At 38.7% G+C, this 576,716-nt stretch overlaps 10 protein-coding genes and 3 long non-coding RNA genes across 50 annotated transcripts in view; 7 read left to right on the forward strand and 6 right to left on the reverse strand.

Annotated features, from left to right (window-relative positions):
- Window positions 1–5,022: 5,022 nt before the first annotated feature.
- Window positions 5,023–21,878, reverse strand: LOC103480606 (circularly permutated Ras protein 1). Of its 3 annotated transcripts, none has more exons than XM_017310466.2 (19): window positions 21,779–21,878; window positions 16,074–16,152; window positions 15,528–15,581; window positions 13,282–13,413; window positions 13,109–13,195; window positions 12,954–13,039; window positions 12,642–12,839; window positions 10,767–10,811; window positions 10,585–10,674; window positions 9,801–9,952; window positions 9,607–9,688; window positions 8,790–8,911; window positions 8,604–8,688; window positions 7,139–7,245; window positions 6,813–6,925; window positions 6,606–6,717; window positions 6,359–6,499; window positions 5,752–5,845; window positions 5,023–5,488 (listed from the first exon to the last, which is right to left on the reverse strand). In XM_017310466.2, the coding sequence occupies exons 2-19, from the start codon at window positions 16,123–16,125 to the stop codon at window positions 5,360–5,362; spliced, it is 1,881 nt and encodes a 626-aa protein (XP_017165955.2). In that variant the 5' UTR covers window positions 16,126–16,152; window positions 21,779–21,878; the 3' UTR covers window positions 5,023–5,359. The 3 variants fall into 3 exon arrangements, 2 of the variants coding, with proteins under 2 accessions (XP_017165955.2, XP_081455753.1); XM_081599627.1 differs by having other exon boundaries at window positions 16,074–16,133; window positions 21,779–21,848; XR_001777565.2 differs by lacking the exon at window positions 5,023–5,488 and having other exon boundaries at window positions 6,359–6,495.
- An 875-nt stretch (window positions 21,879–22,753) lies between these two features.
- tkfc (triokinase/FMN cyclase) lies at window positions 22,754–36,794 on the reverse strand. The gene is made up of 18 exons (XM_008435623.3): window positions 36,346–36,794; window positions 32,726–32,832; window positions 32,015–32,204; window positions 30,519–30,623; window positions 30,238–30,425; window positions 30,039–30,117; window positions 28,733–28,822; window positions 27,896–27,930; window positions 27,728–27,812; window positions 27,369–27,458; window positions 26,516–26,632; window positions 26,085–26,204; window positions 25,485–25,622; window positions 25,305–25,411; window positions 24,776–24,882; window positions 24,668–24,701; window positions 24,472–24,564; window positions 22,754–23,837 (listed from the first exon to the last, which is right to left on the reverse strand). Exons 2-18 carry the CDS (start codon window positions 32,738–32,740, stop codon window positions 23,679–23,681), a joined length of 1,752 nt encoding a protein of 583 aa, XP_008433845.2. The 5' UTR covers window positions 32,741–32,832; window positions 36,346–36,794; the 3' UTR covers window positions 22,754–23,678.
- Window positions 24,774–30,031, forward strand: LOC145548706 (uncharacterized). Its single transcript, XR_014084714.1, has 3 exons — window positions 24,774–24,862; window positions 25,284–25,433; window positions 29,593–30,031. It is a non-coding gene; the product is annotated as an uncharacterized LOC145548706 (long non-coding RNA).
- A 451-nt stretch (window positions 36,795–37,245) lies between the features above and the next one.
- exoc6b (exocyst complex component 6B) lies at window positions 37,246–127,358 on the forward strand. Of its 3 annotated transcripts, XM_008435626.3 has the most exons (23): window positions 37,256–37,613; window positions 44,421–44,586; window positions 44,655–44,702; window positions 44,786–44,876; window positions 45,380–45,425; window positions 46,514–46,718; window positions 55,793–55,966; window positions 59,197–59,265; window positions 65,358–65,441; window positions 66,387–66,433; window positions 69,381–69,501; window positions 69,924–69,995; window positions 71,602–71,699; window positions 72,306–72,411; window positions 72,495–72,604; window positions 78,414–78,525; window positions 79,167–79,301; window positions 80,027–80,215; window positions 87,066–87,095; window positions 92,406–92,547; window positions 95,695–95,768; window positions 121,828–121,940; window positions 124,197–127,358. In XM_008435626.3, exons 1-23 carry the CDS (start codon window positions 37,525–37,527, stop codon window positions 124,321–124,323), a joined length of 2,448 nt encoding a protein of 815 aa, XP_008433848.1. In that variant the 5' UTR covers window positions 37,256–37,524; the 3' UTR covers window positions 124,324–127,358. The 3 variants fall into 3 exon arrangements, with proteins under 3 accessions (XP_081455752.1, XP_008433848.1, XP_008433849.1); XM_081599626.1 differs by lacking the exon at window positions 95,695–95,768 and having other exon boundaries at window positions 37,246–37,613; XM_008435627.3 differs by lacking the exon at window positions 87,066–87,095 and having other exon boundaries at window positions 37,264–37,613.
- Window positions 127,359–148,532: 21,174 nt separating this feature from the next.
- Window positions 148,533–186,210, forward strand: cyp26b1 (cytochrome P450, family 26, subfamily b, polypeptide 1). The gene is made up of 7 exons (XM_008435625.2): window positions 148,533–149,723; window positions 168,498–168,722; window positions 176,266–176,384; window positions 177,408–177,564; window positions 178,197–178,352; window positions 180,879–181,163; window positions 182,308–186,210. Exons 1-7 carry the CDS (start codon window positions 149,520–149,522, stop codon window positions 182,698–182,700), a joined length of 1,539 nt encoding a protein of 512 aa, XP_008433847.1. The 5' UTR covers window positions 148,533–149,519; the 3' UTR covers window positions 182,701–186,210.
- Window positions 186,211–206,502: 20,292 nt separating this feature from the next.
- On the forward strand, window positions 206,503–213,893 carry LOC145548707 (uncharacterized). The gene is made up of 2 exons (XR_014084715.1): window positions 206,503–206,667; window positions 213,239–213,893. It is a non-coding gene; the product is annotated as an uncharacterized LOC145548707 (long non-coding RNA).
- LOC145548705 (uncharacterized) lies at window positions 212,914–309,331 on the reverse strand. 3 transcript variants are annotated; one of them, XR_014084712.1, is made up of 5 exons: window positions 308,865–309,331; window positions 308,178–308,245; window positions 215,223–215,370; window positions 213,451–213,735; window positions 212,914–213,356 (listed from the first exon to the last, which is right to left on the reverse strand). It is a non-coding gene; the product is annotated as an uncharacterized LOC145548705 (long non-coding RNA). The 3 variants fall into 3 exon arrangements; XR_014084713.1 differs by adding an exon at window positions 250,032–250,134 and having other exon boundaries at window positions 212,914–213,735; XR_014084711.1 differs by having other exon boundaries at window positions 212,914–213,735.
- Window positions 309,332–367,247: 57,916 nt separating this feature from the next.
- dysf (dysferlin, limb girdle muscular dystrophy 2B (autosomal recessive)) lies at window positions 367,248–468,200 on the reverse strand. Of its 16 annotated transcripts, none has more exons than XM_081600089.1 (57): window positions 467,710–468,200; window positions 456,039–456,094; window positions 455,049–455,140; window positions 454,035–454,140; window positions 453,075–453,198; window positions 452,721–452,977; window positions 451,662–451,790; window positions 450,433–450,495; window positions 450,235–450,285; window positions 449,881–449,911; window positions 449,686–449,801; window positions 446,316–446,442; window positions 446,133–446,236; window positions 445,980–446,048; window positions 445,852–445,895; window positions 445,101–445,183; window positions 443,397–443,429; window positions 443,073–443,188; window positions 442,264–442,377; window positions 442,010–442,187; window positions 441,061–441,185; window positions 440,876–440,982; window positions 439,850–440,045; window positions 439,617–439,763; window positions 439,212–439,343; window positions 438,114–438,280; window positions 436,945–437,059; window positions 436,768–436,873; window positions 436,541–436,683; window positions 435,196–435,366; window positions 434,019–434,103; window positions 433,837–433,914; window positions 428,574–428,755; window positions 428,347–428,487; window positions 427,307–427,336; window positions 427,143–427,178; window positions 426,104–426,145; window positions 425,439–425,540; window positions 424,037–424,198; window positions 413,396–413,576; window positions 413,240–413,313; window positions 410,519–410,578; window positions 400,168–400,266; window positions 395,257–395,385; window positions 395,004–395,159; window positions 394,835–394,926; window positions 391,174–391,344; window positions 390,949–391,091; window positions 386,558–386,697; window positions 386,393–386,481; window positions 383,398–383,493; window positions 383,170–383,311; window positions 375,625–375,724; window positions 371,666–371,838; window positions 370,985–371,094; window positions 370,199–370,346; window positions 367,248–370,078 (listed from the first exon to the last, which is right to left on the reverse strand). In XM_081600089.1, exons 1-57 carry the CDS (start codon window positions 467,795–467,797, stop codon window positions 370,019–370,021), a joined length of 6,411 nt encoding a protein of 2,136 aa, XP_081456215.1. In that variant the 5' UTR covers window positions 467,798–468,200; the 3' UTR covers window positions 367,248–370,018. The 16 variants fall into 16 exon arrangements, with proteins under 16 accessions (XP_081456215.1, XP_081456214.1, XP_081456216.1 ...); XM_081600088.1 differs by having other exon boundaries at window positions 435,196–435,369; window positions 467,710–468,199; XM_081600090.1 differs by lacking the exon at window positions 467,710–468,200 and adding an exon at window positions 464,524–464,907 and having other exon boundaries at window positions 435,196–435,369.
- A 2,459-nt stretch (window positions 468,201–470,659) lies between these two features.
- LOC103461076 (uncharacterized) lies at window positions 470,660–480,814 on the forward strand. Of its 3 annotated transcripts, none has more exons than XM_081599173.1 (10): window positions 470,660–470,948; window positions 472,339–473,634; window positions 475,040–475,101; window positions 475,944–475,982; window positions 476,113–477,103; window positions 477,673–477,734; window positions 478,685–478,723; window positions 478,812–478,976; window positions 479,055–479,290; window positions 480,605–480,814. In XM_081599173.1, exons 2-10 carry the CDS (start codon window positions 472,411–472,413, stop codon window positions 480,754–480,756), a joined length of 2,970 nt encoding a protein of 989 aa, XP_081455299.1. In that variant the 5' UTR covers window positions 470,660–470,948; window positions 472,339–472,410; the 3' UTR covers window positions 480,757–480,814. The 3 variants fall into 3 exon arrangements, with proteins under 3 accessions (XP_081455299.1, XP_081455300.1, XP_081455301.1); XM_081599174.1 differs by lacking the exon at window positions 470,660–470,948 and adding an exon at window positions 470,963–471,351; XM_081599175.1 differs by lacking the exon at window positions 470,660–470,948 and adding an exon at window positions 470,963–471,167.
- A 1,734-nt stretch (window positions 480,815–482,548) lies between these two features.
- On the forward strand, window positions 482,549–509,687 carry LOC103480639 (uncharacterized). 9 transcript variants are annotated; one of them, XM_081599166.1, is made up of 39 exons: window positions 482,696–482,877; window positions 483,038–484,391; window positions 484,769–484,821; window positions 485,950–485,985; window positions 486,069–486,923; window positions 487,006–488,159; window positions 490,503–490,657; window positions 491,184–491,260; window positions 491,392–491,465; window positions 492,243–492,365; window positions 492,447–492,484; window positions 493,685–493,810; window positions 493,927–494,037; window positions 494,173–494,202; window positions 495,133–495,171; window positions 495,368–495,493; window positions 496,520–496,646; window positions 497,608–497,778; window positions 497,870–497,904; window positions 498,733–498,885; window positions 499,846–499,983; window positions 500,084–500,122; window positions 500,207–500,347; window positions 501,327–501,454; window positions 501,528–501,551; window positions 502,557–502,580; window positions 502,915–503,581; window positions 504,423–504,480; window positions 504,661–504,774; window positions 504,857–505,003; window positions 505,381–505,482; window positions 505,565–505,687; window positions 506,251–506,343; window positions 506,426–506,623; window positions 507,223–507,336; window positions 507,419–507,622; window positions 508,343–508,423; window positions 508,503–508,624; window positions 508,700–509,687. In XM_081599166.1, exons 2-39 carry the CDS (start codon window positions 483,090–483,092, stop codon window positions 508,766–508,768), a joined length of 7,371 nt encoding a protein of 2,456 aa, XP_081455292.1. In that variant the 5' UTR covers window positions 482,696–482,877; window positions 483,038–483,089; the 3' UTR covers window positions 508,769–509,687. The 9 variants fall into 9 exon arrangements, with proteins under 9 accessions (XP_081455298.1, XP_081455297.1, XP_081455296.1 ...); XM_081599164.1 differs by having other exon boundaries at window positions 482,697–482,877; window positions 506,248–506,343; XM_081599165.1 differs by having other exon boundaries at window positions 482,697–482,877; window positions 506,248–506,343; window positions 508,346–508,423.
- Window positions 509,688–509,988: 301 nt separating this feature from the next.
- LOC103480614 (uncharacterized) lies at window positions 509,989–533,967 on the forward strand. 3 transcript variants are annotated; one of them, XM_008435632.2, is made up of 35 exons: window positions 509,989–510,095; window positions 512,235–512,313; window positions 512,586–514,816; window positions 515,483–515,544; window positions 516,989–517,024; window positions 517,134–517,334; window positions 517,447–517,637; window positions 518,255–518,394; window positions 518,674–518,796; window positions 519,746–519,841; window positions 519,965–520,014; window positions 520,095–520,282; window positions 521,718–521,843; window positions 521,919–521,956; window positions 522,026–522,166; window positions 522,402–522,530; window positions 522,956–522,994; window positions 524,000–524,125; window positions 524,365–524,491; window positions 525,151–525,252; window positions 525,346–525,380; window positions 525,782–525,946; window positions 526,580–526,714; window positions 526,948–526,986; window positions 527,058–527,198; window positions 527,472–527,560; window positions 527,644–527,667; window positions 527,980–528,098; window positions 528,170–531,369; window positions 531,442–531,526; window positions 532,364–532,462; window positions 532,541–532,750; window positions 533,281–533,397; window positions 533,632–533,753; window positions 533,826–533,967. In XM_008435632.2, the coding sequence occupies exons 3-35, from the start codon at window positions 512,924–512,926 to the stop codon at window positions 533,886–533,888; spliced, it is 8,451 nt and encodes a 2,816-aa protein (XP_008433854.2). In that variant the 5' UTR covers window positions 509,989–510,095; window positions 512,235–512,313; window positions 512,586–512,923; the 3' UTR covers window positions 533,889–533,967. The 3 variants fall into 3 exon arrangements, with proteins under 3 accessions (XP_008433854.2, XP_017166008.2, XP_081455930.1); XM_017310519.2 differs by having other exon boundaries at window positions 510,034–510,099; XM_081599804.1 differs by lacking the exon at window positions 509,989–510,095 and having other exon boundaries at window positions 510,109–512,313.
- Window positions 533,576–552,414, reverse strand: LOC103480613 (uncharacterized). Of its 2 annotated transcripts, none has more exons than XM_081599806.1 (29): window positions 552,271–552,414; window positions 549,896–551,313; window positions 548,754–548,815; window positions 548,465–548,503; window positions 548,107–548,364; window positions 547,391–547,539; window positions 547,111–547,313; window positions 546,413–546,495; window positions 544,928–545,475; window positions 544,009–544,119; window positions 543,887–543,921; window positions 543,458–543,610; window positions 542,769–542,897; window positions 542,400–542,438; window positions 542,186–542,311; window positions 541,931–542,057; window positions 540,731–540,901; window positions 540,612–540,646; window positions 539,811–539,975; window positions 539,591–539,725; window positions 538,586–538,624; window positions 538,362–538,502; window positions 537,286–537,371; window positions 537,159–537,182; window positions 535,574–536,250; window positions 534,836–534,957; window positions 534,454–534,499; window positions 533,835–533,884; window positions 533,576–533,747 (listed from the first exon to the last, which is right to left on the reverse strand). In XM_081599806.1, the coding sequence occupies exons 2-27, from the start codon at window positions 551,072–551,074 to the stop codon at window positions 534,473–534,475; spliced, it is 4,863 nt and encodes a 1,620-aa protein (XP_081455932.1). In that variant the 5' UTR covers window positions 551,075–551,313; window positions 552,271–552,414; the 3' UTR covers window positions 533,576–533,747; window positions 533,835–533,884; window positions 534,454–534,472. The 2 variants fall into 2 exon arrangements, with proteins under 2 accessions (XP_081455932.1, XP_081455931.1); XM_081599805.1 differs by having other exon boundaries at window positions 544,009–544,122.
- A 246-nt stretch (window positions 552,415–552,660) lies between these two features.
- The window catches only part of LOC103480615 (uncharacterized), a 47,927-nt gene continuing 23,871 nt past the window's right edge, over window positions 552,661–576,716 (reverse strand). For 3 of the 4 annotated variants that reach the window (XM_008435638.2, XM_008435636.2, XM_008435637.2), the window contains 38 exons: window positions 576,341–576,364; window positions 575,976–576,091; window positions 574,901–575,092; window positions 574,793–574,827; window positions 573,162–573,305; window positions 572,957–573,076; window positions 571,767–571,805; window positions 570,557–570,682; window positions 570,321–570,447; window positions 569,859–570,026; window positions 569,378–569,412; window positions 569,052–569,216; window positions 568,652–568,786; window positions 567,766–567,804; window positions 567,551–567,691; window positions 566,879–566,943; window positions 566,767–566,790; window positions 565,971–566,638; window positions 565,562–565,590; window positions 564,188–564,337; window positions 563,985–564,107; window positions 563,762–563,800; window positions 563,501–563,632; window positions 563,299–563,425; window positions 562,508–562,678; window positions 561,943–561,977; window positions 561,578–561,742; window positions 561,354–561,488; window positions 560,613–560,651; window positions 560,381–560,521; window positions 559,560–559,648; window positions 559,449–559,472; window positions 558,180–558,627; window positions 555,455–556,496; window positions 555,298–555,369; window positions 554,174–554,275; window positions 553,228–553,337; window positions 552,661–553,137 (listed from right to left, as the gene is read on the reverse strand). In XM_008435638.2, the coding sequence (XP_008433860.2) occupies window positions 553,081–553,137; window positions 553,228–553,337; window positions 554,174–554,275; window positions 555,298–555,369; window positions 555,455–556,496; window positions 558,180–558,627; window positions 559,449–559,472; window positions 559,560–559,648; window positions 560,381–560,521; window positions 560,613–560,651; window positions 561,354–561,488; window positions 561,578–561,742; window positions 561,943–561,977; window positions 562,508–562,678; window positions 563,299–563,425; window positions 563,501–563,632; window positions 563,762–563,800; window positions 563,985–564,107; window positions 564,188–564,337; window positions 565,562–565,590; window positions 565,971–566,638; window positions 566,767–566,790; window positions 566,879–566,943; window positions 567,551–567,691; window positions 567,766–567,804; window positions 568,652–568,786; window positions 569,052–569,216; window positions 569,378–569,412; window positions 569,859–570,026; window positions 570,321–570,447; window positions 570,557–570,682; window positions 571,767–571,805; window positions 572,957–573,076; window positions 573,162–573,305; window positions 574,793–574,827; window positions 574,901–575,092; window positions 575,976–576,091; window positions 576,341–576,364 (5,593 nt within the window). In that variant the 3' untranslated portion in view covers window positions 552,661–553,080. The remainder of the gene's footprint in view (window positions 553,138–553,227; window positions 553,338–554,173; window positions 554,276–555,297; window positions 555,370–555,454; window positions 556,497–558,179; window positions 558,628–559,448; window positions 559,473–559,559; window positions 559,649–560,380; window positions 560,522–560,612; window positions 560,652–561,353; window positions 561,489–561,577; window positions 561,743–561,942; window positions 561,978–562,507; window positions 562,679–563,298; window positions 563,426–563,500; window positions 563,633–563,761; window positions 563,801–563,984; window positions 564,108–564,187; window positions 564,338–565,561; window positions 565,591–565,970; window positions 566,639–566,766; window positions 566,791–566,878; window positions 566,944–567,550; window positions 567,692–567,765; window positions 567,805–568,651; window positions 568,787–569,051; window positions 569,217–569,377; window positions 569,413–569,858; window positions 570,027–570,320; window positions 570,448–570,556; window positions 570,683–571,766; window positions 571,806–572,956; window positions 573,077–573,161; window positions 573,306–574,792; window positions 574,828–574,900; window positions 575,093–575,975; window positions 576,092–576,340; window positions 576,365–576,716) is intronic. The other variant, XM_081599810.1, reaches the window with a different exon arrangement.

A 576,716-nucleotide genomic window follows, 5' to 3' on the forward strand; every position in this document is an offset into this window, starting at 1 on the left:
GCGCGCTATAGTCTGGAAAATACTGTATATTGTTTAAAAAACAAAGATGAAGATTAGCATTTTGTCACTCTTGGACATGAGCTCTGCCATTATTTTAACAAGTATAATTTGAAAACACAGTAGACTGAGTAATGATTAAAATACAACTAAAAAAATAGAAGTTAATTTAGTCCAGAAATTAAGTTATAAACATGGAATAACCCAGGGACTAAATACTCGCCACAATTACAAAAATGTAATTGATGAAAAGCATTTGTTTTTGCCCTTGACAACATCAAGATGTCTCTTGAATGAAGTGCACGTGTTGGGCAGGTCTGATTTTGATCCATTCACGCTAACTGTCTTCAAATATTGAAGGTTCCTGGTAAACAAATCAGACGACTATTCTAGCAGTTTGACATTCTTTCTCTGAAAGTAATTAAGAGTTTCTTTTACTCTGTTGTCTTGCTTAGATATTCACTCCTTCATTCTTAGATTCTTATCAAGAATGTTGTGGTGTTTTTTCCATTAATCCTCTCTTCGTTTCTGTGAAGCTTACCAGTACCTTATGCTGTGGGAAAGCTGTGGAACTCTTTGATGTTCCGCAAACATAATCTGATCATAACATAGTTTACCAGTGTTTCTTTAGATTGTCCAAATTTTATTTATTTTATTTTTACTTTTTTGTTTTGTCCATCCATCCATCCATTTTCTAACACCCTTGTCCCTTAGTGGGGTCGTGAGGGTTGCTGGTGACCATCTCCAGCTAACATTCCAGGCGAGAGGCGGGGTCACCCTGGACAGGTCGCCAGTCTGTCGCACGGCAACACAGAGACAGACAGGACAAACAACCATGCACACACACACACACACACACTCACTCACTCACAGCTAGGGAGAATTTGGAAAGGCCAATTAACCTGACAGTCATGTTTTTGGACTGTGGGAGAAAACCGGAGTACCTGAAGAAAACCCACACATGCATAGGGAGAACATGCAAACTCCACGTAGAAAGACCCTGGGCTGGGAATCAAACCCAGAACCTTCTTGCATCAAGGCAACAGCTCTACCAACTGCACCACTGTGTAGCCCTTTTTTGTTTTGTTTGAGGAACATAATATATCGCAGTGAGACTGCATTATCACCATCTATTGTTTTCATAGGAAAACCTTTAAAAGGATTGCAATAATAGACTTTATTTACAAAATATTTATTTCATATGTAAAAATAACACAGTAAAACTTGCAGGCTGTTTACTTTTCTTAATAAATTTAAATAAAATATTTTCACACGGACGTAGCAGTGTTGTTAACGGTGCAATGCATTATGGGTAAATGATGTATGCTAGGTGCATCAGCGCTAGTTCCGTCCAGGTAAAACAACCGTAATTTTTGCGCATTAAATAACGTTCAGCTTTTTTCATTTGAACGAGAGCGCAAAAGAGAAATATCAAGAAGAAATGAAAATGAGGTCGACCGAACTAATGAAGAAAAAATCGGCCGGAAATGCTAGTGTTTGAGCTGCAGCTGCTTGGAAATGCCAACCGGAAAGGAGTTCGTTTGCTGCAAAGATTGCAAAGAGCTTCGGTTTCGAAATCAAGCTGATAATGGTAAGCTTCGCTATCAAAACCTTTTCTCAAATACATACAAAGAGTGTGTTGCAAAGATTTAAAGATGCTGCATTTACACTTAGTTGATTTAATATCGCTTAGCTCGTGCTAATAGTGTTAGCTCATGTTAATATAGTAAAAAAGTAGATCTCAAACCGGTAACTTTTATTTGTTTTGTCTTGTCTTGTGTATAACACCGTGTGGAAACTTTAAGGGAGTAAATCCAGATGTTTTGTGGGAGCCCTATCCTCCGCAGCTTTGACATCTTGTGTTTTAGTATTAATTTTGCAGTTGTCAAAATGGCGACCTCCAAATGGTCCAACTGCGGGGTCGTTCAGGTTTTAATTGGACTTCATCTTTACACTGGGCTCTGTTTAGTTTCACTTCTGAAGCTCTGTAGTTGACTGATGTTTAATTAAACCAAAGTTACTGACTAAAATTAAAAACTAGGATTTTCGTGTTTGGATCTGTTTGTGAAAGGCTCTGAGAGATGATCTTTAGAAAACCTACAGAGATGCTCGTCACTACTCTGACTCGTTGTTTGTTTTAGTTGTTTGTCTAAGGACACGTGGATTTGTACTGTTTCCCACAGTTGACACGTACTGTCACGTACTGCTTAGTACGTGACAGCTTCACGCATCAGGGCAAGTCTCCCAGACAAGCTGTACTGTTGTTTTCCTGATTCTGTTTCTGATTAGTTGCTGCTCAGGTTTTCCATGTACCATTTTTGAACTCTTCAGAGTTGCCCTTATTTTTTTTGTAATATATCTCTAGTCCAGTCAGACTGTATGAAGGACATATTTGAACTTTACTTCTCAAGTCTTGTCACAGATTCTCAGTTGGATATATGTCCCGGCTTTGACTGGGCCATTCTAACACATAGATATTGTTTGATTCTTTTTCATTTGAGTTCTGGCTGTAACCTGCTGGAAGGTTTATCCTCTTCCGTTCGGTATCTTCTTCTATCTTACGAAAACCTCTGATCAGATTCCCTTTTCTGATGAAGAATAGCATCCCCAGAGCATGACACTGCCACCACCATGTTTTCACCACCATGTTTTGCTGCTGTTTGGTGTTTGTGATAATGAAGTTTGTGGTTGAATAGAGCCAAAATGCAAAAACACTCAAGGGGTTCGAAACTTCGTCTACAAACATCCAGTGAGTTTCACTCAAAGCAGACTTTAGTGCAAATATTTAGTAAACCGGACTAAATAATGTAAATGGTACTTTATTTGAATCCAAGTTGACCCATATCCACATTTTTTCTGACTATAAACATCAAATCTAGACAGAGAAAACACCAGCTGACAAATCTGGGACACTGTAGGATGTTTTTGTTTCTGATTGTTTTTCCTAAACAAGATAAACCTGCAGGACTGAAATGAGATGTGAGTCCATTTGTTCAGACTTTATTGTTACTTTAAAATCCCAGGTTTAGCCTAATGATGCATAATTAAAAGACGTTTTTTGAAATAAAATAGGTTATGTATTTTTAATTTAACAAAGATAAAACGTGTGTCATGTTTGTTGTTTTATTGGACCCAAATGAGGGCAGGCCAGAGGTGAAGTGAAGAGTTTTAATTTCTACCATGAAGAGAAGCGGTCTTGGAAACGGAGTGAGCTAAAGCAACCGTGCGCAGACTACAAACCCCATGAACTTGAGTTCAGCAAGTTCATTGTTTTGCAGTGACTCATTAAGAAAAAATGGACCTGGGCTAAATTTCCGCCGCTGTAAAAATATGTAATAATCTTCAGATCAGCCGTTAAGGTTGCTGATACGTGAGTCTGTGTCCTGGTAGACCGGCTGTTTTCAACCAGAACCGGTCAGATCACTCCATCTGCTAACGCTGCATCATGTTGACAATTAAAGCAAAAACTTGAATGAATCAACAAACCCCAACAGGAACTGCAGTTCATTGTTTCTGCCACTTGTTGACAGCAAAAACAAGCTCATGTCAGAGATTTATCTTCTGTATCTATGGCATATCTGATTAATTTCACATAACTCTTAATATGCCTATATCATCAGACCACAGTGAGTTCAGACGGAATAAAGAAGAGTTTTTAACTGCAAAACAATTTAAAAAAAATTAAGCTGAGTTGAACTGAGCTGTACGTTATTCTGAGCAGTGTTGGTTAATGTTTTCAAAATAATCTGTTTGAAAGCATTAGAACATAATTATTAAAATTCACCAACTTCAGCTTTATACTTTTTTTGTGGATTGTTCTATCTTATAAAGCTCAGTGTTGATGAATATAGCAGACATTGACTTTATACTAATCAAATTTTACGGCCTTCCTTTAGTATACAATAAACTTTATCAGAGTTACTGATTGTGGGTTTTAGGGAATAAAAAATATCCCAAATTCAAGCCAAACCTTGTTGACTTGACACGTTACCATAATGTTAGACACTGGTGGATTTTAAAGTGCTTTTATTTGATTAATTTATCCCTTTTTTATATCTTATGTGTGGAATAAGTCAGTTTCTGAAGCATAAACATTCTTGTTGCTAAAAGAAGAAAGTGTGAAAAAGCAATAAATTAGAAAAACTAGACAATTAAGATATTACTAAATATGATTTTAAATCTAGTCTGGAAAAAAATGGACATAATTAAGAATTTTAAAGCTCTGACGTTGATATTTAGAGTATTGGTTTAAGACCATTTTGAGCTGGGTTAAAAGTTACTTGATTCAAGCTAACAGCTATTTAGATTCAAGCTAAGTAGCTAACAGCTAAGTTCAATCTGAGTTAGCTTGAACTTGGATTCAAGCTAACAGCTACTTAATTCAAGCTTGTATTAGTAGCTTGATAAGTAGCTTGAATCTAGAAATTTAAGCTCACAACTACTAAGATTCAAGCTAACACCCACTCAAAGATGTTGACAGTTACTCAGTCGAGCTAACGGTTAGTGAGACTGGAGCTAAAGGCCACTCAGAGTCAAGGTAGCTGAATGTTTCTCTCTCAAAGTAATCGGTACATAGCAGATCTTTACCACAGGGCCTTGCTTTGCTAGTCTTGATCGATATTTTCTTCCTAAATAATTCTAGTTGGGATGTTTTTGACACCGTTTACTCTTCTTCAGCTTAGATTTGAAGGTTAACAGAAACAGAGTGAGGACGATGTGGGCAGATGTGGAGAAAAAAAGCTGATTAAAACCTGCTTTGTTTTTGTGGTTTCCAGCAACCAAAGCTTGAGTGGGTGTGTGCAGTGTGCAATATTTTTGATTATTCTTTGTACAACCCACATATATAACACCACAAACTCAGTTCTTATTAATCTCCACTTTCAACACCGTTAAAAAAACATTTCCACTGATTCTAGAGCTTAACTGAGCAGTAAATCTCTATTTTATAAAATATCCAGAATAGTTGAGATAGGGCCTTAAATCAAATAAGGTAATTTGAATTAAGTATGAAAAATTAGAAGAAATAGAATGAGACATGATTTTATTTTGCAATGAAACATAAAAGTCTTTATTTGACATGAAACATAGAGAAATTATATACGACCTTTCTATAAAACAGAAATATAACACTTGGCTTAATGGCTCTGCTCGGATTTATTCAGAGAGCATGATCCATTTTGGACTGCATTCAACCCAAATTTGTTATCTAAAAAAATACATTCTTAAACTTCAGTATAAAACTATGAAAATAAAATACCAAAATACTTTTGGCTGTATGTTAAAATTGCAGCTTTTGCACAGGTACAGCATAGACAAATAAGCTGTTCATGAATTCAAATTGTATGTTTTTCTCTCTGTAGAATTAACTTTTTGCTGCCATGACCTTTTTCCTCCCTAAAGTCTTTTTCTTGACGGGTGCCGTGTAGTTGCTGCTGATGCTTCTGGCTTTCTTCATCTTGTACACCACCTCAGCTGCTTCGTCCGACAGAGACTGCTCCAAAATAAGGAAACAAATGTGCATTTATGGGATATTTAAACTGCAAGATTGTAAAACATTAGCATTTTGCTACAAAGAATTAACAGTTTTCTTCTAATCTTTTAATCTACATGCTATCAGGCGCCACTAAATTCCACAGCATTTAATATCGTAATCAGTGAAACTTAACATGTTTGGCATGTTTTCTCTTCACAGTTTAACTTTATTATGGCTAAAACTAAAAGTGTTGGCTGGTGTTATGATAAATGCAAAGGCACCTGAGAGTCTGCTTTCATGTCACCACAAATTGTCGTCATGGTTTCCATCCAGTTACCATAGATGCTCTCTTCCTTTTGGATTGGCCTCAACCTACTGCAGTGGAGACAGAAAATAATCAATGCACAAAAAAAACACGCTTAAACCAAACTATTAAAGTTAACCAAATCTTATAATCTAACTTTAGCCTTTTAAAATGAATGGATTTATTCCCACACATGTCTCTCAGCATTCTAATGGGATTCTTCTTCTTCTTGTCTTTTTTCGTGAAGGCGTTTCACCTCAAATTCAAAAGGCTTCTTCAGTTCTGAACATGCTTGTGACTGATTAAAATAATAAGTTGCGATCATAGTAATAGCCGCTGGAAACAAAACAAATGTTGCAATTTTCGTCCCTAATCAAACCGAGTCTACTGGACTATCAGATGTCTGGTAAACATGCAGTGAGATGTGTAATGACAGCATGTGGAAAAAATTCAAAATTTGATGGATTGTTGTGAAAACTCTCAGCGAGATTCAATGGTTTTGATGTAAAGTGACCAGACCATACTTGGATCTCGGAGAGGAAGTAGTTTCCTCACTACTTCCTGTCTGGCAGTGTTGGTAGTACCTGACGTGATGGAGCAGGTCTTGTTGAGCTGCTAGCTGCCTCTGTGCTTCAGTCACACGCCCGTCCATGGCTAAACCGGCGCAGAGCTGAGCGCAGTGGACAGCCAGCACCGCCATGTTGAGTCTTCCCAGGAGAATCTGACTTTAGACAAAACCGACCAATTGAAGTCAATGTCAAATAATCTAAATCACAAACCAGTTTGGTGTTTTGGGTGATACTGGGAATAAGCTGTGGTTTTGTTTTTAACCTGCTGGTGGCTACTGGCCGTTGTTCGGTGATGATGCGGGTGACTTTCTGCTGGTCTCTGGTCTTGAAGCAGAGCTGCAGCTGGAATGGAAGCGTGTTCCTCTGGAGACAATCTGGCAACCAAACAACATCTCTTAGCAAAACAAAACTTGGAGATATTCTTTTTGTTTCTGCACTAAAAGGTTTTTTCTATTTCTGACTAACTCACAGTCCATGTAATCTGGTTTCACAGCAAACTGGAAGGTGATCTCCAGTCCCTTTGTTACGTTTCCGATCTCTCTCACCAGTTTGTGATTGTTCTCCTCCTCATATGGGAAATATCTACAGGGAGTAGAAATGTTTCAGTTGTCAAAACTATTTCATATATCAATACACCTATCAGCCACAACATTTTGACCAACTATCAAGAATTAGAGGTCCAAAATATTGATAATATCAATATCAAGTTGAGATTGATAATTTAGTTTCAGATTCCCTCTTGAAATTTTATTTTTGAGTGTTTTTTGTGTGTGTTTGATTTCAGTCTCCACTCACACTCCATCAGGAGCTAGCAGGGTTGCAGTGACACTTGTTGCTAACACGTTGTCTTCAGAAATGGACTGGATCTCTGTCGCCATGGTGCCGATGCTAACAATGTTCACCTGAGGGGTACAAAACATCTAAGAGTTTAAAATGTATTTTTTTATGAAGCCTTCACAATGGCAGTGTAGGTTTTATGGTCTCTGGATGAGTTGTGATTAGTGGTGGGACTCGATTAAAATTTTTAACCGAGTTAATGTAATTCATTAATCACAATTAATCAAAAATCATGAGAAAATGAGCAACATTTTAGATTCAAAAGTGAATTTTTGTTGCCAAGTTACACTGTATAAATCAGAGCTCCTCTGTTCACATTTTAGCAACTGAGGAACCAATTTCTTGACAGTAGTTTTTAAAATAGGTTAATGCTTTAAAAATGCTATGGGTATAGACTTTCAAAATAAAACTCAATATGTCTAACTATGTTGTATCTTGAAATATTGTAAAATGTGATTTTCGTTTTTATTTCTGGCAGCAATCTGTCAAACTGTAGATGAGCTACATTAGGGCTGGCCAATAAATCAATATATATCACAATAGAAACGTAATCTATATCAATAGATAATATCTCTGATTAAATGTTCAATATTTACAGAACTTCGATCCAGAACCGCACAGCATTCTGGGGGATGTAGGCAGAGGAAAGGCTTTATCCGCTCAACCTCTCACAGCTTTCTCAGCTGGGTTAGAAACATGGACTCACTCACTCAATCTTTGGTTACCTAGCAACTCACTCAATCTTTGGTTACCTAGCAACTCACTCAATCTTTGGTTACCTAGCAACTCACTTAGTCTTTGGTTACCTAGCAACGACCTGCTGAGTAACTGGGGCAGCAGCAGTTTAAGGTTTTGCCACGGTGTCTCGTAAATGCTTAAAAATAAAAAGCAATGGCATGGGGTGAAAACTGGATAAAACAGAAAAGGTCACACCACCCGGCAGGTAGTATTTTGATATTTAAAACATAAACCTACGTCGTCATCAACTTATGATCACATTTTATATATTTTTTTATCCTTGACAAGAAGGATAACATTTTCCGTTTCAGCATGCTTTTATTTTGCTGCTGTAATGCCTGACCTCCAAACTAGAATACAAAAAATATTCTTTATTTACTAGCTAATTTTCTGCGTTTCTGACTGCCATATGATATATTTTGGGCGAAAGTGCTTACAGCTCACACCAAAAAACACCAACACATTCACAAACAAAAATTAGAACACACCTGTACAATAGGTTCAGTTAAACTTTGGTAGATATTTGCAAAATTGCCATCATGCTAAGTAAATAAGCTGCCTAACCAGCTTCCTGTAGTTTAAATGTAAACAGAGGTACTTTGTTCTTCTTTAGACATTTTAATAAATGAATATGTGTCTTTATGCCAAAAATAAACAGTTAAATGTCCTTAATTTTGTGTCTCACCCTTCCTCCAGTCACATCAGCCATTCTCCCAATGTCAGCCAGGCAGCAGTCTGTCCCTTTAAAGGACATTACTGAGATTATGACTCTGAAAAAACAAGAAGTTGTTTATTTATCCTTAAGAATTCAACAAAAACATTTAAGCGTAGAGTTAATGGGTGAGGTTAGTGTGTGTGTTTGTTTCCTGACCCTTTCTCTACCGCCTGCAGAGCCAGCTCTCTGTAGAAATATGGAGCCTCTGCATAAGAGGACTGAGCTTGCTCCATGTCACCGAGTCCGATGTTGGCTCTGCCATCAGTGCACAAAATGACCTGCAGCACACATTGAAATAAAGCCGTAATACAACTGGTCAGGGCTGCTAAACAACTGAATTAAACACACAACTCCTCAGATAAAATTACACACCAGAACCTTAATTTTTAGCATAAGATCTAGCTTATATATGTTTTGTTTTAAAGGGGCAGTATTATGTATTTTCCAGGCTCATAGTGCCATTTTATACCAATAAAGAGGTAGCTATGTTACCTCCAGACATTATAAAAATGCTATGTATGTTAAATATGAAATTTCACTTGAAATTGGGCGTCTGTCTCTTTAAGAAGCTCCTCCTTTTTCTAAAACTCCGCCTTCAGGAAGTCATCACAACATTGCTCCATTATTAACCCTTTGATGACGTTTTTATCAGCGTTTCACTGAGACGTAGCTCATATAACAGGGACTATGTCCACCCAGGCGTTTGGCACAGCTGAGTGGTTTCCATGGAGATTAAAGGATTTCTCAAACATATATAAAAAAAAATCAAGGCAACACTCCATGTATGTTTTTGATGTGGGAATAACATTATAACATAATGTAAATTTTTAAAAAGTCAATTTTAAATGATATGTAAAAAGAGTTTCCGACTGCCCCCTGCTGGGAGATTTATTATTTTATGTGTTTGGCTGATTTTCAGGAAATTCTCAGTTTTTAGAAATGTCGATGTTGGTAGGAGTTACTCCTCACTCACCTTGGAGCCGGGGTATTTTGATGCTAAAGCTACTGAAGCTAACACTGCCGGCCCGAGGGCTGTTGCTCCATTTTCCCTTAACCTGAAAGATACGGAAATTTAAAACACTAGTAGTGTTTCTGTGTTTATACATCATTTAAATTTATATTGGACAATAAGTTGTATCCGTTTACTTTTTTTACTGAATTTCTTACTCTTTGACTCTCTGGGTGAGATGTTGATATGTCTCAGCGATGCAGTGAGGGACGCTGTAACCCAAAGCCTGTTTCCAGATGTGTTCGTAGTCAACCACTGCCCAGTCCTTGATGGTGAGCGGAGTCCGAGTGCCATCCCCGTAGATAACAACCTGAAGGGCAGGCAGCAGAAAACTTAAAACAACAAAATCACATTTTATCTTTAAATGCTTCATTTTCTAAGGTTTTATTCGACTTTGGACCTTACTGACCGCACATTCTGAGTCAAAAGCTGTTCACACAACTGTTCGATAATAATGAGGACCTTGTTATAGGATAGAGGCATCCAATAGAAATTCAATTATTAAAGAAAAGAAGGAAAATTATCTGAAATACAGAAATTAAATGTCAAGACGTAGAGAAAGTTGATATAAAATTACACCTCTATTTGTTTTCTCTAGATAACCCAAATCATCGGCTTCTGGTGGGAAGCTGACCAATAATTTTAATCCTTAGCTTGATTGGAGACCAAAATTGCAATGATGTTATATTTCCTACTGTCACACTTCACTACATATGTATTCAAACCGCACCAGACCAGAGTTCACTTCAACTGACCCGAGACCGAGGTTTGAAGGCAGACCAGTGTTCGATTACGCATTCAGACCTCCTCAAACGAACTGGACTTTTTAGACAAAAACTACAGTTTGCCTGAAACGGACTAAACAGGATTGGTGTGAATGCATCCTAAAAGACGACTCATATGAACGATTAGGCTCAAACGTGACCGGCACATCAGTTCTACCTCATCATTAAAGGTGACGAGGGCCACCCTACGATGCGGCGTCTGCTGCAGCGTGAACGTTAGCGTCTTCTGAAGAGCATCCTGGATTCCCTGTTGGACAACAACAAATCGCCAAGTAATCCACAATCAATAGATTTTACACATGATTTAATTCAATCATCAACAACAAATTAATATCTCACCTCTAGTCTGGATATGTGAAGTGTTGGGCCGCTGTCTGAAGTCACCTAAAGAGAAATCATAGAGAAGTGATTGTGCGTGAGACTGTGACCTTTTTGTGGTTTAATGGGGTCAAACTTGTGTAGGTGTTTCTACTTGCAGCTCTTTCTCTTTTTACTTAAAACAACAAAACGACCATCTTACAAATGCATAAAACATGGAGGTACGCTTACAATGCCCTTTCAGAAGTTATTTATCTAACAGAACAAGAAGACTTCAGAAGAGAGCAGTGAAAAGCCAAATTGAGCGTTCTGATTGAATCTAATGGAGACGTGTTTGTGAAACCGAAAGCAGAGAGATCGTATCTGTTGTGAAAGCTGAATCTTTGTTGTGGGAGTGACATTTGTGCTTTAAGTGCTTCTCATCAGTGTCACGTACTGCCGTTTAGTCTGTTGTTTATCAGAGCTGAAACACCAGATTTTTATCACTTGTGGTTTTTGTTCTTGGTATTTCTACAGATCGTTTACATTTATTTTTATTGGAGATGCTGAACATGCAGATCTTTTAGCTGTTTGCTCTCAAGTTGCTCCTAAATTCAGTTGGTTGAGGTTCAGCTAGTAAATAAAGACGGAGCAGAAAGGTAGACGACTTGGGGACGACCGTGGCTCTGTGGGTAGAGTAGTCATCTTGTGATCGGAAGGTTGTAGGTTTGATTCCAGCTTCCTCCTGCCACATGTCGATGTGCCCCTGGGCAAGGCACTTAACCCCAAATTGCCTACCGAGCTGCGTATCTGTGAATGTGACTCTAGTGTAATGCGCTTTGAGTGGTCAAAAATAACTGGAAAAGCACTATATAAGTTCAGTCCATTTACTGTATTTTAAAGTATAGCTAACCATGGCAAATTTGTGTAATGACAGCACGTGGAAAAATTTGATGGATTGATGTGAAGTGTAACTTGCCGAAGTTACACTTGGCAAGTGTTACTTTGGCAAATTTTGAAAAAAATTGACACTGAGGGGCGTGGCCAAGTAAGGGGGTTAGCAGAGGGGTCAGCAGTGGTGAGGTCAACTTATCCACGTTGTTGTTATTTTTATGAACTTTTCTGACCCCCATAGTGACTTTTTTTCAAAAAAGCAACTAGTGATGAATCTAGTGACTTTTTTTGGGTGTATTTGGAAATTTTATGGCGACAACGCTCCTCTATTCTAGCTCCTGACTTGGTCGTGTGTCTAAGTGAAATGGTTTTACACCCAAACGTGGGGCTGTGACGAAGTTATACCAAACTGTAATCCATAGGAAATTCAAACTAATGAGGCAAAAATATTGCAGAGCTAAATAAATGTTCATGAAAATGTTCAAATTTGCACAGAAACAAAAAGATGGAAGTCTAAGTAGCCCACCTAGTTTACCAACAAAAAACTATTTGCACTTTAAAGCTGACTTATTTTGCTTCCATGAACATAGTTCACAGTTCATTAGTTTTTGCACAAAATCATTCTTACATAATAAGACGTTAGTCTCTTTTGAGCAAGTGGTTTATAGATGTTTAGTCAACAACAAAACACTTGTACATTGTACAGCACATACAGCGGTAAAACCAGCTGGCCAAACATGCTCGGCTTCACTGAGGTCGCTAGGTAACAGGCTGGGGTTGCTAGGTAACGGTGCTGTGCCTGCTGATTTGCGATGTTACATTCCGCAGGTTTTTGAAACTACTCATTTTCCAGACACCAACAAACTTTAACTTATTGCCAGAAACCATCTGCATGTTTTTTTTTAAGCACTTGGCTCTTGCGCTGTTTTTAGAGGCAGTAGAGAATCAAATGGAAGCACAAAAACATGCATAATTAAAATTTAGCATAATGCACCTCGTTTTAGTTTTTTGTTTTACACACACCTCTGTTGTGACCGTCATGCTGCCAGAAATGTCCACACAGAAAACAACCATCGTGTCCTCCAGGTTCTGGTAGTCGTCTTCGCTCATTCTCGGCAGGTAAAGGTCGTCAGTGCGCACACCCGCACGCTGACCGATGCACACCTGGGCCAAACTTTCGTCTACACCGTTTTCCAATCCACAGAACTCGCACACCCACAACTGCAAAACAGAGGAGCAACTTAACATGCTAATGTGTGTTCTTACAGGGGGGATGGTCTTTAACTGGAGAAATAAAACAAAAACCAGGTTATATTGCCATGAAATAATATTTACCTTCTTCCACACTGAGCTGAGACACGACAGTGCAGCACTACATTTCCCACAAATCACCGGGTTCTGGAAGGTCTCCAGACCTGCATCTGCAAAACAGACATAGGATAAACTAATGGGAAAATGATAACATTTGATTTGTGTGTGTGTGTCCTGACCTTGGCTCATGTCAGCCAGTTTTCCAAGACCAAGTGAGATGACGTTGATGTTGACCTTAAAACGATTTTCTTCTTCCAGCAAATCAACTGAGAGAAGCAGAAGAAATCGGTTGGAAAAACAATTACATTTCAGACAGATTTAATCTTTAAGAGTTTGACTGAGGGCCACTTACGTCTGGGAGGAACCGGAGGAGGGAGAGAGAGAGGAGTGACAGGAAGTTGAGAGGGGAGAAAAGGCATATTGGGAAGGGAAGTGGGTCGAGGTTTTCTCAGGCGGCGAGGAGGCAGCGGCGGAGGAAGTGGACCTGATGAAACAAGAAGCTTCAAGTGTTAGATATGCATCAAAAATAGATTAAACGGCTTATTTTCTCAATTCTTTATGTACAAAAACAATCTTGTCACTACAGAGACACCTTGATACGGCAGATTTCCTTACATTCTTCTCTTGAGGACAGTAAATTTGATCTCATGTTGTGCAAATATGATGAAAAATATCATTTGCATGCAGTCAGCATTTCCAGTGTGTACAACTTGGTACATTGTAAGATTTCTTCTGTTTTTAACATTATATATCAAGTGGTCATGTTAACAGAATATTTTCACGTATTTTTTTTAAATACGTGAGGTAAGGAGGTTTTGTAGCGTGTGAATTACTGGTGTGAGATTGTTTTCCCGCTGAAGTGAGAGCTTACAGGATCACAAATCCCCGTCAGATCTTCTGATCAATTCAATTGGAGAAATGTTCCCCGATTTCAAAACTTTGGTTGAAGTGGCGCCTGTAATTCCAGTGTACAGTGTGGAGAAAATGGAGGATTCATCCTTACGCACAAGTAGGTGCACAATTCAAGTGTGCCTTGTTTTTTTAATGTAATCTTTTCTTTGATTTTAGGTTTTTTGCAATGTATTTTTAACTTGATCTGAAATTGCCAATTTGATCTTTGAGCTCTTTCTGTTTCCTTCTCATGTTGTTTTTTAACATTGCAACTACATCTTTGCTTCTTACAGTGTATTTTTATTGTTTTTTTGTTACACCAAGGGTCCCCAAACTTTTTCCTGTGAGGGCCACATAACTTTTCCCTTCTCTGGTGGGGGGCCGGAGTCAGTTTGTAACAGAAAGTGTGACGATTGCAGGAGTGCCTAAATGTAAAAATGTATTGTTTTCCAGAAAGCACAATCAAATAACCCTGTCTGGTCTCTTCACAAAACAAATCCAGGAAATAACACTATTTATTAAATAAATAGGGTATTTTCTGGACTACAAGCTGCAGATATCTCTGCCGCTCCAGGTTTTCCACAGCGATGCAGCAGAGAGTGGTGGACACCCAACATAACAGGTCAATTGAGTCATAACAGGTCAATTGAATATCACATTTATTGCGGTTGAAAAAGAAAAGTTGCCAAGTTTAGATTTAACTGAACTGATTACGGTAGTTTCTGAACAGTAACTGTAACAGTAAAAGTGCTGATCCTTCGTGTTGCTACTAGCATGTGCTAAATGAAAATGGGCGCTTTCTTCTTCTTCTTTGTTTAGATTTCAACAGCAGCTTGCATCCATTATTGTTGCACTACTGCCATCTACTGGATCCTAATATCTATACCTCAAATTCTCATAATGATCCCAGTATTATTTAAAAAACCCGAAAAATCTTCTTTTTCCCCTCAATGCTATTTAACTGATCAACAACATTCTCAAATTTAAATTCCCTATTAAAACCTAATTCCGTTTTAATGGGCGCTTTCTTCTTTTATTTCCAATTTTGACTTCCAGTGATTCACTTCCTACTAAAGAGCCCCCTGGTGGTTGAAGAAAAATCCACATATAAAACCGCACCGGGCTATAAGCCGCATGTTTCAAAGCTTAGGAAAAAAGTAGCGGCTTATAGTACGGAAAATACAGTATATGAAAAAAATCTAAATGCTCTCTGGTATTGTTCAAAGGGCCGGACCAAATGTGGAGGCAGGCCGGATCCGGCCCGCGGGCCGTAGTTTGGGGACCACTGTGTTACACTGTTAAATAATTTCTTATTTATTTTTGTATTTTCTGGTTTCCTTCTTAATTTCTTTCTTGTTTAAACACATTTTGCCTGACTTTTTCCACATGCATCAAAATTACTCTGACATCACGGACTTTCCACTTGTTGAGTTGCAAACTGCATAGCTATACAGTCTTTCTCTTTTCTGCTTTTGCAGGCATGCCCACACACACACACACACACACACACACACACACACACACACACACACACACACACACACACACACACATGGGCATGGAGGTTTCCTCTTTAATATGCTTTCCTGTTATCTCGCTGCAATACTCTGGAGAATAAAAACGTTCACTTGAGAGAGAAAAACAACTGTTCAGAAGCGCAGGACTTGGAAAATGTTGACTTTTTGCTCAAGTGTGTGAGAAAGTTACCTGTTTGTAGAATCGTACTGTTTTCATAGTCGGGTCCAAACTCAGAATTGCCTGCTGTTAGAGAGAAAATGATTGTGTAAATTAAGAAACGAAATATGTAAAGCTTTGATGAATTCAGCAGAACAAACAGCTGAACCAGCTTTAAAGTATTTGGTCACATTTTGGTCTTAGTTATTTAAAACTTGCTAAAGGTTTGAAGACAAACTTTTGTTAGAATCTTCTGATAAAAGGTTCCTCATGTTTGAGGGAATGGACTGGTCTGGGATGGGCATTTATCAGATCGTTTATCATTTATTGTGATACAATTTCTTGTAGAATTTAGATCCATCGATTTTTCTTCTGTTTTTTGGCACAAAGGCATCAATAAATAGTAAATACAGTTAAATAAAGAATCTCTGTGCAGCTTAGTGATATAAATCACTTTTTTCAAGATGACTAGCATTTGTCACATGAAAATGAAGTAACACATAGTGTATCATCATTCTGTTTATCCCAATAGTCCTATAAAATAGCGTGATATATTTCTAAGTCCATGTTGCTACTCACCCGTTCCATCTGGGCCCCAGTTACATACAACATGGCTGCAAGCAAACTCCATCTGGGAACCTCAAAGATGGACAGAAATCTGTAAAATTTAAATTACAACCAGAGGTTTGTATGTCTGTGGAAGACAACAATAAGCCAGAACAACAATCTGAAAATGACAGCTCAGCTTCCTGGAGCTGCCCTCACGCCGTCACCGCAGCATCTGGGGTGACGATCCTGTTATTTTTCAAGCTAACAGGTGGCTGAGTAAAACCATGAAAGCAAACATTTCCTCACTTCCTGTGTGAACAACGGTGAGGGTGAAGAGAACACGGCGCTGCTCTAACGGGGGTTTAAATCATCATTGATGAGGCGAGTGGCTCTGCCAGAAACGAGAACATGACACAGAAACAGACGGGATTTAACCAGCAGCGGCGTCTCTAACCACAACACAAACACAGTGGCCAGAGCTCTGCAGTAACTAGGTACAGTTACTCAGTTACTTTTTTGAAAAATGTTTACTCTCAGGAGAATTTTTACTTTGACCTGAGCAATTTTATTTTAAAGTATTTCTACTCTTACTTGAATACAAATTCTGGATTTTTTACCCACTGAATGAAAAACAAACATGTTTGAACCAGAAATTCACCAGACACACACACACCTGCTGTTTCTGTTGAAGTTTCATCAGTTTTATATTGAAAGAAACTGATTTGAAAAAAAATATATATATATTTTTGCCTAATTTTATTTTTTGTTACTTGTATGAATTATTGGCATTTTAGTTCTTAAAATACCCAAATTTCCACTTTATGTGACATTTTGCTCTGTCTGATGATGTAATTTTTAAATATTAAACGATTGATAATTTGATCAGTTATTCAGTATTTGAGTAGACTTTTTACCAAATACTGTTTTACTCTTACTTGAGTAAAATCTTTTGGCTACGCTGCCCATTTCTGCCAATTTCAGAATTTAATTAACAAAAGATTAAATACACATTAAATAATGAACTTCAACTTGCCATATCACCAACATTTCCATTGATTTTGTTTTGGTCCCTGACAACCACAAATCAAGGATAGTAAAAATTTGGCCAGAAAAATGGAAAACAATTGATGACCCCCAAAAATTTGGAAATTGTTTGAAGCCCTTTTAATGTTTTAGATATTTAATGATGTGCAGACTTTTGGAAAAATGTTGTTCATTTAGCAGTTAGAAAAAATCCCAATAAACTAATTTTAGCATTTTTAATTTAATGAATTTTGTGGCCTTCCAGTAGGTTCAATTTACCAATTTTGGCAAATTTAACAAATTGTGTGTGTATTTTTTGGCTGCCTCAGTCCTACATGTTCCATGTAGGTTGAGTCACACAGTCAACCAGAAAGTCTCTTAAAGCCAGACCTGCCTTTTCCCATTAAAGAAAAAGCACCTTCATGGCATGATGCTGCCGCCACCATGTTTTACCAACAGGGTTATGTGTAGAGATAATTTTACAATGCACAACACATTTTCATGCAACTGCTTTATTGTTAAGTACATGGAATACTTCTGGAAGCCTCAATATATTATAAACATTGCTTTTCATTAACAGTCCATTTTTATTTTATGCTCATTTGTGACGCCTGGTGCCTATTTTAGCAGAAAGTGACAAGAGGTGGGAAACCATGCAAGTTCTTTGGATGCTAGAAGAATATCCAACTGTAAATATGTGTTGTTTGCTTGGTATTCAAATGAGAATGTGTAACAACTCAGATCTGTTTAGTACGATGTCCGCTGTTATTTCCTCTTAACGTTACTGTGGCAACTGTTATGCTAATTCTTCTGAGGGGAAAGTAAGAGACTGAAAACCACAACGTACCTACTGTAGCATTTGTCATAAAGAAGCATCTACACTTCACCTAAGTTTGTCAAAGTTTAACAGAGAGAAGTGCTGCACTTGACAATTCACTTCCTGAGTCTGGAAGCTGGCCTGAAGTCATCAAATAATTCAAATTTACCAATTTTACATTAAATAGCTTAAAATAGGCTCCCAAGCACCACATTTTGATAACTAAAACATTACTCAGGCTGTATGTGTTTAGTGTTGTGGAGAAAATCAGAGACTTAAGTTTCATTTTTAGACATCAGAAACGCTGTTATCAACCGCTAGCACAGTGTTTCTCAACCTTTTTCAGGCCAGCGCCCCCCTAGCCCTAATCCAGGTCCCTCACCGCCCCCCACCAAAAAATTTGTAGGTTACTTTGTACTGACAATTATTTTATTATTAATGTTACTATCATTATTGTAGATGTTTTGAATCGGCGCACCGATTATGTTTCCCGTACACTTCGCGCCCCTTACGCTCCTTCACCTCGCGCACATAACGAGGTAAATGTAACGAGTTTTGCCCTAAATGTATCGGCGTCTGGAGGAGGGGAGCTGGGAGGGAGGCGAGCGTATGTTTCTACGCTCCTCCGTTGGGGGGCGCCGATTTATGTTTTCGCATCCACCTGAATAATGTGTAGTTGCGCCCCTGCCCATGGCACTTCAACAATATTATTTTACCTTTTATCTGGAAGTGTCTGTTTATTCTTAGCATACAGTCCTCTGTATTAATTATTGCTCAAAAGGTCTTGCCATACCAGTTTATTCCTCCATATTTACTTTAGTTTCTTAGTTTATTCTTGCATTTTGTTCTTCATTCATGTCAATTTAGTTTCATTTGATTAATATTATCCTCTCTTGGTTTATTGCTATGTCCACTTTAGTTTCTTTCCTGTTGCTAAATTTATTTGATCGTTTATTTACCCTCAGTAATTTTCCCTCATCACCAGCTGCGCCGCCTAATCACCATGTGTTTCACATCATGTGTTGATTTTTCACTGTTCAGCGTCGGATTCTCTGTTTTTATGCCATAATTCACATCTAGTTCGTCGCTCCGTTTTATGTCCCGCTTCTCCTGTTTCAGAGTTTAGCGCAATGTGCGCGGCATTTTTTTGTTTTTGTTTGTTTGTTTGTTTTTTTTACCCCCTACGGTGCAGGGCGGTCGGGAAACATATCGATGGGAAAAAGGCAGACTGACATAAACCTTTTAAAACAACGGAAACAATTTCTGCATTCTGATTATTGAAATGTAAAAGTGCTGTGTTGTTCTATCACCTCCGTTTCATACCGGACCACTTACAGCACCGTGTTAACGCTATAAAATGAACGCTCTCTATCGTGGTATCACCCATGGAGGGATTTCTTTATTTCTTTATTTAAATGGGTTCATTTTTCAGAGGGATACAAAGTCAGGGCATCGTGATTTCAGTAATTACATGTTTATAAAAGCGATTTTCTGTTGTCCTTCCATGGAAGCGGGCAGCTTTCAAACGGAAAAAAACACTTTTTAATATAAATTGCTGCTTTGACATGATCACAGAACTGCCAAAACATATGTAGCCTACATAAATACCAGACAAAGTGAATCACAGCAGCGTCATCAGCTGGTGTAACGCTGACCTGATGCGGAGCGGAGCCATGAAGCTACAAACACTGAATAGAAGAAGAGCTGCCATCGATACAGTTGCAGCCAAGCATGATTTAATGTTACACAGTACAGTTTTACCAAGTTGCTCAAAATCTAAACTGGTGTTGTTGTGGATTTAAGGTGTAAAGTTTACCTTCGACCAAAGGCCCCCCAAAGGCATCCCAGCGCCCCCCTTTTGTAAAAATGTCCGCCAGCGCCCCCTGCCGTCCTCTGAACGCCCCCTGGGGGGCGGTACCGCCCACGTTGAGAACCGCTACGCTAGCAGCTGCACATTAGCATAAAAACTGAAAACATTTAAATATGTCTGGCTGTTTTTTGTTTTTTACTGAGAATGTCTGATAACATGTAGATGAAGATTAATTCACTATCATCAAACTGTTGTTCTTTCTTAAGGTGAAAATGTCTTGTACATTTTGTTCTTGGTGCAGCAGCTAAGCTAACATGGGTTAGCATGTGTTAGCATGACTCATTTTGTGTTATCAGAAATTGGTTCCTTTTATTCCAGTAACCACTTTTAGCTTTGGTTGTATTCCTCAGATAATTTGGACTCTTAACCTCATTGATTTAAAACATGTAGCATGAAAGCTAGCTAACCCAAATTAAGGCAAAATGCATCTAACCTAGCATTAGCTTCAAAATTACTCCTATTTTTATTATGAGTTAATGTTCTCTCAACAAGACTTTCACTAAAAATGTTTCTAAAAAAAACCTAAAATAATGTTTTATGTCGTATAAGTATATATAATTTTAGATGTTTTATTTTATAATTGCTTTCTTTTTAGAACTATTTACACTCCCTTTAAGTTTGTCCTTTTTTTCACATAATAAACCTCACTGTATTTTACCAGGATTTTATGTGATGGACCAACGCAAAGAATTAAACAATTATGAAGCAGAAGAAAAATTATGTATTTTTTTTTAAACATTTTTTATGAGTACAAGTCTTAAATGGCGCTGCAGATTTTTAATTAGCTCCTCGTTATCCTGATATAAATGCCTTCAAATGTTACCTAATCAGTAATCGGAGCCCATCTGTCGGTAAATAAACCAGCTTTTCTGTGAAGTTCTCAGACATTTATTAGAGGAAATGGAGACAATATCGTGAAACGAAACTATACAAGTCGTCATCGTAAAACAGGAGCAAGACATAATTACAGCCCCACCAAAACATGGTCGCCCTCCAAAACTGATTTAGTTTTTTAACAATAACACGAGGATGTAATAACAATAATAAAAACACACTAAGAGATGCAATTTGCTAGGGATGATAGATGTAAGGAAAAAATGTATTCATGCATCAAAAAGATCGACGATCATGACTCAGGTTTCCGGCCCTTCATCTTATCTCAAACTTTGGATTGTTTGTTTGATTAATGACGCGGCAGCATTTTGATTTAGCTCTGTTCTGGTGTTTTTCTCTGTAAAAACGGTTTATCTGGCTCTGGTTCGTTGAATTTAAGCTTCTAATGAGCCAAAATATTTACAGTTCGACTCCCTGATTTCATGCGGAAGTGTAGCGCTGCCGTCCAAGAGACGCGGTTTTACATGAAAACTTTGTCCTCGCATCATACTTTTCATGTTATAACAATATAATTTTCACATTTGAACAATATGTTGTCACCGTTACACATATTCTTCTGGTTATAACAAAAAACATCGTTGAACGTAATATATCTCTATTTTCTTTTGCCTGGTTGGCAAATCTAATCTGATTTGCTGGAATAATCTTAATTCATGTCCATATTAAATAGAAGAACAGTTAATTAACATAAACACTTGAAACCATCCTTTCGGCTCATTGTTGGTGATTTAAAGTCAGAAACTTCTGGTGATTTTTAGTGCCTGACTTTTTTCCGGCCTTCCTTTTAAATCGCACACATCATCATCATCCTCCTTTATTTAAAAACGTACTCAAGCCATCCGTATGAGGCTTAAGAAAATACAAATTTTGAGGATTTTTTTTCACTTTTTATGTAAATGTTCAATTAAAAAATATTTTGATCAGTCAGAGGAGCCTCTTTATGTCGGTTACATTCAATCAAATATCAAATATTGTGAACATTTCAGTTCGTTTTGAAGACCCAGATAAACATTATGGCTCAGAAATTTCTTAAGATCCACATAAACCTGAAGATGAAGCGAAGATGTTAGGTTACGGTGGTTTATCAGAGCGACGGCTCCCACAGCGACAACAGAGCGAGGAGCGACTCACCTTTGTCGTGGTCTGCGTGCAGCGAGGAGCGCAGTCTGTTGAACTGACAGCTTTTCTTCCGTGCAGCAGGTTGGTGGAGTGCATGAGAGTGGGAGTGCTCAGTGTGGGGAGCAGGAAGTCGGTGAACGGGCGGAGGTTCAGAGAAACGCCAAGAAATGAAAGTTAAAAGGAAGAGGAGAGCAAAGAGAAGAAGACGAGTTTTATCTTCAGGTTTACTGAAGAGAGGACTGTTTCGTTTTAATTCTCAGTTTCTGCTGTTTTCTCAGCTGTTGACTGATTTCCTATGTAAAAACCAGCCTCACTGCCTCTCAGTGTGGCTCAAACAGCCGTGAACTTTTCACATTTTTACACGTTGCAACCATAAACCTCAGTGTTTTGTTGCCATTTCATAAGATTAACAAAGACGCAGATAGTTGTGAAGTAAGTTTTGTACTTTTACTTAAAACAACAAAACCTTTTCAGCATTTGATGTTTAGCAGGAAACCAAACCCTTCAGGTCGAATATTTAATCTGTAGTGTAAAATATGGTGATGGTGGCATCATGCTGTGGGACTGCTTTCCTTTGACACCATCAGGGAAACGAGATGGCCCTAAACACTCAATCCGAGTTGGATTGGGTTAGAGCAAAGCATATGAAGGTGTTAGAATGTCCTAGTCAAAGGCCAGACATAAATCTTGTTGAAAAACTGTGCAAAGACTTGAAATATTTGTTTCCTGACAGTTCCTGTGCAGTCTGATTCATATTGAGAAGCTTTCAGCCTCTGAATGAGCAGCAATGGCAGCAAATTGTGGTTTCCAATTTCATTTTTCAAAAACGATGCATCTTTTTCTTTCCTCTTCACCATCATGCGCTACTTTGTGACGGTCGTTCACATAAAATCCGGATTACTTTACGATTGTAGTGTCTAACAGACAGGAATAGACTTGCAAGGTGCTTTACAGAGGCGTTTCTGGTGTACAAAACAGTCAAAATGGCACTTTAATAGCAAATATTTTTATTTTATCAGTGCAATTGAGAACGTCATCACACTATTTGACAAAAATATAGAATTTCAGTGAATTTCTAGGTAAGATGGAGTCGGTGCTTAATTTTTAACGTAGATGAAGGTTAGTCAGTAGAAAGTTTAACTTGCCGTGTCGATTGCGTCAGTCTGATGCTAAACTCTAAAATAAAACTAGAAACATTTTTTTACAGTGTAGTTTTATAAGCTCAAATAATATTAAACTTATTTACTTGTATCCTACATTTTCCATGGAGACACAGTAAAAAGATGGAAGTTAATGGAAAATGAAAATCCAGATTTCAAGTGGAAATAACTGAAAAATGAAGGAAACGTCAGAGCATTTAAAACAATTGTACCTCATAAATTAATTTGTCCGACATGTAGGCTGGAATGCTGAAGTTTGTGCAGGATAAACAAATCCAAACAACTTTTGTCTTCTAAAAATGAAAACAAAATAACACAAAGCAACACCTCAACATGCCAAGTTTCAGCTGATATGAATTTTAACAAAACAGTAAAAGTTGAGGCTCTCAGAAGTGACTTAACTTTGTGCTTCACATTTGTTCAAAGCAACATTTCACAGCATTTTCAAAGCTTTCTATAAAAAAATACTAATTTATTTTTACTTATTTTGAAAATTAGCCCAATAGGAATGCAAAAACTGTTTTTTATGTAAAACTATTGCTGCACGACGGTGTTGATGTCTAAATTGTAAGGCACAATTCAGAATTATTTTCACATTTTCTTAAAAAAACAGGAATGATTAGGATACAGTTTAGAGGGCATAACTACCACTATATACAAGCAAATATCAAAACATTTCACATTAATAAAACTGATTTTTGTGATTAATCAATGTTTGTGACAAATCTCTACCCACATCATGGGGTTTTGCTTCACTTCTGCTCCACCAGCGTTTCTATGACGGCTCTCAACATGGCGGCTACGGCCACGGCGCCGGGGTCAGGCAGGGTGACCCGCTCGGCGGCGATGTAGCTGGCCCGCCCGGCCCGCGCTGTGAGGTCACGGGTCGCCTCGGCACCCGCAGCTGCTTTCTGTGGAGTCGGAGAAGATAAATGGGAGATGACTGGTTTTAGCCGTCAAATTGTCAACATAACGCACAAAATTTTAAATGTGCGGTTCATATATGAAAGATAAAGAGACGCAGTGCTTTGCTACTTGTAGTCAACACTACAACCACTAGATAACAAGGTCAGGCAAAAGTGTAATTCAAAATATTGAGGTAGAGGGAAATAAATCAGTTATGCTAGCTTGACTTTGACAAAATAGCATGTAGATGTGCTGTGGAATTTGGTTCAGTTAAAAAATATTGTAACGTTTTGTTCTTTGTGTGGAAAATGTTTTGTGTGTTTTGGTGTTAAATCTTGATACATTAGTGGGGATGTCAGTCAGTTGCCATGGCAACAGATCTGTTTGTAGCATAACTAACTGAGGGGGGGAAAAAGAATAAGAGTGGTTCTGAGTTGTTCTTCAATGGTTTTTTGTTATTTTTCCCTTTTGCACTAAATTAATAATACCTACATCTCCAGGTTCCATTTTGTTAACACAGTTCTACAGTTTCAGAACGACTATGGATGGCATGTAAGGTCTTTTTACCCTCCATTGTTGTGGATGCATGAAATTTCCAGATGTAAACAATAACATGAAACGCGTCTGTAGTTGCTGTACCTCCACAGCTGCATGTAGTACAGCCATGTGTCCAGCAGGTGGTGCTGTAGTTAGCTTCATGAGCTCATCAGCAGCCGGACACAAAGCATCCAGCTACAGAATGAGGACAGCAGCAGAGAGGTTAAAGGTCAAACAGGGTCAGGTTTAACAGTAAATTACATCATGATAAATATAAACATAAATCCTCATTTCTCACCATCGTTCTGTCTCCAGGGTCAGCACCGCCGTATCTGAAGGAAGACATTATTTTTTACTTTAGTCTGTTTAGACTGATGTGTTTAAGTGATGTAGGTGATCTGGGCACCTTCTCATGGCTTGTGTCCCAGCATGCACTGCAGCAGCCCAGGCGGTGCCGTTTGTCTTCCCTCCGGTCACATGACCAGCCGCAGCGGTGAGAAACAGACTGTACAGCTGAAAAACACAGAAAATAAGAACTGATCTGAGATTGTTTGGTAAAATATGAACACAATTCAATTACATACATAAAGCGTACTATGGCAGGCCATTTTAGCACATAATCAAACCACTGTGAATTGTTTTATTACCATTAATCTCAGATTATACCCGTTAGATTTGTCAAGGAAGTGATTCATGTCCTAGGTTTGCAGTTTTTTTATTATTTAATTTGAAGAAAAATAAAGAAATTACAATTTATAGAACTGTAAGAATTGCATTTACTCAATTCTTTTGAAAAAAGCATTTATTAATTAAATTTTGAAGTGTCTTTGACATCAGTTTTACTGTTCATGTGTATAAATCTTTCAGCTTCATTGTTTCTTTCTATAATGAACATTTTTGGTACGTGAAAACAGTGATAAATCAGCTTGCCGTACCGCCCCTGAGGATCCGCCCATTTTCTCCTCCACCAATCCAGCGAGGACGGAAAGCAGTCGCCCCGGGCAACCAGGAACCACATGATCCTGGAGCCACTCCTGAACGGCTGCAGGAGCAACATTTTAATGGTTTGTTATCACTTTTTGTTTTCCTCCTGTAAAAACTTTGTCGTTTCTCACCTCTAGCGGCCTGAGCGTGAGTGTTGCCACAATCTCCGTCCCCGGAAGCCCGGTCCAGAGAGTTTAGTTCCTCCTGCTTTTCCAGCAAGGTGGAACAAATCTTGTCTAAAACTTTGTGCATAACAGGACTCAGAGGACCTGGGAAAAAGATAAAACAGCAAAAAATGTAATTTACATATAAATAACATTAATCTAGGAACATAAGCTAGTTAGCTTGATTTAAATAAATACTGAATAAATTAATAGACATCATATAATTACATACAAATTTATATCAATGACATAAGCAAAAGTATTTCAAAAGATGTGAGAAACACCATAACAAATAAATAAATGGTTCAAGGGGAGCTTAGCTGAATTGTTAAAGACCATTAAAACATTAATAAAACATAAGCAGTCCTATTGCAGATCCTGGAATAGGATTATACACAAAATTAACAAAAATAACCAAACTTCACTATGGAGTTTGTCCATTTTGCTCCTGTTGCTGTTAGCTTTGTCTACATTTCATTTCCAGGCTCTTGGCGCGTTAAGATGCAGCAAAGTAATTTACAATATTTCTACATGAAATAAACACAGATTGTAACTGAATTTACTGACCTTGGGAGTGTTTGTCGTCCTGTGGCCGTGTGATCATAACAGGAGCTTCTGTGACGTAGTTGCGTCCGCTCACAGCTGCAGTGCTGAGGTTCGGCCAGGCGGGGGCGCTGGTCTTAGTATCTGAGTTGAGATATGGAGGATCTTTACTGGTTAGCAGTTAGCTAACCCTGCATAAACAGATTAAACTTAATAAAGTAACTACATTTTATGGCTACATAAATGTAAAAATATCTAACAAATTAAATTTGTAAAAAAAAAAATTATATTCCTGCTAAAATATTTCTAAATAATTTTGAAAACTCTGAAGCAAAAAACACATGAAATCAAACTAAGTTTAAATTTGCACCTAAACCTAAAACTCTTCCTTCCATATTATTATTTATGTTTTTTAATAATGATGTAAAAACAGGTGTATGTGCGTCAGTATTTACCAAACAGCCTCAGTGTTTCTGGGTCGACTTTCATCAGGGTCAGAGACACTCCTGCCATCTCCAGTGATGTCATGAACGGCCCTGACATCGCCCTGGCAACCACCACCCCACGGCTCTCTGTAACCATGGAAACCACTGATAAAACTTCCATACCACCATTAGAACAAAAGTCTTGATTTTGTTCCCCTAAACTTCAACCAAAGCATTAAAATAAAGAGGATAAGATAGAGCTGCTTTTATATTTAACATTTCCAAAATAACTATTTTAAGTGAGTGAAATACAAAATAAGGAGATATTCACTAATCACCAGTTAAGCAAATGGCCTTGAAAAACACTTTTCTAGATTTTTAACCAAAATAATATACCTCAGTTTAGGTTTTTATTCATTTGAGGTCCATTTTTAAAAACTGTATTGGAAATCTACTGATGACATATGTTTCCAAATCTTTTAGCCCTGACCACATCCGAAAGAATAAACTTAAATTTACAGAATTTTTAACAACTTTAAACATCAGTTTAAGGAGTAAAAATATATGACCTTTTGTTTTAAATCCTTTAACGCTGGAAGGTCTGGCATCCCTGATGTTTAAGGTGCACTTAAAAACAAGTGTCCCCAAATATAGTACCAACATAGAATCTAAATACAAATTCCTTAAATAATTAATCAGTTTATATCAGTCCAATCTTAGAAATATTATGTATAATATAACGATAAATTAGTGATTTATTATGCAGCCCTAGCTAATCTGATGTTAAGTCATGGTGTTACTGTTCTAACATAGTATGCTACTGCTAAACCACTGCTATTAAGTTTCATTAAATAGCTACGGATGGAAGCAGGTCTCTGCTCACCCAGGCAGGTGATGGCAGCTCGGGTAACAACAGCCATCTCCAGGCAGGACAACGCTCCAAGGTTGTTCACACACAGAACAATACTGTCACCTGTTATAACAACGTTAGAAACCAAGTTTTATTAAGCAGTTCATTGACTAGAGTCTCTAAGGCATAAAACACCTGATCCTGTAGAGGCCGGGAGGTTGATCACCATATTTCAGGATGTTTTGTTCTAAAATACACATGGGGTATTGTGGTGGGCCACTAGGGGGCTCCACTCACTAGAGATGTAAAGATATATAGCTAAACTAAAAACAAGCAGCAATATGGTACAGGCTAATTAAACCACCAAACTAATAAGATGGTCATAACCTGACCTGATTTCAAAGGCAGATGTGATTGGCTGTCTGGGTTGGTCATGTGATCGACCATCATCTTCACCACCTCATCTGCTGACGCCACCTGACAACAACCCAAAGAAACAAAGCTGGTTAACACATTAAAATAACAACTGCAGGTGGGTGTTGTTAGTACTTCTGACTCACCTTTGACCTCTTAATTCCAGGCTCTCCATGGATTCCTGATGGACAACAGATCCATATATAGTACAAGTTAAAACTCAATTTTTCATGAAGTCAAGCAAAATATTTGCACATTTTCTGAGTCGAGCCAACAGCTAAAGATACAAACGTTATTAATGGGGCCAATTTAGCCTGTTGTAATAACACATTATTCAATTAATCGCATGATGAATTAAAATGACTTCAACCATTTCCATTCTGATATTTAATATTTTTGAAGGGCAATTTTGTTCATTGAAACATCATGATCCATTTTATTTATGGTTTCTGTTGTGTCTGTGTTTTATTTCTGTTTTATTTATTGTTTTTGGTTGTGTTTCATTTTGGATACTTGAAATATCTTCCAGTTCCAGGGTTAAGCATTCTTTAAAAAGTTTATTCGTCTCTTTTTTTTCTTTAATGTCCGTTTAGGATCAAGCAAGTATTTTTGAATTTCAGAGAGCAAACTTGCATTATTATGCCATATCAGTTACTTGAAAATGGTCTCCAAACAACAATATTGTGGTTTATTGCAATAATTACTTGGGCAGTTTGTCGTAAGCAAAATGTGTTATTGTGACAAGTTTAGGGTCAAATAAAAACGTAAAAACAAAACTGTTTTTAAGTGAAGTTTTATCAGTTTTTAAAGCATTTTTGAACCACTAGGTGGAGCAGTTTTACAACAACTCCTAAAATATTAACATTCATAGTTTGATTTTTACAAATAGAATGAAAAGTTAAACCTCCGCCCATCAGATCTGCAACCTCAAACCTTCCTCCACGTTTGACCAAACTCTCCACCCTCCTGTCATCGGCTCTCACCCAGTCCCAGCTCCATGGCTCCTGGCGGCAGGTCGAAAGAGGGAAGACATCCTGGAACGCTGCATGGAGAAAGACTCACTCCCAGTGTGCCTGTGATGCAAGAATCCATGAAATTAACAGTGATAAGATGAACTCAAGCAACAATGGAGATGATTTAAAACAGTGGTGTGCAAACCTTTTGTCATGTGAGCCAAAAACTATAATTTTCTTAAGCAAGAAAGCCACAAAATAAAAATAGTACTATTTTTACTTTAGGCAACTGATTTTAACTAAACAAATAAAGAAGTCAGTTTTTCTGGTGGAAAAGAAGTTTAAATAATTGTATATTAAAAGCTTAAAAAGGGTTTTGCATGTTATTAAAAGAAAGGCATACAGTTAGAAAATACTTCAGTTAAAAATGTTTGCTATATGAAGCCAGATTTAATAAATTAACTAAAAAAAGATTTTGGTTATTTAAATTCTGTTTCTCAGTAGAAGTTAGTTGATAAATTGGGCCGAATTAAGTTTTGAATAAAAAGAGAAACATAATTGTTAAAAGACAAAAACTTTGTGTTGTACCTAAATGTGACCTGTTATGTTTCCTCGTACAGGTTAGGATAAGCGACACAAAACGTTACATTTGTTGCATAAAATTATTCTGAGGTAACGAGGTTTTAGTCTGTTTTAGGGCCTCTTGTCACTTTAAATCCTTCACCAACTCAACATTTAAACTTGTATGTGAAAATGGCTGCAAAGCAATGTGAAATTATACAACTGTACAACTTTGAAAAGTCAAAGTGGAGCCTCCTGCACAACTAACAAGAAAACAGCAAGTGATTTCTGGATGGTAAGTCAATAACAAAACAGTTTGTCTTTTCCAGCAGCCATTGTACAGCGCATAAAACCAGCTGGCCAAATGTACTGGAGTTCTGCTTGGGTTGCTAGGTAACAGTGCACAGCCCATTGAATGTAACATAAAAATCGAGATGTTTTCTAGCAAACATTAACCGATTGCCAAAAAAAGCTTGGTGATTTTTAGAAGCAGTAGACACACAAATGGAAGTACAAAAATGTAATGAATGTGAACTTTGCAAAATGGGTCCTCTTTAATATTTTCATTTGAAATAAGATTTTAATTTGTTAGTAATAATGTCAAATTATTACTAACAATTTCTTAATAATAATAGTTATTACTAACAACTTAGTAATTTTGCACTAATTAAAATAAAAAAATATCTGTCTGTGGTGGTGGGCCATACAGAATTAATCCAAGGGCCGCAAATGGCCCGGGGGCCACACTTTGGACACCATAGAGAAAGACACTCACCAATCCCTTTCAAAACTTCTTTCATCTTGGAAACAATCTGGTCCAACGAGCAGCCTTCTTCTGCCAACGCCCCCGCCAGCTGAACACAGTTCAACAGCAACACATTTATTATTCATTTTATCTGGAACATTTAAAAACACTTTCCTAACTGATCCTTTATCTGATCCCTTTCTGATTTTCAGATGTTTTTGTGACCCACCTTGTGTATGAAGACGGTGCCACACAGGCCTCTCCTGCCGGCTTTACTGGGCTGGTCGAAGGCGCAGTCCTCGGCAACAATCACCATGTCAACGGCCACCCCCTGGTTACGGGCCTGCTCCGCCGCAAGGCCAAAGTTCAGCCGGTCCCCGGTGTAGTTCTTCACTATGAGAAGAACCCCAGAAGCTCCTGGATTGCCAGAAAGAGGCGTCAGACTAAAAATTTATATATTTTTATCTGAAAACTAAATTTAATTTGATAATATCTGAAGAGCAGATTTACCTGCCTGGTGCAAGGTGAGAATGGCAGCCAGGATGCTGGCAGGAGGCGGAGAGGCAAACACTCCTCCTGCCACAGCCGCAGACAGCATGCCAGCACCAATGTAACCTGGAGACGCACCAGCAACATTAAACTGGGACCAGCGACTTTAAACTGGGACCAGCAACATTAAACTGGGACCAGCGACTTTAAACTGGGACCAGCAACTTTAAACTGGGACCAGCAACATTAAACTGGGACCAGCGACATTAAACTGGGACCAGCGACTTTAAACTGGGACCAGCAACATTAAACTGGGACCAGCGACATTAAACTGGGACCAGCGACATTAAACTGGGACCAGCGACATTAAACTGGGACCAGCGACATTAAACTGGGACCAGCGACATTAAACTGGGACCAGCAACATTAAACTGGGACCAGCAACTTTAAACTGGGACCAGCAACATTAAACTGGGACCAGCGACATTAAACTGGGACCAGCGACATTAAACTGGGACCAGCAACATTAAACTGGGACCAGCGACATTAAACTGGGACCAGCGACATTAAACTGGGACCAGCGACTTTAAACTGGGACCAGCAACATTAAACTGGGACCAGCGACTTTAAACTGGGACCAGCGACTTTAAACTGGGACCAGCAACTTTAAACTGGGACCAGCAACCACTGTTTAAATGCTAGCAAACTGCAAACATACAGACAGAAAAGTACACCCTCTTCTGTTTCTCTGGTTTTACATATTAGGATCGAAAACAATTTAAATTTAACTTCAAGTGAACAAAAAATGCCAAGCAGACTTAAAAAAATATGAAGCCCAAAAAAAAAAAAAAAAAAAAAATATATATATATATATATATATATATATATTAAGAGAATACCCCTGAGTCAACGTGAAGTGGCCGTATCTGTAAAAAGCGGTGCACTAATTGCAGTTTTCTGACCAATCATCAATTACTAATCTTTAAAAAGCCTGATCTGCCATTTTGCTAAATAATGCAAGAACCCTTCTCATTAAATTGTAATAAACATTTAACTCTGGAAAACATTTTAAATATCTGAAATATAAACAAAATAACACAAGCAACAAATAAAAGGAATTAGACCAAAAATGTCCTTCAAGAAAAGGGGCTAGTTGAGCCCAAAGCACCAGACTGAAAACCAATTTTTGGTAGAAAGAGCGAGAAAAACAAATCGTTCAAATGGAAATGATTGTTCATTTTAATTTATCTTGTGATTTATTGCTTCTCATCGGTAGATAAGATCGGCTTCATATTTAACAATCAGCTGATCAACAATCTCCCAAAATTAAGGAAATTGGTGCCAATAAATCCAAAATAAAAAGGATAAATCAAAATTCTTATGGTAAGAAATTTATCACGATACATGATAATCGATGTATACATTTATCATGCATCACGCACTCCTAGTTTCACAATGATTAGGGTGTACTTTCTTTTCTCCAACATTTAGAGGTCATCCATAATAAAAGGTCGCACCCCCGTGTGCCGGCTCATGTCCTGAACCTCCTCCAGACAGCAGGCCCACTCTGCCCTTCAGGCTGTCCAGGTCAGAGCGAAGCACGACTCTGTGGCCCTTCAGCAGAGAGAGGCCCCCAGAGGCCCTGACCAGGCCGCACAGAGCCTCTTCAACACAGCAATCTGCCGAGTTTATCAACTTCTTCTGCGCCTGGGAACAAACAAAATATCATGATGGACTGATGCAAATGGAGCTGAACAGAGGATTTCTGCAAAACTAAAACACTAAAAAGACATGAAAGATTTAAGAAGATGCATGTAAACTATTAGAAGATTAATCTTAGGAATTTTCTAGAACATTTGGAAATTTCTGAGTTTAAAAAGTCGAATATTTTCTAGAAAAAAAACTTCATACATTTTGAGATGAATTTTTGACATTTTCTAGAAAAAAGACGGACATTTCCGAGTTTCAAAAGTCGATAACATTCGACTTTTGGAAACTATGAAAAGTAAAAATGTTCGACTCTTGCAACTCAGAAATGACAGCATTTGCAGCAGTTGCTTATCACTGAATGGACTCTGATCCTTCTGGTTCTGCAGAGCAGCGTTAGCTCAACCACGTTACCAAGACGCTGCATTCATCCAACAAGACTTCACTAAACGATGATAAAGCTTCACCAACACTCAGTGCATCACTGTCCTGGAGATAAAACAGCGGATTCACTCATTTACCTCCATGTTTAGCATGTGTTGTTGCTTCTCCCGACAGGCAGCAGCAGGATGACGTAGCGACGTCAAAAGCGAAGAGATTTAGAGGCGAAAACCGGATGTTAGTTTCCCTTCAAAATAAAATCGTTTTAGAAATTTTATTTATTTATTTATTTATTGAGTAATTATTTGCACCGTTCATTTACAGAATTATATTTATGTATGTGTGTGTAAAAAAAAATCTGTATGTAATCTAAAATGACTAAATTTAGTCATAGGTTATTTTGGAAATATTTGAATTATAGAGAGTCTTGTTTTAATTTTAAAAAGTGGAAATGCTAAACATTTGGATTTTTTAACATTTCTCCATAGTGTACTATACATGGGGTGAGGTTTCAAGATGTCAAAATATAAAATATTCTTCACTAGTAATTCTTTTAAATTATTTGAAACATGGAAGGAAAAATAAAGCCAAATTTAAATTTCATTTCCGTTATATATATCTATTTATATATATATATAGAGAGAGAGAGAGAGAGAGTTTCTATGCTGATGAAATTTTGAAAAGCTGATCCGTTATCTACACGACAAGGGAAAACGGTACGTTTCAGAAACGTCGCACTCTGGAACCCGTTTTCAATCTGTGCCGTTGTTAGAGAAAACATTCGGTGGTTTTGTGTAAATGCGCATTACAAACGCAACAAAACTCTTCCGTTTTCCCCCGAAATAGTTGTCGTGTAAACGGGGCGTGACGCAGTTGTAAAGTTTTAATAGTTTGAGTCATGCAGAACTGATTTGACCGTTTCCATAGCAACGATCAGAAGCAAGACAATAATAATAAATATTATTGTAATATTTATTATGATAATATTTATAGTATTTACATTATAAATAATACATATTATTTATATTATACAAATAATAATATATTATTTATATATTGTATATAAATAATTATATATTTATATATAATAAACACCTATTTATATATAATAAACGCACTGATTGTGTTTTTTCATCATTAAAAACACAATCAGTGTTTTCATAATTTAAAAAGCACTGATTGTTTTTTAATCATAATAGCAATAGCACTATTATGATTAAAAAAACAATAGCAATATTATATAAAGTTATATAATAACTTTATGTTATTATAATTTAATAACATAACGATATCAAATTATAATATAGTTATAATTTATTAAATTATAATAACATAAGGTTATTAAAGTAATTTAAATATTACCCTACCCTAACCCCATTTAATATTGTTATCATTACTATTGTTTTTTAATAATAATAATAGTTCTAATAATATCCCCACAAAAAAATCTGAATATCCAGTCCATTACAGTCTTATGTTTTTATGGCTTGACTTTTATTTTTGTGATTATTAATAAGTGATCAATCTAGTATATTAGCTACTGCAGCTGCTGGCTAATTAAACACCTGCTGTACTGATGATCTATCAGAGTTGGTGTTTAAGTCGCCTTTTATTTTCTAACTAAACTCAAACAGAATTCCACATCTACATCTTAAGGTTGTCAAAGTCAAGCTATCATAACTGAACTACTTCCCTCTCCTTCCATATTTTTTTTTCTTAATTACCTTTTTCCTGACCTGTTAATCTAGTGTAGCAAAGCACTGCATCCCTTTGTCTTTTATCAGGCATACATTTAACATTTTGTGCGTTATATATATATTCAACAATTTAATTTCACACAATCATCGCAATAAAAGCCTGTGTTTGTTAAATACTTAATGAAACATTGTTGTAAATGACGTATTGTCCCAGAACGAGATAATTAGTTTGTCGTTTATTAAACGTTCAGAAACTACAGCGGCTGTGATGAGCCAAGACGAAGGAAAACAACCCGAACAGATGATCAACTCTAAACCACTCGCACAGGGGCGGATCTAGAAAAATATTTATGGGGTGGCAAGAGGGTGGCAGGGACTTTTTCTGGGGTGGCAGCATATATATATTTATATATATATATATATAGTTTTTAATATTTCGTATTAAAAACAATACAAAATATTGTTTTTAACTTGCATTGTTTCAAAATGAGCTTCACGTAGCACCAAGGCTTAAATACAATTTCTTAATGTAGTATAGTTAATTATTTTCACATCTTTCGTACTCCTGCTAATTGATATGCATTACTGATATGCATATCAAGTGTCCAGAAAACCATTTTATCCCAATACAGGACAAGGAGAAATCTGTCACAAAAATATTGGTAGCGCCATCATTTGTTATTCGATATATTTATTAAATACGACTTAAAATAAAGATTAGAAAACTGATGTTTGATAAATTCTCCATGATACAAATCTATAAACAGTTTAGTTTCTGTTAGTTCTGTCAAGATACAAGAACGGGTGAATACCTACTTATATTGGTCAATCGTTTTATTCTAAATATGCTGTAGGAGCTGTAGTTTGACAACTGTTATAAATATCACCATGTTTTTAGAACACAGGGGACTAGCTCAGTTTTTGTTGCTTGTTTTAGGAATTGCAGCGGCTGCAGTGCGCCGCAATAAAGGTACAATAAAGCTGATAAACAGGTGAAGAACCAAATAGAACCACTTCTGACTGTTCGCAAAGCCAAACATCCAATAAAAGTTCCACCAAGCCACTACTGAGGCACTGGGGTTATGATTCTAGACGCAGGCACAACAAGGTTCAATGTCCAAACTTATTGATTGTTCTTGGTTGTTTTATTTTCCTCTTTCACAAAACAGACATCAAACTTTCATTTGTTCTCATGCTACCTGTCTTAAAAACCATCGGCCCCAAACCCAAATGCCTGCTGGTCCTTCTCCAGGCCCCTGCACTTATCTATGTGTACTGACCCACATTACTTCCTGTCTAAATTTAGAAAATAAATAAGAAAATAAAACAAAAAAATAAATAAAATCAACAATTGTCAACCTACAAATAAACTCTGTAAATAGTACAAAAAATAGAAATTCAAGAATAAAGTAAAAAAAAATTCAAATGGATAATGAAATAAAGAAAAAATAGCTCCAACAACTTTTATTCTGCCTTTTCTCGCTGTGTGTCGCTTTACGCGGACCCGTTACCATGGCAACCGAAAAAAACAGCTCAACGAGCACATAGAGCAGAGATTACCGATCAGGGGAATCAACACCAAAAAACAAACATTTCCCACAAAAAAAGTAGCAAAAACACTAAAACAGAACATCCAGTCTGTTACATTATGCTGTCAGGCTTAATGTCTATATTTGGATTATTAATAAGTTTTCGCCTGAGCACAGCGGCGGTTGATTAGCTGATTTAAGCAGCTGCTCTACTGATGACGTGGTGGGCGGGTTGTTTAGTGCCAACGGAACCAAAACACACCGAACTGCGCAGCACATGCTAAGGTTATCAAAGTCAGTAGCAGGCTAACAGTTAGGCTAGTATAACTGACCCATTGCTCACTTGTTCAATCTTTTCTTTAAATTAAAAGTTTTCCTCACTTGTGAAATCTGAAGCCCTTATTACCATTATCTATGGTTGAATTAACTGCTAAACATTGCCTCCGTTGTTCTGATTCTTTGCGTGATTGTAGTAGTTTCCTGACCACCAATATTCCTGACTCAATGGACAGCAATGGCGCATGTGTGACTTACGATAAATCACATAATGTCCAGTCTAGTAACGTATACATCTATCAATGCTGCTGCCTCGCGCGCTGTCCTTCTCTCGCACTTCCCGCTACTTAGCAGTGGGTGTCAGGTTACATTGTGTTGCATTCAATGTTGTCAGGGAAAAAAGAGTTTCATGCGCTTAATGTCCGATTTGCCATAACTATTTATTGAATTCATTGTCGCTAGCTGGGGTGGCAACAGGGGTGGCGAGGCTCTCGTTTGGGGTGGCAACTGCCACCCCGCTAGATCCGCCCCTGCATTCGCACATTTCTCTATCATTTAAGCACACCCGTTGCCATGGCAACCTGCTGCGCTCCACAAGCCGACCAGAGATTATGTTACAAACATAACATTCAGTCCGTTACGATATCAAGTTTGCAGGCTTGATATTTATTTTTGCGATCATTAATAATCCTCCCTGAACACAGCGGTGAATGATTAGTTCATTTTAAACTCCTGCTCTGCTCGTTATTTTGGTAATGGAACCGAAACGCACAGAATTGCGCAACACCTTTTTGGAACAATAATAATAAATGAGATTATTATTGTTGTTGGGTCATTAATTTGAACCCGTTTTATTGTGTTTTTTGTTGTTGTTCTTTAATAAAGCTATGAACGTTTTAAGCCAGTCAGAAGAGGACGTGCTGCTCTCAACCTCCTGGCGTTCAGTTTGTCACCTAAAGATCGACTCGAAACCTTCCGCGATCGACATATTGCACCGCTTCTCTAGCAAAGCACGAAGAGTTCAGAAACAATATGAAATAGGGAAAAAAAATTTTTTTTAACTGATTAAGTCGTGTTTTAGATTGTTCTTGAAAAACTAATCAGTCACGGCTAATTAGTGGGCGAACTCACAGCTGCACAGTGAATCCATTGATTTTTTACAGCAAACAGCCGCTCTCCTCTTTTGAGGGTACTGCGTACCCCTAAAAGATTTAGCGGGGGTACGCAGTACCCTGCCGTACCCCCTGACTTTCACCCCTGTATATATGGCCCGGTCTTTCCTTCCGCAACCACAAGTTGGAAACAAATGGAGTCCCCGCCCACCCGGGCTGCCCCGTCTGTTTTCCTAAACCCACTGTGTGGTTCCTCCTCCCAACCTGTCCGCAGTCCCGTCCGTCCGTTCAGCGCAGCTTGGAACCGTCCACAGCAACATGCAGGATGGCGAGCGTGGAGACAGCAGCCGAACACGAACGCATCCTGCGGGAAATCGAGAGCACGGACACCAACTGCATCGGGCCGACACTCCGGTGAGTCAACCTGCGGCGGCTGCGTGCCTGTCAGCCCCGCTGGAAGATGGTCTAACGCTCGGCGTCACTCGGCTCCTGAGAGCGCCTTCAAAACTTTAAACACATATGCTTCCTTTATCGGACAGCTAACCGGCTAACTTTAGCAAACATGAAACCTGGCTAATTTATGTAATACATTCTAGAGTTAAAACTTAAACAGAAACTCTTGTCTGACTTAAAGTTTCTGTCAAAACCCGGTTCTCTTGTTTTTGTCCTGTAACTTTGGTAACTTTTATCAGGAGGTAAACCAACCGTTAGGCTAACGTTAGCTTCCTGAGCTAACTAGTTGTCATTCTGTTCACACTTATTGGAAATACTGCTTTTATAGGTATATTAATGCTCTCCGTTTGGTGTAAGCTTCATCACGGCCTTCTGTCTTTGTCTGTCAGCGTTTTGGTAAAAAGTTTTGAAGGCTTTATATATTAATTTTAGACTTGGCAGCAGTAATCTGTGCAGTTTATCAGGGAGTGTCAAGTGCAGTTGCCTCTTTTGTCACCGTCACTCATTGAAAATGCTAAATATTTGTTACTGAAGTAATGAAATACAGTATTTGTTAATGATTGTCACAATTTATTTTGCTGTAGGTCTGCTATTTAGTAGGAACTCTTAATCAGTTAGTAGTTTTGACCTGATTTGGGTCAGAATGCTGTTCTTGTTTTGCTAAACAGAGCCTACCAAAACTATTTCCCACATTTTGACGTGTTTTCAAAATGTCTCAAAGTGTGACAATTATTTGTATTCATCCTTTCTTAGTTGATAATTTGAAGCACTGCCTATTTGGTTCTACTGCCATCATTTATTGGGTTTGCAGCATCAGAACCGGTGACTTAAAAATGCTGAAAAAGGTGATAAATAAGGTTTGTTCTGTTCTGGTGAAGACTGGGGAATATTGAGATGAGAGCGTAAAGAGGGGTAATTCATAAAATAAAAGACGTTATGGATAACCTTCAGCGTCTTATAGTGTCTTCAGTCAGAGGCTTTTCCATAGCTGTTGTAGTACTGACTGCTACAGGAAAGCTGTCCTGCCCAATTAGCATCTATGACAACTATTTGAAGAAAACTGGATAGGTAGTTAGAATTTTCCTCTTGGATCAATAATGTATTTTTTAAGTTTAATTAAAAATTTGGGTTTTGTAGGTATTTTGTGAACAGAATCTATTTATTGTTGCCTCATATTATGAATTGTATTTAAGTTCAGGCTTTGACTGGACTGTTTAGCGCTGAAGAGAAATGCAGACTTCACAGATTTTAATTTGTAAAAATGTTTTCAAAACCTTCCATCCTTTTACTTTGACTCCACCATTTTGCATTGATTTGTGTTGGTTTTTTACATAAAATCCCACCGGGATACATCAAAGTTAACATGACAAAATGTGGAAAGTTACAAGTGGCGTGAATATTTTTCCACACTATGTAACTGAGTCAGAACTGAGTTTTTTTGGAGCGAAATCTGTGAACATTAGAAATGCGGGTTAGTTTTATTTCAGTCTTCTTTGGAAATGGAAACGTTCTACCCAGGAGGACGGCGCCCTTGGCCAGCAGTGTTTGCTCTGATTGTCCAGAGAGGAAACGAGCTGTGAATGAAGGGAGGAAATGCAGCTGAGGAACTGGCCTATTGAAGCCTTATCAAAGGTGTCTGTGTGCTTTTCAGAGATGGATTTTTTCCTGTTATTCTAATGCGACGGTCATTTCTCTTTTCCAACGTAATTAATTAGATGCTTTTTTTCTCCTGTTGAGGCAGTTTGTCCAAAAATATAGTCTGCACAGAGGCGCTTTGGTGAAGAAATGAGCTCAGTGTTTTTGGCTCTTTTACAGTTTACAGATTTGTGATGCATAGAAGCTGAATGCTGCTTCTCCATGTTTGGTTCTGGGGATGAAGACCAGAACCAAAAGACCTGGTAGGTCTGGAAGGTGGACACAACGGCAGCAGATCTTTAATGTATTGTGGTGCTAAGCTGTTCAGTGATTTATAAAACTAGCTGCATTATTTTAAAGCCTATTCTGTGAGATTAGAGTTTGCATCAAGTGTTGGCAGCAGTCTGAAAATACATCCAGGCTCTAACACAACTTGACATCTTGGTTCAGCACCTCTGGCTGCCACATTCCTCTGAGCGCGAGCTGCTCGGTGCCACGCTGGGTGACTCAGCCACGCTGACGGCTGCTGGATGATTCCCTCTCTGATGTTTCATCTGTTCCAGCCTCTTTCTGTCCCAGCCGTTTCGCTGTTTCCACTTCTTGCTCCACATAGATCCACAAATGTTCTGGGTCAGTTTATATTGCGACTAAGTTAGCTTCTGGAGATGGTCTCAACTTTCAAATAAACTATTCAAATAAAGAATATTTTAAACCGATCAACCTAAGCTGTGTAAAGCTGTCATGTGATTTAACAGCGCTTCTAAGACCCGCCTCCTGTCTCTGATTGGTTGTTTTGGACTGAGTGGTGTATTTCTGTAGTTGATACTGGGAACACTGGGAAAAGGCAGAGATCAGATTTTTACACAGATAATCTGTCTTTTCCTATACTGTCATTAAGTTATGATAATTTTAACAAATATGTAAAAAAAAAACACTTTTTTGTAGAAGTTACATAGTCTTAATGTTTTGTAATGTAATGTTTTTTTAGAGTTTGATGTATGCAAGAGTGCTGTGTGGAAGACTGAAATTACAATTTCCTTGAGGAAAATCCCCATCTACCTACAAACCTACCATCATCCTTCCTATGTACCAGCCTCCTTACTTGCAAGATACTACCAAGGTACCTGGTACCGACCACTTACCTACGTACAGGTACCGAACCTACCTACTAACGTACGTAGTAGTTAGGTACATTTTTTTAAAATAGAGACGCATTCTTTGATGCATAAAAAATGCGGATTTGAAACACACACAGCTAATTATCACTTCTTGTTTTGTATTAAACCAAGCTGTGACGTTTTGTAGCTCAGTGGTCTTACCTGAAGCAGCAGCAGCAGCAGTCTGTCCATTATAAGTGGAAAACATCATTTATTATTGATGTCCTCTGATTGATTGTGGCCTTTACCAACCTGCAGCTGTACGAGCAGCAAATGTCCAAATAAATTCAGACTGAACCTAGCAGTGATGCTCTGTAACATTTCTACAGTGAACAGTGTTGATCAGGATTCATTTCTGTACTGCAGGACTGTTGTGTCTCTGGGTTTTGGTTCCCTGAAGCAGCAACAGCAGCAAGCAGGTCAAGACTGGCTGCTAAATTCCTCCCTGACTGACAAATTGGACTCCCTCAGGTTACCTTGAGGTTTTCTAGGTTCGACTGCAGCTCGTTCTGTCTTTATATGTCGTAATTAATCCCCATGGTTACCGTCTGCTGGTCACTGAGGTTCATAAAATGAACCACGGACAGAAACCTTTCATTATCAACTCCTCATTTAGGTTGTGGTGTTAATTAATAACATTGTATAAAAAATGTAAATTAAATGTAACATCTGCATTATCTGAGTAATGGATTTGCTAAGATAAGTTGCACCTGAGCCTCTCGTCGTCTGTGTGTGAACTGGACTCAGTTGGACTCGGTTGGAGCTCAGCTGTGTGTGTTTGTGGCTCCACCCAGTTATTAGCAGCAGCCAGCTGGTTGAGGCTCGTTTCGTGGTTTTCCTCTTGTTTGGACATGCAGGAGGTTTATTTCTAGCTTGTTACTGTAATCCCTCAGAATCAGACGTGCCGTCTTGGCGGTAAAACTCTGGGTCACCATGGAAACGGCGCTGATGTTGTAGCCAGCAGCTAACGCCGGTGTTTGGCAACCAAGACGTTTTTATTTGGGGTTTCAAATCCAGTTTTTCTGTAAGTGTGCAGACGGTTCTGTGTTGCACATCAAACCCAGCTGGAGGAAGTGTCTAAAGGAGAGAAGAGACGACTCGACACAAGCTTGTTGGCTCCAACACGCCCTGCTGAGTCATGACTCTCACTCACCCAGCTGCTGGTGATCTCCCAACTGGGTTAAGATCCTATTTAGTCAGCTGTTGAGCAGGTCAGCGAAAAAAAGATTTAACACGAACATGAGCGTCGGTCTGCAGATTTGATCAAAGTTTACTAAATGAAGCGTCTTTTTGGTGATTTATCTCATGTTTAAGCCATAATAACCATCAGTGACTGCAACACTTTTACTCTTTCTGGTGCTGGTTGACGTAAATTAAACATTACTCTATTAAGACACAGCATTTACAGTAACATTTACAATGTTTCTGTTTATTCCAATCATTAACATGTTTTTAGTACAGCAACAGCAACAAGGACGTTCTTTGAAAACCGTTGTTGTGTTTAGCCAAATCTGCTGAGTGGATGTGCCCAAATCTGTTTTGTGAGGAAAAAGTAGCTGGAAGTTTGAGGCCCAGATTACTGTGATATAAAAATGAAAGCAAAAAAAAACTCTGTTTTTTTTAAGTGTCTTGTCTGCAGTTGTAGCTTTCAGAATTATCTGAACGTCAAGAAGTCCAACAGATTTACTTTTCATATGTGGAGCATTACAGCTTTCGCATTAACGCTCCACTGGAGAAGTGAAAAGGGTAAAATGGAAGTAAAAATAGAGGAGCGGTAGAAGGATATAGAGAAGATCAGAAAACACTGTAAAAGTCTGCTTCTACACCTGCAGAAAGGGAGACAAAAAGGGAATTGAGATACTGCTGTGACAAACTTGCATATAAACCCACAATGTCACTGAAAATGACAGAGTACTATTAATAAAAGTAGTATTTTATGCAGCCAGACATAAGGTATCTCATAACTTCCTTCACAGTCTCAAGTCTTTCTCCAACGTGTTTCTGTTCTGCTGTAAAATCACAGTGAAAAGCCAACAGGGTACAAAGCGCTAAACTCTTGATGAGCGCGTTTCAGATCTCCTGGTAAACGTCTGACCAAGTCTCAGACATTTTAGTCAACTTTCATCCATCAAACATTATTTCCGTAACGGGATCTTGTCAGTTTCAGGATGTTTTTGTTGGTGAACTTCAGTTTTTTTGTTGTGTTTACAAGTTCAGAACTCAAAATTTCTATTGGGTTTCTGTGAAAGTGCATGAGGTCATCCTGCTGGTGGCTCCCGTGTTTGTTTGTGTCTAAAGAAAGACCCGCTGTGGCGTCAGACCTGCTCATTGTACAAGCCGGACAATAGAGCAGGTCAACAGGAGGAAGGGTGAGGGGCTTGTAGCTGCACACAGGTGTGTGTGTGTGTGTGTGTGTGTGTGTGTGTGTGTGTGCGTGCGCGTGTTGTTTCAGAAAAGGAAAGACCACAGGAAGAACCATGCTCCCTAAAAATAAAGGATTTTCCACTCTCTCTGGGCACTTATGGGATTTTCCAGCATCATACTCAACTGGGATCACTTTATCCAATATAAAAAACATTTTATTTAAACCTATAAATCAGATTTGATGTTATTCTGTGGCTCCAAATATCTTTTCCAGTGAAAATATTGGAAGATACAAAGAAAGAAACCAAAATTTACAAGATAATAAACTGCAAGGATAGTAGAAAACTAAGTATTTTGGGGTTTCTTCATGGTAAAAATTTACAGTTTTTGGCAATAAAAGACATATTAGGTCCCATAAAATAATAGCTTCATTGTTTCATATCTATTTCTAGTCATTTTAAACCAACATCTGGATATTTGCTTTGAGTGCTTCAAGTAAATCAATAATTTAAAAGTTACTAGTGAACCGTCTGGCTGTGTCTGTGTTTTATAAGGGAAAATGAAAATGATCAAAGTTCAAAGATGTAAATCTGAGGGATAGAAAAAGGCCAAAACGCCAAGAACATCACTTTATTTTGGTGTTCAGTAGCACAAAGATCTTGATTTTTAAGATGATAAAAATATAGATTAACCTCAAATTTTAAATCCAAAAGAGAAAAACTAAATATTTCAATTTTTATGGAAATATTTAGTTTCAAAATAAAGCTTACAGAAACCTTCAAAATAAGTCTCTCTCCATCAGAGAGAGACTTATTTTGAGTTTGAAAGTGGGTTTCAAACTCCTAATGGGCCTAAAAGACAAAAGACAAAACCTTAATAAATAATATCCATGGAAGCCTTTCAGAATAAGAGCTTGAGAAATAAAGAGTTGTGTGTTTGTTTTTTATTTAGCAGTGGAGCAGCTGCTGTTGGTTCTGTAAAATCAAACCTCCTCTCTTAGCAGCGGTTCCAGTATAAATACACATACTGCCCCCTAGTGGACATTTAGCAATGCAACCGTTTCGTTGTTTTCATTAAACAGGAAATGTAAGAAGTGAAGATGTAGAATAATGAACATTATTGGTTAGGTTTGTGTATTTACGGTATGTTGATGAGAAACAAACCAACATGAACTCATTAAATGTTTTTTTAAATATGCATTTTCTTTTATTACCATATTGTTTTCTTAAGTTTTTAATGTTTATATTCCTGAATTTGTTCATTCACTTTATCTGTTAATTGTTGTGATTTCTCTGCAGTTTGACTTGAACTGCTTGAGCTGGGACCTAATTTGTGTTAACTCCTGTTTATTATTTCATGCTTTCTTTATTTTTTCCCTTTCCATTTCCCTCTTTTTTTTTCTTTTTCCCTTTTGTCATTATTTTTTTCTTTTCTTTTTTCTCCATTTCCTTCTTAAACACACATGATTGATGGACAGTTAGTTTTTAACTAACTGTTTTTAAGTATTTATGTGAATGTTAGGGTAAACTCTGTCATAATGTATTAAAAAATAAATATGTTGTTAAAATCACATTTCTCTTTCTGTCGTGTTCTCTGTCTTCCTCTATCGCAGGTCGGTGTACGACGGTCAGGAGCATGGCCTCTTCATGGAGAAGCTCGACGCTCGGATCAGGAACCACGACAGAGAGATTGAGAAGATGTGCAACCATCACTTCCAGGGTTTCGTCGACTCCATTACTGAGCTGCTCAAAGTCCGAGGAGAGGCCCAGAAGTTGAAGGTGAGAGGAAGAGGAGGAGGGAGCTCAGATGGCAGACAGATCAGTTTGAACTTGTTTTTGTCTTCCAGAGTCAGGTGATTGAAACCAACGTACGACTCCAGGAAGATGGGAAAGTGGTGAGTGCGGTTTCTGATCGTCTGCTCGTCAGATCGGTTTTACATCTTCAGTGAAAATCTCTGACTGTTTTCCTTCTTCTCAGCTCATCGGCTCCATGGAGCAGCTGAAACAGTGCCGAGTGCAGCAGAGGAACATCGCCACCACCGTAGACAAGCTGGCTCACTGCCTGCCAGGTAACGCAGAACACCACTGGATCAACGTTATCACCCGGTACCGGTCCGGATGTCCGGTTCTAAATCACATCCAGCTTTAGAACCAGGATCAAGCAGCTGAACTCGGTCAGAACCAACCTAGTTGGGTTTGTAAGGAGCCGACACACACTCCCGTCTCCCAAGCCATGCATGAAGCAGCTGAGTGAAGTTTCCCCAAACCTTCTCCAAATCAAACAAAACCGTTAAAATTGGCGTCAAATGTTTGTGCTGCTAAAATTTTTGTTTGTGCTGCTTTTGTTTTGGAGATATTAATGAAAGGTCAACAGATAAACTGGTTCCTCGACACAAACCAAATCAAACAAACTTGCTGTTGAACGTTTATGCTGCTGCAGCCAGCCAGTCCACATTTACGAAACCAATCAGAAATCTATTTATGCTTTGGCCGGGCAGCTTTAGGTGATTCTTTCGGCTCGTTTTTAGACGACCTGCTGACACTCTGTTCTGTTGCTTTTTGGTTTCACCAGTTCTGGAGATGTACAGCCGACTGCAGGAGCAGATGAGAGCCAAAAGGTACGTGTGTGAGGATTCTTGTAAATTTTATTTTTGTCAAATGGACACCAGTGCAAACTGAAATGGACTTGGCAAGATTCAGAAGGGGATGCTGAATTGTCGTTTTGTTACTTAAAAAAAATAATATTCCAAAAATAGGAGGGTTCAATCAATAGAAGATCAGGATGAAGGATAAGAATGATCAGAATAATAACTAAATAATAAAAAACATACAGTAAAATAAGTATAAAGAATAAAACACATTAGAAATGCAGTGTGACTGAACGTCTTCACCGTCTTTCAATTTTGATTTACGACATCAGCTGACATTTAGCATTAGAAGGTTTATAATCAAATAAATCACATTGTTGAGATTTAGCCCAGTTGAGATTATTTTAATTCTCGTTTCTGTCTTGTTAAAGTGGAAGGAAATATCAATGTATTGTTTCATCATGATGCATATTTATACATTTGAATTTATGCTCACTTTTTCCAAGTAATTTAATCTTGACTCATCATAATGCAAGTCAGAATATCTTAAAATGCAGAGCAGAAGAAATGTTGACAGATTTGATACCAGCAAAAATATGAAACCATATAGATTCACCTTTATTCTATTTATGTATTTTTTAATGAAATGGCCTGCAGAGGTCGTCATGGGAAACTCTTGATGCACAAAAATCCCCCATAAATCAGTTTCAGTTGAACGTAGCAGCAAATTAACGATTGTTCCTTATTTAATTGTCTTATTCTGATTATTGGTCTGTTTTACTTTGGCATTTATTGTGTCTATTGTTTTTGCTGGATTTTATATCTGATTTTTGTGTTCTTAGTTATTTTTGTCGCACTTTTTGTGCTGCTTTGTCATTGATCTTTTCACTTCCAGACACTAGATGGCGCCAGTGAGCTGTAAAACAAACATCTGTAGCCTTTCTCCCCCCTCTTGACCTGTAAAACAGTCGTGTTGGTCATAAACTAGCCGTTTGTTTTGGGGTTTTTTCCTCCTCGCCTTATGGCTGCTGTTCTAAGAGCGAGCAGGCCGAGTTGGTTTAGTCTTACCAGGAGGTTTCCAATAAAAGCTGCTGTTGTTTTCCTTCCTGTTGCTGCAGGTACTACCCTGCGTTACGGACTTTGGAGCAGCTGGAACACACGTGTCTTCCCAGAGCAGGCCAGTACCGGTTCTGCTCCATCATGGCCGAGAACATCCCCAAGCTGAGGATACACATCCGGGAGACGGCCATGACGCAGCTGCGAGACTTCCTGGAGAGCATCCGCAAACACTCGGACAAGATCGGAGAGACGGCCATCAAACAGGTAGGAGGAACGCAAATTCAGCCCTGCTTTAAAGTTACAGCAGCAACACTTTTGTTTCACTTTCTGTCACTGTTCCACAGTGTTTTCTACGTTTAAATCCAACGTGACATGTTCAACTTTAAGATGCACCGATTTGTCAGATATTTACTGATATTTTATTAATTTTCCCACCATTTCAAGCTTTTGATAAAATAAGCCATTATGTTGCTTTTCTGCTTCAAACATCCCACAATGCTCTGCTTCGTCACTGTCACATGACCAAACAAAAATAAGGCATTTAAGGAAGAAGACATTTGTTAATATTGGACCGATACCAATATTTTAAACCACTGGAGTCCAAATGAAGCTGGAGTTTTGCCCAAAGTCATTCACTTGAAAGGACTTAGTGTCACAGTTGTCACTAAGTTACTAAAACAAAATTATTTTTTTTGGCTTTCAACTTAACAATAAGTTTGGACACAACTGGTTTTCTGTTTCTTTAAAGTTTACTTATCAGATTTCCATCTCTATTATGATTATTATTTAACGTTATGTTGAACTGTCTCTGCTTGTGGAGCTCTGACTTCCTGAATGTGTTCCTGTTTGTTTCCTGGCCGGTTTCTGGTGCTAACTGGACTTTCCTGTCCTCTCCAGTACTGGTTCTGTTTCAGCCTCACTCTGTGTGTAAATCAGAATCAGTCTCCCCGTCTCTGAGACTGTTTGTGTTTTCCGCTGCCAGTAAACAAACATGTCGGCGCTGCCGGAGTCTCCGAGGCGCGTCGACGATGACGCGTTTAGCTTTTCACCACTTACCTCATTGTTTAAGTGTTTCTCAAGGCCAGGGAAGACATATATTAGCGTTTGTCTGCTTTTGCCTCTGGTATCCAGAGCTCAAATTAAGGCTGTTTGTTTATTTGTGTCTTATTCCATAGAACAGGATGGGAATTTCAAGAAACAGAAGCTGTTCAGAGTTTTATACTTTCATATTTAAGTGTTTAGAGAAGAGAATAGAATAGCATAGAACAAAAAGGAATGGAATAAGCAATTGGGATAATATTGCTGAAAAACATATGATAAAACGTTTCATATCAGTCGATATTGATCATTACTGATTAGTTTTTTGTTTTAAATATTTGAAATTCTGTCAAACTGGTGAAGTGACCTTTCCTGTTTTATCCAGTTTTCACTTCACGCCGTTATTTTTTAGTTTTAAGCAGTTATGAGGCAAAACCTTAAACTGCTGCTGCCCCAGTTACCCAGCCGGCTGTTGCTAGGTAACCAAAGAATGAGTTGCTAGGTAACAAAGAGTGAGTGAGCTATTTGATTCCACAAACCTTGCTTAGCTAGTAGCATTGAGAGGTTGAGTAGTTAAATCTTTCCTTTGCCTACATCTCCCAGAATGCTGTGCAGTTCTGGATCATAGTTAAGTGAATATTCAATGAAATGTATTGTCTACTGATACTAATCACATGTTTATTGCAATATATGTTGCTATTGATTTATTGGCGTGTCTTAAGAAATGACAGTTTTGAACAGATGATCTTGATTAGAAATGGCTCCTAAAGACGTTCATGATGTGTAGATCAGCAGTAGATCTACAAATGTTCTTATGTCTTAAGTGAAGTCATTTAATCTTCACATTGTTTCACATTGTTCTGATTCAGGTCAGTCTACCAAATCCTTTTTTATGCTGCCAGCAACAGTTGGTCATAATCAATAATAAAAAAAGTCAGGATTTTATCAAGTTAAATGAAATTCTGCACCACAAATTGAAAACAATATTCATGTTATTGAAAGTTGTCGAAGATTATAAAGTTTTGGTTTTAAAATCTTAAAGTCTGTGAAAGATTTGTTTTTGTTTTTTTATATCATTGATCTGGATCAAATTCCTGATTGATTCACTTCAAACATCATGTCTGAATTTAAGTGTTCATCTCTCACAGATTAAAGTAATGATAGAAATATGATTCTGGTGAGTTTCTTGGAGGTTAAAGGTCACCTCCTCCTGGCTGTGTTTGCTGTTGATTTGGAGATTATTTTGGGAGGATGACATTGCAGCAGCAGTAGCCTGATCCACCCAGACTGTGGTGGTTTGATTCAAACGGCCTCTAGATGTCACTAAAGGTCCAGTTTTATCATGCATCTGTCTTCCTCTATAGTCATTCTTATAAGCCCGAGTTACACTTTAGCTCAGGGGTGTCCAAAGTGCGGCCCGGGGGCCATTTGTTGCCCTTTTACTGATTTTGTACGGCCCCCAACTGAAGTTCAAGAGTGACTTAAATTCAACCAGTCCAGCACAGGTGGTTGATGTAGATACATTTTTATATTTTTAATGAGGGTAAAATTATTACAGACTTAATTTTCATGCAATGGAAAAAGTTGAGTGCAGCTTTTCAGAACCAAGCTTTCACAATAAGTAGAAAAGCTGACTTTGCTGCAACAGAATCATCTTAATTCACAATAGAAAAAAAAGAGAAATTAGATAAAACAAGGCCTAATATAATTTATTTTAAATAATTTATTTTATACACCATATACAGTGATGGGAAAGAAGGCTAGGTTTATATATAATAAAACATCATTAATCTTTAGAATTTTATTACACATACACAACCTACATACAGACTATTTGTTGTATTTTCTTTATTGTTTTATTTCCAAACTTTCCAGTCAGCTTTAACATTTTTTAACACATAAACAACTGCCGTAGCGTTGAAAATGATAAACAAATATAGATTTACGTCACACTGTGTCTTGAAATAATCTTGGAAAGTTTTGGATGCACATTAACTACTTTTTCAAACTATGTATTTATTTCTGTTGTCATCGCCAATTTTGGCAGGATCAGTCCTCCATATATTTTGGGTCTTCATGTCAGAGTTTATCCTCTTATGGATGAAAAGGTGTGTTTTATTTTCCACCTGATGATGATGATGTCTTCAGTACAGAATATGCTGCGCTGGTCGCTAACCATCAACCCCAGGTTGACCTTTAGATGAGGGACCGCAGCTTGACAATCCACCTCAGCCACCGAGGAAGCTAACCGCTAATTATGAAGCAACAGAGCTGATGCTGATTCTGGGATTATCTCGTCACATAATCAGTGCTGGGGACGTTCTCCCTCCTCCTCGTCTCGTTTGTTTCGCCCTTCTTCTCCAAACTCTTCCTTTCGTTCTCTCAGACAGCATGTCTCTGTGGTGTGCTCTGTTCCAAATTAGCCCCGACTCTCCGAATCCAGCCGTCGTTACGACTCCCTCAACCGAGGATGTGAAAATAAATGGATCTGGAGAGAAGGGGAAAAAGAGGAGAGTGAACGGGTTACAATGGGGCTATTGTCTGCTGCCACGGGGCCATAGAAGAGAGAGGGAAGGAAGAAGTGGATGCTGAGGAAAAAACGGTCTGGGAGCTAATGAGTGGGATGAGAAAGGAAAAAGTAAACGGGGAGCAGCAGGATGAATAAATGTGGAAAAAAAGAGGCTGAAATGTCAGGTAGCTGTTTTTGATGAGGAGTCAAACACCTGGAGGAGAGCAGAAATTACACCTTAAAGGTGAAACAAAGTTTATTTCTGTAGCAACAAGGCAGTTCAAAGTGCTTTACATCATAAAAATATAATACAGTAATTATGAAACAAGCAAACATTTTGCCAAATCAAGCAAAATATTCATTAAATATGTTGATCAATGTTCCACTTACTACTAATCAGAAGCAACCAATCAGGTGGGTTTTTAGTCTTGACTTAAAGGAACTCAGTGTTTTTGCTGTTTTCTGGAAGTTTGTTCCAGATTTGTGGTGCATAGAAGCTGAATGCTGCTTCTCCATTTTTGGTTCTGGTTCCAGGGATACAGAGCAGAACCAGAAGACCTGAGAGTCTGGAAGGTTGATACATTAGAGTCTACTTTAAAATTCAGGTGATGTGCTCCATCTTCCTGGTTTTAGTCAGAACGCCAGCAGCAGCGTTCTGGATCTGCGGCAGCTGGAGCATTGATTGATTTATTTATTTATTTGTTTGTAGGCAGATCTGTGAGGACACTGTCGCAGTAATCAATTCGACTTGAAATAAATGCATGGATGAGTTTCTCTAGATCTTACTGAGACTTTAGTCCTCTAATCCTAGAAATGTTCCACAGGTGATAGAAGGCCGACTTTGTAACCGTCTTTATGTGACTCTAAAGGCTCAGGGTCAAAGAAACCAAGAAAAATGGAACAAAGGTGAAGGGAAAAGTAATAAAAGTAACATCTGAAGCAGTTTTATCCACACCTTTCTGTTATATAGCCAGTATATTTATGTCTATGTTTAAAAACAGAAATGTTTTAAATCACTGTTTTCTGTATTGGATTGATGTTGGCCGATACTAAACGTCAGATATTGGAACTGGTATTGGAAGTGAAAAAAGTGGATTGTTGAATCCATCTTGTACAAAATGGATCAGAAGATCATTGTAGGTGCAAAATAAAACACGAAAAAGGATCTTTCAAGATTGTCTTCGTATCAGACAGGCCCACAGTTTCAACCTATTTTGGTTGATTTGCTTTTGAATAAAATTATAACACTGAGTTCTGTCCAATCTCTCCAACACTGGATTTGAATCTACTGATTAACAAATCAAATGTTCCTGAATCATCTTTCATCAAAGAACCCAAGGCGGGACTGAGAGGTGAGAGTAGGACGGGACTGAAATCATGACAAAATGCAGTAAAAATGGAAAAATATTCAGTGGAAATAGAGAAAGCTGAAGCTTTTCCTCATCATTTAACATTTCTGTCTTTCATCTCATCACATTTCCACGAGTCTTAGAACCTGTTGTCTCTCCTCCACCTCCTCTCTGCCTCCTTTATTTTCCCGTCTCCTCCCGTTTTTCCTGCTCCAGAGACAGACGGGTCCAGAGCTTTTGCTCCTTCGTCCTAACGGGAAACAGATTGCAGGGCCTGTGAAGTGGAGGAAGATGGATTACCTGTATCTAGTTACCGAACACACACGTGTGTGTGTGTGTGCGCGTGCCGCGTCGGTGTATCGAACCATCACAAGGAAGGAGAAAATGTACCGTTGTGGGTTGCTGTGTCACTCTGCTCAGCAGTGGCATCACGCTGCATTATTTCTGACAAACGGACCAAACGTTTCAGCTCCTCGTCTGCTAAATAGTAGCAGCACCGGCTTTTGACCTCGACTATTACTGGCTAAGCTGCACAAACATTGCTAATTAGCCAATTAAACGAGGGCATAACAACAACATAAACGACCTCTGCAGCCATTTTTCATCCGTCTCAGATTTCTGTTTCCAACACATGGAGCTTCCTGACAGTTTGAGGAAGAAATTAAATCACCTGGAGAAGAAAAGCAGGATTTTCTTTACATTTAAGAAAAGACAAAGTAACTGATTTGCAAAATTTGCAATGTTTTCAGATTGAGATTAATGTCTAATTCTTCACAACACAATGTTTCCAGTAGGTACGTCGCAGTCAGGATGTTTTCAGTCTTAATGTAGAACTGAATCATTCAGGATTAAAATTTCCAAGTCATTAAAATCACAGTTACATCCACATTTCAAAACATTTTTAAAAAGTATATTTAATCGAGGACAGCACAGTAAACAATGTTGCATGTTAAAAACAAAGCAATTGGCTAATTTACAAACCCAGTCCTTGGACATTTTTAAAGAGTGCGTGGATATAATTGGATCTTTTTCTATGCTTGTCATTCCTAAAACGTTTAATCATAACGGATCAATTATTGAAATAATCAACAACTGTATTAGTAATCGATTAACTGTGGAGAATACAGCCTCTAAAACACAACATTTTCTGAAAGAGCAACACACTCAGAGCAGCGGTTGATCAAAAACTGTTTGTAAAATATCTACATTTTCCATTTAAGATAAAACGAGTGTGTAAATATGCTCTACCCAGAAAACCTGAAGTGGCATAGTTTTAGATTCACCTGGTTCAAATTCTGTTAAAATAGAAAAAAAATCTGTTAAACCCATTTCCAGGTTATTGCATTTTAAGTAATAACATTTTTGTATTAAATTCTACAGATTAAATGAGAAATCTGTAGAATTTGCCATTTTTTATCTGATAAATTTTTAGAACGATCAATTTATTAAATAATTGTTAGTTGCAGCCTTAAAGGAATGCTATGTTTTTAAGTTTTCTTCAATAAAATGTTTGTTGTGTTACTTTGGAAAAGGAATTGAAGCTATGTTTCATTTGTATCTTTTACTTTATTTGTTTAAAAAAGGCTTAAATGAAAAATGATTAATTGTTTAACTATAATATGTGATTACTAAAATAATTGTTAGTTGCATCCCTGAGGTAATGATCCGGTTTGGACTGATTTGTAATATTTCAAATTAAATACGACTGGGCTCAGTTTTACTACAAAAACAACATACAAAGATAGAATAACTCTAAGGTGAGAGTTTTCTCGTTTTATTTTTAAGTCTGATCCTCTTTTATTGGTTTGCTTTTTTTTAAATCAATGAGGCAACAGTCACAGGAAAATGCTCCCTTTTTTCCGTACAAGTGGAACGATCCTCTGCAGAACAATGATCCAGGTTTATGTGTCTGTCTTTTGTCATTACAGAAATAATACCTTCTAAAAATATAAATTAAAAAGGGAAACTGTGGTCAGGAATCAACGAGCGCTCGTATCCAAAACAGCATAAAAACACAAATAATACATTTTCAAATATTCAACCTATTAATTTGATATTTTTCTCGCTCTTTTTGTTTTTATTTTTATCTTGAACCAGCGTTAATCATATTCCCACGCTGAGCTTCCGACCTCCCCCATTGTGGCCAAAACATTTTTTTTATTTTTGATTCTGTGGGAAAACCCTTGGAGATGTGAGGGCATCTTTCCATCCACGCCCAGACGGGCTTCAGCTCCTTTTGAACATGGCTTCCTTTGCTCGCCGGCGCCGGCACGTAGGCTACGCTTCACTCTGCCGAAGGGGACGTCGACGAACACGCCAGGGACCTGGAGCGGCTCGGTTCGGGCCGCTAATGACAGCCATGATGAGAAAAACTGGTGTGCACGCAAGACCCGGAAGAACACGGCATGCTGGAAGAATAACAATGCCATCTTTGATCTGATGCCCACATGCGGGCGGTCGCACAATCACAAGGTAAATGAGTCATAAAAGACAATAAGTGCAAAGAAAATCAGTGGAAAGCGCTCCGAACAGGAGGGGGAACATCTCCAAGCGCCAAACAAACTCAGGTTCTCCAAAAACTTAAACTTGGAAATTAGAGGAAACAGTACAACGTCGACTTGAATCGGGTTTTGCTTTCAAATGCAAATTAACATAATCAGACGTGAAAAGAGGCAGAGAAGGAGAACGTCTCTGAAGACGTCAGCATCGACGTCAAGAAGATCCACTTAGCGCTTCGGCTCGCCTCTTGCATTCCTCGGCAGGTGTGCTCGGCACACTGTTGACGCACTCGCCGAGCGCCTGTTCAAACCGGCCGCACAAAGGCGGGCTGTTCTGCCAGGGGAGCCCGCTTAGAGTCGGCCTTTCTTCAGGGGAAGCCTTTCGATGTGGTGCTTGAAGCACAAGTGCAGGACTGTGCGTCACAAGAAACATTTTGGACAGGGGGTAAATGGGGAGAAAGAATAGAAGTGAAAGTGGTCAAAAAAAAGAAGAGAGGGTGCAAGAAGCGGTCAGATGTGCGCGTCTAGACGCTCTCCAAATTCTTCAAGCAAATATGAAGGTAAAACCAGAAGGCAGATGGGAGGATTTACTGGGAAATCTCCAACAAGCTGCCATTTTTGTATCAAATCCGTGAAATTACCATTAGAAACTGTAGCAAAACTGCAGCAGTTACTTCACTGGTGACTGGTTTACAGTCAGTGTTATTAAATCTTTGCTTACCAGCCTTGCAAAGCTACTTTACAATCACAAACTCCAATGAATCTCAAATCGGACCATTGCAAGTACCAAGCACAGCACTAGAGGCCTCACAGTTACATTTGTAGACATTAAGACGTGACACGCTGTAGAAATCCTCTCTGTTATAGATAGACATTAGATATTGACTAAAAAACTGCAAAATTATGAAGTTTTCAGCTGAATAGGAACCTGCATGCATCATAGTGCTGCAAAGTAGTTAAATGATCATAATCGGGATTAAAAGATCAGTTTAGTTGGCCAAAAGAACCAAAAACCAACCAACAGGACAACCAGTTTAATTTGGTTTTTAAACACCCACATTTTCAATATCACTTCTTGATTATTTCCTTTGGAAAATTATAATAATTTCTTAATGTGTGACTAACAAAATGTAATGTTTATTGCTTGCTTCATAATTGGCTACTAATTTTTTTTTTTTTTTTTATGATGTAAAGCACTTTGAACTGCCTTGTTGCTCAAATATTCCATACAAATAAACTTGACTTGACCGTTCAACCCAAAGAGGGAAGCACTGAGATGGTTTTAGGCCAAACATTGCAGAAATAAATACATTTGAATGTAACATTATAGCCTGACTCTGGTTTTATCAGGGTAAAGTGTGAAAGGTAACGGTTAGTGCAGGTCTAACATGTGATCTGTTTCTGCTTTTAAGTCTAATTTTATTCACTGACTCATCGTCCTTCCTGCTCTCTCCTTCCTGTCTTTTTTAAAATCTCCCTGGTGTTTTCTCACGTTTGGAGCAACAAGGCCTCCAGTACAAAACACTTGGTCTCCATCTGCAAACTCGTTATTTTTATGTAAGACTCGTGGTTCTTTTTATGTACGACTCTTAGCGTCTGAATCCTCGTTTGTTTTGTCGCCGTGTTTTATTTTTTGTGCAGTTTTGCTGAACAGATGCGGTGCAGCTTCTGCGGAGACGGTGTGTCATTGTTGTCAGCTAACATCTGGTTTTGGTGTCAGACTCTGAGAATCAAAGAACCTCCATCGGTTCGCTCTGAAGTCGAGCCAAAGAGCCTCCCGCTTCTCCTCCGCGCGACTTGAAAAGCTTTCTGGGAAATGTAGGAAGTAACTGGAACAGACAGAAACAATGCAGGTCGGCCGGTCCCAGGGAACAAGAAAGAGGGAACCGGTTTCTGAGAGCGAGGTTTGACCCCGGTGACCTTCTGCTGCGTGTTTCTGTTCAGGCTCAGCTGCAGCGCTCGCTGGACAGCTCCGTCACCCTGCAGCCCAGGGCTCTGATTGGCCGGCGCGGCAGGAAGGAGGCGGCGATGGTAACGGAGAGCAGCGGAGAGGGCAGCAGCCCCCTGTCTGAGCAGGACTCTGGCATTCTGGACGTGGAGGATGAAGAGGAGGAAGATGTGAGCATGACGGCACCACAGACACATCCACATCCAGCTGTGATCTGATCCTGACAGGTTCATGTTTAAAACCAGAAGCATCACAAATGAGATAATTAAGCAGCTTTTTAAAATCCTTGTTCACAAATCTCAACATATTAATAAGGATTTCCCTCCTTCACTTTCTTCTTCTGTTGCTTTTCTTTTAACATCACTATTTATTTATTTAATTTGTTTTTTAATTGATTTATAAAATTAGATTTTAATTACTAAATGTATTTTAAATAATTACATCATTTTCAGTTGGATAATTTGTTTTTTTATTGATTTAATTAAATTATTTTTGGCTAGTTAGTTTGTTCACTGATTAATAACATTTATTAATTTTAATTTTATAATTGAAAATCATTGTGCGAATATTTGAAATTAAACGCGTGTAGGAGAAAAAACATTTTAGATTAAAACATATTATGACTTTTTTGTTCTTTTTGCAAAATATTTACTTTTATTCAAAGGTTATTTTAAAAATATAATTTTCCCTATGAAACTAGAGTTTAAACTGTTGGATACAGTTTTAAGTTAAATATTTTGCAGGGTTTTCATAGATAAAAAAAAACATACTTTCAAAATTAATTAGATGTTTTCAAAGCTTGAATCAGTTTGAGAGATTTATTAAAAATACAGAATTAATTTAAGTACGATCTCTGATCAATTCCTTCCACTGACGATGTTCAGAGCCGAAGCGTTCCACCTTTTATATACCTGTCACTGTCTGCACACCTTGTCCACCTTAACAATCATCAAACCTGACCTGTTTGGAGTCAATCTGACGATCCGATCCCGTTTTTCTTTTTCAGTGAGAATGAAATTACCTGCAGATTACAGTCATGATCTGCTGCCCTCTGGTTTTCATGTGTGTATGTCAGATGTTTTCATCACACACAGAAATACAATAGCAATCATATTCTGAGTAACAAAAGCTTTTATTGACAGTTAGAATGAATTAATGCAGCAACTTAATATTTGCAGTGTTGATCCCTCTTCTTCAGGACCTCTGCAATTCTCCCTGGCCTGCTCTCAATCAACTTCTGGACCAAATCCTGACTGATGGCAGTCCATTCAGCACAATCAATGCTTACATTTAGTCAGAATTCCTAGGTTTTTGTTTGTCCACCCATCTCTTGATGATTGACCGCAAGTTTTCAATGGGATTAAGATCTGGGGAGTTTCCAGGCCATGGACCCAAAATCTCTGTTTTGTTCCCTGAGCCAGTTAGTTATCACCTTTGCTTTATGGCAAGATGCTCCATCATGCTGGAAAAGGCATTGTTCATCACCAAACTGCTCTTGGACGGTTGGGAGAAGTTGCTCTCGGAGGACATTCTGGTACCATTCTTTATTCATGGCTGTGTTTTTAGGCCAGACTGTGAGAGAGCCGACTCCCTTGGCTGAGAAGCAACCCCACACATGAATGGTTTCAGGATGCTTTACATGAGACAAGACTGGTGGTGGCGCTCACCTCGTCTTCTCCCAACAAGCTGTTTTTGCAGATGTCCCAAACAATCGGAAAGGGGATTCATCAGAGAAAATGACTTTACCCCAGTCCTCAGCAGTCCACTCCCTGTACCTTTTGCAGATTATCAGTCTGTCCCTGATGCTTTTCCTGGAGAGAAGTGGCTTCTTTGCTGCCCTCCTTGAGACCAGGCCTTGCTCCAAAAGTCTCAGCCTCACAGTGCGTGCAGATGCACTCACACCTGAGCAAGCTCTGCACTGCTGGTAGCCCGATCCCGCAGCTGAAACACTTTTAAGAGACGGTCCTGGTGCTTGCTGGTCTTTCTTGGGCGCCTTGGAGCCTTTTTGGCAACAATGGAACCTCTCTCCTTGAAGTTCTTGATGATGCCATAGATTGTTGACTGAGGTGCAATCTTTTTAGCTGCGATACTCGTCCCTGTTGGGACATTTTTGTGCAGTGCAATGGTGACTGCACGTGTTTCTTTAGAGAAAGAAACAATGATGCCAAGCACCAGCCTCTTTTTAAAGTGTCCAGTGGTGTCATTCTTACTTAATCATGACAGATTGATCTCCAGCCCCGTCCTCATCAACACCCACACCTGTGTTAATGGAGCAATCACTGAAACGATGTTAGCTGGTCCTTTTAAGACTGCAATGAAGTTGAAATGTGTTTTGGGGGATAAAGTTCATTTTCTAGGCAAATATTGACTTTGCAATTAATTGCTGTTAAGCTGATCACTCTTTATAACATTCTGAAGTTTATGCAAATTGCCATTATAAAAACTGAAGCTGTAGACTTTGTAAAAATGTACATTTGAATCATTCTCAAAACTTTTGGTCATGACTGTACATGCATTTCAGACCAAACCGTGAAGTTTTCCCATTCTTTGATTCTTCTGTATTTGGTATGTTGTTGCCAGAGCAGAAATGTCCATCCAAGTTTAAACAGTAAAAGATGGCACTTGTTGCTGCAGGAGTGCCATCTTGTCCCGGCGGCTCTCTGACCTGTTGTTGGTCGTCCCTCGCCGGATCAGAGTTCCTCTGTTGTTCCCACTTGAGGAAAGCCAAGTACAATGCAGCTGAACTTGTCACCCCCTGCCCGCCCTGCGCTGGCACTCGTGTTCAGGTCTCTGTGGCTTATTGACGTCCTGTAAACTTGACTCAACCTTCTTCGTGTGAAGACCTTCTGTCGAACAAAGGCCTGACCCCGCAGTCGTCAGGGTTACAACCGTTTTGGCGCCAGCGGCCTTCAGAAATGCCAACCACCAGCCCGTCTTCCCCTTCCCTTCATTTAATGACTCTTATTTCTGTTTTACTCTTCTTTTTTTAAAGCTGCTTTTATTATTCGACATCAAAGCATCTTTTCAACACCTTCAACTTTTGTCTCTCTTTTATCTCCCTGAATTTATTTACCCGATTTTGTTTCAGTTCTTTGTATTTTACAGAAAACACAACAGCCAGACCCCCAAGAACATTTTATTTAATTGCACAGCTGTGTAAATGTCCAGAAACAGAAAATAATACAGCAAAACTGCCTATAGGTTGTTTTTGTTACCTTTTTATTTAATTTTTAATTAAGTGGGACACTTTAATCGTCACAGCTGGTAAAATTTAGTAAAAAATTAATCATTTTTCTGTATTTTGCTTCTTATTTAGCTACAACTGTAACAGTTTGGTGTCATTTGTGTTTCCCTGTTTCTTGAGGATTAAAGATGGTAAATGTTTGTGTAACCTGTGCAGGTCCCAGGAGCTCAGGACCTGGTGGATTTCTCCCCAGTCTACCGCTGCCTCCACATCTACACTGTGCTGGTGAGTCGTTCCTCTTTATGTTTCCTCTCCTTCCTACAAACTAAATGACACTGAACGCATTTCCACCTTTGCTCTTAACTCACCTGTGATCTCGTTCTCACCTGTTCTGGTCTTTAAATCTGCAGAATGAATGAAGTCAAATGACTTTATGCTGTTCTGGTGCCACGTTAGATCAACCAATCACCAACCTACAGACTGCACTTAATATTTTTGAACATAACTTGGCCACTTTAAAATTGCGGTTATGTTCTAAGAAAGCTAAACTGATTACCTTTCTGTGATTAAAATAAAATTCCAGCTGTTCATAATCTTACACTTATAGAAACTGATGTAGTGTCACATTACAAAATACTTTAATATAATCATCGGTCTGTTTATTGGTCTTTTACTTTGCATATTCAAAATTTGGTAAAGGAGTTTAAATTGAGATTCATTACAAATTAAACATTTTTTACTCATCGTTCTTTACTGTACTCCAGGATTTGTTGGTTTTGTCTTTTTATTCAACGTTGGAGTCACCATCACCTTTTATTACTTATAAGGCATTATTAGTAAGACTACTTCCTCCCTACTTTATTTCCGTTATTCATCAGAAATCTTTGCGGTGGTGTCACCTGCGTTCACCAGACTTTCTTTATTCCTAGAGTCTGTGGTATATATATATATATATAAACTTTCCATTTTGCAGCACTGCAGGTTTAGTCTCATTTTATTTCTTCCAGTGTTGCCTGTTATTTTTCCTGGTTAAGTACAAGTCGAAAAACTGTTGGTTGTGTCTGATTCGTCAGTGTGACCAGGTGTTACTCCGGTGCATCAGATTCATTGAGTCTGACGACGTATTTGCAACCAGCAGGAGGTTTCTGTGGTGTTCTCCGAGGCCTCCAGGCTCAGGCCTGGCTCCGCTCCAGCCTGGCTGCGTGTCTCTTCTCAGTCTGAGCGAAAGCGACGCGGGTGGAGGTGTTGACTGGGCCACGGCGGGGTCAGCTGCACATTACTGGGTCTGACTGAGCGTGTTTGTGTGTTGGGGTTGTGACCGGGCCAGCTCGGCCACGGGGTCGGCTTTTCTGTGCACTGAGAGTTTTTTGTGTGGTTGGGGGGGGCTTCGGAGGGGGACTGACAGGAAGTGCATGAACTTTGACAGGAAGGAGAACGATGGAGGGAGTAAAGGAAAGCAGAATCAGGGTGAGAGAAAGGGTACGAAGGAAGAGATGATGGAGGGAGCGCAGGAGTAGAAGCTCCTGGGAAAACTGGCCAATCAGGAGACGTTTGACCAGGTTTAGACAGGTGATAGTGTGAACATTTCTAAAGTGAAGAAGGACAAGAATTTATTAAAGCTGAACTTTTTCTTTGTTTATTCATATTTTCATGGTGTTACAGTTGTTGCCATTGGCCGGTTTTAACAACTTGTTGCCAATTTGTACTTTTTTTTTGTGGAGCACCTTGCAAAAGTATTTGTACACCTTAAATTTTCCCTATTTTTGTCAGTGGATCAACACAAATACATAGTTTTAGCAATGTTTTACACATACAGATTTTAGCATCTTATGGTATTCAGCAGGGATGGAGGACTTGAGACCAGTCCTGAAATGTTCTTTCCTGGTCTTGGTTCTACCAATTTATGATGGGTAGAACCAATCCATGCCTGATTTGACCAATCTAAATTTATCATACAACTATTGTGCAATGCAAGCTGATTATTTCAGCTTGCAGATTGTATTTCAGTAGCTTAAATATCAGTGTTTTGATAATTATCAGTTTAACACCAAGTGGTTGAAGCTGAGTAGCTACTCATTGTTCTAGTTTTGGTTTTGGAAAGTTTTGAAAAGGTTTCGAAGGTCTTGGAAGGTTTGGTCTTGGTTTTAGCGGTTTGGTTTTGGTCTTGGAAGGTCTGGTTTTGGTCTTGGAAGGATTGGCCTTGGTCCCCTGAGGCCTCATTATCTCTTGTCTTTCTTGTAAAATGTCAGATTTGAGGTGTTTCAAAAAGTAACTGGTGGCGAAAAACCCACAAAGACTCAGTGGTTTCACAGAGTACTGACCCAGTGAGAGGCTGAAGTCATACTTCTCTCTCTTTTTAGGATTTTTGGAGGAATGGCTGCAGAACACCGAATAGAAAGATTACCGGAAGCTGATAAATACTCATTTGATGTACTTATCAAAAGAACCAAGATAAAAAATAAATCAATGGACGATGTAAAATCAGTAGAAGAAAAACTTTTAAGCGATGAATAAGTGGTGGTTGGAGAGGATGAAGGCCGTTGGAGGCGTAGCAGCAGAGAGTGAATCAGCTAAAGAGCGATAAGGACGGGTCAGAAGGGGAGGAATGAAGGAAGGTCGAGGGGAGGCTGAACGGGCAGAAACAGGAAAGCCAGGAAGAGAAAACAACACAGAGGGATTGAGATTAGAGAGAGGGAGGCAGCTACTGTGGGAGAAGAAGAGGAGGAAGGTGTTGAAAGGGTTGACCTGCTGACCTCTGAGGTCACCGCTCGTTTTGCCTCTCTGATGTTCCTGCTCACATTTTGGCTGTAGAAAGTGACGGAACGCTTTCATTTACTTTTCTGGGGAGTCTGGAAGAGGAATCTTCTTTCCTCTCTCTCCCCTCGCCGTTTTCCGTGCCCAAAGTCCACGTTTTTCCAGCAGTTGTTGAGCAGCGTGGAGGCCGAACAATGCGCCTTTGTTGTAGTTCATGTTGGGCAACGTGGGCCGAGTTATGATTGATGTAAACACGGCGAGCAGAGAGGGAGGGGAGGGAGGTTGACAGCGAGGCGCTTTCTTCGGAATCGGAGCCGGCCTGCTGAGGTTTTCCTTCTGGAGGAGACATCGTTCGGTTGGACTAAAGCGAAGGAAAATCGAGCACACACGAGACTTTACGGTCTTTAAAGAGACGGGGAAATGGTGCAGGTTGCTTTTTTACGATCCTCCAGTGTGGAAATGTTCAGCAAAAAGGAAAATCCATGAACGCCGAGAAGGAGCTTGGTCAAAATAAAATGTAGCTTTCAGAGTCGCCCATCGAGCTTCTTCTGATGTGATGAGAGTTACCTGAAAGTTAACAACCACACAGAGCTGCTGAAAAGTGTTTGCACCTTTTTGAAATGCCAAGTCAACCTGAATAAATACTGAAGCCCATTATTTTAGTCAGTTATCCTGGAGAAAGCATCCAAACCAGCCTGGAAGTTGAAGGAGTCGGTGGTGGTGGACGATATCGACATAACATTTTATTGCAGTATTTTGTGGTTCTATCTCGATAATGACAAATATGAATAAACTATTTACTAGCTAACTGCAGAGCCACAAACAAATTCTGTTCTTGAAAACATTCCCATTTGAAATTGACTTTTTCCACTTAAAAAACTTAAAGAAGTTTGAATTAAACTGCACATATTTTAAATCCATTCTTACATGAATGAGTCTGTCACAAAAATACATTTTGCTGGACAATAAATTGTTCCAGAAATTGTGATAAATGATAATATTGTCATTTTGAGACCATTTTCAACTAATATAATATAAATGATGTTAATTGTTATAATGGCATATTAATTCAAGTACAGCCTCTCAAAGGTCAAAAGGTGTCTAAAGAACAGTTTAAACATCCAAACTAAACAAAGCATAAACAAAATTGTATTTAAAATAATAATCATTCAGCTTTGACAAGGAAAACAGGCAAGAGAGGCAGGAAGTGCAAACTAACTACTTGCTACTGTGAGTCAAATGTTTGCATCGTCTCTCAAAATGCCAGTTTTTCCAAGACTGTTAATGAAAGCAACTCTTTAACAGCTGCTGTCTGACTGGAAATTATTGATTTCATTTCAATTTATCACAAGATTTATTGCTTATTGTGACGGGCTTACATATGAAATCCCCATTTGTATGTGACGATATTAAAACTGGTTTGATTTGAAACATGAAAGCTTTTGACAAAGAGCAAGGGAAATGTTTTTTCTTATCTATAAATTAACATTTTTATAAAGTTTCTTGCAGTAAATAAGTGAACATTTGCTGTAATGTGACCTTAAAACAGTGAGTTGTATCCACACATCTCAGCCTGTTGGATGCCATTAACCTCTCATTTTATTGGTTTTTGTCATCCTCAGTTCGTTTCAGTCTCTGCGTATCGTCTCACCTCCTTTGTTTCTGTGGCGATGCAAAGGTCACACGTCCACATCCCAGCCCAGGTTTCACCCCTCTCTGGGATCGCAGCGCCGTAAAACGAAGAGTTCACGGCCGTTTGATGCTGCTCGCTCGGTTGAATGCTCATTGTTCGGCTTAGGGTCAAACTGGGAATTAAAGAATTAAAGCACGCCGTGTTTTCATCTCACAGCATCAAACTAAACAGAGTTCAGAGATGTTATCTAGATCTCCACCAATGAGATTCATATTTTTCTACCAAATACTTTGTTTTCTTTGTAACTTCTTGCTTTCAATGGACATCTTGCAGCCAAGACTTGCTATAAAAAAAGAATATTGTTTACTTTAAGTGCAAAACGATCATGTTGACTCTTTGGTCCCTTCAGGTCAGACAAAGGCTTCTTGAGATTAATAGAAATCCTTCCTGCCCACAGAAACTCTTTGTTGAGTTAGAACATTTAATTTTCCTTTAGAACAAATTAAGTACTTTTGGTAAGACGTATTCTAGACAGACCAGCTTATTATAAATTAAATACACAGCTTTGACCATATGGACCAAATTACATTCAAATCAATAATCATTCCTGATGAACAGGGATTTTACTTTCTGTGTCAGTAAACAATGATTTGCACACTTCCGCTAATCCATCGCTGTAGCTAACGTTGAAAACATTTAGTGCAGTTAGCTTCCCCTACGTTAATTTTTCTAGATACATTCTAAGCCGATAATTTACACAGTTTTGTAAACTTTTAATTGAATGAAGTTTGACATCTGTGTTGAAGTTTTGCTTATTGACTTCTTTTTCAAGTTTGATTTATATTCATGCTCTTATTTTGAAGTCGTGACAATAGTTTTTTTTCACAATTGTAAACAGCTATTGAAACAGCTGCTAATATGCTAACAACAAAACTAACTTTTTGTCTAGTGTTGTAGCTCACTTTAAAAAATGTTTATCCCACTCAACTTTCCCCTAAATGATTTTTTCCAGATAAATTCCAAAGCGCTAATTAATGTTTTGTAAACTTTCAGTTGAATAAAGTTCAACATCTGTGTTGGAAGTTTTGGTTGTTGACTTCTTTTTCTTCAAGTAGGTGGATGTTTATATTCATGCTGTTATTCTGAAGGGTGTGTGGCGACTGTTTTACGCAAAAAACAACATCGTAGCAAAATAAAACTGACAGTAGGGAACAAGTTAGTGAAGTTAGCGCCTTAGCATTAGCTTCTGCTAAATATTCCGTAGGAGTAGTGCTTTAAAGTTAGCTCAATTAAGGCAAAAATATGTGCAACTGCAACTTTTGCTGCATAAATCAGTTGAAAAGTGGTCAGATTGTCCAAAGGAAAATAAAAGTTTATATGCTTTATTCTGTAAATGTGAGGAATTGATGCAGTAGGGACCAAGTAGACGTCAGTGAATAACCTGATCTGTATTTGTTATCACAGTGGTAACAGCTGGTGGTCCATCACAGCAGATATGTGGGAGTTTATCCGCGGTGGTCTGGTCAGGAGCGGAGGGGTTCTGTCTTTTTATCTCTGACCTCAGCAGTGACTGTAGGTCTTGGTTTCAGACCTCAAACAGAACTTCGCACAACCCACAGGGAGATAAGAGATAAACAGCTTCTGTGTAATGGAAGAAATAGATATGGAGTCATCAAGTTTACAAAAACAGATGCAGCTTCTGTCTGTGTGTTAAGGCAGTGGTTGACCTCACCGACGGTTGACCGATGAGGTCACAATCTGTTATTCACTCATTTAAAATAACTGTACTGAGGTAACTGGGTCAATGTAGCTTACCATGATAACCTGGTGATGAAGAAATCAAACCTTTCAGGGAACAACTTACAATCTTAACTGTGAAATACTAATTATTTCCTTTATCCATTTCAGGTTTGGTCAAAGCTTTCAAACTCATACACTTGCTGTGCTCTGTTTGTTCACTTTTGGTTTTTAACCCCCGTTTATGTTTTAGGGTTTGCGTGATGTGTTTGAGAACTACTACAGAAAGCAGAGGAGGAAACAGGCTCGCCTCGTACTGCAGCCGCACTCTAACATGGTACGACCCGACCTGTCACGGGCATGGAGGGCCACACACTTCTAACTGCACACACAACCCCCAACCTGCTCACTGGTACACCTAACAGACACCTTAACAAAGGTGGAAAAGTGCTTTATTTTGAAAATCATTGATGTGCTGTATTGAATTTAAACTTTTTACCATAGTGGATTAATGCTAGTCAGCATTACCTTAAGTACACAGCAGTTTGTGTGATCTCAGTTTGGAGAACCGTTTGTAATATCACACAAAGAAATCACATTTTTGTTCAAGTAACTGGAAGCAAATTTATGGCTATTCAGGGTTAAGAAAACAGCTAGTTGGGGTTAAGCTAACAGCTGACTTGAGTTGATCAAACAAGGTATATTGTCAAGGCAATCACGTTAAACCAATAAGTTGGGATGATGCTATGAAGGCTAACTGGAGTGAAGCTAAAAGTTAATTGGATTAAACAAGTTAAGTACAGATAAACTATTGTATAGCTAAAAGCTACTTGAATTGAACATGACAAATAACTTCAGATAAACTAAAGGCTAACTCAGATGAAGCTAAAGTCTAACTGAATTAACAGTTAGCTCCAGATAAACTGAAGGCTAACTAGGATGAAGCTAAAAGTTTATTCCATTGATCATAACGGCTAACATCAGATAAACTGAAGGCTATTTAGTTTATCTGTTAGCTAAAAGCTAATTGGTTTAACCATAATCGATAACTAGTTAATACAGTTATTCAAAGTCAAACTATCTCTACTCAAAACAAATTCTAGGTACCAATTGCAAAGCTATTTTCAATCATCTTTTTTTATCTTGTAAATTAGCCTCTTAATGCTGAATGTTGATTATACTTCATTAAAGCTGGGTTTTTTAGTGATAATTTGTAACTTTTATGTGTTTCTCCTGTGCTGTCGAACCCTCTTCTGTTCCTCTTCCTTCTACTCGTCTCTAGCATGAAACCCTGGAGGGATACAGGAGGTACTTCAATCAGATTGTTGGGTGAGTCCATCCTTTATTAGCTTGCTTTTGAAAATTTAGATAAACTGAAATGAAAGTAGAACGTGTACCAGTGGCCACATGATGATTGAAATATTTGGTTTTCAAAATGTCTCGAACAAAGCAAAGCCTCTGATTGGTTTATCTTTATTTATCCTTCCTTCTGTCATCTTGATGCCTTTTCTATCCAGCTATTTATATACATATTTGGAAATTTCATAAAGCTAAGAGCTCAGTTGGCATGTTAAACACTAGAGATGTGCCGATCAGGTTTTTTTCTGCCGATACCGATCACCCATGAGGACCGATCACCGATACCGATCACATAATTATATATATATTTTTTTAATCATAAACACTACCGGTTGCATTATGTGGAAAAAGGAACCATGAATTCACCTTAATTTGGACAAAAACTTGTTTTTAATAACTTTTTCCAAGAAAAAAACAAAACGGGCATTGTGCAAATTGTAGTGCTATCAATAATACTATCTTTAACAGACTGATAACATATGGAGGCTCTGAAGAGGCTAAATAATGCAAAGAGCCAAAATAAAACCTCTCAACATTGCCAAAAGATTCAAGTATAAAACTTAACATTCAAAGGCAAATACAGGATCCATTACAATAAACAATCCTGAGTTACTGAATGAAAACTTCCTGATAGCATGGCGGCTAGCTGATTACTGCTAGTTCTGAGTGGCTGTTTCTGACTGAGCGAGTAATTATGCAGAGCAGGGAGGAGATCGATTATTTTTTTTTAGAGATTATCTGTCTCATGTTAGGACAGCTAAAGTTTTAATACGTATGTAAAATGTATTTTTTTAGGTTAGATGCTGCAGCTTTAAGCAGAGGTTCGGTGTGAGAGTCACTACCAGGTGGAGCAGAAGCGGCGCTCCGTCTGTGAAATATTACTACCTGCAGCGGTTCAACAGCGAGATCAGAATCAGCGTCTTACATCGCAGCTCGAAGACTTAAATAATTTTGCGGGTTATTTGTTTAGCTTTCTGACCGTCATGCTAATCCGGGTGAGTGTTTGTAGCTGTGCGCTGCTTTACCTGCTGTCTGATCCTCCATATGTCTTTTTTACTCCAGTGAGCCTCGATGTAGCCAAACTCCGTCAAGTATGCCATTGTTTTTATGTCGTATTAGATTTGTCGTGCATGTTGACCTGCTTCACTCCACATGCTTCAATTTTCCGCTGCAACACGCAAACTTCCCCATTCACTCAGTGCGTTATAGTTCCGCTTCGCTTAGGATTTGTTGCTGCGCGTTTGCGGAGTGTGAAGGAAAGAGGAGACCAGCTGCACAGGCAGGCTGAGAAATGAGATGCAGGTGATCGGTTTGTGTGATCGGCAACAAGAGACCGTGATCGGCGATTTACCAATCATACACTTTTTCATGGAAATCAGCCGATTATGATCGGTGGCCGATCGATTGGCACACCTCTATTAAACACTGAAGTTCATCACAGGACAGAGTCTCGTCTCTCGTTGATAAGATTCTTGTAAATAAACCACAGGAGCTATAAATCGATGTCCTTTTGGACAGACCAGAAGTGTCGGGTGATTTGAGGTTCACCCACTTCTTCTGAGTTGAGTGGGAGGTAATGTACCAGAGCTAATTTATAATCTGCAAGCAAGAGATCAAGACATTGCTGGAAACATCTGAGGTTTATTGCTGTTATGTTTTCCAAGGTTTTTCACAAAAAACCCCCCCAAAAACAAACGAGAGAAAATGTTTGAAATCGGTCAAAAAGTGGGCATTTTCCCGCAGCCGTCTGAAGGCAGAGAAAACTCACTGCAGCTCGTTGTGGTCTGGCGAAGCCTGAGCGGCCGACGATTTGATTGAGACGTTCTGTCAGCGCACATAAACCAAAATCACTGCAGACGCTTTGATCCGTTCAGTCGGGCATCGTGTCGGGAACGAGCCGCGACACCAAGACGTCGGCATCATGAAAAGCCTGACTGGGTGGACGCACCGTTTGCACTCAGTGCCTGGATTCATCTCTGCTGCTCTGAAAATGCAGAACAGCTGCAAAAGTATCGAAGCTGATCGTTTATGGATGAAGTTTTTCTAACTTAAGGAGTTTTGTTGCAGTTTTTTGTTAGAAACTTGATTAGTTTCTGGCTAAAATAGTCACTATGTAGAATACATTTTCATGAAGTTCTCAGCAGGTAGGAGTGGGAGATTTGGCTTAGGAATACAATCTCTGATTTTTTCATACCAGATCTGATTTATTTATTTGTTTCTAAAAAAGAAATTACATAAACTACTTTCAAAAAGTGGATTTTATTTCAATCAATTCGTTGAGTTTAACTGCAGAGTATCAGGGACAGATGATGAGATTTTTTTTGTTTAGGTGTGAACAAAAACAGTTCTCATAATTTTATCAGAAAAAATTGAGAAAAATTGATTTAATAAGAAAAATCTTTGAAAAAGGTATCTGACTTGAACAGCTCAGTTTGTGTAGATTAAAAAAAATAGAAACATTTATTTACATTCATTTATAAGTTGTGCTACTGATAATAATTTGACGCTGATGTGTCATAATATTAAGCATTTCTTTTAACTATTCTGTAAACTTATACCAAAACTTTGCAAGATGCTCAAAATTCCTCATTTATTTATGTTCCTGCTGGAGTTCTCATAAAATTACCACTTCATTCAAATATTACCACTGCTGTCTTGTAATATTTTGATTTTATTCTCTTAGTTAAAAATCAAAAGCTCCGCCTGAGCCTAATATTTTGTTGTACATTTGACCTGAATTGAAAAATCCAAATAAATAAAAGCTGTAAAACACGCTTGTCGAACAAGATGGCCGCCCTGGGCGTGCTGACATCACTCTGAACTATGGAAACCCAAAGAGTTCATTGGTGGAAAAACAAACTTAAATCAGTTTCTTGCATTATGTTCATGAAGTGTTGCCGTTTCCGACTCCGTCCAGCTTCTTCGTCGTGGAGGACCACATCCTTCACACCACCCAGGGGTTGGTCAACAGAGCCTACGTGGAGGAGCTCTGGGAGCTGGCTTTGTCCAAAATCATCGCTGCCTTGAGGACGCACTCTGTAAGACGTTTTCTGAACTGATTATCAGACATCCGATCGATTATTCTGACCAATCGGACACAGTTGATTGAGTTTTCAGCTTACACTACTGTAAACCTCTGCCTTGTAGTAGTTCAATATCGGCTGATTTTTCTAAAATATTCAGTAGAAAATGCTGCAAAAAAATCACAAACCATAAGTCCTGTTAGATACAGTAAGTTAATAACTGGTGTTATGTTTGTTCCAAGTTTACTGAGACATTTCCTCTGCAAACTAGACCAAAAATACTTGGTAAGATTTTGTGTTTTTGCAGTAAATCTAACAAAATAAAGCAAACCAGCTTTCTGAGGAACATATTTTAATTTTAACATCTGTAAATAATTTTGACCCACAACGTCTGTTTCTGGCGATCTTCTAAAAAACGCCCTGGCCTGTCTCTGCAGTCATACTGTGACGACCCGGACCTGGTTCTGGACCTGAAGAACCTCATCGTCCTGTTTGCCGACACTCTGCAGGTTTGTGTGCTCGCCTCTTTGTGTTCACCCGGAGAACCATGAATCTTTTCTAAAACTTGTTTTATCAGCAGTCAGTCCGTGTCCAAGTGGACAGCTGCCAGTTTCCAGAGACTCCTTTAATAACCAAACCATGTTAGAAATAATAGTTCATCATCATCCGATGTGAGTTTTTACTGTTTATGCGTCTCTGTTTATGAGCGGCCCTCGATGGATTGAGTGTGATGGATGAGTGGATGGAGAGATGGTGAGGGGTGTGGGTGAGAGCTGGATGGGATGAAAGCATGGAGTCTGATGAATGGGTGGTCTGATGCCCACCAGTCATTTATGTGAAGTGATGAGGAGCAGCTGAATCGATGCGCTCATATTTTTATTGGCTTTTACGTTCCAGTACACCAGGCTCCTTTTCATGAATGCTTCTCTCAATTTCAGGCCTGACTTTTTACTTTAATACCAAACCAAGTTCAGTATTTAGTCTTTAAGTTCAATCTGGAGTCGCTAATTAGTTGGAAATGCTAAATATTGAATTTAATACACAAAAAAAATGGGTTATCAAGTCTGGTAATCTACAAATATACACTCTTCTCCTGAGAGATTTACTACTTCCTCTAAAGTGGAACAGTTAAAGGGTCAATATTCTGTAAAATCGACTCTTTTTAACCCGATTTCATGTTATAATTTTATTCCCTCATCAACAACATACCTGGAGTGTTGCTGCTGTTTGAGAAATGGAAGCTTCTGAGCTTCCATCTCACAGAGCAGCTCCTTCAGACTAGCCAGCAGCAATTGGCAAACACCCTGTGTGCATCAGCTGAGCTCATTATAGGAGCTACTTTTCAGTGCAACTGTGGTAAAAATGTTGTTAAAGGGTTAATAGAGGAGCCATGTTGTGACGACTTCCTGGAGGCGGAGCTTCAGAAAGAGCAGGAGTTTTTAGACAGAGGCCCAATTTCAAGGCGCTAAATTATGAAGTCAAATTTCTTTTGTCTTATTTGACTTGTATAACAACTGAAGGTGACATACATACTTGATTGTGTTATAAAATGGCACTATGCACCTGAAAAATACGTAATATAGCCTCTTTAAGTCTAGAAGTATTTATACACTTTATCATAAAATTATGTAAAAATTGTGTCAGTTGAAAAACAAAAAAAATTATTTACTGTTTAACTAGAATTTTTATTTTCTCTTTGAATAATGAGTGTGGAAATATTTATTGGCATTTCAACTATCAAACATCCTTCCTGTTCTTTCAGACAAGCATATTGTTTATCGCAAAAACTTCTGGTACAATTTATTGTCCAGCAAAATGTGTTTTCTTGAGAGACTTATTTTCTATTTTATTCTAAAAATTAGTTGTTTCTTCATCATTTCATTGAAAGTTATTAAGAGTCTTCTTTTGAAGATAAAAACGAATGTTAATGTTAAAACTCAGTAGTTGGTATTGAAAGTCTCCTTCACTTAAATGCCTGGAAAACCAAAACAAACACATTTCCAGTGAATATGAACTCAAACGTGGCTGAAAATCTCCGGTTTTTGTTATTGTTTGTTAGCCGTGCCAACCTTGCATGTTTTTCACGTCGTTTTTTTTCCCCGTCCTCATGTGCAGGGTTATGGTTTCCCCGTGTCCCAGCTGTTTGACATGCTACTGGAAATGCGGGAGCAGTACGGAGAAATCCTGCTGAAGAGGTGGAACATCACCTTCAGGTAGGGATCAGGTTGAGCTGCGGTTATCAGAAGGTCACCAGGACCCTTTCTCAGAACGGCCCAGCCGGGGTTTGAAGTTTTACAAGCAGCCAGAGAGAGGAAGGGCTTTAAATTGCGTCCGGAATAGAATGGTAGTACCATTCAGGACTCGGGTTGGGCCAGTGTGTGCTCGGGCCCGGCGTGCCATTGTTCCAGCATCCCTTTTGTCCCGTGACACCACTGGGACTCGGAGCAGTGAGAACGGACAAACAAACACACACACACATTCCCTCTCTCCTTCCTCTCTCTTTCTCGTTCACACACAAGCACTTGGGAAGCCACAGGAATGTTGTGTTGCATTGTTGGGGAGAGAGCCCTCTCCGGTTCACGGCCTCTCCATGGAACGCTGGAACGTCCGAGCTCCGGAGCGCCAAGAAGAAGTGGGGGTGTTGACTGAAGGGAGGGTGGTAAGAAAACCTCAAGCATCAGAATGACCCCCAGTGGGACGTGTTGGTTGTTTCTGGGAAGGAAAAACAGAGACTCATGGTGTCTTTCTCTCTTGCTTTATGACATCTAAGCAGGAGATTGGAAAATATTTACCTGAGATTTCTGTTTGTTTCCCTGCAGGCAGATTCTGGACCAGGACAACTTCAGTCCGATCCCGGTTTCTACAGAGCAGGAATACAGACAATACACTTCTCAGTTTCCCCTCCAAGACCCGGAACTGGAAAAGGTGGAGAGCTGCAACCTTTAACCAAACCGTATAACCACAGCAGATGAACCTAAAGCTATAATAAAACTCCATTTGTCTTTTAGCTTTCCTTCCCCAAGAAGCTTCCCTTCTCCGAGTTTGTGCCAAAGGCCTACTGCCAGCTGAAAGAGTTCATCTACGCTTGCCTGAAATACTCCGAGGATCTTCACCTCAGGTAGCTTCTTGGTTTTCGCCTGATTCCTCATGAAAAATTGCAGCGTTTTAGTAAACTCAAGTGCTTCACTCCACTCAACCAACGTCATCAGAAAATATCCTGCGGGATATAAATAAAGCAGGTGAAAACAGAAAACTTACCACCACTTTTAGACAGAAGTAAACACCAACAATCGTCACATGTGGGGTTCCTCAGGGCTGTGTGCTCGGGACACTTTGGTTATATCATATGGGTAAAAATTGCATAATATACCAACAAACTGTAAAACTTTGTTGGTGTATAATTGTTGTTTGTTGGTATGCAACATTTGTTATCACATACCGACCAACGTCACAGGTGGGGTTCCTCAGGGCTGCGTTCTCAGTTCACTTTTCATGTTGATGTGTAAAAATTGTCTAAAATACCAACAAATTGTAAAATTTTGTTGGTATGTTGTGTTACATACCAACAATTGTCACATTCTCATGTGTAACGCAGGTCATGGTTTGCAGACAGTTGACTGACTTTGCAGAATATTATTTTATCTTGACAATGATAATGCTTTTAAAAATATAAATGTATATTATGTTTTTTAATATGATCCGTTTTATGGGGAAAATCCTTCAGGCCTTCTGTGAAAATTGAACGTTATTAACCTGTTTATGCCCAAGTCTAGCTCCCGTAAAACTTAAAACAGTTGCCAATCAATCAACCAATCAATCAGGTTTATTTTATAGCACATTTCAACAGGGAGGCAGTTCAAAGTGCTTTACATCATAAAAACAACACACAGTCAACAGTCGTGAAAACCAGTAACAAACGAAGCGTTTTAATCAATCAATCAAATTTTATTTGTATAGCACATTTCAGCAGCAAGGCATTTCAAAGTGCTTTACATAATTGAAATAAAAAGACTGAGACTGATGATCATCAACACACATCAAAGTCACCTCCAGTGTGTTTCTGTTTATGGAGGATTAAAGTGTTAATTCAAGCTGTGCAGCTACTTTTCTTTCAAGTAGACAAGCGATCCAGAAGCGGCTTCCTTCCTGTCCGGAAGAACTGAACAAAGCTGGGACTCGGCCAGTCACACGCTGAACAACATGCAGGAAAGCAGACAGAATCCAACTCGCCCTGAATCACCACGCTTGAAGAAAGCAATCAGATCAATGGATAGGAAATAAATTGGAGAGGGGGGAAGCACTGATTTGTGATTGGAGCAGAAACAGGAGAACGAGTGATTACTCTTTGGCTTGAGACTGAAAGGAAGGAGCTGCTGCAGCAGATTCAGAGAAGCTTGTTAGAAGATGAATATGTCGGGCCCTCGGCGTTTTGCTTTGCAATGTTTGACATGTTGAGAATATAAACCAGTTCTGTCCTCATGTAAAACCCACCATCCAACCTGAACAGAGCGAAGTGGATCTCCAAGTGAAAATCTCTCTCTGACCAGACGGGACAAATCGCTGCCCTCAATCAGAGTAATGACTTCCAACTCTTTGAGCTCCCTTGATTTCTGCCGTCATGCACGCCCTGCTATCCGGTTGCCACGGCGGCACGCCTTCCTGTCGACTACAAACACGCGCTGGCTTGCAGCGACGGAAGCAGACGGGATGATGGAGCCGGATTATAGTCATCGATATCCCTGACCTCTGGGCTTAACCTCGGCTCACGTTTGTAATTAGGCGGAAAGAAGCGACTGCAGCGCCCCCCCCACTCCCCCCCTTCGTAGAGACCAGGACAATGGCCTTAAAGGAAACTTGTGATGCCACGCCTCGCTTTTAACTCCTTAGCCGTAAACATGGGATGAGGCCGTAAACCTGGGCAGACGTGACTGCGTTGGAGTCACATATTGGGTTGTTGTAAGTTGTTTTATTGTTCGCCTGACTGTCGAACCTTTCTGCTTTGCTTGAGTAGCATGTTCTCTTGTCTTTCCTAATTTTAAGAAAACCTGAGAGAAATGGACTCCATGTCATGTTGGTATTTATACCCCAGGGAAACATGAATATGAGTCAAAATTTCCTCAAAAGTCTGATTAACTTTAAAAAGTTAAGTGCAAAAAAATGCTTGATTGAGGCTGTCCATGTCAAACACTCAATATGAATGTTAAAATTCATCACCATTATCACATTATCAGTATTTAAGAGAGAAAATGCCTGGTGGACGATGGAAAACAAAGTTCATTTTAGTGCATTAGAACTAGATCTTTAAAAAAGCTCTCGATTTTCTGGTTTCTGTCAGATAAGACAAACTAGTCTGATTATCACAAATCAAGTCATTTACTAGCAAATTCTTTGAAGAGAGAAATCTTATGTCCAGCAAAGCACATTTAGTTTGTCGTGTATTTTGCTCTTTTTAGGCTGGGTTTTCCTCCAAATGTTCACCAATTATCGCTTTGACTTCCAGAACATAAACATGTTCTTACTTAATTTTATTCTTACATCCCTGAGTTGCTTTGTTTAATGCATCCGTGCTTCATATATTTGGCTGAAATCAGTGATTTTGAGGACTCCTCGCCCTCCTCCTGCTTTTAACCACAGCTGGTTGGTAGAGACATCGCTTTGCGACGTGACAGAGAGCTGGACGCTCGCTTGGCTGGCGCGTTGCAGATAGAACTCTGTGATTGCTCCTGGAGGAAAAGCGGTGATGAGGTGGCGAAGACGTGAACATCCGCGGGAAAGAAAGCGACTCGGAAATAAGAGGAGCGTTTTGACAGAGGTTTTCTTGTGTAATTCCCCTTGTGTTGAAGAAAGTGAAGATGAGAGGCGCTGCTCAGATGCTCCGGTGGCAGACGACTGAAAAAACGTCTCGGCTTCTCCGGTAGAAATTAATATTCATATAATAAAATTAAAAGGGAAAAGATGGATTTGAGGCATGTCAACTCTTTAGATGTATTTATTGACATTTCTACTGTAAATATAGACACACTGTAGTTACTGAGAAAAGCTCTGAAACTGCAGTTTAACCAGCAAATAACAGGAAGTCACACAACTGAAGCACCTACTTCAAAAACAAGAGGAAGTCTGTGCTAGGAGTAATATTAGGAAAATAAATGCGCATATTCACCTTCTTGGTGAATAAATGTCTGATATTTGTATAAAAAAAATTATTTGTTCACTGAGCGAATATATTTCCAGGATACATTAACAAATACATCATCATATAACGGTGCAGTCAGTATATCAGTAAGGAAAACCATGTCTGGACCTTAACATGCTATTAATTATATAGAACTTAACAGGTTTCAGATTTTAACGCAATTAATCAGTACAGTGTAAAATTAGAATATTACATCAGTCCAATAAAAATAAAACCATTTTAACACAGAATAAAACCTATTGACTTACATGTAACTATTTTGAAGGTGACAGTTAAGGGGTTAAAGGTTAAAGGTGCTTTTAATCTGATTTGCACCAATCTGATGGTTAATAACAGATTAAAAACAATGAATATCTTTGTTGTTGAGCTCGTTTGTGTGTTTATTCAGTAATTTAGCAGTTTTTGAATCGAAAATGTTGCTCATTTTGTCGATTTGTTTTCGATAAAAACTCTATTGATGGATTACAGACCCAGTAATTAACTCGACTAATGACTTTAATCAAGTGGAAGTGGATCACTTGTTTAAGTGTGTGTGAGATGTTTCTATCAGTCAGTTAGCATGGCTGATAGCAGCATCGGCCCTGCTGTGTGTGTTGGATGGCCCTGGGCCGGCATCCCTCCATCCATCCCTCAGCGTGTTGTTAACATGTCTGCGTTGAAGTCGTCTGGCCTCTCTGACAGAGCCGACCGCCGGCTGTTTATTGTGACTGATGGCAGCATAAATACAATGAAATTCAATCTGAGCCCTGCGGCGCGGCTATATTTGTACACCCACAGAGTTCACTACGATGCATTGACTTTTTGCCACTCTCTGCACACATAATTTCTGTCCACTCTGCACTTCTGCTGCTCCAGGATTTTTTTTTTTTCAGATTTTTCTTTTCAGGCCCCCCTGAGTTGTCGGAACGTTTTTTGGATTCTTGAGCTTCTTTGGAAGCGGACTGGGTTTAGGGTTCCAGCGTTCGCTCCCCCTCAGGCGGACCTGCATGCGTCTGTGTGTGTTTAGGTTGAATTCCAAGCGCAATTTACTGATTTGGTTGGAATGAGTCTGTGTGTGTTATCCGCAGGGTTCTGGAGTCGGAGACGGAGGACAGAAAAAAAATAAAAATAAAAAAACACGGATTATTCATCATTTCTCAGTGGGAGAAACCGATCCTGCTCCTTTCTGCTGATTATCTGTGTGTGTTTCACCTCTTCAGGCCTTTACATGGATCCCTCTGACTCCTTCTGCATTTTGTCGCGCAGTTTGTTTCTTCCAGGAACCTGATATTAAGCTCCCTTCCAGGGGAATTTGCTGCCATGCAAAACGTTACCGGACTCGCTGGTAACACTGTGCAGAAATTTGTCTGAGTTTCCTCACCAAACATCAGCCTCATTTCAAGCAAAACAAACGGATAGCATGTCAGTCATCCTGCTAAGCTGCTCTGCGCTGCTGCCATGAACTTTCTTTATTAGGTAACTTGAGCTCGTCTCAGGGTTTTGCCTGGTTGGCGGTGCAGAGTTGGTAATTTACCGACCATTAAAATCATGTAAGAAAACTTTTTCAAAAAGGATGACTAGCTTTTTTTCTTTTCTTTTTGTGGATAATTTTTTACCTTTAGCAGAGATCAACTTATTTAAACTTTATGGTCTTATCAGGAGATTTAAGAAGAACTTTTTAGCGAGTGACAGATTAAGACATCGTAAAGATGTTAAGGTTGGCTGACATTTAGACTTTTTTTTTCCAAATGGAGAAATTCACTTTTAACTGTTTTTGCTGGCATTGAGACGCAGGGTTAGGTGGGTTGCTCTTCTCCTTGCTCATGTAAAAAAAAATTCTCTGTTTTGTCCCAGAACCACCATAGGTTTTAATTCGATTTATTAGGTTTTACCTCATGGACCACAAAACTGTATATAACTGTAATTGAAATGAAATTCAGCTAATTTCTTAAAAGATTTGTGTGACAAGTTTACATTTCTATGCGACCCCCTTTACTCTGACACCCTGAAATAAAGTCCCTTAAACAGAGCAATCTACTTGTGTAGTTATGTTTCCATCCAGTTGTTGAGAAAACTTTTAAAATCTTGCAAAAACAGTTTTACAAATGTCTCTAAATGCTTGTTGTGCAGAATGTATGAGCTGTACAATGGCTGCTGGAAAAGAAAAGTCTTTTGTTGCCGACTTACCATCCAGAAACCAGTTGATGCATTCTTGTTGGTTGTGCAGGAGGCTGCACTTCTGCTTTTCAAAGTTGCACGGTTATATATTTGTGCATCGGTTTGCAGCCATTTTCATGTGAAAGTGTAAATTTTGAGTTGGGGCTTCAGCAGCTTATTTGGATTAAAAGAGGCCCTAAAACAGACTAAAATATCCTTACTTAAGAACAACTTAAGTATAACTTTGTGCAAAAATTGTAGCTAACATGTTTTGTATCGCCCATAGACTTGTCCTAAGCTTTTCTTAGGACAAGTGAAAGGTCAAAACATGAAAGGCCACCTTTAGAGGTGGTAGAGATAAACTTCAAAAGACATACAGCTATAAAAGCAACAAAAGGTGCTGGATACAAGAACCCACCACACTTTTTAGGTTTTTACTTTTTAAACTATGAATCATTTTCCTTCCACTGCACAACATTGCACTATTTGTGGTGTGTGGCATTAAAGTCTGAACAGAATCCAGTGAAGTTTGCGACGGGTTTGGAAACAGTGAACACTCTGTGAGACGCTGTGAGCTCAGGTGTTTCTTTGTCTTCAGTTCCACGGAGATCGACGACATGATCCGCAAGTCGACAAATCTGCTGTTGACCAGAACCCTCAGTAACTGCCTTCAGTACGCCATCAAGAAGAAGAATGTGGGCCTGGCAGAGGTAAAGTGGATCATAGTAATCTTTGTAATTATCATTATTATTGACTGAGAGGAGGAGTTCATCAAAGTTTGACTTTTTAAAATGGAGAAATCCCTGAAAATTGACCAGAAATGGCCGACTTCCTGTCGGTTTTAGATCCGAAAGACTTTTTGTTGTTCAATCTGTACACCAGATTTTAAATGTCTAGAGCCACGCCTCTTTTGAATCCAATATAAATATTTAAGTTTCATGAAAAGAAGGCTGGTGCATTTTATTTCATTTTATTTTAGTCCTTATATCAGTTAGTCAATCAATCATTAGTTCAAAGTGTTTTACTCATTAAAAATACAAAGTTATAAAAACACCATGCAATCAACAGTTGAGAAACCAGAAACAAACATCACATTTTGATTTGTGCCATCATCAAAATCATGAATACACATAAACTATGTTGGTCAATGTTTTTATTATGGTTCAAAAGCAACAGGTGCGTTTTAGCCCTGATTTAAATAAACTCAATGTTTCAGTTTTAAAATGGCTGAAAATTCAAAGTTTCTTCCTGTAAGAAAATGTTCCTGATTCTGCCTTTAGCCCAAGTTTGCTCTCCCTTTCCTCAAACTCTGATGCATTTGGTTACAGATTGCTGATGTTTGCTTATGTAGTTGGTGCAGGTGATCATCAACACAACCCACCTGGAGCAGAGCTGCCACTTCCTGGAGGAGTTCATAACCAACATAACAAACGTCCCGCCTGAGACGGCGAACGCCACCAAGCTGTACGGGACCGCAACGTTTAAGGTCCGCTTTGTCTTCCTGCCTTCATTTCTACAAACAAACCAGCTGCTGGTTTACCTCCAGCAGGCTGACATGGCTTCAATTTTGCTTTTGTTGTATTGTTTTTGTCTGTCTTTGTTGTTTAATTTAAAAAAAACATTCTTTATTTAACAATATGAACCCAACATAATACGCTTATTTTGATGCAGCTCTGGATAAAATGAAGATGCCACTTGAAATGATCAGTTTCTCTAATTGTACTATTTATATGTTTGAGTAAATGAACATTGTTCTTCTATTCTATGAACTTCTGACAACACGTCTCTGAAATTACAAGTGAAAATTTTGTATTTATTTTCAGAAAATGAGAAAAGGTCAAAATAACCAAAAAGATGCAGAGCTTTCAGACCTCAAATAACGCAAAGAAAACAAGTTCACATTCATTTAGAAACAGCAAAGTTAATGTTTAACTCAGAAAGAGATCAGGAATCAACATTTGGTGGAAAAACCAGGAGGTTTTCAGTGGCGTTCAGTGCAGAGGGCTCTTATTTTTTTCCAGAGCTGAATAGACACATACATACGCTTCCTCATATAATACATGCATGCTCAAAATGTACATATAAACGAAAACATGCACAATTTATATATATTAGATGTAATCTTCCTCTTACTATTTTCCTCTGTGTGTCCTAAATGGTCTTTAACGTGGCTTATTTGTGACTTAAATGATCACGGCTGTGCTGGAGCAGGACGCCCGCCATGCAGCCGAGGCGGAGATCTACACCAGCCTGAACGCCAAGATCGACCAGTTCCTGCAGCTGGCAGATTACGACTGGATGTCTGCGGCGCAGAGCAGCGGCGGTCTGACCACCAGCGACTACCTGGTCGACCTCATCACGTTTCTGAGGAGCACGTTCAGCGTCTTCACCAACCTGCCGGTTAGCACTCACACACACACACAGTTGGAGTCCATTTAAGTTTCAATACTGTAATACTGAGAAAAAGATACATTTCTGCAGCAGTTTATAATTTGTCTTTGGGACAAGAAGGATATCCTGTAACTGTCGAGGATTTCTGCTGTTTGGTTTGAAAGCGCCTCGTCGTGTCAGAGGGCTGCAGCACAATCTGCTTTAGTTCGTTAGTGTGGGCTTGTTGCAGATTAGATCGTTAACGTGGGCTTCGCTAAGATGGTTAAAGGGTGAGCGGGTCGGGTCAGCAGGCCCGGATTATCCGCAGGCTCAGGCCATTGACACTAAAGCCCCAGCGGGAATCGCCTTACGCTCAGTCAGGATGCCACAGTGCAACATTTACGGCTTGCAGAGCGTGTTGCACAGGGCAGCCAGAAAATCGCTAAATCCTATTAATTCAGAATGCCTAAAAGCTTATTAAGGTGCCCAAATGCAACAATGCCTTTAAATAAAAACAACATTGCTGTAAATGTGTTATTTTAAAGATCTTTTGTGAGCTGCTTGTGACTTCAACTTGGAACGCGATTAGTTTTTACTCTTTTAATTAAATGTAGGGATTTGTGATGTATCGGCATTAACATTGTATTGGCTGATTTATTTATTTTTATGTATTTTCCAGTCAAATAGTGCTACTTTGTAGCACAATGGCGTTACTTTCAGATGTAATAAAAAGTTACATAAATGGCATGACTTAAAAGAAACGTAACACCTTGAAATTGGGCCTCTGTCTCTTTAAGAAATGTCTACGCTAATCCAACCTTCATCACAGTTTCTCCATTCACCCTTTGACCATATTTATACCAGCGTTGAGTTGAGAAGTAGCTGCTCCAATGAGCTCAGTTCCACCAGAGGTTCGCTAATTGCTGCTGGCTAGTCTGAAGGAGCTGAGTGGGTATGTTTGTGATGGGGGAATAATATTACAACTATCATCGTTTTTCTCTTTTCCCTTTCTCTTTCTGACAAAAATTGGATGACAAAAGTCTTCAGTCAGGTGCTTTGGTCTCAACTTAACCTATTTTTGAAGATCATTTTAACTTGCATAATTCACTGTATTTGTCGTTTCTGTTTTATTTATTTGAGATAGTTAAAATGTCTTCCAATCTTTTTGTTTAATATTTATTAGAATTTAAAGTTTATTGATCTTTGAAAATGTCTTCTTTCATCATTATCCCATTATTACTACCATATATATATAATATAATATGTACCATATATATAATATATGTCCATCCTTGGTGGTTAACTGAAAATTTACCACCAGTTTTTTTCAACAGGCTTATTTCTGTTTCTAATCCATAAGAGAGGAAGTGCAAAAAACTTTTAAGCTTGTCACTAGAAAGAAGGTGTAAACATTTTTCTTACTATTGTAATATAGCAGACCCTTCCAATAATCTTGCATACTTATGGTCTTTTCAGTCTTACATTTCATTCAAGGTGGAATGAAAACAGTTCTAAAAAGTCTTGAATTTGGAGGGGTGTGCATAAGTCACCAGGAAGGAGTCTTCATGAAAGTTTGACTGTTGACGTGATTAATGACACTTTAACCCTATGGAGGCGAGGTCTAAATGGCCATCCCGGCGCGCAGTCTCTTAATCCTTCTTAAATTAATGGTTTAATATACCATTGTCAATCCAAACTTAATATTTAAAGATTAAAATCCCTGTTTTAATCCCAAGCCTCCTGAAATATACCCTTCTGAAGTCCGTCATGGCGTCTCGAATGATCAAGTGATGCAGTTGCAAAGGGTTAATAGTTTGAGTCATGCAGAATGATTTGACCGTTTCCATAGCAACCATCAGAAGTAAGACATTCCCCCAGAACTACAGTGAGCTCATTGTCTATGACCTCATCATCTATGACATAGATCAAAGAACATCTGAGGTTATGAATGCTTGGATCTCAAAACAGGAGGTCATATCCAAGAATCTCTTTGACTTATAGCCCTGCGTGTTTTTGTGATTTTAGAATGGCACAGGTTGTAGCAACCGTGTTCTTTCCTTTGACTTTTGGTGCTGGGTATTTGATTACCACCGGAGTGAGGAAAATCTTTAATAAGATTCTTCCAGGAGTGACATTTGATATTAGTAGCCACAGGGATGAGTCAATTGACTACGATGAGTTCGATGCTTATCTCTTCAACCCTTCCCCGACAGCCAAGCTAACTTCCCCGGCTGGGGAAGTTTGCAGAGCAGAGGTTGTTGGATTTGAATCCTCAACCTCTGCTCTGACAGAAGCAACGCTGGAAGACCGGTCCCTGGAGAGGGCAGTCGTAGGGGAAGATTGGGACAATCTTCCACAAACGTCCTCGGCTGAGGACGTTTGCCCTAAAAAGAGACCGGACTTTGAAACGTTGACTCCTGTCCTGGCCAAAAGGGCGAAGGATGAAGATATTTACGGCATTCGAGCTCCAAATAAATCCAAATACGCCGCATGCCCAACTTGCGAAGACAGGGCTAAGTACAACCCACACCTTTTGGATGATGATGATAATTGCTGCTCAATTTCTTAACTCAATAAATTGAGCAAGATTTAGTCGTCGTCCCCGTGTTAAATTTGAGGCGGACTGATTTAAAAATAGGATGCCGGATTTAGCTTCGGGGCTGCACAGTGGCACAGTTGCTAGAACTGTTGCCCTGCAGCAAGAAGGTTGTGGGTTCGATTCACGGCCCTTGTCTTTCTGCATGTTCTCCCTGTGCATGGTGGGTTTTCTCCGGGTACTCCGGTTTCTCCCACAGTCCAAAAAAATTACTGTCAGGTTAATTGGCCTCTCCAAATTGCCCCTAGGTGTGTGTGTAGGCTGCACAGTGGCACAGTTGGTAGAGCTGTTGCCCTGCAGCAAGAAGGTTGTGGGTTCGATTCACGGCTCCGGTGTTTCTGCATGTTCTCCCTGTGCATAGTGGGTTTTCTCCGGGTACTCCGGTTTCCTCCCAGTCCAAAAACATAACTGTCAGGTTAATTGGCCTCTCCAAATTTCCCCTATGTGTGTGTGTACATGGTTGTTTGTCTCTGTGTAGCCCTGCGACAGACTGGCGACCTGTCCAGGGTGACCCCGCCTCTTGCCCTAAACGTTAGCTGGAGATTGGCACCAGCAACCCTCCTGACCCCACTAAGGGACAAAGGGTGTTAGTGGATGGATGGATGGATGGATGGATGGATGGATGGATGGATGGATGGATGGATGGATGGATGGATGGATGGATAACCAAACTCATTGATGGTTTTAAGTAGTTGAGGGATTGAGGACTTCAGATTAAACATCATTAAAATAATGTCATCTGCAAATAGTCCAATTTTAGATTCAATACTTATTATTCTGCATGTTTTGATTGTTCCTTATGGCAAAACCCAATGGTTCAATTGCCAGAATAAAGAGGAGGAGTGAGAGGGGACACGCTTAACGTGTTCCCCTAGCTAGATTAAATGAATCAGATATAATATTATTCGTTATAACTGAGGCTGTGGGTTTATTATAAGTTATTTTAATCCAGGTTATGAAATAACTACCCAAGCCAAATTGAGATAAAACATTGTATAGATAATTATGTTCCACTCTGTCGAATGCTTTTTCTGCATCAAGTGAAAGTAAAGCTGTATCGGGATGTTCATATTTAGCTTGCCGCCCCTTTATGAATCCGTTCTGATCAGGTTCAGAAAGAAATGGTCAACATTTCTCAAGCCCAAGTGCTAGTACTTTAGATATTATGTTAGAATTTATAATAGAGATTGGTCGAATAGATTTGCATCTGGTGGGAGGTTTTCCAGGTTTAGGTAGTACTGTTATGATTGCATTTCGTAGAGAAGGAGGTAATTCTTTAAGGGTATAACTTTCTGCAAGCATATTATAGAGGGGCTGTAGTAGTCTGTTTTTAAATATTTTATAAAGGTCCAAAGGGATCCCATCCGGACCGGGTGTTTTCCCTGATTTAAATTGATCTATTGCATTTGAAAGTTCATCTGTAGATATCGGGATATTCAGCTCTGATTTAACCGTTTCAATAAGTGTGGGGATATTTATAGAGTTAAAAAATGAATCAAGTGGTATTTGTGATATGTGTCCTTTAGATGTATATAATTTTGAGTAATAATCTTTAAAGAGATTGTTAATTTTTAGAGAATCAGAAGTATTTTCATTCTGCAGAGCTTTAATGCACCAGGCGAGAAGCTTTTCCTGCCTTTTCTCCTTGATGGTAGTTGGATTGTTTCAGCTTGAATATCTCTGATGAAGCTTTGGTAGTAGATAGTTTGTTATATTTTTGCCTTAATATTCGCAGTTTTTGCTGCTTTTCTTTAGAATCCTTTACATTTATCTCGAACTCAGTCTCTTTCATTTGTTCTTCAAGTTTTAACATCTCCATGAAGTTTCTATTTGTCTTAATTCTTGTGTAACTTATCATTTGACCCCGTATAAAAGCCTTGAAGGCTTCCCATCTAATAGATGCTGTAGTCTCAGGTTTATTAATGCAAAGTTGTACCAGAAGAAGTTATAAACTAACAGGCGGTCATAACATTCATGAAGACTCCGTCATGTTCAAATAAAGTTTTACCAGTTCGACCTGCTGAAACCTGCAGCAACATTCATCCATTGATTGGACAAGTTGCCAGTCAAACACCAATATTAGGATCAGAAATCAATATCAACCCAAACTTTCATGTTGGTGCATTCAAAATTAAATGGCTTCAAAAACCTACAAGTTATTTTTTTATCTGCATTCCTGGAGGTTGATGAAATAAAAGTTAGAGAATTATTCCCCCCAGAGTCGGACACCCACAGACATTTCTCCCTGTCTGTTTTGATCAAAGGTCACGAACAGATTCATATGATGCAAACACACAGCGAGATCAGCTTTAAGGTGATTAGGCGCCCAGATTTGGACCAGCCGGGTCACAAGGCCACACACAGGCCACACACACTCCTAAGTGTTTCGCAGCACATCTAATCAGCTTTTCCTTCACACCCTCCCACAGACCCGGACGTGACCCCATCACACATGCTTCAACGCGGACTCGAACGCGGCGTGAGGCCTCTTAAGTAGATCAGACGCTATGGATCTAAACGCTGGGTGGTATGACCCCGCTCAGATAAAGGCTGGCGGTGTGAAACAGGCGAGTTATGAGGGAACGAGCCAGATAAGAGCTACAAGAATACGTTATTTTAATTTTTTTGAGGCTAATCCACACTCACCTGACACCTTATTAGGTACAGCATTTCAATTACTAGCTCACAAATTACAACCCGACCAATCGCATGGTGCATTTTAGTCAGTTTTATTTCTTTAGAACATTTCAGCAACAAGGCACTTCAGAGAGATTTACATCATAAAATAAAAAGTAATAAAAACGACACACAGTTGAGTATTGAGAAACCAGAAACAAACATTACATTTTATTTCTTCAGTACATTTCAGCAACAGAGTTCAAAAGCAGAATGTTTTTCATCTTCATTTAAAGAAACTCAGTGTTTCAGCTGTTTTTTAGTTTTTTAAAGTTTGTTCCAGATTTGTGGTTCATAATTTTGTTACTTGATAAAATTACAATTTTGCTCAGGGAGAATCTGAGCAAAATTGATTCTCCCTGTATGCCTGTTGGTTTATGCCAACAGGCATAAACCCAATATCTGCCTGTTGGGTTTTTAGCCTTGGTTTAGAAAGCTCAGTGTTTCAGCTGTTTTGCAGTTTTCTGGTGCACAGAAGCTGAATGCTGCTTCTCCATGTTTGGATAGGAGGAATTGGAGCTTTACACCATAAAACGTAATACAGTAACTAATTACAAAACAAGCAAACACTTTTCTTTGCAGTTACCCAGAATGCCTTGTACTGTAGTCCACTTCCTGTTTTTGGAGCGCTTGTTGTTCACATATACTTTCGAACCGCACCAGAGTTCAGTTCAACCAGACCAAGGCCGAGGTTTTCAGACTGTCCAGAGTTTGCATTTCTTTGTGCGGATTAGAGTTTGATTGAGCATTCACACCTCCGCTAATGAACCGAACTTTCTATACAAAAGTTCAGTTAAAGTGGATTAAACATGGCTGGTGTGAATCCACTCTGACATTCTTTGAATCCCTTCTGCATTTCCTACAAAACAAAGCTGCTTTATGCCGGGTGTTTTTCCCTGGCGTCAGTTTATACCCACCTGGTTTACGGACGTGACAAAATGTTAAAACGCACAAATTAGTGATTTATTTTCCAAATATTTCTATTCCTACCTCACCAAAATGACTAACTAATAAAACATATTAGATACGCTACAATCGGTTTGGAGGAAAGAGGTTCTTGGGGCCAGTTAGTATTTAGTGTTTGCATGTCTGTGGACGTCCTGCTGGAAGCGGCTCTGTGCTGAGATGAACCTCAGCAGGATCAGGTGTCTTCATCAGCTTTGGACGCTGTAAACACACGCGTCTTCGCCGCCTCAGTGTCTCTGCAGACGTTATCCAGGAGCTAATGGCTTCACTCAGAGTTGGACTCCGCAGGATAGCGCTCATAATTTAGCCAGGCTCAAATTATCGGGATGGAATGAGGATGACGGGAAAAGGCCTCAGGGGGCAAAAGTGATCATGTAAGAATTAGGAGGGAATTTTGGACTCGCAAGCCTCCAAGTTTCAGGATCCAAAAGCTACTTGAACTGTTTTCTGTTGTGATCTGGTTGCTGTTTTTATTTTTTGTGGCGATGCTCCATCACGTCAGAGTGACTGAGGCGATTTAGGTTAACCTCCGCGGGCCTTGAGTGATGCTTTTACTGCTCTAACTTCTCATTTTCCCAATGAAGCAATGGGATTTGGATGTTTCTCAGTGCAGGTAATGTCTGTATGTGTTTCTGACTGTAGGGAATGCCTGTAGAGCACGCCACCTTACCGGTGAGTATCGGCGTGAGGCATCTTCCGTACTGACCTGCTTAACCCTGCAGTTCAACAGCAAGCATGTGAGAGAAGAACGCAGCGACGCACGTTTGAATTTGATGTGGTTTAATGTTTCTCTCTGCTGCAGAAAGAAAAGAATAACTGCTCGCCTGCTCATGTTGTGTGTTTAAGTCGGGTTAATTAACCGGATTTATGCTTAATTAACGCATTTGCTTCAATTCCATGTACACATGTATCAATATTTTAGAAATAACTGAAAAGTTAATTGAATTCAGACTTAATAACAGACTTCTAACACTCACAGTGATCATATCTGAGGGTTTATTACTGATTTTCACCAACTGCCTAAAAATAAAAAACGGCGCTGTAGAGTGAAAACTGGATATAAAACAGGAAATATTTCAGATATTCAAAACAAAAACTAGTCAACAATTATCTATCGAATAATTATATGACATGAAATGTGTTTATCGTAATAGGTTTTCAGCCATCCTGATCATAACATTTTTTATATTTTACTTTGGGTTTTATTTGGCTTTAAGACGTAAACATCAAAATAATCTCTTAAAATTTAGCATACTTTGGAGTTACTGACTTTTTGTAGTAATTTCCACCTTTTCAGTTGAGTTACTGAAAAGTCAGCATTTTAGTAATTTAATTCTAATTTCTGGATTAAATCAAGTCAGAAAAACCGAAATGAAACGATTCATGTGAAAACATTCCCACCCCTTGGCATTGGTCACGTTCTGTCTGTGTGTCTAGAACAAATATTTTACTGGATATTGGGTGGCATTAATGCAAAAATCATCTGCAGCTCTGCAACATTTAATCCTTTTACTGTCATACTCATCAGTCAGTCGGTATTGGAGTCATAAAACACGTTGAGCTGTTAGTTTTCATCCAGATTTGGACCGAGATCGGGCCTGAACCTCAAGTATCACGCCGTCTGTCGACGTCTGGCTGTCCTGCCTGGCCTTGAGTTACGTACCATGTCGAATCCCATCGTGGATCAGGGGAGCTGGTCCGCTGCCCCGACCTGTTTCTGTTATTAAAAAGGCTGGAATGCAGGTCTGCTTCTCTCAGATGGGAAATTCACTTAGAGCTGAGTGACATTGGATTATATTGTACTAAATTACACACGAGGTTCAGGTTGTTCTTTCTGATTTATCACTGGGATCTTTTTTCTTCAAGGTTATTGATTTAATCTGGTGCAAATCAAACGTACAGAAAAGATTAAAGGAGAGTAAAGTCTACTTTTATATATTACATTAAAGTGAAACATCATTGTTTTTAGTCTTTCAGATTAAAGCAGATCGTTTCATCAGACTACATATTTTTTCTGGCCTGATTTCTACTTGTTCTTGTAAATCCTTTTACATTGTTTCATAAAATTATCGATTAATGAGTTGATCTAAAATTGACTACAGACAATTAGCCGTCCATTTTCTTTAAGATGTGTTGAGAGGACTGTCTGTCCATAACATGAAACATTTTTCATATTCTGAATTTTTTTTAAAAGAAGCATGTGTTCATATGTTAACAATTTTTGTGTCAATTGTATTAAATGCAGACAAAATTAAACTTACAAAGTTAAAAATAGGAGCCTCTTAGGTTGCTGAATACAAAATAAAAGATGAAAAGAATAAAATGTGAAACAATACTACATGAACAGAGATGTTTTTGTATTAATTGTTTACCTGCCTAGTAAAACCTGAAGTATTTTCAGTGTTAATTTGCTTTCTGCATTTAGTTTGGTTTAGGTTTTCAAAGGCGGTTCTGTAGAGTTGGGCGTTAAGGAAAGAAAATACTCCCATCAAAGTGAAACTGCACACAGAGCTTTGAGTGTTTCCTGCTTATCTCTGCCTTAATGGGGGGAAATTTTTAGAAAACTAAAAGAGTACAACTTATTTTTTGCTGGTTTTACTGAAATATGTTGGAAACTGTAACAGCTGCCCAGTAAAAGTACTGCTGAATGCGACACATTTAGCAGCAACAACCAAAATAACCAATGATAAAGGGATAAAAACATCTTTCTTTCTTTTTTTTGTTAAATCAAAGACTTTAAAGCATATAACTAAACAAAAGCCCCATTAGGTTGAATTCAAATCAAGCTTGTTTGTACGTATGTAGTTTCATCAGGCACCCCGTCTTTAGGGGAATTTATAATTTTTACAGTTTTCCTTTTTAACTGCATGATATTTATATTTATTTTGATACCCTACACATAGAATAATGTGAAACATTTTGACCAAAAAAAACAACCAAAATAGCCAAGAATGTTTACAGAAGAGTGTAAGTTTTATATTAAGCATGAAAAACTCAGACATCAGCGCATAAAACAGCCACCCAAAGTTAATGCAGTGACAGTAAATCATGCAAAACAAACTTGAGTTCATAAAGTGAAAATTTATGATGTTTTGAGGAGAAAGTTGGAGGAAATACTGTCTGAGACCTGAAGCTTTAAGACTTAGGAAACCAGCACCCTATGGAAGAACTTATAAGCTCTCAGTCTTGACTATACATACCCATGTGTTTATAAAACATGTTAATTAAAACACAAAAATTCTGGCAGCATTTCAAATCAATTGATTTATGATATTTGAGATTTATCAGTCATTAACATCATGTCATCATTTATACTCAATCGCATCCATGCAGAACGAGTAAATATCGGCCTTCTTTCACTCTTCATTACATGAGATAAAAATGTGACAAAGACTCGAGTCTCAGGCCACGAGTCAAGACTTTTGGGCGCAATCAAAAGTCAAGTATGAAGGCGAATATTTTTGTGACTAATTTAATTTTGAGACTCCAATTTGAGCTCCAGTCTCCATCTTGAGTTGCTTTATAAAGAGAAAAACTGTAAGTCAGTTTGTTCACTCTTAATGGAGTATTTGTTCTATATTCAGCTTTTTTCTGCTGTAGGACTATTTATATGCCAAGTCTTTGATTTTAAAGTCTACCTAGACTTTGTGAAGTAGTGAAACGGCTATTTTTAATAGAAGTGGTCAAACCGTGACTCAGGTTTAGTGACCAGCAGTAACCTGAGATCCTTCACCAGTGAAATGTTGCTTTTCTTCACTATGTTCAGGAACAATTGTCAGTTTTTATATGTTATTCAGCATTGTTAGAATAAACCTCGGTTTGGTTGAAGTGAATGCTAAGTGGGCAGGAGGAATTCTGGCTAAATGCCACCAGAACAAAACTCCCTAATCTAGCTCTAGCGGTAAAAACGGCTCGTTATCTTTTACCAAAGACAAACCGTTAACATCTGACACCTCTCCATTTTTACAATTTGTGAAGCAGGAAGTTGTGCTCAGTCTCTTCTTTGAAAGTTTTTGTGCCGTTTCCTTCGGTGGTAATCGTTGCTGTGCCACCGCAGGCAATCGGGGGAACAGCACCAACTGAAAACGGAACAAATGTTGCAGTTTTGGTCCCGAATCGAACCGGGTCTGCTGGACTACCAGGTGTGAAAACACTCTTATCATGCCTGGTTTCCAGTGATGGCCTCATACCGCTTTTCTTTTCTCTCTTCTTCATTTATTTCTTTTCTCTTCCCTCCTTTCTTATTTCTCTTTCTTCCTTCTCTAACCTTATTTCCCACTCTCCTCTCGTCCTCTCCTCTCTAATAGTTGCCAGTCGTTGGTTCTGAGGCGACGCCGTTTGTGTCAGACAGACGTGTTTCTGTGTTCTTGTGTTTCTGCGCCTCGGCCCGTCCAGGTCCAGGTCCAGGCCGTGTAAACAGAATTAGCTCATTTCACGCTCCATCTCCCCCTGTGATAACTGACCTCTGGGACCGAGCAGAGTGTGTGTGGAGTGTGTGTGTTGGGAGTTCAGAGGCCGCCGTCGAATTGGAGGATATCCGGCCGGTCGTACGTCTGTGTATCCCAAGCATATGTGTGGCGCACGTGTTCGCCGTGTGTTGGGTCTGAGGTGGAAGCTGGACTCCACCGGGTCCAGACACTTTGCCGAGGTGGATCTCAGTTCACGAACAACACAATCTTGAGTTATACAAGACAAAATGGATTTAAAGAATCTGCAAGCTGGAAAACTGTGCAGTTATTAAAAATGGTACATTCAGATCCTTAGAAATGTGCAGCTGAGTAGAGCTATTTAAAGAGGCATCATTTTGGGCATTGACTTTTTCGTTATGTTATTTTCTCATCAAAACCAGATTTTTTTGCTTAAAAGCAATTTTCTTACTTTCCTTTTATTAAAGGATCAGAGATTTTTATTTGTCCAAAAACAAACCTCACATTCACAAACTCAAGAAGAGCCAAAGTCCCTCAGTTACAAAGGATTTTTAGCAAATGAACGCTAAAACATTTGTCTGCTGATGATCCATCCTGATCCAGTTCAGCTGAAAAAACGACAGAGTGACCCAGTGTCTCTACAGGTTGATTCACGGTTAAAACAGCTGATGTGTCCGTCTGATTGGCTGTGTCCAGCATGATTAATGAAGGTAATCAAACACGGGCTGTGAATGAGAGGCCTGACGTTTGTTTCTTATTAATCACCTGGAAGCATGCTGTTGCTCTGTGTCCGTTTGTGTAATCCAGACACATCAAAGTCTCGTCAGGACTCATTTGTGTAATGAGCCTGTTCTGTACAAACACGCACTTCCCCTCTCTGCAAGTCGTGATGGCGGGAAGGTTAATTTTTTGCTCACGACGCAGCATCTCGTCAAATCTGTGTTAATGGATTAAAGGAAGAGGAAATGAAGTCCAATGAAAATCGTCTTTTAATGATTAAGAGAAAACAAAACACGTTTCATCGCAGATTTCCTCCGCTTGACTATTGACTTTCGCTGGCGGTTCTCGGCCCAGCCTCTGTCCGTTCGTCCATCTTTGATCCGCTGGCTTCATCGGGCTGGAATGCAGACGTGGAGGTCGGGACGGCGGCCACAGCTAATCGCAGAGATTACACACGCGTCTGTCCGCTCAGACACCAACACATGTTTTGGTTTTTTTGAATTAATGCGTTGTCATGTACTTCCTCATCCGCTGCTGTAGTTCTTGTTATGCTACTTTATCATCCTGACTGCACCTGAGCCCACGGTTCGTTAGGGGACACTGGTGGAGTCGCTGGTCTCTTTACATTTAGAAAAGCCATTCGTTTGTTTTAATAACTATCATTTTTGATTGTTTATGTGCATTAACATTCAGTTCTAGGTGAGATTTGTCCATTTCAGACAGAAAACCACCAACTTTCCAACCGCAGGTTTGTGTTTGCAGCCGAGGGACGAACAAAGGATCAGTTGAACAGCCGGTAACGTTCCTCCTCCCTTTGCCTCTCTGTGTGTTTCAGGGGAAAGTCGCCCAGACGGCCTGCATGTCGGCCTGCAAGCACATCTCCACCTCCCTGATGCAGCTGCTGCTCGACCCAGAGGTCCGGCAGATCTCCATCGGGGCTCTGCACCAGCTCAACGTCGACCTGAAGGAGTGCGAGAGTGAGTCCACCTTTTTTATACAGCTTTGTTGTTGCTGGATATTTAATGTTGTTGCTGTAAACCAACAATACCAAAACAATGTTTTTATTATTCTTGCGTCATTTGAGTAGATAAAAATAAATTTTACCATTTAAGACCAACTGCACCACTTGGATAAAATAAATACACAATTACTAAAGCATGAATGTAAGTTTCATGCTTTAGGCATGAATCTTTTCATCAGGCATGAATGTAAGTTTGAATCAGAGTCGACACAACGTCCAATTAAAGCTGTCGCCTTGGTTTTCTTAAACCAGGGGTTCTTAAAGTAGGGGTCGGGGCCCCCAGGGGTCACAACAAACCAAGCTGGGGGTGACAAAATAGTGATGTGAAACCTGAGCTGTATGTAGGGTCAAAATTAAATAAATATGAAAACATATTTATTTAATATGTCTCATTAAATAGTGTAATATACTTCTAATGCATTTTAATTAAATAAATCAATAAAAAATTCCTGTAATTATTATTACATGTATCTAATACATGCATATTAAACTTATTGATTTTAATTATTTCAACATTTATTTAATCAAACATATTTAATGAATTACTTCTTTAACAAATTGATTTTTTTTTTCTGTTTACTGAATTTATTAAGATTTTATTTAAACATAAATATTTTTCCTATAAATATTTGTTGTATTTTTAGTCATAGTTTCACAACATTTCTTTTTGTAATTTGGAAAATAGACCAAACCAACATTAAAATGAATCTTAATCTGTTGAAATTTTATTTTTAATTTGAAATGTTGATGTTTTCAGATGTGTTGTGCATGTATTTTATCTCCCCTTTGCCACCATTTCCCTTTTCTTTCCTCTTCTTTCTTCACAAACTACACCAGCTAATTATCCACATCTATTCCTGAAGTTAAAAGTAATATTATGAATTATTGTCTGTTTGAGTTTGGGAGCCTAGGGGGCGCTGTGGAACAGCCAAATACATGTTTAGAGGAGCGCATCGTCTTCCTCCTCCTCCCGTCTCTGATTTGTGAGACTTTCTGGACGCAGACGGGTTTTTTGCAGATAAAGGATTTGGAGAGTTGAAAGAGCGCGAGGCGTCGTTGGCTCGGTTTGTACATGATCAAGGTTCTTAGAGTCACAGAGCGGGTCACACTGCGCGTTTGTGACCTGATGTGAAGTGACATGCGTGCAGAGCTGCAGATTTGGTTTTCTGAAGCAAACTGGAGGAAGTTGGGCTGGTGGTACAGTAGAGGGTCAAAATGAGAAGCAAAAAATTCAAAAAAGAAAGAGCTAAAAAGTGAAAAGATGGAGCGAAATGTTAAGATATTACCTGTTGTTTAAAAAAGAAAAAGGAGAAAATTAAAGACCTGAAAGCTTTAAGGGTTTAAAAGAATGTCTGGTGTAGATTTGGTTGAAAGAGTTTTGGACAAAAGGGGAAAAAATGGGATTAAATGAGGGAGGTGTGACTTTAATGAAGCGAAAAGAAAGAGAGGCTGGAAAAAAGCTAAGTAGATGACTGAGAATGGAAATTAAATGTACGTCCACAAAGGGAAGGAAATGAGAAGTTCAAAAAAGGGATTAAAGATTAAATTAATGAGAGAATCTCCGGCTTGTGACGGGTGGGAAGAAATGGAGGCATGGCTGGAAGAAGATGATCAGGGAAAAATAAAATAAATTTAACTGAATTTAAGAGAAAATATGACAAAAAGGGGAAAAAATACAGGAAAAAATGTGGAAAGCTGTTCTGTTTAACACCTATAAAAGTATTCGACCCTACCAAAAACAATAAAACAAAAATAAAAACTACACAACAGAAACCATACATACACTGGATAATGAAGTCTCTGTAAACAACATTGTCTTTCAAAGAAAATTAATTATGAGAATAATCAAGATATTAATAATAATAAATCAGTTAATCGCATAAATCAAGTTCCATAATTTCCATTTTCATTATGTCATTGGTCTCAATTTGCCCCTTTTTTGAAGGACAATTTTGTTTACAGAGACTTCTGCATCCATTTTATTTGCTGTTTCTGTTTTGTTTATTTATTTTAGATATTCAAATTGTCTTCCAGTGTTAAATGTTCTAATGATCTTTGAGAACGTATTATTAGGGCTGGACAATAAACCAATAACATATATGGCAATAGAAATGTAATTAAAATCGATACAAAGAATGTTCAGAATTCAATATGTGGAATATTCACTGAACTCGGACCTGGAACCGCACAGCATTCTGGGAGTTGTAGGCTGAAGGAAGGCTGTAGCTGCTCAACCTCTCATGGCTTCTAGCTAAACAAGGCTGGTGGTATCAACTAACTCTCTCACCCTTTGGTTGCCGAGCAACTCTCACATTCTGTGGTTGCCTAGCAACGACCTGTTAAGTATCTGGCGCATTAGCAGTTTAAAGTTCCGGCACTTTCCCTCATTACTGCTTTAAAAAACAACAAATAAACGGAGTGGTGTGATAACTGGATCAAACAGGAAAGGTCAAACCACCAGTTTGGACGTATTTCAGATAAATAAAACAGAACTAATCAATAATTATCGATATCGACTGATATGAAATGCTTATGTCCTGAGACATTTTTCAGCCATATCGGTCATAACATGGCTGTAACATTAATCTGTTAAAAAAACACATTAATTTTAATCATCAAAATAAACACTTGAATTAGATTTTGTATCATGTAAATATCGTGATACATTTTTCAGCCATATTGTCCAGCCCTACTGTACAGCGTTACCGTGGCGCCGGCGGCCATTGCAGACCCAAACGTTCCCCAGCTGATCGCAGACATGCTAACAAAGTGCTGCGTAAACAGAGCAAACACACTCAGGTGAAATCTGCCAATGTTATTACCCCCGTTTTGTTTACATCCACACACTTTCTCACACACTCGTTCTGTCTTTCAGCCAGCGACATGACTCTAGCATCCCCCACCCCCACCCGTTTCCCCCTCTGCTCCCCCCCACGCTGTCATTCGTCTGCCAATCTGTCCCGATGCATAGCGAATCCGACCAGGTCTTTTATTATTCCCGTTTTTTCACCCTGTTTTTTTTTTTTTCCTCTTCCTCCTCCTCCTCCTCTTCCCTCTCTCCGGGGGTGGACTGGTGGGGGGGTGGGTTTGTATTTTCCCACAGGTTTTGCCAGAGCCAGCCCGGTCGCAGGCTTCCAGGGTGACACGTTGCTTCTGGCCTTCAGTGACTTGAGACAAGTAGGTCTTTGTCTCCTTCGTGGTCCTCACTTCTTTGTTTCTTCTTCTTCTTCTTCTTTTTCTTCTCCTTCTTCTTCTTGTCCTCACTGTCTTTCTTCTGCCTCCTCCTCCTCATTGTTCCCTCCCTCTCTCCCAGCCTTCATCTTCTTCCTTCATCATGTTGTCTTCATGTTTCATTCATCTCTTAATGCATAAATCTGTTTTAATATTTCCTGATTATATAATTCTGAGTTGTTCCTTTCTACCTTTTTCCTGATATAATTTGTTTTACTGTAAAAATGGCTGTTTAATAAGAAACGGCTAAAAAGGTTAAAAAAGTACACACAATTTTTAGAGGTACAACAGCTGATTATTCAGTTTATTACTCGAACAATTAATCGTGATTGAAATAATCGTCAACTAATTTAGTAGTTGATTATCTGTTTGATTTGCAGACTCTTCAACTGGAATAGTTTTAGCTTCACCTGCTTCAAATGATGTTTAAAAAAATCCTTAATTAGAAAATTTTTCTACCCAAATATTAATTGAAAAAATAACCAACATATCGCCCCTACACTGTGTTGAAAAGTCAAGCAGAAAGCGCCGTTTTTTTTTTAGCTGTAGATGCATCCTTTCCTAAAAATTATCAGGCTGTAAAAAGCAGCTGCTTTTTAGGAGTAAAATGTTTATTTTGCTTTTTTTTTTTTTTTTAAAGGAAGGCAGAACTGAGCAGATTTAAATTTCATTATCTAAGAAAAAATACAGTTGATTTATGATGTAACAAGTAAGAGTTTAATCTTTAGGATGGTTTTGGTAGTTTTTTTTCTCTTAAATTAAATCAAATTAAATGTATTTGATTAGGTTAGTGCACATTAATCAACATTACTACAATTCATGTCAGTGTAAATAACACAAAAGCTAAATTTCACCCTTTGCCCTAAGACAAATAAGCACAAAAACATAAAAGTCAGCACACATAGTTCAATTAAAAGAAGCAAAACAAAACATTTACACAAAAAAATACTTACTAGACGACAGAAACAGTTTAAAAACAAAACAAAAAATAGATTAATGTTCGAGAAACAATTTAGTTTCTCCCCTGGTATTTTTCTGTAAGATTAAGGTTTGTTTTATGATATGAAACATGTCAGGAAGTCGAGTTTGTTTTGCACATTTCAGCAACAAGGCAGCTAAAAATCAGTTACATCATAAACATCAAACAGTCACCAGTTGTAAAAGAGCAACAAACTTTAATTTTCGTTGGTCGATTTCTGCTTTCAGATGACTTTATTTTATTATCTTTGCCTAAAGATATCCCAGTCTAATATTCCAGTTTCAGCTCCATCAAACTGGAATCACCTACAGAAACACTTAAAGTTGAAGAAAATTATTAATATCAAGTGGTATGTTTGCTTTTTGTTTCTCTTCCTATATTATACATATTGTATTTTAATTGGGTTTTGATTTGTAATCGTTGGTGTGTCTTACTCAGATCGATTTTTAATCTGAAAGTTTGCATATTTACATTAATTTTGTCAAATGCCATTAAAATCAAAATAATCACGCAAATAGTTAATCAGGCATATTAATTTTTTCAGTTATTATTAATCAACAGCAACTCTAATCAGGTGTGTTTTTGTCTAAATTTAAATACACTCAGTGTTTCGGCTGTTTTTTAGTTTTCTGGCGGTTTATTCCAGATTTGTAGAGCATAGAACTTGAATGCTGCTTCTGCATGTTTAATGTATTTTGGTGCCAAACCATTCAGTTGTTGATAAAGTAAGAGAAGGATGTTAAAGTTTATTTTGGGAGCCAGTGTAAGGACTGTAGAACCGGGGAGATGTTTGCCTTCTTCCTGGTTTTAGACAAAGACACAAAGATGAAAATCTGTCCTCTGAAATGTGGTGAAGACATTTCATGACACTGTGAACTTTAACTCCGGTGAATCAGATGACTTCCTGTGCTCTGCCTCCGTTGTTCCCAGTCTTTCTTTGGGGTCTTGACGGCCTTAAGGCCAGATTTGCAGAAACTTCCCAATGCAGGAAGCGGCTCGGCTTGTGTCCCGCCGGTTTTGTTTGTTTCCTGGGAAAGAACTTGTCCGAAACCAGCCAGCGCCGGGCCAGAACTGGACAACCCTCCGCTGTCGGGCGGAGGTTTTTGTCTGCATCTCATTTTCATGTTAAATTTCAATTTTGTGAAGGAAGTGCATACGTGCATGAAGAGTTTTTTTTTTTTTTTGCGCCGTCGCGCTGAATGTGTGAACCGGGGCGGAGAGTCCCGACTCGGAGCTTCCGAAATGTTTACTCCGTTTTTAAAAACCGGGAGCTGTCAGTGTGTGTGTGTGTGTGTGTCCAGCTTTGATGTGTGTGTTTGTTGTTGCCGAGTGTGTGAAAGTCGGAGGAGAGTGTCTGTTTTTTTTTTTTGTGACAGCGGATGACGGATGGGCCGGCAGGACGGAGCAGGGGACGATGAATGAGGTGACAGACAGAGACGGATAGCCCTTTATCCCTCCGTCACAATCCCTCTTTCTCTCTCCTTCTCTTCTCTTTCTCCGCCTGTCGGGATGATGCAGTGCCTCTTGTTCTCTCGCTCGAAGGAGGAGAAGGAAGGGGCAAAGATGGGGAGAAGAAGAAAAGGAAAAATTGCATTCATCTCGCATCGATGTTTACTTCAAACCCCCGCCTGCCGCTCTCTCCTCCAGCATCTTCCTTTTGCTGATCGGAGTTATTCAGCTCCTTGGCTCTTTTATTTCTTTCTCCTCCATTGTTTTTTTTCCATTCCTATTCTTGTCATATCAAAAGATGCACATTCCTGCGACCCCCCAATTCCTGCTTTCACACCTAACCGCGGCGCACGCACATCTGCCGCAGCGCATCTTTGCCATACGAGCCGCTTTGTTGCGAAGAGGTTTTTCACGTTTGCGCGGCCAGGAGTCTCTGTGACGATGTGTTGCTGTTGGTGATGGTCGATAAATCAAGCTGACGGGCCCGTTTTGTTGGCCGACACGGGTCCCGGTGTTTTGGGAGGTACTGGGGTCCTGGGACCGGGCCGAGGCTGAAAGGTTTTCCCTACAGGACTCAGACCATACAGGTTAACTTTAGAGACAAATTGTGGAGGTTTTAAAATGTTTTCAGTTGATTTAGAATTAAATTTTGAAATAATTTAACCTCTAGATTAGCCCTGTCTTAGTTTATCATGATAAATTAAAATAAGCTCAATAACTTCCATTTGTATGATTTATCGTTTTTCTCTCTTCCTACCAAAAACTGAATGATAAAAGTCTTAACTAAAGTCTGGTGCTTTGGTCTCAACCATCTAATTTTTTAGAAGGACAGTTTTGTTCATTTTATTCCTTGTTTCTGTTGTTTTATTTATTTATTTTGGATATTTAAAATGTCTCCCAGTTCCAGTGTTAAATGTTCGTCAGAATTTAAAGTTAGTTCATTTTGATTGTGTTCTTGTATTATTTTACCATTATCATTATCTTAACTGAAAATAGTCTCAAAACAACAATATTATCATCAGTGACTTCTGGGACAATTTATCAGCCAGGTAAATTTGTCACACTACTCCAGATTATGGGTTGACGATATGGACTTAATGCTTTATCATGATTTTTTGTGACACTGTTGTTAAAAAAGCGACTATTTATTGCTCCTTTTTTGGTGAATGTGACTCCCTGGCACACAAACACTGCTGTTCAGAAACATTCCCATTTGTAAATAAATGTTATTTATGTCACTAAACTGCGCACAGGAACTGCATTTAATCATAATTTAAAACTGATTGATGCTCTCGTTGAAGACACAATGGAGAAAAAGGTAAAACTAACAATACGGACAACTTAGGGAGTTTTAAACATCATTAATAGGAATTTATCAAGGCAACGATAAATCTGAATTCTGATCATAATAAGAAATTAGATTAGATTTAATGTCATTGCTCAGCATTTTTAGCAGTGCAACAAGATTAATGGAGCAGCTCTTACAAACAAGCAAGACTTGTGGCTCAATTAGCAGTTTGAACAGTTCATTTATGTATCAAAATAAATTATATGACCCCAAACCTAGATGCTCCTATAAAGAGATGGACCTGAGTTTAATTTTAAAGTAAGATTTACAGTGTACTCCGCAGATACACGGATATCAGAGAGGAAATCTTGCTAAATCAAACATGAGTTCAGAGTAAACAAACATGGCTGACAAAGAAGGAACAATGGTGATCATTTGTTTTACTATTTTTAACTGATAAAACCAACAAAAAGACGTCTCTGACGTCCACTGGACTTTCTGGTGCGTCCTGGCAGCAACTCCATGTTCTGCATCTTGGATTACACTCCACATTTACGTCACCTTGCTTTCTGATTGGCTACATGTCAAGTTTAACAGGACATCCCTGAATATCCCTAATTTGAGATCAGACACACACTTTCAGAGAGGACCAGTGCAACTTCACAAAATTTAAACAGATTTTAGCAGTTGCAGGGTTTCTCTTAAAAAGACTACAAACCATTTTCCCCACTAGTTCTAGACTCTTGCATCTGCTTTGGTTGTATTTACCCAGAATGCCTTGTGCTGTAGTCCACTTCCTGCTTTTGGAGCGGTCTCCATTCTGTTTGGCATTCACATATGTATTCAAACCACACCAGAGTTCACTTCATCCGAACCGGTTTTTAGCCAGAGCAGAGTTTGCTTTCCTGGTCCGCATCAGAGTTCGATAGCACGTTCACACCTCCCCAAATGACCTGGACTTCCTAGTCAAACAAACTGGATTTGGATTAAAGCAGACTAAACTGGCCTGGCGTGAATGCACTCTTACTGTGAATTAGCATTTTTACCATCTTCTGTTTGGTCTTAAAAAGGTTTAACACTCCAAAACTTTACACGTTTTCTGACTGGATAAGTCTAGTCAAATCCCCTATCTATTTTATTTTCTGATCTTTAAAAAGTCCTGATTCATAATCAATCATGTTTCTGGCTGCTTCACCCAAGCCAGAGCTTTAACTGTCAAAGCAGCCTCGCTCCTCTGCCTCCAGAATAAGGCAGCGCTCTCCTGTTCTCTGAAATATCTAAATATTTAGCTGAGCATAAGAGGCCGTTTGTGTTTGCTTCAGGCCTCCGGCTGCCGCCTTTTTTTTTTTTTTTTTTTCCACAGATCTTATCAATCTGCCTAAATTTAGAACATCCAGAAGTCTGTGGTTATTCCAGACCTTTGGCTGGCCCTCGCGTGGCGTGGCGTCGCTCCAAGCAAACGCTCGCTACAGTAGACTTTCACTCATCCTTTCCTCCAGCCCTTCATCTGCCAGGCAGGCATTCTTCCACCTTCAGCCGCTGCTGTTGATGATCGATCCTGTTTTCGTTCCTCTGGTTGACCACAGACGGTCCGATTCCATCTGTTCGTCTCTTTTCTTCTCCAAGAACTGATGGACTCCTTAGAAAGGCTACTTTTTCTCCTGACCTCCATTCTGTCTCTGCTGCTGTTCCTTTCCCTTTCTACTCTCTGTTCTATGCATTTTAAATAAATCACACTCAGTTTTGACTAAACTAAATGTAACGGTTTCCAAACAGTTTTAGAAATTCTTGGTTTAACTTCATCTAAACTTCAGGTCAACTCCAAAGGTTGAAAACTGAAGACTTTTATGCATCTTCCACATCCAACCGGGTTATTTATTTATGTATGTATGTGTGTGTGTGCGCGCGCGCGCGTGTGTGGATGGATGGATCTGTGTTCACTAGGTGTACTTTCTATAAGAAAGCAATATATATCAATATATGTGAAAGAAAATGAATAAATCTAATTAATGATGGATGTATTTCAATAAATAGTCAAAAATAGACACAAATAAAGTTAGAAGCACTGAGCCAGGGGAACTTTCAACACTAAACTACTAAACAGAGTACAAATGTATAGTTATTGCTTCCTCAGTGGCTTCATTCATGGAAGAGACACTGCTAAACACAAAAGCACTGAGCTGGGTATACTTTCTCTTCTCCTATACACAACATTTTAGAGAGTTTTTACTTTCTTTTCACTTTTACCGTTTCTTCTCTTCCTCCCCTTCTCTCCTCTGCATACTTTCCTTTACATCAGTTTTCTTCTGTTTTTCTATTATCATCTTTTCATTTCCGTTACCTTTCTTTGTGACCTTTCTACTCACCGTTGGGGCTTCAACGGTCAACAGTCAGTTTTTTTATTTACCTTTTTCCATCCAACCGCGCTCGCTGACAGTGTAATGCGAGCTCTCGGTTTTTCAGAGCGCATCCCAGCCATTACCTCACGAGGCTTCCCTCCACAGCTCCAAGAGCAACATGTCACAGCATGACAACTGCTGATCCCGGCTCTGTGCGTGTGTGCGTGCGTGTCCGTGTGTGTGTGTGAACAGCATAGCCAGTAGCGATTATGCAGCGACAGCATCTCACACACAGCGCGCTGCCTGCCTGTGTGTGTACGGAGGTAATAGACAGGCTAAGGGATGAGATGAGGCCCAGTGGGAGAAGAAACCTCCATCTCACCTCCTCGTAACCCAGACTAACCAGGGGCAGAAGGAGGGAGAGAAGAGAGGGATGAAAGATGAGAAGGAAGGGGAATATATGGAAAACTGCAGCTAATCACATCAAAACTTTATGCTGAGGGTTTTTTTTTTAAGAAAACTTGAACTTATGCCTAGTGCTGGACAATATTGCTGAAAGACATACCACATTTTTATGTCAGTAAAAACTGCTAATTATTGATTAGTTTTTTGTTTTAAATATATAAAACGCAGCCTAACTGGTGGGATGACCTTTTCTGTTTTATCCAAAGTTTTCTTTACATACTATTTTTTATTTTTAAGCAAGTATGAGGCAGAAACATTAAACTGCTGCTGAACCATTTACTCTGCAGGTTGTTGCTAGGTAACCGAGGAGAGTGAGTTGTTAGGTAACCAAGGAGAGAGTGAGTTAGTCGATTCCACCAACCTGCATTGCTAGCAGTGAGGGGTTAAGAGCTTTTCCTTTGCCTACATTCCCCAGAATGCTATGCGGTTCTGGACTGGAGTTCAGTGACATTGGTAAATATTCTAGAAGTATCAGACGTTATCTATTGATATCGATTATATGTGTTGCAATATATTAATTGCTTAATTAATATATTGCTTTTGATTTATTGTCCAATCTTACAATTGTTTGTTCTAAGTACTGTATTTTCCACACTATAAGGCGCACCGGATTATAAGGCGCATAGAATAGACGCTACAAATGTGACGTATTTGTACGGGACGTACAAATGTGAATGTGTAATAATAAAGAAGTGGTCCCCGAGTACCTTATATAGTAGGCTGCCCCAGTCATTGTTTCACTCACGGTGTTGGTGTTGTGATATTGTGCCCAACTGCTTTCTGGGTAACACAAACCAACCGACACGCTGCTGCCGCAGTCTCTATCTCTCTTCCCCGTGCCTCCCCTTCCCTCCCTCGGTTGGTGAGGAGAGCCTTCTGCGACTGGGCCGGGCGTGGCCGGACGATGGTCACCTTTCTCCATCCGCGCACAGCATGTTGGTTGAGAACGTGGTGCTAAATGACCTGCAGACGACCTGATTATCAGGTCCATAGGTAGATGGGTCAGTCAAACTTTATTAACAAACCAGCTTTCTGACAACTATCCCAGCATGCACCGTGCACTTCTTCTACGGGCAAAATGAAATCGGTGGCTGCTTACCGTAGTTGCTAGACCTGTTGTGGCTCGGTATTGGTCCATATATAAGGCGCACTGCCGGCTTTTGAGGAAATTTAAGGTTTTTAGGTGCGCCTTATAGTGCGGAAAATATGGTATTTTTACCTGAAAAGTTTGAAAACTTACCTTAGAAACTCTTGTAGAGAACTGGGATTTTACTGAGGGAAAAGTGTACGAACCCTTCGTACCAGTACGGTTTGAAGCATGGTGTTGAAACCTTAACCTGCTGCCAGTTGCTAGGTAACCACATTATCCAACACGTTGTTGCTAAGAAACCAACGAGTAAGTAGCCGTGTTTCCATTGACAACATATTTACGCAAATTGTAATTATGAAAATTAGTTCACCTAATGAAAACACGCCAGTTTAGGGAAAACAAACATAATTTCTGATAAAGTTTTTGCGATAGGTTGAGATGGTTTTTCAGCCATGGTGAAATTTGTGAGTTACATAAAACTGCAATGGAAACACTTTTTTTGCATCGTCCGAGTTCTGCACTGCTGGTGGAAAAGACGGAGATGATGACAGGAAACGGTGACAGGATCATGTATCATTTTAATTGCATTTCTTTCTTGATGGCAACGCTGCAATTGCAAAAAATTTTATTTTTATTTTCGACAGTAGTGGAATCTCTTTTGGCTTCTTTCATTTTGTTTCTCCCATGATGGAGATATTTGTTGTAGTTGTGAGTCTTTTTGGTTTGATTTGAGTTTTTAAGTCGTAGTTTGTGTCTCTTTGTAGTCGTCTGGCATCCAATTCTTCTCTTTTTTTGCATCTTTGAGGTATTTTTGCTGTCTCCGTCTCACTCAGATTTGTCTCTTTGGTCACTTTTTGCCTCTTATTTGCAGTCCTTTATCTCTGATTTGCATGTATATAGTTGCGGTCTTTGTGGCACGCTGTAGATGTTTGATTGACTTGTATACGAGAAGCTCCAGTCAGCGGCTCTTTGTGTCTCTGTCAGACTCAAAGAATGTCAATAATAACTTTACTCTTTAATGTTTACACATCTTTAGGCTTAAAAGCCATTCAACTCACTGAGTTTCCCTCAAAATACAAATTCTTGTAGATTGACTCATCAGAGGTTTTGTTTAAATTCTGATCTGTTGACTTTGGCCTCATCCTGCAGCCTTTTTCTTCATTTTATTCACTCTTTACACAAATATGTCCTTTAAGATATTCATGTAAATATGCACTTAATTCACAATGCAAATTAGAGATGCTAAAGCGCTACACCAGTATGGTACATAGTGGAAGCTAACGTCAACCATATTCATGCTGTGTGTTAAAACATAGTATTTTACTTTTATCAGCTTCAGTTTCATTTAATCATTTAATTTCCCTTTGGGATAAATAAAGTATTTTTGAACTGAAATTAGTTTCTTATCTGGAACAAATAGAGCAACTTTTCACATAACATTTAAGCATTTCCAACTTTAGAACATTTAAATATTTTATTTTGCTTTAGTTTTATTTTATTGTAATTTATATTCATTTTTCAAACTTTTCCACTCTTTTCTTATTTTTTAAATTGTATTTTGTCATTTTTTGCTCCCAGTTTAATTTACAGTTAAGATTTCATTTTTGTTACATTATTTTTATTTATTTATTTATTTTAAAATCTTGTTTTGATCATTTTGGATTATTCTCTTCTTTTGGAATAATTTTTTTTGTGATTCGTTTTATAGTTTAGTTTTATATAGTTTAGCATTTTATATTTTCAATTTTCCCTTTTTTGTACTTTTTCCTCCATTTGTTTTACTATCAGTTAGATTCTTTTTGCCTTTTAAAATTAAAGTTTTTTGGGGGTTTTAAATATCGGTAATGCATCTTTGATTATTTTCATGGCTACTTGCTAATTTTGTGCACAAGTAGCGTAATTAGATTTATTCACACTGAGAATATCTCTTGGCATCAAAAACAGCAGCTGTGTCAGCTGGTTTCCAAATCCTTTGACTCCTTGAGGAAATGAAGATATTTTTTCTGATTTGGCTTGTTTTGTTTTCCAGGATAAACTGGTCATCATTTTCAGGTCCTTGACATTTCAGAGAGACAAACAACTTGAGCAGAAGGAGGTCAAACTTTACTGTAAGAGGAAGACCCCACCTGGTTCCAACATTGCTTGTTTGTCCTTTCATTGTTCCCGACCCGAGTGCTAAACGCTCCTCTCTTCCTTTCGGCCGCCGTTGGAAAAAAACGCGATCCTCTCCTCTCCTCCAGGAAATAATCCCTCAAAATCAGCTCGTCTCAACAGCTTTGTTTTACGCCTGCGTCTCATTCTGGAGCAGCTTCTCCTGAGTATTAAATACCTGCCAAAGTTTTCGTTTCAGCCCTGGAATAACAGCGGAGTAGATTTATTTCCTGGAATTCCTGTTCAGCGTTTGTTTTTTGGCCGAGTCGACCTGAAACACTTGTGAGGTAGAGTCATAATTAGTCCAGAGTAAAACAGAATAAGGCTGGACTGATGAGTGATGGAGCACCGTATGCATGACATGTTCATTAGAACCTGACTGCTGTAAGCCGTTTCACTTCGTCTAGACTGGAGTCAGCTTTGGTTTCAGCTGGCCAGGCGGGAGCGGTCGGACCCTACCTCAGGTTTTAATTAGGCCAGCGTGCGGCCCGGTCAGATGAAGCTGTTGATCTAAAGGTTTGGTGCTGTTGGTTTGTGAAATCCAGACTTAATCGGTCCTCAGACCTCCAACCCGCCACGTGTTTAGGTTCTACAGAAATAGATAGAAGACGGACCGGACAAAGATCTGATTATCATTATTATTATTATTATTATGACAGTTGCACCATTTCACCGCCCAGAGTTGTAACCATTTTAGCTTCCATAGGTTCAGCCACTTATCCATCCTTTGGTTTGTTCATCCATCCATCCATCCATCCATCCATCCGTTTATCCATCCATCCATCCATTGTTGAAATAATTGCCATAAATTCATACTGATTTCTGTATTTAGAATTAAAATAGAAATCTGGGAATTTTAAACAGGTTGAAGAAACTCAGAAAAAAGAAGGTCAGAACTTCAGATCAACACTGAGACCTCGTTAAAAAAACTCCTAAAATAATTTAAAAATAGCAGAAGTCGTCCTACAAGATGCAGACCTCTCCTACCAGAAGTGGAGCAGCAGTGAAGGATTAGAGGTGATGCAGAGGACAGGAAGGAAAACTCTCCTCCTGTCGCATGTCTGAGTGGCGTTTTCACGCTGGGAGCAGAGACGCTACCGAACGAGAGGCGCATCAGCAGCAAAGTTCAGGAAGCCAGATAAACAGAGGGAGGCCGACATGATGGAAACAGAAAAAGGCGACGGATGAATGACTCCAACAGAAGATGACAGTAGGAGACTGAAAGAAAACCGCAGCCAGAACCCGAACGAGACCCGAATGTGTGAAAGCGTTGACGTAGCGGAGCAAGAAAAGCGAGGGATGGCGCGTGAAAGAGTGCAGTCAGGTGAAAGTGATACGGAGAGCCGAAGGGGGGGAAAAAAAGGCGGACGTACAGGGTGGTCCGTCCCGCTCCCCCGCCGTCTCCTCGGGAGGCTGACACTTCCCTTCATCCATGTGACCGGTCACAGGAGGGGGGGGTGAATGGAGGAGTGGAGAGGAGGTGAAAAGAGCCAGAAGAAAGGCGGCGGAGGGACGGTGAGCAGCAGACGGACATCTAAATGCTCGCCTGCCGATCTATTGGGGAGGAAGGATGGGAAACGCAGCAACGCTGGAAACTTTAAACACAAAATATTCACACCGCCTCAACGTCTGATCACAAAGTTCAGTTAACTTTTCAGAAATTTCTGATAAAACTTTTATCCTCCTTTTATCAATACATCCACTCTTTTATTCATCCATCCCTCTAGCTTTTTATCAATACATCCACCTGTCAATCATTCCTCTTATCCATCCATCCATGCTTTCATCCATCTTTCCTTTTATCCATCCATCCAGCCTTCCTTCCTTTTAGAGATGAAACAATTAATCGGATTAATTATTAATCGATTATTCAGATAATTGCCAGCTAATTTAATAATTGAACAATGAATCAGTTTCACCTTGTATGTTTTTCTAAAATTGTATAAAACAGACTTAAATGGTTCAATTATAAAAAATAAAAAAAAAGATTAATCGTCAGAATAATTGATTAATCGGCTACAAAACTAATCATTACTTTCCAATCTTATAAGAAAAATGGATCTAAAATCACATCTGGTATATTTTTTGTCTCGTATTGTTTTGGAAATGCAATAGAAATGGATTAAATTATACATTTTTGTTCAATTCTTATCATTTTTATCCAAAGATTATTGAGAGCAATTATCCGTCGCCTAGAATTGCTGTAAAATACTGAAAAATAAGCGTTAAAGCAGTTATTTTGTGAAGCCCTCTCCCTGCAGATCTTCAAACTGCTGCTCTTTCCTGATATGTGTCCATGTTGTCGTCTCTAAAGTCTTTCTTGTTCTTCGGCCTCAGACTGACACAATGGGGCGAACAGATAACGGCCAGCGTTCAGAAACGTTCACCAGTATCTGGATTTATGGCTGCAGGCCTGTGTGGGAGAGCGCAGCATGTTTTTGTGTCCTCGCTCTCAACTTCCTGTCCCGTCTGTGGCCGGCCTTATCGGTGTGACAGCGGGTCAGGCCGTGGTCACGGCGCTGCGACCCGATCCGGGTCTCCGCTTCCGACCGCTGGTCAAGCAGCGGTCAGGAATTAGGTCAGCTGTTTCAGGAATGAGCCGCTTTCACAATAGGATATAAATAAACAAGACGAATAAGAAAGCGTTTGGCTCATGGTGGAGGATAAACAAACGGTACGCATCATCAGAGTACCTGAGTGACCGCGCTCTGACCGGGCCGGGTCATTGTTCCGCCTTATCAGCGCCGACCCCGCCGTCAGCCTCCCTGCATCCACGCCCCTTCCTGTCAGCGGTCATCTCATGGTCAAAGCCTTCAAAGCCCCCTCACCTTTTAATCTGCTTCCTGTTTCGGGTGTCGGAGCTGCCGGGTGCTGATGAGCCAATTAGATCCTTCACAGCCTGGAGCAACCCGGGCGTTTGAAGTGTCACTAATGTTTTACACCTGGGAATCCAACATGGCGTCTTTACGCTGTGGGACTTTTGTCACAAGGATGATCTTTATTTACAATTAATGTCGTCTCAAGGAACTGAACCAACAAACCAAGTTTATTTGTAGCACAGTTTCAGCAGCAAGGCAGCATAAAAACATAAAGACATCAAACAATCAGCAATAAACCAATAAGACAGTTTATCAATAATCAATACTCATCAAATATTTTGGTCAATGTTCCATTTATTATGGTTCAAAAGAAACTATTTAGTGTGTTCGTTTGTATATTTAGTTCAATATTGTTTAATTTCAGTTTAGTTCTTCATTTTGACTTTTTGTCTAATTCAGTTTTAATTTTATTACACTGGTAATAAAAAAATAGTATTTTTGCTATTTTTTATTCCCAGTTAAATATTATTTAGTTTGTTTTATTTCGTTTTGACTTTTTCTCTAATTCAGTCTTAATTAATTTTTAGTGTTTGCTAATTTTTATTTATTAGTTAAATATAACATTTTTATTTTGTTAAATATTTAATTTTAGATTAGCTTTTCTTGTTAAGATTTTACTTTCAATTTAGTTTTATTTGTGACTTTTTGTCTAGTTTGTTTTAGTGTTTGTTAGTTTTTATTATTAAATATTGTCTAAGTTTGTTTTTATTACAATAATAGTTTTAGTTTTTTCATACTTTTGTTAATTTTCTTTTTTTTTTCAAAAAGGTTAGTTTTTTCCCCATTAATTACTGCTTTTATTTATTTTCGCGAATGAAAATGTTTTCTCAGTCTTAGTTATTTTGTTAGTTTAAGTTAACTATAATAGAGTTGATAATTACCAGGACAATTTATCATCCAGCAAGATTTGCTATTCTTGCTACAAATGTTATTGTCTTTATATTAAATACTAAATATTGAACATCTCCTGTTCTGTCCGTTCGTTATCAGCAGCGACGGATGAATTCTGGTACCTGCTTACAAAGTGACGAGCTAAAAAAAACGATGGAGCGCAGGAGGGGGAAAAAATCCCAGAGCGCGGTGGTTCAACCAGGGGTCTCCCTTGTCAGTTAGACACTGCGCAGGCGGAGACGGACAGAGACGGAGAGAAGAGAAGGACGAGCGAAGCCTCAAAAAAAGAGTGATTGTGGAAATATTGGAGAAAGTGCAGGAGAAAAGGAGGTCAGGCGGAGGGTAACTCGACGTTACGGAGGAGGAAGAAGGGAGCGAGACGATAAACGAGGGCGGCCCGCTGGGAGCTGCACGGTGCGCTGATAAAGCAAATAAAGACGGAATAGTCCAAAACAAACAGGCTGGAAAACAGCAGCTTTTAGCTCCATTTAGACTCTGAAAGTCAGCCCGGCTCCTTCAGCGGAGGTTAGATCCTGTCCAGGAGTTCAGCTGCGGTTTAACTTTCACTCACGTCACTGGAAACGAGTCAGCTGGACTCTTAATTTCATCAACTCATAGTTTTATACATCTTCCACTTTGGGGAAACTCGAATTGAAAAGTTGAATAAAGCATGAATTTTATTCTACTTTGAATAACATGTAGATGGAAAAATACGGCAGATAGGCATTTTTCCTTTTTGCAACATTTTAAAAGTTTGCTTAAAGATGCAGAATGTAACTTTTATAAAAATGTTTTTTTACAGTTATGAGACTCATAATCTGTGAAAAGATCAATCGAGGAGGAGCTGCGTTTTGTGGGCGGAGCTTAGCCCAGCCAGGTGTTTTGCGGAATGGTTGCCATGGAGATTAAAGGAAGTCTCAAACACGCATAAAAGAGTGAATTGTTGATTTTATATAGCACTGCCCCTTTAAATCTTTCTGCTGATGATCTGATGAGAGTTTGAAACTGTTCTATTGCTTTTAAGGAGCTGAAACTGTAAATAACGATAAAACTTGCGTCTGTCAGGGTAGAAATCCGTTTTCATGTTAAGATTTTGCTTCTGTTTCAATGAGAAAATGGTCTCCAATCCAAAAACTCGACTACTTGGAGTGATTTACCTTCTCCAAGATGCGTTCATGAGGTCTGAACCTCTGAAACGTTTGTGATCTGCAGCTGACCTCTGACCTCTCTGTGAACGAGAACAGAGGCTAGCTTCCCCGCGTTCGGCTCGTACATGACGAGCCGTCGAGTTCAGCCTGAGCGCTGAAGCGGCGGCACTGTGTTGTGGTCACTGGCAGCGGCGCGCTGCTCTGCGGCGGTGGCAGACGTACAAAGATACACGCTTTTGGTTTTAATTTAGCTCTTGGCTCTGCTGTGAGAATGTAAAATTAGTTCCCTGCTGCAGAGCGATAAACATCCCAGCTTACCTCATTCCAGTCATAGCTCATGATGGAGCGATACGGCCCGAGCTGCAGGCTTGTAAAGACTCTTTCATCTGCAACAGGGGAAATTTCAAAAGCCATCTTCCTGAAATGCAGCCTGGTTGGGGAAACTAGGACAGCTGGACGTGTTTGTTTAAACTGGAGAAGGATCCTCTCAGAGACAGAGAACCAGTAGCTGCGCCAGTGTCGCCTGATAACCTCCCAGTGTGACCGTTGACCTCCCAGCTCCGGGGTTAAGTGTGAAGTCTCTTCCTGCGGCGCGTCAGTCAATGAGGTGAGCCGTGCTGGGATGCTTCACACTGGAGGGAACGTTTAGGATTAGTGGCTCCAAAATGATCAAACCGCTGAGATTTTACCGCAAAATAAACTCAAGCTGACGTGATTGAAAAGAGAAAAAAAAAGATGAAAGTTCGGATACTACGTTTTTAGAAATCGCAAGGAATTTTAGTTTGAAGTCAATTTTTATTCATTTTTATGTGGGATTTTAACGCAATTAAAATCCCACATAAATGAGTTTGTTCAAGCAGTAAGTCATTAATAAAACATGCAGCACCATCATCCTCCAACCACTTAGGGTTGTCTTCTTCGTTGTCTCCGCCAGTAGTAACATCCAGTTGTTGATCGTGTAATGAGACAAAAGGGTTTCCATAGCGGTTTTACAAAATACACTAATTTCAGTAGAGGCTAAAAATCACTTCACCCTAGAGCAAAAACTTTATATGAAAAATCTTGAGCTCTTTTGTAATTGCTGTTTCCGTTGAGCACATTTATTTTCATAATTGCAGTTTGTGCAATTTTATGATCAATGAATATGCAGGATCTGAGATACTGTTCTTAATTTTGAAAAGAAACAATATTCTTAATGAGCGTTCTTGTTTAGTCCGCTTTAATCCAACTTTAATTCATTTGACTATAAGGTCTGGTTCATTAGCGGAGGGGTGAAATGAACTGCTGTTTGGATGTAAATGTGAACGCCAAGCAGACCTGGAGATGCTCCAAAAATAGGAGGACAACGTTATCTTTACCTTTTTCCATCAGGTGTTGTACGCAGGGGTGAAAGTAGTTTTAAATTCTTGGGGGTACTATGATAACAAAAAAAAATGTGTGTGTATATATATATATATATATAAGCTATTGGGTAGCTTATACAGTAGCTACCCAACTATATAAAAGTTGGGTAGCTCTTGAATTGCTACAAAATAAAGCTGTATTTCCTTCAGCCCACTGGCTGCAATGTTGACACCTTGAGATGCCATGAGACCTAAATCCTGAACATCATGGCATGGAGTGCATCCCAGTTTTCCATGTCTGGCATATAACCATTTATTTTAGCTTTTAAACTGGTTATATTGCTCCTGTGTCCAGATAGAGGGATAATCAGTAGCCTAGCATCATGACCTGTTTGTTCTGAAGATCCTGCAGCTTCCACTTCGTCTTCCTAACATGGCGCCTCCTCACCCTGACTCTCATACGGACAAGCTCTGTTAGCTTTAACCTAACAGAGCTCTGTTAGGTTAAAGCTCATCTTCTGAAGTTGGGATATTTTTCCTCCAACAGGTTCCAGAGGAATCACCTCAAACCAGATGTTGGACTGGATTTTATTTCAATGTCATTTGTGAATGTTAGAGCCTCATTTTCAACAGTGAAGCTATAAAGGTTGAAAAAGGTTCATTAAATCTCATCAACATCAATATTTCCACTAAATAAGAGGCAAAAGAAATTGTTAAAGGACAAGCCTCTCAGACTTTGAGCTCGACGGCACCAAAAATTTTTTTTATATTGGACAATTTAACTTCACATAATTATCGCGGTAGAAGCCATTTGTTTAATACCTAATGAGACATATTTACCGTGTTTGATGTTTGTTGTGTATGACGTATAGTCACAAAGAACGAGGTAATTAGTAAAAGTTTGTCGTTTGTTGAATGTTCAGAAACTACAGCGGCTGTGATGAGCCAAGACAAAGGTAAAACAACCCGAACAGGTGATCAACTCTAAACCACTCGCACATTTTTATTCTCTGTCTTTCTGTGATTTAAGCAGACCCGTTGCCATGGCAACCTCCTGCGCTCCACAAGCCGACCAGAGATTGTTAAAAACATTCAGTCCATTACGATATTAGGTTTGCAGGCTTGATATTTATTTTGCGAGTATTAATAAGCGCTCCCCTGAACACAGCGGTGGTTAATTAGCTAATTTTAAACTCCTGCTCTGCTCGTTATTTTGGTAATGGAACCAAAACGCACAGAATTGCGCAACACTTTGTTGAAACAATAATCACTGAGATTATTATTGTTGTTGGGTCATTAATTTGAACACGTTTTGTTGATTTTTTTGTTGTTCTTTAATAAAGTTACTAACTTTTTCAGCGAGTCAGAGGAGGACGTGCTGCTCTCAGCCTCCTGGCTGCGTTCAGTTTGTCACCTAAAGCCTAGATTGACTCAAAATCTTCCGCGATCGACGTGTTGCACCGCTGCTCTAACAAAACATTAAGAGTTCAGAAATATGAAATGGGGAAAAAAGTTACTTATTAACTGATTAAGTCTGTTTTAGATTGTTCTTGAAAAGCTAATCAGTCACGGCTGCACAGTGAACCCACTGATTCTTTACAGCTGACAGCTGCTCCCCTCTCTTGCAGGTACTGCGTACCCCCCGCTAAATCTTTAAGGGGTACGCAGTACCCTGCCGTACCCCCTTACTTTCACCCCTGGTTGTACGATACAAACTGAATAATCAACACATTGAATAAAACTGAGAGGATAAAGACATATTTTGATAGAAAATTGTGATATTTTCCAGTGACATTTATTTTATTTTGATATACGGCTGAAAATGCTTAAGTGTCTTGTACCATCATTGAGGACATTAAAAAACTAAACAAATAGGATGTTTTGGCACAGAAAATGTTTAGTATTTCATTATCTTAAGATTTACATTGTGAAACCTGACAGTAGAGTCACAACTGTTGGCACTGTGGCAGATTAAGAAGCTGTTTTTCTTCACTTATTCCACTTCTGAACAACATGTAACTCTGTGGAGAACCACTAGACCAATAAATCAATAATCAGTTTGGAAAATGGTAATAAATGGTGAGTTGACACAGCAATCGAGCGTTTGTTTAGCGTTAGGACTTTATCTTAAACATAGTAACGGGGAAAAAGACCAAAGAGAAGCAAAAGATCTGCTTCTCCACGTCTTGCAGATGAGGTTAAAGATGGCCGACGGCGGCAGTTGTCTTCCTGATAAAGTTGAAAAGCACTTTTCCTTGGAGTTGAATTCCTGGATGAAGGACGGGCAGGACGCAAACCATCCGCGTGACGGACAAGCGCCAAAAATCTCTACGTTCAGCCTGGATGTCTCCTCGGCTTTTTAATCTCAGGTGACGGGTGTCGGCGTGCGTGCTGATGGTGACCTCTGACCTCCGAAGTTTGACAGATAAAGTTGAGGAGACGGCCGATGACAGACGGGCGTTTAGGACTGGAGACGATTGGAACCACTTTCACTGCTTTCGGTGAACTTTAAACTCTGCTTGACGTGAGGCGTAATGTCCAACGACTTCAGCTTGTCCTAAACAGATTTCTGTTTTATGATACCTCCCCCCGTTACTCTGATACCCCTAAATAAGAAGGAAGCCAGTCTGTAAATAATAATAAAAACATTTCCTTTTCCTTTCATGTAGTTGATGAGCTCAAATGTTGAACAGCAGCTTCATTTTGCCTTTAAAAGTAGTTTCTCCATAAATATGGAGGGTATATCCTGCCAAAATTCACAATATAGATATAAATAAAAACAATGCATTAAATAAGCACAAAATAAGAAAAATAAGAGAAAAAACATGCAAAAAAATGAAAATTAATAAAATAAGATGGAAAATAGAAAATGTTTATAATAAATTAATACTATTAAATTATATATTATATCATGCTTTAAGTCAAATAAGTTGGAAAAATTTCAATTTTTTGGATGCAAAATTTAGCCTTTTACATAATCTCTATATGGTCAATTGTGTCGTACATTACATCAAAACAATATGAGAATAATTTAATGAGAGAAACTCATTAAGAGAGTCCATAATGCAATAAAAAATAGTAAAAATACGAGAAGTCGTACGAGAATTAATTTATTATGAGAATAAAGTAACAATGCAAGAAAATATTGTAAGGTGTAACTTGTGAAGTTATAGTTTGGTTTTCGTTTCATAAATAAGGACTCATCTGTTCACACATCAGCTTCACATTATTATCAGTTTCATGACTGAAGCTGTTTAAACAACAGAGAATCACAAACTTGACGAGTCGCTTTGTGGTCTTAAAAACTATCAAAGCTTTGTTCTCGATAAAACAACTTTTTTTCTGGTAGTTTTACAGCTTTCTTCTGGTAACACAATGTCTTTATGACTTTATTCCCGTAATTTTAAAAAAACAACCTCTCAGTGTGGCTGTCATAATTTCCTTTTGCCGTTTTTTGAGGAGTTTTATGGCTGAAGAGAGCCGACAGATTTGATGGGTGATTGATGGAGGACAGCTGCGGTCTGGAGCCAGACGGCTGAGATGGACGGCTGCCAAAATGGCTGCTGTGTTTGATAAAAGTCCCATCCACTTTCACTGCTTTTAGTGACCTCTGACCTCTCTGCATGTCAAACGTTCAGGGAGACTGACAGCTTGGAGAGGGGGAAAAATGGAGAAGTTTCCAGCATTTATTGAGTTTTCATAAAGGCGGAAGAGTTTGGATTTGCAGAGTGTAAACAAGGAAAATAAACGGCCGGAGTTGGCATCAACATCTCTGACAAGTGAAAGGAGAGGAAGGAAAACGCTCCTGGAGAGAGAGAAGAAGGTAAATAAAGATGGAGGGAGGACGATAGATGAGGCTGAGGAGGAGAATATGGTGATGGAGAGAAATAATAGGAGTGAAACGAGAGATGGAGGGAGAGAAAACAAGAAAAGTGAGGGTAACGCATCACTTTGTTTTTGTGCTCGTCCCTCCTGGAAGAATAAGAGGAAGCAATAATCTGTGTGTGTGTGTGTGTGTGCGCGTGTGTGGAGCGATAGTGCAGGGGGGAGGTCACGGCGAGGTGAGAGAGGGGGAGCGAGACGGAGAGAAAGGTTCAACTAGAGGTGAAGAAAGGGACCTGCCGGTTTCTCTGAGTGTGTGTGCTGCGGGTGAATCCAGGGTCAGGTGTGTGTGTGTGTGTGTGTGTGTGTGGGAGCGGGTTCGGCAGCAGGACCTGCTGGATCGCGTGTGCCTCGTTTTTTTTTATCTTTGGAAAAGCCCACGCAGTTTTTTTTATTTTTTCTTCTTCTCTGTTTTTCATTTTCAGGAGTCCTGTCTGCTTTGTCTCGTCCTCCATTTTTCACCCCAAAAACCAACTTAAAATAACTTTTCAGCAAGATATAGGAGCTTGTTTCAAGTCAGTGCATCTTTTTTTTTTAATCAACATTAAGGAATCACTGAGATTATTATTGTAGGAATTTGTTTTAAGTCAATAATTCCTTAATATTGACTATAAAGAAAGTAAGAGTTCACTTATAACGCGGGAAAAAGGTCGTTATAAGTGAAATAGTGACTAGTGATTTTTTTTTAATCAATATTGAAGAAGTATTAACTGAGAACAAGTTCTTGTTTCTCACTGAAAATTTACTTTTAAGTTAGTTTTCTCATTTTTCACGTGCAACTATCATTAAAATAAAAAAATTTCTGCTCCTTACAAGACAATTTTTCCTATGTGAAATAATCTGCCAGTTGAACTTTTACTTTTTTATATTAAGAAAGCATAAATTTAACACTAGCTCCCATATGTTGCTAAAAAGTTACTTCTAAGTTGTTTTAGTCTTAATTTACATGTGCTGAGATTTTTACACTACAAACTAGACCGAAACACTTGGTAAAGTTGAGTTTTTCTTCTGTCTGAATTTAGGAATTGTTTCAACAACTTTACGTTTGTAGAGACTGGTAAATTATCTTGGGTTGAAATTGTTTGTGTTGATACTAGGGCTGCAACTATTGATTATTCTAGTTATCGATTATTCTATCAGTCATTTTGATGATTAATTTGGACCTGCTGGAATTGTGTGTGTGCCTCACTTTTTTTGGAACAGAGTCTATTCGAAACATTTTGTTATGTTTTAATTTGCCTTGTCCCTGGTATGGAACGTAGAAACCTTAAACTGCTGCTGCTGTTACCTAGCAGGCCGTTGCTAGGTAACCACAGAATGAGCGAGTTGCTAGGTAACCAAAGAGCGGATTAGTAAGTTCCTCCAACCTTCTGTGAAAGTTTGAGCGGCTGAAGTCTTTCCTTTGGATCGGAGCTCAGTGAATATTCTCTGTGTTAAATATTGAATATTTTATTGATATTGATCATGTGTCAGTTGAAATGCGTATTGATATGGATTTATTTTCCAGCCCTGTATTTAATTGTCTTAATTTGTGTTTCTATCTCCAAAGTTTGGTGCTGGAAAAGTTTGAACACTTTCCTTGAAAACGGTTGCAAAGTGCTGGAATTTTACTGTGAACTAGTGTAGTTTAATAGTGATGAATGCTACACCATGTTACACCTTTAACTGCCTGTAAATTATTAATTTTCTCTCTTTTAGCCGTGCGTTTTCTTTCTCCTGCAGACGCGTATTAAGTTGCCTGTTTCTGTTGCATGTTTTATGGGCCATTTGTAATCTGTTAGCCTGAGCTCAGCACGCTAACAGCTCAAACACGCCGCATGTTTTTTAAAAAGAGATGAGCCGATTTGGTGTGCCAGAGTTTAGGCAGCAGTCCGTTTTCAGATAAAATGTAAATATTGTAGCTGTGCTGCCAGCTTATCAGTCTGCGGTTTGGTGTTGGTCTTCTTTCCTGGTGAGTGTTAACACGACATTTCAGGGTTGCTTCCTGTAACAACTGCAGGATGCCTTTTATCTGTCCTCCCTTCAGCTTGTGTAAATCTCAAAAACCATCGGTAATTGTCAGAATAGGCTGACTTATTCAGTTAGCCACGTATTAAATTACACCGTTGGTTTAAAATAAAATGAATCTGAAGAGAGTTGACTTGCCAGACTATACACTGCAACAAAGATTTATTACTAAATTAAATCATCTAATCATCATAAATGGTTATTAGTAGTTTTTGAGAATCACCGGATGACCTCACACAGGCAAAATCTCAAACTGTTTATCTCAAGTGTGTAATGATTTGGTTTTCATCACAAACAAAGTTTTGTATTAATATGGGAGTAAACTGGGTCAGTGGCGGTTGACTTTTCTTTGTTCTTGTTTTTTTTTTCTACTGAAATGTTTTGCATACATTCTACTTTATATAAAACTCATAACCTGATATCAGGCGAGTTGTATTAATAGGAATAATTAATACTTCAGGATTTTTATGGATGTGAAAACAAGAACAAAAGAAAAGTCAACTGCCACTGACCCAGTTTACTCATATATTAATACAAAACTTTGTGATGAAAACCAAATAATGAGTATTTAAGTATTTGAAAGTTATTAATTGAATGTATATTAGAACGGCAAACAGCCCGGAGATCGCTCCCAAAGCAGGAAGTGGACTATAGTGCAGGGGATTCTGGGTAAATACAACCAAAACTAAGTCTAGCACTAGCAGGACAAATGGTTCGTGTTTTTTTTTTTTTTTTTACCAAAAACAAAAGATAATTCGTACGACCCCTTTAATTTGACGCCACTCCATTTCTGTCTACATTCTGTGAATAAGGAAGTGACGCTCACAATTTCCTTCAGAGGTCTTCGTGTCGTCTCCTTTGGTGGTTCTTGGTGCAGCGCCACCGCAGGCGAGGAGGGGAACAGGTTCTTAAAACAGTTTGGTTGGTTTGACTCTGCAGTGTGAAAGAGAACCACAAAATGTTGCAAGTTTGGTCCCGAATCCAACCAAATCTACCAAACCGACCTACTTACTTCATCCAGCAGAATAAATAATTCATTTCTGTGTTGATTTAATGCCATAAAATTGGACTGGATTGCATAGATTAAAATCAAATGAACAGAAACATTTAAAAAGGTTTACAGTGACAACATTGGCAAGAGTAAAAGCCATTGGAGTTGAGAAAGAAAAGTTGGACTGTTGGGAATCGGCCAACCTCCTCCAAAATCTGGTTGGACAAACAGCCTCTGTTGGGAAGGTAACCAAATGCTGCTGAGGAGACGTTTCTCAGTAATGGACACCTGAAACACCATTAAAATGAGATAAACTGACAGTTTGTTCTTTATATTCAGCAGCAGTTGGATGATTGATATGAATTAGAAATAAATAAACACAAATGTGTCCTTTTTTTGTTGTGAAGCTACATCCATACAGCCATAAAAGTCCTGCTCAGCTTCCTGTATCTGATTAACACCGATCTTTTTCTTTTTTTTTTGTCTGCTGCAATGTACCTGTTCCTGAGTGCACACGCAGCACGCCTGTTTGTACTTGTTTATACGAGAGGATTAGCGGGTCAAACCTCGGCCACAACGGGGTGAACTTGAGGACAAGGAGAGGGGAACACGGCAGTGGGAGGACCGGGGAAGGAGAAGAAAACAGATAGCAGATAGTGGGAGTTGGATGAAGGTGGGAGGAAAACAAGGAGAAAGGGGAGGAAGTACAAAGAGGCATTCGTCTTCCCTGTGATGGCTGATTGAACCGAACAGAGCAAATATTCAGGAAACTTCCTGTTTTAGGGAATGGCAGCCTTGACCTCCTCACTTAGATTTACAGCGGTCATAAAAATGGAGGAAATGATTCAAGTTTACGTTTAAGAAAACTCTTAACTCAAGTGATACCGGACAATAACCTGAGTAAACAAATTGTAATGTCATTTATTAGCCAAGAAAAGCTGTCAAAACTAACCTATGGCCCAATGTGAAAAACTTACTCCACCCTGGATCATCAGCAACTGGTGAACAGTGACTCTTACATCACTCATGAGATACTTCACCTACTTTTCTTTGCAACATTGATTCATTTCAGCAATAGTTTAGTGTTTTAGTTTTGTTTCTAAGGCATTCGGACTCTAATTTGCTAGCATGTTTTGAATCTACGTCCTGCAACATTTTCTTTCCGAATGTTGTAGCAGGGAGCAGAATTCAATGTTCCATCAATAATGTCGAGTCATTCTGATCCTGATCATCACACTGCCACCACCATGGTTGACTAGTAGCTGTTAGCTTAACTCTGAAAAGCCTTTAGCTTGAACTACAGTGTTAGCTCAACTTGCCTCTTCTTTTAGAAGCTGCTAGTTCAATTCGAACTACCTGTTAGCTTGATCTTTGGAAACCTTTAACTTGAGTTTGAGTGCCTGTTTACTCAACTATGTGAAGCCATTAGATTGACTCTGAAAAGCCCTTAGCTTGAAGACAAGAAGCAGTTATCTTGAGTTTGTGTGCCAAGCTTAGCCATTTTCTGAACACTGAAAAGCTGTTGGCCTGTGTTTGAGTGCCTGTTAGCTTGACTTTATAGCTCAACTCTGAGAAACTGTTAGCTTGAAGTTTTCTTGAAGTTGAGCGCCTACTAGCAAATGAAAAGCTTTTAGCACTTATCTTAGAAGACATTAGCTTGAGTTTGAGTGCTTGTTAGCTTGACTTTATAGCTTGATTCTGAGAAGTCGTTAGCTGGACTCTGTGAAGCTTTAGCTTGAGTTTGAGTTCAGCTTTGAAAAGCTGTTATCTTAACTCTGAGAAGCCGTTAATTTGAACATCTCTATGATTCCTCAAATTGAAACCACACAGAAATATGTCCATTGTAGATAGAATACTGAATGCTTATAGTTTTCCCACATGACCCCGTTTTAAAAATAGTTCAAAAGAAATTGGTGTCATTCAAAAAGGCTAAATATGAGCTCTTCCTTTCCTCGGCAGCCTGTCATTCCACTCCTCACCCTGCCTCTCCTCCCATTTGTCGCGTTCGCTGTTCGGTGTCTGTTTCCATCTCTGCTCTTTCATTTGTGCCCTCCATCTTCCCCACATGTGGTTTTGCTCTCCATCTCTCTGCTCCACCTCCTCCTCTCTCATCCCTCGCTCACATATGGTTTCTCTCTCTGGATCTGTGTGTGTTTGGTGTTACGTGGAGTTCACTGGGGCTCCCTGCTCACACACAGACGGAGGTGGCTTACGGGTTAGCCTGCCTGTTTCTGCATGTGTGTTTTACGCAGGGTTCAGTAGGGCAGCAGCTGGTTATGCAACACTTTGAATAGTGGGTCAGTTAGACGAAGATGACACCGTTCCTCATTGCCTCTTTATTTGCTCTTTGTTTTGTTTTTTTTAAGTGACATTTAGCTCTGAGATGTCATAAAAACAGAGCTTTTAATGGAGGCCAGGTATTTGTCATGTTGGAGAAAAAGAAACCGTCCAGCTCCAGTGTTTGTAAATCCAATGCTAATTCAGTTTGTATAGTCCCCTCTAAGTTCTTAGGAAGATTATGGCTGCTCTGTTTGCGCTTTGCTCGTTTAGCACAGAGAAAACGCAGCACAGTTAACTCATAACAGGAAGGTCAGTCAGAGACCAAGCCGTCTCTTCCTCATTCAGACGTTTTAAACAAGCAGTTGGATCAGGTTTGAATCCAAGCTTTAGTTTCTAAATGATGCTGTAAAGAATACTCTGAACTAGTTTTCTGTCATTCCTTCATGGAAATGTACTAATAAATTATCTTTTTTATTGCTTACTTGGAGTGAAAAACTAGCAAAGATTTTAAAAAATGGTTAAAAGTTTAAAAGTATTTTAAAAATCTGAATTTCCTTTGATCCTAAAAAGCTTCTCATAAAAAAAACTCTTAATTTCAATAATCTCATAAATCTCTCCATATTTCTGATGATATTTTGCAGCTTTGAACTCATTCAAAGCTGCAGTGTGGTAACTCCCTGCTCCTGTAGCTGGTTAGCATATCGCCCTTCGCATGCGGACGTTGTTGATGTTGGTGTTAACGTTCTCAGGCTTCAGCTGATCTTTGAATCTGTGAGTCATTCTCTCTAAATCTCTCTTCCTCTTTCTCAATGTTTTGGTTCAGTTACTGGACCTTTTCACCCAGTGGGACTGGTCCACTTACCTGGCCGACTACGGGAAGTCCACCTGCAAATACCTGAGAGTCAACCCACACACTGCGCTGGCCCTGCTGGAGAAGTGAGTTTTAGCGACACTCTGGGTTTCACAGACTGTTTGTTTTTACTGCAGAGGATTAGCATAGCTGCTGCTATATGTCATGCTATCAAGTTTATGAAACATTTTTACAGAAAAACTGCTAAGAAAATAAAATTTTCTGGATTTACTGATTGTAAGATGGCTAAAAAGTTCAAAACTAGTTGCTGAGCACTGCTAGTCAGCTTGGAACACCCTTGCATTTTTTTCTGTTAAAAAAATATTATATATATTATATAAGTTATTTTATTCTCAGATAAAGTCAGAAACATAGTTGGCAATTCTCAACAACTTTAAAACTGAAATCACGAGTGAAAGGTCCAAAGAATCACTTCCTGAAGCGCAAACCGTACAGGTAGGAGAGTAATGACAGATGTGAGCCTGTCGAGGGCAACGTACTGTGATTGAATTTAGCGCTTTGGCGTTAGCAGAGCTGATGTTTATGATTAGCATTTTAGAATTAGCCCACCCTGACCCTAAACGTTAGGGTGGGTTAACGTTTTAGGGTCATAGATGACATCTAAAACATTTATAGATGTTATCTATGACATCTATAACCATGTTAATCTATAAAACCTTAAAAAATTTAACTCCACATTCAACCCTGCTTTACAGCGGTTTGTCTTCCACACACAGTGTGACGTCACCTCTGATCCCAATAATCAATTGGCTGAAAGGCCAAAGAAAATAAATGTATTAAATGCTGTTGATTCACATTCAGAAATCAGAACAGATCCAGAAATCGTGGTTTTAGGGTGGAATGTGAGATCTGTCCCACGTACATTTAGAAAAACAACAAAACGATGTGGAAATGATTCCCAGCTTATCATCTTCATCTGAACTCCTGTTTCCTGTCGTTCCTTCTCCTCCTGTTCGGACAGGTTGTTTAAGCCGTGAGTATCGTCTGTACGGTTGTGTGTGTCATGTTGAGTGCAGGCATGTGACTTTGAAGCCCTCCTAACCAGTTTTAATAGCGTGAGTGTGAAATCTCACCTGAGGGACTCTCTGTGTTAATGGAAAATCAGCCGATATGTTGATGATACTGAGGTTTATCTCTCCAAAAACGCCGCCCCCATCGGCCTGTATCTGAACCATCGCTGACGATGCAGAGATCTGAGCTTGTGTGGTAACACTGATCTGAATCACATCCTCTCTCACACTCAGCCTGCATGAAAACAAACAGTTTTAATCAGAGTTTGTGGATTAATGGTTTGTGAAAGTTTTTACATCAAGAACGCGAATACGTAATGAACAAACCCCAAAAGGAGACGAGGTATGACTAAACCTCCTGGAGATCCAGTATGCAACTGCATATCTGTGTGTTTTTAATGTGTTTACACTACTGTCCAAAAGTATTTCCCCTTTGCCAGGGGTGTCAACACTTTTTGTATCAATTTAAAGGTGACCTATTATACTTTCCTGGAACAGATTAGGACAGCTCTATGAGCAATACAAGACATGTTCATTACTTTCTTTTGCACAAAATCATTCTTAAATTTGCAATTATACAACCATACATCATTGAAAAGCAGAAGTGGCGCCTCCTGCACAACATAATAAGAATGCAGCAAGTGGTTTCTGGATGGTAAGTCAACAACAAAACACTTGGCTTTTCCAGAAGCCAAGGCATGCAGCGGAAAAACCAGCTGACCAAATGTGCTGGAACTCAGCTTGGGTTGCTAGTTAACAGGGCTTAGCATGGCTGAGGTTGCTAGGTAACGGTGGAATCCCTTTCAAATGTAACATTACATTTGATAGATTTTTGAAAAAGGTCAGTTTTCAGACACCTAAAATATTAATTTATTCCCCCAAAAAAGTGTCTGCATGTTTTTTAAGTGCTTATTACAACACTTTACAAATTTAATTTAGGCTCGATTTAATCTATTCTCAGCAATAAAAACACAGTTTAAGTCACTCTTCTTTTGAATTCTCATATTTAACCAATTTTAGTAAATCAATCACAAACAGATTTGGGCTCTGCTGCTTTTCAGGTAAAGTCACAGGAAAAATACAAACCTTGCAGGAGAAACCATAAAACCTGCTTCTTTTGTGAGAAGATTTAAATTTGTCTGCGATAATTTTCCCATAATTTGAACAAAAAGTCTTTAGGAACCTAAATTATAAATAGTTTTTCAGGGAACTGTTGAACAGTTGTTGCAGATGCATGTTCTTACACTCCTCTAGCCTTGTTTTGACCTTTCACCCCCAAAACATCTCCTGTCCTCGTTTTTCTGCCTGCAGGATGAAGGAGACGAGCAGGAAGAATGTCGTCCTCGCCCAGTTCAAGAAGGCGGACAGAGACCGACAGAAGCTCATCGACGCCGTCATCAAACAGCTACGCAACCTCATCGCGCAGCATCATGCCTAAACGGAGCCTCCTGATTGGTCAGGAGCGCCTTCCATCAGCCAAAAATCAGAACTAGCGCCGCGATTTTGGTTTTTGTTTCCATCCGATCTCCTGCTCTTTAGTTGCTAACCAAGCTGCCGTCAGTTAGCACATCCTCATAGAAAGCTACTGAGCCTTTATTTTGGTCGAGAAGCAGCAGATTTATGAGCCGAATCTAAAGGTGCTGCTCCTGAACTTCATTCATGCTGTCAGGTTTGACTTATTACTCCATATGGTGCCAGATGTACGGAAGTCCTGAAAGGCCAAACAAGAAAATAAAACATTTACAAAGTCTGACCAAATTTTTGACTTCTCTCAACTTCAGAAGTCAAGAGAAAAGTAAAACAAAGATTTTTTTTTGTGAAATTGGAGGATAATAATTATTTTTTTTAATTTAAAATATTTCATTCTACATGGTTTGTTGTACTTTCACGACTTTTAAGGTAAAAAAAACAAAAATTTGGTCAGACTTAGTAAAAAACAATTCTCATTTGGCCTTTCAGGACTCATTGCTCATTGAGACGTAAAACGTTTCCATGGAAACGGTTCATAAGGAATCCATGAACGCCAAATTTAGCCTGAGACTCTTCCATTTTTCCCGACCGAATAGGTTGGTTTAAGAAGCGACTTTTATTGTCTTCCACTTCGCTCGTCTTCGTTTCCTGTAGCACAACGAGGAAGCACGTTGAATGTACGTCTGAGAGATTATTCTGCTGTTTGTGATGTCATGTTAGGTTGCTGAGAACTTAGAAAAGCACTGAAATAAAGTCTAAAAAAAACAAAGTAAATACAGAATGTTACTGCAATATTTTCTTAAAGGGATATAGTCATATTAAATTAAAAAAGACACCCACTGGTTGTTGGATCAAAATGTACAAATAGTCTAACATTCAAATGCAAACATCAGTTTAAAAAAAACACAAATGGAACCAAAATGGAAACGTTTTGTGAAACTAAGTACACCTTTGGGTGTGTTTTCTTTTTAACATGACTGTAGTTTGGATTCTGCGAAGTGGGGTTGAATGAAAAGCCTTGAAACATTAGCTTAGAGGGAAAAAAAATCTACATTTAAGGAATATTTGGGTTCTGTGGCCTAAGTATGAGCAGTCACTATCTTCCCAGGCTTCAGTCTCAGTGATCCTGGATTGGAAAACAGTTCCTAGTTTACGGAATATTGGCTGATATGTGGATCTATGGAGCAGTTATAAGCGGTCAACATCTCATCTTGACTGAAGAACCATACTAATTTTGGAGATATTAGAGATTTATTCAAAAGTGGAGTTCTGTGGAGCAGTCATGAGCTGTCAATATCTTACCAAAGTAGAATTCGACCATTTTAAAATAAAAATGAAAAATCTTTACACTGTTGTCATTTTAGCATTAGTGGGTCATTTACATAACAGCTAAAGGTAAAAAAATTATATTAGCTTATTACCTTGTTAGGTTTTCCATATAAATACTGGAGTTGGTTTTTTGAATATGGGAAACCAGATCTATGGAGCTAAAAAAATAATAATTATAAAAATCTTTGTAACTGAAAATGATATAAAGCTGGAAAAAATTTCAAAACTACTGTTCAGATTCAATTGTAAAAAAAAAAAAGTCAGTTGGAAACATTTGTTTTTTTAGAACGACAAGTTGGGAAACCATCTGCAAACTGTGCAACACAATTGGAGCCAAAAAAATTCTTCTTTTTTGGGGGGGGGGGCTGAAAAAAAGATCTTAAGCTGAAAAAATTTTCAAAAGTACTTTTTAGATAGCTTACCATTTTTACAGAACAGCAGTGAAAAATATAGATGTTGTGCTCCCTATGAAGCAATAATTTCTCTGGAAACACAGATGTTTCTGTTTATTGCTGCTAAATTTGGTGAATTTTGTAGTTTGATTGTTTTGACTGATTATATTTATACAAAAGGCTCTCAAACAACCCCACTTCACAGAAAACCGTCTAACATACAACCTGCAAATACTTGAACCGGTGCCAGAACTTTACACCTCCACACAGAGAGTGAGGGACGTAAAGCTAAAGAAAATGGGGGATGTTGTCCAAACATGGCAACTTTTTTCCTCCCAATCCTTTCAGTGAAACTTGATCAGAACAGAAAGGGTGTTTGTTTATGAATAATTATAAATAACTGGGTCTTAAAGTGGAGTGGGGGATAATGCTCCAACCTGGCAACCGCTTTACATTGTTTGTGTAGAACCATTAATGCCAAGCACACTCAGTCCTGTCTTCCATGACGCCAAGATCTCAATACTTTTACACACAGTTCACTAATTAAAGCACAACATCTACTTACTTTCACACTAGATTGTTTCTCAAACTAATAATCTTTTTTTCTTTCTTTATTTCTCTTTCTTTGTTTTCGTTGAACTTGGGTGCAATATTGGAAAATGCAGCAGCGCGTTTAATGAATTAACGAACAGTGTGTGCTTTTTAAAGGGATTCAGACATAAATGTAAGTTTTTCTGTTTCATGAAGAACATTTTGTTCCGCTTTCTGTCTTGATTTTGCTGAGCGGCGTCTCATTTTGTGCATTTCTACGAGAACTTTAGTTACATTTTGTCTTTTTTTTTTTTTGGTTTGTTTTTTACTTTTCCAAAAGGGAACGGGGTGTTGAATGTGCCTTTGCTGTACGATGTTGTTCAGTCATTGAAGGAGCAATACTGCGTGTTTGGACAGTTTACTGATGGTTTACATAAAAAAAAAAAAACATTTTCCCGCATGTCAAACTTATAACTGGTTTCACTTGTTTTTGACTCACAGCATTAGTGCATCTTGGAGGGTTTTTGGATATTTTTTTGCGTTAAAACATGAGATTCAGTCCTTTTTCTGTTGGTTTTTCCTGAGTCTTCTCTCTGCAGAAGATGTTGTTACTTTGTTTGTGCGAAGCAAAAACTGTTGTGACATTAAATACACTGTACACTCTGATGTAGTATACCACTAATTTATGAAAATACTAATAAATGAGATATGCCAACAGATTAAAAATGGAATAAAAGTGCAAACTGGTGAATATTTTCTTCAAGTTTTGTTTATTTGAAGATATTTTTGAAATTGATTCTATTTTCTGGCTCAACGGCTCAGTTTCAAACAGAATGGAAGTAAAGTACGTAAAAGAAAATGGTCAAAGTTTTATTGCCGGAAAAAGTTTGATGCAAAACATCCAGTAAGCAGACCGCTTAACTTCGCAACCAAAACTGTTTCGTAAAATAACATTTACTGCGGAAAATGTTGATTTTTCTACTTGAAAAAGTGATAATAAATTGCAAAAATGATTCCAGGCATGTAATTTTCAATACAGATCTCTCAAAACGAAGCGCAAGGTTAAAGTTTAATTTCACTTTAGAAACCTACATAGAAACGTGTTGAAAACATCAATATCTTTGTTTTCAGCTCCTAGAAACAGTTTTTTTTTTTTTTACTGAGTCACAACCTGAAGGAAATGACAGTAATGATGAGACAAAGTGAATTTCTTCTGGGAATTTATCTGAATCCAAAACAACCAAAAGCTCCAAGACGTTTCCAATAAACTGGCCTTTTTGCTCTGACCCGTCGCCGAACCACCTTTGTTCAGTTTTCTTAAAACATTCATGGCTAAAAATTTCTAGAAGGGATGAGTCGGCGTGCTGTCACATTATAACCACTGCGAAAACCTGCTGACTCTTCAGATTTTAGTTCCTTCTTTAAGTTCCTTTTCCAAAGGTTTGTCAGTTGTTCAGTTTTGAAATTTTAATGTGATCACAGAATCCATGAACTCTTCTCCACCATGTTCACCCTGTTGTTGCTAACATGTCTGTTATTTCCTGTTTGTACCAAACGATGATGTGCTCTGAAAAAAAAAAATCACAGGAGGCAGCAAAAGGTCCAACTGACATTTCAGGGACTGGAACCTTTGTTCGCGCACGTTTCTGGTACACCCATAAATCTGACGCACAAGTGACATCTGCAAACATCAAAGCCGTTTGGTTTGCAGATGTCTCTTGTACCAATTTTTGCCTCTAAAAACAACTTGATTGGGCGTTGGAAAAGACTATTGTTGTATTTAAGTTGTGCTAAAAGGAGTTAGCATATTTGCTAAGTTAAACTAGCATTTTGATGCTAAACATGTTCCAGCAGCACAGACGTCCCCGATGCTAACGTTAGCATCAACAGTTCACAGTTTTAAAGGACTATTTCCACAGGCGGATTATTTCACTTATGACATGAGAAATATAAGTGAAAAAAAATCAAATTTCAATAATTATTGATTGAAAACAAGTTAATATTAAAAAAAATGCTTGTAAGTTAGTTTGGTCTTATTCCAAGTGTACTAAAATATTTGCACTAGAAACTAGACCAAAATTATTTGGTAGAGGTTGATATATTATTATTATTTTTTTTTTTTCTGTCAATCTGACCTGCAATGTTCACATTACTGCCAAAATTCAAAATAAATTCAGCAACAGTATCTTGTTAAAATAACAAACTTTCACATAATGAGATCTAAAAATACACTATTCTGACAGATTCCTTCTTCTCACCCCGTTTTTTAAAAACCAAATTTAAAAATCCTACTTTTAGCATTATGACATTTATTATTTGAAAGATATTTTGGTTTTAAGGAAATATAAACTTTGTTAAAATAAATTTTTCTTCTTTTAACATTTGTATGTCATTAAAATTGGACAAGTTTCTTGCTTTGCGAGGTTTTTTAAATCACAATAAAACGAGAGTTGTCTTGTTTTTACAAGATTTGGCAGTTCAGTGCTTCCGTAAGTTTCACTTGATAAAACCAAGGAAGGACGACGTGTAGAGAAATAAAAGCAGGTAAATCCAGCGTGTCCCAGTCCAATCCTACAGCGTTTTCCTGCTCTTCTCCTCTGATGTGAACCTTCCTTCTGCATATTTTCCAAGGTGTTCAACAGAACGACGGCGCCGCAACATGTGTGTGAGTTATCTCATTATTTATGCGCTGACAACCCGCGGGTCGCAGTAATGTGGTCTGAAGCAGATCCATCAAATCTCAAAGCCATCTTCATGTTTCATCTGCTGCTCAGGAGCAAAACCCAGTTAGAGCCTTCAGAACCGAGCAGAACCAAGACGAGGCTGTGAAGGATGGGTAGCTTTAAAGGGATAGTTTCACTTTAATATATATATAATAAACCTATATATAGATGGATATAATAAACAAATTTGTACTGTTTTAAAAGATTTTTGAAAACAGACATTTTAATGAGATTCACTGCAACAAAAGTTGAATCGACAGTCAGTGGATCCCTGATGTTGAACACAAACGCCGGTTAATTGCTGAAATTCACAAATACTTGAGACTCCCACTAAAAACACTTTTAATGGATCAAACACCAAATATATCTGACTGAAAACGGTGTAGGCGACCTTAAACATTCTCGGATAAAATTGAACATTTGACGAACATTTGCAGACGACATTCGCTGAACGTCAAAAGAAAACAAATGTTTGGTGGATGTTCAGTAAAGACTAGCCAATGTTCACGGATTGCTTAATGTTTTGATGTTCTGTGAACATCAGTGAATCGTTTATGCTAGCGGACAATGTTCGATGAACATCAAAACACTGAATGTTCACGTTGTGTTCTGCGAACGTCTTAGTAAAGTCCATTGGAACCCTATAAAACATGTTTAGTGGTGCTTCATTTTGATGTTTGGTGAACGTCATTTGAAAACGTTCACATTGCAGACAATGTTCACCAAACATCAAAACGAAACGCCATTTAATGTTCAGCGAATGACTAAGTCCAGCCGATGTTTGCTGAACGTTCGTGGCGAACGTCTCCAGAAAACAAGGTAAAACAGGAACAAACATTCAACAAACATCTAGTTAAAATCCAGTCGATGTTTACTGAATGTTTGTAGATAATGTTTCATTAACTTCAGCATAACTTCTATTAATGACATTAAAGACCACAAAGGTCATGGAATGGTCAAAAACTCTCCATTGTGGTTGGAATGAAGTAATTCTGCAAAGAGAAATAGGCCAAAGTTCATTGACAGAGGTGTAAAAGTCTTCAGTTTCTATGGGTGGGAAAAGCTTGATTGCTGTAAGGTTGGGAAACCAATTCTTAGAAATGGGAAGGAGCGAGTTTTCCACAGATGATCAGGTTGGTTGAGACTTTTTTAGCCTGTGTTTGATGACCTGAAATGAAATCGTGGTTTCAGAATTACAACTCTTTGAATCATAAACTAAGATTAAAGATGCAAACATTTTATCTTCTGTCTATTTTTACTTGCTGAGCCATTTTGTTATCCTTTACTGATGCATGCTGGTCTTCCGGGTCAGTCAGTTCAGACCCTTCATTTGTTTCACTCACTCCTCATATCTGTTCATCTTTATGGATTTGTCTAATCGGATCTCTTTGTTTTCATGAGACGCTCCGATTTGATTGGCCATTCGAACAGGAAGATATGAAAGCTAAATATAGAAACAGGAAGAGATGGGCGATAAACGACGACGACTTCCTGCACGAACTAGTGAACCTGGATCCTGCGTCCAAAAGCGGAAGGAGCCGGTACGCAACCACGAAAAAAACCCAAAAAACTCTTGTTTCCTGCAGAAGTATTTACACCCACTGAACTGTTTGTCCAATTTACACATTTAAACCACAAGTTGAACTGGTTTTATTGGGATTTTATGTGATTTTATTATGGTGAAGTGGAAGAAAATCATGAAGTACATTAATAAACCACCTGAGTCTAGACTGAACATTTCTCACAACTTTCTACCTCAAGCTCAGTCTGTTCTCAAGATTTTCAATTGGATTTGGGTTTGGACTTTGACTAGGCCATTTCAATTAGCTCAAAGGCCATTGCTTTGAGCTAATTGACCCCGTTTCTGTGTTTACCTGTCATCACTATGAATGATGCTGCCACCACCATGTTCCATCAACTAAATAATGTGATTTAGTTGGTTTCTGGTTGGTTTCCGGTTGGATTCTGGTTGGATTATGGTTGGTTTTTAGTTGGATTTTGGTTGGATTCTGGTTGGTTTCCGATTGGATTATGGTTGGTGTTTAGTTGGATTCTGGTTGGTTTCCAGTTGGATTCTGGTTGGTTTCCAATTGGATTATGGTTGGATTCTGATTGGTTTCCAGTTGGATTCTGGTTGGTTTCCAGTTGGATTCTGGTTGGATTCTGATTGGTTTCCAGTTGGATTCTGGTTGGTTTCCAGTTGGATTCTGGTTGGATTCTGATTGGTTTCCAGTTGGATTCTGGTTGGTTTCCGATTGGATTATGGTTGGTGTTTAGTTGGATTCTGGTTGGATTCTGATTGGTTTCCAGTTGGATTCTAGTTGGTTTCCAGTTGGATTCTAGTTGGTTTCCAGTTGGATTCTGGTTGGTTTCCAGTTGGATTCTGGTTGGTTTCCAGTTGGATTCTGGTTGGTTTCCAGTTGGATTCTGGTTGGTTTCCAGTTGGATTCTAGTTGGTTTCCAGTTGGATTCTGGTTGGTTTCCAGTTGGATTCTGGTTGATTTCCAGTTGGATTCTAGTTGGTTTCCAGTTGGATTCTGGTTGGTTTCCAGTTGGATTCTGGTTGGTTTCCAGTTGGATTCTGGTTGGTTTCCAGTTGGATTCTGGTTGGTTTCCAGTTGGATTCTGGTTGGTTTCCAGTTGGATTCTAGTTGGTTTCCAGTTGGATTCTGGTTGGTTTCCAGTTGGATTCTGGTTGATTTCCAGTAGTTTCCTGATTATATTTTGGTTAGTTTCTGGTTGGTTTCTGGACAGGTGATTCGTAGAGGTGTTTGGCTCCATGTTGTGTTTTGAAAGTAGTCGATAAAGTTTAATCTTGGTCTCCTGTGAGCTGAGCATTTGTTACCTCATGTTTGCTGCTGTTTTTCTGCTACAGGTGTTACTTCAGGTGTTTCACATCAGAGCTTTGTACCGAAACTGAAGATGAGCATTGGTCTGCATCCATCCAGCTCATCCTGCACCTGTTCATGTCAACAAAACTCAAAGCATCTCCATCACTTCCTGGTTTGATTCTCCTTTGCATACCGTCTGGCTGAGACAATCAGATATCAGGTCGTTATCTTTGCTTCACACAGAGAGGAGCAGGTGGATAGATGTACAACAACAAGATCAGGTTGATCTCAGGAGGTTTGAGCCAAAAACCGATGGATGAAAATCGTCTTGTTTCTAAAGGTGTTGCTGATATTTCAAAAGAAATCAGCAGTAAACTGAATATATCTGGATCAGCAGTCAGACTGATTAGTTTCCATTTGATCTCCGTTTGGATTCTGGTTGATTTCTAAACATTAAACTGTTTATAAAGTCTGATAGTTTCGGTTTTGTGAAGAACATTCATTGGACCCCGGTGATCTCCTGGGACGGGACGGGGAGCCTGGCTGGGACTGAAACGAATGCAGCTGGATTTGAACCGGGCCTGTTTGTTGTAATCCTTTCAGATTATTTTGGCTGAGATCTGGCACAGATTAATGAAAGTAAATAAATGTTTTGTGTTTTCTTTCTTTAAGGGCGGCCATGTTCTTTCGGTGCGACCCGCAGGAGGAGGAGGAGGAGACCCGACTTGGTTTTGGTAGAAAGGTGGGTTCACCTCCAGAACAAAGCGCTTCATAACACACACACACACAGTAGCCTAATGAAGACAGATGAGACAGCACACACACTTTCCCCAGTCTCCTGGTTACTGATGAGCGTCAGGGGGTCAAAGGTTAAATAAACACAAACTCACCTCTTTGCTGGAGTTTCCTTCCCTGTAATTTCTGGATTTTTCTGAAGCTTTTTTTTTTGTAAACCAACACAAAGAAGCACTAAATACTCAGACAAATTAGCACAACTTTTCTTAAGAATTTGTCTCCAAAATTAACCAATCGATCATAAAAACATGTCTTCAAAATCACCATTCTGGACATTCTGACCTAATGGACATGATCTGTGTCGGCACTTATTCCAACGGTTTGCAGTAAATTAAGATCCTGAGCTACTGAGACGCTTTTCTCTCTAACTTGGATTGTGGCTAACCAGTAAACAAATCCGCCAGAAAAGATTTATTAAAGTAAGTTGATTTAAAGCTGGACGCGTCCCAGGCGAATCATGTTTGACTGGATAATTTATCTGTCTGTTTCCCTCTGGATGCCTGCGGTTCCAATCATCTGGACTTCTTTCTGTTCATCTCTTTCACTTTCCATCCAAAATGTGTTTTACTAATACTCCCCCAAAAAATATCTGCGGCCTGACCAGAAACTTTGTGCTTTTTTATTTGCGAAGCAAAGACGACTACTGTGCGTTTGTTTCTGTGTGAACTTCTGCCAGCTGCTCATTCCTTTGTTTTTTATGTGGACCACATTTGAGTCTGATCGCTCCGTGTTTTAGCGACGTTTTGCTCGTTAGTCCGTCTTTGAGGACATTTTTTGGGCCGTTTTGGCTGGACTGTGTGGTCGGGATTTGGTTTTAGGATTAAAGTTGAGGAATGCGTTATGTCACAGTTCTCCACGGTGAGCAGAAAAAACATTAAAGTGTCGGATGGCGATACTGTAATTCCCGTTTTCAGATCTGATTCAATGCAGACCTCTCTGGGAATTTTTCTTTGTTAACGTGTGTGTGTGTGTGTGTGCGCGTGTGTGTGTGCGTGTGTGTGTATATACGTACGAGAAGTCCAACAGGGAAACTGACTAACAGATCACTGCTACCACTTCTGGGAAATGGGTAGTGATGGTGTACACAATGATTTTTTTTATCTTTTTTTTTTCTGTCGTTGTTTTGCTGGGTGTTTTAGCGGCGATCCGGCTCCGACGCTCGTTCCTGTTTGTGGAGCAGCTGTGTTTAGAAACTTCTCGGCGGAGCGTTGAATGTAAAACCCATCATGTCTCAGCGGGTGAATTCCTCTGCAGTTATTGTCTTGTAACTTTAAACGTTCCCGGCGTTAGGATTTAATGGGACATTTTAAAAGTTCACGGTCTTTGACTTGTGCAGAATGTAAAGGATAAAACCTGCAGGTGTTTTATTGTCCAGTTGTTTAAAAGGTGATTTTAGTTATTTTTATTGCCTTTACAACAGAGTACCAGGATCACGCAAAGAAAATCTAAACATTTAATTATGAGAATAAATTCAAAATAATATGAGAATGAAGTAGAAATAATAGTGGAACAAATTTGAAATAAAACAAGAATAAAATCATAGTTATATGAGAATAAAGTCATAAAATAATGAGAAAAGGTCCAAATAATGAGAATAACGTCCAAAATAATACAAGAATAAATAAAATCATAAAATTATGAGAATAAAGTCGTACTAAAATTAATTCAAAATAACATGACAGTCGAAATAATACTTATTTGAAATAATTCAAAAATAAAATCATAGTATTATCAGAATAAAGTTATAAAATTACTAGAAAGTCATAAAATTACAATAATGTCATATGCGAATAAAGTTGTAAGACAAGTCATAATATTTTGAGAATAAAGTCAGTTTTAGTATATTAGTATTTTTTTGTAAAATAAAAAAAGTTAAAATATTTTGTGCATTTATTAACTTGCTAAACAATAAACATGCAACATTTTAGTTAAATAAAATAATTATTCTGTGGGAAAACAATCTGTAAATTATTGTAGAACCAAGATATAAAAACACTTATTTACTCTTGTTTCATTAACAGAAATGCATATAGTTTATGTTTAGATATTAAAATGTTTTAAAAAGCAAAACTTATATATTGTTGTTAAAGGATAAATACTTTAACATTTTCCATTAAAAAATGATATGAACCGTACATGAATTCTGTTTTGGGGGCCACAAAAAAATCAGTTGAGGTGCCAAAAACGGCCCCTGCGCCGCACTTTGGACAGCATAACAACTGGTTGTTGTCATGGTAGTTTCATATCTACACTAGAATTAAAACCCAGACAGATTTATTCCCGTTCTCCACCTCAAACGTCTCATCTGGCTTCAAACCAAAACCAGTCAGACACTTTCTGATCTACGGCTTGGATTTTCACAATAAAACCGATTTGAATTCCTGCTGTAAACATCACTTGGAAAAAACAAAAAAAATTGAGATTAATCCCAGTTTATACTAGAATAGCATCTTGTCTTCGTCAGAACAACAGCTCTAAATCTCTGAACTTGAACTTTTCCCACCACTGATGACGAGATTCAGCAAATAAACGATAAAAACAGAGACGGAGGTGGTGATGACTTACAACCTGCAGGAAAAAACAAACGCTCACTCAGATTAGTAATCCGGTTCGCTTCTCTACTTACAAAGGAAATCATGGTTAAAGTTCGATACAAACACTCTATTATATCCTCAGTGCTCACAAATGATTCACTCAGATAAACACAAACACTTTAGCATGAGCAGTGTGAACACACACACACACACACACCCTGACCTAATGAACCATGTTTTCAAGCCAGAGGCTGTATGTCATCATGGCCAACTGGTGCTACATGTGTTAGCTATAAAGCCCTGATTAACAACAGTGTGTCTCTGTGCAGAGGAGCGCCGTACATGTGTAACTCATGATGGTTGTAAGAAACGCGTTGTTTGACAAACAGACACACTTTACGCTGCAGCCCCCCTCCCGCCTCTCTCTCTCTCTCCCTCCCGCAGCGCAGACTAATAGCTTTGCGATGTGCGTTTCGTCTCGTCGGCACCGAGCTGTGTGAACGTCGGCGGGGGAGCGGACGCCTCGAAAACAGGGATTTTTTAAACAATATGTCACTGATGAGCAGCGGGTCTGATTGGGACAGTAATCAAGTCGAGCTCCAGCAGTTTGTTTGTATGTAGAAAACACGTCCCCAAAATAAGACCATAAATAAAAACGGATAAAAAAAAGAACATGATGACATAATTTGGGTTTTAGGTTAAAAACAAAACTAAAAACTGTCTTCTCTACACCTCTTCTAAAACATGTTCCTTTAAGTTTAATTTGAGAATTTTTGACACTATTTTTAATAACATTACAAAAATGGTTTAATGCATCTAAAGTTGTTTTTTTTTATTATTTTTTAAGTGTATAGATAACATATATGATCATATTTGAACTAGAAAGGATCAAATACAGTCCAGTATTCTTAAATGCACAAAGTTATTTATTTTTGTAACGATGGGAAGCTCCAACCGGATGCTAACGTTAGCATTGTTAGCGGCTAACTGTTAGCTAATCGCACTATTCTCTCAGTGGCTTAGTTTCTTTAGTCTTTGACAGCTAGGAAGCCAAAAATGCCCCCAAACATAATTTATATTTATAATATTTTAACTAGAGAGGATAAAATGTAGTTCAGAGTTTTGAAATATTCCAAAAAGTGTATTTTCTGTTCTGTTTATTGAGGATAGGAGGCTGCAAACGGATGCTAATGTTAGCAGCTAACTGTTAGCTAGTCGCAGTCTTCTCTCTGTGGCTGTAAATAATTTTTACCGAGTCAGTTTCTGTCTGCTGGGATGCAAGACATGATCCCAGGTAGTAAAGTAAAGTTTTTAAAACAAAAATATAGCTTTTATTTCAGAAAAAAAAAGCTTTTAATGCTTTTGTTTGTTAGTTTTAATTATTGTGACTGTCAGCAAAACAGGATATTGAGTTTAAAACAAAAGCATTTTAAATGTGTAAAGTTTTAAAATGTTATCTATATTTTTTTATATGGTGTGTTTTTGTTTTTTACTCTTAAAAATATTGTCTTTCATTCAAACTTTGGGGATTTTCGTTTGGAATGTTAATGACAAATTATTAGATATGAAATATTATAAATGTTTAATTTATAAAACTAAAACAGCAGCAGAGGTGGAAAGAAAGAAATCAGCAACTGCAGGCCAATAACTGGTTCCGGTCATGTCAAAAGTGCTGGAGAAAATTATTCTGGAACAACGAGTACTGCATTTAGAAAGTAACAATCTTCTGCCTGCGCTTCAGTTTGGTTTCAGACGTCCACATTCCACAGAGACGCTGTAAGTGCTGCTTGAAAAGGTTAAACAATCACTTCACAAGGGACAAATGACTGGTGCAGTTTTTCTTGATTTGAAACAGGCCTTTGATACGGTGAATCACAATTTACTGATCTCAAGGCTTTCATCATTTAATTTCTCAGAACGGTCATTGTCTTGGTTTAAATCATATTTGGAAGATCGTGAAAAATGTGTTGTCATTAATAACAGTAAATCTGTCTTCTGCAAAATGGTAACAGGGATTCCACAAGGAACCATCTTAGGTCCGGTCCTTTTCAGTTTGTATGTTAACAGCCTTCCTGAAATTTGTATGCTGATGACCCCATTGTTTACACATCGCACAAAAGCGGTATTGTTGTTAGTGAAAAACTTCAGAACAGTCTGCAGAGACTATCAACATGGCTAAAGGATTCTTGCTTAACTCTCAATACAAAGAAAATAAAGTGCATTTGCTTTTCAATCAAGAAAACATAATTTCAGTCCTTGAATATTCAGATCAATGGGGCCTTATTGAACAAGTATCACAAGAAAAATGTTTAGGAATAATTCTGGATGCTCAGTTAAATTTTAGGAGCCATGTTGATAAAATCTGCAAAACTGTTAGATGGAATATAAATTGTTTTAAAATTATTAGACATTGTTTGACACTTGACTGTGCAGAGATGCTTTTGAACTCACTGATGCTCTCAAATTTTACCTACGGAGCTCCTGTCTAATCAAACTACTCAAAACATTAGCAAGTCTCTATAATCGCGCCTTAAAGTTTTATATCAAAAGTGATTAGATTCCATCTCTGTCACATTTTGGCTAAATTTGGCATTTTGGATTTTACACATTTTCTAAATTATAACGTATTAAAATTGATTTTTAAGTGTTTAAATGGACTTGCACCTACACCATTAAGTGATAGCATGCAGAGACTGCAGGGCAACAGCAGATCTACCAGAGCAGCTTTGGATGGAAATTGTAACATCTCCTTTCAAAGAACCACTTTTGCTCAAAGTGCTGCGTCTGTGAGAGTTTCTGCAGTTTGGACTCACTTCCTGTTCATTTAAAGTCTGCAACCAGTTTTAGTACGTTCAAAAATCAAACACAACTCTGGTTGTGTCAAAACAGAACTGTGTCCATTTTTAATGTTGTGCTATTTTAAATGATTATCACTTCAATTTTTAGAGTTACTTTTTAAAAGCCCATCTAGGGACAAGTTGCACCATGATGCAAACATGGGATGATGTTTTATTCAGTCTGTCTGTCGATGTGCGTCTGTCCCCATCAAATAAACTTTATAATAAGTAACTAGTTACTTTTAGTTAATTACATTTACTTGAGTAACTTTTTTGAAAAAAATTACTTTTAGAAGTATTTTTACTATTATGTACTTTTTACTTTTAATTGAATAATTTTATTATGAAGTATTTCTTCTCCTATTTGAGTAAAATTTCTGGATTTTCTTCCCACTGAATGAAAAACAAACATGTTTTAACCTAAAATCACCAGACACAGACGCAGGCAGGTTTTTTAATTAAAATAAACTGATTTGGAAACATTTTCTTTTGCCCGATTTGACTTTTTGTTTCTTATATGAATTATTGTAATTTTGATCTTTAAAATACCATAACTTCCACTTAATATAATATTTTGGTCCATCTTATGATGTCATTTTGAATAATAAATGATTGATTTGATCAGTTTCTCAGTACCTGATTAGACTTGAGTACAATTTTTGGGTATTTAAATAAAGGTGGCACAAAAGTGAAAAAACAGAAAATATAAAGTTTAAGTGGAAAACTTTATGCTTTTAAAGGAAAACAGACAAAACTTTTACCTATTTAGCCTAATTTTTTTTCTTGATTTCCGTATAATTAACGTTAAACACGCCTGATGTGTTTCATGGCGTCTCATTTTCCTCCACGTTCGTTTTTGTCGTTCATCATTTATTTTGTCAGTGAAAAATCGACTCGCTCTTTGTCTTCTGTACTTCACTTCTGCCTCGGCTCCTTTTCCATGTGAGGCTTTATTTGTCAGAGACGCTGCTTTAATCCCTCCGTTTTGTTGCGTCATCAGACGTGTGACAGTTGGGATTAAGTCTGTCTACCCAGATATTCTCCTAATCTGAACCATCCTTCATCCCAGCAGTAGCATGACGCTTTCCTGTGAAGTTTTTGGTGACACACGCCGTCCAAAATGAGGGGAAAATAGTTAAATGAGTCAGAAATCAGACGGAGCCAGTGGTTGCTCATAAATAATGAGTGTTTAGCTTTGGGCTGCATCGAGTTGTCCCCATCTTAAATCACAAAAATAAACGTTTCCCGAAAACAGTTGCTGCACTGATATTAATGAGTTGGCTCAAAACTCTGCAAAACAAATTCATTTGAAAATAAAGTTTTCTTTAATGGTCTCTGTTATTTAAGCTAAGGTTTCACAAACTTCTCAAACATACACACTTCCCTTTATTTTTTCCCCGATTAGTGAATAAACAGGGCTAAATGATGTTTTAATGCAATTAAATCACTTTCTTACCCAGATATTTAAAAAACCTTTGCATTACATAATGAGAACAATTTTCAATATGATGGAATAGATGAGGAAAATGAATGAAGAAAAAATAAAGATTACAAGAACAAAGCTGTAATTTAACCAGATTAGGTTGTAATATTATGACTTTATTCTCATAAATACTTCAATTCACGTATAATTTTCACTTTATTCTTGAAAGTCTTTATTCTCATAATTTTATGTTTTATAAATGTTTAGCCTGGACCTAAAACTGTCGTATCTGGAACTAACAATTATTTTAGTAATCAATTATTCTGACAATTAATGTTATACAATATTAAGAATACAGAAACAAATTAAATAAATAATTCATTAAATTTTTTTAAAATAAGAAAATAAACATTTTATTGCTTAAAACTGAACAGCAATATCTTTGTTCACTTCCTCCACCGCCGAAAAAGCAGAAAATTGAAGTCATCGTTCTTTAGAAATCAAGCTCAACGGGAGAAATCCCTGCTGGAGAAGTGAGGGCGATGAGAATCAAGCAGGATTCTGTAGAGAGGTGATAGCCAGGCTAAGCGTTAGCATTACCTGCTGTTGTTTAGATGGCACTCTGAAACATGCATTCAGAGTCTTTAGACAGAATAGATGATTGTTGATTTTGTTTTGAAATAAAAGCAGTTTGATCCGTTTCTACATGTTTCTGTTGTTTTGCCGAACATCCTGTGAAAGTATTGTTTTACCTCAAAGTCATGAGGATTACAGTACGAACCACAAACACTGAGGAGACGGAGCAGCTGCTGAAGATTATACAGCTCGTAGTAAAAATAAAGACTTACACTAGCAAACTGTTTTAGATGTAAGTAATGCTGACTCTTCCATAAATAAAACCATACAAAGTCTGATGAGGACCAGCTAAATTGTCACACAGTAACCTTGAGGAATTGGATAAAAAACCCACATCCTTGTTTCATTCGGAAGTCTTCCCACAAGTCCCTATCCAGAAAATTTGGCAGAGAGCTGGGCAGCTTTGTTCTTAATTAGTTCAAGGAATCTGCATGAAATCTTGAGCTGTTTAACCACATTTAGTCACTGACCCGTAGCCCTGAGGACACGACACACACCGCACACTGTTTCCCTCTTCTCACCAAATTTAACCCCGAAATGTGTCCCGGGTTCGGCCTCCACCTTCCACAGATGAAAAGGGCTTCATAAATTACATCAATTTAGAGATAAATTTAATTAATGGTGATAATAAAAACCAGACTGCTGCTTGACCTCCTGTGAACTTTTCGGTTAGCTGAACCCAACCGCCGCTCGATATTCTGCTTTTTTAAAAACTTTTCTGTTGTTGAGAACGACGCAGGACGCAGATCATAACCAGATGAAATCATAAAAGATCCAAAACAACTTTGAAAACCTCCGTCTTGCAGTCAAAAATGAGCCATCAGCCACATCTGTAACAGCTGTTTCCTCGTCACGGTGGCTTTCCTGTTGTTTTGTTGCTCTTCTTCTCCGTCCTGACAGTTTACCCAGCCGCCCTGCTGGGCCGTGCGGCTCCAATTCTGTTAATAGAGATTACATTACATTTTTATGATCTATATTTTACTCAATCAGAACCTGTTTGGAATAGTTTAGCTATTACATCTGGCTGTTTAAAACACTAACTTTGTGGTTTTTCTCATCTCCCCCGTGTATTTTGGCAGATCAAAAACGTGCTGTAAAAGTCTAAATGTGATTAAAGAAAGCACATTTTCTTTAGTTGGTGAAAGTAAATTGTTTTCTGTGACATCACAGTTTTTGCATAACTAAGGATTGTTTATTTATCTGTTTTCATTGAGATTTTTTTCTTTTTGGACAACCGTTCCTTCTTGTTGTGGATACTGTGTGATTTATGGCAATGTTTTTCATACTTTGCTGCTTTGTTATGGTGCGTAACCATAGCAACGGGGAACAGCTGATTAACATCGGAAAAGCCAAAATAATACCACAACTGAAGCCAGAAATCCCTGAGGGGTCGGAAAGGAGCGTTTAACTTTCCCTTTGGGATCAATCAAGTATTTTTGAATTGAAATTTGAAAGTACGTTGGGTTGCCATGCGTACATTTTCATCAGTGCAAACAGAGTGTCTGCATAGCATAGCAGGAGAGTAAATAACGTGAAATCATTGCTGCAACATTTGAGTAACATTGTTATGTAAAACTGCATGTGTGGCATTTCTTTTCAACATTCAGAAAACATGGAGAGCCTGGAGATCACTCTGAATTACATCCTTTTTGTTGTTGTTGTTTGTTTAACACTTTATTTATTTTCAAAACAAAACAAAGCCGGTGTTGTCATGGTAAAAACTGAAGTGTCAAAAGCTAAAAAACAAAAACAAACAAAAAACAAAGCCCTACGATGATGCAATCAACTCACTCTCTCGCTCTCTGGTTACCTAGCAACAACCTGTTGAGTAACTGGCGTTTTTTACTACAAACAAAAAGTATCAAAATAAATTATTTGCCCTCAGTTGTCACTTTATTACTCTCTTAAAACTTTAAATTAATGAGTTACAACATTTAATTTCCCTTTGGGATCAGAAATGTATTTTTGAATTGAATTTGAACTAGTAGTTAGTTGAACTAGTAGTTAGTTGAACTAGTAGTTAGTTCTTCTCCAAGGTATTTTAAAACAAAGGCTTCAATAAATTACAGTGTATTAAGCTACATAAAATGCTAATAAATGTCAATTATATTAAATAACAAATTAAATAATTAAAGATACATTCACTGTCCCTTTATGTAAAAAAATATTTATGAAAAATGGTAAAAATGTAACTTTGTCACTTTGAAGCGATGGATGGAACCGGGTTTCGCTCTCCGTCCTCCTCGCTGCTGACGTGCCCCCCGTTCGCTTCCTGTGTCCCCCTAAGCCCTCTAAAGCCCAAACTAAACACCCTGGCTGTGAAAGGTTGTTCCCGGGTCAGAGGAAATTGAAAATGTGTTCAGCAGCAGCAGCAGCCACATCATCTTTCACACGCACACCTTCTCCAGTCAGTCAGTCAGTCAGTCAGTCAGTCAGTCAGTCCACCAAGTGGAGCGAATGCGCTGCAGGTGTTAAAAGCTTAGATGGACATAGATGTGGAATGTAAAGATAAGCCTGTAGCTCACATGGCGACACAAAGCAGTAATTATCTGAGTTACACACATAACCGTGTTAACAGGTCACGACCTCTGAGCAGGAGCAGGGTTTGTTTGGTCGTGTGATTTTACAGGAACTGTTTAAATCAGATGTTTGGCACCAGCTGCCATTATCTCATCCTCAAACCGGCAGCAGGCCGTGAATCAGCTTTGAATCAGAGCTGCTTTTGACGCGTCACAATCCTCCACTTCAGTTCCTCCCCTTAGACTCAGGCGTTGGATGAAAACAAATGTCACCACCACGTTGTTTTAAAAGAATAATAACACACCAGTACAGGTGAATGTCATCTGCATAAAGGAGAAATTTATTAATGATCTTTCCATTGGTGTATACTTTTATACTGCAACAAAATAAGTGGGCCAAAGACGTCGCCTTGAGGAACCCCACATTTTGGTTTAAAAAAAAATAAACATGCTCTGTTTTTAAGACAGATCTACCAAACTGGAGGTAAAATATATTTTAAAATCGTTTCTTCAAAACAGACACAGCACTGTAAACTTTAAAATATTTACATTTCTTCACACATTGTGGAAAAAGTGAGCGATGGAGTTTCTTTTTAATGAAGCATTTTTATATCTGTAACAGTTTCTAAATTACATCAGTGTTATAATGAGTGACTTTTGAAGGTGCAGCATATTACTGGACGATATGACTGAAAAACTTATCACGATATAAGCATTTCATATCAGTCGATATCAATAATTATTGATTAGTTTTTTTTTTTGTTTAAATATCTGAAATATTGTCAAACTGGTGGCTTTTCATGTTTTATCCACAGTTTTCAATCCACTGTGTTGTTTTTATTTATTAGCAATTATCAGGCGAAACCTGAAACTGCTGCTGTGTCAGTTACTCAACAGGTTGTTGCTAGGTAATCACAGAATGAGTGAGTTGCTAGGTAACTACAGAATGAGTGAGTTGCTAGGTAACCACAGAACGAGTGAGTTGATTCCACCAACCTAGCTTAACTAGCTGTGAGAAGTTGAGCGACTAAAGTCATTCCTCTGCCTACATCTCCCAGAATGCTGTGCGGTTCTGGATCTGGGTTCAGTAAATATTCTATATACTGAATATTGACACATTATCTATTGCTATTGATCACATGTCTATCAGGATATATAATCTTATTGATTTATAGTCCAGCCCCAGTACAGCATGTGTAAAAATGTTATAAAAACACAAAGTTTGCATGTATTTTTCCCCGGATTTAATCCTATAAATATATTTATTTTCTAACAAGGAAAGCTAAATTATTGAAATCTAATTTTTAAGTTTTTTTGTGCAAGAGGATTTTATTCGTAGTAGAGAGAAAAGAAAAGAGAAAACTGATGATTTCTTACAACCAGTAAATGCAGTATTAGTATTAGCATTAGCATTAGCATAGCAACGGTGGCTCATGAAGTCCAAAAAAATGTTTGCAAAACAAACTCTGGTCTGTTTACAACGTACTAAATGTGTCAGGTGTGAACACATGATGAAACGCTCAGTTGAGCTAAACTTCTGTGGAAAGATGACAGACGTTGAGTCAGATGATAAAACAGATGAGACTCAGATTTGATCACAGCATTGATTCCAGTTGACATAAGTATTTATAAATCACACAGATTTGTACATAAGGCAACAATCCAAAGCCATTTTAAGTTTTAGATGTTTAATATCAGACGGATTTCATGAAAACGTACAAAAAAATTACAATAAATTAACTTTTGCATTTCTAATTGAATGAATTTTGTGGCCCATTTGTACTTAAAGTTGACCAGTTTTGGCCTCAAGGGCAAAAAGTTTGGACCCCTGCTGTGGAAACTTCAGAAAATCTGGCATTCAATGAACAATAGGAGCTTGTTTAACGTCAATAATATCAATATTAATATTGATTAAAAGCGCTATAATCAGTGAAATAATCATTTTCATCACTATTAAGGAATCATTGGCTTAAACAAACTCCTGCATCTTGAGGAAAAGTTACTTAGAAGTTAATTTTGTCTTATTTCAAGTTTACTAAGATGCAATAAAAACTAGACCAAAAACACTTGGTAAGATTTTGTGTTTTTGCAGTGTTTGAAGAAAAGTTCTGGAGTGGCCCAGTCAAAGCCCAAACCTCAATCTGATAGTGAACTCGTGGCAGGACTAGAAAATGGCTGTTCACACCTGATCCTGATCCTGTCAGAAAAATTGACCAAATTCTGACTTGAAAGGGATTTTTATGTAATTATTTTAGGTGACAGATTTTTATTTGTCGTTATTTTGCAGAAATCAGTTTTAACTTTTCTTATCAAAAAGCCACATTTTGTTGATCATTGTGGATTTTTAAAAGCGATAAACATTCAAGGAGGTGAATACTTTCAATAGACGCAGTTATATAAATATATCATATATATACTTGCAGAGTCTACAAGCTACTTTCATTAATTTACTTTAACCCAAACGTCAGAAATAAGAGTTTTATCTCTTTAGGAGACCAAAATGCTGAAGACGCTGTTTGAAGGCTGAGAAAGATGAATGAGAATAAATTATAAAGCTGATAGAGAATTTGAAATAATCTCTCAATAAGACAAAAATGACTCTTCAGAGTGACTGCAGTGAGCTCAATGTCCGCTAGGCGGCAGCGCTGAGCTGCTGACTGAGAGCCGAAATGAAGAAAAGACTTGAAACGAGGAAAATGAGGAAACCCCAGTCAGGTTGTTCCTCTGTTCTGGGAAGAAAAAATGAAGCAGGGAAAAATATTTCTACACAAGTTATGAGTTAAGTTATAATAAATGATGTCAAAATGCCTCATCTGAGTGAGCGGCTGTTACTGCGCTGGAAAAAGACACGCAGAGATCTGCTTCATCTGCAGATTCACAGAAAAGAAGACCAGACACCCAGGTTCAGGTTTCTGGTGACATATTAAGCTTTATTGTGGGAAATAAGAAAGAGAGGGCAAGAATCGTTTTATTTAGCAGAAATAATGCAGGGGTTCATAATTCAGACAGGTTTTAGATGTGATGAAGTCGAGAAGAGAAAGAAAGGAACAACCTGAGAGATGTTTGAAGTGTTTAAAACCAACTACTGTCAGTGCTTCAGTGTTAATTGTAACCGTTTATTAATAACAAATCAGTTTGACCAAATTTCAGTGGTGTCTCCAAGGGGGGGGGGACTTGGGGCCCATCACCCAACCCTATAAATTTTCTGGAACTTTTATAATAAACATGAAATATTTTCTGCATAAATTTAGGAAAAGTTAAATTAGTTATTTATTTACGTTGCTATTCTCAAAAGATACGTAGATCGAGTATTTTAGGTAAAAAATTAACAACAGTTTTTATTCCAATATATATCAACTGATTCTTGAAACTTGGAAACGTGAATTTACTGTTACAAAAACATTTTTTTTTCTTTAATTTTGATCTAAATTTTATATTTAATCTTTGCAGCATATTTAAAGAAAAGTAGAAGTTATTTTATTGGTTTTGGTTTTGGTGTGCCATCTCAAGACTACCAGTGGTCCAACGGGGAGAGACATTTTTTAAATTACTTCATTTATTTTTAGTCCCAACATATTTCTTGAATAAAGTTATGATCATAGACAGCTTACCAAAACGCTCACCTTAAATTGTAATGTTTTCTAGAGAAACTGAGGTGAAAATGTACCAATTATGACACATTAGGAGTCATGGATTCAGTTTATTATATTTTGTTTCAATCATTTGCTTGGGGAAATATGGCAAACAAATAAACACCAAATGTATCGGTTATGATACAAAACATTGGAATTGATTGATTGATTTTGCACATTGGAGCAGTTTTAGCACCGTTTCTTTGCACTAAGAAGGTCCTGGGTTTGAATCCCAGCCTGTTTTTTCCTTCATGTTCTCCTGTGCATACGTGGTTCTCTCTGGGTCCTCCAGCCGGAAACCTGACAGTTAATTAGTTTCTCTGAGGCAAATTTAACTCCTTGAACTTAATGTCTAGCTATGCTCAATATTCTGATAAAATAATAATCAAGTATGCCACTGTTATCTTAAATTCTAGTTCTGTGACCACATAACTTGCTGAGGCGGGCCGGATTTGGCCCGTGGGCCTCCAGTTTGACACTGGAAAGCCGTGTGGGTCGACGTTCTTGCTGGAGTGGGGCCTTGAGCCCAAGTTTAATAATTCTGTCTTTTTCAGAACCGCATGTCAAACTGAAGGCTCGGGGGCCAAATCCGGGCCACCAAAGCTTTTTATGCGGCCCTCTGGACTCCAGAGGCCGAGTTACATCAACCAACCCCTCTATTTGTCATAGTTCCCTCATCGTGGATTTTTTATTATTATTATTATTATTACACCATATTTTTTTATTATTTACAGCAAAAGTGGTCAAAACATCGAGTTTAAGTTATGCTAACTTTAAACTAAGACAAAAGTTTATTTAGCCTACCTCCTTTTCAAACTGTAAATATATATCATGCTGTTTGAACAGTGAATGTTTTAAATAAACTAAATTAAGCCTTTTTGTTACTGTTAATTTATTTTTTATATATTATTTTTTAACACTTTATACCTGATGCTGCTGTTTCACCTGAATTTCACCCTGACAGAACAATAAAGGCTTTATTTTAAATGAACTAGAGTGTATACTTAATTATCTCTGATTACTGAGTAATAAACTTCATTATCTATTGAACTGTTTATTAAACCATGTAGTCTAATCCGTTCACTGGATGGAGGAGGAAAGTTTCTCTCAGACCGACTTCCTGGCAAAAAGAAAAATAAATGGCGTCTCCATGCAGCTAAATACTGTCTGAGGTTTAAACAGTCAGATTATAAAAGCCTCCAGAGGTTTTCGATGCACAAACAGCTGTCAAAAACAGAAAATGACTAGAAAGAGTTTCTGCTCCGTCGTTTTGGCGCCCCCTGTGGTCTGCCTGGATGATTTTGTCCCAGAAATGATTGAAATAAACGATAATGTTGTTTTTACACTATTTTTAAAGTAATATAATGGTAATAGTGGCATAATAGTTCATGAACACATTCTCAGATTGATAAACTTTAATGTCTAATAAATATACAAAACAAATAAACAGAAATGAAGTTTCTGTAAACAAACAGATCTGAGACCAAAACACCCGACTGAAGATGTTTGTCATCCAGTTTTCAGCAGAAAAATGAGAAAACAATAAATCATGCAAATGGAAACGATTGAGTGCATTTTAATTGATCATGTGACTAATTGATTTAGCATACCAACTTGTGGCGCCCCCTCTAGCACGGCGCCCACAGCGCAAACCCCCTTTCTGCGCCAGTCTCCGCGGATTGCGCTGCGTGTTTTCGGCCGCAGGTGACCGCCTCTGGAGCACAAGAAGGATGAGGGGAGCGCACGTCCCGCACGGAGCCCGGCTTCTCCCTCTCCTCCTCCCCTCAGCCGCTGGCGCCGCGCCAGCTCCAGCACGAGCCTCTCCTCCTCTCCTCTTACGCCGCTTGCTGCTCACTTTACAGCGCCCCCTCCTCCTCCTGTTTCTGAGGGGAGGGGCGGGGGTGGGGGTTCTCCGGGAGCTGAGAGAGGTGGAGCAGAGGTGGAGGAGGGAAGATGGGAGGGGAGTCTGGGGCAGGAGGGGGGCGACGGGAGCCCTTGGCCGCCTATTCGCCTTCCAGTTGCCTCCACACTATATAAACACTCATTGGTGCCTCTGGCGGGACGCACACACACTCTTTACGCACACACACTCACGCACTGAGGGTGACTTGTGTGTGCAGCCAGCAGAGAGAGAGAGAGACGCGCTCGGAGAGACAGAAAGGTGCGCAGAAAGGAGAGAGGACGGCAGACAGAGAGCGGCAGCAGGACGGAGCATCTGCGCATCACTGCAGCTTCAAGGATCTTAAACGTCTCCAACTGCAACGCACTGAGGCGCGTAAAGCTTTTCAAATATTCAGATTTTTCTTTTTTCAAAAAGAGAGTTTTGGATCTGAATCACGCGGTTCCTGGAAGAGTTTCCCCCCATTTATAGCAACTTTTTCCATCCCAGTCCAGAAGTTTTAAAAAGAAAAAAGTTTAAACTTTTCTTGGCTCCAGGCTCGGCTTCACTTTTTCCACGTGTTTTTTTAAAATTTTAAATATTATTAATATTTATCTCAAATTTCCAGACATTAATTTTTTTTTTTTTTTACTTTATACCTCCAATTTTTTAACCCAGAAACTCACAAAAATGAACTTTCAAACACCAGGAGCGTCCCCAGCCAGGTGTGCCTCCAGCCCCAGATGTTTAAATCATTAAAGCAAACTGACTTTCGGTGATTTCATTTTTGTTTTTTTCCTCTGAAGGTTTGAGATTAAAGCGTCACCTGTTGCTGCGTCTCCTCCACTCAGACAACCGCGATTTGCGCTCTGGAGACGTCAAAAAAAAAAACAAACAGAAAAAGAGAACATAATCCATATCACACCTCCGCAGTTCATTCATTCCCAAAGCAAAAAGAAAAAAAAAGAAAAGCAACCCGCGCCAGGAGCGTTTGGAGTGCGTAAATCGGCGCTGCGCTTTTTACGCACAAGAAAATAATCAACAAATCAACAAAACCTGGTGACCCAGAGTTTTATTTTTATTTTTTCGTCATCCTCCTCATCATGCTGTTCGACAGCTTCGACTTGATCTCGGCTCTGGCCACGCTGGCCGCCTGCCTGGTGTCCATGGCGCTGCTGGTCGCCGTGTCCCAGCAGCTCTGGCAGCTCCGGTGGACGGCCACCCGGGACAAGAACTGCAAGCTGCCGATGCCCAAAGGCTCCATGGGCTTCCCCTTCATCGGAGAGACCTGCCACTGGCTGCTGCAGGTAAGCTGGACCCGGGCGGGATCGTTTGATTCCGACCCGATCAGAGGGAACTTTGCGTTTTACTCTTTTCCATTCGGTCAGAATTAGTGGAGTTTTCAAGTTACTGATGAGTTAGTCTGATTTTCCCCCTAAGCTTTTCACTATAACCCGAGTCAGGAAAGTTCAAACTACTTTGAAATGATCCCGTGTTTGGCTTAAGCAGCTCATATTTGTTGGAGATTCCTGCAGTTTGTGAAGTTTGTATCTGGATTCGTGCTGATAAACGCATCAATCAGAAGTTTGACTTAAAGAGTTTGATTTTTTTTGTTGGCGTTATCTCTCCAATTTGTCAAGTTTGTAGCTGGGAGTCATGTTGAAAGGTGCGTCAGATTCAAAGGACGGGAATGTGTTTAATGGAGATGATGAGTTTCTGCAGCTCCATCCTCCAAAATCCCAACTTTAAAGAGCTGGAGCATCCTTTGCCTCCAGCCGCAAAGCCGATCAGAGCGAACAGACAGAGACACGTAAAGCTGGAGGAGGAGGAGGAGGAGGAGGAGGAGGAGGAGGGTTTTGGTAATAATAGCGACGATCGGAGAAATAATGATGAGCGAAGTTCGCCGGGACGCGCGGAGGCACGTCGGCAGCGTGCGGGGTTTGAACTCGCGGTGCTCCCGTCGGTGCAACATCTGACACCGAAAGAGAGAAAAGAGAGAGACAGAGAGAAGAGAGAGAAAAGAAAGAGAGAGAGAGAGAGAGAGACGCGTTCCCGGAATGCAGCCGAGGACCACGGCCAAGTTTATGGAGCGGCGACGGGAGGGGAGAGGGGGGCCTGTATGTCAGTCTGATGGAGGAGGCTGAGAGTGTCTGTGCTTATGAGGTCCAAATGTCTCCGAAACGCGCTGGAAAAGTGTGGAAAAGTCCAGATTGTTGGCCGCGGCGCTGGTTCTGCAGGAGACTTTTCTTTTTTCTTTTTTCCTGAGGTGAAATCAGAGATGCACCGATCAGCCTTGAGTTCCTGCAAAATACCGATTTTTGTTTTCACCTAAAGATGGTCGGAAGAGTGTATTCTGTTTCAAAATGTTGTTTTGTTGTTTTCTTACAGCGGTTCCACGGCGCGTTGTCCTAAAGTGAAGCTTAGAGACTTTCCTTTAACATCAGAAGGACAGGATTTTGTAAAGTGAGATTATTAGCACCTGCAGCCGATTACTTTCTTTGGGTCTTTATTTAGTATAAATCCAGATTAGATGAAGCTGGAGGCTGAAATCAAAGCGCATTAAAACTCAAAAGTGGTTTGTGTGAACCTTTCAGTCGTTATTTACACAGAAACCGATAAGAGTTAATTCAGGTAGGAGACGCTGTCTTTGAAACGGAAACTGAGAACAGATCATGTAAAAAAACAAAAAGTAAAGTTGTGTAAAAAAGCTAAATATCTCTACTTGTTTCACACAGGAACACAATAGGTGTCGCACCGCCTCCAACCTCCACTTCCTGTATGAATAATCAGCAACTTTTAAATAAATAACCGACCAAAGCTCATTTAACGATGGCTTAGAGGTTCTTGAAATACAGTATTTGTAAACTGCAATGCTGCTTTTTGAGTTTGAAGTTTTTATAAACCTATTTTAGTCGTTAACGTTAGCATATAAAAGCAACCAATCTGGATCTCTACTAAACAAAGACTTTAAGTGTGGATGGACCAGAGTTCGCTGTTTGGTCATCTGTGGGAGCCCAACTGCTGGACATGTGTTTTTCTGAGTAATTTGTTGTTGAAAGTTTCCATTTGGTTTTGGGAAAATACCAAATAAATGCATTTTTATCCATCATATAGTGTCAAATAAAGCTCCACATACTAACATTTGGTAGTTTTGCTACATTGGCTCCGGGTGTAAATCGTAAAATTTAGATGTTACAGTTGCTGCAGTTTCCTTCTTGGCCAGCAGGTGTTGCTGTAGAAACAACTAATCAAGTCAGAGCAGAAAAACAACCAGAGTAAAAATTTCTCAAAGGTGAATGTAACTCAGCAGTTTTTAAACTATATATAATGTATAAAATATGGACATTTTTGTTTGTAACATTGTAGAACTCGACTGCAGCAGCTTACAAACATCAGTATGAACAAGATTAGACAGAAAATGAGAACAAAACTGATAAAGATTTGAAAAGGTATCTAAAAATGGTAGCAGCTCAGTGGTGACACCTACTGTCTGAAACAGGAAGTGCAGTGATTCTAGAACGTCCCACGGTTGTGCTGTTACAACAAAGGCTTTTATGCTTTTCTACTGTTATACGAGTTGTTGTTCGGTTTGTTTCTCCCTGCGGGGGGCGCTAGACCTCCATTAAGTTCACAATGAGTACCTCTGTCAAGACTACAAATGTATTTTTGAGAATAAAATGTATGAATGTCTGATTTTAGCAATGATTGAGTTTTTTTGTTGCTACTATTAGTTTTGGCCACATGGGGGCAGCAGAAACGAGTTTTTAAAGTAGTAATTACATATTTTTGCGTTCAGTGATATTCTTTGACCCGACTGGGTCGTTTTAGCCCAGGACTTCCCATGTTTTGGTCCCGTTTTTGGTCGGGTGTTGCTCTTTGCGTACTCTATGTTCCAGCAGTTATTTTCTATCCATATTTGTTTGGTTTCTGCTGAGCTTTTCAGCCAAAACCAGCACCGCTAGCGGGTTAACGGACAACCAAAATAGCTCATTTGTGCACCGGGCGGCCAAGCATTGAGCTGAAACTCGCTATGAAGAATTACAGCGGGGTGTTTGTTTACATCAGTGAACAAGTGGCGGCTCTGTAGCCGCGCGTCCCGAGGTAACAGCGAGGGCTTTAAATCTCTCCCGATACAAATCGACCGGTTCGAGATTATTTTCTTTTCTCAACTCACATCCTCTTTTGTTCTGCCGCGCTCTCGCCTGGCGTCCCCTGGCACCTCATTCAGGACTCCAACATAAACACTTAAGTGTCTAAACGTGTGTGTACAGTGTATATATTTTTACCTCGTCACACACACACAGCTACATATTTCTGTGGCTGATCCATTTTAAAGCGATCTGCAGTTAGAAATAGCGGCGCGGCGGCTCTGCCAAGGATCTGTCTGCTCTCATTAGGAGCCGGAGCTTTCTGAATGGACGGTGCCAAGCGAGGAGAGCTACTGAGGGAGGACACACACAGAGCAGAGAATCACTTACCTACACCGGCAAATTTATGCTCACAAAACAGCAAGAAGAAATAACAACAACCTAGACCATTCCAGATGTGATTACTTCAAATACAAAGTGCGGTCCGGGGGCCATTTACGGCCCTCGGAGAGATTTTGGGCGGCTGAGACTAGCCTAGGTTTGGCTAGCATGCAGGCACAGATTTACAAACAATGTTAGGGGGGAAATTTTCACTTTTCCTTTCAAAAATAGAAAATGCAAGGTGCAACACAAACTATTCATCTAGATTTTTGTTTTTAATTTAGTTTATTCATAAAAGAGACCCAAAGCGTCCGGCGGCTTTAATTAACAGACAGTGTTGGCATTTAATAAACCTGGGAAAATAAAGCAAGAGTGAGAAAATAAAATAATGTGTGTTTAGTTTATATAGCAGATAAAAATAATAATATAGCAGCCTTTGCAATTTTATCTAAAAAGAAAAATAATACAAGTGCATTAGGACTAGAGGTCGACTTTTATTGTATCGTGATACATTTATTATCATGAAAAGAATTACAACTTATCGTTATTACGATAAATTTCAATTAATAATGTTTAACTCTCACCCCCAAAATATCCGTATTGTTAGTTTTACTATTGTTTTTCCACCGTTTGTTCAATGAAAGTACCAATAAATATTGATTGATTTGAAAATATGATTAAATGCAGTTTGCAGTTTAACGATACAAATCAGACTTTTTTTAGTGATTGTGTCCTAATGGCCACGTTTCTCCAGAGAAGTAATAAATGGTTCTTTTTGTCACTTTTATCGTTATCACAATAATAGCACAAAATATCGTGGTAAAACTTTAAGTCCATATCGTCACCTCTAATTTGGACAAAACGTCTTTTAATTGTTTTGGTATTTCAATAAATATCAAAAATGCTCCCATAGAGACAAAACAATAGCATAAAACCTATTTATTAAAGCTCAAAATTCAAGTTTCATTCATCAAAAAATGTTTATGATTTTCAAAATGCCTGATTTTGATCAGTAATTCATTCTTCCCACCTATAGGGGGCGCACTTAGGAATCTAATGGTAATATAAAAACATTTAAAGAGGGCAATCAGACGTGAACGTTTCCTGAAACAGTTTCTGATTAATCAGTCCAAATAAACTTTACAGTAAATACATTCTGCTTCCACCAGGTGTCACTAATGTGCAAAAATGCTCCATATTGTTTTAAAGACATGTATTCTTACCATTTTTTAAAACAATAACTAAGTTAAAAAAACAAAGTTCTTGGCGAATCAGGAACAATTATTAGTTTTTTCTTCATTTTGACATCTATTGAAGCACATGATTACGTGTTTATTCGTGGTTTATGTTTTTGAATAACGTTGGACACAATATTTTCGCACAGCTTGTTTTTATGCATAAACTGTAACAGCGACAGCTTTTAATCTATCATCCATCTTTCTGCCAGCCTCTAATCCCGTCAGATTGACGGTGATGAAGTGTAAATTATAGGTTGCAGGATAACAACCGGCGCCCAGACCAAACCAAGTCCTTCGTATCCTGCACCTGCTGTCAGCTCAACATCAGGGAAACATTTTTAAAAATCAAACTTGTTGGCTTTTTTTGACTCTTTTTTAAAAAATACTTTCTTGCTATTTAAATCTTAAACATCTAAACACCTTTTGAGTGTTATATTTTAAAGCTTTTATAAATCCTTGTAAAAATATGATTGTCATCATGATCCTAATCATAAGTTTGGAGTCAAATTTTTTATTTCACTTCAAGTTAAATTATTGAGCTGATCAGTGATAAAGAATCAGAAACTATTTTGGATCTAGGATAAAGAATAAACACATTTAAAAAACTAAAAGTTTAATTACGTTAAATACGTTACATGCTAAAATGTATTAAGTAGCCCTTTGTGGTTTTAGATACATGGATCACTGCCCAGGGTGGCTTAAAGTCCGGGGGCGGCCCAGACAATGTTCTATCTGTTGTTGTTGATTTTTTGCACATCCACTAAACGGACAGGATGAACAGCTCTGGCTGACGTTGGGACTAAACTCATTTAAAAGTGTCTGAAGAAACAGAAATGGTCAACAAATTTAAATATGCCATGAATTTTAAAAGAAACGACCAAATATTAAAAAGTAGATGTTAATTCTTTTCCATATTTGACTTATCAGTAAAAGTTACACCAACAGTTGATGTCAGAAGTTTTATTTTCCTGATTTCCAGACTGTATTTTAAAACTCCTGATGAACAGATTCGTTTTTATGCTACATTTAGTGTTACAGTAAACACACAAAAAGAAAAGGGTTAAAAGAGTTTTTCAGGCCCAAATGAAGTTTAATTTCAGTTCAAATGATTAATACTTAGCCTATTTGACGTAATATTGCACTATTATGTCTTATTGTATTAAAAACGTAACGTCAGATTAACATTAAAGCATTTTTATAGGATTTTAAGACATTTGAGCCCAAATATTCGCTCTCATCTGGTGGAAATGAAAATCAACTTGGTTCGACAGTCAATCCATGAAATAACAAACTGTTAAAACATATTTTCTGTACTTCATAAAAACCACAAAGTCTCTACTGTACCGACAGTCATGACAAAACCCCCAGAAATCCATCCAGTCGACTTGTTCAGAGGTTTTCAGAGGGCTGTGCCTCAAGCGGGCGGCTCAGACAGAGCGAGCATTGTGAGGCCCGGTGGCTTCATCTATAGTATTTTCCATTACTGCGGTGCAGCTCGCTGTGTGCTGTATGACTGCGGTTATACACACAAAAACCCAGGGCAGGAATCACATGAAGTCATAAAACATCCCCAAAACATAATGCATGATGATGCAGAATCCACATCCACAGTCTGGAAAAGTTGGGGTTTGTTTTTTGTCTTCCAGGTTTGGAACGTTATTCAGAGAAAATGGAGCTTGAAATATGTCATCTGAAGCATCTACTGGTGTTAAAGGGCACCAATGTTTGGTAAAACTACAGCTCAAAACAAATAGAAAAGCAAAAAAAATGTGTACAAAACACCTTTAGGGTTATTTAGTTAGAGACCAAACTAGCTCAAATAAACTTATTTCTTACTCGCAAAACAGGAGAAATTAGGCTGGACGTGAAAAACCCCAACAAAATACATATTACAATTTAAAACGTAAAGTTAGTAAGCTACCAGAGCAGATAGCCTGACTAAGTCACCAGCAAATATTGGCATTAAAGCAAAGAGATAAAATATTACGCCTAATAAATATCTGAAGAAAATTAGTTTAGTGGAAATTTGTTCTATATTTGATGTATGAAAAATAGAGCATAAGCAAAAACAACTACAACTCAACATCTATGATTTTACTGCTATATTTCTGTCTCAAAGAAAGACTAATGTATATTTCTGTCAGAAATTTTAAAGTAAATACAGTGAAAGTTTTTTATTTTTATTATTTTGATAATAATCTTGTAAAAAAAAAAAGATGCTAGGTCCAGACTGTACTTCTTGTCCTGTTGCTGATGTGATAAATATCTGAATCTTTTTACATTTTGTGCTGTTTTTAAGTAAAACGAAGACATTTAAATCATTTAAAGACTAAACTTCCAGTGTATTTTAGAGTAAATTCATCAGGAGGTTATTTTTAAACCACTGACTCGTTGGAAAAGCACATTTTATACATTTTCCTTTAGTTTTGGGTCCTTTTTGGAACTGAATAATTAAAAATCTGACATTTTGCAAATATCTGCTGTAAATTTTGCACATGTTTATTCAAAACTGGACCAAAAATATAAAGATTTTAAAAACATTGGGGTCTGGAAGTATATGAGTTCTAAATATGAGCAGGGAACTGGTCAGTTTGTGTTTTTCTTGTGCAGAGATGCGTAGCTGATGAAACGAGGGGCGTCCCTTCACGTGTTAACATTCAAGGCAGGATCCCCGAACCTCCAAGGACTCTCCTCAGCCGTCACGTAAACTTTCAAAGCGTCCAATCCAACTTTTCTTGTAGTTTTTCTCAAAACACACATCCAAAAAAAAAAAACCATTCGTGTGTAAACGTTGAGATTCTGTCGTATTCTCAGAGCTTTACCGTTACGTCCGTCGCTCGACTGCTTTTGCGTCGTTTCCGATCTTTCGTTTCGAATTTGTCATGTCTCTCCAACATGTGAGTGTTTTTAAAAGATTCTCCTGTCGCCTCACAATCCGATTCTCTAAATGTGACTTTTCACCCCGGCCGTCTATGTTTTCATCCTCATTTTCCCACGTTATCAGTTTTCCTAATGTCAAACTTGTCTGCTGGATCGCTGGTTTGTGGCAGAAAGTGTTAAATCTAAACGTTTAAGCCACTTTCTGTCCGTCTCTAGGTCCAGGCGACCTCGCTGTCCTCCTCTTGTAGATTAGCGTGAGGTTCTGGCAGCGGTCTCCCCTGCCCCTGCTTTCACCCCGAGAACACACTGCTCCCTCCTTCAACACTCTCGTCCTGGGCCGACTATAGAGGCCAGTGTTAATCCCCCTCCCCTCATCGAGTGAGTGTGTAGGTGTGTGAAAGAGAGGTGGCTGCCCGTTTATCGCTTACAAACTTTGTGTGTGAAAAGCTTAAGGGATAAAGCGGGTGTCTTTCGGTCAACAAAACGACCACAAATACGCCTAAAAAAAGACTCATGGTGAAGTTTTCCCATCACTTTGACTTTAGCTACATGGGGTTTATACTGTTAAATCATGTAGATAATTGGTTTAAAGGTTTTTTCACACCTGATAGTCCAATAGACTTGGTTTGATTGGGGACTAAAACTGCAACGTTTATTACATTTTCAGATGATGTGGTGAGAAAAACAGTTCCCCTCCTCGCCTGTGGCGGCGCTGTAATAAGAACCACTCTAGGAAACAACACAAATACCTCTGAAGAAGACATGAGGTCCAAAATGTGAACAAAAACATCAGATTTTAGCTGATTTTGTTGTTTCTAAAAGTCCATGAACTATTTAACCCACTAGCACGAGACTCTCACGTTTGTTTTGCTTGTATTTACCCAGAATGCACTGCATCATAGTCCAATATCTGCTCTTGGACCGTTCTACAGTCTGTTTGGTGTTCACATATACATTTGAACTGCACCAGAGTTCATTTCAACTGAACCAAGACCGAGATATTTCGCATGTTTGGTCTGCATCTCAAACTAGCACTGGGTCAAAGTGGCCCAAACAGGACTGGCTGTTTATTGGATGGTACCTTTATGCTCTTTATTGTCTTCCTGGGGTTTTGAGTCTTTAGCCATTCATTACTGCTCTCAATATGTTGTTTTTTTTTCAATAAATGGCCTTTTTTGAGTCTGGATGCACCAGCTAACGATTAATTGACAACTAAATTAATTGAAGAATATTTCAATAATTGATTCAATATGATTAATTGATAAATTGGTTTTATGTCATGTTATAATGTTACATCAAAAGTGCACCTGGAGTGTTGCCTTGTGAAATCTTTTAATCTCCATGGCAACCATTTAGCTGTGCAAAACGCCTGGGTGGGCGTAGCCCCGCCTTCTAGGCACAGCTCCTCCTCAGAGCTGCTCCTTCAGACTAGCCAGCAGCAATTAGCAAACGCCTGGTTGAACTTCTGAGCTCATTAGAGCAGCTGCTTCTCAGTGAAACGTTGGTAAAAACGTTGCTAAAGTGTTAATAGATGAACTATTTTGTGACGACTTCCTGAAGGCCCAATTTCAAGGTCATATTTGATCTACATGCCATTTTTATAATAACAGAAGTTAACATATTTATTTGATTGTGCTATAAAATGGCAATAAGTCTGGAAAACACATAACAAATAACATTTTTGATGTTTTGAATTCCTAAAATTGATATTTTTTATTGGCCCTTGTGAGAAAAAGTTTGGACACCCCTGATAGGAACAAACAAGATTAGAAACATTTGGTTTTATTTGAATGTTAAATAAAACCATAAAGCTTCTGCACTGTAAAAAGACAAAATATTACCAAGTATTCTGGTTTGGTTTCTAGTGCAAATATTTGGGTACAATTGAAATGAGACGAAACTTACAACTAATTTTCCTCCAATAAAAAGGAGCTTATTTTAGATCAATAATTATTGATCAACATTGATGAAAAAATTTCGGTTCCATTGACAGATTATTTTCACTTATAACAAAACATTTTCCCCATTTAAAGTGGAATAATTTCCCACTGGAAGTAGAATGTTTTCATCAATATTAATTGACATAAAGAAGTTCCTCCATCTTGATTGAGGTTAATCTATAGGTGAGTTTTGTCTCATTTCAAACATACTGAGGTATTTGCACCAGGAACCAGATCAAACATACTTGGTGAGATTCTGTGTTTTTGCAGTGTGAACATATCAGAGATCCGCTCTGTTTGTACTGAGGCAGGGGAACGTCTCTGTGTGTGTGTGTGTGTGTGTGTGTGTGTGTGTCTGGGTATTAGCTGGGGTCCTGGGGTTAGCGCTTAGAGAGTTTTGAACAACCATAATCTCCCTTTCTATAATGTCCCGGGTCAGGGGCCAGCCCTGCCTCCCCCTCCGTGTCTCTCCGGCTCCTTCGCCATTCTTCGTGTTTTCTGGCTGAACCATCTGAAACCTCCCGCTCCCCCCGTTTAATCCGTCCTGTTTAAAAAAACGAGGACCCGTCCCATCTCTCTGCCTGCACTGCCACGCTCTGCGCCTGCTTTCTCTGCCTCCGTTTTTGGCTCTTCGCTACCCCCCACCCCCCCCACCCCCCCTCCTCCTCTTCGGTTTCCTTCCCTCTTCGCTTTCTCTCATCTTGTTCCTCCTCCTCCTCCTCCCTCCGGGTCTCCCTGATGCGGTGGCGTGACCGCAAAGGGACGGGGTTCATTGTCAAGTCGAGGACCTATCGCCCCATTCACACACACAATCACTCACACATAAAACCCTCACACTGGATCCTCGGTATCTCTGGCACCGGCTGAATGATTGACGGCTGAAAAGAGACGAGGAATTCCCTCGGTGCCTTTGACCTCGTTTCCTCTCTCTTGTTCTCCTCCGCTCTCGCTGCCGTTTCACTTTTTCATTTTTAACCTTTATTTTAGACGTAACCGTGGAGATCGCCGGCTTTGGATCCACCTGCCAGTTAAGCCTCATGGCTTTCGAGGGAGTTCAGCTCCTGCGATTTCTGTGGGAACGTTTTTCGGCTTGGTGCGTTTCGCTCACCTGCTCGGTCGCCGACTTTCGCCGCCGACAAACATCTTGATCTTCACTTTCACCCAACGCCAAACCTTTGATAGCAATCTGATTTTTATAGCAAAACAATAAATAAATGTGGCGAAGTCTGACTAATAAAATAGTGTTTTTTGTAACTTTCCAGTGGATTTTCATCAAATCAAATCAAACCTGGTTTAATCCCGTCGTGGGTTTGTTCACTTTCAGATGGAGCTTCACACCAGATCAGTAACGTATTGTAAAAACACAACATTTTACCAAGTATATTTATTTAGTTTCTATCTTAGTACATTTGAAATTATGCTAAATTAACTTAAAATTAATTTTTTTCAAGATATTGCAGTTTATCTTAAGTAAATTATTAAATATAGATTAAAAAACTACTACTTATTTTCCCGTATTAAGTTGATTTTGGCTTTTTGTGTTTACAATTATTGCAAACGTGAAGCTTCAAATACTATACGCAAATTAATAAAAATTTAATTTATAGGTAGTTTTCTTTCAGTAGTTTTCTCAAACCAAATGTAAAATAAAGTCAGGTCGTGTCTTATTTTATTTTTATTTTTTCAGGTAAAATTTCACACCAGCACAGTGATACAGTCAGAAAACACCCAATTTGATAAATTGTCTTCACCTAATTTTTATCTTAGGACACTTGAAATTTGACAAAACCAACACGAAAGTAGCTTTTCGGTAAAACTTATAAGCTTGTTTTACGTAAATAAAAAATAAAAAGCCGTTTTCCCGTTATAAGTTGTGTTTTTCCAGACTGTCAGAGACTTTTTTAAACCCAATTACTGTCAGTTTTGTTTGGGGAAAATGTGGCGTTTGGTTGTTCAGCTAAAACTAACAACATCAGTTTGATTTGTAAAACAGCATTTCATTTTATTTACGTCTTTGTAATGTTGTGAATTTACCAAAATATGATCTAGAGTTTGTATTTCAGCAAATATTTGTAACCAACAGTAAAACCGAACAGAAAGTGAGTTAATATTAATGTTTTATTTGCTGAATTTGACGTAGATTATGAGCTGAATAGCTTCACATCCTCCGGATGGTTTGTGTTGATGCTTGTCTCACGTATGGAGTCATAAAGTCGTCCAGTTATTTTCTTTCTGAAGAGCCTCATGGCAGGTTTTTACCCTGGTGAACATGTTCCTGGCAAGAAGTCTCGATAAATAAACTGTTTTTGTCCTTTGAAGACGTTCAAAAGTTTAAACTTTTAAGAAACGTCGATATCTTTTGAGGTCAAAATCAAACGTTTTCATCAGAAAGTGAGCGGAGCGGCTGGATTAGTTTGAGACCGGACCTCGCAGGCGTTCGCCTTCATCCGCCTTTGATTGGCTGAGATTGGGCGTTTTTAATCCAACGTCACCTGGCCAGCCAACCGGCTGACCGCAGCTCTAACAGGCGATGAAGGACAACCAATCAGAAGGACGACAGAGGATGAGGTTACAAAAATCAGTTTAATTTATTTATTTTAAAAAAGCGGAACAAAAGTCACGGAAACGGTTAATTATTGTATATTTTATGAATTTATCAACTTTTTGTATGAAATATAATGAACTTTTATTGCTGTGTGTTTACTGACGGACCCCAGGAAGTTCATGATCCTAAACAATAAACAAGAACAAACTGATTCTGTGAAATTTCTACTGTGAATTTTTGAACTCTATGATCTCAGGAAACGTTAATCACGTATATAATAAAACCAGTGAATCATAAAGCTGTACTTTGATGCTAATTTAGTAATTCATCACTTCATTTCAGGCTTTACAGGACGAGCAGAAGGTTTTTTAACTACTTTGCTGTTTTCTTATCAGTCTCTCTCTCTCTAATACCTTAAATGTGAACTTTTCCTGCCTCTCTCCTCACACACCACAGCGTGTGTGATCTGAGTAAACATAATTAGCTGTGTTTTTTTGTCTTGCCCTAATAAAAGAGTCATTTGTTGGACATTTCCACTGCGCTACAAAGAGCACATTTATAAGCCCAGGTTCGCCCCCAGGCCAACCCAACAGTGCAGACGGGGGTATTTTTAGCTCGGCCGGCGGGTTAGCGAGCCGGGACAGCGTGAGCGAGTCTGCTGGTGTGCAACAAGGAAAACTGGGATATTTGATGGGAATATCTGGGATGGAGCCGGTCAGGAAGCTTCTGCTGATTTCAGAACCCAAACGTGGAGCAAAGCGGTTTTATTTGTGTGGAGATTCATCAGAGAGACTCGTTTGACTCGTGTTTGTTGAGGTTTTGGTAAAATACCCGAATAAATCAGATTGAAATAATAAAAGGAAGTGAGTGAAGGCGAACGTCACAGGTTGCAAGGATAGAAAAGTGTTTCAGTAGGAAAGCTTCATCCTGGACCAACCCTGATGTAACCCGGCTCTAACCACGCCTTGGGGTGCAGTTTCAGGCGCCGGCGCCGGGTTCACAGTTAGCCGGCAGCTCCAGGGAAACGGAGGGAAAGTGTTTCATTTCACAAAGAAAAGCTGGATTTGGTATTCCCTTCTTTTTATTGCACACTGCTGTGTGGAAAATATGTCAGAGGAGGACATTATTTAGCACTCATTAGAAACAGTATTAACGGCGCCCGTATCTGATTTCTATAGCAGTGCAACACTAAACGCGCTTTCTTTTCATTTATTTATAATTTATATTGTTGTTTGAATATTCAAAGAAGAGATCAGGCTGAGAGGAAAAACATGACAAAATGTCTCCGGAAATATTTTGCGTATTTTTTATTTTTGTTTATTCTTATTTTAAAGGTAAATGTGGTTGGGAAATTATTGTTGTTTACCAGGATGTTTCAAGTTATTCATATGGTAAACTTTGGAATATCCATCAAATATTGCATCCATAAAGTTACAATAATTAATAAATGTTTGACATTTTTTTTAAACAAGTTCAAAATGCTGATTTTAATCTGAGGTAAATTTATTTTAACTGCGTTTTCTCTACGTGTGAATCTTTACGAGGAAATCCTGAATTTATCAAACTTAATAAATTCATTTCATTTTCTGTTAATAAAGTGAAATAAATGTTATTTAACGTTACGTTGTTTATTTTAATTGTGCCTGGATTCCTGTGACAAAAGAGGCCAACTGTCCTAATAATATAGTTTTATTTTTTTAAATAAAGTTTTGGCAATAACAGAACAGGAGGGAAGAAAAGAAACAATTAAAAATGTTTGACCAAAGAATCTTAAGTGAATTAAACAAAGACAATTTTACCGTACGCACATGAACGCTCCAGTTTAAATAATTAAAATCATACAACGTTGTATTGTTGCGTAGATGGGTTTATTTATTTTTAATCTTTTATATATTCTTAAAAAACCTGAGACTAAAATCTCAGGTTTTGCTTTCGTCTAATAAAAATGTCGCCTTTAAATTTATGTTTTAAAAAATACAATGTTTACATAAACTTAATATAGCAACGTGTTTTTATTTGTTTTGATATTTGCTAGCGTTCTGTAGGATAGCAGCTCGTTTTGGCAGACGATCGTAACAGATAAACCACTTTTATTATTTCATATTGATGAAAACGCAGAACAGCAAAGAAAAGAACGAAAAAGTGGAAGAATTATTTTAAAATTACGCCGTTAAAGAACCCATAAGGTCGTATAAATCCTGTTTTGTCTCCACCGTCGGCGTGTACGTCTCTCCGTTGCTAAGCAACATGTCGAAAAAGAAAGCCAAAAAAAAAAAGCTTTGACACTTCTTCGCCTGCCATCATTAGGAAAAACCTCTTTACGGTTCTCAGCTCCCATCAGAGCGTTGAGCCTCTGACCTCGCTCGCCGGTCAGAATCAGCCGTAATGCCGCCGCGGTGGTCATTTTGGTTTCTCTCAGGTTTATTTTATGAAAACGGATCGAGTGTTTACAGTGGAGAGCTTCCCTCGCTTCGCTGACGTTTGGAGGGAAACCGTGTCGCTGCCTTCGCAATCAGCGTCAAAAAAAAAAAAAAGAAAAGCTGGACGTTTGCGCGTTTCGTTACGTCATGACTTTCCATGAGTTTCTCTGTTTGTGTGAACATGTAAGAGTTGTGTTTCTTTTTTTTAAACCAAAATTTGGCAAAGTGACTCGTCTCACCTTGGAGTTAAATGTCGTCCAGACCCCTGGCACGGATTATTTCAGTGAAACTTTTTGGTGTTTTTTTTTCCCCCCACTTTCCAGCGCAGAATGTGACAGTTGAAAACCTTCGGTTTCAGAAATCTGCGGGTCGACGGCGGTGGAAAGACAAACCGAGCGGAGAAACGCACATAATGCACGCAGACGCACACACACAATCGCTCCAATCTAACGCCGTATCTGAGAGTGTGAAAGGGAGCCTTGTCTGGCTGCCTGAGGAACTCCCTTTGAATTAAACCGTGTGTGTGCGTGTGTGTGTGTGTGTGTGTGTGTGTGTGTCGGCCGGTCTGCCAGGCAGACATACTAAACCACTCTACATCCATGTGGCAGCAAAATGTAGCTTGGAAAACAACCCCACTCCAACACACACACACACACACACACACACACACCCCGAGGGCTCCAGAGGCCAGCCGGCAACCTGGTGTGTGTCTGCGCTACTCAAAATGTATGTGTGTGTGTGTGTGTGTGTTTGCCACAGGAGGAGGAAGTGTACAGGAGCTGGGAAAACAGCTCAGGTCAACAGTTTGTACCCTGAAAGATGGAGGGAAATCAAACTCGAAGCATAAATCTACGACAGATGAAGGACCGTAAAATTTACAAATTTGCCGTTTGGCGTAAAAGTCGGTTCCAAGACAGTTTTATAGAAAAACCCTGGTGTAAACACGCAGCGTAAATAACATTTTGTCATCACCTCACAATGAGGTCTTAACATCTGAAGAAGCTTAAGCGCAATTACAACAAACGCACCCGCAGACATTGCTCTGGGGTGGGGGGTAAGCTAATTAGCAGCATTTTTCTTCCATAAAAGCAGGTCTGGTGTTCAGACGGGGGTTTTTAAGCAACATGAAACGGAGGCATCTGTGCTCAATTTAGTTTAACGTGGAGAAAGATGTGAGGTGCGTCGCAGGAAGGTGAGAAAGAGCTGGAGGGCAGGAGGAGTTTGACACATGAAGCACAACTGAACAACAAAACGTTTCATGGCGAAGCCTCAAAAACCCAATAAGACGCATAAAACCACCATAAACTTACATAATGCCATTTAATAACCTTAATTTTGACCAAAAATCAGGACATCTTAAAGGAATAACTCTTACGGTATACGGGGAACAAAGTTTCATAAAGTATTTGGTACTTAAAATTTACAAAAATGAGTCCAAAAAACTCAAATTTCTAGTCTCTGTTTGCGCTACTTGTTAACCATTGACGGCTTGGCTGAAAAACATCACGGCATAAACGTTTCATATCAGTCGATATCAATAATTATTGATTACTTTTTTTGCCTTAAATATCAGTTATGCTGCCAATTTCTGTTTTATCCACAGTTTTCACTCCACGTCGTCGTTTTTCTTTTTTCTTTTTAGCAGTTATGAAGCAAAGTGGTGGAACCTGAAACTGCTGCTGCGCCAGTTACTCAACAGGTTGTTGCTAGGTAACCAAAGAGTGAGTGAGTTGCTAGGTAACCAAGGAGTGAGTTGGTTGATGCCACCAATCTTGCTAAAGCTAGCCAGGAGAAAATGCTGTGTGGTTCTGAATCGGAGTTCAGTGAATACACTACATATTGATTATTCCATCAGACGTATAATCTATTGATATCGATCATGTGTTTATCACAGCGTATATTAAAATGGGCATAAAAGCTTTGATGGAAACGTGGCGATTGAAATATTAATACTTGAGGATAAGATGGCAATAAATCTGGTCTGAGGAAATAAATATTAATATTAATATTAGACTGCAGGTGCAGCTGAGGAAAATGATGTCTCATGATATCATGTAGAAATGTTTTCAGATGAGTTAGACTAAAAAAATTCAAATAAGAGATTAGATTATTTTGTGTTAAAGAAACTACACGTATTTAAAAAATGTATATATTCCCACCAAAACATTTAATATTGTGACTTCTGGGCTTTTTGCAGTTGTGTCGGTGCTTCATGTGGTTCTTGTAAAGCTAAAGGTTTTTGCAAAGCCTTCACTTGTCGCAACACGAACTCTACGCAACAACTGCAAACGGCAAACCATAAATCTGGTGTCGTCTCCTGAAGGAGTTGCTCAATCGTCCTTGGGCGATAGCCAGTGGCATCGCAGCTCTGTGTTCACCCAGCTGTAAAGGCCTATAGGTGTAGAAGGTGATGTTTATCTGGGTCTAATCAAAGCCCATTCATCGTTATCCCGTCGTTAACCTCGGCTTCACAAAGAGCAACAAACAAAAGCCAGAGAGCGTTCGTTTCCCAGTGGGGACAACAACAACCGTTCGTCTGTATTTGTTGACTTTACAGCGTGTTGCTGAACCAACTCTCTACAGTTTTAACTGTAATCCAATAAAAACTACAATATTCTGCTCATGAAATATCAACGAAAAGTCACAAATATGTGGATACCGTCCTCTTTGGCTGTTTTGACAAAATAAAACATTAAAGAACATTAGCGTTAATATTTTTGCAGTTTATAAAATATTCACGTTTGGATCTGTAGCTAATTGTGACAGATTGGCTAATTATATGTGGTGAACCTCAGGGCTCTGGTCTTAGTCCTTTATTAAGCTTTAAGTAACAAACACATGTACATTTTCTGATCCTCATTACCTTCACACACGACACAGACTAGTATTTATATCAAATACATTTCTTGAAACTTTAAGATAATACACATGCTATGTTCCAAACAACCTTATAAAAAGTCTTAATCAGGCTCTAGAACCAGATTAAACTGTAGGTGCAGCATGAAATGTTTCTGATTTGTGACATGTTACATTTTTAAAACATAGAAAATCATGATCCACATTAGCTTTTACTGCAAAACTGAGCTACGACTCAGAAAGCTGAGTCATCGTTTTGAGGCGAAGCTGCACGAGCGCACACGTTTAAAAACAAGCTGGAGGCGCTGCTGCTGCCAGAGGTGTGTCTCAACCAGCAAATAAACTCTCAGCTAAAGTTAGACGCCGATTTCTGCACTCATTTGTATCGCACGTTATAAATGTAGATTGAACAAAGACGAACACGGAAGATAAATTAAAAATCTACAGAAAATAACATTAACTTTTAGGTAAACGTTAAACTTTCTTGTTTGAACAGGAATTGTGCGTCTCACTGCATTTATCTTTATCCCCTTGAGTAAAGCAGTAGGTCAAACCAGTTAGTGTCGCTGCAGTTTGCAGCAGAGCTTGTGTATGTTTGTTTGCTCTGCATGTTTTTCTGTTTTGTTGATTCATGAATTCAGCGTGTGTGTTCGTGGAACCGAACACGCGCGCGCTGGAAGTGTGTGCTCTTACGGTACGTGTGAATACTTGCATGTGAATGTTAGATACGCTGAGCGTCCTGCGTGTGTGTCCGCCGCGTTGAGCTGCTCTCAGGCTGAACGGTCCGTTTACAGTTCAGGGGTCGGCTCCCACTCGCTCTGCCACGACCCCGACCATTTGGAGGTCAGCGATGCAGCCGGGTCAGCCCCAAAACTGACTAAGCGGGTTTATCATTAACCAGGACGCTCAGATGAAACGCAATGAGGGTAAAAAGAAAAATAGGAAAAGGACGTAAAGGTATTCTATTTATTTTGATTAATTAATGGCGCGTTACATTTCTAAAATTTGTTTTACGTGCAAAAGTTCTTAGTGGAACCTTTGTATTCACACGTTTCCAGTACGGCAGTAAATCTGATGCGCAAGCGACATCCTCAAACAATGACAAATTCGGTTTTCTTGGCCCAATCTGGGTTAATTTCTGCTTCAAAATGCGATCTGATTGGACGCTGGAGAAGCCTGTTACTGTGTTCAAGTTGTGCTAAAAGTAGTTAGCATCTCAACGAAGCTAAACTAGCATCTCAATGCTAAACATGTTGAAGCGGCACAGACAACGCTAACGCTAATGTCAGCTTCCACATTACTATAGAAGCACTTTTTAAAATAAATTACATGAATGAACAGAGGCACTTATTTTGAAGGACAATTCTGTTTACAGACTAATTCGTTTTATTTGCTGTTTCTGTTGTTTTATTTATTTTGGATAATTAAAATGTCTTCCAGTTCCATTGTTGAATGTTCATTAAAGTTTATTGATCTTTGAAAATGTGTTCTTGCCTTATTATGCCAATTAGCATTTTATTCCATGAAAATAATCTCAAATCAACAATATTGTTGTTTATCGTTATAACTTATCATTCAGCTAAACGTCTGATGTCCAGCTGCTTTCCTGATGTTTTCTCATCTTTCCTATTTTGAAGAGTGTCTCAGAAAATGTACGGAAATTAAATGTTCTTATGTTCTCCAACTGCAACACCTTGAAATATAAACATTTTTGTGTTTTTCCGCCCTCTCAGGGTTCGGGCTTCCACGCATCGCGAAGGCAGAAATACGGCAACGTGTTCAAGACCCACCTGCTCGGCCGACCTCTGATCCGAGTGACGGGGGCCGAAAACGTCCGGAAGGTTCTGATGGGCGAGCACACGCTGGTGACGGTGGACTGGCCGCAGAGCACGTCGACGCTGCTGGGACCCAACTCTCTGGCCAACAGCATCGGAGACATCCACCGCAGGAGGAGGAAGGTCAGGACCCGAACACGGGAGTTTAACTCAGCGGAGTGGGGCGTAAACTAGCTCTTCGTTCACAGATGATAATTCACGCGAATGCATGAAATATTACGAAGATGTTTACCGAAGGAGGTAAAACTTGAAATATAGATGACTTATAAGTTATTTTTACAAACGGTGGGAAAGAAAAATGTGGACCTTGATGCAGAATGTGTTACTCTCAAAGAAAAACACATTTTCAGATCCACATCGAATCACATTATCACAAGTTTTCTGGACAATATGGCTGAAAAACGTATCACGATATGAGCGTATTATATCAGCCAATATCGATAATTATCACTCGTTTCTTTTTGTGTTAAATATTTGAAACACTGCCAAACTGGCGGCGTGGCCTTTCCTGTTTTATCCATAGTTTTCGTATTTTTAAGTCGCATTTTTATTTGTGAACAGTTTTGAGGCAGGATGGTAAAAGTTACTCAACAGGTCGACTGTATCCTCATCAGGGCTGTTGAAATATTACGACTTTATTCTCATATTACTGCAGCTTTCTTGCAAAAATCAAAGCCATAATGTGAGAATAATTGTACAAAAATAAAGTCAAAATACTGCAACTTTATTCTCTTTTCTTTTACTACTTTATGCTTGCATTTTTTCTCAATTTATTGTTGAAATATTGATTTTATTCATAGCATAATGATTTCAATGTCGAAATATTGACTTTATTTTTCAGTTTTCTGACTTTATTTTCATATTATTGAATCTTTAAATTGAGCTGTTCTTCCTCGGTCGTCGGACGCCTCAGAACGAGTCTTGCTGTAAATCGATCCCTCTGTCTGAGCGTCATCTGCGGCGTTTTGGCCGCTGAGGCGTGAGAACGACGCCTCCATCAGGAGACTCTCTTCGATTATCTGTTTTCCGTCGCTGCCGTCCCTTCCTCTCTGCCGTCTGTACGCGGATCATTACCGGTAATCGCCTTTCCTCTCCTGCTCACCTGACTCGCAACGAAGAAGAAGCTCCAAGGAGTTGCGTTTTCCCGTAAATCAGTCTCTCATTTTCTCTCATTTTGCGGGGGAGGGAGGGAGAAGCTTCGGTTTCGGTGCCTGGGGACGGCGAGGGGTCGGCTGGGTCTAATCTGAGCTCTGATCCTTCTGCTCTCCCCGGAGACCCCGGGACTAACCTCATGTAATGACCCCTGATTAGGAAGGCTGCCTCCGACATGGCACAAAGAGGGGCTTTCTGTGTGGGGGCCCGACACACACAAACACACAGCGCGACGTGGCGCACACACCTGAACATCGCCCTGCTCTTAACACAATGAAACACGCAGAGAAAAAGGATGTGAGGTCAGGAAAGTTGATTTTAGAGATAAGTTCGTGTCTTGTCTTGCTAAGCAAAACGATATGACAGCCAGTTTTCCACACCTGCTTCTTCTACTATGTCTGTAACACCTGGATAACAAGACAAACACAGATGAAGAGATAAAATGCCTTTCAGGAAATAACCACATGTTTACAACAAAGTTATACTTTCTCCACAGTAATATAAAATGAACACAAACTACAAAGTTCGTGGGTCTTCGTGTTTTTAGCTCATCTGTTTGTAGGCTGGGATTCATTTTCTGTTTGGATGTTTTTAAACTCACTTTCTTACCTGCAGTTGGCAGAAAAGTCTTTATTTTGGGGAATATGAGAGAAATTGTAATCCAGAGAGTCCACATCCTTAAAAAGTCCTTAAAATGTCTTGAATTCATTAAAAAAGATGATGTTGGCCTTAAATATGTAAATCACGTATTTCATCTCATGTATTCTATGTAGCTTCCTTTTTTCTCATGGGGCTTCACTGTTAAAACTTTGAGCCTGTATTTAGATGCTAATATACCTCGCAAGGGTAAAGCTAGTTAGCGTATTTATGTCCATCATGGATAAAGTGCAAATTTATCGCACTTTAAACATCGTCCATCTTCTTTGGCCAAGATGGACGATGTTCATCTTAGCCATTGGCTAACTTCTCTTGCTAACCTTTATGGTTTATTTTTTTGCAATTTTCTTTTATACATTTGTACTCTTAGTTTTAGTAGTTGTGTTAACTTACATTTTTGTATCTGTTAGCTTGGCTTTGAGTGATTTTCAGCTTTAACTTTCAGGAAATGCTCATTTAACTTTGAGTCTAGTTTCTAGGTTTCAACTAAGTAGCTGTTAGCTGTAGATTTGAGTATTTATTAGCTTGATTTTCATAAACTGAAAGCTAAACTTTGGGTCTGTAAAACTAAAACAAAGTATGAGTAAATGTGGGCTTTGATTTGAGTAGCTGTTAGCTTGACTTTCAGCTTGCTAGCTTAACTTTATCTGTTAGCTTGTTAGCTGAACTTTTTATCTGTCAGTTGCATTAGGTTTGTCAACTGAACGTGGTATGTAGTAGCAAGTCATAAAACCAGAGGGATTTGCCAATATCCTAATGCTAACTACTGATAGCAACATAGCCTAATAACAACATATTTATCTGACTTTAATGTTCTAAAGGAACATGTCCATAATCTTTCATGTTTTTATTTTAACTGAACACAAAAACAGTTGATACGTGTGGCAGCCATATTGGATTATACCTCCATCCATCCATCCATTTTCTTTCACCCTTGTCCCTTAGTGGGGTCGGGAGGGTTGCTGGTGCCCATCTCCAGCTAACGTTCCGGGCGAGAGGCGGGGTCGCCCTGGACAGGTCGCCAGTCTGTCGCAGGGCAACACAGAGACACACAGGACAAACAACCATGCACACACACACTCACACCTAGGGGTAATTTAGAGAGGCCAATTAACCTGACAGTCATGTTTTTGGACTGTGGGAGGAAACCGGAGTACCTGTAGAAAACCCACCATGCACAGGGAGAACATGCAAACTCCATGCAGAAAGACCCCAGGCCGGGAATCGAACCCAGAACCTTCTTGCTGCAAGGCAACAGCTCTACCAACTGCGAGTTCCAACCTGGAACTCTGAAAATCAAACTTCTGTGTACAAAGAGAATGTCTTATTTGAAAAGCTCTTAGCTCTAGTTTGAGGAACGGTTAGCTTGACTTACAGTCATTTCTAGATGAAAATTTCTCACCGATTCTTTCACTACTGTATCTTTCAGATAACACACTGACTACTCAGAACTACTCCCTCTATTCCCAACAACAGCATTGCTTAAAAATCAATGTCCCATCATTGACCAAGCAGAAAAATGGTTCTAGAAGGAGTGTGTGAGCAGTGTGGTGGTTTCCGTGTGTGTGTTGGCAGGTTTAGGGTTCAGTTTTCTGAATAATAAAACCAAATCAACAGACTGAAACCGGACAACAGCGACCCAGAGAAAGAGTGAGCAACCGGCTCGGTGCTTGACCTACTGGACCACAGCGTGTGCGTCTGCCCTCCCTGCGGTTTTCACATGGAAAAACAATCTTTACACAGCACATTAGCCTTTAGTGGATCACCAGAGCCAGCCAGTATAACCCAGTACTGAGCTGGGAAACCGAGTCTCTTAGAACCACAGAGCGCCGGGTCTCCAGCACCGACCGGCCGGCCGAGCATCCAGGAGGAACAAACTGAAGCAAATCTGAAACGTGGATATTTCTGTTGCACGTAGCAATGCAAATGATCTTCCTTTAATCAATATGAAGCCTGATTATCGGAGCTGAACTGGCTGGAAGTTTTGGTGCTATGAAACCTGAACCTGTCAGAAAGAATGAGGATCTATTGTTTCAGATTTTCCACCAAGACGGGCAACAAAAACGACAAACAGCCTCATTTTGATCTAAAACTACTTCAGCCTTGTGTGTTTAATCTTTATATTGAAGCCGTGAGGCAGAAAGGTGGTGATTAGAAACTACAAACAGCAGAGAGGTTTTCTCATCACCAGTAGAGGGCGCTGCCATTTTTAACTGAGCCCCGCCCTCTTTTTATACCTAAATATAACACAGCAGGGGTATTTGCACAAATTTACGCTTTAAAATGAGAACATCTTTGAAATGTTAGGTGTCATAGTCTCTGAAATAAATAGAAATTAAGCAGCTAAGGAACAAAAGTATTTACAACACAACATATTGTTGAAGTGTTGAACAAAATTAGAGTTAAATAAGAAGTAAAGCAAAAAATGTACATACTTTATGTTTAAGATGTTTATATGTAATAATTTATGTATAAATAGGACAATTTTAAAGATTAATCAGCATTACTGCTGTTTTAAATCCTGGAATTGGTGGAAATGTTGTCAATTTACTGGGATATAAAGTTAAACTCAACATTTTGAAGCACGTCGTCGTTTTACTGTCGGATAGTTTAATATTTTATGATCAAACACCAGCAGTGTCTCAAAACTGTGAAGTGAAGAAGATTATTTTTGGGGGTTTTTTACTCAAATGTGAGGATAAATATTTAAACTATATCAGTTTGCCTACTGTCTGGACTTTGACTGGGCCATTTTAACACATAAAGTGGACTTTGATCCAAACCCTTTCAGTGAACATGAGGCCTTCAGCACAACATGACTTTTTCTCAGTCTGTTTTCTTTAAAGCAAATACTCACCAAACTACAACGGTAAGAAAATAAAAATAAAACTTGTGACAATAAAGTCCTAATAGTACAAAACTAAAGTTTTTATTCTGGCACTATGACTTTATTCTTATGTTATTTAGACTTTATTTTTGCAATATCACAACTGTATGAATTTATTCTCGTTATATTACGACTTCATTCTAGTAATTAAATTTTTTCCTAATATTTTTGTCGTACCAAAGCGATTCAACCACGTTGGGAGTCGGTACCTGAAGGAACTTGACCTCCTCTGATCCGGACTGACGGCAGAACGTGGAGTAAACGAGAAAAGAGAGCGAAGGAGTATTTTTGAGAAAGAGGATGGATGGAGGGGGCAGGCGGTGACGGGAAGAGGAGGGAGCAGCGAGGGCAGAGAAAAGAATAAAGGAGTCTTTACATGTCTGAGGAACCAGCAGCTCGCAGCACTTTCACATAATTTAAGACATATGGACGTTATTAGGACAACTGTGTGTGTGAGTGTGTGTTTTTGTCTTTGCGCTGCAGGCTACAGAGGACAGTCACGTTTTTGTGGTGCAGGAGAATGACTGTTGTGCAGAACAATCCCCCTTCAGCTTCCACACACACACACACACACGCACGCGCGCACACACACACACACACACACACTCACAGACAGCCTCATCCCGACTGGAACCAGAATGACGCTGCATAAGGACAGAGTTTGATTGGCAGCCAGGATCCACAGAGAGATGCTGTGTGTGTGTGTGTGTGTGTGTGTGTGTGTGCGTGTGTGTGTGTGTGTGTGTGTGCGTGTGTGTGTGTGTGTTTGGATGACCTGTAGTTACCTTCCAGGGAGCAGCACACTGACGGACTGACGGGCTCGTTGGTCCTACGGTAGCTCAGCCCTGCTGCTCCGGGTCTATTTATGTCAGAGTGTGTGTGAACAGCCAAAGGGTTCAGTCAGACGGAGCAATTATAAACAATTCAGCGCAGACGGGTTAAATGGGTTAATTCACAGCCTTACATAACCGGGACGTGCGATACAAAAAGGTTCTTCAGGGTTCTTGCTGGTGTTTTGTAGATTTTCTTTGGACTTTGGTTGATTTTTTTTTTAATTCAGTTCATTTGGGGGAGGTGTGAATGAACTGTTGCGAACCAAAAAGCGAACTCTGCCCCACCTAAAACCCACGTCTTGGTTCGGCTGAAATGAATTCTGCTGCGTTTTGAATGCGTATGTGGACTGGAGTCCGTTCCAAAGTAGGAAATGAGCAGGGAATTCTGGGTAAATGCAACCAAATCAAAAAGCGTGAGTCTAACGCTAGCAGGAGAAACAATTTTACCAAAGACTAAAGAAAAATCCTGCATCAGCTAAAATCTGATGCTGATCCATTTCTGTTTGTGTTTCATGAAGAAGGAAGTTGCACTTCAGAGGTTTTGTGTTGTTTCCTTCAGTGGGTCTTGGTGTAGCGCCACCACAGGCGAGGAGGGGAACAGGTTTTTACCAAGGTTCATTTGATGCAGTGACGTGTGAAAGAGACCCACACAAGCTGAAAATGAAACAAATATGTCAACAGACGACAAAGTTGGTTCTCTGGACTCATTTCGGGTTAATTTTTACCTAAAAAATTATCAAATTGGACTTTGGAAAAGAGTTTTATGTTCAAATGGTGCTAAAAGGAGTTAGCCGAAGCTAAACAAGCATTTTAATGCTAAACATGTTGCAGCAGCGTAGACGTAGCCAACACTAGTGTCAGTATTTCTAAAGCGTGTGTGTTTTGCCATTACCATTATGTTACATAAAAATGGTATTAAAACAACAATATTATCGTTTAAAGCAATCAGTTCTGGAGTTAGCAAACTCTGCCGTTTTGACAGGCCAAATTCTTCGTGATGGTTCTTCACCAGATCTGAGGACAATATGGCTGAAAAATTTATCGCGATATAAACATTTCATAAACGTCGATAATTATCGATTCGTGTTTTTTTCTTGTTGTTTTAAATATATGGATTATTGCCAAAATGGTGGCCTGACGTTTCCTCTTTTATTCACAGTTTTCTCTCCACAACCTTGTTTATTTTTAACAGTTATGAGGCGAAACCTTAAACTGCTGCTGTGCCAGTCACTCAGGGAGTCGTTGCTAGGTAACCAAAGAGTGAGAGAGTTGCTAGGTAACCAAAGAGCTACTGAGTTACGTGACTATCATAATATATGTGACCCAACCAGATCTCCCTTGGAAAACCACAGAGCTATGGAGACGATCACTACTTATGATATAATCTCCAACAAGTAAAGAAAATCTTTAAATCACGAGGAAGAGAAACCCGTGTGTGACTTCTGAGTGAACCCGACGGCGGGCCACCAGCCATTACACAGAAGCTCGTTCAGACGTTCCAGCCTCGTTTCATGGAGCAGAAAATGCAAACCAGGTGCGTTTTGCTCAGGGATGTGCCGCGTCGCGATTCCCGATTCGCTCCAACCTTGTCGTGGAAAAGGATTTCCCAAACTGGTCCCAACAAGCAGCTCCTTTATGTTCTGTTCTCCAACAGCTCTGACTGTCAGATGCATGGAAATATTATTTGTTTAGATAAAGATAAGTTTTAGAGACTGTTTAAAAATAGTTATAAAGGACTCATTCTTATTCTTGTACTTCTAAATCACACCCAGGACAGTTTTAAGGGGCAGTTTTGGAGGTCAGATCTGATGGAATGTTATTTGTTCAAACAGCGCTGACGACTGGTGATTGATTCGTCCAGAAAAAACGCTCGAAGCGGGCTGTACGTGGGCCCCCCTCCTCGCTTTTTCCTCTTCAAACTGTCAGAAAAACACTTTGCTGACTGCAGAGGAAAAACCTCTAAAAGTTTCTCCACAGAAAAGCAGTAGCTCTCTCTCTTTCTCGATCCACAGCTGAACTTTCTACTAAATTTCACATTAATTGTGCGCGTTATTCTCTGACTGGCGACTTGAGGCAGCTGGTTTGTGTAATTTTAAGTCCAGTTTAATTGAAGTGGTCTTTGATTTTGTGTCTGCAGGTGTTCGCCAAAGTGTTCAGCCATGAAGCGTTGGAGTCCTACCTCCCAAAAATCCAGCAGGTCATCCAAGAGAGCCTCCGAGTGTGGAGCTCCAACCCCGAGCCCATCAACGTCTACAGGTACGCCGGCAGTCCAGGAAGGTCACCCTGAGTCCGTTCACACCAGTTCTGTTTAATCCACTTTAACCAAACTGCAGTTAGTTTAGAAAGTTTGGTTTGTTTGGGGAGGATGTGAACGCAAATTCAAACTCTGATGCGAACCAAAAAAAGCAAACTCTGCTTACAAACCTCGGTCTCTGTTCGGTTGAAGTGAACTCTGGTGCGGTTTGAATGCATGTGTGAACACAAAGCACTCCAAAAACAGGAAGTGGATTCTAGTGCAGGGCATTCTGGGTAAATACAAACCAAAACAAATGCTTAAGAAATGGCTTGCCGTCTCCTACAACTGCTAATGTCTGATGCCTCTATTTCTGTTTTCATTTTGTAAAAAGTCACTGCGTTCTTTTACAAATGTGCACAGATCTTTGTCTGCTAAAGTTAAAAAAACATCATTTTGAAATTGCATTGTTTCCATTAAATAAGAAATGAAATGAAAATAAGTTTCTTCACACAATAAGGCATTAAAAATCATGGCAGAGACAGATGTAAACTGTTAGGTTTAATACATTAATACTTTAGTCGTTTTCTGGTCATATTGCATCTTTTTTATGCTCATGTTATGAATATGTGATTTTATCACAAGGTCGGTCATAGTCTTTACTCTTTCTGTACAAAAGAAGATATTTTCACAGAGAAACTCCTATGAATGCGGCAACAATACATGGTTATCATGGTGCAAGAGAAATGGAGAGCAGAAATCGTTTGGGTTAAGATTTCTTTACCTCAACGAGATAATATCAGCGATATTTTTTACCCTTAGCTTTTCCAATTTGTACCTGAAGATCTCTCAGGTCGAGTTTCACGTGTTTTTAAAAATCACGTAGTCAAACCGAAATCTTGTGGGGTAATTTGTACAAGATCTCTTGACGATAAGGAGATAATTATGTGTGTAAAAATATCCCATTTTTCTCCGTTAGCGTTTCTGATTTGTAAGTGAAGATGTCTCAGGCCGAGTTTCACGTGTTTGGCCGTGTCGTTCCTCAGGGAGAGCCAGCGGCTGTCGTTCACCATGGCCGTCAGGGTGCTGCTGGGATTCAGGGTGTCGGAGGAGGAAATGAGGCTCCAGTTCTCCACCTTTCAGGACTTTGTCAACAACCTCTTCAGCCTCCCAATCGACCTGCCGTTCAGCGGCTACCGCAAGGTAAGACGACTTCTACAGATTTCAACAGTAACTGGAATTTATCGTGATAAATCAAAAATCTTATGGTGATAAATGATAAACAATATGATAATTAGCCACCTCCACTCTAAGTGTGTTTCCATTAACCATAAAATTGGACAAATTGAAATTCCCAAAATAAATTCACTTAATGGAAACCTGGCAATTTCGAAAAAACTCACGTTTTTCAGCCACATCTAAATATATGTAAAGTGTAAAATGCTTGGTCAACAGCCAGTTGACATTGTGTTGGTGAAAACGACAGGAAGTGGTAGGAGGATTTGTTCTTGTTGCATCACACAGTTCATAAAAAGTGTTGAATCCATCGCTCTTCTGTAAAATCGCCAACAGTTTCCCCAAAACGCTGCCTACGTTGCCCCTAGCTGCAGCTAGCACGCGGCTAAATTAAATCTCATGTAACTGTTTACATCCGTCGCTGCCAGAAGTCTTAATGACTTATCACGTGATTTCAGTTCAATTTCTTTTCTAATGGAAACACAGCATCTGTGAAATTTAGTTGTTTTGACATTAGCAGAACATAGACAAAGATTTGCCTGCATTTGTAATGTAGCTGCTGAATGTATTCAACGTGTTTTCATGCGTTTCTTCGGCAGGGAATCCGAGCAAGAGACACGCTTCAGAAAAGCATAGAGAAAGCCATCAGAGAAAAGCCTCTGTGTTCCCAGGGGAAGGATTACAGCGACGCGCTGGACGTCCTGATGGAGAGCGCCAAGGAGAACGGCACAGAGCTCAGCATGCAGGAGCTCAAGGTACGAAACGCCCAGGACCACGGAAACGTTCGTCCAGAATCCATCCAACACATCCAAACCAAACTATTATTATTTTAACTGTATGGAGCAATAATAAGGCAATTTTTAAATGAGCAATTTCCAAAAAGAAGCACATTTTGCTCATATTTCTCCATTCGTTTATGATTATGACAATTTGTTTGCCAAGTTTTTATGATAAAACTTTGTTTTTTAGTTACATGAATAAAATAATATGAGAATAAAGTCATAACATTAACAGAAAAAAAGTCTTAAAATTACTAGAAGAAAAGTAGTTTTTATTTAGAGCAAAGTTTCAATAGATCAGCGTATCTAGTCCTGGTCTAGGCTTATTTCTCGTATTATTACGTCTCTATTCTGCTATTTTTTACAACTTATCTGTCATATTATAACTATTCTTGTATTACTACAGTTTTGTCCAGGTAATATATTATTTCAACTTTATTGCTGTACTACTTTACTCTGGTATTATCACAACATTTTTCAGATATTACGACTATTTTCGTAATGCTATGACTTTATTCTGGTAATAAAACGACTTTCATATTTTATTATTGAGACTGTTCTGGTACTATTAGAACTATTCTGATAAAAGAACTTTTTGGATTACTTTTTTTGACTTTTTTCTTGTATTATTATGACATCTTCCTACTTTATTTCTGATATTACAACTATTTTGGTAATATTACTGCTTTATCCTGGTATTATTGTCATTTTTTCCCCTTATATTAATACGATTGTTCTCATAATATTGCTACTATTCTGGTAATAAAATTATCTCTTGTATTACTTATACTTTTTTCTCTGGTAATATCCTCATAATCTTAAAAAATATCTATATATCTCAGCCCTAATATTCATGAAAAAAAAAACAGCAGCTTGTTATACTTAAAAATTACAGCATTAACAGATTTTGTCTCTTTGGATGTTAGTTTCACTTTCGTTCCTGATTTTGAAAGTTTGGTTAAATATTCTGCTTTAAGCATCACGTCGTATTTCACGTCGTCACCGACTCAAATGTTTGACTCCACCCTCAAATTGCGCTACAGCCAGACACACAGGAAGTCACTAAAAACCGTAGAGAGGAATGAATAAAATTAGGAATTGAAAGAATGAGCTGCATTAACTCTTGAAATATGGAGCTGATGTCAACAGGCGGTGAAGAGACATCGGCGCAGCGGCGCAGCCTCTGTTTACCTACTTGAGGAATTCAGTGGAGGCTTTTTTCTCTCTCTGCTTCACTGTTTGTGGTTTCTGGGTGAAGTCCAGAACCAAAAATAAGTCAACACTGCCCCCGCTAGGGGTCTGAATGAGGCCTCCTGTACGCACACACTCCACCGCGCTCAGAAAGTGAGTGGGGAGGCCCCGGCCTTCGCTGCTGTGACGCATTTAAAACACACACGTGCTGCGTGAAGCGCAGACACAGGTGATGGCAGAGGAGAGAGGCTTACGATCTGAGGCCCGGTCCGTGTTTTTTATTCCAGAACCAGCATGGCACTTTCTGTGTTATTGGAAAACATCTTCTTACTTGCTCTCAAATGTGACACTTTTCAGTAATCTAACACATTTCCATTAACTGGTCGGGGATTTTTTTCTTTGCCAACAATAAGAAACTGAACAGAGGATTTGTCCCCAAAGCAAGTTTCCCTACTTGCTTTGGATTTTTACCAACTGCATTTTCAAAAATAATAAATCAAAGCAAAACTAAGAATCCAAGGAGAGAAAACTTATTCTTCTTCAATCATAAATTGTCCAGCAAAGCTCAAAGGTTTAGTTGCTAGAGTAAGGTAGTTAACATGTGGAGCCTTATGGAAGTGTAAGGGCGCATTCACACCAGCCATGTTTAGTCCGCTTTAATCTAGGTTCACATGCCTTATCAAACTTTGCTTCACCTATAAATCAATGTCTCCATTTGGTGGAAGTGAATTCTGGTGCGGTTCGAGTTCATACCAAGCGAACCGGAGAGCGTTCCAGAAGCAGGAGTCTAACTATAGTGCTGGGCATTCTGGGTAAATAAAACCAAACAAACATGCTAGTGGGAGAAATGACTTGTGTTTTTTTTTTTTTTTATATACCAAAGACAAACGGAAAATCCTACACTGCTAAAATTTGACACCACTCCGTTTTTGTTTTCATTTCCTGAAGAAGGAAGTTGCGTTCAGTGTCTTCAGAGGTTTTTGTGTCGTTTCCTTCAGTAGTTTTTAGTGCAGCGCCACCACAGGCAAGGAGGGGAACGTTTTGTTTTTTTTAATGGATTTGGTTCATTTGACTCAGTGCAGTGTGAAAGAGAACCACAGCAACTGAAAACGTAACAGTTTTGGTCCACAATCAAACCGAGTCTTCTGGACCACTAGGTGTGAAAACGCCCTGAGAGTTCACCAGAGGTTTTTTTACATTCAGTACTTAAAATCTTTAAAAATGCCGTTTTAAACCATCGTAGTTCTCTTGTCGTTAAGATAACTGCAAGTCCAAATAAAAGCTGCATCAACTTTTCTCACGCTTCCACAGGAATCAACCATCGAGCTGATCTTCGCTGCCTTCGCCACCACCGCCAGCGCTAGCACCTCCCTGATCATGGCGCTCCTCCGCCACCCTCAGGTTCTGGAGCGCCTCCGGGAGGAGCTGAGGGGCCGGGGCCTCCTCCACAACGGCTGCCTCTGTCCTGAACAAGAGCTGAGGCTGGACAACATCATCAGCCTCAAGTACCTGGACTGTGTCATCAAGGAGGTGCTGAGGCTGTACACGCCGGTCTCCGGCGCCTACAGAACAGCAATGCAGACCTTCGAACTAGATGTAAGTCTTTATGTGCAATTTTGTTAATTTTATTACTAGTGGAGAACCTCAAGGCACCTCGTTAGGCCCTATTCCCTTCAGGTTCAATTAATAAATAATAAATCATATTACCTTTAAATGATCTGGCTGTGAGTAGCTAGCGCTGTAGCACCCAGCATACGTCATCTACACAAGAGGCATTGGTGCATAAACAACATGGCGACATCTTATCAGAATTTATAAATTAAACAGCCTACAGTAATTTTACTGTCTTGTTTCGACATCTTAAATAAATGTTTCTCAAATTAAATCTAATTTCGTGCATGGGCACAAAGCTGTAGGGGGAAAAGATGATTCTTTTAGAGCAACTCCATTAACAGGATGAAACCTGGAGATGTAGGTATTATTAATTCAGTGCTGTGCGTCACGCCCATTGGAAAATAAGGCAGAAAAACCATTGAAAACAGCTCAAAACCACTCATATTCTTTTTTTTCTCACGCTCTATGTCGGCTACGCTACACACAGACTCGTTGCCATAGCAACTGACTGACGACAGCTGCACTAGTGTATCAGGATTCAACACCAAGAATTAAACATTTCCCACATAAAGAACAGAACATTTGGTCCGTCCCAGTTGCATGTTTTCAGGCTTGATGTTTAATAAGTGATCGTCTGAACACAGCGGCGGATAATTAGCTAATTTAAACATCTTTGCTGAGTTGAGGTGTGGGTCGTCTTTTTTATTTTTAACTGGCCCAATACACATAAAATTCTGCAGCAACATCTTCTTAAGTTGTCAAAGTCAAGCTAGCATAAGCTAGCTATTTCTTTTAAATTTCTATTAAATTGTTGTATATTTCTATTAAACCTTTTTCCTGACCTTGTTATCTAGTTGCTGTAGTGTTGACAATTGGTAGAAAAGCACCGCATCCATTTTTCTCTTGGTGTACATTTAATATTTAGCGAGTTATGTTGATAACTTGACAGCTAAAACCAGAGGTAGTCATTGTTGGCGACTATAGTCTCAACTAGTCATGAGTACTTTTCATAGTTAGCTTAGTAATTATTTCCACAAATTGTAGAAGAGTCTGCTTACATTTTTAGGACTAATTGCACCAGATAAATCCTACAAACCGTCTTATTCTCTGGTATTTTTCTCTACAGGGAGTTCAGATTCCCAAAGGCTGGAGTGTGATGTACAGCATTCGGGACACTCACGACACAGCTGCCGTCTTCAAAGACGTGGAAGCCTTCGATCCCGACCGCTTCAGTCAGGAGCGGAGCGAAGACAAGGAGGGCCGCTTCCACTACCTGCCGTTTGGCGGCGGCGTTCGCTCCTGTCTGGGAAAGCAACTCGCCACGCTTTTCCTGCGCATCCTGGCCATCGAGCTGGCCAGCACCAGCCGCTTTGAGCTGGCCACTCGCCAGTTCCCGCGCGTCATCACGGTCCCCGTGGTTCACCCCGTCGACGGGTTAAAGGTCAAGTTCTACGGCCTGGACTCCAATCAGAACGAGATCTTGGCGAAGTCAGACGAGCTGCTGGGAGCGACGGTTTAGTAAGGGCGGCTGCTCATGAGGGTTGGGTGGGGAAGTTCAGAGATTTAAGTCTTTAGGGAGAAGATTGATGGAAGGAAACAATAATTTCAGAAAGATTTGTCCTTCTTCACCTTTGTTCTGCCAGATTGGAGCGTTCTTTCAGACTCTTCTAACAAATGGTTATCAGGACTCTTCTTTAAGAAAGGAGGAAACTGCCAAAAAACTTTTTAAATATGCTCTATTCTGTGTATTTTCTGAAGAAATATACTTACAAAATATGTACAAAAAGCTATCTAATATAATTTGAATGGGAGTGGTGCACAACAGACTTTTGGTGAAATGAAGAGTTGAGATGAGAACAGTGACGGTGTTTTAGAGAGAGGCGGGAGATAAAACAGGGTATAGAGAGAAGGAATATAATTTTCAACCATTTTGCTTGTGCTTAAATTCAATAAATCATTTTCAGTTGACTTGCAGGGTAAAAGAGATGGATTATATGGAAACAGAGTTTTTCTTATCGGCGAATATTTAACCTGGCACCCATGTGCTAAAATGTGTAATATCTGATACAGGGATGAATATTTAAAAAACAACAAGGACAAAATTGCTTTGATTGATTGGATACGTTAAGCATACAATACATTTTAAAATAGAAACAGTTGAGTTTTATTAGAATTACCTAAAAGAGAAAACGAGTAACATATTCTTTAAAAGCAAACCGGATAAAGAATAACCAGGCAGTCTAACAGCAGCTTGATTTGAAAACAAACTGTTTAATTTGGTTTGTTTTATTTATATCCTGTTTGGTTTGCCTTTTTAAAAAAAATCAAATCTATTGTTAGGTTTATGAAAAGCCTTCTTCATTAACCTTAATAACTAAGTCTTCTTCTTTGGAAATAAAATTGTTAAGCTGTAGGAACCAAATGCACCTGGTTAGGGTTAATGAACTGAGCCTACTTAGTTTGGCTTAAGAGCTAATTCTGCTAGGTTAGGAAACCCAGTTTTTCATACTTGATTAGGTTTAGGAACCAGATCTACATGATAAGATTCAGAAAACAAACCAACTTCTTTATGTTGAAACGGAAACTTGGTTAATGATCAATCCTACTTGACTGGTTTAGGGCCTACACTGACTTGATTAGGTTTAGAAACCATTCCCACTTGGGCAGGTTTAAGAACCAACCCATTGGATTTAGGACCCAAACCTTCTTGGTCATATTTAGGAAGAAGTCCTACTTGGTTGGATTGGTTTATGTACCAATTCTATTTGGTTGTGTTTAGAGAGCAGTCCTACTTCATTGGGTTTAGGAACCAACCCTACTTGATCGAGTTTAGGAAGAAATTATACTTCATTGGGTTCCAAGAAATTCTACTCAATAGGATTTTTGGAAAGAAATTCTTCTTTGTTGTCAGTCTTACTTGGTTGGTGTTGAAGAACCAAGCCTACTTAATTGGGTTTAGGAACCAAACCTACTTGGTCGTGTTGAAAAACTAAGCCTGCTTGGGTAGCTTTAGGAACCAAACTGACTTGGTCATGTTTATCTGAACAAACTAGCATTAGCTTTAGGAGTTGAGCTTAGTTGTTGACCAAACCTACTTTAGTTACATATCCAGTTTACTCAGTTTCGAAAACTTTTTTGATCAAAATAGGTTTGAACCAAATTTACCTGTTTATGTTTAGAAATTATTCCCAAAAAGGTTCTGCTTACCATCAATGACTCAACTAACACTACAAAATCTACGGATGTGACGGTATTAAAAACCAGTATGAAAAAAAAAACAACAACTTTTTGTTCAAAACAAACCAACAAAACACAGGTTGACTATTCCCAACAGTAAAAAATACAAACTGCTTGGTTAGGAACGCTTCCTACATTTTGCTTAACCTAGTGATGCTAACGTTAAACTCAGGTGCAAAGAAGACAATGTAAAACTTAGATTATCTGCTTGTTGATATTTTTCTGACTGCAAAATAAAATTTCTTACTAATAGCTTTAATTTTTTAGGTGAAACAACTACCTGGCAAATTAAGATTTAATTTTTTAGCTAATGTATTCCTCTATCTTATCCTTTACAGTTCAGAAGGCACAATTTTCAGTTTGTCTAGTTATTAAATAAACAAAGCTACCAACTTACATTGAGAGATTAGAACGTCGTGGATAATGAACGTATTTGATAGTATGCTTGTTCTCATAAAGCAGTGCACCTTCTTAGGCTGGAACCGGGTTAAAAGATCAGGGGATTTGGTGAAAGTATATAGGAAGAGACCTACATACATGCTGCTTAAGTGCTGCCTTATCTTTGTCTTTTTTTTATTATTGTGCACTTCTTTTATTGTTCCACCACCATGGAGGTCAACAGCGTTTACTCTCTCGTTGCTCCTCCGTTCAACAACAAGACTGCAAAGCAAATTCAGTCCCAGAAGGCTTGAGGTGATTGCACAATCAGAACTTCGGGAATTTGCGTGTTCGGTTACCCCAGAGGTTTTTGGGGGGGCGGAGCTTCTGCAGCAGAGATCCGGAACTTGCTACAATTCCGGAACTTTCGACATTCTAAAGCGTCTGAGAAATGGACCAATGGGGCAGAGGGCGGGGCTTCCTCCGTGGAGTTCCGGAACTTGCTAGCGGAACTTTCAGACATTCCGGAGAGTTCTAAAGAGAAAAGGACCAATGAGATATCAGGCAGGGGGCGGGGCTTACGGTCTTGATGGACTCTGCTTGTGCCACGCCCGTTTCATTTCTCCCAACCACACCACTGATTTTCATTTTGTTTTCACAACAGAGAAATATGAAAACTGAAATGGTTTATTTTGCTGCTTTTTCTTGTATACGTTTTCAAGTTGAAAGTTATAGATTGCAATAGTTTGTACTGAGTGAGATTTGAGTTATGTCAATTCTTTTTTTAAAAAACATTTTTTATAGCATAAGGAGCATTAATAGGGTTATTAATAGGTGTGTATTAATTTGTACATTATTCCTTATCAGACTATGGGGAAATAGCTATTTACATCAACTAATAACCTATTATTAATGTTATTGTATGAATAATATTGTTGGTATAAGATATTTGAAATGCTATTTTTTATTCTATTGCAGATTTAGTTTTTAGCCTACATGAGAATGTCTTTGGTAAATATTGGATGTATTTAGAATGTTATGAATTTCAGTTTATATTGTAAACAGTGTTTAAAATGTTGATATTGTTGATTTGATTACTGTAATAATTATTATTTTTGTTATCCAGACTTATTATCACTGCATTTTATTTTACATTAATTATGGAAACAGAAAGCACTTGCCAGATATGTTTATTTTTTAAGTGCCATGCGACTACAGTTCAATCTTCCTTTCAACCTGTTGGTTTCTGAGTCTTTTGTCCTTCTGTACATAATTTGCAATTCTTTTTACAGGAAGAAATGTTCATTTAGTTTAATTATGAATGTCTCGTGATAGTTTTTCCATTTTCTTTTTTTTTTTTTTTGTTACCAAGACTGCTATGTGTACTCCTGTAATAAACCACAAAGAAAAAATATCTGACTGGTGAAATGTTTCTTATTTTGGCTTTTATGTGTGTATTCGCCAATTAGTGCAACAAGAGAAATATTGCAGAGTAGCAAGTATTGATCTACAGATTACTCAATTAGTTAAGCAAAGACGACAAACAAAAAGGCGACAACAAAGGCGTGTAAAAAAGAAAAAAAAATGTAAATGTAGACATAAGTAGTGTCACAACTAAATGTTATGTTTCAACACAGAATGTTTTTTTTCCACCCTTTTTTCCTAATATTCCTTGTTTTAGTAAATTTAAAGACAAATATTTTGGGCAAAGTTGGAGAAAAGTAAGACCAAATAAATAAGTACGTAAATTAAACATAACTAAAGAGCATGTTTTGTGATCATGAAAGATTTCATCCGTTTAACTAATTTAACATTTAAAGTTGTTAAATATTCCATCCATCCAGTTTCTAACACCCTTATCCTTCGTGGGGTCAGGAGGTGCCGAACTCCAGCTAACGTTTGGGGCGACAGGCGGGTCACCCTGGACGGGTCGCCAGTCTGTCGCAGTTAAATATGACCTATTCCACAAATATAATTTTAAGAGGTATCTCAGGAGTAGCTCTTAAAATATTAGAAAATAAAACAACAGGTGGAATTATTCTAAAGTTACTCTGCATGTGGCTCGGTTTGCCCTTCGTCACAATTCGTGATCATCCTGAGTTACGATACGAGGCTCAGAGAAACATGTTTGTAAAACAATAAAAAACAATTAAATCAGTGATAATAACAGTTTTGTCACATAAAAGACCGTCTTTATTAATTTACAAAACTGATATTTCTTCCCACAATAGGTTTCAGAATTAATTTTTGTTTGTATATGTGCGTAAACGTGTTAAATTTATTAATTACATCATATTGACACGATCATTTTAATAGTTAATTGCTCTTTTTTTTTTTTTGTACGTACAAACAAAACAAGCTAGAATGTCAGAATAGTCAACCAAGAAATTACTGAAGTAAAAAGTATTTGGTAAAACGTTTACTCAAGAACTGAGTAACTGATCAAATCATTTAATATTTAAAAATTACATAATCAAATGGACCAAAATATAAAGTTAAGTTGAAATTTTGTTATTTTAAGGATGAAAATGACAAACATGTACATAAGAAACAAAAAATAAGAAAACCAGAAAAGAGCATTTTTCCAAATCAGTTTCCTTCAATAAAAAAACTTAAGAAACTTTAACAAAAACTGCAGGTTTTAACCAGACTCAGTGTCTGAGTCTGGTGGATGTTGTTTTTCATTCACTGGGTAGAAAATCCAGAAATTTTACTCTACTTTATAATAAAATTAGTAAAGTAAAAGTAAAAGGAACAACGCAGTAAAAATACTGCTAAAAGTTACTTTCTTAAAAAAAAGTTACTCAAGTAAATGTAATAGAGTAAATACATCTAGTTACTGCCAAACTCTGGATGGAGTCCCAGCGCTCTGACATGCGGAGCGACAGAGATCATGATCAGGACGCTGATTGGACGCAGACGTCTGGGCCGGTCCAGACCGACACGCCGCTCCCTGCAGGAACACGTTGGCCTGTTTGTTTGCAGCCAGCAGGTTCTGTTTGCCCCACCGAGCTCCGGCACCAGCCACTTCCTAGGAACCGGCGGTGATTAGGGGAATGTTCTGCCGTCAACCTTTGACCTTTGTTTACCCAGCCACACGTTCTGACTCTGTACTTCAGTATACTGTTATTTTTCCCGCCTAAATCTGTGTTCATACCTGGAAGCTGTTCAAATGAAAACATATTGACCTTACTGTTGGGTAAAAGATCAGAAATACCAATTAAATTGAATTATATTCAACATTTTATTTAGTCATTACTTCCGTAATTGTCTATTGTTTTTTTTTCTTCATCTTTTAAAGTTTTTATTCTATAAATCTGCAATATGTAACTTTTAGAAAACATTTTTTTAAATATATATTTATTAGAACTGTCACTATGTCATGTCGGTTTCAGACAATCTGTGAAAGACTGAAGGAATGCATCGCTCCCGTCTGAAAACAACCAATCAGAGCCAGGAGGAGGCTCTTAGCGTTGTCAGTCATCCTCATGTACGTGCTGCTAAATGTGAAAAACCACTTATCTGCCGTCATCGATTGTTACGCTAACTAGCATTAGCATTTGCAGTGGTGTAGCATAGAAAGGAGCCTGGAATGAAGAGTGATTGACAGCGCTAAGACCCTCCTCCTCGCTCTGATTGGCTGTTTCTAGTTGGCAATAGGAGAAATACAATTTATGACAAATACGTAAATCAACTTATTTTTTAATATAAAATATGTACAAAGTTCCTTTATTAATGAATGTAAATGCAGCCATTTTTATAGGATTTTAACAGCAAATGTGATGACAATGCACAAGAATTTAAATTAAAAGCACAATTCATAGTTTTAACTAGTAAAAATAACATCTAGTTGTTTTTTAATAAAAACATCCCAGGATTTACTACAGCTCTCCTCTCATCATGCCGATTTGTTGGCTTCAAGGTTGTTGTGTTGGAGTTATTGGTGCATATTAAGCAACCCGAATGATTGATGGATGTGAAAATGGCAGATTCCTCCGTGTCCTAACCTCGTTTTGACCCTGCAGACAGTTGGTAGCTCTAGGTAACCGTCGCTCATCGGCTTCAAAGACGTGGAGTCGCTGAAATGCGGAGTTTCACCTGCGAACGAAACGCCTCGGGCAAAACCGCCTGTGAGGGCTTAAGGAGTGACACAAAAGGAAGTTGAAGATCAATAAGTTTCTGCGCAGCTTCAACTGGAATCAGCTGAAAATAGCTGGTTTAAAGAAGAGAAAACCTCGTTTTCTAGTCGCCTTAAATACTGGTTTGAGTCACGATTCTGTAGGAAAAGCATGAAAGACTGACCTAAAATCAGGAGGAAAATATTCTGCAGAAATGGATTAAATTTTAATTTCTGATCTCCTCCGTTGGCCTGTGCTTCTGCCTCTGCATGCTTGAGCTTGTAGAAATATTTCCAGGCTCGGCCGCTCCGTCTGTTGGCAAACTGGCAGGTGTTGTGGTATGCGCGAGGCGTGGCATTTCCATGGGATTTCCCTGCAAAGACGAGCTGTCAAACGGCGAGCCAGCAGCCCTGACTGGCAGCAAACATCTACAAATGCTGCAGGCCAACAAACGTCCAAAGTAAACATTTACCTGCTGATGCAGTGGCGGAGCTGATTGTTGAGGAAGTGAACTGAGATCGCTCGGATGGCTGCCCTCTTAATCCCGTAAAACTGTTTCCAGTCATCCTGATTTGCAGTTTCAGTTTTATTCCTGTGACATTTTGCTGAGGAAATTCCCAAGAGTGAAAGCTGCAACCAGTTGATCCGTAATTTCTCCCACTTCTGTGCATTTTCTGCTTCAAGCAAAGATTCTCCTTAAAATATAACTAAAATAGAAATGAGACTTTGTACTTTAACGTCTTGAAATTGGACCTCTGTCTCTTTAAAAAAAACTCCTGCTCTTTCTGAAGCTCCTCTTTTTGCTCTTTAAAAGCGTTTTTACCATCATTACACTGAGAAGTACCTGATAAAATGAGCTCAGCAGATGTTCCACCAGGTGTTTGCTAATTGCTGCTGGCTAGTCTGAAGGAGCTGATCAGAGGGGAGTCGCAGTTCGAATGCATATGTGAACGCCAAGCGGACCAGAAACTTTCTCATCAGAAAAGATAACTTTCTTCCACCTTTCAATGTCCCATGTTTGGTGAACCCTTGCAAAGTCCAAACAGGCAATTTTGTGGGGTTGAAGAAGACGTGGCCTTTGAAGATGTTTTTTGTTTCTGAAGCCCTTCTCTCTCTTGCAGATGCTGTCTGATGGTTACTGGGCTGCAGTCAGAACCAGTAATGGCCTTAATTTGGGTAGAGGATCGTCCCGTGTCTTGACAGCCAATCGGATCCTGCGGCTCAGAGCTGGTGAATTTTGTTTGGGTCTACCACTTGACTTTTTTGTTCCATGACCCTCAGGATCATTTAAAATATGCAAAATGACTGTCTTACTGCGTCCAACCTCAGCAGCGATGGCACGTTGTGAGAGGCCTTGCTTATGCAGCTCAACAATCCTACCATGTTCAAAGTCAGTGAGCTTTTTTGCTTTTGCCATCAGGAGGTCTTGACGGTGTAAAGACTTGACAGAAAATGACATGGAATCCAGATTTTTGCACAGCTTTTGGCTTTTAAAGACTATGGTCTTAAACTTTTGATCAGCTGAAAAAATCATGTTTGAGTGTAAATGCAGTTTTCAGAAAATTTCCCGCTCAAAAGTTCTGGTCTCTTGCACTGATTTTTTCCTTTAACACTGTGAAGCTCTACTTAGAACCTTCTTAAGATTCAATAGTGCAAAATGCAAATTTTGATCAGGAGTGTATAAATAAAAATACAAGATTAACTAATATTTTGTTAAAGATTTTAATAGAAACTATTGTTCCAAGAGTTGTGCAGCTGAGACATTATGTAAATTAATTTAAAAAACAGTTTAGGAAAAATGTCCAATAAAAGCAGAAATGTTATTTAAAAAGCTGGCTGAAGGGGGGCAGCTGCAGACAAATGCATGCCACACTTTTCAGATATATTCACCATTTTATTTGTTAAAAGTGATGGAACAATTAATATTTTTCCTTCCAGCTCACAAATAATTCACTCTGAGCTGTAAAATTCTAATAAATTACAATAAAATTTGTGGTAAAAATAGAGTTCTGGTTTATACTGGTTCCTGGTTTTCCCCCAGGAAACCTTTCGACTGCATAAACAGTTGCATTAAACTCCAGCGAAAGGATATTTGAGTGCTGAATGATGAATAGTTTGAGGTGAAAGACCAGTTCGAGGAGGAAAAACCCGTCCGTTGGGACAGAAATCACCACATCAATCTGCTACTTTCACTCTGACTCAAGTTTCATTTCACGAAAATCACCGTTTTTCGCTTGAATTTTATTCAGGAGCGAGAAAAGAAAAGCAGCGTGACTCACGGGGAAGCAACATCAGCAGAAACCGGCTCACAACCCGACTGTCAAAAATAAACAAAAACTGGAGAAGAAGAAGGAAGCAGAGAGGAGGAAGACGCTGAGCGCAGAGGAAACGTGAAAGAGCGACGCAGCGGAGATAAGAATCATAAATCAACTGTGGGAATCACCGCAGGTGTGCGTTTGATAGTGCAAGTTCATGAACTTCAGGTGAACTCGGATGATGCATTTAGGCGCAGCAGGTGCAGGAGTCACGCCGAGTTCAGAGAACAAGCACAGACACAGATTTATTTCACCTTGGATTTCTACACTTCTGAGGACCTGAACGCCTCAAAACCGAGTCGCTGAACTTCACCGAGTCCAAGTTCCCAAAACAAAACCCAAACCTGGACTCTGAGGGTCATTAAGAAGCAAAAAAACGCTCATTAGAAATCAAACCGGTCCTCACAGAAACAGCAGAACACACTCTGGCGGACAGCATGGCAGCTGGGAAACGTATAAATAATATATATCAACTGGCTCTTTGAAGAAAATCCAGCTTTCATGTGAAACAGACATGAAAGCCACCAGGTCGTTCGGCTCCAATGAGAGAAAAGCCAGCAGGTGTTTTATCCTCCAAGTGTCCAACAGCGCCATCTAACTCTGAAGACGTGACAACTGCTCCAAATTGTTTTTTAATTTAAAAAAGGGGCAAAATTACTACAATTATTGGCAGTAATCAATGCATAATCTGAAAGATACTGATTAAAAATACTTCACATCAGTGGTTTTCAAATATTTAGTAACATCAAGTTGAATATGATGAAGTATTAGGGCCACATTAAGAAAATATAAGAAATCAAATGACCAGAATAAAGTCATAATATTACATGAAAATACAATTATATTACCAGAATAAATTTGTTCATGAATAATGTCGAAATAATACAAGAATTCAGTCATAATATTATAAAAATAAACTAATAATATTATGATTTTACTAACTTGCTCAACAATAAACACATTTTATTATCATTTTTAGGAGAAAATTATCCATAAATCATGTAGAACCAAAACAAAAAAGGGTTTTATTAAAAGAAACGCAACATTTACATTAAAGTTTACTAATAACTTAAAAAAAAAAACATTGTTATTAAAGTGTAAAACTTTAAATTGTTCCCAACATTTTCAATAAAGAAATAAAAAAAGTCTGAAGTTCTTTTTGAGGGCCACAGAAAATCACTTCAGGGGCCATTTGTGGCCCCCGAGCCTCAGATTGGACCCCCTGCTTTAGCTAACAGATGCAGCAGATTCATTTCATCCCATTAGAAGAAATGTAATCTTTTTCATAAACACTTTTCAGTCTTTCTTGTGTCTCACTGAGAATCTGACCCACAGGAACATCATTAATAACCAGTGAGGCTGATCGATCGATTAGAGGAAACTGAAGCCAGGTATTGATGAACTGGGAGCTCAGAGTCGCTGATCAATACCAGAAAGTGCAGAATAAATGTAAATGTCCTGCTTGACATTTAGCTTAAAGCTGAAAGAAGTTGGAGGCGGTTATAAATGATTATTATGATGAAGCAGAGAGGCATAAAAACAAAACGGAGGAGCAAGAAAGACATAAAGGGTGATATTTATAATAAAACTGTTTTATTCATGGTTATCTTAGTGGGACGATTTTCTGCTTTTTTCCTCCCAATTATTTCTGGATTTATTTTTATTTTTTTTACATTTAAAATATTCTAAATAAAAGCAGCTTGGGAACCAAGCTGACTTCGTGTTGGATAACGATTTTTTAAGTTGGTTGCAGTGATACACTGTCCTACGGGGGACTGATCCTGCCAAAGTTGGTAATAAATTTGCAATAAAATAAATGTCATTATAAAGTAACTAATATACCAAAAATTGTATCCAAACATTAAAAAGTAAGAACTTTCAAGTTTTTCGATTGTAGTGTAACATAATATGTTACAACAGCATTAATTCAGTGTTATTTAATTTTCCATGTATTTACAAATGCTTTTGTTTTATTTCTTAGGTTTTTTATATTTCTTCATTTTATATTTTCTATAGTTATTTAATGCCATTTTTAAATGTATTTTCATTTTATTTATTTTGGCTCATTTTTAATATTCTGTATTATTTATCACACCTTTTTTATTTACTGTCACATTTTATTTTAATATCTATTTCCTAATTTCTAATAATAGATTATCCATCCATCCATCCATCCATCCATTTTCTTGCACCCTTGTCCCTCAGTGGGGTCGGGAGGGTTGCTGGTGCCCATCTCCAGCTAACGTTTCGGGCGAGAGGCGGGGTAATAATAGATTAATTATTTCCTAATTATCATTTATATGTCCTCAAATAAAACCTGGACAGATGAACAATAAGTGTGGCATTACGTGAAACTATAAATCAACGTTACAACAGACTGAGACAACGAATCTTTGTATGAAAGTACAACCTATAATTTTTTTATCTTTGCTCATTTTGTACTAACATTCTAAATTATTTCCATCAGATATTGTTTGACATATTTCCCATTTATTCCAGAGTTTGAAAAATGAGGTTCTTTCTGTTCCATCCATTTTCTCTAATTTCTGTCTATTTACTGCACTTTATGGGTTCGAAGCCCAGAAACATAGTTCTGAAATATAGATGTGAAAGATATGGTTAACCGCTTTGTTTATATCATCCCAGTATTTTTGGAGAACATGATATTCCCAAAAAATATGATAATAATGTGCTTTCTGACATCCATAATTTCTGCAGCATTGGCTGTTTTCTTCTGAGACGTGAGGACGTTGACATGGAATGATCGACCGTATGTGAAAAGAAAGAAATGAAACTAATGCCATTAATTTAATCAAAATTAACACGTTAAAATCCCAGCCTTAAAACTGTAGAATGTAAAAGATATTTTTGACATATTTACTTCACCATGTTGTGACAGTTTATGAGGCAAAAATCTGTGAAAATTTAACTCCTCTGCTGTTTTCCAGTGCGATTAGAAACAACCAATCAGAGCCAGGAGGCGGGTCTTAGCGCTGCCAATTATCCTTTTCAATATGTTCTCTGCTACGCTGCAGTTAGCATAACCTGTTGTGCTAAGGCTAGTTAGCATGGCCAATGATGACTGTAGATAAAAGATTGTTTCTAATTTAGCTGTTGTTTAGCTAATTTTTTAGTTCATGAGGATGATTGACAGCGTTAAGACCCGCCTCCTGGCTCTGATTGGTTGTTTTTGGTGGATTTTTTCAGATGGTAATATTAGCTCAGGAAGAAGGTGGAGGAGATCAATCTTTTCATTTCAGTTCCTTGATCTGTGAACTAAAATGCTTATGTGAATGCAAGTGGATCAGAGACTGCTCCAAAAGCAGGAAGTGGATTACAGTGCAGGGCATTCTGGGTAAATACAACCAAAACCAAACATGCTGGTCGAGTGCATGTGGGAGAAATGGTTCAGTGCCTTTTAACAAAGACAAAACATTTATTTTTACACCCATTAAAATCTGAGGCTACTTTTGTGAAGAAGGAAGTTGCACTCAGTGTCTACTTCAGAGGTTTTTATGGAGCAGCGCCCCCACAGGTGAGGAGGTGAACAGATTTTTCAATTCTTTTGGTTTATTTGAAACAAACCACACCAGATGAAAACAAATGTTGCAACTTTAATCCCCAATTGAACCGAGTCCACTGGACCATCAGACGTCAAAATGTTCACCAAGGCCTTTCCATCCACCTTCCAGAAGCTCGTTGAGGAACTTCGTATCTGGTTTTGGGGCGAATTTCTCCACGGATTAGATCTAAAGAGTTAAATCCAAACGGATTTGAAAACAATGGTAAATATCTGGGAAGAAAAAACTGGAAGAAAACCAACAGAAATCCAAAAGGTTTGAGTCTTGGCTCTGCCGTTCAGCCTCCCCTATCAACCCATTAGCATCTAAATTGTTGAGGGAAAACTGTTTCTTTATCGCCGCCATCACGCACTCACAGGGACTATTTTGACTCCACTTGCCCTCTGGTTATTGGGCTCTTATCTGCCTTTACGGAAGAACAATGCCTTCTTTCTTTCTCTCTCCACTCGTCTTCCTCGCTGCGGTATGCGCTGCTCCAACCGCAGGGTTTGAAGTCGGAGTGGAGGGGAGCTAATTACGATGGAAAAGAGAGGGAAGAAGTGATAGGGGGAGAGAGAAATGAAGTAAAGAAGCAACAACAAAGAGCGGGGCTGTTGTTTATTACCAGAAGAAAGACGAAAGTCACAATGTGCTCTAAAGAGCCGGGGAGCCGATGGGCCACATCCCAGCACGACGCAGAAACACAGACAGACTTTGGCTCGGAGGCCACATTTGGACTTTTAGCAGCAAAAGCAAAAGAATATTGATGGAGGGGGATTTTTTTAACATGCTCAACCATGAAAATATGCAGCATTTTAGTTAAACAAATAGACATTTTGAGGGAAAATTATCTGTAAATCATAGTAGGCTGTATATATATATATATATATATATACATACATACATACACATATATACAGGCTATATAAATATATATTTATGTGTGTGTGTGTGTGTGTGTGTGTGTGTGTGTGTGTGTGTGTGTGTGTGTGTGTGTGTGTGTGTGTCTGTACAGTTTACCTTGCTGGATATTTGAGGTCATGTTTGCTATAAAAATTAAAGGATAAATTTTGTTTTGGGGGTCATATCATTTTAAAATTTTTTATTTTTATGAAGTATCTAACATTGTTGTATTTTTAATTTTTTGCCCTGATTTACAATAAACAACATTTTATTTCAACAAAGAGTCATTTTTGAGAGACAATCATCAGTAAATCACCATCATACCAAAACATAAAAAGGGGTTTTAGGCTTTCTTTCATGAACAAAAGTTTAACATTTACTAGTAAAAGGCCACAGTAAAAGGTCAGAGGTCACAAAAGCATAAATGATTGTTTTTAAGCAGTTATAAAGGGACAATGGTGGAACCTTAAGCTGCAGCTGTTACTCAGCAGGTCGTTGCTAGGCAACCACAGAATGACTGAGTTGCTAGGTAACCAAAGAGAGAGTTAGTTAGTTGATTCCACCAACCTGTAGCGTAGCTAGCTAGCACTGAGAGGTTGAGCGTGTCATAAAAAGCTAATTTTGCTGGACAATAAATTTTCCTAGAAATGATTGGAATAAAGAATAATTTTGTTGTTTTTCAGTAATATCTTACTTTTTCAGTAAGATATTAAAAATTAACCATGAACCACATGTTAAAAATGATTAATCTCTTAATATATTAGAGATATATTAGAAATGAATCATTTTTAATTATTGTTTTTGTGGTTCATTTCTATATTTGACCAATAATTTTGGGCAGCACACGTTAAACTGGAAGACATTTTAAATGTCCACAATAAAACACAAGCAAAGCCATGAATAAAATGCATTATGATGTTTTTGTAAACAAAATTGCCCTTTAAAAAATATTAAACAGAATGGAAATGACTAATCTCATTTTAATTTATGATGCAATTAATTGATTAAGCGGCTGAAGTGTTTCTTCTGCCTACATCTCCCAGAATGCTGTGTGGTTCTGAATCGGAGTTGCGTTTTTGGCCTGCGATTCATTTTCAGCTTTCGGCTCGAAACGTTTGGAAACTCAAAACGAACTGGACAGAATGTAGAATTCGAGCTTCTTGTCCGTTAATTGAACAGTTTAGTGATTTTAGGTCAGATGTTTAAATCTGAAGGTAAAAACTGAGAAGCTTTCAGCCAGTGTGAGCCGCTGTCCAGGGTGCTGAACACCAAGTTCACGCCACCGGCCAGAAATCCCTCAGCAAAGGACAACGGGAATATTTATCCTCATCTGCTGCTTCATTATTTCAGCTTCCATGTTTTTTCATTCCCTCATCATCCGTTCAGAAACGGAGCCGCTCGGTTTCCTCTGGTATGTCAGCGCTGAAGTTGATGTTGGCTCACATTTTTCCCTCCTAGCTAAACATTTAAACCAAAACCACATCAGCATCAACCGCTCTGAGCCAAATCAACAAATAAATACTCTGAGCTTTGACTTATCAACTCAAATAAACAATAATAACGTAAACATATTGGAGGCAGGAGGAGAGAGACTGGATCCAGGTTTTAAAACGTAAAACCAGCCAAAAAACCATCAAGCTGCTGCCTCAGCTGTCAGGGGAAAATGGCTGCTTCTTCTTCAGACTGAAGCAGAAACAAAAACAGAAAAACTTCAAGACAATCAGAGAGTTTAGGGAAAACTTTCACCCCAGGGGGCCAAATCTGGCACGTTTCAGCTCCGGACAGGCCAGAAGGTTCATAAAATTGAAAATATATATTTTTTATTTAACCAGCTCAAAAATAACAATTTTTATAAAATCTGTTTATTATTAAAGATCCAAAACATTAAAATGGCCTCAGACTCTGTTGCCTTATTAGAAGAAAAACAGACATTTTAAAATGTTTTAGGTCAACAGTTGTTTTCTATTTTGTTGGCCAAATTTCTGGTGTTCCTGACTTGTGGTCAGCAGCCGAATAATATTATTTATTTTATATTATTGGTTTCAACGATCAGCAATAATCCATCTACTCTGGTCCACAAAATGGCAGCAACTGTTGCGTGTTTTTTATGCAGCCGATGTATAACCACAGTACAATACTTTCATTTTTTTAAATTCTGCAACTAAAAAATAATTACAGAAAAAAAATAAAACTGCTACCATAATTCATAAAAACTAAGATACAACTAAACAATATTTAACTAATAAAAGCCAGGAACACTGTAAAAACGGATTAAAACAGACTGAATTAGATAAATAAAACATCACAATGAAATAAAACTAATTAAAAAAAACTAGGCGCTAATACAACTACACTTCTTTTTGTTATTTTTCAGAAAAACTAAAGTATGTTTGAATTGAGGCATTTTCAAAAATTTTATAATAATTTATATTAAAAGTTATAGTTAACTTAAAAATGATTTGATTTGAAGTCAACTTGATGTATGTAAAAACTTAATTATACAAAATTCTCTTAACTAATCATTTTAAGTTTAATGTATTTGGTAAAGACAGTTAAGTCAACTTAATTGAAGTGGAAGCAACAGGTTTCAAGTGTTTTGAAGTTGACAGTTAAAGTTGATGCAACTTAACTAAGTTGAAGCAACAAGGAAACTAGACTCAAGTTGACTAAGCAGTCGTTGTTTTTTTACAGCCCAATCAGCCTCCACAACGATCCCAGTTTCATGCCATGCCTCTATTTTGATGGGAAACAAGTAAACATCAACAGATCTGAGCGCGCGCGCACATACACACACACACCCCGCCCCCACACACACACACGCACAGCGCGCTCAGAGGGGGCCATGTTTGTGGGAAGCGGCTGGTTTGAAAACAATGTACGTTCCATTTGTTTCTGAGTCCCAGCGCAGAGACAGACATGACTGCGGTCCGTTTCAAAGAGTCTTTGAGCTGCTCAGAGTTTTTCCACAGCAATCAGAGATGAAATTAAAGGCTGAACGAAGAGAAAAAGCATCTGGAGGAGGACGATTGTTCAGGCTGCAGCTGATGTGAACCTTTCAGAGGTAAACATCCAGCAAAACCCAACTTAACTATGTAGAAAAATATTTAAAAACACAAGCAGAGAAGTTTAACACTAGCTAATGCTAAAGCTGTAACTTAAGTTCAAATTATATCTGCCATTTTAATTTTGATATTATAATTTACATGTCATTTTGTTCCTGGGGTTAGGGTTTTAAATGGACAGCAGTATGTGTTTTCCAGGCACCTAGAGCCATTTTATAGCAAAACCAAGTAACAATGTCGCCTTCAATTGTTATTAAAAAATGCTATATATGTTAGCTAAAGAGCTAATGATGCTTTATGTTAACAATATTATAGATGTGAGGTTGGAAAAATCTGTTGATTTATTCTTCTGTTAGTCAAGAAGTTGCCTCTCCAGACAGTTACGCTGCTCTTGGCACTTGGTGGTTACCATAGCAACCAGTAACTGACAGCTCCTCCCCCCTTTTTGTCTGTTGCCGTCGGCAACTGTGGTATAATATTGGTTTCCTTTACAAATAATTCTGCCATGCTAGCTGAATGTTTTGAACTGTTATCGTTATTAATGTTGTGTTTAATTTTACAACTGCTAACTGCCATCAGCTGCTCATTGCTTTGTAGTTTGTTTATTGTTACTGTTCTAATGTTTAATAAATAAGGGGTCAAATCTGCTGGACTGATGTTAACTTGATTTCCTCTTTTGTTAGAATAAATACAGTGAACCTGAGTGTGTCTGTTGTGAAGTCAACCTATATATGTATATATATGTACACACTTACATATATATATATATATATATATATATATATATATATATATATATATATATATATATATATTAATATTTATATCAAATATGACTTAAAAGAAACTTTACTTCCTGATTCCTGTCTTGAAATTGGGCCTCTGCTTCTTTAAGAACTGCTCTTTCTGTAGGCGGAGCTTCATCACAACATGGCTCCTCTATTAACCCTTTAACAACACTGAAGGGTTAATAGAGGGACAGTTTAACAGGGGAAACTGCAGCTCTGAGGAGGAAGGTAAGAGGAAGCTAAATGTTTTCAAAGTTAGCTAAAGTGCTAAGGATTAGCTCCACTATTAGCGTATTAGAGGAAATGTGCCATCCAGTGGTTTCTTGTTTGTTTTTCAGTTGAATTGTGCAGGAAATATGCAACATTAAAGATGGAAATAACTTTCCCTGCTCTATTTTCTGCATCAGAAACATCTGGCTTTTTATCAGCAGAAGATACATTTTTAAAAACCCACTAGAGAGATCATAACAGACGGTTGTATTTTCTTGTACGTGTCCTGTTTTAGTCTTGAAACATCTCAGTGTTTCATCATTGTAGCCCCCAGAGTTTGAACCCAGCGTCTCTGTAGCTGCAGCGCTGCAGAGACGAGACGCCAGCATGATTCGTCACTCTTAAGGTGCCTTCAGACGAGCTGCTTTTAACAGGCGCCAACTCGTTGCCGACCAGATCCAGTGGCCCGTTTCCAGTTTCCTTTGAGCCTCCGCGCATCCCTATGAATGATGTGACATAATGCGGAGAGTTTGGAGACGACCTGAAACAAATTTGATGCGCAGGAAGCGGCTTGCCAAGAGTCCCACCAACAAGAAGCTGAGAAAACAAGAAAACAGACACGACTGAGCATAAGTATCACTGGAGTCTGGGAACCTTTTCTGTTCCATTTTCATCTTCGTATTCATGGAATAATAACAAAAAGAGTTAAATCCTGTTTATCTTGAAGGGTTTAGGAAACGGGACAAGATAGAAATCGCTCTTCTACTTTCTGAAACAAAGATGAATCCAAAAGGCCAAAACTGTGTGGGGAAAAACGTTTCTGCTTTTCTAGTCTGTAAAATTTTAATTTACATTTTGTTTGTAAATTGTTTTAACTGCTTCTAAAAATACCAAAGGGCTTAATAAAACCTCCAGGGTGTTATTTAGTTATAAGTTAATGCTTTTTTGTTATCTGGAAAGTGAGTTGTTTCAAAAACTTCCCAATAGTTGAATCATTCAACACCATTACCAAGCAACCCCAGCAGAGTTCCGCCCGTCACCAAGCAACCCCAGCAGAGTTCCGCCCGTCACCAAGCAACCCCAGCAGAGTTCCGCCACTGTAGCGTTACCACTGTAGCGTTACCTAGCAACACCAGTGAAGATGAACCCCATTACCCAGCAACCCACACTGAGCTCCATCACGTTTGGTCAGCTGGTTTTACCGCTGTGTAAAGGCTGCTGGACAAGCACTTACTGCAGTTTTATTAAGTTGTGCAGGAGGTTCCACTTCTGCTTTTCAAATATGTACAGCTGTAGAGTTGTGCATCTGTTTGTATGTGTGAGTGTAAAGCAGCTTATTTGGATTTAAAGTGACAAGGCATCTAAAAACAGCTAATAATGAAAAGAGCTCAGAATAGGAAGAACTGACCAGATTAAAATGTAATCAACTAAGAATTATTTTGTGCAAAAAATGTTGTGAGCATGTTTTGTGTGTAGCTCATAGAGCTATCTTAGCGTGAGTCGCTCCATTAAAGCAGAAGTGGCCAAGGCAGAATATAAAATATTAAAGAGGAAGAGTTGATGGTTCCCAAAGTTAGAGCTGAATCAGCATGTTGTGTTGTTGTTTTCTGTTTGTTTCTTAATTATTTCCAGTTTAAGGTCTTGACACACTCACTGTTGTCCAGTATTGTCATTAGGTTGTTCTTGTGTTCTTTTCTCTGTTCATTTCATCAAAACTATTTTGGTGAGAGGTTCTTGCCTTTGGACGACGTCATCTTAGAGTAAAACCCATTTTTAGGGTCACGGTTTTGAGTCAAACTTCATTACCGTTGGGTGTTCCAGCAAGACAATGATCCCAAACACATCAAAACTGGTTCTGTGATGGATAAAGCAGGATAACATTACAGCTTTAATGAAAGTTCATGGGTTATCCCAAAAAAAAGTCATACTTCTGCCACTGGCCAACTAATTTAAAGGAACTTTTCTGGTGAAAAAGAAGCCAAAAATGAGCAAAACCGCAACATTTTTGGCCAAATGAGCGAAGTTGTATTTCCAGGATTGAGGATCATCCTGAAATACTTGCCTGCATTAGAAAGCATGTGGCTCTATTGAAGACAGAAAGATGACGATGAAAGCTTTGCGTCCTCTGAAATGTTATTTTTAAAATAGCCGTCTGTCTGTCAACAGACCAAACCCCAGCAAACCAATCTGCTAATGTCTCAAAATCTCACAAAGAAATGGCAGATTAGAAGAAGTCGTTCTTCAAACTGAATTTTTAATTCTCATCTAATAGCAAGAAGGAGAAAAAAAAAAGTCCTGCTTGCCGTCCAGAAACAGACCTCTTGTGGTCAGTGGTTCTAACAGGGATGGACGTGCTTGACATCTTCATCGATGCTTTCTAAGGAATGGGGAAGAAATTACGCCCTTAAAAGAGATGGAAATCCATTTGTGGTTATGCTATGATTGACTCATCAAATGGTCTACTGCGAGACAAATTGTACTAGGATTTGGAAATGTTCAAAAGATCAGTAAAACATGGTTACAGCTACCTCCCAGAAGTGCCAGATCCTCATTTCTTTGCTTTCATGTGTAGATGAAAGCAGGACTTCCAGCCAACATGTATAATCCCACTTTAAAGGTTTCCATTTTAGCTGCAGGAAACTTTTATTTTCTAACAGTGAACACAAAGCCTCTTTATTTGCGCGACGCATGCAGCTGAACAGCTAGAAGAGCATGTTGGGAGAAAAACTTCAAACCTCTGGGAATGAAACGGACCGGCGATGGGACACGTTTGTACACGTTCAGGACTGGATTGGAGAGAAGTGAACAACCGAGATTTGCCATGCTGGCTAACAGCTTTAGAGTAAACAAGAGAAACTAATCCAGAAAATATGGATTTCATGTAGGAATAACAGAGTCTGAAACACATGGCATTGGGAAATCTTGACCATGTACAGAACTAAATTACAGAGTTCATCACCCAGATTTCAGACCTGACCGCCAGTTTCTAGCTGTATTAACTGAACCTGTGCGTTGACTCTGGATCATTCCTCCAGCTCGTTTGGATCTATGCAGCAATTTGATGGGAATGTCATGAGTGAGGCAGGAAGTGATGGTAAAGTGAAAGCCATCTGCTTTGAGGGAAAATACAAACCAAAATATTTTTCTTTAAATAAAAACGTAGAGTTACCCATATAGGAGCTTAAACAACTATCTTGTTCCAGCAGCTTTGACTTTGTCCACGACGGACATCATGTTCAGGCACAAGGTGGCTCATTAGTGTACCAGGCTACCTTGGACCAACGGGTCAATGACCTGAATAAAGCCTGCGGCGTTTTGTTGAAGGGACGGCCAGAGCTACCAATGGATCACCACCTGGTAATGAGTTGGATCCACTGGTAGGGGAGGCAGCATGTGGTTGTGGTTGACATGTTTCCTTAATGGGGCATGGAGGGTTGGGGCAACACTGAGACAGACAGATGTGGCTGTTACAAACCTTAAAGCATAATGACAGACAGCATTCAAGGATTGAAGACGTCTGGATGAAGCATAACATCTCCATAATCCAACAGTGATACCAATGTTCTTCTAGGATCCATTGATAAAACCCAATCTTCATTCTCGGTGTTCATAACAAATTTACTATGTGCTTTTTTAAAAAGAAAGCTCTTTATCCAAAGTAAAACCAAGGTATTGGTAATTAGTGACAAACTCAATTTGTGCACCTAGAGAAGTGGTAAGCAATATCTGATAGTCTTCAAGAATGCAAGAAATCCATCGGTTTTGTCTTATTCATAGCCAACTTCAGAGAATGCAAACAAGTTTGACCTACATTGAAAGCAGACTGCAAAGATAAGAAGAAGAACAGGAGTATATTACATAGTCATCTGGGTAAAAATGATAAGTATTTGACAAATCATCACACAATTTGTTTATGTAAAAAGAAAATAAAAGCGGACAGAGAACTGAGCCCTGTGGTACTCCGGTTGTAAGAGGAGAGGAAGAGGAGCCAACCAAATGAACTCTCTGGGTTCTATTTGACAAATAGATTTCAACATTTCTTCAAACTGTTGAAGGATCACACCTCAGTTGTTGGAAAGGACGCCCCGACTGTTAAATTTCAAACAGATTAGAAAAAGGCTTTAATTTTGTCTGTGGAACGGCACATTTGCAAACTACGGATGGGGTCACGAGAGTGTGACTGTTTAGTCCATGTGTGTTTGTTGGTCTGGAGAAGGCTTACGTCCATGTCCCCCGAGGCGTTTCGCTGGGGTTGCCAGGAAGGCTTTTAGGGGCAATCTGGTCCTTGTGTAACCAAAGCAAGAACTCCCCACATTCTCTGCACAAAGTCAAGATGGTTTCCAATGAGATGAACTTCTTAGATGGTGACTAAAAGTGCAGTCATGAAGAGGAGGGTGTCTTGTGACTTTAAGGCCTCATTTCTTTTCTTTTTCACAGATTTTGCGGTTAATTCTAACCCCTAACCCTCAGGTGGGAGTTGAACTTGGCTTATGCTCGGCACATGTAAATAGACGAAAGTAATTAGAACAACAACTTTTGAAGCATTTTCACTCTGTGGCTCGTCCCTGCTGTAGCCTTTATCCTTCTGTAGAGGGCAGTGTAAGGCACCTATGGCAAGGGTACAACATGTGTTTATAAGAAAAAAAACACAACTGTCAGAGGCAACATGCGGCTGGAGGTGAGTGTGGTTTCATATTTTGGTCTTTATGGGCCGAATCATTACGATGCCTGTTTTTGCAAACCACGGTATCGAAAAGTTGGTCCACACAAACACCAGGCAGTTGGTGAAATTACATAATTCAATCAGTCATTTAAACCAAATGTTTTTCACCATTTTTGCAAAAAAAATTTCATTAAACTCATAATTACGGATTAGCTCAAACAAATGCGAGGATCTGTTAATTTTGCGTGAATCCTCACGAGAGCAGAGTTGCGAAAAACTGGAGGAACTGAACATTGTTGGGTCAAAAAGAAAAGCTCTTGGATTATCAGTTTGTTTATGTTCCAACCCTGGCCTTTATGTGGTCTGGATCAAAACTGGAAGAGCAAGATTATTGATAAAATCAGCTAAAGTAAGCTTCCTTCTCAAGATGGAGAAAAAGTAGCCCGTGACATTGATTCCAGTCAAGTCAAACACATTTCACAGTATTGTGCCTAATCAGATTGTAGTCTGTTTAGTAATCTAGCAACTAAAGATGAACACATGGAGGAGTTTCACTAGATCTTGCTGGAACATCAGTCCTTTAATCCTGGAAATATTCTTCAGGTGACAAAAGGTTGACTTTGTAATTGTCTTCATGTGACTCTGAAGGTTCAGGTCAGAGTTCATCACTACATCCAGATTTTAGGCCCTCTTTGGGTCCAATAACAACTCCAGTTTTGCTTGACCCACATTTTCTGCGCTGTGAAAACTGCTTCTTATTTGGGTGGCTGATGACACCAACCTAAACGAAACTCAGCACTAAATCACTGACGAAAACACTGGACTCATATCCATATGATAGAGCAAAACTTTCCTGAACTGAATCAATCCTGACGTTGGCTGGAGAACAGTCGCTGGAGAACATGGTGAAATGAAAGCAGGAACAGTTGGAAACAAAAGGCATCACCAACACACGGGAACGGTCACAAAGAGGTCAGAGACATGATCACACGACTGCTGATTCCACAGATGTGAATGATTAAGGGATAAGACATCAGTGAGTCATGTTGGGATCATAAATTAGCATGAACTAGATAAGTCGGAAAATTAAGTTTTTTAAAAAAAATTTCCCCCTTCAGCGGCGAATTTAATGTTCCTACTCTGCTTACCGACTTTCAGTTTCCAGTTACCTCAAAGAATGAGCTCGCCCCCCCCGTTCACTTTTCACTTTCCCCTCCGCTGTTCTCATCCTTCCATCTCGCCATCTTTCATCCAGATCCCACATTGTTGATGAATTCAATCAAAACCTCGTTTGTCACTGCCTGACTGGAGCTCTCTCTGGGGGTCAAAGCATCCAGAGCGGCGACGCGTGCCAAAAGCGGGCCTCGGCATCGTTTTGGTCGCGTCCTGAGAAAACCCTTCGTCACAGAGCTGAAACGTCAACTTTTCAAGGAGACGCAGAAGTAAACACGGTTGGTTCTGCTGTAGTTGTGATATAACATACTTTCCATCACTGCCTCCGGTGACTTGGATTCCCCAGCGTGACTCAGAAGGACAGCCAAAGGTTTGCAGATGCTAAACAACACAATATGCAGTTATGTAACCATTGATGAAATTTGAGTCAGCAAATATCAACATAGTATGAATTTATATTGGGAAAGAAGTCAGCAGATTGTATTCATTAAGCCATGAGAGAATATATACGATTATTTACATTCTGCAGCTTTGTTTTGCTGCAGACGTCTAAAGGTTTCTTTACTTATATCCAAATTGATTTCTGAACTTGTGTTTCAGCTAAATGTTGAAACTCAAGGTTTCTTTTTATTTGGTTCTTTAGATAATTTGAATAAAACCTTCCAACACAGACCTGGAATCTACACAGCAGACATGAAGCAAGTAGGAAGCCAATTAATTAGAAAAATTTTTTGTTTTTGTTAAAGACAATTGCTATAAGTAATTTCATCAAAAACAATTATTGTTTTTTTAGTAGTCTATGAATTTGTAGTCAATTTCTTGCGTCAGACAAGGTAATTTTAGTTTGCATAATCAGGAAGAAGATCAGCCAATCAGAGCACTGTCATGCTAACTGCTAGGCGCCAGCTGTTAGCGGTTGCCATAGCTACCTGGAACACGGATCATTCTAGAATCAACTTCTTTTAGCACTTAACTAGAATTACCTGAATCATATTTCTGCATTATTTCTTAGCATCAGCTCCAGCATATATTCCTAATTATCTCATCTGAAAAAGCTCAACCAATGACTCAAAATGCAGGTAAGTAATTCTAAAGCTTTTAAATAAAAACAATATTGTTTTCTTAGTAGAGTTTGTGAATTTGCAGTCAGTCTCTCGCATTAAACAGGGTGATTTTAGTTTGCAGAATGAGTTAGTAGCTAAGCTAATCAGATCACTGCCATATTAACTGCTAGGCGCCAGCTGTTAGCGGTTGCCATAGCTACCTGGATCATTCTAGAACCAAACTTTTCACTGGATGTAACTTTTTCAGCACAATCATATATACTATTTTCTACCATCAGCTCTCGCACATTTCTCACCTGGAACAGCTCAACTAATAAATAACTTATGGTGACTCAGAATGCTGGCATGTAATTTGAGCAAAAGGACAAGAGTTGAGTAGCTGCTAGCCGAAACTTTAAAAAGTTGCTAGTTTGACAACCAGCAGCTCCAGTTTGACTCTCAAACGCTTAGCTTCATTTTCAACTGATTTTAGCTTGTTTCTGTGTAACAAATTAGTTTTATTTTGAGTAGTTAGCTTTTCTCACAGAAGAAGTTAGCCTGTTAGCTTCTTTTTGTAGTTAGCTTACTCTAAGTAAATGTTAGGTTGACGTTGAGAAGCAGTTATGCCTCATTGAGCAGTAGCCAGGGCAAATTATGTTGTATCTATGTAAACAAACAATAATTGATGGTGTTGAGCGATTGTGTATGTACGGTACACCAAGAAGGCCAAAAATATTATATCTTTCATATACAAATGTTGTTCATAACTTAAGTATGAACAAGCGTATGTAAATGAACCACAACACCAGCGAATGACAGCAGATTGTTTTCATCCAATCAGTGTATTTCCTAGAAGAAAACAAACAAATAACAACCCACAAGTCAAAAATCTTGACTTGTTGATCTCCAGGAAGTGACATAAATAAAACAAAACTGTCGAATTTAAGAATTTAAACTCTCTAGAACATAATACACTTGTTCTATTTGTAGTTATGTAGTTAAGTATACAAATACATTTACTATGTACATTTCACATGCCAAGTAAGATCTGATCAGAGGCTAATATAAACCCAGAGTTAAACCTGAAGTTACCTCACTGAGCCCCAAAGCCTGCTACACAAAACAGGCCAGAATCCAAGGACAGAACCCAGAATTAAACACTTTTCTCATCATCTTCTCCAAATGAAAAACTGCTGCTGCACAGAGAGCTTCAGCATTGTTTCAGAGCGCGTACGGACCTATGCCTTGTTGTGACAACGTGATTTAGGAGACGCAGAGGAGAGGAGAGAAGTCGATTCAGGTGTTTTTAATTACCACTGCCGAGGAAAAAAAGCAACAAAAAGAAAAATGAAACAAAGAGGATTAAAGATGAAAAAAAAAAAAAATCAATCCCTTGCAGAGAAGATTTTTCTGGTTTTGTATTTTTCAAATTATCATTCTGTGGTCTGCTTGTGGGTGCATGTGCACATGTGAGTATTTAATTTTTGGAAGTGGATTCTGCATAATACAATTTGTGCTTAAGTGACAAAGGGCCAGCTGTGTGTGCGTCTGACTCTGGCCATGTGTGTGGATACATTTGTGCCACCGTTTGGGTAAAAGAAATATGAGAAAGTCAAACCCGGGTCTGTGTGTGTCGATATCTGTGTGTAACAGATGGATAGGGATGTTGAGTATGTGTTAAAAATCTCATAGCTCTGCTAAGAGATGTTTTATCACACTCACACTCTGCTACGATATTTAGCAAAGACGACCCACATCCCATACAGACACAACACACACGGACACCAACGCCAGATTTGAAAATCAGAAGTTATGAGGTGCTAAAAGCCCTTTCACTTCATTTTTACTTCATTCTTCAATTCCGGTTTGGACCTGGAACAAAAGACGATAAAGCTGCTGAGCTTTGTTAAAACAAGAGATTTGAGACTTATAAGACGTTACAGCAAAACCAATAACTACTTTTTTAATTTAGTTTATTCATAAAGCGCCAATTCACATGTCGACTCGAGTCAGTTTATAAAAACGTTATTTCTGTCCAATCACACATCAATTCCAATTAATCCAATCAGTGCATTAAGTTTAGCTTATTATTTAAATTAGTTTTAAAAGTTTTCTACTTGAGGAAACCAATCAGATCGTATCGAGGCAGTGGCTATGTTTAGCTTTGTTTCCAATTAACAGACGAATTTCAAACAAACTTTAGAAATGTTGCAAAAAAACAAGAATAGTGTGAATATTGTTCACATATTTCATTAAAATCAGACTTAAATAATCAGATTTGTTTGTCTGGAAGAATTATGATGCATGTTTCATGTCAATGACATGAAAGTCTGATGTTATCAATCAGACAATCATCAGATACATATCTGACTTAGCGCCATATATGAAAGAGGAACAAACTGTATTTCATTTAGGGGGCTGAAAATATTGTAATTGGACCGTTCAGACTGTAATAAAAAAGTTGGATGTGGGCTGAAAATTTGGGTTTCCCTGCTTGGTAATTATAATTTAATTTCAGTAAATCTAAGGTTGTCTCTACACCTGAAACTCTGGTAGATTTGGTTCTATTTGGGAACAAAACTGCAACATTTGCTCCATGTTCAGCTGGCGTGGTTCTCTTTCACACTGCATTGTGTGAAATGATCCAAACCTTTGAAAAACCTGTTCCCCTCCTTGCCTGTGGGGGCGCCGCACCAAGAACCACTGAAGAAGGCGATACAAAAACCTCTGGAGAAGACATGAACACAACTTCCTTCTTTGCGAAATGAGAGCAAAAATGGAGTGGCATCAGATTCTAGCGGTTTTGTAGTTTATAAAAAACCAAAAGTGATTTCTCAAGCTAGCGCTAGCCTGGGCCGTTTATCTTGGTTGTATTACCCAGCATGCCCTGCGCTATAGTACACTTCCTGCTTCTGGAACGGTCTCCAATTCACTTGGCGTTCACATGTAAATTCAAACCGCACCAGAGTTCACTTTAACCGAACCAAAACTGCGACTTGTATTTGGACCAGACTTCGCAATTGTGGTGGGAAGACGACAAGTGTCTCTTCAGAGGTTTTCATGTTGTTTCCTTCAGTGGTTCTTGGTACAGCACCCCCACGGGTGAGGAGGGGAACAGGCTTTTGAAAAGTTTGGATCATTTCACATAGTGCAGTGTGAAAGAGAACCACAGCAGCTGAAAATGTAACAAATTTTCCAGTTTTGTTCCCAAACAGAACCAAATCTACCAGAGTTTCAGGCGTGAAAACAACCTTAGATTCACACCTTCCCAAAGAACCAAACCTTCTACGCAAACGAACTAAAGTTAGACTTACATGATTCGATGTAAGAAATGACAATAAAGACGTATTTTTAAAATCGGAACAAAAGTTTTTTTAGACTCCAGAAACAGTTCCACTCAACATGCAAGCAGTTAGCAAAACTTAGCAAACAACCACAAATGGAAATTTTTTACTTTTCACCGTTGGGTGTAAGTTATTGTTGTGCATCCTGATACAGAACAATAACAGATTCATGTGCAGAATTTAACAAACACATGTGCTCTCCTCTTCATACCTCTTTCTGGTTCATATTGACAGACCGGCAGACAAAGCAGACATGGTTAGCAACAATCACCAGGTTTACCGACACAACAACGTCCAAAACAAACTGAGGTCATCCTATAGGACAAATATTACTCTCTATGATAACAAAGGAGGGCCCACGTCCCTCCGCTGACACATGCAGTCATTTCATTAACAGATGTGTGTAGACATCAGCGTTGTTGGATTTAATGTCACCACGATGACAATACAGGTCATAAATCATAAAACACAGGAACAACAACGAGCAGCAGCAGATTTCACATTCACACCAAGCCAAGGCGACGAGTGGGAGCAGCAAAAACTAAACTTTAGAATAAATCACAGTTTTTGATTAAGATCCATTAAAATCATTTGAATTTTGTTTTAAGAAAACCCATCAAATTTACATAAACAGTTTAGTTTTTACTTAAATGTTTTATTTCTAATAATGAGTTGTCTTATACTGATGACACCCAGATTTCTCCTTTTAGACTCATGATCCTCCTTCGTTTATAACTTTTTCTGCTGAGGCTGGCAACTGAATATCTATGGAGCTAAACTGAGGACAAAAAAATGTTGAAATTAAAAAAATCAAATTTGAGACAAATAAAACATGAACTCTAAAAAGTAGTTTTGAACTTTCTTCAGTTTTAAATCTTTTTATTTCCACTTATAAAACTGTTTTGCAGTTTCACATTTATTTTTTCTTTGCAATTATTAATTTCAGTGTCAAAAACTTTTTGAACAAAATGTATGGCCCCAATTTAGCTCCATAATCTTCTACATGTAATCAGTGTCCTTCAGTCCCTTCACAGTTTTCTTGTAGTTTTAAAGAAAACTGTAGTTTTACAAATATATCAGAGATTTTTCTTATTAGAACAGAATAATCTTTATTAATCCCGCAGTGGAGAAATTCACTTGTTACAGCAATTCTGTAACAAAATCTACTCCACTGGATATAAAAATATCTAAAAACAATTTAAGCAACCGTACATGAATAAATCTGGGAGATTTCTAAACACACGGTGTTCTTTTGTGTGTTCGCCGCGCAGCTTTACAGCAGTAAACAGCTTTATTAGTAGATCTACTCTCAAGTGTTTGAGTTCTGCTTTGTGCTTTGGGGATTTTCGTGGGGATTATGTTTTGTTAATACAGAACTTTATGAATTCAGTAAATGACAGATGTTGGCGGCCGTTCAGCTTCCTCATGGTGGAAACGGCGGTCACCTCAAATTACCTTCTGTTTCAACCATGCAGCTCTCTGGGCTTCTTTGCGGCTGGTGTTGATGGATCGTGTTCTGATCCTACCCGATCCAAACCCGCACTGCTCCCTCCGGTGTGCTGCAGGGCTAATACCTGGAATCTAACACACATCTGTAACGGCGGACTCGCTGCGTGTCGGGGAGCGGACCAGACCACAAATCCATCTCTGAAGTTTTCATTGGTTCGATTTTAGATGATCTTTGCTGAACATCGTTGACCCTGATAAAACGTACAGCTACTGAAACGTCGTTTATAGACCCTATAAGAATTACATATCCCATTATTCTAATCAGTAATCTTATTAATGTAAAGATTTGAAAGATAACTAGATTATATGACGCCTGCCTTCAGGCTATTTACACCTAATTTTGATCATTCCATCTGAATACTGCAGCTGAAAGATTGACTCAACGAACAACGTAATGTTTATGTTCAATTTTTGTCTCTAACAAAGCGTCACTTGATCTGGTTTTATGCTTCTATAATCCGGTTTGACGTCTTCTGTCACAAGTAGTCTCTAATCTCTGACATAAACAAGAACGATCAGATGTGGGGTCCCTCAAGTCTGTGTCCTCGAGCCATGTTTATTCACAATCTACATGATCCCACAAACTCAGATTATGGAGTACCACAAACTCTACGCTGATGACATACAACTTTGTATAAGCGTGTCGCCATGTGACCACAGTCCATTACTGTCACTGAGCCATTCTGTCCATTCTGGGTCAAAATGTGCAGCTGGTTTATAGCATCACACAGTTCATAGAAACTGTTGAATCTATAGCCCTTAAAATACGTGTGTCAAATACTCATCGGGTTTGAAGCAATGGTGACAGTTTGTAGCCTGTTTTTAACTGAAGAAAACGCTTTCTGGTTCACCATCACAGCTGTCTTCCAAGTTTCCGTCTCCTCAGTTTCTGACTAAGCTATCCATCAGATTCAACATGCTGTCTCTTTTTATGGCCAACATGTCCAAAAAACATGTTGAATATTCACAATTTTTTAGATCGTAGCGGTCCAGACGCCCCTCCAATCGGACCAGACCACCCTTAACACACTGCAGGAATATCTCCTAAGATTATCTTTGGAGCCATCAGGATCATCTTTGCATCTTTAAGATGTTAGGAAGGGGGAAATCTTCCCATGCGAACCAGGATCTACCTGTTAAAATGGTCGACGAGTGTAAGCTTTGACTTAAAAACCATGTGTCCATGTAACTTTTGATTGGGAGCCGAGTTCCGTCAACACCAATCATCTGAAATGGTCCAGTCCATTAATTTAGATTAGAACATCCCCAGTCTTTGTCTTCCAGCGCAGTTTGGGGTTTGAACAGACGCCTTAATGGGAGCGGTTTGCTAAACTCCAAAATAAACCGAGTCAAGATCTGAACTTGTCAACAGGTCAGTGGGAGTTTTAAAGCTTATTAATTCCTGGAAGAAAGGCACAACTCAGGCATATTGGTTCACCAGCTGCCAAGGTTTCTCTTTTGGTCAACAAGCAAGCGGCCAAGCAAAGCACTGGGGAGGAAATCACAATCGGCAATCAGCTGTGAAATCTTGATGCCTTATCTCCAGCAGTAATTATTATCAAAATCTTGTCTCATGAACAAATCAAAGTGGCGGTCAGGAAGCAGCATCCAACCACTAGTCAACGCGTTAAAGTTTATGTTTCCTGACCTGCAGATATGAGGCTCTCTGGGTTCCCTTAACAGCTAATATAGCAATATAGTGTTCCAGGATATAGCCTGATCCAAAAACCACTTCTCTTCTGCTTCCTTTCCAGATATTTTTGTCCTTCTTGGTTTCCAAGGAAGACAACGTGCACAAAAGATGTCTGTTTCCAGGTCAGAGTGAGAAGGAAATTACCACCAGCCACCAAACGTATCACAGTGAAACTTCGCCTGTGGGGGATGAAGAAGTAAAATAAAATTCACTAAATGTTGGTCAAACTTGTGGCTGAACGCAGGTGGTTTACAGAAGAAATACTCTTTCTACCCTCAATGTAAATCTGAGCTTCGTCACAGCAAGAATCACCGGATTTAATTCCAGGATGTAGCTTCGTTCAAAACCACAGCATCTGGCTGACGATTCCCTTTGACCTCTGGCTTGGCTAATACCTGGAAAGGGACGCAGCTCGGTTCCCTGCCTGTCTGGACACATCTCTTGTGGGATCCTGAAGGCCGACGCTGATGTTTTTGGGCAGATGCCTTCTGCTGCAGATATCTAATACCGTGTCTTTCTCTGTTTAAACTTCCACTTCGATGCTTTTCGTGCCAGAGCCTGCCACAAAATTACAAGTATTCAGTAGGAGGGCCTGCGAGGCGGAACGGAGCCGTGGAAAAACATGACCTAACAACAGAAAAATACACTGCAGCTTATTTTTATGGAATCCAACCAGAAAACCTTTAAAATCGTCAAATAAATTAACAAACCTCTGATCTCAGCTTATGTTATCCAACACATGTTCATATATTTTAAGATTCTAATTTAAACAGTTTTTCTCTTTTGAAGCTACACAAATATGTAGCTACTACTGTATAATTCTTTGTATTAACTAGATTTTATGTTGTCTGAAGGTATTTCACTCTTTTATGGGCTGATTCTTTAAGTAACCAAAGGATTTTAGCTAATAGCCATCAACAGGAACAACTTTATCTCAAATCAGAAGTACATAAATATATAAAAGCTATGCGGATTTGGCATAGCTTGTTAATTCATTGGCATAGCTTGTTTTGTTTATTACAAAATGTATAGTATTTTTTTTTTGCTAATTTTCTACAGTAACAAGCTAATTCAAAATTGTTGGTATTAAAGTTATTGAAACTCACCAATAATAAACTTTTTTACTGCCAGTGAAAATGCAATTAGACAATTAGGAAACACTGACCTGACAAGGTCAAGGTTACTGGAAAATGCTAACTGAAAAGCTAGCTGGCCCAAAATGAGATTAAGTTTGACACCCCTGATTTAGAGGAAGCTAAGTTCGCTAAATGTTAGCAAAGTTAGCAACATGCTAAAGGTGGATAAGCAGAAGTGTGCCTACCCATGTATTCAGACATACTGGTATATAGTATAAAAATAGAGAAATTGAAGTACTACAATCACACGATTACAACAGAAGAAGACCTTTTGTAAAACTTAATAAAAAGCCACAACATTACATAAATGTACAGTTGTGAGAAAACAAACCGAAAAAATTGGACCGTCGTTGTCAAATTGTTTCTTTTTTAATAAACAAAATGTGGACATACAAATATTGAAGGTCATTTTTCTCCCGTTCTGAGAATTTGCTGAACATATTAAGAAATTTTAGTAATAAATTCCCAACTTAAAATGGCTGCAATGACACAGAGGTGAATTATATCAGCTGCACATGATGAAATCATCATTTCTGAAACTTTGAAGGAGGTTTTCCCTGAATGTAGGCCCTTATAAAAAAAATAAAACAAAAAGACAGGAGAACTGTTGATCAAGACCAGTTTAAACTGCAACAGGCATGTTTGGCTCCTTTCAAGGGAAATAATACGAAAAGACAGATTAAACGTTCGCAATTTATTCTCTGGTCTTGATGGATAAGCTGTTAAAAAAAAGAATTATGAAATAAGTGGATTAGACATTTTTGATAAGGTCAGCGGATTAAACTGACTCAACTGGTAAAGAGCCAAAATCTAATGCATCCACGTATGTCAGTTCAGAAACTCGGTTCAGTCCAGGCTCCTAATGGAGGAGTTTAAAAATATCTGGTAAGAACATCCTGCTCCGCTGACCTCGTTCTCCTTTCAGAGGACTTGCAGCTTGTCCGTTGTTGTCAGACGCTCTCAGTTCCTCCATGTGTTTCCGATCTGCTGCTGTGCTGCTTGTCGGCGCGTATCGCGGCCTGAGATCTCCGTTCGCTCCCTGCCTGACCTCAGCGCTCTGAACAGAAGCAGACCAGGTTGAAGACGGTCTGGATAGTCTGTCCAGCAGAACACCGACGACATAGTTCACTTTAATCTACGATGGCGCGTCCTGGCTGAAAATCACTACGTAACCGTTTACTATCAGTCAAAATCGAAAATTATTGATTAGTTTTTTGTTTTAAATATGTGACATAATGCCAAACTGGTGGATGGCCTTCCCTCTTTTACCCAGATTTTGCTCCATACTGTTGTTTTTAAAAAAAAAAAATCTTTTTAGCAGTTATGAAGTGGAACATTAAACTGCTGCGCAAGTTACTCAACCAGTTGTTGCTAGGCAACCAAAGAACGAGTGAGTTGCTAGGTAACCAGAGAGATAGGCAGGTCAGTGAATATTCTATCAAACGTATTATCTATTGATATTGATCTCGTATCGAGATGTATATTGTTATTGATTTATTGTCCAGTACTATTGTAAATAGAAAAAAAAGGGCGACTTTCCAAAAACCTCCAGAAAAACTAAGAAACTCCTGAGTTTGAAAAGTCAAAATTTTTTGGAAAATTTCCAAAAGTCAAAGTTCACTGACGCTTGAAGCTCAGAAAATGTCCATGTTTTTTTTTTTATTTTAGAAAATTTCAAAGATTAAGCCAACAACTTCCTTTATTTTTCTAGCAATTTATTGACTTTTAATCCCACGAATTAAAAGCAGGTTAATTTTGAACATTTCCAAAATTAGCCCAGATTTGAGTTGTTTTAAAGCAAATTTTGATGTCACATGAAGTCCAATCCAATGGTTATAAGGCTTCCTCTTGAAAACTAAAAACATAATTCTTTCTCTAAATTATTTTTTTGTAGTTGATTTTTTTTTTATCCTACTCATTTTAAGAAAAAATTAATCTAATTGAAAATACGGAAACAGATGGGTGACATCTATTGAGTATGGGGGAAATATGATTGGTTTTTTAGATCAGGAAAGAAATAATAAAAAAATTATGCATTGTCACGTGATGTCACGTAATGTCACGTGATGTCACGTAATGCCATGTCACGTGATTCACGTAATGCCACGTGATATCACGTAATGCCACGTGATGTCACGTAATGTCACGTCACGTGATGTCACGTGGTGTCACGTAATGTCATGTCACGTGATGTCACGTAATGTCACGTCACGTGATGTCACGTGATGTCACGTAATGTCATGTCACGTGATGTCACGTAATGTCACGTAATGTCATGTGATGTCACGTGATATCACGTAATGTCACGTGATGCCATGCCACGTGATGTCACGTGATGTCACGTGATGTCATGTAATGTCATGTCACGTGAAGTCACGTAATGTAACGTGATGTCATGTCATGTCACGTAATGTCATGTCACGTCATGTGATGTCACGTAATGTCACTTGAAGTCCAATACAATGGCTTTAAGGCTCCTTTTTGAAAATTTTATATTTTCTTCTCTCAATTGTTCTTTTAGTTTCTCACTTTTTAAAATAAAAGTCTTAAGAAAAACAAATCCAAGACAAAATAAACAAAAATTTATCACATCCATTTAGTATGGTGCAAAATATGACTATTTTTTAAGAGCTGGACAAAAATGTAAATATTCTGATAAAGAAAAAAGTAGAAAGAGCAACGATGAAGAAAACCTTAAATGTCGTGGGCAAGGAAATAATAAACAGTGTGTTACATTTATAGTCCAGCAGTTTTCAGGGTCAGTGACACCCAACACGCTCTCTCACTTCCTCCCTAGTCTATGTGATACACACACCCAGAACACACACTCAGACTGTGATACACACACCCAGAACACACACTCAGACAGTGATACACACACCCAGAACACACACTCAGACAGTGATACACACACCCAGAACACACACTCAGACTGTGATACACACACCCAGAACACACACTCAGACTGTGATACACACACCCAGAACACACACTCAGACTGTGATACACACACCCAGAACACACACTCAGACTGTGATATATGCGACCCAGAGTCATCTATAAATTTTTACACGGGAGAAAAAAAAAATCTCCAGGTTCTTTCTGCTGCTTTTTTACTTTACAAGTCGACTTGGGTGGCATTTTAGTGAGGGGAACAGATAGAGAGACAAAAACAGAGTGAATACGGTACAGAATATTAATAGTAAGGTTAAAGAAACGTAATATAGGGAATATTAACGTGGAGCAACAACACGTGTCTGTGATGTGGCTGGAAGAACAACGTTATGGTCAGGAAGGAATATTAATACTGGAAGGCGCTTCGTTCAAAAACAGGTTTTAATGTTCGCTCACCGTGTTTTCACTTTCTAAGGTATCGGAGCAAAGCGACTGTGGTACGGTTTGGGTCAGGGGAAGATTGTGGTGGTGGCTAACGGCTATAGATCGAGGCAGAAAAAAGCTCCTTATCCAACAGAGCTAAATTAAATACACGCTGACGTTTTCTGGTGCCGTGCTGATTCCCACTGCGGCCTGTTGGAAAACCAGGATAATCTAAAGAGCAACTTCTGTAGAAAACTCTGGTTTAATTCAGACCAAGAATGGTGGGATTAGGATGTGATAAGCTTCACTGACAAGAACATTCTTAACAATTTCAGAAATGTGATTTTTTTTTTCAGCCGTTGTTTATGTTTGTTCTGCCTTCTTCTGGTGCAGAATCATGATGCAATTTGTCACGTTAGCGATATGAAATTCTGATAAAATGCGACAGATGCTTTGACAACAATCTGATACATATGTGATTTGGTACCACACATGGAAATGGGGTTAAATTGGATTTTTACAAGAGAAAAAAATCGGAATTGGGCCTTTCGGATTGACGTGTAAAAGTTGGATGCGAGTCGCTATTCTTCTGTATCATCGCTTACAGCACAGTCTGAGCTTTCTCCCATTCACTTGGATTCTTACGGTAGATTTTCAACTAGGCCATCCATAGAACACAAGGAGAAGATTTGAGTGATGATGTTGAATTTATGCGCTGTTTTGGGATTGCAGTTTTAACAACACCAGCTGAGGAAGTGAACAAAGGTGTTCGGTTCGCGTTGGCCACACTTCCATTTAATTAGCATTAACAGCTGCCTCACTTAGCTCAGAAACTTCTCTCTTATTGGGTTGTTTGGTTTTGAAAATATATATTGTTGAACTGTAGACTAAATTTTTGTGTTCAAAAAAGTTTATTTTTCTTAAGTAAACCTAACAACTCAAACCTAACATCAAGCTAGTTAGCAAAACTAGCTTGATGCCTGCTAATATTTTTTAAGCTGATTTGATGCTTTTATTAGATTTTTTTATTTTAAAGACTAAGTAAAACAATAATTACATTATCATTCAGTTGCACAACAGCCAATTTCACATGAATCTTTTATTTTATTGAATTTTTTAGAGTGAAATATATTTGTTTTTGCCTCCATCAAACACATAAAACAAAAATTACCACAAGACGAGTTCAGAAAGTTTTTTTCATGAAACAACTGAATAAACTTGCACCTTTTTATAACAGTTTTGTTTTCAGTTTGAAAATGGAGCCAGAGCAGGTTGTAGTTAGAAAGCTAAATGCTAAAAAACTAGCATGCTGGGACATGCTCGTGTTTCCGAGACAAAATAAATCTACAGTTTCTGAATATTTCTTTCTCTCCTCTTTTGCTTCATAAACCAAACATATTTTGTTTAGAAATGTTTATATTAACAAGTATGGTTCATCCCTAAATTAGACAAACAGCTGGAACGTTATAACATAAATGATTAGCTAGCCACGTAAAGCTTGGTGTCGGTACTGTAGCTTTAAAATGTTCAACACAGTTTTTGGGTCGTCTAGGAGAATTTTGTATTTTGGCACAACAAAAATAAAGTCATAATATTATAAAAAATATATAGTGTTATATAATGTCTTAATATTCTGAGAATAAACTTGTAATAACACAAGTATAATAAATTTGGAATTAACAAGAATAAGGTTGTAATAGTATAAGAAAAACTCGATATGATGTTAGATAAGTCATAATTTTAACAGAGATATTATGAGAACTCCCACACGAAGAAGCAGCCACTGCGTTAAAATGAGAAATGTTGATTGTCTTGAGAAGCTATACTTAGTAAACATTTGTTTTACAAATATGGAAATACAGTATTACATACAGTATTAACACATCAGCATCAAATTATTAGTAGCAGTACTTTGATTGGACCTTTATTTGCTCATTAAAACAACTTTTTCTCATAATTTTGCGACTTTCTCCTGGTAAAATTGCATCTTTCTTCTACTAATCTACTAACACTATGAATACATTTTCATGTTATGACTTTATGCTGATGTTTTTTTTTTAATATTACAGGGATAAATTAATCTCTTCGTGTGACATCCATTGAAGAATGCCAGCTGGACTGAATGCAGACCATTTGTTAAACCTTCACAGAGATACAAATGACGGCGTCCTCTGGAAATGCAGCGGTTTGTGCCTCAAACATGCACTTTGGGGACAAATGGCGCGCACACAAACACGAGTCCACAACGGGCTTTGACCAGAGCCCTTGTGTGTTCCCACCAGAGGAAGCCCTGACTGGGAGTCAAGAATGCCGTGGTTGCGACGGTGTTCGTCTTGTGTTTGCGAATATCTGGTTTGCGGGAGCGTTTTGAGTTCGTCATGAATAATCGGTGGTGATTTGTTGGTACATGACATCAGATCTTTCCTGGGAAGAGGAAGAGAAACTCTGATGTAAGTCTTTATGGACGGTGAAATGATTCTGCCGCTGGGCTTAATTTAAGAAAGTAAAAGGATTCGGTGTCTTTATCACTCATAACTTGATATTCAGGAGATTTTAAGGTAACACTATGTGCTGTTTTTTTTATTTTATACTGCATAAAGAAAATGTACTTTTAAATTTTTAGCTGCTGTGTATTACTCAGATTTATACTAAAAGTCTCAAAAGTAACATAACAATGATCTTTCACTTTGCTAATACAATTAATCAAAACACATATTTACTACACTACTGAATGTCCCTAACTAAGAACACTGCAAAAATACCAAATCTTACCAAATATTTTATTCTAGTTTCTAGTAAAAATAACTTATTACACTTGGAATAAGACAAAACTAACTTACAAGAAACTTTTCAGCAAGATATAGGAGTTTGTTTTAAGTAAATCATTAAAATAATGTGAAAAAGGACGAGGCAGATCACTTTACTTATAACAGGGGAAAAAGTCTTGTTATGAGTAAAATAATACACAAATACTCAAACTTTTAGAGTTTCTTTGGTGGAAATTTACTCCCTTTTTTGTGCGTCAGTCAAAATGACAAACAAGAAAAGAGTCTAGTTTGAACTTTGGTCGCCACACAAATGTGTCCAGAAACTGGACAAATTACGACGGCGAATCTGACTGTAGATTGTTTAAAAAGGAGAAAATTTCAAACAACTCAGAAAATTTTTAGGAAAAAAACAAAATTTTTGAGCTCCAAACTTATGAAGAAAAGTGATTTTTTTTTTCAGAAAAACTAAAAAATATTTAAATCAAGCTGAACATTTTTAGAAAAAAACGTGGAAATTTATGAGTTTCAAAATGTATTTATAAATATATAAGCACTCAAAGTGTGAAGGAAATGAATTATTTTTGGGGACATGTCATATTGTAGATAGAAAAAATGGAGTAAATGTCTGCCAAAAAATGTAAGAAATTGTTTTAAATTTCTTAGATTGAAAAGTTGAAAATTTTCTAGAAAAGACTGAAATGTTAAGATTAAACTCAGAAATTTTTGGAAGTTTTTTTCTAGAAAATTTCAGAGATGAATCTCAAAATTAGAGGGTTTCAGAAAATCTAAGTAATATCTTGCCAAAAAATTCAGTTTTTGAAATTTTCTAGAAAAATGTAAATACATTTCTGAGATTGAAAAAGTGAACATTTGCTTGAAAAACTCTGAAATGTTAAGATTAAACTCAGAAATTTTTGGAAGTTTTTTTTCTACACAATTTCTGAGATGAATCTCAAAATTAGAGAGTTTAAAAAAAAAAAAGAGGAGTAATTTTTTGCCAAAAAATTCAGTTTTTGAAATTTTCTAGAAAAATGTAAATAAATTTCTGAGATTGAAAAATTGAACATTTGCTTGAAAAACTCTGAAATGTTATGATTAAACTCTGAAATTTTCCGGAAAAAGCTTTGAAATTTTTTGTAGTTGTTTTTCTAGTCAATGTTTTCTGTTTTCAGTAGAATCCGCCCCAAACCGCCGATGAAGTGGCAAAGAAGCAAAAACACGCAACAAATATTTCAGCAGCAATTACTGCCACAAGTGCTGAAGCCAAGCGGAAAGGACAGAACTTTCCAAACGGCCAGAGGTCACGTTTTATTAACAGCTGATCTAAAAAAGTCAGGAATCTGTCTAAGTGAGTCACCCTGAGTCACGGCTGCCGATTGGGGAAAGGTGAACCGTTAGCACAGAGAAGACAAAATGTCTTCCACATGCTGCTTCTGGACCGGTTTCAGAACCGAGAGGCTAAAGATGACTGACAGCGGCTTGAACCAGCGGGAGAGGAAGGGATGATGAATCAGTAGCTCCGACCCGTGTTTATTATCCTTGGGGCGCGGCAGCCGTCCCCGCATACCGCCGGAGTATTAAATGTTTAAAACCCCGCTCCGTCTCCATGGTAACCGTGGAGAAACTCCTCGGCTGCTACGGGAGCTCGACGCAGAGCATCCATCATCCACTCTGCTACGCCGTTACGGACGCGTCACTTTACCTCAGGTTGCTACGAGAGGAAGGAGAAAACACTGTTGTGATCCAGGGGTGTCCAAACTGCGGCGCATGGGACCATTTCTGGCACTTGGACTGATTTTATTTTAGGCCCCCAAACTCAAGAATGACACAAATGTATTTGTTAGCCGTTTTAATTTTGTTGCAATGGAAAATATCAAGTACAACACAAAGTATTTGCCTTTTTATAACGAAACGTTTAAGAAGTAGTTGAACAATGTTGATCCAAATACTTTTACTGAAAAACCGACTTTGCTGAACCCAAATCGGCTTTTATTTAATCTATTAAACGTGTGTTCTGAAAGGAAGCGAACCGTAAAAGAATTAACTTATTAAAAACTAAACTAAATTCTTTCTTTTAGTTCAACAAACGTGAAAAATAATTTTTATGTTTTGGGTTTACAATGAATAAAAAAATATATATTTAGACAATATATTTCTAATGGGACTATTGGGATTAAATTCACTTTAAGCCACACGCAAAATAAAGAAATAAGAAAAATAAGTCCATATACACTGCTCAAAAAAATAAAGGGAACACTTAAACAACACGATATAACTCCAAGTAAATCAAACTTCTGTGAAATCAAACTGTCCACTTAGGAAGCAACACTGATTGACCCGACGAGGGTCAATATTGATTGACGAGGGTCAATCAGTGTTGCTTCCTAAGTGGACAGTTTGATTTCACAGAAGTTTGATTTACTTGGAGTTATATTGTGTTGTTTAAGTGTTCCCTTTATTTTTTTGAGCAGTGTAGTTTAATAAATAAAATATTGAAGTCTAATGGTGACGGCATTGAAAAAAAAGCCCCATCAATTGATAAACTGATCAAGTCGCGATAAACTATAATGTTGTTTTGAGACCATTTTCAAGTAATTTAATGGTAATAATGGGATAATAATGCAAGAACATGTTCTCAAAGATCAACAAACTTTAAAATATATTGAAGATTTAACACTGGAACTGGAAGACATTTTAAAAATGCAAAAATAAATAAGCAATACAAACAACAGAAACAACAAATGAAATTAATTATAAAGTTTCTGTAAGCTAGGGATGCTCAAAGTGTGGCCTGGGGGCCATTCACTGCCACCTGGATAGTTTTGTTTGGCCCTCCGTCCATAATCCAAGAACGGAGCAAATATGTGATTTAAAAAAAAGAAAACAACGAGGACATTTAATACAGAAACTGTTTAAGACCAAGTGTTTATTTACAGATTCCAAATTAAACTATTAAAACTATTTGTTTAAAACAACAAATACATTTCTGTAGTTTTAACACAATGGGGCCCTTGAGTGGCATAAAGTTTGGACACCGCAAATGTAAACAAAATTTAAAAACACAAATGTCTGATTGAGACCAAACCGAAGACTTGAGACTTTTATCATCCAGCTTTTGGTAGAAAAAGAGAAAAATAACAAATCAAGCAAATGATTGAGCTCATTTGAATTAATCGATTTATTGCCACGGGCCTCATTACGGTAAAATACCTTGGGGGGAAAAATAGGATTTTGTTGTGAAGCAACGTAATAAATCTTGTAATGAATCTGATCCAACTGTGATCTGTTCCCATAAAAACATTTTGAATCCTTCCTTTCATTCAGCTAATTACCTAAATAAGAGCCGAGTTACGCAAACAGCTTCACAGCTGCAGGTTTGGTGTTTGTTTTTGACGACGACTCGGCATTCCTCCGCTTGTGCAATAATCCGCAGAGTGACCGCATCGATTTTTCCAGTCTGGACTAAGTGACACACTGACCCGCTGCACCAGCGAGCGCTTACGCCCTGCGGCGCTCCAGCCAGCCGCAGAAATCTCTAACCTGCTTTGGGAAGGAAAACTTGTCAGGAAACATGTTGTTGACAGAGGGAGAAGAAAGCCTGAGAATTATTCACGATCAACTGGGAACGCTGGGAACTCCTAAATGCTACTTTTCCAGGATGGATTTCCACGAATGTCGCTAATGATCGCCTGTGGTGGATCTGAGGTTGGGATGGTCAGGGATTTCAGGAATAATCCGAGCGATGGAGAGAGCGAGGAGAGCAAGGTTAGAGGATGGAAACAGGAGAGAGAGAGAGAGAGACGGGGAGCCACAGCGGGACGAGAGATTCACGAAACGAGATGAAAGAAAGCAAAAAGAAAGAGCTACAAAACGAAGAAATGGGAAAATGATTGGGGGAAAAAGACTGGAAGTACTTTTTAAGAGTTGGGCTGGAAATAAGGGATGGACAGTGACCAAAACGTCTGCAGAGATGAACTATTTCCACTTTGCTTTTTATTTTTTTTGTTTTAAACAGACGAGCATCGGTTCTACCTGCATCTCAGATAACATGGATTCAAACCATTACATCATGTGTTTGTTCAGCTAGTGCATTTATGTAGTTAGTAAAATATGTGCAAAGAAATCCTGTGATTATAAATCTCAACGGGGGAACGGCTGAAACGATTAATCATGATTAATCACAATCAATCAAGATTAATCATGATTGATTGAGATCATTATTAACTGTGATTAATCAAGATAAATCACAATTAGCCATGATTAATTGTGATCATTAATAATCACAATCAATCAATATTAATCACAATCAATCAACATTAATCATGATTGATTGTGATCATGATTAGATGCGATTAATCAACACAAATCGCATTTCATTAGGAATAGGATTAATTAGGATTAATCACAATTAGCCATGATTAATTGTGATCATTAATAATCACAATTAATCATGATCATAGCCAATCATGATTAATTGTGATTAATTATGATTAATCAAGATAAATCAGTTCATTAGGATAAATCACAATTAGTCATGATTAATTGTGATCATTATTAATCACGATAAATAGTGATTAATCACAATTAATCATAATTACAATCAACCATGATTGATTGTGATTAACCATGATTGTATTAGAAACGTAGCCAAGCTAGCAGCGATTTAGCGTGCTAAGTTAATGTTTGAAGTGAAACGTCAACAGCCGAGTTTATGTGAGGTGAAACTAAAGAGCTGAAGGGGTTGTTACTGGTTGTTACTGGTTCATACTGGGATGGGTTCTGTTGGGCCAGAAAGCAATCAAACCACGTTGCGGGACGCCAGAACATGATGCACTGGTGGAGAGTTCATTTCCCAGTTGTGTCCGCCGTAAGTTGTCATTTTCTTGTTTGAATGAAAGACGTATTGGTTTGATTAAACCATGTTTGTGCTCAAGATCCATTTGTTGTGTGTTTTCCCAGCGATTCCTCATGGCCGACATGTTTCTGACTGATCCGAGCTCCTGCAAATGGAAGAGCTGGAATGCGATACGGAAAAACACAGGTCCTCAAAAACTGAATTTTATAAACAGCCGAGCTTTTATGGCAGATGTCCCACAGAAATGAAGAGTAAAAATGTTTCCGATGGACAGCTTGGATAAATCATCCTGGAAACAAGACTCCTGATGCGGATCGGGCCAGTTGGGAGCTCCAGGCCCGTCCGGACTTCAAAGACGCGCTGTGCCGTCTTCCTCCTGTGTTTAGTGTTGCTGAATTAGCAGCGGGATGATTAAACCCTGCAGGGCGGGCTCATTTCTTGCTCCCCTGGACGTGTTTATTATTTCATTGCGTTTCTGTGTATTCCAGCGGAGAAATGAACAAGCCGTGACTCCGTCAGACACAAACACGAACACGTAAACCTCAGCTCCGTCCACCACGCCTGGTTTCCTCTCAAACTCGTCAATGCGCACCGACAAACACACGTATGCACTCCTGCGGTAATCTGAACCGCAGTTAAACATCCTGGTGAGTTTTGTCACCATGGCAGCACAAATGTTACCGAGTCAGGTCTATTATGGGATGGAAACGGGGTGAGCGTGAGGTTAAACCACACGCTGGTCTGCGTGTGTGTGACTTCTCCGACCTTTTGCCGTTGCGTTTTTTTTGCTGCTGCAGGTTTTGGTGTGTGAAACAGGGTGACAGGCGGCAGATTACAGGCCTGCTACGGATTGGCTGCGAGGCGCTCCGACTGTATAAACACTGAGTAAACAAAGACATCTGACTTTTGGCTGGCCCTGCGACGCAGGCAGCCGTTTTGAAGCGTAATAGTGTCATTCATCCTGCTGCGGTCGGAGCAGGCGGCGGTGGACCGGAAGGATTTTCCAAGAGTGGATGAAACGAACGAGGCCAGGATGGTTCACAAGCGAGCAGAAGGAATTAAAACACCAAAATCTGAGCGGGAAAAACGTATACAACCGTTTGATAATTAATGATTTGGGTTTTTTTGTTTTAAAAAAAGTGAAATACAAACAAACTGGTGGCGTGACCTTTCCTGCTTTTTTAAAAATTATTTTTAATAAACCTGAGACTACAGCATCTATTAGATGGGAAGCCTTCAGGGCTTTTATACGGGGTCAAATGATAAGTTACACAAGAAATAAGACAAATAGAAACTTCATGGAGATGGTAAAACTTGAAGAACAAATTAAAGAGACTGAGTTCGAGATAAATGTAAAGGATTCTAAAGAAAAGCAGCAAAAACTGCTAATATTAAGGCAAAAATATAACAAACTATCTACTACCAAAGCTTCATCAGAGATATTCAAGCTGAAACAATCCAACTACCATCAAGGAGAAAAGGCAGGAAAAGCTTCTCGCCTGGTGCATTAAAGCTCTGCAGAATGAAAGGGCAATACATGAAATTACAACTGAAAATTAAAATACTACTGATTCTCTAAAAATTAACAATCTCTTTAAAGATTATTACTCAAAATTATATACATCTAAAGGACACATATCACAAATACCACTTGATTCATTTCTTAACTCTATAAATATCCCCACACTTATTGAAACGGTTAAATCAGAGCTGAATATCCCGATATCTACAGATGAACTTTCAAATGCAATAGATCAATTTAAATCAGGGAAAACACCCGGTCCGGATGGGATCCCTTTGGACCTTTATAAAATATTTAAAAACAGACTACTACAGCCCCTCTATAATATGCTTGCAGAAAGTTATACCCTTAAAGAATTACCTCCTTCTCTACGAAATGCAATCATAACAGTACTACCTAAACCTGGAAAACCTCCCACCAGATGCAAATCTATTCGACCAATCTCTATTATAAATTCTAACATAACATCTAAAGTACTAGCACTTGGGCTTGAGAAATGTTGACCATCTCTTTCTGAACCTGATCAGAACGGATTCATAAAGGGGCGGCAAGCTAAATATGAACATCCCGATACAGCTTTACTTTCACTTGATGCAGAAAAAGCATTCGACAGAGTGGAACATAATTATCTATACAATGTTTTATCTCAATTTGGCTTGGGTAGTTATTTCATAACCTGGATTAAAATAACTTATAATAAACCCACAGCCTCAGTTATAACGAATAATATTATATCTGATTCATTTAATCTAGCTAGGGGAACACGTTAAGCGTGTCCCCACTCGCTCCTCCTCTTTATTCTGGCAATTGAACCATTGGCTTTTGCCATAAGCAACAATCAAAACAAACAGGGTGTCTACCTACTTCTGTGTAATATTAAGATAAATATCAGTGATATTTACTGTAGTACTTACTGCCGCACTAGCAAACTTAGCTTAGCTAACGTAGCTTTTACCTGCTAGCTAAGATGGACATGTAGCCTGCGTTTATGTTGCTGCATGTTCTTACTCTGCCAGTCAGCAGAACCTAGAGTTTGTACATTATTTACAAATCCATTTAAACATTGATTATATGCGTCCATAGATGCAGGCGAAGCTCCTCCAGGCTGTACGGACTCTTCATGTTCACTGGGTTCAGTGTATCGTCTGACATATTTCCACTCTCTGTCTTATATTCGTCTAACAGCAGCCATTTTCTCAAACACATTAGTCAAGAGTTTCCACATATTTTCTTTTTGTTGGTCTGGAAGCCATGGTTTAGCTTTGCTTTGTGCTGTGCTTCACTACCAAGATGGCGCCGATCACTCACGGTTCAGATTTGTGGAAACTGTGTGTACTTCCAGAGGGGTGTATTTTACTTTATTTTATTTCTTTTTGTTGTAAAAAAAAAAAAGCATACACATTAAAGAGAATCACAACAAATTAAGATAAAACGATTTAACTCCAGGAATAGCAAAGGCTAATGAGGATCCTACCAACAAACACACAGACTCCTGACCTTTAACCCCATAGAGAATCTATGATGAGAGAACAACAATGAAGATGACCTGAAAGCAATCTGGACTTCCTGAACACCTGAGCAGAACCGCAGGCTGATCGCTGCCATGCCGCACTGATGCAGTAATTCATGAAAAAGGAGCCCCAACCAGTCACTGAGTGTAAAGACATTACATTTCTGTTAAAAATTGGGGGTTTTTGTGATCTATAAGTGTTAATAATCAAAATGAAAATAAACACTTTCCTCTGTTTCTGAAACGAGAGGAAAATATTTAACTTTTTCCACGTTTTTAAAGCGAGGGCTGCACAGTGGTGCAGTTGGTAGAGCTGTTGCCTTGCAGCAAGAAGGTTCTGGGTTCAATTCCCGGCCCCGGTCTTTCTGCATGGAGTTTGCATGTTCTCCCTGTGCATGGTGGGTTTTCTCCAGGTACTCCGGTTTCCTCCCACACTCCAAAAACATGACTGTCAGGTTAATTGGTCTGTCTAAATTGCCCCTAGGTGTGAGTGTGTGTGTGCATGGTTGTGTGTCTCTGTGTTGCCCTGCGTCAGACTGGCGACCTGTCCAGGGTGACCCCGCCTCTCGCCCAGAACGTTAGCTGGAGATGCACCAGCAACCCTCCTGACCACCAAGGGACAAGGGTGTAAAGAAAATGGATGGATGGATGTTTTTAAAGCTTTTTGTTAATATAAAGTTACCAAAACTACCTCAAGTTCACTTTTGTACCTTGTTTTTTTTCCTGCACTTGCTTCTTTTACGCATCCATAAAACAGCAGAAAACAACATTAGCCAAGTCACATTCAGAAATTAGAGCAACAACCATGAGCTCTGACAAAAATCCATCAAGTCAGGGCCAAACAGCTCAGAGACACGAGTCCCTGGCAGAGCCCAGACCGTGAAGCATATTGTCTTCTTCCAGCCCCTGAACGCTGCAGTCAAACTGGCAAACATGTTTGGTTTGGCCAACAGCAGCGAAGAGAATCCCTGAAATGTTGTTGTGAAGGCAGCAGCTGGTGATAAATGGTAAGCTAAGCTCCTGGTTAGGACCGATTTGGCCCCGCGGTGGAAACCATGCTGCTGGGGGAAATCCAGACGGCGCTCTGGGACCCCGGCTCAAGTTGAGCTGAAAAGTCCTGGCAGCGCCGCGGACGGCTATAAAAGACAGATATGAAGATGTTTCCTCGTCTGCCGTGATTTGTCCCGGCGAGGCCGCGGCCAAGCGAGAGTTAGAGTGAAATATGACCTAAAAGCTCAAATAAATGTCACAGTAATGACATGTCACCTTCTGGCTTCACTGCCGCTTGACTTATTATTCGTTTCATTGACAAATACAAATGCAACATACCATTACATTTGTACATTTGAAAGTTTAAACCTCTGGCTTCAGTTGAAAGTGAACTATTGGCAGGCTGAGCCAAAGCAATGAAAAACTCGCTCTAATGATTTGTCCATGTGTGAGAGAAGGACACCGAGGGGTCAGAGCTGGCTGCCTGCTGTCATTCTGCTTCATCTGCACCAAAAAACACGACAAAAAGACACTTTGAGCTCCGATACGGGAGGGTCTGTGTGGTAGAAGCAGCTTTGTTGTGTTACTGTGAGGATTTAAGTTTTAACGGTGAACGAACTATTGGTTTACTGATTAACTGATTGCATTTCGCTCAACCAGTTTCCACACCATGGAAATCCAAAGTGGGGGAATTTGTGGCAGTTTAAGGGAGTTTTAATGCCTAATAGATTTGGTTCAAATGGGAACCAAAGCTGCAACATTTGTTTCATTTTCAGTTGGTGTGGTTCCCTTTCACACTGAACTGAGTTAAAAGAACCAGACACATTTAAAAGATGTGTTCCTCTCCTCGCCTGTGGGGGGCGCTGCACCAAGAACCGTAGAAGGAAACAGGATGAAAACCTTTGAGGAAGACGCTGAACGGTACGTCCAACCAGCGGCCAGGAGAACTTTGGGCAAACTTTTAGAATGTTCTCGTGTTATTACTAATTTATTCTTGTAATACTACAACTTTTTCTCATGTTATTACGACTTTATACTCGCTTTGTAACAACTTTGTCCTTGTATTGTTACGACTTTCTTATTCTTGCAATATATGCTTATTCTCTTATTAAATTATTGTTAAATCACTTTAATGTCGTAATATTACTGCCATTCTTGTATTAGTACAACTTTATTATTTCGACTTTCTTCCATTATTGTGAACAATTAAAACTTTTTCTCGTTCCAACATCACTTTATTCTTGCATTGTTTCTACTTTATTCTCAGTATTACAACTATTCTGGCATTATTTCTAGTTTGTTGAACAACTTTATTCTTGTAATATTTCTGTTATTCTTGTGTTATTACAGCTTTATTCTGATAAGGACTTCTTGCATTTTTAAAACTATTCTTGCATCACTGCTACTTTTTCTCATTATTATGATTTTATTCTGTTAACATTTCAACTTTGTTGTCAAATATTACTATTGTCATAACATTCAGAATTTATTTTTTAAAAATGAAAACATTCTTAGGCTTGACCTAATGCACTATGATAGACGGAGGTACCAGAAACCGACAGGAAAAGAATAAAACTAAAATAGAAATAAAGAGGAAAAGTTGACAAAAGCAACATCAAATCAATCTTTCGTCGCCTTTATAGATCAGTTTAATCTGAATAATGTGTGTTTACAACCCTGACCTCCTTAACAGCAGAGGCTCAGACAGTTTCAGGCATTTTTATTTTTCAGCTCTGACTTTTCTCTAGTGTGGATAAAGATTTATGTCATAATAGCTTTGGAAGGAGCAAAACAACTTCTCTCTCGTCACGTCTCGATGCTCATCACTGTGATTATATAAATTCAAGTCCTTTAAAAAACAGAGCACTGAGAGAAAAGCCAAGTGAAGCCATAATTCTTTATTATCCTTTTTAGCACGGAGGTCAGCGGCTGACCGGGTCCGGTTTGCTTATGGAGCTCAAAAGCCCCGACTGCGACTGGGATTAGCACGTATTCAAAACGAACAGACATTTTTCACACCAGCTTTGACTCATTATGATGGAAACAACAGCCAAGAGCAGGAACAGCGCAACTCTGGACAATGCTTACGAACGCTGGCCGGCCCAGAAAGAGGTTTTGGACAGAAAGCGAAGATGTTTCTGTTTTTCTTCTAAGGAACTTGGACTCTCCAGCTGATTCAGTCGGCCAGCCAAAGGTCACCAGATGCTACGCAGAGATGCTAACGCAACAAAACGACCGACAGAAAACAATGTTGGAGCAAACAGAAAGTCGATAAATCTAGTTTGTTCCCTGATTTTAAACCCGGAAACCAATTATTTCTGCCCATTTTGTCAAACTATTGCTGGTATTTTCATCATTTTTTAATAATAATTAAGACAAATGGTCAAATACACACTAAGTGAAACACGTGTTGATTATCTACACAGATGAATGTTTTCAAGTTATTTCTGTGAAATATTATGATTTTCCCCTTGAAACTAATAAAAACATTATGACTAGAATACTAAATCAGATCAATAACAAAATATTTTAACACAGAAATATAAGTTTGTAAAGTCACGTTCAAAAATTTGCTGCAATAATTTGGGGTATTTATCTTGTAATAAGAAATAAAAGGTAACTTTTCCTAATCAGAAGTATTTTTTTTACTTTTGAAACCCATCTTGGAAAAAAATATATCCATTTTCCTCCAAATTACGCAAAATTTTCTAGAGAAAACTTTAATATTTCTTTGATTAAAAGGTTGAAAATTTGCTAGAAAAATAATCTAATTTCATGACTAATATCAGACATTTGCAAATAAAAAAAAACTTGGAAATTCCTGAGTTTCAAAAAATTTAATTTGCAAGAAAAAAACAAAACAAAAAAGTCAAAAATTACTTGATGAAACTCAGAAATTCACATTTTTCCAGGTCTCAGAAATTTTAACTTCATAAATTTCCAAGGAGAAACTTATATTACATATTTGTATATTTGTGCAAGTTTTTTTCCTAGAAAATTCCTGAGTTTTACTCTTCCTCTTTTATCTATAATGTCCCTAATAATCTGGCCTAAACTCTTTGAAATTCACTGAATATGAAAGTGAGCGCTGTGAATAAGCAGCTCTGCAGTCGGCGGCGGCGGCTAACCGTTCCTCAAAGCTAATTTTCCATTACTCCGTCTTCCTTTTTTCCACATTTCTTTTGTCATTAATACACATGATCTTTCCAGCAGTCATATTTTACCCACTCCTCGCTGCCTTTTTTGCGTTGTCTTTGCTAAACACCTGTACGCGCTCAGATTAATTTGATCCCACTCATTGAACTCTAGCAGACACACACACACACACACACACTTGGAGCTCTTTATTTGTAGCCGAGGTAAACGAGCGACTCCTGGCCAGCAGTCGTATCACTGAGTTCAAGGAAAACACTCCGACACGGGCCAATCCCATGACAGCGTAAGTACATACACACCCATGGAGGAACGCTGACAAACAACATGATTATAATGATGATGTCTTTGTTCATGAACTCTACGGGACCCGCTCCTGGCTACTGTTACTGCGACACACACACACACACACACACACACACCACCCCGACATGACAAGAAGGACTCACACAGGGAAACACACACGTGGCGGCTCGTCTCCGTTTGCTGGAGGTGAGTTTTTTGGCCAGCGTCCGCCTCACCGCGCTGAAGGAAAACACACACTTTCTGTTTCGGCCGGTGCCAAGGAAGCTGCATGCTTTTGGTCGGCTCTGTTATTCGGCTCGCTATTCATAGAAAACCACAAATTTATCACTACCAGTTCAATGTGTGTGTGTGTGTGTGTGTGTGTGTGTGTGTGTGTGTGTGTGTGTGTGTGTGTGTGTGTGTGTGTGTGTGCGCGTGTGTGTTCAGTGGATCTTCTCATCCAGCAGTCTGTAATCGTGTTGTCAACCTGACCGTTTGACCTTTGACCTACTTTAACAATTAGAGCAGATCGGACGGTCTGAACGCATCGCTAACTTTGTTTTCTTTACAAATGTCTGCAAAACTTTGTAAATATCTGCTAATGTTGGGGGGTAAAAAAAATATCACAATTTCGTAATTACAGTGTTTATATTAAATAAGAAACATACTTAAAGTCACACTTGAAAAAGTTTGTTCATGAGCAACAGGCAGAATAATAAGTCAACAACAGCAGCCATTGCACAGCACATACAGTGGTAAAACCAGCTGACCAAATGTGCTGGAACTCTCCTTGGGTTGCTAGGTAACAGGCTGGGCTTTACTGCTGTTGCTAGGTAACGGTGAAGCGCCTGCCAGTTTGTGACGTCTCTTTCTAAAGGTTTTTGAAACGGCTCATTTTCCAGACACTAAAAAACATGAACTTATTGCCAGAAAAACTTCTGGCTGGGTGTTTCTGCTAAGCACTCAGGTTTTTTTTAGAAGCAGTTCAGACCCAAATGGAAGCATAAAAAACTGTACAAAATGTGAATTTTGCATAATAGGTCCTACTTAACGTCGTAAAACTTCTTAAGAGTCAAGAAGTTTTACTAGCGAACGTATAGAGCGAGATATTAAGGCAGTGAGGACAGAATAACCTTTTCTTTTCTTGCCTACAAACTGAATTCCCTTCATGGAAGCTGAAAATCCTGCATAACCAAAATGATGCACAGAAGTTACATGCAAGTCATAAAGCTGTTAATGGTAACATGATGTGAAAATTTCAGCCATTTCTCAAGATTGTTCTCTGTAAGAATGCTGACTGGCTATTCTAAAAATTGCACCGTAAACTACAACAATCTTTTGGATACATTTAACCAAAAAGTGGGAGTGAGGGGTAGAGGGGGGAGGAGGGGGGGCTCTAAAAGTTATTTATTAGAGTTCTTTTTATTACGTGAGCTTTCCAGTCAAATAAATATATGACAATTTTCCAAAACCACAATCTGGAAGGATGACAGCTGGAGTTACAAGGTGACAGCATAAATTTATTTGAAATCGGCTGCGAACAGTTCATGAAGAACTGAGCGTCTCATGGCAAGTCGGAGCCTCATGGTTGAAATGAAATTGCAACCAGATGAAATAAATAGAAAACTACAAACAGGAGTCATATCGGAGACGCAGGTTTGGTTCCCTCTTTTTTTAGCTGAGATGCGGATCAAAATGTTTTCGCTTCATGTTTCGGATTGCACAAGAAGCTAAGATGATCTGACTGACGAATAAAGAAATGTTCAGCTTAAGACTCACATCATGAATAATGATGTGGGAGATCCAAAGCGCGTCCAGATTTATGTTTCTTTTCTTTCAGAAACAGAAACCCACATATGGACGGAGAACAGCATACATAGTAGTTAGACTTTACCGGAACAGCAAAGAATGTGCGTGGAGTCAAAGTATCACATCCAAAGGCAACAGGAGACGCATGTAAACTCTAAGTTCATTCAGGGAGGTTCCCCTTAAAAAAAAACCCAACACTAACTTGGATCTGAACTGTACCGAAGAACCGGATCTGACTCAGCCGTCTGAGCTCAGTTTCTGTGTAAACTCAGGGTCAGATGGCAGGAAACATGAGAAAGCGGTAGATGCGCCTAAATTCATGTTATAGGATTACTACTGGGACTTCCTGATGGAGAGTTGAACAAACAGAACTCATCCTGATAGAGACGCGGTGCAAAGTGACATCACACGCACAAGAAACGCTGCTAGCTGACAACGACTAGCTATCAACGTTTTCAACAAAACGAGCTAAATCTTAAATATACGCGACATATATGAAAGAAAAATGGATGCTGTGCTTTGCTACTAATTGTCAACACTGCAAAAACTAGATAAGGTCAGGAAAAAGTTTTACTTTATGGGGAAGTAGCTTAGCAATGCTAGCTTGACTTTGACAATCTGAACATGTACATGTGCTGTGGAATCTGGTGTTTCAGTTCAACTGAAAAATTAAAAAATCTGGTACTCTTGTGCCAGAATGTAGTGATAAAACCAATTTTTTTTAAAAACAGTTAAAATATAAAAAAATATCTGTCTGTGTCCCGTTAGACCCTCTTAACATTAAAATCTTCTTTTTCCTACAGGATTCAGTAATTGCTCATGTGAAGTTAGACAATCAAACATCACAGAAATTGTGGCGCTAATTAAATTTTGCAACATTTGCACTCATGCATATGGAAGAGGATTAGGGCCACTGGATAGAACACAACATACAACCTGCCATTTCTCTCAGAATTGTTAGACTTGCGTCAGAATGTTGAACAAAAGTCAGAATTCTGACATTAAAGAAGTTTTAAATAAAAAAAATAGCAAGGGAGAAGAAATTAGCTTCGCTATGCTAGCTTGACTTTGACAGTCTCAACATGCAGGTGTGCTGCAGAATTCTGTGCATGCTCCGTTCTTTGTGGGGGAAATGTTCTTTTGGCGTTGCTGTGGCAACAGGTCTGCGTGCATAGCGTGGCTTTGAGTCGTTTCCTGCATTGTTTTTTTTCCCCCCTTTTGTTGCGTGGTGCACCGCGCCGAATTAACAACAGCTACATGACCATACAAACCGGCGCAGAATACTTATTTTAAAAAATGTGAACCGCATTAATTATTTTTTGGTGACTTGTTCACAGAATAAAAAGACTTTGCAGTTATAAATCATTCTTATTTGTGTTCCTTCATTGAATTGTTTCCCAGAATTTCTTTGTTGTTTAAATTCACAGGATCTTTGACTCAAAGTCTTGTGTGTAAGCTGAGACCAGACCTGTGATAGCAGCATTTTCTGAGTCTTAAAACGTTTCCTTTTCTCTGGGAGCGAATGGCTGACCGGCTGTTTAGGTGGCCCCAGTTCCAGTAAGTGCTGGTATAATTTGGCTTCCTGGTTTACCTTTGTTCATGCTGAAGCTGCAGGACACCACCCATCACATTTGGAAAGCACTTTGATATCTTTGACCGGTTCACTTATTTTTAGATGGGACAACGTCCAAGGAATAGTTTTCTTTCGCTCTACGCACACAAAGAAAAATCCATCATAACTTCCAAAGAGAAGATGAGAAGAAAAATATGTTCTTTCCATGGCTGCCAAACACTTCCAGTCCCACACACACAAGCCTTTTCTTGGTGGTTGGGATTCGCAAATTAGCTGGTCAGCAGTCGGTCGATCCAAGAGACATTGTCAGTAGGATTCCCGTAACTGAAACAACTTAATTTTTCTTTCACACTATCAAGCATTCCTCAAATAACCATGACTCTTGACATTCTTTCCTCTTTCTTCTTTTCTCCCCTGGTTTCTCTCAACGTTCCGTTTAAATGTTTATATATAGTTTCCCCCGCAATTATTTACCCAACAATTTAATTTCATAGCATCCAAGCATTTACAAGGTCTTTTTCTTATTTGCAAAAATGCTGCCACAGGCGGCCGCTTCGGTCCAACATTTATTGGAAACAGAGACTCTCCAAGGAAGAAATGCCATCACTCATGGAGCCTGAGTTTCATAAATGAGAGATGAGTATGTTTCTAGTTATGCTATCAAATGTGGGTTTGTTCGTTTATCCCAAACTATTAGATGCATTCCCACAAAATCTAGTTTGCAACCATCGCTTCCTGGCACAGCATCTCCAAGTTTCCACCGATACAAATAGGATTTTTGTAATGACGAGTAAATCAGTATTGAAGCTAATTTGGATACTTTGGACCAGAGGCGTCAAACTCGGCTTCATTTTCAGCCACATAAAGGTCATGAATGTACTGAAAGGGCCAGAATGAAGAGACAAAACCAATGAAACTGTTAAAATATTACTAAATCTCTGTCTCTGCATTCCTTTGGAACTCATTAAAATTAAATAATGAACTATTTTCACATCGATCAGATCCTCCAGGATTTTGTAATCGGCTTTGTGAGTTTTTGGTAATTGGAATAACAGGATTTGTGGAGCTAATTTAGAAAAACTTGTAAGAGTTTTTGTAATATTTGACCTTACATATATAGAAGATTAAGCCAGCTGAAAAAAAATTATAAGAAGAATTATTTTACTCAGAATTCTGAGAAAAAGTAAAAATTCTGAGAAAAAAGGTCAAAATTATAAGAAAAAAAGTCAAAATTCTGAGACTGAATGTGGATCACGGATAATAACTTGACACCTAGTTAAGGCCGCCACCTCCACCTCCTTAAATTTGATGTTATTTAACTATTTTTGCAGAAAATATTCAATAAACTCACAGTTATGAAGTAGCACAAAAAACTATGTGAATCTGTTGATTTTGCGGGGATTTCTTTGACCTTGTGGGAAGTCGGACGGATTAATCGATATAATTTGGCATCTGGAGTCTAGAGGGCCACATAAGAAGCTGTGGCGGCCCAGATTCGGCCCCCAGGCCTCCAGTTTCACACATGACCTCAAAGCTGACCTTCCTGAAGGTTTGGATGGAGTGAAAAATGTGTTTGGATGATAATGGAGATTTGATGGCAACTGCACTTATTAAAAAAGACAAATGACCAATTACTGAGCGCAGTTAGCGGCCGGCTGAACTTTAATCAGCTTCCACCTAATTACAGCATTTAACTGTAATTTATTCCACCGTTACATCACAAACAAACGGCTCCATGCCACTTCTGTGGTTGGGTGTACCTCAGGGATCACTCCTCGCTCTCCTCTTGCTCTCAGATTACACGCTTCCACACAGACGGCGGATCCAAAAATCAAACATTATCGTTCAGATGGCAACTGTACATGACCATGAAAGCCGCAGATCCCAGGAAACTCTGTCAGATTACTGAACGTTTGTCTTCTGAGTATCTGTGTAAACATGTGGAGTTTCCAGCTGGGTTTCCATTTTCTGCCCTGCTGTTGATCCGGATAAGTAGAAACTCGTAGCACCTTAATAATACGGTTGTGAATTTGCTTGTTTTGTCTCATTTTTGCTCGTTATGTCGTCTGTCTAAACTGCTTCGCCTCGTTTTTTTCCTTTCCTTCTCCGTCTCTGCACCCTTCAATCACATTCGAGTTGAGGCGAATTATTGCTTGCTCGGCGCTTTTCTGTCCGCCGTGCGAGTGTGGGTGTATTTCTGGGAGTCCGAACCTCTCAGAAGGTGTTGACAAGGACTCCACACTCAAAATTTGATTTTTATTTTCTTTTTTTTAACTTTTATTAGTCAGTTTTTTTCTCACTCTCCCTCTCTTTCTCGATCTTCCTCCGTCTGCTTCAGTTTATTAAACCGTTAATTGGTCATTTTATTGTATTTCACAAAAATATTTGAAGAGGAATTGTGTTTTTCTTGATACATGTGTCAGAGGTTAAAACAACACGGTATTTAGTTTATTCTTTTCACTACGGTATTGACAGTATGAGTTACACTGCACAACTTTCCAACCCAGTGGCCTCAGAGTTGGAGACGGCAGAAGATAATGAGCCATCAAATACTTTATATGATCCACTTTTCCAGAACCTTCTGTCTGACCACAGAAGACAGGAAAGTGATCCCAGTTGGTCCTATCTGTAGCTGGCTCCGGGTCCAACTCATCTTTCTGCTTCTTTGCTTTGGAAAATCAATGAAGACGTTAAATTAGCCTGAATAAACGACGTCTGAGGAAAAACTAATGGGGACGATTGAGAACTATTGATACTCTAAACCCCACCTAAAATTATACCATGGTGTATGAGATTACTGTCTGCTTGGTGAGAAGTATTTCTACTGCCACTTCAAACATTTCCAGACTCAAATGTAATGATTTTTACAGTGTTTTGGATCCTTTTGTTGCTAAAAAAAAAAAAACCCAGTTTTTTAGTAAATTTGTCATTATTGCCCCTAGTGGCTCCACTCTGAGTTGTCGTTAGCTAAACAAAGTTGAGGTAAATAGAACTAAGTTGCCATTAGCTCAGTTTAGTCAATGTTAGTTGCAATTTGATCAACACTGACTTGCTGTTAGCTCCACTGTGAGGGTCAACGATTGTTTGACTGAGTTGCTTAAATAAATTGCTTTGAGCTTAATTCCTTTTAAGGTCTGAACGACCCAATTCTGGTCCTTTCAGCCCCAAAACATCTGATTTGTGCTACTTTCTTGTATGGAACTAAATTGGATCCAGATTGTTTCCAGGGTCTGCAGTCAGAAAGGCCATGTCGCATTTAATCCGACTTCACTGGTGTCACAATTCTGCACCAGACGAAGGACCGTAAATCTGGACGTAAACAACGTAATATTTATTAAGTAATGAGAGAAGTCTGAATCCCACCACTATGCATCCAAGCTTCTCTCCAGAAGTTACCATTTATTCTCCAAAAAAACGCAATTGCTATTAGTTGTGGTTTTTTTTTATTAGCTTCTTGTCTTGTTGTGACGATACTGTCGGCTGCCGTTGCTGAATAAACCTTAAAATAGAGAGCTAGACGGCGGCGGCCATTATTAGCCCCGCAAACAGGGCTCTGCTGCGTGACGTCAACGTTCTTCTTCTGCGCATGCGAGTCGCTTTGGGATCACAAATTGTCTGATTAGGTTTCCATTTCATTAGCAGGCAGAACAACAACACAAAAACATTGAATTTAAGCGAAAAACAGGAACTAAGCACCAAGAGCTGCTGTTTGAACTAAGATGCTACTAGCTTGATAAATTCACACAGATTCTCCAAACGGAATTATTCTGATGTTTGTTTAAGTTCTCTGCATGATTTCACATATAAAACATCGACGTTTAATGATATTCTGTGTTTTAAGATTTATGTACAAGTAAAATTATACAAATCTATCAAATTCAGATATAAAACCCAGAGATCAAACTCTTGGCTGAGGGAAGAGATGATGTGTTTTTGTTCAATAAATATTAATAAAACTTTTATAGTGGTTGTTTTTGTCACTGACAAAAATCCTGTTTTGGACAAAAGTGCTAAAAAAAAAGTCTCAAATCGACAACAGGATGAGTGAAATGCACTTTAACGTCTGAAATCAGGAGAGCAAATGAACTCTGGCTCAATTAACTGGCAATCTGCTCAATCTCTTCATCTTCTCTGCATTTGTGTGCAGCGAGAATCCAGAGACGGCTCGGTACGCGGGGACAGAGCGCTGGAGAGCGACGAGTCCAAGAGCCGGGTCGCTGCAGGGACACGCACACATGCTGAGAGGCTGAACATGAAACAGATGCCGGCGCTGGCGAGCCGGTGCCGTTTCAGAACGCTGCGCTGTGACTAGGGAGACACACTGGATGGATGGCTGTTATGAAGGCTGTCCAGTTCTCATTTGTTCTGGACGCGTCCAAAAAACGCCTAGGTGATTCGTTTTCAAACATGTTGTGGCTTGACGGGAGCTGGAATAAATATTCTGATGACACAAAGGAGGGAAAAAGAATAAAGAAATGTAAAAAAACATGCCATTTTATTATTTTGTGTTTGTTTCTTGCCATTCTTTGCTAGGAGGCCGACGCTGCTTTAGCGTTTCAGCTTTCATTCAAGTCAGATGTGAGTTTCTGTGCAGCGCGACCACAGAGGTGCAGCAGGAGGCAAGAAGCAGGCTCCCGTCCCACCGAAGAGCTTCGAAATGCAAATGTTTTCTGCCAAAATATGGAAATTATTCAGCGTTTTGTGGCGAGCCAGGCCCTTTAAAGAAACAACAGATCATAAAACATGAAGTCCGGAGTCTGTCGAGTCTCACAGGCGAGAAAAATTACCTGGAATCGTCTCAAAATTCAAAAAATTTGATATAATGGTATAATTAGCCTCTGCATGTGTATTTACCTTTATATAAACACGCTTGACTTCTTCTGTAAGCATTTTAAGGAAGGAGTAACAAATGTCAATCACTGAACTACAATCCTTCAAAAGAAAACAATGAAATCCGAGCAGAAGAGGCAGCAATGTCTTCCCAACAGTCTGTAATACGTCTCCATGGCAGCCAGCCACCGTACCGCCAGAAGTATCGTACCGTTCTCTGCGTACCTCTGGCTTTAAATCAGACATTTGAACTTTAATAGATGTAATGTTTATTCTTATTTTAATTGGCACAGACCTATAGCTAAAGCAACAAGTGACAATTACTTTCCTAGGCTTTACACAAAGCCTTCGAGAAACACCACGATACTTTCTCTCCACTACTTGTGTCACGAGCCAAGTAACTTGAAAGCACATTATCACAAATGGTTGATAAGTTAAGACCAGGATGAAGTACTGGTCCTCCAGAAATGACAGGTACTGAATGTTTATGGGTTACCAGAGGAGAAACGGTACAAAAATGTAGAAACACAAAGAAAACTCAAGATTTATTGGTGAATTTCAACAGGCAGCCGAGCAGAGATCCCTGAGGAACACCACATTTTAATATGATTGTCTAAGAACAGCTAAAAATTACGATAAACAGTAGTTTCCTGAGATGTGTACACAAACTTAATATAAAAATATGAATTTTTCAGCAGATTTATTGGTGAATTTCAACAGGGAGCCAAGCAGAGACCCCTGAGGAACACCGCCAGTTAACAAGGTAAAATGATAATTAACGTGGGACAGGGAGCAGAATGGTACGCCAAGGTGAAAAAAACAAATCGGAACAGAGAATGGAAGGAGCCTGAACTGGGAACAGAGATAAACACTAATCTAATGAAACAAATCCAAAGTATGAACACAAGAAAATACAAAAACAAATAAAAAATTTATCAAAACAGAAAAAGCCCTAAAAGTTCAAACATCTACGAAACACCAGCTCATAGTTATAACTCATCCCTTATTTTCAAAGCAACAGAAATACCTTCAGTGCATTTTCTAAAATCTCTTATAAATTCAGCTGCCTGAAAATTTTACTTTTGAAATCTTGAAACCATTAAAACTGCAAAACATTTCATAGCAGGACATTTATGAAAATGAGCCCAAACAGCCGATCTGCATTTACTGTCTAGTAAAGAGGTTCCCTGTTATAATTGAGAAAAGATGAAATATTGAAAACAAGCACAATAAGATATTTTAAACAGCTATAAAGTTGTTTTTAAGTGGATATTACACAATGTCAGTGGGCACAGATTTCTGAAGAATGTGCATTTTTGTGCACCCCTTCATTTGCGGGTGTTTTGCTCATGAATATTCTTATTTTTGTGTTTTATGTGTCTTTTGCACTCGACGTTCTGATGTTTGTCTGTAGTTTAAATGTGGATACTCGGAGGTTTGACAATGCCAAGCTAGTTTACTGGTTTCTGAACAGATTTAATGAAAGACGAGTCAACCGGAGGGCAGACGGCAACGAGAGGAACGAAGTTTTCTGTTTTCTGAGGCGTCCAAGCTCTCAACTACTTACAAATAGATCAGAATATCGATTATTTATTCCTACTGGTTAACAGAACTTGATCTTAAAACTAAAGTAAAATATTTTATTCAGATTTAACAATAAAAAAAAAAAACATTTCATGTGTGTCAACAATGAACCTTTTAATAAATGTGTGTATATTTCCTCCCACAGTGAATTAGTGAAGTCCAAACATCTGCTAAAGAAATCTTTGTAACTCCCTCGTTAGCGATATGCTAACAGGCGATATGCCTGTCCAGCGGTCTGTGTCCGGTTTCCATGGTAACCAGCGGTTTCCCCAGCCGATGCATGGTGGCGGTTTTAAATCGGAGACTTTTCAGGTTCAACATCTGAGGTCCAATCACTGAAGCTGCTTTAAATGGTATCTCTGCTCAGCCTCTGCTCCAGGGCTAAAAGGGTCAAAATTAATTTAATACATTATTAAAACGTCAATTTAGTAATGTACCTGGCAAAGTTTGTCCAGTCTATCATTGTCCAGTTTTGTTACAACTGTCTTTAGTCTCGTCTCGTTGGGTTTGGCAGGCAGAGATTCTGCACAACCCGGTTTCATTAAGTGGATATGTTTGGTGAATTCACACCAGCCTGATCGGTTCGCTTTAATTGAACTCTAGTTTGTTTGGTCAGAAAGTTCGGTTCATTTGATTCAATTGAACCTTGACCAAAAGAATCAAACTCTGGTCCATCGACAAACCTACGTTTCAGTTTGCTTGAAGTGAACTCTGGTGCGGTTCGGTAGATTTGTAAAAGCCAAGCGGACCGGAGACTGCTCCAAAGAAGTGGACTACAACGCAGGGCATTCTGGGTAAAAAACAACCAAAACAAACATGCCAGTCTAGCACTAGCAGGAGAAATGGCTCGTGGTTTTTACCAAAGACAAAAGAGAAATCCTACAAACTCTAAAATTGGACGTTGTTCCATTTCTGTTTACATTTCATGAAGAAGGAAGCTGCGCTCAGTGTCTTCTTCAGAGGTTTTTGTCATTTCCTACTTGGTGGTTCTTGCTGCAGCGCCACCACAGGCGAGGAGGGGAACAGGTTCTTCATGCTGTTTTTATTTTAATTATTGATTGATTAGAGTACAGCTTTGATGTCTTTGATGTTTTTAATCTTTACTTTTCATCTAGTTATTAACTTCTTTTTATTTCTCTTTCACACTGTCTAATGTTTTTCCTTTTTTTCCACTTTTTTTAAAATTCTCTTTGTCTTTCTGTTTATTCAATGTCACATGCTGTTTTTATCTTAATTATGTGAAGCACTTTGAAATACCTTGCTGCTGAAATGTGCTATACAAATAAAATTTGATTGATTGATTGATTGATTGATTGATTGAAATTGTTGAAGTGAACCTGAAAGTTTAACAAATGTTGCAAACCGATTCTACCAGACTATCAGGTGTGAAAACAGTCTAAACTTCAGTTTAATACTTTGAAAGGAACATTTGTCCCTTTAAAATCTTATAGTATATACTGTAAACTTCTGCAGAATAGTTTATATTAGACCTTTTACCAAAGACGATAACAAGGCTCTCTTTCTGAGAGCTGAATCCAGGAAGTTTCTGTGAATTTCTGAGAATTTCTGCATAATTTCTGCAGACGTAGCGATCTACATAAGTCAGCACATAATTTGCAAAAGAAGCATCAATTCATCCTTTCATTTTTTCTATTTCCTTTTCTTTCCCTCGTTCAAGTAGGTGGTTAGACATGAGTAACAAAATTATCTCTCATTTAGTCGTCAAACCATAATTTAGTTTCTGTTTGGTTTCATAATAGATTTTGAGTAAAAACCTTTTCAGTTTGATCAATTTGAGGCACATTAAAATAATCTTTCACCTCCAGCTGGACCACCGTTGAGTTGGCCAGACGGTCACTCTGAAATAATCCTGTGGTCCAGACCAGGGAGAAACTGGAACGGCCGACCCACCAGGTCGTTCCAGACCCGACGGAGCCCTGCAGCTCCTTTACTGAAAGGTGTTTGATTTGGTCGGTCCCATCTGGCCCGGCTCGCTCAGTCAAACCTGGGCCAAGGCTCACCAACGTCAACTCTGCTAGAAAACCTGGCAAAAGCCGAGGAGAAGAAAGGGATGTGGACCAATTCAACAAGAAGGAAAGGCAGAACTAAGCGCTGCTAAACACCGACTGTGACCTCGGCACTGATTCTGCAGCTCGGCCCAAATGTGTTTGGAAGCAAAAACAGGGAATATCTGATGGTTCAGGCTGAACCCTATGCAGTTGCTGGTCGCTGTGGAGCGAACAAGCATGTGACGCATTTATAAGGCTTCGTAATAACGGACGCATACCAAGTTTTCATTTCAACTCTGTTGGACAGCACGGACTTCAAACTTTATAAAAGTGGTGTTTTTATATTGGTTTTGTGGTTATTTACTTCAAAATAAAGCCAGAAATAAGATCAGTCATTTCCACCTTATTTTGTGGGGTCTAAACGTACCACATTTCAGAACAACCAATGAAAATGTGTTGATGGCCTGTTGCTAGGTAGAATGGAGACACGCGGAAAGAGACGAGGGTGGGGGGTGTGGATATGGCAAGAGACTAGGGTGCAGCGATGCTGTGGATTTGACTAGTTTTTAGATTATAAGTGTGTTAGTTAGAGTTTGTGGTGTGTGCAGGGTTAGTAGTAGTTTTGCTAGCTATCGCTACATGGCTTCATAGCGAGCGCTGACACACTGAGAAGAGAGACTGGGATGGTCATTTAAACCTGACTCCAAAGGGTTAATATTGACTGTTTGTCATGTATTTAAAGGTCAGGTCTGGTTTTTCTCCCAGTGGTTCTGATATGATGGTAATGATAAGTAGCAGCACAGGAGCTCCACAGGGCACTGTACTCTAACCTGTCAAATAACACAGAAGTACTCAGATTACTCTGGAGCGATCGGGTTTATCAGAGAGGGAGACGAATCTGAGTACAGAGATCCGGTGGACCAAACAAAGGGGAAAATCAAAAAGGAGATGATTTAAAGAGAAACTGGGATAAATCAAACTCTATTTCCATCCCGGGAGAAGAAGTGGAGGTGGTTGAGGAATTTAAATATTTCTGTGTCCATCTGGACAACAGACTGGACTGGAGACGCTGCAGAAAGAGAGCAGACTGGAGGAAGCTACGGTCCTTTAAGGTCAACATGTTGCAGATCTTCTACAAGTCCAAACGCAGCCAGATGTATATTTTTATAAATTTTGGCTTCATTCACACAAAAACTCTGTTTAATGTCAATAAAAACACTTGAGTGATATTAAACTCAGACCAAAATGGAGATTTGAGAAAACTCCATGTTTGTGTTGAACCTGAGAAATCAAGAGTTTAAGGATGTTTTCACCCCCGATAGTCGACTGTTTATTTTTATCTAAATAGAACCAGAATTTACCGGATAAAATTGTTTGCAGAGCACAAATAATCAATTTGACTTTGACTTTTAAGAGTTGACAGCGTGCAGATAAATTATAAATAAACTGTATAGAGACAAATTAAAGGTAGAGGAACAACACATGTATCTGCAGTCTTGTTTATTATAAGAAAGAATAAAGTATTGTTGTAACAAATATGTTTATTTTTCTGGCTGTGAGGTTCGTTGTGTTCAGAGAGAAAAAGCCTTGGGACAAAACGGTCAGTAAATGACTTGGTTTCAAACGATTAATCGTGATTAATCGATGATTGACATAATGGCCAGCAAATGTAGCAATCGATTAATCAATAAGTGGAGACTCGAAAAAAAGGACATTTACTGAAAGAGCAACATAACTAGAGCAGTAAAACAAACTAAATGTATAGAAATTTAGCATTTGGATAAAATAATCTTTGTCCCAAATGGCAGTTTTAATTTTCTATCAAACACTGTTTGCTTTCTCGGTTTCATAAAAAAAAGTTTTTCTCATGTTTATGTTAGAAATATTTCTTAACTGGAAATTTATCCTTTGCTACAAATAATCAAGCGTAGACTAAATGAAGGCTGTGTTATTGAATTTTGGGCAGTAAATATATTTTTATTTTAAAAAGTAATTGAATTACTTGCTTATTTGCATTTTTAATGAATTTCTAATGTTGCATAAATTAAAAATCTGCAGAATCTGACAAATTTCAATCCAATAAATCATCAGAATAATTGTTGGTTTCTGCCCTAGAACTCAAAACGTTTTTATGACATTTAATATTGATAAAAATCTGTTTATCTCCCTACTTTCTTTGTGTTTTATTGTTTTCTTTACTCTTTGTGCTGCAGTTGATTTATTCCTCCTGCTGCACTTTAGACAACTAACTTGACTTATTTCCCGTTTGAAATGTCGTCTTCATTTCCTGCTTCCCGACTCGTCCGTCTTTTTTCTTTTTATCGCTTAACTCTACATCTCTGTCTTGTGTCTTTATCGCTCAGCCTCTTTTTAATTTTCTCTCCTCCGGTCATCGAGCCAAATCCGAGTCTTGGCTTTTCCTCTCCTGCTTTATTGTTTCATTTTGCTGATTTCTGACCGAAATCTTGCCAGTTTTAGGTGTTGAAGAAATCCTGAAAGCTGAACGGAGGCCAGTGTGTGTGTGTGTGTGTTTTTCGATGATGTGTGTGTGTGTGTCTGTGTGTGTGTGTGTTTGTGTGTGTGTGTGTTTTTTTTGATGATGTGAGTGTGTGTGCATGTGTGTGTTCTGCAGCGGGGCGATGAGCTTCGAGCCAGAGGTTTGAGGCAGGGAGGGAGTTACGGGAAATGAAACCAAGTTGAACATGAAAAGTTTTGCACAGACAGAAATAAAAAGCAGACAGGAGTCTGAATGAGGGGGTCACATACTTTCATTTGGTTTAATTTTTTATCATCTGCGCTTCACTCTGCTGCTCCTTCCTGACAGGCAGCTGGATCAAACTTATTGAAGGGAAGCAGAAATGGGGATATTTTCTGTAAAGAGCCAGTTAATGGTGTAGTTAGAGTCTGTCTTTATTGATGATCACTTAAAGCTGCAGTAGCAACCAAAAACAACCAATCCGAGACAGGAGGCGGGACTTAGCGCTGTCAATCAATCTCACAAATGTGCTAATGGCAGAGAAACAACTTACTGTAAAAAAAAGAGTTTTTCCGTCATCATTGGTGGCAATGCTCAGGCTGGACGATGAAATGTTCCAGAGGTTGTTGAGATAAACAATGATATTGTTGTTTTGATAACATTTTCCAGTAATATAGTGGTGTAATAATGCAAGAACACATTCAAAAAGATCAATAAATGTTAAATTTTAACAAACATTTAACACTGGAACTGGGAGACATTTTAAATATCAAAAATAAATAAAACAAAACAACAGAAACAACAAATAAAATCAATAATCACGTCTCAAAATTGGACAGGAGACTTTTGCGAGAAGGAAAAGAAAAGAGAAAAAGAACAAATAACTGAGTTTATTATGTGATTAAATAAATTACTGACAGGCTTAGCTATGCTAACTAGCATTAGCATTCTCAACATGCTATGCTAGCAGCAGCATAGCAGAGAGAAGCCATTATTACATTACGTGAAAATAGTCTCAATAATAAAATTGTTTATCGCAATAAGTAATGAAAATTCATCATCCAGCGCATTGTCATCAATCATGGCGGAAAAGCGTTTTTTTTAATGTAACAGTAAGTTGTTTCTCCGCCATTAGCACATTTGTGAGGTTGATTGACAGCACTAAGTCCCGCCTCCTTGCTTTGATTGGTTGCTTCTGGTTATCACAGGGTGAAGGTGGAGGAGTTTTTATCTCACAGATGATCTGTCTCATGTTGTCCTTTACTGACATGGTGACAGTTTCAACAAATATGTAAAAAATACATATTTTTAATAAAAGTTTCACGCTGCACCTTTAAGGTCCAAACCCTCCACCTTTCGCCCGTCTTGTGTCCAGCCTGGATCTCGTCTCGTCGCTCTGCTTCAGTCGTAAACAGATCATAAAGGCATGCCTCCGCTAATGAGTCGACTAAAGACAGAAACAGATCCGCTGCTCTGCTCTGTGCTTTATAGTTTGGCCGACTCTGCCTTCATATTTTTTTTATTTTTTAGGGGAAACGTTGCGGAGCTGCAACCGGCCAGGTGCTATATATTAGTGAGCTGAAGCCTTTAAACCTGACGGTTCTATGAAAGGCGGATTAAATGTCGGGAGAATCTGAGTTTCCACAGGGTTTTGTTGAATGGTTTTCAACGCAGATGATTTCACCGTTATTTTGTGAATCTGTTTGTGCCGGTCTAGTTTCTGTGTTGGCTTAGCTAAACTTTTATTAGACTATTGCTTTCCTGAGCTTGACTGAGATCATATTGTTCTCATTTAAACAGATAAATGTGTGGAAGAGACAAAACTTTCTCCAGCTGAACAAAACTGAAGTTATTATCTTTGGACCTAAAGAGGAACAATCCAATTATTGCAGCTGGAAACCAGCAGAGTTCAGGCCAGAAATCAGGCCTGAACCTCCAGAGACACATAAAGACAGTCACAAAGACGGCCTTCTGTCACCTGAAGAACATTAAGAACATAGAAAACTCATCCATGCGCTTTGCTTAGAGTTGCTTTTGAAACATTATAAATGAAATATTAATCAGTATTCTGATATGTAAAAATGGCTAAATGTGTTGCTTCAATTGTTGACTGTTCTGTGACATTGTATTTTTTAAATTTTATGATGTAAAACACTTTGAACTACCTTGTTGCCAAAATGTGCGATACAAATAGACTTGATTGATTGATATCTGTAGTCGGATTGATTGCTGTTCTGCGTTTTCCATTCTACAATTTGACAATTTGAAAATAATTTTGCTTAATAGGAAAACATCAATTTAGAAAAAAAACTAATTTTTTAGTAAATGAGGTGGGAGTTTTTTTTGGCCGTGTCAAAATTGTTTTATTTCGCAAAACTGCAATAAAAACACTTTTTTCGCATCATACGAGTCAAATGATCAATAATTGGATGTTACTACTGACAGAAACAACGAAGAAGACAACAGGAAGTGGTAGGAAGAAGATGGCGGCTGTGTTTTTTAATAACTTATCAAAGTGAACAAACTTATTCATGTGCGGTTTTGGCTGCATTTCTTGTTTAATAGAAACACCATAATTGCAAAATTATGTTTTTATCGACGTAAACGGAATATCGACAAAGTTTGTAATGGAAACGCAGCTACTGGTTTTCACATCACACCAGCTTTAAAGTCCCTACGCTGGCTCCCAGCAGCCCAGGGAATAGACTTTAGTTTATAAACCACTGAACGGCTCAGCACCACGATACATTAAAGATCTGCTGTTGTCATAGCAACCTTCCAGACCCCTCAGGTCAAACATGGAGAAGCAGCTTCAGCTTCTATAGACCACAAATCTGGAACAAACTGCCAGAAAACTGCAAAACACTCAAAACACCGAGTTCATTTAAATCTAGACTAAAACTCCACCTGATTTTGAAGCATAATAAATGAGACATTGACCAATATATGTGATGTTTTATTGTGTATGAGGGTATTTGGCATAATGTTTCTTAAGTGGTGATGGTTTTTTTGACTATTATAGTTAGTTTTAAGTACCTGGAGAAACCCCTCGTCTGTGCAGGTACAGAAACTCCATGCAGGAAGATATTCTCACTGCAAGGCAGCAGTGCCAACAACCGCTCCACCGCCGTCAAGATTTCTGTCAAATAACATCAATAATTTCTCAGTTTGTAGAGCAAAAAACTGAAACAAGATGAAAGTAAAAACTGAGGAAGGCAGCCTCGGCAACGGAAAGTTAAGGAACTGGATGTTCTCAACAAATACACCAATAAAAGCTTTAAAATTATAGTAATTACTGATATTAATGGCCCACTTTGGTATTTCTGCAGCGAGGACAGTCAGAAAGTCATGTAATCATCCCAAACGTTTGCCGCTTTCAACATCTGGCAGTAAATAAATATAATCGAGCGTCTGAAATGGAGGATCCCATGTAACAGCGAAGATTAAAGTTAAAGCCCCATTGTTCCACTGTTGGAGACAAAAGGCTTTTTACAAGTTTAACGCTCATCTATCATCGCAGATTATATGAGAGGTGGAGGCAGCGAGGAAGCCAGAGGAAGAAACAAAACTGAAATGCCTCGGTTACTGCCGCTACCCATCTCACTGACATTTTCTGCCTCATTAATTCGCTTTTTGTCTCTTTTTTCCCTCCCTCCCTCCCTCCTTCATGTGGGAAGGAAACTCTCCTGTCCGTGCCACTCGGAAAGCCGCTGTTGCCAACAACAACGCGGGACGGCCCAGGCGCACCGGGAGACGTATGAAAACCGGACGGGTTGGGAAGGAGACACGGATGGACGGACGGATGGATGGAAGTGGAGAGCGGACCCGCCGATCGAGGTGATCCAGAGGGCAAAGCACGGACGGGTGAAAGAAGAATAACAGATTATGTTCTCAGGTCAGAGGGCAGGAAGAAATAAAGCTTCATTAATTCTCATTAGCTTAAAACAAAGACGAAACGATTCGAGCCTTCTGCCATAAACGCCAAAATCATCACAATTAAAGCCACGGAAATCCGATTTTTTTTTCAAATGCAGGAAATTTAACATAATTTTGTTCATCCACATCAATATTCACTAGAGCTGCAACTAACGATTTATTGATTAATCGATTAATCGATTAATCACCAGAACAATCAAATAACAAATATGAAACATTCTGCAGATTTGTGGGCGATGTTTAGGAACAAAAAGTAAAATCTTACCAAGTATTTATGTCTAGTTTCTAGTGAAAATATTGCAGTACACCTGAAATAAGACAAAACTAACTTACAAGTAACTTTTCAGCAAGCTTTAGGAGCCAATAAATGATTGTTTTAATCAATAATTTATTAATATTGATGAAAAAGGACTAGTTCCACTGGCAGATTACTTCACTTATGGGAAAAATGTCATGTTATAAGTAAAATATGAAAGAGGTTCCTTAATATTCTATCAATATTAAGGACGTATTTACCTAAAACAAGCCTCCATATCTTGCTTAAAGTTTCTTTATTTGTCTTTTTTTAAGTATACTAAGATATTTACACTAGAAACTTGACCAAAAATACTTGGTAAGATGTTGTGTTTTCGCAGTGAAAGTATATCATTAAATCACAATCTCTAAATTATTTGTCTTTATTGAAAGTAAAGTGTGTTGAATTTATCAAGCAATATTTTCCTGTCACGGTGGCTGCCACTAACGATTAATCAATTATTCTGATGATTAATCAATTAATCAGATAAGAAATTGGCACATTTTGCAGATTTTTCTTTTAATGATTTACGTTTTTTTTAATGCAAAAAAAGCTACATATATCTATTTATTCAATAATTTAGCAGCAAAAATAAGCAATAAAATGTTGCTTATTTTGTTAATGTTACAATTAAAATGCGGTTCATTGCAATTAATTTGTTTAAAATCCCAACCACTACACAGATGTATTTAAATGATGTAATAAAATGTGAACTGAATACATTTTCAGCGCTTTAGTTTGCAGGTTTTTGGTTTTGCAGATCTCAGGATAAAATCCCTCCAGTTTTCTATTTTTGCTGTTTATTTATTTCAAACGGGACAATGCACATCACATAATATGGCAGAATTGGCCATATTCTTGTCTACAATGTGCCTTGTTCACTCAATTAGCAAAAAATTAAAGTTTCTGTTTTAGTTCTTTTTCTCCAAATTGCCCCAGAAGTGTGTGCGCTCACAGAGGAGGTCAGGCAGTAGGGGAGAACTTTATATCAAAGCGTAAGAGGCTAAGCTAGCTCAGTTTTGGTACAATCGCTCCCTGGTGACCCGGCGTGTGCGTAACGGTGCATAAATTGTTCCAGCATGATCATAACAATGTCATCAGAAACTTGGGAAAGCCTGAGAACAGGCGGCCGGCGTTCCAGGAGGGCGTCCGCTGCCAAGCGTCGCTCAGCCTGCAAAGCGCTGCTTAGTTCAGATCATGTGTGTGATGGATGTCTGAATGCTTGTGTAAACGTACGTGGTAGCATCCTGCTACTCCGCGCTCCCCGTGTGCGTTTAATGTTTATGTGTGGAAGCCAGAATTATAGAAATCTCAGAGACTGAAATTCCTGGGTTTGCTTCCAGGCTTCATTCACCGTCTGCAAGGTCAGGGCCGTAAAACGCACACGTGCACAGAGACGCAGCTAAAAGGGTAGCCGGTGTAACGCTGATGAACCGCGTCAGTATAAATCCAACGGTCCCAAAATAATACGAGGACCGCCACAAAAATGTCAGCAGTCTACTTAACCCCCTGGAAGTGCAGCGAGGGAGAACAACAGGGAGAGGGAACACTGACCGAAGGATAAACAGAGAAAGAATGAGGAAAAGGTGGCCAGAGTTAGCAGACGAGGAAGGAAAAAACGACCGGAGGACGGAGTTAGAGGTCAGGATCCCACTGAGGGCCAAGAGTCAACCAGTGAGGGGTTTTCAGATCCACTAAAGCAGGAAAAACCTCCTGAAAATGAGGAAGAAATGACAAATATTTTCGCTTTTAATAGTGTATCAGACAGAAAACAGTCTTTACAAAGAGGTACAAATGGTGTAATAACAAAGGTGCTCACGATAAATCAGATTAAAAATAATAAGTCTGCTAGGTCTGAACGATATGGCTGAAAAACATTACAATAAAAGCATTTCATATCAGTTGATATTGATAATTATTGATTCCTTTTTGTTTTAAATATCAGAAATACAACCAAACTGGTGGTGTGACCTTTCCTGTTTTATTCAGTTTCCAAACTACCCCTCTGTTTATTTTAACTGACGCTGTGGCAGTTACTCCTCAGGTCGTTGCTAGGTAACCATAGAATGAGTCAGTTGCTAGGCAACCAAAGAGTGAATGAGCTAGTTGATTCCACCAAACTAGATTAGCTAAAAAATAGAAAATTTTATGTATTATGTATTGATATTGATCATACAACTATCATAATATATGTTGTATTGTTTTTTATTTATTGTTCCATTAACTGATTTATAATTAGATAGTAAAACTGCTTAATATGGAGTTTCTTGAACCAAAGATGGTTAAGGATTCCCTTTCTACATTTTGTTTTCGATTTGTTTAAAGTATAAATTATTCAATGGGGTATGAGAGCCAGGCTAAGATAAAAATTAATAATAATAAAAGTACAAGAAAAAAGTCAAAACTCCAATAAGTCACAATGATACCAGAATAAAGTCGAACAGGAATGAAGTCCAAATAATTTGGGAATAAAGTTCTGATGTTTTCAGAATAAAGTCAGTGTTCTTTGGTTACCTAGCAACTCACTCACTCTTTGGCTACCTAGCAACTCACTCACTCTTTGGTTACCTAGCAACTCACTCACTCGTTGGTTGCCTAGCAACAACCTGTTCAATAACTTGTGCAACAGAAGTTAAGTTTTGCCGCCATGCCTCATAAATGCTTAAAACAATATATGAATTAATTCTTGCATTATTTCAATTTTATTCTTGATTTTTTTCTTTTATGACTTTTTCCTCACAATATTATGACTATTCTTATAATTTTATGACTTTATTCTCTTACATTTCTTAGCGTGGCCCTTATACTCTGTTGTAAAATTACAACATTTGTATTTTAAAATGTTTAATTAAGTGTTTGTGAGCATTATTTCTTGGTGTAAAGTTTATATTTGTCACCCGTAACCTGCTATAAAAACGTGGCTTCGCTGGTCATCTGAATAAAAAAGCTGCTGGCGATAATCTCAACCCAGATCAGGTTTTACTGCGATGCAACAATCAGGAACAGGCTGTTTCTCCCCCAACCAAAACTGATCTGCAGGAAACATCATCATATTTTCAGTATTCTGACGCCAACACATCTTGGTTTTAGCTTCTTTTTTTTGTTTGTTTTCCAGTAATTCTCACCCAGACTCTCCACGTCCCGTTAAAACCGAACGGCTCCATCAGCCCGGACTTGTCGCACGCCGCCTGCAGTAACCCAAAACTTCCCTCCGTCTGCACGCCTCGGCTCGCCCTGACGCGGCCCGGCGACCCGACCTCGCCCTCCACGGTTTAGCTCTCCAGTAACTTCACACAGAGTTGAACCGCAGGCCTCCGTTCGAGTCGTGTTCATAAAAATGAGGTACGTCAGCACCGACACCACAACAGAGAACTGAGGAAATAGAGCTTTGAACTATGAGAATAAACGCAGAATATTAGCAGAATTAAGACGTAAAGTTACTAGGGAAAAGTTGTTTTGACAGAATTATCAGGATCTGAGGTGATCAGACAAACAGACTCAGTTATTTGCACAACGGCTTTAAAGTCCTGCTACTGGTGATTATTTGATGCTTTTGGGTTAAAAGAAAAAGTATTTCCTTATTTATAAAACCGATACCAAAGCATACAATCCTCATTTTAGAATATTATTGTTTTTGAAAGAATTACTACTTTATTCTCCAAATATTACAACTTATTTCTGGTTGTACTTTGTCCTTTATATCCTATTATTACAACTTTATTGTCAGATTATTACTTTATTCTTGTATTGTGACTTTATTCTGATAATAAAATTATTCTCACAACTTTATTTTTGTACTAACGACTCTATTCTGATAATGAGTTTATTTTCATATTACAACCTTATCGTTGTATTATTACTACTTTGTACAACTTTACTCCAGTAATTATGTCTACTTTTGTATTATTACGACTTAATTCTGGTAATATGATTATTCTAGTGTTACTAAGACCTTAATGTTGTACAACTACTTTCGTATTACGTCTATTCTGGTAATATTTTGACTTCATGATCGGAAAAAGCGCTATACAAGTTCAGTTCATTTATATAAATTCAGTCCATTTATACAAGTTCAGTCCATTTATATAAGTTCAGTCCATTCATTTCTGTATTGCACTAAAAAGCCGACTATAAAGAGAAGATTCTTCATTTTTTCTCACAACCATTGGGCATACAGGCGGTTGCCCAGGGCTCTATTAGGACATGGGTTTGGGGGGGTTGGGGTTGTATCAGTCAATGTGGACTTGGAGATTTTTGCTTGGTGCTAAGAACAGGCTGGTAAATTTCTGTGTTTTGTGTAAGACTTAATCCCAGATTATAGATGATTTTTAATTGACTTCTGTGCAGCAGAAAGAAGAACCACCATCGTACTGAAAGGGTTTGTGAGATGCTGGCTGTAGCTAGATTACACATTTATTTAAAGGGTTATTTGTACACTTTAAACTTTTGCCTGTTTTCCCTGTCGAAGCTGAATGATTACATTGTTTTAAAAAGGCGGTTTCATTTAAAGACTTCATAATCCATTTTATTATTGTTTATTTTTTACTTTGAATATTTAAAATGTTTCCCAGTTCCAGAGTTAAATATTGTACAGCATAGTTATATCAACTGCGGCAAAGACAAAAAAATAAAAAAGTTCTCCAAACTGCTTACAGAAACCATTGGAAACAATAAAATGCATTTTTTGGTCCATATTAACACTTCAACCCACTTTCGTGTTGGACTGTTTCCTCTGCGGTCGTTGGAAGGTCGTTCCGAACAGCCAGGAAACATCCGTTGGGTTTCTCTCAGTTCACAACCCTCCCCTCTCCAATATATTCTCACATTCTGAGCAGTTATCACCTTCTCAGATGTTGGAGAGCAAAAGGTCTTATGGATTCTGGGAATGCTCCAGCGCCGTACACACAGACTCCCACCGCCCCGGCTCTCCGGATGGCCCCGTTTCCCTCTTCCTCCACGCTCTCAACGAGCGACTTTGTGTTTGTTTTTGCGTGGCATGAATGCAGGCAAACATGGTTATTTCCCTAAGTAACACAAAGTAACACACTTATATCTGTTCCCCTTTCTTTCTCTCTCTCTCACACACACACACACACACCCACCCACACACTTCGTCCCAGAGTAGGCTGACCTGCGAGTACCTCGCTGAAGCCCGCCAATAAAGCGCAGTGGAATTGTTGGAACGCAAGTCGACATTGCAGTGGTTTGTTTGGATAACCTCTTACTGAGCAGAACCAACACACACACACACACACACACACACACACACACACACACACACAGTGCAGCACGGTATTTTGCGTTTACAGCCTTCTAAATGCGGTAGGACCTCAGCACCTCACACGGCCCCCAACGTTGCCCTCTGCAGGTTCAGACTCTGTTTTCCCAGTAATTATCTATCGGCCTACCAGTCAGCCAAACAGCAGAAACACAAACACCATCAAACGGGAAGGAAAGCAGCTTAAACCACGTGGAAAACTTCAGGAAACGTCTTGATTACAAATGAAATGTGACTTCGACCAGCAGCGTTATTTGTTCAAAGGACAACATGCTGTTCTCCGGCGTTATGCGTGAAAACTCAATTACCTAAAAAATGGCAAATCTTTGTTTTATTTTTCACCAACAAACGTCGCCGTTTTTTCACCTGTACAATGCAGACCCAGCCAGGGTTATGGCACTGCAAAAACTAAATCCTACCAAGTATTTCGGTCTAGTTTCTAGTTCAAATGTCACAATACTCTTAAATAAGACAAAACTGACTACGAAGCAACTCTTTAAGAGATTGTTCTAAATAAATAATTCCTTCATATTTATAAAAAAGTGCCAGTTCCACTGGCAGATTATTTCCAAAAAATGTCTTATGTAAAATAATCTGCTTGGTACTTTTTAAACTAATATTAAGGAATAATATACTTGAAATAAGTTCTTAAATCTTAATGCTTAAAACTTTCTTGTAAGTTATTTTTGTCTTATTTCAAGTGTACTAAGATATTTATAACCAGACTAAAAATACACGGTATATTTTGTTTTTGCAGTTCACCTCTGAATTTTTGTAACTTCTAAAATGTTTTAACCCCAAAATGTTTTTGTTTTTTTCAGTTTTTCGACCTCCTAGCACCAGACTTGAGCTTTATATCCAACGGTTTTTTTTTTTTAATATATTTTTGTACTCGCACCAAGGTCCGCGCTCCAGAACTTTATGACGAAACATAAATATGTAGAAATTGTGTAACATCCTCCGGTTTGGACCCACAGGAGTCGGTTTTGTTTTGTTTTCCTGGCAGCGTGTGCCTGAGAGAGAAGCCCTTCTCCGCCTGCTGTGTGAGGATTTACGGGTCTCTGGGCTCCCACTAAAAACCGAATCTTCTTTACCTTTTACCTCGGCGTGACCCTTGACTCAGACTGGGTGGACGCGCTCCGTGTGCGCCGACACCGTGCTAACAATGTCATCTTTACCTCAGCCTGACCTCTGCACACATGAGCTGACAGTTATCACCTCTTTAACTCACAGACTCTGGACTCACTTTCTTTACAATCTCTGTGTGGATGCTTTTATGTAAGGACACCACATCAGGATTATGGTTACTTCTCACCTAATCCCAACCCTGACCTATCAATAAAAACCCTCTTTCACAATATAAAGCATCGTAATGGTCGTATTTTTCACTCCATACCTCAAAGGACCTTTCTGAGATTTTGAAAGTATTTGCACATGAATCGTCTACAGATGACGTGAGAGAGCAGAGACACCCAAATCATGCAGGTGTGCCTCATAGATCATCTGCTGCACCTCATCAAACACTAGAACATTCTCCAAACTGGGAGCCACGACTGTAATTTTTTAGGTAGCAAACGTTTTATGGCCACAGTTTGGATGTGAAAGAAGCTTAAATAGGATACTTCAGGGTAAATAAATGTGTCCAGAGGAGATCAATCTTTATTACTGATTTAAAGTGGACATCTTTAACTTTACTGCATTACAGCCACGTCCAAAATGCCAGTTAGGACACGAGCGAAGCAGGTCAGGATGAACAGATTTACATCAACATAGTTGGTGTTTCACTGTGGATAAAGAAAGTTTTTATTGTTGACTGCTAATGCAGCAGCAGTCCAATGTCAGGAAAAGTTGGCTAGAATCATTGAACGCTGTGAAAGCAGAACCAAACATTTAACTTTATAACCTCTACAAAATGTTTTTACTTCCAAATCAGTCAAATTATTGAAATTTATGACTGATCAGTGATCTCTGGAGGGATTCAAACTACACTAGGCTAGGTTTTCAAATGCTAACCTTCATAAGTTACAAGAAATTTATGCAAAAAAAATGAAAGCTGTATTTATGGAAAGTGTGTTTTAATTTACCAGAACAAAAACAGGAGTCTTATTAATTATTTAAGTTTTTGTCAATAATCTCTAGAGGGTTTCAAACTATGCAAAGCTAAGCTTCCAAATGCTAACCTTAGGGAACTTCAATAAAATTTAAGAGGGAAAAACGAAAGCTATATTTCTGAAACGTGTGTTTAATTCACCAACATCGCAAAAACACAAGTTTTATTGTTAATTATCAGTTATTGTCAGTGATCTCTGGACAGTTTCAAATTAGGCTAGGCTAGGCTAGGCTAGGCTTCCAAATGCTAACCTTAGGGAACGAAAGGTAGACTTATGGAAGGTGTGTGCTGTGTTTTAGTTTACCAACGTAGTAAAACAGATGTTTTATTGTTATTTTAGTTTTTGAATTCTCTGTGATTTCTGGAGGTTTCAAATTATGCTATGCTAGGCTCAGCTAGGCTTACAAATGCTAATCTTTGGAACTTACAGGAAATGTAAGAAGGAAAAAGGAAAGTTATTTTTACAGAAAGTGTGTATTTAAATTTACCAACATAGCAAAAACAGGTTTTTGATTGTTAATTATTTTAATATTTGACATATCAGTGGTTTTTGGAACGTTTCAAACTATGTTGATGCTAAATTAGTTTAGCTAGTAGTTAATATTGACCTGGGTTGACTTTGTTCAGCAGTAGCAATCAATTTGGAATTTAATTAAACTTTTAAAGTTTGGCTTTTTGGGGAGTTTCATCAGTGAAGTCAATATAGATTCATTATTGGACTCAAACAGCAAATCTTCATTATTTAGTTTTTATTTCATTCATTAACCTTTTAAAATGAACAAAGAAAACAGTTGATATATTGACTGATATATTATTTTTGTAATGACAATCTACTGGAGCCAATATACTTCATTACATGTTGATTTTTAAACAGATTAAACCATTTATCCAACTAAATAACACATTTTTAAAGTGCTGTGTGTACCGTGACTCCCCAATCAACATGGAGTCACGGATGTTGTGCTGAAGTTGGAAAATAAGTCAAACTATTTGGGAAAATTTGGTTAAAAAACCCCATGAAAACCAGTAACATCTGTAAGCAGAGCGCCATAAGATGTCGGCACGCCAGCGATTGTTTTCTCATCTTTTGGGGACTGAAAAGCGTTTCGTTTAGTGATAGTCTTACCAGATACCAAACTCAACCTTGAGTGCAGCTCTTCAGTGCCGGTGGTTAACGTTATTGTCTTCACACTGGTGTCTTTTTGGCCTCAGATGCAGATTAATGAAAGACGGTCCGACCGCAGAGATTTCACAGATATCCGATGTTTTATTACCTTTACATACAATATCTGCATGTGTTTTCTGCTTCCTTTCCCTTTTTTTCCACTGAAATCTATTTCCTTCCATGCCGCGATGACCATGCAGCACAAAGCGATGCGTATTTCCGTGTGTGTGTGTGTGTGTGTGTGTGTGTGTGTGTGTGTGTGTGTGTGTGTGTGTGTGTGTGTGTGTGTGTGTGTGTGTGTGTAAAGTCTCTGGAACATTTCTAATTTGGTGTGACCATGGATGTTTTTCAGATGAACCCATAGTGTCATCTTCTCTTTCTCTTGGTAAAAAGCAGACAGCCTTTTGCACACGATGAGCTTAAACTTAAGACCTTAAACTCATCGCATGTTGGCTCCAGTCTTACCCTGGAACACACAGCTTGCTAATAAATTGGAAAATTTCTTGGAATATCCATCTGGTTTGTGAAACATTTGCTCAAAAGGTGAAAGGACAGCTGGAACTGCTTTAATATCCCAGCAAATGAAGGAGAAACTAAACTCTTGGCCTCCTGGAATTTGAAATGTTTGATATTTTTACAGAATCAAACTTAACATGCGATAATTACCTGTAATGTTAAAAAAAAAGGACAGTCTTGTAATTTATCCAACAGAGGAATGAAAAAGTCCAGAGTCAGGAGAACCCGAGTGTGAGACGGCTGATATTTAAGAAAACATTTTTGTTAAGTTTCTCATAAGGACTGGGCAGGAAAAAGCACATTATGCCATTATCCCCAATTTTAAAGCCAGGATTTGCAGCAAAGTCTCAATTTGCTTATTTAAAACCAATTTGAGCAAATTTACAAAGATTCGGAACAGGCAAAGCAGGTTTTGGAAATGCCGTCAGTCCTCTCAAATGTGGCTGTTTTCAAAATGCTTCACTTAGCGTCATCAAACAGCTACGTTTAAACCAAACAGTTACATGTACTCTATAAAATAAATTAGATTTTTTCCCACTGTCTGCCATAAAATCTGACTAAAGTTCCTTGTTTTATGCCAGTAATGATTATTAAAATGGTTCCAATTTGCTAAATGAGAGATTTAGGACTGAAAACCTGCTGCAGACTTGCTACGTCTAGGACTGTCCCAATAAAAAGAAAAATCAATCACATGATAAATTAACTCAATAACTTCCATTCGCATTATTTAGCGTTTTTTCTCTTTTCTCTATATTTTATGAAAAAACTAGACAGCAAACATCATCAGTCTGGTGTTTTGGTCTCAACTAGAACAGTTTTGTATACAGAGACTTTATAATTAATTTTATTTGTTTCATTTTATACATTTAAAATGTTTCCACTTCCAGTGTTAAATGTTTATTAGACTTTAAAGTTTGTTAATCTTTGAGAATGTGTTCTTGCATAATTATGCCATTATTTCCATTGTGTTAGTTGAAAATGGTGTCGAAACAACATTACCGTTTTTATTTCCCCCAGTGTATTATAAGCCTGGCGGGCCACCAGGCTTTACTTGACCCCCACCAGGCTGAGCATTGCTTATTTTAGTTTCTTTTTAAGACTTTATAGTTGCTGTTTCGGTATTAATCTTCCAGTCCTCCAATTACACATAATTATGAAGTGATATTTTAAAATTTCCTGTCAACTTTAAACATTTTTAACTCAGTGGGGTCGGGAGGGTTGCTGGTGCCGATCTCCAGCTAACGTTGCGGGCGAGAGGCGGGGTCACCCTGGACAGGTCACCAGTCTGTCGCAGGGCAACACAGAGACACACAACCATGCACACACACACTCACACCTAGGGACAATTTGGAGAGGCCAATTAACCTGACAGTCATGTTTTTGGACTGTGGGAGGAAACCAGAGTACCCGGAGAAAACCCACCATGCACAGGGAGAACATGCAAACTCCATGCAGAAAGACCGGGGCCGGGAATCGAACCCAGAACCTTCTTGCTGCAAGACAAGAGCTCTACCAACTGCGCCACTGTGCGGCCGAAACCCAACATTTCAGATGGAAACTATAAATGCAGGACTTGCAGCTTTTATTCCTGACACGTTTCACAATAAGCTCTGAGAGCAAACACCAGCTACAGTTCCTCAAAAACAGCAACACTGACTGCAGTGAGGAAGACGTCAGACGTTTTCCTTTGATGATGAAGAGCGCGCTCTGCTTGGTCCGGTCCAGCGGGTCAATGTGGCGTCCAGCTGAAATCAAACGGCTCTGACCGTTCTCTTACCTCCGCTGTTCCTCCCCTCCTGGCAAAACTCGCGTTTTCAGGGAAGGCGTCTTGGGAGAATCTCGCCCACCTGTGTTTTCTGAGCAGATTGGCTCATTTCACCAACGGCTCTGTTTTACAAGCACATGGACATGATCACTGATGGGTAAATAAGAGACGGAGCTCGGCCGTAAATACCAGAAACGATTGTATGTGTACTCATGCCTTTTGTAAGTATGAGACGGCGCAATAAAAGCTGGAGGAATGCGCTTTTACTCTTTAACGAGGTTCATCGAAACAGCTCAGGCGTTAAGTAACAAGTCTCCTCACACGCAAGTCGGGGAAAAGATGGAGGTTTTTATTGAGAAATATTTATTCCCAGTGTAATGAAACAGAGAACATGGATTTTTTCTGGATGCAAATCCTTGGAAAAAGCCGAATGCAACAAGTCAGCCTGTAATTTTCCCAACATTTTCAGACGTTTAAACAACGTTTCCATCGTAATGGTAAGGCGAATTTTGAGCAAACTTTTAATAATGTTGCAAACAAAATACAAATTAGGCAAGTTTCCTCACAAATGGCTGTGATGAACAGGAAGTAGATTTTGCAAACTAGCTTCAACCTCTAAGAAAAATGGAGGTTATTAACGTTTCCTGAATCTAACAAAATAAAACCTAAAACTGAAAAACATTTTCATGAAATGACTTAAATCAAAATGCAAATTATTGGGGAAAAACTACAACTACCTGGTTGGTTTCAGCAGGTATAAAGTGCAGTTATGATGGAATCGATTTTGTGTTTTTCTCCACACAAGCCGTTTACGTCAACAGTCGACAAAAAACGGTCGCTAGTCGCTGCAAACGTTGGGAGAAAACGACGGAGGAGTCGCTTTGTTGTTCAATGATAACTGAACACGTTTTTTAATCAAGTATTCATTACACAATCTATGTCCAAGTAATCCCAATACTTTGACTTTTTTAAATTCTGCACCTAAAAATTACAACTGTTAGTATAACTAATGCAAACTAAACAATATTTGACTAAAATAACATTCAATAAATTACTTAACTAAGAGTAAAACAGTGTTTGGTTAAAAGTGCTGAAGTCCTGAAATCAAATTATCAACCATTTAATATTTAAAAATTACATAATCAGATTAATCAAAATATAAAGTAAAATGGAAATTTGGATATTTTAAGGATCAATAAGAACAATAATTCATATAAGCAACAAATAAATAACAAAATCAGGCAAAAAAAAAAAGTTTCCAAATCAGTTTCTTTTAATAAAAAAACGTATGAAACTAAAAACCTGCAGGCGTCTGTCTGGTGAATACTTGATTAAAACATGTTTTGTTTTTCATTCAGTGGGAAGAAAATCCAAAGAGTAGAAATGCTTCAAAATAAAATGACTCAAGTAAAACTAAAAGTAAAAATACTTCTAAATGTACTTTTTTTTTACTCAAGTAAATGTAACTGAGTAAATGAAAGTAGTTACAACTAAACTCTGATTACATTTCGAGACTCTGATCTTCCAGAGCAGCTCCTTCAGACTAGCCAGCAGCAATTAGCAAACCTCTGGTGAACAGAGAATCATTACAGGAGCCACTTATTAATGTAACGATGGTAAAAACAGAGGAGCCATGTTGCAATGACTTCCTGAAGGCAGAGTTTCACAAAGAGCAGGAGCTTCTTAAAGAGACAGAAACCCAATTTTAAATACAATCAAAATTTCCTTTAAGTCATATTTATATGATTTTTATAACAACTTAGCATTGCTATAAAATGCCACCATATGTCTGGAAAACTCATAAAACTCCCTCTTTCAAAACCAAAAACATTTTTCAGTACTGAAATAATGTGAAACTGGAATAAGTAGCTACAAACAGAAACTTAAAACCGGATTTAAAACAACTGATGGTTCAATCAATCAATCAATCAAATTTTATTTGTATAGCACATTTCAGCAGCAAGGCAATTCAAAGTCCTTCACATAATTAAAATAAAAACAGCATGTGACAGAGAATAAACAGTTAGAAAGACAAAGAGAATAAAAAAAGAGGTTAAAAAAGCTAAAAACATTAAAACCTCCACCCCTTGTAGGACTTTAGTTAAACGTCTTACACCTCAGAGTTTTAGTTAAAGCGCCATTTAACATTGATTAATGATTTAAATGATGGTTCCTTCAACTTTGTATTTTCTTCAACTTTTCCAGTTTCTGTTTAAGATTTCTCAAGCGAACCAAGCGGTGTTTGCGTCTCGTTCAATCAGGTTTACCCAGAAAGCCGACGGTGAGAAGCTAAAAGAAGCCTCCAGAAACCCAGAGACGTCATCCTGCGCCACATCGACTGCAGCTGATATGAAGGTTGGAAAGGAACCGAACGAGTTTCATGAGAAAATAGGAAAGTTTCTCGAAGGAGAAACATTCCAGTGGCACGAGATGTTACTGCCAAGAAGAAAGACTGGACCGGACCGTAATTTGTTCTCTGTTCCTGCAAAGACTGTGACCAGTTTCAACAACAGTTAAAGTGTGAGAAAAACGTGACTTTGGGCCAAGAACAGCTTTAAGTTCATTTATTTCTTGACACAAGTATCAGAAATACTTCTATTTTTCTCTTGTGTCAACATCTCATTGAAGAAAATCCTCTTTTTGTAAATGTTTGTTTTTTTGTCAAAAGTTGTTCACATTTTATCCAGCTTGCACAACTTACATAAGTTTTATGAGTTTTTAACACGTAAAACCATTTTTAAAACCACAAACCTTGGTAATCACGTACAAAAGTAACACATTATTTTATTATTCCTACGCATAAATTCATTTTTGGTGCTTCAATGTTCTTTTGCGAATAATAAATGAAAAATTCTCCTAAATCACACATTGAAACACGAACTGTTACGTAACAAACGAGAATCTGTTACAGCTGCAATAAAAACGGTAAAACACCATGACTGGGTTTGGAAACCAACTGCAAGCAGGAAAGGTGAGAAACGGGGAAATGTAACCTCCGGGTCCGGCCAGCGCCCCGGTTATGGATTTTAATGAAGGCGGTCGGGAGCCAGAGCGAAAAATAAATAAAAATTTTAAAAAATTTAACGACATCTTCCTTTGCCCGCGCTCCAACTTTCCAACGGAGTTCCAATAAATTCGGTTCTGGTATTTTTATTTATTTATTTATTTGCATTTAATCTTGCAGACAAACAAGCGGCTCTGATCACGAACCCGGCTGGAAGTAAACTCAGAACTTAACGGCGAGTACAGCCCATAAAACAGATGCTGAGAGGAGAGAAAACAGCAGAATTTACAGGAACAGAGGAAGAAAAACGAGATCAAGGCGGAGGAAGACAGAGGGGAGATTTAATGACGGAGTAAAAACTGAGGTTTTCTTTCCAAACCTGAAAAGTTTCTTCTTCTTGATTCCCCCTGATGATGGTAAATCTTATATACCACATTATACAGCCTGCAGTGTGAATAAATCTACAGAATGTTTTCTCTGCTCAAGTCGAATATTTTTCTAATGAGTTTTTTTTATTTTTTTATTTTGGTTTTGAACCCGAAACACACATCATCAGACATATGGAAAGGCAATCGAGCAAAACGCAGAGGGCCTTAACCAAACACTAAATACTCATACTTTGATGCACAGCCTTTTTTTCACTATTTATTCATCGAGCACACTTGTTGGTACATAAATCACAAAATACGGAATGAAACGCACTTTCTCCGCTTTAAAGCCACCCACCTTGCAAAACGCAAAGTAGAGAAAAACACGCATTCCTGGCAGGGAAAGTATGGAGGATGCTTGTTAAGGCGTGTGTGTTTTCTGCAGCAGCAGCAACAACAAACTAACAAAAACATTCCGGTTTTCATAACGCTTCCAGGCAGATAAGAGAGGTGGTGACCTCCATCACTTCCCTGGATCTCTGCAGAGTGTGGAGGAGCCGTATCTCCAGATCTTATCTGTCATCTTTTATCACTCGCCTTTTATTGTTAGCGCCTGCTGATTCGCCTGCCAAACAACACGATCGTCTGAGAGACAAACTTCTGGCCTTTGCTTCACCCTCCACAGGTGGGTGAAATTTGGGTTTCTGAATATTTCCAGTCTGTTTCTTGTTCTTAAGCTAAAATAAACGGTGGGTTCATCTCGGTTTGAAGGAGAAACGGATAAATTCTCATTCTGGAGTCAAGCTAGCAGCTACACAGAGTTCATGTGACCTTGGAAGTTATAATCTGGAGACGCGTTGGCCCGCTTTAATCAGACTCTAGCTCGTTTGTCTGGAAACTCCAATTCGTTTGGGAAGTGAGAATGCAAATTTAATCCCAAAACGGACTAAAGAAGCAAACTCTGACCCGTCTGAAAGCCTCGGTCCCGGTCCGGTCCGGTTTGAGGTGAACTCTGACCAGTCTAAAAGTCTAGGTCCCGGTCCGGTTTGAGGTGAACCCAGGTGGCCGGACGATGGTCACCCTTCTCCGTTCGCACACAGCATGTTGGTGGAGAACGTGGTGCTAAATGACCTGCAGACGACCTGATTATCAGGTACGTAGGTAGATGGGTCAGTCAAACTTTAACAAACCAGCATTCTGACAACTATCCCAGCATGCACCATACGCTTCTTCTTCTTCTACGGGCGAAAATTAAGTCGGCGGCTGCTTACCGTAGCTGCTAGACGTGTTGTGGCTCAATATTGGTCCATATATAAGGCGCACCGGATTATAAGGCGCACTGTCGGCTTTTGAGGAAATTGAAGGTTTTTAGGTGCGCCTTATAGTGCGGAAAATACGGTATTTACTTAAAGATAACTACCATAGCACAAATAAGCAGTTAACATATCGTTTTATTAAAATTTTATCTGTTCAAAGATTTTCATTTAAGAAGTTTCTCTGGACTGTGTGTGCAACTGGTTTAATAAAACAAAACTGCGGAAATGTAAGGTACTACGGCTAACTCATTGCAAAGGTTGCTATGGCTAACGATAAACCTCAAACTTACCGCTTCTAATTTTGAAGATTTTCCATGAAACTCCAACCTGAAAGCAACGTTATGTAACAGCTGCACACAGACAAGCTAAAAGGGGCTTGAGCTAACAAGAACTGCATGCCAAGCTAACACCTACACAGAAACAAGCTAACAACTACAAAAAGTTAAGCTAACAGCTAACAGTGCAAACAACCACAGCTAACAGTTATTCAGAGTGAAAATAACCGTTTTTCAGGAACAGCAATACCGCTAACAAAACAAGCTAACAGTTACTCAAAGTCCAGGTCACAATAACTTAAAGTGAAGCTAACATCAATCAAGCTAACTGATATTCAAAACCATACTTAGGTTGAAGCTAACAGCTAGTTAGTCATGCTAACTCAAATTCAAGATTGGATTGAAGTTAAAACAGCTCAAAAGATTCACTGAGCTTGAAAACAATATATTATATAACAATATTAAATGTTTTGTTTGTTACTTTTATTATAATATATTTGAAAAATGACTTCATGTTCACTTCTGAATTTGTTATTATTTTGTTTAGGTTCATTATGCACAACTTTTATCTGTTCGGACTTTCTTGAAAACATATTTTGAAACTATGATCAATTCAACAGCTGCATTATTTTACAGTATATAGTTTTTGTTTATAATGAAATACATTTTCAGACATAAACTAAATTACTACTGTTGTCTGGTTTGATCCAGAATAAGGAGAATATTTACGTTTCAGGTATAAAATAAACGTCTGTGTCATTTGTTCCTGCTGCAGATGCTTCTCTTTGTGAGTCAAACGACTTTGACTCAAACATCGATCTGATTTATTATGAGGTCACTTCGACATCATAAAAGCAAAACTACTTAAAGCTGCGACCTGCATCGTCTTTTGTGTGCTCATAACCAGTTGTTTACGTTTTGGTTTCCAGTGTTGCAGACGTAAATAAAGAGTCTGCAGGGATTTCAACACCGCTTTGTGATTCCATCTGCCTGGATGCCACAGGTTTCTCCGCCTCATACACAATAAACATCCCGTTATTTAGTCTACCAGCCTGCGGCTCTTCAGACATTTGTTGATGTGAGACCTGGTACTCGTAATCGTAGCCGAGTTTGTTACGAGGAAGTTTGTTCTTTGATGTAGATCAGAAAAGGAAGTGTTTGGAAATGTAAACTTGGAGGTATTTGTCTGTGTGTTTAAGTAGCTGAGACCGTTTCTTCTGTAAACAAAGTTAACCCTGTAGAGGTGGTTTTCTGCGCATTTACTGCTTCTATGTGCGCTGGACGTTAAAACGTAGACTTCGCTGAGGCTTAGTTCATCTCCTGAATATAATTCTGGTTCTGTTTTGTTTTGTTTCCCCACCAAAATGAGTCCAAAGATGATGCAAGTGCTTATTATCAAAGACAGTTCAAACCAATTGTTTTTAGCCAAACAGCATGACTTTGACATTGAACAGAGAACTGGGTTTGCTAGAAAACTAAAGATTAACATGAAAAAGAAGGAAAAGTTGATGCCATTGCAAAGTAAAATAATAGAGACTTTATAATCAATAAATCAATTAAAGTCGCATGATTTAACTTCTATTAAAAATATGTTTTTAAAATATTTGTTGAAACTGTCACCATGTCCTAACACAGTTTGTTATAAGACAGAAAACCTGTGAAAAAATTGAGCTCCTTTGCTTTTTCCCATTGCCAACTAGAAACAACCAATCAGAGCCAGGAGGCGGGGCTTAGCGCTGCCAATCATCCTCTGTGTGGTGGTGTTACAATTCATCAGTGCAGCGAGAAACAGTTTTTCTGTAACAGTAAGTTGTTTCTCCGCCAGTAGCACATTTACCATTGCAGCGTGTTCACAGGGTTGATTGCCAGCGCTAAGCCCCTCCTTCTGGCTCTGATTGGTTGTTTTTGGTGCAGGTGATCGTAGCTCAGAGAGGCGCTGGAGGACATCGATCTTTTCACTGATAAATTGTCACAACATGGCGACAGTTTTAATATGTATAAGAAAAACTTTTAAAAAAAGTTAAACTCCAGCTTTAAATAGAACCTTTCAATTGTTTATTTATTTTGTATTAGAAAAATCCCAGTTTGTGTAATTTTTCAATGAATTTTGAAAACATTTAGACACAAATGCCAGTCAATACTATAAACTTTACAAAGGGCTGAAGCCCAGGGCACCGAGTCATTTTTCTTCATTTTTATTTTTTTAACAAATCTGTGTTCTGCAAACATTTTACTTTACATAAACCTCACAGATGAGCTTTGTTAATATTTTGAGATTTTTATTAAAATAAAAATATTGATGAATTTGAAAATGAGGAAATTGTACTAGATTTCTTAAGGCAACAATGTGAATATTTTGAGGTGGCCTAGTCAAAGTTTATTAAGTCAGATTAAGAACTTGTGGCATGACCTTAAGCTGGTCGTTTATGTTCAACATATCACATTTCCCCCCCTTAATAAATTAAACCATTGCCTTAAAAGTAATTTTTGAATTTCCCCAGTCTGTCTATTATATGTACATTTATTTTGGACAAACTGCTAAATTTAAATGTTGAAAATAAATGTCATCTGTAAGAGGGAAAAACTTTTTCAACACTCCAGGGTTGGAACGAGTGTTTTAAAGATCCCAGCTTAGAAATACAAACCTTTAAAGTACTAATTTTAAAGTGTAACTAACCCGGCTCTGAAAGCGTAACTCCGCCCACTTTGGAATCTAGAAACATCCCAAAGTGGGCGGAGCCAAGAGACACAGAGGGGTCAGACCAAGTGTGGGAAAAATGTATGAAAATGTCAGATCGCTCAGAAACAAAGATAGAAACCCAAACAACCTATTTCAACAGTCTATTGAAATAAAAGTTGACTTGGAGGTTTTGACTCTTCACTCTGTTTTTCCGTGATGTAAAAAATATTTATAGGATTTTATTTAAATTTGTTGAACGATCATCGCTTTCTCCTTTTCTGCGGATCTGATTTCAGAGGCACCAGCTGAGATTAGATGACCTACTTTGTTAATGGGAATCTTTGCAACCTAATCATAACCAGCAGGAGTTCATGAACTGGAAGAAAAGCTCAGAGTCAGATTACTTACAACCGTCTAGTTTCCCCAAATAACACTTAAAAAAAAACAACATCAGTCTAAAAGCTCAATGTGATTAGAGTCCATTTTTTGGGTAATTTTTTAGACTTTTTCTATATAAATATCTAAATATGCTTCTCGTATATCACTTGATCTTCTCCTGGGCTACAGACAGAAACCATCGTGTGAACTTTTACTCTGCTCTGGGATGGCTCAGGTATTTTCTATCTGTGTGTGTGAAGGTGTGTGTGTAAGCGGGAGCAAGAAAGAAAGAGTCAGGTGTCAAGTTTAGCCCCTGATCGACCCAACCTGGGAATGATCCGGTCTCAGCGGGGGAAGCCAAAGTGTGTGTGTGTGTGTGTGTGTGTGTGTGTGTGTGTAACCCAGGGATGACTCACAAACCATCTGGAGGCCAGATGCAGGTTAGAGAACGGCTCTCCGCCTCTCCGCCTCCCTCCCTGCAGTTGTTGTTAGTTCCCTTAGTTAACTCGTGAACTCTGACCTCCAAGCTGCGGTCTGGGTTTGCGTGTTTGAGTTCTGGCCTGTTTGTGTGTCCCTGGCTGAGTAAACGCAGAGGTCGCGACCTTTCTAAGAGGTGGTGAACTCTCCCTTTCTGTGACCTCAAGAGTTCAAGTTCACTAATTGCCCCTGTTCCCACTCCAACTGCCCCCGCCGCCCCTCCTCACCCTGGTGGCAACTTAAAAAACAAACAAAACAACAAAAACTGAAATTAAGAAAACATTTTGACTGAAATAAATAAAAATGGTAAATGAAGTTGGGAAAACTATAACTGGAATTACATTATGTGTTTATTAAACTGAAACAAACTGAGATTACAGATATGTTTGTTTTTGATTGTATTTATTAGCTTTATGAATGTTAATATTTATACAGTTTATTCAAAAATAGCGACGGCAAAACTACCATACCTAATGAAACTAAACTGAAACTAAACAATTAACTAAAAACAAGTAAACACGCGGGCTGCACAGTGGCACAGTTGGTAGAGCTGTTGCCTTGCAGCAAGTAGGTTCTGGGTTCGATTCCCGGCCCAGGTCTTTCTGCATGGAGTCACCATGTTCTCCCTGTGCATGGTGGGTTTTCTCCGGGTACTCCGGTTTCCTCCCACAGTCCAAAAACATGACTGTCAAGTTAATTGGCCCTGTGACAGACTGGTGACCTGTCCAGGGTGACCCCGCCTCTCGCCCAGAACGTTAGCTGGAGATGCACCAGCAACCCTCCCGACCCCACTGAGAGACAAGGGTGAAAAGAAAATGGATGGATGGATGGAAATAAACGGGCTCTAAAAATTGGTTTAAACAACTGAATTGAACAAGAAATAAAACAAAACCCAATTATAACTCTGAGGTGTCAGATCGTTTTAATGTTGGGTCGTTTCAGGGTCGGTTGCTCCAGAATGAGGAGTAACACGTTTCTACAAAAAGATTAAAGATTAATCGCAGAGATGTTCTAGAAAGAAATCCCTCAAAACTCAATTTCTGTTTACTTTTATAGAAAAAAAATCCCAGATTATTTATGAGATTAATCTAAAAATCTTAGTTTTTTCCCACAAATTTTTATCTTTCAAAACTCAGAAATTTCCAAGATTTTTCTACAAATCAAAAAGTCTTTTCTTTAGCAAATGCTCAAGTTTTTAAACAGTTTTTTTTTTTCTATAAAGCTTCTAAGACTTATTTTTTCCATCTGCCTAAGAAGACACGTTTGCAGTAACGTGTCTTACTGCAAACGTAAGACAAATGAATGGATGAGTTTCTCTGGATCTTGTTGAAAAAGATAAAATCTCATGAATTTATCTCGGTGTTTAGAAATTTGGACAAAAATCCTCCAGACAAGAGCAAAATAATAAAGTGTCGTTATCCAAAAGTCCTGAGCAGACATGAGCTGAAACGCCACTCAGACGAAGAAGCCATTAACTGTAAAGCAAAATATTAAAAACAAAGTAAAGAACTTTGTTTTTAACGTCCGCTTCACTGCTTCAAGGACCAGAAAACAAAAACGATGAGAAACTTGCATCTCACTGACAGTTTTTGGGAGACGAATTATGCAAACTTAACGAGTTTAAATTCTCCAGTGTTTTCGCAACAACATGAGAACAAAGTGGTAACACACAGGCTGCTGGAGGCCCGTCTTTGTAGATGAAACACTTGTCTGCTCGCCCTCAAACATTTCGCCAAGCCTTACCAGTAAATTATCAGAATAACTGTGTCTGAGCGCGTCCACACCCACCAGTAAACAAGGAAAAGACGAGCTGGAATCCAGTCTATTGTTCGGCCAGATGTTCCGCTTCCCGCCCCGGAAGACGCTCCGCTCGTCCGCATTTACGTTTACATTCAGGAACGTCTTTCATGGTCCCACTGCAGTCAAGAAATAAATCTTCATCTTATATGTCCTTTCATCTACGGTTAATTCAGAGTTATTAAATGTGTTGCAATGCTGCCGACTTTGAGCCAAAGTTATTGTGTGAAAGGTGAAGGAAGTAATCCCAAAATTAGAGAGCGAGAGTCGAGTAAAGCCCGTATTTATGAATGTTAAACAGATGAGAGAGAAAACGCAGCAGCTGCATCGGGTTCATTAGTATGCATAGACTTTGATTTTAATGTTTTGTTTAGCTTTTTTCTCACTTTGTGCAAATGTACAAACAAGAAACCACAACAGGACCACAAAGCACAGACCGATTCCGGTAAGAGACGAGCATTACTTTGAAAAAAAGAGAAAAGGACTGTGTTCGACATCAGAAACAAATATGAGCATCATGTGATGGAGCAATTGTGGAGAGAGAATAACTGATGTTGGCATTTTGATGAAAGTTATGAAGAAAGAAAGGAGATGAAAGGGGTTTATTGTGATTTTGCCTTTGCAGAAAAACAGCATCGTTCTTGTTCCTGTTATGGTTCATCAAGAGTGTTCAGAAAGTGGTCGAAGGCCTTGGTCACAGCAGATTATTTCCACCATTCTGTTCCTGAAGTTTATTCTGGATTCAGTGAGACACAAGAGAAAGTGCTGTCCTGTTCAGGGATGCTGCAGCTTCCACCAACTCAAATTTAAGACTTTTTAAGGCCTGTGGTTAGCTGTTAGCTTAACTGATTTGATGTTAGCTGGACTGATTTGATGTTAGCTTGTCTGATTTGATGTTAGCTTGACCGATTTGATGTTAGCTTGACTCTAATTGGCAATCAGCCTAACTGAGTTGATGTTATCTTAACTGATCTGATGTTAGCTTGACTGATTTGATGTTAGCTTGTCTGATTTGATGTTAGCTTAACTGATTTGATGTTAGCTTGACTCTAATTGGCAGTCAGCCTAACTGAGCTGATGTTAACTGATCTGATGTTATCATGTCTGATTTGATGTTAGCTTGACTGATTTGATGTTAGCTTCACTCTGATTTGACATTAACTGCTTTGATGTTAGCTTGACTAAATTGATATTAGCTCAACTCTTATTACCTGTTAGCTCAACCTTGAGCAGTTATTAGCTTCAGTTTTAGCAATCAGCTCATTTCTGGGAAACTGCTTTACTTCACACTAGCTGCATTTATTGACAAAGCTTTGAGCACATTTTTAATAGAAACACTAATGCTGACTGCTAATGTAAAAACAAAAACTATTGTGTAACTGCTGTGTTTAAATGTAAAAAAAGAAAAAATCAGGTGAGCAAGTTTGATCATGAGATAAATCATTGAAAACATTTTATAACAGTGGCTTTAATGCCAGATTTTGTCATCAAATTACGAAGTAGACCAGTTCGTTGATTACTGTCAAACTCAAAATAGATATTTTCTCCTCAGCTGAATTATTGTTACATTTGTTTTCAGCTAACTGGTGATTGATTTTGTGCGAAATACCTGTGAATGTAATCCCCATAAATCGTGGGAGTGAATTAAAACTACAGTACAGTCATCTGCAGTAGTACGTTTCCCAATGCTGGCATTTCTCCCCCTGACATTTCCATGAACCAGATCTGGATGTTCCTCCGACGAACAGAGGAAAGAACAAGCGAAGGATGAAAGACAAGTTCTGTAAAGAAACGATGGAAATCTGCTGGGCAGATGTTGCTCTCTTTTTCTTTTTTTCTTCTAAAATTTCCCAACATGCATGCTGAAAGTTTGGGAAATCTCTCCAGCGTGTGAGTCGTGTTTTTCCAGCACAGAAACAAGGATGCTCCCATGAGCCAGTAACTCCTTCCGCTTCCACGCATTGGTGGCGTCTGTCCACACATTTACACACATTTCTTTTTTACTTTTATAGTTCGGTGTCAGTGATGGTGAAGTTGAGTAGTGATGACTTATTGTGAGTTGCCTCCCCACAACTGTCTAGTTAAAGATTTATGCCTTTGTTGTTTCTTTTTATTCCAGTGGTGAGAGGTGAGTTTTTCTGGAAATGAGGGCAAAATGAGGATGAGGAAAAGTCACGTGTGTGAGGAAAGCAGCATCTGCCTGCTTCTGTTTGCAGGCAAACAATAAAGCTTTCAAACTCGTTCAGAAGTTTAAAGGTAAATTGATCCGTCATGAGATCCGAGGCCAGAGCTCTAAACGACACCGATGGTAACAATTAGCTGTTCCTGAGTGTCATCCAGAGAGTCCAACAGCCAATTATCATGGAAAACGGGAAGAAATAGACTTTTAAATGTCCTACGGTGGATATAAAAGAACACAAACCTAAATTATTGTTCGAATGTTTTAATATAAAGTAAATATTTCTAGTTTTCACTACAACTGATTTCATGTGTGTGGGGGGGGGAATCCTCCTATTTTGAGGTAATCAGGCTTTTGTTTGCTTGTGAAATTGGACCAAAAGTAGTTAGTCTTCAGATTGGGTCAGGTTTTAACTAAATCATTTGTATTTACACAAGGGCCATGATTTTACCTGGTTTATTAATTGTGATTAAAAAACTACGTAGATTTTAATGCATTAAAATTGTATTTATTTATTTTTTTAACAAAGGTTCTGGCCGGAACCTTTGCATTCTCGTGTTTCTGGTACATCTGCAAATCTGAAGCACAACATGGCCGACCAAGCGTTTTGTCTTGATGCACTGGAGGTTAATTTCTGCTTCAAAAACCAGTTTGATAACAGTTAATTATTGCTGATGTCTGGCTGAGTAACTGCTCTGTAAAAACTAATAAAGTTCTAAAAATAAAGACAATTTGATTGGACCCTGGAATAGACTATTGTTGTTTCAAGTTGTGCTAAAAAGAGTTAGACTATTAGTGATCTGTTCAAGGCTAAGACAGCAATGCTAAGCATGTAGCAACAAGCTAATGCTAATGTCCGCGTCTACAGTCCACATTCGTAAATAAGCTTCATGAATGATGATTGGTTCCTGATTTATATGAAAGCTGATAACAGCTGATGGTTGAATAGCATAAATTAACAGAATAAAAACAGTAAACATCTTTATTGTTGAGCTCAATCTATTAATGTCTATTAATTAAATCATTTAGCAGCAAAAAGTGGTTTTTGTATTAAAAATGTTGCATAATTAGTTGACATAGTATTTGACTAAAATGTGATTAATTACAATTAACTTTATAAAAAATTGTAAATGTTTTTAAATCTTTGATAATAAAACTCAGAGATGTGACCTTAACAGTAATGTCTGTGCTGCATCTGTTTTTGTAGATTATTCTGCTACTTTTTCAGACAAATTATATTTTAAATATTATTTTGTTGAAGTGATTTTAAATTCAATACGATGACACCATAGAAAACAATAGAAAAGTCGACTCAATGCGATCTGGACAGCTCAGTGCTTTAACTTGGCCCGCTTGCTCAATGTTCTTCAGCACTGACGCAATTACAGATTATTACAAAATTGTGTTTTATTTTATTTCTCAATGTTGGGGCCTTAAAAGATCTTACCCGGATTGAAACAAAGGTGCTTTAACCCAGGAAGACATCCAGGAAATGACTCAGAAAGGAAAACAATAACACATTAAACAGATCAAAGAAACGTTTTGAGTTTTCTTCCCTTTTCTCTTCTTTGTGTTTTCCAGGGATAATTTTAATGAAATATCGCCAAAAAGAAAACTGGTTTCACTAAGTAAATTACAACAGAACAGCTTAATGTGAATTCACAGGCACACAGATTGATCTAATAGTAAAATAATCACCCAGTTTTAAAGGGGACATATTGTGTAAAATTCACTTTTTGCACGTTTTTATAATATAATTCTGTTTGGGCGTCAACTGCTTCCAAAAACGATCCAAACATTTAAAAAGGAAAAATAAACACCCAGCTGTTTTTTGGAAATAAGTTAATGGTTCTTGGTGTTTGGAAAGTGAGTCATGTCAAAAACCTCCCAAATGTTGAGTCACAGTGGAGGGGCGCTACGTCGTCACCTAGCAACCCAGGCCAGGCCGAGCCCTGTTACCTAGCAACCCAGGCCGGGCCCAAGCCCCTTTACCTAGCAACCCAGGCCAGGCCCAAGCCCCGTTACCTAGCAACCCAGGCCATGATAACTAGCAACCGAAGTTGAACGTGAGTAATAATAAATCTCTGCTTTGGTTTGAAGTGTTTTTGAGCGATTTGCCACATTCACAATACATGACAGAAATGTTCAAAAACTTAAAACAAGTAGAAAAAAAAATAAAAAACTTTATTTCTTCTGGAAAATGCTTAGAAATGGTTTGACTTGGAAAACAAGCATGTTAATACTGTTTGGATTTAGCTTAGCATGCAGGTGGTTCCGACAGCGTTCTGGATCAGCTGCAGCGTTCTGATCCTCTTCATTTTAATTGTCTCCACTCTAGTGCTGAGGTCCAGATGTCCATCCATCGCCCCAAGTCCTTCTTAATATTGTGGTTTATTTCTAAATAATTTGCATCATAAAGTTTGTCAATTGTTTTGGTTACGTTAACCCCAAAATATTTTATATATTTTTCATTCCACTTAAGTTTGTAGGTATCCCTTATTTTCTGCTGTGGGGAGTAATTTATTGTTAGGATCTGTGTTTTTTCCACATTAATTTTGTATCCAGAGAATTTCCCATAATCCTCAAACGAACTCACCGTTTTTAAAAACATTTCATTTGGGTTTTTTAGATAAATCAGAATGTCATCTGCAAACAACCCTAGTTTATGTTCTTCCCCTCCTATTTCCACTCCTTTTATTTCCTCTTCCTGTCGGATCATCTGAGCTAGTGGTTCTATAAACAATGCAAGAGGCAGCATCCCTGCCTCGTTCCTCTCCAGAGTAAATCTTCCTGACAGATTGACATTTATTTTAATCCTTGCAGTTGACTCCCGATAAATTGATTTAATACAATTTATAAATGTCTCATTAAATCCAAATATTTCTAAAACCTTATACAAAAAGTTCCAGTTGACACCGTCAAAGGCTTTTTCCGCATCTATACTTATCAGAACTGCCCCATCCCCTCTTCCTTGCAGATGATCTATGATATGAAGAGTTCTCCTTATATTGTCTTGTGTTTGTCTTTAATAAAACCAGTTTGATCCTCGTCAATTAAATCCAGCATTAAATTTTCCATTCTTTTAGCTGTGATGGAGGAAAACAGTTTATAGTCTACATTTGGGACCGATATCGGTCTGTAGTTGTCCAGTATTCTTGACTTCCTTCCAAGAAGGAGGCGTCTTTCCAGTCCTGAGACTATCGTTAAATGAGTCGTATAATAGTGGTGTTAATTCTTCTTTAAAGGTTTTATAAAAAGAAACCCCCAAACCATCTGACCCCGATGACTTTCCTGTTTTAGTCCTGCCAATTGCCTTTGTTATCTCTTCCTCTGTAATTTGAGAAGTCAGGGTCGCATTTTGTTTTGTGTCTATTGCTGGTAAATCCAATTTATCCAAAATATTTCTCTCCTCCTCTTCCCCTGCCGACGGCGGTTGTGCATACAAATGTTTGTAGTATTGCTCAAATGTTCTTTGCATTTCTTCTTGTTCATATAAAAGTGTATTAGTTAGAGTGTTTCTTATTTTATGTATTCTACCTAATGTTTGTTGTTTCTTAATGCGGCTAGCCACATTTTTTGTAGCTTTCGACCCCATCTCATAATACGTTTGTTTAGTAAATCTAGCCTTCTTTTCTACCTCCTCCCATAAACTCTCATCCATTTCTTTCCTGGTTTCTTTAATCAGATTAAATATGTCTGGGTCATTTGTTTGTTTATGTTGTTGTTCTAAATCTCTTAGCTTCCTTATTCGTTTATTGTATGTTTCTAATCTTGCTTTTTTCATATATGCTGTGTAAGAAATCATTTTCCCCCGTATTCCAGCCTTCAGGGCATTCCGTAGGATTACTGGATCTACTTCACCATTATCATTTTCCTCTCTATATCGGATTATCTCCTCTTTTACTTCACCAACTAGACCCTTGTTATTTAATATTCCTTCATTTAGTCTCCGTAAAGTACTGTTCTTTTTGCTGTTCAGATGAATCTTAAGATAGATTGAGTTATGATCGGAGACGTCTGATACTCCAATCCCACACTCTTTCACTCCGTGTAGTTCTCTCTTATTCATTAGTAGGCCTGTCACAATAACAAATTTTGCTGGACGATTAATTGTCTAAAAAATTATTGCGATAAACGATAATATTGTTTCAAGACCTTTTGACACTGATTTAATGGAAATGACTAATAATGCATGCGATTTCCTGCCATAAATAGATGCACTTTATTTTCAAAAGAACACATAACACTGGAACTGATAAACTAAATGAACAAAACAACCAGAAACAAAAATAAAATTGATTCTCAGTCTCCATTAGCAAAAAACGTACTTGAAAAAAAACTAAACATAAAGCCAAAGTGGAAATAAATACCGCATTCAACCAAAAGAGTGCAGATTATGAAGTCTGTATACTATATTGCCCTTCAGTAATCTCTAGATTTAAATAGAGAAGATGAGCACATCCGACTACCTAATGCAATAGTTCACACTACACGATTTTCCCCTTATGACGATCTTAGATCATTGGCCGATCTAAGATTCTCACTAGTGATTTCGTAACCGATCATCCTGCAGTGTGTGGTGTGTTACGGTAGATCGTCGTGGCCGCTCCGATCTAAATCAGGGGTTTTCCCCGACTGGGAGCTTAACACTGAATGTGACAGGTAGCCAATCAAAAAGCGCGGATTCTCCTCCTGCTTTCTGAGGAGAAATTACGGAGGGGAATCCCAAACAGCTGACACGGCGCAACCCGAAATCCAGCGGACATTGGAGATGATATGTGGAAACAACATTAATATTTATTCAACATTTTGTGCAAAAAAAAAAAAGAAATGACGGGGAGGAGTTGGAGCCAAATTGCTATCTCAGTTGATAAACCCGGTAAGTTTTCAGCTGTTCTTTGTTAACGTGACATAAATAGGTTATAATGATTTTCATTCAGTCAGGACTTTGCGCCGACTCTAACCCCATGCATCACAGGTAGATTCTAGTAAAGCATTGATTAATGCCTGGTTTTAAAATTAGTTAACTGGACTTGCAGCCGTTATTTTGTGCCCATGTGGCTGGACACCACATGGCACGATCGAACCCGATCGAACCGTTATACCTAGGATTTCTGTCGGCTAATGTGTGTCTCAGGGTTTGAAAATGGACTGACAACTCGTGTCATGTGCGCTGGACATTAGACTAAGGAAATGAAGAAGGGAGGGTCAGTGGAGAGCACCGGAGTTGAGCCTGTTTTCATTCAGTGTCATCAACAGAAAGAATAAAAGGCAGGAAGAGACAATAAAGCCGATAATTAAAATGAGGTCGATAGGTTTCATTTATCGTGCGATTAATTGAGTTATCGTTTATCGCGACAGGCCTATTCATTAGTATATAATCAATTCTGGAATAAACACCATGTGGTATTGAATAATGAGTATAATCTTGATCTAAGGGGTGAAATTCTCTCCACACATCTACAATTGCCATTTCTGACATCATGGTGTTCCTACTGATCTGTTTTTTACTCTTTTTATTGCTTGTAGTATACATCGTATAATTTAACATGACATTGAAGTCCCCACTACATATCAATATCCCTTCTGCTTCCAAATTAATGAGGTCAAATATTATTTTAAAGAGTACTTTGTCACTTTCTAGAGGAGCATATACATTGAGTAGTGTAATTAACTGATTTTCCAATTTGCCCCTTATCATTAAGTATCTTCCTTCTTTATCCCCAATTTCCTCCAACAATTCAAACTTTACACTATTTGAGATCAATGTCATAACTCCTCGTGTATGCCTTTCTCCAAATGAGGAGAACAACGAGTTTCCATACCCAAATTTTTTGTACTTTTTATGTACCTTTTTCGATAGGTGTGTCTCCTGTAAGAGAATAACTTGTACCTTTTCTTTTCTAAATTTATTTAGGACCTTATCTCTCCTTTTGATATTATTTAATCCATTAACATTCAGTGATACATACCACAGTTATAACCTTAGACATTGGTTGTATATCTTGGTTTGAATCTCATCCACTCCACTTAAACTATGAACAAGAACTAAACTAACAAAAAATCTGAACTCCTGACTAAATATGGGCCATATTCCCAAAAGGCCCTGTCCCCCTGCTGGAAAGGGAGCGGGGTATCCTTTTATGAAGACTAAGTTTCCCTATCACAGCGGTGGGGCGTAATTTCTTAATACCATGATCGGGGTTCATAGTTTAAAATGGTGGTGTGAGTTGACTAAGTGGACGTTTTCTCTGCTCCTGTTGTTTCTCTAGCATCAGTAACCAAGTCACAGAATAGAGGGGAAGTGGAGTCGGAGATCTCCACTGGTGGGGAATGTCAAGAAAGTTTTTTATGTTTGTAAATGTTTAGTGTTCTCAAGGTGCAAAATGCAAGTTCCTACAGCTGAGACAAAAAACTAAAGATATGGAGCGAATGAGTACCGAGGCCATCATTGATGTGATCTCCTGGAATGTAAGAGGTCTTAGAAAATGGATCAAGCTCAAGAAAGTAATGAATAGACTTAAACAAAACCAGGCAAAAGTGGTTTTTATTCAAGAAACACATCTGCTTACTAACGAAATTACAAGACTAAGAAAAAGATGGCCAGGTCAAGTTTTTTCAGGATAATTTTCTCCACATGCTAGGGGGGTGAATATTTAGATTCAGAAATCTTTGCCTATCTGTATATAAAAAAGTAAATACTTATCCATACAGTGAGGTATGGATAATAATCCATACCTCACTGATGAAGCAAAACTTTTTTTTGGCTAACCTGTACGGTCCTAATATAGACAACTCTGAATTTTACAATAATCTGTTTCTTTCCATGGTGATGTTGTCTTTGGTGGAGACTTTAACTGTATACAGTAAAAATGAAAGTGTTGAATTAACACCCAAAAGTGTCTATATGTGTCCAAGTCAGTTGGTGTTAAATTCAACAATACAGAGTCACACTAACATTTACAACGGTGCTGGTGTTAAAATATATTAAAAGTAACACCAGTGTAGTGTTGATCACAAAACATAATATGGTGTTAAAAAAAGTAAATAATTGACCCACAAGGTGTCAATATTAATCAAATCGAATGGAAAATATTCAAAACAATACACAGAAATGGAAAGTTTAACTTTTCTTAAACCCATTTCAGTATTATAGATGTTAATTTAATTTAAAAAATGTGTGTCAATCTTTTAACACTTTCAAAAGTGTTACTTTAACACCTGCTGACTTGGACACATATAGACACTTTTGGGTGTTAATTCAACACCAGCATTTTTACTGTGTACTTTAGATCCTAATCTTGACCGATCATCAGGATTAGATTTATCCCACTCTAAAAGTAGACGGGTTATACAACATTTTGTCAGAACTAAACTTAAAATATATTTGGAGAATTCAGAATCCAACAAAGAAAGAATATTCTTGTCACTCAACTACCTATAATAGCTATAGCCGTATAGATTACTTCCTAATCTCAAATCCTTCGGTTGCCAGAATTAAAGTTTGTACCTATGAAAGCATATTAATCTCCGACCACTCGCTATGATTGCTTAAATTTATGCGGCGATTAAAACCCCATTGGCTGCAAATGCCCAACTTTCTGAAATATCTTGAGGAAAATATTGATGATCATTTAAACTTAATAAACCTGAGACTACAGCATCTATTAGATGGGAAGCCTTCAGGGCTTTTATACGGGGTCAAATGATAAGTTACACAAGAAATAAGACAAATAGAAACTTCATGGAGATGGTAAAACTTGAAGAACAAATTAAAGAGACTGAGCTCGAGATAAATGTAAAGGATTCTAAAGAAAAGCAGCAAAAACTGCTAATATTAAGGCAAAAATATAACAAACTATCTACTACCAAAGCTTCATCAGAGATATTCAAGCTGAAACAATCCAACTACCATCAAGGAGAAAAGGCAGGAAAAGCTTCTCGCCTGGTGCATTAAAGCTCTGCAGAATGAAAATACTACTGATTCTCTAAAAATTAACAATCTCTTTAAAGATTATTACTCAAAATTATATACATCTAAAGGACACATATCACAAATACCACTTGATTCATTTTTTAACTCTATAAATATCCCCACACTTATTGAAACGGTTAAATCAGAGCTGAATATCCTGATATCTACAGATGAACTTTCAAATGCAATAGATCAATTTAAATCAGGGAAAACACCCGGTCCGGATGGGATCCCTTTGGACCTTTATAAAATATTTAAAAACAGACTACTACAGCCCCTCTATAATATGCTTGCAGAAAGTTATACCCTTAAAGAATTACCTCCTTCTCTACAAAATGCAATCATAACAGTACTACCTAAACCTGGAAAACCTCCCACCAGATGCAAATCTATTCAACCAATCTCTATTATAAATTCTAACATAATATCTAAAGTACTAGCACTTGGGCTTGAGAAATGTTGACCATCTCTTTCTGAACCTGATCAGAACGGATTCATAAAGGGGCGGCAAGCTAAATATGAACATCCCGATACAGCTTTACTTTCACTTGATGCAGAAAAAGCATTCGACAGAGTGGAACATAATTATCTATACAATGTTTTATCTCAATTTGGCTTGGGTAGTTATTTCATAACCTGGATTAAAATAATTTATAACAAACCCACAGCCTCAGTTATAACGAATAATATTATATCTGATTCATTTAATCTAGCTAGGGGAACACGTTAAGCGTGTCCCCTCTCACTCCTCCTCTTTATTCTGGCAATTGAACCATTGGCTTTTGCCATAAGGAACAATCAAAACATGCAGAATAATAAGTATTGAATCTAAAATTGGACTATTTGCAGATGACATTATTTTAATGATGTTTAATCTGAAGTCCTCAATCCCTCAACTACTTAAAACCATCAATGAGTTTGGTTATCCATCCATCCATCCATCCATCCATCCACTAACACCCTTTGTCCCTTAGTGGGGTCAGGAGGGTTGCTGGTGCCAATCTCCAGCTAACGTTTAGGGCAAGAGGCGGGGTCACCCTGGACAGGTCGCCAGTCTGTCGCAGGGCTACACAGAGACAAACAACCATGTACACACACACATAGGGGAAATTTGGAGAGGCCAATTAACCTGACAGTTATGTTTTTGGACTGGGAGGAAACCGGAGTACCCGGAGAAAACCCACTATGCACAGGGAGAACATGCAGAAACACCGGAGCCGTGAATCGAACCCACAACCTTCTTGCTGCAGGGCAACAGCTCTACCAACTGTGCCACTGTGCAGCCTACACACACACCTAGGGGCAATTTGGAGAGGCCAATTAACCTGACAGTAATTTTTTTTGGACTGTGGGAGAAACCGGAGTACCCGGAGAAAACCCACCATGCACAGGGAGAACATGCAGAAAGACAAGGGCCGTGAATCGAACCCACAACCTTCTTGCTGCAGGGCAACAGTTCTAGCAACTGTGCCACTGTGCAGCCCCGAAGCTAAATCCGGCATCCTATTTTTAAATCAGTCCGCCTCAAATTTAACACGGGGACGACGACTAAATCTTGCTCAATTTATTGAGTTAAGAAATTGAGCAGCAATTATCATCATCATCCAAAAGGTGTGGGTTGTACTTAGCCCTGTCTTCGCAAGTTGGGCATGCGGCGTATTTGGATTTATTTGGAGCTCGAATGCCGTAAATATCTTCATCCTTTGCCCTTTTGGCCAGGACAGGAGTCAACGTTTCAAAGTCCGGTCTCTTTTTAGGGCAAACGTCCTCAGCCGAGGACGTTTGTGGAAGATTGTCCAAATCTTCCCCTACGACTGCCCTCTCCAGGGACCGGTCTTCCAGCGTTGCTTCTGTCAGAGCAGAGGTTGAGGATTCAAATCCAACAACCTCTGCTCTGCAAACTTCCCCAGCCGGGGAAGTTAGCTTGGCTGTCGGGGAAGGGTTGAAGAGATAAGCATCGAACTCATCGTAGTCAATTGACTCATCCCTGTGGCTACTAATATCAAATGTCACTCCTGGAAGAATCTTATTAAAGATTTTCCTCACTCCGGTGGTAATCAAATACCCAGCACCAAAAGTCAAAGGAAAGAACACGGTTGCTACAACCTGTGCCATTCTAAAATCACAAAAACACGCAGGGCTATAAGTCAAAGAGATTCTTGGATATGACCTCCTGTTTTGAGATCCAAGCATTCATAACCTCAGATGTTCTTTGATCTATGTCATAGATGATGAGGTCATAGACAATGAGCTCACTGTAGTTCTGGGGGAATGTCTTACTTCTGATGGTTGCTATGGAAACGGTCAAATCAGTTCTGCATGACTCAAACTATTAACCCTTTGCAACTGCATCACTTGATCATTCGAGACGCCATGACGGACTTCAGAAGGGTATATTTCAGGAGGCTTCGGATTAAAACAGGGATTTTAATCTTTAAATATTAATTTTGGATTGACAATGGTATATTAAACCATTAATTTAAGAAGGATTTTTCATCGTTCTATCAGGTTTAAATTTTTGAATCATATTTGATTTAAAAATATCTTAAAAGTAAAATTAAATGTAATTTACAAACATTTGCTGCTGCTGCTGTTTTTAAATTGTGACAAGAAATTTTGCCTGCTTGGACAAAAGCTACAAAGAAATACTTTTGGTTTAATAATTTTACATGTTAGCATAAAAAAAGAATAAAGAATGATCCCTAAGAAATGGTGCTGCCGCTCCATAGTTGATGGGTTGTAAACGATCCATTAGAACACATTTGTTCTGTACGGTGCAGAAATGTACACAACAGACCAGTGGTGTCAAACTCAATTTCACCGAGGGCCACTTCAGCATATCGGCCACCCTCAACGGGCCACATTGACGGTACAAATCAGGAGTGCCCAGGTCCAGACCTCCAGACTGCAACTTTTAGATGCATCCCTGCTAAAACACCCCAGACAAAAGGTTGACTTCCCTCATCAGCAGCAAATCAGTTCTGTAGAGGCTTATAATGAGTCAATGATCCAGGTGTGTTGGAGAAGGAACGCATCTAAAGATGCAGTTGTAGCTCTAGGCTTGGCCAGCCCTAGCATAAATGTATGAAAATACATTGGTGATGAGCTCCAAATATTTGAGGTTTGATTCAAGTCAAAACTCTAAAATGTTGTTATTTTAACCATTAATATGTTTGTGTCAAAGTGCCTCAGATATACGGAAAGGCAGTTTTTAAAATTATTCATGCATAAATTTATTGACAACAATATCAGATGGAAAGTGTTAATAAACGATTAAACTTATAAAAACAACATTTTAATCAGCTAAAGTCCAACTTACTTAGTTCTGTTTCTTTGTGTAAAACGAGGATTTAGATTTCTCAAAATTGAAAAATATTCTGATATTTTCTGTAAATTTCATCGTGTAGCTCATCATTCACTCGCATATTAAGATGTAAGTGAATGGCATTTTAACTAAAACTCTGAGGTGTGAGAATCCTTGTTAAATGGCATTTTAACTAAAACTCTGAGGTGTGAGAATCCTTGTTAAATGGCATTTTAACTAAAACTCTGAGGTGTGAGAATCCTTGTTAAATGGCATTTTAACTAAAACTCTGAGGTGTGAGAATCCTTGTTAAATGGCATTTTAACTAAAACTCTGAGGTGTGAGAATCCTTGTTAAATGGCGTTAAATGAGACGTTTGACTGAAGTCCTACAAGGGGTGCGGCTCTTAATGTTTTTATCTTTTTTTTTTACCTTTTTTTAATACTCTGTATTTCTAACTGTTTATTCACTGTCACATGCTGTTTTTATTTTAATTATGTAAAGCACTTTGAAATGCCTTGCTGCTGAAATGTGCTATACAAATAAAATTTGATTGATTGATTGATTGATTGATTGATTGATTGATTGATTGATTGATTGATTGATTGATTGATTGACAGACAAGTTTCATCGTAGCGGTATATTCTACTGTCATTTGTGACATCAATGGCAAATGTTTTTCCATTTGTGATTTGTTGGACTGACTACTACCACTTTATTTATAAAGCACTTTAAAACAACAGTGGCTGAAACAAAGTGCTGTTCAGACGATAATCAAAATGTAGAAGGGACCAAGAACAACACTAGAAACAATAAAACCCATGAAGAGAGGGAACAGCAAAAGTCTCGATATGTGTTGAAAGCCAAGGAGTAAGACAAATTTTAAAAGTAATGATTTATTGGCAGATTATTTCACTTTTAACAACATTTTTCCCACTTCATTTACAAAATAATCTGCCAAAAGAACTAGTGCTTTCTCATAAGTATTAAGGAATTAAAACAAGCTCCTATTTCTTGCTGAAAAGTTACTTGTAAGTTATTTTTGTCTTACTTCAAGTGAACTAAGATATTTTCTCTTGAACGTATTCCAAAAATACTTGCTGAGACTTTGTGTTTGTGCACTGTAAACAATATAATTGTGAACCATCACACGCATGTATTGAAGCAGGCTGGCATTGCTAAAATCTGTCTCAGCCTTAAAAAAAAAACAACAAAAAAAACTGTCCTTTGATGTGAATGTTTACATGGTATCCTGACAGGTAGGGCAACTTTCAACCCCAAACTGAATTTAAATTAAAAGTAGAAAACCAGAGCAGACATTTTTTTTGCGTGTGTTTGTTCAAACAAGAGAGTCACAACAACTGGACGAGAGCGTTTATTCCTCCCCGCCGCACTGTTTATTTGGCTGCATGTGGGACACCAAACAAGCCATCTGTCACTGCAGACGTTTCATCCAAGCGTGCGCCAAGCGAAGGTAAACAAGCTCAGAACATGATCCCGCCGCGCTACGCCAACCGCTAGGTGGTTTGGGACTCCATATTTGTCCGCTAGAAGACAGACAGGAGGTTTTTTTGGTGGGTGGGGGAGGCGGTTGTCGGATCGACTGCTTCCATGTGTGTGTGTGTGTGTGTGTGTGTGTGTGTGTGTGTGTGCGTGCGTGCGTCGTTCCAGTGCTTTAACAATCAGGATGTCACCGTTCACACTGGATGTTTTACCAAAACGTTAACACGACTCCTCCAGCAATGTGTTTTCATTTGGGTTGCCATGGCGACGGTAATTCCAAACTCTGATTTCAACTTTGACTTCCTTACTCCATAAAGTAAGGAACAAAATCATGAGTAAAAATGTATAAAATTTTATATTTGGCTTTTTTTTTTCACTAAACTTCATGAAGGTTCTTTCTCACTTTTGTTTAAAATTAGTCATCTGATTACGTTGTTAATAAATGGAAACACAAACAACATAAATTAACTTTGCATACAATACAGTGTAAAAAAATAAATAAAAAAGAACTCAATATGGAATGTTCTTTACAGAAGTTTATGCTTAAAGATGTTTTGTTGCATTTTTTAAAGTGTTTTCAGTGTTCTCTGGTTCATTTGTTCATTCAAGGATCCCCATTCCTCGGGTCCACATCAATGTTACTATAAAAATCCTTCAGAAACATTCATACAAAGACATAAAGGTATTTGTTAAGACACAAAGGTAAATTAAACAAAATTTAAATCAACTGCTTCAATAATTTACAAACATTACAAAAAAGCCATAATTCAAAATCACTTTATTGATCCCAAAGAGAAATTTAATATTATAACTCATATTAATTCAAATTCCTCAAAGAGTGACTGTTCCAGTTGGAATTTAACCAGAGAAATCAAGCTCAATGGGAGAAATCCAACTGGAGGGAGATGAGAATCAAGCAGAATTGCCAGTTTTGAGTTTACAAGTAGTCAACAGATCGTAATTCAAAACCAAAAACTTATCAGGAGAAACAGGTTAATTTAATTAATTTAGCCTTAAATTTGTACTTAAAAAAAAAACCCAGAGAACTCAAAAATTTCTTGTGACAATAAAAATGTTTGTACCCCAAACTGCCCTTTCAGCCCGACTCTGCTGCCTGTTTTATGCTGAATCTAAAAGATTTAATCAACAGCATTCGATGCTTTTAAAGCTTAATAAACAAAACGTGAACAGCTTCAAGTGGAAACATGAAATAAAGTGACCATGTGCTCTGAATAAAACTGATTAGGCCCCAACGTTGATAAAAGCAGAGCGACATAAAGTTTCAGTGAATCCATATGCTGTAATCTGTAATCAGCAGTCACGCCTAATCAGATAGCTCTCTAACCTTTAAGTCCTGGAAACCCCAAATCAAAAAAGGGAAAAGAATGAAAACCCACACGGAGAACAGAGTTTGAACCCGAAAAATACACGAATGTTTTTTTCCAAGAGCTCCGGTCCCGTGTTGATAAAACGGCACCAGCCTCGGACCTGACCAGCAGATGAGAAAACCTTCGTCTTAATCAGAAATTTCTTTGTTGCCGCATTAGAGGAACTGGCAGCAGCTTTCAAAAGAACATACCTTTTCTGTTAAAATGAAACGCGAATCTGTCTAAACTGCTCTGTTACTGATTCCTACCCCTAGAGTCTCGCTGCAGCGAACGGAGCCAAATAAAACGGCTTTAGTGCAGCTTTCAGAGAACCGGTTGAGTCCCTCAGCTGGCCGGGACGAACATTGCTAACAAATGTTCACACCGAATGGCTGTCAGATGGAGAATCACAGAAAGAAACTCCAGTTTAGAGGTAAAAAAAAAGCCACCGAAAATTTGAAATAAATCTAGCAAAATCAGTTCGATTGAGGACTAAAATTGTAACATTTGTCACATTTTCAGCAGAGTGTCTGACGATACGACACAAGATATCACAAGATAAGCTTTTCAAAAACAAATAGTTATTGATTTTTTTTTGTTTGTTTCAAATATCTGAAATGGTGGAGGTCTGACTTTTCCTGCTGTATCCTCAGTTTTTACTCCATGACGTTTTTTTAATTTTAAGCAGTTAGAGGTGAAACTTCAAACTGCTGCTGTGGCAGTTACTCAGCAGGTCGTTGCTAGGTAACCAAGGAGTGGGTGAGTTGCTAAGTAACCAAAAAATGAGTGAGTTGCTAGGTAACCAAGGGGAGAGTGAGCTAATTGATTCCACCAACCTAGCTTAGCTAGCAGTGAGAGGTTGAACGGCTAAAGTCTTTCCTCTGCCTAAATCCCCCAGAATGCTGTGCGGTTCTGGATCAGAGTCGAACATTGAACCTTGATTGGACATACTATCTATTGATATTGATCATGTGTCTATCATGATATTTGTTAATGCTGATTAATTATCCAGCCCCTATTTAAATGAGCCAAACTACTTGAAAACCTGTTCCCGTCCTCGCCTGTGGGGGCGCTGCACCAAGAACCACTGAAAGAAACAACACAAAAACCTCTGAAGAAGACACTGAATGCAACTTCCTTCTTCATGAAATAAATAAAAAAATGGAGTAACATCAAGATACAGGGAAGTAGGATTTCTCTTTTGTCTTTGGTAAAAGACAATGAGACATTTCACCGCTAGCGTTAGATTATCATGTTTTCAGAATGCCCTGCACCTTAGTCCACTTTCTGCTTTCTGAGTGGTCTTTGGTCTGCTTGCTGTTCACAAATGTATTCAAACCGCACCAGAGTTCACTTAAACTGAACTGAGACGCTTTTTCGTGTTTCTGGTCCGCATTAGAGTTCAATTACGTGTTCACATCTCCCAAAATGAACCAAACTTCCCAGACAAATGGACTGGAGTTCGATTAAAGTGAACTAAACAGGAATAGTGTGAATGAACCCTAAGCTACTGCAATAAAAGTTTGTTTAGCGGTAGACTTTACGACAGAAATCAGTTAAAGAAAGTTTCCTTTTTTAGACACAACCACCAATAATTACTGGTTTATGGGATTCTCTGCTCTATCGCATGGAAAACTATTTAATTCCTCAGATTTCTGCGCACCTACACTCATATTTACCCCATTATCCCTGTCCACTTTCCTCTTCTCTTCTCACAGACTCTGTCCAAAGCATTTCATCTTTCCTTTCATAACTCAGGCCACTCTGTCATCAGCTCCTCTGTGGGACTTTCTTAAAGAGCCTTTTTTCCCCAGCCAGCGATTACCTTTTAATCGTGAGCCAGTGGCCTCTCAAAATCTATTTCCCAGAGATGATAGAGAGACCAAGAAACGTTTTAAAGGAGAGAACCAAAGACCCTTAGCAGATATTGAGTGGAACAGACGCTTCCTCAAATATTATTTAGCCTTTTTGAGATTTTTAAAATGAGCTCAAACTTTTCAAATTGGCTGTAAATAGTTTGGAAAGAGGTTGTTGTTTTATTATTATTATTATTATTATTATTATTACAACAAAGCGTGCTAAGTTTTTTCTGTTTGTTCAGAAACATTGAGGAGAAAGAAATGAAAGACAGACGTGTATCAGCACGTTATTACTGCAGTGGCCAGTCAGTCTGAGAACTCACAATAACCTTTCAGCACATGTTCAGGCCTCCGCTGCAGCTCTGTATCAGTTTCTCTGGAGCTACGCTGACATTTTTCCTTTTCCTTCTCTCCCCATGTCGCAGACGCACACATGCAACGTTTTGCTGCTAAAGCCAGTCCGTCAGAGGTGGAGGACAGTTGCGCCCAATGAAAGTTGACTTGGGTTTCTCTCGTGACACCGAACCGTAGGGTTAATTCAAGTGCAACGCTGTAAAAATGAGGCAGTGCGGCACAAATGGTGTTTATCATGTTTTAGATGCAGCTTGAGGTGCCAAGAATCCGTTTCCTCAGCCTCGTATTTCTCTGCTAGCGTGAAATGTAGACTACACTCGTTATTTTTGTTCTGGATTTTGAGGAGCACACATAAAGAAAAAGAATCCCAACATGAAGCGTGGACCACCAACTCTGCGTTAAAAACAAAGTTGACTTAAAGGTGATGACACACCAGCGTTATTTGGCCGGATCGTTTGGGGCAGCAGCCACATATATTCCTTTAAAAACCTCAAATATTGAAACTTTAAAGCTCATTTCCTATATTCATTACAAGCAGCGTCTTCTTAAAGGTTTCTTCAAGTGTGGACCCATATCTGTTTTACACATCGTTAGCGCATTTCCTTCAAACATTGGCCAGCGGCCCTCAGCAAGTTGCACCAGCATCAACTCTGGCTTTTGCGCATGGTCCATAAACTCGAGTTGTAGTTCTCAACACCACTTTTTCATGGTCTAGTCTTTTAGTCGACCACATTTTTATTCAGTCTTGTCTCGGTCTTGAACATTGACGACTCTGCATTTTATTGGAAAACCAGTCAAGACCACAACTGTGGAAATATCACTAAAATGACCAGAACATTGTACAGTTTATATGACAACATCTTTGCTTTCATTGGACGTAAAACGTACAGATTCAAAACCAAGCAGACTCATTGCTAATTATGTATTTTTGTTTCCGCAGTAACCCATCCCCACTCCAAGAAAATGAGCAGTGGTCAGTTCTGCTGCATTAATTTAAAAAAATATATTAGTAAAACAACATCTAGAAGAAAGCCCACAACGACTTGTAAGTTTTATAGTGCTTCGCTTTCAAAGACGGTTTGACGGGAGCAAGTCAAACCTGAAGCTCAGAAAGGCAACCGATGTTAGCAGCTAGCTAGCTAACGTTAGCATTCTGCCTCTGTACCAAAACTCTTTATCTGGCCCTCACACAAAGAGATGTAATCAATATTAGCTACAAATATTAAGTTAACTACACGTGTACAGTAAATTATGTATGCTTCAGGGCGATGGTTTTCATATTTTAGTAGCTGCTCGTCACCTAGCCTGGTGAACAAGCTAGCATCCTCTAGCATGGTCATGTATCAACAGTCCCAACTTCCTAAGGGACAGTAATCAAGATTCAAATTCTCATGTGAATCTTGATTAAATTTGTCAAAATTTCGCAACAAAACCAGAGGAATTAGGCGTTTCCACAAGCTGGTTTGGAGTGAATAAACCAGGCTACGCAGAGCGTCATTTCATCAGGCATTAACGTTACGACTGTAACAACACTAGCACGTCACAAACATCGTGGGAAAATAGAGAGAGTTCTTCCCTCCAGGATGGAAAACTGGAGTTTAACATTTTTCAGAGTTCTGTGCCTCTGGTAAGGCACAAACCCACCACTGAATGGGAGACATTCGTTACATTAGAGCTAAAGTGTCTCAATCTCCCCCTTTAGCAATTTAAGTCTTTTACAGAAAAAAAACAAAAACTGCCTCAAGTGAGCATAAAATTTGTTTTGCAAAATTGAGGAAGTTATTTCAGATGCTGACGTTTGTATCAACCTTCTCTTATGTAAGGTCTGCAAAAGGAATGCGCAGGAAAAAAAACATTGATGGAATGTGGCTATTTAATGGAAAATGTACAATAAAACTGTGTTGCCTTACTACTGTAACCCTAAAAATGGCTCAAATCAATCATTAAAAGTCCTAATTTGTTATTATTTGACTACCAGAAGGTTTATCTTAATTTCAGATTAGGACTGGATGAAAACATAAACGTGTTTGATGCTCATTTACTAAGATTTATAAGCATGGAAAACTGACTGATCGGTATTGATTCCCTGTGTTTTTAGACTCTATGCATCAATGTATTGATCATTTAGGCAAATGTAAACTGTAAAAAACTATTTTTTAGATTTTTAGAGATTGCATTTCCCCAGTCAGATGTGAGGGGAAATGAAGAAAACAGTTTACATTCTGTGCATGTGTTGCACTGATGGCAGATTTGACCATAAAACTGCAACATGGACTCAACATTTTATCATAATAGTTTACCATTAATATCCTGGTAACAATAAAAGTGGCAATAAGAACTATTTATTTCTTTTTTTAAGGTAACTGTATAGCTGTGATTGTGTGTCAGAGCAATTACATCCCCCCAAACACAAAAACCTTCCCATTCGCAATGTGATTCTTTGGGACACCAGTCGTATGAAGAAATGTGATTTAAATGACTAAACTGCACATCGTATTTTAAAATTTATTGGTAATTATTGATGTTTTTATTGAACAAACATTGGAGAAAACAGCAAAACCATCAATCCAGACAACAGCGACAGTTTTTGGAGGTTTTAAACATAAGAAATGTTTGGGACAACGAAATTATTGCGACAACGATAAATCAGAATTCTTATCATGATAAATGTATCATGATAAATGATAAACGATACGATAAGTGGAAATGAAAATTGAACTGGAACATATTTTCTGCCTTGATTGGCGAAGCTGTTTTCAACTGGAAATCTTTAATTACGCAGATCTACTTCAGCGTTGTTGGAAACATTTACATTGTTTGAAGTCGGTATTAAAGCAAAGAGTTTTCCTGACAGGCTGGTGATCGTGAACTTTTACCTCTCAGAACCAGCCGTCCAACAGTAGTCTGCAGCTTGTGATATATTTTATTTCCTCCACTAAATGACGATCAGAGGTTTGGCAAAGTGGATTGAAATGATCCCAATAAATTTGGTCATTGATCATTTTAAAAGCACGTGGCAGGCCTCTGTAACAGACCTGCAGCGTTTGATCCAAGTCCCAACCATTGGGTATTAAAAGAGTTTCCACCTTGATGGTGAAACAGCCAACATCTATAAAAATCACAGAGGTAATATTTGTGGTATCTGAAAGGAAATAATGATATGGCTATAAAAAAAATTACATTAAAGACGCGGTTTACTGCCGCAAAGGAGTGATACGTTTTTAAGTTTCTGGGCTGAAAAGCAGCCAGCTGCATCGTCGTCAGGAGCTTTTTATCTCGCGCTTTGTGCAGATCATCGTTTGGGATATTAAATATGTAGAAACCAGAGTCACCACATCTGCTTGAAACATCTAGTCTGGACCTTTCCGTTTCTGCTCAGAGCGTTGAGAGTTTCATCCTCAAACACTTGCAGCAAATTAAAAGTCTCTGTGGGGTTTTAGAAACGCGTGAAAGATGAACGACTGCAAACATCTAAACTCTCTACAGCTGCAATAAAGTTTTATCCTGGTTTGAAAATACTACCTACAATAAATGCAGATGTATTGTCAGCTGGTAAATGCCTTAAATACGGGCACCCAAGATCATAACTGCTATTTATTGTTTTTAAAAATACTTTGTTTTACAAAGTAAGCAGTCATTTTCATCTGGGTTAGCTCCACTTTAGGTTTAAGTTGATTCTAGCAAACAGGTACAAAATGGACTTAAATATAGTTAATTATGTCTAAATATGGAGGAAAGGATATAAGTTACACATACCTGCAGTACCCAAAGTAGCATTAGGAACAATTCAGTTCTAATTTATGTAGCTTGAACATTAGGGAACCTTAGACCTAAACATAGCAACTGTATTATGCTAATTAGCTCATTTAAATATGTTAACACAAAACTATGCAACTAAAATGAAGTGTTAAAAATATAATCTGTAAAACAGCATTATCCTCAGCTCTACTTTAGTGATAATCTTCAAAGATACACTTTAATGCACAAATTTACAAATTAAACATTAGCAAACGTTACATATGCTAAATGTAGTAGCTGTTGCTAAAATGAGCAATGATTTCAGTTAGAACTGCAGCTAATTAGCCAATTAAAAAGCTGAACCAAAGCCACCCATGTAGACAACGCATTAGACTGAGTGCAAAGTAGCCAATTAGAAAAGTTTAATTCATACTTAAAATTATACAAGGAACTCCAAACATACCTAGCTGTATTTGTGATCAAATTAGCATCAGCTACAATTTAGAGCTCATCAGCCAATTTACACTTGCAAACAAAATAACTAATACTGGAAAACATTACATTTGACAAACTAAAATCCCAGCATTGTGAGAAATAGCATGATTTTCAGCTTCACTTGAGACTTTGTTAGCAAAGCTGCGCATGCTAACGTTTAACCAAAAAGTAAATATGTAGCGAGCTATGAAGCATATTTTCATTTTTTAAAACAAAACTATAGCTAACATTAGGAAACAACACACTCAATACAGATCTGTTGAGATATGGCATCGCACCATACTTGAGGGTTAACATGCTGACATTTTTATCAGGAACCATTAAAAAGACTTATGCTAATGTTAATGCTAATGTTAGCATTTAGCTGCCAAAACACTTTTCCAGCTGTTGCTGAGTTTTATCAAAAATCCAAGATGACATATATGAAAATTCAGACAAATGTTTGCAAAACATCAACATGTTTCATGCAGTTGTAAAAGAAATGTGTCCTCATCCCTTTTCTTTAATCTTTGCTTAAATCTGAGGAACATTTGAGCAAATGTTTTATATAAAGAAGCTATCTCCAAAAACTCAGCTTGATGTTTCCCAGTCTTGTAAAATGAAGTGTTGGGAGTTGTAATAATCATCTACTTTATAGTCATTTAACCTCGGAGCATTGCGTAATTCTGTCTTGATTCCCCGATAAACAAAAACATCTTCGGCTTTAGCTGCAGGAAATAATAAAAGGTTAACTTGCAAGCACATCTGCAAACATGAACATTTTTATAGGGACGAACTACTGCCAGCAGTGTTGCTAATAACCAGATTAAAATGTTTAAGCGATGTCAACAGTCTGCGTATTTGAGGACACGTGCAGCCGCTTTTTGGGGTAAACATACTAATAAAGCAAAACATATATATATATATATATATAGGTATGTAATTCCAGGAAAATGAGAAGAATGAGTCATAAAAGTGTGTTTAAAGAGCAGAGTTGTGAATCATTTTATTGATCACATTGGGGATGTTGCATCATCATTCAGGGCTTAGATCCTCCAGAATCAAGTTTCATTCAGCTTTAGTTCACCAAAAGGTTGAGCCAGGGATGCCCAAAGTGTGGCCCGAGGGCCATTTGCAGCCCTCTGGATGACTTGGTTTGGTCCACAATTCAAGAATGAAGCGAATTTGCGTCTAATTTGAGATTTTTACTAATTAAATCTTCATTACTTGTTTAGATACAAGACAAAGTACGTTTTCTTTTATTAACAGTGTTTCTGTTTTCAATGATTACACTTTGCTAAAACCAGCAGCAAAAAAAAGAGGAGGAAAACAAGGATAATAAACCCCAAAAACGTTTTGGAAAAAAATACAGCAACTATGCAAGACTCTGTTTATATAGGATTTACAAATTCTTCTTCAACAAAAGTACTTTGCATTATTAAAAATATTGTCTAAATAGTTTATTACTGAAGGGATAAGAACTAATGTCAAGAAATTAAAAATTTCAGTTTTAATTTTTAAAAAAATGTGGCAAGACTTTAGCCATCTTTAACAGCTAGCTCGGAAATGTTGATGGAATAAACTAACTCACTCACTCTTTGGTTACCTAGCAACTCACTCACTCTTTGGTTACCTAGCAACGACCTCTGGAGTTACTGGTGGAGCCACCAGATAGTCAATATTTCAGATATTTAGGGCAAAAAAACTAAATAATTTGTTGTGACTTTTTGTATAATTCAGTTAGTTTTAGTTTTAAGAGTGTTTGCTAGTTTGCATTAGTTAAATATTGTTTAGTTTATCAGTTATATTAGTAGTTTTAGGGGTTTTTTCATACTTTTAGGTGTAGAAATCAAAAAGGTCAAAATATTGTATTGACTATGTGTCATCAACAGATGTAATTTTCAAAAAATGGATTCAATTATTGTTAAACAGCAGACATTTGTTGACGCCATTTTGTTGACAGCTGATGTAAACTACTTGTATGGGGGAAAAAATAAAAATAAATCAATTTCACATGAGTTCAAAAGGTTAATAATAGATTGACAAACATGAAAGCGAAGGACTTTATTTAAATAATTTCAGTATGTTCTAGTTTTATGAAAGCACAATATAGTTCCAGTTAGCTGCAGTTTCTCCCCTTTAATTACCGTTTGTATTTATTTCAGCTAAAGATGTTTTCTCGTCTCGGTCTGTGTCGCTCTGTTCGTTAGCGACCTCGGTCTCATCGTGGGACATCGTCCCACCAAGTTCCTCCAGTTTCCACCAGGTTTCCATGTCCTGGAGCTCGGAGGTGTAATGATTTTCCATGGCTTCTGCACAGTGGCACAGCAGCCACTACGTTTGGCCTGCAGGTTTGCTCTGCGACTATAAAGCCATGGGAACAGACCTGTAAAACACCGGCCTGGACACACTACTGACAACACACACACTCCTATTAAACAGGTATGTGTGTGTGTGACGGTGTGTGTCCACACAGCAGCACAGTAGAACTAGATAGGACGGAGCAGAAAAGTGAGATTAACAAAGCTTTTAAAGTTCGTCTTAAAACCCATTTATTTTACTTGGCTTTTAACTCCTGCGGGATCTAGTTTCAGAGTGTATGTTTTTGTTTTTAAACTGTAAGAGTTTTAATTTTTTTTATTATGCTGTGTTTTAATGTACAGCACTTTGCATCAGCTGTGGTTGTTTTAAAGTGCTTTATAAATAAAGTTGGTATGGTATGGTATGGTAAAGCAAAAAGGAGTATGGCTGTAAAAGTCTATACAAGGTGCCTACGACTTCAACCTTTGACCCGCTTCCAACGCTGCTGTATGTTGGAATGTGTATTAGCAGGATAGTTGTTCCGGTGGCCTGAAGGCGTTTAGAGGCTGTGTGTGTTTGTGTGACCTCAGACATGTGTTCGTGGTAACTGGCACCACAGAGCCTTGAGGGGATCATTAGTGGGCTGTGGGGAGCCGCCGTTACTGTACAGGGAAACATTTAGCCTACACAAATGCTAGCATTAGCTGATTTACAAATACATACAAGGTAAATTAGAAACAATGGGTAAAATATGGCCGACATGGACGGTCACAGATGTCGTATCAAGATGGAGGGCCAGTTTCAACACTAAACAGATAAATGTTAGTAATAAGACGTAAATAGACACCAAATCTGTATAGCCGTGAAATCACACAGCAATGCTAGCTTGTTAAGTTCAAAGTTATATAAAGACTTTGCAACGTAACGTCTTACACAAAACCCGTCAGCAAAACTGCTCATCAACAACAATGACTATAATTGGTTAAAGCTGTCAAGTTAACATAACGCGCTAAATCTCACATGTATGCATGATATATAAGAGACAAAAGGACGCAGTGCTTCGCTGCTAATTGTCAACACTATGACAACTAGATAAAAAGTTCAGGAAAAAGTTAGAGTTTAAAGAAATAAAGCTAAGCTAGCTTGACTTTGACAATCTTAACATGTAGATCTGCTGCAGATTGTTGTGTTTCGTTCAGTAAAAAAAAAAGAAAGGCAATGTACACACCATCTCTGACGGATCAGCAGGTTTTTAAATTAGATAATCAACCATTGCTGTGTTCAGATGATTATTTATTAATAATTGCAAAGTAAATAAAACATCAAACCTGAAAATATGAAACTGCAATGTACTGAATGTTCTGCTCTTTGTGTTGGAAATGTTTGCCTGTTTTTTGGGGTTGACTCCTGATATGCTAGTGGAGCTGTTGTCAGTCAGTTGCCATGACAACGGGTCTGTTTGTAGTATAATGGTGCGTTCACACCAAGCGCATTTTGAGCGTCAGGCGTGTCTGTTGTGCATTCAAAGTATACGTAGAGGCTCGTCGAGCATCCAACGCGTCTGACAAACAGACCAGCAACGGAAAGTTGTTTTCCGACTTGTCAAAATCGCTCCAGCCACAACGGCTGGAGCGATTTTGACAAGTCAGATGCGCCTCCACATAGACTTTGAATGTAAACCAGACGCGCAAAACGCATCCAAAAATGCACACGTCGAACTTGGAAGCATCAGACGTGTTTCTGACGCACCTAATGCGTTTGGCGTGAACGCACTGTAACGGACACACAGGGTGAGAAAATATAAGAATAGGAGTGGTTTTGAGTTATTTTTTCTATGGCGCACTGCACTAAATCAATAAATCCTACATCTGCAGGTTTCATTTTGTTAACTGAGTTGTTCTTCTGCAGTGGCAAGAGAAAGAATCGTCTTCCCGCCTTCAGCATGTTGCACAAAATTTCCAAACGTTTTCAATAACATGAGCTATTTGTCTTCGATTTCTCGCCTTTATAACTGTGAATTTGCCTCAATAAGATTTAAATCAGTAAGCCAGCCTTGTTGAAAGAGATAAGAGATAGGTGCAAAGGTAGCCCAAAGGTAGTGTAGTGAGAGAGACAAGCATTATGAGGGGAAGAAAGAGAGACAGGTGGACAAGAGGGGAGTTTAACACGCTTCCACACAGAGACTCCTTTTGGGCATTTTAAGTGGTCTCTTTGTCCCCCTTCATGGTTCCCTTCCCTCCTTTTCTACCCGTCCTTTCTTTTGCCCTTTTAACAGTAACCAGAGAGCCCAAGAACAATGCCGGCAGAAAGAAAGGCAGATAGAGGGAGATAGGGGGAGACATAAGGAGGAGAGGGGCTTAGAGAGCGGCGGTTAGGAGATAAAAACTGTCTCCTCGATGTAAGAGAATCCCTTCTTCTTTTAACTCCGCTTTTTACCAGATAAGGGAAAGAGCAGGTTTATCTGTTGCTCAATGAGGCTGGAGACCGAGTGTGAGTCTGCGTGAGTGGGAGTGTGTGTGTGTGCGTGTTTGTCAGAGAAAGACGAGTTTCTCAGACCGCTGACGCCAATCATCTCTTCTTCTTCTGCTCTGTCTTCCGCCCATCCATTCACTCGCGGTTTCACAAGACGAGGTCAGTAAGGCTCTTTTGGTCTTTTTGCATGGCGTCCACACATACACACACACACACACACACACACACACACACACACACACACACAGGGTCGTCCCCTCAGGTGGTGGTTAGTGTATGGGAAACAGGCTTCTTAGAGTTCAGTGAAAGGTTGAACTGCCTGATGTAACAAGGACCTTTGGTATAGAATAAGAATAGAAAAATGTACGTTAAGCTGTTAAAAACAACAACCTTAGCGTTGGTTTTATACGCCTGTATGAAAGTTTCATGATCAATGGCTTTGAACAATGAATCTTGGAGGTTTTTTATGCAGTTCATACAATAATTTTGTGGACTTTACTAGATCTTACATTATATAAATACCTTATGAACTCTGTCTTTCAGACCCAAACACTCAGGTCACTTTCCTAGAACCAATATGTTATTTAACCAGACTTATAGGATACATTAATAGATATTAAATGCCATTTCCAGAAACTTACGGACGACTTTATCTGAACGTACATGGTGTTTGCTGGGTTTTTTCCACAGCTCTTACAATCTTTGAGTTACAGGTTAAGTTTCCTGAAGCTGCAGATTATTTTTTCAGACTTAGAGGTTCCTTTATCAGACCTTATATGCTATTTGCCTAAACCTACAGGTTACTTTCCCTGAATCTACATGTTAACAGGAGGAAATTCATCCTTCCTTTCCCAGATCTTACATGTTATTTACTGAACTTACAGGTAATTTTTCCTGTTTTCTTGACCAAACCTACAGGTTACTCTCCCAGCTCTTATGTGTCCCTTCCCAAAATGCAAAGGTTATTTGATTGTGTTATTTATCCATACTTACAAGTTACTTTACCAGATCTTATATTCCAATTGCCCAAACCAACAAGTTGCTTTCACCTACATGTAAGTTGTCCGAACTTAAAAGTTCCTTTTCCAGATCTTAGATGCTGTTTGGTAAAATGTTATGAACCTATGTGCTATTTGGCAGTGATGCTCCAGCTATCCTATGCAGTATACCGCTATAAATGACCATGCCCCACTGCGGAGAGACGTGCCGAACTGAACGACATCTTTGCCTGCAATAAATGTCTTAAACAATCCTCTTCTTCCTTTTTTAATTGGTCAAATGACTAAATGTCCTCTTCCTACATTGCCATTGCCAAGCTACAACTACAGGCAGACTACAATTGTAAAACACAGCAGAGAATCGACAGCTCTGATTGGCCCAGTTGAAATTCTACCAGAGAAATCCAGCTAAATTAGATAAATCCTGACGGGAGATCAGAATCGAATGTAATTTCATAGGAAGGCTTGAACTTTGCCATTTAGTCAGATAATTATCAGTCAAACTAATCCGAAAGTCATGCCATCAATTTCATTAAACTTTCAAGCATTTAGCATCCTGATGTGAGTTGATCTCCATTTGTACAGACAACGCATTTGTCATAATAGTTGTGTAAAATGCACAACATACAAGCATGAAAGTAATCTGGGCAACCTACAGTAAATAGATTACCAGATGAAAGTGAATAAATAATTATAACCGACCAGAAAGTAAACATGAGCTCAAAAAGTCAGGCAAACTGTTAGAATATCTGGAATAATCCAGAGATAAAACTGAGGATTCTACTTGTTGATTTGATAATAAATCAAACAAAGGTGTTGTTGTAGCTGTAAATAAGGATCTCCTTTACAACGCTGTCCTCTTCTTCACCTTCCTCTCCCTTTCTTTCTGAGGAGTGGGAAACTCCAAGTTAACCTGCACCCCCCCCCCCAACACACAAAGCTCTGTTCCTGTGCTGCCTTGCCCCGGTCAGAGCACCTCTCCAGGGACATGCCAGCCTGCGGACCGGGCCTCTGCGTCCCTCTAAAACACGGATCTGGTTCGTTTGAACGTATGTGTTGAGTATAAATCAATGGACAGAAAGAGTAAAAGTATATACCTGCAAACACTGATGTGAGCGTAAACATTAATTTACAAAAATATACGCATTGTTGAAGAAGGGACAAGTGAAGGAATGACACAGCTTCGTTTGTCTCATCCTTTTTCTCTTGGTTCATTCACCGTGTTCGTCTCCAGGGAGGTTGAACTTTCTCAGATAAGGAGACAAGTGAGTTGTTTGTGTTTTCTCCAAGAGAAAGTAGAGGATGAGTGTCAGTAAAAATGAGGCTGCATTTGCACCAACTTTGTTTAATCAAACTCTAGTTTGTCTAGAAAGTCTGGTTTGTTTGGGGAGGTGTGAACGCGCAATCAGACTCTGGTCCACTTAAAAACCTTAGTTTTGATTCGATTAAAGTGAACTCTGGCACAGTTCAAATGTAAATGTGAAAGCCAAGCAGACTGCAGACTGCTCCAAAAACAGGAAGTGAACTACAGCACAAGGTATTCTGGGTAAACACAACCAAAACAAGCTAGCGCTAGCAGGAGAAGTAGCTTGTGGTTTTTTTGCCAAGGAAAACAGAGAAATCCTACAACCGCTAAAATCTCCAGTTTTGTTTACATTTCATGTAGAATGAAGTTGCGCTCAGTGTTTTTCAAATAGTTTCCTTCAGTGTTTCTTGGTGCAGCGCCACTACAGGTGAGGAGGGGAACAGGCTTTTCAAAGGGTTTGGTTCATTTGTCATAGTGAAGTGAAAGCAAATGAAATCAACTGAAAATGTAACAAAATGTTGCAACTTTGGTCCCCAATCGAACAGAGTTTACCGGACAATCAGGTGTGAAGATCCCTCTAACAACACTCTCTGAAATATCTATCTATACCTAAATATTTTTACATTTTTGGCTATATGTTGATTTATATTACATTTTTACCAGAAGTAGTGATGTAAGTAAAGAGGGATGAGTAAGTTAGTTTTGTAGATTTTGAGATGTAAAAATTGCTTGAGAAGCTAATGCAGCCATCATGTTCTTTAGAAGGGCGGACATATTGGATTTCAAAGTAAAAGGTTCTTAAGAATCCTCAGACTTTCTCATATCTGAAATTAGATGGGCTAAATTTCCCAATTTAAAAATAAAAACTGTCACTTGTTATAAGTTTGAGAACTGTGATATTGCATTCAATTAAGACAAATGAGCAGGTATTTCTGAATGTGTTTACACTCAGAGGGTGTCAATTAACATAGAAACTTTTGTTTTCTCATACTGACTTCAGACAAATCCTCACTGTAGATTTCTATGTGAGCAGATCACTGTGCATCCTGGGTCAATGTGTGAGCTGGGATGATTTTTAGCCTAAAACTTTACAGTTTTAGGCTTCACAGTCTAAAAGCGACAAAGAAACAGAAACGTGAATAGAAAGACAGATGGTCTTTCTGTCTGCTGCCCTCCACTTGACTCCACACTGTAAGTACACTGTAGTGTCAAAATACTACAAAATTAAACAAAACACCAACACCAATGTTAGAAACTCTAAAGTTATAGGGACATTAGCATTAGCTACCTCTTCTGCTGCACTTTAACCATTTTGTAGCAGTTAAGCTAATCTCAGTCAGTCAAGCTTTGATGTTTTTAACTAATTAAACAGAAATTAAATAAAATATGTTAGTTTTTCACAATATGAGCACAGATTAGAACAAAAATAGCTTGAAAACACGAATTCACTTGATCTTAGGGAGGGGAATATGGCCGAAAAACATTCAGCCATATGGATATGAAACCATATAACGGTTTCATATCAGTTGATATTGATAGCTACTGGTCAGTTTTTTTTATTCTAAATATCAGAAATGATATAAAATTGGTAATCCCAGTTTTCTCTCCACACAATTCTTTTTTATATTTAAGCAGTTAAATGGCTGAACCTTAAACTGCTACTGCGTCAGTTACTCGACGAGCTGTTGCTAGGTAATTAAAGAATGAATGAGTTGCTAGGTAACCAAAGAATGTGAGTGAGTTTATTCCACCAATTTAGCTTAGCTAGCCTTGAGAGGTTGTGTGCTGTGTGATTCTGGATCATATTTCAGTGAAAATATATTGAATATTCAATCAGACATATTACCTATTGATATTGATCACCTGTCTGTCGCTGTATATTATTGATATATTGCCCAGCTCTAATTGCGCTCCATGTTTCAGTGTATTTCTTATGATAATGTAGATTTCCATGTGAGCAGAAATTGCTGATGCGCTTTTTGCCACTGGTTTCCACTGATATATATATATTTTTTTTAATTGTTGCGACTGGTGTGCATCCAGGTATTATTATCGCTTCCAGTTAGAAGAAACGTGTTGCTAAAATTCTGAGTTTTAAAAGTTTAAATCTACCAGGGGTGTCGATAACTTCAGGCTTAACTGTAAAGTTCACGGTGGAAAAGCCAAACGAAGAAATATGCATTAATGTTTGTAGAATATTCCTGTCAGATTTGACCCACTTGAACCCATTTGACAAAAGCTTGCTGACCACCTGCACTTTCTCCCCAGTTCACCAGTGAATGACCCTTCCTTGTCCTCTTATATTTCAGCCGCTCCTCCTCCTCCTCTTCGTCTCTGTTCACACTTGTCAATGCTATCTGCAGGGTGTAATGCCCCGTCATTACATTCTGGCTCTCTGTAGACCTTATCAGGTTGTAATCCTGTAACGCTGGCTCCTCCACAGCTCAGGCTCCTGTCCCCCAGGTCTGACCGTCTCTATTTACCACTGCTGGAAACTGACAGATGGAAGCCGTTTAACCTGTGAATTTATTTCTTTTGGGTTAAAAGACTCATGTGGGGTATCTTGCCATTGCAGATTTTAACAGCAGATAGAGGAGGGCAGAGATCTAAGGTCAAACTATGCATGCCTCAAGGCATATATTCATTTTGGAAGTCCTACAAATATTTGAACATTTATATAAATATTCTGCAGTCGTCTACATTTGTTGTTTATGTTTCAATCAGAAAGAAAACCTGGTCCTGTCGGAGAATCCGTCATAAATAAAAGGCATGTGAGAGTTTGTCGCACTTTCCCCCCCAAGTTCAAGTAACATTTTACTTCAAAAAATATAATTTAAGATGGAACAACAATCATTTTTAGGGTCTTTTTTACCCCCTCATACTTGTTCCATTAAGTCCAAAGACCCCAAAGTACTGTAAGGGTTCATTCACACCAGCCTGGTTTAGTCCGTTTCAATCCAACTCCAGTTTGTTTCTAGAAAGTCGGGTTTGTTTGGGGAGGTGTGAATGGATAATCGAACTCTGGTCTGTCTAAAAACGGAGGTCTCAGTTCCATCAAAGTGAACTCTGGTTTGGTTCGAATGCATGTGAACGCCAACAGACCAGAGACCGCTTCAAACGTAGGAAGAGGACTGTAACACGGGGCATTCTGGGTAAATACAACCAAAACAAACGTGAGAGTCTAACGCTAGCAGAAGAAATGTCTCGTGGTTTTTTAACAAAGATTAAAGCGACATTCTACAACAACTAGAATCTGACGACACTATTTTGAAAGAAGTTGCACTAATGTCTTCTTCAGTGGTTTTTGTGTTGTTGGTTTTTGATGCAGCGTCACCACAGTCGAGGGTGTGAACAGGTTTCTCATTTAGTTTGGTTCGTTTGCAGTGTGAAAGCGAATCGCACCAGCTGAAAATGTAACAAATGCTGCAAATGTTCAAACCGAGTCTACCGAACTATCAGACGTGAAAACACCTAAAGTGTAACTAAACCCTGTGTGAAAACATAATTCCCTCACATTTTGAATAACTCCACTAACATGGGCAGAGCCAAGGCTAAATGTGAACGAATGGTCACAGGGTCCAAACCAAACTCATCATTTTATGATTTATTTAGTAAGATGAAATCAAATATTCCATTTATGGCAAAGAAAAGCAACTAAACATTAGTAACCCTGGAGAAAACGCTCCATCGTGTAGCCTACCATGTACGAAAACAAACAGTTAGCATCTAGAGCTTTGCATGCTTTTAAGTCTGATCTGACTAAAAAGAAACACCATTTATGACAGTGGTATGAACCATGTGGTGAAAATTCAGCCAAAGTTGGCGCTTTGATCAAATTACGATAATTTGATCAAATGAAATTAATTTAATCCTGCTAGCTTGGATCGGTTTCCAAGCTAGCCTTTTCCAACTTTTGTAAATACCTCAGAGTATGAGCCCCAACTGGATGTGCCATTTCTACATACACATTAGCCTGAGTTTAACAACTAGAAGTTATTACTGTTACAGGCAAATACAAATTTGGAAAACAATCACGCTCACTTCGGATCTCCAGCATGGCACCTCAACGTGATTTGATGATGTAGCTGCAAAGTGTCAATACAACTTTCCTTCATCAAAAAGGGAAAATGTCTGTAAATGATTGGAATAAATTTAACAGAACTGTTCTGTTCATAATTGGAATGGGATTGACGTGAAGAAGAAGAAAAAGAACTTTAGTTAATCTGCATATAATTAGAAAAACTGGTTTGTTTTGGAACCGAGATGAGTAAATTTGATTGGGTGAGATTAATCAGAATGAATTACATTGTGACTGAACTGGACAAGATTTAAATATTGAACGGATGGTAAAAGTTGCGTTGGATTATAGTTGGGTTGACTTGAAACTCCCCATTTTAGATTTCATGTTTATTTTGCCAGTTTTTTAAAAACATGTTTTCTCTACTGCTGTTAGTCACTAGAGCTTTTTTTTTCTGTCCATCCTTGAATGGTGTCCAGCGCCCTCTTGTGGACGAAACCTGAACAAAGGTGACCTGAAGCTCCAGGTGTTGGACCTGCAGAGCTCGCCACCCACCCCAGGTCCAAATGTTTCCATATAAGTACATATACAGGCGGCTTCTCATTTGGCTGCGCTAAACAGTTTTTAGGCTCTCCAGACATTTTTTTCACTGCTGCACAAGTAGAGAGCCTGTGTGTGTGTGTGTGTGTGTGTGTGTGTGTGTGTGTGTGTGTGTGTGTGTGTGTGTGTGTGTGTGTGCGCGTGCGGGGATGTGTGTGTGTGTGCGTGAGTGCATGTTGTGTTACTTTATGAGCTTAATGGTGTGTAATTAACATAATTCTCTGTGATTATAGCTGAGTTGTAAACATTACAGTGCAAGGACAAGGCAGCTACTGTGTCAAAACACACACACACACGCGCGCACACACATCGTAACGCCTATAAAACAGTGTAGTGTTTAAAAGACTGATTTATCATTAAGTATGTGCGAGTGTTTGAGTATTTAATGTTTTATAGTGCATTTAAAAGCAGATCAACACTGCGCTGCATGCTAACTGATATTTTATGGCAGCAGTTACAGTATATTTATGCACGGTTAAGTTATGGTACAGGCCAGCATGTATGCATCGTAAAGAAACACACAACAAAAGCGCTTCGTGTGAAATGTAAATATCGGGCAGCGACTTGTGATTACAGTCGGGTAGCAACACATTAAAGCTCCAGATTATCTGAGTTTTCATGGCCTGAAGTGGAAAAAATCACGTAAACTTTCCTCTTTGTATTAAAAACACAATACAAGTCTTATAAATGTCAAACGTAATACAGTACTTAACCATATTTATCGTGTGTAATTGGAAAGTGAAACAGCTTCCAAGGTTATTGTTTATGGATAAATGTCTGACAAGTGTGGAGTGCATTTATAATCAGCCGTCATGGATCAATACGTTTCAGAACTGCTTCATAGTGGCTAATGCATACATTTTTGCTGTTGTAAGCTATTGTTTTAGTAATCAATAACTCAATTATTATGGGGATTAATTAAGTAATCAGATTATAAAAATGTCCTATGGTAGCTTCTTAAGCTAGCAAGAGAAATATGAAAAAGAAAAACCTTGCAAAAAAAGAACAATTCAGTTCTATTTTTTCCTTCAAATAAGAAAACAATTGCTTTAAATGCAATACGATTCAAATGTCATGTTTGGTGTTAAATAATAATAAAAAAAGATGAGAATTAAAACATCTTCCATTAACTTTTAGAAATTAAAAAGCAAACTTAAACTGAGATATCAGTGAACACTGACCTTTACATCAGACTTCACTTTCAGTCTCATGTATGTAGGTATGAAAAAGCTTTCTTATGAACCAGACATCTATTTATTCATTAATTTATCATTACTCTTCTTCATCAGCAGGTAAATTTAACGTATTTCCTTTCTAAATGATGTACTAACAATCACATATAAAAGTCTTTTGCAAAGGGAACAAAAATGTCACCTGTTAGCAACCAGGAAGAAGCTCGGTGCATGTAGTGGATGTTTCCTGCTGAGGCGTTCAAGGACGTCCTGTTGAGAAACGGAAATTCAGATTTTCAAGTTACATAATGGCAACGGTAGAATAATTCAAGAACACATTCTCAAACATTAATAAACGTTCAGTTCTAATGAACATTCAACACTGAAGCTGGAAACCACTTTAAAAATCCAAAGTAAATAAACAAAACAACAGAAACAACAAATAAAGTGAATTATGAGATGCCTGTAAGCAAAATTGTCCTAAAAGAAAAAGGGCTAATAGAGGACAAAGCACCACACTGAAGATTTTTATCATCCTGTTTTTGGTAGACAGAAAAGGGAAACGATAAATCCTGGAAAAGGACGTTATTGAGTTCGTTTTATTTTATTATTCGATTAATTGAGGCATTGCGTATTGTAATATGCCTACTCTGATGTAATTTATATATTTTCTTTTCTGTTCAAACGCCAGTATGGCATCAAGAAGAAATACATATTTCCATATCCACATTTTATTTTTACATTTCCTACTTTGTGCAAATGTATCCGTCGTATAAATCCGCAGGGTTTTCCTAAAACATACATTTTTCACGGCAATCGGTTTAACACACTATTGACTGATAGCGTCACGGTTCTGGATATTTTTAGAAACATTTGAAAACGTCCTTACCGCTAATAAAGTGATCCGCACAAATCCATGCCAAATGTTTCCTCTGAATATCGGCCAGCCACGCTCGGTGACACTCGATGCTTTTAAGTAGCAACGGGACGTGTTGAAAACTTCTGCAAACTGTTTTAGAGCCTCTGCTTTTGGAGCTCTACTGCGTCTGAACCCAAAAATATCCAATTATCGCGGATCTCTTGTGTGCGATCAATGAAGAGGAAAGCTGCTTCGACCGAATCGAGATGGCGCCAGAGCACCCGGATGTAGGCGTGACGTCATTGGAGAACGATCCGTTGATTGACCGGAGCCCTGTTAGCTGTTCAAACTAGCGTCGAGTGACGTTTAATGACCCAATACATATCGGCGGGTCGTGTTTATAGTGAATCAGAAGAGCAGAGCCCCATTTTCTTTCTGCTAACAGCTAACGGTTAGCTGCTCTGCGCTCGCTCTCAGTGGCTCCGCGCTCCTGACGACAGAACTTTGTTTTGATTGGCCACTCGGCCGCCATGCTGCCAATCACAAGCGAGGATTTGGGATCATACCACTAGACGAAAAAAGAGAGGGGAACCAACATGACAGCCATTTGGAGAACATGTCTGTCCCCTCACAGTGGCGAGGAGGGGAATCACAAAGATGTAATGTAACATATTGATAAATTATTATATTATCTGTTCAGTAGATTTGCTTTGCTGCGTTTTGTTCATTTGTTTTTGTGACAGGTTGATTAACATAGTAAGCAAAGGTAAGAATGACTGCTTCTGTAACAGAACAAACAGACGAGCACAAGGCGTCTCATAAAAACACTAAATGTAAAAGGATTTATTATTATGAATAAATAATATTTGCAAAGATAAACTAAAATATGAGGCAACAGATGAGGATAAATTAAGAGTCGCTTGGGAGCCGAGCTTCCCATCGCTGCCTCCCTGATCTGTCTGCTGTGCTAATCACTCCTCATGAAGCTGTTTGTTCACTAATAAACCTCCAAGAACTTCACAGAACATTTGGATTTATTGACATTAAATTACACAGTTGGCCTCTGTTTACTTTTCAAGTGACTTCTGCAGGCAAGTACACTTTATTTTAAGGATATCGTAGTAAAAGAGGCTAAAATGCATATTTATTGATGTGATGTCACAAAATCTTAGGAATTCTGAAGATAAAATGCTGATGTATTAGTTAAAAAAAATTAAATCCCCAGAAGAGGGAAAACAAATAGTGTTTGAATTTAGTTACACTAGTCTTATTTTGACATTTTGGCAAAACAAATCACTATTGTGGGCTTCAAGTGCATCATTTAGTCCAAGAAACTGGAAGGACATACAGCCAACAAATGGATTCAGTTACACTTTGGTGTGAGGTTTATTTTCTTCAGATAATTGGGGTCATATTTTCTCTCAGACCTTTCAGAAATCACGCTCAATTGACTCGGAGGTTTGCAACCTGTGGCTCCGGAGCCACAAGTCACTCTTTGGACTTTCCAGAATGGCTCTTAATAACTTTGGCTAACAAAATAAAAAGAACCAGCCCATGTTTTAAATATAGATATAATAACAAAAAGCAGGTTAAGGTTTCCTTCATTTAATTTCCACAAAAAAGTACACTAAAAGTACTACTAGTATGCTCTTAGATATGTTTTTCTTGTCATTAGGTTGGAATCTACTTGCTTTTCTTAAATTTACTTTATTTTCATCCCCACAGGGGAAAAAATATCCATCCTCTCTTTGCAAAATATTATGTTTATCTATAATTTAAATCCTCAAAAATATAAATAAAATGGCTTTGTAAAAAATGACAACACATTTCCAAGTAGATACTTATTTAAATTCATGAGTTGTTTTTATTTTTAAATGTCTCAACATTTGCAGCTGTAAACACGTTTTTTTTGGCTAGCTTAGTGTTTATATCGTAGGCGTATTACAATATAAGCATTTCATATCAGTCAATATCAATAATTATTGATTAGTTTTTTTGTACCTTTTTTGTTTTATTCAGTTTTCACTCCACTTCGTTTTTTAAGCAGACATCAGGCACAGTGGTGTAACAAACAAACTGCTACTGCGCCAGTTACTCAGCAGGTTGTTGCTAGGTAACCAAAGAACGACTGAGTTGCTAGGTAACCAAAGATTGAGAGTTAGTTGATTCCACCAAACCTACTTTAGCTAAAAAATGTGAAAGTTACATTGGATTTATTATATATCGATATTAATCATGTGTTTGTCTATATGTATTTTATTGATTTATTACCTGAGAGCAAAATGGCCGACCCATAGGGGAGGATAAATGTAAAATAAGGCAGAAGCTTTAATTAAAACGCTACGAAGCAACATGGAGAAGTTGGTCCAGACCGACTCTGGCTCTCCACACCGGCTGAACCCCAACAAGCTCTGAGGTCCATGTGTGTTATTTGGGGCCTACAGCTGCAGGGGAGGAGCGTTCGGTGTGTATGTGTGGAGTTAGGTGAGGGTGAAACCCAAAGAAGAAGAAGGGCAGGATGGGGGGGTTCTGGAGTGGAAGTCAGACCCAGACTAAGGGTCTCTGAGCCAGACACTGGAGCACCACAGCCCTGCCCGTCTCCGCCGTGCCTCCAGGCTGTCACACCAGAGAACAGGAGTTACTGTCAAACCCAACATTTGAGCTGATACCGAACACCAGAACCCGGAAAATGGCTGCAACCTTCTGAGCACTGGCCGATTTCCAGAAGAGGCCAGGCTGCCATCAGGAGATTCTGGTCATCTCTCTGGACGTGGTGCCGGTCAGGATTAGATTAGCTTTTGGGTTTTTCATTATATTTTAGTTTTATTTGTCTAACTCAGCTAGTTTTATTTAATTTTTAGAATGTGTTTGGTAGTTTTTATTAACTGTTAAATATTGTTTAGTTGCAGTAGTTTTAGTTTTTCATACTTTGGTTCATTTTTAGGTGCAGACTTCATAAAAATCGAAGTATTGTGGTTATGTTCACATCAATTAGGTAATGAATACTCAGCAAAAGATACCATTATCTAAAAATGTTATTCTATTTAACAAAATTTAACAAAAACTGGTGTTTTCTCAGGATCTGTAATAAACTAATTCCAGTTAATTCTATTTTAAGCAACAAAATAAGCAACGTTTTTAATTAAAAAACCCTTATTGCTGCTAAATTAGTGAATACATAGACATATTAGCTCAACAAGTATATTTATTATTTTTACTTCTTTAGAAATGTGGACTTTGGACACCGACATTAGCGTCAGTTGCTGCAACATATTGGCAATAAAAACAACAATATTACATAAATGATGTTCTTGAATGGTGGAACAGATTTACTGGCTGGAGCAGAACGTTTTCATCTTACATTTTAATAAAAGTTACATACTGTAGTTCATGTAGCCTCAAACAGGAAACTAGATTTATTAGAGCTCCAACTAAAAATTATTTTAGTTATTAATTCATTATTTGATTAATCAGATTTTAAAAATGGCACATTCTGCTCATTTTTCATTAACACACACACACACATAAGAAATACATTAAAATATAAAAAAAAATTATCCTTTTATAAATAAGAAAAACATTTTATTGACTAAAATGTATGACTGATCATTTGTAGCAATGGATGCATCTGCAGCAAAAACAATACTAACATCAACAATTAATGGATTAAGTAATTAGTAAATTGATAGCAAAAGGTGCTTAAAGATTTTATTTTTTACAGAATTTGAACTGATTAATCACGATTAATCCGATTAATGATAATCACAATTAATCGTGATTAATCCGTTTAATTGTTTGAGCCCTAAAATGTACGTTTCTATTCCTTCAAAGCTCCTTTTATGCTCTTCAATCTGTCAAATTATGTTTCCTGTTGTTGGGCGGCTATAAAGACACAAGAACTCGACGCGAACCTCAGCCGATCTCCAAGCCTCGAATAAAAACGACGTCTTTAAGGTAGAGTTTACGAACAGTTATGCAAGCTACCAGTTTGCGATACGAAATAAACTATAAATCTGTGAAGTGTGTGATCATCTTGCAAACTTCCTGCTGGTTATTTTCGAGACCCGGTGATTCTGAGGACATGTTTGTGGTGAGTGAAGTGGAGCTGTGTGTGTGGACGTAGCGCGGCGGGGCTCCGCCGATGACGTCCAGTCAAACGGCTCTGATGTGAATCACGTGGAAAGCCTCCGCGCGTAAATAAACAAACATGTTCGCAATAATCTGCGGTACTCCGCATCAAAATCCCAAACAGCCCAGGAACGTCTGATTTTTTAATTCTTTTTTAAAGTGTGTCCATATATCTGTCCACTCGATCATAAACACCTGTTTGTAGGTTTGTCTCTTTGAAACGTGTGAGCGTGACGCGGACCAGATTCTGATTTTTGCTCCAGCAGTGAATTGGTGCGTTTGTTTCAACATTTGTTCTGCCTCGTCCAACACCGAGTCGACAGGCCAAGAGCATCTCGGCCTCGACTCAGCCTTTTTAGCCTGAGGTCGGAGAGTTCCTTGGCATAAGCTGTGTTTTCCTCGTCCAAGAGGAAGTCTACCTGCTCATAGACCGAGTTTTCCTCCTTCAGGGTGGAGTTTTTCTCCTCCAGAGTGTTCACTTTCGTTTTGCGCGATGTCACAAATTGATGTCACTACCTCAGCAGAACAACTAGAAAACTGTTGAAGTTTGAACAAAACCAAACTTTACGGCTGAATGCAGCTTGGTTAAGCCATTGGAGACAGTTCAGCTGGTAAAATATCACCAAAGCTGAAATCCACACTTGGGAGACAGCAGGGTGCCAGGACCAACGGTCAAAAGAAACGTTTGTGCCCGAAAACATAAAAAGGGGAAACGGGTGAGCATGTTACCCAACTGGTGCCTAGGAAGCCACCAATTCTGACTCTTTCTGGCTAATGTCTGCCCACTGGATAAGATAGTGGATATGTTGCGTCTTGGGGCTGAGAGTATCTGCAGAGATGGACTGTGCCATTCTTTGCCTGACGTAAACCTGGCTTAACAGCAACATGCCGTTGAGCCTTCCAGATCAACTGTATTCAGTTATTCCAAGCGGACCGCGACCAACAGTCAGAAAAAACAATGTATGTCAGAAGGAGCAGGACAGTGAATGAATGTAAGTGAATGCAGATTGGTGTACGAACTGTGGACTGGTTAACAGCTGTCAGCCATCCTATCTGCCTCAGGAGTTTACTGTGGTGTTCGTCACCATTGTTTACATTCCGCCGGGTGCTAACGGCAACGAAGCATCGGAGGAGCTGTATGACATCGTTAGCTCAATGCAGAAGAAGCACCTAGAGGCGTTTTACGTGAGCTGGGGGACTTTAACCATGTGAAACTGACGGACACTCTGCCCAGTTTTTCCGGCATGTCATCCATGTTACACTCTGGACTGTGTACACACCAACATTCACGGTGAGTACAGAGCTCTTCCTCACCCTCATCTTGGCCTCTCTGACCACTTCTCCATCCTACTGGTGCCAGCATATCGTCCGCTGATGAGACGGACTAGACCAACAAAGAAGACAGAAGAGAGTCACTGTGTGGCCCAGAGATGCAGCCTTTGTGCTCCAGGACTGTTTTCAACAGAGGACGGTAGAGTACCCAAAAAATGTTCTCATCTTTTACCTGGTCATTTTGTGGAATATCTAACAACTAGAAAATGGCACAAAACAATAATATTTTTCCACTCTGATTTGCTGCTGTTAGGCCTACAAAGTTTAACTTGAATGTTCATAAAATTTTGAATCTGCTCCTTAGTCGCATCTTTTCGGGGTTGGTACTGCCTCTAGTGGCGTGGGGGTGGTAACACAACTAATAAAATTACATTACTAAATCAGAATACAGCAAAGTATTTTGTGTGTCGGGGGAGGGGGTGGGGGGAATAAGAAGGGTCCGGTGAATGCGCATATGAAACTGGGGGGTTTGGTACCTCAAAAAAGGTTAAGAACCACTGTCCTAACGAATGTGAAATACTTTGTGTTGGTAAACAAACTGAAGTTTGTTCGTGTGGCTAAAGTCAAAAATTAACAGCAATTATTTCTGCGTTTTAGCTTTTCATAGAGGAGAATAAAATGGTGGTTGATTTTTCTGTCTTTTTCAGCATCATGTTTATATGTTTATAAATGTCAGTTTCAAACTAAATATTTGCCTCCTAAAATCTATATTTAGTTTGAAAATAATTAGCTTGCTAACTAAATAACTAAAGTATTTTGCTGCAAGCTAAATATATACGTTGAGGCTAAACATTTAGGTTGCTAATTAAGCATTTAGTTTAGAGCTAAATATTCTGCTTGACAGCTAAATATTTAATTGGGAGCTAAATATTTAGCTTGCTAAGTTTAAGTTTGGAGCTATACATTTAATCCAATTCAGCTAATTAGATTAGCAATATCTAATATTGCAAATTAAATAAAGATAAATATTAAGCTTTCTTACTAAATATGTAGTTTGGAGCTACACATTTAGTTTGGAGTTTGCTCCCTTAGTTTGAAGATAAATGTTTAGTTTGCTTACCAAATGTTCTTTTAAGCTAAATATTTCATTTGAAGCTAAATGTTTAGCTCCAAACTAAACATTTAATTTGAAATTAAATATTTAGCTAGCTAACTAAATGTGTAGCTTGTTTTGGAAGTCTAGCTGGCTAACTATTTAGTTTGAAACTTGCTTTTCCGGCCTGTTGGAGGCTCTTGCAGCCTCAGTACCAAGGTTACGCCCACCAGACGCCCCCTAGTGGCCACTCTGGACGCTGCAGCTCACTGAAAGCTGCGCCTCTGGTCTGCAACATCTCAATCCAGTCATGCGTGCAGAACATTTTAGATTTCTTTGGAACTGCAGACTTGAACGTTTTGCCAGCTTTGTTCAAATTTGGTGTGAATACAAAACAAGAATTTCATCCAAACAAGACAGATGGACAACTTGGGGGTCATCTACTGTTGCAAAACAGATCTGGAGGCAAACCGAGACCTAACAGGAGGAGTGTGTGAAGGGCTCGTAAATTCTGGTATTTTTTCTTTATGGTTTGTTTGTGGAATATTGAATCTGAGGTGATGGCACCCGAGGGTGAAGACGTACTCTGTTGTGCAGATTTACAAAATGGGGAAGATTTTATTTCCCAAACTGCACAGAAAAAAACAACTTAATACTGAAGAGGCTTAGTGAAGAAACAGCTCTGTCAAGACAAGAGGAGGAGACTCCAACGGTGTGGAAACATTGGATTCATGCTAAAGATTCATTTGGTCTTTGTGTATTATTTAAAATCATCCTTTTTTAATAACTTAAAGTCTTGACTTTTTTTATGATTCTGTTTGAAGCTAAACATCAAGTTGGGCTGAAATCCAGAAATTTTACTCCAGTAAGAGAAGATACACTTCATAATAAAATTACTCAAGTAAAAGTAAAAAGTACAGCGCAATAAAAATGATCCTCAAAGTTAATTTTTTCCAAAGTTACTCAAGTACATGTACAATATGCACAATCAAACCCATTCCACATCTTTTTAACTTCAAGATAAACTGAAAGAACAGATTCTACTCTGTTATGTCGGGACAAAATACCATAAATTAACAGATTATTTCAGAGAGGAGCACATTCGGTGATGAAGAGATCATCCAAGGGACATCAGAGACGGAGAGGAGGGTGAAGACAGAGTGATGAAATGCTGCGCAACTATCTGAGCGTCCCACTGGAGACCCAGCGGTGTGTGTGTGGGTGTGTGTGGGTGTGTGTGTGGGAAAGAGCTCTGGATGCTCCAGCTTCACATAAGAATCCAATAATCTCCCAGTGAAGGTCCGATGGACTCCACCACAGCGCATTAGCATGAAGATAAATGGACCAATTATGAAGCTTCACAACACATTAGCAGGCAGCTACCAGTCCGTCGTCTGTGGGAGCGTCTCAGCACCGTCCACATCTGTGGACGTTTATCACATCATTGAGGAGCGGGCTGGGACGCGGAGCAGAGGGAGATGAGTTGATGAGAGTGATTGTGTTCTCTCAGTCGACCGTGTCGGTCTCGGCTTTCCGAAGGATCAGCGTTCGCCTCGACGTCAGAGACCAAAAAATCAGAGACGGAGAATTCAGACGGACCCAGATTAGCGCGATTAGCTGTGTCGTGCAACAAGAAGCAAACAATCATGTAAATGAAGTTTTACTGAAAGCTGCTCGAAGGTTGCTGCTACATTTACCATTAGCAGATCAATAAGGTTCAGGAATAGGATTCGTTTTGCATGTCGCATGTTATTGTTTACATCTTGTAATTTTGCGCATCCACACAACGCTGGAGGGCAAAACGACGATTCTTTTACTTGTAGCTGCTGACAAAACTAAACCTGTAGATGTTGGTATTATTAATTCAGTGCAGTGCGCCACAGCAAACGGGAAAATAACGCAGAAAAACCATTAAGAACAACTCAAAACCACTCATATTCTTTTGTTCCCTCGCTCTCTGTGTTGGCCTACACCACACAATGCCCCGTCGCCATAGCAACTGACTGACAACAGCTCCACTGTGTGTTTCAGGATTCAACACCAAAAAACACTCAAACGTTTCCTGCTCAAAGAACAGAACATTTGGTTTGTTGCAGATTTATGTTGATGTTTATTTTGCGATTATTAATAAGTGATTGCCTGAACACAGTAGTGATTGATTAGCTAATTTATCACATCAAGCTAGCAGCATAGCTGACCTGCTTCACTCACCTGTGATACTTATGTTTTAAATTAAATATCCTGACTTTGTTATTTAGTTGTTATTGAGTTGGCAGTTGGTATCAAAGCACACATATCGTGTATATTCAAGATTTAAGTCATTAAATTGACACTTCGCCGCTAAAAAACCAGCGGTAGTCATCATTACCAAGCGGTTTTGTTGCCCTTGAGCAGGAAGATCTTGTGCATGAGACTTTATGCTGCGGCTTCATGCATGATGCATGAGTTTCAGAGTTTGAAATGTCAAAGACTAGAAAACACGCACATTTTGAAATTAATCTTACAAAATTTTCTAAAAAACAGAAAAAAACATGGGAATTTCTAAGTTTGAAAAGTGGAAATTTTTGACTTTTGGAAAAAATTACATTTTTTACAAACATCTTGGAAATTATGTTTCAAAAGCCGAAAATGTTAAACTTTTCAAACTCAGAAATGTCCTTGTTTTTTATTGAAAAGTTTGGGGGGTTTTTTTAGCAAATTTCAAACATTTGAGGCTCAAAATTGTCCATGTTTTTCCGAGTTTCTGAGTTTTTGGCAGAATTGTCCGACTCCTTTTCCTTTTTCACCTACAATGGCTCTAATACGCCGTGGTACAAATGTCAACATTGGTCGGGTCTCTATCCATTTAACTTGGATTTATTGGAGAGTGTCTTCTTTTTGTGGTTTGCCTCAAAGCTACATTCCTGGCTAACCACTGAACCAACTTGTAACTGGTGAGATGTTTGTACATTTTCTTTCTAACAAATTAAAAGAAGCATCCAGAGCTCATCCAGGAGGCCCGTCTCATCCAGAGGGCCCGGCGCGGCCGCCAGCGCTCACACGGGACGACGCGTTAGCTCCAGCTAGCCCAGCGAATCGCGGACGGAGAACCACGGAACAAACAACACAGAAACACTGAGATGCAGGCTGGCAGGCGCTACCTGACCCCCGAGGCTGCCTCCGTCATGTGGTTGAGGGAATGTCGCTGGGATTTGTGTTCCAGTGGCTGCAATAACAGGGATCAAATGGGAACATGTGGACAGAATTCCAATTCGGAGGCCGAGTTTGATGCTTCTCATGTCCAATCTGTTCTCCGGGTTTCTGTTTGTCGTGAAAAGACGGAGGAGGCGGAGGATCAGCGACGGCTTCTTCCTGCCACGTCATCTTTAATGCATGAACAGCACTTGTTAGAGGGAGACGGCATTTCCTGCATCACATCGTGTCCTTTTGCCCTCATCTTTTTTAAATTTCCTGCATTTAGTGTTGGTTATTCTTGTTTGGATTGGAGGGTGGACCTGGAGGAACATCTGGGCCAGTTTTCAATACTGACTTGAACAATCCTTTCTGATTGGCTTCGATAAAACCTTTATGTTTGAGATATTCAGGTCATCACAGCCGTTCAGGTGTCTTGCTAAACGTCTCTATGACCTGGTTGATTTTACGTTTCTCTCTTGCTCTGCTCACTTGTTGATGAATATTTCCTATAGTGAACATTAAGTCACATGTTTCTGCTGCTGTATTCCCACTGGATGCTGTTATCTGTTTTTCATAGAGCTGAAACAATTAATCAGATTAATCGTGATCAATTATTGCAATAACTAATTTAGTAATCGATTCATCGTTTACTGTCACATTCTCATTGGATGCTGATGGATTTTTTGTAAGGCTGAAATCATCAACTGTTGCTGCATTTTCATTGGAGGACAGTGGATCTGTTTTTCATTGGGCAGATTTGATTAATCAGATTAATCATGAAGATTTGATTGTTGTAATAATCATCCACTAATTTAGTAATCGATTAATCGTTAACTGGAATACACAGACTCAAAAAAGAAAGAAGGACATCCTCAGAGACTTAATTAACCCAAAAATGTACAATACATTAATACATTTTGAATTTAAGATAAAACAAAACCTTCTTTCTGTGAACCAAAACTCCTAAAGTGACAATTTTAGTTTCATCCGTTTCAAATTCAGCGAATTTGAATATTTATTTTTATTTACTTCCATAAAAAATCTCAAATTAAGCACCTTTTTTTAAAAATCCAATTCTTATCTTTTAATCCAAGAATTAATCTACAGATCAGATCTGTGTTGATGTTAAGGATGAACTTTTCACATGTTGATGTTGGAAGTGTTATTTAGCTGCAGATGCAGGCTTTGCATTCTGGGTAAATGCAACCAAAATAAACATGCTAGCCTGGAGCTAGCGCTAGCAGGAGACGTGGCTTACCAATGGTTTATCAAACACAAAAGAGAAATCCTACAACCGCTAAAATCTGACGCCTCTCCATTTTCATTTTGATGAAGCAAGTTGCACTCTGTCTTCTTCAGGAGTTTTCATGTTGTTTCCTAAACTGGTTCGTGCTGCAGCGCCCCCACAGGCAAGGAGGTGGACAAGTTTTTCAGAAAGTTTGGCTTGCAGTATAAAATGTAACAAATGTTGCAACCAAATCGAGCTGGACTGACATTTACATAAAACCCTCAAGTGTTTCCAGAAAAATGTTCCAGGTTGATGAAAACAAAGCTCTTCCTCAGATGGAGGTACGAAAGATTGAGGCGTTTTATTGCAAAAACTCCCCTAAAACTGGAGGACAGTTCTATGAAAACAATAAATTAGTTTCGTTGTGTCCTCTTTACTTTTGTTGTCGATTAGTTGGACAGCTTCAGCAGAAAGTGTCGGCCGGAGATCCTGCAGGGTTTGCATGTGTCTGCGTTGGTCTAACACCCAGACAGATGAAGAGGACCGGATGAAACACCAGAACCCGACCCAAATGATTTTTCTTTCCAGCTTTCAAAACAACGTTTGTGATCTCTTACTCAGCCTGCAAAGACGGAACGGAGACACAACCTCGCTGTGTGTTTGTGCACTTTCGACAGATTCGATAATAAATGGGAACGAGACAGAAAATTACAACCAGGCCTTTGGTGAAGAGATGCACCGTATGATCAAAAACAAACCAGAGTCATCGCTTCCCAACGAGTTAAATAAGAGATTTTAACTTGTGACCTGCTGGAAGCTTTTGATCTCAACATTTGGCAAAAACATGGAAAGTCAAATTAAAACAAAGCTGAAACAAAGAGACCCAGGAAAACACAGAAACACACACCAATAAAGTAAATAGAAACCCAAGTTTTGAAGCTTTGGGCGCTCCGGATCTAAAGGACGCAGGATTAAACATGTAAATCCTTCGCTTGTAAACAAGTTCAAATTGAGAGCCGGACCGGCGGACCCATCGGTCCATGTGGAAAACAGTTTACTGGGTTGAGACGCATATGGATCCAGTTGGCCATCAAAGGCCAGAGAGGGAAAAATAAACACCGTTTTGTTTTAAAAAACGGATTTTGCTTCTAGAAATACTCCGAGCTGGAGTAACCGGTTGAAAAGTTTCCCCAAAATCCTCCCGACTGCGTGTGTTTGTATGAGAAAGTGTGATTACATGTGTAAATTTGCATGTGTGTCCCTTCCTGTGACTGATGTGGCCCGTCCAACTGGTGTTTATTTTCGGGCGTAATTACAGAGAGAACTGGAACGAAGCGTGACGAAGGGGTGATGGAGAAACAGATCGACAGAGAGAGGAAGAAACACGCGAAGAAAAATAAAATAAAATAAGCAAATTAAACGCACGAGAGGAACGGGGGGGGCGGGGGGGCGGAGGAGGGTCTTCCTGACGGAGGTCAGGGACCGCCAGGAAACTTGGAGAGTCGATGTTTCATCCAGGCTTCACGGCCGAGTCTGAGGTGAATTTAAAACGATTTTATCATTCAGTGTTCGTCCTTCATAATTACTGGACTCATAGGACAGATGAGAACCAAGCAAGAGGATAAACATGACGAGAGGAACCAGTGCTGAGAGGAAAAGCATTAAAGCAACAGTAATGAACTGAATGCAGCAAGACCCATTGAGCAACAGTGAATAGAGGAAATGAATGGAACATGTCGAGGTTTTCCAAAGCGCATTTCAGCAACAAGGCAGTTCAAAGTGCTTCACATGCTGGACAATAGATCAATAACATTTATATCGCAATAGATGTGATCAAATATTAAAGAATATTCACTCAGTAATCCAACAGCTGGCTAAGACATGTTGGTGGAATCAACTGACTCACGCTTTGGTTACCTAGCAACTCACTCATTCTTTGGTTACCTAGCAACTAACTCATTCTTTGGTTACCTAGCAACTAACTCATTCTTTGGTTACCTAGCAACTCACTCACTCTTTGGTTACCTAGCAACTGACTCTCATGCTTTGGTTACCTAGCAACTCACTCATTCTTTGGTTACCTAGCAACTCACTCACACTTTGGTTACCTAGCAACAACCTGTTGAGTTACTGGCAGAAAAGCAGTTTCAGGTTTTGCCTCATAAATGTAACACATTTAATAAAACAATGGCATGGAGAGAAAACTCCATGCCATTGGAAGGAAGGAAGGAAGGAAGGAAGGAAGGAAGGAAGGAAGGAAGGAAGGAAGGAAGGAAGGAAGGAAGGAAGGAAGGAAGGAAGGAAGGAAGGAAGGAAGGAAGGAAGGAAGGAAGGAAGGAAGGAAGGAAGGAAGGAAGGAAGGAAGGAAGGAAGGAAGGAAGGAAGGAAGGAAGGAAGGAAGGAAGGAAGGAAGGAAGGAAGGAAGGAAGGAAGGAAGGAAGGAAGGAAGGAAGGAAGGAAGGAAGGAAGGAAGGAAGGAAGGAAGGAAGGAAGGAAGGAAGGAAGGAAGGAAGGAAGGAAGGAAGGAAGGAAGGAAAAGAAAGAAAGAAAGGAAGGAAGGAAGGAAGGAAGAAAGGAAGAAAGAAAGAAAGAAAGAAAGAAAGAAAGAAAGAAAGAAAGAAAGAAAGAAAGAAAGAAGAAAGAAAGAAAGAAAGAAAGAAAGAAAGAAAGAAAGAAAGAAAGAAAGAAAGAAAGAAAGAAAGAAAGAAAGAAAGAAAGAAAGAAAGAAAGAAAGAAAGAAAGAAAGAAAGAAAGAAAGAAAGAAAGAAAAGAAAGAAAGAAAGAAAGAAAGAAAGAAAGAAAGAAAGAAAGAAAGAAAGAAAGAAAGAAAGAAAGAAAGATGAAATTTCTGAGATTGATCTAAGAATTTCTCAGTTTACTGGAGTTTGGAGCTCATAAATGTGCTTGTTTTCTGTCTATAATGGCCCTAATATGCTGTCGTACGATGCAGAGTCAACACAGCTTCACTTATTACAGCTGGAAACCAGAGATCAGGCCTGAAACCTGGGTGTGGTGATGAACTCTGACCTGAACCTTCAGAGCCACATAAAGACGGTTACAAAGTCGGCCTTCTGACAAACATCTCCAGGAATAGAGGACTGATGTCTGAGCATTAGAGAAACTCATTGATGCGTTTACCTTTAGACACCGCAACAGTGTCTTCCTTTAAATCTAGACTAAAAACTCACCTGAACTGAAACATTGACCAACATGTTGATGTGTAATGATGATTATAACTTGATTTGGCTACAAATCAAGTTAATTAGATTTTTCTCCTCCATTTTGGTAAAAAAAAAAAAGACTTTAGAGTTTGGTGAATTGCCACCTATTGTATGTAAAACACCCAGATATTTCAGCCGAAGGTGTTAAAGCTGCAGTAATGAGTTGGGGCTGAATAAAAGCCTTTTATTGAGATTTAATGTAAGCAGCTCTCTAATACCAGCAGAGACCAGAGCTGGGATCATGCCAACACATGTTACAGTAAGCCGCTGACCCTTGACCTTTAGGATGTCTGGATCCAAGTGGGAAAAATGACGTCTCCCACTGTTAACATGGACTTGACGTCCTCTTCTGCTCCCTCGCTAAAAGCGTCTTAAAAAGCCTCTGTGGGAGCATTAAACAGAAACAGGAGCTTCTGTGACAAGCTAATCACCAGCCAACGTTGAAAAATCAGAGCCGCCGCCATCGAGGACGACGGGACAGAAAATGACATCTGGAACCAGGATGGAGGCTCGGTGTGGAGATAATGGTTCAATCTGGGCCAGTTATTTTAACTATCGAGTAATTTTACTGTTATTTGTTCAGCCTGTCACTGAAATGTCACAGAAAATGATAAATACTCGCTGCAGTTTGGCTTGTTTGGTCAACAACCCTCAAACCGAGGACGTGAGTTATAGACGGGAGGAAGGACGAAATTAGGAGCCATGAATGTTGGACTTTCTGGCTTTGTGCTCGACTTTACTGGGTTCTAAACTTATTTAAATCAAAGTTTGTTTAAAAACAAAACAATTCTACATTTTTATTGTTTAGAAGCAAAAGAAAACTAAGCAAACTCAGAACAACTCATGGGTTTTCTATAGATTTAATAGATTTTTTTCTTTGGAGCCCTCTTAAGGTCCCAACTTAATCAAGGTTAGGTGTGAACTTTGACTGGGCCGTTTCAACGCCTCGCCTCTAGTGTTTTCAAGCAATTTTGATGTAGATTTGCTGCATTGTTTGTGATCATCCTGTTGGTCACATTTGATCCTGAAATACTTTGAAATTAAGGCTGAAACCAACAATTTGTTTTTATTTTATTTATCGATTAATCGGTTATTCTGGCGATTAATTGATTAATCAGATCAAATTTGGCACTTTCTGAAGATTTTTTATCCAAGTCTTTTCTATAAAATGAGTTTAATCGTGATTAATCAAATATTGAAATAATCGTCAACTAATTTTGTAAACGATTAATCATTAACTGGAGCACAGAGACTGAAAAAGGTGATTTTCTTATACAACAACATATTCAGAGCAGTAATTAAGTCAAAACTGTACAAAAATATACACACTTTACATTGAAGATAAAAAATCATCTTTGTCTGCAAATATGTTCAAATCCAATTTCATCAAGTAGCAGTTTTATGTTCACCTGATTCAAATGATGTACAAATATCATATTAAGCACCTTTTGCTATCCAATTAATCTAAAATTAATCATCAGATCATCCCTACACTGTTTTGATGTTAATTCATGCAGAACGTTTTTCACATCGTCAGTCCTTTGCTAAAATTGACCAAGAATACGCTAAAAAATGACTATATGATTGCCTTTTAGACAATAAAATGTTAATTTAAAAATGAATTTAAGTATTTATTTGATCTTTTAATGTATTTCCAACATTGTATAAAAAGGCACAAACAAAAAATCTGCAGAAGGTGCCAATTTTTTAATCTTCTAAATCAATTAATCGTCAGAATAACTGATTAATCGCAAAAATAATTGATTAATCGCGAAGTAAAATTTCCGTTAGTTGCATCCCTACTTCATCGAGTTGCTTTTTTTCCACTTCTTGTGTACAAATCACGCTAAATAAAACAAATCTGCCTCGTCTTACGGTGTCATTTAGCATGTTTTTATGTATTTTCTGTCCTTCCATGTGACTCTTTGGTCAACATTTGTTTATGTTTTTTTCATATATGCTTCTAATAAAAATGTTTTGCTGCCCTCTGAATAAAACAGGTAAAAGGAGGCAACAAGCAAAGCTAATGTGTCGTATTAAGTAAGAGGGTCACCCAGCAGGCTCTGTGCCGTTTGCTCTAGGCTGCCTAGGAAGGGACCCGGGTTCACCAGCAGTTCACAAGACCCTGGTAAGATGCTGCTAAAGGGGCCCGTGAGGTATTCATAACCTGCTTCCATGGGGACCTCCCGCTGCTAAAGCAAATCATTAGCATCCTGCACAAACCTTGTAAGACTCCAAAGAGTCCATTTTTGAGGAAATGAGAAGGCCTGGCCAATTTACCTGTGAACGCAGCTGCATTTTTCACATTTCGGAAGCTGCCTCAGACGTGGCTGAGTTCAATTCGTTTTCGGAGTCAACAGCTTTGAAGATCGGCATTCTGGGTAAGCGAAATTAAATTAAATAGTGGCTGGAGAAAAACGGCCGATCGGCAGCAAATTAGTCGAACAATGCTGACAGGAGCGGTCTCACTTTGACTCTTCTGGCATTTTTCGCCTCCTATTACATTACAAGCTTCATTGCATTTGGTTTTATTACATTAGCTGCGTTTGCTTTGGGAAGAGATTGAGTTAAAGGCATCCAGCGGGTCAAACCGAGGGGTCGCGTCTGACTGGCTGACCGCTGCCGAGGTTGAACCCGTGACCCCGCAGTTACAGGCAGAGCCTCCACACTGTAAAACAATAAAAAGATTCCAAGCAAACCCAACTCGATTCTCATCAACTTGTTGGTTGTACTCAACTTAAACAAGTGGCTAAAAACGCTTGATAAGTGGAGTCAGTGCAAAAGAAGTTAAGTTTTCTTAACTTGCATTAACCACAATGCATTGCACCACAGATTAAACCACGTTTTATGTAAATAAATAGTTTAAAGATGTTTAAGGTGAGACGGTAAAGTCCAAAGCCACTTTCAGAGCAGTACAGCTCTCATGTTTGCACATTTGTGAATTACATGTTCATTTAATGACCAATCTGCCTTATGATCGTCTTTGTTTTAATAAAAAACATGAGCTAACTATCACTGCTTTCTATTTTTTCTCCCAAAGTTTCTTTTCATAAAAGTAGGTACTAGTAAACAAATGTACATTTTAGGTGTCATTTCACTAATTACAACATATTTAGATTTATTAAGTTAAACATGCAGTATTAAGTATTTCCCAGGGATATATCGTCCCATTTTACTGAATAATCAAGTAACCATCTTAACTTCAGTTGTTAAATAAAACACTATTTATATCAAATATGACTTAAAAATGTTACTTTCTAATTTAACACCTTGAAATTGGGTCTCTGTCTCTTTAAAAACTCTTGCCCTTTCTTAAACTCCGCCTTCAGGAAGTCATCACAACATGGCTCCTCTATTAACCCTTTAAAGTTTTTAACACTGTTTTACTGAGAAGTAGCTCCTTTAACGAGCTCAGCAGATGTTCCACCAGGTGTCTGCTAATTGCTGCTGGCTAGTCTGAAGGAGCTGAATCTTGAATGCTTGGAAACTGCAGCTGCAGGAGGAGCTGCACCTCAGAGGCGGAGCTACGTCCACCCAGCTGTTCTGTAAAGCTGAATGGTGGCCATGGACTTTAAAGATTTAAGGCATCAAGGCAACACTCCATGTATGTTTGTGATGAGGGAATAACTTTATAACACGATGTAAAGCTTTAAAAAAGTTGATTTTACATGAAACTGTCCCTTTAATTTATGCCCCAGAGTTTGCAGATACTTTTTAAGTAAGGGGAACTAATTAGTTTTTTACAGAAGAGTTGAGTTGTGTGTAGTATTATGTCATCACAACTTGCTCAAAATGATTAAGTTAGCTGAGTTGTGTACTCTTAAGATGTACAAGTTGCACATTAACAGTTTCAAGTTTTGAAAATGACATTTTTCAAGACGAGTTTGAATACATATTTTTAAAATTACTCAATCAGTTAATATCACAGAAACAAAAACATTTTAAGGTGAGTTTGTATGTATTTATTAAGGACAACTAATTAAGTTTTAGAGTGTTTCATCACCACTTACTCAAAACTATCAAGTTAGTCAAGTTGTGTTATCTTAGAACTCCACATAAATATTTTTAACCTTGTAAAACTTGATTTGTTCTGATGTAAGGAGTTTGCATACATTTTTTTTTTTTTTTTTTAGGTAAACGCCACTCGTTGCCTTTTAGAGTGCGGAAGCCGCGCGGCCCGCTCCGCCGTGTGCAGCCCGACGGTCGGAGAGGTTCTGGTGTCAGTTTGGGTGACAGGGGAGCCATTGTGCTGCGTCGAGGGCCTGCCTGGGAAATCCCAGGTTAAGCGGCGCTCGGGGGCTCGTAAGGGCGCCGCTGATGGGCTCGCGGGGAGTTCATGGTGTGGTGGAAGGAGGGTGTTCGTAGCGTAGTGATGAGGGTTCATGAGGCTGGCGTTACAGGCACAGGAAGGTCAGGAGCTCCGGCAGCCAGCGGCCCGGTCCAGACTCCCTGGCCTCTCTGCGACCTCGCGGAAAACCAGCTCAATTTTTTTTATCCTCTTTAGCTTCGACTTCGATTGCGAATCCATGACCACAAACTTCATTTAGCTCAGATTTCTCATTTCATTCAATTCCTAATAGCTGTGTTTTATTTTGTCTTCTCTGGATGGGAGCTATAAAGTCAGTGTGTTTAACATACCCACAAGTATTCATATTTTAGCCCTCTTAGAGGCACTTTTGGTTCTGTCGAGAGCCCAACACGCTTGTTAAACTCTCCCATTCATCCTCCAGTTTACCTCTAATCACTCCCTGGTTTTTTGTTTCTCCTTTCATTTCTTCATCTGCATCCCACCACTTTCTGTCCCCCGTTCGCAGAGGTGAAGAGTGCACAGGAAAACGCTGCTGACGTTCTTTTTGAATAGCACTTTTTCTCATTTCCTTCCACATACTTTGGCCCCATCACGGTCGGCTTCGAGATTTATCTTGTGTTTTTTGCTACGGGGGTTACGGTCATTACCAGGTGCTGGACGGTCACCTGGGACTGCAGGGAGAGACAACTCTCTGTTTATAAATAAAATAAATAAAATAATAGTCATACAAAAGGAATTAAGGTCTGGAGTCAAACTCAAGTCTCATGTTTGGACATTTTTTATTGCCTCTATGTGTATTTTTGTGTTTTCCTTTTGTTTCCTGTTTCGAAACTGCAGCCACTTGAGTGGTTTCTGTTATACATCGTAGTTTCCATGTTAAAGTTCAAACCAGGGTGAGTGCGCATCCTTAAAGAGCCTAAAAACAGACCTGTTATTATTCAAAACCCACATTTTCCACCTTTTTAAACTTCCATTTTGGTCTCAACTGCTTCTAAAAACAACTTTAAAAACAAAAACAAAGAAACCCCAAGTTGTTTTTCTGAAATAAGTTCATGTTTTTTGGTGTCTGGAAAATGAGTTTTATAAAAAAAAAAACAAAAACAGAATGCAACGTCACAAATCAGCCGCCCAGCCTGTTACCTAGCAACCCCAGCCAAACCCAGCCCGTTACCTAGCAACCCCAGAACTGAGTAGATTTAAATCTTGTTTTCTGAGAATTATTTTGTGCAAAGAATGTAATGAACGTGTTTTTTATAATCCATAGATCTATCCTAACTTCTTCAAAGAAGCCTAATTGGTCACATTTAAAGTAACGTATATAAAATTAAGGCGTTAGAATGTCTTAAATTCTTTAGGAAATATGCAAGTTGGCCTTTAATTCGTGAATCGCAGGTCTTAAATTTTGTCTTGGCATGACTTTTGTGGGACTTTTCTATTAGGCAAAAAAAGTGTGAGTCACGCGCAAACATCATTATTTTGATCTCTAACTCCAAGTGGTTGAAGCTACCGCTACCTAGCTGCTAATATACTCTTGCTAGCTTTTTTTGCACCTGTCATGGGTAGGTGCACATTTAAGTTCTTACATTTGTCTAAACATAGATCTTGACATTCATTCATAATGGTTTTAAAAAGTCTTAAATTTGAGTTGGTGAAGCCCTTTAATGGCTTTACGTGCTCGTTCTGACTGAGGAGATTCCTCACCAGACTTTTATTAGGAACATCGAGGCTGGTGGTCCATCCTCAAACAATCACTAATTCCTGGAAAAGGCTGGGAAAGGGAATTATTCTTGGTTATATCTGAATGTGAGCAGGGATTCCTGGGCCGGCCCTCTGATGGAGCAAACAGTGGTCAAGTTTCTGATGAGGACAAGAAGCTCAACGCCGCTTGTGATGCGATGGAAACCGAAGTCAAATTCCTCTTTTGCATCCAAAACCTTGGTGAATAAAGTTGATTCTGATTCCGATGAGTAAAAATACAGACCACCAACTATTTTGAGCTAAAACCAGCCAACATTTTAATCGTTTTTATCTTAATATTTTATCAGTAGAGGGAATTTTTTAATGTCCTGTGGATTATTGTGTTTTACAAAGCTTTCCATCCTCCTTGCAGGGATTATCTCAAAAGGTTCAATTTTGTTCAGGCTTGTTAATTTTCAATGAGTCTGTTGAACCACAATGTCTCATTTTATTGATTCATTTTTCAGTAAATTTGTATTTATTATTACTTTGTCAGTTTCAAGTTATTTTTGGGTTTTTCTGAACGGACAGAAACCAACAATTGTCCACATGTACATCTGTACATAGATTTATATTGATATAAATATATATGTCATAAGGTTACTCACCAGTCAGCATGTGGTTTATCCCACAGGCTAGCATCCGTTTATTCCATCCATCCATCCATTTTCTTTCACCCTTGTCCCTCAGTGGGGTCAGGAGGTGCTGGTGCCTATATCCAGCTAACGTTCCGGGCGAAAGGCGGGGTCACCCTGGACAGGTCGCCAGTCTGTCGCAGGGCAACACAGAGACACACAACCATGCACACACACACCTAGGGACAATTTAGACAGACCAATTAACCTGACAGTCATGTTTTTGGACTGTGGGAGGAAACCGGAGTACCCGGAGAAAACCCACCATGCACAGGGAGAACATGCAAACTCCATGCAGAAAGACCGGGGCCGGGAATCGAACCCAGAACCTTCTTGCTGCAAGGCAACAGCTCTACCAACTGCGCCACTGTGCAGCCCTCTGTTTATTCCCTCCTGCTCTATTTGCTCACATGAAATGTATTTTATAATGGCTGAATTCCCAAAACACACAGTGGGGGCTGTGCTTTTAAGAGGCAACACGAGTCGTTTTAAGTCCCACTTTTATGTGCTGCTCTAAGGCAACGTTTGTTTTGATGGCTACCATTAACTCACCCAGGTTTACTGGGAGCGGTACGCAGGTTTTGCAGACTAAACCATCGTGCAGGGGCGTGTCCTGCCTCTACGAAGTCGTTTCTACCTGCAAAAATAAAGTCCCAGCAGTGACTGGCCTGCTGTTTGGAGGAATTCCCGTTTATCCACCGGTACGCACCAAGGTTAGGGTGAAAAATGTTAAAATGCTTCACATTGACAGGAAAACATGACCTTGGTTGATCTAACCAAGCTAGTCTTTCAGGAACAATGTTCACTTGAGATTAAATCAGTAATTTTATATGTTTGTTGGCTGAAACGCCATGTTCTACCAATTATTCATGCACATTTCTCAAACTACAGCTTATTATTTATATGAAGGTGCAATTGGGAGGTTTAAATTAAGGACAACAAAAAAGCTTTATTTCATTGTTCTGTTTAGCATTTAGCAATCAGCCCAACGAAGCCAAGAAGCTTCATGGAGGTGGTTTATATTAGCAGGAAATCATAATCCAAGGCCCAGGTGAACGTCTGTGCAATCAAAGCATATTTAAGTCCTGGTAATTTACAGTTTTGTTGCTTAGAAATCTTTATTACAGGATATAATTGGAGTTTGGCATCCTGACTTCGCTGCCATCGCCGAGCTGGAACATTTTGTCTGCAATGTGCGAAGAGAGCCGCCGTGGTGGGAAGGACGTTTTTGGATTAAAACAACAATATTTTACATCCACGGCTACATTTATCAGCTATGGAAAATAGAAGAATAATTCCGGTTTTTACTGAGAATAAGGAGGTATAAATACAAATTAAAGAGATAGTAATCCTGTCTGTCTACTAACTGAAACACTGTGGAGGGAAAAGAAAGAAATATGTCCTAGAAAACTGTTTACTATGGGATTTAATTGATTTTTTAAATCAAGATTTTTTAAAAATTTTATTTCTGTATTCCAAATTAATTTCTCAATTGCCAGCTTGTTTTTCATAAGGTTCTGGTCCAAAGATGATAATTTAAAACATCATCCAGGGTTTTACATCTCAGATATCTAGTTATAGTCTAATTACCTGACTGGATTCATCAATACTTATGGATAGATACAACTGAGTGTCATCAGCATAACAATGAACATTTATCAAAATGCAGTCAGATCATTTTGATTTAGCAAAAATAAATAACCCAAGTACCAAACCCTGAGGTGCTCCGTCACCGATTCTGAAGCTCTATAGGAGCAAACAGGAACCTGAGCCTGTCAAAAGTAAACACACCCTGTTAAAACACTAATGAGGCTGTAACAGGGCCGGGCATTTATCGTATCGTTTATCGAATCGTTTATCGTATATCTTGATTTCTTATAAGAATTTTGATTTATATTTGTCACGGTTAATTCCAATTAATGATGTTTATAACAATTTTCTTACTGTATTTGCATTGCTTTTAGGTTGATATGTGAACAAATATGGATTCATATTTATTGTAAATCTTTTTTAAAATGTCATTTATCATGACAGATTTCTTTATAAGAATCGATTAATTGTATCACAATTTTCATGTAATAAATTCCAATTAAACCCAAAACTATTTTGACTATTTTTCCTGTTTTTTCAATTAATAAACATCAATCAATAAATAAAAATATATATAATTAAATGCTGTTGGAAGTTATTTTCAAGAGCAGTATTTTAGTTGGTGGGGCAATAATTTCTGTCACTTTCATCATACCACAAAATATGGTGATATAAACTTAAAGTCCATCTCCCCAGCCTGTAGATAAATATCTTCTAAATGTTTTAATGTGTCAGTTTTCTGGTACAAATCAAAAACTTCAGCTGGAGGGGAAAACAAAAAAAACAGTTTCAATAAGCTGCATAAAAATGCACAAACATAAAGGCTTGAGTTCATATTTTTAATTCATCAGCTGCTGACATGTTTTACAAAGTTTGTTTTTAAAGTGTACATGTAAATGTTAGTTTTATATTTTAATAACAGGGCTTCATGCAGGGTTACAGCGGCAGACATTCAGCTGGTACTGCTTAACTTCAGGAGAAGCCGTCGGACCCGCTGTCTGATCTTTCAACACCTTTACAACAGAAACACTTCCAGGTAAAGTCAGAAACGAGTCTCACAGTTTGGCTTGGAGGCACTTATGCAGCATGTTCGTGTTGAGAGGTCACGGGGTCAGACGTGAGTTCATCTCAGAGGGGAATTTGTCAAAAATAATAAAAGACAAGCTGTGTCTACACTTTTTTGTTGATTAAAAGATGCAGAGAAGAAGCTTTAAAACTCTCTTTTTCAGGCCTGATGGAGGAATTTAGCTTGACAATAAACACATGAAGCAGCTCAGCTTTTGTGTTTACGCTTCTGTGCCCTCAGCTGAATTCCCCCGACTCCCATTACTGTTTACCTCTGAAAGGCCTGGACTCGTTTTCTGTGGTCAAAACGTTCATATGCCACTGCTCAGGGTTCAGACCAGACGACCAAAGGCCTCAGATGGTCACAGAGACTCTGATGTCAGTCTGTGGGTCATCAGAGAGGAGGCAGGCCAGGACGATTCCTGCTAAGCTCTACTACAACACTGTAACAGCAAGAAAAACCATGGGAAACGGGTAACACTCAGCCTAAAAGCTGTTTGTGTTGGAGAAAAAGCAAGAGAGTTAGGCTGTTTTGTGACCTGATAATCGGTTTGATTGCTGCAGTTCGCTTTCACGCTGCACTATGTCAAACAAACCAAATAATTTGAAAAAGTTGTTCCCCTCCTCGCCTGTGGGGGCGCTGCACCAAAACCCACTGAAGAAAACAACACAGAAACCTCTGAAGGAGACACTGAGCACAACTTCCTTCTTCACAAAATGAAAAAAAAAAAAAGAAGTGGAGTGGCGTCAGATTTTGGAAATCGTAGGATTTTTCAACCCGCACCAGAGTTTACGTCTACCAAACCGAGAACAAGGTTTGTAAGCGGAACAGAGTTTGATGTTCTGGTCCATGTCAGAGTTTGATTCTGCGTTCAAACCTCCACAAACGAACTGAACTTTCTAGCCAAACAAACTAGAGTTTGATTAAAGCTTACCAAACAGGACTGGTGTGAATGCACCTTATAGTCATGTTGTCAAGCCCTTCTCCCTCGTCCACTCCCAGCTGGATTCTTCCCAATGTCTCTAGAAATATTGTCCAACTCCTTTGTTCTCAAGGTTGTTGGAAAAAGGCTTTCGATTGATTGTTCAATCTCGGTTCAACTCCTTGCAAGAGCTTAGTTATGTAACCCTTGTTTTAATTTTATCAGATGTTCACCTGCGTCTGGGTCGTTTACACACCTGACACATGACAGGAAGGTTCCCCAACCAGACATCCTCCTCTCCACAGCCTAGAACAGGATCGGTCCCAAAGAACACCAACAGAGCAAGCTTGACTTGTCAAAGCAGTTCGTCCTTTAGATACACAAAGTCCAGAAAGCTTTTAAAACAACCAGATACCTCAAAAGACTCAGTCGTAAACCTTCTCAAGAACCACAAAACCCACAAGCGCAACTAAATCCTCACAGGAGTTCCCCAACCAGGATGAAAGTCCTGGTCGGTCACTTTCATTCTGCAGTTAGAAAATCAATCAAAAGCCCCTTTTACAACAACCAGTAAGTGTGATCCCTGGATAAGGATTTCTCCAGAATGACGCTCCGGTCCTCCTTCTTAAAGGTTGGTGTACCAGGCCTCCATGAGACACTGAATGCCACGTCGACCAAGACAAACCCAACGATGTCCGAATCCTTCAGAACACAGAGTCCAAACTCCTGTTGCAGGTTCCTCTACCCTGATGATGAACCCATGTTTTAAAGTCTTTAGATCCTCCACAGAGGTACTGGATGATAAAATCCTTAAAGTGGAATACCTTAAGTCTCAAAAACAACTTAAATTTTCCTAAAAATAAAAAACAAGCAAGCTAATCTTGCATAAATGAGCATTTTAAGTCCAAGTGCAACACCTGGAGGTGAAACAAGGCAACAGCTGAATCTGTACCTGCTCCTTTGGGCTCTGCAGATACAGACTGGAAGAACTTAAACACCGTGAACCGTGGTAGAAGCAGTGGCTGATTAAAAGAAACTCTTTTCCTCTAACCATGTCCAGGAGAGCAGGTTAGTGGTGAAACCATCTCCTGGTGCAGAATGCGAGCAGTTCCTGCTGTTTTCTTGCACTGTAGTAACCTTTTGCACATATAAAACCCATTTAGATTTCAGGGCAGCAATGGAGAGAAGCAAGGAACTATTTTCCAAAGAGCAAAAACACAACTGTATACGTTTACACACACTCACACACATATGCTTCGAACAGGGACCAAAGCAGCATGTTTGTGGTTAGCGCTGAGGAATTACCGAGGGTTTATGCCGTCATTTGCCAAATCCCAGGGGGTACAGAGGAATAATTCCACCAAAACACCAGAAGCCACAATAAAGCCTTCTGCTTGGGGACTGAGAGAGAAAGAATGGAGTGCAACAGAGGGCTGGGGAGGCAGAGAGGGGCTGAAAAATGACAAAAACACAACCAGGATTTGACCCTTTACGATGGGAAGGACATAAAAAGAAATGAAAAGGAGGGAAAAGGCTGGAAACAGCGATAATGTGATCTACACGACCTCCAGTGGCCGATTGGGATAAACAATGAAATTAATCAGATTTATGATAGCACAAACTCTGAACCGAGTCTGAGGGTGAATTCACACAGCCCTGCTTAGTCCACTTTAATCAAACTGCAGTTCATTTGTCTAGGAAGTCCAGTTTGTCTGGGGAGGTGTGAACGCAAAATCAAACTCTGGCCCACCTACACGCCTCGGTCTTGGTTCGGTTGAAGTGAACTCTGGTGCTGTTTGAATGCATATCAACACCAAGCGGACCACAAACCGCTCCAAAAACAGAAAGTGAACTACAGCGCAGGGCATTCTGGGTAAAATAACCAAAACAGACGCGCCGGCTTAGCGCTAGTGGGAGAAATGTCTCGTGGTTTTTTTCCCAAAAACATAAGAGAAATCCTACAGCTGCTAAAATCGGACGCTGCTCCATTATCGTTTACATTTCATGAATCAGAAAGTTGCTCTGTGTCTTCTGAGGTTTTTGGTGCAGCGCCTCCTCATGCGAGGAGGGAAACAGGTTCTTCAATTAGTCTGGACCGTTTGGCAATGTCAACCATTTCCATCGACTGTAATAATGTGCAAACTGTAATTAAGAAAATACATTCTTGTATTTTGCAAAACTGCATTGGAAGCACCTTTTCCACACCATGCCAGCTTGTATAGAGCAAAACTGACAATCTGAAAATCTGACATTTGAGTTCATAGGTCTTCTATAAAATGGTCGATGACATTTTCCAAAAAAAGTAGCGCATGCAGCTGCTCCCAAGTGGGAGACTGAATGAGATGCCAAAACCTCCTCTGATTGGCTGATAGAAGCTAGCGCTATCCCTGAATTATGAATAGATCTAAGTGTTTACATCCGTTGCTGCTATAACTTACATAAACAAGCTTATTCACGTGTGATTTCAATTTAATCTTTATTTAATGGAAACACCGCAAGGACAAAATGGTGTTTTTTCAACATTAGCTTAATATAGGTAAAGATTTACGCACAGCTGTAATGGAAACGCAGCCTGTACTTTGGGATGCCGGGTCATCTGCTGGTTCTGGTCCATTGGGTTTTCAGAAACCTCACTGACTTTGGACCAACCAGAACATTTAGAGCTCTTTGTGCTTCTTTCTACTTTAGTTTTCCAGCAGGTCTTGGTACCGCCCAATTCTGCTAAAGATAGTTCAATTTCCAACATATCACTGTGGTTGACCTTTAACCCCTATGGAGAATCTATCGGATATCATCAAGAGGAAAATGAGAGACATAAGAACTAATATTGCTTTTCTATATTTGGCCAATAAAACAATTGTTGAGCTCTGAAAACAGTTTGAAGAAGCCGAAGGCGCTGAGGCGTTCCCGTCTGTCGGACAGTGAAGCAGAGATGATAACTGGAGAGAAAATTACTTTTCTGTCAGTTGGTGTTGAAATATGGTGGAGAGACATGGATGATTGGCACCAAAACAGAGATTAAAACCGGAGAATCGCTCCATTAAAGGAGAATAACAACATTGTGCTGCGTCAGTCACATTATTTTCTCCTCAAATCCTCAGAGAATTCGCCACATTCATCCGGCAGCGTAGATGGAAAAATACCGGCAGAGGAGGAGAACAGGCGCATGGATGAGTGAAGCTCAGATTAAAGGTGATATTACTGGAGCATCTGCACCTGATACCTGCAGACCGAATCACAGAGAAAAGTCCTGTATCCCCAACAGATCTGACACTTCTTTCAGCATCTTCCCATTCACACACCTGGGCGTAATAATCAGAGGATGGACGGACCACCTGCTGGGGAAATATTCAGAGGTGGACGAGTGAAGATGAACACGGTGATGATGGATCAGCCGAGCAGGGATGGGCTGAATGAAATCGACCTTTTGTTGTTATGAACGGTCTGCTTGGAGCCAGAGTTTTATTTTGTTTTTGTCTAATTCAGTGAGTTTTATTTTGTTTTTAGAGAAGGTTTGCTAGGTTTTTATTAGTTAAATATTGTTTAGTTTCAGTCAGAGATGGGCAGAGGAGACAAAAATTGGACTCAAGTAAGAATAGTGATACTGTAATATAAGCAAAAACTCCAAGAAATTAAAACAGCATTTGGTAGAGCAACTGATCAAATTATCAATCGTTTAATATCTTAAAATGACATCATCAGACGTTCCAAAATATAACGCTAAGGGGAAGTTTTGGTATTTTAAGGACTAAAATGACAATAATTTATATATGTGGCAAAAAATTAAAAAATCAGGCAACAGAAATTTTTTCCAAATCAGTTTATTTCAATAAAAACTTGCCTGCGTGCGTGCGTGTGTGTGTGCGTGCGTGCGTGCGTGCGTGTGTGTGTGTGTGTGTGTGCGTGCGTGCGTGCGTGTGTGTGCATGTATTTGTCCAGTGAATTTTTGGTTAAAACATGTTTGTTTTTATTCAGTGGGTAAAAAAAAATCCAGGAGTTTTACTCAAGAGTAGAAATACTTCATAGTAAAATTACTAAAGAAGAGCGTAGTGAAAATATTCCTAAAAGTACTTTTGTTCCCCCAAAAAGTTACTCAAGTAACTGTAAGTGAGCAAACGTAACTAGTTACTACCAATCTCTGGTGTCAGGTTAGTTGTTTTCAGTTTTAGCAGTAATTTCAGTTTTTTCACACTTTGGTTAATTTTTAGGTGCAGAATTCAGAAAGTATTGTGATTATCTACATTTGATCGGGGTAATAAATACTCGGCAGAAGTTAAAAAGATGAGTCCAACTATTGTTGAACTGACTGAAAGTTTGTCCCAACTTTCGTGGCGGCCATTTTGTGGATTAGTGTAAATGGAGCGCTGCAATTTTCCAACGGCTGGCGTAAACGCCGAAAATTTCACATAATTTCTAAAGGGTAATAAATATATTCATAAACATGAAAACGAAGGATATCAATAATTTCATTAAATTTTAGTTTTACAAATGCGCGATATAGTTCCAGTTAGTTATAGTTTTCCCCATTAATTACAATTTTTAATTATTTCTGTTCACAAAAATGTTTTCTGAATTTCAGTTTTTGTTTTGTTCGTCTTAGTGGTACCACTTTACAAAAATAGTTCCCTTAGTAAGTAGTTAATAGATATGTTATTAAGTCCTCTCTAAATGCTTTATAAACTAGTAATAACAGTTTATTATGAATTAAGGGTGAGAAGAACAACAAGTCTGCCAGTTTCTTGCCAAATAGTGAGCCAAGTCTGTTCAGTTTTCACATTTCAGTCTCTGCTGTTAGTCCAGTAAGCTTTTGTAAGCATAATTATTTTAGCATATAGGATATAGAAGGTCCTTCTCAATCTTAATTAATGCATAATAACCATTATTAATGATTTATAAAATGCTATAGATGAATGAATAACGCCTATAAACTATCAGCCTTATTGCAAAGTGACACCGTTTTAGTTAATAATAATCTTGCTTGGAGACATTTTTAACCAAAAAAAAGGAAGAACTTGTTAAAATCTGGGTTACCAGGAAGATGGAGCGTAACAGAGCAACAGCAGTAACCAGAGCGGAGTAATGAGTCCAGGACGTAAATATGCAGAGAGACGATGACTAAAGAACTAAATACAAGAACTGACTGCAGCTGGGGAAGAGGGAAGAAAACGAGTTTGACTAACGAGGAGATGACTAGCAGCTGGGGAACAAAAGAAACTCATCCAATGCTCAACCGTAGGAAAAAACCTAGAGGAGGAATAAACTGGAACAGGAAGACGTAAAAGAACAAACCCAAGACTGAAAATACTAACGTGGAAAATAAAAATAAGACACTAAAAGTCCAAGTGACACTTTGCTGGGGTTGCTATGCAACATCGCAGTGCTTGCCGATTTTGAAAGCTTGTTTTCCAAACACCAAAAAACATTACCTTAATGCTTATTGACTATAAAATAAGACCAAAAAAGTAACTATTTTATTTATATACATGTTTCCCCTCAAAGGAGAAACATGGTCATATTTGTGTTATGACTACATAACATAAAACACATTTCTTTTTACATAAGGTTGATTTGGACAGTTTTCCCCTTAATACATGAAACCATTTGAAAACCGAGTTTTGTATTTATTCAGGTTTGTCTGAAAATGTGTTAAATTTGACATAAAAAAAAGCAAAAAGAAGAAATTCTGAAAGGGAAAAATATACTTTTCCCCATATTTTACTTTTAAATAATAAACTTTGAAATCCAATAAACTGTTATAAAGGTGTCAGTCAGGCTCTATGCAGATGATGTGATGCTTTTCCTGCATTAATGAAGTTCAGCTTCTCGTTTCATCGAGGCGCTGGTTCAGTTTAATGAATAACATTAACGACCACACATTATGAGCTCCATTACTGAACATGACAGCATCTCTTCCTGTGGCCTTTCTAATGGCGGTCAAGCTAAATCTCTCCTCAGCCTCCATAAATCCACACCACTAACCGTACATGCAGCAGAGAAAATGTGAAGAAATGAGGGAGATTTACAGCAACGTGAAGGTCGGCCTGTTTTTATACCTTTTTAAAGCTGAATTAATGGACTCCTACAAACACATGCGGTCACCGCACAGGCAGACAGATATGACATCATCTTGTTAACGCATCATCATCATCATTATCATCGGCGGCCACAGGCTTCAGAGATTAACGTCCTTCAGGTCCAGAATGTTTCATTTCTTTATATTATTAATATTTTAAAATAATGAAGCAAACATGGAGACATGATGAGAAATAGATGAGCCGTTTACAGCAAGACGCTCATTCACAGATTAAACCATGGATGAATGAATTGGTAGTGTTTGTATGGGAGTGCAAAAACTATCATGGTAGAAAAACTGTATTCATGAACATCCTAGAAATCACTCAAATAAAAGTAAAAGAGTATTTAAAAAAAGGTTACTCAAGTACTGAGTAATATTTATAAATGACTATTAGATGGACAAAAAGGATGAAGTTATGCGACAGGTCTCTGTAGGTACCGTATTTAGCTTTGAACCTTGTGGCTTATAGCCCGGTGCGGCTTATATGTGGATTTTTCTTCCACCACCAGGGGGCGCTTTAGCAGGAAGTGAATCATCCATCCATCCATTTTCTTTCACCCTTGTCCCTTAGTGGGGTCGGGAGGGTTGCTGGTGCCGATCTCCAGCTAACGTTCCGGGCAAGAGGCGGGGTCACCCTGGACAGGTCACCAGTCTGCCGCAGGGCAACAAGTATAGATATTAGGATCCAGTAGATGGCAGTAGTGCAACAATAACGGATGCAAGCTGCTGTTGAAATCTAAAGAAGAAGAACAAAGCGCCTATTTTCATTTAGCACATGCTAGTAGCAACACGAAGGATCAGCATTTTACTGTTACAGTTACCGTTTGGAAACGACCGTAATCAGTTCTGTTAAATCTGAACTTGGCAACTTTTCTTTTCCTACGTAATAAATGTGTTATACATTTGAGTCATAACATTTGTTATTAAGGTAGCTAGTTTTTGCTAACTTTGAAGACGGTTAATTTAGGGGAAGTTAGTTTAGCTTCCCCTAAATTAACTTTTCTGGATAAATTCAAAACTTTTTCTAAGCTTTCAGTTGAATAAAGTTTAACATTTATGTTGAAGCTTTGGTTATGGAGTGTTAATTTATCAACTTGTTAGACGTTTATATTCATGCTTTTATTTTGAAGTGGGGGAAGTTCCGCTTCCTCTCTTCTTCTCCCCTGGTCCACAAATGCTTTATTTAAAAACGAGAAACACAAAAGAACAAAATAACACACACAAGATGTAAACATAAATATAAAATATTTAAATTACAGTATTAAAATTAAATAGGTAATTGTGGGTTGTAGATTTTCAAAAGCAGATATAAGCTAGCTGTTTAGCATTAGCTTCTGCTAAATACCATGTTAGTGTAGCACCTTAGCATTAGCAAAACTAATGTTTATAATTCGAGCTTTAGGGTTAGCACAGCTAACTTTTTAGCTAGCACTGCCTGTCATGTTTCTCCAGTTTCACAGCAGGGATTTCTAGTGAATATTCCACTAACATGTTAAATAATATAATTTTGTTGTTGAGACGGCCATCAACATGTTTCTAAAAACAGTTCTGTGAAGCTAACATTAGCGGTTGTTATGCCACTGCATTATGTCACCACAAGCAAGTGGTTTCAGTGACCTCTGATGAGCTGTAAATTGCACCAAAAAGCTCTTTTATGCCCATTTGACTCATGATCAATTGATCTCATAAACATCAAGTGCTGAATAATAAAAGCAGAGTCTGACCCAGAGGAACCTGCATATTATCCTAGGTGATAAATTCAGTCTGATCGGGTCATTAAAACCCTTCGGCGCCTGATTTGGCGTCGCTGCTTTAAAATCTCACGGATGGGATTCTTGTTTATGGGTTAGGTGTTCGAACGGTGCAGGGAAAATGTTATTTTACAGGATATTTGCTGCTATTGACAGAAGGATGAATGTCAGTCATGCGGTTCTCAGATTCCTTGTTTGTTTCAACCTCACCGGACGGTTTTTGAGAATAAACGACTTGTTAAAAGATCACAATCAGATTTAAGATAAATCCGCTCCAAACCTCAATTTGTTTGTTTTTTGTAGCTACTTTTTGTGTCTTGGATTACAAAACGTCTGGAGCTCGAACACTGATGACTGAAACGCTTTCAGAAAGTTCTGATAAAAAACAAAAATCGATTGAGCAAAACTGGCTTTGGAAAAACCAAAGCAACCCCACAGCATCATACTACCACCACCGTGTGTGACTGCTGGCTTTATACATGGTGTAACAAGACACACGCCTTCCCAAACCCACAGTTATTTCCTATATATGATTTTTCTCATGTTTTCTCCCATCATTACGATGATTTTCAATAAATATGACTATTTGTGAAGAAGATTTTATAAAATTACTTCCTCTTACTACTATTATGACTTTATTCTAGTACTAGCAACAGTTTAATTGGGTATTATTTTGACTTTAAAATCATAACTTTTCATTGTACGACTTAATTCTTGTGTTTCTCTGACTTTTCATAATATCTCAAGTTTATTCTCCTGTGACCTTATTCTTGTATTATTACAACTCATTTCTTGTATTGCTGACTTTTTCCTCATATTACTTTACTAACTTTCTCATAAATGTATGACTTATCGTGGTTTATTTCTTGTATTACTCTGACTTTTTCTCATATCTCAAGTTTATTCTCGAAATATGGCGACTTTATTCTCTTGTGACCTTATTCTTGTATTAATTTGATTTTTTTCTCTCAGTTTCTCTTTTTTTCTCATAATAAAACTCCTAAATGATGAGCGTAAATCCTAACCCATGGCCTCATTTTGATTTAATTAATTTTTTAAACCCTCAGATTAATGAAGATCAGTCGCTAATCGCCTTGCAGCTTCACACTAGATGTGACCTTTGACCCCAGCCTCGATCAAAAGTTGGACAATGCCTTTGGTGTAGCAACACGTTGGTGACTTTAGCTTTTATCGGCTTTCACACCCCGGCAGCTGCTGAGTCTGACGGCGGCAGAGTTCAGGTCCGTGTGCGTGTGTGTGGGGGTGTGTGTGTGTGTGTGGGGGTGTGTGTGTGTGTGTACTGATACCGGACCAGAATAATGCGTTTCACAGCCTGGGGAGGAACCGTCCTGCAGCCTCGTGTTGTTAGTGGACCACATTCTTCTCCCGTCTCATAATCACGCACAGGCCTACAGTTCGACGGCAGGAACACGACGCTTTCATCGCTGAAAGAGAAATTTCACTCGTATATTTTCCTCATTACTCTAAAATCTTTTTATGATTAGCATATTTTCCATTTTTTAAAACCGGGTATTTTGCTGGAGGTTTGTACACATGATTGTAGTAAAACGTTCAAAAGCTCGTCATACTTTGAACTGCGCTGCTTCCTCGTGTGCCAGTGTTTTAATAAAATATTTCTGGGTTTTATTTAAAGGGTGCTTACGTTTCATTTCTGTGATCTTTTGTACCGTTTCTCCGTAATTAGCTGAAGGAGATATCAGGAATATCGCCACAAGCATGAGAATGAGGAAACATTCACGTGTTGTTTACATTTCGGTTGAGGTCTGCTCCGAGTTATTGGCGATCAGGAAATGTTTAACTTGATTATTTAAGCTTTCGACAACAATGTGACTCACAGGACGTTTAAACAATAACGGAAACTGCTAAAATCAACACTGAGGAAGATATGAAATACAAACCCATCCAAGCTAACGCTTCTGGAACGAGTTAATAAGAAGAAAATAATCTTATTCTGATTACTGGGGCTAAAAAAAGGATAAAACGTTTAATACTCGGACAGTTACTTAAACTGTACTCCTGTGCTGGTTGTGTTGCTAGGTAACGGGACTGGGCTTGGCTGGGGTTGCTAGGTAACGATGCAGTGCCTGCTGATTTGTGATGTTTCACTCCACAGGTTTGTGGAACGGTTAATTTTCCAGACACCAAAAAGCTGCCTGGATGTTTTTTTAAGAGCATGGTTTGGTTTCTAGAAGGAGCAGAAACCCAAATGAACGAGGCACGGTGAGATTTTAATATTCATTTAGTTGCTACTCCAACAGAAACTACACGTTGACCACAGGATTAGTTGTTTAAGGCTCAGTAAATTTGTTCGTTTGTTAAACCGTCAATCTGTTGGCAAGGCTTGAACCATGTGAGTTCATCGCTTTAAACCGAACATCATTTGATCTTAAGATCCTTTTCTTTCGTTGTCTGCATATAATTCAGTCCTGTTGCAACATGGCCACCGCTCGGAACCATCTGGAGAAGATACTGTACTGTTTTGAAGATAGAGATGTTTTGTTTTTTTTTGCCAGTCAGTGACGCACACATCCTTTTAGCCAACAATAAGCGACCTATCAAAGATCTTTGCCCCGTCAAGTCTTACATTTCCAACTCACTTGTAATTTTAAAACCAAACCAGCTCTTTAAACAAAAACAGAAACGAACGAAAACGTATTCAGGCTTCTCACTCCTCCATCGTTTTCCTCAACTTTCCTGAGGCCGTGAACCCTGCAGGTGTGAAATTATCCGTCTGTCCGGCTCCGCGTTGATCTCGATCCTCTGACCTCCACTCGCTCACATCTGGCACGAACACTAACGCTACAAGCGGGTGAAAGCTTGGGGGACAGGAAACTAGATCTGATGCTCGGCGTTTCCATCCAACCGTTTTCTGCCAAGTTACCCTGAAATTCTGCATCGCGCAATAAATTCAGGCAGTTTCAGTGTGAAACTGCCTGATTGGTTTAGTCAGTCACTGTTTGACAGGAACTATGTTTTAGGCTTTTTGTGTATGGATGACTTGCATCACTGGACAAAAGAGCAAACGGTCTCTGTGAGTGATGTTTTATTTATGTGGTGTTAGCCCAGAGTGGAAGAGGAGGTTACTGGAGATCCATAAAGACATTAAATATGAGCTTGTTGAGTTTAGAGAGGAACAAACTATCTAAATAGAAAACACTGAGATTTATTTTTCTCCAAGTCGTATTTTTAACCATTTCCTACTATAATACTGGAAGTGGGACCAGTGGATTTGTTGTTTCCCAGTATTATTGAACACTGGTTTTTACTCTGGTCTCATCAATTAACTTTCTAACTGTGGCCACATTGTAAGCGTTAGTCAACATGTCTGTATAATTTTTCAGCTAATAGCCCATTTAACACTATTGTGGATGTTTGTAATGTTCAGGATCTTCACAGATGCAGAGAAATGGACTAGGAACCAGATGTGGACAGTTCATTGGCTGGAAAATATTCACCAAAGTTCTGTCAACCGATCAATTATTGACTAATGTTTGCTGAACTAGATGTAAAGCTAAAACAGCATTTAAGATAAAACCTCTAGTCCAGTGGTTCTTAACCTGGGTTCGACCGAACCCCGGTGGTTCGGTCTCAGGGGTTCGGCGGAGCCTCTGCCGCGGAGGTAAAGACACACTTGTGTAAAGTCGTGATGAAAGAGCTCCACTCTCAGCACGTATATCAACTTGTGTCTTTAATTTACCCAGCGCAGCTCAAATTCTGTAGCTTTCGGTGAACTTCTAAATCTGCTCCTTAGTCGCATCTTTTCGAGGTTGCTACTGCCTCTAGTGGCGTGGGGGTTGTAACACAACTAATATAATTACATTACTAAATCAGAATACCGCAAAGTGTTATTTATTAATCTTTCATTCTCTTAAGAATGTAGAGCTAATTAAATGATCTAAAAAAGACCTTAAAGTGGTTCCAGGTTCTCTCGATGGCCAACCTGTTGAAACTGTGGCAAATTTTAAATACCTTGGGTAGTTCCTGGACAGTCAGCTCACTTTGCTGAAAACACTGACTATATTTTGAAGAACTGTTCTCAGAAACTCTACTGTTTAAGAAGACTTAGTGATCTTGGATGTCTTGAATTTGAGGGGAGGAAACATAGTATTTATCACTACAGAAGGGTTCAGTGAATGCGCATATGAAACTGGTGGGTTCGGTACCTGAACAAAGGTTAAGAATCGCTGCTCTAGTCAAAGTAGATGTTGGTGTGTGATAATTAGTTTGCACAACTTTCTCAAAATCATCCCTCAAAAACTTATGTTTGTATGCTTAATAACTCCATCTCTTCCAAATAAACGTAATATTTCTGGAATCCTGAGTTTGTCCGATGCCAGTGATGGATGAAGGGCTGGGAAAAGCAAACTCCAGCGTTCCTGGTTTTGCTTTTTGAGTTTGTGTTGTGGAAATCCAGCTGGAATCCAAAGGTCTACATCTTCCTCTCCTTCATGTTTCAGCGTTTTTGCTTCCAAGCAGCCGTCTCCTTACATTGGATCCCTGTGCATCCCTTCCAGGTTATGAGATCCACGGTTGACTTACGCGGCGGCACACACTCCGTCCTCCGTGTTAAAAATGATTAGTCGAAACTCGCAAACCGAGCAGCAGATGTTCACGTTTTATCCGGACCTTTCCCACATCATCTACAGGGAAACTAAACTCTACCTCTCTGGGGTTTTTTTGTTGTTTTTGATTGGCAGCTAATGAATAATGAGGTCTGGATGCGCCACAGGATCAAGTGAATAAATGCATGAGCTTACATGCGTCTGTCCAGGCCCGTGTTGACACCCGTTCACCACCGCCAATGCATTTCAGCACATATCAATCAGAAGCCTGGGAGTGCTTGTTTCAGGAAATATTTATGCGGCGCTGCTTGTGATTATGCGTACATGTGATCCGTGCACACTCACGTGCACGTTCACGTGCCGCAGGAAATACATCTCTGAGATTCTGAGATTTCCCTGCCAATCATGCGTCAGCCTCCATTTGGTAATCGCTCTAATCAATGCAGAGGCAGAGTTTCTTTTCCTTTCTTCTGTCGTTCTTCTGGATTAACCGCAAGAGTTCAACCTCAGCTCTTTTCCTCTCCTCGCTTTTCCACTGCTTACAGTCTCGATTGAATTTAGTTCATCTGTGGAGAGATTTTTAATTTATTCCTGGTCCAGAATTTATGTTTACCACAACTCCATGAAATCCCCGGGTCTGCAGCCATGGATGGGTTTCATGAGTTTGCTGCTGCTTAGTGCTTTACAGTTGACCTATGATGCTTCCTTGAACAGGTTAGGATGGATCTATGGTCTATACAAAACATGTTCATTACATTTTATGCTCAAAATTGTTCTTAGATGTTGAGATTTTAGTCTGTTTTAGGGTGTTCTGTCACTTTGAATCCAAATAAACTGCTTTACGAAATGCCTCCAACTCAACGTTTACATTCCCACGTGAAAATGGCTGCAAGCAGATGTGCAACTATTCAACCGGACATCTTTGAGAAGTACTAGTAGAGCCTCCTGCACAATCAACAAGAATGCACTAGGTGGTTTCTGGACGGTAAGTCCACAACAAAACATTTGTCTTTTCCAGCAGCCATTGTACAGCGCATACAGCGGTAAAATCAGCTGACCAAATATGCCGGAACTCCGATCAGGTTGCTAGGTAACGGGCTGGACTTGGCTGGGGTTGCTAGGTAACGTCTCAGTGCCTGCTGCTTTTGAAACGCCTCGTTTCCAGACACTGAAAAACATTAAACGCTTATTGACTATAAAACAAAACCAAAAGAGGAAGGATTTCTTTCAGACACTAAAAAAACATTGACTTATTGCCAAAGAAAAACAGCTGGCTGTTTGTAGAAGCAGCTGAAATCCAAATGGAAAGAATAAAAAAACATGCGAAATGTGAATTTTGCATACTGGCTCCCCGTTATCCTCATCTCCAGTTGGTGTAAGTGGGTTAAGAACAGGTTTAAAAATTTAAACCATGTTCGACTGAGACACGAATGTAAAAAGCTCTCTGGTTTCTCTGTTCCTTACGTTTTATGCTAGTGTTGGTCATACTTTTTTTGATTTGTGACAATCACAAAGGCAACATTTCACTCTGCTGTGAAACAAAGTAATTGTCTTTGCATCTCCTCTCAGAGCCTGAAAACCATTTCAGACTGGGATGGAGGTTTTCCTTCCAACAGGACAATGACGTCACTCATCTGAACCACTTCATGCCAGCAAGAAAAAAGAAAAGACAGCTTTCGGTAAAACGGTGTCCAACTGCAGCTAAATCAAAAAGTGTTTTTAATGAAGCATATTTTAAGCCTATTACGACGGCGGTACTGCGTTCTGCAATTATCCACTTTGTTCTGTGTTCCTTCCACTCTTCTACTCATTTCCGTGTCTGCTGCTCTTTCCCCGTCTCCATCGCTTCAGTACAATACCCTGTCTGTTACTAAAATCACAGCTTAGGTACAGTACAGTGTTTTCCATATGGCTCCCATTCACCGACTGCAGAGAAAGGTTATATTGTAGCGTACTAGCCTGTAAAAACATAACAGGGGCGACTCTTAAACTATAATGAAAACCCTGCTTGCTCCTTCATTTACATCGCCTGAAGAAGTGGTTTCACCTGGCTGTTAGAACCACTGTCTCCTGCCCCAAAGCTCTTAGGTTTGACCCATGTGACAAGCCAAATATTGAGGCTGGAAAAAAACGTTCACAAAGTGAGAATGTCAGCAGTTATTTATCCGTCCTGATTGTAAGTGATACTTAAAGCTGTGTTAAATTTAGAAAATGTCTTTTCAGTGGAGGAAAAATTGATAAATGCCAGGATATTATTGTGTTGCAGACATGCGTCATGTTTTTGGATTGTGATGTTGAACCGTTTGGTACTAAAAAGTAAAAGTGAAATACTTGATGTTGAAAATGTTTATTTGGTTTGAGTTTGTTTTTGGTTTATGTGTAAAGGTTATGAGTAGCTAAGAATACAATTTAAAGCTAATAGAAAAGTAACTGAAGACAAACTAGCAGATGATCAGACAAGTTAGAAGCTAATTAAAGACAAGCTAACGGCTAATATTTGACATGCTAACATAAGTACACATGTTAAAGCTAGTTGAAGACAAGCTAACCATAGCCAGCCATAGATATTAGGTAAAGCTAATTAGAGTCAGGTTAATAGATAACCACAGTTATGCTAACGTAAGAAGGCAAGTTAAGGCTACTTAAATTCTAGCTAATAGCTAATAATATGCTAACATAAGACAAGTTAAAGCTAATTACATGCTAGTTAATGTCAGATATGTTGACATAAGAAGGCAAGGTAAAGATAATTAAAGACGAGCTAATAGCTAATCATAGATTTGCTAAAATCTTTTGAAGACAAGTTCAGATAAGTTACCCAGCCAATTTCTGGATTCCAGTTAGCTGTTAGCTTGATCTACAAGTAGCAGATAGCTGGACTCCAGACACCAGTTAACTGTTAGCTTGATCTACAAGTAGCAGGTAGCTGGACTCCAGACACCAGTTAGCTGTTAGCTTGATCTACAAGTAGCAGGTAGCTGGACTCCAGACACCAGTTAGCTGTTGGCTTGATCTACAAGTAGCTGGACTCCAGATACCAGTTAGCTGTTAGCTTGATCTACAAGTAGCAGGTAGCTGGACTCCAGACACCAGTTAGCTGTTAGCTTGATCTACAAGTAGCAGGTAGCTGGACTCCAGACACCAGTTAGCTGTTAGCTTGATCTACAAGTAGCAGGTAGCTGGACTCCAGACACCAGTTAGCTGTTAGCTTGATCTACAAGTAGCAGGTAGCTGGACTCCAGATACCAGTTAGCTTGACCTCTGAGTCGTACTTCGGATGGTTGTGTTTGTTTTCCCACAATCAGTGGGTTGCCGGTTCAGTTCCTGCTCCGTCCGATTGCTCTACATCAGGGGTGCCCAAAGTCGGTCCTCAAGGGCCGGCATCCTGCATATTTTAGTTCTCTCCCTGGTGGTAGTCATAACCTTTTCAGCTCGTCTGTGTTCCTCTTAGGCCTCTAACGAGCCATCATTTGATCCAGGTGTGCTAAACCAGGGAGAGAACTAAAACATGCACATTAAAAGAGAAATTCCTTAAATACAGTTGCTTAACTTTGTCAAAAGGGCATCAAGTAATTTCAATGTTCAGTATTTTTCCGTGAAACAACTGAACAAACACTTCGGAGCAACTCACCCGGCCCGTTAGCCCTTCAATTACCCAAAACTGAGCATGTAAACATACAAAAACCAAACATTACAATCTACACTTCTCAGACAAGTTCCATTAGGAGAAACTTATTGCTGACACACACGTGTAATCTTCTCGGCTCATAGGCATTAATATCAGGGGGTGAGATAATGACTCCCGTGGGGCCTGACCTTTTTAAGTGGGATGGAAAACAAAGGCAGCACTTAGACGGCCGCCCAGGAGTGTGTCAACATGCACACGCATCGCTCAGACTCTTCGCTGGGATTTATTTTTGTAAAAAGGGAGGACCGGGGCCTTGGCAGTCTGTGCTGTATTTTTACTCGGATGATTTTTGCTCTGCCCTTTTGTTTGCATTGGTGCTGGTGAGTTGAGTTTGTACGAAGGATTGAACGTGTCTATGTGGAGCTCTCAAACTAAGGACTTGACTGCTTTCCAGCTACCGAATAGATTTATTTATTCTTTCCTCCCTTTTTATATAAATGCTCTTAAACAGTCAGGAGGAGTGCGTGTGTGTGTGTAGAAGATTTTCTTTTCTGTTTCTTGACTCAGGTTTAAAATCAATTATATGTATGGATATTACATTTTTAGTGATTTATACTTTACGTGCGTCTGCTTTTGGAGAGTTTTTGGCAGACGCGAACAACTGGGAGAGCAAAAGAACAAGAAAACAAGAAAAAAATGTATTAATCCTCATTAAATCACCATTTGAAAGCAATAAAATATGTGATCGCATCTAGAAAGAATCTGTAACAATTAGAGAATGGACCGTGCTCAATGCCGGGCAATTTGCTCTGTATTTATATTGTGGTTACCAGAGTGGCTCTGCAAAGTAATGCAATTAATTCAACACTTAACACTAAGTGCGAATGAAAGTATCCATTTGCTTCCGTTTTTGAAATTTCTTTTGGCCCCAGTGGCCTCTATTCATCGATGGTTCGACAAGAAAAACCTGTCAAATCAGAGAAAACAACAACAGATATGCCAAAAATCGCTAACTACACCTCTGTATACATCTGCTTGGTAATAGACTGGAACATATATTCATACAGTCAGGCTTTGAAAAACTAAAAAATATTGAATAAATACCTCTTTACTGGTCAGTTACTGTATATATTGTACTATTCATAGCTAACATTTAAAACGGATTGGATTTTAATTTTTTACCCCCAGGATTCGCAGTGCTTCACCATTTCAGGTACACACAATAAGCAAACATTACATTATAGTGGACAAATAAAGTGAAGCAATGAAAAGTTACAAAGGGATTCTCTCTGGGTGGTGGTGTCAAAGCTTACAGAAAAGAAAAAGAAAGAAAATACTGTGATAAATGTTCAAAAAATCAATTACTTTGGTAAAATTCTGCTTTAAAGCACGTTAATAAAAGTGGCTCCACTTTGAATTTGGATCTAGATAAAAATGGGACATAAATATGTGCAATATTTTTTAGTACTGGCTCCTTTTTTCTCCCCCACTTCAGGCACTGCTTAAAGCCAAAACTAAACTAAAATAAGCCAGATATGTAAACAGTTAGCTTAGGAAGTTAGCCATGTACCTTTATGATGTGTTTTAGTTTAATTTTTCTGAGTTCCCAGTCAGAAAAGAAACAAGATTAAAAACATGAAGTAGGAATTCAGACCTGGTAGGTCGTAGCTGCTGCAGCGTCTCTGAGTGTGCAATCCAACATGGCTGCTAGCTGGCGTCAAGAATCTGTTGAAAGTTTACGGTACCAGTTAGCTGTTTTTGATTACTCCAGTGATGAACATAGCAGTGTACAATATCTATTTGTAAACATGTTTTTTTTAGTGTTTGAAGACATAAAATGTAGAGAAACGTATTTTGTTGTCTTGCCGTGCTAACAGTAGTTTACAGCAAAAATACTTGTAACAGTGTTACAAGTCCTGTTTAACTTGAGTTCCCAGCGCCAGACCGTTGGTTTGGAGACAAATTAGCAGTATTCATCTAGCTAGGTTAGCATACAGCTCGCTAGCTATGTAGCTACAGAAGAAGCTAGCTACATAGCTAGCTAAAAAGGAGCATATAATTGATAGCTAGCTAAAACCTGGTAAAACGCCTAGTTTAGCAGAACGAAAGCAAAAATTAACATAAAAAACTAACTTTCATGTACATTATTTAAACTGCTGTATTGTTTTGTTTCAATAAAGGAAAAAAAACTTACTGAAATGATTATTGGTAAAATGTTACCAAGCTACTTGAAAGGTTAACTCATCTTGGCTTGCTCCGACTTATGATGTCTCATTGTCGATTGAAACAAATGCTCCATGGTCAGGAAAAATCAAGACAAAGTCAAATCTGCCAGAACATATTTAAAAATATGTTGTTTTTCTAGTTTAAAAAAAGAAAAGTAAGTTTGCCCTGAAAATGAACTTTTAGAAATAGAACCAAATTGAAAACAACTGCTGGCATTATGAAAGGGAATATAATCAACCAGGACAAAAAGCTGAAAAAAGAAAAGCCAGCTAGTGGTTGGAATGGTGAGATTAATTTCAACTGCAGTATTGAGAACCTCTTATTAGTTATTAGAGCCACTATAAAAACACACACTACCAGGGGGGTAGTGCTAAATCAACCACTGGGACTATTATAAAAGCCACAAGTAGAAAACACACACATCCACTTTAGAACTGCTCTTTAATAGTTTTGGCAGTGCAACAGGGTTGTTATCTTAATGGGTAAATGTCCAGTTGGGCGACAGCCATGAGTACAGTCAGCACACGCTCATAACCACATAAAATGACAACAAACAAGCTCTGAAAGCACACACTTTACAATGGCGGTATCACATATTGTACACACACGAAGCAGCCTTTTAAAATGTTCTGCCTGCCGTACGCTGAGCTCTAATTGGCAAAGCTCCGTGATTGGCTGCTGGACGTCTGCCAGGGACCAGTGAGACGCCTCGGTCTGCTCCTACAAACCCAAGACTCCTAAAACAGCAGGCGGCCAGAGTGTGTGTGGGCGTGTTTGGTCACCTTCGTTAGCGGTAACGGCACCCACTGACACAGACCTGCATACCTGTACCGCACCACTGGCTGCAGGATTACACTCCATAAAACCTGAAATTAATAAGGCATGGGAACCAACATGGCTGTGTGTTGGTGCCACATGTGTTACACACACTCACACACACATCATGTCTTTCTACCTTCACAAGGGCTTTGCATCGACTTCCATTCATGTTTCATTCGTTTCTATAGCCTAACCCTGACCTTTACTCTAGACTCAATTCATTCCTACGGCGGGGCAATATATCAATAACTATATATATATATATATATATATATATATATATATATACACAGACATGTGATCAATAACCATAGACAATATATCTGATATAATTTTCAATCATTTCAATAACTCTGATCCAGAACCGCACAGCATTCTGGGAGATGTAGGTAGAAGCATAGACATTAATACGTAGACGCCTCATGGAGCGGGCCGGCCCGTTGCGATACGTAACAGCGTCCGCCATATTGAATGTGGAATATGTGCCAGTAAGCTAATACAAGTGAATGGACCTAACTTTATAAAGTGCCTTTTTACAAAGTATTTTAAGTTAATACCTGCCATTGACACATTTTCTCACACACATTAATGTACTTGGCAATCAAAGAAATTACTAAAGACAGAGGTTCTAACTTTTGATGTGATTAATTGTTTTGGGGCATTTCTGAATAAAGAGCACAATGTTTTATTTGATAGAAATTATTCTGATCATTTTTATATCAACATTGATGAACAGATACACTTTTACAGTGTTTTATTAAAGAATATATTTACATAATTTAATGTACATTTAACATTTCAAAACAAGAAACAAATAATTTTCCTGTATTTATTTTTTTATACGTTATTGAGAAATGACTTTTGATTTATAAATCAGTCATTGTCAAAAATTAAACTACGTATTTTTCTTACTTTTTTTTCCAGAGAATAAATATTTATTACAGTATGTCAACTCTGCTATTGACAGCAAAGAGTGAAAATAATTCTAACAGAGTAAATTATTTTTTATTTCATTACATAAGCTACATTAATACACTAATACTTCAGATTGAGATATTTAAAAATACACAAAAAGTGAAAGAATAAAACATTTATTTATTATACTGGGAACACTGGTCACAGGCAGGTGATTAAAAAAATAGCTGAAAAATCGATGTACATTTGTAACAGGGTTTTATTTTAACATTACTATCCATGTAAAGTTTGTGAAAACTTGTTTATTCAAATTAATTTTGTTTAGTCAAAAAGACATTTATTGCTACGTAAGTTACCAACTGCCACTGCTCTTGACGGTTGGTGGTTACCATAGCAACCGTCATGTCACCAGTGCGTCCAGTAGACGTCTTGCTTCTATAGTTCAGACTTTCGCCACTGCTGCAACCTCGCTGGCCATGTTTGTTTTTCTCTGAACTCACGTTTGATTGAGGCGTTTTGTGAGATTTTCCTTCTGGCATCTCAATGTTTGAGGGTGAAATCTGTCTGAATGGTGGCTAAATACTACACACGGCAAAAACACAAAATCTGAAGTATTTTTGGTCCGGTTTCTAGTGAAAATATCTTGGTACACTTGAAATACGACAAAACTACTACAGAAGCTTGTTTTAAGTAAATAACTCCTTAATATTGAAGAAAAACTACAGATTAACTTCTAACGAGACATGTTTCCCATCTTATAAGTTAATTTTAAGTTAGTTTTGAACTTGAAAGAGTGTGATTAAAAAAATAGCTGAAAAATCGATGTACATTCGTAACAGGGTTTTATTTTAACATTACTATACATGTAAAGTTTGTGAAAACTTGTTTATTCAAATTAATTTGGTTTAGTCAAAAAGACATTTATTGCTACGTAAGTTACCAACTGCCACTGCTCTTGACGGTTGGTGGTTACCATAGCAACTGTCAGCTCCTCCCGCTTTTCTTGTTGATCGGCTCATGATTTTCTTCACCAGTATGATTTTTTTGATTTAGACTACGCGTAATTTAATTATATTTAGTGTTTCATGTGGTTAGTTATAAAAACAGCTTGTTTTTTTTACTAATCATAAATGATGTTGTACATTTTAGCCGTTTAATTTTACAACTGTTAGCTTTTCACCATTGCTCTGTAGTTAGTTTGTTTAGCAACATTCCAGCTGCCAATTCTGTAAATGTTAAATTTGTGTGTGTATTCTCTTTCATTTACTAAAAATATATGTATATTCATTGGTAATTGTGTGAAAGATGGGATCAGTTATGTGGATTAATGATGTAAATTTATGTTAAACACAGTGAGAATAAATACAGCGAGCCTTAGTGTGTATGTTGTGAAGTCAACCAAGATGAACAAAGAACTCGCTCAGAGCTGAAGACACTAAACACTAAAAAAAAATACTGAAAGTAACATTTTGACGAATAGTTTTACAGGATAAGAACCACATTTGTTTTCAAATGAGCCACTAGAACAAGCAGACAGTTCAACATTGTTGAAATACATGAATAAAAGTGGAAACATGATGGAATAACCACATCGACTGTATGGAAAATAGGAGTTAATACTCTCCTGTCAAACCCAAACACACACTTAAAGTGGGTCAGCAGATCAGAGTGGATCTGAAGGTGGACCCGCTTCAACGCTAAATGGAAACCGAGCGGCGCTGTGGAACAGCATTAGCGTTAATGTATAGCTCTATTGTGGCGGACGCCTGTGAACATGTGCGCTAGGAGGCAGAAACACACACCCAGACGCAGAAAACATTAAAGCGAGCGAGTGCACGCGGTGAAACAGGGCGCTTAAAATGGATTTATTTCATGAAATCTAATAATCGCAGCAATAAAATCATATTGGAATAAAGTTGCTGGCTGTTTCCTCTCTGACGTCTGAACCCTGTTTCGTTTTCTTTCCTGCTCCCATTCACAGAGGTGAGCGAACGGATATGAGGCCGTGGAGCTTGTACAGTTTGGCATTAGACTCCAAGTTACACTCAAATAAAAGGATTTACCCCAACAGGAAATTGCATCATGAGGCTGGCCGGCGTCCTGCCTGGTTGATTGTCCGTTCTGAGGCAGCCACAAAAACCAAATGTTTAGTCTGCGCTGATTTAGCTTTTATTATCGCCGCTTTAGGCTCCGGCTTTGGGAATTACACAAAACAGTGAGGAAAAACAGCAAGATTCATAAGTTGAAGGGTTTGGCCTCAGAGTACAGAAACAAAATGCAGTTGGAGTCATTCTGATTTCAATCTGCAGGTTGTTTCAGGACACCAAACGGCAGACCGAGCGAACCACACCGTGATGGGACGTAAACTCAAAGCCGATGTTCGTCTCTCCCGTTTCGGTCCCGAGGCGAAACCACAATCTCACGCGGCGTTTCTGGAGCAGCCCTAAATCAAATATGTGCAGCGATGGGCTGAAAGCGCAGCAGCCGGTGGTCCTTGGGAACTGGAATCCAGCATCAGTACAGGTTGGTGAAGTATCTGGAAACATTTAGTACTGTAGGCCCCAAAGGTATCTAAAGGGGATATAAAGAGCAGGGTGGCCTGAATGTCTGACTTCATGTACAGAGGTTAAGAGCAGCAGCCTCGTCTCACTGAAGAGAGCCGCGCAATGACAAGGAAACAGTCTTTGTAGGGCCTGGGTGAGGTCTGGTGTCTGGTTCTACAAACGCTGTGCTCACAGATCAGAAGGCCTTCAAACCTGAAGGAAGATTTCTGTAGAGATAACATATTGGTGTATTATCCCTATAGAGAAGTGTTTCTAAAAACAAAACAGCTCTACCTAACTGAGACTCCAGTCCATTTATTTGTTCCCTCAAATAAATGGAACAATATACGAAGCACGTTACATGAAGTTTTCTTCAACCTGAAGAAAGCCTTAGGTGTTATAGCTGCAGTTAGTCAGCGTGGGGTGCAGCGCTGCTCACCCCCTCATCGCTGTCATATCACACTCATATAACTACGCAGACGATGCACAGCTCTACATCACGATGTCACCAGGTGACTCAGAACCCATCCAATCACAGAACAGACAGATGTGTGGATGTGTCTTAACTTTCTCCAGCTGAACAGAAAGAAAACTGAAGTTATTTGGACCTAAAGAGGAGCGATCTAGAGTCAACGCACAGCTGTAACAGCAAACCAGAGATCAAGCCCAAAATCTGGGCATAGTGATGGACTCTGACCTGAACCTTCAGAGCCACATAAAGACAGTTACAAAGTCGGCCTTCTATCACCTGAAGAACATCTGCAGGACTAGAGGACTTATGTCTCAGCACGATCTGGAGCAGGGGTGGGCAACTCCAGGCCTCGAGGGACCTTTATAAAATATTTAAAAACAGACTACTACAGCCCCTCTATAATATGCTTGCAGAAAGTTATACCCTTAAAGAATTACCTCCTTCTCTGCAAAATGCAATTATAACAGTACTACCTAAACCTGGAAAACCTCCCACCAGATGCAAATCTATTCGACCAATCTCTATTATAAATTCTAACATAATATCTAAAGTACTAGCACTTGGGCTTGAGAAATGTTGACCATCTCTTTCTGAACCTGATCAGAACGGATTCATAAAGGGGCGGCAAGCTAAATATGAACATCCCGATACAGCTTTACTTTCACTTGATGCAGAAAAAGCATTCGACAGAGTGGAACATAATTATCTATACAATGTTTTATCTCAATTTGGCTTGGGTAGTTATTTCATAACCTGGATTAAAATAATTTATAATAAACCCACAGCCTCAGTTATAACGAATAATATTATATCTGATTCATTTAATCTAGCTAGGGGAACACGTTAAGCGTGTCCCCTCTCACTCCTCCTCTTTATTCTGGCAATTGAACCATTGGGTTTTGCCATAAGGAACAATCAAAACATGCAGAATAATAAGTATTGAATCTAAAATTGGACTATTTGCAGATGACATTATTTTAATGATGTTTAATCTGAAGTCCTCAATCCCTCAACTACTTAAAACCATCAATGAGTTTGGTCATCCATCCATCCACTTTCTTTACACCCTTGTCCCTTGGTGGTCAGGAGGGTTGCTGGTGCCCATGTCCAGCTAACGTTTCGGGCGAGAGGCGGGTCACCCTGGACAGGTCACCAGTCTGTCGCAGGGCAACACAGAGACAAACAACCATGCACACACACACATAGGGGCAATTTGGAGAGACCAATTAACCTGACAGTCATGTTTTTGGACTGGGAGGAAACCGGAGTACCCGGAGAAAACCCACGCATGCACAGGGAGAACATGCAGAAAGACCAGGGCCGTGAATCGAACCCACAACCTTCTTGCTGCAGGGCAACAGCTCTACCAACTGCGCCACTGTGCACCTCCGAAGCTAAATCCTATTTTTAAATCAGTCCACCTCAAATTTAACAAGGGGACGATGACTAAATCTTGCTCAAGAAATCGAACAGCAATTATCTTCATCAAGGAGGTGTGGGTTATACTTGGCTCTATCCTCACACATTGGGCATGAGGCGTATTTTGATTTTTGCAGAGCTCGAACGCCGTAAATGTCCTCATCCTTCGCCCTTTTTGCCAGCACAGAAGTTAGGGTCTCGTAGTCCCGTCTCTTTCTAGGGCGAACGTCCTCAGCCGAGGACGTTTCTGGAAGATTTTCCAAATCTTCCCCTACGACTGCCCTGTCTTGAGACAGGTCTGCCAACGCCGCTTCTGTCAGAGCAGAGGTTGAGGATCTAGATCCAACAACCTCTGCTCTGCAAACTTCCCCAGCCGGGGAAGCTTGCTTGGCAATCGGGGAAAGGTTGAAGAGATAATCATCGAACTCATCGTAGTCAATGGACTCATCCCTGTGGCTACTAATATCAAATGTCACTCCTGGAAGAATCTTATTAAAGATTTTCCTCACTCCGGTGGTAATCAAATATCCAGCACCAAAAGTTAAAGGAAAAAACACGGTGGCTACGACCTGTTCCATACTAAATATCACTAAAACACACAGAGCTGCAAGTCAAAGAGATGCTTGGATATGACCTCCTGTTTTGAGACCCAAGCATACTTTTGGTTTAATAATTTTACATGTTAGCATAAAAAAAGAATAAAGAATGATCCCTAAGAAATGGTGCTGCCGCTCCATAGTTGATGGGTTGTAAACGACCCATTAGAACACATTTGTTCTGTACGGTGCAGAAATGTACACAACAGACCAGTGGTGTCAAACTCAATTTCACCGAGGGCCACTTCAGCATATCGGCCTCCCTCAACGGGCCACATTGACGGTACAAATCAGGAGTGCCCAGGTCCAGACCTCCAGACTGCAACTTTTAGATGCATCCCTGCTAAAACACCCCAGACAAAAGGTTGACTTCCCTCATCAGCAGCAAATCAGTTCTGTAGAGGCTTATAATGAGTCAATGATCCAGGTGTGTTGGAGAAGGAACACATCTAAAGATGCAGATGTAGCTGTGGAAAACTAGGCTTGGCCAGCCCTAGCATAAATGTATGAAAATACAATGTTAAAAATAAATTAAACAACACCTCATATTGATAAATAACTGATTTCATGTATTGAAGTTTTAAATATTATTTTTGAGTTTGCATGGATGTAAAATTACTGCTCAGTTTAAAAATTACAATATTTAAATCGGTAGCGAGCGCTGACGCACTGAGAAGAGAAACTGCGCGCCAGGATGGCCATTTAGACCTCGCCTCCATAGGGTTAAGGATCTGCTGTTGTTATAACCAGCAGATCTCGCTCAGAGGTTCTGGTTCTGCTCTGCATCCCCAGAACCAGAACCAAACATGGAGAAGCAGCATTCAGCTTCTATGCACCACAAATCTGGAACAAAAATTCATAGAAAACTGCAAAACAGCTGAAACACTTGAGTTTCTTTAAACCTCAGGCAGCTTTAGATCAAGCTGCCTTGATTCGTAATAAATGGAACATTGACCAACATATTTGATGCTTATTGATGATCTTGATGATGGTGTTTGACAAAATGTAATATTCATTGCATGTTTCATAATTGGTGACTGTTTTATTGTTGTGTTTTTCTCATTTAAAAGCACTTTCAACTCCATGGTTGCTGAAATGTGCTGCACAAATACATTTGACTTGACTTTAGGGATCCATATATCCTCCACCTCCTAATAAAAATCCCAATAAAACAAACACTCAAGTTTGAGGTTTTAAGGTGAGAAAACGTGCAAAATGAATACCTTTGTATTGTGCAGCAATTTCCTCAGGATATAAACTCACAGTGGAGCTTGTTGTGCCGTTTAAAGACAGAGGAGGACGCGGCAGTGATAAAGTATCCTGCAACCAACCAGCACAGCATTCAAACGGGACAATAAACAATGAGCCTCAGTGAAAAGAAAGCTTCGTTTGCCCTTAGATTTATAGAGCAATCATCACAGTACGAAACTAACTTTACTATCTATTGTTGCTCGCAAACACACAGAGGGACATTGTGCAACTGTGACCACCACAAAGCACAACAAACACACACTGAGACAAATAAATTCAGTTATACGAGAAAGGCAGGCTGGGTTAAACGTGTTTAAATGTGGCAGAGACATAAATAAATACGGGCAGAAACATGCGCATAAATAATGTCAACTGGTCACGGAGGCTCAGAGCCGAGAGCAGCAGCAGCAGCAGCGTCACCCTGAGGATCTGAACAAACACGTTTCATTTCCCGTCACCGCTGCTTTTACCAGCCGCCTCTGAGGCGGTTAAACGCAGCTTTTCATGAGCTGCTCCAGCTTTAACAGCCTGAGATCCTATTAATGCTGATGCTAATTTGTAATTACAGAGTCCCACGGCTTTAGTAAAAACCCAGCCCTGGGTGAGGAGTCTCACACACACACACGCGCACACACACACACACAACCTGCGGAGCAACAATGGGCCGAACAAAGATGGGCATTGTTTCAGCGGCGGTGTGAAACAGGACACGGTTACGGCTCCCACACCGGTGAGCGAAGGTAAAGGCCTCAAACGCCCAACACAACCAGTCAGACCAGTTTAAATTTGGCTGCTCGTGGTCGGAGTAGCATCCTGTCTCACACAGGAAACGGGCCGCGGTGACTCGTCGGACGTCAGGAGCCCCTCCCTGGCGTTTCGGTGAATGAACCGACATCCTTCAAAAGGAAACCTTGAAGGTTGACCTTCGGGCCCGGCTGTTCGTCACGGACCCGGAGCCGTTTCCTTTAACAGTCCCTTCAGAATAAGCCTGGAGCTCCGTCACTGGGCTCTCACGCTCCTCTTCCTCACCCAGCGCCGGCCGGGGGTCGTAACTCTGGGCTGGATGGCTGACCTCTCGCTCCGACTCGCGGCCAGACCGGACTGGACCGGAGACAACGCCGGCGCAGAAATGAAGAAGGATGCTTTAAAAAATGGGATCTCTGGGAATTACAGGAAAACTTTGCGGGCATTTCCTGAGTCTTCTTCAAGGACACGGATATTTGTGGTCATTTACGTTCTTCATTGTTCTTGTCTCTGACCTTTCAGTTATCCCCAAGAGCAAAGCCAGCACTTCAGAGGGAACCAGCAGAAAACGATGCATCTGCAGGGCAATCTAACAGAAAAAACATGAATTTTTTTTAAATAAAATGTCAAATTTCACTAAAAAAACTAAAAAATCTATCCAAACTGAAGCATCTCTTTGTAATTTACTTAAAACTGACTTTCTAGGACACACGTGTCAAACTCAAGGCCTGGGGGCCAAATCTGGCCCGCAGTAGCTTTTTATGTGGCCCTCTGGACTCCAAATTAAATCAATAAATCACTCTAGTAGTTTTCACACAAAACCAACAGATTCACACACATTTTATGATTTTACTGCAATTTTTTTCTCAAACTTGGTCAAAAACATTGAGTTTAAGTGACTGATGCCTCAGCCTTACTGGATGTCAAGTAATAAAAAGTCACATTTATAAAAATTCCTTGCAAATTAGCATCACAAAAATATGTAATTCTGACAACAAAAAGCCACAAAAACTAAATCCTGGAGGGACTTTAATATTTACTAATATTTTAACAGCTAAATGGGTTTTATCAACATATCCTGGCCAACCGACCCTTTACGAACATTCAGATTTTTGATACGGACCAAAGTGAGGATGAGTTTGACTCCCCTGCTGTGGAGGTTTCAATGCAGTTCAGTTTTTTATACAGCGCCAATTCATAACAAATGTCTCAAGGCACTCGAGAAAAAGAAAAAAAATACACAAAATACAAAATCATTGTTTGTGTCAAAACTATTATGCTTCCTCTTGTCACTTTAAATCAATGAAAGCTGCTGGCTATGCACCCCAACTTAACGTTTACACAAATGTACAACCGTAAAAAGCAAAAGTGGAGCCTCCTGCACAACCAACAAGAGTGCATTAAGTTGTTTCTGGATGGTAAGTCTTTTCCAGCAGCCATTGTACAGCGGTAAAACCAGCTGATCAAACGTGCTGGAACTAAGTTGAGGTTGCTAGGTAACGGGTTGGACTCGGCTGGGGTTGCTAAGTAACAGTGAACTGCCCATGGAATGTGACTCAAGAATTGGGAGGTTTTTGAAACAGCTCCTTTTCCAGACACCAAAATACATTAACTTGTTGTTTTTTTAGAAGCAGTCGAGGCCCAAAAGGAAGTACAAAAACATCAAACATGAATTTTTGCATAATGGGTTTAATATTAATAGAAAAATTCCAACATATTTAGGCCAACATGTTCAACTAGTCGTGCATGCCTTGAAATTTTACTTTTTAGCTGGTAAATGTAACATTTTGCAGTAGTCATCTTAGAATCTTACATTCATAACGACTGAAACTGCAGATAAAAACCAGGTGTTGTAATGATAGTGGGACTCTTCATTTGAAACAAGTGGCTGTCGAGTTAACCCAAACTAACGAATCTGAGGTTAATGGAAACACAGTATCATTGATGCTTCTTTCAAAGAGCCACGAATGCCATCGCCATCAGACCAAATTTAAAATCAGGTGTTACTCTGAGACACCTGATCTGATTTTTTTTTATCTCAGAGCAGAACCAGAACCATTGGAAAAGGAAGTTCTCTCCTGAGTTTTTGAGGGAGTTTAACATCAAGCTGTTAAATGACATTTTGAGGTTTTCGGAGCAAACTCCCAAGAGTGATGTGAAGCCAAAGACCCCAAAGTGGCTTTCTCAGTGTCACCACCTCAAACGTTTCCACTCATCCTCATCAATACGCTCAGATTCGAAGACTTCGGAGATGAACCGCAGGACGGGGAAGGTAGCAGACCACCCTCTTTCCCCCACCTGAGGTCTGTTAAAACATCACATCCCGCTAATTCACGGTGACGAAACCCCCCAAACAATTTGGTGATCAGCATCTTGTTAAATTATACAGCTTTTTCCACTGAGCTGCTCAAACTGCATTCCTCAGAGCTAGTTAACACAGCGGCTAATGAGAGGAGCCTGGTGTGTAAAAATGAGTTTACAACCGACAGAAAGCGAACAACAGCAAAGGCCAATTTAGCCTGACGGTAACACCTAACCGCTCAAACACACGCATGACAGATAAAGTTTAAAAACATCCATTTTAACTGGGGTCACTGGTTACATAGCAATAATCCCTGCAGTTGGAAAACATATAAAACTGCAGTTTGTATTTACCCTAATGCAATCATTTAGTTCAGGTAGATAATGGGTTTTGAGGTATAAAACATAATTTCGTCAAAACTATTCGGGAATTAATTTTACAGAAACAAAGGAAAGCAAACCTTACATGACTCTTCCCATTACATAGTACCACCACACTCAAAATGTGACTAATCTTGTGTATAAAGGAATATTTTCGTAATCGGACCCCAGGAGGATCAGTAACCAATTTAGTGGAAACTAATGGGAGTCCTAATAAGTAAACAGACCCCATGCTTTTATCGGAAATAGCCTGGAGAACAGGTTGGCTTCCCGTCAGCTGGAAGGAGAAAGTGTTTGGCAAACAGGCAAACTGATGCCTCAGAGTTATAAAACCTGAGCAAGCTTGTTTCGGCGTTAAATGTGCTTCTCTTAACGGGTTACGACAGGTCTGTGGGTGGTACAAAACATATTCAAAACATTTTTTTTAACAAAAAAAAAAAAATCACTGCTAGATAATGAGATGGTGTTTGAGTTCCGCTGGGGTTGCTAGGTAACGGGCGGAGCTCTGCTGGGGTTGCTAGGTAATGGGCGGAGCTCTGCTGGGGTTGCTAGGTAATGGGCGGAGCTCTGCTGGGGTTGCTAGGTAACGGGCAGAGGGCCAATTGAAGGTGACTCAAACGTTCTGGAAAGTTTCTGAAACGGCTCATGTCAGAACACAAAAAAACACAAACTTATTGACAAAAAACATCTGGGTAAAGGTGAGCAGTTAAAGTTTTATCACTGTGGTACGATTATGGTAACAATAAACATGACAAGAGGAAGTATTTATTTATTTTTCAAGTGACTGAATGACACAGAACTTATCCCCCCTTAAACAACAGAAATGCTGCTCTTGAAAAACGATACAATTTAGGACACCACCACTCACAGAGGTTTGAATTTTATCACTAAGCTGCTCACTGTAAGTGCATTTAATCATACTTTCAAATTTATTGATATTTGTTGTTGCTTTCATAGAACGGGGGAGAAAATAAAGGTAAAACATTTTCCTTAGAATTTAAAGTTTGTTGGTATCTGGGAATGTGTTTCTGCATTATTATTATTACCACTGTATCACATGAAAATGATCTCCAAACAACAACATTGTCATTTATCGCAATAACTTCTGGGACAATGTGTCGTCCAGTAAATTTTTGTTGCTTCCAATGATCATTAAAATATCGTTTACTGCAATTGATCCAAAAATCTTATGGATTGAGGTAGCAAGCTGAATCACGACCCTCGGCATCGAGGCAGGAATCTGCCCTCTGGACGCCCCCAGAGGTGTCGGCGCGAGTCGTTAATGCACATCTGCACACTGCTAAGTATTTGCGAGCTGATATCATATCTCTGAACACATGTTTGTGAGAAAGTTTGCAAGGTGAGATCATGACCTGACGGTGTGAAAGCCCTGCTCTCAGCTGCAGGTGGGGCGGCTACGGTTTTACTGCCTACACGTGTTTGAAGTTGTGGGCTTCATCTCAGAGGCGATAATGAAACAACTGGAAACCTGTGAGCGAGCGCTTCCCCTCCGGCCATTTTCCATTGTGTGTCTGGTGAATGAGGTGAACTCTGACCCCAGCATGTTCAAAGCTGCTCTGAAGATACGCCTATAAAACTAAATATTTCTTTAATAAACTCCACTTTATGGTATTGCTTGATAGCATAGCAAAGAGATGAAGCTACAGGATGAAAAAGGGGTCAGGAGACGCAGGAGGTCCAACAAAGTTGGACCAGAAGAGACATAGTTTCACAATAATCTCTCCGCATTTTTATTTTTTCTCATTAATTAAATGGGAATCTTGTGTATCCCGGGGAAAATGTGTTTGACCTGCAGTTTGTCAGAACCCAACATTTTGCTTGATGACAAATGACTTCACACTGTTTTTTTCTATCATTTTTTACATTAGCGAACCAGAAAAGACATCAAGTTGTTCCAGGGTCTTTATAGCAACGAATATCCTCATACACATAGTTTTTACAAATAATATTGTACACACAGGACGGATTCAGAAAAGTTTTCATGCACATGAACTGCAAAAATCTATGATCGAAAAAAATTAAACAACCAAAACAACAAAAAACGTACGAATAAATTCCCACCAAAAAAAAAAAAAAACATGGAAATTTGTTAGTTTGAAAAGTCGAAAATTAAATACGCTTGCTTTTAAAATAAATCTCATGATACATAACAGCCACCAGACGAGCGCCATGACAGCTATTACCTCGACCAACTTACCGCCGCCGTCCCAACGTTTGAAACGTCCTCCATTTTCTCTACCTCACGGTCTCCTTCACTACAGATTGGACGGAGCGGAGTCACGTGACTATAGACTTTACAGACGTACCGCAGCGTCTTAAAGGGACATACACAGCCTCTTTTCGGATATTTTAATATCTAAAGTACTGACATGGGCAAAATGGCGGGGGCTATCGTCATTAATTTTGGTATCGGTTAATTTTCGGTTCATAACGTTTCACAATTTCCTATAAATTCTTCTTTTTGTAGCACAATTGTATGGAAATATTTTGCGTCCTGTGAAAAATGACCAAGATTTTCACGCTAACAGATCAATGTCTTGGTTGATAACAGAAAGCCAGGGTTACTACGGTTGGCGAGGAATCACACTGGCTGTGATGACCTTAGAATTGCAATGTGAAATTACAAAAAGTACATTTGGTTAATAGAAACATGCTAATTTAGAAAAAAAAAATCACGTTTTAGCGCTACCACCAGGTAGCTTTATGATCGTATCAAAGTTGGTTTATTTCTCAAATCTGCATTGGAAACACTTTTTTCACATCACACAAGTCACACGATGGTCGTTGAATTCTTTTTAAAAATTATTACATGAACAAACTGATTTTAATTGTGTTTAATATTAAATGGAAACCCTGCAAATTGCGTTTTTTTTTGACATTAGCGGGATACTGACAGCATTTTGAGTAAATTTATCATGGAAACAGAGCGAATGGCACATTGTTGAATTTAGCACTTTAGCATTAGCTTCCATTTAATACTGTATTCATGCACCGCTTTAGTGTTAGCGGAGCTAATGTTTATAGCGGCTCAGGGATAGCGCAGCAAATCTCCACATAGTCAAAAACTAATCCTCCTACCACTTCCTGTCGTTTCTGGTTTGCGATCATGGGACAGTTTTACAAAATAAGGCTGGAAAACCACTACATGCTTCATGATTACTTTTTATTGCAATGTTTCCCTTAAGTGAATTTATTTCCATAATTTCAATTTGTGTAATTATTTGGCTAATACAGACGCAGCTAATGGCTGTGGTAACGAGCAGAATCAACTAAAGTGGTGAAACAGAAGGTCGAATGGATTCAGGAAGGAGTAAAAAAGGCTGAAGGTCCTGGAAAATGAAAGAGCCGGTGGAGTGAAAACAGGCCACCCAAACTGCAAACACAACCTGCGGTCAGAGGTTCACCGGTAGTTCAGGGTGACCCTAACGGCACCCTGAGGGCCGACCATGAAGAAGACGACGATGGGGGGAAGCGGTGAGGCTGGAAGGAGGAGAGAGTAGTTATTAAGGTGGAGCGAGGAATCCCTCATGAAGGGTTTCCAGCCGACGCTGCAGGTCTGAACAGTTAGCGAAACACGTTCTTCCCTAGCAACCAGCATCTCCAGCATGCAAACCGTTTACCTTCCTCCATGTTGACCCGATGACCCGCCCAGACCAGTTTACTGCTAAAAGACGACGACGGGTGGAAGAGTTTAAACTGTGCAGAACCTGAAGCTGCTGCTGCTTTGAACATCCTGAGATGTAATTTAGCACCAAAATTACCAGGTTGCTGTGCCAGAAAAACCAAAGTCGGCTGAAAACCTGACGAAATCCATCTGCTTTCAAGTGATATGGAGTACATTTCTGCCAAAAGTCTCCAAAATTTAGATTGATCTCAGTCATTTCCTGGAAATAAAGTAGGAAATTTCAGTCAAAAATCTGCTCCAACAAAATGCAGAAATAAAAAGTGTAAAACATTTCGAAATTTCTGACTTATAAATTTCCTAAAGTTTAAAATTTTTTTAGAAAAGTTTTCTAGAGCAATTCTGAGATTACGCACAAAATTTCGGATTTTTTTCTAACTTTATTCTGGCAAAAAAAAAAAATCATCCTGGTGGTAGAAATAATCCCAAATTATTCTGACTTTGTCGCACTGCTTTAATCTTCTAATGCGATTTTTGGAGGGAATTTTTTAAAAATAGTTTTTAAAAAACTATTTTTTAAATAAAAAAGTGGCACTTAAAACAACATTTTCCTAAACTGAGATTGGAGATCAGAGTTTTTACCTCTGCAAAAGAACCAAAACAACCCAGATGAAGCTCCAAAGGCTCATGGATGGAAACTGATCGATCGGTTTTATTGGTAATATTGGCTCTGCAGATACATCAGGTCAAACACACAACATGTCAGGAAACGTTCAGTCATTTCATATGTTACAGTAACAACAGCAGAAACACAAAATCTGACATGACCTTTCAAAATAAAACCAACTCTTAAGGTCACGGGTTAAAGAAGGCACGTTGCATTCACTGACAGCCGTAAAACTCAGGAGAAAACAGCTCTGAGTTTACATTTGTGAAGGCATCTGAAGAAGTTAAAGCCAGAAGCAGGATTGTCCAAATAAAACAGGATGTTTACGATGCGTCTCCCTGCGGATATTTAAATCTGTTGTCACAGAAAAGCACTTTGCTAACTAACCTCTGCACTGCAAAAACACAGAACACCACCAAGTAATTTTGGTTCAGTGAAAATGCATTAGTGAACTTGAAATAGGCCAAATTAACGTACAAACAACTTTTCAGCAAGCTTTAGATTCTTGTTTTAAGTGAATAATTACTTAATATTGATGAGAAAGTTCTAGTTCCATTGGTGCCGTTACCCAGCAACCCAAAGCCAAGGCCAGCCCGTTACCTAGCAACCCCAAGTCAAGGCAGCCCGTTACTTGGCAACCGAGTTCTAGTTCCCCTGGCAGATTATTTCAGTTACAACAAGACGTTTTCCCGTGTTATCAGTTAAATAATCCGTCAGCTGGAACTTTTTCATCGATATTAATGAATTATTCACTTAAAACAAGAATCTATATCTTGCTGAAAAGTTACTTTTGAGTTGGTTTGACTTATTCCAAACTGAACCAAAGTGAATTAAGATTTTGTGTTTTTGCAGTGTGTAGCTGTGGCATTAGCATTGCGCTAACAGCATTAGCAGAAGTGTGCCCACCACTTAGCTACTGTAAAACCTGAGTGTAAAGTTTTCATTAAAGCAAACAGAACCGTTTCATCCAGATCTACGTTCCCAGATCTGGATGCTTTTATTTTCAGTCTTTTGAGTATTTCTGGTAAAGTTAAAGGCCTCGTTGATCCAGCTTGAGGCAGGATGTGTTAGGAGCTGAACGATTCTTTTCTGTTTAAACTATCCAAACGTTTCTGATTGTTTTTACTGGACCGGCGCTGCTGGGGCAGCTACACGGCGCTGTGAGTTCATGTCGACTCGCTTCATCTCTGAACCAATAAACCCGAAGCTCTGAGGTCAACAGGAACAAATCCGAGACTTAACCTGCTGAGCCGCGATGATGACACCTTTATGCTAGGCTACGTTAGCGTTTCTTAGGCCGAGCTCAGAGACGCAGCATAACGTAAACATACAGATTTTTAGCTTTTTTAGTGTTTTTTTTTAGAGCAGGGATGTTCAAACTTAAAATAATAATAAAATACAAACAACTAAAATCAAGTGAACTGGTTGTTCTGTTTTTGAGTAGGAAATTGGTGTTATTCATTTAATAACAAGGATTTTGCGCATTTTCTACATTAAAATGTAGTTTTTAAATAATTTTTTGATGACATGAACACATTTATTCAATGATAGAAACAGGATTTGGGTGTTTTTTTCTAAAACACCTGCTACATGTTTAGCAGCTGATTTATGTTCAGATCAAACAACTTTTCAGTCAAAGTTTCTAAAAGTTTGGTTGTAAAAAAAAAATACTTTGAATTATAACTAATATTTTCAATTGCAAAAAAAATTATGTCAATAACTTTACAATGATTAAAAATAAAAAGTTGGGGGCCATAAAAACATCTGTGCACGTGCTACAAATGGCCCCCGGGCCGCACATTGAACACCCCTGGGAGTAAAAGGGCGACTAATAATGAGAGACAAAAGAGGCGGAAACAAAAACGTTAAATTAAATAAGTGAAGACAAACTGGAAAATGTTAAAAAAGGAGATATTAATTCGTTTCTAATAAGAAATCCCACAACACCCGAACGCATCATGTGACCTCACCGAGAAACCGAAGTCTCACTTTTATTAAAAAGTGAGACTTTTTAACAAAAAGTCTCACTTTTCATGTCTGGACAGTTTAGACTTTTGCTCGTCCTTCCTTCTTTTTTTTCACTTTTGGACAATTGCGATGCGTAACCATAGCAACAAGGTCCTGTTTTTATAACTAGAAGCAGCTGATTAGCATCGCAAAAACTCAAAACAACACCTGAACTTTGACCTCAAATCTAAGAGGAGTTAAAACAGGAGGCAGAGAGAGAAGGGTCACGTCATCATCATATCCCCTACTCCAGCATCTCTCTGCTCGGCTATACTTAAAACGAAGCAGCAAAGCAAATGAGGTGGATTAGCATTGCTAGCAAAAAAAACAACAAAAAAAACAATCCAGGTCATTCAGGATATTTTACTGTGGAAAATCGGCTCTGCTTCCTGTTTATTCAGCTGTTAGCATGTCATGGAACAGTCTTCAGTCAGAGGCTTCTTCAGGTACGTTGGAAGACTGACTGCTAGTGGAGATTCTTCCTGACCACAGCATCACCATCTGCAACATTTAACTTCTCTTTTGGATAAATAAAGTATCTTTGGATTATTTCTTGCTTTGATTTTTCATCTTAAAGCATTAAAATGTTTTTTTTTTATCATGCTGATATTCTGAATTGTTTCGTTAGCGAGCCGGGGGTTAGCTAGCGCATGCTAACATAAATCTGTGTTGGGTCGTGATGTAGATATAATACAGGTACAGAGTTCTGGTTCATGATTTTCACTTTCAAAAATGTTTTTTCCCTTCATAATTTTGTCTTTTTGTTCTCATTTTTCACATTTCTTCTTCATTGACCGTTAGCTTTGGGCGGTCCAAACGGTCCAACCATCTTCATGGCAGCATAGTTCTAGTAAAAACAGACAAAAAAGATGGAAAGAAGTTAAGAACATATATTATTTTCTACGTCTGTTTGACGTTGGTTTGGCTTGTTCTCTGCTCCTGCCAAAGGAAACAGACAGAAACTCACCGGGAAGGAGTAGAGGAAGACACCGAGGAAGAGGAAGATGAGGAAGAGGATGATGAAAAGGACGATTAGCCATTTGAATCGCCGCCACACAATGAACCTGAGGGTCTTATAGGGGGAGGAGAACCACAGGAAGGACGTCTCAGGACGCCTGTTGGGAGGACGAAGAGGAAGAGGAGCATCAGCCTCGAGGTACGACAAACCGCATCTGCTGCTAGCCTAAATGCTAACTGTCAGTAATGTGACTGATAACTGCTGCTAGCCTAAATGCTAACTGTCAGTAATGTGACCGATAACTGCTGCTAGCCTAAATGCTAACTGTCAGTAATGTGATCGTATCTGCTGCTAGCCTAAATGCTAACTGTCAGTAATGTGATCGTATCTGCTGCTAGCCTAGATGCTAACTGTCAGTAATGTGATCGTATCTGCCGCTAGCCTAGATGCTAACTGTCAGTAATGTGACCGATAACTGCTGCTAGCCTAAATGCTAACTGTCAGTAATGTGATCGTATCTGCTGCTAGCCTAAATGCTAACTGTCAGTAATGTGATCGTATCTGCTGCTAGCCTAAATGCTAACTGTCAGTAATGTGATCGTATCTGCTGCTAGCCTAAATGCTAACTGTCAGTAATGTTACCGATAACTGCTGCTAGCCTAAATGCTAACTGTCAGTAATATAACCATTAGCTGCCTCAAGCCTAAATGCTAACTACTGCTAATGTGATGCAGAGGAGCTAAGGTGAGGAAGGGATATTCCCATTTCCTCTGCTGGTTTCTCTGAGGGACTCACTGAGGCTCCTCCAGGTGAGGGTTCATGTTGGGCTCGTCCCTGCCAAGCCCGGCCGGTCTCTCCTCCTGTTCCTGCTCCGTCACTATCTCCAGAGACATTTCCACCTTCCCCTGAAACACCAACGTTCATGTTCAGACTCCTAAATGTGGCACCCAGGACTATCTAACTATTAAAAGAAATGTCCCTACATGTTTTTTATTTTATTATTAATGTTTCGGTTGTTTATTTTGTGGCACTAACTCACATTCACCAGTAAGAATTTAGAGTAATTTCGTTAGCCTAGATGCTAACCACCATTAGAATAAATGCTACCAACCATTAGCATCTTTGCAGAAGATGTTAGCTGCTAAATGCTGTGAAAAGCTAACGCCGTAAAGCAGTCAAACAGTTTTATGGTTGTATTCCCTTGATTTAGATACCTTGATCCATGATAAGTATAAAATTGGAGATTTATTTCTATTAGCAGCTAAGTTTACGATTGTCTACTGTTTGCTGAGTAACATGTTTTATTTTGTACTCAATACGTAACAGACTGTACAGTGTAATTAAAATCTTACTCTGCATTGTTCATACGCAGAAGCAGCTCAGCGTAAACAAAAGCTGAACAGTTAGCTACGAAAAGAAGCTAGCTTCTGAAGCTACGACACAGGAATCGGTGCGCAGGCCTGCTTGTTTTCTCACCGCGATGATCTTCTCCCCGTTGCTCTCGCAGGTGCAGGGCCACCACCCTTTGACCGTCTTCTGCTCAAACAGAGACACCAGTTTGTCCGTGGGCTGGTCCAGCGTCTGCAGGGTGCATTTCTCTGGAGACTTGGCAGGACGCAGCATGTGGTTCAGGTCCATCGCCACGTGGCCTGAACACAGTTACAGCAATTTTAAGATCAGATTATTCAACTGGACAGCAAAAAACATACCTTTTTTTTAAAAAAAGGTCGCCATATTAGCCCAACGTCTAACCTGACCTTTGACCCCAAACACATCATATGTACCAACAATGGTGGGTTACATGTTTGTGGTGCCGCTGCTGGAGAAACTTTGATGAACAGAAATCTCATCACACATCAGATTCTAACCAAGCCAGCAGCTAGTAAAAGTCAAGCTAACTGCTAACCACAGACAGATTAGCTTGGATACTTTGAATCAAGCTAACAACCAATCAGAGTCAACAGCTACTCAAAATCAAGCTAGCTGCTATTTAAGAGTCCAGTTAAAGCTACTCAAAGTCAAAGTAACTGCCAATCAGAGCTACGCTAAATGCTAATTAGCTTGGTGCTGCCTGGTAATCAACAACTAACAGCTACTCAGAGCCAAGCTAATCGCTACCTTTGATGTGTTTTCTTTGCACTGGGAAGTTAAATTGTCCAAGTTTGTAGATGTGAAAATAAAAACACCCTTTGAAGCCAGAATTATGACTGGGAAGGTAAAAGATCAAACAACCCCAAGTTCACAATCCAACATGGCTGCCCACAGATAAAATCTTGTAAATCAGAGAAACCAATCAGAGTCGAGCTAAAAACTCCTAAGAGTCAAGCTAACGTCTACTCAAAATCAATTTAACCCTTCTAGACTGGACGTGTCGGCGCCGACACATCTAAATTTGCAGTACCGTAATTCCGCCACACGTAGCGCTATCTGAAAAATTCCAACGGTTTCTGAAAGGGCAGACGTTGCACTTTCCAGCAAGTATCGGGTTAATACGGAAACTTCGCAGCTGCAGCTGCAGAGAGCGTAATTAATCGGGGGGCACTCGTTTAATAGACGTTAAATTGCGAAAATAACTTGCTGGATATTGAAAGTTCCGGTTGTTATGGATACTTGGGTAAGTATGTCATCTCACAGGACATTTAAAGAACTACTTACAATTAAAACAAGGAAGATTTATTTAGGCAGACGCTCGAAAATCCGGCGCAACAGGGCTAACTGCTAACTAGAATCGAGCTAACTGCTAATCGGAGACATTAAAGAGCTACTGGGAGTCGAGCTGCAAACCAATCAGGGAAAAAGATCAGCAGAAGCTAAAGTGGGACTGAACTGTAAATCTGTTAGGTTCAGTGCTTTGAGTTTCTTTCTGTCTAGTCCTAGTCTGTCACAGGGCACAGAGACCCTGTGAGTCTCTGTGCCGTCTTGATTGGTTCCAGCTGTTCCTGTGATCAGAGTATCTCCCAGAGCATCTAGTCCCACCTGCTGTCTGTGTTCCTCGTCGGATCCTCGGCTAACGCCGTAAGCTACGTCGCTTGTCAGTCGGCTAAAGTCCTGAGGTTGGTTGATTCAGCCTACAGTCTCTCATGTCAGTTGCTAACGGCGTTAGCCATGTGCTAATGTGCTGCCTGACCCTGGACTGTGGGCTTCTCATCATCATCTTCATCTGGGTCTCCGCCAGCCACACCAGCAGATGAGGCCGGAGCGAAGGCCAACCCAGACCTGATCCCAGTTAGCCGGGGTGGGTTTAGTAGAACCCAGATTTGGGTTTTATTGCATCCATGATCATTAACTGGCCTGCAAGTGATTTACAGGTGATCCTGCTTATTAAAGCTTTAGCTGTTGTTGACATAAAGTACGCAGGTCTGCAGGAGCCCCAGGCTGGAACTGTTTTTCCAGAGCCGGCTCAGGAGCGCGGCTGACCCTCACGATTAACCGCCGGCGGTCCGAGCCGACGAGCTGCAGACAGGCAGGCGCGGGAAAAATGCTTTGAGGTGGCCACACAGCCGCAGCCGAGCGAGACGGTGACGGACGGGAACAGCTCCGAATCTGGATTCTTCATCTTCCTCATCGTCTCGCCGCCGCAGAGGGACGAGCTCAGAACGCCTCTCCTTCCTGTTTCTTCTTCTTGAGCGAGAACAGAGTTATTCCGAGTCGGACGGGGTTGAGGCAGTCAGGGGTGAAGCAAAGGCAACATTTTGACAGCTTGAGTTCGGCGGAGGGGGAAAAATAAAATAAAAGGAGCGTAAAAAGTGCCGACACGGTGGAAATGAAAGAGTGTTAATTCTGAAGATAAATGTTATCGCAGTAGCTGTCCGTACGTCGCACATGTGGCTCCTGGGGTTGGTTTACGCCCTGAGCCGCCGCCAGAAAGGAGGGGAATCTGTCTGGATGTCAAACTCAGACCGTCTCCCCCAGAAGGCTCTGATGTGCGACTCTAATTCACTCACAGGGAAAATGATACGGAGTTTCTGCAGCAGAAATAAAATGTCAGGAATGTGTGGAAACTGAGCTGGTGTTTAAAACTAACTGGTTTCGTTTAGATCAGTGTAAATAAACTCGGGTGCAGCTTCATTCATCCCTGCTTCAAACGTTCTTTAAATCTAAAACTGAAAAAGTTACGTCAGGAAATTTATGACGCGGAGAATCGCCGTTCACTATTCCTGTAAAACACAAAGCATTTAAATAACAACATTTCATTGCATTTTAGTTGAAAACAGACAAAATAAGCAACATTTTCACTTCAAAAACCACTTTTTGCCTCTAAATTACTGCATAAACAATCAAATTTCTCTTTTTTAATCTTTTATTTATGTTATTAAACCATCAAATTTGGTGCAACTCAGTTTTCAAAGGTTTCAGGAACTCCTGTGGACGCTGCTGTTAGCATTTAGGACGTCTGTGCTGCTGCTGCTACGTGTTAGCATTCAGATGCTAATTCAGCCTTGACTAGCTTAGCTAGTATGCTAACTCCTATTAGCACAATACTGATCTTTTCCAGCGTCCAATCAGATCCCTTTTTTTTTTAAAGCAAAATTACCTCCCAGTTGGCCAAGAGAAGCAGCTTCGTCGTCTATCGGTTGGTTGTGCGTCAGATTTACGTGCGTACCAGAAACACGGGAATAGAAAGGTTCCGCTTGGAACTTTTGTATGTAAAGATAATTTTAAACAATTGAAAGTGATAAAATTATAAGTAATCAATCAAAATCACTGCATTAAAGTTCAATATGATGCGACACATCTATAATAACTATGTCTGCACAAAGGAAACATAAAATTATGTCTACTTTGAATTACGTGATGATCAAATCAGTTAAAGCTGCAGTAACTTCTATAAAGAATATATATGTTTACATCTTTGTTAAAACTGAGAGACAGATAATCTGTGAAAAGATCGATCTCCTCCACCTCTTTAATGAGACAATACTGCCTTCTGAAGAAATGCAACCAATCAGAGCCAAGAGGCGGGGCTTAGCGCTGTCAATCATCCTCATGTACTTGATGTTAAATGATCTAATGGCAGAGAAACAACTTACAGATGCAGGAAAACCGTTTACCCGCCGTTAGTGATGGCTATGCTAACTAGCCTTAGCGTTTGCATCAGGCTACGCTAGGGTGATTGGCAGCGCTGGAACTCGTCTCTTGGCTCTGATTGGTTCTTTCTAGTTAGCCCACAATCTGTTTTTACAGATTATCTGTTTCGTAACAGTCACAACATGATGACAGATTCAACAAGAATATTTTTATGAAAGTTACATTTTGCAGTGTAAAGCTCATTTTCTTAAACTTCTCCTCATTTATCATCTTAATTGTTGCGTCTTTCTTCTTGAGCGTTTTGGTCCCAGAGCTTTACAGCCGGCTGAGTGCAGGATCTTTCTACATTTTCGTGCTTTACGATGTCACTGCGCTCATCTTTCATAAAGCAAAAAGCATGCTTTTACCCAGGTAGTCGTCGAAGGAGAACTTGTCATTGTCCCAGATCTGAATGGTGAGTTTAGGAGCCAGCTTGGTTTCAGTTTTATCCAAGTTCCAGAAATGTTCCTGCACACAAAACAAGAAAAAGATTCATAATTAGGGACATCGTCTCTTTATATTCCATGCATAACAAGCATCATTTCAACCTTTCAGGTAAACATTTTGGGTTTATGTCTCGCTGTGTACCGTCTCTTTAAGACAGTAAATACTGCGCACAGTGAAAAACTCTGAAGCTGTAAGGAAAATCCAACACATGAGGTTGTGTTTGGGCGCCATGTTTGTTTTCTTTTGGTTGCTTCCTTCAGGTTGGAGCTGCGCTGCATCAACATCACTGAGTGCAGAGTCACATCCAGGATCCTAAACTGCCAGACGGGATCTGATCCAGTCTCATCCTGGTGCTAATCGGCTTCACCCTGTTGCAAGCTGGTTCCTCTCCTTCCACCTGCGACTGATGGAAATATTGGTTTTCACACATGGACTTAAATGGATCTGCAGTGATTTGTAGCGAGTGTTAGCTCGGCGCTGGTTCTACAAACCAAAGAGCAGCACTTAGCAACCCACCAGTGTGACGCAGTAATTTGAAAACATTCACTACTTTGCCTCAAATATTTTAGAAACACAGCTGCAAATTATGTTTTGATCCCATTTAAGTTGTAAACAATTATTAGTTTATGTTGTTGCTTCAGCGTAAAGAAAAGCCTAATCCAACTGCGCTCTTAGTACTAACATTTTTTCTGCTGAATTTGGACCAACTATCATAATTACACAGCATAATTAGCAGATCTGCACAATGTTTCGTCACAAGCTACAATTTTTACAACATTTATAGAAGATTTCTGCACTTATCCCATCAGATTCAGGCTTCTACTGCAGGAAACCTCATCACATATGCAACAGCTAGCAAAATTCAAGCTAACAGCTAATCAGAATCAAGCTAACAGCTAATCAGAGTCAAGCTAACAAGTAATCAGTCAAGCTAAGAGGTAATCAGAGTCAAGCTAACAGCTAATCAGAGTCAAGCTAAGAGGTAATCAGAGTCAAGCTAACAGCTAATCAGAGTCAAGCTAAGAGGTAATCAGAGTCAAGCTAACAGCTAATCAGAGTCAAGCTAACAAGTAATTAGAGTCAAGCTAATAGCTAATCAGAGTCAAGCTAACAGGTAATCAGAGTCAAGCTAACAGGTAATCAGTCAAGCTAACAGCTAATCAGTCAAGCTAACAGCTAATCAGAGTCAAGCTAACAACTAATCAGACTCAAGCTAACAGGTAAGCAAAGTCAAGCTAACAGCTAATCAGAGCCAAGCTAACAACTAATAAGTGTCAAGCTAACAGCTAATCAGTCAAGCTAACAGCTAATCAGAGTCAAGCTAACAAGTAATCAGTCAAGCTAAGAGGTAATCAGAGTCAAGCTAACAGCTAATCAGAGTCAAGGCTAAGAGGTAATCAGAGTCAAGCTAACAGCTAATCAGAGTCAAGCTAAGAGGTAATCAGAGTCAAGCTAACAGCTAATCAGAGTCAAGCTAACAAGTAATTAGAGTCAAGCTAATAGCTAATCAGAGTCAAGCTAACAGGTAATCAGAGTCAAGCTAACAGGTAATCAGTCAAGCTAACAGCTAATCAGTCAAGCTAACAGCTAATCAGAGTCAAGCTAACAACTAATCAGACTCAAGCTAACAGGTAAGCAAAGTCAAGCTAACAGCTAATCAGAGCCAAGCTAACAACTAATAAGTGTCAAGCTAACAGCTAATCAGTCAAGCTAACAGCTAATCAGAGTCAAGCTAGCAACTACTTAGTCACGTTAAAAGCTATTCAAAGTTAAGCTAACTACTAATCAGAGATTATGTAGTTTCTTGGAGTAACGCTAACAGCTATTCAAAGTTAAGCTAACTGCTAATTAGACTCCAGTTGTCTGCTAATCAGGAGCAGCTTAGCTTGACTACCAATCAGAGTCAAGCTAATCCTAATAAGAGATATGATAGCAACTTTACTAGGAGTAAAGTTAACAGTTAATCAAAGTAAAGCTAACTGCTAACCCAAGTTCACCATCAAATATGGCTGCTGGCACATAGGATCCTGTAAATGTATCTATTAAGCTCATTTAGTTTTTGAACACACAAAATGAAGCAAAAATATATGATATATGATTATGATTATGAAAGGATTTTCCAACTCATGCGTGAGATCAGTTCAAAAACAGTATCAGCGTCAAACTAACAGACAAAATCAAGCTAACTGCTAGCCAGAGTTAAGCTAATACGAATGAAACGGTAAATTTTCAGCACGTTTAATCAAAACTCAGTGATTCATTTCCTCTCCTTTCTTATACTGCTTGTTGTGAGCATTAGCATGGTGCTACAAACAGACAATTTAAAAGCTTTGTGAGTTTGACACATTGACGTTGTGACGTTATTCAGCTAAATATGTTAAAATATTCACTGAAAGCCACTTTTGTTGCTAATCTCACTCCCGGCTATTTAATCTTGGCGTTGATCAGCTGAATCTGTAAAGTTGCTCTCATGCACACTTCCTCCTGTCACCCCGGGAAAACAAACGTTGCCTTTATTGCTTGTAGCCTCGTTCCAGGAAAAGACAGAGAGATATATTAGATCGTTTCTGTTTTTTTAAAACAATAAAATGTGTGTCAGTCCACCTGATTTGTTCTGCTGCCTTCCCCAACTCCAACACTCGACGATAACAGAGACAAACAGCAGAGTAAACACAACACCCTCTGCGTGTGTGAGGTGTATAATAACGTCCAGATCCTTGGCGAAGCATGTTCAGCGTCTGGTTCGAGTACAAACTCTGTCCAAGTACATTAAGTTATTACTGTCATGAGCAGCAGCTGAGGTGAGCTTGACTAACTGCTCTCCACGATACTGAACAGCATAAATCAGGTTCTTGGTGTTGCCAGAGTCCCAAGTACAGGAACGTCTCCTCCAGCATTTCCTCAATCCATCTTTTTTTTTTTTTTTCCCACTTCTCTGAGACCCCATTGGTCGTTGCAGAAGATTTGTAGAGGAAGCGGCAGTTTGAGTAAAAGATTGATGTAAAAAAAATACAGAATACAGTAGTTTAAATGGACCTTTATGCAAAACTCTCTTTCCACTTCACAGGCATTTCTGGAAATAAGTTGATGTTTGGTGTTGTTTTTAAAATGTTTAAAGAATCTCCTGAATGTTTGAGGCACAACTGACAGGAACCGTGGCGTTACCTAGCAACCTCTCCGGAACTCCACCCGTCGCTTAGCAACCTCTCCGGAACTCCGCCCATCGCCTAGCAACCGAAACAGAACTCCGCCCGTCGCCTAGCAACCGAAACAGAACTCCGCCAGTTGCCTAGCAACCGAAACAGAACTCCGCCAGTTGCCTAGCAACCGAAACAGAACTCCTGGTTTTCAAATTCAAAAATACGTCACTGATCCCAAAGGGAAATTAAGATAGTTTCACCGCTGTACAATGGCTGCTGGAAAAGACTTACCATCCAGAAACCAATTATTCCTCCTTATCTTTATCTCCTTATCAGTTTGTCAAGTCAGTGGTTCTTTCTTTGGAATAAACTCGTTTGCACAATTGCTTTAAAGTCCTACTACTGAAAGTAATAATATACCAAAGTATCCATCCAGAAACCACTTGCTGCATTATGTTGGTTGTGCAGGAAGCTCCACTTCTGCTTTTTACTGTTGTATAATTGCGCATCTGTTTGCAGCCGTTTTCCTGTGCTAGTGTGAAGGCTGATCGGGGAGGTGAGGCCGGCAGCGGATTGTTTTTATTTAAAGTGACAAGACACCATGAAATAGGCAGAACTGAGCAGACTGAAGTCTTTTTATCTAAGACTGAACATGTTTTGTATAGGCCAGGGACGTCAAACACCAAGACCACGAATGTCCTCAGAGGGCTGGTTGTGGCAGAACGTACTGATAAAACCCGTTGAACTGCTATAACGTGGATAAACGACCATTTCTGCCTCCAGTAAGAACTTCTTAAAGTTAAATACTGAACATCTTTTCATTTGGCAGATTAAGGTAAAAACGGATTCAGTTTGATTAACAGTATTAAGCACAGAAACGTTATTTTGAAGGTTTTATTTATGTTTCCTGTTAAGACTCTAGAGGACCACAGAAAAAGCTATGGCGAACCAGATTTGGCCCCCAAACCTTCAGTTTGACATCACAGACGTGTCCTGACAACAGATCATGTTTTCAGGACATATTTGGGTAAATTGTAAATTCCTCGATTGATGATGAATAGAAAATGTGAAACTTTGAGGTAAATTATCTTCAAATACGATAAAAAGTTCCTCCAGATTTCGTTGGATCCAGTCGTAAAACCGTCGCTCTGAGGTTTCTGTCTCCACTCCTGGCCGCCTCTCTCCGCCCAGCAGGGTCTCATTTCAAACTCCCCGTTGTCTTTTCAGCTGCTCCCTGATTGAAGACGCTGCTGAGAGCGAGCGAGAGCGCCGCTGTAAAGCACGTCGGCAGAGAGCGGCTAAAGAGGCTCGGCGTCCGGCCAAGCACAGCAAACGACAGCCGGCTGGTTTCTCCAGCTTTCGGAGCGCCGCTGTTGTTTCAGCTCCTGGCTGCATGTTTTCGTTGAGTCTCTGGGCTTTCAGCGGCGTCCACTCCTCCTCGTGGAAACGTCACATCGTTATTTCTGTTGATTAGTTAGCGGGACTGGCCTCAGTCTGACTCGGCGCTCTGATCCATAACTCCTGATATTATGAAACGTCCACCTGTAATTTACCGCCGCAGCCGCCGCCTCATGCGGCCGTCGTTTTATCACAGTTGCAGATGTGATGGTTGGACGGCTGCTGGTCCAGTGGCTGTTAATTACGGCGCTGAGACACGAAAACGGCAAAAACAAGCAGCAAATGTTCTGTGGATTTGACTGCAACGCCAAGAGTTTCTTCAAATTCGATGCAAAAGCTTTGAATCTTATTATACGCAGAATAAGTTGATTTCATGACTTTAAAGTGGTGCTGAGTGAAAATGAGTTAAAAATCTATCAAATACTTAGTGGTGCTATTGTGGTAACGATAAAACACAATGAGAACAAGAACATTTTCTTATGTTCTTGTTCATCTCTGCTCGTCTGAATTTGATCACAAGAATAAAAAAAAGTATTTTTGCTTCTTTAAGATTCTAAATTAAGCAGAAATTAACAGTTTATGTCAAATTTATATTAATTATGATGTTTGTTTTAAGATTTGGTGAATTGGGGCTAATCTGAGGCCACTGAATGAAGGCAAAGTGGTATGTGTTGAAAATGCATCAACAGGCATTAGTGACCTCTTATTTGTTTATTTTAATCTTTGTTCACTAATCGAAGATTAGTGAACAAAGAACATCTTTTTAGAAAAGACGTATTATATGATCGCATAATACTTAAATTGTAGCCTCACAAATACAAAGAATGCTCTTAAAAAGCATAAATATGCTCTTTTAAGACTCTAGTCCTATAAAAAAGTGTCATTTTTACCATTAAACTACACAAAATAACTGCATTTAATCATATTTTCAAATTAATTTATACACTCATTGAACAAGCGGAGGAGAAAATAGTAAAAATTAAAAATGAAAACAGGATAAATGCCCACAGGAAGAGCAGCCATATTGAATCACACCTTACAAGTCGTCACAAATTCAAGTTGATTTTTCCCACTGGGAAGTTGGAATTTTCCATTTTTCGACTACAACTGGAACGTAACATGAAATGTGGTGGAAATGTTTGTTTTCCAAGGCAGACATGAAATCAAATAGAATCTATACTTTATTGATCCCCAAGCGGAAATAGATTAATTAGTCAATATTGTTGAATATAAGCTTAATGTTGGGGCTGCACAGTGGCGCAGTTGGTAGAGCTGTTGCCTTGCAGCAAGAAGGTTCTGGGTTCGATTCCCGGCCTGGGGTCTTTCTGCATGGAGTTTGCATGTTCTCCCTGTGCATGGTGGGTTTTCTACAGGTACTCCGGTTTCCTCCCACAGTCCAAAAACATGACTGTCAGGTTAATTGGTCTGTCTAAATTGCCCCTAGGTGTGAGTGTGTGTGTGCATGGTTGTGTGTCTCTGTGTGTCTCTGTGTTGCCCTGCGACAGACTGGCGACATGTCCAGGGTGACCCCGCCTCTCGCCCGGAACGTTAGCTGGAGATGGGCACCAGCAACCCTCCTGACCCCACTGAGGGACAAGGGTGAAAGAAAATGGATGGAAGCTTAATGTTGTAAAATAATCAGTCAGAAAATGTTTAAAAAGTAAAAAGACGGGAGGATATCATCAGACTTCTTCACTAGCATGCTGCTATCTCTTTAAATTTTGACAAATTTGTTTAATTTTGTAATATTTCGTTGCCATTAAAGTTTTCAATAAAGAAAAAAGCTGCCAGATTCGTCTCTAGTTGCTTATTTTTTGTTTTAAGTTGTACAAAGTGGTAAACTTAAGACAAAGTGCTTCATATGCTCCGCCCCACCTTTGGCCACGCCCCCAGTGTCTCTTGGCTCCGCCCACTTTGGAATTTTTCACTTTTATAGCAGTTTTAGTTACACTTACAACATTACGACCCAAAACACAACGAATCAATTAATCACATGATAAATTAAAAATGTCATTAAAGAGTTTAATACTGTTGAAAAGTCGCCATTTTGAGAAACATTTAACACCCAGTACGAAGTACTTCGTTTGCACTACCTGCCTCTTTTGCCTGTTGTCCCCGTCTATGTTGACTATTTACCATTCTTTGAAAATCAGTTTTGGTTACAGAGGCTTCATAATCCATTTTAATTATTGTTCTGTTTATTTTGGATATGGCTGCACAGTGGCGCAGTTGGTAGAGCTGTTGCCTTGCAGCAAGAAGGTTCTGGGTTCGATTCCCGGCCCCGGTCTTTCTGCATGGAGTTTGCATGTTCTACCTGTGCATGGTGGGTTTTCTCCGGGTACTCCGGTTTCCTCCCACAGTCCAAAAACATGACTGTCAGGTTAATTGGCCTCTCTAAATTGTCCCTAGGTGTGAGTGTGTGTGTGCATGGTTGTTTGTGTGTCCTGTGTGTCTCTGTGTTGCCCTGCGACAGACTGGCGACCTGTCCAGGGTGACCCCGCCTCTCACCCGGTACGCTAGCTGGAGAGGCACCAGCAACCCTCCTGACCCCACTGAGGGACAAGGGTGTAAGAAAATGGATGGATGGATTATTTTGGATATTAAAAATGTTTTTCAGTTCCAGTGTTAAATGTTCTTTAGAAAATTTTAGGGGTTTTATTTATCTCTGAGTCGGTATATTTGCATTAAAAAGCAATTATTATTATTATTATTATTATATTAGTTGAATATGGAGTCAAAAAAACAATACTATTGTTTATCACAATAACCTCTGGGTCCATTTTTCATACAGTCAAGAGGAAAGCAACAACATTTACTAAACAGAAAGACATAGCTAAATAAATAGCTTCAATCTGATTGGAAACGTGTTTGATTATTGGAAAAATGGGTCGTTTCAGATTAATATCCCTTCTTTTCTGACAGGTTTACCTTCCTATCGACGACGCAGAGCTGCTCTGCTGGCAGGTAGTGGAAGGGAAACAGGAACCTGTAGTTGAAGTTTCCCTCGCCGCCCAGCGAGCGGTAATGGACGTCCGTCTTCTGCTTGTTGTGTTCATGTCCGTCCAGCCAGCTGAGAAACGCAGACGGTTTCCTGGTTAGCTCAGCGAACGTCTCAAACCGAATAAGGAAGGGAAGAGCTGAGCCAAACCGTCGCACCCTTTGACGTAGATGTCGCTCATCCTCTCGCCGCTGACGCTGACATCGTCCAGGATGACGTCGCTGGTGTTCCAGATGATGCAACGCAGGAAGAACCTGCAGGAAAACTAAGCAGCTCAGGAACTGATGGAGTTGCATCAATATCCTTTACTATAAAAAATCATCAAAGTTCAAGTAGAAAGGTGTCGTCGTCCGCTTAGCAATCAATTTTCAACTGAATAAATTGATTAAAATGGTTTTAATTAAAATAAAATATTATAATTACTGCAGTTATAATAATTATTATTCCTGAACTCGTGCAGAAATAGAGAAACACAAAATGAATCTAGTGGTAGTTTTGTTTTTATTCCTCTCAATCCAGCAACATTAGGGGAGTTAGTCACTAGTTTACCTTCAGTTGTTATAAAATACTTTATATATTTAATAAGAAATTGTGTCTCTGTCTCTTTAAGAGGCTCTCCTACCCTAACAGACGCTCCCCATCACAACAATGCTTCTCCATGATGCCATTTACAACCATTTGCAGGACATCAGCAGATGTGTCGTTCCACCAGGTGTTTGCTAACTGCTGCTGCTAGTCTAGAGGAGCCACACATTAGTTCTCTGGCATCTCATTAAGATAAAAAAATAACCAGACTTGAAAGTTTTGGTGGTTTTGAAAACCAAACGTTTTAAAATCTTGGATTAGTGAACAAAGATTAAAATAAACAAATAAGAGGTCACTAATGCCTGTTGATGCATTTTCAACACATACCACTTTGCCTTCATTCAGTGGTTTCAGATTAGCCCCAATTTACCAAATATTAAAATAAACATAATAATTTATATAAATTTGACATAAACTGTTAATTTCTGCTTAATTTAGAATCTTATAGAAGCAAAAATACTTTTTATATTATTGTGATCAAATTCAGATGGACGAGGATGAACTGACTCACATCATGAGTTAAGGGTTTATCGTTATTAACGGTGATACCGAGGGTTTCTGTCTAAATAAGTCTACAACATTCAACATAGAAAAGTGGACAAAATGCCAAAATTATCAGTTTTTTCTTTTAAATAAAAATTTGTTTTACTCTGGGGCCGGTAAAAGAAACTTGGTTAGAGCCGCCAAATGTCACATGACTTTTTAAAAAAAGACAACATGTAATTTTATGTAAATATCTACTACAGGCAATTTGTTGTTTTTAAAGAACCACAATTTTCTTATATTTTAGGACTTATAATAAAAGTAAACATAACATTTAGCACAAAACGATGGAACATTATGTAAAAAAAAAACATAAAAACACATCTAAGAACATATTACTAGTACTTCAAATTTAATGGAAATAAACTGAAAATCTTTAAAAACAAACAAACAAAAAAAAACATTGTTATTATATCCAAGTTTAAAAACAAACTGGTTACTTTTTAATTTTTTGCTAAAGTTACTAGAGCCTATTTATCTGGAACAGAAACAAAATTAAAAAGAAATCTTGGTTAAAAGGGCAGCAAAGCTGAAAAATTTTTTTTTTTTTTACCACATAATCAACACCAGTTTTAGCTGCACAGGGATCAGTTTCCTTCCAAATAACAGGAAAATTTCTCTGCGTGACGCTAAATGATGAAATTCCCTCGTCTGCCACAAAGACTTCAGTATAAAACGAACAAGATTTTCACCAAAACCCAAACTTGTCCTTATGACAAGTAATGAATGGTCACATTTTAATACCAGAAGCACAAAGACCACACTGTTGTTCTGTGGTGGGAATGCTTTGTGGTGCCCTGTTGGGAAAAATGTGTCATTATATTTAAGACTTTTCCTATAACAGAACAAACTTTAAGCAAATTTTACATCTGAGTCAGATGAAAACCCCCATTTTAGTAGCAGCAGTGAGAATATCAGGTCTTTATTAAGCCCTTAAAGGGCCAGTTGTTTACCGTCACCCAGTGCATGAAACACACACAAAAACACGACTGTGAATACTAGCATAAAATATGAAGCTCAAGCAAAGTCTACAGCTAAATTTTAAAGCTTAAAATATTTATAAAATGATTTGATTTAGAAGAAACAGCCAACCTGAAGGCAACTGAATAAAAAATTAAATAAAATGTGTCTTAATGTTACTAAAAGCATTAAAAACACCTAAAATAAACTACATTGGTAAGAAAAACTAATATTTTCTGACTCACTCCAGAAAATGGCAATCATATAATATGTAGATTATTTTGGCTTGTTTTGTGTCGCAATCGCTTTAAAAGATATTAATAAATGTTTCCAGAGGTCATCAAAGGTCAACATGCACAAAATGGAGACATTTGGTGTCAGTAAACTCTGCAGCAGGTTGATCTCTGGTGTAAAAACATCAGTTTATTAGCAGCATATTTCATTTGACTTCATAAATAAACAATAAATCAATTAATCACATGATGAATCAAAATAAATTTGATAATTTCCATTTGCCTGATTTGTAGTTTTTCCTAATTTTTCTACCAAAACCTGGATGTTTAAAGTTTTCATTCTGGTGTTTTGGTCTCTTATTTTGAAGGATAATTTTGTCTAGAGAGATTTTATAATTCATTTTATTTGCTGTTTCTGTTGTTTTGTTTGTTTGTTTTGAATATTTTAAAGTATCTTTCAGTTTCAGTGTTGAATGTTCAACATATTTAAAGTTTATTAACATTTGAGAAATTGTCTTTTAATGTGATTACCATTATATTACTTAAAAATTATGCCAAAACAACAAAATCATCGTTTATCACAATAATTTCAGGGACAATTTATTGTCCAGCAATTTGTTATCGTGACAGGTTGACCTTTGATGACCCCTGGAAACGCTTATTAAAATCTTTAAAACCACAAACAGCACAGCCAGCTTTTAATTTGAAAATCCTGGATGGATTTTGCTGTTCTCCCTCTTTCTGGTGCACTCACCACACTTTTTCCTTCCACTTAACTTTCTATGACTTCTCAGTGTGAAGCCACCCAGAGCTTTTAGTTTTGGGTTCTTACTTCTTGGCCTTGCGTGGCGTAACGTTGAACGGGGGTCCGGGCGGCCCGAGGGACTTGGGGAAGACGTCCACCCACATCATCAGTCGCCCCTGATGGACACGACCAGCAGCCAATCAGGAAGCAGAAATCACAGCTGGAGCTACGGGGTGAGAGCGTGCCTGCTACCTGCTCTATGTCGGGCTGCAGCGGGCTGTAGAGCGGTCGGACCTCCACGTGCTCGGGTACCAGGCCCATTTTCCTCAGGATGTGGAGGGACAGCCGCTCCTTGACCGGACCGAGGTGTCGCTTGGACACGTCTCTGTCATCTGAAACACGCCAGAGTTTGGTTTGAAAAAGGTCAACAGGAGGAACTGGAGCAGGACCGATTCATTATTCACGCTGCGCCGTCTCTGTGTCGCAACCAAACCAGGAATTTTCCTGGAGAAGTGAAATTCTGAACGTCTGAGGTCAACGTCGAGAGTTTATGACCGATAACGTTGAGTCATCTGAGAGAGGAGAGGACGGAAAGACTGAGGAGGACAGGGACAGGAAGGGGCGGCGAGGAAAAAGAGAGCCGGAGATAGAGGAGGAAAGGAAATAAAAGCCACATTTTGAATGTTTTTATGCTTCCGTTTGGGTTTATTGGTTGGTTCTGATCAGATCTAACTGACCTCAGCTTCGTATCGGAGCAAAACGTAGAGAAACGGCTTTTCAAACGTAGAAACTACTTAACATGCAGAACCAACACTTCGCTTTATGCTGCACAGATCTGGAGCTGAATCCAGGACAACCAGAACCAACATTATCAGAATCCAGAGAAACCGACTAGTTTATAAACTATGGACCCCTTTTCTTATTAAACATGGTTCAGTTTTGTACTTTTACCTTTTTGTTTTTCTTTGGTTTTGTTGTTTAGTTTGTATTTTACTTTGAATTTATTTGAACTGCCTTGTTGCTGAAAATGTCCATCCATCCATCCATCCATCCATCCATTTTCTTGCACCCGTGTCCCTCAGTGGGGTCAGGAGGTGCTGCTGCATCTCCAGCTAACGTTCTGGGCGAGAGGCGGGGTCACCCTGGACAGGTTGCCAGTCTTTCACAGGGCAACACAGAGACACACAACCATGCACACACACACTCACACCTAGGGGCAATTTAGACAGACCAGTTAACCTGACAGTCATGTTTTTGAACTGTGGGAGGAAACCGGAGAAAGCCCACCATGCACAGGGAGAACATGCAAACTCCATGCAGAAAGACCGGGAATCGAACCCAGAACCTTCGTGCTGCAAGGCAACAGCTCTACCAACTGCGCCACTGTGCAGCCCTAAAAAAAAAAATAAAACTCCTGACCTGAAACAAATAAAGTTTAGTCTGATTTAACTTCAGACAGTGGGGAAAAAAATGTGTTTGTGTCATTTTATTTTTATCCTCCATATTTAATTTAAGATTCAGATTTGATAAACTGGATTAAGGTGAAAAAACTGGGAAAGTCCAAGAGACTCTGGAGTTTTTTCTAGATAACTACAGAATCAGACAGGAGGAGTTTTCCATGTGAAGTTTTGGAAAGTTCTGGAAGAAAACCCAAACCACACATTGGATTCAATGTGTCAAGAAATAATAAATAAATTAAGACAAGCTCAATAATTTCCATGATTTTCTTGTTTTTCTCTTTCTACCAAAAACTGGATGATAAAAGTTTCCAATTTGGTCTCAACTAAACATTTTTTTAGGGATAATTTTATTCATTTTATTTGTCGTTTATGTTGCTTTATTTGCTTATTTCAATGTGTTAAATGTTGATTATAATTTCAGGTTTATTCATTTATGAGAACGTGTTGCTGCATTATTTTGCCATTACGATCCCTGGAAATGACAATATTATAGTTTATCGCAATAATTTCTGGGAAAATTCTGTTATCATGACAGGAATAATTACAGAACGAACCAGACTGAATGGATATAACATTTAATGTGTGTACAACGGAAATAAACAGCATTTAAGACCAAACACGTCTAAGACGGCAAATTTAGGTCGACTACGTGAAACTCATGAGATACAATTTTATTTTTAGTGACCAAGGTTGATAATCAACTGTTTTAATGGATTCATTCATCATTGGTGTATTTCCTTTATTATAATGATCTTTTACTCATTTATTTGCATTTCTTACTATATATTTATTATTTTTGCATTAGTCCATTTTTCATTCCAGTCATTTTAACTTTTCTCTGAGTTTTAACAGTTGTATTATTTATAATAATTCTCAGGTCGACTGTTAATCTCTTACTGAAATTGGAAAATTTATTTCCTTGGGAGTAAATAAAGTTAAAATAAAGTTCAAATGAACTTCGAAAAGCTCCGACAAATTGGTACCAACAACTAATCAGCTAAAGATCCTGGTTTTACTTTCAGAGCTGATACTGAAATGTGAGCCTGAGGGTAATAAATTTAGCTTTTAGTTCACATTTAAAGTGTAGCCATGATGGAGGAGAAAAGAAGGAAAGAATATTTCAAACAGACTTGATTCTGGATGTGGGGTGAAAAAAAGGACTTCAGCTGGATGGTGGAACAAAAGCTAATAAGTCGGAAAAAAGGGGAGACGTCCAGTTAGCGCGTCCGCTCGGCGGGCAGTGAGCTGACGCACGGTAACCGCGACAACCGTGGAAAGAGAACGTGGCGTCGCTCCTCGCTGACCGACAGGCGACCGCGATGTGGATGTTGGCAAACACACACACACACGACTGCGCCATAAATCACCAAACCAACAGCCGTGACCTCGAGTCGCGGCGCGGCGGCGGCGGCCCTGGAGCGCGTGTGGCCTCGGTTCAGGGGCCAAAATGGATCCTGAACATTTATCTCATGGCTCTGCTCCTCAGGTGGTCCAGCGGTTTCCTCCTCACCTCATCGCAGAAGTAAGGGGAAGAGGAGGAAGCAAAGTCGGAGAGACGGAGCATCAGGGCTGAAATTAAGCTGCTTATTACGGATTTCTTCAGGTTAATCTACGATAATAAATACGTGTTTGCTTCGTCCTGTCAACAGTAGCTGAAAATAATGGAAGAAACGGTGAAATAAAAAGGTCAGGATGAAGGGTCAACGTCATACTGGTTGATTTACAGTGGAACTCTTATGCAACATTCACACTTTTATACTTCCATTTTGATCTAACAACAGATCAAGCACTAAAAAACAAACCTAGCTGTCCTTTTTTTAAGGCGTTTTCATTATCTATCCAAAAAGTCTAAAGTTTGAAATATTTAGCAATTTTGGTCAAACATCTTTCTCTCAAACATTGATCAAGAGTGTAAATATATATTTTTTGTTCGTCTCGAAGTCATTGTTGCTCTAAGCTTTGTTAGGCGCTTAACTGCTAAGATGGCGCGGATCGCTTCAGACTGGAGGAAACTATGACTTGTTGGTTCTTATCCTGTCCTCCTTTACAGTTTGTGTCTGTTTGTGACCCGATATGCATCGTAGTTTTTTGTTATGCAGTGTATCCCTGATGTTATGTTTAAAAACAATAAAGGTAGTGTGAATCTCTGACTTTGTCACGTTCCATGGGCACTGTGCCGTTACCTAGCAACCCCAGCCCGTTACCTAGCAACCCAAGCAGAGTTCCAGCCCTGTTACCTAGCAACCCCAGCCAAGCCAAGCCCCGTTACCTAGCAACCCAAGCAGCGTTCCAGCACGTTTGGTCAGCTGATTTTACCACAATATGGAATGAAAAAATTAGAAAGGAGTCCCAACTTAAAAATATAGTTAATATGTTGCAAGTGATCAAATTAAGTTTGCCAAATTAATTTATTTACATTTGTGTAACATGACAACTTAATAAACTTCATATATTCCCTTGGATAAACTTAATTTCATTACTTCTAACAAATAAATCCTTTTTTGTTAATATGTTTTCTTTTTTTAATGTATGCAGTAAAATGACTGCTGGAAAACATGCTTTGTTGTCAATTTACCATCCAGAAACAACTTGATGAATTCTTGTTGGTTGTGCAGAAGGCTCCACTTCTGCTTTTCAAAGTCGCACTTCTGTTTTCCTGTCATATTTTTGTGCTTTTTGTCTTTTGGAAACCACTGTAATAACTGTTTACCAGAGTCAAGGCATTGACAAGAGGTGCATAGTGGCTGGATAAGGCCTTTAGCCTGATGGTAATGCTGTGGTGAGGACCGAAACATAGCTGTAAGAACAACTACAGAAACAACTACACACACTGGACGTCAATGGAGATAGTTTTTACATCTGTCAGTCCTTATCTTTGGTTAGACCAGAAAATAAAACGTTGAAATTTGACTTTTCCCCCCAAAAGGTCCCAGCTAAATTCAGCCTAAATAAAAACCTCAAAACTTCAGGCTTGGTCGGCCCATTTAAACAACAGCAACCACATTTTGGACCACAGTTAAAGTTCAACAGACGCCTCTTCACCTTTCAACCACATTTTCACATTTAGACGAAAGGAAACATCACCATTTCTACGTCTGCAAGATGAAATGTCAACAAACATCAAGGAGGAGTGATAAAGTCATGAAAGAGGAAGCCGTTTTATTTTGAGCGGGTATTGCTCACCCAGGTCCGCGGCCGTGTATCTCTGCCCTCTGAACCGGACTGCTTCGTCTTCATACACGGGTTTCCTCAGGTTTCGTCGCTCACACAGCCTGCAGAGCAGCTGCCTGGGAGTCAGCTGATCCCTCCACTGGTTTACCCCTGATCTAATATTTAAAAACAGAAATCTGTAAGAAAGCGAAGTTCTGGAAGACGTAATCCCAGTTAGAGGTGGGTGTGTTTACTCACATGCAGTAGGACTGCGGCAGGCCGCACGTGGCTCCATATTTGGACAGGAAGCGGTTCTCCAGGTCGATCAGCGTCTCTCCGATCTTCTCGTCTTTGGTGAGCATGTCGTGGTCGTACAACATCACCCGCAGGTCCTTCTCCAGAGGGAGCGAGCAGGTGAGCTCGAACAACCTGCAGACAAAACAGCTTCAACTGAACCGAATGTTTCCGTTTCCGAATCCCGGAAACACAAACAGAAGCTAATGTTGTTGTTTACGTCCAGAAATTTTGTGCATGTGCACAACGCTGGAGGGCAAAAAGACGATTATTTTGCTTGCCATCCAAAGCCGGTAGAACAACTCTGTTAATTAAATAAAACCTGGAGATTTAGGTATTATTAAATCAGTGCAGAACAACTCAAAACCACTTATAGTCTTCTTTTTTCTCACAATCTGTGTCAGTTACTCTATACACACCCATTGCCATAGCAACTGGCTGAGAACAGCTCCACTAGTGTATAAGAATTCAACACCAAAAACCACCCAAACATTTATCGCACAAAGAACAGGACGGTTTTATGTTTTCAGGCTTGATGTTTATTTTTAAATAAGTGATCATCTGAACACAGCGGTGGTTGATTAAAACTCCTGCTCTACTGATGATCTGTCAGAGTTTGTGTGTAGGTCGCCTTTGTTTTTTTTGTTTTTTTAAATAAATCGAAACACACCGAATTCTGCAGCACATCCATGATCAGATTGTCAAAGTCAAGCTAGCTTAGCTGACCTACTTCCCTCTCCCTTGCTTTTTTTATTAACACTTTCACTGACTTGTAAAAGGTGATATGACTGGACTTTTGTATCCCTGTTGTAGTACTGACAATTAATAGCAAAGCACTGCATCTCTTTCTCAATTAATGTACATTTAATAATTAGCGTGCTTTGCTAACAACTAAAACTAATGGTAGTCATCATCCCCAAGCATTTAGTAACAGAAGGAAAACCTCCATAAAAAAAGGATGCACACCGGCCAAAAAGACTAAATATTCACATTTTGCTTTGTTTCTTTACTACATGATCATTAGCAAATCTGGAGTTAGCATGTTAAATTAGAATAATGCGCAAATAAAAATGCACAATATGTATATTTAAAAAAATTTAAACATCCCTCAGATTGGACTATGCAATTTCTGATAACGGCAAAGTATTTTTAAGTTATAATCTTGTGCAGAATGTTATCAATATGATTTTTATTCTTAATCTTATTTTTATATATATTCTTAACACTTTTTGTTTGTTTTTGTGAACCTCCATGACCCAATGCTGCGGTTACACCTGAATGTACCCAATGGAGGATATTTCTATGCTACCTATTATTAAACTGTAGGTCTGGACAGTGATATAAATATGAAATTGATTATTTTGGATGTTTTTTTAAAGAATGATCCCTTAGTTTTGTCACTTTGTGTGGTTTTTGCCTGTGATCAGCTCTCTCTCCAGATCTGATTGGTTTGTGTATACTGACCCCTACTGGCAGGAAAACAACAGAGACGAAACGAAAGACGAGAAGATCAGGATGTAGTGGCTAATTAACAAGAACAAGATAAATCTGTCAGCTTATTGGAGGTGATGTAATAAATGCAGTCATTAGTGGTCCATTGTTAGCATGTTTGATGTGTTCATGGAAAAGATTGCCTTCAATCTGAGTCATGCTTTGGGCTGGAAAAAGCAAATCCACCCACCAGTGAACACATTAAATGAGACAGAGTTCAGAGGTAGGTGAGATGTAAAGTTATACATTGCCTTTTGAAAATATTCACACCCCTATGACCATTTTGTCCTACTTCCATGTGTTTTATTGGGGGTTAATGGGAGAGACCAACAGGATGTGGTGCAGAACTGTAAAGTGCCTCCAGAAGGTTTTCTTCAATGACTGCTCTGTGTTTGTATCTTTCCATCCAGTCAGAGCAGCTTCCACGTCCCCGCTGAAGTAAACCATGACCATGACATGATGCTGCCACTGCCATGTTTTACCATAGGGATGGTGTGCTAAGACTAATGTCAGTACTCCACATACTGCTTTGAATGTCTACAAAAAAAGCTAAAAATTTGACCTCACCTGACCAGATCATCTTATTTCCTGTTACGCAAACATAGCATGGAGCTAACAGGAACTTTTGGACTTTAACATTGACTTTCTTCCTTTTATTCTTACAAAAATGGTTGGTTTGAAGATTGCACAGCTATTTGTCTCACTGATGTTTGTCATATTTAATGATATTAGGTTTTAGAGTCTTACAAAACTTTAAAGCTCCTCCAGGTTTTTATATCCAAGTTTCAGGCTCAAGTTTCTATTTTATGAGGGGGTTTTGTAGCCAATGTCTAAGACATGAATACAAAACACAGAATAACAATATACAGTAAATATTCCTACAGGCATCAGACTTGAAATACAGAAACACAGTCAGTCAGTTGGACAAATGGATGGGTTGGTGGAGAGAAAGATGGATCGAGGGATGAATGGATGGATATTGGCTGGTGGATAGATGGCTGGATGAGCAGACGGATGACCGGTTGTTGGATGGATGGTTGGTTGGTCGGAAGGTTTGGTGGAAGATGGATAATTGGTTGGATGGATTTACGGACGGATGACTGGTTAAAGAATGGATGGATGGATGGATGGATGGATGGATGGACGGATGGATGAATGGAAGGATGGATGTTGGTGGTAGGATGGACAGACGATTGGTTGATTGAATGGATGGATGGATGGATGGATGGATGGATGGATGGATGGATGGATGGATGGATGGATGGATGGATGGATGGATGTCGGTTGGTAGGATGGACAGACGATTGGTTGGATGGATGGATGGACAGATGGATGTCGGTTGGAAGGATGGACAGACAATTGGTTGGTTGGATGGATGGATGGATGGATGTTGGTGGTAGGATGGACAGACGATTGGTTGGTTGGATGGATGGATGGATGGATGGATGGATGGATGGATGGATGGATGGATGGATGGATGGATGGATGGATGTCGGTTGGTAGGATGGACAGACGATTGGTTGGATGGATGGATGGATGGATGGATGGATGGACAGATGGATGTCGGTTGGAAGGATGGACAGACGATTGGTTGGTTGGATGGATGGATGGATGTTGGTGGTAGGATGGACAGACAATTGGTTGGATGGATGGATGGATGGATGGATGGATGGATGGACGGACAGACAGACAATTGGTTGGATGGATGGACAGATGGATGTTGGTGGTAGGATGGACAAACGATTGGTTGGTTGGTTGGATGGATGGATGGATGGATGGATGGATGGATGGATGTCGGTTGGTAGGATGGACAGACGATTGGTTGGTTGGTTGGATGGATGGATGGATGGATGGACAGATGGATGTCGGTTGGTAGGATGGACAGACAATTGGTTGGATGGATGGATGGATGGATGGATGGATGGATGGATGGATGGATGGATGGATGGATGGATGGATGGATGGATGGATGGATGGACAGACAGACAATTGGTTGGATGGATGGACGGATGGATGAAATTTGACTAAATAATCTCACATTCTTCCATCAGCGTATTTCAGGAATGAATCGGGTTTTCCTTATTGAACCTTTGGGCTCTTCTCCAAACCGGCGGAGCAAAGGAACATCACTCACCGTCCAAACACCGGGTCCAAGGTGCAGGGGATGTAGTTCTCATGGTCACTGATGGTCTTCTTCCCCAAAGTGACCTTGACATAAGGGTCACACTAAAAAGACAGGGATGTTTCATTTTAAATCTAACTATAAAATAATCTGTTTCCAGGTAGGTGTATCAAAGACTCACCTTCCCATTGGCATCTTTGGGCTGCAGTCCTTGGGCCTGGATGACGTAGACCCGGACCACACAGTCCTCGATGCCATTGGGAGGCAGCTTCCTGAACTGCCTGGGCGGAGCAGGAGCTGACGGGTCGTCTGGCACCGGGTAGATTTTAAACATACCCTGATAACAAAGGAGGCGTCACAAAACGGGTTTCACTTAATAAACACCTAGACCCAAATATCAGAGCTTGAAAGGTGGCCTCCATTTTGGCTTCTACCTTGAACTCTCCCACCACAGAAGGGTCTTCTCCTTCATCCTGAGTCTTTCCTCTGTACAGTTTGAATGTTTGGCAGAAATCAGAGAGACCCTCAAAACCTTCAACCTTCTCCAACTCCTGGTCATACACCTGAAATTAAAGGGAAGGACGTGATTAAATAAGAGCAAAAATAAAGGATAAATTAAAAACAATAGATTAAAAATGTGGGAAATACAGTGTAAAAACTTTAAAGCAATAGAATGAAAGCTTTTAAGCTTTCTTTCTTCTTTCAGAAGAAAGAAAGCATTCTTTCCTTCTTCTTTCAGAAGAAAGAAAGCATTCTTTCCTTCCCTCAATAAGCCCTAACATATGAGGAAATTTTATGTCTTTGTGTGTTTCAAGGATGACATTATAAAATATCCACAAGAAACTTACTGGTTGTTTCAATCATACAAGTAACATTTAAAGTTTTACAAGAAAAGCATCAACACCCCATCACTTTTTCCCAACAGTAACCAACAAGTACAAATGAGACAAAAAATTAAATAAAATCACAGCAAATACATGAATGATGCAAACTCAGAAACACAAACAAAAATAATTACACAATAGATGCTGCAGACACAGGAAAAAACATACAATCAACAAGAAAATGCAAAAGAAAAAAACGGATTGGGCTTCACTGAGGTTGCTAGGTAACGGACTGGGCTTGTCAGGGGTTGCTAGGTGACGGGCCATGCCTACTGATTTGTGACATTACATTCTAAAAGTTTTTGAAACGTCTCATTTTCCAAATGCAAAAAAAACTAAACAAAAATGAACTTATTACCAAAAAACGCACCGGGTGTTTTTGAAGCGGCTGGGCTGTTTGTAGAAGCAGCTGAGGTCCAAATAGAAATATAAAAATGTATAAAATTCACACTGACATCAGGCCATTGTTGTACAGACTCGTGTATTTTTAAATGTTTACTTCTCATTATACTATATGTTATTTTCAGATTGTTTTTTTCAACACAGTTCTAATTTACAGACCTGCTCTGAGACCTAACAGTTGTGACTGCTTTCTGTTAAAACTACACACATTAGTCTTCTAGTATTTTTGACTAAACTCTTAGCTGCTTCTATCAAAAGTCCTCATGAGGTTTCCAAGAAAACCCCCACATTGTTTCATAGGTCATAGCAGCAGCTTAATTCCAGTCTTTGTAGGACTCAAAGTGAAGCCAAGAGGCGAACACACACAGAAACGCCTGAGCTACGTTGGCGCTGGCATCAGATACAGTCTGCGCTGTTAGTCGGAGCTGGGCGGGGGCGTCTTTGTGTCAAAACTACAAGAAGGTTCATTTGTTTTCATTAGAGATGTTTGTTGCATCAGTCGTACAAGTGAGTCTAAAAATTCTGCCAATGAAGAAAAAAACTCAATCTTCGTCACAAAGGAGGCTTTAAAAGGGAGGCTGAAAAAAAAAGACTAAAAACAAGGCTTCAGGATTCGACCGCTGACATTACCTCTCTGTTTACTGTTACCCGAGTCTCATGATATCACTTTTAAAAGTAGCATGAATGTTAAACTGACTTTACAAGAGAACAAAAGACAAAAAGATGTCAGGAAAGAGGCCACAAAGAGGGAAAGGTGGTGTTATAAGAGGTTAGGTCATTGCAGAGGGTAATGGTAAGTGTCTAAATTATACACAAAGCATGGCTGTGGTAAAGGCACTCATCATTATTACTGTTAAATTATTTCAGATAATTCATTTAGACAAGGTGCAATGATTGCCCAATATTAAACTATTAATAATAAGGAATGTATTAATTCACCACCACCGGAGAATCTCATAAATAATTTTCACCAAATTCAAAGTCAACCATCAAGTCTTTTAGGGACAAGTCCAAAGTTTTAAGTCTTTTTCCAAAAATCAAAAGTGAATCCAAGTCAAGCAATTTCCTTTTGCCTGGGTGTGACAACCTGGTTATTAAAAGTTAATATGTCATGCACGAGAGTATGCAAACCTCTAGTGGTGAGCATGCCAGCTAGTCTGCTAACGAGCTAACAGCAGAGCTAATTTCCTGTTTATCGCTTTTGCCAACTTTGAAAACATTTGGCTTTTCTGGCTTCCCTTGAATAAAATGTTTTTCTGGATACTTTCAGATGAATAAAATGTTAAATCTCTGTAGACGTTTTATTTATAGATCGTTAACAATCAATAGTTAGGGGTCCTTAGTGGCACAGGGGTTAAGCACAACCCACATATGAGGCCCTACTCGCTGTCGCAGGTTCGATTCCCGGCCTGGCGACCCCTGCCCATGCTTTCCCCCCTCCTTCATTCCCCACCTTTCCTGGGGAATGAAAGACAGCCTTTATTTGTGGCCTATCAAATAAGGGCTACAAGAGCCAAAAAAACCTTTAAAAAAATCAAGTAGTTAGATGTTCACATTCATGCTCTTATTTTGAAGTGGGTGAAGACTGCTTACGCAGCATTTCTGTTTCTTTTTTCCCCCAATAATTATTTCAAATAAGAAACATACAGAAACAAAATAAAACAAGGACAGTAGAGAACAAGATATAAACATGAATACAATATTTAAGGGGATTATGGAATATGTATCCACGGCCTGGAAACTCCCCAGATCTTAATCCCATTGAAAACTTGTGGTCAATCATCAAGAGACAGGTGGACAAACAAAAACCTAGGAATTCTGACAAAATGCAAGCAGTGATGGTGCTGAATGGACGGCTATCAGTCAGGATTTGGTACAGAAGTTGATTGAGAGAATGCCAGGGAGAATTGCAGAGGTCCTGAAGAAGAAGGGTCAACACTGAAAATATTAACTTGCTGCATTAACTCATTCTAACTGTCAATAAAAGCTTTTGTTACTCAGAATATGATTGCTAATGCATTTCTGTATGTGATGAAAACATTTGACATACACACATGAAAACCAGAGGGCAGCAGATCATGTGAAAATATAATATTTGTGTCATTCTCAAAACTTTTGGCCATGACTGTAGGGTTAGTAGAACTATTGATTAGTGCTTTAGAGTTAGTTGAACTAATTATTAGTGCTTTAGAGTTAGTTGAACTAATTATTAGTGCTTTAGAGTTAGTTGAATTAATTAGTGCTTCAGAATTGGTGGAGTTAATGTTTATAGTTAGTGCTTTAGCATTAGTTGAACTAATTATTAGTGCTTTAGAGTTAGTTGAACTAATTATTAGTGCTTTAGAGTTAGTTGAATTAATTATTAGTGCTTTAGAGTTAGTTGAACTAATTATTAGTGCTTTAGTTAGTTGAATTAATTAGTGCTTCAGAATTGGTGGAGTTAATGTTTATAGTTAGTGCTTTAGCATTAGTTGAACTAATTATTAGTGCCCTAGTGTTTGTTAGCCATGCTAATAATAAAGCACTAATCATAAACACTAGTTCCACTAGAATTTTAGCTAAAACTGCCCAACACTGAACTTCTGATGCAGGTAATCATCTACAAGTTGTTTTAACTTCTTCTGGTGTGTGGGATATCAAGGTCTTCCTTTGTAGGGTTCTGATCAGACTGCCATTTGAACCATGGTACCGATCCAAATTCAGTCAAAGGGCAGAGGAAGTTACAGAAAGCAGGCGGACAAAGAGTAAAGAGGTGGCAGCTCTGGTCTAAAGGAAGGTAAAGGTTGGAAATAACAACTCATTTTCCAGGGACAGAAGGACTTGTGGGTAAAGAGCTGGTTGAACAAATGAGAGGAACATGAGAGGAAGTGCAGCCAGGCATAAATAAGAACATACTGGAACAAAATAACAGGCGCTGCAGGAGCGGAGGGAGGGTGAAAAGGAGGCCAGGTATCAACGGAATTGGTCTTTTTTGCCCATTTCCATCAAAATGTCCAGTGGTGTTGGAAGCGAACGTTTTGACATGCCGCAAAAATGTTCATTGGGCAGAATAAATTCACCTATTAGGCTTCCTGAATTAGGAAGTACACTCCAGGTAAATGGGATCATTGTTGAGCTTTTAGTTGGCCCTTGTTCCAGTGTTTTTAACTACTTATGTTAAGATCTGTCTAAAAATAAGACCTTAAGTGCTGAGGACATATCAGAGACACTTCATGTGCAAAAACCAAAGCTTTCCAATGATGCTGGAACAAATGGACAAGGGTTAAAAAACAAGACTGCTTTTGAGGGAAATATTGGAGAATCTGATTTGATAAATGACTTGTTCATATGCCTGAAGTCCTGGTAGAGGGGAAGGTCATTGTTTGGACCAAGAGAATCTGGATGAAGGTTGAACACAGCGTGGGCGATGCAAAAGAAAGGACACTCCTGGGACGAAGGCAGACACTGTGATCGCTTGTTTCAGACCATGGTGACATCAGAGAGTGGCCTTTTTCCTTGAATCTGTCCCACTGCTGTGATCAGAGAAAGGATCCACTTCGATGAATCACGATGACGTTGAACGACAGAGCATGGGAACTACTGTCTGGAGCCAACGAGCAGACAACAACAGGGCAGTGAGTAAAATAAACCAACCGAGTACGATCACCAGGTGCTTTGTTAGGTGGTATTGTCCTTCAAGATGGTTTGATCTACTGGGATTTTCATGCACAACCATCTCTAGTTTACAGAAAATGGTCCAAAAAGAAAGAAAGTATTAAGTCAGCAACAGGCGTTGGACGAAAACGCCTTGTTGGGACAATGAGAAGAGCAACTCAAATAAAAACTTGTTACCACAAAGGTACTGAATGTCATCCCTGAACAAAGGAACCTTAAAGCAGATGAGCTACAGCCGCGGACGAACCAACCAGGTGCTACTCCTCATTTAGAAATAATCATTCATTTTAAGCCATGTAATTCAATGATTATATTGTTTCAAACCTTGCAGTAAGAACAATCTGAAGGTGATTTAGTGTTTAATTTCAGGCTTATCTTTCGGTGTAGCCGTTAACTCTCACTCACCTTCAGGGTGTCGAAGCCTTTCTCCAGGTAAGTCCCACATTTGTTTTTTTCTCCGATGGATGCGTAGAATTTACTCCACCAATCCATGGACTCCTCTCCCTGAAACCAAATGTTCAGAGTCAGAAAACGTCACATTGAGAGGAAGGTGGTGTACTAAAGAGGTTGTGCAGCAGAAAGTCTGTATTTTCTTACATTTATGTGAAGTTTTTCAAGGTCTCTTATGCAAGTTGGGGTTTGTTTGGTTTCCCTGAATGTCATTCAATCCAAAATACACATTTTGGAGTTCCAGACCTGAATTCAACCTCGGTTTCTCCTCACTGTGTTGCTGACTGATGTAATCTCAACATGCAGACATCCCTTCAATCACCAAAACGTCTTTGGTCCAACAGGGCTTTGCATAATCATTAAGTCTGAATTTGCTTGACAGCTGAACTTCTCCAAAAACCTTTGACTTTTCAAACATATTGAAGGTCCTGTGTTAACTTCTGTTGTTCTTTCTAGAGCTGTGTAGGATTTTTCCAGTGATCACATAGCAAGACGGAGTTGGCCAACTCACGTCAACAGAAGTAAAAACTGTCTCTGGTGGCTCTATGGCATTAAGGTCATGGTATATGGAGATTTGATGCAATGGAAAAGGGCAACAGTGCAATGGGAAGTGGGTGGAAACCAACATGTGCACCAGAGGAACCATATTATTTTAAGAAAGAACGAAAGAAAGAAACTGTTTATGGATGAAGACAATGATAATTGTACTTTTTCCTTATACAACTATTGAACTATTCAGTTTTAAATAAAAACATACTTTATTTTTCCTACCATCTTACCAAGAATTTTTTGTACATTAAATGTTTTAATATATTAGTTTCAGCAAGACCTAAGAGCTTGTTTTCAATTATTCTTTAATATTTATTTAAAAAGTGTTAGTTCCACTGGCAGATTATTTCACTTATATCATGGAGAAAAATTACTACTATTAGTACTAATCTGAAAAAAATATAGAAATTTAGATTACTTCTATATTCAGAGTAATCTAAATATGACCATGTTTATAATCTAAATATGTCTAAATATCACAATATTTAGATTACTGCAGTAAATGTTACTTTACTTTTACTAGCAGTAAAAGCTCCTAGTTACAAACTAAACCTCAGTCAATTCAGCTAACCAGTGAAACATTTTAAGCTTTTACAGCGACTAAAGTTAGCCTAATAATGTAGATATTATTGAAATAGAGAACATGTTATAAAGTAACCAATGTTTGGCTGTAAAAAAAAACAAGATTGCTCTGAATTAAAAAAAAAAAATTCTAAATGAATAGCTGTTAGCTTGATATTTAGATATTTGGAAATTAGCTGAGTCTGAGTAACCATTATCTTCACTCTGAATAGCCGTTAGCGTCACTCTGAATAGCCGTTAGCTTTACTCTGAGTAGCTGTTAGCATCACTGTAAGTAGCCTTTAGGTTCACTCTGAATAACCGTTAGCATCTCTGAGATTCATTTAAGAGATCAAGTTGTAGAAGAAATATTTTTCATTTTGATTCAGTGTGGGAGCTCCACTCCAAGGAGAGTGAGCTGAAGGTTGCCTGCACAAGGATTAAAAAAAGAAAGAAGAAAAAGGCGTTCAATATAAGAAAACAAAGCAATGAAAGTTGCTTATCATTGCTTATAATCATTAGCATCACTCTGAATAGCTGTTAGCTTCACTCTTAGTAACCGTTAGCATCAGTCTGAGTCTGATAGCCGTTATTGTCAGACTGAGCAGCCATTAGCTTCACCTTCAGTAGCCATTATATTCAGCCTGAGTTGCTGCTAGCTTCAGCCTGATAGCCGTTTTCATCAGTCTGAGTAGCCGTTAGCCTAATAGAGTAGCTGATATCTTCACCCTGACGACTCATTAGCCTCTGAATACTTGTAGATTGTATGTGTTAGCTACAATATAAATAACTTTTAATCTGACTTTGAGTACCTGTTAGCTTAACTGTTAGCGTTTGACTTTGGTTGTTCAAGAGTGTCTGATTTTGTGGCTCTCATATCATGCACATTATTTTAATAAACCAGACTGAGTGATGTTCACATTAACAGTTTCTTTACCATAACACTGCTTTCGTAAATCACTTTAAAACAACAACAAATATGCAAGATGATAAATACAAATGCTGCACTGCTGTTTTACAGTGTGTTCCCTCTTGAATATTCAACAGAGTTAGTCTTATAAACACACAGACTTACCCACTGTAACATCTAGTGTCCGTATTAACAGGAAAAAAGACAACAAAACATACGGGATTAGGAATAATCCCACTTTAAAAACATTGAAGCTGTAAAATCAAACACTTTGTAAGCAGATATTCCTCATTCACGTAATACATTAAGGATTTCAGTCTAAAATAAAAACATGCACCATTAAGGGGAGAAAAATGAAGTGATCCCTCTATTACAACATGACTGCTGGCATGAAAGTAAAGGTTGTTAAAGTATTACTATTACAGCTATGAGTCATGCCGAGGTCTTACAATGTCCTTCTGTTCAGAGGGTGAAACTCAGATCTCCGATTGGAAATGTCGAGGCTTGGATGGTTGTCATATTGATTCAGTTAATGTGATTTCTCAGAGATGAATAATGAGTTGAAACGAGCGGGGATGTCATAAAGTTTAGAGCTGATCAAGTTCAGAAAATGATCTGCTCACCCTGGCAACAAGAACTGCTGAGTTATCAAAACATCGCATCGCAAAAACTGGCCTAGTTTCTACTGTGAATTTATTGATACAGCTCAAATAAGACAAAACTAACTTACAAGTAATTTTAAGACACAGGAGCTTTAAGTGGATAATTCCTTAATATTGATGAACATGTAGTAGTTATAGGTGAAATAATCTTAGTGGAACAAAACGTTTTAGCTTGTAAAATGGGAAAATGTCTTGTTCCACTGGCAGATTATTTCCAATCAAATCAGAGTTTGTTTAGTATTTAAAATGACCAATGGGACATAAAAGATTTAAAACATTTCAAAGGCCATTATAAAGACACAAAAACATAAAATACAGAAAAAGATCATTTCAGTTTTAGCTAGCACTTTTTAGTCAATATAAAGGAATTACTGACTTAAAACAAGCTCGTATACCTTACTGAAAATTACTTGTACGTTAGTTTTGTCTAATTTCAATATTTGCACTAGAAACTAGATTAAATACTTGGTAAGATTTTGTGTTTTTGCAGTGTTTATACTTGTTCTGACAGCTTGAATGGATGCAAAATGTATGCATCTGAATCTGAAATATATGCAGATTCACTGCAAAACAGAAAATCGTAAGTATTTTTGGTTTAGTATCTGGTGCAAATATCTTAATACATTTAAAATAAGACAAAACTAACCTATAAGTAACTTTTCAACAAGAAATAGGAGCTTAAGTGAATAATAATTCAATATCGATGAAAAAATTCTACTTTCTAGACATTTTTCCCAATTTATAAGTGAAATAATCTGTCGGTGGAGCTAGAACTGTTTCTTCGATATTAAGGAATTTGCAAATGTTGCAAATCATTGTGCATCCATTAAAACTGTCAAACACTGCAAAAACAAATAATCTTACCAATTAATTTAGGTTGTTTCAAGTCAATAATTTCTTAATACTGATAAAAACAAAGTTCTATTTCCAAGGGCAGATTATTTAACTTATAGTAAGATGTTTTTGCCTTGTTATAAGTGAAATAATCTGCCACTGGAACTAGTTGTTCTTATCAATATCAAAAAATTATTCATCTGAAACAACAAGCTCCGATATCTTGCTGAAAAGTTACTCCTAAGTTAATTTTGTCTTTTTTAAGTGCACTAAGAAACTAGATCTTGAGTTTTAGGTAGGAGTTTGAGTTTTTGCAGTGCCTTCACTTTATTTTCTCACAGATTTAAAAGCTGTCGTTTTGTGTGATAGAAGGAAAAAAAACATCATATTTAAATGCAATCAGTCTCCACCCTGCAGCCCTGAACCCACCAAGGGACACTCAAACTGGTGACGCATGCAGCTCGCTTCGCTTTCTGTGCATTAACGTACAACAAAAGTGCTCTTATAGAGGGGCAGGTTTGTGTGGAATCCCCTTTCTCATATTTCCCACAGACTCCAACACACGCAGAATCACTTGGAAGCACAACTAGGGCAGGGAACACTATGAAATTCCAAATTTTTCCAAAGCGGCAGCATGTCATGGCGTGGAAAGGAGCCGCACGTGGGGCTCAGCACACATACGGAGCGTCTGCTGCGCGTTAATGTGCCCTCTGTGTGCCGCCGCTGCCAAACGCTGATGACAGGGGCGCCAGAGAGTGCGCGCGCCGTTGTTTCGGGGTGTGCTCGCTCCGGTCCGCCAGGCGAAGTTCAGACAGATTAAAGCCGTCGCCGGGGCGCTCCAGGCTGCGACGCGGATTAAGTACACACTGTGGAAAACGAGCGTGCGTACACTCGGCCTGCGGCGGTCGGTCCGGGGTGTCGGTGTGGTCTGCAGCCAGTCATTACGCCCCGCAGGGAGAGCCAGGGTAACCGAAGCAGCCTGGCAGTGCCAGGGATTTACATAAGAGCTCTGAGCCGCTTCATAAAAGCTTTTTATGGGGAAACCCCATCCACTGCGGGGTCAGCGGTCAGGGCACAACTCTGCATTTGTGGCCGATTGTTGTGTAGCAAGACACAAGGCTCGGCTCAACACCCAATTACAAAACAATATCATTTAAATCTGATTATTTGAGCCTGAAAACATCTGGAAACTGCGCAGGACTGCAGCGAAATGGAAAACTATCAGAAACCGAAGTGAGGAGGTGAAGTTACAGCGATCGGGTCACTAAATTTGAGTTTTAAATTTCAATTTATGCATTTATGAATTGCTGCTTGCACGTTTTTTATTTTAACCGTATGGACGTGAAGTTTGTCAAAATCTGTTTGCTTATTCTTTGAATTCATTTTGTTTAGTCAAGAAGTTGTTTGCTGGTGATTCAAGTCCTGTTACGCTGCTCTTGGCGGTTGGTGGTTGCCGTAGCAACCAGTAACTGCCAGCTCCTCCCCCTTTTTTCTGTTGCCGTCGGTAACTGTCAGCTCTGCGTTAAGTATTACACTTTACCAGATATTTTTGACAAATTTAATCATTTACAATGTTTACAATGGTTTTTTATTAGTACTGTGAATTTTAGCTGTTTGATTTTACAACTGCTAACTGATGTTAGCAGCTCATTTTGAGTTATTGTTCCGTAGTTTGTTTTTAGGGTTAATTCATGTATTTTATTTAATGTATATCTGCCACCCACTTTATTAGACACATATTTTCTCTTAAAAAAAAACTATCAAGTTAAATAAGTAAAACACAAAATATCTGTTGGCAACATTAGATGTGTTGACATATTATTTTAATGTATAATTTTCTGTAATCCAACGTGACCAGTCCCAGTTGATTATTTGTGCTCCAGACTAGCAAAAACCACTGTATTTTTTATGAAAACCTAAATTGTTAGGAGTCCAATATAAGATCATACAGACTTTTTTCCAGGCAGTATAAATATATTTAGCATTGGTGCTTGGTTTGGCTCATGTACTGTGTTTTGAAACCAATAAACACTACATTCCTATTTGTTGTAATAACAACCACTTTAAATGAACATAACTTCCACCTGCCTTCTTAATACAACTTGATTATTCAGTGGGTTATTTGTTCTCCATCATTTGACTTAATTTTCCTTACTTAATTACTTTACACTAAACCATCTATGAAGTTGTGTTGGGATGTGAACCAGTTCCTGTTCCTTTGCTCTTTGGCGTTATGGTAAATGGATTGAACTTATCTAGCGCTTTTCCAATCATGTATCCACACTGCGACATTTCTGTCTCTCTTGTAATGTGTTTCTGTGTTTTGCAGGCTCTTTTCCACCACCTACAACACATTTCTCTTAGGGAACAATAAAGTATATGCGTTATCTTCAAGTATAAACATATTGGCATAATATTTTAAGTGTTTTCTATTAGGCTGCATATTGTTCCAAAATGGCTTTATAGGTCTTCCCAAGACTGTCTTCGCAAATTAAATTAGCTAATCCTTAATTAAATTGACTTTTTTTTAGTGTTTTCAATAAAATTAAAAAGCCTGAATTTACTGACATTGGTGAAACTCTGGTAATTGTCTTCTGTGAATCATAAAAGTTTAACAACAGAGATGTTCCTTTCCTTGAAATCTCTTCATCACTTAATACTTAATACTATTCAAAGTCAGCAGAATTTCTGGCAGAATAGCTAAAAAAACAGCCAGTTTAGAGAGAAGAATGTGAATCAAGTGGGAAGATTTTTCAGCAGGCCTGTTTTTGTCGTTTGCTTGCTTGTGGTTTGAAGGCAGAGCACCATTCCTCAAGTAAGAATCTGTGGCATCTTTCATATAAATAAGTTTCTGCTTAGCGATCACTGACTGACATTACACAGAACCGGTTCAATTCCAACGCTGTATTTCCATGTGCTGCTTTGGTCTCATGCTGTCGACTAGCATATTTTTTAGAAAACAGAAAATACCATATTTTCAGCTAGCTGCCAGCGACTGGAAGAAGAAACTGCATTTCAAAATATATATTAGTAATAAACTACCTGTTAGCTTAACCACTTTAAGTTAGAAAAAAAAATTATACGTAACTTTTCAGCAAGATATAAGAGAACAATTCTCTGATTTTAAAAAGTACTAGTTCCGCTGCCAGATTATCTCACTTGTAACGTGACATTTCTCCCATAATATAAACAAAATAATCTGCCAATTTTCTATCAGTTTTAAGGAGTTACTGACTTACATCTCGCTTAAAGGATACTTTTAAGTTACTTTGTCTTATTTTAAGTGTAGTAAGATATTTATACTAGAAACTAGACCAAGATTTTGGTAAGATCACCAAGTAAACACTTTGCTGGGGTGGATATATTTGAAATAAACAAACTAAACTCACATTTGCCCCCATTTTGTAAATCCAAAAGCTGTTTACAGTCTATATGTTAGGATCTCCGTGTGTTTACAATAGGTAAGTAATTAATGGCTTTATTTGTAAATTTTCCCAGGCTGAATAAAGTGCAGATTGAGAAATTTGTGGGACTTCCTGGTTAGTAATGTCCCTCCTCTAGCGCCACATTCTGTTTCCATGGTAACCGCCCCTTCAAACTGCCCAGCCACAGTTTCCATGGTAACGATGCATTCTGTGTGACGTTACTTAGTCGTACGTTTATATACTAGAAGTTGTCGTTTCATTTTGATGGGTTTCAGTGAGTTTTATGTCTTCGTTTTGCTTTGTATTTCAAATCTTGCACGACTTAATTGTTTTAGAAAACCAGAAGCCTAGCTTTTTGCGAAAGACACTGGAAATTAGCTCGGATTATAAATGTTTAAGTGTGATATTTTGTTAATAGCCAAAACTTGTCTCTATAAAAGATACATAAGTTCAATTAAATGAAGCCTATCAAGCTGCTTATGATCTTCCAAACTATAAAGAAACCTAACTTTATAACTTTGTCTTGAGAAAACAGAGTATCTTCAGTCAGAGACTCCTTCAGAGTCGCTGTAATACAGACCGCTACGATAACTCGATGAAGAAAATGAATTAATTAGTTACAACAACATTCAATTTTCCTTTGGGATCAACAAAGTATTTCTGAATTTGTATTGAATTTTAACAGATGTGTATGCAGCCATTTTTTAACTAAAGTGCAATATTTAATTTGCAACTAACACGTTTTGAAACAGGCTTGTTGATTATACAGATCTGGCAACAAATTGTGATATATTTCCTACGCCTGTCTTACCCTGTACAGAAAATAAAGTTTTTCTGATTAGCCAAACAATTTAACCATAGACTTTGTAAGCCAAATGCCTAACAGTGGACTTTCAAAAGCGGCGCACCACCCAGAGCTGCACGGACACGGATCTGAACGACATTCTGGGCAGAAAATATGTGCAGCGCTCAGAGTTTTGGAGGCGGGCAGCAGCTTACATCAGTCTGCAGCCGTGATTAGCAGAACAAGAAAAACAGTAATGATTTAGTAAGCTATTTTGACATCTTGTTTCTGGTCACAGTGTCATTAGAGGGCCATAAATGCGTGTTCCCCCCAGAACCTCCTCCTGCAGAAACAGGAAAATGCCACAACGTCGCCTGGCATGAAGCCACGTCGGTTAGTTCCTCTGGATTTATGGAAGCTGAGGAAAACTACAACGTTTTCAAAGTGGGATTTTAACCCGATCTGACTGCCTGTTGGCACAAGACCTGAACAGTTCTGATGGGGGTTGATGGGAATGGAGAGGTGCAGTTTGACCACATTTTTTCACCTGGAGAAACAAAGAAAAGACGAATCAGAAACCGCTTTATGTGCAAAGCATCGGATACTGTCATCAGCTCGCGTCAGGCAGACGAGACGTGACATTTTTCCGTCTCAGATGTGCCTGTTTGTGAGGTCGCGATGCCACCGACAGCTGATCTCCTCAAACTTTCCCAATGCTGGAACCGAATCCGACTGGAAGCAGCCGTGCAGTCCGCTTCGCTGCAGTAATGTGGTAATCATCAGCTCCGTTTTTCTGGTCTTGACCCAAACGTAAAGGAGCCAGGTTTATTTAGCTGGTGCCGTGCGACATTACCCTCCCTCTTTTTTCCTCCTTTCACTCAAAGAATCGTTTTTGATTCTTTCAGCCGCTCCTGCCTCTCCTTTCGTCAGTCTCTCCCTCTCATTTATTCCTTGTGGTAACTGTCGGCGCTCAGGGAGTTGCGGTACAGAGGATCTATAGCAGCTCTGTTGACTTTGGCCCCGAGCAGACAGAAAGCCGAGCCTTTAATTTGAGTGGTTTCAATATCTGTCCCCTTAATAAAACAAATATCTTTGTTTGGAGAGAAAGAAATAACCTCCCCAATTACCATGGAGTGAAGAACTACTGGATGCGAGTCTTTAAACCGACCCGGCTTTGAGATTCAGAATAAGAAAATGCAACGTGCAAATCAGCGATCGGGTTTCAAACCGCACAGATCGGAGCGCGTTGCTCACCGAAACCCCGGGTTTAAAACGTTCCTGTGAATTCCTTCCACATCAGGCCAGTGACATCCATCAGCTTCAGTTAGAAAATACTTTACTGTGCATTTCTGACAAGTAAGAATGAAGAAATCCTTTGTTTGTTGCCAGTGAGAGCAGATCTGGAGATATGACCCAGGATTAGGCCTAAAACGATTAATCGGATTGGTCAAGATTAACACGATTAATCGTGATTAATCAAGACTGTTCAAGAGTAATCAGATAGACTCAATTAATCGTGGCTAATCAGATTGTTATTGATTAAGCCGATTAATAGTGGCTCATCCGATTGATCAAGATTAACCAGATTAATCACGATTAACCGTGATTAATCAGACAGTTCAAGAGTAATCAGATAGATCGAGACTAACTCAATTAATCGTGACCAATTGGATTGTTATTGATTAAGCCGATTAAATTGTGGCTCATCCGATTGATCAAGACTGATCATTATTAATCTGATTAATTGATTTGATCAATCCGATTAATCGTTATTAATCAGATTGATCATGAGTAATCAGATTAATTGTGATTAGTCAATTTTTTAAAATAATTGTAATTCTATTTTGTAACTGATCAATCATTAACTGACATATACAGGTTCAAAAACCACCATTTGCTGAAAAAACTGTTTTCAGAGCTGTAATAAAGTCAAAACTGTACAAAATATATATAATTTTAGCATTTAAAAAGGACTGATTGATTCTTTTGTTCGCATCTTATTATGTATTTCTAGTATTGTATAAAAACTTGTTACATTTGTCTTGTCCAATGAATCGTCCGAATAATTAATTTCTAAAATAATCGTTAGTTGCAGCTGTAAACATGATACAGAGTTGTGATAAAACAGTGTGTACGCTTCCTTTGAAGAAGTGCTTCACATTTTCCATTGTTACCACCACAAACCTCAGGAATTTATGGCACAAACACAATTTAGCACATATTTGTGAAATAGAAGGAAAACTGAAGACGGTTTTCAAAAAATGTTTCACAGAGAAACATCAGAAACCAGTGGTGTCGTTTTAGCCTGCTTTACTTTTGACGCCACAAAAAGAATAAAATCATATTTAGGTAAGATGTAAATTCATCTTAAGTGCGGATCCGGATTACACCAGGTTGTCATGACAACATGGCAACATGTGAATCAGCTGAACAGGTGTAAATACTTTTTAAGGGGCTGTAGAGTAATGGGAACAGAACAAGACAATGAATGAATGAATGAATGAATGAATGAATGAATGAATGAATGAATGAATGAATGAATGAATGAATGAATATGTTAAAGGATGAGTCTGTTACCTACATGCAGGCTGGAACTAGAGGTCGAGAGATTAATGATAGCTGAACTGGCTCCATCTGCAAACTGCAGGAAATCATGCAAAAGCACAGAAAACACACAGAAAACACCAACTGTCAGGTTAGATGGTTAGAGCTGCACACAAGCCTTTAACAACAGCGCTGCACGACAACAGAGAGAACAGGTTTCCAAGGCAACGAGCCAATGGAACAAAAGAAATGTTTTTAAGCCACATGTTGATGGAAAGTTGATAAAAGTGAGTCTGGATCAGTTAAAATCTGCTTTTATGTTTCTTTGAGCAGATTGTTTATGATAGGTCTGTGGTCTATACAAAACCTGTTTGTTACACTTTTTTTGCACAAAATCATACGTAGATAAAAGAGATTTTAGTCTGATCAGTTCTGTTTTAGGGCGTCCTGTCACTTTAAATGTAAACAATTTCAATGTTCACACTCACACATCAACATGGCTGCAAGCAGATGCACAATTAAACAACAGCACATCATTGAAAAGCAGAAGTGGAGCCCCCTGCACAACCAACAAGAATCCAGGAAGTCGTTTCTGGATGGTAAGTCAACAACAAAACACTTGTTTTTTTCCAGCAGCCATTATACAGTGCATAAAACCAGCTGACCAAATGTTCTGGAGCATTTGGTCAGAACCAAATGCTCCAACATAACATTACTGTTATGTTGTTAGCAACATAACAGTAATTATGTTGCTAATTACTGTAAGGTGATTTTACAGTAATTAGCAACATAATTTGGAAACAAAACACAAGCCCAGTGCCGTTGCTAGGTAACGGCACTGGGCTTGGCTGAGGTTGCTAGGTAACGGCAGAGTGCTTGTCAAGGAACGTTTCGAAAGGCTCCTTTTCATACGTCAAAAAAAACATGAACTTATTGCCAAAAAATGGTTCAGTAGGGATTTTTTTTCAGTTTAAATTAGTTTATGTTTTACTGAATTTTGTTGTGTTGTTAGGCTGAATGGTGCAGTTTTTCTTATTTTTAATTTTAAATTTTGAACATATAAATTAAGTTATATGTTAGATACTTAATTTACTTTGGAATGAGAACGGAGAGTAATTTTTTTTCTATTATTTTTAGTTTTCACCTGTTAAAGCGTCTCCAAACGCTTTCTGGACCAACAGAAGACACACTGCGTATCCAATCACTCGGTAATGACTACAACACCAGGTAGAAAAATGCTAAACGTTGTAAATTCTTGCCCCCGTTTGCTTTTTTCGCACATATTAAAAACATTGCTGCTTATTATTGAGGTTGCTGACCAGCTGCTAGACTTCACAGCTGTTTCCAAATTACAGATTTCTAAATCCTCAAACATGAGGAACATTCAGCAGGAACCGCAGATTTATCGTCTGGTTTGGTTGCTCTCATTGTGTCCGCTCCGCTGTTTTGATGTCGAGGCACTTTAATTGGACGAGGTTGTTAATGTCAGGGAGTGTACACTGATTTCGACACCCTGCTTAGACTCTGTGAACCCTCAGAGTGATTTATGCTTCTTAGCTCACGCTGCGCATTTCTGGACCTCCCATGTTGGCACACATTAAAACCTGCTACTCCCACTCCGACGCAATGAGACAAATGTAATTGAAGAGGATGGAAAATGTGAGGTTTGAGGCGTGAAAGAGGTCAGTGTTGAAACGCTCCCCGCAATCCTGAGAGCTATTTCAGCATAAAGGCAAAAATTTAACGCCCAGGAAATGAAGCTGAGTTCATTCAAAGTGTCCCGATGTGACGGAGAAACATGTGAAGTAGGATTGGATAGAAAGGAGAAGAAACAACCAGAGAGGTCTGAGAGGTGAAGAAGAGGCTGATAAGACTGCAACAGGCAACAGAAATGATAATAAAGATAATAAGACATAGAAAATGAAACTGCTGAAATGTGTGCCTGGGAAAAAAACAAAACATTTTATGCAGCAATAAGACAAAGAAAGAAAAGATTAGGAATGAAATGGGGATTAGGAAGTAGGACTGATAATCATCTGAAGGAGGTTTGGGAAGACGAAAAAGTGAAGAAAGTATGGATATAGTTTCTTCAAGAGAAATTTTAGAAAAGTTAACTGGAAGCAAAGATGAAGGAAGGAGGGATAAAACAAAAGCAGCTTAAAGATAAAAATAAGAAAGGAGAAAAAGGAAAATGGTGAACTCAAGATGCATTCACACCAACCCAGGTTAGTGCGCTTCAACTGAACTTTAGCTCATTTAACTAGGAAGTTTGGTTCATTTGGTGAAGTGTGAATGTGCAATCAAACGTAAAAGATTCGATTTCGGTTCGGTTGAAGTGAACTCTGGTGCAGTTTGAATGCAGATGAGAACGCCAAGCCACCCCAGAGGCCGCTTCAAAGGATAGGAAGTGGACTACACTGCAGGGGATTCTGGGTAAATGCAACCAAAACAAACGCACAGGTCTAGCGCTAGCGGGAGAAATGGCTCGTGGTCCTTTACCAAAGACAAAAAAGAAACCCTACAATTGTTAAAATCTGACAATATTCCATTTCTGTTTACATTTTGTGAAGAAGGAAGTTGTGCTCATGTCTTCCTCAGAGGATTTTGGTGCAAGGCATCAACAAGGCATTACCCTTAGAGAAGTTATTAACTTGACTGATATTGTAAATTTGTTGAATTTGTTGAAGAAAAGTGCAGCTAAATGATGAGTAAAGGCTTTTTTAGTGATGATTTCAGCTTGTTAGCAGGTTGGTTTTACCTGGTCAGGGACAAGCGGCTCCTGATCATCAATGTCAACGAAGACTTCCCCAGAGGTCAACGTTGGCATCTCGCCTTGATACAGAAACACAAATTGGGAAATTTTTTATCACAGATCTGATGTTCGTATTTGACCATAAGGCAGTTTTTCTCTTACGTCTCCATCCGTCCCCTTCCTCCTCCTCCTCTTCCTCTGCTCGCTCCTCCTCTTGTGTGCGTCGGTACTCCTCAAGCGACCGGATGGTGCACTGACCGACCACCGGCTTCCTCCCAAACTGACGGTTGTCAATGACTTTGATTATGATGGGTGGCATGTAGAGCTCCTCACGGGGAAGTCTCTGTTGACAAGGAACCAAGAAGAGACTTTAAATGTCGGCATTATAATTAAAAATGTAAGTTAGAAACAAAACACAATATCATCAGCAAAAAGGTGATTTTACAGTAATTAGCAACATAATTTGGAAACAAAACACAATATCATCAGCATAAAGCTGATTTTTTTTATAATTAGAAACATAATTTGGAAACAAAACACAATATCATCAGCGTAAAAACTGATTTTATAGTAATAAGCAACATCAGGGAAGCACTGTTTGCTACAGGGGTTTAAATCGTAGCGTGAAGTCAGGCAGTCGATGATTTGATCAAATCAACAAACACATCAGGAGAGAGAAGTTATGGGTCGGCTACGAAGCTAGCTATCTCCAACTTTTGTAAATACTGCTATCTTTGAGTACGACTGTGTGCCAATTCCACAGATAAATAAAGGAACAGAAAGCTGACATAGTCTCTCCCTTCGTCTAGTGGGTGGCGTAGAAGAGCAGGGGTTACAATCGATAGTAGCCATGCAGGAACACCCACTAGAACATTTTAGTTTTGATAGAGAGCACAAAGGAATTTGTAAGTGAGCAGAGGAGAAAATCTGAGCGCAAACACAAAAATTTGAGAGAGCACAAAGAATATTTGGAAGAGAGCAGACGTTTTGAGAACAAAACGTCTGCTTTCAAATTGAAAATGTGCTTTCAAATTGAAAATGTTTGCTCTCGACAACTAGATAAGGTCAGGAAAGTCTTAATAAAAAAATGGGGAGAGGGTAGTAGGTTAGCCGTGCTAGCTTGACTTTGACAACTTAACATGTGGATGTGCTGTGGAATTCAATGCACTTCAGTTGAAAAATAAAATAAAAAGTGACCTACACACCAACTTTCTGAAATCATCAGTAGAGAGAGATGTTTAAATTAGCTAATCAATCACTGCTGGGATCAGACGATTATTTATGAATAATCTCAAAATAAACATCAAGAATAAAAACATAAAACTGTAGACTGAATGTTAGCGCTGCTAAGTTGGTACTTTATGAAGTATTTCAGATTCGAGGGCCAGTTTTCCAACTTTGCAGCTGATTTGTGTGCAGCCTGTGTTGTAATTGCATGTGTGCATGTGTTACACTGCAAAAGCACAAAATCTTACCAAGTATTTTTAGGTTTATATTCTAGTGTAAATATTTTACTCCTCTTAAAATAACACAAAACTAACTTACAACTTTTCAGCAAGACATAGAAGATAGTTTTAAGTCAATATTGATGAAAAAGTGAAATACTCTGCCAATGAAATTTGTAGTTTTTCATCAGTATTAAGAAATGATGGACTTAAAACAAACCCTACTTCCCTCTGATAAGCTAGTTTTGTCTTATTTCAAGAGATTTATCCAGACATTTGTCTAGAAACTAAACCAAAATACTTGGTAAGATTTTTGTGTTTTTGCAGTGTAAATGTCTGACGATCTTCCCTGTAGAAGTTACTCCTTTAAAAAGCCTCAGGGGCAACATTTTAAGTAAATACCTAAAAAAAATGAGTCAGTTAATGTAATTCTTTTGACCTTCTCTGGCTTTGAAGAGGCCTAAGTAGGTCCGCTGATGCTAAAGAAACACATTAAATTGAAAGAGTTAGAGATGTGGTCTGACTCTTCAAAGAGTCACATTTAAGGGAAATATGCATGTGGCGTTGTGCTCTGGCCCTGTGGCATAAGAAAGCACTTATGCAGTCAACTTTAAACCCTAATATTGTTAACAGTGAATGCTTGGACCGAGTTCTGGGGCTGAATTCAAGGCAGAAAAATGTGTGCATGTTTCCACTGTCCGGTTCAGGCTGTCATACGCCGGTGGTCAAACGCAGGGCCTTAATCTTGTTAACATTAAACAGCGTGAGCTGCGTCTGCTGAGGCTGAGGGGGAAAGAATATGTGATAATTTCCATACCCGAGTTTAAGCTGTCATAATAAAACACAGAGGGAATCAACTTTAGACTCTGATATTGTTAAACTCTTAAGAACATTTTGGAACAAAGTCTCTGAGCGAGGAGAAAGTAGTGATTAAATCTGGAGCCCAGATTTAAGTTTTGTTGATTTTTTACTAAATTATTGAAGCACATCTGTCACTATTGATTCAATGTATTATTATTCCTTCGTTTCTGCCAAGAGTTTTAGTTTGCTACCTTTCCATAATGTTGGAAATTCATAAAAAAAAATACATCAAATTTTATTTGTATAGCACATTTCAGCAACAAGACATTCCAAAGTGCTTTACATAATTAAAATAAAAACAGCATGTGACAGTGAACAAACAGAAAGAGAATTTTTTAAAAGAAAAAAAAAAGGTTAAAAAAAGATAAAAACATTTAAACCAGCACCCCTTGTAGGACTTCAAACGTCTCAAACCACAGAGTTGTAGTTAATACGCCATTTAACAAGGATTCTCACACCTCAGAGTTTTAGTTAAAACGCCATTTAACAAGGATTCTCATACTTCAGAGTTTTAGTTAAAACGCCATTTAACAAGGATTCTCATACTTCAGAGTTTTAGTTAAAACGCCATTTAACAAGGATTCTCATACTTCAGAGTTTTAGTTAAAACGCCATTTAACAAGGATTCTCATACTTCAGAGTTTTAGTTAAAACGGCATTCAATCACATCTTAAAATGCGAGTGAATGATGAGCTACACGATGAAATTTACAGAAAATATCTGAATATTTTTCAATTTTGAGAAATCTAAATCCTCGTTTTACACAAAGAAACAGAACTAAGTAAGTTGGACTTTAGCTGATTAAAATGTTGTTTTTATAAGTTTAATCGTTTATTAACACTTTCCATCTGATATTGTTGTCAATAAATTTATGCATGAATAATTTTAAAAACTGCCTTTCTGTATATCTGAGGCACTTTGACACAAACATATTAAAGGTTAAAATAACAACATTTTGGAGTTTTGACTTGAATCAAACCTCAAATATTTGGAGCTCATCACCAAAGGAAAATAACCAGAATACTGATGGAAACATGGAAAGTTATTTTTATATTTGGAAAAAGTAATAAAGAAAAAGAAATGTTTATAAATAAAATTAAAAACATAAAATCCAAAAATAATTTGGTGCAGATTCTTACCTTTTAACACTGATTTAAATATTGTAATTGTTAAACTGAGCAGTAATTTTACATCCATGCAAACTCAAATGTAATATTTAAAACTTCAATACTTGAAATCAGTTATTTAACAATATGAGGTGTTGTTTAATTTATTTTTAACATGGTATTTTCATACATTTATGCTAGGGCTGCCCAAGCCTAGTTTTCCACAGCTACATCTGCATTTTTAGATGTGTTCCTTCTCCAACACACCTGGATCATTGACTCATTATAAGCCTCTACAGAACTGAGTTGCTGCCGATGAGGGAAGTCAACCTTTTGTCTGGGGTGTTTTCGCAGGGATGCATCTAAAAGTTGCAGTCTGGAGGTCTGGACCTGGGCACTCCTGATTTGTACCGTCAATGTGGCCCGTTGAGGGTGGCCGATATGCTGAAGTGGCCCTCAGTGAAATTGAGTTTGACACCACTGGTCTGTTGTTTACATTTACGCACCGTACAGAACAAATGTGTTCTAATGGGTCGTTTACAACCCATCAACTATGGAGCGGCAGCACCATTTCTTAGGGATCATTCTTTATTCTTTTTTTATGCTAACATGTAAAATTATTAAACCAAAAGTATTTCTTTGTAGCTTTTGTCCAAGCAGGCAAAATTTCTTGTCGCAATTTAAAAACAGCAGCAGCAGCAAATGTTTGTAAATTACATTTAATTTTACTTTTAAGATATTTTTAAGTCAAATATGATTCAAAAATTTAAACCTGATAGAACGATGAAAAATCCTTCTTAAATTAATGGTTTAATATACCATTGTCAATCCAAAATTAATATTTAAAGATTAAAATCCCTGTTTTAATCCCAAGCCTCCTGAAATATACCCTTCTGAAGTCCGTCATGGCGTCTCGAATGATCAAGTGATGCAGTTGCAAAGGGTTAATAGTTTGAGTCATGCAGAACTGATTTGACCGTTTCCATAGCAACCATCAGAAGTAAGACATTCCCCCAGAACTACAGTGAGCTCATTGTCTATGACCTCATCATCTATGACATAGATCAAAGAACATCTGAGGTTATGAATGCTTGGATCTCAAAACAGGAGGTCATATCCAAGAATCTCTTTGACTTATAGCCCTGCGTGTTTTTGTGATTTTAGAATGGCACAGGTTGTAGCAACCGTGTTCTTTCCTTTGACTTTTGGTGCTGGGTATTTGATTACCACCGGAGTGAGGAAAATCTTTAATAAGATTCTTCCAGGAGTGACATTTGATATTAGTAGCCACAGGGATGAGTCAATTGACTACGATGAGTTCGATGCTTATCTCTTCAACCCTTCCCCGACAGCCAAGCTAACTTCCCCGGCTGGGGAAGTTTGCAGAGCAGAGGTTGTTGGATTTGAATCCTCAACCTCTGCTCTGACAGAAGCAACGCTGGAAGACCGGTCCCTGGAGAGGGCAGTCGTAGGGGAAGATTTGGACAATCTTCCACAAACGTCCTCGGCTGAGGACGTTTGCCCTAAAAAGAGACCGGACTTTGAAACGTTGACTCCTGTCCTGGCCAAAAGGGCAAAGGATGAAGATATTTACGGCATTCGAGCTCCAAATAAATCCAAATACGCCGCATGCCCAACTTGCGAAGACAGGGCTAAGTACAACCCACACCTTTTGGATGATGATGATAATTGCTGCTCAATTTCTTAACTCAATAAATTGAGCAAGATTTAGTCGTCGTCCCCGTGTTAAATTTGAGGCGGACTGATTTAAAAATAGGATGCCGGATTTAGCTTCGGGGCTGCACAGTGGCACAGTTGCTAGAACTGTTGCCCTGCAGCAAGAAGGTTGTGGGTTCGATTCACGGCCCTTGTCTTTCTGCATGTTCTCCCTGTGCATGGTGGGTTTTCTCCGGGTACTCCGGTTTCTCCCACAGTCCAAAAAAAATTACTGTCAGGTTAATTGGCCTCTCCAAATTGCCCCTAGGTGTGTGTGTAGGCTGCACAGTGGCACAGTTGGTAGAGCTGTTGCCCTGCAGCAAGAAGGTTGTGGGTTCGATTCACGGCTCCGGTGTTTCTGCATGTTCTCCCTGTGCATAGTGGGTTTTCTCCGGGTACTCCGGTTTCCTCCCAGTCCAAAAACATAACTGTCAGGTTAATTGGCCTCTCCAAATTTCCCCTATGTGTGTGTGTACATGGTTGTTTGTCTCTGTGTTGCCCTGCGACAGACTGGCGACCTGTCCAGGGTGACCCCGCCTCTTGCCCTAAACGTTAGCTGGAGATTGGCACCAGCAACCCTCCTGACCCCACTAAGGGACAAAGGGTGTTAGTGGATGGATGGATGGATGGATGGATGGATGGATGGATGGATGGATGGATGGATGGATGGATGGATGGATGGATGGATGGATGGATGGATGGATGGATGGATGGATGGATAACCAAACTCATTGATGGTTTTAAGTAGTTGAGGGATTGAGGACTTCAGATTAAACATCATTAAAATAATGTCATCTGCAAATAGTCCAATTTTAGATTCAATACTTATTATTCTGCATGTTTTGATTGTTCCTTATGGCAAAACCCAATGGTTCAATTGCCAGAATAAAGAGGAGGAGTGAGAGGGGACACGCTTAACGTGTTCCCCTAGCTAGATTAAATGAATCAGATATAATATTATTCGTTATAACTGAGGCTGTGGGTTTGTTATAAATTATTTTAATCCAGGTTATGAAATAACTACCCAAGCCAAATTGAGATAAAACATTGTATAGATAATTATGTTCCACTCTGTCGAATGCTTTTTATGCATCAAGTGAAAGTAAAGCTGTATCGGGATGTTCATATTTAGCTTGCCGCCCCTTTATGAATCCGTTCTGATCAGGTTCAGAAAGAGATGGTCAACATTTCTCAAGCCCAAGTGCTAGTACTTTAGATGTTATGTTAGAATTTATAATAGAGATTGGTCGAATAGATTTGCATCTGGTGGGAGGTTTTCCAGGTTTAGGTAGTACTGTTATGATTGCATTTCGTAGAGAAGGAGGTAATTCTTTAAGGGTATAACTTTCTGCAAGCATATTATAGAGGGGCTGTAGTAGTCTGTTTTTAAATATTTTATAAAGGTCCAAAGGGATCCCATCCGGCCCGAGTGTTTTCCCTGATTTAAATTGATCTATTGCATTTGAAAGTTCATCTATAGATATCGGGATATTCAGCTCTGATTTAACCGTTTCAATAAGTGTGGGGATATTTATAGAGTTAAAAAATGAATCAAGTGGTATTTGTGATATGTGTCCTTTAGATGTATATAATTTTGAGTAATAATCTTTAAAGAGATTGTTAATTTTTAGAGAATCAGTATTTTAATTTTCAGTTGTAATTTCATGTATTGCCCTTTCATTCTGCAGAGCTTTAATGCACCAGGCGAGAAGCTTTTCCTGCCTTTTCTCCTTGATGGTAGTTGGATTGTTTCAGCTTGAATATCTTTGATGAAGCTTTGGTAGTAGATAGTTTGTTATATTTTTGCCTTAATATTAGCAGTTTTTGCTGCTTTTCTTTAGAATCCTTTACATTTATCTCGAGCTCAGTCTCTTTAATTTGTTCTTCAAGTTTTACCATCTCCATGAAGTTTCTATTTGTCTTATTTCTTGTGTAACTTATCATTTGACCCCGTATAAAAGCCCTGAAGGCTTCCCATCTAATAGATGCTGTAGTCTCAGGTTTATTAAGTTTAAATGATCATCAATATTTTCCTCAAGATATTTCAGAAAGTTGGGCATTTGCAGCCAATGGGGTTTTAATCGCCGCATAAATTTAAGCAAGCATAGCGAGTGGTTGGAGATTAATATGCTTTCATAGGTACAAACTTTAATTCTGGCAACCGAAGGATTTGAGATTAGGAAGTAATCTATACGGCTATAGCTATTATAGGTAGTTGAGTGACAAGAATATTCTTTCTTTGTTGGATTCTGAATTCTCCAAATATCTTTTAAGTTTAGTTCAGACATAAAATGTTGTATAACCCGTCTACTTTTAGAGTGGGATAAATCTAATCCTGATGATTGGTCAAGATTAGGATCTAAAGTACACAGTAAAAATGCTGGTGTTGAATTAACACCCAAAAGTGTCTATATGTGTTCAAGTCAGCAGGTGTTAAAGTAACACTTTTGAAAGTGTTAAAAGATTGACACACATTTTTTAAATTAAATTAACATCTATAATACTGAAATGGGTTTAAGAAAAGTTAAACTTTCCATTTCTGTGTATTGTTTTGAATATTTTCCATTGGATTTGATTGATATTGATACCTTGTGGGTCAATTATTTACTTTTTTTAACACCATATTATGTTTTGTGATCAACACTACACTGGTGTTACTTTTAATATATTTTAACACCAGCACCGTTGTAAATGTTAGTGTGACTCTGTATTGTTGAATTTAACACCAGCTGACTTGGACACATATAGACACTTTTGGGTGTTAATTCAACACTTTCATTTTTACTGTATACAGTTAAAGTCTCCACCAAAGACAACATCACCATGGAAAGAAACAGATTATTGTAAAATTCAGGGTTGTCTATATTAGGATCGTACAGGTTAGCCAAAAAAAAGTTTTGCTTCATCAGTGAGGTATGGATTATTATCCATACCTCACTGTATGGATAAGTATTTACTTTTTTATATACAGATAGGCAAAGATTTCTGAATCTAAATATTCACCCCCCTAGCATGTGGAGAAAATTATCCTGAAAATACTTGACCTGGCCATCTTTTTCTTAGTCTTGTAATTTCGTTAGTAAGCAGATGTGTTTCTTGAATAAAAACCACTTTTGCCTGGTTTTGTTTAAGTCTATTCATTACTTTCTTGAGCTTGATCCATTTTCTAAGACCTCTTACATTCCAGGAGATCACATCAATGATGGCCTCGGTACTCATTCATATCTTTAGTTTTTTTGTCTCAGCTGTAGGAACTTGCATTTTGCACCTTGAGAACACTAAACATTTACAAACATAAAAAACTTTCTTGACATTCCCCACCAGTGGAGATCTCCGACTCCACTTCCCCTCTATTCTGTGACTTGGTTACTGATGCTAGAGAAACAACAGGAGCAGAGAAAACGTCCACTTAGTCAACTCACACCACCATTTTAAACTATGAACCCCGATGATGCTATTAAGAAATTACGCCCCACCGCTGTGATAGGGAAACTTAGTCGAGATGTTCATTATCCAGAAACACCGATCAAATGTAATGTTAATCATTATCAAACCTTGCTAACGCCATTTAGCGTGTTAGTGTGGTTACCCGTCAGTTTGTTGTCCTATTTTCCGTATAAATTCCTCCATCGGAGTGTGAAAGAGGAAACGATTCCCACGGTGTAAGATCCTCATCTTTGCTGGGAATATAAGTCCAAAGTTTATATTCAGCTAACGGTTTCACTATTGTTTCGGTTGCTTTACCACCTCCGAGGACAGGTCAGGGAAGAACGTCACATGGCAGCCATTGTACATCGCCTTTCCTCTCAGACGGGCTGCTGTCATCACTCATCTTGTCTTGGTAGTTTAGGGATTTTATGATGACCACTCGTGGCGGGGCGCCTGGAGCCTGTGAGCCCGTTCGATAATGGGGGGAGATGGAAATGTATCCCGCCCCAGATCCTCCATCAACCACTTCTGGGGAAAAGTTGCGATGTCCCCTTGCTCTGTTTTCTCGGGTAATCCCACAAGTCTTAGCTTAGGTCTCCCGGTAGTCATTTTTGAGAAAATCCACCTTCTGAGTGAGCTCTTGGATTTTCTTCTTTAATGTGGAGTCTTGTGTCTAATTTTGAATTTACCCTTATATTTTCACCATAAAAACTATTTTAATTTCCTTGTTTGGTATCATTATTTTCAGCACAACCTAAGATTCATGATTTTACAGTATTTGTTTCATTTTGACAAAATGCAAAACACTGGATGAAAAAAAACACACAAAAACAAAATCTGAGTAAAAAAAATCATATTTGTACTATTATAACATTCAAAAAAATATTGATTTAATCGTTTTTACAGCCTAAAATGAAACTTTCTTTTGTAAATTTTAAGAACTTGTTTACAAACATAGCCAAAAACTAATTAGTATACATATTTTTACAGCACACTGCGGGCAATTTCACGGATACGCGTCAGACAAAATGGCCGACAATGCTTTCTGATTGGTTGCTTCAGATATGTGGTACGTTTGAGGACATCGGGAAAATGGAGTTCATGTTGCATTCATTCACTTTTTGATCGTAAAACATAACGTCTCGCGATTCACAAATTGAACGATAGGCGGCGCCATCACGATCAAACATATTTCTGGTTTTATTTCGAAGTAAATATAAAACAAAATCAATATAAAAACACTACTTTTATAAAGTTAGAAGTCTAATGTCTGACAAAATTGAACTCAACACTTTTCATGCTGCCTTTTTTTATTTTCTTTTTTCTTTGAGTGGTGGAGGAGTTTTTGCCCGCTCCACAGCGGGCGTCGACTAGCTCGGCTAAGCTAACCGAGCTAGTCTTCTTTGTTTGCTAGCGAGGCAACGCCCTCCTCCAGGTCACCAATACGGGTTTCTGCAGAGGCAAGCCTCTCGAGGAACACTCCAATTGTGTCTTTAATTTCTTGGTTTGAAGTTATAATGTCATGTAGCAGCGTGGAGAAATGTGTTGTCATGGACACGTTCGGCTGAGTAAAGTTAATTAAAATACAAATTAATGTAAATGTTCAACATTAACTGAATGTGAAGATCTCAACTGACTTCAAACTTTGAATCCAGAGCAAAACCAGTTGTCTTTTCTTTATGTAGAAACAAGAACAAGTTACTGACTATTTTTCTTTTCTTTTTGTTTCTTTGCTTCTTTCGTTTATTGGTCAAGTCAGTGAAGATGAAACTTTTTTTTTTTTTTACAAAACAAAAATCCAAAAACATTCATAATTTGAGACTGAAGTCTGTTTTATCACAAGAATCCAGAGTTTATTTTTCATCTGCATCCAGTTTCAAACCATCTGGCAAGTATCTGCGCTTCCAGTAGAATCTGTATTTATGTTGTATATTAATCTAGCGTACATGCTGGTGGCCACTGGAACGTCCTCCACTCTCCATCTGCAGGAGCCTCATGAAGTTAAAGCAGAGCTGGAAGCATCTCCGGCTTTTACTTTTCTACTAAAACATCTGAACTTTCCATGGAAAAAGGGAGGGAAGCCTAGCGTCCTTCCCTCTGGTGCCATTATTGTGGCTTAGCTGATGAAGATAAATGACTGGAGCGAACCACATCACAGCAGAGGTCTCATTAGCCATGAAAGCAGTGGGCCTGGGCTCTGATTACACTGTGTTTGTGTATGGTTAGCTCTGTCCCCGTGCTCTCACCACATCAAGGATGAGCGTGTTGACGTCAAAGTTTGGCTTCTTCTTCACGCTGCGGATGACGCAGCTCTGCATCGCGCTACCTCCGCACTCCACCTGCAGACTGGGAGACGTAACGCTGGACAGCTGGAAGCTCTTCAGGTTTCGAACGCCCCACGCTAAGATCTGACGCAGAGAGACGGGAAGAGAAGGATTTATATTTTATATTTTTACACAGACAATTATGTTCATTATGTGGAGCCATGTGGAATAACATTTAGCAGTCAATATCTTAGATTATTTCACTTACAACATGGGGAAATTGTCTTGTTAAAATGGTCTAGTTAAAAATTGTCTTGTTATCTAGAACTAGTGTAACCTGGACACTATTTAGCCATTAGCTTGACTGTCAGCAGCTGTTAGCCTGATTCCAAGTAGCAGTTAGCTTAACTTTGATAAGCTGTAACCATGGCGCTATTTAGTTGGTAGCTTCACTGTAAGTAGCAGTTAGCTTGACTTCAAGTAGCAGTTAACTGAGCAACTGGAACCTTGACAATGTTTAGCACTTAGCCTGACACTAAGTAATGTTTAGCTTAACTCTGAGTTGCTGTAATCTTAACACTATTTAGCAGCTAGCTTGACTCTAAGTAGTAGTTGGCTTTGAGTAACTGTAAACACTATATAAAAGTTAGCTTGACTTCACTTGGCAGTTAGCTTTGAGTAACTGTAAACTTAACACTACATAGCAGTTAGCTTGACTGTCAGAAGTTGTTAGCTTGACTCCAAGTAGCAGTTAGCGTTGAGTAAATGTACATTTAACACTATATAGTAGTTAACTTGACTGTCAGTAGCTGTTAGCCTGACTCTAAGAAGCAGTTGTCTTAAATTAGATTAGCTGTAACCTTGACACTATTTAGCTGTTAGCTAAACCAAGACTAGCTCGGCTAAGCTAACCCAGCTAGTCTTGACTGAGAGGATTTTTTTTTGATTATCTGTAAACTATTAAGATATTGACTGCTAAATGTTATTCCACATGGCCCCACATAATGGACTCTAAATGGTAAATGGACTGAACTTATATAGCACTTTATCCAATCATTTTGACTCTAGCGCTTTACACTATAGTCACATTCACCCATTTGCACTCACAAACGCTCACACATTTATACACCGATACGCAGCTCGGTAGGCAATTTGGGGCTAAGTGCCCAGGGGCACATTGACATGTGGCAGGAGGAAGCTGGAATCGAACCTACAACCTTCCGATTGCAAGATGACTACTGTACCCACAGAGCCACAGTCACACTCTAAATTGCTTATTCTTGCTAAAACTTCAACAACAAAAATAAGCATCAGTCTACAACTAAAAATATTAGCTTTGTAAACAAAATAAAAACATTTTGCTAATTGATTTGTGTTGTTGTACCTCGATGGCTGTTCTTTGCAGAACGGGTTTGATCCCCTGGGGAACCATGAAGACATTGGGTTCTCTCTGGGGGGGCGGATAGGGAAGGTCCGACTCGTCTGGCTGCCAGCAGGAACAGAGAACAGCAGCGGGTCAGAGACAGAACCCTGAGGTACGTCACACACACAGCAGGTATGCCGCTTACAATGATGCTGGGATTTTTCATCACTAACATGAAATTACATCGTTTAGCTGAAGCATGGCAAACGTTAGGCTACCAACGCTCATGGTAGACATTTTAATAATAAAAAAATAATTTCTTTTCAAATAAATCTCACAAAATATCTATTAAAATGGTGTGCGGAAGGCTAAAGGCAACCTGTAATATGTGTTAATTTTGGGTTAATTTAAAAATGTGCAACATAATCATATTTTCATAAAAATTATTAGCAAGAATTCACACATTTTGTCCAGAATGAATAATAAAGCAAACTCTTTAGGCTTCCATTTGGCACTGTAAATATATGGAGCAGCAAAACAAATTAGTAAAACAAAAAGACAAGTTAACAGAGGACAAAGAGCAAGCTAGCATGACTGCTGCCTTTACAGCTGGGTTATCTGCAGATCTAAAGACAAAAAGCACAGTGATGGGTTTGATGCTTCATGCATGCGTTTTAAAATTATACCCATTGCTGCAGGTTTTCAGACAGGAATCCTGGAAACATCAACTGAGGGATCAAAAGTGAAGAAAAAATAATATAAAAAGAAATAAATTTAATACACAAATAAGTCAAGATGATTGTTTCGTTTTCAATCACAATGTTCCAGATGAGATGGTTAAATGAAAAGGGAGTTAAACTTAGTTTTTCATTACCAAGTAGTTTGTTTATCTATTCTTGACTACAGGGTCACTGCAGGGTTCACCAACAAAAAGTAATAAATTTTAAGACCTTTTTATTAACAACATTGGTCAATTTTTATTTTAGCCACAACAAATGCAAAAAAGCTTACTAGCTAGCTAATTACCATATATTAGCAGCTAGTTAGCGGTAGCCAAAATGTCATGAGTTACAGATCACAATTATGTTTTCAAGTGACTCAAAAGTTTGCCTGACAGAAATGTCTCACAGAAAAACAACATATAAAAGACTAAACAACAGAATTTAAGACCTGTGGTTGACTTTTTTCAGGCCAACTTACATTTTACTGAAATTAAGACATTTTAAGGCCTTAATTTTACATGTAAGCCTTTAAATTTAAGACTGGTATCACCACAGAAATGTACAAAAGACATCTGCATCTTTTATATAGTAGTAGTGTCAAGCTTTTTGGCACAGAAGGAATGTAGCATCGTACGGTTGACAGCAGAAATTAGCCCATGGCAAAGATAAACCTCATCCAGCCAACAGGATAAATTTACACTTTAAATTTATCCAAGCTGGCTAACTGGCTTAAAGTTAGCTGGCTAACAAGGGTACATTAGCAGCTACGTAGCGGTAAATATTCCTGTCACAACAAAGTTTTGTTGGTTTTAAGGCCAACTTACAATTTTTTTATAGTGAATTTAAGACATTTTAAGGCCTTACTTTTTAAATGGATTTTTAAGACTTTTTAAAGATGTCTTAAAAGTTGTCCTTTAAGACTAGTCTTAAAATCCAGTCTTTTAAGTCCAGGACTATTGTTTTCTGTTATTTCAAGTCTTCTGAGCAAATTGTGTGGCTTTACCTCGTCCAGTACGTGGGTTGAACTGACGACATCCCCCTGTGTTTAGGAAAAAGTTGGATTATAATGTAGAAACTTTTAAAAGAAAAATGGCAAACACTTAACTAGAGTGGAGTAAATTCATGGCAGTTTTGTTTTGGGGATTGTGAGGGTGTAGATGAACTGACCTCGAGTCCTGGGAGGTGGTGAACTGCTGGCTGTGGAAACAAAATGAGAGGATAAATTAGAAAAGTGTGATAAGTGGGAGAAGTTTGGTTTTAGTCCATAATTACACCAAAGTTTCGTTAAGCTTCAGTTGTTACTCACATGGAAACTAGATGAACGCTGATCTCCAATGTTGCAATTTTAAGGATTCTGTTGTAATTACATACAATCTCAGCTAGGGGGAGCAAGTAAGGGTTTAATAAAAGGGGCCCGAGAACAAAACCTTGAGGAACCTCAGATCAAAATTTATAATTTTTGTTCTAATACAAACATTTGTTGATGAACTAATATGAATTACTTGTCTCAGTTTTTCATTATTTTACGCTTTTTAATTGTTAACTGTGAAAGATCAACAGTTTGCCTCATTGAATGAAATACTGTCTAATGTGTAAAAATAAATGTGCAAAAATGTTTCAGTAACATCTTTTCTATGAATCCTCTAAAAAAACAACAAAAAAAAACGTAATTTGTAATTCTTATTATTTTTCTTTTTAGTTTTTTGGTACACTAAATAAATTTGTAATTAGCTCACAGGAAGATTAGTAACAACTAATGGAAATCCTAATAAATAAGCAAATAAATGTACTCAAATTAGTGTGATATCATGATAATCTGAAAAAAGATTAATTTATTTTAATCATAATAAAAACCTCTAGAGCACAGAGGGGTTTTAAGGCCACTGTTAGAGCTTATTTTGTATATGATCGATTACTTTTCAACAAGAATTCATGAATCTGGTTTGAATTTCTCAGATTTCTCAGTGTGAAGAAAATTATTTAATCACACCTTAAAAAAGAAACAAATAGCAAGAGTCAAAGACGTTTCACACCCTCTTTTTGATGCATAATGTATTCATGTCCAAATACAAACCCCTAATTTCTTCCCATCTTTGTAAAACTTACATTGTGGTAAGAGAATTTGAATAGGAAGATTAGACGTACAAAGAGTAAAACAGAGTGAATAAAAGAAAAGTGTTGATGGTGGCGATGGGGAAACCTTTGACCTTTTCTCTACGTGTGAGCTCGAAGGCGGCCAGCAGCTCGCCGGCGCCCGAACTCCCTCGGCGAATCGGGAACCAGGCGAGTCGAGGCGATGGAGCGAGGGACGGCTGGCACACGCAGCGACCCATGAACTCATCCGCTCCCTGATCGATCACAGAACAACAGAGACGTTCAGAGTTCACCGACACGACGACGCCAAGGCGCTAAAACCGAGGCACCGGACGCTCACGTATGAGTCCTCGTCATAAAGCTCCACCACAATGTTGGGGGGACTGGCCGCCGTCGCATCGGGGTCTCCGAAAATCTCCACCTCGTAGAAGATGAGCGTCTGATCCCAGGTGGGGTTGAGGGTGTTGCGGACGGTCACCGTCCTCTGGGACTGATGGAGGAACGACACGATGGCGTAGGGGTCTGGAGCGACAGAAACGATCGATTCACCCAACGTTTCACTCAACGGAGGCAGACATGTTGGAATGATGTCCATAAATTATATTAGTCCATTGTTTGTTAAAGTGATCTCTTATGCAATATTTCACATTTTGCACGTTTTTGTACGTCCATTTTGGGTCCAAACTGCTTCTAAAAACAACCAAAGCACTTTAAAAAAACACCAAACCATATTTTAGGAAAAAGTTTAAGTTTTCTTGGTGTCTGGAAAACGAGCCGTTTCACAAACATCCCTATTCTTGAGTTACTGCGCTGTTACCTAGCAGCTTCAGCCAAACCTGTCCGTCACCTAGCAACCACAGTGGAACTCCAGCACATTTGGTCAGCTGGTTTTACCGCTGCATGTTTTGTTGTTGAAACCTCTTAACTCTATAAATGAGTCCCAAAGATGCAGTAATACAGCTGTACGACTTTGAAAAGCAGAAGTGGAGCCTCCTGCATTCCCGTTGGTTGGAGAAAATCCAATTAGTTTATAATTTTGGATTACTTATTCTTATCCTTTAGAGAAACTCCTGTAAGGTTATAATTGTGAAGTACTTTTGTTGTTGTTTTGTTTTTCTTCAGTTTTTTGTTGTTTTGTTTTTATTTTGCTTTTCTTCAGTTTTTTTTGTTTTATTTTGTTTGTTTTCTTTGAAATGCCTTGTTGCTGAAAATGTGCTATATAAATAAAACTACCTTACTTTACCTTACCCTGGTTGTGCAGGAGGCTCCACTTCTGCTTTTCAAAGATGTACGACTCTATAACTGCAGATCTTTGGGACTCATTTACAGATTTATTTATAGACCAACATATTTCCAGGTACATATTATTATTTATTTTCTATTTAAGCCATTATTTGTAATGTCACATCGATGTATGTATATTTTATTATTAACTTTAGATAACTTTTGGTTGTAGCTGCTAGTATTTAACATCTTGGATGGAGTAGCTTGTCAACACATAAGCAATTTCTTCTTGAGGATCAATAAAGTGTATTTCATTTTATTCAATTCGTTTGCAGCCATTTTCACGTGGAGGGGGCGTGGCCAACAGCAGCTTATTCGGATTTAAAGTGACAGCGTCCTAAAGCAGCTCATCTTGAATGGAGCTGAGAACAGGAGGAACTGATCAGACCAAAAACCTCATTACCCAAGAAGGATTATTGAACATTGAACTTCTCCTAACCTGTAGGTCACCTTTGATAGTTCATGAGGTCACAGCCAAACTTCACTGCGATGTTATGGAAGTGATTATTGCTTTGTGAACGCGTTTCAGGGAAGGTTCTCAGTAGCAACATCTCAAACTGTCCTGCCGTTTGGAAATGTCGGGTTGGGGACAGACCGCTGGGAACGCGGCTCTGAGTAGTTTGTTATTCCAGGTCACAGTCATCCCCTCAGCGTTACACACACACACACACACACACACACACACACACACACACACACACACACACACACACACACACACACATGCATAGAAGAAATCCTCATGTACGTACAGTTAGACGGACCGGGCAGTTTGTTGTTTTAGGCTGAGTAACGAGTCTCTGTGGAGCCGTTAGCATCAGAGTAAACAGAAGCTAAGATGCATTTTCCCACTAGTCCTCAATTAACCCTGACACACACACACACACACACACACACACACACACACACGCACACGCACACACTGACCCGTTCAATTAGCGTCCGTTCACATTAGCCCATATATAAGCAAACAGCCCAGAGGGGTTATCTAAATTTTTGTTTGAGTGAGTAAAGGGGAAGTAACGATGGAAGAAAAGTTCATAAACACAATGAAGACGGAAAAAAGCTGCAAATGCAGATGGGAGGAAAGATAAGGAGGAGAAAATGAGAGTTAAAGTGAAAGAAATGATTAAAACACTGTGTTGTTTTTAACATGGAAGACTAAACATGTTTCTAAAAGAGGAATAAATGTTTGGAAATAGAGAATTAATACACATAAACACTGAAACAAGCGATGAATTCTGCGTGTTTAAAATGGAAATCTCTCCATGGAGGTTCACGCACACACACACACACCCCCGCACGCGCACACACACACACACACACACACCCGCACACACACCCCCACACCCCCACACACAAAAATAGAGCTAATTTGGTGTCCAAACTAAAAGATGTCAAGTTGAAAGAGCTTCATGGACCACAAAACATTTGGTATTTTTATAAACAATAAACTAAAGACACAATATTTCAATAAAGTCAGATTTCTGTAAACAAGCGATGCATAAATCACCGAAGATTAAAAAAATGGTAGAAAACCAGATCTTGAAACTTAATTTCTGATTTGTTTTGTTTCTTTTCAGCAACAGTAACAGGATTTCGCTCACTCTGCCGTTACTTTTTTCAGAGTTAGCATTTGGTCTCCATTACTAATAAATTAAATTAAATCAAAAGTGAAATCCTGCATGAATACTTCGTGTTGCACCTTAAAATTTAAATCCCCCCAGGTTTTTAAGTTTATCTGCATTAAACTACCTGAACTTGCAAACAAAATTAATCTTGAATTGTGACCAAAAATCATTCCTAGGGCCACAAATGGCCCCCGAACCGCACTTTGGACATCCCGAAACTGCATTGTATCGTCTAGTACTTTGTTGCATTGTGTCACTTCAATGTAAAGCATCAGAAGGTTTTATATTTTGCTGTATAATCTTACTCCATATATAATCAAATATAGACTCATATTGTATCGTAAGTTATTGTATCGTATAACGTATCGTATTGCATTATGACAGTTTTGTGCCACATAAATGCGACACATCTAAACTTTTTAACGGCTCAATTCTGATGTTTTCACCTAAAAATAATTAAAATAAAATTTTCATAATTCCATCATGTGAACCTAATCAGATACGAATCCGATCATTTTCAAATCGTCTGCGGAAAAAGTGATTACGTTGCTTTTTATCCATCCAACTTTTACACAACTAACGTGAGACGTGCCTCACAAGCCGGATGTGGGAAACCTGGAGGTAAACAATAACTGACGCAAATAAGCTAATAGCTACACTTTTTTATTTAGCTTCCTTCGCTTTTTTTTCAATCGGCTCCCATCGCTCAACAACGTTGAAATCAAAAAGATGGCGGCGGCCATCATTACCTCTGTAAGCAACTCTATGTTCTTCTTCTGCGGTCGCTTTTTAATTTGTAGAATAAACGCACAAGATCATCATCATGACAAGCGGTGTGAACGAAGCCATATTGAACGTGAAGCTGCCTTAGAGAAACAAAGTGTCTTCAGTCAGAGGCCTCTTCAAATTCACTGCGGTACAGACTGCTACAGGGGATCTTTCCTCCCAACAGCCGTTATTACAATCTACAATAACTCCTGGAGTTAATATGAATTATAAAACATTTAGTCTTCATTTAATTATTGCTCTCATATCATCAAGTTTCTATTTTTATTACAGGAAATGTGACGACTTTTAGAAAACCTTCCGTATAATTTGAACCTTTAATGTTCCGCATCAGCTTAGTAATTATGGAGCAGGATTATATTCAGTCCCATGATTCTTCTTGCCTCAAAGCAAGCAAAGACAAAAAGATTTAAGAGGAAAAAAGGTCAGGAAATGATGGATGAAAACGGAGTGGAAGAGAAAAAAGGCAGGAAAACAAAAGATGAAAGGCGACCACATGAAATCGAAAGGAAAACCAGAAAAGCCTTAGTGTTTGATAGCAGACCGAGTCTTTAATCATCTTCAATCAAAATGTCATGTCGCACCAGATGAAAACACAAGCGAAGCTCATCCATCAGTTTTACTCACCCATTAACTGTTCATGAGTGTGAATGAGCAAAGATAGCGATTCATCCTCAGTTTGCTGACAGAATCCTGTTTGATGGCCCCGTTTTTCAAGCAGCCTCCCATCAATCCTCTCTCTTTTGTTTATAAAAGTTTTAGCGTGTGAGTTTGTGCTTTCTGATTAACACACAGTAGCTGCAGTTTCCGTGACCTCGTTTTAAATCTAAGAAAAATATTCCTCTCCACTCTTCTCCTCCTTCTTATTACAATCAGAGTGGTTTCATAATTAAATCAACGCTTTTAAAGCAGCTTGTTTCCCAGGTCTTTTGGCTCCCGTCTCATTTTTGACGTTTTACTACATTTTTTTACTTTTTAATTATTTAAAAAGTACAGAAGCAAGCTAACTAAAAGTAGCATTTTTAGCTAGCTTAGAGCAATGGTTAGCTAGTTGCTAGCCTTGAATCTTCTTTTTAAAACATTATCTACTGATATTTCTCTGCACAGAAATGTAAAAGATGTGACGCAAAAAGTATTTGCACCCTCAGGGAGTTTGTTTTGTTGCACTTAAATACTAAATATGCATTCTAATTTAATATTTAAATTAGAATGCATATCGGAATTCATTCTAATTTAAATATTAAATTAGAATGCATATTCTTTGCTGCATTAAACCCACATTTCTGTATTATAAAAGTTTTTTTTATTGGTCTAAAGTTCTAATTTTAAATGTCATGTTTTCATCAATTGTAAGCAGAGAATCGTCTTAATTAACAGAAACAAAGGCTGGAAAACAGCAGCTTGTGTATTATTAATCTATATAATCTGCTTCACTTGGAGATTAAGATAAATATTCTAATGTACTGAATAGCTCTAAAAATGGTTTTATTTTCTAAAAAGAAATGTTACTTTATTAAAATGCATCACCAGACAAAAGAGATCTGCTTCAGTAAATACAGATAAATATCCATATATATGAATAAGAAACAGCTCTGAAGTATTGAGTTATGTTGTTACTTTTAAGTCATCTTAATGTCAACATTTGTAACCAAATAAAAATCATTCATAACTAAGATTTTTCTCTAATTTTTATTTACAGCTAAATAAATAAATATGCAATAAAAACAAAAACAAAATTCTGATAATTTCAGAATTTCTAAATTGTGTGCAAGCTTCAACTTATCATTTGCCGATATCCAGATGAATTTAGCTTTTTTTGACAACGATCCAAAACAATGTTGGATTCACCAGTTGGCCACCAGAGGGCGCCAGAATACCAGCACATGTTGAGATTCGCTGTACCTGAGAAACTGTCTTTGTCCATCGGCAGCAGGTCTCTGGCTTGATACATGTAGCAGCGCAGGTGGTAGCGGGTCCCGCCTGCAAGAAAAAGCAGCTTCAGCTCCAAAAAACTCCATGACAATTAGGAATCAGAACCAGAAAAAGAAGATAAGCATAAAAACAAAGTGTGGGTGTTGCCCTACGGTCAAAGAAACAGGAAATGGTTGGTCTGTTGACTCCAAAAGTGGTGGTGACCGACTTGTCGTCATGTTTGTCCTCTATGCTGCTCTGTGGAAGAAAAAGAAAGCGTAAAGAAATGTAAAAACTACAGACCGGCAGACCCTGGTCACTCATAAAAGTAATGAAAAAAATAAAAACTGCTTTAATTATGGATAAATTTTGACTGGCCTCCGAATATTTATAATATTTTTTAAAAGATAAACCATGTGTTTTCACTGTAGAGCCTATATATTTTTATTTCACAACCTTGGTGTGTGCAGAAAACTATTTTATAAACATTTTTTTCAAAAATGGGAAAGTTTCAGAAGAAATCACTGCTGCAAAAAACATAAGATGTGGAGAATTGAATGGGATTAACATAAAAATATTACATAATTTCTCATGGAGAAAAATTGTGTTTGGTACATATTCAACATCAGATTAATAAAGTCATATATTACCTGAACTGAACTAAGATCAGAATTTATAAAGCAACATTTATGCTAAATGAATGTAATAATTACTTAATAGTGAATAAAAGTGAGAAGGAAAATGTAAAATGTTTTATTTTTAATCAGATCAGCTGGAATCACATAAGATTTGTTTTATAACTCATATTTGGTAGAAAAAGGCTTGTGGTTGGTCCATAATCAGCAGCATGCTAGCACTTAGCAACTACCAGCAGTTAAAAGCAACAATTAAAGGATTTTATCAAATTACAATAAAGCTAAATAATATTTCTGGCTTCCTTTTTAAATTGTTGCAAAGCTATGGTTTCAAGTTTTCCTTACTTTTTTAATTTTACCAGATAAAACAAAACATTAGCTAATTTAGGTGTAGCTAATTTTAGTTCGCTCTAAAGATACAGAATAACTAATAAAAGATGAAAAATATTTAGCTGTGGACTGACGAGACAAAAGTGGAAATCTGTATAAAACTAAAACCCAGAAATGTTTCTTAAGGCCGCAGTTTGGACATTCCGTGATAATATATTCAACCACCACAGATTAATTAGTCATAAATCTGAAGATATGCAGCAGCATTTATGCTAAATTAATGTAATAATTATTTGTAAAGCATACAAAATTGAGGGGGAAATATAAAATTCAGCGCTTCTGTACTTATTTTATACCATTTTGTCGGGAAGCTAATGCTGCTCACCAGAGAACATTCCAGAGCAAAGATGGCGGCCGGTCCGGTCTTCTCCAACGGCTCCATGCGGCAGCGCCACCTGCGCCTCCTGAAGCTGTCCGTCTTTCTGGGCTTCAGGTGGAAGTTCCAGCCGAACAGCGAGGCGTATTCCCAGCCCTCCCTGTCTGAATCATCCGGTCGCTGCTGTGGGAGGTAAAAAAAAAGGAGCAGATTTTTCTCAACATTTTCTTCAACTTTGTTTTTCTCCGCAGAAAAAACGGGATACAACAGAAATAAGGGCAAAGGTGACGCTTCTTCTACATTGTATTTTTCATTATTTGTGCAACTAGATCACCATCTGGTGGTCAAAAGAGAGAATTACAGCTAGAAAATCATAAACTGCACCAGATAAAGAAAGCGGATCATTATTGTTTATTCATATTTTCATTTAAATCAATTACTTTTTAACTCTATACCTTTAGCACGTTTTTTGTACCTTTCTTTATTCAACATATTACATTTAAATATTTTAAATAAAAAATATTTTTAAAAATGTGTGAATGAATAATATCTATTTTTTAGTTAATCTATTCACCAGATAACACTACAAATAACTGTAGTTATTAAAACTATAATTTCAGCATATTAAAAAATACTTTAAAAAACAAGGATATTATGTCATTAATATTTTGAATTAACAAGGAAAAGGTCAAATAAATTTACATTTTTAGTTGATTATCTTGTTGCCACAAAGCACTGCAAATAAAAATAACAATTTAGTTAAATAAATATATTAAAACAGATTACTACGTAATTAACATTAGTCATTACATTTTTTGCCATTTATCCATTCACCAGATTTATTTAACGTAGTACATTGAGTTAAATAAATATAGTAAAGAAAAATATCCAAAAACAAGGTTACATAATTAATATTATAAATGTTTTTGTTAATTATCCATTCACCAGATAGCACTACAAATACATTTACATTACATTTAAAAACAAGGTTATTAGGTAATTAATATATTTTGTTGTTGTTAATTATCCATACACCAGATAATATTCAATAACAAAAAACCTAAATCCTCTAAGTAAATTTGGTTCAGTTTCACTTGCAAATATTTCAATATTTCATGAGAAAAGACAAGATCAGCATACGAGTAGCTTTTCAGCACGATATAGGAGCTTGTTTTAAGTTGATATTCTCTTAATATTGATTTTAAAAAGTACTAGCTCCACTTCCAATTTGAAATAAATAGAATTTTAGGAACTTAATAAAAACTACAGCGTGCTGAAATCATGGAAAAGTATCACATGACGTCGTTTAGAAGTGATTAAATCAGTTTATCTTTTTAATTAAGAAACCAGTCACCTTCCTGAGAGCCTCCATCTTCTGCTGGTCTCTCCGTCTCATCCGGATCCATCGCCTCCTCCGGTTGGTGTGGTACATCTTCTCTGCGGGAACCCAAGACTTTGGTCGGCGGTCCGGAGGAATGGTGATGCCGTACTCCCAGCCTGAAGTTAAAAACAAATCCATTATCAAAGCTAAAGATCAGCTTCTATCTCTGCTTGTTGGTGGATATTTTACTTTCTCAGCACCTTGATCGTCGACGGCTCTGTTGAGATCTTCGCTCCACTCCACCTCGTCCCACGCCCACCCAGGAGGACACTCCACCTCGCCCTTCGGCACCGTTTTCTCCCCGTTCTGGAACAGGAAGTCAGATTGTTTGGTCTCTGCTAACAGCGACGTGTTGGGAAACGCGTCCAGCTACGCACCACGTCGGTGTAGCCCTCCGGCATGCCGATCCACTGTCCGCCTGGTAACCTCATCTGGTTCTCAAACACCTCCTCTGTGAAGGTCATGTGACCGGCGTCCACGTCAAACAGCAGCCTGGAGGGAAACCAACGGTACACGACTGCATCATCTGCCCAAAAGAGCTGTTTATCTGTAGTTACACTCAATAATATTCACATTAACTCCATGGAAGGTAAATAAGGCCCAAAAACAAAAATAAGTTTTATTTCAAATATTTTAACTTAATTTGCACTACACTGGACCAAAGTTTTCCCCAACTACTTTGGGAGAAACTACAAAAAGTTTGGGTTGAGCTAGACAAAAGGTGCTAGACTATGGTGAAAACCCAAATTATTTTGGGTTTTTCAACTGAAATACCCAATGATTTTGGGAAAAATCCAAAATGACTGGGTTTTTAATAGAGTTAGACCAATTAAATTAAACTAAATTGAAAAACCAACTATTTTGGGGGTTTCCCCAATTATTTTGGGAAAAAAACAAAATAGTTGGGTTTTTCAGTTGAACTAGACAAATAAAACTAGTGAAAAACCCAATTATTTGGGGAAAATATCAAAATAGTTTGTTGTTTCCTGACAAAACTAAACTATAGTGGAAAACTCAACTATTTGGTCGTTTTAAACTGAAAAACCCAAATATTTTGGAAAAAGGCAAAGTATTTTGGGTTTTCACCATAGTTTAGTATAAAAACTACAGTTTATTTTTTACTAATTTTCAACTGAAGTTTTGGGTTTTTACACTATAGTTAGTTTTATTTGTCTAGTTCAATTGGTTTTAATTAGTTGTTAATGTTTGCTAGTTTTATTAGTTATTATTAGTTCAATATTATTTTGTTTTAGTTTACTTTTATTAGTTGTAGTAGAAATTTTAGTTTTTCATCCTTTGTTTAATTTTGAGGTGCAGAATTCAAAGAGGTCAAAATGTTGTGATGTGACTGTGTTTACATCAGTTGAGTAATGAAAACCCAACAGAAGATGCTGTTTTCCAAAAAATGTATTCAATTATTGCTGAACAAAAACTGACTGGTGTTTTAGTTAACTATGATAACCATTGTAGTGTGAAGAACCACGCAAAAAACCCCAATGTGAACTGAGCCTGAAGCTCTGCAGAGTGACGGTCGTCGTGGACTCACGTCCTCTCTGGGCTGATGAACCAGTCTCCAGCCCAGGCCCATCCAGGTGAGGGCCTGAAGCTCTCCTTGGGCAGCTTCACTCTCCCCGTGACGTCGCTGAACTTCGGGTAGGTCAGGCCCGTCGTTCCCCAGCTTCCCACCAGAGCCAGCCGGGTCTGGTTCTCGTACTGCAAATGATTCAAGACAGGTTTCCATGGCGCAGCAGAACACCTGAGTGACGCTTGCTCCACCACCTTCTTCAAATCTAACAAAATGGCTGCCAAACGTTTGTGCAGCAAAATATTTTATCATTTTAAAAATGTGGATAAAAAAGTTTCCAGAGATCATCATCAACATATTCAAAGCAAAAGCAGCACAAACAGAAACTTTAACTGCACAAACGTAGCAAAAACGTTTGAGGCTGGTTGACCTTTTGACCTTTAAACTTTCATTAATATTGTGAAAGCAAAAGCAGCGCAAACAAAAGCTTCTGCTGCACAAACTTAGCTAAGTTGATTACACCAAGTTTGATTTCTTCTGCAAAAGTTTCCAGGTTACCTCTGGAAACTTTTTTATTACCATATTTAAAGTGATAGCAGCACAAAAGGAAATTTTTGCAGCACAAACGTAGGAGGGCAATTGACACCAATTGACACAAATTTTATTTGTCAGATTTGGGTAATGTGGTGCTGTTGGCTGACCTTTCGACCTTTAAACTTTCATTAACATCTTTGACAAAAGCAGCACAAACAAAAGAAAATTGCTGCACACACACAGCACAAATGCAGCTGGGTTGATTTGTTTGATTTTATAAATGTGAACAGGGGAATAAATGACCTTTCATGACCCCAGGAAAGTTTTTTATTAATATCTTTAAAATTACAGCGGCACAAACAGAACTTTTTGGCAACACAAATGTTTGTTAGATTTGAAGACAGTGGGGGCGGCCAGCTTCACTCAGGTAGTGGAATCTTTTGATCAAAACTATCTGGAAACATTAAAGTCTGGTTGAATTAAAGTGAAATATAAAGAAACAAAAGGAATGAGTCAAGATTTCAGCCATTTTCTCCTCCATCCGGGGTAAAAATAGTCGGTTCTGTTTCTCATCTCGTCTCTTACCGTCTCAGCAAACACAGACAGTTTTCCTTCAGCAAACTGGTTGAAGTGTTTGGCGTCAGCAGCTAGTCCGAACCACACCTTCACCCTCAGCTGACCCGGAAGTTTGGCTTCCCCACCGCTGCCCTGCGGGTACTGAGACACACCAGGTCATTCACAAAGAGCGGGGGTGACCAATCTGTGGTACACGGACCACTTATGGCCCTTGTAATTAAAGTAATGTGGCCCACAAGCAAAGATGAATGATATTTCTAGAGCAACATCAAGTGTTATATCGATTATTCTGGTGATTAAGTGTGTTTGTGTGTGTGTGTGTGTGTGTGTGTGTGTGTGTGTGTGTGTGTGTGTGTGTGTGTGTGTGTGTGTGTGTGTGTGTGTGTGTGTGTGTGTGTGTGTGTGTGTAAGCACCTTGAGAAAGACGCTCTGCAGCTGTCCGCAGTGTTTCCCACAGTACAGCTGGGAGAAGAGGACCGTGTGCGCTGGGATGCGGTGATACGCAACCCGGCGGTCGCCCTGCAGCATCCAGATCACAATGTCTGGAAGGCTGTTCTGAGGCTGAGACACAAAACTCGCCGTCAGGTTTTCACCTTTAACCTTTTCATTGGGCCAACCACCTCCTGGTCAGCTGGATTAGCTCTCACCTCCTCGGCGATCGTCCTCAGTCGGTTGGCCCAGTCCTCTGCCTGCTCCAGCACCGAGGAAAGCTCGGTTTCTGGTCCATGTTTCAGCGCCAGCGCCGCTGCCGTGATCTGCTGCAGGTGGAGGCTGCGGACATGCCTGAGCGAGCGGTCGAGAGGAGTGGCGCACTGCCACTGGTCGAGAGCGGGCAGCTCCTCGCTACGAGGAGAGAGAACCAAATATTAGAGACGTCTGTCCGGGATTGTCTACAGTTAGGGCCGTTGTAGATCGAAAAACAAAAACGAAGAGTAAATTTCTGCCAAGAAAATCTCTGAAATTGTACAGCAAAGACGAGGAAATTTCTGTTTCAAAAGTTGAAATTTTGCTAAAAAACCCTCCCAGAAATTTTTTGTTTAATTTCAGAAAATTTCTAGAAATTTTCTAGAAAACACTTGGAAATGTCAGTTGTTAAAAAGTCAACAATTTGCTGAAAAAGCTTTGAAAGTTTGAGATTAATCTCATAAATTTGCTATAAAATACTTAAAAATTTCTAAGTTTGATTTTTGATACCCTATTTATTTACTTAATGAAATTATAATAAAGCAATGGCAAATTGATATATTCGACTCCAATTAAAGTGTATTTCAATTGGAGCCACGCCCCTTTATGTATTCGGCTCCGCCCACTTTTGGTGGAAATACAGTGTAAAAAAAAGAAAAAAGTATTACAATTAATTTAAGAACATTTAACTGATTTTCATCAATATTTTTAAAAACTTGCAGAAAGCATTTTATTGTGTTAAATAAATTATTACATTCCACCTGTGGCAGGTGTAAATTTAGGTATGATGCCAATTAGATCCACATGGCACTAAAGGAATGAAATAGACCCTCTTTTTTAGGTCTAGTGGGTTTTTTATTTAACAGTAAACGGACAGGAAATCAGAAGGATAAAGAAGTGAAAGACATGGCCTGAACTGGGAATTGAACCGAGGATCGCCTTAGGATTTAAACATACAGGAGGCAGCAGTGAAACGATCCATTCTTTACCTGCAGTCTGCGATTAGATGATCCAGCAGCTCTACAACTCGTAGCTCTACGTCCTCCATATCGCTCCCGGCCTTGACCTCCAGCTGCACCTGCTGCAGGTTTGTCTCCTGGACATGAAAATTGATTGATTTGATGTTTACATGAATCTCATAAAGAGGCTAATTTACAGAAGCAGCAGCACAAACCAGTCTGTCTATGATGGCGAGCAGCATGTTGAGGGCCTCAATCCTCGGTCGAATGTCTTCCCACTCTGACGACAGAACCACCACTGGCTTGATGTTTCCCCAGGGGAGGTAATAGTAGTGGCAACCTAAGACAGAGGAAAAAAACACAAGTTTTCAAAAATGTTATTTGGTTTCAAAGTGAAGCTTTAAGCTCTTTTAAGAGTTATGGTTTAGTTTTAGCTTTTTGAAACTGAAGAAAACTGCTGATTTAATTGTAACTTGTGTGTTTGTGCTATACTTGCAGCTCTTAAAGTGTAGCTAACCCCAAATCAACTGTTTTTCTCACTGATAAACTGTCTAAATTTGTTCGTAAGACTGCTATCTTAATGTTTCTGTGCAGATTTTGAAAATTTGACACTATTTTGGCTAAAACTGTCTCAATGTTGCGTTGAACGTTGGCTACTGCAGTTGATGCTATTGTTTACAACGTTGCAGCTTTTTGTTGCTAAATTTGTTGCTAGTCGCTTTTTTGTTGAAAAGTCACTATATGACTTTGAAAAGTTGCTAAGTATATTGACAAAGTGGATAAATTAGCAATAGCAATTCAGTAATGCTTTCCTTCTATGTTCATCTCTATTTGGCCACGCCCCTTATTGTCTATTGGCTCCGCCCACTTTTGTTTGGGGGCGGGGTTTTGCTTTCTCATAATTTCACAAAGTCCAGTTCTATCTTTAAATTATCTTTGCTAATACATGAATTGTGTGGCTCTTTAGTTGTAGAGAACCTCAGGGCTCTGTTCTAATTTCCAGTCTATTTTTGATCTACATTTTTCCTTTAGGGATGTGAAAAAAAACTTCATCTTTTACTATTTTCATGTTCTTCAGATCTACCAGCTTAGAGCATTGCCTCAATAAAGAGGTTATCTTTTAACAAAATAACGAGATCCTGCATTACTAACAACCCAACTTACCGTCAAACACGGCCCTGCTGAACTGTGTGGTGGAGGCCAGAGGGAGGCAGGTGTAGTCGAACTTGTTGCCATAGTTACCGATGCTGACCTCAAACTGGATGGCGTCGTCGACGTCTTGCAGCAGTGTGGCTGAGTAAAACGCCACGAACAGAGAAAACTTCCTCTTTCTGAGGAACTTCTGCAAGGCAGAGAGAGAAAAGATGGCGTCCGTGCGTCTACGTTCAGCGTTCCTTGAGGTGGAGGCCGTCTCTCACCTCCACCACCAGCAGGTCGTCCGACGGAACGTCTTCTGCTCGGTGCTCCGGCTTCTCGGTCAGCTTGGTGGTTAGTTCAAGTAAAACTCTGCCGCGGTACGCCACGCCTTCACCCTGACGGACCAGAGAAATACGACTTTACCCAGAGGAGGCAACGTGACTCTGACATCCATCCATCTGTTCATCCATCCACCCATCTGTTCATTCATCCACCTGTTCATCCATCCATCTGTTCATCCATCCGTCCATCTGTTCATCCATCTATCTGTTCATCCACCCATCTGTTCATCCATCCATCTGTTCATCCAGTCCATCTGTTCATCCATCCATCTGTTCATCCATCCGTCCATCTGTTCATCCATCTATCTGTTCATCCATCCATCCATCTGTTCATTCATCCATCTGTTCATCCATCGTCCATCTGTTCATCCATCCATCTGTTCATCCATCCGTCCATCTGTTCATCCATCCATCCATCTGTTCATCCACCCAACTGTTCATCCATCCATCCATCCATCCATCCATCCATCCATCCATCCATCCATCCATCCATCCATCCATCCATCCATCCATCCATCCATCCATCCATCCATCCATCCATCCATCCATCCATCCATCCATCCATCCATCCATCCATCCAATTAATAAAATATTATTAGTTTATATTAACTCAACCTTATAACGTCTCTTCAACAGGTCAATGTGCCTGAAGGTTTAATAAATTCTCACCATGTGGCAACACATCTGGTGTCTTTTTGGTACTAGGTGAACATTCATGCATGCAGGCAGAATAATGGCTGCAGTCTTACTTTTCCCAGGTTTAAAGCTTCATGAGGGTCGTTAAAGGCGGTGAACTCTCTGGGACTCCCGTACAGATTGACAAAACACGGCCCGAACGTCGGCAGGAAACCGAGGCTGTCATCAACTGCAATCACACAAGATGCATACAAAACTTTTATTACCTGGTCAAAGAGAACAACAATGACACAAATTCAAAAAGACTAAACACAACTGCCCTACTGATGGAAATAGATTGTGGTTTTCTCTTTATTACACAGAAATTAATTATCTGTCAAACAGATTTGCTGAGTGGGTTCTCGTAAAAGGAAAGTGTCGTAGGAAGGTAGACGTACTGCCTGAGTGGAGGGTCCGCGGAGTCAAGTCATCTGAATGCGTAGAGAGGAAGGATGGTTAAGAGTCAAAGAAATTCAAAATGAAAGAATGGAAACGGAGGTTTCTGAACGCAACCCAAACCCAAGCAGTCAAGCCAATGTTGTTAGTTCTCTCTGCTGTTACAGACGCTGATGTGAAATTGTTCATGTTTTCCTCGACAGACGCATCGAAAACATGGTCAAAGCAAAACTCAGGCAAGCTGTGTTTGTCTGGAATAAAATGAGCTTCAAAGATGGGAGTGATGTGTGTATTTATCACAAAAACTTCATGCAAAGTCAACTGCAAAGTACCCATGCTGTGTTACGCTGACAAACCAACACTTCATCCAACGGTTGAAGAAACTGTCCAAGAAACGACGTTTCTCAAAAGTGCAAATAAATAAACTTATTTTGAAAGGTGCAACTGAAATAATGACCAAAGTAACCAGAAGCGTAATGAAAATTAAAATGATCTATGATTCACACAGTCAGTGAGGAAAAATAGACATTTGACTCGCAAAAAAGCAAAAAGAAAGGAAAAAACGTCTTTAATAATAATTTTTGGTTCATTCTGGAGTCTAAATCTAGAGAAAATGTAATTATGAGGTAGGTTTGGGATTTAAAAAAAAATAAATTTGTATTTCCATAACTCACCAAATACTTAATTATAACGAAATGAATAAAGATTCAGATTAAATGGTGACATTTAGTGTTTCATGCAGGATCACTGGAGTAAAACAGCACAGAGCCAGCCCATTTAGTTTTAAAACTTATCGGATATATATTCATTTTACCAACGTATTAGCAAAGTGCAACTAATCATTTGCAGACTACATTTCAATATCTGATATTTCCAGTTTCCTAAATATTTTTTTCACCTAGACCTAAACAGTTTTTTTTTATTTCTGGTAATAAATTATTTCTGGAACCGAAACATGTTTCACGTTTTCCCCCTTAGAAACTCTTGATATTTGAGTTTCAAATGAGCACAGCAAGTGTCTCCCCTTATTCTTCTTGTCACTCAGGGGATTAGCCAAGGCCAAAAGCCAAAAGCATGATAAAGCCTAATTCTACATAAACACTGGTGGTTTTAAATCCAGTCTAGATTTGCCTGATGAGGTCCAGTTCAGGTCAGACTGACTTTCGGGTGTTTTCACCTGATAGTTCAGTAGATTTTGTTCGATTGGGGATGAAAATTGTTACATTTGTTACATTTTCAGCTGCACTGCGTCAAACTATCAAAAAACTTGTTCTCCTCCTCGCCTGTGGTGGCGTTGCACCAATAATCACTGAACGAAACGACATGAAGAAAACACTGAGAACAACTTCCGTCTTCATGAAGGAAGATGAAACAAATGGGAGTGAAGTCACATTTTAGCAGTTGTAGGATTTCTCTTTTGTCTTCCACAATTGGGTTGTATTTAGCCAGAATGTCCTGTACTATAGTCTGCTTCCTGCTTTTGGAGCGGTTTCTGGTCCGTTTCACATTCACATATGCCTTCGAACCGCACCACAGTTCACTTCAACCGGACCGAGGTTTGTAGGCGCATGGTTTGGATTTTTGGTCCGAGTTCGATTCCACAGATGAACCAGACGTTCCAGACAGACAAACTGGAGTTTGATTAAAGTGAACTAAACAGGGCTGGTGTGAATGCACCCTTAAACCAGTTCAGATAAGCGACTTACCGTCGATCTCTCCTCCGGGGGCCGAGATCTTAGACATGCAGAGGTGGGTGGTGCCGATCACATCGTTATGACTAGCTCTGTCCCTGAAATGGGAAAAAAGAAGAACCCAGAGCTGCTAAACATCTTGAAGCCAAATCTATCAATCTATTATCTTTGGAAACTGAAAGCTTTGATCTGATTAACTACTCAGTTTAATTACAAGACAATCACACAAAATGGTGTGTTTATCTTTTTGTGAAAAACTGTTCAGCATGCCTCAGCCAGATTAAAATGAAGTTGGATCAAGTGTTTTCTAACTGGATCAAGCCAAAAGCTACTTCATTAATAGAGACTAAATAAAATACATTACAACTCTTGATCTTATATCAAGGAATTTTGTCGATTAATTTAAATATTTTTTTGTTTTAGAAGTTAAGTTTTTTGTAAAATTTGAATTTTGTTTCTCAGCCATTTTGCTTTACAGCTTCTAATTATTTGGACTTTAAATTCAGATCAACTCAAAGAAGAGATGGTTGAAATAACAGAAAGTTTATGAAAATATTTTCTGTCATTTGTAATCTTTCTAAGAAAAGACAGTAAGAAAAAACATGTATCAAACTGATTTCCAAAATCCATTTGTTTCCAATGACCTTGAAATAGAAACACATCCGTGAAAATGACTGAGGTTTCTATAACGCAGTTTATTTGATAGTGTTGGTTCAGCGAACCATAAAACTGGTAAGATTTAGTCAGATAAAATGTACGGATTCACCAGTCCACAATTCGAATCCTCATCTTCTCACACATTGAGGGAAACTGTAGAAAAAAAAATAAAAATCCCAATATAACCATTAATCTGTGTTCAACGCTTCATGGTAAATCAGTCTCTGTTTGTCTTACTCTGATTGGCATTGCCAGGCTTTGGTTCCACTGAGGATTGGCGTTTTTCTCCAAAATCTTGGTGCAGACCTGAAAGATTATAACAACGGATTTCAGATGGTTTGTTTTTGACTGGAGCACTGAAAGGTTTATATTACTGAAGGTAAAAGTCACCGTCTTTCCAGCAAAGTGGATCTCCACCAACGGATCCACCAAGTTCTTCCTGTTGGTGTCGAACCCGAGAATCTGCCTCATTCCATCCATGAAGGCGTCGTCCACTAGCCAAACACGGCGGAGCGTTCACAGTTTGAGCTTACAAGGAGCTAAGAAAAGGACGGGAACTTTACGAAGACTCACTTTGAGGTAAATCTTCAGCTCTGAAGATCCTGAGCATGAAGACGGCCCCTCTCAGAGAGAGGCCGGCCGGTCTCAGCAGGTTTCCTTCGATGTCCTCTTTCTCCTCAACACACTCCCGTTTATCAGCCTGGAAACAAACGAGGTTCGACACAACAACATGTAGAGGAAGTCGAATTCAGTTGGGTTTGTTCGCTACATCAGCACAAGAAGAACCACACTTTAATTATTAGCATACTTACTGTAAGCAAGCTGGACAGAATTTTTTTTAGAAATTATGTAAATACCTGCTGTTTCTCATGCTAGTGAGTAAAACTGGGCAACAAATCAGTAACAATATATATTGTGACAGACATCAATCAATAATGCATCTGATAAATAGTTAATATATATAATTTTTATTGAAGTTCAATCCAGAACAGAGCAGCTTTACGGGAGATGTGGGCAGAGTTTGAAAGACTTTAGCTGCTCCACCTCTATGTTGGTAGAATCAGCTAGCTCAGTGTTTTTCAACCACTGTTCTGCGGCACACTAGTGTGCCGTGAGTGATCGTCAGGTGGATGGATGCCGTATTTTCCCTACTATAAACTGCTACTTTTTTTCTAAGCTTTGAACCATGCGGATTGTAGCCCGCTGTGGCTTTTCTGTGTATTTTTCTTCAACCACCACGGGGCTCTCTAGCCGGAAGTGAATCATTAGAAGTCAAAATTGTAAATCAAAGAAGAACGTGCTAATTTTCAACCACATGCTAGCAGCAGGCACGACGGAGAAATGTTTTCAAACTCATGTCATGCAGTTTTTAAGTTGAGGGCTGTCGATCTGGCACTACGGGAGGGAAATAGAGCCGCTGCATTTAAGCTCGGTGTGAACGAAACCATGGTTCGGCTTCGGAGACGGAGTGCTGCGTAATTAATATATCCAGCAGATTTATTAGGACGCAGCTCTCTGCTGGGTCCTTAAGGAAAACCGAGAGCAGCTTCCAGTTTTTTGTAGTTTTTGGTTTAAAAAAAAAAAAATTAAGGTGCTAGTATGGTGTGCTCTATAGTCCGAAAAATACGGTAATTGGTTTTAAAAGATTTTTTGAAAATGAATTATCTGCAAATAATGCCATCTTCGAGTGTCTGCTGTAGCAGTGACTAGCGGAGTAATCATATAATTTTCTTACCACTAGATGGCAGTAGGTATAGAGCATTTTATAATAAAACAAGAGAATTAGTGATGCATGAATGTTACAGGTAGCCGTGAGAGCACTGAATCTAGCAAGACAGTGATGGAAAAGGCAGTGAAGCTCAGCAGTAGTTGGAAAGAACATGAGTCCATTTCCCACAACATGTCTGTGTGAAGTGAGCTTCTCCAGCCTGGCTACTATAAAAACTAAAAACATAGAGAAACAGAGATCTGTTGAGGAAGAACTTTGTCTTTCTTCAATTTCTGCCAGAAAATCAGCTGTTTTCATCCAAACATGCACAGGTTTCACACCAGGTGGGTAAAATATACAGATATTGACATTTTGTACATGCAACTCTCCATATTGTAACAGTGAATATGAAGTGAAATGTTTCCCAAATATTATTGCTTCTTTCAGAATAAGAATTATTTTCTGTATTCCGGCTATAATAATGCTTGTGGATTAGTTTGTAAAACACTTTGAAGTTTTCTACAACTTCTTTAAATTTAACACCACAGTGTTGTGGTTCTGTTCAGGTGTATTTTTGAAGTGGACACGTTAAGTGCAATTTGAAATAAGAAATGTAAAATGTGATAAAAATACATTTTTGTGTTTATTTTATTCCTATTCAAGACACTTTGATAAGAATGATTATAATATAGGCGGCTACAAAGCATCGTTGTTTACATGTTTGGTTGGTGGTGTGCCTCGGGATTTTTTCAAGTAAAACAATGTACCTTGGCTCAAAAATGGTTGAAAAACAATGAGCTAGCTCTCTCTTTGGTTACCTAGCAACTCGCTCATTCTTCGGTTACCTAGCAACGACCTGCGGAGTAACTGCCACAGCAGCAGTTTGAGGCTCTTAACTGCTCTGAAATACTGCCAGCAGTTCGGCGATATTTCAGATATTTAAAACAGAGAAACTAAACAATAAGTATTGATATCGACTGATATGAATTTATTATGTTATTATATGTTTTTCAGCCATCCCTATAAAAGAAAAGCCAATGTTTAGTTTAGCAACCTTTACCATATAAAGAGTCATTTTGCCTTCACTCCTTCTAAATTAAATGTATCTACTGCAGAAAAACCTACATGGCCTTTGAGACAGGAGATGCTTCAATACCTACAATGAAGAATGCATTTAGGGTCAAATTAACCATTTTTATTTCAATTTCTGGGCTTTTCAAAAGGAGAATGAACAGAAAATATAATGTTTACTAAAGCTTCGCTAATATAAAAACTTAGACCAAAAACTTGACTTTTTATTATCACTTTTATATTTATACGTCACAGCCTCAGACTGCTGACTTTAGTTGCTTGTATTAAATTTATTCTACTTTCATCACTCTGATGTCAGTTTATCATCATTTACAGACCACACAGATAACCAGATATCATATAATATCTAACATTTATCTCATAGGGCTTTTTAATAGAGATGCCAACAATTAGTCAACTTATAATTAAATGTGGATTAATTGTTTATGAGATTAAAATTAGATCTAATCAATTAATAACGTCTGCTTAGATCTTCTTTTAGCGTTGTAGTTTGGTCGCCATCCAGAAGAGGGTGCTGCTCTTTAGTCACAGCTAGTTAAAACAGAAATAAAGATGGCGGGGCCATACCAGAACAGGAAAGGTCCAAACAGAGTCCGAAGTGGGATGGAAAATTAGCTATATGCTGTTCTGTTTTAAAATATAAACACTCAGCTTGATTTATCACCTTAGTAGCGCTCAACTTGTCCACCAAAAATTACAGATTTGCTACAAAGGCGAGGATGACAGAGATAAAGCAGAGAATTTGTAACATGATGGAAAAAGACAGGATACCAAAAAGCAAGGGTGATTATTGGGGGCTGTCATGAGTTAAAGCACTTCATGGAGTGATGTTTTAACGGTCAATCCTCAAGGAAAAATGTAAAAAAAAAAGGGTTGCTAATCAGTCAACTTTATCTTAACTCTTTAATCAGTAACTGGCATTTACATCACCATGCTTTTTAAGTGTAACAAATACAAATATTTTCAAATAATTTGCTTATATTTTTTTATAACATGCTAATGCTTTTTTTAAACTACATCTCTACGTCATCTTTCTCTTGTAAAGTTGAAAGAAGTACATTAAAAAGAGAAAAACAGAGAAAGAGGTCCTCTTATTTTAAGTGAGAAATATTTTCCAGATCTGCAGCCATGCCTCTTACTCACCGGTGGTTCGTCTCCAGCTGCCAGGACAAGCACGCTGACTTTCAGGTAACCTCTGACCCCGGCAGAGAGGTCGTCGGGGTCACACAGCAGAAGCCATTTCCTCAAAAAGCAATGTCCTGAAGGGTGGGAAAATCAAAATTACTTGTCAATAAAATGGCAAAAAGTATAAAAAAAAACTAACAACAACGCACTTACTGTGTTCATTGTAAACAGTGCCAACATCCAACTGTAGTGAAAAATAACAAATTTTAGACTTAAATTGTTGTGATTTTACACATCTACAAAAAGGTGAAGTGAAACATATTTAAGTATAAGCATGATTTATTTGGAGAGAGGAAGTCTTTTATTTTGAAGAATGCTTAACAGGATGTGGTTTTGTCTTTTGTCACGGTTGCTAGGATACAAAGAGTTGTTGCCTTTGTTTGTTCAGTAAAAGCTGAACACAAAATGTTCAGCAAAGACGTCTGAGTGTCTGTTATGATTGCAGAAGCTTTCAGTGTGAAGGACGAACTTAGTTAAAAGTTAAAACGTCTGATGTGAACGTTTTACCTTGAATTCACCGATTACAGCGTCAGTTCTTAGCGAGCGAGAGTCACACACCTGTGGTGAGAAATACCTGATCAAAATCTGCTTCTTTTATGTCCACATCACCAAATAACAGAAAACTGAACCTTGTAAGGAATAAAATAAATGTGTTGTCTACATATTTGCCTTGAAAGATGATTCAGAATCTAAATTCAGGCTTACAGTGATGAAGATGGGTTCATCAAACAGCTCCGACGGCGTCTCGTAAAAGTTCAGGAAGAACGTCTGCAGAGGGAAATCGACAAATGTTTGAGTTTGACACAAAATAAACATAAAGATCCTTGCAGTAAGACAAAATAAGCCTTTTTCTCCCCAATTAAAAATGCAAAAATTATATTATGGTGACATTTTTATCTTTTACCTGCTCAACAATACGCTAAAGAATTCATATTTAAATTTTTTTTTTTTCATTTACATGGTTTTTGCCTAATGTTCACAGTTGGGACAATTATGTTCTACTTTGTTTTTCTATGAAATATTTTTATTTCACTTCCAGCAACAAAAATAAGAATTTTCTTCTAAAACCTAAAAGCTGCGTGTAATTAATGGATGTGTCCACCAGGTGTGTTTCTGGGTAAAATGTCGCTAGATGTTTGTGGCATAATATGAATTAAAATAAAAGCAACAATTCTTTGTGTTGTATTTAACATTTCAGGTTAAGAAGATAAAATCTGCTGTGGAAATCTCAACCTAATTACATAAAGTGTGAATATTGGCTCCATATGCAACAGAACAGAGCTGAGAAGTAACTATAGTTACATTTACTTGAGTAACTTTTGAGAAAAAAATTACTCTTACGAGTACTTTTACTACGCTGTACTTTTTACTCTTTATTTCATTCTGGAGTATTTCTTCTCTTACTTGAGAAAAATGTTTGGATTTTCTACCCATTGAATTAAAAACATTTTTAACCAGAAATCCACCAGACACAGACACACACCTGCAGTTTCTGGTTTTTATTGAAAGAAACTGATTTGGAAACATTTTCTTTTGCCTGATTTAGTTTTTTTTTATTATTATTTATATGAATTATTGTCATTTTGGTCCTTGAAATAACAAAATTCCTACTTAACTTTATATTTTGGTCTGTCTGCTGATGTGATTTTTAAACATTAAATGATTGATAATTTGACCAGTTACTCAGTAGACATTTTTTCTCTTACCTGAATAACTTCCTGGACGGCTACTTTTTACTTTTCCTTGAGTAAAAATGTGCTGAAGTAGTAAAACTCTTATTTGCGTATATTTTTTGGATACTCTGCCCACCTCTGGGTAAGAATCAGATTTGTGTAATTCTTGAACTGCAGTCAGGGGCCACACAAAATTATTCCTAGGGCCAGAGATGGCCCTCGGGCCTCAGTTTGGACACCCCTGCAGAAGGAGCTGCTTACCTCATCGAAGACCGGGTTGTTTCCCTTCCTGATGCGGGTTCTCTTAGTCTGCCCGGCGACTGCCACCTTCACCACGGGTTTGATGTTGACTCCAGGTAACTGTCGAGCTTCAACGACCCGAACACGAACCTGAGCAGAAACGGTTTGTTGAGCGAGAATCGGTAAAAACCGAGTGAAAACCGTCTTCTTAAGCCAAGCTGTTGCTGAATCAAAAGTTTTCATTTGTATTAATATCTTTTTAAACCTATTAATTATTGCTTCCAGAGGTCATTAAAGGTCAAACAGCCCGTCCGTATTTACTAAATCAAACACATTTTGTGTCCATCAACTGTGCTGCGTTTGTGCAGCAAAAAGTACTATTATTTTTAAGATTTTACTTAAAAAAAATAATTCCACAATCTGTCTTTTGTATGACAGAGAATTAGGGCAATACTAAGAAAAAGTAAAATAAATAAAATTACAAGAATAGTCAATAAATTACCAGAACAAAGTTAGTATGTTGCAAGAGTGGAGTCGTATAGGAATAAAGTCAGATAAATGAGAATAAATTTGTAATAGTATGAGAATAGTCTTAATATTTTGAGAAGTAATAAAAGTACAAAAATAAAGTCATACAGGAATAAAGTCAAAATAATACCAGAATAAAGTTGCAATAATAGGAGAATAGTCATAATATTTTGAAAATAATTTGAAAATAAATTAATATTACAAAAAATAAAAAAATAATATCAGAATAGTCATAAGTTTGAAAATAAAGTTATAAAATTTCACGAATAAATTTGTAATATTATCTTGTACTTAATTTTCCTAGTATTGACATTATTCTTGTAATTTTATTTTATTTTATTTGCTCTAACACTCCGTCATAGTTTTGTATCTCAGTTGAATTTGTCTTTCAGTTTAATTTTTAACATGATTTTCACTGATAACCTACAGAGTCGGTTTTCACAAGAGTTCTTGATTTGACCTTGAAACATAAACTCAGATTTGTTTGCAGCAGAAATCTCAGTGACGTTACATTTCATTCCTAATTGAATCCTGTACAGTTTGAAGCTCCACCTGAATGTCCTGAGGTTTGTTGGCCAGCGGTTTGGGCTGACTGCTGGCGCCTCTCCTCCTCTTCCTCAGCCCTCCATGCGTGTTGTAGGCCGGTGGGGAGCGTTTGGGCGTCTGGTTGGTGGGCGACTCCTGGCCAGGAGGCCCCGGGGGGCCGATGATCACCAGGGACCGACTGTCGTCAATTCCTGGCTCCTCCGCAGGCTCCACCATGATCATACTCTCTGTGTCCTCCTCGCCCAAAGTATCCAGAGAGATCACTGGGTGGAAAACAGGCGGACATGTTTTATTTGAAGAAAACCCAACTGTTGTTGTCTGTGCGGTTATTAATTAGCTTTTATACGCAGCTTGTGTTACTTGTAACTGTGTCCAGCTCTATGTTGGGGTTGCTGTGAGGAAGAGACTCCGGCTGTGAGGGAGGATGGAAAACGGGAGCCGATCCTGGAGGAGGGATGTAGGAGACCTGCAGGGTCAGCGTGGCCTGGTGGGCGCAAAGCATTGTGGGTTGGCACAGACTGCAGCTTCGTTTAAATCACAAATCTGTGAAAAATCTTTGTTATATGAACCCCCTGCAGCTTGACGTCACACCCCCATCTCCCTAATGGAGGGCCAAAAGCTGCTTGCTAGCAACGACTAGCATTGGTTTTAGCCGTTAAGCTATCAATGTAACGCACTAAACCTTAAATGTGATATAAAAGATAAATTTGTGTTTTGTCAACACTGCAACAACTAGATAAGATCAGAAAAAAGTTTTAATTAAGAAAAAAAAGCAAAGAAGAAGGAAGTAGTTCAGTTATGCTAGCTTGACTTTGAAAACTTCAGCATGTAGATGTGATGTGGGATTTGCTGTATTTTGGTTCAGTTAAAAAAAATGTAAAAATGCGACCTAAACACCAACTCTGACAGATCATCAGCAGAGCAGGCATTTAAATTAGCTGTGCTAGCTCAGCTAGTAGCAGCAGTAGCTAATCAACTACACTGATTGCTTTTTAATAATTGCAAAATAAACATTAAGCCTAAAAGCATAAAACTGTGACGCAATGAATGTTCTGCTTTTTGTGTGGGAAATGTTTGAGTGTTTTTTGAATCCTGAAACACTAGTGTCTGTGTGTAGCGTAGTTGTCACAGAGCGCGAGAAAATACTGGCTTTGAGTTGTTTTTTAATGCTTTTTCTCCATTATTTTTCCTTTTGCTGAGGCACACTGAACTAAATTAATAATACCTACATCTCCAGGCTTCATTTAGTTAACAGAATTGTTCGGTGTTTATAGATCAGTGGCATCGACGTGTTGGAGTTGTGTCGGTTGATCGGCTCACCCCTGTGTTGTTCCTCTTTGTGTCCAGCAGGGAGACGGTGAAGGTGGCAGCAAAGTTGGGAGAGTTGAGGACGTCTCGGAGACCGAGCCGACTTTCACCCAGAAACCTGACCAGACCAATGAAGACAAACATTTACATGGTCTTTTCTTTTTTAATAATCCCACTCATTAAACCCAGATTACACACAATGACATGGTTTTACTCCCATTTGTAAACAGTACAAACCTTTACCATACATTGCTGGCAGAGTATTCAACATATTTTTACTCAAGTAAGAGCAGAAATATTTCATAATAAAATTACTTGAGTAAAAACAAAAAGTACAGCACAGTAAAAATACTAATAGAAGTAAATTTTTACCAAAAACGTTCCTCAAGTGAATGTAACTGAGTAAATATAACTACCCAACTCTGGTTACTGGAGACAAAGAAGAAGAGCAGCTGATGAAATGTTGTTTAATACCGAAGCTTTACTCATTGCAAACTCACATCGTAACTATAATGTTTAAAATATAAAATTGTAAGATGAATACTTTAGTTTCAAATTTCCTTGTGAAATGTTGTTATTTTTGTGTTGTAGTTTCTCACCTCCAATTCAAAATAAATTGTTTTTATTTTCTCTCAAATTATAATTTTTTGCATATTGTTTATTTAGAAAAAAATCACACAAATTAGTTTTGCTATTTACTGTTTCTATTTATCTTGTTAATGTGATATTAACGTATTTTGCAAACACCTATAAACTTTAAGTTATTTTTAAGGTTTTAACAAGATCATTTAACGGAAAATACAAAACACTACTTAAATCTCAGTAGTTTGATGTATCAACATTAAGCAATAAAAAGTAGCAATATTGGCAATACTGGTCCGTATTTATCTATCGGATCGATACCAAAATATTCTCTAGAAATAATAAGTGGATCAAAAACTATTCAAACAACTTGCTGACTTATTGCTAGTGCACAAATATGAACTGTTTGTAAAAGCTAGCAGTGAGACATTTTAACTTTTGTACCTGTTTCTTCCCATTTTCTCGTGATCCTTGACCACACAGTGAATTTCTGCTCCAGAGTCCAGAGGAATCCCCTTCAGGTCCCATTCGAATCCCTAACAGAGAGAAAATAACGTCAGAAAAACATTAAAAAGCATCAAAAGGTAAATTCTCAAAATAGAATAACTAACTCTGAACATCACTGGTTAAAATTATTCTAACGTGCTGTTTGCATAAGTGTGGCGTTTTATGGTGGTGCTGGAGTTTAGCTGTTTATGTAAATATTTATTTTTAAAATCTGTATTTACTGGAAAATTCATTAGCTTTGACTTTTTCTACAGATTTCTGGTAGGTATAGATGAGCTTGTATGAGAAAATAATTTTTCCATTTTGATTATCAATCAGACCAACATGTGTTTGAAAACATGGATGAAAAATTATTCTTAAAACCTGAAACTCCGACAATGTATTTATTCAGTAACACAAATTAATTGCATCATTAAAGATAATATCTATAAATATAGTAATATGTTTGAATACAGGCTGCACAGTGGCGCAGTTGGTAGAGCTGTTGCCTTGCAGCAAGAAGGTTCTGGGTTCGATTCCCGGCCTGGGGTCTTTCTGCATGGAGTTTGCATGTTCTCCCTGTGCATGGTGGGTTTTCTCCGGGTTCTCCGGTTTCCTCCCACAGTCCAAAAACATGACTGTCAGGTTAATTGGCCTCTCCAAATTGTCCCTAGGTGTGAGTGTGTGTGTGCATGGTTGTGTGTCCTGTGTTTCTCTGTGTTGCCCTGCGACAGACTGGCGACCTGACCAGGGTGAACCCCGCCTCTCGCCCAGTACGCTAGCTGGAGATGGGCACCAGCACCCCTTATGACCCCATTAAGGGACAAGGGTGCAAGACAATGGATGGATGGATGGATGTTTGAATACTGCAAATATATTCTGACATATTAGAATGTAAAGTTTCTCATCAAGTTTGATATGTTGATAGTTGGGTTACATGAAACTCGCCTCGTTCCACACCGGGTTGGGGTTGTTTTTAATGACCTTCGTCTTCTTCTTAGACCCTGAAGCAGAAAAAAAAAATGTCGGATAAGTACCATATAGTCAAATTAACATATTATAACTGCCACTGCAACATGATATTGTTTTTAATCCAGGAAAATAAGAATATAATATAAAAGGTTCCAGTGAAGCAGCAGCTAAATAAATGTTGTTTTAGGTATATGAGTCGTTTTGAATGAATTGAGCTGGAAAACAGCTGAACTCTTGTTAAACAACCACTTTTCAACTTTATGCTACATCTTCATGGAACCAGCAACAGAAAAACATCAAAGTTGCTGTTGTCACAATTTTTACATTATGGTGTCACCAGGTGACTGAACAGATCAATGTGTGGATGTGCCGAAACTTTCTCCAGCTGAACAGAAGCAAAGCTAAAGTTTTTATCTTTGGACTTAAAGAGGAGCGATGCCAGCGATGCTGGAAGCAGGAGATCAGGTCTAAAATCTGGAGTAATGATGAACTCTGACCTGAACATTCAGAGCCACATAAAGACAGTTACAAAGTCAGCCTTCTGTCACCTGAAGAACATCTACAGCAGTGGTTCTTAACCTTTTTTGGGGTACCAAACCCCCCAGTTTCATATGAGCATTCACCGAACCCCTGGGGTTCAATCGAACCCAGGTTAAGAACCACTGGTTTACAGGATTAGATGACTGATGTCCCAACAAGATGTAGAGAAACTCATCAAAGCGTTTATCTTTAGTCGTACTGATCACTGCAACAGCGTCTTCACAGGTCTGACTAACAAATCAATCAGATCCAGATGCTGCTGCTGGAGTTCTGACTAAAACCAGGACGTTAGAGCACATCACCCAGTTCTACAGTCCCTACACTGAGAAAAGACTTTAAAATACTGTTAGTTTATAAACCACTGAATGGCTCAGCACCACAATCCATTAAAGATCTGCTGTTGTCATAGCAACCTTCCAGAGTCCTCAGGTCTTCTGGTTCTGCTCTGAACCAGAAGACCTGGTTCAGAGCTTCTCTGAACCAGGTCAGAGAAGCTCTCATGTTCTCCAAACATGAGAAGCAGCATTCTCATGTTTGGAGAATGCTGCTTCTCCAAACATGGAGAAGCAGCATTCAGCTTCTATGCACCACAAATCTGGAACGAACTTCCAGAAAACTGAAAAACAGCCGAAACACCGAGTTCTTTTAAATCTAGACTAAAACATTAGAGTTAATTTTGAACCACTACAAATGAAACATCGACCGATATATATGATGTTTATCGGTGAGTTTGACGATGACGTTTAACAAAAAGTTATGTTTATTGTGTCTTTTTTTTTATGATGTAAAGCACTTTGAATTGCCTTGTTGCTTAAAAGTTCTATGCAAATAAACTTGACTTGACTTTTTTAATGTTATTTAATACACATTTGTTTCTACTTAATGAACTTAGGGTTGAATCTCTGCTTCTTGTAGTCTTCGTTGTCTTTAATAGGACGTTGTATCGACATATGAAATCAAAACCAAATCAGTCCTAACTCTAATTTCAAAGCTAACCTGAGCTTGCTTTGTTGAGTCCGTTCTCAAATAACAACCACCAACAAACAATGTCCTTATGTGTGCGTGTTATCTTTCTGTCACTTCCTGCAACATGAAGTCCTGAGCTCTGATTTCCTGCCCTGTCAGGCAGAAATGAGGCAGGAGGGTCAGACGGGACAATGAACAAGCCAGAAGAGGTTATCAACCACAGAGGAGTCCTAAAGATCTAAATTCAGTTCATCGTATTTATACAGAGGTCATCCCAGGACAAACTACAAACACGCGCATGGGGATGTGAGCCGTCATCGGTTGTTGATGAAGATCTTTATCGTTATTTTTGTTCAGTTTCAGTGGATAAGAGGAACAAATCCAGACGGGCAGTTCGATTCAACCAGACAGAAGGAAATAAAAACAATGCTCATTGTGTCGTTCATGATGCAACTGGACACAATCGAAGAAACTGTCCCACAGTTTGAGGACTTTAGTCTATCATGAACTGCGTTTCAATTAAACAAAGGAAAATCAGAGAAGTGGAATTTAAATATACATTTCCTTTTTCAATCAAATGTTTTTATGTCCAAGAAATTAATCATTTTTGTGTAAAAAGTGTGTATTTTGACTCAGTCCAAATTGCATAGATGAAATAACACACTATGATTGCTTCATTCCTTAAATGCTTAATGAGTCTAATTAGCATCAAACCTAAATTTACACAAATGCAATGTTTAAAATTATAATCTCTGCGCAATTTAACACCTAACTGCCTGAAAAACCAGGAGTAGTACACATTTTTTTTGTGAAACTGGACATAAAATCAAGGATTACAATATTACTGATACGTGACTTTTGATCAATTTTTTATAAGTTTTTCTTGGTTCATCTACATCAGTGGTGGTCAAAACGTTTGTCCTGGTGGCCAAAGCAGTCAAGTTAAAAGCACATGCGTTTTTTCCTTTTTATTAAATGCAAAAATGTATGTAACTTTCATTATTTTATCTGCACAGATAATAAAATTATTATTTACTTTAATTTTTTAATTTTTATGTTTTTACAAAGGGTCATAAAAAGTAAATATTGGGGTGGGGGGGTTCTGAGGGGCTCAATTATTTTCTGAGAAAGAGTTGCTATGTTTGTAGTCCTATAATATTACAAAGTCATTACAAATGAAAAAACCACTTTAGACTTAAATGAATGCTGTACCTTTTTTTGTAAATTAAAGATTTTATTTGAGTGCAAAAATTGTTAATCTAAAACAATTGAAAACAAAATTATCCATCTGCATCAACCGCCTGTGCTTACAGGTCATTTTTGCCTCTGGAACTGTAGAGAGGGGCCAAACAAAATCATTCAGAGGGCCACAGATGGCCCCCGGGCCGCACTTTGGACACTCCTGATCTCCATTAATTCCGAAAGCTAAAAACAAAAACACACCATTCTCCACCTCTTGTAATGCACACCCTCAAAATATTGTTTTCTTTCCTGTTTTTCCCACTTCTATCACCCAACACACAACCCACACATGGCCAACAACATGCAAACACACACACACACACACACATTGAGAAGCTCCTACGTAAGTGGACCTCCGTTCTTAGAGGATATCTTAAAAAACATCTCCACCCTTCCACACACAGGTCGAGAGGTTGCGTTACTTTCTGTGTGTGTGAAGCCCTAAAATGTCCCTCGGGCTGGTATCTGGGTTTGAATCTGACAGGAAGTAACGCAGCATTAACTTCCCGGCTGGTTCAGCTTGGCACATTTTCTGTCATGATCTGAGAATAGAACAGGGAGCCGAGTGAACCCGGCATGGGAAACCCAAGTTTAGACCTGCACGGCCCCGTGTGTTTGTCTGTCTGTCAGCCAGCATCACTGCTTGTGTTATTTTGGGAGCAGGAGCCGCCGAGCAGCTAAGCTCTTTTCTTATAGCACCATTGTGCACAAACACCAATATGGTATGAGCCGCAGTAGTTTCCATTGGCTATCAAATTGCGCGAATTGGAATTAAATTTGCTTAATGGAAGAAAAAAATAAAAAAAACTCTACCTTTTTGCACTAGACTAGCTAAGTTTCAAACGTGACGTAATTCTTTGTCGATATTCCACTGCTGCCGTAAAAACACAACTTCGCAATTGCGGCGTTTCCATTAGATAAGAAACGTTATAAATCACATGTAAATAACTTGTTGACAAACTTAAGTGAACAAACTTACCTCCGTCCTGCCACTTTCTGCTATATTATGCCAGCAGTAGTTTGGTTGTTGACCACGTGACTCCTGTGTTGCAAAAGTTGTTTTCTCCCCAAACTTTATTTTCGTAACTCCCATTTGGTCAAGATAAAAGCAGGTGTTTTTCAGTTGTATTAAATTAATTAGTGTATTTTGCAAATCCACAAGTCAACACTTTTTTCGCGTCACACAAGTCATGTGATCAACGACCGGCTGTAACTACTGGCGGAAACGACGAAGAAGACAACAGGAAGTAGTAAGAGGATGACAGCAAAGCGTGTTTTTTAATGACTTATGTGAACAACCTTATTCACCTGCGATTTTACTTCTTATTTCATAGAAACACAATTTTTTTTTCAAGATTAGCCAAATAATGACAAAGATTTGCTTACATTTGTAAGGGAAACGCAAAAACTCAAAAAACTTTAGTTTTTTTCAAAATTGGCATATTTCCATGGAGCAAATTTGCTTTCATAATTCCAATCTGTGCAATTGTATGATCAATGGAAGCTAAATTATAAAGTCAACAGATACAAGACAACAACCTCAGATTATAATCAGCAGGGTTTCAAGTTTTTATTCCTGGTTTGGATGGATGAGAAAACTTATTGTTTACGTGGAAATCCTTCGTTCCGCACACAAACACAAGCACTTGCCATCAAACTCAATCACTTTTGCACCTGCAGACAAACAGATGCAGGAGTGAGGAAAAGGAATCAACACAATATCATTAAAACATTCCTAAACTCCAGCATCAGTGGACAGAGCGACTTGATAACTTATAAATAAATAAACTTATAAATACATACAGTTCCCATAAACCTTCTCTTCCTGTAAATAATCGGAGAGAAAACCTTCAGGTTCCAGTACTGACAGCAGCTCTTATCTGTCCCTTCCTATGTTTACATCCCAGCTGGGATTTATTACCTCCATACGACGCCTCTGCCTGCTTCTCCTCCCACTGTTTCCTTGCTGCTCTATTATAATGTCTATAAATGGACATGGTGTCTGTTTTCCAGAGTGAAGGAAATGCTCACTGCTGGTCCCTGAATGGTTTAAAACACAAACCTTTAAAGTATCTGGTGTTGTGACGTTCATAACAAAGAACATGTCAATGTAAATTAAGCTGTTTGGGATTTCCCTGTGAACTTTTGTACATTGTTTCCCCACCTGGTAGTCGCGCAGCGTAGACTCGGTTTGATTGGGGGCCGTATTGCAACATCAGTTACATTTTCAGCCGGTGTGGTTCTCTTTCACACTACATTCTGTCAAATGAACTAAATCCTTTGAAAAACCAGTTCCTCTGGTGCTGCACCAAACACCACTGAAGGAACAACACAAAAACATCTGAAGAAGACACTGGCAACTTCCTCCTACATAAAATGTAAACAAAAATGGAGTAGCGTCAGATTTTAGTGGTTGTAGGATTTCTCTTTTGTCTTTGCAAAAGACAACAAGCCTTTTCTCCCATTAGTGCAAGACTCTTGCATTTGTTTTGGTTGTATTATTTACCCAGAATGCACTGCGCTGTAGTCTTCTTCGGGGACTCCGCGCCGCTCGGCGTACACACATGCATTCCAACTTTACCAAAGTTCACTTTAACCAAACCAGGTTTATAGGCGGACCAGAGTAAAGTTTTTTGGTCCACATTATGCCTTAACACCTCCACAAGTGAAGTGGAGATGGATTAAAGCAGATTAAACAGGACTGGTGTGAATGCATCCTTAAATAGACACACAAGTCTCTCGCGCTAGCAGGAGAAATAGTTTGTCTTTTTTTTTTTGCCAAACACCAATGAGAAATCAAACAATCGCTAAAATCTGTCGCCGTTCCATTTCTGTTTACATTTTGTGAAGGAAGTTGTTTTGCTTAGTGTCTTCTTCAGAGGTTTTTGTGTAGTTTCCTTCAGTGGTTCTTGGTGTAGCGCCCCCACAGGTGAGGAGGGGAACAAGTTTTCAAAGGATTTGGTTTGTTTGACACAGTGCAGTGTGGAAGAAAACCACAGCAGCTGAAAATGTAACAAATGTTGCAATTTTGGTCCCAAATCAAACCGAGTCGCTGGGCTACCGGGTGTGAAAACACCGTCAGTGTGATAGACCAACACAAAGTGGTGCAGAACTGCGAAGTGGAAGATCATTTTTAACTAACAAAAGTGTTAAAGTGTGAAAACCTCAGAGGGACGTTGGGTACTTAGCCAGACAAGAAGCAGCTAAAAACATGGAAAACTAATTCATGTGAAAAGTGGATTGCAACATTGCTATTAGGTGGTACAAATCAAAGAATATCAATGGATTAGGATGGCCTAGTCAAAGAGCAGACCTAGATCCAATTGAGAATCTTTGGGAAAGACCTAAAATGAATATTTATATACAGTCTCTATTCAATTGTAGCTACATTGTGTCAAAATGTGTTAAGAAGCTCAACGTTCAAGCTTTCTAAAGGTCATCATCCAATCAGACGTCACTTATCAGGGAAAGGAAACATGCCACATTAGTAATGCTAAAGAGTTTTAGGTCAGTCACTGAAGTAAAAATTTATCTTTCTGGCTGAAGTGTTGTGTTTTGTTTTTGAATGTCATGTCCATTTTTCACTGGTCTTGGTGTGAGACTTTGTTTTAGCAGTGAGATGAGATATAAGTTGGGGCTGCAGCAGGGAGGTAAATGTCTGATGGCACCAGGAAATTGTGTTTGGACAAAGGCAGGAAGTTAAGCGCAGAGTTCAGCTCATTAAGGAGGCAAACACCAACTTATGGAAAGAACAAAAACAGTTGCACAAACAAGATGACAGAGGGCAGGTAGAACAGTTACCCATTCAGTCATACATTGCATCTATTATGGATGTAAACTGAGGAATTAATCAAGCCAGAATAGTTTGATGTAATATCCAAGATTTGATTTTAACAGCTTGGTTTTTGCTTTGTGTTGGGACAACACTTTGGTTTCTGAATGTTATAACTAATGCAGTGGTTCTTAACCTTTTTTCAGGTACCAAACCCTCCAGTTTCATTCACTGAACCCTTCTGTAGTGATAAATAAAATATGATTCCCCCCTCCCCAAATTCAAGACATAGGGGTGACCCAACCAGAGTCTAGTTGGGTCACCCCAAGATGACTAAGTCTTTTTAAAAGGTAGAGTCTCTGAGAACAGTTCTTCAAAATATACTCGGTGTTTTCAGCAAAGTTGAGCTGACTGTCCAGGAACGACCCATGGTATTTAAAATTTGCCACAGTTTCAACAGGTTGGCCATCGAGAGAAACTGGAACCACTTTAAGGTCTTGTTTAGATCATTTAATTAGCTCTACATTCTTAAGATAATGAAAAATTTATAATAAATAATAAAGACTTTGCGGTATTCTGATTTAGTAATTATATTAGTTGTGTTACCACCTCCACGCCACTAGAGGCAGTACCAACACCGAAAAGATGCAACTATGGAGCAGATTTAGAAGTACACCGAAAGCTATAGAATTTGGTAAAAACTGAGTTTTGCTGAAGTAAATAAAGACAAAAGTTCAAATCCATGCTGACAGTGGAACTCCTTCAATCAGGGCTCCTCCGCAGCTCTGATTGGCTAAGCAATGTGACGTGATCCTCTGATTGGCTAAGCAATGTGACGTGATCCTCTGCAGCAAGTGATGGCAAAGCGGGGCGTCATCACGACTGTACACAAGTGTGTCTTTACCTCCGCGGCAGAGGCTCGATCGAACCCAGGTTAAGAACCACTGAACTAATGGGTGAAGAATGGCTGTTAATGATGATCAAAACCAACATGTTGCATCAAGTTTAAGGAGAAGAACCACGTTTGTGAGGTTAAGAAACTAAATAGGCGTTTCTCCTTCTGTTTGTTTGTGACAGTAGTGAACAATGAAAGAGGGAATGCTAAAATGCTAGCTTAAGTTTTAAAATGTGGAAACAATTAAGTTGGTGTAAGAAACATTGCAAATGAAAAATATTGAAGGTCATTAGCATATTAGCACTGATTTAGCTAATCCTTATATTTCCCCTCAATAGAATCGGATTAGCATGTTTGCTAAATTAAGAAAGGCTAATATGTTAGCTTATCTTTGGAAGTGGCAGACAAATGTGAAACACTGACAAATGTTTAAGACTTAGCAATCAGTGCTACTATTTATAGCTTGGCACTATCACTAACTGGGATTTATTTTTTAAACTTTTTAAAACATTTTATCAGGTAAATGAATTTGTATCTACGCTAGGCTAAAGAAGGCTAATGTCTTGGCATTGTGTTACTCAATTAGACAAAACAGGTTACAGTAACATAACATAAATAAAAACTTTTAGTGATAATTAATCCTATCGCTGGCATAGAAATGCTTCCTCTACAGTTTTATTTAATAAAGCAAATTATCATCTTGGCTGAGCCAAACTGGGGAGGGTAGGAGAAACAACAATAACACAATATTTCCTTAATTATACTTTATTAAGAAGAAGCAAGCAAGTTAGCATGCTTCTTAAAGTGTGTAAATATAATTTTTTATTTTATTATTTTTATTTTTATTATTATTACACACCCCTCAAAAAATGACAATTTGTGATTTTTCTAGAGAAATTTATGATTTAAGTTCTTAACATTTGGGAGGAGTCCTGGTTGTCTGAGTTCTGTTTCTTTATATATATTTTTCTATCCCCTCTGAAAACAGGATTTTTTGGGTGTTTTGACACATTTCGCCAAATCCCCAGAGCTGTCTGTCCCCTTACCTCTAAACGTGACACTGGCCAGGGGGTCAGATCGCCTCAGGTTGTTAGCCCGCTGAAGAACGCAGCGCAACATGGCTAAAGCAGAATCCAACGGGGATGAAGAGCTGAACAAACTCCCTCAGATCTGACGGTTTCAGATCTGAATGAATGAGACGTGACCGAGTTCAGAAGGTCGAAAGGATCCAGGGCGGAGGAAGAAGCAATGCCTTACATAACGAGGCATCCAAATAATCATCCGTGGATGGGAAATGAAGATCTTCTTAGCTTCTTCTGGAAAAAAATCTCCACCAGATGAAGTTGTTTAATGGTAAAAAAATGATAATCCGCGGATTGTTCCCCCACTCAAGCAGTCTTTTCTGGTTTCTCTCTCTCTCTGAATCGCTTGTGGAGAAAAACTGCAGTAAGCGAGGCTGTCAGGAACACACACCTCACATTCAAAGGAAATCTCAACATTTCCTGTTCTCTTTTCCTCTCTTATCGCCTGATTGTTTCCTTTTCAGCCAAATATTTGCCAGAAAACATTGGTTTCTACTCCGTTCACTCATTTTCTCTCTGTGTGTAGTTGCTCTTTTGCTAAATGTTTAGGTCTGATTTTAATCTGGTGTTTTCAGTAAAACAAAATGGATAAAAATCTTGTTTTCAAAACTGCATTACAGTCTTTTTTTTTTTTTACCTCTAAATTATGTTACGGCATTTGAGAAAATCTTGCAGGTTTACTTGAGAGTTCCAGACACATTGTCTGAAAATTAAAAAAATAAAATTAAGAAATACTAAATTGATTTAAGAGATAGTTACTGGTTTAAAATGTAGCAACAAAAACAGGATGTTTTTGCTTTTATTAACTGAATTAAACATCATTTACCTTTTCAGGGAGGTTGTTTGACTAACCTTTTTTTGAACATTTATTTCATTTTATTTAAAAATTACCAGTTTTAGGTCCATACCACGGTAAATACAAGCACACGCAGTAAAATAGCGCCACCTACTGGTGGCAAACAATGTTCCATCACTTTGGAGAGAAAGCGAAACTAAAATTCACAACCAAGTAATTTCCACGGCTTTAACACAGTTGATAAATACTTTTTAATACTTAGTAGAGAAGCTATAATCAAAATACTTTTTGATAAAAAATTTTAGAGATATAAAACTAAATTTGATAAAAATAAATAAGTAAAAAAGGTGATGCAATTAATTTAAAATTAATTATGATTACTATAAAGCAAGCATACATACATATAGTAGATGGTTAAGAAATTATGCATAATACTAATAGTTAAATGTTGATGGCATAATGAGGCAAAAAAACATGTACATTAAACAAATAAAAATATTAACAACTACGGAGGCAACCACACGATTTATGAATGGAGGGTGGGAGTTAATAAGTTAGTCTTCGTCACACTCCTATTTGATAATTAATAATTTATTTTATTAAATAAAATTATAGAGATTAAACATTTCCATGCAACCGATGTCAGTTATCACTACAAGGTTTTAATTTCTGTTAATATCTTCATATTTTTACTTCCAATGTCAACACATTATGTTAGCCTTTATAGCCTAGCATAAATACAAATTTATTTACCAATAAAAAGCTTTAAGAAGTTAAAAAAGGAGGGGGAAAAATTAGTGCTAGTAAAAGGTACTGCTATGTTTTCACTTATGTATTTGTCAGCATCTGCCATTTTCAGAGTTAAACTAGCATATTAGCCTTGCTTAGCTTAGCAAAGAAGCTAATCTGGTTCTACTGAAGAGAAATATAAGCGCTAGCGATGTCAGTGCTAATATGCTAATAGTAGTGGATGACTTAACATTGTCTTGCCTGTATATATTTATATATTTGGGCATTAAATATTTTCATTGATGTGAATAGTTGAATAGTTACACACAGTGTTAGCGAGGGTCTTGCATTATAACCCTGAGGTTTAAGTTATATTTCTTGGCCAACATTTGGTTAGTATCTGGTGTCAAATATGAAAATAAAGAGTAGAACAACACACGTTTCCTAAAAATGGATTACTGACAACTGAGGGGAAAATAATTCAGCAAGCGTTCATAATGGTTGATTCAGGTCCAGGTTTTTGCCTGGATAGTCACGAGTGTGTCTGTGTGTGCTGCAGGCTGCGGCGTATATCACACAGGGAAACCTTTGTGCTCCAACGGTATCATAAGTTCAATGCACGGTCAGAGAACTCAGTCGTACTAAATGTTTACTTAAGCTGAACGAAAAACCAATCTTTAGATAAAACTGTATTTTCAGCACCTGGAAATATCGACGGATCAGTTTGTGTACAAAGTTCACGTACAAAGTGCACCACAATCACTGACAATCAGTTGTCAGTAGTGCAGTGATTGTTAGATTTAACACGCCGTTGTTTTTTTGTTGTTGCTTTTTTTAAGTAGCTAGGAGGAGGCAGGGTGGCGGGACTTGAAACTGCTACTGCTGCTCAAGTTACTCGACAGCTTGTTGCTAGGTAACCAAAGAATGAATGAGTTGCTAGGTAACCAAAGAGCAAGCGAGTTAGTTGATTCCGCCCAGCTAGCTTAGCCAGCCAGTAGACATCTAAAGCCTTTTTTTCTGCATATCAGTTCAGTGAATATTCTGTATATTGATTATTCTATCAGATGTATTATCTATTGATATTGATCAAGTGTCTATCGCAATGTATACTGCTACTGATTTACTGTCCAGCTCTAACTAGATAGTAGGTATAACACCTGAAAAGTGGTCAGTTTAAGAAATTTGGTCTGTGTAGTAATTTCTGTTGGCTTCAGTCTAACAGGTGGACCAGCTGATTCAGCTCAGCGCCTCATGCTAGCATGACTGTGAGAGGGAGGAGGAGTGTTGGGCTTCCCAGAGGATAAACTCTGCTGAAAGACTGGTGCTAACTATAAACACAACCAGGCTTCACAGGAAACACGCTGGCATTCTTCTTCCCTATCTGTCACTTCGTCCCCAATTTAGCTGCCCACTCTTTCCCATCATCCCAACATCTTTCTGTGTCGGCCGCACCCCATAAAACGCTAATATTAGAAGGGTTTATCTAATAACCTTGCAGCTATTTCAGAGTTTGATGACAACTTCCAACTGGAAAAAGCCCCGACGTATGCAAGCAAAGATATTCAGCTTTTTGTCCCATATAATTTTCCTTGACTTTTACTCAAACACATGGTCGCCATCCATACCTTCATAGGTGACGCTGCAGTAGGCATCACTGATGTCGTCGTCCGGCGTTTGTAGACGCTCCGCACACAGGATGAACACACGCAGCATTGCTCAAACACACACCAGCACAGGTCCCTCAGATCCCATCAACACTAACACACACCATATATCCCAAAGACACATCTAGGAAATCAGCGAAGATCCATGTAAAGATAGAGAAGGAAAGGAGAAGAGGAGGAATGAATAAGGGCTTGCAGAGCGACTGGTGGAGCAGCTGTCTCACCCCCCTCCAACCTCCAGCACTTGCATAGCTGAGCAATCGTCCACAAGCTGACTCATGCACCGATACACACCGTCCCTTCAATCTCAGCTGGCTTAAAGGGCTACACACTCACAGAGTGGCCTTTATTTTCCAACCATCATCCTCCAAACAACATGCCACTGTTTATCTACACACTCCTCTGCTGGAACAATCAAAGCATCAGACAGAAAATTAATTGGAGATTCGATTTGGACGAAATTCACTGGACAAGCGGAGCAGCTATAAATGATTTCATTAACGCTGTGCTGAGTGCATAAAAAGAAGCGTCAAGTAAAAGTGAATAAAGGCAAATTTTATGTTTGAACCCTTGAAAAATAACAATTTTCCACTTTAAATCTTTAAAAATATGTATTATTCAGGCACATATAAAACTGTCACAATAACAAAACTAGCTGGACAATAAATTGTCCCAGACTTAGTAGCGAAAAATTATAATATTGTTATTTAGAGACCATTTTCAAGTTTAATGACAATGTCATGATAATGCAAGAAGATCACATTCAAAAGTCAGTAACCTTTAAATTAAAATGAACATTTAAACACGATAAATCAGGCAAATTAAAATTGTTGAGCTCGTTTTAGTTTGTCCTATGATTAATTGATTTATTGCTAATTGCAACAAACCAAGACCAAAACTGTCTTTTTGTTTATTTCAGTCAAATTGTAGACATATTCATGACATGTTCGAGTACTTCTTTAATGGGTAAATAGATTTTGTTTGTATTAACGGTCATTATTTAATTGCTCTACAGACTGATTGGTGTTTTTAAAAGAATGAAGGGGTGCACCAGTTTTCATGGCTCGTTTTCAGTGTAGATTAGATCTTCTGGTGTGTTAAAATAGTATGAAGTAAACAGCACTCCTTTCGTTTATTTAAGCTAAACCGTACGCATGTTCAATCCACGGATAACGGTTTTTTATGCCCTACTTCTAAACTAAGCAGTTGTGGCAAAAATACAAACTCCAGAAACTGTGGTAAGTACTTAAATCATAAGGCAGAAGACTATAAAATTAAATGTACAATTTATTGTCCGACTACATGAACCAAACCCAGAAGCCCAGCTCTTTGTGCCACATGACCGAGATAGTCCTAATGTCATGCTTTGGATTAATAAGCAAAGCGGAGAGAAAGGCAGTTGGGGGATTTCACAGTCCAAACTTTTGACTTTACAGACTATAAAACTTCTCACAGTGACTTCAGTTCACATGTGTTCACCAGCTGCCAAAGAATAATATCAAAAACCAAAGTGTTATACATTCAGACAAGAACAAACGATGTTTGCTAGTCAGTGCAGGCTGGAATATGTCAGGAGGGGATTTCTGTCTATTTATAATCCGACCCACTTGGGCATTTAGACTGTGTGTGTGTGTGTGTGTGTGTGTGTGTGTGTGTGTGTGTGTGTGTGTGTGTGTGTGTGTGTGTGTGTGTGTGTGTGTGTATGTGTGTGTGTGTCCTGGTGGGAAGTTTGCTAACTTTAGCGTGGGGGGATAAAGCTCAGTATATTGACCCCACATTGTACCTTGTTGTTTAGCGAGAACCACTTGTGCAAAATTCACTTTTGTTACTTCCATTTGGGTCTCTCCTGTTTCTACAAACAAGCCAAACACAAAAAAATACAAACGAAATATCGCTGTTTTATGGTAATAATTTAATATTTTTAGGGGGCTGGACAACAGGTCGTTTTAAAAACCTTCTGATTATCAAGTCGAAGTGGCTGGGCACTGCCCGTTACCTAGCAACCCTAGACGAGCCCAGTCCGTCACTTAGCAACCCACGCGGAGCAGCAAGCTAGCTAACAGGTTTTCCCGCTGTATTCAACGGGTGCTATAAAAGACAGGTGCTTTGTTATTGACTTACCATTCAGAAATCTCTTGCTACATTCTTAATAGTTGTTCATGAGTCTTTACTTCTGCTTCTGAGTCTGATTCAGGGTCGGAGGGGCGTGGCCAGCAGCAGCTTATCTAGATTTAAAGTGACAAAAGGCTCTAAAACTAATTCTGAAAGGAGCACAAAATAAGACTAAAATCTCATTATCTAAGAATGATTTTGTGTAAAAAAAAATTTAATTAACATTTCATACAGCAGATATCTATCCTTACCTGTTCACAGAAGCACTTAAGTGTCAAAATTATTGCTGCTATTCATTGCTATTTAGAGAAAATAACCCATGACATGTAATGAGACCTAGGGTGAGGCATCAGACGAAGTCCTATTTCTGAATAATTACACAAAACCACCATAAAAAAGGATAGAATTACACCTTTACGGTCATTTATATGTTCAATTTTAACTATGTGAAACAAACTTAGCTTCATTATATAGTCAGAAATATTTAATCAATATCAAACACTGTTGCCAGGGATGCACAGTGGCGCAGTTGGTAGATTTTAGAGCTGTTGCCTTGCAGCAAGAAGGTTCTGGGTTCGATTCCCGGCCTTTCTGCATGGAGTTTGCATGTTCTCCCTGTGCATGCGTGGGTTTTCTCCGGGTACTCTGGTTTCCTCCCACAGTTCAAAAACATGACTGTCAGGTTAATTGGCTTCTCCAAATTGTCCCTAGGTGTGTGTGTGCATGGTTGTGTGTCCTGTCTGTCTCTATGTTGCCCTGCGAAAGACTGGTGACCTGTCCAGGGTGACCCCGCCTCTCGCCCGGAACGTTAGCTGGAGGTCGGCACCAGCAACCCTCCCGACCCCACTAAGGGACAAGGGTGCAGGAAAATGGATGGATGGATGGAAACACTGTTGCCTTGCAGCAAGAAGGTCTTTGGTTTGAATCCCGACTTTCCTCCGATCAGTTCCAGGAATCATCCCTCCAACTCCAAAGTCGCTGACCGCAGCTGTTCTCCCGGCCAGCAGGCGGCAGTAGTTTGGAGTCAAACTGGGAGGAGAAGAAGAAGAAGAAGAACCGCTAACGCTCCCCAGGCTCAGCCGTTTAAGGTAAACACGTTATCAGCCCGTTAGATTGCAAAGTGAACGATAGAGCAATGATACCTATGCAAGAATTTCCTGCTAACGTCTGTTAATTTCACCGGGACGCCATTAACGGTTTACCGTAAGCAACGATAGCATCTTAGCTTGGACCTGCTAACATCACTGAAGGAAGCAATGCTAAAATAATAACTTTAATTTTGTAGTTTCTCCGTCTGTTTTGCCGATGTAGGTGACTCTTACTTATGATAAGTCCTCTTTCTGACATGATGTGTTTTTTGTCCTTTGTATTAACCGGAACGGATTTTGCAGAATGTTTGAGCAAAGTAGTGTTTTGAGGTCATTGTGAACGATAAAGTGTCAGAAATTAATCCGTTATCAACACGAGATCGGTGTTACTTCCGCTAAACTGGTAGGTTTTGGGTTTTACGTTTACATTTCAGAGCGTTAGTTCAATGGATTTTATTTATGATACAATAATTCACAACACATCTCATCAAAAACGCACATAAACAATCATTCTGATTCTAGTTATCAAACAATTGAGTAAAGTTTATTTTATTGTTTTAAATTGAGAAAAAAAAACAAAAGTTTTATTTAAAAAAGAAACCAGGCAAATTGCATTGAGTCATTAACTTGCACCGTATTGTTATTATTACATATAATAATTGACATATATACAGCTGTAGCTCAAATAGTTAGAAAAGTTAATTCAAAACAGTGCGCATTTATTACAATATTTCCCATGTTTATGTCTGTTCATTTTGATGATTTTCAGCTTGCAGTTGATTAGGAATCAGAAATTCAGTTAATCAGAAAATCAAAATGTAACATAAAACAATAAAATGGGAGTTTTAATGCAGAAATGTCACGTTGTGCCCACAAATGTTTATTCCTAGAAGCTAGCTGTTCGTTCTGTGTTTCATTCAAGTGTACTAATGTGAAAGTTGAGTGGAAGGAGGAAGGGTGGTTGAAAATGAAGCACCATCTGAGAGTTTGTGGAAGATTAATTAATTGCATGATAAATTAAAACAAGTCCCTAATTTCAATTTGCACGGTTTGTTGTTTTTCTCTTTTCCCTTTTTCTACCAAAAACTGGATGACAAATTTGTTTACAGTCTTCATAATTCATTTTATTTGTTGTTTCTGTTATTTTGTTTATTTATTTTGGATAGTTAAAATGTCTTCCAATGCAGTGTTAAATATTCACTAGAATTTAAGGTTTATTAATATTTTAGGATATGTTCTTGGATTATTATTCCTCTATCGTTATATTACTTGAAAATGGTCTCAAAACAACAACGTTAACATTTTTTGCAATAATTTCTGGGACAATTTATCATCCAGCAGAATTTGCTGTCGTCATTTTGACTCATGTTTCCTTTTCTTTTGATTTTAGGCCTAATGAGCGTGTTTCTCTCCGGATTGATCTTGTTTGAAGAAACTTAAAGATCTGGAGTTTGCTTACAACATGTCTCAATCCACCCAGAACCAGAATGGGCCGCCAGCGAAAAAACTTCCCAAGGGATTTTCTAATCCTGGACCTGCACCCCAGTTGACTTTTCCTGGATCTTCCTCTCTTGCCCACTACCTGCCAGCTCAAAACGCATCTGAATCGGATAATAATAAGTTGGTAGACCGTGTCAGGCGTGTGGAACATCGGGGTATGAACTGGAAGACTTACTTTGGTGAAAGAAATGAATTTCCTTCCTCCTCTGCAAGGCCGTCAACATCCCGTGTAGCTCCTGATTTTGGTGATTTCTCCTTGGACTGGCTCCCCATCTTCAAACCAAATACCAACAACATTCCACCAGAGTTTCCGTCCGGTTCTGACGGCAGCCTGGAGGTTTTGTCTGGTGAACAGAAAGACGACACGCCGTCCATTCCAGGGTTAGGAGACGATGAAAACCCAGTTCCAGGCAGATTTGTTGTGTCGTCTGAGCTCAATCAGCTAAAACATACCAGAGAACCAGTCGCTGCGATTCTTCAGAGCTTCGGCCTCGAAGACGGATTGAAAAAACTCGACCCTCATATTTTGAAGCAGGTCAATCCTGCAAAGCTGTCCCGCGTCTTGCATCAGATTTTTAGCAAGACGGAAATAAAAGGAAAGTCTTCTGAACCCAAACCTAAACTAAGAAGTATCCTGAAGTCAAGCAAAGTGAGGGACTCTAGCGATGTGGGTGTAGAAAAGAAGAACAACGGTCGGGCTGTAGATGAGTTACCACTAGATAAAGAAAGTATATCGGTGTTAACCTCAGAGAAGACATCTTTGGCTACAACAGCTGGTGACCCACCTGAGCGATTAAAGGACGCAATACCTGCCACACATGACATTATTTCTAACAGTAACACTGAAAACAAACAGAAAAGAACTGAAAAGCAGAAGCCAAAAAAGAAGAAAAAAGCAAAAAAACGGAAATCAGAACTGAAACTGGACGAGCGACGACAGAACAAGGCGGCGAAAAAGACCCAGAAAGGTTCGTCTGCCGAAGCGCCACTCGGCAAAAAGTGCAAAGCCGAGATGTTGATCTTAAGCAAACTGCCTTCGATTGTCCGCGAGTGGGTGTTGAAGCAAATGAAACTGTCGGAGGGCAAGCAGCCGACGCTGGCCATGATCGAAGACTATAACGGCGTCACGCCGAGGTTGTTTCCCCACCGGTGCTCCCTCTGCGGCGTAACCTGTCAGACACCGGGGGTAAGAATTTCACTTAAACTACATTCTGCTGCTGCACTGGATGAATTAATTGATTTGAATTATTTAAGTTAAATTACGACATTTTATATTAAGTTAATTTTATTTATTTTTCTATTTGTTATGATTGACGTATTCTAACACAAAGGGTTATCAGAAGTAGTGATTATTGTACAAAATGTAAAAAAATAAAAGCCTGATTTTCTATGGATACAAAATAATTACCTTTGACTACTATATTACAAGGTATTAAAGGAAAAAATGGTGCAAGAATAAACTATTACTAAAATAAAGTCGTGAAATTACAAGGATAAATAGTCATAATGTTACGAATGAAGTTATAACAACACAAGTCAGAAATTGTACAGGAATGAAGTCAATATTACCAGAATAAAGTCAAAATGTTATAAGAATAAAGTCATAATATTACAGGAATAAAATTAAAATATCATGAGGATAATAGTCATAATATAATAGTTAGAATAAAGTAATACTATTATGAGAATAAAATAATATTACGAGAATAAAGTCATATTAAGCAAATAAAAGTCATAATATTACAAGAAAGAAATTGTACGACAAAATTTAAATACGTGGTGAAGAGAGAGCTGAGCCAAAAAGCGAAGCTCTCGATTTACCGGTCGATCTACGTTCCCACCCTCATCTATGGTCATGAGCTTTGGGTCATGACCGAAAGAACGAGATCACGGGTACAAGCGGCCGAAATGGGCTTCCTCCGCAGGGTGGCTGGGCTCTCCCTTAGAGATAGGGTGAGAAGCTCGGTCATCCGGGAGGGACTCAGAGTAGAGCCGCTGCTCCTCCACGTCGAGAGGAGCCAGTTGAGGCTCGGGCATCTGGTCAGGATGCCTCCTGGACGCCTCCCTGGTGAGGTGTTCCGGGCACGTCCCACCGGGAGGAGGCCTCGGGGAAGACCCAGGACACGCTGGAGGGATTACGTCTCTCGGCTGGCCTGGGAACGCCTTGGGATTCCCCCGGAGGAGCTGGAAGAAGTGGCTGGGGAGAGGGAAGTCTGGGCCTCCCTTCTGAAGCTGCTGCCCCCGCGACCCGACCCCGGATAAGCGGAAGAAAATGGATGGATGGATGGATGGATGGAAAATTTAAATACGACTTTATTCTCGTATTATTTCAACTTTATTGTGATAATACTGTAACTTTATTCTCTTTTAATTTGGAAGATATTTTCATTAGTGGAGAAATAATGAGATAAAATGATTAATTTAGGATTACAGTCCTGATCAATCCTTTGCTGACAGGAAATTAGTAGTTTAACTCAAAATGTCCGATTTCACTCAATTTTATTCCCTTTGATCGGTGACATTCTTTGTTCTTTATTGGTATTTAGGAATTAAAATAATTTGAAATGTTTTGTTGTTTTTCTCTCTACAAGCTTTGGCTCCTCCACCTGAATGAAACGAACCACGTTGGGAACCGGATACTCCTGCAGCTGAAGTCAGTTTTTACTTGATTCTCCTTCTGACACTTTTATCTGAACTCATACTGGGTTAATTTATGGGTAGACAAGAAACTAACTTCCTCCTTTTCCTGGAGATTGTCACACAGTGCCTATAAAAACTATTCACCTCCTTGGATGTTAACATTTTTATTACTTGTACAAATCAACCATGAGCAACAGTCGACCGGTCTTTTAGTGTTGTAGTTCGGCCGCCATCCAGCAGAGGGCGCCGCCGGTCAGCCGTTGATACAGAAGCAAAGATGGCGGAGAGAGATACGGTTCAAACGGAGCAAAATGCACTTTATGCTGTTTTGTTTGGAAATATAAACACCCGATAAACTCCTTAGGTTTTCAATTTAATTCAAAATGACAAATAGTTTGTTATTCCTGAAGGAATACAGAGTTAATTCAAGAAATTGTTAAACTATTTTAATGTTTCTTGTTTGAAACAAGTTCAGATGTATTTGTAAGAAACATAAATACATTTTAACAATTTCTTCAGCATATTATAAAAATATAACCCTTTGTTATGAAAAGAAACCTAAAGTTTTTAAGAAACATGGCTGCTGATCAATTAATCCTTAGTCAATTTATATCAATTAACTCAGTTAACTCTTATAAGTTTCATCCATAGTATGAACCCTGTTAATGGTTAAAAAAAAATCCACATTTTGTTGATTATGATTGATTTTTAAAAGTAATAAATATGGTAAACGTCCAACTGGTAAATTTTTTGTTGTAGGCAGTTTTTCTTTTAGATTTAGGAGTTGAATTGTTTAGTAATGTGCTCTTTATGGTTCTTCTTCCTTGTGCTGAATTAGTATTTTTGATTCCACAGATATCCTGAGTGGGTTGCTAAGATTCAACCACTTCCCAGGTAAACTTCTGAGACAAAAGCAATCGACAGCAGATTGCAATTTTTACTGATCAGTAAAAATCAGTAAATATAAATTTTTACTGATTTCTGTTTCCTCATTTGTTTCCTTTTTGCTTTTTCTTGGTGAAAGAAAAAAAGAAAAAAAGTCACTCATAGATACTAAGAGTTTGAAAAAGCAAAAAATAAAAGCTGATAGTCACAACAACGAGTCCAACAACCTGCGGCATCACCAGAGTCGGAGATCACGATCTCACTCGCGCAGTCCAGGGCCTAATCAAAGGCCGACGGGAAAACGGCGCAGGTCCAGCACGGTCAGCTCCTCTGGGGATAAAGGAGAGCAGCGATCCAGAACCGACCCGTCTGTGGGGGAGAAAGCTGATCCAGAACCAGAAACTCCTGCCAGGTATACTCCAGAATCAGCCGCCAAAGTCCTAAACATGTTTGGACTGGACAAAGAGGACCTAAAAGAACTAGAGTCATACCCCGAGGATCAGCTGACTTCTGAAAATCTACATCTGGTTTTACGTGAGATTTTCTTGCGGAAGAAGAAACGAGCTGCAGAAAACCCTCTTGAACCCAAAACCGACGAAACTGGAAGTCCGGACAAAACGCCTCCTGGTCCTCTGAAGCCAGTTAAAGTGATTGACTACAGACATTCTGCTAACTATGTTGCCGTTAGCGACTCGATAGAAACGCCCACTGAGGATGATCCAAGTCCCGCAAGTAGGAAGGAGTCACCACTGGAAGAATGTGACGAACCAACACAGAAAGACATCCAGCCGTCCAAGTCTATAAGAGTTAATCCTCAACCTTCTCTGAATCTGACGTCCAAATCCAAAAAACCCAGCAGTTTAAAGGTTAAAGGTCAAGAAAAAAGAGTCAAAGACTTGAAGAAGACAGCTAAACTGAAGCATAACATTAAAGCAACATGTAAAACTAGGAAAGCTTTGTCGTGTGGTGTTTCATATGCAAAACTGTCTCCGATCAAAGTGCCGCCTGTTAAGACCTTTACTTCCAACCATCTGCCAACACTGGCCATGATTAAAGACTATATAGGAGCCGCGCCGACAAGGTTCCCACACATCTGCTCCATCTGCAACAAGAAGTGCTTCCATATGGAGGTGAGTGGATGTTAGCTTACAGTGAAGTTAGCAAAGCTTTAGAACATTCATTCTTGAGTTTTTTATTGAACAAGCAACTAGAGCTGAGAACGGCAACAGCTGTTCGTATCCTAGCAACACGAAACAACACAGAAGACAAGATGGCGGCCAGCGCCGTAGCAGTACCGCAAAAATCTTTCCAAAAATAAATCACCCACTTGAACCCGCTGAATTACACCACTGGGCAATGTTTTAAACATGCCACACCCATAGGGGGCAGTGTAGGGAAAAGATAAAAACTCTACTAGCCAATCACAATTCTTCAAAACAACAACGCTTCCTGTTGGGAATTAAAACATGGCAAGGCAACAGCTCTACCAACTGCTCCACTGTGCAGCCCACAAATAAAGACTTTATAAAGTATACGTGCTTCTGTTTGTGACAAAACATAGAAAACCGACAAGGAATGAGAATACTTTAATATCTAAAGCACTGCAGTATTAAAATATCACTGTATTTGAAAAGTGTCAGATGACTTGATTTTGATTTAGGTTGAATATTTGTGAATATGCTGTTGTTCTGGCTCCCAGGACTGGCTGTCACACCAGAACTCCAGCTTTCACCTGGAGAGCTGCACAATCCTCCGGACACAGTAGGTCCTCTCCTAAACTCTGCCTTAAAAACAATAAATAAGAATATCTTTAGTTTAAGTGTCCTTCATTTCTTCATGCGAGATGATGAATGCATTTCAGGTGTTTCAAACCAAACGAACATTTGAACTCGGATACTTAATATATAAAAAGGCACAAAAATAGTTTTTCTCACTGTTTGACATTAATAATTAAACAAACGTTTCTGTTTTAGGTTATGTAAGATTACCAAACTTTTTTATATTTTCTGAATTGGTTAAAGTAAACAATTCTGGAATTAAAGTCAGAAGTCTGAAATTATATTCAGAAGTATCACAGAAAAGTAAGAATTCTCAACAATAGACAGAATTTGTAAAGAAAAGTCAGAAATCTCAGACTGTTAGAATTTTTTATATAAAACTGAGAATTGTCAAATTAAATGTTTAAATTCTAAAAATAAAGTCAGAATTCTAAGATTGCAGTCAGAATTTTTAAATTAAAGTCAAAATTGTCAGAAAAAAGTCAGAACGCTCAGATGAAACTAGACATATTTCAGATTGACAAGAAAATCTTCAAATTTAAATCAAATTTCTCAGATTAAAAATTTAATTCTGACCTTTTTCTCACATTTCTGTTGAAAAGTACATCTTTCTTTGGTTTTTTAACCCTTCCATGGGCCTGATGCTCAAGAGGAACGCGGTAGATGTCTCGGTCGGGATGCGGGGGGGAAATTGACCCGTCAGACCGTCAGTTCCCAAAATCACACACAAAAACTAGTAAAATTATGCCAGACCGCGAACAGGGTAACATGACAGCAGGAGGGTTTAGTGGCCCAAATCCATTCACATAGGTAACAGCTGTTTATGCTAAGCTAGAGCATCTTAGCTGTCTCATGTATAGAATGAACATCGTTAGGAAAGAAGAAGAAGAAGAAGACTTCTGATGTTTTGTTTTTCTCCTCCTTGTTCCACAGATATCCACATTGGGATGGGGATGTTCTACCAATCCTCAGGTAAAATCCCTCCACTTAAAACAAGAAGTAAACTTTGAATCCTTTGAATTTCTAGTATTGTTTTAAATCATCATTACTATAATTTTAGTGCTGAAGCTGAAAGTCCATCTACATTACCGTTCCGTCGGCATGACAACGGTAACCTCCAGCAGTATTACGGCTCAGAGGGTCGAAGGAGCAGCTCCTGGTCCCGGTCTCGGTCTCGGTCCCGGTCCCGGTCCAGATCACCTTATGACCGTAGATACACCCGCAGGTTTGTCAGGAGATTGAAAAAGCAGAACCAGTTTATCATAAATAAATCCGCCTGAGCCACATTCTGCTTCTCTGTTAGGTCTCGATCTCCTTCTTGGTCGCCACGTCTCAAAAAGCCGTCCTCCCTTCCCTGCCGCTCACATTCAGGGAGTCACGAGAGACGGTCGTCCTCCGGGAGGAAAGACGGGAAACTGTCTTCATCACCCAGACGGAGCAACGAGAAACAGAATCTGGACCACAAGAGCCGATTGTCCAAAGAGAGTTCGGGTCCTCGTTGTGAGAAATCACGGGGAAGGAATCTACTACAAAAATCTGGTATTTTACCAGCACAGCAAAGAAATGTGTTTTATTTGTAAGGTTGTCAACATTAAAGTTTAACTTGTTAATATTACGTAATGCGGATTAATCACTCTACCTCTTTTCAGAGGTGGGTAGAGTAGCTAAAAATTTTAAATATGTTAAAGCAGGACCACTTCAACATATTTTTACTCAAGTAAAAGTAAAAAGTACCCATCGAAGAAATTATTCAAGTAAGAGTAATAAAGTATTTGGTCAAAAGTTTCCTCAAGTACTGAGTAACTGATCAGATTATCAATAATTTAATATTTAAAAATTACACTCTCAGACAGACCAAAACATAGTTAATTAATATAAATACCATAATAATGAAATAACAAAACCAGACAAAAGAAAAAATTTTCAAAATCTTTTTTCTTTTTTTTAATTCAGAACTTATCAGATTTTAACAAAATCTGCAGGTGTGTCTGTGGCTGGTTAATTTCTGGTTTCAACATGTTTGTTTTTCATTCAGTGGGTAGAAAATCCTGAAATTTTACTCAAGGAAAAGTAGCAATATGTCATAAGTAAAAAGTAGAGTTTAGTAAAAATACTCCTAAAAGTATTTTTGTCCCCAAAATTATTCAAGTAAATCTGATTAAATGTAACTAGTTTCCCTCTTTTGACCTAAAAGCCTCTCACTCGCAGAATGTTACTTAGGTCACATGGGAAGCGACGAATGAGAAAGTTTCCCACGTGAAAGTTTCCCACGACATCAACAAAAGAACAAGCTCAAAATTTCTCATAACAAATTACACCGGTGACTCGGCTGGATGAGGACAAGTCGCCTCAGTGCAAAATTTCATAGGAAATTAATGGACATTTCTAAATTAATATGTAAAAGAAAATGGCTTCCTCGAAACCTTCCTGAATATAAAAAGCTGGAAAAATGAGAATCTTAAGCCATGTTTGGCTTGAGACAACAAAACATTTTCGTTGACATTTTTTGAAAACAGGCATACAGAGGCTGTTTATGATGTGGACAGTTGCCCAGGGCGGCATCAGAAAAGAGGGCGGGGGGCACCAAAGAACTAGAAAATAAAATATATCTTCACTATCAGTTGAACAAGTTTGCTACCACTTCTATGTATGTGCAGCGGACTAAGTTTCCCCTAGTTGCTCTTGTGTACTGGGAGATTACGTTACCTGCTTTCTGCTACAAAGAAATCAGATAATTGCTTGAATTTAATTGGTTGAATTGGAACAGAAGGAGGGAGTTTGTGAAAATCAGAATTGTGACTCTGTTTCTTTGTATTTCTTTGTCCTTTTTGCTTAAAATCTTTTTTTTTAAAGCGGCGCTTGACAGGATTTGTTCGACATACTCTTCACCATCCTGCAGTGACGCCAAACTGGAGCATGCAAAGGAGCTGGACACGAAGCCGCATATTGAAGGGAAGAAGAAGAGTGCTGGCAGATCTGTGGTCGGTGCTGAGGGGAAGGATTAATACAGTTATTGTTGTGTTTTATAACAAAGAGTTTAATAAAATATATGTATGGAAGGATTCTGGTGTCACCTTGATGCTCACTAGAGGTTATTCACTACTGAAGCAACAATAAACTGCTCTGAGCAAATGAAAAACATGAGAAATTATATTATTAAAGGGCTAATATGTGTTATCCATCCACTTAGTGTCATTTTACAGCACAATCAAGTAATTGTTACCTTCAGTTATTATAAAAATTCTCTATTTGTCAAACATTACTTAAAAGAAATTCGACTTTGTAACACTTTGAAATTGGGCCTCTGTCTCTTTAAGAAGCTCCTGGTCTTTCAACAACATTCCTCCATTAAAGGTGCAGTATGTAAATTTTATTTTTTTTAAAATAGGATTTTTACATATTTGTTCAACCTGTCATGACAGTATGATAAGAAACAAGTAATATGTGAAAAATAAAGCTCCTCTGCCTTCTCCCTATAGACCTGCTGTCGTCTGAACAAATGTACGTACTGCTCTCAGTCAAAAACAACCAATCAGAGCCAGGAGGAGGGTGTTAGTCCTGTCAATCACCCTTGTATACATCCTGTATACGAGGGTGTATACAACCTCCTCTTCTTCTCTGCTACACTACAGCCTGCCACAATGCTAAGACTAGTTAGCATGGCCACCCATGATGGTGAATAAAGGGTTGTTCTGTAATGGTAAGTTGTTTCTCAGTGATTAGCACGTTTAGCAACGCATACTCAAGATTAATTGACGGCGATAAGACTCTCCTTCTGGCTCTAATTGGTTGTTTATGACCAGGATCGTTGGATTTTTGCAGACTGCAAATATAGCTCAAGGAGGAAGTGGATGAGATTGATTTTGTTCAGATTATCATGCCGTCAAAACATGTTGATAGCTTTAACAATGATTATTTTTAAAATAAAAGTTACATACTGCAACTTTAAGTCTGTTTATGTAATCCATGGGTCTAACTCAGACTCCTGGACACCAACAAACAGCTCACCATGGGGTCCTTTATATGTGCCAAATATTCATCAAGTGGCATTAAGGACCAGCTGACCGCAGCGGGTAAGAGAGATCATTAGGGTGGAGCAGCTCAGAGAGGTGGTATGGGGCAAAAATGTCTGAATGATGAGAGCAAAGTGGAACTGGAGTCAGTTTCCTTGTTTTAATGCTCAAACTTGACCAAAAATGCTGATTCAGATGTTTAAAAGTGACGTAACAGAAGTAAGGTCTTTTTGGCCGTGGGAAAAATTTAATTTAGCTGTTTTTATTGATCAATACTCAACTGTAGCCACAGTTTTTCTATAACAATCAAATATTTGAAGTGTTTGCACTCTACCTTGGGTTAGTTTTTCCAATGAAGAAAAACGTGCAAACTATTTTTAAACTATATAACTTATAGCTTGTTATTGTATTTTTTTTTGTCACCACCAAACCAACTTCGTGGATAAGTGTTACACCACCATTGGTTTTGCTTTGAACTTTTTCCGCTGTGAGATTTAATTTCCCTTTGGAATAAAGTATTTTTAATTCTCAAATTGAATAAATAAAAAGTGTTAAAAGTTAATTGGTGGTATAATCCAGTGTTTCCCAACCCTGGTCCTCGAGGCACACTGACCTGCATGTTTTAGTTGTTCCCCTGCTTCAACACGCCCCATTCAGATTATTGCAATTTAGCAAAAACCCTGTTAATCAGCCATCAATTGAAATCATGTGTGCTGAAGCAGGGGGACACCTAAAACATTCAGGTCGGTGTGCCTTGAGGACCAGGGTTGGAAAACACTGGATAATCTATCCTCACAACAGCAGGTGGTGGTATCTAGTCGTTAGATTGAATCAAAGCAGAAGAAAGGAGCATCAAATTAGCTCAAGAAAATAACGAGATTCTCTCCGGATTCCGCGCGACCTTATTTCCTGTTCACGCACACCGTTTGGAACGTTGCGTCATGACGTCTCACTTGTGACTAACGGTCGCGTTTGTTAGCAATAACTTTCTAGTTTGATGGAAGCAGAAACCGGAGAATAACCTGTTTTAAAATGTAATTTTTAAAACGTTTACTGGCTAAATGTGACTGAATTAAGCCAGCGACTCAGTACGACTGGCTTCGATTGTTGAAAGTAGGTGAAATATATATTTTTTTGGTTCGAGAATTTAACTTTTATTCGATACAAATAGACATTAAAATAGAGTGGCTGCTACAAGTTTGGATGAGTTTTATGTTTACTACTAAATATTCCTCTGAGATACTGCCTAAATATGTTCTGCGTCATCTTTTAGGTCACTAATCTTCACCTCCACTGAGTCATCTTCCTCAAACACAGCTGCAGCAATGTCTTCAATTCCACAGGGACGTCGCTGCAATGATACTCACAGTGAGACTGCCTCCTTGGCCTGGCTTTCAATATGCAAGCAAACCGAAAAAGATCACAAAAACCCATCTTCTGGCTGCACGGACAGAAGCAGAAGTGTTTCTGGTGAAGGTGCAGACAACAGCAAGCCTCCTCCAAGTTCAGGTGCTGCTAAAACTGCAGAACCAGGCAGATCGGATCAACCCAAGTACACTGTAGATTCAGCTACTGAGATCCTCAGCAAGTTTGGACTCGACAAGGACGACTTGGGAGAGCTCAATGCTTACTCTGAGGATCAGATCACCCCAGAAAATCTGAAATGCATCCTGATGGAGATTTCTATTAATAAGAAGAAAAGAGCTGCAGAGAAATCCTCTGAATTATTACTCTCTGGTCTAAAGAGTAACTTGCATAAAACTCCTGTAAAGTCAAATAAAGTTGATTGCAGTGATTTTGGTAGTAGTTTTGCTAAAAAGGAGACTGGAAAAGCTAGCACAGATAAGAGTAATTGTAAGTCACTGGTGGAAACTCACAAACCCAGTGGGGACCAGCTGGAAAGATGTGAGTTAAAGGGCAAAAGCAGAGATTTGGACTCTAAAACAAGCCGCAAGTGTGAGATTAGTGAGCAAAATAAAATGGTTTCACCCAAACATAAACCCGATGGGCCTAATCTCTGCAAACCTCTTCCTCCAAAGCAACCAGAGTCAACATCTAAATCATCCAAATCTAGTAAACCAGAACAGAAGAGTTTCAACAGCAAGGAAAGCAAAACTTGTATAGAAGAAACAATGGCTGCTGGACAGAATAAGAAAAGTCCAGAGACGAAGCCTGTAGTTAGGACTGAGCTGAAGCGTGGACAGCAAGGACAGGATAAGCCAGTGATGCAGACTAAATTTATGGGATCATCTTCTAAAAATGAGCCTTCACATGCCGTAATTTCAGCCAAACAGAAACCCGGCGAGCCTAAACCCTGCAAACCTGTTCCTCCAAAGCAACCAGAGTCCACATCCAAATCCTCCAAACCTGGTAAAGCAGAACAGAAGAGTTCCAACAGCAAAGAAAGTAAAACTCAAATAAAAGAAACAACGGTTGCTGCGCAGAATAAGGCTGAGCTGAAGCACGGACAGAAAGGACAGGATAAGTCAGTGATGCAGACTAAATTTAAGGGGTCATCTTGTAAAAATAAGCCTTCAGATGCCACAATTAGAGACTGTAAAGGAATCTCACCGGAATCCTTCCCACATTACTGTTCGATATGCAACAAGGAAAGTCGTGACGTACAGGTGAGTGATCTACACTGCAAAAACACAAAATATTTTTGACCAATTTCTAGTAAATATCTTATGACGCATGAATTAAGACAAAATTAACTCACAAACTTTTTTCAAGTTAAAGGAGCTTGTTTTAAGTAAATAATTAATGTTAATTTTAAAAAAGTATGTATTTAATTGTCAGATTATTTTATTTATAACATTTTTCTTATAAGTGAAATAATCTGCCAATGGAACCAATACTTTTTCACAAATATTAAGGAATCATTGGCTTAAAATAAGCTCATATATCTTGCTAAAAACTAAGTTTGGTTTATCATATTTCAATAGATTTATGTTGAAAATACAAACTGATAAAATGTAATTTAAATGTTTTTTTATTTTAACAGGCTTGGTGTTCCCACATGAAGACCGCTAATCATCGTGAGAAGTTCAAAACCCTGTAAGGTTTTTGCACAAAGTCAACCTTTGTTTATTCTTTCTTTTTAAGATTTTACTCATTTTTACTTGTTTTTAGAAATATAGACTTTTTAGTAAGAAAGGTTCACGTTGATGAATATGGAACCAAGAGTGGAGTTGCAATTAATGGTTCACCAGTAAGACATAAAATTCCCACAATATAACATTTAGTAAAAAGTCTGTAACGTATAAAAAAACACACAAGGCTTTTTTTTTTTTTTTTTTTTAGTTTTTTGCAGTAAGTTAATGTTTTATAGTGTCTGGAACGTCACAAATCAGCAGGCACCACCCCTCACCTAGCAACCAAGGGAAGCCCAGCCCGTCACCTAGCAACCCCAATGGAATTCTGTCCGTTGCCTAGCAACCCAAGTAGAGCTTCAGAGTTCCAAACCCAAGTAGAGTTGTTTAAAAATGTTCTGAGTTTAATCTAAGAATTTCTGAGTTTTTTGGTGGAAATGTACTCCTCTTTTCTTCCCGTCTACTATGCCCTCATATGCCGCTGTATGTAGCAGAGCCACAGCTTGCTGTTCTTCTTGTTGTAGCTAGTTCTACCGCTTTACAATGAATGCTGAAAAAGACAAGTGTTTCGTTGTTGAATTACCATCCAGAAACCACTTGCTGCATTCTAGTTGGTTGTGCAGGAGGCTCCACTTGTGCTTTTCAAAGATGTGTGGTTGTATAATTGTGCATCTGTTTGCAGCCATTTTCACGTGAGTGTAAACATTGATGTAGCCACCATCAGCTTATTAGGATTTAAAGTGACAAGACGCTCTAAAACGGCTCAAACTGAAAGCTCATAATAAACCAATATCAAAGTATGATTTTGTGCAAAAAAATGAAATAATGTTTTTTTATTGCCACTAGACCCATCCTAACCTGTTCAAGAAAGCATGTTAGCCTTAATTTAAACATTGTCTCTGTTTTAACCTGGAAACCCATCTTGGAGTTGCTGATAAGTGAATCAGGGCTGCACATATTGATTGACTGATAGATTTCCTTAATCTTAGGTTATCTGCACAAATTTTCAAATTGTTGCATCTCCAGAAAAATTTGTAAATGTAAATCTTCGGACATCTGGTTTCAGCTGTACGTGTTCTTTTTTTCTTTGTAGATACCCCGACTTGTTTTGTGAACAACAATTCTCCAGGTAAAATACTGTCTTCAGACAAATGCAACCCACTTTATCCTATGTATCCAAACATGTTTTTGCTTTTCCACATGTTTAAATAGAATAGACGCAATCTGGAGGCGGTGTCAGGAGACGGGCAAGCACAAGAGTGACTCTTGCTCACCTCGCCGCAGAAACACTTCCCGTTCCAGAAGTCGAGAACGCCGTCACAGAAGAGACTCCAGTTCTCGTACACCCTGCCGCAAGAATGTTTCCCGTTCCAGAAGTCAAGAACGCCGTCACAAAAGAGGCTCCAGTTCTCGCTCACCGCGCCGCAGAAACGCTTCCCGTTCCTGCTCCAGAAGTCACGACCGCCGTCACAAAAGAAGCTCCAGTTCTCGCTCACCCCGCCGCAGAAATGCTTCCCGTTCCAGAAGTCTCGACCACCGTCACAGAAGACGCTCCAGTTCTCGCTCACCCCGCCGCAGAAACGCTTCCCGTTCCTGCTCCAGAAGTCACGACCGCCGTCACAAAAGAAGCTCCAGTTCTCGCTCACCCCGCCGCAGAAATGCTTCCCGTTCCAGAAGTCTCGACCACCGTCACAGAAGACGCTCCAGTTCTTGCTCACCCCGCCGCAGGAATGCTTCCCATTCCAGAAGTCAAGAACGCCATCAGAGAAGAGGCTCCGGTTCTCGCTCACCCCGCCGCAGAAATGCTTCCCGTTCCAGAAGTCTCGACCGCCGTCACAGAAGAGGCTCCAGTTCTCGCTCACCCCGCCGCAGAAATGCTTCCCGCTCCAGAAGTCACGACCGCTGTCACAGAAGAGACTCTAGTTCTTGCTCGCACAGCCCGTATCGTCAGCACCGTAAATCCAGGAGTAGATCGACGTCCACTTCAGACTGTTCTAGCTCTGAGGACAGAAGAGACGGGTGCCTGAGCCCATCCAGGTCTTCCTACAGTTATAGACACACCCTCAGGTCTGTTGGAGGAACTATTACTTTACATTGGACTCAACAGTTGAGATTTGTGTCATCATCCATGACTTTTCGTTCTGTTTAGGTCTCGATCTTGTTCTCCACGGTACGAGAAGTCCGCCTCCTATCTCCTCCTTGACCACCTTCTGCCTCCTGGGTCCACCTTCTCCCAGGGGTCACCTCTCTCCTCCTCCCAGCAGAGAGAAGGACCACCACTCCTGGGAACACCTCCTTTCTCCTGGGACCACCTCCTTCCTCCTGGGTCCAACTGCTCCCAGGTACCACCTCTCATGGGACCACCTCCTGTCTCCCAGGACCACCTTCTGCCTCCTGGGTTCACCTCCTCCCAGGGGACTCCTCTCTTCTCCTCACAGCAGAGAGGAGGACCACCTCTCCTAGGATCAACACTCCTGGGAACACCTCCTCTGTCCTGGGACCACTCCCTCCCTCCTGGGTCCAACTGCTCCCAGGTACCACTTCTCATGGGACCACCTCCTGTCTCCCAGGACCACCTTCTGCCTCCTGGATCCAACTGCTCCCAGGGTCCACCCCCCTCCTGGAACCACTCCCTCCCTCCTGGGACCACCTCCTCCCAGGGACCACCTCTCATGGGACCACCTCCTGTCTCCCGGGACCACCTCCTGTCTCCTGGATCCAACTGCTCCCAGGGTCCACCTCCCTCCTGGGACCACTCCCTCCCTCCTGGGTCCACCTCCTCCCACGGACCACCTCTCATGGGACCACCTCCTGTCTCCCAGGACCACCTTCTCCCTCCTGGGTCCACCTCCTCCCAGGGACCACCTCTCTCCTCCTTCCAGCAGAGAGGTGGACCACCTCTCATGGGACCACCTTTCCTGGGGCCACCTCCTCTCTCCTGGGACCACCTCCTCCCCCCAGGGTCCACCTCCTCCCAGGGTCAACCTCTCTGCTCCTCCCAGGAGAGATGTAGACCACCTCTCCTGGGTCCACCTCCTCTCCTCTCTCCCGTGACCACCTCCTCTCTCCCGTGTCCACCTCCTCTCCCCTTGGGGATCTCCAGACATTCCATTTTAAGCGTTAAGGAAGCGCAGCTGTACTCTCTAGGAATGCCTTCCGAGAGACAGCTTTCACCCAAAAGCAGCAGCAAGAATCCGCTGTCACCAAGTGGAAGCGGCGAGAAACAAATGTCCGGAGAGACATCGGTCCCTCAGGATGAGAGCAGAGTAGAGACACTGGTGAAGAAACTGCTTCAATCATCAGGTTAGACACATAATGGGAATTGGATTAGCCGTAATTGAGCTTCCTGACGATTAAATTGCTACTCTGTTGAAGCTGTGATATGTAGCTTTTTAAAGTTTTTTTTTATTTATTTTTAAAAAAAAATTGTCACCATGTTGTGACAGAATAATATGAGGCAGATAATCTGTGAAAATTCCTCCGCCTCCTCATAGTGCTACTATATTTCTGAAAAAACTCCCCTCTCCCAGTCAAACACATCCAATCAGAGCCAAGACGACGGTGTTAGCTGTCAGTTAAACTTATGTACGTGCTGCTAAAAGAAACAACGGTAACACTTTCTTTGAAGGGGTGTGAATAAGACTGTCATGACACTGTCCTAAACATGACATAACACCTGTCATGAACATCAGTAAGTCTTCATGAATATATATGACTGTTGTCATAAAGTGTCATTCAGTAAATCATGACACTTAACAATGTTGACATTATTCAAAATGTCTTTGACAACTTGTCATTAACATAGACAAAATTGTCTTTATGACAACTTGTCATTGACCAAGAAATCATGATCTGACATAAATTTGTCATATCTGTAGTCGTAATGATTTAATTATTACACTAGCAAAAGCTTTAACAAAACGGTGATTAATATTTCCACTCCCTGAAATAAAGCGAAACAAGTAGGACAAGCGATAATGATTTCATTAAGCTTTATTACACTGTCAAATGATTTAATGACAAACTCATTAACAATTTATTTTACATCAACAAAAGTGGAACAAATGGCACCAGTTATGAATATGTCATCAAGTGTCAATACAGTGTCATTAATATCTCTTACCTCAAGTAAAGTGAAACGAGTAAGTTATGAAGATGTCATCAAGTGTCACTACAGTGTCATTAATATTATCTCTTACCTCAAGTGAAACAAGTAGCAGCGGTTATGAAGATGTCATTAATATTATCTCTTACCTCAATTGAAACAAGTAACAACAGTTATGAAGATGTCATTAAGTGTCACTACAGTGTCATTAATATTGACTCTTGCCTCAAGTAAAGTGAAACTAGTAGCAACAATTATAAAGATGTAATTTGGTGTTATTGCAGTGTCAGATGCTATGCCAACATTTGATATTAGGTCTTACCTCAAGTGAAGTGAAACACACTGGACTACTTATAACTACCATCATAACTGTAGAACAAACCCTTTCTACATTGGAATAAAACAAAAGATAACTTCTTCTAAGATAACAGAGGGTTTAACGTCTGGTCAATATATTGGTACTCTGAAATACTGATTGAAAAATTAAAACAGAATTACTTACTCTTTAACTTAAGAAAATAGGTTCTTTCAACAGTAAAATTTTTTGCTTTAATTATGTCAGCCATATCCTTTGTAATAGCCTTCCTGTAATGCTCTGAAAACAGGACATCTTCTTCTTGTCTTCATTTCCCAGAAGCAGCTCTTTGAATGTGGCCAGAAATGCTCTGAAATTACAGGTGTTCTTGCAATATTTAATCATGGTGAAAGCCTTTTCATGAATTCAAACTTAGGGAATCTCTTCTGGACATTCTCATAGTCGGTGATGACTCAATTCATTGTGGTCACTTAAAAAAAAGAACCAAAACAAAAGACAATGTCATCATAATTCAGCATTTAATTAAATACCATTCCAAAAATGTCCCTTTCTACACACTGTCAGAATGGTAGACTGGCAGACAAATGTCTAGTTAACATGACTGGTTGCTATAAAGTGCAATACAATTATTTCTTAATACAAGTAGCATGATAACTAAAGCTGAACAAAATGACAAGTTGTCATAACGAAGACAATTTTGTCTAGATTAATGTCAAGTTGTCATGACAGACATTTTGAATAATGCCAACTTTGTATTAAAAGTGTCATGATTTTTGACACTTTATGACAACAGTCAGAAATATTCATGAAGACTTACTGATGTTCATGACAGGTGTTATATCGTGTTTGTGACAGTGTCATTACAGTCTTATTCACACCCCTTCATATAAAGTGTTATCGAAACAACTTAAAGTTCAATGAAAACTTTTTATCCATCGTCATCAGTGGTCATGCTAACAAGCCTTAGCGAGTCTGCCATGAGTGTGAGCAGAATGATTGACGGCGCTAAGAGTGATTGACAGCACTAACACTTTTAGCAAATATGTAAATAAAACAAAAACATTTTTATTAATAAAAGTTACATACTTCAGCTTTAACCAGAAGAATCCAGACTAAAAACATGATATATTTTCTCATTTTTTTGCCATTGTTTTCCTCTTTTACACTAAATTCTTTGCAATTCTTTAACTCTGCTACATTAAAGTGTGCTTTTGTCTGTCTCTAGCTGTCCAGTCTTTGTCAAAGCAGATAGATGTAGAGAGCGTGGTGAAAACTCTGACTCCGGTTTTCCTGGACGAGTTCAACAAGTTAACTTCAACACCCGGATCATCAGAGGCGCCTCAGACTAAAAGCACAGCCAGTTTCCCGCCAAATCACAAGGTTTTGTTACTTAATTATTTTTGTTATACATACAGTGGCAAAACGTTTTTTTTTTTTTTTGACTGCATACTTGCGACAAACTGCACACATCTGTTACGTTTTGTTAAATTGTAAACCCCCTGTGAAAGCATAAACTCCGCCTCCGGACAGATTTAAAAAATTTCTCTAAAGTAGGCGGAGTCAAGACACTGATGAGTGTGACCAAATGTGGGAATGAGTGGGAACAGAGAAGATCTGTTGTCAAATTAACAACTTTGTTGCTAAATTTAGCAACTTCTCAGACCCTTTGTGATATTTTTCCAGAAATCTACTATTCCAACTCCTAACTCGCCAGTCTACTTACATTTTATTACTACATCACTTTCCTTCCACATAAGTTTGTGGTTTTAATGTGAATTTAAAGATGTTCAAAGATGTAAATACAACACTTGACAATTTAAGAAGCAGATTTCATACATTAGAGATTTCTGTTGTTACATAGGAAGCTTCTTTATTGTATTTTAATTAGTTTGCTTGTGTTAAATAGAATACTCTCTATTTACAGTCTTCTGGACCCCAGAAGCCTCCTGTGACTTCAACTGAGCAGAAAACGGCTACGGAAATGTATGATGTATTCTTTATGTTAATATTTAATTTAATCTGTCCTCCTTGTAATATTTCTGATGGTTCACCCATTTGCTCCTTTAGTTTATGTTTATATCTGAGCTGACATCAGTTCACTTTGTTCCTTACAGGAAATCTCAGCCATCAAACAAAATTGAAGCCCTGAAAGTGAAGGAGAAACCAAAGAATGAAACTGAGCTAAAATGTAAGTGGGAAACTACTTAGTAGGTATAGAAAGGAATCTTTGTTGAGGATTTTTGCTTTTTATCACAAAATTTCTCTTGGAAACTTTATTTAATAGGTGTAATTTGGGTTATTTTGCCGTTCAGAAAAGTAAAAAAAGCAAACAAATTAAATGGTGTTTCATTTGTAAATTGTTTCAAACTGGATATTTAATTAGCAAGCTAAATATGTAGTTTATAATATACATATTTAGCTTCAAACTAAATATTTAGTTAGCAAGTTAAATAGTTTACAAAATAACTTTTTGTCATCACGCAAAATATTTAGTTTGTACAATTTAACTAACTAAAAAATTGTTTGAAAGCTATTTAGTTAGAAATCTAGTATGTAGTTGAAAGCTACATATTTAATGTGCAAAATAAATTAGTTGGAAATTTAACTTCAGGCTGAATATCTAGTTATCAAGGAGTTAGTTGGCACAATACATAGTTGTAAACTAAATATTTAGCTTGGTAATTCATTATTGTTTAATTTAGAACTGCGACACTTATGAATACTTGAATGACTTGATGAAAATGTAACTTTTAAAATTAGCCTCCATATTTTTCTCTTATGACAAATTAAGAGTTAATTGTTGGTGACACAAAGACCAAAAAACTGTCTGCTGGTGAAATTCCAGATGTTTGTGTTGGGAATTTCTGGTTCTTTGGTTCATTTGTTTTTGTCATGTTTAAGACAAACCAAAAGTGATATTTGATTAATATCCGTTTTCACCTGTGACACATTTTCTGATTTAAAGGTCCGGCGATCACACCTGGTGAAAGTAAACCAGCATCAAACAAAAAGCCGGCGCCGGTGATTTGCTCAGATGATCTGACTATTGGGGAGAGGATAGAAAAATGCTTTGACCCCAAACTTCTTTGTATGTAAACATTACAATTCAGTTCTTTTCATTTTAATATTGTTTTGTTTTTTACTTTATTCATTTGACTCTTCTTTCCAGGGCCTGTTGAGTCCAAAGATTCCATTTTAGAACCAGAAGTAAGCTTTCTATCTATTTTTATCAGTACTCCTGAAAGCTGAATTCACTTTTCCCCCTGACCAAGACCTAAGCCAGTCAGATTTAAAGATGGTCCCATTTTCTACCTCATTTCACAATAAGTGATGTTTGGAAACAGCAGTTAATTGAAATCAAAGTCGCCTGTGAATGGTGGACTAGACACACAGAACATGAGTAAAACACCTGACAAACTTTATGCTCACAAATAACCCCCAGATAGGCGTCTGTGGTCTGATCTACATCAGCGGTGTAAAAAGTTCGTCGTTTGTGCGAACCCCCGACTGCAGTTCACAAATGATACAGATTTGGCCCACAGATACAGATGGAGACTTTTGTTTTGTAATGAGGGTAAAAATTATTACCAACATAATTTTCTTACACAGGAAAATGTGAAGTACAAAACTAATTATTCGCCTGTTTTTAACCATGTTTTAGCAAAAGATAAAACCAAGTTTATCCAGAAACTTTTACTGAAAAGCCAACTTTGCTGCACTCAAATCAGTTTTTATTCTTTCTTAAACTTGGCTAGATGTAGCAAACATTTTGAAAAAGTTTGACCCAAACCCTGTTCTTTTTACTTAAAATACATTTATTCATTCGAGCCCAAAAAAAACTGAAAACTACATGTGTTTCTTTCAATAGAGAAAACATGAAAAATCCACCATGGCGTATTAGGGCCGTTGTATAAAAAAAAAAAAGAGCAAATTTTTGCTAAAAAACATAGAACTTTTGAGCGCCATATCATAAAATATATTGCGCTCAAATTAACAATTTTGTTTGTAAGAAAAATAAGGAAATTTGCTAGAAAAAAGTCCAATTTTTATATTACCATCAGACATTTTCTTTTAAAAAAACTTGGAAATTTCTGAAAATGTTTCTAGAAAATTTATTAGATTAATCACAGGATAAAATTTACTCCTTTTTTCCATCTACACCAGCCCTAATACACAGTCATAAAAATCCTTGTCAGGTTTTGGATCTACAATAAATATCGAGCTACTTTACTTGATTTCAGGTTCTTTTGGCCCACAAACACTTTGGAGTCAACAATTTTGTCTCACTTGGCAAAAACTTTGGTCACCTCTGGTCTAAATCGTATACAAGCCCACAAACTGTGTCCTAATCAACACAATGATGTGGTTTTTCCCTTTCCTAATGTAACTGCTCTGTTTAATCCGAAGCTCTTGATAACCAACCTTCCCAAGTACTACAACGGCTGCTACACAGAGGATGATGTCGTCGCTCTCCTCCAGCCTTTTGGGTTCAGGAACAGCTCTGACATTTATGTGATTCCTCAGAAACAACTGGTGAGCATCTGCTGTCAAATCTGCGTTTTACCACTCAAGTTTTGGTTTTACTGGTTGAGCACATTTGATAGATCCACGTTTTGATGAGTTTTTCTGTTTTGTTCTTCTTCTTGCAGGCTGTTGCTTTCATGCCGCAGGTGAAAGGGTTGAGGAAAGCTCTCGCACATTTTAGTCGCGGCATGTTTTTCAAAGGATCTAAACTATCCCTACAGGCCTGTAGAGCAGTGGTAGGTGTTTCAGTGCAATGCGCACTTTATTCAGCTGTTTATCTGAATAAACAGCTGAATAAACGCTGGATGATGCCAACAGTGTGTCATTGGATGAGCTTTTTGTAAAAAAAAAAATCTAATCTTTGTTTTCAGACTGGTTGGAAACCCGGGAAGCCTACATCGGTTAGTATACACAAAGATCAGCATGTTCTGTAGTAAATTACTTCTGTCTCCATAGTCAATGAATCTAGTAATTGCATGATAAATCAAAACAAATTAATTTGCATGATTCAGCATTCCTCTCTTTCTACCAAAACCTGAATGACAGAATTCTTCAGTCTAGTGTTTTGGTCTCAACTAAACATGTTTTTGAAGGATTATTTAATCTTTGAAGTTTATTTGCAGGCTTCATAATTCATATTATTTGTTGTTTTTGTTTATTTTGGATATTTTCATTAGAATTTAAAGTTTATTGATCTTTGAGAATGTGTTCTTGCACTATTATGCCTTTATTACATCACATCAGTTGAAAATGGTGTCAAAAGTACAAAATATCTTTTATCGCATTAACTTGGACAATATATCGTCCAGCAAAACGGGTCACTGAGGCAGGCCTATTTCTTCATTCATCCCTAACAAACCACGTTTTCTAACCTTGTTTCAATGGGGAGAAAATAACCATTAAGATGTGAAAATGCTGGTTTGAACAAGTGACTCATGCGCAAAAGGTGACCAGATAATCGACTCTTTCATTGCTGATTTGTTGGAGATGATTTCCAGCCTCGCCAGTCTGTCATGCCTCTTTTTAGATGAGCTGTCAGGATGTCTGTAGCTGCTAACAGTTTTATGTTTTGACACAGTTGAGTTGCTAGCACCAGGGCCTCACAGCAAGAAAGTCCTGGATTCAAATCCTGAGGGCCAAATTTGTGCCACTGTTGAGCTGAGATCAGGGGGCCACACATAGCTATTCCACGTACAGTAAATGGCCCCCGGGCCACACTTTGAACATACCTAGGCTAAAGATTTTTAATAAGTTGATAAAGTGTGTTTAAAGTATATTATTTATTCATGTTTCATACCTTCAACACTTACTCTGGACACTTTCTGTTTCAGCTTAGCCTTTACAAAGCTTTGATGCGCTGCTTAAAACATGTAAGTAGTACTAAAACATGTCATAAAACATGAATAAATGTATTTATTCTTTATGCTTACTTGAGTTCTGAGCATAGGTTGTGTTTTCAGGCGATGGTCCGCTATTTAACACCCTCCTAAGATGAACTGAGAACCATCAGCTGTGATTATCAGGATTGTTTCGTATCAGCTCTGATTGTTCACTCTCTGTTTTTAGAACATGACTGATAACGGAGAAAGAGTAATCTGCATTCATCACATCTCACCCAGCGAGGCCCGTGACCTCCGGACGACTCTGAGGAAAATTGGTTCTGTGAGGAACTTCCTGCCTCTGCTCAACAAGGTGCAAACACACACAAAGGCACAAGGCTCCACAATATGTTAGGAATATAATATCGTTGTGCACAATTTTCATTATGCAAAAGACGGTTTGAAGTGGTACAATGGTTGGTTACTGTCAGCTTTGGGCACTGCAAGCTAAAAGGGTAGCAGGGCTAAACCTAAAGCGCTAACCATAAGCACAGAGCTGGATAGAGTATCTAAACATTGTGCTCAAGTCAGAGCAGGACCACTTCAGCTTCTCTGTACTCAAGTTAAAAGTCCAAGAAATTTCTTAAGTTGGAGTAAAAAAGTATTTGGTAAAAAATCTACTCAAGTACAGAGCAACTGATCAAATTATCAATCATTTAATATTTAAAAATTACATCATCAGATGGACCTACAAGTATTTTTTTGTCAAACAAGTTACTCATGTAAATGTAACTAGTTGCTACCAAACTGTGCGTAAGCATCAGCGCTGCTAACTCTAAAGCGCTACGCCAACAAGGTACGTAGCGTAAGCTAATGCTGGTGCTGCACAGCGTTATTGCTGAAAAACGTGAGAGGAAACGGAACTGCTGTGTAAACAGCCTTCACCCCCTTCAAAATAAGAGCATGAACACAACTGTCTAACTACTTAAAAACATTCTAACCAAAGCTTAAGTTTGTGAAAAAGCCACTTAAATCAGTGCTTCAGCATTTATCCAAAAAAATTAATTTAGTGTAAGCTAATTGTTTTTAACTAAGTTGAAAACAAAAAACTGTGCTCCACTACTAGTGCATTAACAGATTAGTGGAAATGTGCTACCATTTTCTAAGTGCTAAAGTAATATTTGGACATTTAGCGTCTCAGATTTTCGGATGCTCACCTCTGACTACAATGACGTTGCCCAAAACGGTAAAAGCTGCAGAGTGACGAAGCACAGATGACAATAACAAGAGGAAAACAGGCACATATTGTAATCACAAGATTTTGTTATAATGTGCAGCCCTGACAGAAAGTCGTAGATTTTAAATACATCTGTTTATTCCCTGTCTGTGTGTGTTTCAGGTTTTTGTTGAGTTTGAGTCGAAGCAAGATGCAGATCGGCTTGGAGTTTGGCACAGCTTCCTGAAACGAGGCCGTAAACACACCGTGGAAAGGCTGAAAATGGTTTTGGCCTCCAATGTAGCTCTGCGTGAGTTTAAAGAAATAAAAAATTACACAGTAGACACTCTTTATATTACTCTAAATATGATTACGGTAATATCTAATGTAAAACCCCAACACAAAATTAAAAAAAATAACTTTCCTGATCTTAGTTTTGACCATTATTCAGAAAATCTGAAGCAGTCAGCTCCATATTTGACTTCCTGTTGCAGTTGACATGTTGTAGACGTTCAGGTTCACACCAGCACCTGTCAGGCATGCACACAATGCTGGAGACGATTCTGCAGCGATGGAACGATTCCTTTAGCAAAATGAAACATGGAGATGCAGGAATTCTGTGCAGTACGCCACAGCAACGGGAAAAATAATGCAGATAAACAATTGAACAATTATTCAAAACCACGTCTTTCTCATTCTCTTTTGTCGGCTACGCTATGCAGAGACTCGTTGCCATAGCAACCGACAACTCCACCACACGTTTCAGGATTCAACACCAAAAAGCACTCTAATATTTCCCACACAAAGAACAGAACACTCGGTCCGTTACAGTTTTATGTTTTCAGGCTTGATGTTTATTTTGCGATTACTAATAAGCGATTGCTGTGGCAGATTAGCTTCCGCTGCTATCGGCTCTTCTTGTGGTGGTTGATGAGCTAGTAAACACCTGCTCTACTGATGATCTGCCAGAGTTGTTGTATGTGTCGCCTTTTTTTAAACTTTTGTAGCTGAACCAAAGCAGATGGCATTCCACAGCACATCTAGATGTTATGTTGTCAAAGTCAAGCTAGCATAGTTGACCTACTTCCCTTCAAAAAGTGTTAATTTTTGTTCCTAAATAAATATATTTTTTCCTAACCTTATCTAGTTGTACTGTTGACAATTACTAGCAAAGCGCTGCATCCCTTTTACTTTTATACATCAGGTGTACATTTAAGATTTAGCACGTTATTTTGACAACTTGCTGTAATCACCTGTGTGTTCATGTTCAGCCCCCAAACTTCCTGCTCAGGCTCTGCCAGACGCCAGCGATGCTGTCGCTACTGCGAGGATCCCTATTGCCAACGGTGTCATCAAAGATTGTTCCAATCCTCCATTTTGGGTCACGATGTCAACGCCGCCATACATGTTTCCCACTATGTCTCCGTGGTTTGACATCCCTGGTAACAAAAACAACTTTCTACTGAAAAAGACACATTCAGAAGAAGCTAAAAGCAGACCGAGCGAATAATTGTGCTTGTTTTCCACCTCTAGCTTTCCAGACCGTGAAAGAGGTTAGCGACATAAAGGTGATTGCAACTTTCTATTTTTTGTTGTTTTTATATCAACCTGTCCGTTTAATGTCCAAGTCTTTTAATAATTGTCCTCAAATTATACAGCAATGAGCATCTTTACCATCATTTGTTGTGAGACATTTTACAGGATCTTAATGTAGCACAGATTGTGTGTTTTCATAGTGATTTTAAATACTTACCAGCTTTAACAAATGTGTGCATATGTGAAACGTTCCTTTCAGTTTTTCTGTCAGTTTTTCCTACTGAATGAAAAGTTTATTTTAGGGTTGTGCCAAAAGAGATGTTTGGTGTGCTATCATTTAAACTACCGTATTTGCCGCACTATAAGGCGCATAGAATAGATGCTACAGTAGAGGCTGGAGTTACGTTATGCATCCACTAGATGGAGCTGCACTAAATGGAATGTCAAAAAAACAGTCCGATTCGGGTTGGCGAGGAGAGCCTTCCGCGACTGGGCCGGGGCGTGACTGGATGATGGTCCGTTCGCGCACAGCATGTTCGTGGAGAACTTGGTGCTAAATGACGACCTGATTATCAGGTCGGTAGGTAGATAGGTCAGTCAAACTTTATTAACAAACCAGCGTTCTGACAACTACCCAGCATGCACTGCGCGCTTCTTCTTCTATGGGCGAAAATGAAGTCGGCGGCTGCTTACCGTAGTAGCTAGACTTGTTGTGGATCAATATTGGTCCATATATAAGGCGCACCGGATTATAAGGCGCACTGTCGGCTTTTGAGGAAATTGAAGGTTTTTAGTTGCCTTATAGTGCTGAAAATACGGTATTTTAAATGTTAAACTGTTTCTTTCTTCTTTTCCTGCAGAAAGCTCTCCCTCAGGCCTCCCAGTTCTCCACCGTCATGCTGACTGGTTTCCCTCAATCGATAAGGAGTCAAAATGTTGACGCCCAGTTGGTCTTGAGTTATTTCACCAAAGGTCACTCACAGTCTGTGAACGTCCTGCCACTGCAGAGGAGGGTAAGGAAGATAAGGTTCCCGATGGTCTAGTCCAAGGGTGTCCAAAGCGTGGCCAGGGGGCCTTTTGGGACCGTTGGACTGATTTTTTTTTTTTGGCCCCCAACAGGAAATCAAAAATGTTCCAAATTTGCCATTGATGCAGATAAAGATCTTACACAGGAAAATGTAAAGTACAAAACAAAGTATTTGTGTTTTTATATCCAAGATTTAACAAAAGGTAAAAGCAAGTGTATCCATAGACCTTTGCTGAAAAGCCAACTTGGCTCTTATTCTTTCTTAAACTTGGATAAATGCAGCAACATTTTGAAAGAATTTGACCCAAATCCTGTTCTTGTGCTGAAAATAAACGTATCCAGTTGAGCCCAAAAGAAACTGAAAACTACACGTCTGTCTTAATGCAGCAAACATGAAGAAACCACTACGGTGTATCAGCCATTGTAGAAAACAGAAGGTGATAAATTGCTGAGAGTGAAATTTACATAAAAAAATTCTAAAAAAAAACCCAAAACAAAAAAAAAACAAAATGGAAATTATCGAATTTGAAATGTCAAAAATTTTCTTTTGAACATTTTTCTAGAAAATGTCCAAGTTTTCTAGACAATTTTTTGAGATCATAAAACTTGAGAGTTTTGACAGAAATGCACTCTTTTGTTTTTGTTTTGTTTACAACGGCCCTCATCCATCGTCAGAAAATCCCTTTCAAGGTTCGGATCTGCAGTGAAGATCGAGTCCAGATTGCAGCCGCTTTAGAGTCAACAGTTTGACCCACTTGGCATAAAGTTTGAACACTCCTGAGGGAATCGGCTTGTTGCGACAAAAATTAACACATTTTATGTTTGTTAACCTTCAAAGGTTAATATAAAAACTGCACAAATTAACTTTGCCAAATAGGCTTTTATTTTAAATCAAGGCTTGTTTATGCATCTTGTTTTGATGCTTCAACCGTCCCGTCTCCTGCAGGCCTTCGTGTTTTTCCCTTGTTGGGATTCTTGCCGCAGCTTTCTCGAGGGCTACTTGACTCATAAACCTTCTCCTGGCAAAGACTTTGTCCTCAAAGTCCACTTGGTCTTAGAGGACATGCAACCAGGAGACACGGAGGTACTGGCACAGTCTCAGAGCTCCTCACAATAAGAGCTCAGCATGTTTACTCTTTCAAAAATGTCTGTGTGTTGCATGAAACATCTTTTTGCTTTTACAGGAGACGATGTACAAGAATCTGATGAGATGGAGCAACGCTGTAAGTTATTGGTCGTTTATTCCGATCTTCTTTCGTTGTCGGCTTGTATTTGTTTTAATTTTTCCTTTATTCTGTTTGCTGTAGCACGTTTCAGAGCCCGAGTCCCTCAGTCAGCGGCTGATATGTGTGACTTTCTCTGACGCCACCCTGAGCATCATTCAGAGCGTTCTGATGGCGGTCGCGTCCCTCGCTCCGTTTGTCAACTACCTGGTCCTCGCTGAACGCGTACGTTAGCTTTCACCCCCTGCTATAGCCTGACGCTGCAGAACATTGTACATCAGCGGTGTCCAAAATGTGGGCTGATTTAGTTCAACTGCAATTTAAAAATGTTGATGGAGATTTTTAATTTGTAATCAGGGTAAAAATTGTTACCAACACAGAGTGTTTGTGTTTTTATAACAAAAGTTTAAGAAAAGGCAAAACCAAGAAACTTTTACCGAAAAGCCGACAAATCAGCTTTTATTCTTTCTTAAACTTGGCTAAATATAGCAAGCATTTTGAAACAAAGTGACGCAAATCCTGTTCTACTTACTGAAAGTAAGTTTATTCAGTCAAGCCCAAAAGAAACTGAGAGCTACATGTCTTTATTTTAATACAGCAAATGTGCAAAAACTATTACGGCGTATTAAGGCAGTTGTAGAAAAAAAAGAGAAAGAGAGAGAGGTAGTAAAATGTTAAAGAAGTCAAACATTTTGAGAGTAATCTCAGAAAATTCCTAGATAAAACAAGAAAATTTGCTAAAAAAAACAACTTTTTTAGACGAATATCAGAAAGAAAAAAAAAACATGGAAATTCCCGGATTTTCTTTTGAAAATTTTTCTGGAAAATTTCTGAGACTAATCACAAAATTTCTGAGTTTTTGGCAGAAATGTGCTCATCTTTTACCATCTACAACATCCCTAATGTACCGTCATAAAAATCCCTTTCAGGTTTTGGACCTGGAATAATTATCGATCTACTTAGTCTGCTTGACTTAAGATTGAGGTTTTTGGCCTGCGAAAGTTTGGACACCCCTGGTTTAGAGTCTGAAAGATCTTTGAAAAATGGAGATTAAGAAAAAATCCTCCAACACTAACCAGTGATTAATTCTTGAATTTGGTTTCATAACTTTTATTTCCCAATCTTCATTTTTAAGACGAACAGCAAATCCACACACTTTAATGACAAATGAAGAAACATTTTTCCCCCCGTCTTTCTGCTCCAGGTGTACATAGAGATGTGTGACTCCAGCAGCGTAGCTCTGGTGTTGGACCTCCTGTTGTTTAACCGTCTGTCTGAGGAAGAGAAGAAGAAGATTAATGATTATGATGAGAAGAAGAAGAAAGACGTTTGGTACGTTTGTCTCCAGACCCTCTGTGCTTCCAGGCTGTTTTAACTTCAGTAACTGTTTGTTTTCGCTCCACAGGAGGAAACTTGGAAATGCCCACCTGTGAGTATCTGAAAGTATTGTTGGTCTTTGTCAGGTCATCAGAGTTCAAAGGTCATCAACACAGTCAACTTCTGGAATCCCTTAGTTTCTGTCAGTTAACTACAATCAGGTTTATTTTATAGCACATTTCAGCTACAAGGCAGTTCAAAGTGCTTTACAGCATAAAAACACAATCGTTAGTTTAGAAATGTCGCTCCGCGTTCATTTCTTATTAAACATGTGCAATGAGGCGACTTGTCCTCAAACAATTTGTGCAAGAGAAATTTTGAGCTTGCGGACTCAGATGTGCAGACGCGGGTTAACGACTCGACACAAGAAAGTTAAAAATGTTCAACTTTTGTTGCTGTCGTGGGAAACTTTCGCATTTTGCTGTCGTTCGCCGCTTCCCATGTGAACCAAGCAACACGCCGTGAGAGAGAGGCAGAGTTGGGTAGTAACTAGTTACATTTAATCAGATTTACTTGAGTAATTTTTGGAAAAATGTACTTTTAGGAGTAATTTTACTAAATTCTGCTTTTACTTAAGTAATTTTATTATGTTGTATTTCTACTCATACTTGAGTAAAATTTCTGGATTTTCTGTGAAAAACAGACATGTTTTTAACCAAAAATTCAGACTGCAGTTTTTTAGTTTCCTACGTTTTTTTTTTTGTTTTTTTTTTTAATTGAAAGAAACTGATTTTGTTCATTTTCCCTGATTTTGTTATGTTATGTGAATTATTGTCATTTTCATCCTTAAAATACCAAAATTTCCACATAACTTTAAATTTTTCTGTCTGATGATGTAATTTGTAAACATTAAATGATTGATAATCTGATCAGTTACTCAGCTGCTGGAGTAATTTCTTGGACGGCTACTTTTTGCTTTTACTTGAGTAAAAATATGTTGCAGTAGAGCCACTCTCACCACTATCAGCTTTAAAGTCTGATCTCAGCTCAGCTGTGGGACCTTCAGTGCGTTTGTGTCTAAATAACCTGAATAACTGTTTCTGCTTTTGCTCCACAGGTTCAAGGTTAAAAATGTCCGACTGTGAGTATCTGACAGTAATGTTGGTCTTTATATATATCTCTCTAATATTTTGTGTTTATATTTTAATTGGACAACAAAACTATTAGAATGTTTTTGTTTAGATTTTCCATGGTGAGAAGCTTCTGTCTTTAAATAACTTATATACACATGAAGTTAATATAATTTAGGTAGTTTTTGACACTTTCTTACAATGCGATGGATTGACGATAAGAATAAATACTGAAATATTTACAGAATGTGGAAAAATAAATCTGAAGGCGAAAATTGCAAAGGATTTAGATTTAAAGCATGGAAAAGTAGCAGCTGGTGAAATATTTTCCCTTTTTAATTTCAGTGTGCAGAGGCAGCCCCCAGCAGGGGGCGCTGTTCCAGGACTGGCTGAGGGAGCTCCAGATAAAACCCAACCTGCTGGTGTGGAAGCTGCAGCCTGTGAACAGCAGCAGGCCGAAGCAGCTGAGGAAGAGGATGTTGGAACAGATTCAGCCGAAGATCAGACTGAAAACAAAAGTTACACGCAGCAAACCCAAACTCCTACAGACAAGTTGTCCAAAGAGGAAGGAGAGCTGATCGATTGTGTAACGGATCAGAAAGACGAACTGAATGAAGAAGAAGAGAAACTAGCAGATAAACCGAAAACGGCCGGTAAAGAGTCTGAGACGAGAGGCGGATCTGCAGCCAAAGACGACGAGACGACCAGCAGCGACGACGTCCTGGCGACAAGCGTCTCTGAAAACACAGCAGCTGGGAACTCAGGAGGCGACGATAAACAAGAAGAAGAACCGACAACAAGGAGAGATAACGTTTTGACCAGTGAGATAACGGAGTCTAAAACCAACGGAGAAGAGACGCCAGCAGAGAAACAGAAAACGGCCGATAAAGAGTCTGAGATGAGAGGCGGATCTGCAGCCAAAGAGGACGAGACGAGCAGCAGCGAAGACGTCACAGCAGGGGGGCAAAATGAAGAAGAAGAAGAAGAAAAGGAGGCCTCCACAAAGCCTGAGGTGAGGAGAATATTCTCATCTCTATTATCTGATATCTACTGTGTAGAAGTTTGGTGGAACGCTGGTAAAGTGTTTTATTTTTTAGAAAATAGAAAAATATCTGTAGAATTAGGTGTGGGATTAAAAAAACTATATATATATTTTTTAGATCAGAGTGTGAACGCTGCAGCATCATGTGACTAGTTTTTTACTTATTTTTGTACAAATTTCTGCTTAGAATTATAAGCAGAAACAAGACTTCTACTCCTTTTTTTATTTATTTTTTTACATTTCTGCTTATTTTAAAAAAAAAAGAGCAGAAATTAAGTAAATCAGAAATGAATTCTGACTTCTGCTCAGAATTATAAACAGAAAATGCTTCACAGATCCAACATCTTCAACTTAAAATGTATTTCACAGCTTGGTTTACTATCATATTCTGCAAGTTATGTTTAAAATACATTACAGAGCAGATCAGATTTTACTTGAAAAACAAAAACAATCAAACATAATATTCTATGAAGGTGTAGTGAAGTACATTGATTCAATAGAATACTGTATAATTACAAAGATATTATGTTTTTTCAATATTATTATCTTTATATGACCTGTTTTGTGTTTAAGGATCTACATGGATAGTTTAATGATGTTTATTTGCTTTAGTAAATTTACTTTTGAGACGAGGATTAGACTGCATAAGATTTATTTTCTCCTAACTACTTTCATTCCAGTTATTTTTCTTATGTCAACTTGTGACTTGTTCATTTTAAGCTGTAAATGAAACATGAAAAAGTGGAATATCTCCTGGTTTTGTTTGCATCTAAAGCAGTTTGACATGATGGACGCCTCTGTTTTACTTCAGCAGGAAGTCGGAGCAGAAACTCTGAGACCTGCTGACGGCTCAGATCGAAGCAGCCCAGGTTGGTCTGTCCTTTTACTTTGAAATCTGTCCTAATGCAAACAGTGGAGTTCTTGACGTTTTAGATTTAATGAAAATCTAGTTAAATATAGTCCAAAATAATATAATTAGGTTTTGTTTTTCTATTTCACACCAGTTTAGTTTTATTCTGGTTTTTCATCATCAGTGTTTTTATGTTCAGTTTTGGATCAGAGTGTGAACGCTGCAGCATCATGTGAGCTGGAGGAGACAAAACAGGAAGTGACATCAACCAGAAAAAGAGGCCGACCCAGGAAGAAACCCAGAAAGGCTCCTGGTAGCCGACCTCAAAATCTGCTCCACTGTGATGTCACATTGCTGAAAAACTAAGATTGATCAATATTCCATCTTATTTGCAGTGAGAAAATCTGTTGGAGGAAAAACTGAGAGCCCCGAAGAAAACGGAGAAGAAGAAGAAACCAAATCACTTCCTGGTGCGTCGCTGGATTCTTCTTCTGCTGTGTTGGGGGACGTCAAGACGGAGACGGACGCTGAAGCTGCTGAAGGTCCAGACAAACAGAACCTGTCAGAAAACTGTAGTTATAGCTTTTTTCTTTCTTAAATTTAATTCTAGGTTGTTTTAAAAGGTCTTTTAAAGTCTTAAATTCACGTGTATTAAGGTTTCCTATGATATGTATTGAATTCACAAAAAAATGTTGGTCTTAAATAAATTAATCACAGGTGTTAAATTATGTTGTGTCAGGACTATTTAATGTTGTTTTCTCACGGTTCCCACTGCAGCCAGTAGAGGGCGTTACCTTTAGATTTAACAAAAATCCAGTTAAATGTTTCAGAATAATATAATTAGATGGTCTTTTTTTTCTATTTCACTCCAGTTTAGTTTTATTCTAGTTTTTCATCATCAGTGTGTTTTTATGTTCAGTTTTGGATCAGAGTGTGAACGCTGCAGCAGCAGCTGAGCTGGAGGAGACTGAACAGGAAGTGACATCAATAAGAAAAGGAGGCCGATCCAGGAAGACTCCTGGTAGCCGACCTCACAATCTGCTCCATTGTGATGTCACATCACTGAAAAACTAAGATTGATCAATATTCCATCTTATTTGCAGTGAGAAAACCTGAGAGCCCCGAAGAAAACGGAGAAGAAGAAGAAACCAAATCACTTCCTGGTGCGTCGCTGGATTCTTCTTCTGCTGTGTTGGGGGACGTCAAGACGGAGACGGACGCTGAAGGTTCTAACAAAATAAAAAACTACATAATTGTTTTCTGTATTAAAGTTCCTTCAAGGTGGCTTTAAACGGTGTGTGATAAGGTCTTAAAATGTCTTAAATTCATAAAAATAAGTTGCTCTCAAATACGTTAATCACAGTTCTTGAATTATCTAGTGGGAGGACTATTTAATGTTTTATTTTCCCACGGAAATTTTCTGTTATGCACAGACATGTTTGCTGCGCAGTAGAGGCTACCGCTAACTAGCTGCTAATATACCATTGCTAGCTAACTTTCGCCTTTTTTCCTAGGCACAAAACCAGGTTCAAATTTTTTACTAGGCTTGATTGAAATGCAGTAAGTTACCACCGCCTAAAAAAAAAAAAAAAACTTTATAGGTTTTTGTCTGTCTAAAATTTCATTCAAGGTGGTTTTTAAAAAGGTCTTTAAAAGTCTTAAATTTAGTTAAAGCCTTAAAATGTCTTAACTTAATTTAAAAAATTACAAGTCGGTCTCAAATAAATTAATCACAGGTGTTAAATTGTGGCATGGCTTTTAATGTGGTGGTATTTCCTCACTGCAGCAGCAGGTGATCTGGAGGAAATGGAGAAAACGGAACAGGAAGTGACATCAGCTAAGAAAAGAGGCCGACCCAGGAAGAAACCCAGAAAGACTCCTGGTAGCCGACGTCTCAATCTGCTCCGGTTTTATGTCACATCGCTGAAAAACCAAGATTAATCAATACTTCATCTTATTTGCAGTGAGAAAATCTGCTGGAGGAAAACCTGAGAGCCCCGAAGAAAACGGAGAAGAAGAAGAAACCAAATCACTTTCTGAGACGGATGCTGAAGGTCCTGACCAACAGAACCTGGACGGACGCTTGGAGGAAAAGGAGGAGGAGGATGAAGGACGCAGCAGGGCCGACGGAGAAGGTCTGGAAGAGGAGACGGTTCCATCAGGTTGGTCTTAAATCAACTCTCACGTTTCTGTGTCAATAGAAAGGAACAAGTCCGTTGATGCATCTCTGAAAGAGTTTTTATGATTTGAAGGTTTTTTAGAATAAATTTAACTTTTATTAAGTAAAAAAATTTAACCAAACAGTCCCTTTATTTTAAATTCAGTTCATTGTGAACTGAACTTAATGAGTTCAATACATTTAGATTTAATGAAAATCTAGTTAAAAATGGTAAGGAATAATATAAATAATTTGATTTCACGATGGTCAAATTTATTCCATTTGGCTCAAAGTTATTTTTATTCAAGTCAAACAACCTCAGCTGATCATAAACACTTTACAACAATCAGAGAGTCACCGGTGGAAATCAAAAACTAAAATTAAGTTTGGTAAAAAAATAATGACAATTATAAAATTGGCAGAAAAAATTCAAAAATAACAATATGAATAAAAACCAAGGCGTACTTAAATTCAGCTGCAGCAGTTTCCCAAAAGTACTAACAGCCGCCATTTTTCTTCTAAAGACGTTGAAGGCCAGGGAACATGGATGCATTTTGAGTTTTTTATTCTGGTTTTTCATCATCAGTGTGTTTTAATGTTCAGTTTTAGATCAGAGTGTGAACGCTGCAGCATCATGTGAGCTGGAGGAGACGAAACAGGAAGTGACATCAACCAGAAAAAGAGGCCGACCCAGGAAGAAACCCAGAAAGACTCCTGGTAGCCGACCTCACAATCTGCTCCACAGTGATGTCACATCGCTGAAAAACTAAGATTGATCAATACTTCACCTTATTTGCAGTGAGAAAATCTGTTGGAGGAAAACCTGAGAGCTCCGAAGAAAACGGAGAAGAAGAAACCAAATCACTTCCTGGTGCGTCGCTGGATTCTTCTTCTGCTGTGTTGGGGGACGTCAAGACGGAGACGGACGCTGAAGCTGCTGAAGGTCCAGACAAACAAAACCTGGATGGACGCTTGCAGGAAGAGGAGGAGGAGGAAGAAGAAGGTTTGGAAGAGGAAGAGAAGCTCAATTTTTTTTTTTATAGAAAATCTGTCTGTCATCCCGTAGTATCTAGCAGTGACTGTTCCAACAAATATGTAAAAAAAATTATAAAAGTTACATTCTGTAGTTTTAAAGAAACAAAGTAACAATTATCAGTCTTGGTGACCTTTTAGAAAATATTTTCTTGAAGGAGATAAACTTCAGGGTTTCCACTCATCCTTAAAAAGTCTTAATTTTATGTATCTAACACAAAAGCCTTAAAATGTCTTAAATTCGCTAGAAAATATGTAAGGTGGCCTTAAATACCACATGTCTTAAAATGAATCTCGTATCTGTAGTATTATTTTTCTTGTGACTTTTCTATCACAAGAAACCATTATCTGTCATCAGCAAACATTATCATTGGGTTCTGTAACTCAAGGCGGTTGTTGCTATCGCTAACTAGCTGCTATTACGTTTTAGCTAGCTAGCTTTTTTGCGTTTTTCATATCTCACTTCTGTTGCCAACCCATACGATGCCACATATTCTCTGCTAAAAAGCTTGACACTACTACTAAATAAAATGTGAATTATTTTATGTTTCTGTTGTGATAGAGGTCTTAAATTTAATTAATGGTCTTAAAAAGTTTTAAATTTGTGTTTGTGAAACTCGTAGAAGCCCTGTTCTTAATACCATCAACTTTAAAGTAAAAATTAAACATTTTTCCGTTTGCTTTTCTTCAGCAGCCTGTAAAAAACGAAGGCAGTCTCCTTGTACCGTTGCTGATTTTATCCTGCCACCTTTCAACCCAGACGTCTCCTTTGGTGAGAAACAAACACACACATCCGCCTACCGGTTGGAAACGCTCTCCTTGTTCATGTTCTTGTCTCTCCTCCTCTTCAGGCGAGGAGTTTACTGCTCGTAAACTGGGATATTTCTGCTCCCTCTGCTCTGTTTTCTACGTGCTGAAGAGCAACGAAGAGGACACTCACTGCTGCAGCAGAAATCATTACGACAACCTGCTGGTAAACCTGAATAATAAAACAATGAATGCACACACACGTTCGCGGCGTGCCGTCTAAATGCGCTTTGATTTTCAGAAACATTCGCAGATGAAAGAAGAGCAACCTTCACATCCTCCAAAAAGGAAAACCAGAAACTCTCGATGATCCTGTTTTTATAAAATGTATTAAAACTTCTAGTCTGCTTCGATTGGGCAGATCCATTTTTAAACTGAATTTATTTAAGATGATTCCCTTCACATTCAATGTTTCTAAACATTTTTTCTATCCTTGATTTAAAGAAACTCAGTTTTTCAGCAGTTTTCTGGGAAATTGTTCCAGATCTGCAGTGCACAGAAGCTGAATGCTGTTTCTCCATGTTTGGTTCTGATTCTGATGAAGCTACAGAGAGGGTAAGAGTGTAGGACTTCAGAACTGGGTGATGTTTTCCATCTTCCTGGTTTTAGTCAGAACACCAGCAGCAGCCTTCAGTGTCAAAACCAATTGATTTTTTTTAGGCAGACACAACGATAAACACGTTTACTTTCTCTAACTGGGACATTCAGGTGGGAAAAGGCTGACGTTTTCTGTAATTATGCGTCTCTGAAGGTTCAGGTTGTTCACGCTGCCATCTTTAAACGGCTGTAAGTGACAGGGTCAAAACAACAAAGCCTTCAGTTACATTTGGCCTGAATGCAGGACTTTTATTATGAGTTGCATCCACGGGTGTAAAAATCTTTGCCCACAACAATAAGATTCAACACCCACTTTTGTTCTTCTGTTGACATAAAAATACATTTATATTTCTTTTTTTTTTGTCTTTGACATACCAAACACAAATTTGTCCTCTCATTTAGTTACAGGCTTGGTTAAAATATCCGCTGCTATTTCTGTTGTTGAAAAGTGACCGAGTTATTTTTCCATCGCTGAGGGTTAATCACATATCCAATGTCAATGTGTTTGTACCTTTGGTGATAAACTGGACTTTTAGAAAGATAAATTGCACCTTGATTGGATGTTAATATTTTTAAAGTACATTCCTTGTTGAAATTTGCTACACAAATAAACTTGACATGTAATAACTGAAGCTGTACTGACTCTTTATGATAAACAATGTAATATTAAAATAATGAAGCTTGTGTACAAACATAAACTAAGTTTGTCTGTTGTGTTTTTAATTAAAAGTGAGTAAAAAAGTATGATTCAATCAAACTACTAAGTGTTTTTGATTTTGATTTTTTTTTTAGATCAAATGTTTACAAAACTAAAATCTAAGTTTTACAAATACTAAAAGTAAGATTCAATAAGAAGAAAAAATTTATCAAAAGTAACCTTAGACGTTATTTTTGTGATGGATTTTTGAGCTAACGCTAACGGCTGTTTCCGGTTGACACTCCGGACCAGGAGGGGGCAGTAAAGACGTTTTTTGTTTTGTTCATCGACATAATTCGAAGAAGAACTGAGACAAACGCTTGCAGAGAGTGAACGACGATCGGTATGTATGTATATATTAAACTTTTATTTAACTTCGAAACCAGGCTCTGACATTTAAACGCAGCTTGTTCTCCGTGTTCCTCAACCTGCTTGTTCCGGTTTTTACCGGTCTGTGAACGAACCGCAGGAGGCTAACGTTAGCCCCTGCTAGCATGCATAAAACTGAAAACAGCTGTTGTGAATGAACCTCCATCTGCAGATTAAACAGAATCAGCTCCGTTTTAGGTTTGAATCGTGTTGTTAACCTGAGTTTAACAGTCCGGGGCTTTCAATTGTTTTGAGATATGCAAATCCGCTGAAGATTTAACTGTCAAATCGGTTGGTGGACTTTGGGATAAAGGCAGCTCAGCTGATTCGGTTAAATTAAAATGATTAGTCATACACTGGCCTAAATATTTTAACTCTGAAGCTTTTTAATGTGTTGGTAAAAATGTAAGCTTTGACCACTTGATAGCGCTTTTAAGCACAGATTGAGGGGTTGAAAAACCCCAAACAATGTTTGCTTCAGGGAATGAATGCAAAAATGCACACCACAAAGATTAACACTTCTTTTTAATTGTTCACTATTTTGTCAACTTATCGTATAAAATCCAAACAACAATTGTTGCAATGTGATCTGGACATTTATCTTTAACATGCTTTATTGCTTTGAGCTGGTTTGGTGAAGCATCATTTCCCGTTTTTGAGGTTGGTTGGTTGCTGCGCTGATGTATTTCTGTTTATACTGGGTTTAGCCACGTCTGCTGCAGAATTTCTCTTTCTTTCTTTGGCTTTGTATAAAATTTACTTAACGATCTGTTCAATCTAAATGGCAACTTTGTAACAAGTAAGACATATAAATCTATTTCCCTGATAAAGTTTTAACACACCACACTTGTAACAAACTTTGCACTAAGGATATTTTTTGCAAATAAATAATGAAGGTCCGTTTCTCGGCCAAACTTCTCTCTATTGAAGGGTTTCTGAAGGCTAGCTGCAGCTAAAGGTGTATTTATTTAAAGCAACTTGATGTTTTCTATGATTAAACATAGATTAATTCCCTTTTTACACGTTTTTCTTTCTGAAATACAAAAACAGTCATGGCTTGGCTCTTTTGAGTCATATGGTCACTGCAAGAGTTAGCATGTCCGTTAGCATAATAACGTGCTGCAAGGCTCACTGCAGGGACGGAGATAAAAGTGGTAACATTTAAATAAAGAAACATGCCCATTTGGAAACTACTGCTAAATTTAAGCAATATTTTAGTTGACATCCTGCACCACTGAGGAGGATATCTGTTTCTTTAAGCCTTTTTTTTCAGTTCTGCTGCTGTTTGGCCAACAACAACCTCAAGTTTCGTCTCACTTAAAGACTGCATTGGGTTCTTTGTCCATTAACAATCCATCATAAAAACATGAATTTCAAACAAAATGAAAATGATCCTCTTTGCTTTTTAAAGTGTTGTTACTGTTTGCAATATTTGGCTGCACTCAAATTGACCTAAAATGGAGGTTTATTATTTAGAAGTAGTCAAAGTAATTATAGTTTACTGACGTTTCACTACTTCTTCCATTTTTGCGTATTTTCCTGAAACCACTTGGTGTTGCAGCAGGAAGCTCCTGGCACATTAACCCCCCTGAGGTTTTTGTATGTGGAGTTTGCATGTTTTTCTTCCAGCTTTCACCCAGAGTCCAGCAGACACGTAAGGTTACCTGGATACTCTAAATTGCTCTTAGATGTGTGTCCGACTGTACCTTCGGTTCTGCATTGTCCTGATGGCCTGGCATGTTGGTACCCCGCCTCTCATCCATTGACTACAGAAGTTGGCACCAACCCACCGCAGCTCTGCCATGGACTAGATGAAGCACAAAACCTTGTTATTTCTGTTTAACATTATCCTGCTGCAGATTTTCCCATTCCTGGTTATGAGATTTGCTTATGTTGTCTTAAACCTTTCTGTATTTGTCATTGCTTGAATGGTTTGCAGTGGTGATTTTGTTTTTAATGTGAAGAAGCTGAAGTTTTTCCCAGGAAGGTGCTGTTTCTTGCTTCAGAGCATCGGTGACCCTTTTCCAGTAAAATGGCCGTCTCTTGAATGTGTAAGGTACTAGTAATGGTCGTGAATATCTCTTAAAGCAGATTGTTCATCGCCTTTCTCCAGACTCAAGTTGAACATCGTACGGTGACACGCAGGGGTCCGAAACTTTCAGCATCTCTATTGCATCACAGAAGAAGCTGAAGTGAGTTTAAAGAGGATGTGAATCCACACCAACCTACTTTTTTGAATCTCTTCAATGATTCATGTTTTTTTGTCTTAATAAAGTTTGGTTTAGAGTTGGTTTGAAGTTTGTCTTCCTATATCACCAATTCAGTTGATATTGTTTGCGGTTGTTCCTCGTTTTTAGTTGTTGCCATGTAAGAAACAGATAATGTGTCTTTACCTGTTGTGACCTTGGTTTCTCTCTGCTTATCAGCCCTGTGATGTTTCACCCTCTTTGTTCTCTCTCGCCAGTAAAAGACCTGAATTTCTTAATGTTGGGAAGAATGTGAAGCTGCTGAGACCTCAACGTTCCCCTGGCGATTGCTGATACCTGTGGAAGAGCCTGCTCTGCTCCACGACCTGCTTTGTCTTCAGCTTCTGTTTTTGGACTGTTGTAATCTCTTCTGCAGAAGTTCGGCTTCCACCATTTCATCCTTGGCGTTGAGTCATATGGCAGCAGTGACACAGATTACCAATGCGCTGTTGGTGTCTGTCACAACTGGTACCGTAATTAAGAACCTGACGTCCGTACTGTCCTTCCATGTGGTGAGGGTGTTCAGCACCTTCACTTCTGGAGAATTGGTAAAGCCATGTCATTTCCACCGTACAATCCCTATTCATCCAGGAATCAAAATCCCACCCAGCGTCCGACCGATCGTCCGGTCTTTAGTGAACGATCGGACATGGACCACTGGATGGCACGGCACCGTATGGAACCTGATTCGGACTTTATCTCTTCTCCATCATTTTCTCGAGCTGGTAACATTTCAGAAAAAACTATCCCTCAAATGTCAGAGCTGCCGATGATGTACAGGCCTGAACAGAGGATGGCCAGGTCAGAAAGGGACCTGGAAAGATCACTTGTTGGCAGAACCAGAGAAGAATTGGTGCCGCCGCGTGTAAGCCATGGTTCTCGCTTTTTCTCAACTCAAAGAGACGAGTTTCCTTCCACCAGTGTATCGTCGTATGGTGATGCAGGCAGAGATAGGGAGCCCCAGGATGAAGATGACAACAGCTCCTTGAGCTGGTTGCAGATCTTGAAAAAGCCCACAGAGGATACTCCTGTGAAATTTCATTCCCCAGCTTCATCCGACTATCCCAGCAGCAGTGATGTTAGGTTTTTTGCATCCAGCGAGAGACGGCAGAGTAACCAATCTGTGTCCGGTTCCAGACGTTATGAAGACCCGACTCCAAGCGAACCAGTGCGTCCTGACGAGCCTTCTCAGTCGCAGTATACTCCAGAGCTTGCCGCCGTCCTTCTTGAGCAATTTGGACTTGAAAAAGAGGACTTGGAATATCTCCTGATGTTCCCTGAAGATCAGATAAACTCTGATAATCTAGCTCTGATCTTGAAGCAGATTCGCCTCATGAAGGAGAAGAGAGCTTCGACATCGCCCGACTCTGACCCTGAACCCTCCACAAGCTTCTGTGAACTGGAGACGCATAGCAGCCCTGAAGTGCCAGAGATGTACGAGGACGATATCTCTAGGATTTTTAAACCTGCCAAAGTGATTGACTATGGACATACTGGGAGCTACACTGTGGTTGATGAAATTAAAAACACCAGTGAAGTCACCAGTGGTGGGACTAAAAGCGTGCCTGATGCTTATAGCAGCACCAGTTACAAAAAACCGTTTAAACAAAGTATGTCAGAGGTTCCTTTACCTGGCCGAACAGTTTCTCCTACCAGCTTCGCCTCAATGAGGAGTTCTGTGACTCCCCAAAGCAGCAACCTACCCAAGTTGCCACAAACTCAATCAAACCAGGCTTCTCAAAAGGTCCACATCCCTTTCATTTCCCCAGAAGACGACAAAGATTCACCTAAAAAGCCAGTGGCCCACCAAACCCAGGCTCCAGAGAAATTCACCCCCACCTTTGTTCCTCCAAAGGCAGAAGCAGATCCACCCAAGCCGCTTCAGAGCCAACCAGCCCAGGCACCTGGGATGTCATTCACTCCCCTTGTTTTGCTAAAGAAAAATGCAGAAACAAGGAAAAGACCTAAGTTTTCCAGTGCCAATCTCCTGAAAGACTGTTCTCCGCAAGGGGAGGCGCAAGATTCAAAGTCTAGTACTTCTTCAAGTGAAGGCGGCAAAGTTGGTTGTAAGCAAGATGATCGTACTGATAATTCTCGCAAAACTCAAGAGCAACAGCCAGAGGTCTTCAAAGAGCAGAGGAAGGAGAAGCTGGCAAACGTTCAGCAAAGCAAAGCTGCAACGGACACAACGAAGCCACAGACAAAGGAGCAAACTAAACCGCCTGAGGAGTCGCGTCCGTTTGTCTCCAGGTCTCTCACCACTCCTCCAAACACAGAAGCAAAGAAGCATTACAGTTCGTCAACGTCCGTGTACAGCAGCTCCACTCCGAAGGTGGCGATCTTCAGGGGTCTGCCGTCGAGGTCGATGATCAGCGACTATGCGTGTGCCGCACCGCCAGCCTTTCCACATCGGTGCACTCTGTGTGACAGAAAATTTGAGACCATGAAGGTAAGTGCAGCAAGGGTGTTCATTATTCTTACATTATTTAATTTGTTGCATATTGGAGAGAACTCGTGTTCAGTCACTTTAAATAATAACGTGAAAATTTAAGTCTGTCACTCTTGGGATTTTTCTTGTAAATCCAGTGTTTATCTATTTTCTCCAGTTCAGTGAATTGGAGAAAATAGGCATGAAGTGGACTTTTGTGACGTTTCCTCCAATTTCTACAGTACACCAGTGTCCGGTTCTCCATTTCCCTCTTCTTCCTGCCCTTGACTCGCATTGTAGTTGTCCCAGGTTCTGTGTTGTGATCCAAACCTGCCTGGAAAGCCGTTACCAAACGCTGAGATGACCCAGAACCGAGGATGGCAGCATCAGACCTGACCAGAGCCCAAGAAGATTGTTTTTATCTACTGTGTGACTTCTGTGTTTCCTGGTTTTAATTATAAAGATTTCTTAACTATTAAGCCAATTTGTCGGGTGTAATTTTTAATGAACTGTTGTTTATACAATGCCTACTTATTTAGATATTTATTACAATTGTTAACAGTGGGGAAACAATGCGGTAATAACAGTAGAAGTCAACATCTTCAAAGTTTAATGAAATTTCAGTTTACTTTTTAAACTTGTTGGTTGTGAAACTCCTTCCTAACTTTTCTCTGCTTTGACAACCAGCATTGGCTTTTCCACCACGATTCCACCGTTCACCATGAGAACCGCAAGCTCCTTCGGAAACGGTCAGTATTTTTCTCCCAACATACGTTTTCATTCTCATCTCTGATGTCGAGTTGTTTCAAATGGTCACAGGTTTTCTGCTTATAGTTTGATATTTGGTGCAATCTCACCAGCCTGTCTAGAGAAGACGGTCTGTCTGATTTGCTGCCTGTACGACGCATAAACGTGTAACGCTGATTTATAACCAGGCGCTATAAAAGTTGTAACCCAACCAGGAAGTTCATTGAATTGTTGGTATGTTTTGTGTTTCATTACGAAAAGCTAATTGTTCACTTAGCGCTCTTGCTAACTGTGAAAATGCTTAGACTCCCCATAAATAATTTTTTTCTGTACAAATTCCGAAGCACTAATTTACTTGGCCGTTTTGTAATGTTTCAGCTGAATAAAGTTCAACATTTGTGTTGAATTTTTTTTGTTATTCTTCAAGTAGTTATATGTTTACATTCATGCTCTTATTTTGAAGTGGTAACAGTTCTGTTTCCTCTCCTCGTTCTCTCACTTTTTGACTCTTAAACATGAAACGCGAAGAAAATAAAACATGAACAGTAGAGAACCTACAAAAACACCTAAATACAATGTATGAAGATATTATAGAACCTAAAAGTCATAATTTAAAAACTAAATTTGGGGTTGTAGTCTTTCTGGAACAGATATATTGTGAGTTCAAGTTGGGACTTTAGCATTAGCTTCTGCTAATGTGGCTCATTTGGCGTGGCGCTTTTTCAGCGCTTTATAGCATCTAACTTTTTAGCTAGCAGTTCCCACCACTGCTCCAATCTTTAAACATAGTTTGAATCACATTTGATCTAGATTTATTGTGGGTGTGGTTCTAAGCTGTCTGATAAACTTACCTTTGTATTAAATGCCCTTTAGTCCATGACATACTGATATGTAGCTACTGTCTAGTAGATTAAAACCTGGTGTTTTCTACAATAATTTAGTATTTTCTGCCCAGGTCAGCACTGGACTGTGCTGTGGGAACTTTATGATGATTTAGAGAGATAAATATTGATTAATGATTGTTTGTTGACTTTCATCTGTGAGGTTTAGAGGACCCTGTGTTTGTTTAACATGTTGTCACCTTTTATATCAACTTTGCCGTTTTTTAATTCCTGTGTGAAGAGAACAAAATATAACTTTTTTTTCTCTGCATCTGTCTTTTCAATATGCAGGCATACCTGTATGAAATGTTGATACTTTTCAATGATATTTTGCTTTTCATTGAGGAAAAGCTACTACTAAATTAGTAGTGGAGTAAAGTTGGCTTGAATATACTTGATGAAGGAAGTTTGACTTTGCGTTTCTTAAGTGGAACAAGGCATCAAAAAGCTGTGCCCTTTGTTTTTGTTGTGCATTTTTAAAAATATTTTATGAATACCTCTCACTTGTGCAGATATCCTTCCTTTGCCAAATTGTGACCCGTTTCCTCTTGTTTCATTGTTACAGATATCCAGACTGGGATGGTGCGATACAAGACAGGAGGTAACATATTTATATATATTTTCCAAATGAAACCACATCCATTTAGACTGAGAGCAAGCAATGTTTACAAGTTATTTTCTGTTATTCTCTCTTGTTGCTGCCTTTGTAGAGTTTCAGATAAAAGACCCACAACCCAGCAGAGGAGTCGTTCTCGTTCCCACAGCTCCCACCGCCGCTCGCGTTCTGGCTCACGCAGCCCACAGCGCAGCCGCAAGAAGGGAAGAAAGGACAGCAGCAGCTCCCGTTCCCGCTCACGAAGCCCTCAACATTGCCATGACTACAAGAGTAAGAAGAAACACTGGAGTGACAGGTACTTGGATTTAGAAAGATTAAAGCCGCAGCATTTTTCTGAAAGCGTTCTAAAAGTTCTCAAGAAGTTTCCATAAAAATCACATCAAGTTTTTAATACAAACTTTGATCAGGTCCCGGTCTCGTTCCTCAAGTCCTCGGTACAAGTCCCGCTCAACCCACCACTACCATTCACGATCGAGGAGCCGCGAGAGAGAGCAGAGAAAGAGAAGAGAGAGGCGATCGTCGTCGGAGAGGTCGACACCTGAACGGAGGAGGTCGACCAGCGCAGAGAGACTGGCGAAGAGACTGCTGGAAGCTTCAGGTTGGAGAAATGTTTTTAAAAATATATATTTAAAACAGTTACTTCAATTTCAAAGTGAAAACTAGAATAAATATATGCTCCATCAGACCTGATTTAGTTTCCCAGACCTGACCAAACCATTAAATGTCTTTAGGGTGTGGAGTTGGGGTGAAGGATGCATTTTTGACACAGCCGTTCAGGGTTCAGTTTCTGACCTCACCCAAGAAATCAGATCTTTGTTGAATTAGAAACTCTTAACAGAAACAGAGTCACATCATCAACCTAATACGATACGTTGTAGAAGAAGAAACTCATTGTTGGTATGTAAGATCATCTTATGTTAGGAAGAGACTCACATCATCAGCATAAAGGGTTATTTTGTTTTGCATTATTAGCATATCAGGTTCTGTTGCGCTACAAATATCAGAATATAATAGTGTCTTGTATTATAAAGTGACTCCCATCATCAGGTTATTGAGTTATCTTGTTTAATGACACGACATTATTAGCATGTGAGGTTGTGTCGATAAAGTGAAAGCATTGTGCCACGTTTTCACAGGTTTTTTTTTTTGTCTCGCCTCTAACAGACTGTTTGTATTAAACCTACCAACCCAGTGATTCTGCTGATCCTTTTCTAGGCGTCCAGTCGCTGTCAAAGCAATCGGACTTGGAGGCGGTGGTGAAATCTATGACCCCGGCCTTGTTGGCTGAACTCAAAAAGCGGAAGACGACATCGTCGTCGTTTTCTGTTAGAAGGCCTGGACCCAGGGAAACTGAGGCAAGTAATTAAGAAATGCAAATAAAACTGTGGAAAAGAAGAAAATACAGATCAGTTGATGCCGATCACATGATCATCTGATCAATACAAGTCTCCAGTTTTCTCTGTGTTATACGTCCTCTGTTTTTCCAATCAGTTTTACTCATTAATTTACGCATCTTCTGCAGACAAAAACATTCAAACATCTGAAAGAAAACCCAGAGTACGATTTCTCTTGACACAAAAGCTAAATGTCTGCCTCTCTAAATGTTTTCTGTTTGGTTTCTGTCTGCTCTGCAGGACGATCCGAACACGGTGAAGCTCAGAGGGATCTTCAGCAATCACTCGTACAACGACGTGTGGAACGCCATGGAGTCGTTTGGGAAGGTCGAGTCAATTGTGCTGTACAGATCCAGACACGAGGTACGTCTGATTAAAAACGGTCAACAATTTTAAGAAGCCTTCGGTTGACAAATAGAAGACATCTCTGCCACGCCCTCTGGTGGTGGGGCGTGTAGAAAATGTACCAAAATAAACAACTAGTTCAGTGGTTCTTAACCTGGGTTCGATGAGTCGGTCTCATGGGTTTGGCGGAGCCTCTGCCGCGGAGGTAAAGACACACTTGTGTAAAGTCGTGATGACGCCCCGCTTTGCCATCACTTGCTGCAGAGGATCACGTTACATTGCTTAGCCAATCAGAGGATCACGTTACATTGCTTAGCCAATCAGAGCTGCGGAGGAGCCCTGATTGAAGGAGCTCCACTCTCAGCATGGATTTGAACTTGTGTCTTTAATTACTTCAGCAAAACTCAGTTTTTACAAAATTCTGTAGCCTTCAGTGAACTTCTAAATCTGCTCCTTAGTCGCATCTTTTCGGACCTGCTACTGCCTCTAGTGGCGTGGAGGTGGTAACACAACTAATATAATTACTAAATCAGAATACCGCAAAGTCTTTATTATTTATTATTTTTTTCATTATCTTAAGAATGTAGAGCTAATTAAATGATCTAAAGACCTTAAAGTGGTTCCAGTTTCTCTCGATGGCCAACCTGTTGAAACTGTGGCAGATTTTAAATACCTTGGGTCGATCCTGGACAGTCAGCTGAACTTTGCTGAAAACACTGACTATATTTTGAAGAACTGTTCTCAGAGACTCTACCTTTTAAGAAGACTTAGTCATCTTGGGGTGACCCAACTAGACTCTAGTTGGTCATGATAAATAAAAATCATATTTTATTTATCACTACAGAAGGGTTCAGTGGATGCACATATGAAACTGGTGGGTTCGGTATGTCAAAAAAAGGTTAAGAACCACTGCACTAGAGGGAAAAACGTCCTAAAATGTGTGTTTGTGTTTGTTGTGCACATGCAGGCTACCGTCATTTTCCAGGAGGAAGAGGATGCAGAGGTTCTTCGCAGCATGGAGAGCTTCGACTTTAAAGGAGGCATCATCACCGTCGTCACTGACGTGAGTCCAAAGTTGATGGTTTTTAAAATTTATTCTTCACGAAACGGCACAAATACCAGCTTCCAAGTGAATAAAAACTGAATTTATATCTGAAATGTTGTTCTAACAGTTATGCATTTACAGGACTGTGTTTTCATACCTCCTGGCTCCACTTCTGCAAAACAGAAGAAATGGTGAGTTATATTTTAATAATCGTTTAGCTTCTTTCCGTTTCTTCTCGTTGAACTTTAAACCGTTTTCTCTGCTGACTCAGTTGGCCTGCAGACGAAGCGGCTAAAGCAGAAACGTCTTCAGCCGCAAAGAGACGTAAAACGGAGGGAGACGGATCAGGAGGTAAAACCAGAAAACCTGCAGCGGCTCCTGAAGAGGCCGATGCCCTAAAACCTGGAACCGATCAGGACGACGTTCCTGCACAAGCAGAACGTCAGGAGGCAGAAGAAGGTGAATATTTCACTCTATTTCTTTTAAACGCTCCAGTGATGCTCAACATATCGGCTCCATCGTTGCTGTTATTAGTCATTTTTTAACGTATCGGTTCGATAAATAAACCTGGACTGATATTTAATTTTATCTGTTTTTTTTACCAAATGTGTTGAAACAGTAGAATGTATATAATATCAGTAAATATTGCTTATCAGCCATAACAGCAATATTAATACCTGAAACGGTCGATTTTATTTGAAAACAAGTAATAATCAATTAATGTCTTCAGCTGATTGTGTCTAAATTTACACTAAACTTTTAGTGTTTTAAATATAAATTGTTTTCAGTTACTGAAGTTAATGAAACAAACCTCTTACATGATTATTTTGATGGTTATTATTGCTGCTTTATTTCTAAAATGGTGCAAACATGATGTCTGTTTTCCGTTGAGCTTCTTGATTTGTGCAAATTTAACCACAAGACGACCAAAATTTCCACTCCACTGGAGAGTGGAGGAGTTTAAGTATCTGGGGATCTTGTTCACGAACGAGGGAAGAACGGAACGGGAGATCGACAGGCGGGAGATCGACAGGCGGATTGGGGCAGCGTCTACTGTGAAGCGGGCGTTGTACCGGTCCGTCGTGATGAAGAGAGAGCTGAGCCAAAAAGCGAAGCTCTCGATTTACCGGTCGATCTACGTTCCCACCCTCATCTATAGTCATGAGCTTAGGGTCATGACCGAAAGAACGAGGTCACGGATACAAGCGGCCGAAATGGGTTTCCTCCGCAGGGTGGCTGGGCTCTCCCTTAGAGAGAGAAGCTCGGTCATCCGGGAGGGACTCAGAGTAGAGCCGCTGCTCCTCCACGTCGAGAGGAGCCAGTTGAGGCTCGGGCATCTGGTAAGGATGCCTCCTGGACGCCTCCCTGGTGAGGTGTTCCGGGCACGTCCCACCTGGAGGAGGCCTCGGGGAAGACCCAGGACACGCTGGAGGGATTTTGTCTCTCGGCTGGCCTGGGAACGCCTTGGGATTCCCCTGGAGGAGCTGGAAGAAGTGGCTGGGGAGAGGGAAGTCTGGGCCTCCCTTCTGAAGCTGCTGCCCCCGCGACCCGACCCCGGATAGGACGGGCGGGCGGACTTTAAAATTTTTTTCACATTTTGGTTTTGATGCCGAGATATTTTGGAAATCTTGCTTAGCGGATCACCAGTTATTTGTGGGAAAATGTATAATTTAAATAACTCTTCATGTTGCTGGTCCAAATCCCTGCATGCGTCTTCATTTTCTGTTTGGCATTTTAGCTCAGAAAAACTAATTTAATTTAAACGTTGTAAACAAATAATGATCCAATAATAATCTGGTGGATTTTACTGTCAGTTCAGTAATTTCTCTGATGCTTTATAGGACAGTAACAGAAGATATTCCTGATCGGGACTCGTTAATGTCGCCTCTTTCAGACTCTGGGGTGAAGCTGGAGTCGGAACCGGCTGAGGTGGATCCAGGTGACGATTATCAGCTGGACCCGGAAACGTCCCTGACGGTGGGAGATCGGCTGAAGTCGCTGCTGCCGACAGAAACTTTCAGTAAGAAACGCAGAGTGTTGTTTTGTTGTTGCTTCTGAATCATAACCTTTAACGCCTGCTCTCTTTTGCTTTCAGAGTGTTTTACAGACGAAGAACTAAAATCGATGACGGAAGTGAGTCGCCTCCATTTTTTACAGTTTGATAGATTTTGTTTTGAGCTCAACTGTTTTCTTCTGCTTTAGTTTCCTGAGGCGTTTCTGATCAGCAACCTGCCAGATGTCGAAGCCTGCAGCTACACGGAGGAGGAGCTGACCGAGCAGCTCGCTCCGTTTGGGTTCAAACACAAAGTCGACACCATTTACTGCCTTCCCCAGTCCGGCCTGGTGAGCTCCAGCCTGTCGGTTCCTTATATTTTTTACTTTTTCACACTTAAATGAAAGAGTTTGTACAGGTGCTTGATGTTCTAACCTAAGTTTTCAAACCCTGAAAATGTTTCAATCATTGAACGAATTTTAATACCAAACAAAAACATCAGTTGAATTCGAAGCGTAAAAGGAGAAAATCTTCTGTTTCTGCAGGTTTATAAATCCTGATGTTGTCGTTTAATTTTCCCATCAGGCTTTGGGCATCATGCCGAGCGGCGAAGATCTTCGTAACCTCGTGATGGAGACGCCGTGGGGCGGCGTTGCCTTCAGGGGGCAGCAGATCTGCATCAGGCCTGTTCGGAGCAGCTTCCCAACGACGCCTGTAAGCATCAGAGCCTCATGTTTTTATTTCAAATGTTTACATTAATAAAGGTCAACAGGCTGGTTTCTGTTATCAGGTCCATGTTGTTTCTAGGTTATACTAACAAATAATTCCAAAGTTTCAAAGACTTGTGAGTTTAAAACACTGAATTTAACTGAATAGTTTGTATTTACAGCGTTTCTGTTGTTTCCTGAAACCAAACGACTGACGATGCTTTTAGTTTTTAACATTTATTTTTAACTGTTGCTGATCTATAAAAGTGAAAGAAGAAGTTTCCCGTCTTGGCGACCGTTTTTAAATCTACTGACCCGTAACATTAACTAAAGTCGAAGTGATTTTTGTTGCTTCTCATTTCAGTTTTATTGTTTATAATTGGTTGTTATTAAAGTGTCTCTTCATTTTATCGGCTCTCGTTTCTGTTGCAGTTCCACTTTTATTCGGCTCTGATGAAACGTCTTCACTGTGTGAGTGAACACACACACACACACACACACAGCCACACACACACACAGACACACACACACACACAGCCACACACACACACACACACACACACACACACACACAGCCACACACACACACACACACACACACACACACACTCCCCTGCAACCCGCCAGTGTTATTCTTTAAATGTTATGCATCATTGGAAAGCATTGAACAGGGATGTTTGCAGATCAAGGATTCAGTCGTCACTGTAGAGAAATGGTTCTGTTAAAACGCTCGTTTTTAACCTGGGATTGATTATTTATAGAGTTCAGAGAGTAAAATCGTAATATGACAAGAATACAGACGCAATATTAGGAGAATAAAGTTGCAATTTTATGAGAACTCGCATGAAAAATAGCAAAATATTAAAATAAGGAATAAACCTTAAATCTGAGATTTTATTTTTAACATCCCAGACGAACACATTACAATATCCTGGTCTCATATCTGTTCATATCAATAATTATTGATCAGTTTCTTTAAATCATCTAAAATATTGCCAAACTAATTTTATCCAGTTTTTTCTCTTCTCTGTTTTTCTTATTCTTACCAGTTATGAGCAAAACCTTAAGCTGCTGCTGCGCCTGTTACTTAACATGTTGTTGCTAGGTAACCAGGAGTTGCTCTACAAGGCGTTGCTAGGTAACCAAAGAGAGTCAGTTGATTTCAGCATTTCTTCTTCTCTGGCTGTGAGCTTTAGTGAAGCTTTTCCTCTGCCTGTTTTGGTTCTGGATCAAAGTTCAGTGAATAACGTTGAATATTCAATTGATCTATTTATTGATCTATTGTTCAGCTCCATCTATTCAAGGTCCTTTTTGTTATTTCTTTTACTTTGGGGCCTTTTTCTGAAGCATTCCAGTCAAGAGGCTCCGATTGACCAAATCGGTCAAATTCCACCTAAATCGGATGTTTTCATGTAGCGTCGCTGACAGAGCGGGTCGATCATCCGGGTTAAACGTTTGCTGCTTTCCTCCGACCAGAACGTCACAGACGACGGGTCCAGAACCGTCTTCTTCCACCACATCTCTCACGGCGAAACCCAGGAGCTCAGAGAGTTTCTCATCAACGAGTTCGCGGTGAAGAACTTCCTGCCGCTTCTCAACAAGGTACTGACGCACCTGGTCCGTGTCCTGGTCCGTGTCCTGGACCGTGTCCTGGTCCGTGTCCTGGACCGTGTCCTGGTCCGTGTCCTGGTCCGTGTCCTGGTCCGTGTCCTGGACCGTGTCCTGGACCGTGTCCTGGACCGTGTCCTGGTCCGTGTCCTGGTCCGTGTCCTGGACCGTGTCCTGGTCCGTGTCCTGCATCCCCCTGAGCTCCAGCCGGACTCTTTGGTTTGTGTCTCCAGGTGTTTGTGGAGTTTGGGTCGGTCAGCGACGCCGACCTGCTGGGCCTCTGGTACAGCAGACAGGAAGTCGGTCGCTCCCACCAGCTGCTCAGGATGAAGGCGCCGGACGCCTTCGGCGATTCACGAGGTACAACTTCCTGTACGGATCAACCCAGTTGACATCTCTGAAGTTTTACTTCTCTGGGACACAAACGCACCACAGACTGACGACGCCTGAATCTTTATTCTCCTTCAATCTTGATCTTGTAACAAATAATTAAAAATGTTTGAACATGTTTTCACTGCAGGTCTTTAAAGGTTATTATATGTTATGAAGTTTTAAATTGACATTTATTGTGATTGTACTTGAAATAGACCAGCGTGTTTTTGCAAATATATTGAGATAAAACGCAAAAAAATAAAGCCTGCCGTGTCCTTCAGGGGGCGCTATAGTTTCTGTTATTACAGAATGAAAAACAGGTTATAAGAAGTATATTATAAAGCAAAAAGCCTCAATATGAAAGATTAAGTTTTATTAAATAAAACAGAGAAAACTACCAACTAACAGAGAATTACTTGTTTATAACCAAACGCCTAGAAAACAAAGACCTTTTGTTTTTTATGCTATTAATTATGTTTTAATTCTTGTGCTGTTAGAAAAGTTCCCACTGGTTTCATCTTTAAAATGACCGAAACCCTGAATGTTTTTGGACCCTTTTAATTAGAGTTTTCCTGTCTGCTGCTTTCCACCCAAACATTTTAACCTTTCGGTTTTGTTGTTGTTCATATTCTCTCCTCCCCCAACAGTGAAATATAACCTCCCACCAAACACCAAGCCGCCATTTTGGATCACCATGAAAACCGACCCGTTTATTTACCCAACGTCGTCTCCGTGCTACGACGTCCCGAGTAAGCACATTCTGGGTTTACTTACCCAGAATGCCCGTCACCAAAAGCAACTGGGTTCATTTATTTATCTACGTTTTCTCTTTTTCTCCTCAGATTATATCAAACTGAAAAAAGTTTCCTGCTTTACGGTGAGCTGCTGCTTTTGTTTTCTGTGCCACAGACGTTTAGACACGTTGCTCTTTACTCTGTGTTCAGTTTTAAAAGGGAAAAACATGAAATGAAAACATTAGATTTTTTTATTATTACAAAAAAATAAATGTATACACTAAAAAAAAATTATTCTGACTTTAGTCTCATAATTCTGACTTTTTCCATGAATTTTTGCAAAGAGAAAATTATCGGTTTCAGTCATAAATTTTTCTTTTTTTCAGAGGAATTTTACGAGATTTCATCGTTTGTCTCTGGCAGAAATCTGACTTCAATTCATAATTGAGTTTTTTTCCCTCTTCCGTAGCTAACGGAAACATTGACGTATTCTGGCCAAAGAACGTGCTCTCATGTTTATATTTGTAACTTCCTGTCTGTGCAGGAAGTGGAGGGTTGGAGCGCGGCGTCCTGCGCCGTCATGCTGACCAACCTGCCCAGCGGCGGCTACACGCAGGAGGACGTGGCCCGCCTGGCCTGGCCGTACTTCCCAGAGAAGACGCTCAGGACGCTCTGCTCCAACGTGGTCGTCCTGCCTCTGCAGAGGAGGGTGAGGAGCCGACAGCCGGCCGGGAATCACTGCAGGGAATCTGGGAATGTTCATCTGGGAATGTCTGAGATTGTGATTTATTTTATGAGGCTGGGATGATTGTGAAAGCAGGAAGTAAAGGGAGGGGATGTTACTGAGTGATGTTGGCTACTCAGCTTCAGTCGAGCTAAACGGAGTTGGTGTTTAACATTTTGTGCCACTATCATTTGATAAATGTTTTCAGAGGTCAAAGGTTAACCAACCAGTGGTGCTGTTATAATTTTTAAGCTGAAGTCTAATTTTCCGGCACAAACAAATGTTTTTGCTGCACAACTGACTGACACCATGATTTGTTTTATGTTTTAAATCAGGTTAATTGCAGGATCTGTAGTTAATTAAGTATAAATTACTAAATTACTGATTGAATAGATCGGAGCTCAACAACAGATTCTTATCGGTTTTGATTTATTCAGGTTTTCCAGCCATCAGATTTCTGTAAAATGCTCTTCAGCTTTTGACCTTTTCTGGTCGTTCATGGAACTTTTCTGAAAAAATATTTTTTACCAGGAGTTAAAATCTCCATTATGACACATGGATTTATATTTGTGACTGTAATAAAGAACCGTCTCTGTCTCTCTCTCTCTCCTCCTTCAGGCCTTTGTTTATTTCAGCGACTGGTCGACATGCGACCGTTTTATCAAAGATCATGTGAATAAAGTCTTGAGCATCAACGACTGCAAACTCGGAGCGTTTCTCGCCCTGAACATGGAGCATCACGGCGCCAGCGAGGCACGCAGCACCTTTAACATTTAGAAGAAGAAGCTGATCAATTTACATTTATTTTTTTTACATTAATTCAAATTCAGTAAAACTTTAATTCAAGAGGAAAATTAAAATAACTTTTTAAATCACAATTTAACTTGAAATGTGTTTATTTTTTCCATCTTTTTGCTCTGATTTTACGTTGTTTCCAAAAACAAGCGATTTGTTACTTAGACGTGTGTTTTGTCGTCTTTCTGCAGGAGATGTTGTACAAAAACGTGATGAAATGGAGTAACAGGGTAAGTACCGACTGGTTTAAACTCTGGCTCTATTGGATCCGTCCTGAGGTTCCGCTGGTTTCGTTTCTCAGCCGGTTCCCGACTCGGACCCTCTGGAGGAGCGGCTGCTGTCGGTGGAAACCTTCGACGCATCTCCAGATGTCGTCTCTGTGGTCATGAAGGTGGTGGCGTCCATCACGCCCTTCGTCAACTTCCTGCATCTCGCCAACAGGGTACGACGAGGCGCAACGCAGCTGAAACGCAGAACACTGAAATAAACGCACTTTAAGGTTTAACTGGGAATAAAACGGGGGAAAAACTGAAGTAAAAAGGTTGATTAAAAAAAATCAGATTAGCAAAAAGAGTGAAAAAGAAGCATTTAAAATGAGAAACTGGGATTTCAGGAGTTTATTCCCTAAATAAACAAACATTCAGATTCATGCTTAATATGTAAAAAACCCCACAGATTATTTCACTAATCGTCTTGATTCTGTTTCTTTCCGCAGATCTACGTTGAGATGTCCGACTCTGCTGCCGTCGCTCGAGTGGTGGAGAAAGTTTTCTTCCTGGACGACTTGACTGAAGATGAAAACTGGTTTGTTTTTCTGATCAGAAGTTGAGGAAACGGTTCCTGATGCCGTTTATTTAATTTTATAAATTTCTCCTGTCTTTTTGTAGGACGAAAGTTGGACGCATCGAACCGTAAGTTCTCCACTTCTGGCACAAAGTACCGAAACATTAATTAATTTGTTGACCTTTTTAAAGGTCATTAAACTATCACGTTCTGCCAAAATGGCAGCAACACTGAATAAATACAAAGATTGCTTGCCCTACCTCATTTGCCACCAGTTCCTTTCTACTGCTGCCATAAATCACTAACCGTGTTTCACTGCAAAAACACAAAATCTTACAGAATGTTTTTGTAAAGTTTAAGTCCAAATATCTTTGTACACTTGAACTAAGATATTTGGACCAGAAACACTAAAATCAAACTTGTTTCTTCCTTCATTTCAGGTTGGTGACTCTCCAACAGCGACTGCAGCTGACTGGAAACCTTCCCATTGACCTCGAGACACATTTGCATTCTGTTAAGGCTCAACGACAAGTGAGGCCGAAACCCAAACCTCCAAAAGGTAAAACGCTTAAAAAATAAGTAGATTTTTGTTTCTGGAAATGTTTTAACACAATTTTCCTCCAAAACCAGAAGAAGGAGCTGCTGGTTCCAAGTCCAAGAAGACGGAACCGAGTGAAGAAACTCCAAAGGATGGCGAGAAACCAGAAACTGCCGCTCAAGAGATTCCTCCAGAGGAAGATAAACCCACGGAGGGTGCAGTGGCAAAAACAGACCAGCAGGTGTCAGTGAAAACCGATGAGTCAAAAATTGTAACTTCAGAGGTTCTGGTAGAAGAAGCATCAAGTAGAGATCAGTGTGAAGGTTCTGGCCCAATTCACGACGAGAAAGACTCTTCCAACGTGTTTCCTGAAGCAGAACTCTCAGAGGAAGTGAATTTAACTGATGATCAACCCGTAACTGAATCTGAAGGTCCAAAACTAGACGATGAACTGAAAGAAAAAACAGACAATATTTCAACTCCGCCAGAGGAAAAGCCCAGAAGGAGCACAAGGAGCAAAGCATCTAAAGCTGAGGAGGAAAACCCTCAGAAGACAACGGCTAGGAGATGCACGACGAGAGCAAAGAGCAGCAAAACAGGACAAGAAGATGCACAAGAGACAGAGGAAGCTACTAATGTGACACCGGACGCTGCTGAGGAAGATCAACCAGCGGTTCAACAGAAACCGAAGAGAGGAAGACCAAAGAAAAACGTGAGAGCAACTAAAAAACAAATGGCCGTCTTGAAGGACGGGAGTCTCGACCAAACTGTCAAAGAAGAAGAACTTGACGAAGCAAACGCAACGGCTTTGAAAGAAGACGTGGAGATGAGCGAAGAAGAAAGAAGTGAAGCAAAAGATGAAATCAGCAAAAAGGAAACTGATGACATGACACCGTCTGGAGAACTGCTGGTCTCAGAGGAACAGAGTCCGACTCAGTTAGCTGGTGAAGATGCTGAAGGGTCCAAACAGGAAGTACTGGAGGAACCGAGTCCAACTGAGGCTGTTCAAAATGTAAAAGCAGAGGAAGATCAACCAGTGGTACAAAGGAAAGCAAGGAGAGGAAGATCGAAGAAAAACACGAGAGCAGCTAAAAAACTAATGGCCGACTTGAAGAAGCAGAATCTCAATGAAGAAGAAGAACTTGACGACGGGACAACCTCAGCCAGAAATGAGGAAGCTGCAGCTTCTATATATGAAATTCAAGAGATGATGATGATGAGCGAAGAAGAAAGAAGTGAAGCAAAAGTTGAAATCATTAAAAAGGAAAGAAACGACACGATACCGTCTGGAGAACCGGTGGTCTCAGAGGAACAGAGTCCGACTCAGTTAGCTGGAGGCATTAGCGATGCTGAAGTAACGGCATCTGGCGTAAAAGGGTCCAGACAGGAAGAACTGGAGGAACCGAGTCCAACTGAGGCTGCTAATAATGTGAAAGATGCTGAAGAGGCTGAGGAAGATCAACCAGCGGTGCAACGGAAAGCAAGGAGAGGAAGACCAAAGAAAAACACCAGAGCAACGAAAAAACAAATGGCCGCCTTGAAGAAGCAGAGTCTCTCCAGTCCAGTAGCTGATGAAGAAGGTCCTGCAGAAGAACCTACTGATGATACAAACTCAACCGCTAGTAAGGAAGATGGAGAGAAAACGGTGGAGATGGCAAGAAATGAGGAACAAAAGGATCATCAGCTTCTAGTTGTAGCTTCTGTTGATGATCAAGTTCAGGAGATGATGAGCGAAGAACAAAGAAGTGAAGCAAAGGATGAAGTTAAAGCTGAAAGAGAAGATGCAATAACAACTGGTTCCACAGAGGAGCAGAGTCTGTTAGCTGGTGTTAGCAATGCTGAAGTAGCGTTAGCTGGATCTAATGGGTCCAAACAGGAAGTCTTGGAAGAACAGAGTCTGACTCAGGCAGCTAATGACGTGACAGATGCTAACGTAGCTTTAGTTGCAACAGAAGATTTCAAACAGGAAATCCTCGAGCAACCAAGTCTGACTTTAGCTGGTGTTAGCGATGCTAAGGTAGCATTATCTGGTGGAGAGGAGATCAAACAGGAAGTTGTGGAGCAGCAGAGTCTGAGTCCGGTAGCTGGTGGTGTTAGTAATGCTGAAGTAGCGTTAGCTGGTTCTAATGGGTCCAAACAGGAAGTCTTGGAAGAACAGAGTCTGACTCGGGCTGCTAATGACGTGACGGATGCTAACATAGCTTTAGTTTCTACAGAAGATTTCAAACAGGAAATCCTCGAGCAACCAAGTCTGACTTTAGCTGGTGTTGGTGATGCTAAAGTAGCATCATCTGGTGGAGAGGAGATCAAACAGGAAGTTGTGGAGCAGCAGAATCTGAGTCTATTAGCTGGTGATGTTAGCGATGCTAAAGTAGAAAAATCCAGTGCAGGAGGGTCCAAACAGGAAGTCTTGGAGGAAAGGAGTCTGATTGAGGTTGCTAATGATGTGAAAGATGCTAAAGTAGCGTTATCTGGTGCAGAAGGGTCCAAACAGGAAGTCGTAGAGGAACGGAATCTCACTCAGTTAGCTGGTGGTGTTGGCGTTGCTGCACTTGACTTTCCTGATGCAGAAGAAACAAAACAAGAAGTTTTGAAGGAACAGAGTCTGTCTCAATTGCCTGATGAAGTAACAGAAGTTTGTGTGGATTCATCTGTTGCTGAAAGGTCAGAAGGACAAATCTTAAGAGGAGAAAGTCTGACTCAGTTAGCCGAAGATGTAAACGTCACTAATGAAGATTTACCTGATGAGGAAAGATCCAAAATAAAGATTTTAGAGGAGTTTTTGTCTCAATTTGCTGATGATGATGTTGAGAATTTACCTGCTGCAGAAGAAAAGAGTCTGACTGAGGCAGCTGATCATATGAAAGATGCTAAAGTAGCATTAGCTAGTATGGAAGAGTCCAAACAGGAAGTTTTGGAGGAGAAGAATTTGACTTTGTTAGCTGATGCTAAAGTAGCATTAGCTGGTGCAGAAGAGTCCAAACAGGAAGTCGTAGAAGAACAGAGTTTGACTTTAGCTGGTGTAAGTGATGCTAAAGTAGCATTAGCTGGTGCAGAAGAGTCCAAACAGGAAGTCTTAGCTGGTGATTTAACAAATGCTGATCCTGAAGGAACAAAACGGGACGTTTCAGAGGAACAGAGTCTGGATCAGCTCACCTGTAATTCAGAGGATTTACCTCCAGAAGAATCTGTAGCAGGACCAAAAGAAATGACACCAGAACCTGAGACTAAAACCAATCCTGACCCACGGGAGGACAAGATGGAGGACAAAGATGGCTCCCTCATGTCTGAGGTGAACATAATGTATTAGTGGGTTCATATTGGTGTTTTCATCAAGGATTTGACTAAATAATCTGTTTTTTAGGTCTTGTTGGATGGAAATGAAGCTGAGACTAAACCAGATGAAACCCCAAAATCTGCCAAGCGGAAACATGAAGGCAGCAGCACAGGTCAGTTTGTCTGAACGTTTCCAGGTTTGTTTTCAACAACAGATCGTTTATTTACCGGGTCTGGGTGGAAATAATTGAAAATGGTTGAATTTCAATACATTTTTCTCAAGATTTTGAAAGTTCTGAGTATTTAAACTGCAGAGTTTTGTAATTAGGTTCAGTTTAGCGTTTGGTTTCAGAAGTAAATAACATTTTCCAGATTTAGGCTTTTAATCTGATATTTTCATACATCTATAGAGGTAGACTTTTTTTTTCAAGTCTATTAAAATTATATCTATTTTCTAAATGCCAGAAAATGTAAAGAAAATATTTTTTGTTGCTTTCTTTGTATGTTTAAGCATTAAATTTGAGCAGGAAGGTTGGTTTTTTTTTTTTTTTACCTCAACACGATTTATTATTATGATCTGTGTAATTAAAACAAAGGTTAGCTTAGGTCTTATTATGTTAGTTATTGTAATTGGCAGTTTTCTTATGTTTGGTTTTTGGACCAGTTGGCTGTATAAGGCGTGAGAAACATTTAAAAGCATAAAATTGATCTTTATTTTCGTTTACCTCGTCTGTGCTGCAGAATATCATCACAAACATGACGTACAATAGTGAATTAAAACTCTTTGTCTCCAAAGGATGGGGCTTTGGATAAAAATATACAAACTCTGCATTTAGATTCCCTTCTGAAGGGATTTGACAAAAAAAATAAAAAATAAAAACTTTATTTTGACAAATTTCCAGTTTTTTGTTGGATTTTTAATGCTGGACTGAAACAAATCTGTTTATTGTGAAGGAAAATAATCTGTTCTAGTGCTGCTGCCAGGTTGAAACTTTGATTTGTTGTTACAGATGAGACTGTGAACATTGTAACAGCAGAAGAAGAAATAAAGGAAGTAAAAGCTCCCAGAACCAGAGGCCGACCCAGAAAGAAAGCAAAGACGACTCCTGGTACCGACGAAACGTTTAAACGGAGAGATTTGGACACAAATCCAGAAAAATCACTGAATGTTTTCTTTTCTTTTAAAGTGAGAAAATCCACCAGAGGTCAAAAGGTCAGCGCTGAACCAGAATTAGAAGAAGAGAAGGAGTCGCTTTCTGCTGCTTCAGGCGACGTTCAGCCTGAGATCCAAAAGGATCCGGAGGAAACGGACGGCGGTTCTGGTTCTGGTGACCAGAAGCCACACATTGAATGTTTGGAGGAGGAGAAGAAAGAATCCAGCTCGGCTCAAACAAAAGGTTTTACATCATAGAAACATGAGTTACTGCACCGCAACATGAAATATGTTTTACTGGACGATAAATTATTATTCCACTACAGCTTTAACTCCAAGGAACATTTAGCCCTGGAATTTTTTTAATATTTAAAATAAACAAAAGCCTATAAGATTTATTATGGATTCTCAACTGGTCCTGTCATGATTACTAATGTTGCTGGACAATAAATTGTCCCAGAAGTTATTGTGATAAACATTATTGTTGTTTTACACCATCTTCAGGTAATATGATGGCAAAAACACTCTAAAAAAATCAATAAACTTTAAAATTGATTTATTGCTGCAGGCTTGGTCTCAACAAAAATGCCCTTCAATAAAACTTTTGTAAAAAAGTAAAGGTGCAAATTAATTACTTTGTACTGAATGTTAAATATTTTATGAAACGAAAAATGTTCCAAATAAAACCAGACGGTTGTCGTTCCTCAAAGTTAGATGAGAAGTTTGCTACAGACTATGAAAGCATCAGGATTTTAATTTCTACTTCTTCTGCAGTTGTTGGCAGACAGCGGAGCGAGCCGGTCGGACCTGGAGCCAAGAGATCTCGATCTCAGTCTCCACCTGTGGCTGCCAACGTCAGTCTGCCGCCATTCGACCCGGAGCGCCCCCTAGGTGAGAACGAGTCTCATTCAGATGTTTGTTTCTTCTGCTGGAGGTGGTGAAGTCGGGGTGGAGCCGCTGGTCGGTTGGGTTTGACCCCGACTGACGGTGGAAATCTGTTTTTAGCACATGAGCTCTTTGGAAAAGCCAAAAACCACCTCAGCATAAACAGTAACATTAGTCTGTGAGCTTTCATTTTGAAAATTTTAATGGGTTTTTTTTTCTTCTTTTTTCTTGCCGATTCAGGTCAGGAGTTTACGGTCCAGAAACTGGCGTATTTCTGTAACCTTTGCTCAGTTTTCTACCTCAGTGAAGACGCTGATAAAGACCTGCACTGCTGCAGCAGAACCCACTACGACAACCTGCAGGTAAACAGACGTAGAAAACGTGACGTTAGCGCCGGCCGCCTCACATTGATGCCTTCCTGTTCCTCTTTTCAGAGACATTACCAGGAGCTCCAGCAGAAACCTTCAGGAAACTCCCAGGGTTGGATTTCTGACTGAAAATAAACGATGGAGAAAAAAGTTTCAGTGATGTGCAGAACAGATCTGTTTGGTTTAATAAAGGAAATATTTTAATTGCTGGCTTTGTAGAGCTTATTTCCTACCTGCAACTACACTAAATCTTGTAAAATATTAACTTATAATTAACTCGGATAACAAAAGAAATGGTACTAGCTCTAACATTCCCAAAATTTTCCCCACACTTAAGACAATCTGCCAGTGGAGCTAGAATTTTTTTGTTCTAAATTATGGTCAATTTGCTGAAAAAATGTCTATTTTCTACCAAAGAAATTTCCATAAATAAGACTAAGGTTCACTCCAGAAGTGAATTTTTATCATTTTTATTTTAAACAAAAAAAAAAATGCATTTGAAACAACTAGAAGTTAGGAGGAGAAAAATAATGTTTTGCTCCTTTTGGAGGGTGAACAGAATTGGTTCTGATCTGATCTGGACCCAAATGACCGGAAATGAAAAACTAATCTGCAGTTAACTTCCATCCAGCAGATGGAGGAAAACTTTAGCGAACTAAACTGTTGAGTTGGTAAAAGCAAACATCGGATTTACCTTCACATCGTTCCTCAGATCAATGTAAAGATTTCTGGTAGTGAATCTGAAAAACAGACGAAGAGAAGCAGAGATTCTGAGTAACTGATCAAATTATCAATCACTTAATATCTAAAGTGGAGATTATGGTATTTAAGGAATAAAATGACAATAATTTGTATAAGTAGCAAAAACAAACATTTTTCCAAATCAGTTTCTTTCAATAAAATCTTATGAAACTTTAACTTTAGGTGTGTGTTAAAACATGTTTTTCATTAATTGGGGAGAAAATACAGATATTTTAATGAAGTAAAAGTAGAAATACTCCAACAGGTTAATGTAATTTTTCAGATTTAAATATGAAGCACTTGGGATTTCAAACCGTTGTGGTTTTAAAGCGAACCTGCAGGTTGTTGAGGTGAGACAGGCTGCAGCAGTGGGAATCCTCGGCTGCGTTCTCGTCCAAGAAGAAAACCGAACAGACGGAGCAGAAAAGACCCAAGATGGGCTCCACAAACTCACCGGCTGCAGAAACGACGACGACGAATTAAACAGAAAACTAGATTCACTGAAAATCACTGGCTGTTGCCTCAAAAGTCAAATTTGCAAGATAAAAAAAGTACAATTGTCCACGATTAACTGCATGTATTTATGATACTAAAACTAAGATGTATTATATTTTGCCTTTTTCCCTGTATCAAAATATTTCCAGGGTGCAGACTCGTCATGAACGGCAACCCGTACACCATCAGATAATATCTCCAACATCATAAATTTGTGGATTTTAGTCTTGCAAGTTTGCAAGAGAAAAATGAATGACGAAGCAAAATCAGTTCATTTACTGATGACTGAAAAGAGACTCTGTTCGTCATTACTGTCGATTTTATGCGTTTGCAGTTTGAATATTTTTGGATTAACTTCTCACTTTTTGTCATCGATACATTTCTGTGGTGCAAGTTTTTCAGAACAGAGTTGGTTTTCCTTTAATGCCTTAATTTTAGATAAATTGAATATTTTTTAAGGATGAACAGTTAATTTGATTCACACTTTTAAGATGTGTTATTTACCATATAAATGACGCTGAAGTGTTCTGTAGAAATGTGACAAAATGGAAACATTGATTATTGATAGAAATCCAGACCTGAGTTTTCCTCTCGCTCTTCATCTCCCTCATCATTCTCTTCCCTCAACTCTTCCTCCGTCGCATCGTCTTCCTCTTTCACTTCATCCAAATTCCTGAGAACTTTCAAAGACGACTTGGGGAGCTTTCCCGTTTCGTTTGGTGGACTTTCCTCCTCGTTTGTTTCCTCCTCTTCATCGTCTTCAGTCGCTTTCTGATGGGAAAAGTTTCCTGCTTCTCTTTGCTGAGGAAAACTCAACCCTTGCGTCTCGTGAACCTTTTCTTCATCTTTAGGTGGGCTGGTTCTGGTTCCTTCGTTAGTTTCTGGTTGATCCTCCGTTGAGTCCATCGTTTGGTGAAGTTTGACGTCTTCAGACAGAAGCCTGGAGGGACTTCCTGGTTTCTGGACTTCAGTCTCTGTGTTGCTCTGATCTCCAGTTGAACTCACGCGGACCTGAAGGTCTTCCAAACGTTTTATCTGGGTTGTTTCGTCTTCAGTTTTATTGTTAAGAATCTGGGATTGGTCACTCAGCTCCAGCTTCCTCCTCTTTGGTGGAAGATTCTGCTCTGGTTCTGAACGAAGGTTTCTCTTGTCTGGTTTGGATTTTGATGTAGCAGCTGGTTCCGTCGACGAATCAGAGTCCAGGTTTATCACAACCTCTTTACACTTTCGAAGACGCCGAAACAGACTCTTTACACTTAAAGTAAGAGCAGAAACAGGTTTGATGTGTTTATTTTGCACAAGTTTAATTTTTAAAAATTAAACTTAATGGTTTCATAAAAATTAAAAACTAGGTAAAGGCCGTATTTTCAGGTAAAACCCTTAAAACCGAGAGCCTCTCCTCGAGGCCGCCTCTGCGTTTCCATTGTTGGGATTACAAAAATAAATCTGATTAATGGAAACGCACCAATTAAAAAAAAAAACTAATGTTTTTCAACTGAATCAAAAGTGGTTTCTTCCACAAACACTTTTTCGTATCAAATGGTCTCATGACCAACAACCGGATGTTACTACTGGAGGAAATGACGGAGAGGACGACAGGAAGTGGTGGGACGCTGATGGTGCTGCATGTTTTAATGACTCGGTGAACAAATGTATTCAATGCAAACACACCAGCAAAACATTTTTAACATTACCTGAATTATTGACAAAGTTTGAATTATTGACAGAGCTAAATGTGATGGTCAATAAAAACAGTATCTGATCCATGAAGGTTTTAGTTCATATTTGAAACGTAACTAAGAGTTAATATGGACTCAGTTTGCTCTCTTTGGTAACTCCTGCACCCCGTTTTGTCCCCAACACTTTCCATATCCATCCTTTGTCCGTTTATTCCCAAATTTCACTTTAGATTTTATATTTCACGTCTTTTCCACCAACTATGGTCCAAACTGGGTTGAGGACAGTCAGCTGTAAGTCAAACCAGTATAACATCGACTCCAACTACAAACATTAGACACTGGAGGAAGATTTTCCAACTAAACTATGAGCAGATTATAAATGATGAATTTAGAACCGAGTGTCTCAGAAAAACTGCAAAGAAACAAACTGGTGAAGTTTTCACTTTCATAGAAACGACCCATCAGATGAACATCAGATACTCACGGTTCAATACGTTTAACTTTGCTCCTGTTTGGGAGGGAAAAACATAAGAAATGAGACGGATCAGAACCAAGAAGCTCGGTATCAGATCAGCTGAAACACACACACACACACACGCACACACACATACCATATCTGGTGTTCTGCTGAGGATTTCAGTGAGATTTGGAGAAGAGCTGCTGTTACGCCGCTTTGTTCAGCCATTTCAATCACAATCTGACAGAAGACAAGAGGAAACGATAATCATCGTCACATGTGGAGGTTCAATCCTGGGTCCCTCTTATTTAATATCTACTTGCTCCCACTGGCTCACATTACAAACAAGATTAGCTTTTACAACTATGCAGACGATGCACTGTTCTACATTACAATGTCATCAGGTATCTCTGAACCCATTCAAGCGCTAACGGAAGAAATCAATCAATGCCAAAACTGAAGTTATTATCTTTGGACCTAAAGAGGAACGATTTAGAGTCAATGCACAGCTCCTAAACCTTCAGAGCCACATAAAGACAGTTACAAACTCGGCCTTCTATCACCTGAAGAACATCTCCAGGATTACATGAGATCTAGAGAAACTCATCTTTGTGTTTATCTTTAGTTGCACTGATCACTGCAACAGTTTCTTCTCGGGTCGGCCTAAAAACATCAATCAGATCCAGATGCTGCTGCTGGAGTTCTGACTAAAACCAGGAAGTTAGAGCACATCACCCAGTTCTACCGATCTTCACCGGCTCCCTGTAGCTCAGAGAATAGACTTTAAAATACTGTTAGTTTATAAATCACTGAACAGTTTAGCATCACAATACCTTAAATATCTGCTGTCGTTATAGCAACCTTCAAGATCTCTCAGGTCTTCTGGTTCTGCTAAATTCAGACTAAAACCCATCTGATTAGAGTTGCATTTTTATTATTTTAGTCCGTTTTTGCTTCGTTATATCACTGTGATGTAATATGTTTATTTTTATCATATAAAGCACATGGATTTGCCTTGTTCCTGAAATATTCTGCACAAATAATCTGTCCTGCCTCCACAGACCAGATAAAAACCAAAATAAAAACAATCTAGTTTCTTAATTTCTGTCTCTGCAAACAAATCAAACATCCTTTAAATGTTTATGTTAATCCTATTAGTGGAGCCAAACATTACAGCAGACAGACACGAGTTGCCCTGAATGGGACCGGTGCGGGCGTTTGGGTCGTTACCCTGTTAGCGAGCGGCAGGAAGTTGACGAAAGCAGCAACGGTCGCCACTTCTTTCATGACCGTCATGACAAGGCGAGTTGTCAGTTCAGAGATCTCCACGCAGAGCAGCCGCTGCGCCAGACGCTGGAGCCGGGAAACGTGCTGCAGAGACAGAGAGCTGCAGGTTCAGAAGCTGCTGCTGCTGCTGCTGCCGGTTCCTCTCAGATCGGTTCAGAACGACTCACAGCGTTGCTCCACTTCATCACAGATCGGTACATCGACACCTGCAGACGAAGCATGGATGGAACCATTAGTGGTTGTTATGTTTCATGAACGGGGATCAGTAGAAGCAGGAGAAACAGAAATACATGCAAACTCATTTTACTGCAGATTTTTAAAAATTCTGTGTATTTTTTTATTACTCCCTTTGCTGTGGTTTGATTTTTCAGCTTCATTAATATTCTAAGAGTTACCTTTGTTCTATATCTGCGTTACAAATGTTACGTTTATAAAGTATTGTGAGAAGGCAGAAGGATTTCAACCAGTGTTTTTAAACTGGGGCCACCAGGGGGCGCCTCAGAAAACTTGAGGAGAATATGAGAAGAAAAGCAAAAATTTATATATTTTTTAACCAATATATTTCTTTTTAAATCGGATAATTGAATCTGTTTTTCAATCTTTATTATAAAATACAAGTTAAAATATTTTTTTTGAAATATTTAGGCCTGTCCTGATAAATTTTGCCGGACAATAAATTGGTAATATAAACGATAATATTGTCGTTTTTAGACCATTTTTAAGTGATACAACACTGGAACTGGAAGACATTTTAAATATTCGAAATAAACTAAATGAATTATGACGTCTATACAAACAAAACTGTCCTTAGAAAAGAGCAAGTTGAAACCAAAACATCAGGCTGGAGATTTTCGTTACACAGTTTTTGGTAGAAAAAGACACAAAAGAGGAAAAACAACAAATCATGCAGATGGAAATTATTTAGTTTGTCTTAATTTATCCTGAAATGAAAGTATTTACCGCTTATTGCAACAGGTGCCAGTCAAATGTATCAACCTGCATTGCTCCTCCTAAAAATTATTTAACCAATAAGAACTAAAGAAAACTAGAAAACTTGCTCTAAAAACCAACTGAATTAGACAAAAAGTCACAGAGAGAGAAAAACTGTAATGAAAAACTCAGAACTATTGTAACGCTGATCGTTTCCCTCAGTGTTCGGGACAAACTCGCACCTCTCTTAATCCGGGCTGCATGTCCTCCAACACCAGGTGAACACTGAGCAGGGAGCCTTTAACACAAACTGGATTATCGATGTGATTCATGAGAAAATCACTGCAGTCGTCCCACCTGCTGAAAAACACAAAGGCCTGAAGCAGAGAGGGAGAAAACTGAAAAGTTAGGACGCAGGGAGACTTAATCATCTAATAAATAACTATAATGTGATGTTTTTACCCTCCTCTGCAGCGGCAGAACCACCACGTTGTAGAACAGAGTCTGCAGATTCTTTTTGGGGAAATGTTTCCACACCAGCTTAGCGACGTCCTGGTGGGTGTAGTTTCGCTCAGGCAAACCCGTCAGCATGACAGTGGAGAACTTTGAGGCCTGGCTGATGGTTTTCTACAGGTTGAAAAGGCACATACAGAAAAATAAACGCCTAACATACTCTGAGGGATTTAATAAATGCATATTTACATAAACAAAGCACTTTTAAATCACTCCTTAGAGTGTTGGTTTGCTAGGTATCCACCAGCACTACATCTCAGACCACATTTCTGCTGCATGGAAAAATCAAGTTTTATATCTGAACACTGCAAAAACAAACTCTTACCAAGTTTCTAGAGCAAATATCTTAGTACACTTAAAATAAGACAAAACTAACTTATAAGTAGTTTTTTCAGCAAGATATAGTATCTTGTTTTAAGTCAATAATTGCTGAAAAAGTACTAGTTCCATCGGCAGATTATTCCACTTATAACAAGACATTTTTTCCAACTTAAATGTGAAATAATCTTCCAGTGGAACTAGTTATTTTTCATCAATATTGAGGAATTATTGACTTAAGACAAGCTCCTGTATCTAGCTGAAAAGCTACTTATAAATTAGTTTTGTCTTATTTTAAGTGTACCAAGATATTTGCACTAGAAACGAGATAAATGTTTGGTAAGGTTTTGTATTCCTCTATAATTATAGACTTCACTTCACAAACAATTATTTTCCTTCTTGATCAAAGTTGGTCAGAAAAAAAGAAGTTACCTTAAAACCGTTCATCGGACCGACTGTCAGATAATCTACGAGACAGAAATTTAACACAGTCACTTACTGTGAGCTACATCAAGCCTCCAAATGGTTTCCGTTTCCTTTCATTTTTTTACCTGGGATGTTGAACCAGGGACAGAAGGTGGGAAACACTAAAGGGTTGGTTGTCATGGTGATCCAGAACGGAGGAGTGCTGCCCTGAGGAACGCCACGTTTTATAGTTGGGATGACGGCGTCATTGACGGCTTCGCTGCCGTCTGGCAAAGCTCTGTTTGGCACTCTTGGAGCTGCACAAATAAAAATGAAGGTCAGTGCTGTGATTATGTTTATGTAGATTCTCAAGACTGTCCATGACACGTTGAAAGGCGTCTGCTAAAGCGTAGTAAAATGTCTCGGGAATTTGATGTTGACCTGAATGTCGAGTGGAGATTGGAATTATAAGCCAAAGTTTTGAAATCAGGGAACATTTCTGGAGAAACTCAAATTTAAGGCTTTTTAAGAGTGGAATTTAAGACTAAAACCTCAAAAAAGTAAAAGCTTTTCCCAGGCAAGTGGCGATTAATCTGCACTTACTCATGATTGATGCAAAAAAGCTAGTTAGCTAGCAAAGGGTATGCTAGCAGTGAGTTAGCAGCAGCAGCCTCAAGTCACAAAACACAATAAAGATGCTTTAGTGCAACTTGGCAAGACAGAAAAGTCCAGCGAGGGAAAAAATGCTTAGAATATGTTGAGATTAAATAGTGTTGCCAAGGCAAAATTTTACATTTTTTAAACATTTTAAGGTCTTAAAGCTGCAGAACGCAACTTTCATGAAAAATATTTTTTTACAAACTGTCACCAAGTTGTGACAGTTCGGTATGAGACAGATAATTATGGGAAAAAAATTAATAATTGAGCTCCTCTGCCTTCTCCCAGTTAAACTAAAAACAACCAATCAGAGGGATTTCTTATAACATATAACATATTCTGTTGTGAATGCTAAGGCTAGTTAGCATCACCTCTGATGATGGTAGATAAACGGTTTTCTTGTCGTTTCTCCGCCATTAGCACATTAAGCTTTGAGTACATGAGGATGATTGACAGCGCTAAGACACTCCTCTTGGCTCTGATTGGCTGGTTTTGGCGCATTTCTTCAGACAGCCATGGTAGCTCAGGCGGGGGATATCGATTTCTCAACAGATCATCCCGCTCAAACCGTCCCAATCCTAATCCCAGTCCCTCCATTCTTGGCTCCACAAAAGGCTGTTGCTTTTAGGGCGGCAACATTTCAACATTTATATCCTAAAATAGAATAGAAATAGAAAATAGAAACTGACGTGGAGAAAGAGTTTTGCTTTGAGGTATTTTCATCCTGAAGACTTGATGAGCTGGAGAGCGCTTCAGCAGGCTGTACCACACTCCCAATATGTCCGCCTCTCGTCTGTTTTTAAATTCAACAAACACCTGGAACACACAAAGGAATAATTCAACTCCTTTCTACACACACACACAGAGAGTAAGAGAGAGACAGAGACAGAGAGAGAGAGAGAGAGAGAGAGAGAGAGAGAGAGAGAGACGCTGCAGGTCAAAACCTTGTTGAGAAGAGGCAGGTATCGTCTCACACAGCCGATTTTTATCAGTTTCTCCCTCAGAGCGCCGGCTTCGCTCTGGGACACGTTGTGGATGAAGATCAAACTTCCTCCATCGTCAGTCAGTGTCTGTTGACACAGACGTGTTATTTTATTCTGCAATCACTTATTCTGAAATTAAAATCTGTATCAAAGTTAGAGATAATGCGATACGTACAGAATGGGTCCTTTTGATCAGAAATGAATAAAAGCCAAACTGAAGCAAACACAGAAACAGAGTTAATGTTTTTCTTCAGATTCACTAAGATTCTAAAAACACTTTTAATTTCTATAAAGAATTTAAACTCACTGATCTTGAGGAAAATCTTAGTAAATTTTATCTTAATTTGTTAAAAAATAAATAGTAACTATTTAGACTTTACTTAATTTTTTAATCTTAAAATTTTTACTGCCTGTTTGTTTTGCTTCAAATTATATTTGTTGGGTTTTCAGAGACAAAATTAAATATTCTTTTGCTTTTATACAGAATAAATTTGTGAATTCCCATATTTTGACGTGTAAGGACATAAAACGTAAATATTCTTACTGGCGTCATGGAAACCATGTTGTGAACAACTCCGACTGATAGTTTAGATCCTTTGAAAACGATGTGGTTCTGGTCGGAATAAACCACGATGTCCTGGACAGTTTTCACAGACGGCATCAGGGCAAACGCCTAAAAACAAAAACATTAAGGAGTCAATGTAATAATTAAAGCTTTCACACATTTTAAATGAACCAATATGGCAGAAGTGAAGACATTTTTCAACCAAAATTACAGAAGTTCTTGTCACAAAGATGGAAACATTTTAAAAATAACTTGTTGAATCAGGATAAACCTTAATTTATATTCTTTTTCTTTGTAACAAATGTACATTTGCATATACAAAGCGCTTTTAAATCCCTCCTACGAGTGTTGGTTTGTTAGGTATCCACCAGCACCAGATCTCAGACCACATTTTTGCTGACTTCCTGTTCCTCATTGCATATATAAATATACAAATATTCGCTTTTTGCGACTTTCCTGGAAGTTTTCCCAGAATTCTCGGCTGCTTTTCTTCATGTTTTTATTCATTTTCCTCCGTTCTGGTTCAGGAAATGCACAAAACGAATGAAAACTGCACCAGTGGACAAAGTTTCTCAGGCCTTACTGGGAGGGATTTTCAGGTTTTTGCCTCCAGTGATGTCTTCGTTAAGAAGAGAAGAAGGTAAATCTCTGAGGAATCTGCTACCCACCATGCACTTTTCAGGAATAACGTAGATGTTGCTCCTCTTTAAGATGAAGCCAAACGGGCGCAGCAGATCAGCAACTTCATCCTCTCTGTAGCAGCCGTCGAAATACCTGGGCAGGTTTGTTAGGAGCAGCACCCTCGCATCGAGTAAAACCAGCTGAGAAAAACAGATTATTGGCGAGATGTTAACACAGATTTTATATTTTCCTGTTCAACTGCAGATTAGGCTTCATGTGGAGCCAAAAGGTTGGGAGATGATTTAGATGTAATCATGGTAAATTACAGAAACATGACAAAAAATTAGGTTATATTTGCATCAACGATCCAGAGACAAATTAAATAGTGCATCAAGGTTGCAATTTAAACTAAAGATTTATAGTTTGGGTCAGTTTAAAGCAAATGTTTAACTCATAACCGTTAAATAAAAACTCACCTTTGGAGACAAAATGGTTTTCCTGCTTAAACAATCTGGAGAAGAGAGTCAAAACAAAGGTTTACAGGTCAGTAAAGATTAATCTGCACATTTTCTAGCTTTTATTTTATTGATTTTTTTACCGATTTGTTTTTCACTCAGACATTTCACCAGGTTCTCTGTGAAGGTCGGGACGGCAGCTGCAGGACTCGTTGTGGTAGCTGGAGTTCCTCCACACGGATCACTTTGAGATGCTGCTGCAGGATATGCATTGAATTTACAGATTAATCAAATGTTCTGATGTTCAAGAGTTAATTTTTAGAAAAATTACAATTTGTTTTTCTCCAATGCACTTGATGTTAAGAGACTACCACAAACGTATTTTACAAATTGTATTTATTTTGACTTTGAATTCAGGAGATACGGTTCACGTCAACTCTCAAGAGGGATTTCTTGAAATAAAAACCAGTTTTAAAATATATTTTCTGTTTGTAATTTTTGTTTTGAGGGACATCTTTTAAAATCAGAAATGAAATTTGGCATTGGGGAAAAAAGATTTTGTGTTTAAGCCACATCTCTTCTTGTTAAAGGGGAGTTTTTCCTCTCCACTGTCGCTCCATGCACGCTCAGTTTGAGGGATTAACGTTTACGAGTCACGCAAACGACTGTCTGCCGACGCTACGTGTTTGTTGTGAATCCTTCAACTTAATGACTCAATTCAATCAGCAGAAAACATTTTAAACTACTTTGAGTAATAAACTGAACTTAACTGCATCGTCTGATAACAGATCAAATAAAAATGGATGCAAGAAGATATTGAAGACTTTTTTTCCTGTAAACTTTGAGACGACATGATAGCGCTATAAAAATAAAACTGTACTACAATAAAGAAAAAAACGATACTTTATGAAGATGGCAAATAAACCATGATGTGTCTTTATTAGCTGACCCCATGATGAGCTAAAACCAACAAATTCACAGAAAAAAACCACTGTGATTCACATACCAGAAAGGAAAAATACCATCAGGTGTCCTTTGGTCAGTTTATGCTGTTAAATTTACCTTTTTTCTTTGTTTTTCTCTTTTTTTTCTGCCATTTCTTGAAATCAGGTGAAGTTCCTGTTTCCAAAGCGTCAGCCCCCTGACATGAGGAGGAAGTGTGAGTTTTACTCCGACTCTGTGATGATGAACCAACTGAAGACATTGGACCTTTGAGGAGATCTAGTTCAGTCTGAGGCAGATCAGCTGGTTCTGGTGTCTTCTCTTCCAGTCCCTTTGGAGATTCTTTAAGCTCTTTTTGTGTTTTTTTGGAGTCACTACCAGCCACTTTCTTCTTTGTAAACATCAACTTTGTAGATCCTGGAAGCTTTGAAACTTGTTTTTTCACCTTAAATTTAACAGCTCCTACTTTTGGAGATCTGACAAACAGCCAGTTTCGGATCATTCTTGCTTTGGAAACCAAAGCTTTTGATTTTGAGGCGCGTCTTGTCGTCAATCTTGCTCTTCTTCTTGGTAAAGACGCATTATTTCTAGTTGAATGCAGAGCCGGATCAGTGCTGGACGCAGGTTTGGTTGGTCGTCTCTTGCAGACTTTTGGTTTCACAGATAATCTGAAGACAAAAAAATGAGCTCAAGGTAGAAAAGCTTTCATGGTTGAATGTGTCCATTTTAAAGTTGTCTAATGTAAGAGAAACTTTCCTTGATTGCAGTAATGCCTGCTTATAATTGCTTGTTGCTCTGAGTCATATTTAAACATTTAGGGCTAATCTACTTTTGCTAAACAAGCAGTTACAAATTAAACATGTGGAAGCAAAAGTCCACCCCAGAATTTTTTTTTTTAATTCCCCAAAAGTGGGCGGAGCCAAAAGACTGAGGGGCGTGGCCAACCCGTGAGGATTCACTGAAGTCATTATATTTAGCAACTTTTCAGGCTCCTCCGTTCACTTTTTTTTTTTTTTTTTTTTTTTAAATAAAAGCAATTTTAAAAACCTTCTGTTTATAGTTCTGCTGTTATTTGGACCATTTTTACAATTCTTGTAAATAGTATTTTGCTTTTTTCTTGCACAAATATTTGCTCACATTTTGTATATTTTTAAAATCATCACCTAGAATCAAAATCTTCCCCCCCACATTTCTTTAAATGTGGGGGGGAAGAGAAACAGTCTACAGCGGCAGCGTGTCGGTTGGTCTGTGTTACCCAGAAAGCAGTTGGGCACAATATCACAACACCAACACTGTGAGTGAAACAACGACTGAGGCAGCCTACTATATGAAGTACTCATGGACCACTTCTCTACAAATGTGGATGTGAATTAATAGAGTACGGAACAAATTGGCAACCTAAACTGAAACGTCTATTCTATGCACCTTATACATGAAAAAAGTTTTAAAATAGGCCATTCATTGAAGGTGCGCCTTATAGTGCGGAAAATACGGTACTTTGCTGCTGATATACCTCAATATCAGGCAGCACACGATATTTCTATTTTACTTTAATGGGGGAAAAAAACTGTAAAGATGTAGGTGTGAATATAGTTAAATACAAACTGCTTCGCTTTTTGTTTAACCACAGTGACTGATGTTCCTTCAATATCGAGGCTCTTCATCCTTTTCACTTTTGGTGCGTCAACCTGGTTTTTAAAACACACAGATTAAAGACATTTAAGAGTAAAAAGAGCAAAACTGATGTTCGACAGCTTAAACAAAAATGATCAGGTTATGAAAAACATGCCTGGGCTTTGAAAACAAGTTTGCTAAAATACGCAACATTACCTTTACTTTTATTTATATTTATTAGCCCAGATTATAATCAGTTATTTAATAAAAGTTGGAGATATTGGATTTATAGCAGAATGTTTTTGACGATTACATAACTTTTTTGATAATTTAGAGCAAAAATTTAAATTAGAGCAAAACAATTTAAGTACACAAAACCTAAAAAAAATATTCCTATCATGTAGCTGTGAAAACGTGCAGAGCCTTAGTTTCTAAAAATAAATTGCTTAAAATTAACAAATGAAGTAAGAATTTCTCTCCACTTGGTTTTTCGGTTGTCAAATCTTTTTACGAAATCAGAAGTAGTAAACATTATTGTCCATATTATGTGTAAAATAAAGATAAATCAGTACAAACAGTAAAAAACGTAATTACTACATCATTTTTCTATCTCTAGAAGTTTTGTCATATTCAGAAAACTGCAGACAAGACTAAAACAAATAGAGTTTAAAAAGCATCTCATCACCAACCTGAGGCTTTCTGGAAGAACCAGCTTCACTGTTCCAAAGGTCAGATTTCACTTTGGAAAAATTTGAATCCAATTTCCTTTTGGCTGAATGAGAAGAAGAGGATGAAGAAGATGATTTCAGGTTCCTGAGTTCAGCCAAGATGATGGGAACCAGAGTTCTGACCACAGTTTTAAGTTTTGGTATCTCCGTAAGCGACTGGACAGCTGCAGGAGAGAAAACGTTTGTTTCAGAGGCTCGTCTCTTTTCATAATACAGACAGAAGCTGTTCTGCTACTCCAACCTGATGATCTCATGACGTTTTTGGTCAGCTGCTGTACTCTGCTCGACCTCTGCTGTGTACTGGATGACCTTGTCGATTTCTTGCGTTTCTGGTTGAATGAAGACTTCTTCTTCTCGCTCCTCCCGGATGGAGATCGCCTCTGAGGGATCCTCAAATCCGAACAGTAACGCCAGGTTGAAGGCGGTGAGCGAGATCAGCAGGAAACCAAAATCAGGTTGAAAACTTTAAAAACTGTAAATTATCAGCAGTTTCTCTGACATGAAGGAAGGATCTATTCTACAAAGTTCACATTTTGTGCTTCCGTTTGGTTTTCTACTGCTTCTAAAAACTGCAGCACTTTTCAGCAATAAGTTTGTCTTTTGGTGTCTGGAAAATGAGCAGCCTCAAAAACTTCTGGAATGCAACAAATCAGCAGGCACTGCCCCGTTTCCTAGCAACCCATGCCAGGCCCAGACTCGTCACCTAGCAACCCAAACAGAACTCGTGGCCAGCAGCAACTTATTTGGATTTAAAGTGACAGAGGCCCTAAAACAGAAGTGACCAGACTGAAATCTCATTACCCAAGAACTATTTTGCGCAAAAAAAAATTAATGAACATGTATAGACCATAGAAGTATTCTAATGTCTTCAAGGAAGCATAATAAGTCATAAGCCGCTAAAGGTTTTCCAGATTTACCGATGAGAATTTTGCTCCGTTTTTCTCGTATCTCACCAACCTGTGAGTGTTTGGATCCTCCTGCTCCTCTGGTTTGCTTCTATCCATCAAAGCATTGTGAAAATGAGGACCTGGGGAGCGGGAGCTGCTCCTGATTCTGTAACATTTATTCTCCAGTCTGTATGGACTGATGGATCTGGATCTGGACCTGGATCTGGATCTGGACCTGGACCTGGACTTGGCCTGGCTCTTGGACCCGACTTTGTGATCGTAACGCTGGGATGTCTGAGCAGAGGTGGAGGCGTCTTTATCAGGAAAACTACAAAAATAAAAGAAAATAAAAACAGAATTTAACTGGTAGAAAATAACCTAAAAAGATACTTTTTAAAATTGAGTCTAAGGATTTTTATTTGACTTGCCTCTCAAACAGTGGTGCTGTACAATCCCAATTCGGGTATCTGTAGAAAAAAAAATAAAAAATTACCAATTTTTTAACAGATTCAATTCAATAAAGTCAGAATTTGTTTTTTCTCTAGGTAGGGCAAAACGTTAAAACAAGAAAAGAAAAAAGAATGTTATATTAGGAGTTTCTACTGTAGCAAAAACAAAAATCTCTTAGAAAATTCCTAATAACTCCACAAAAAGATAAACATCCATAAATCACAAAGAACAAATGTTAAATTGAGCTTTTAAAAAAAGGACACTGACGTTTTGCGGAGGAGAATGCAGGCCTTGATATGAGAGCTGATGTTCTGGTGGGTGACCCAGTCCTGGCAGGAAGAGCAGCAAACGTTACAAGAAACTCAACAAAAAAAAATATTTTACTCAGTGCAGCCAGGAGCATCGTTTCTTCATAAAGGGTGCTCATTTTGAACATTTAACCAATTTATTCTGGGGTTTTTTCATTTAATTTTCAACATATTTAAGTTTTATGTCAACAAACGGACATAAGCCAACATACCTGTTGTATCTAAATAATTCTTCAAGACACCAATGACACTAAAAAGTGTGATTCATGTCATTAAATTCTACATAGCAACTGCATTTAATTACAGTTTTGAATTTGATATTAATTGATGTCTTTATGAAACCAAAGCTGGAGAAAATGCTAAGAATTAATTTTTTTAATTTGGCAGTTTTGGGGTGCATTAACTGGAATTTATTTTCACTAGAATAAATTTTTATGATGATAAATGACAGAATAATATTCATAGTTAGTTTTCTTTAACAAGAAATTGTTAAATGAACCCAACTATTTTTCCTTTAAATTTGTGTGAAACTTTTGTTATAAGTTTCTACAAAACATTAAACTTTAAAATTTCTACATGAAATATGGCTCTTATTTATACTATTTTAGCAAAAAAAATCTTCTTATGCTACAGTTAGGGCTGCAACTAATAAGTGTTTAAGTATTAATCAATTATTCTGATAAATTGACATTCTTCAGATTTTCATTTAACATTCAACGTTAGAAATACAATAAATAATTCAATATTTTTTTATTAAGAAAATAAACAGTTTAGTGAATTTAAACTGGATGAATATAAACAAAATGCCGTTTACATTTCGATGTCAAAGCAAAAACACTGACATAGAAAGGTGTTTTTATCTTAAATGCAAATTGAATCCATTTTGTAGTTTAAGCTGAATTAGTTGCTCTGAATACTGTTTTACAACAAATTCTCTTTTTTGACCGTTTACTCCAGTTAATTAATAAATTACTAAATCGATGACTATTTCAATATTTGAAAAGTAAAAGCTAAAGTAAAAGTGAATTCTACAATTGAAAAGGTTTTAACTTAAGCTTTTAATTGCTAATGGAGGGATCAGAAGAAACGTCCCAGACTCACCTTAATATTAACGCACACTATGCTGCAGAGAGAACAGGTGTGTGGAAACGCCCTCGGTGTGGCGGCAGTGTAATCCTCCATCATGGCTTTTGGAGGCAGACCGTTAAAACCAGTCGGCTCAGGTAGGTACGCCCTGCCTGGGGGCGGCAGCAGCCACTGGGCAGAAGCTGCCTCAGGCGGACACGTTGGCCTCATGGATGGAGGAGGAACCGGATTTAAATCAGAGTAACTTCGGGTTTTCTGGTACTCCTGGTTTGATTTTTGATTCTTTTTTATTTCAACAACATTTATAACTTTTCTGTGAATTATACTGTCATTTTTGAACATGCTGTCATTAATGGCTTGGCCAGGTTCTCTGTCTCCAGGTACTGAAACAAATTGCTTCATTTCATCAATTTGTCTCAATTCAGGTGTTGAACTCCAGTTGGACTTTGGTTCAGATCCTTCAGAGTTGGCAGAACTACTATCAGTTTCTTGCGTCACCAGAGGAAAAACGGAGGGAATGGATTGTAAACTCTGTCTTGGTTGGGTCTGCAGGTTATTCAAATTATTCAGTGGATGGTCCACAAAGGTCCTGACTGAGCTAGAACAAGTGGAAGAGCTTTTCTGATCATGTGAACCCCAGTTTTTTACCTCTGCTGAGCTCCTGGTTTCTTCCAAAAAGCCATCAAATACAACATTTTGATAGACACTGTGAATCTGTTCACCTTCTGAACAACTAAAACGGTCAAATCCAGTTGTGCTTGTGACACGTGGAAAGTTTGAACTATCACTTGTTTTCTTTACCTTCATAATGTAGATATGCCTCAAAATGGCAGGCAGATTTGTTACAGTGATCAGGTCTTCAGGGTAGGAGAGGAGATTTTCCAAATCTTCTTTATCAAGCCCAAACCGTTGGAGGATTTTGGTGGCCAGTTCTACAATATTCTCTGGGTTATCGGGGTAAGTGTAGGGTTGCTCTGTCCCAGCTTTGTCATTGTTGTCTTGTTTCCTGCCGATGTCGACTCTAATATCACTTGCACTTGTAGTTTCATCTGTAAAATGTGATGAATTCAATGTGGAAGAACCAGATTCATCCATATCAAGGGCTGAATGTCCTTGAGAAGAAGAGCAATTTGAAGAAGAAAGCATCTTTTCTGATGTTTTAGAAGCAAGTGTTTCTACTACTTGATATTTCATATCTGTGCGTCCCAATGTGGATATTTTAAATATCAGGAAAGGAGTGAAGGCTGATGGTTGGAGAAGTAGAAATTAAAACGTTATTGTGTCATAGCTTGGCGTTGTTACAATCTTTGGTGATAAACTGACAGCCTTGCTGTCCACAGCACAGTCTGTTTGCATCGATGCAAAGCTACCAGATACAACAGGAAACAAATGACCAAACCTTCCTTGCAGAAAATACTCCAGCAGCCACGGCGCTAAAAGGGTAAAAAAAAGACGTTAAATGGAAGTTTCTGTTCCTCAGGATGTCAGAATATGCAACAAACTATCTAAAATGTCCTTTATGTACTAGTAGTGAAGTGACGCACAAAAAGTTAAAAGTATATATAGGAAATATAACCAGAAAATGCTAAATTTAAATAAGTCATAACCATTTCATTTAACTTTATTTTTTTATAATTCTTCAAATAGACAGTTATTGCTTGTAAATGAACAGATGTAAGAGTTATAAGAAGCTACTTCAATTATGAAACTGAATGATGTTAAAGAGTTTTGTTGGTTTAACCACATTTCATCATAAGAACTATTCACCAGGTTATACAATTTGTTACTGGCACATTATCACTGATTGCATGACGTTTACAGAAAAAGAAACCATTTATTTCTGCAGTGTTAGGTAAATCATTTAATTACCATACAATCAGGCGCTCCATGTTTGGAAACACTTGTTTTGTGTGCAAGTAATCTATAAAATTACCAGTTTGCTTTTAGAGTTGCCCAAATAAATTAGCTTGCTAGCTTTTTGATTATATTCTAATTAAAAGAGTGGCATATGTGTATGTGAAATGTGCAGATTAAAAAGAAAAATTCACAACTACACGTTAACTTGACGACCACAATGGTAACCAAAACAAAACAACCAATGGTAACTAAATTATGTTATTGAGATGTGTCATTTACACAAAAATCATGAAGCTATGCCTATATTCTTAATTAAGGTGGATTAATAATGTTAAAGTTAGACGTGTGAGCCTACTGGGACACAGAAAACATAAAACAGCATTTTAATTACACTAACGTTAGCGCGGGGGTAAAAACCGTTGGTTAGCCATTAGGCTAACGAGACAAAAGCTAACAACTAAGCAAATGGCGACGGCATTTTAATCTAAACTGTTTTAGTACACGTTTATTTTTCACAGTGAACTGCTACATACCTTTAGTTGGTTTTCTTTAAGCTTATTTATACAAAATTAACCACCGTTTGCCACTTTTTTTTTTTACATACATTATCAACTGTTTGCAGGTGAGCCAGTTTAAATATGGCGACTCCATTAGCCATATCCGGTTCAGATGCTGAATTTCAAAATAAGAGCCTGTTTGCAATTAAGATGTTTGTACCTTATATATATATATATATATATATATATATATATTCAAATAAGAGAGAAGACAAAAATTGTGTGGATTAGTATTTTATCTCAAGGAAAAAGTCTAAATATATCATGGGCAGCAGCAGCATCCTAGCATCCTCTACCATCATTAGAGACAAAACAAACAAAATAGCTAAAGTAAAACGTATAATAGAAAAGTAGGCTTCACACACATTGAGTTTTATTGCAAAATTATATTTTATTTTACTTATAGAACTCTGGATTTAACCAGAAAATGTTCATCATGACAAAGAAAAAGGGGAAAACATATCTCCCCAAAAGACATTATTTTCTTACAAAAAAATAGTAATCCTGTCAGAAATGTCCTTTTACCTCAAAATAACTTTTAGATAATCCAGAGCAATGCTTCAAAATTACTTTAAAATATTACAAAATCCTTCTGTTATCTACAGTTAACCAATTTGAAAATTACTGCTTATATTAACTCTGACAACCATTAAAAATACTAAGAAAAGGTGTTTCAGTAAAACACAGAGAATGCAAACAAAATGTTCAAGTAATAACAGCATCAGCAGTAACAGCTTCACATTCTTCATCAAAAACCAACAAGCCGATCAAACAGGAAGATATCCCTCAGGTTTGGTTCAGTATTGTTGAAGGCTTCAGCTTCTCCCGCTTCTGGTAGTATCTCTGAGAAGTGAAAGAGAAACAAACATAAAAACCAAGCAGGAGCCACAAAGATGCCACAGTGGATTGGTTCTAATGTGTCCTTATGTGAACCTGCAGGTTGTCGTAGTGGGTTTGGGTTTTGCAGTGCTGGTCCCCCTTCAGGTAGGAAACACAACACAGGTTACAGAAATACCCCCACTTACGGCTCACAAACTCCTTCCCTGAAGAGAAGAACAGACGAGATTAATGTGTGAATAACGAGTAATTAATCAAACTTCACAGTGTCGGACCATTACTGAGGTAAACGGAACATTTATTATGAAATCTGGACATTAATGGTACAACTACTTTAACACCAGACCCGGTGGTACGAGAACCTCTGGTGTTGCTTAGTCTGCACCCAGAGTTGGGTAAGAACTAGATACAGTTACATTTAAGTAACCTTTTTGAGAAAAAATTAGTTTTAGGAGTATATTTACTACTCTGTACTTTTTACTGTCACTTGAGTAAAACTATGTTGAAGTAGTGCTACTCTTAATCGAGTAAGATTTTTGGGCTCTACCACCTCTAGTACTTCTAGTGATACTCAAAAGAAATGTTGGTATATAGTATTTGTAAAGTAAAGATATTGAAATGAAACACAATGTAGAGATAGTAAAAACAAATAGCAAAAAAGTATGCAGCCTATTAGGAACTCATGAAGCAGATACTATTGTGAATTTCCCCCTGGGATTATTAAAATATATTAATTCATTCATATGTCAGGTGTGGGCATAAGGGTGAATCAAGTGTATCCGAACAGTCTATATAAAATAATTGAGTTCAAAACAGTGGGATATTTCTATATCTAAAATAGCTCTTTGAAGAATTTGAATTCATATGAGTTACAACAACATTTCATTTTTCTTTGGGATTAATAAAGTATTTTCATTGAATACTATAGATTGTCAAATACTGCACTATTGTGACTTGAGATTTGCCCATGTCAACCATTTCCTGGTTCCAGGTCTTGCAATGTTTAATTAACAATTGTTGTAACAAACTGTGAGTATCTCACCTAAAGGTTCATTAGGGTTGAATGGAGGAAGTTTGATGTTTGAGTCGACACAAGATTTCTTTGATTCAGGTCCGGAAATCTCCATCTTCCGTTTACTAGGGACTGAAAAGAAAGGACTGATTAACATAATAATAGTGTTATATAATAAAAACTATTAAAAGCGGTTGTTTTATGTTTCTGCTGGTGGCCGTTCACCAACTTAATTAGAAAATAATTCTGTTTGTGTGGAAAATGTTTGCGTTCTTCTTCTGTTTTTGTTGTTGTTTTCGGTATGGCTGTTACTGACGCACTTGAACATAATCTCAAGCTCAGTAGGCAATCCTGAGCCGTGGTCAGCAGGTTGCCATGGCAACGGACGTGGCCGCGTGGTCGGCTGCGAAACCAAACTTGTAATTTTATTAAATACAATGACAAGCATCCGTTAATCATATTGACTGTCAGCCCTCGGTGTAATCAGGGATTTGCAGGTAAGAAATTAATGTTCATAAACTTTATAAGTATGATTAGAAAGACATCAAATATCGTATTATGGAGAAGGTACCGTATCTAACCATTGGTAACCATGGAGACAATGCCGCGCCGTCATGTAGCCTAGCATGTATGGGTAAAAACTGGTTAGCATCTCGTCTTTTGTTCATTTTTAAGGCTGCTCCGGTGTAAAGGGAAAAGCTGTTTATAACACAGTGACATAAGTCATGTGGTGCGAATTCAGTCAGAGTCGGTAATTTGTTCAACACACCCGGAGAGAGGAGGTTCGGGTCGGTTTCTAAGCTAGCCGTTTCAGGCTTCTGCAAATATCGCCGTCCATGAGCCCAATTCCAGGTGTGCAACTTTCACAGACAAATTAGCTTGACTCGAACAAGAAGAAGGCCACGAATAAACTGACGGAAACTTTGAAAAACAATTTCAGTCGTTATGGTCAATACTCCCGATCCATCATGACGCCTCCAATGATTGAGTGACGTCGTTGAAAAGTGTCAAAAGCGGCTAATAGGCGCCATCCAGTCTAGTTACAGCAACCACGTAATAGGTGTTTATGAATTTTCTATTGTTCAGCTGATAAAGCACAAACTACCTCTGTAACATTTATTGAAGCACGTGGTAAATATTTTCTCTTTTTTTACCTTTAGCGTCTTCTTTTCTGTCCTCCTGCCCACCAGGAGATTCAGACTTCATCCCTCTGGTGGATTTCCTCACTGAAACAGACGATAAATTAGCCGGGTTTTCTCGTGTTTTGCTGTTCTGGTGTCAGAATAAGAGACTGAAATCCGTCCGTCTCACCAGGAGTCGTCCCTGCCGTGTTCTTGGCTCGATTGCGCCTCCTGGTGGTTGTGGCTTCTTGTTCCTGGTCTTCAGTGTCTGTGACGCTGGCTGAGATTTCTGATGATGGCTCCAGCTCACGGGTTATTGGTGAGACATCTCCAGAAGATGTTTCTTCACTGTTGGTTTGTTCCTGTGAATCGTGGGCATCGTTCCTTCTTCTTGTTGGAGTTTGGTCTTCTTTTCCTTCTACTGCAGTTATTTTCTTTTCTCTGGTAGATCTTGTTGTGACAGTTGGTTCATTAGCATCTACTTTATCTTGTTTTATAGTTTTAATAGATCTTCTAGCTGAGGTGTAAGTGACAGATTGATCCTCAACTGAGTCTTTATCTTCTTTCCCCATATCTGTCTCTCCACTGCTGTCCTTTGTTTGAGTTTCAGATGGTTTATCTGGTGAATTTTCTCTCTCTTCAGACACAGAAACGCTGGTTTTTTTGTTCGGTTTTACAGTCAAACCTGCGTCTTCGACCTTCTGATGTTCGTCTTTCTCAGAAGCTTCAAGGTCATCAGTGGCGCTCTCCTTATCACAGTTCGTCTCTTTACCCTCAATGCCTTCCTGATCTACGTTGTGACTAATCTCAGATTCTTTATTTGTTTCTTCATAACTTTCATCTACCCTGTCCTCTTTGCTTTTGCCATTTTCATCTTTTTGTGTCTCCCTTTTGGTCATCTCTCCGAGTGTTTTATCTGCAGAAATTGCCTCTGGACTCTGGTTTTGGTTGGTTAAGTCAAAGTTTGCTCCATCTGGTGAGGTCTCTGGTTCTGCTTTTCCCTCCTTACGGTCAGATTTGACCATTGCACTCTCTTCTTCCTGTGACATCCTGACATCTGGAGATGCTGAAAGAACTCCCCGAGTCTCTGAATCTGAAGAAGTAGAGGGTTTGGGTGAAAGTCTGATTTTTTTAGATTTGGATGAAGGTGATGAAGGTGGTGAGCGCTTGTTTTTAGCGGACGGCGTCGAGGTCTCGTCTGAGCTCTGCTCCTCGCTGCTCTTTTCAGGACTCTGTTTTGATACAGACACGTTATGATCAACAACAACAGTGAGCAACTGAGAAAATATCTTTCACGTTATTCAAAAGCCACCAGGTTGAAACCAGTCAAGGCATTTCCAGGATTTCAAGCTCAAATTTAAAACTTTTTAAGATTATTATGAATGAAATTTAATGTACAAACTTTATCAAGCCAACTGGCGATAAATTTGGACTTGCCTGTGATGGACACAAAAATGCTAGCTAGTTAGCAAGCTAGCTGTAGCAGTGAGTTAGCAATAGTTCAAATGAAATGTAGATGTTTGAACGCAAAACAGCAATTTTTTAAATATAAAAAGTTATAGTCAATTAAAAAAAGTACTGTTTTACTTATATTAAAAATCATTAGTTTTTCTTTAATTGTCTAGCTTATTGCTTTATTTTGAGACATGTAAAAAGAAATGTGTATATTATAGGTAAAAAACAGAACAAAAAAAAGCTACAATATTTAAATTGTATATTATAGTTATAATAAATGTACACACAGTAAGGACAAGGAGTCATCCAATTATTTTTTAGATATGTAATACTGCATTTAGACATAAATAATAGCACACTAGGCTGCACAGTGGCGCAGTTGGTAGAGCTGTTGCCTTGCAGCACGAAGGTTCTGGGTTCGATTCCTGGCCCCGGTCTTTCTGCATGGAGTTTGCATGTTCTCCCTGTGCATGCGTGGGTTTTCTCCGGGTTCTCCGGTTTCCTCCCACAGTCCAAAAACATGACTGTCAGATTAATTGGTCTCTCTAAATTGTCCCTAGGTGTGAGTGTGTGTGTGCATGGTTGTGTGTCCTGTGTGTCTCTGTGTTGCCCTACGACAGACTGGTGACCTGTCCAGGGTGACCCCACCTCTCGCCCGGAACGTTAGCTGGAGATGGGCACCAGCACCTCCTGACCCCACTGAGGGACAAGGGTGAAAGAAAATGGATGGATGGATAGTAGCACACTGTTTATGTTGCATTATTTTAAATAACTGTTATCATTGGGAAATATGTTGGATAGCAGAGGTTCCCAAACTGTGGGGCGGGGAAAAAACATGAACGCTGTATGTGCTGGATTTTTTCCTTAGAATGACCAACTCTGTTCAACTAAGTTCAGATATGTACATTCATTTTGTCCCCAAAAAATCAATCCCTTCCCCCAACAGGACAGCTATTTCTAGGGGGGGCCCAGGAGAAAACGTTTGGGAACCACTGTTCAGTAGGATGGGTGTCTCAAAGACCAAAAATGCTTTTGATGATATTAAAAATGGTTTAAAATATTTGTACACTTAAGGATGAGAATGTGAGATTGAAGTGCCATTCAATGTGGGAATAATTTAAGAGTTTATTTGGAGTGGGCAGATTTAAATGTTTGTAGGTTTTGAATAGGACAGGAGCAGGAAATTATAAGATCTCGTGTCTTCTGCCTGCTGCTGTTTGATCAATGAATAATGTAAAATTGCGTGTCAATGGGCAAGATCTTTTTTTTCCTTTTTGTTCAAAATAAATAACTAAATTTAACTTTTTAGATGCATTGTAACTCAAGCTATAATCACTATAGAACAAGCATGGGTTTGCTATTAAATAAACCTAAGTAGATTAAATAATGATAAAAAAAACATTTAGTTTGAAATGGAGTGAGAAGAAGAAACTTAACTTGTATAAATAACAAAAAGTCACCTGTTGTCTTTGTGTGGAGCTTCTTTGTTGGAGTTTGAACTGAAGAACCAGAGATTTAATCACATTAAAACTCTTCATATCCATTTTAGGAAGCTCTTCATTTTCCTCCTTTGACTGGTCCAGACTTGTGGTTTCCGGCTCAGAGCAGTTTGTTGAATCTGCTTCTTTTCCGAATGCCTTCTCCACGTCGGGCACAGCAGCTGCGGAGTCGGTCGTTTTCTTGGCTTCACGTTTCTCCTGAGTCGCTGCATCACCTGATCCTGCGGCAGGTTCAGCAGAGGGAACGGGCTCGGCAGAACCTGGGGTTCTGGAGAGTGTCGTCTTCTTATCAAGAGGCGGTTCTGGAGTTTTCACAGCACTGGGCTCGGTGTGGTTTTCCTCTGGGTCCAGTTCCAGGTGTACTGGGATGTCTTGGTAACCCAGAAGGCGAAGTTTCCTGCTCTTTACACTGAAAGAGACATCAGGAAAAACTGTCTTAGTCACAGAAAAAACAAAAAAAAAAACATACGCAATGTTCATTTCTATAAAATACAATCCAATTGTGATGTAGAAAAATTAAACAATCACTTTTCAGACTAATCAAAACACTGCAACTGTTTTATGCGTTTGATCTTAAAGGGTTTCAATTAGTAACCAAATCAGGTGTTTTTTTTCACTGAAACTGTTTAAATCTGGCATGTAACTTTTATAATGAATTAGGTTGTTTTTAAACTTTTTTTACAAGTTTGTTAAAACTGTCTCTATGCAGTGACAGTTTAATATGAGACAGATAATATGTGAAAAGCTGCTAGTGCAGTCTGAAGAGATGCAAAAATCCTGACCAAAAACAACCAATCAGAGCCAGAAGGCGGGTCTTAGCGCCAACAATCAACCTCATGAGCTCCTAGCAAAGAAACGACTTACCATCACAGGAAAAAGACTCATCAGTGACCATGCTAACTAACTGCCCTGACCCCTCTGCACATCTCCACACTTGGCCACGCCCCTCAGTGTCTCTTGGCGGGTTTTGCTTTCATAGCTACACTTTAAAATCACCTACATGGAGTCTGATTAACTTCACATAAAGCTACAGTTTTCCTCGGGGGACTTTCTTAATATTTGCTCCTTCACGTCCTTCTTGCTTTTTTTGCCAAGAAGTTCCAAAAGATCAAAACAATCTCACTATATAAACGTATCAGTCAGGAGAAAGACACTAAAAATAACTCCAGAGCCATAACATCCAAAAAGTTTATTAACCTTGATCTAAATTACAGGAAATGAAATACTTACGGCTCAATGGGTCCAACTTGCTTCCTGCATAATGAGAAAGAGAAGCTACTTTCAGGAGGAGGGAGGTTTGGTCTAAGACCTGACTGCCATGAGCGAAACTCCTGAACTTACCAACTGTCACATGTTTCACACAATTTTGGTAGCAGCAAGTTCTCCACCACCTTTGTTACTCCGCTGGATGTTGTCATCTCAATGTAAATCTGTTAAAAGACAATCATGGACAAATTAACAAATGAAAGATGACCATAATGTGTATAGGTTTGCGGTTTATGTTTTTAGTATAAAGTGATCAAAGCACTTTCTTCGAGAAAGAAAAAGTGTAACTAAATATATTATTTACATTTAATTTTTTAGATTGATTTTTGACAATAATGAAGTAAATTGAGACGAAAGATGTAACAGTTCTAATAGAGAAAACTCAAGAAATTGTCCGACCGGGATGAGCCATCTATCAGCGAAACTGGAAACCTGAAAGTTGTCTTAATTATGAGAACAAAGTCATGGCATTAAAATAGAGACGCAATATTACCAGAAGGAGGTTGTAAAATTATGAGAACAAAAGTTCTTTTAAATCACAAAAAAACCCTTCAAGGTATGAAATGATCAACTCAGTAAGAACATCTGGTTCTTCTTTTGAACTAGACAAATTCATTTGCACAACAGTTTCAGTCCTACCACTAATAATCTTTTAACACATCAGCATCAAAGTAAAATAAAAAATTCCTGCCAAGTATAACTTGATCACATTCCTTAATTTGACTTTTTTCCACAAAATTTTTACTTCATTCTCATAACTTCTGTTTTTATTCTGACTTTACTGTAACATTATGACTATTCCTGTGTTATTGCGACTTTCTTCGTGTCTTGCCACAAGTTTGTTTTGCATATTATCGCAACTTTGAGGTAAAACTCAGATCAGGCACATGCCGTACCCGGTCAGCGAGCGGCAGGAAGTTGGTAAACGTAGCGATGTTCGCCACCTCATTCATGACCGTCATGACGATGCACTTGTCAAACACTGAAACCTCAATGCAGAGCAGCCGCTCCTCCAAGCCCTCTGGTTCTGGGACAGGCTGGGAAAAAAAAAAAGCAACATCTTGCTTTTCCACAAGTAGCTGATTTGGAACCGTACACTGATGAAAGAAGGTGATAAAAATCGCTCACTGTGTTGCTCCGTTTCATCAGAGTTTTGTACAAGGTCACCTGTAAAAACATAGCAAGAACACAAAGTGAACATCAACAAAAAGCAGGAATGACTAGAAGTGTGATTATAATTGTGTCGTAAACAAAAGCTGCTACTTAAAACTAAACGACTTGTCATTGTAAATACTTCGAATATGGCGCTTACAAAAATAGTCAGAAGCTGTAACCACCAGCACAAAAGCACCAAACCAGTGCGGTATTTGGCAGAAGCTAATGCTAAAGCGCCAACTTGTTTTCAAATTATATCTGCCTTTGAAAGAGCACCAATTGAATTTTGACATTATAATTTAAATGTTTTCCCTTAGATATTGTATTTATGTTTATATCTTGTTATCCAGTCTCGGTATTTTATTTTGTTTCTGTATGTTTCTTGCATCAAATACAGATAATGGTGTGTGTGTGTGTGTCGGGGGGGGGGGAGTAGTCTTCATCTGCTTCAAAATAAGAGCATAAACTTAGCATAAAATTATTAACAGCTAATGATAAAAACTTCCCAGAAGTCGAACTTTATTAAACTGAAAGATTACAAAACAACCAAGTAAATAAACACTTTAGAATTTATCTGGGAAAATTGATTTAGGGAAAGCTAAGTGCAATAAACATGCTCAAGGATAGCAAAAATAAATAAACAAAAAAATGTGAAATGTGCCAAACACTGGGGTGGCATATCAAATGATCTGTGGGACCTCTAAGTTTTAATACCTCGTCATCTGGAATGGGGAGATCGCTCCGCAACAAATAGGCGTAGACAGTGGAGCCTTTGAAGGTAATTGGCTTTACGAAGTGATCTTCAAAAAAGGTGAAGCAAGCACGCCAGCTCTGAAAGCAGACGAACGCCTAGAGGTGGAAAAAATGAGAAGAGAGTCACATCAGAACCATTTTCCACGAGTCAGAAATGTTCCAGACAAACATCAGTATTTCTTTACCCTCTTCTGTAGCGGTAAAACCATCACATTGTAGAAGAGTGCGTGACGATTCTGCACATCAAAGTATTTCCACACCAGCGCCGCTACGTTCTTGTGTGTGTAGGTTTCATTTGACAAACCGGTCAACATGACTTTGGGCTCCTTGGAACCTTTCGACATACATTTCTACAGGGATCAAGATAGAAAAGTTAATTATTCAAAAAATAAATGAATAAATAAAAACAACTACAAGAACAGAAACTGCTGCAGATGAAACTTTTTTTTTTAAAAGCTGTTTAAAATGAACAAAACCAAATGGAGCAAAACAACAGAATAACTTAGTGCAGACTGTATGGAAATCTCGTGAACAGAAAAAAAACTCTTACCTTTATCCCTTTCATTGTAGACTTTTCCCAAAAAGCTGGGAGTAAAAAAAAAAAAAAACATTACAAAGTGAAACATACAAACTCAACCTGCAGAGAAACGTAAAAGATAATTTTTAAAAAATGTCCATTTGCATGAGTTTCCCAAATCAGACTGATGAACTAACTTTAGAACTAACTTTAGTTTGCTCTCATTTTGCAGATCCAAACCCAGTTATCTTTTTAGCTGAAGTTTCTTACTGAATGTGGTTTAATTAAATAAATTCTGTAAACAAGAGAGATTCAGCCGTTGTCCTGCCGACAGTGGCACCATCAGGAATTAATAAAGAATCAGGTTTTGTTGGATAGTTTCATTCCCTGCTTCATGAATAAATCCTCATTTGAAAACTTCTTTTTCTATTTAGCCAGGTTAGCTACGCTGCGATGCTGATAAGAAGCAATAAGAATGTAATAATTCTCTGTATGTTTCTATAAAACTCAGCAAAAACAAAGCCGACATTTAGTGATCAGATCAGAGAAGAAGTCACATTGCTCTGAGATGCGTTAAATTTCTCTGAGTTTAGCTCACCTGGGACGTTGAACCAAGGTGATGCAGTAGGGAACAAAAAAGGTCTAGTTGTCATGGTAACCCAAAATGGTGCCCCAGAACCAATAGGGATGATTGCTTTTGGTTTTGGGACGGCTGCGTTCGCCACACAAAGGCTCTCGTCTGGCAATGCCTGTTTTGCACGTATTGGTGCTGCAGGGAGAAAAAAAAATTCATCTAAAGCATCTTCAAATAAATGTAAAAAAAATAAAATATTTTCTCACCAAGCTTTCTGGCATTTAGCAAACAGATATTATTTAGGTAATTCTAGCTAAACAACAACAAGAAATGTTTGGTCTGACTTAACCTCAGATTGTGAGAAAAAATAAAATAAAATATATATATATATACTGTATATACACATATATATGTATATATACATACATATATACAAACAGATACAGAGGCTGGTCTAAAAATTAGAATATCATGGAAAAAGTTTAACTTGTACATTTATATATTATATATTTATTCGTTACATACTCAGTCTGTTAACGAATGACTATAATATACAATTTTTACTTTTTGAATGGAATTGCTGATTTAAAGTTCTTCATGATATTCAAATCCACCATCTCTGACCCCCATTAATACACTTCACTAATCAAGTTGCCGCTTGCCCATGGAACTGATGGAGCCGTTCCACCTTTTTAAAGATATCTTACCAATTTCCTCCAATTTCTTTGACTTTCAGTAACCTTTACACAATGAGCACATTAGTTAATGGTTTATGTTGTCTCACAAGGAGGCTTCTTCAGCGTTGTAAGACTCACGCTGTGATTTGTAGGTTGACACCGGCAGCCCCAGCCTGTATATTTTGTAGGAGCGCCGATCCTTCAGGAAGCTGTGCCAAACTCCGATCCGATCAGCATCAAAAAAACTTTGAAATTCAACAAAAACCTGAAACGCCCAAAACAGAATGTCACATTTTCACACAAACATCTACAATCGAGAGTGTTTGTGTTTGTTTTTTACCTTGTTGAGCAGCGGCAGGTAGTTTGCGACATTCCCAATCTCTTGCAACTTTTCTCTGAGATCTTTGACTTCATTTACTGAGATGTTCTGGATGTAAACCACTTCTGTCCAAATGCAGTTTTTCTGCAGATGCTGTTAGAGAAGATCAACAAAAGGATTGGTTTCCTGCCGTAAATGTTTGAGTCGTGGTGAACCGATACTTTCTTTGGGTTTTATCTGTATGAGATAATGGAATGAGTCAGTGTGTCGTGAGATGCTTACAAATCTGGTGAAACTCCTCAAGAATTTATAAACGCCAAACTGGAAAGAAACAAAGTCAAAATCTGAATGTCATCTGCAAACATAGTTAGGTTTGTTGAGCTAAACTGTATTATTGTCGACGGTAACATCATGGGGATTTAACGTTTTCTTGATTCAAGCACATCAACGCAACTCAAAAATTGCTAGAAATATGTCACTAATGCACAATTTCAGACAAACTTACTAAATTCGATGGTTCTTTGCGTTTAATGACACCGAATTTGAGCTTGGACCCTTTGAAGAGGATGTCCTCCTTCGATGACGTCAGTTTTTGCACCGCCTCTAAATCTGGAAACACAACAAACGCCTGACAGGAAAACAAACACAAAAGTTATTAACAGGAAAAAAAAAAATCTGTTGAGAAAATAAAGTAAGAATGGTACTTACTATATGAGACGGAGGAAGGATGAAAATTTTGTCATCGTTACACCGAATGCCAAACGTCTGGAGCAGAGCGATGACTTCAGCTTCTGTGTAGCAGCCGTCACCAAACTCCGGCAGGTTCTGGATCACCAGAATCGTTGAGAGAGAACGCAACTGGAGACAAACGATAAAAAACTTTATACTACAGCAATTAACATTTAGGAGGAATTATTATACGTAGCGTCTTAATTACCAATTTAACAGCTGTTACTGAGTTTCCCCTTTGCATTCAGAATGTTAAAAAAATACAAAAAAAGTCATTTTTTGAAGACTCATTCAGGAAAGTCAAAATCAGTTGATTTCATAGCCATGAATCGTCTACAGGAGCAACTTTCTTGGTGTCTGAGCTAAATGAGTGATGGATGGTTTAGCATCATTTTGACTTCTCTTTCAAGCTTCGCATTTGAAATATGAGCTTGGATTGGAGAATTTTCACTCTCGAGGTACGACTACCTCTTGAAGCTCATCCAGAGAATGCAGAGCGTGTTCAAAGCAGTAATCACAGCAAAAGGTTGCTACTTTGAAGAAACTACAATATAAGGCATGTTTTCAGTTGCTTTACACTTTTTTGTTTAGTACATATTTCCACATGTGTTAATTCATAGTTTTGATGCCTTCAGTGTGAATCTACAATGTCAATAGTCATGAAAATAAAGGAAACTCATTAAATGAGTAGGTGTGTCCAAACTTTTGGTCTGTACTGTAAATCGCGTGATCTATATAAATAATGCGTCCGATGGATTATTTCATATTCTGTGTAGACAATATTCACTGAACTCTCAAGGCTAGCTAAGCTAGGTTGGTGGAATCAAATCACTCACTCACTCTGGTTACCTAGCAACAACTCTCCAACTCCTTGGTTACCTAGCAACGACTTGCTGAGTAACTGGCACGGCAGCAGCTCAAGATTTCCCCCCATAACTAACCACAACACGTCTTCAGTTTGGCAGTATTTCAGATATTTAACACTAAAAATATATAAAACTCATTTATTGTGATATATTTTTCAGTCATATCTCCCAGCCCTATTTAACTTCTGAACTTGCTTTAAAGTTTGTACATGATTCCATCAGTTTCTGATGTATGTTTTGAATCAGGGCAATAAAGTCATGGAGGTGATAACTACACAGAGCCCAAACACAAATACATCAGCACAAACTGAATGAAAAAAACAAACAAAACAAAAAAACAGCTTTTCTGCAAATGAACAACCAGAAAAGACAGGAAAGAAACAAACAAAGCCTATTATGTTAAATTTTTTTATGTAAACCCCTAACATGTTTTTAAAAATGTATTTTAAAAAGGATTTCATAAGGAGCAGAGCTTAAGCATACTTACTGTTGGAGAGCTGCGCGCAGAGAGCCAGCCTGTTAACAAGAGCCAGAGATTAATAAAGAGCCGAACTGGAACGATTCAACAGATAACGCTGGGCTCTGCGGTTCTAACTGAAAATCGTTGACATGTTCAGGGAATTTTCAATCGTTTCTCCAGGAGTTAAATGGGAATCAGGTGAGTTTGTGGCAGCAACTTCAGTTGTCACAGCTGAAACTTTCTGGTCCTTATATGCTAAGAAAAATTTTTGTTTATGTATCAAAAAAGATTCTAAGAACTTTAGTTTATCAATTACGGACTCAAAGAAAAAGCAGTTTTTAAACATAAAATTGATGCAACTCCTCTGAATAATAACTTTAGTAGTTTAGTAGTAGTTTGATTTACTCTAATAAACAAATGTTGCAGCTAAAAGTACCTGAGGTTTCTGCTTTCTGTTGCTGGGTTTTTACTGTGGTCTGAGACGGACCAGTCAAAGTTTCATTGTTTGTTGTTTTCTCTGTTAATGGCGGATTTTCGCCAGGTTTCACTTCTTTGGCTTCACCAGCACCTTTGACCTCGTTCTCCTCCGTTTGGTCCGTCTCCTTCAGCTCTGCTGGTTTAGCATCGTCAGTAACTTGTGGCCGATCGTCTTTAACTGCTTCTGCCGCTTCCTTCTTTTCAGTCACTGTTTCACTTCTCGTTTCCATCGTCTTTTCTGCAGATTCTCGAAGCTTTTCAGAGATATCAATTTGTTTTTCTGAAGCGGTACATCTGGAGGCCATGTTTTTGTTCTCTGCCTCAGCTTTTTCTGCCTTTTCTTCCATATTAGCTTCCGTTTCAGCCACAGCCTCCTCACAGGTTTGAGGCGCTTTCGTTTCTGACGATACGTTTTCTTTGTCTGCTGAGAAAACACCGGGCGTTTCTGCAGAATATCCGACATGTCCTTGGACTCCAGGCTGTGTCTTTCCAACAGAAGCAGCAGCAATAGGAAGCCGTGCTTCACTGTTTACAGCTGGAGTTTTAGTCCCAACATGTTCGCCGTCCAGGTCCAGGTTTACTGTGGTCTTAGCGGATTCGTCGAGATGCTGCTTCAGGCTCTTCACTCTGAAATTAAACAAGGATGTAAAAAAAAAAATTAAATAAAAAGATTCTTCAATAAAGATGAACAAAATGTAAACGTTTTAACAGCTACAGTAAGTCACTGATAACGCAGTTAAAAATAAAATACTCACGATTCAAGGCTTTGGATGTTTGGCCTGTGCAGGGAAAAACAAAACAGTTTAGACTAGAAGTGATGAATGAAACCAGTAAAAAATAAAGTGAATCCTTTGCTACAATACGCACCAATCTTTATCAGTATTCTCCAGCACTTTAGTGACGCTGCTTGAATCTTTCATCTCAATGCAAATCTGAGACAGAAACACATTCATGCACATTAAAACAGGAAACGGTTTATTTGAAGGGCTTTGATTTAGGATGAGAAGAGATTGTCATGTTACATGTCTCAAATAAAAAGATGATAAAGAAAATGAAAAGAAGTTTAAGACATGAAAAATAAAAACAGGAAACAAGTTTTATTTATAAAATGAGCAAAAAAGCACTTATAACACAACAAACGGCCCAAAACCAAACATGGAGAAGCTGCATTCAGCTTCTATTCACAAAAAAAAAATAAAATAAAAAATGAAACAAACTTTCAGAAAACTGCGAAACAGCCGAAACACTGAGTTTCTTTAAATCTAGAATAAAACCCACCTGGTTGAAGTTCCTTTGGAAACATAATCAGTAAAACATCGATCAATATGTTTGATGTTTATTGTTTTAACTTGACAAAATGCAATGTCTGCTACTTGTTTTTGTTGACTGTCGACTAAATGATGATTATGATTAGGTTTTTTTTTTATGTTTTCACAAAGTAAAGCACTTTCACCTGCCTTGTAAATAAACTTGATTGACTGATTGATCGATTGATAAACATTATCAAAGGTCAGTGGAGGCGTTTTTGCGTCGTCGTACCCGTTTGGCGAGCGGCAGAAAGCTGACGATCGGCGCGATGGACTCCACCTTCTTCAAGACTTGGATGATGAGGTACACAGAAATGTCGGCCATCACCACGACGACCAGCCGCTCCTCCAGACCCTCGAGCTCCGGAACGTGCTGGAAAACCACAGACGGTTCGTTAAAAACGGGATCGAAAGAAGGAGACCGTTGATGAGGGAAGAGAGACTCACAGCGTTGCTCCATTTCATCATATTTCTGTACATGACCCCCTGCAAAAAACGATCAAAACAAAAACTGTTTACGTTTCATTTTCATACATAGCATGATGCATATATATATATATATATATATATATATATATATATATAATGTCCAATACAGATGCACTATATCATTGAAAAGTTCATTCAAAAGGGATCTAATATAGTCCTTACACACAGAGCAACATATTCCAAATGTTTGTGTTCATCTTGATTATTACAGCTTCCAGCCAGAAATATGTTCTATTCCAATACAGTTCAAAATCAAAGATGCAGCATTTGCCGATTTCCAGTCCAATACTTTAGTAGTCACATGCCATTTTTATTTTAATTATGTAAAGCACTTTGAAATGCCTTGCTGCTGAAATGTTCTATACAAATAAAATTTGATTGATTGATTGATAGTAAAAATAATAAAGGCCTGAAAACTCAGTAGATAAATATCATAAATGCTGCCAAACTGATGGTTTTATCCACAGCTTTCACTCCTCATTGCTGCTGTTTATTTTCAAGGAGTTATATGGATCAATGGTGAAACATTAAACTGCTGCAGTGGCAGTTACTCAGCAGGTCGTTGCTAAGTAACCACAGAAGGAGTGAGTTGCTAGGTAACCACAGAGTGAGTGAGTTGCTAGGTAACCACAGAGTGAGTGAGTTAGTGGATTCCACTATCCCAGCTTAGCTAAAGTCTTTCTTCTGGCTAAATGCCGCAGAAATCTGTGCGGTTCTGGATTGGAGTTCAGTGAAATGATTGGATTTTCTATTGATATTGATCATGTGTCTATCGCAGTATATATTGTTATATATTTATTGTCCAGTCCTAGCTTTAATCAGGAGAACCCAGGGGCAGATTTACCTCAGTGTGGCCAGAAAGCATTTCCTGTAAAACCTGGTGGATGAACAACTTGGAGTCCTTGATGGAAGCCGGACTTTTGAAGAAATCTTCAACAAAACTGTAGCACGACGTCCAGTCGGTGAAGAAAACAAAAGCCTAAAGTACAATGAAAGCATAAAGTCAAAACGCATTTATAGTAATGGAGCAGTTATTCTCAAATTTTTTATATTTAGTGGATTTTTTATTTCGGGTCTATTTTTGACATGGACCAAAATGAAACTGAGTTTGTTTCGACAGCCTTTTATTAAGACATTGCATTATCGGGGGAAATTCCATGTTAGTGTCTGTTAATTGGGTTTAGTGATCCTGAGAAGGCTGGAGAAGCGCCGTAATGGAGGAACAGCAGAGTCCGATTTCTCACCCTCCTCTGCAGAGGGAGGACCACGATGTTGTAGTAGAGGGTCCGAAGGTTCTGCTTGGGGAAATATTTCCACACCAGCTTGGCGACGTCTTCGTGTTTGTAGTTTCCTTCAGGTAAACCCGTCAGCATGATGACGGAGGCCCCAGGGCCCTTACTGGCAGGTGTCTGCAGGGGTCAGAAACACAACATTATTTTCATGACACATTGAGATTTTACAGGAGAAATTTGCTTGTCATAGCTGAATAAAGAATATATACACATGTATTTTTCTTAAACCTGACTTTTTGGGATGTAAAATATAAAAAAAGGTCAATGAAAATGCTTACCCACAAGTTCTTCTTGGTTGTGATTGTTGTAAAATCTAAAACGGCAAAAACGCAAGAGTCACTTTTCAGAAATACTAAGTGTTTTCTTACAGTGCCTATAAAAACTATTCACCTCTTTTTAGGTTTTACCCTAAATCAGTCATAAACAACAAATTTTTTTTTTGACCAAAAAAAAAAAAAAAAAAAAAAACCCTTGACATTAATTTCTACAAAACAATGATGAATAAAAATAAAATGGAAGATAAAATAAGTGACTCCATATCCACCCCCTTCATTTAGTAGATTAATCTTTCACTTTAAAAGGGGTCAATATTTGTGTGATATTTTTACTTTGTAGAAATAAGATTTCGCTGACAAAGGATTTTTATTTGCAGCATTTTTTGTTCGTCATAAAAGCCAATTTTGTTGATCATGATTGAGTTTTAAAAGCCAATTAAAAAAAAAAGAGGTTGAATACTTTTGATCCTTAACTTCCCCTTACTTGGGATGATGAACCAAGGAGACTCGGTCGGGAAGACATAAGGCGCGGTTGTCAAGGTAACTGAAAATGGTGGCGAGCTGCCCTGTGGAACACCGCAGCTTGTTGCCGGGGCAACCACCCCGTTGACGATGTTGGCATCTGGCAGAGCGTTTGGAGCCATCTTGGGTGCTGCAGGAGAAACAAGTTAAGGCGACAATGTGACTTAAAGTAAACAGCAACACGTCTGGTTTAAATATTCAGCCACTGAATCGTTGCTATGGTTATATAATTTATGCAACTTTTTTCTGCCTCATTTTTGTTTATTTGTAAACAATAAATTGTGACACTTTTCCACAGTTAGACTCTTCCATCTATACATGTTCCACATTATTGTCACTGTAATAATTTCTCCACTGTCCAAACATTAACAAGGATTTCCTGAAATTTAAAACAAATAAGTAAATAAGAATATTTGAGCCTTACGCAGAGATGTGCTGGTGCTTCGGGGCAGTTTCATCCTGTAGACGTTATGAGCAGGGCAGCGCTTCAGGAGGCTGTACCAAACTCCGATCCGATCAGCATCGCGGCCGGACTCGAACTCTATAAACACCTGAAAAATGAAATAAATAAAAATAAATAAAAACGCCACACTGCGGAGTCAGACTGAATGCATTTTACTTTAACAAATGTGTTTGTAGGAGGAGTGTGTTTGCTCCAACCTTGTTGAGCAGAGGAAGGTAGTTTGTAACATGTCTGATTTTTCGCAGCGTCTCCCTGAGGTCCCGGGTCTCACTCGGTGAGATGTTCTTGATGTAGATGGTTCTGGTTCCATCGTCAGTGACTGGCTGCTCAAGGAAAAGAAAATGTTTAAGCAAAAATTTTGTGTAACTGTTTATTAATTTTATTTATTTATTTTTTTATATTCATTGAGGAAATTATCTTAAATCAATGCTTCCCAATTCCAGTCCTCATGCCTTCCTGCTCTGCATGTTTGAGATGTGCCTCTATGCCAGAGCAGCTGATTCAGATGACTGCATGACCATCAGGTACTGTACAAGTCTGTCAATCAGCCACACATTCAATCCAGGTGTGGCAGAAGAGAAATACCTAAAACATGCAGGGCAGGGGGCCTGAGGACTGGAATGGAGAAACACCGTCTTAAATGAAAACACCAGTAAAAATCGTTTTTGAATGAGACCAACAAACATTATTTAAAAATTCAGTAAATTATGGACTTTTATTTCCCCTTTACAATCAGTCACTGTGCAGCAAGTAAAGCGGTAAAAGCAGCTGACAAAACATGCTGGAGCTCTGCTTGGGTTGCTAGGTAACAGGGCTGGAGTTTTGCTGGGGTTGCTAGGTAACCTGGCTGGGATTTCGCTGGGGTTGCTAGCCATTTCATGAATTGCCTTCCAATTCATGAAATGGCTTTTTTTTAATCCAGACACCAAAAACATCAACTTACTGTCAAGAAACAGCTGGGTGATTAAGCTCTTGGGTTGTTTTTTAGAAGTAGCAGAAATGGAAGTTGAAAAACTTGTCCATAATATGTCTCATTTAAAGATGTGGTTTATGTCACTAAACTGCTCACACTAACTGCATTTATTCACATATATTGATATTTCTAACTATTGATACTCTCATTGAAAAAACTGGAGAAAATAGTAAAAATAACATTTCCGATAGTTTTTTTCTTGGAACTTTTTGTTCGTTTTTCAGTTGAATTGTACAACATACGTACACATTACAGGCGAAACAAAATTTTAAGGGATTTATTATTACTCACTGCAGACATACAAAATAAATCAGGTCAGTTTTTAATTTTAAATGTCCTTTTCAAAAATGTACTTTTGTATTTCAAGACTTTGACTAAACAGTAAATAAACAGTTTTTAAAGTTACATTTATGAAGAAAGGTGTAGATACTTACAAATCCGACCAGGTCCATCAGAGATTTATAAAATTCAAACTGAAACAAGAACAGACTCAGCATCAGTTTGTTTGAACGTTTCTGTCATGTTTATGTTTCTGAAGTCTTCATCCAGGTTTTTGTTTTTAATTTTATTAGTAATAGGGACCAAAAACATCCTGTTGTTTTTTGTTTTTTTTTCTAAAATTCAGTGTTAAGTGCAGCCATTTAAGACACTGTCAAAATAAAGCAAGAATGAGTCATGTCCTGTTCTTGTTGCTAAAATAAAAAAAAGTTGAATCTTATTTATAATTATATTTAGAAAGGAAAAAAAAAACAGTGAGTCCCTTCAGCTCGACATTTTAGGCCACAAAATGAAGAAGTTTTGGACACAACTGTTGTAGCAGAAAGACTTTTAGCATTTTTGATGGATCGTAAAAGTACTGAGTGGGAATGTAACGCTGTTGCTAGGCAACAAAAATAATTCCACCTATGGCCCTTATGGTGTTGAGGAATATAATTATGTTAATAGTTGAAAGTTATGTGGATTCACATTAAGATATGTTTTACTGAAAAGGAATGTATTATGTCGAATGTGCTGGTTCAGTCTGGCCCAGTAAGGTGTTGTGCAAGAAATTCCTGGCAAGTGTCTTGCATGCAAGGGACTCGGCCAGAGTCTCTGTGTGGACATATAAGCACTAACAACTCGGCTAATGGTCCTCTGAGGGAGCAGATTTAACTTCCACGAGGTCGGCCCAGAATTCTCGAAACTTCCAACACACACACAATGTAAAACAGAGCCAGAAGCAAGATTCAGAACGCCATTGGTCAGACGGGTTCCAATACACAATAGCAGACTGAAACGGTATAAATGCTCGAAGCCAGAAGCAGGAGACAAGACATTTTGGATTCTGAGATGATGCAAATGAGACGATGAAAATGTAATATGTGATTCCGCAGATGTGCATTAAATGTCTTCCTGGTTGTCTGTGAGCCGGAGAGAATGGAGTTTGTGTATCGTTTCTTATTTCATGAGTTCAGCACCTTTGAATTCCTTTGAATGGGGTTCCGTATATTTGGGTCTTACTGCTATGGAAGAAGTTCTCCAGCAAATATATTAAACTGCCTTTTAGTGGGCCACACAAACTATTCAAATGAACATAATAATTAATTAAACCATAATAAAGGTTCACTACATTAAACCTACTTACTGGAGCCATAAAAATCTTGCTGACGACAATCCGGACGCAGAGTTTCTGTCCGTTTAGAGTTAAGGATTCTCTTTGGGAAGCTTCTTGCGCAGCTTGATGATTGGGCATGAGCACGAAAGCCTGAAATAAAAAAAAATGTAATCAATTAAAACAATTAATCAGGGTAAAGATTACGCAGAGTTAAAGTAAAAAAAGTCAGGCCCACCATGCATGCCTGAGGAATCACGTAGATGTTTCTTCCCGTGCATTGAAATCCGAGCAGATCTGCGATGTCGCTGTCAGTGTAGCAGCCGTCGTGATATTTTGGCAGGTTTGTTATTAACAGCAGCCTTGTGTAAACTGAATTAGACTAGAATAAAACAAATGGGAGAAACAGTTGCACAAAGTTGGTTAGCAGTTCATAAGGAAGGAAGTAAGAGTGTCAATATGCCTCCAAGTCTGTTTTATGAGCAAACACTTAGACAGTACATTTACAATAAACAAATCTTAAGAGCACTCCCACATAGATTTATGTACAACTGAAGAGGAAAATATATATTAAAGTTTTCTGAGAGTTTCAAAGACACAGGGACAAAGAAATGTGTTAAACATGTGGCAAAGGTAAAAAAAACAAACAAAACTTAATATATCTTCTACAGGAGCAGCACATGTCGGTTCCACTAAAAACATTTGAAAAACCATAACTCGAATGTTTTCAAAATGGAATACATTTGTTAGGAATGGGGTGGTATGGAAGAACATTAGGGCCACTGGAAAAAATAAAGAAATCTGACATTTTATCTCAGAAGATTAAAGTCATAATTTTAAGAAAAATAAACAAGAAAAAGTTTCTATAAATACATAAAAATAGAAAAAAAATAAGCTACATTAAAATAAAAGCAAAAATAAATGCATATAAAAAATATTTTACAAATATTGTTTTAGTTACTTATTATCGCTTCAGAAACAATTTATGGTTTCAGGAAATGTGTTTATATTTGTCAGACCATGTTTGAGCCAGACATCACATAATAGATGATTAATTTAATTTTAGTGACATGAGTCAGGTGAAAAGTGCTTGGACCTTGTTAGAGAATATTAATCATTAACTTTCTGGCTCGTTGTATTCTCTTGCTCTCCCGGATTCAGTGATGCCATGGGTGGAAACACAAGCCACACAGAGTTAATAATCAGAGCTCCACATCATACATTTTCAGAGTTTATTCCAACATTTAAAAGTATAAAATCACATTAACACAGACACTTCAAACACACTAAAGCAGACATTAATTTAGCTGAGACAAGTAGAAAAGTAGGAAATAGAAAAACAGGAAAAAGGCAAAAAAAAAAAAGAGGAGATTGCTATGAGACTGCAAATGGAAAATCTGATTTGTTCCTCTGGGGTGTAGCATTTTATTCAAAAAGGCGTTTCCTTTGTTTTAATTTATGCAATTATGTGATTAAGGCGTGTTGTTCTCCTTGTATGGATAGACCCAGTTTCAAATGACTCAGTTTGGGCAATTTTATCACCTTCTGAGACCCGTTTAATTTCAGGGCTACGGCGCTTCTCTATCTAGACAAGGGAGAGCAAAGGTCATTTAGAGCAAGCTCTTCTCATGCCAGTTTGAAATGTGATGTTACTCCCAATTCCTGGTTGGAACAAAGCCTCTAGTCTTTCACCAGAGTTCAACCAAAAGTTAAGCTGTCTTAGACCCATCCTGCTCAATCCACTATTTTCACATATCGTAAGATTTAACTGTACTAAACGGTAAGAATATTTATTTTCCTCAACAACATCCATCACCTGTTATTAATTAGAACACATTTTGTTAAGGAAAAAAAAAAAAAGAACCTTACTTTTGGTGATTTGACAGCGTTTTCATCAAGGCAGCCTGTAACACAAAGAGAAGGTTAGTAAAAACAGAACAAAATGAATATTTTTCATTGCACAAACAGATTTCTTACTAATTTTTTGTGGCAGCAGCAGATGTTCCAGCCTCTCTCCGACGGTCAGGGAGCGATCCGTAGCTGAGGAAGAGGAGGGAAAGGAGGAAGAAGCAGCAGGCCGCTGTTTGGACGCTCCAGTCAGGGTGGGGGAAACGACGCCGGCGGCTGCTGGAGGAGCTTCTGTCTGAGTTTTCTGTTCACTCACAGGAACTTCAGGAAACAAAAACATTTGATAAGATCTAAACAAAAATGGATCAATTTGTTGCTCTGAATGCTGGTTTTGTTTCATCAGCAAACACGCAAAGAAAACAAACAAAATAGTTAAAAATAGTGTATAATGAATTTAAGAGTTTTCACAGATTATTATAGGATTTTTAAGGAAGAACAGACACACAGACCCATTCAATAAGTGATATTATTGATTTCAGTAACTCTATTACCAATCATGATGATTTTCTGCTTGCAGGTAATGAAATTACACCAGATTACAGCTGCAACTAACAAATATTTTAGTAATCAATTATTCTATCAATTATAATGACGATTAATTGAAAATTACTGCACATTCTGCAGATTTATATTACACAATATCAGAAATGCATTAAAACATGAAAATAATTCAATTCCTTATTTAAAAAAAGAAACTAAAGGTTTTAGTGACCTAAACTGCAACAAGAGCCTGGTTGATCATGTGCAGCAAAAAATGCATCTGCAGCTAAATACATTGTAGGGTTGATAGTCATAATTGTTTATTAACCGATTAATAATTAGATAGAAAATGTGCTAATTGGAGATCTCGTTTTTGTTTTGTGTTTTTTTTATTTTTTATTTTAATTGGATGAAGCAAAAATTACGCCACTTGAGGAGCTTTGGGTAGAACGACCTTACAGATTCCTTAATTAAAACATGTTTAAAGTTACTGAATTAAATGTAATTGAGTAAATTTAACTAGTTACAATACAACTCTGTAAACAAGAATCATCTGGATGTATATTCTAATTGATCAAATATTACTGTATAAACTAATACGGTTCAAATGTTTGTTCAGGAAATCTTTCAACTTCATGTTTGTTAGCGTTTGGAGTTTTGGCACCTTTTGCTCCAGGTTTGGAAACTGACGAAGTTATTTTAGCAGACGCCTTATAGAGACGACGAAGTTCACAGGTCGTCATCTTACAGCACTGCAGACGCCTCCGGAAGTCCTTCGAACTGCAATAAAACATTAAAGGTTTGACTAATGCAAAAATATAACCTTATTTTCACAGAGGGGAAAGAAGAAAATTGTACAAATTTGAGTAATTGCATAAAAAAATAACTCTTAGAAGTTAAACGCGTCAAACATGAAAATAAAATGTAGTTGTTTTTGTTTATTTTTGCAAACTTTTTAAAGGTCAACATTTCCTACTGTTATTTTTTTTGGGATGTGAAAAAACTGAGAAGAAAGTAGAAAATACTCACGACTCAACATGTCCAACTCTGCTCCTGTCGAGCAAAAAAAAGTGAGATAAACAAAAAAAATGGAAAAGCTGGTGCTTTTTTACATTTGCAATCAAAAATTGCCTACATTTATACCGGATCAAGTGAAAAAGTCAAGTGAAAAAAAAAAAAAAAAAAAACTTTTTTTTTTAAATATATTTTTCTGTTTAAGATGTTGTTTTTCGATATCTGTCCAAAATTACAAAAAAACTGAAAAAAATCCAACATCAGATTTTAAACAAGCGGACGCACCACATCTAAACACCAACAGATGGCGCCAACAACACTTTTCAATGTGACGATTCAAAATATACCTATTTACAACATGAGCAATGATTTAAAAATCTGTTCCTATTTC

This window comes from Poecilia reticulata, chromosome 18 (assembly GCF_904066995.2).
Source record: "Poecilia reticulata chromosome 18, P_reticulata-male-v2, whole genome shotgun sequence".
In the NCBI taxonomy this organism is placed as follows: domain Eukaryota; kingdom Metazoa; phylum Chordata; class Actinopteri; order Cyprinodontiformes; family Poeciliidae; genus Poecilia; species Poecilia reticulata.

Coding starts and splice junctions, on each gene's coding strand:
- LOC103480606 (XM_017310466.2), bottom strand. CDS start 16,125: ATGGAGTTTGCTTGCAGCCATGTTGTATGTAACTGGGGCCCAGATGGA. Junction 9,953..10,584: donor TCGTCACCTTTAATGATGAG/GTAGAACTGATG, acceptor CCTGCCCTTCAG/GTTGTTATCTACGGGGATGG. Junction 8,912..9,606: donor CAAAATACCCCGGCTCCAAG/GTGAGTGAGGAG, acceptor TGTGTGCTGCAG/GTCATTTTGTGCACTGATGG.
- dysf (XM_081600088.1), bottom strand. CDS start 467,797: ATGCTGCGTGTGTTCATCCTGTGTGCGGAGCGTCTACAAACGCCGGAC. Junction 443,189..443,396: donor GCGGACCCTCCACTCAGGCA/GTACGTCTACCT, acceptor GTGTGATTGCAG/TTGATGACAGCCTCGGTTTC. Junction 400,267..410,518: donor CCTCTAGTTCCAGCCTGCAT/GTAGGTAACAGA, acceptor ATTTGGTTTCAG/GGAGAGGAGTCCATGGATTG.
- cyp26b1 (XM_008435625.2), top strand. CDS start 149,520: ATGCTGTTCGACAGCTTCGACTTGATCTCGGCTCTGGCCACGCTGGCC. Junction 178,353..180,878: donor TCAGCATGCAGGAGCTCAAG/GTACGAAACGCC, acceptor ACGCTTCCACAG/GAATCAACCATCGAGCTGAT. Junction 181,164..182,307: donor TGCAGACCTTCGAACTAGAT/GTAAGTCTTTAT, acceptor TTTTCTCTACAG/GGAGTTCAGATTCCCAAAGG.
- tkfc (XM_008435623.3), bottom strand. Junction 30,624..32,014: donor ACATGAGCCGGCACACGGGG/GTGCGACCTTTT, acceptor GTGCGTCTCCAG/GTTACATTGGTGCTGGCATG. Junction 25,623..26,084: donor GGACGACAAACACTCCCAAG/GTCAGTAAATTC, acceptor TCTTTTTCCCAG/GTCCTCTGAGTCCTGTTATG.
- LOC103480613 (XM_081599805.1), bottom strand. CDS start 551,074: ATGAAATATCAAGTAGTAGAAACACTTGCTTCTAAAACATCAGAAAAG. Junction 537,372..538,361: donor TCCTGCCGCTCGCTAACAGG/GTAACGACCCAA, acceptor GTCTTCTGTCAG/ATTGTGATTGAAATGGCTGA. Junction 537,183..537,285: donor TCAGCAGAACACCAGATATG/GTATGTGTGTGT, acceptor CCTCCCAAACAG/GAGCAAAGTTAAACGTATTG.
- exoc6b (XM_008435626.3), top strand. CDS start 37,525: ATGGCGAGCGTGGAGACAGCAGCCGAACACGAACGCATCCTGCGGGAA. Junction 45,426..46,513: donor GAGCAGATGAGAGCCAAAAG/GTACGTGTGTGA, acceptor CTGTTGCTGCAG/GTACTACCCTGCGTTACGGA. Junction 78,526..79,166: donor AGAATGTGGGCCTGGCAGAG/GTAAAGTGGATC, acceptor TTGCTTATGTAG/TTGGTGCAGGTGATCATCAA.
- LOC103461076 (XM_081599173.1), top strand. CDS start 472,411: ATGTCTCAATCCACCCAGAACCAGAATGGGCCGCCAGCGAAAAAACTT. Junction 477,104..477,672: donor AGAAGTGCTTCCATATGGAG/GTGAGTGGATGT, acceptor TCTGGCTCCCAG/GACTGGCTGTCACACCAGAA. Junction 478,724..478,811: donor GATGTTCTACCAATCCTCAG/GTAAAATCCCTC, acceptor CTATAATTTTAG/TGCTGAAGCTGAAAGTCCAT.
- LOC103480639 (XM_081599164.1), top strand. CDS start 483,090: ATGTCTTCAATTCCACAGGGACGTCGCTGCAATGATACTCACAGTGAG. Junction 496,647..497,607: donor GGCCTCCAATGTAGCTCTGC/GTGAGTTTAAAG, acceptor GTTCATGTTCAG/CCCCCAAACTTCCTGCTCAG. Junction 506,624..507,222: donor AGAGGAGACGGTTCCATCAG/GTTGGTCTTAAA, acceptor TTTAATGTTCAG/TTTTAGATCAGAGTGTGAAC.
- LOC103480614 (XM_008435632.2), top strand. CDS start 512,924: ATGTCATTTCCACCGTACAATCCCTATTCATCCAGGAATCAAAATCCC. Junction 515,545..516,988: donor CGCAAGCTCCTTCGGAAACG/GTCAGTATTTTT, acceptor TCATTGTTACAG/ATATCCAGACTGGGATGGTG. Junction 520,015..520,094: donor TCTGCAAAACAGAAGAAATG/GTGAGTTATATT, acceptor CTGCTGACTCAG/TTGGCCTGCAGACGAAGCGG.